Raw genomic sequence first — 477,007 nt, forward strand, 5'->3', positions numbered from 1 at the left:
CACAGGGCTCTGGTAGCAATGAAGGGTCACCAATAAAACCAGGTATGGTGTGGCACAGATCAGCTTTGTTAACCTGCAGTTAATATACATTTAGCTTTTGCATTCTGAGTGCAAGATCATCTGCTCTCATTGATTTGATCTTACCGCTCACATTGTGTTTGACTTTTGTGTTTAAAGTGGTGATGGGCTATGTAACACCATGCATTTATGAATGGGAATTAAACTTTATAAAGATGCCACCACTGGATATTCAGCTGTCACCCACTCTACCCTCTCCATATTTTCACTGCACTGCTCATTATTCTTTTTTATCTTTCAACTGTTCAAATTCTCAAACAGTGTGAGCCTGAGTGAGAGAAAAGCAATCTGTTGCTGTAGAAACTAATGTTTTTATCCAATTAACAGGCAGAGGGTGTGTGAGCAATCAGTATATGATCTAAGGAATGAGCTTGGCGAGAGCAGTGAGTTCAAAAACTTAATGGATGCATTGGGTGACACATGTCAGAACGGCCTCAGAATGAATTCCAGTAACACCGGCTGCTGTGTAGTCAGCCCTTCAGGATAATCATCTATCTTGTTTGACAGACAATAGAAAACTCTGTTGTCAGTGAAATATGTGCTCTACAATCTTACCAAGTACAAGTACAAAAGTACAAAAGGGCAAGTACATATTTCAAAACACTTACTAAAAAGCTAATTTTTCTTCTGCTGAAACTGACTTGAGCTCAGAAGGTGATTATGCTTGTGGTGTACTTAGTAACATACTCAATTAAATATTTTAAATATTTTAACATCTTTACTGTATGTTAAGAATCCCAAAGGCACCAGTTTAAAGTTCTCTCACGTTTCCTATCCAATGGTTATCCCTCAGCCAAAAGCTCTAAGCACCATTTGATCATTAGCTCAATGCTACTTATGGAAAATCTCTGTACAAAATTATCTGTCAAATGTCCCACTTAACAACAGCAACTCTATTTCAAAAGTTCTTGTTCTGGACTAAGGTCAAGAAAGGTGCTTTGTAAACAAAAGTTTTTTTTTAAATTTCTTTTCCAGTGTGTGTGCCTCACTTCTTTGGGCATTACTGAATATCTTTAAGCTTTGTATTTCATGGAGAAAAGGATAAACTATTAATCTATGTGCAAGTTCAATTTATTGCTAGAACCATGTGGAGGGCTTTTGATACAGATTTGAGATTATCTCTCAATCAAGACAAACCATTCCATTTTATCCAATTAAACACCACCACATAACAGAACTGTCACACACACTTCTGATTAGAATAAGCAGAACTCTTGGCAAGTGAATACAAGTCCCAGACACAGTCATTGATTAGTTCAATCTTTAACTGTATCTTTAATCAGGATGTGATTCCCAAGTTGCACTGCAAAACCTGATTTTAGTCAAAATAGAAATAAGCTTTCTGGAAGAAATCCAAAACAAGTCAGTTGGGATTATCTGGTGAGTCCTTTTTGCAAGGTATGTATGTCTGTCTGTTTGTGAATCCACATGTTCATATCGGTATTTGAGCTCAGAACGTGATTATGCTTGTGGTGTACTTAGTAACATACTCAATTAAATATTTTAAAAAACCATTGCAGTCAGTATTGCAGTTGCCGCAATGGAACCATGCCAAGCACAAGATTGTAATATCACAGGAATTAAAGCAGTACATTTACAAAATGTATCAGTATATTTAATTTCAAGGAGATCGGGACATCTCCCATCTAAACTTAAACCAAGTTATTAAAAGAGTGGAACTAGATGAAGAATGACTGTGATATTATTTTGTTACAAGCACAAGAAAATCTGCAGATGCTGGATGGAAATCCGAAGTAATACACATAAAATTGCTGGAAGAACTCAGCATGCTAGGCAGCATCTATGGAAAAGAGTAAACAGTCAACGTTTCGGGCCAAGATCCTTCAGCAGGACTGGAAAAAAATATTATTTTGTTTCTGCTTTACACTCAGTGGTCAATATTGCATCAAACTACAAGCTACACGGAACTAGATTAAATTTGTTAAAATTACTTTGCAACTGGGTTGAGGCGTTTTAAAAATCTGCTCAAGCACAATTTTGTTCTAGCACACTTGCACTCAGCGGAATGGAACTATACATAAGATGAGTCTACATCTTCAAAAATGTAGGCATGTTCCATTTGACAGCAAATGGAAATTAACTTTAGGGCATCACTTAATCGGACATCTTGATGTTCAGGAATGGAATTGTCAAGTGAGGGGACCATAATCTCATCTGTTTTTCATTGATGTAGGAACTGCTGTACCTAATAAAGTGGCCGCTAAGTGTATGCTCATGGTCGTCTTCCACTGCAGCCCATTCACCTCAAGGTTCGATGTGTTGTGCGTTCAGAGATGCTCTCCTGTACACCACTGTTGCAATGTGTGGTTATTTGAGTTACTGTCACCTTGAACCAGTCTGGCCATTCTCTGACCTCTCTCATTAACAAGGCATTTTCGCCCACTGAACTGTCCCTCACTAGACTTTTTTGTTTGCTTTTTGCACCATTCTCTGTGCACCCTAGAGTCTGTTATGTGTGAAAATACCAGGAGATCAGCAGTTTCTGAGATACTCAAATCAGTCCATCTGGCACCAACAACCACTCCACGGTCAAAGTCATTTAGATAACATTTCTTCCCCATTCTGATGTTTATTCTGAACAGTAACTGAACCTCTTGACCACGTCAGCACGAGTTTATGCATTGAGTTGCTACTACATGACTGGTTGGTTAAATTTTTGTATTACTGAGCAGGTATACAGGTGTACCTAATAAAGTGGACACAGTGTACAGTATCTTTTCTCATTGATGCAGGAATAATCAGCCACTACAATACTTACACAGTCTGTCCCTGAACAGTCTCAGCTTTTCCTTTTAAGTTGAAATAATTCCAAAATTGCACAGTGATCAGGTACAGCTGCTTATTGCCAAAACACTACCATCTAGACTTATGGGGAGATGAGTTAAAAACATCGAACCCAGATAAAAGCTTTTGCACAATTAACATTTAAATAAGAAAATTCAGTTATTCTTGGGTTTACTGCAGTACACACAGACATATCAAGTAAGAACACCAATGTCATTATAAAAAACAGACAACCACACAGACTCTCTGCTGCTTTTAATCAAATGTATTCAAAACTGAATACTGAAAAAATAAGTAAAAAGCCCCAAATACTGGATAATATCCATTAATCCATCAAAATAAAACAGAGGAAATAGAAATACAAATACTTAAATGCACAGAAACTACTAATTTAGAGTAAGTTTTATAAGGAAACATGCCCCAAGTATAACTCGTTAAAGGCATCTCAAAAATAGATGCTGATAGATAAAAGTCCACAATAAGTTCTGCAAGTGAGAGTGGAGAGAAAACACAGACATTTAATGTATAATTTTAAATCGATTACATTTTGAACCACAAGATTCTCCTCAGTGGAATTCTCAGTGCCATGAACTGAGAATGATGCTGGGTAAGCTCACAAGGTCACCGAACCCAACCCTGGTTTTTGTGATGTTGCATGCAGGTTAATTACCAGCATATTACAAAGCATGAAGTTAGGATCTTCTCAGAGCATGCCTAAGAAAATGTACCATCTCCGACCTGTCCAATGGGATGCTAACTTACCAAATGACAGACAGGAATAGACCGACAGTGGACACAAGGGTTTTGATAGTCAACACTGTACATCTCCACAAGCAAACACAGTGAGAAGCTCAAATCTGTACTAGGAGTGAGCTTGAGGTTCACCAACATCATGGGTCACTCTGTTTTCCAAACGCCAATCTGTACCAAGTAGTGAAAACCTAAAAATAAATTAGACACATCAGGTTTACAGTTAATGGATTCTGTGTGTGAAGGAGAGTCAAATTTCTGTTATAGGAGTGTATAGTTCAAAATCTGAGACCAAATTGTTCCCCTGTTGAATTACAATTGTGCACCCTATAACATTGTTTCTGTAATGTTTTACAGTGTATAATCAGAGTGAATAGCAGTTCAAACGAAACACTAATTAGGAAGCTCTGGAACATTTTAGCTCAGACTATGAATAACTGTCCATTTCTATGTCACCACTGCTGAAACAATGTGACTAGGGAGGGGAGGAGAGGTGAATTCTGCATCTCACTCCAAAGGCAATTGGTAAATCCAGACCTGATGTTCATTCAGGTATGGTGATACTGAAACAGTGCACTAAGGACATGAACCAAAACATTTGCAGGCCAAATCAAAGAGAAAATCTGTTACAAGAAGTAGCTTATCCCTCATTTGGACCCCTTGTCTAAGAAAAGATGTGCTGGCATTGCAGAGGGTCCAGACAGGGTTCACAGGAATGATCCCAGGAATGAAAGGGTTAACATGTGAGGAGCTTTTTATGGCTCTGGGCCTGTAATTACTGCAGTTTAGAAGAACTGGGGGTGGGGGGGAGATCTCATTGAAACCTATCAAATATTGAAAGGCCTAGAAAGAGTGGATGTGGAGAGGATGTTTCCTGTAGAGGACGAATCTAGGTCCAGAGGACACAGCCTCAGAATAGAGGGACATCCATTTAGAACAGAGAAGAGGAAAACTTTCTATAGCCAGAGGGTGGTGAATTCAATGCCACAGATGACTATGCACACCAGATCATTAGGTCTATTTAAGGTTCAGGTTGATAGGTTTGTGATTTATCAGGATATCTCTGCTTTACTCCAGATCTTGTGTAAATCCTGGATAGGAGAAAGAGAAATCAGACAGATTTCCTGACTATGATCCCAAGATTAGTGTTTTGGGAAATGGACGGAAAGTCAGTTGTAATTCCTCAAAAAAATGGCGTGGGTGGATAAAGGTCAGATCTCTGATCCCCAGTCATAAAGAAAGGCCAATGCGTGATAAACCAGAGCATTTAACAAAGAGGATCAGCATCTTCCAGGGAGGCTGACTAGCATTGCAATGTATGTAACTTTGGTACCTACATCCAACATCAGGATCCTGTTGTCCTGGGCTGCAAACGCCTGTGACACCTGCATCTGTATAAACCGTCTACGCCACAACTGCCACACCTTCACCTCCAGCCTCTGCTCATACTGTGTGGGGAGGAGAGAAGCTTCCATTAGTGTGAAAAGCTGTAAGAAGAGCATGGTTCCAGTGGCACCTGACTGTTCATTACTAAAGGCTCCCAAATTATGAGCAGATTGAAATGCAATCAGCTCCCCATTACTATTTTGCAGGCAGAGGGCACGTCTCCTAATTATGTCAATATGAGGACAAGGCTCAGCTGCAGCTTGGACCCCATTATCCCAGCCTGCCCACAAAGAAGACTGACAACTCGGCAAGAACATCTGAGGCCCCAAATAGATTAAGAAGCTTCATCTATGCAGAGATTCTCAGGGGAGGTTGCCTTGCCCTCAGAGGTCCTCCTTGAGTCAATGTTATCATGTAATTCACTGATTAATTAAGACTTTGAGTAGGAATTCGGGCGATAGATCTATATATAACATATTACTGACTGTAGCAGCTGAACAGAATTAACCAGACACCACAGGTTTTTCATCCCCAGAGAGAAAGATGATAAATGACCCCGGACCAGCCTCAAATGGACTAGTGCTGAACTTGATAAGCATGGGACAGGACAGGTGATGTCTGTGGATGAAACTATTAGTCACCAAGAAGATTTGAGTAGAGTAACACTTAGCACTCCACATACTTTAGAATGTATTATTTGTCTAGATTCTAGATTAAAGTCCAGACTAGCTAACCAGATTGTGGATTGTCAAATAAAGAAATAACATATTTTTAAAATCTTCATTAACAGCCCTGCTGAAAATTATTCTACAGGGGCACAGTTGAGAGCATCCTGACTGGTTGCATCACTGCCTGGTGTGGGAACTGTACCTCCCTTAATCGCAGGACTCAGCAGAGAGTGGTGCGGGCAGCCCAGTGCATCTGTAATTAATAACTTTCCGTGATTCAGGACATTTACAAGGACAGGTGTGTAAAAAGGGCCTGTAGGATCATTGGGGACCTAAGTCACCCCAACCACAAACTGTTCCAGCTAATACCATCCGGGAAACAGTACCACAGCATAAAAACCAGGACCAACAGGCTCTGGGACAGCTTCTTCCACCAGGACATCAGACTGATTAACTCATGCTGATTTGAGTGTATTTCTGTTTTATTGACTATTCTATTCATTAAAAATTATTATAAATTTCTATGATTGCACATTGCACATTTAGATGGAGACGTAACAAAGATTTTTACTCCTCATGTATGTGAAGGATGTAAGAAATAAAGTCAATAAAGTCATAATAAAGTCATAAAGTCATATTGTAAGACGGAACAGGATAGTTTATGTTATTTATTCCTATGGTTTGACTTTCTTATAAATAATTTAAATAGAAAATTGACATTGGTATTATTTTATAATTGTAAATCCAACCAAAATATTCACAGCTTAAACTGGTTAAATGAAAAGTCATTGTTAAAAGGGAGCTGATTTTCTCACCAGTCCCCTAGTCACTAGCTTGCTCGTAGTGAAGTTCTTCCACTGTTTCCAGATTTCCTGAAGCTTCTCAACCCTTTTTTCCTCGAGGAACTGCTGTAGGAATGTTTGGTTCCGCCAGTTCTTAAAAAATAGCTTACTGTGGAAAAATAGAATCAGCTTGTAAGTTCATTCTGAATTCATCAACCCAACAAGCTCCTCCAATTCCATGCAAGAACATTATTGTGTTATAAACTGAAAGAACCAGAGTAGGCAGTATTTCAGTGACAATGCAAGACTAATCACCATGAGTGATTCCTGTGGTGTTCCTCCGCACGAGATTCCTCTGCGTCCCGCTGCTTCCGTGCCCTCACAAGAACAATCCATCGTGACACAAATTTCTGAGACACGTATCTGGCACGATATCTAAGTGCCTGCAACTGTCAAAGAAGAAGATATAAGCAGTGGTTTAGATAAAGGTCACTAAGTAACAATCCGTGCTAACAACTCGTTCTCAGTATTATTTTTTTTTACATGCAGTTTGTCTTCTTTTGCACAATGGTTGTTTGTCAGTCTTTATCTGTTTATGTAGAGCTTTTCGTAAATTCTATGGTATTTCTTCATTCCCCATTTTGCCTGAAAGAAAATCTATTTCAAGGTAGTATATGGTAACATATACATAACTTGATAATAAATTCAGTTTGAAGTGAAAACAGCCAAATTACTGAACCATTTCATCTCCAACAGTAAGTGACTCAAAACGCAGGTATGCTCCTTTTGTATCTTGTATAGACAGCACCATTAGAAATTAGTACTCTGTCTGATTACATTACAATGCTACTTCATTTGTCTAATTTTTTTTTACTATTTGTGGCTCTTGCACAGTCCTGTATTTGTCAAAGTGGAGCAAAGATCAAGTAAATCTGGCGGGAGCAAATGATGTAGGGAATGGCAAGGTGGAGCACCCCAGGAGGGATGTAGGACAGGTGGCAGAGAAGGAATGCCAGGGGTGGGGGGGGGTGTGGTGTGGCACTTGTGCAGACACAACCAACCCTGAGGCACCAGACAAGGTTATTTGGTTTACTGATTATGACAGAATGTCCCTCTGGTGTTCCTGCTCCCTCCCTCTCTCTTCCCCTTTTCCCAACCATGATTGCCCTCTTCTTGCCCCATTCCCACTCTCAGTCCACAAAAGAGACCAGGATCAGAATCAGGTTTATCTTCACTCATATGTCATTAAATTTGTTTTTCTCGCGGTTGCTAAACAGTGCAATACATAAAACTACATTTCATTTTTAAATCTTTTTATTAATATAATCTTCTACAGCTATAAAATACAGAAATTCAACAAATTAGTATATATATAATAAAGCTGAAAAAAAAACCATATATATGCTAATGAAAAAAAAAATTTATAAAAGAGAAAGAAGGAAAAAAGAGAACCCCAGCTAACTGAAAAAAAAAACCCCACTAACTATAAAACAAAAAGAGAAAAAAAAAATTAGGAACCAACTCTCAGATGATTGCAGATGATTGCAATACATAAAATTACCAGTCCTGTGCAAAAGTCTTAGACCCACTAGCTATATATATATATATATACACACCTGAGACTTTGCACAGTACTGTATAACAAATTCCATGCTAGAAATCTGTTGGCTTGTATGGAAATAACAAATAAGCACATTTTATTCTCTTTAATGGTTGTTGAAAAGTAATAGAAAAGCAACACTTTCTGAAGTCTTATTAATTAGCACATATCTTTCTACACCTACCTCGCTGTACCAGGTTATCAGTGCTTTGTGCAGGATTTGCTTAGTCTGTCCTTGCACAAACAAGGCCATCTTACGTTGAAAGTGCAATTGAGTTCTCCAGATCGCAAATGCGGAGTTAAGCTGCAACAGTGAAGCTTGTGCTGATACAGTCAATGCCCAGAGCTTCTGCAGATGTACATTTCCAACCCAAGTGAGAAGGCACCTAGGATTTGATGAGAAAGCAAACCAGTTCAGCTTAGCTGGTTATCTAATGTGCAGAAATACAAACCAGTAATCTCTTTGGTAAATCCCCAACATGTGGTTTGTAGCTATTAAGTTATGTGCTTTCTACCCAGTATCTCGGCCACAATGGTTCTCATCAGGGTGGTGTTGCATCTCTTTAACAATAAATAATAAATGTTGTTCATAATAGGAAATATATATACAAATACAAAAGAAGAGGAACAGTGCACTGCCCTTTATATACTCTATGTAGTGTTGTTCAGTTTATACATTCACAATCTCATTGTACTGTATATTATAAATAAGAGATTCTGCAGATGGTGGAAATTTTGAGCAACCCAGACAAAATGCTGGAGGGATTCAGTAGGTCAGTGGGTATTTATGGAGGGATATAAACAGTCAACATTGACTGTTCATTTCCCTCCACAGATGATAAATGCTGTGTGCCTTCAGCATTCTGTGTGTGTGGTTCTGTACATTAGCTGTGACAGCACACCTTTGTGTACATAACACCACACCACTGCCAATCCTGGGGGGGCGGGGAGAGAGGATACACACAGCGCTCACTCAGCCTTAGATGGTATTACTAAAGTTCTCAGGTTTTCATAGTAAAATGTGAAACGTTCCATCTTACGATACAGGTTGCCCGTGATATCACTAAAGTACTACTGACACCTGACCTTTATTGGTTTAATTTAAACATGGCAGCTTTAAATTATTTCAAAACAGATTGACTTTTTCAATGGAATATGTACCTAAAAGTCTGGAAACATTATCAATGCCATTATACACCCAAGTTTTATTCTCATAATCCGTGATGTGCTGAGGGGGGGTTGTTACATTCCTTTTCGTTACCTGGCAGCAATGAGTTAAAGAACAGCAAAGAATAGGAAAGTGGATTCCAAACAATTGTGAAGTCTGCTTTCAGCATGGCAGAGAGCATAACAGCACAGCAGATAGCGTGGACTTGTCATACCTGCGAAGTAAAGTTAGATGGTAGAACAAAGCGGCCCCTTTTTGTTTCTGATATAATGTTGCCATCTGATAAAAAGCAGTCTGCTTCTGTTGGTGCTGTGATGCAGAAATCATCTTCTTCTGCCTCACGCTCTCATCCTTTCGCTCTATAAAAGCAATCGGGGTGCATTCATGTATCAGAATTGGTTTAAAATGACATTACAATAATGGGCCAATCTGTTCCGCACGCCCAGAAAATGTACGTGGATGTGCTTGATGTAATGATACAGGAGTTACAACGACACACACAGATGATATTTAGTGAGAGTTCAACACTACAAAATTTGGATGACTACTCATATTCTGAAATAATTATTAATCTCAGGATTACAAAATACTATTCAAAAACAATAAAACCAACCTGCACTCTGTCACATGTACATACACATCCCATTGTGCAAAACCTTGTTGTCTCTCAATTAAATTTTTGCTTGTCACACTAAGGGGACAATATTTCAGGGGTCCAATAGCAATGGTGATGGTGAGTGGGCAACATCTGAGATTTTGCTCATGTTGTTAGTTTTTCATTATCATTTTAATGAATATAATTTACTGAGAGAAATGAGGTCAACTGAAGCAGTATTACAAGGTACGTGTGGTTGACTGAGATAGGCAAAAGAGAAAGAAAGACACGCATGTACATAGGTACACACATTAAGAAAATCTGATTAGATAATAGTGTTCATTAAAAGAAAAGCTCAAATTCAATGATCCATTAAGAAACTAAGAGCCAGCAGTATTGTTCCTACAAATACGCTCAGTGGCCACTTTATTAGGTACAGGAGTGAACCCAGTTTAGTCTTCTGCTGCTGTAACCCATCCACTTCAAGGTTCAATGTGTTGTGCATTCAGAGATGTTTTTCTGCATATCCCTGTTGTAGCATGTAGTTATTTGAATTACTGTCACCTTCCAGCAAACTTGAACCAATTCTGGCCGATCTCCTCTGACCCCTCTCATCAACAAGGCGTTTTTGCCTACAGACTGTCACTCATTGGATGCTTTTTTGTTTTTCACACCCTTCTCTTTGTCTTTAGAGACTGCTGTGTGTGAAAATCCCAGGAGATCAGCAGTTTCTGAGATACTCAAACCACCCCGTGTGACACCAACAATCATTCCACAGTCAAAGTCACTTAGATCACATCTCTTCCCCGTTCTGGTGTTTGGTCTGAACCACAACTGAACTTCTTGACCATGTCTACATGCTGTTATGCACTGGTTTGCTGTCACATGATTGACTAATTAGATATTTGTATTACAGAGGTGTACAGGTGTACTCTTACACAATTTCAGTGCATTTCCCTGCCAGCTTCTGATGGCAGACAGATGGGAGATAAAAGCACTGTCTCAATTTTGCTAAAGGTTTGTTACATATCTAAGCAGCCTTCCATTACGGAAAGACTAGCAACAAATGCAGTCTGTGATCTTCAGAAGAACTCACCTTTTACCAATTTGGCCCAGGCGAGCAGCAGCAGCCTCAGTTGCCTCATTTTAATGTTATTAGCAATCTGATGGGACAGCTGGGATAATCTGATAGCTTCTTTCCAATTGCTGAACAACTGCAAATGAAACAGAGGAAGAAGAAAAATGGTGCAGTCATAAGAGAACATAGTATTGGAGCTGTCAAAAACAAATATAACTGTTTGCAATGAGGCCACAGCTTGTAAACCTTGAGAGCTCTCTGCCAGATAATTTTACATGAGTCATGTGAGATGTGACTGATCCCAGGCTTTGTCAGGAATCCACAAAATACATCATAGCAAAACATGACCTTGTTCTCATCCAAAATCATCCTAGATTGGAGGAGGGGGATTGTCAATCAACACTGAGAGCCAAATATTGCTGAAAAATAACCACACGGCTATGGGGAAAGAGATGGACCCAAGGTTAACAACATCCTGGCATCCAGTTCTTAAACTGGCACATGAAAAATGTATGCACAGTGAGGCGCGAATGACCCAGCTGTTTGAGATTCAAAGCTAGTCAGGGTTAACACCTTTATCGAAAAGGTAAAATATATATATATATATATATATATATATATATAGAGTAGTCTGCAGTTTGAGGGTTGCTGCACTGACCTGGAATGCAGTGTGTGAATAAACAGATGAGGGTGTGCATTGAAACAAAAGTTCAAATTCAATAAACTATTAAAGAAACTGACAACCAAGAGTGTTGTTGATAGGAATATACTTTAGGATTTCAAATATCACCAAACACAACGTCAGCGCTATTGCCAATCAGCAGCTTCTTGTGGGAGGCAGGGCCACCAGCCAAACTTTGTTGACAGTTTATTAAATTTCTAAGCAGCTTTTAGATCTCTGTTATTTTCCTGATCTTTAGGGTTCTTTCAGGGGTCAAGAATGGCGGGGAAATTTAATTCTTAATGATGGTTTATTTTAATGTTTAAACTAAGATACAGACATTTGAAACTGCAGTAAGTAAAGAGCTGAGAAGCAAAGCAGAGATTCCAATGAAAAGATAGCGCCTCTGAAAAATCCATCACCTTTGTAATCCAGATTGTAGAGATTCCTACTCCATATCCAGGCAGGTCCTCGCTGCTTATGAACCACAGGCTCAGGACATGGCTGAGCCTAATTTAGCCAAGCCTAGAGTGAAGAATGGGCAAAAAGAAATGGGGCCAAAAAAGGACAGGTGATGCTGGATTAGAGAGAGAAAGAGATTACTTCAAATAAGCAACAGAATTTGTGTTGGAGACACAAGAGACTGCAAGTGCTAGAATCTGGAACAACAAACAATCTGCTGGAGGAATTCGGTGAGTTGAGCAACATATATGGGGTGGAAAGGAAATGTTGATGTTTCAGGTTTAAACCCTGCATCAGGGTGCGTAGAGATTTCCTAGCTAAAGGCATCTCATACCAGGTATAGACATGGTCTTCAAAGTTTATAGCTTTAGGTGAAAGTGGATGCCGAGTTCAGAAAGATGCACAATAATCATTCGCTGCTTACACAAAATGCCGACCGCCCACTACAAAGTGACAAGATGAGCCACAAAGTGCTAGACTGCATCCAAAGCTGATACAATCACCAAGTCCCAGGAAGGTGCAAGGGGCAAGTGGCCATCCATCTGTGTCCAAGGATGCACATGACTGACACAAATTCAACTAGCATAAGAGCCACTGAATATTTACATCTCAAAGAAAGCAGTGTGTGAAAGCACTGTATGTTTCAATGTACATAGGATGAGTAAATATGAAACTGAATTATAGGAATGCTATTGGTTTGGTGTCAGTAATGTTACAATCAACGATATGTTCTGGCAGATGTATTTTAGTACTACTTAGAAACCCTAAATACTGTGCAAGTACCTGAGGCTTTGTAACTCTGTGGAACCACTCATCATACTTTTCACAACTATTCCTTGAAGAATTACAACTTGATTCCTTCTTTGGTGCTTTTCATTTGGCAGTCAGGTGGTGCTGCTCTCTTGTGGCCAGTTACCAATATTGCTTCCAAATAGCTGCTGTCAAGCGCTGCCCTCTTGTGGCCTCTGTGTAATCCTACCTCCTCTCTTCCTAACCAGCGGTCTGACTGTCCCTCACTATGGTACCAAAGGTGGTGATGCTAACTCTAATTTACTTTAAACAGTCAATTTAAAAGATGTATGTTCTGTAGGTGGAAGGATGGAAAGAGATTAGAAAGAAGGGGATGATACCCTGGTGCTACATTAGTTGTCCATAATGGAGAAAAATACAGAAATTTCTGTCTTCAAATCTGAGTGTTGAAACTTGAGGAGGATGCAATAGATTTAAGTAAAATTTGCTGCTGATTCACCTCAATGATCCTTGGGAAGAAAAATATCCGAAAGGTTTTTAGATAACGATAATTGTTGGTTGGGCAGATACTGGAAGGATTTTTCTCAGAAAAGTGACCAAGGACAAGGCAAGAAAATCAATAAAAACTGGTTAAACTAAAAGCAGAGAAAATAGCTTTCATACAAAAGGTAGTGGGGAAGTCAAATGGCTCAGGAGTAAAATGATTTTATCTTTCTGAAGAAAACGTCATTATTTAAGCAGAAATAGGGGGATTGGGAAGAAACTGGGAATATGGATTAGCGACAATGTTGTGATGGACAAATCTAATTTACCTACTGTTTGAATGAGGATTGTAGCTCGATGCCTCACAGCCTGCTGTAGTAATGTCCTCTGCCTCCAGCACTGAATAACTCTCCGTGCTGCTCTAAATTTCCTGTGACTCTCTGAGAAGTGCTGCAGCTCCAAGTGATACCTCCACTGACTAAAAGCCCCTAACAGGACCTGTTGGTTCCGTACAGTTTGAAATGTCCACAGCCTCTGCCACATCTTCTCTTTCTGAAGTGCAGCACAGCGCCAAGCCTGCAGATATCTGGACCAAGAAAATAATGAATTAGTAATGTTTCACGTGGTGATAAGAGTTACACAATAGAAATTAAGGGGTAGTTAGCCCCTTGAATTAAATGCTACTCAGTTCCATTGTATCTTTGCATCCTTTAAATACATCAACATCTGACTAACAAATGATCTTGCACCTAATGCTATCTATGAAAGTTTCAAATTTCCCTATGAACAAAACTACTTCACATCTTCACTCATGACAGGCCTGACTCTAGTTAGTAGGCTGTATGTCTTTGTTCCAAATTTTCTACCAGAAAAAAAAGCTCTTTTTCTATCCAACCATCAGTTTTTAATTCACATTTCAAAATCTTTAATTAAATCACCCCTTGGTCTTTTACATTCCAAGATATGCAAGACTTGTTTGTGCTATGTCCAATTATTGTCATCAAAAACTAAGTTACAGCACAGTAGAAAGGTGCAAAGTCAAAACTTCTACCATTGGATTCAGTGCACGAAGATCAGTCACCAAGATCCCTCTGGTAAACGTAACTTTGATCTGCATGTAACTTAAGCCTCTTTGATGCTCCACGCAAATTTATTACTTTAAAGCCTAGTCCTCTGCCCTGGACAGTTAGGTGCACTCAACATCCTTCTGTACACGCTGCAACACAACGATCTACTGGGGTTTCTCCAGTGACCACCTGTAATTTTGGATGCAGAAAGCTATAGTGAATGACCACAATAGGCTGCTGATCACACAGGCTGTAACAATCTGTCAGCACTCTATCAGGGATGGCTAGTGCAGACAGCTTTAACTTTTAGAAGGATTGAGAGTTCCCACGATAATGAGTGAGGCTGACAACCCCGTTCCTAGTGTATGACTAGATGGCATCATACCACACACTGGACAAATGGTGGACCTTAGTGTTTTCACTGGCATAAGACCATAAGACACAGGAACAGGATTAGGCCATTTAGCCCATCAAGTCTGCTCCGCCATTTCATCATGGCTGATCCAATTTTCCTCTCAGTCACCTGCCTTCTCCCCATATCCCTTCATGCCTGACCAATCAAGAATCTATCAACTTCTGTCTTAAATATATATGAAAACTTGGCCTCCACAGCTGCCTGTGGCAAAGAATTCCACAGATTCACCAGTCTTTGGCTAGAGAAATTCCTCCTCATCTCCATGTTCTAAAAGGACACCCTCTATTCTGAGGCTGTGTCCCCTCATCTTAGACTCTCCCACCACAGGAAACATCCTTTCTACATCCACTGTATCAAGGCCTTGCACCGTTTGATAGGTTTGAATGAGGTCACCCCTCATTTTTCTGAATTCCAGCGAATACATGCTCAAAGCCATCAAACACTCTTCATATGACAAGCCATTGTCCTGGAATCCTGGAATCATTTTCGTGAATCTCCTTTGAACCCTCTCCAGTTTCGGCACATCCTTTTTAAGATAAGGGGCCAAAATTGCTCACAATACTCCAAGTGACGCCTCACCAGTGCTTTATAAAGTCTCAACATTACATCCTTGCTTCTATATTCTAGTCCTCTTGAAATGAATGCTAACATTGCATTTGCCTTTCTCAGCACAGACTCAACCTGCAAATTAACGTTTAGGAAATTCTGCACAAGGACTGCCAGGTCCCATTGTCTTGTGCCTCAGTGTTTTGTATTTTCTCTCCATTTAGAAAATAGTCAACCCTTTCACTTCTTCTACCAAAGTACATGACCATACACTTCCCAAAACTGCATTCCATCTGCCATTTTCTTTGTCCACTCCTAATTTGTCTGTCCTTCTGTAGCCTCTCTACTTCCTCAAAACTACCTGCCCCTCCACCTATCTTCATATCATCTGCAAACTTTGCAACAAAGCCTTCAATTTCATCATCCAAATCATTGACATATAATGTAAAAAGAATCAATCCAACACAAACCCCTGTGGAACACCACTAGTCACCGGCAGCGAGCCAGAAAATGCTCCCTTAATTCCCACTCTTTGCCTCCTGCCTATCAACCAATACGCTATCCATGCTGGAATCTTTCCTGTAATACCATGGGCTCGTAGATTGTTAAGTAACCTCATGTGCCACCTTGTCAAGGGCCTTCTGAAAATCCAAATACACAGCATCAACCAATTCTCCTTTGTCCATCCTGCTTGTTACTACTTCAAAGAATTCCAACAGATTTGTCAAGCAAGATTTTCCCTTGAGGAAACCATGTTGACTACAGCCTATTTTAACATGTGTCTCCAAGTACCCTGAGACCTAATTTTTAATAATCGACTCCAACGCCTTCCCAACCACTGAGATCAGACTAATGGGCCTAGAGTTACCTTTCTTCTGCCTCTCTCCTTTCTTGAAGAGTGGAGTGACATTTGCAATTTCCAGTCTTTCAGAACCTAGTGATTCTTGAAAGATGCCTCCACGATCTCTTCAGCCAATTCTTTCAGAATTCTGGGGTGTACACCATCTGGTCCAGGTGACTTATCTACTTTCAGACCTTTCAGTTTCCCAAGATCCTTCTCTCTAGAACCTTCTATCATTTAACAGCCTTCACCTTCTCTCTAGAACCTTCTATCATTTAACAGCCTTCACCTTCTCTCTAGAACCTTCTATCATTTAACAGCCTTCACCTTCTCTCTAGAACCTTCTATCATTTAACAGCCTTCATCTATGTCTCGTGCCTAAGGAATACAAACTGAACTGAACCCAAAGGATCACGAACTCTACACAAACACTGCCTCAGAGTAATAACTGTTCCAGACCTTCTTTGCACCTGCATGTCTGCCATTATCTTCACATTTCTCTGTGTCTCTGCTTTCTGCTTCCAGGTCTGAAGAGTCAAAAGCTTCACCCTCAGTGTGTGAACAGAAAGGAAATAAGCCTGGAGATCCTGGACTTGCTTTCGCTCTAGAAGAAGCAATACAAATTTGCAGAATATGAATTATGAGATTTGGAAACAAACACGAAATGCTGCAGGAACCCAGCAGGCCAGGCAGCATCTATGGGAAAGAGTACAGTCGATGTTTCGGGCCAAAACCCTTCGGCAGGACTTCAGCCAAGTTTTGGCCCAAAACATCGACTGTACTTTTTTCCATAGATGCTGTCTGGCCTGCTGAGTTCCTCCAACATTTTGTGTGCTTTGCTCGGATTTCCCACATCTGCAGATTTTTTCTTGTTTGAGATATAAGAATTGGCAATTACTTTTACTAAAATGGGTACAATTATCACTTGTTAATACTACGAATAAGCAAAAAGTACCAAGAATTGCCAGAAATTAAGGAAGGACTATACTGATGTATAGCTCACCAAAGACCATTTCTGTTGTGGGGCCCATTGCCTGCATTTACTGGATGTTTAAACAACATTTCCAACATCTTTATGGTCCATAGTATTTTACAGTTATATCCAAGTGATCACTCTACTTTCATACCACTAATTATAATTGATATAGTCCGGCAACACTGCAGGTGCTAACCAATCAAAGCCTGAGGGTCGAAGACGCAAAGGAGTCACGAGGGCCCAGGTCATCAGGATCGCAGGCTGGAAGTTGAGGCCTGAAGGTCAAACATGTGATCGGCATCCTGGAGTGAAGTCTGAAGTTGGAGGCCTGATACCTGCAAGTCTGAGAACCTGGGAACAAGGCCGGCTGGTCCGTAGGTAGACTGTCCTGGGGTGGGAGGCCTGGCTGGGTAGTGTGAGTGGGGCTGGGGGGGATGGGAAAGGGGCTTGTTTTGCTGTTGGTATTTTGTCGTTGCTGCTTGCATTGTTCTTAGGAAAATTGTGGGCATGCTACGCATGTTGGCACCAGAATGTGTGGTGACACTTGCAAGCTGTTCCCAGCACAACCTTGGGTGTACTGGTTGTTAATGCAAATGACGCATTTCACTGTATGTTTTTATGTGCATATGATAAATAGATCTGAATCTGAATATACCTGGACGATACTGTAACTGGTCTCCCTATCTAATGTCAGACATGAGAAGATTTCCCTATTTTGTTGGTGATCGAAATAAGCTGCAGAAGGCTGTGAACTCAGTCAGCTCCATCATGGGCACTAGCCTCCCCAGCATCCAGAATGTCTTCAAGGAGCAATGCTTCAAAAAAGCTGCATCTATGATTAAGAATTCCCATCACCCAGGACATGCCTTCTTCCCATTGCTACCATCAGGGAGGTGGTACAGGAGCCTGAAGGTACACGCTCAACGATTCAGGACGAGCTTCTTCCCCTCTGCCATGAGATCTCTGAATGGACATTGAACCCATGAACACGACCTCACTACTTTTTTTCTCTTTTTGCACAGCTTATTTAATTTTTTTAATACATGTATTTACTGTAAGTTGGTTTTATATTATGTATTGAATGTACTGCTGCCACATAGCAATACATTTCATGGCATATGCCGATGATATTAAACCCGATTCTGATTTTAAAGCATCGTCAGTCCTCGTGTAAACAGTTGCACCGTCACAGCAAATTGCTTTGCCGACACTCACTCTCTGTATATTGGTGCCACTGGGACATTGCCTCTCGAGTTTTCCAACACAGCACCTTTCTGCATCTTCTGTCAGCTTCATGCTTTTGTAATAAACGTATTTTCCAAAGAGTCAGCACAACTCGACGCTGCCGGCCAAAAGAAAACCCAGCAACCAATTCCCGATGTCTCTGGCGGGTCTGCCCCCACTTGCTCCAACTTAGAAGTACTCTGCAGGAAGAAAGTTACACACAGAGTTTATTAACCCCTCACCATTACACATACTGAATCAGTTTCTGTACCTGGAAGGGAAATATAAAAACAAATACATAACTAAACAGCAGGCAAACAGTGAAAAACTACTACCAACAGAGACATACCGCATCAGCAGGGTCTGCCTGTGAAACTGATCCGCCTGCTGTACCCGTGCAGCCCAGAGCATCAGATGCTCTTCAACCAGATGCTTCTCCAATTTGCACTGTAGCCACTTTCCTGCTCGCTCCAGGCCAGGTCTGTTTGCTGGTCTTGCTCCGTACTGCAGAGTGCTCTACAAATCAATGGCACAAATAACTGGCTTGACCTTTACCATATTTGAGTTTACTTTTGTTCTTGTAGACCCTGGCAAAATGTCAAACTGAAAAGTCAAACCAAAATAGGGCAAGGTTATAAAAGGTATTATCTCGAAACAAGCGATCATTAGTAAACACCTCAGCTGCCTTTGCTGCAAAGACTGAAATGTTATCTAAAACTTTTATTAGTGTTGGGCACGTGGCCAAGTGGTCAAGGCGTTCCTCTAGTGATCTCAAGGTCGCTAGTTCGAGCCTCAGCTGTGGCAGCGTGTTTGTGCCCTTGAGCAAGGCACTTAATCACACATTGCTCTAGTGTCTGTGTGAGGAGTGACGCCCCACACAGACTTCCAATCTGCACCTTGTAAGGCATGAAAATGCCTGACGCAGGCCTCTCGTGGTCTGAGTCGACGTTCCCTCCCCTTTATTAGTGTAAGTAACCAATCACATGAGAAGATAGAAGTTATCTCATCCATACTATTGATTTTGCATAACTTTATGAACCTTCATTAATCTCACCAGCCTCCTTTCTCCTAAAGAAAACAGTCTATCCAGTGCATTACCTCAGACTCCTACTGACCACCTGGTCAGTCTATTGATACGTTCACAGAACTTACCACTTTCTTCCTCAGTATCAACCACACAGACACAAATTAAACAGTATAAATCACTGCCTACTGCAAACCCTATTGTAAGCAAAGCAGAAACACACCAAGAGGATTGGTCTGGGAGGCAAGTTCTTCAGAGAAAGTCAGTGGAGTCAAGTGCAGTAGTTGAGCCCTTAAATACCAAGCTGAATGGATTTCCCTACCAAATTTGTGCAGTCTCACAACAGGATTCTGTAAGTAACAGAATCTTTATTTAAATCTTCAAATTCCTTTTTGATGCTTCAGGCCCAGCAACCAAGCCCACAGACCAGTGCTATCTAACATGAAAAGAAATATGAATTAAAACACCAGCAGTATTTTTTGATCATATCAAAGACATACAGGGCATAATGAACTTAGTTTGTTATTTATGAGTGTAGATTTTATCTTTACGTTCATAAGTTATCATGTGTAATGTGTACTACTGTGCTTTATACCCAGGTTTGGAGAAACTTTTTCTCATTTCTATATACATCATGTGGTTATGTACATTTTGCATATATGTATATAGTTAAATGACAATAAACTTGGCTTGATATCCCCTGGTGAGCAAGGGCAAGGCAGTGTAACACACACTCACCTTTAATCTCTGAACCGTTGAAATTTAAAAAACGGTTGACAAAAAACCAACCTTTTCAGACACATAGAGGGTGGTAAGTTTTAGGAAGTGAGACCCATGGTGTACTGCCTGGCCAACCCATCAGGAGTCTCACGCATGTATTCTCCAGCTACCTGTTCAAGTGAGCTGCAGTCAAGTTCTTCGTCACCCAGTGCAACAGTGCTGTCCCGCAGAGGCAAGTATTTACAGAATCCTTGCAGACATGGTTTGAAGAATTCTTCAGGCCAGAGTTTCAGAGCATCCTGCAATTGGTTCCATGATGCGATCCTGTAAAACTCATTGTGTACAAAATCGTCAATTCAGTGCCAAAATATACTCCTGAGAACCCTTTGTTCAAATTCCAAAAACCAGCCCTGATAATGTGCCTGAACTCCTCTCTTTACTCTCAGTCCAGAATAAAATACCCCAAAGTATTCTCACATTCCACTGCCTCCACTATACCCTTGTCTCCAACATCCAGATCATACTTAGCTATTTGAAGTTTGTGCAGCTCCTCTCTATCATCCTGGAATTGCGGCTGAGATGACTGTTCAAGGCGAACACTGCCATGTGAATGCAGCTCTTCGTGAGTTAAATGAACATCATCCAGTTGAAGAGACATTCCATATTTTTCATTTTTGTTGTGGTCATTATCTTTCCCATAACTCTGACAACTAACAGCTAAACAGAGAAATATAGAAAAGAGATTAGGTTGGCTGAAAGAATTAAGGCATTGAATTTACAATTGTGAGAGATGACTGCTTTCCTAATGAGAGGGAGAGGGAGGAAATTAGGGTAGCAATGGCAAAGTAGAGAAGAGCTGGTATAAGAAGTAATCAAAAAAGGGAGAGGAATTTCACTGCAACGAGTCTGGTTTCTTCCCCAGTGCAGTTGCCCATCTATCAAAAGGCCTTGTGTACTAAACTAAAAACAATAATAATGACCTCTTCAAAGTAAGTGTTCTGACAAACCACCGCAGTACCTAGTAAAAATCAGCAGAGGGTAGTAGTAAGCTAGATGTACCACTATTTATATTTAAATTTCCAATTATCCATAAGATTTTTCTGCAGGTCCAGCAACACAGCACAGATCCTGGAATTGGCACAGCTAGGAAAGTTTGCTGGGGCAATAATGTCAATTAAGACTAAGAGTATAACATCTAGGTTTGGCAGAATGGCATCGACTCTGAATACACCCAAGATATAGCCAATTGAATTGTAGAGGATTTACTTCATATGCGCATATGATATACTTTGGTGGTTCACTCCATTTTACCAAACTCCATCTATATCTTTCTACTTACTTACTCAAAAAACGTCCTAAATTTATCCAGGCCTTTTCTCTCTCAATTGAACCCTATGTTGGTAGGTTCTACATCACAGTAACTTATCAGATATAATGGTTCCCCATGAATTTGTTAATTACCCCTACCTTAGCATTCTCCATTATTTCTATATACACTTTATCAAAACATCATATAGTATGAGCGACTTGACAAGTATTTTACACTATATAATGTTTTGAACATTCAGCACCTCTGAATTGTTTTCAGCCAGATTCTTCTTAGTCATCTCACATGAATCTACAGCAAAATTAATTTGGCACATTTACAAACCCCATTTCCAGAAAAGTTGGGATATTTTCCAAAATGCAATTAAAACAAAAGTCTGTGATATGTTAATTCACGTGAACCTTTATTTAACTGACAAAAGTACAAAGAAAAGATTTTCAATAGTTTTACTGACCAACTTAATTGTATTTCGTAAACATACACAAATTTAAAATTTGATGGCTGCAACACACTCAACAAAAGTTGGGACAGAGGCATGTTTACCATTGTGTTACATCACTTTTCCTTTTAATAACACTTTTTAATCGTTTTGGAATTGAGATACTAATTGTAGTAGATTTGCAATTGGAAATTTTGTTCATTCTTGCTTGATATAAGACTTCAGCTGCTCAACAGTCCGTGGTGTCCGTTGTCTGATTCTCCTCTTCATGATGCGCCATACATTTTCAATAGGAGATAGATCTGGACTGGCAGCAGGCCAGTCAAGCACACGCACTCTGTGTCTACAAAGCCACACTGTTGTAGCCCGTGCAGAATGTGGTCTGGCATCGTCCTGCTGAAATAAGCATGGACGTCCCAGGAAGAGACGTCGCCTTGATGGCAACATATGTCTCTAAAATCCTAATATACACCTCAGAGTCAATGGTACCTTCACATACATGCAACTCACCCATGCCGTGGGCACTGATGCACCCCCATACCATCACAGATGCTGGCTTTTGCACCTTTTGCTGATAACAATCTGGATGGTCGTTTTCATCTTTGGCATGGAGAACTCGATGCCCGTTTTTTCCGAAAACTAGCGGAAATGTGGACTCATCTGACCACAGCACACGGTTCCACAGTCTTTCTACCATATGAGATGAACTCGGGCCCAGAGAACTCGCCGGCGTTTCTGCATAGAGTTGATGTATGACTTCCTCCTTGCGTAATACAGTTTCAAGTTGCATTTCTGGATGCAGCGACGGACTGTGTTGCGTGACAATGGTTTTCTGAAGTACTCCCGAGCCCAGGTAGCTATAATTGTCACAGTAGCATGATGGTTTTTTAGGCAGTGCCGCCTGAGGGGTCGAAGATCACGCGCATTCAACAGTGGTTTCCGACCTTGCCCTTTACGCACTGAGATGTCTCTGAATTCTCTGAATATTTCACAATATTATGTACTGTAGATGCTGAAAGACCCAAATTCTCTGCAATCTTGCGTTGAGAAATGTTCCTTTTGAACTGACTAACAATTCTGTCACGAATTTTGGCACAAAGGGGTGAGCCACGACCCATCCTTGCTTGCAAAGACTGAGCCTTTGATGGACGCTACTTTTATACCCAGTCATGATACCTCACCTGCTACCAATTAGCCTGCTTAATGTGGAGTCTTCCAAACCGGTGTTACTTGAATATTCTGTGCACTTTTCAATCTTATTTTAACTCTGTCCCAACTTTTGTTGAGTGTGTTGCAGCCATCAAATTCTAAATTTGTGTATATTTACAAAATACAATTAAGTTGGTCAGTAAAACTATTGAACATCTTTTCTTCGTACTTTTGTCAGTTAAATAAAGGTTCACGTGAATTAACATATCACAGATTTTTGTTTTAATTGCATTTTGGAAAATATCCCAACTTTTCTGGAAATGGGGTTTGTAGATGATTAGTCTTTGTCAGAGTTGACTAGATCACACTCACTTAAGAAATTTGATGTCTAGCAGACACAAGCAAATTACATTTCAGGTTATTAACCTACTTTGGAATCTACTCTCCATAATGGAAATGCATGGACAAAGGGCTGAGGGGTGACTACATTGTCCAAATTCATCAAAAAGCAGCAAACTCATTCACTGTTTCTATAAGTTTTCTTCTTCAACAGATGAGTTCGCCAGATTAGTCATATCAATACACCTTTGACAACTTTAAACAAATCTAAAGGTTAAAATCTCATTTGTACCATTTGTTCAAAGCAAGGAATTTCAGAGATTTGAGTGCATAACACGGACAATATCGAGAATGTGCTCTGCTGCCAAAGATGGGCTGGGGAGGGGGTGGGGGAGGTCACAGATGGTGGTATGAATTCACTCACTAGAGTGCTCAGGTACACAGCACTATTTATAAACTAAGAAAGATACTCGCCAATAGATGCCAGTTAACCAACTAAATCACTAAATTAACTACCTGGTTCTTAACATATTTATATTTATGGAACTTTACTGTATGCAAATCGCTGCCAAGTTTTCTGTATTATAATGGTAATCCAAATTAGTCAAACGACTATCAAGTGCCAATGCACTATTAACAATACAAGACTTTGTTCCTTTTCTCTTAAACTCTAATTAAAAGTTTACTGAGCAGATTTACACACTTGATATATAAAATGATGATGGGCCATGTCATCAGAAAGGGAGAAATAGAATGCCTTACATTACAAGGCCGTATGCCTGGGAAATGTGGAAGAGGAAGGCCAAGAAGAAAATATGTGGACACTGGGAAAGAACTAACAGATCTAAGTGTGCAAGATATCATTGACACTGCACGGGATCGTTCGATGTGGAAAGCCATGATCACCCAAGCGTGTAACGCGTAAGGCACATGAAGAAGAAGATACAGAAAGACTGTGACTTTCTCTCGTGTTCAAACCTGTAGTTTGTTGCTGCACCTCTGCATGGCACAGTTGAAATAGGTGCGGAATATCCACTCTCTTCCCACGTTTTATGTGTAATAGTGTGCGCCAATGTAGGAAGCAACTCTCCAAATTCTCAGCATGATTCCTGAACAAGGTGTGTTGGGAGGCACAATCCTGTGCAAGAAACCGTGCCTGTGCCTCAAAGCAATCCCTACAAAGAGGAACACAAAAAGCATAGGTCAGAGCTGTGGAGATTCACAACTAGTATATCCAACAGTGCATCATGATGAGAAAAATTATTTACCACTTTAATGCTGCAGGGAAACTATGCATAATCCCTGGATAACTGATGTAAACTTCGACCGCCTTGCTCCAAACTGTGCATCACAGTTCACAGTGAGGACCAATTACACACAGCGAAAGGAACGACCACATGCTGGCACTGCACCTCCAGGACTTCTGAAGCTCTCAGTCAAGTATTTGTGCTGCATAGGGCAATTTTCAAAGAAGGTTCAGCGTCTTTTTCTTCTCATTTTAGTCTTCCTGCCTCTCCTGGAAGCAACACGTCTGATTCCTTCTGTGGTGGTTCTCTTCTGACAGATCCCTAGGTACCCTTCTTCGCGTGAGCCTGGACTAAGTACTGAAGGACCAAACATGCCTAAATCCTGTCCTGAGCAGCTGTAGGATCCCTAATAACATCTAGCTAAAATGAATTAACTCAGCACTGGATGGCCTTTGAAAAGGTGCCACATGTGAGGCTTCATGATAAGATCCCATGGTATTATCTGGAATGATACTGGCATAGACAGGAGATTGGCTGACTGGCAGAAAACAAAGAGTGGGAATAAAGGGTGACCTTTCCAGTTGAATGACAACTTCTAGTGGTGTTCCACGGGAGTCATTGTTGTGTGTGCTACTTTTCACATTATATGTTAATGACCTGGATGACAGAATTGATGGCTTTGTGGCCAAGTCTGTGGAAGATACAAAGGTAGGTGGAGAGGAAGACACTGTTGAGGAAGTAGGAAGTCCACAGAAAGACTTGCGACAGATTAAAAGAATGGGCAAAGAAGTGGCTGATGAAATATAGTGCAGGGAAATGTATAGTCGTGCATTTTAGTAGAAGGAATAAAGGCGTAGACAATTTTCTAAATAGGAAGAGAATTGAGGTATAAAGGCACTTGGGAGTCCTATTGCAGGATTCCCTAAAGGTTAACTTGCAACTTTATTCAGTGGTGAGGAAGACAAATGCAATGTTCCACCAGGACTAGAATATGGAAGAAAGAATGTAATGCTGATGGTTGATAAGGCATTAATCAGACCACATTTGGAGTATTGTGAGCAGTTCTGTGTTCCTCATCTAAGAAAGGACGTGCTGAAATTGGAAAGGGTCCAGGGGAGGCTTAAAAGAATAATTCCGAATTTGAAGAGTTGATGTATGAGACCATAAGACATAGGAGCAGAATTAGGCCATTCAGCCCATCAAGCCTGCTCTGCCATTCCATCATGGTTGATTCCAGTTCCCTGCCAATCCCATACACCTGCCTGCTCGCCATATCGGTGGATGTTGTCTATATGGACTTCAGTAAGGCCTTTGACAAGGTTCCACATGGAAGGTTAGTTAGGAAGGTTCAATCGTTAGGCATTAATATGGAAGTAGTAAAATGGATTCAGCAGTGGCTAGATGGGAGATGCCAGAGAGTAGTGGTGGATAACTGTGTGTCAGATTGGAGGACGGTGTGTAGCGGTGTACCTCAGGGATCGGTACAGGGTCCAATGTTGTTTGTCATATATATTAATGATCTGGATGATGGGGTGGTAAATTGGATTAGTAAGTATGCAGATGATACTAAGATAGGTGGTGTTGTGGATGATGAGGTAGATTTTCAAAACTTGCAGAGAAATTTAGGACAGTTAGAAGAGTGGGCTGAAAGATGGCAGATGGAGTTTAATGCTGAAATATGTGAGGTGCTACATTTTGGTAGAACTAATCAAAATAGGACATACATGGTAAATGGTAGGGCATTAAAGAATGCTTTAGAACAGAGTGATCTAGGAATAATGGTGCATAGTTTCCTGAAGATGGAATCTCATGTGGATAGGGTGGTGAAGAAAGCTTTTGGTTTGCTGGCCTTTATTAATCAGAGCAATGAGTATAAGAGTTGGGATGTAACGTTGAATTTGTATAACGCATTGGTAAAGCCAAATCTGGAGTATTGTGTACAGTTCTGGTCACCGAATTATAGGAAAGATGTCAATAAAATTGAGAGAGTACAGAGGAGGTTTACTAAAATGTTGCCTGGGTTTCATCTCCTAAGTTACAGAGAAAGGTTGAACAAGTTAGGTCTTTAATCTTTGGAGCGTAGAAGTTTGAGGGGGGACTTGATAGAGGTGTTTAAAATTATGAGGGGGATTGATAGAGTTGACGTGGTTAGACTTTTTCCACTGAGAGTGGGGAAGATTCAAACAAGAGGACATGGGTTGAGAATTAGAGGACAAGGGTTTAGAGGTAACATGAGGGGGAACTTCTTTACTCAGAGAGTGGTAGCTGTGTGGAATGAGCTTCCAGCAGAAGTGGTTGAGGCAGGTTCTATGTTGTCATTTAAAGTTAAAATTGGATAGATATATGGACAGGAAAGGAATGGAGGGTTATGGGCTGAGTGCAGGTCGGTGGGACTAGGATAGGGTAAAAGTTCGGCACAGAATAGAAGGGCCGAGATGGCCTGTTTCCGAGCTGTAATTGTTATATGGTTATATATCCTTTGATGCCCTGAATGATCAGGAAGCATACTCTCCACACCCACCCTACCCAGTCCTTTCAACATTCAGTTGGTTTCAATGAGATTTTCCCCCACCCCCACACCACCACCATATTCTCCTAAATTCCAGTGAGTACAGGCCCAAAACTGCCAAATGCTCCTCATGTGTTAACCCTTTCATTCCTGGAATCACCTTCTGAAGCTCTTCAGACTCTCTCCAATGACAACACTTCTTTCTAAGTTATCGGGCCCAAAACTGCTGACAATACTCCAAGTGCAGCCTGAATACTGTCTTAGAAAGCATCAGCATTATCTCCTTGCTTTTATATTCTATTCCCCTCAAATTAAATCCAACATTGCATTTGCCTTCTTTACCACAGATTCAACCTGTAAGTTAACCTTCCGGAAGTCTTGCACAAGGATTCCTAAGTCGCTCCACATCTCTGATGTTTGAACCTTCTCCCCGCATGGATAATAGTCTGCACTATTGTTCCTTTTACCAAAATGCACTATCATACATTTCCCAACACTGTATTCCATCTGTCACTTTTTTGCCCATTCTTCCAATTTGTCTAAGTCCTGCTACAATCACATTGCTTCCTCAGCACTACCTACCCCTCCACATATCTTTGTATCATCCACAAACTTTACCAAAAATCAATCGATTCCATTATCCAAATCACTGACAAACAATGTGAAAAGTAGTGGTCCCGATACTGACCCCTGAGGAACACCACTAGCCACTGGCAGCCAACCAGAAAAGGCCCCCCTTATTCCCACTCGCTGCCTCCTGTCTGTCAGCCATTCCTCTCTTCATGCCAGTATCTTTCCTGTAAAGCCATAGGATTTTATCTTGTTAAGGGTAGTGTTCGATGGCTCTGGGCCTGTACATGCTGAAGTTTTAAAGAATAAGGGGGGGATCTCATTGAAACCTATTGAATATTGAAAGGCCCAGAGAGGACATGGAGAAGATGTTTCCAATAGTGAGATAATCAAGGGCCAAAGGACCCAGCAAGGGTGTCACTTTAGAACAAAGATGAGGAGGAACTTCTTTAACCATATGATGGTGGATCTGTGGAATTCATTACCACAGATGGTTGAGGAGACCAAGACACTGGGAATATTTAAAATAAAGGCTGACAGCTTCTTGATTATGGGGCATCAAAGATTATGTTGAACAAGCAAGACTGAGAATGAGGTTGAGAGGGAAAATAAATCAGTCATGTTTGAGTGCCAGAGCAGACTCGATTGACCGAATGGCCTAATTCTGCCATTTTCTTATGATCTTATGGAACCCTGTACCCTGATAGTACAAAAGGTGTTGATACAGTAAATGAGGAACTGTGTCCACTGGCATGTACATACTGATTTGGAATGACTACAGAAGATTCAGAGAAGATGAAAAGTTTTGCACCATGTGATTTTTTGATCTGTGATACAGTATACAAATGAGATGGAGGCAGAATCAATAATAACTTTCGAACAGGATTCAGATAAACATTTGAAGAGTTAAAACAGCAGGCCGGTGGGGAGAATAGAGGGAGGTAAAGGGTAATATATTCAACAGCTAAAAATGAGGAATTATGTAAATATAATAAACCAATAATTATTGTGTATTATATTTTAAACTGATGTTTAAAAATGAATGCAGATCATTTCAGTCTTGTTCAGTTCTCCCTTTCCAAACTCTTAACACTTAAAGATGCAGCTGTCTACTGCAGACTCCAACAAGCAGAGTGCAAATTACTTGTGGTTCCTTGCTGTGAATTCGCCAGGCATTAAGCATTGCACACAGCTGCTTCTTCCCCACCAGAAGGCATAACTTTGTTTTACATGCTGTTAGTTTCCACTTGCAGTGCTCAAGAGTAGTTATAAGGGTCTTACAGAAGGCTATGCATCAGTGGTCAGCAGTGAGGAAAAACAGCACCCTCACAATGAATCAACAACAACTCTTTGAAACCTCATTATTTATTAACCCACCCGAAGGATACTAATCTCACTAATCTGACAAGAGTGCACCTGTCCTGCTTGCCACATGTACTTAGTGACAGCTCCCTCTGCCTGAAGCCAATGCATAGTTACTCTTCTCCTCTTCCTGGACACCCCACTCTCGTCTTCTGCCTGCTCGGGATTCTTTTTATTGCTAACTGCCAGTGAGACATTAAATGTCTTGACTATAAAACTCCTCTCACCGATTCTAACCTCACCTCTCTGCACTAAACCTAACCTCACCTCTCTGCACTAATCCTAACCTCACCATCAAACCCACAGATAAGGGGGTAGGGGTGCTGTAGTAGTCTGGCAGACTGACCTCTTCCTTGCTGAGGCCAGACAACAACTCTCAGAGACCTCTCCTTATCTACCCCTCGAACAGGTCCTCACTAAGGAGCACCAAGCCATTGTCATCCACACAATCACTGATCTTACGACTCTGGGGACCTCTCATCCACTGCCACCGACATCCTAATTCCCTTATCCTGCACCTCCTGTTTCTACCTCCTACCCAAGATACACAAACCTGCCTGTTTGTCTCTGTTCCTGCCTCACTGAACTTATATCTGCAAACCTCAACTCTTTTATACCCCGGGTTCAGTCCCTTCCTACCTACATTTGTGACACTTACATGCTCTGGATCTTTTGAATGACTTCTAAGTTCCCTGGCCCTGTTTGTCTCATCTTCACTATGGATATCTAGTCCCTATGCACCTCCATCCCCCATCAGGAGGACCTTAAAGCTCTCTGCTTCTTTCTGAACAACAGACTCAACCAGTTCCCCTCCACCACCACTACTCTCCTCCATCTGGCAGAACTGATCCTCTCCCTCAATAATTTCCCCTTCGGCTTCTCCCACTTCCTTCGAAACACAGGTTTGCCATGGCACTCACATGGATCTCAGCTAAGCCTGCTTTTTTACCGACTATGTGGACCAGTCCACATTCCAAGCCTACACTGGTATCGCTCCCCAACTCTTACTATGCTATAATCGACAACTGCGTTGGTGCTGCTTCCTGCACCCACGCTGAGTTCATCGACTTCATCAACTTTGCCTCTAACTTTCACCCTGCCCTCAAATTTACCTAGTCCATTTCCAACACCTCCCTTTCCTTTCTCAATCTCTGTCTCCATCTCTGGAGACAGTCTACTGTTGATATCTTTTATAAACCCACTGATTCTCACAGCCACCTGGACTATACTATACAATACCTTGTAAAAATGCCATCCCCTTCTCTCAGTTCCTCCGTCTCCGCTGCATCTACTGTTGGGATGAGGCTTTTCATTCCAGAACTACTAAGATGTCCTTCTTCTTCAAAGAAAGGGGCTTCCTTTCCTCCACCATCAACGGTACCCTCACCCGCATCCTCCCACTACCACACCAGTGATAGGATTCCTCTTGTCCTTACCTATCACCCCTCCCGCCTCCGTGCCCAGTACATAATTCTCCGCAACTTCAGCCATTTCCAGCGGGATCCCACTACCAAGCACATCTTTCCCTCCCCATCCCATTGCCCACTTTCTGCAGGGATCGCCCCCCACACGACTCCCTCGTCCACTCGTCCCTCCACACTGATCTCCCTCCTGGCATGTATCCTTGCAAGCGGAACAAATGCCACACCTACCTCTACACCTGCTTCCTCACTACCATTCAAGGCCCCAAATAGTCCTTCCAGGTGAGGCGATACTTCATCTAAGAGGTTGTTGGAGACATCTTCTTTATTTGGTGCTTCTGGTATGGCCTCCTGTATATCAGTATGACCCAACGTAGATTGGGAGACCGCATTGCTCAGCACCTATGCTCTGTCCACCAGAAAAAACGAGATCTCCTGATAGTCACCCATCTCAATTCTACTTCCCACTCCCATTATGAGATGTCAGTCCATGGCCTCCTCTACTGCCGTGATGAGGCCATACTCAGGTTGGAGGAGCAACACCCACCTTATATTCCATCTGTGTAACCTCCAACCTGATGGCACGAAAGTCAATTTCTCTAACTTCCAGTAATTTGCCCCGTCTCCTTCACCATTTCCCGTTCCTGTTTCCCTCTCTTACCCTATCCCCTTATCTACCCATCACCTCCCTCTGGTGCTTCTCCTCCTTCCCTTTCTTCCATGGTCTTCTATCCTCTCCTATCAGATTCCCCCTTCTCCAGCCCTCGCCCTTCCACCAATCAACTTCCCAGCTCTTTACTACATCCACTCCCCCTCTCCCGGTTTCACCTATCACCATTTACACCTTTAAATTCTTCCTCACCTCTCCTTCCACCTTCTTACTCCGACTTCTCCTCTTTCTTTCCAATCCTAATGATGGGTCTGGGCCCAAAAAGTTGACTGCTTACGCTTTTCCATAGATGCTGCCTGACCTGCTGAGCATTTTGTGTGTGAGGAGAATGGTTGAAGCTGACAGAAAGGCGACAGTAACTCAAATAACCACATGTTACAACAGAGGTGTGCAGAAGAGCATCTCTGAATTGACAACACTTTGAACTTAGAAATGGATGGGCTACAGTCGTAGAAGACTGGGAAATTTTGGATATTTCTCTTGTAAGCCTCAGGTGATTGGAGGATCAGATGGATGGGAGGGTGAGGTGTCATGGGTGGGGGTTGGATTTTGGTGGATCAGAGGGGTCTCATGTGGTCAGCCCCAAGGAAGAGATTAAGGTATTTGGCTTGAGGGGGCAGGACCGACCTCAGGAAGTGGTGGGATGGTATCAGATGGGGGTTGGGGTCAGAAGGTTTAAAGATAAATAAAGTAATCCCAATCCAATATTGAAATGCGAAAAGCAAATTGCCACTGGGGTGTCTAATGACAGTCAGTCTCAGCACAAATTCATCCGCAAAGGTCTAAAAGCAACAGGGTACAATGTTACCCCCGGCAAAACTGATAGAGAAATTGCATCAAGTGCACAAAAGTGGCTCCTGCCTGAAATTTTAAAGTGATCCAAATTTTAAAGTGATGCAAAACATCCTGGAAACGATATTTATTGCATTTCATTCCAGAATAAAATTGCTTAACACTAATTAAAAAAAGCAACATAAAGTGATTGCATTTCTAGGCAAAGAACTCAGCTCACTGCAGGGGGTCCCACTTTAAAGCAGTTTATCATCAGCTCAAAACTGATTACTACTGCAGCTACACCCTGTGAGAGAGAAGGCCTATGCTCTATCATTCAACACCAGCTGGCTCTATTCTATATACATAATTCATTTCCTCTGGCTATGTTCACACTTTGGCTTCAAACCTACACCATTTCTTTACACCATATATATTTATAAATTTCAGCTGAGTTTGTAACTGGAAATTCGCGTAGTTAGATTTGACACCAGCTGCAACAGCCCAATTGCAAAATTCACCTAAGGTGACAAAAGAGAATTCCACAATAGCCCTGTAAGTGCACACTCTGTCCGATGTGATACTGAGCTCCAAGGTCAAGAAGATGCCCATAACAGCGGGAGGTCATTGTAGTAGCTCTAAGAATAAACAGACCATTAAACAGTTGTGATACAAATATTCACTCTTACTTGCCACGTAAACCAGATAAACTCGGGGACTGTACATCCTCATGTTGTAAACGCTTGCATTGTTTCGGCCAGAATCTGTAAATGTTCATCCCAAGTAGCTGCTGCAGTGCGGCCAACATCCCCGGGTGAACAGAACAGGATTTGCTGACTGCATTTGGAGCTTCAGTTATCAGATGGCATTGGCGAGCATTTACTGCACATCTCCACTGTGCAAGGGAGAGATGATAAAAAAAGATCAGTGTTACCACTTTCATAGTTTCTTGAAAAAAGGAATATACTCTATATTTCACACATAAAAGCAATGAAAATATATCTACATTTTCTAACATTTTGTGGTTTCATTACTTTTTTTTATTAGTATCAGATTGTTTTTTCGTTTTTGTGTTTCAAATTTCATTCAAAGGCAAGAACTAATTCTCTGCCTTAGAAACTCCCTCAGATATTCAGATAAATATGCAGCTGGTACAAGGATGGCCAGAAAATCCTGCATAGATGACTGAAGGGTGGTGGAGGTAGGTACTCACACGATATTTAAAAAGTAGTTGGATGAGTATGTGAATTGCCAATGTTATATTGCTAATGGGTGACGGGGTGGAGGTATGCCTCTACCAGGGGTGAAAGGTGCTCCTTCCCTCCGCTAGCCTGCAGGTCACCCTGGGTAGTACCTGCTTACCCCCCAACCCCTGATCAAGGTCATGTGAAGCTATGGAAGCAGGTGGTCATATGAGCAGCTGGTGCACAACACAAGACCTGGTTATGCGACCGCTGATGCTAGGCAGACAATCCCTGAAAAGTATTGATAATAGATGTACAGTCCCCGTCTTGTAAAGACACTGCCCAAAAGAAGGCAATGGCAAACCACTTCTGTAGAAAAATTTGCCAAGGAAAATTATGGATCATGGTCATGGAGACCATGATTGTCCATGTCATACAACACAGCACAAGATGTTGACGATGATGATGACAATGACAACATTGCCGATTAATGGGATTAGAATGGATGGGTCAGCATGGAAGTGATGGGTTGAAAGGCTTGCTTCTGAACTGTATGTCTATGTTCTCTGCTTTAGTTTTTAGTCCCTTATTGCGGGTCATCCTTGAGTGGCAGAATAAAATCACAAAAGTTTTAACTGCCAAAAACATTTAATAAATTGCAAGTAAACTAGCAATTGGCAGTAAAATTGTATGTGTTTAAATATGTGATCATTGTATAGGGAATAATAGAATTTTACTAACTGCTTAGGCTTTTAGATAATAAGGCACTTCACTTTTTCCTCATCATCAGACTTAAGTATTAACATCAAAACTGCACTCTCCCTCCATGACCAACCAGTTCTTCCCCACAAAACCACACCATCACATTACTCAAAGTCCTACTTTATATTCACATTTCACTATCCAATGCATAAACCTTCATGATTGCACGTTACTAGCAAAGTTGTGGTTCAAATTGTCTGTTTTTGGCATCTTGCCTGCTGGTCTGAGAGCTAGGAGAATTTCAATACAATGCAGCTAATTCATGGGATTTACAGAATGCATTTAAGCCACTCAAATATATTAAACCAAACTCTATTCTTTTCCACAAACCTCAGTAGTTTTGTTGGAAGTGTGTTAGAGACAGGGAGGAGGAACTATATATGGAATGATAGAATGGGAGCAAAAATCTGAATTTCCATCCAAAAAACAGCATCTCACTCATTTCCATTTAGACACCACATAGAGGGGAGAGGCACTGGGAGAAGAATGACCTAATAACTAAGTAATTTAGATTTAACCAAACAATGCCTATGAGGGCCTGCACACATGCCTCCTATTAACTCTTTATGGCTTAGTTGATTGCTACACTCACTTGATTAAAATAATAAACCAGGACTCGTCTGTATTGCCTTCTCTCCAGAAATTGCTTCTGCATTTGGGTGAACTGCACAGCCCAATGCAATGCGTGCAACCCTTTCCTCAGTAACTGGCGTTTCTGCAGCGACATAGCTGAAGCGTGGCGCTGTTGCGTGGAATTGTGCCAAGCACGAAGGCACCGTGATAGGAGTCTTTTGTGATATGATTTTAAGTAGCTAAAGAAAAGAAATATCAAAGTCAGTTCCACATACACATAACTTCGTACCTAAGAGGAACAATGTACCCAACTTTATCAATGATCGTCAATGAAACTTCTAAATTAAATAGAATCTCTTTTTCTTGCCCGCTCACCCAATTTTCTTTCCTCATCTTCTGAAGGTGCTAACTCTTCATGCTGTTCTCATTGGCTCTTGTCTCACCACCTTCTAGGAACTCTGATATCATTTCCACTCAAATGAACAATGGAACCTAAACTGAACCCATAAAGCAACATACTGCATCTATAGATTTTCTCAAGATTGTAAACCCATAAAGGCCAGGTTTTTAAACAAGACAGGACATCTAACAAGCTCAATCATTGTCAAGCTGGTTAATGACCAATCAATAGAAGATCTCAAGTGGTCAAGAACATTGGTGAAGTATGAACTAGAATGAACTTTTCAGGTATATAGTCACTCTTCAGAACTTGGTCCAATGAAAAGGCCATTGACTTAGATGTTAATTCTGATACTCTCTCCACAGAAACTGTTTGACCTGCTGAGTACCATCAGTATTTTCTACATCCATATAGGTTTCCAGAATCTCCAGTAATTTGGTTCTGCACAGCGGGTATTTTATTGTTTCCAGTTTAAGATGTGCTACTGAAGACAGGCAACAACATACTGGTGGTTCATAAAGCAAGAAATATAAATAAATACTTTATTAATAACACTTTGAGCTTTGTCTCTTTGCAATGGTGCCTCTTGTAAAATGTGCTAATAATGAATGTTTTCTCCCCCCCACCCCCGCCACAAAAACACTTGGGAGATATGAACCAAAATTTATCAATTCAGCAGACAACTCAGGTTTATCAGTGAAACTGTTTCATTTGACATTCACAGCTTATTTATATACATATTTTGTTACGATCATATGGGTGCACCTTAAAATTCCTCAATTTTACAAGCATCAAATTTTAAACATTCCAGTGTTTGGATGGTAAAACATAAAGAAAGAATTCCATTTTCATTTGAAGCATTTGCCTCTTTCAAATTGGTTTAAATTATTTTTCAAAGTATAGACTATAAACTTACTCTCCCAATACAAATTTCATTTTGTCCCAAACCAATTCTGGTCTACCTGTACAGACTGTAAGATTTGATTGTAGTAAAATGTTTCTACTATTGCCATTACACTCTCCTTAAGCACACAAATCTATCACACAGAGATTTATTCTACATCAGGCTACTCCGAACCTGCTGAGCCCCATCTGTACTCATCTCCATAGAAACGCAAAAGTACAAGAGACATCCCACTGACCCTGTGTTTTTACAGCGGGAAGCAGACACAGTCTAACAGCAGTTGCTGCAAATGCTTCACTTAATAGGAACACTCAACAAACTCCAGCTGAGATGGGAATGAGATGCTGACTAAATCATCTTTCAAATGGTGCTCACCCAAATGTTTCATTACCAAGACTTGTCTACAATTTGCTCTCAAAGGCCATAAACTCAAAAGAGGCCTTTTGCTGTGTGATTTTGGTAATATAGTGTTGGACATGGCCAGATGAAATTTCAAGTGTTTCTGCGCACTTAGAACCATAGAACCACAGAAACTACAGCACAGAAACAGGCCTTTTGGCCCTTCTTGGCTGTGCCGAACCATTTTCTGCCTAGTCCCACCGATCTGCACACGGACCATATCCCTCCATACACCTCCCATCCATGTATCTGTCCAATTTACTCTTAAATGTTAAAAAAGAACCCGCATTTACCACCTCGTCTGGCAGCTCATTCCATACTCCCACCACTCTCTGTGTGAAGAAGCCCCCCCTAATGTTCCCTTTAAACTTTCCCCCCCTCACCCTTAACTCATGTCCTCTGGTTTTTTTTCTCTCCTATAGAACCATAGAAAGTATTTTTTCCTAATTCAATGCATATGGATTCTTTTCTGCATCAAGCAAAATTAATATTCCTATTACCTCCCAAGAACAAACAGCAAACAATCTTCAAGGCGTTTTTTTTAACTTGCACTGCTCGTAATTAATAATGACCACATCTCTGACATTAACTCATTCAGTGTTCACAGTGAGATCAACGCTACACTGGAGGAATCAGATGTAGGTTGGGCGATCAGATGCGTTCAGTTCGCAGGATCCATCCTGAGCTTCCTGTTGCCTCCACTTTAATTCTCCACTTTAATTCTCCACTACGCCCACTCTAAACTATTGGTCTGGTGACCTGAACAGTTACAGTCAGACTCAACAGAAGTACGAGGAAGAACATCTCATCATCCACCTGAGCATGTTGCAGCCTTCTACCCTGTAGGTAACTTGATTTCTCTGTCTCTATCAGTTGTCCATCTGTGATTTGATTCAGTTTATTATCTCCCCACACCCCCTTCACTCCTATTTTCCTTTCTCACTTTGGAACTGGAACATATGATTGCCTGTAAGATGAATCTCAAGGTTGTCTTTGATAATAAACGTACTTTGAACTTTGACCTGCCAGGCACTTCATCCTGCTCCATATTTACAATTCAAACTCTTTTACCTATGTTCCCACTCTCTATGTGTTCCCATTCGCTTATTGCACAGATAACCAGATTTACAGTTTATCCTCATGGTCACCCTCACTTTACCCAGAGGAATTCCCCCCACCCATCTTCCCTGCAGCTTAACATCTCCCCTTGCCATTCCTGACAAGGAGTCTTCAACCTGACATACTAACTCTGCTTCTCCTTTCCTGACCTGGTGAGTACTTACCATTCTGTTTTACCTCTATCCTGTTAAGATCTAAGAATTAAGAAAACCAATGCCAAGAAGGCGACTATTTGATCCATCATTCTTATATCACATTTATAGAGATCTAACCAATTAGCCTCAATCCATTGAACTTTCTCCAAATTCCTGCAACTTCTTCCAATATGACTATTTACTAATTCCAATCTGAAGTCAATATTGAATATGGTTCCATCACCCTTTCAGGTAGCATATTTTCTTTTCTTTATCATCTCTGGTTGTTTCAACAATGTGTTTAGTCTGTGGATGTCCCTTTTACTAATGGAAACAGTTTCTCCACAATTACTCAATCAACACCTTCCACAAGTTTGAACACATCTATTAATTCTCCTCTTAAGCTTTCAAAGTAACTGAAATCTTTCACCTCTACTATCATTCTTACAAATCTCATCTACACCCTTCTTAAAGCCCTAGTACTCATTCTAATGTGTGGACATAATATTCTATCTGGGGCCTAACCAGTGTTTCATAATGGTTCAGTGCAGTAAGAGTGATGCTAGATAATAAGTAAAACAAATTGGTTCTGAAAGAAAACTGTGTAATATTACATCCTTGTAACCGCTTAATAGGAGCAAATGCTGAATATAATTATGAAATCATATCGGCACATTAGTATGATTCCAATCCCTTGTGTATTGCTTGAAATTAGACATGATAATTAAACAAAGAAAAAATGGCCATTATCTTAAAGCATAAACTCCAATTTGCCATCTGTGACTCATCCTGAAATTCGTAAGTGTAGCAACCCAAACTTACATTAATTAGGTCTTTACAATCTCGGGTCTGACAGCATAAAATTAAATCCAACAAAATCATAAAGAATGGCACGGCAGCACAACAGTTAGTGCTGCTGCCTCACACCTCCAGACACCCAGAATCGATTCTGACTTTGGGTGCTGGTTGTGTAGAGCCTGCACTTTAACCCTGTGATATGTGGGTTTCCGCTGGGAGCTCCAGTTTCCTCCCACATTCTAAAGGTATGCTAGTTCGTCATTTTAGTGCTGCAAATTAGTGTAATTTAGTTTCAAAAGAACTATGGGCGAGTTGATGGGCACATGGGATATAAGGAAATAAGAGGAATGAAGCCGACAGATTTGCACTGATGGGAGATGTGATGGGCTGAATAGCCTTCTTTGTGCCTAATAAATAAGCAGTTAATTTGTTTACAACAAAATTGTAAACCTATTTGATTTTGTAATCTGCCAAATCAACATTAGATCTAATTGTACATATTTGTTTCCATATTTGAGCACTATCACTTACTGCACAGGGTCAGACCTAGACAAATACAACAAAAAAAAATCAATACACGTCCCAATAAATTATGGGAACAAATGGATAGATTATTAGTCTTTAAAGAGAAATTCTAATCGATGTTTCTGATGTCAATTTATGTTCGATCAGTTGTTGTTGTTATTGTTACTTTTCACACCTTGTTGGATATCGGCAGCATTTTTGCTGTTTCCATAGCACATGACATTTTTTTTTATGAGGCCGAGTTGCTAGCTCGACACTCAACCCATCACAGATGGAAAGCATGCAAGCAGCCAGCCAGATTTGAACTCAGGACCACTTGCCTTGAAGTCCAGTGCCAATGCCACTACACCACTGGGTGGTTATATTTGATTAATGACACTGGTACATTATCTGAGCTATCCTCATAAAAAAAAGGTGAAAGTTGATTTCATAAAAAAAGCACCTGAGTTTGGCAGTGTGGAGGAAAGTAACTAACATTAATAAAGATTTAGGCCTAGAAACTGTAGTGTTTTAGAATGAGATAGCAGCAGGGAACCAGTAGCTATTTAGTCATTTGTCTAATGCTGCAAATTTTAGTAACATCCAAGGTTCAGAGCCTCAGGAACAACCAGTGCATATTTTCTTTACTGAAACCAGAATGAGGCATCAGAGCATTGTGCTGTTTGGTCAAGGGAAAGCAGCATCGGAGCTTGATCATAGAAGGTTGGAGTGATAGGGAGCCCCACCATAGATGTATTGGTGAAGGGGAAAATTAGAGCCTTATGATGAATACTCAAGGGGTAAGGAAACAACAGAGGTCTTTGTTCAGTGGTTGGAAAATGGGAATGGGAAACATCGGAATCTAATGTATGGCTAATTTTGAGGTGGGAATTACATTAATTAGTTAGATATTGTGGCAGTTAGAAATATAGAAGTCGGGGAAATAGCCTAAAGAGTGCAAAGTACATAAGGGAGTTAATAGAGTTTTCTGTCCAATTTTCCTCCGGGAAGACCAGATTGTTCAAATTAACCTAAAAAGAATGTTGCTTGATAAATGATATCATCCTGTGCAACACAAATCACAAATTACATTTTGAAAGCAGGAGGATGGCACACTATAAGAAGTATTAGATCAAATTTCTAGAATGCTAAATGACAGAAATTATCATTATATTTCACACCAAGATAAATCATTTGTCAATTATATAGTGAAAAAAACACTATCATATAATTACATTTCCAGACAAGTCAGTAACATGGGCCTTGAGGAAAGGGAGCACAAAGCAGTGCAAGAATATTGGTTAAACCTTACTTAAATACAGTCATTAATCAAGACAGTTTCTGTGCTCCTGTCATTACAATTGGGTGTTATTAATCCAGCTGTTTACTGATTTGTAAAGATTCTTTACCATTTTTACTAAAAATATTGGAGAGAATTACGGAATTGTCAAGTGTATTCCTAAAAGACTCTAAACCTGGAATTAAGTATTTGTTCCTCTGAAGAATTCTCTTGTTATTTCTTGGTGGATATCAGATTTTAAATTGTTAATTGAATGGGCCACATTTGCACTATTTTTGTACAAAGATTTCCTAACTTCTTTGCTAGATAACCAATGCTCTAACTTTACGGTTATGTCTACTATCTACACTTTCACAAGCAAAGAAAAAGTTCAAGTCAGGTTTATTGTCATATCAGAAAATAGTTTCCATCCTATCAGTCCTTCAAAGTATTCCTTAATTCAATGGAATGCAAGACATTTAGATAATCTCTGCACAAAATCTGAACTCTTTGAGCCCTGATAGCATTATAATAATTTGTACTGCACTCCATCAAGGGACAGTATTGGAAGATGGCTGTACAGATAGAAAGGCACTTGAGACACTGGCCTTCAGTTGTTGTAGGATTGGATGTAGAAGTAGGAGGTTATGCTTTATAAAACTTTGGTCAGACCTCAGCTGGAGTACTATGTGTAATTCTGGTCATCAAGCTATTGAAAGGGTGTAATAGTGCTTGAGAAGATGCAGAGGAGACTCACCTGGTGAAATTTGATGAATCTCCTAATTCAATGCACTGAAAATGAAGGTCAGTGTCCTATATGACTTCTCAAACTATATTAACTACCTGCATAACAGCAGTTCATTGGTGATGAGAGGCTGGAGAAGCAAGGCCTTTTCTTGCTGGAGTGGGGGTGGCCAAGAGGAGAAATGATTGTGATAAATAAAATCATGAGGGATACAAATAGGGTACACTGCAGGAAACCTTTTCCTCATATCACAAGCAGATAAATCTAGAGGACATAAGTTTATGAAAAAGGGAAAGAGATTCATAGGGGATAGAAAGGAGACTTTCTTCACACTAAGCATAGCCAGCTTCTGGAATGCACCTGCTGAAAGAGTGATTGAAGTTGTCATTGATAATATTTACAAAGTGCTGAGATGAACACTTGAGACATTGAGCAATGGACCAAGTATTGGGTGATCTGGTAACATAGAAAGGTGCCTGCTGTTTTATATGAACAAGTTATGCAAAAAGGCCTTTCCATGCTGTATAATCTTATGATTATATTCTTTCCAAAGTGCTGTGCTGAAAACTACATAAGTATGTCTCAGCCTAACCTGTGTAACTATAATAAAGCTTCCTTCCTTACTGGCTTGCCCTTGATTTGGAAAGATTGCTTCAGACATTATTTGTAATTTTAGTGATCTATGTAGACTCTCACCCTGAACACCGGTGTGCCTCAAGGCTGCGTGCTAAGCCCTCTTCTGTACTCCCTTTTCACCTATGACTGCGTTCCTGTACATGGTTCTAACTCCATAATCAAGTTCACAGAAGACACCACGGTGGTTGGCCTGATCAGAGGGGATGATGAGACAGCCTACAGGGACGAGGTCCAGCACCTGGCCGCATGGTGTGCCAACAACAACCTGGCCCTTAACACTCAGAAGACCAAGGAGATCATTGTGGACTTCAGGCATGGTAGGAGCCACACTCACATCTCCATCTACATCAACTGAGCTGTAGTGGAGCGTGTATCAAGCTTCAAATTCCTTGGTGTCCACATTTCCGAGGATCTCATCTGGTCCCTGAACTCCTCCATCCTGGTCAAAAAGGCTCAACAGCACCTTTATTTCCTGCGGAGCATCAAGAAAGCTCACCTCTGTCCCAGGATACTGACGGACTTTTACCACTGTACCATTGAGAGCATACTCACCAACGGCATCTCAGTGTGGTATGGCAATCGTCCCGTATCGGACCACAAAGCACTCCAGCATGTGGTGAAAACTGCCCAGCAGATTATCGGCACCCAATTGCCCACCATTGAGAACATCTACCATAAGCGCTGCCTGGGCAGGGCGAAAAGCATTATCAAGGATGCATCTCACCCTAACCATGGACTTTTTACTCTCCTCCCATCCAGTAGGCACTACAGGAGCCTCCACTCCCGCACCAGCGGGCTCAGGAAGAGCTTCTTCCCTGAGGCTGTGACCCTGCTGAACCTCACATCACAGCGCTAAGCAGCATTGCACCCATATTGTACTGTCACAGTACTTTTATTTTTGTGTGCTGTAGCACTTACTTTTTATTCACAGTTATTTTGTAAATAAGACTATTCTTTGCATTTCTGGCCAGATGCTAACTGCATTTCATTGGCTTTGTATCTGTCCTGGGCACAATGGCAATAAATTTGAATCTAATCTAATCTAGATTAAGATACAAGTAAATCTCTTCCACTTTTCTCTGCATCCGCTTTATATTTAAATAATATTTTTATCTATTCCCATTTGGAACAAATTGGGCAAGAATCACTTACATATAGCAGTATCCCTTTATAATTTAATCTTCCAGTCTAAATTCTTAACTGTACCACAAATCTTTGTGATATTGTCAACTTTAGTTGTATAGGTCTCTGTGTGTTACCCAAGTAATTAATGAATACAAGTGACTAGTTGAGGGGCCAGCACTCATCATTGCAGGGCACTCCAGGTCATTTATTTCAAGTAATGATCACATACCCAATATCTCCACTCTGTTAAAGAAATCCTCATGAGATCAATAACTTGTCCTCGCTTCCACATATAACTTTAACTAACAGTAGACTGGAGACAAGAGACTGCAGATGCTGGAATTTGAAGCCACGCACATAATGCTGGAGGAACTTAGCTAACATTTATGGTAAGAAATGGATTGTCGATATTTCAGGTCAAGAGCTCTTATCTGGGCTCAACTAACTATCCTAATGGAGGGTTTTGACCCAAAACATCAACTGGTCGTTTCTCTCCTCAGATGCTGCCTGACTCATTGAGTTCTTCCAGTACCTTCTGTATGGCTTAGCTACAGGGTCAAATGCCTTCGGGAAATCCATGTGCAGCTTTGAATGTGCATCAATGAATGCATTGTGCCAAATCCAATCTTCACTACCTGTTCCTTTGAGACATCATTTCTAGTATGTCAGTACAAATCATAGGGTTATAGAGCACTACGATACAGAGGCATACCCTTCAGCCCATCTAGTCCATGCCGAATTGTTATTCTGTCCAGTCCCATCGATCCACACCAGGACCATAGCCCTCCTGTCCATGTACTTATCCAGATTTTTCTTAAATGTTGAAAACAAAATCACATCCACCACTTCCATTGACAGCTCGTTCCATGAACCGAGTGAAGGTGTTCCCCGAGATGTTCCTTAAGTATTTTACCTTTCCCCTTTAACTAATGACTTCTAGTTCTAGTCTCATCCAATCTCAATGGAAAAAAAAATTCTTTCTCCAACCTCTATATTGTCTTGACCATTTTGGTAGTTACTGAGACTGTCTGTAATTGTTTCAAAGAGCTTTAAATATCTATCATCCAGTCCCCACACAATGCTGTACCTCTCCATTGGTGTCTTTGTCCTATCATTCAAAGAATATCCTCCAAGTTCCATAATCTGTTAAACAAAAGAAGCCGCAATGAACTGTTCAATAGCTTAAGACGAGACAACGTTAGAATTACAAATTTGTATATATATATAGTAGATTTATTTTCTTAGTAACATCCAGTTAGATGGGTTATCAGTTCACTTCTGACTCCTGTTTCTGTAAATTTTCATCATTCAAAAGGTGAAATATTTCTTTGTTGGAACGATTAGCTCAATAGTTAAATTCATGCACTTCATAGGATTAATTAGGTTTGTTGTCTATAGAGGAATTTCAAATTAAACACTGAAGTGTTTGCTCTCACAATACATTTTTCAATGTAATTGTACAACATCCAGTGCCAGATTTGCAGACTTCAAAGAATTCCAACATTACTTCCCTCTCCAGCTCCCCAACTGATTCTATTCTCACTGATCAGCATCAGAAAGGTCGCTGCATTTATTTAATAATCAGGAAGTGGTCCTCTCACCAAAATATAATGTAACCCACATTTCACATGATGATATAAAAAGTACGTGGATTGTGTAATTCTAGTTGACTCTAAATGTCATGATCTTAAAAGTAATTTAAATATCTAAGCAGAAGTTAGGAGTGGGGCATTCACTTGTTCTGCACACTGCCATTAGCAAAGTAGTGTACATATCTGTATGCTATTTAACTGTCGTAGTACTCAGGGCAGTCACAATCTTGGGTCTAAACAATGATAGTTTTGTTCACTCCATTTCAGATTATGCCATTCTTTTTTTCAGTCAGTTAAGGTGGAGAATTATGTTAATTCTGGACACTGAAGATCACAAAAGTATGTTAAGGTATTTAAAAAATATATATAAAGGCAGTTTACTAAAAGCAGTACTGTACTAGGGATACAGAAAATCAAAAAGCTGGGATTGTTCTTCTTAGAACAGAAAATTATTAACAAGATTTAATAAAGGTGTTAAAATAACAAAGAACAAACAGAAAAGAAATAGTATTTCCTTTGGCACAATAGCCAGTAAACAGAGCAATTGGCAAATGAATCAGAGGTCAGTAAACTATGAATTTTTGAAGAAGTTAGTCACTATAATAATCTGGAGTATACTACCCGAAAAAGGAAGCTAAAGCAGGTTCAAGAAAGACTTTCAAAATTCAATTTGATAAATACATGAAGGGAATCACTTGCAGAGCTATGGGAAAAAGAGAAATGAAAAAGACCAGAGCAACTCTTTCAAGAAGTCTACAAAGACACAGCAGACAGAATAGTCCCCATCTGTGCTGTAAGATTCCATGACTCTGAAGCAGAGTAGTCTGATTTGCAGTGAGCTCCTGCAATCTTCACAGCAGTTGCTTTTTGATCTAATGATCAAACACATCCCCTCTATGATGCAGTGAAATAAACTTTGTAAGTTTCTCTACATCCATAATTATTTTTCTGACAAATAATCTATCAAACAGTATAACCAATAAATAAAAAAGATCCTCTCACTTGAAGCAATTAGAAGTCACCATAACCCGAATTCAAAATATCTAACCAAAAAGTCCATTGCTCTCATCAAATCGGTTCCCGTGACTCAGTGAAAGAACAGATTTAATTAGATTTTGAATCTGGCTTTAAGAGTTAGTAATATTTTCCAGGACAGAGGGACTGTTGAGATATTTGATGAGGGAAGGTTTATAAGTGTTGTATGTTCATTATCGTCTTACCTTTAGCATGTTGCTGTCCATCAACGGGAATGTTTGCAGGAGCTGCTTTGTTTCAACATTGCCCTTTAAAAATTCCTTTAGGATTGGATCATGTTCCCTATTGTACAAAGTGCTATTATCTTTCTGTTTCATGTTGAGGTCATTTTCTCCTCTATTATCTTCCTCTCCTCCTGAAGGGGTGGTATTTCTAAAATAACCTGAAATCGAGCTATTTCCCATTGCTCTTTTTCCAACTTCTGTTGACTCCAGGTTTGATATTTCCTTCTGTGTATTCCTGTAGAAATTGCCCTGGGATGAATTGCTCTGCAAAGATGTCGGAGGAAGACTTTCATAAACCGGGGTCTGGGCAGCCTCCAGTATCAACAAATCATTTGTAGCTCTGTGCTGTGTGGCATAATTATTATTCATGATGAATGGAAAATGGGGCTTAACTTGATTTTTCAGACTGGAGCCCAAAAAATTATCTGGGGACTTTCCTGATAATTCTTCCCTAATTTCCACAGCATTTGAGAACATGTCTTCAGTACCTGATTTTTCTCTATCTTCTGGCACTCTCTGATTAGTCTCCATTTCAGTCGTACAGTCAGACTTTGTGGGAAGATGACATAAAATGTCTGCACTCTTTTGACACACAGCATAGTGAGAGTCATGTGGATTGTTCATGTCCTTGTTAGGCAACGTGAGTGTACCTGACATTTTCAGGGTCTTTCGACCAGAAATAATAAAATGAGAGATTCTGTGACAGTCATCCTTACAAACATCTGATTCAGAATTGATTATACCTCTGTCAGCATTCTCGTGGATGTTGCAAATACAAGTTAAATTCTTAGTGTTTAAATGCTGTTCACGCACATGCAACAGAGGATGTGAATCATTCAGAAGAGAACCATTATGTAAAAGAGAACCATAGACTGGTATCTTTGAAATACCTTGTGCTTTGCATTTATCTGGATACATATTTACTAAATGTTCCTCCCTTTGATTTCCAAGACGCAAATTCAAATAGGTTAAAGGATTTTGGGTCACATGAACGTCTGCAGGTTTGTTTGAAATAGGCCTTGCTTTATACAGACTATCATCTAGGCTGAGCATTGAGCAATGGAGACTTGAAGATGTTTGGGAGGATTTAAACTTGGAGTGCGGTGAGTTGGACTGTCCACTTTTCAATGATTGGCTTTTATTTGCAAAACCTCCCTGAGAAAGAGAACAACTTGGAGAATCGGAAGTCATTGAATCATAGGCTTTCAAGAGATTTATACATTGAATGTCCTGACTGCTTAACTGATTTGGACATACATTCTCTTGCCCTTGAAAATATTTTTTCCATTTTCTGTTGGTTTCACTTTTACTCTCAGCAAATCTCTTGTTCAAATTAATGTTCATATTTCTCTCAGATCCCTGTAAGTACCAAACCCACTCTTTTTCTAAATGTTTGGATTCCACAAGTGAAGTAGAGTTTGTATTGCCTTTGTCTCTGAAGGAATTTTGGAAGTTATGATTATAGTGTCCCACATTGGACTGCTGTTCACGATATGAAACACTTGCTGGTAATAGAGGCACCAATGGCTGCCCATTGCCTTGAGAGACACAGGCCAAGTTGGTCTGCACCAATTGCTGGTTGCAGACAGTATCTTTTCCATTGTGCCTTGTGCTGCTGTCTAACCACAACTGCACTGTATTCTGTCTGAACTTGCCAGTACAAAGTGATCTAGGGAATGAACCATAATATAACCCAGTTGATAATTCATGGTTCTCTGTGCAAGCTTTCACCTTCAGATTCTCCTGAATTTTTCTCGTGTCTGGAAAACATAAAAGTTTTGAAAAAAAAATGAATCTCAATGCAAAGAATGTACAATTCAAAATCATGAGTATCAAAGCCCTTTTCCTTAAGCAAGTTAAAATCAAAGGATAATCACAAAATACCAAAGAGTTAAATAAAATTCTGGAACATGCTTCATGTTTTTTTAAACATAGATTTCACTCAAATGGATTAGAAATTAGGGTCTATTCAAAGAACAGTGGAGTAATCACACCAAGATACTGAAGACAATATGCTCTTCAAACCTGCATGAACATCAATTTCTCTACTTCCAGTAATTTCTCCCCTCTCCTCTTTTTCCATCCCCCATTCAAGCTCTCTTCTTACCTCTTTTCTTCTCCTTGCCTCCCTATCACCTTCCTCTGGTGCCTCCTTCCCCTTCTCCCATAGTCCTCTCTCCTTTCCTATCAGATTCCTTCTTCTTCAGCCTTTTACCTTTATCACCTATCACTCCCAGCTTCTTATTTCATTCACCCTTCCTCCCAACATCCATCTTCTCCTTCACCTGGCTTCACCTTAGACCATAAGACATAGGAGCAGAAGTAGACCATTCAGCCCATCGAGTCTGCTCTGTTGTTCCATCATGGCTGATCCCGGATCCCACTCAACCCCATGCACCTGCCTTCTCACCATATCCTTTGATGCCCTGACCAATCAGGAAATGATCAACTTCCGCCTTAAATATACCCATGACCTTGGCCTCATCCGCAGTCTGTGGCAGAGTGTTCCACAGATTTACTACTCTCTGGCTAAAAAAAAATTCTCCTTACCTCTGTTTTAAAAGGTAGCCCCCTCAAATTTGAGGCTGTGCCTTCCAGTTGTGGATACCCCCACCATAGGAAACATTCTCACCACATCTACCCTATCTAGTCCTTTCAACATTCATTTGGTTTCAATGAGATCCCCCCCCCCGCCCCGTATTCTTCTAAATTCCAGTGAGTACAAGCCCAAAGCTGCCAAACGCTCCTCATATGTTAACCCCTTCATTCTTGGAATATCCTCATGAACCTGCTCTGTACTCTCTCCAATGACAACATTTCCTTTCTGAAATACAGAGCCCAAAACTATCAACAATACTCCAAGTGCAACCTGACTGATGTCTTATAAGGCATCAGCATTATCTCCTTGCTTTTATATTCTATTCCCCTTGAAATAAATGCCAACATTGCATTTGCCTTCTTTACCACAGAATCAACCTGTAAATTAACCTTCTGGGAATCTTGCACAAGGACTCCTAAGTACCTTTGCACTTCTCCCCATTTAGATAATAGTCCGACTATTGTTCCTTTTACCAAAATGCATTATCAGACATTTCCCAACACTGTATTCCATCTGCCACATTTTTACCCATTCTTCCCATTTGTCTAAGTCCTGCTGCAATCACATTGCTTCCTCAGCACTACCTACCCCTCCACCTTCATCCACAAACTTTGCCACAAAACAATCAATTCCATCATCTAAATCACTGACAATGCGAAAAGCAGTGGTCCCAATACTGACCCCTCAGGAACACCACTAGTCACCAGTAGCCAACCAGAAAAGGCCCCCTTTTATTCCTACTCGCTGGCTCCTGCCCGTCAGTCATTCCTCTATCAATGCCAGTATCTTTCCTCTAATGCCAAAGGCTTTTATTTTGTAAAGCAGCCTCATGTGTGGCACATTGTCAACTGTCTTCTGAAAATCCAAGTAAATGACATCCACTGCCTCTCCCCTGTCTAGCCCACTTGTTACTCTCTCACAGAACTCTAAGATTTGTCAGGTAAGATTTTTCTTGACAGAAACTATGCTGACTTTGACTTATTTTATCATCAGTCTCCAAGTACTTTGAAACCTTAATAATAGACTCCAAGATTTTCCCAATCACTGAGGTTAATTTCCTTTCTTTTGCCTTCCTCCCTTCCTAAAGAGTGGAGTGACATTTGCAATCTTCCAGTCCTCTTGTTCCATGTCAGAATTGTGATTCTTGAAAAGTCATGACCAATGCATCTGCTATCTCTTCAGCAACCATTTTTAGGACTCTAGGGTGCAGTTCATCTGGTCCAGGTGACTTATCCACCTTATCCACCTTTGAGTTTGCCTAGCAATATTTCCTTTGTAATAGCAATGAAACTCACTCCTGCTCCCTGACACTCATGGACCTCTGGCACACTGCTAGTGTCTTCCATAGTGAAGACAGATACAAAATACCCGTTAAGCTCATCTGCCATTTCTTTATTCCCCCATTACTACCTCACCAGCATCATTTTCCAGAGGTCCAATATCAACTCTCACCTCCCTTTTACTCTTTACATAACTGAAAAAAAACTTTTGGTATCCTGCTTTATATTATTTTGGAAGTTATGATTCTGTCTATAGTGTTCCACATTGGACTGCTGTCCATGATGTGAAACAGTTGCTGGTAATAGAGGCACCAATGGCTGCCCATAGCCTTCATATTTCATCTTTTCCCTTTCTATAGCTTTTTAGTTGCCTTTTGTTGGATTTTAAAAGCTTCCCAATCATCCAACTTCCCATCACTTTTGCTATCTTATATGCCTTTTCCTTGGCTTTTATGCAGTCCTTAACTTCCCTTGTCAGCCACGGTTGCCTACCCCTGCCATTTGAGAACTTCTTCCTCTGTGGGACATATCTATCCTGCGCCTTGTTAACTATTCCCAGAAACTTCAGCCATTTCTGCTCTGCTGTCATCCCTGCCAGTATCCTCCTCCAATCTACCTGGGCAAGCTCCTCTCTCATGCCTCTATAATTCCCTTTATTCCAGTGCTATACTAATACATGTGAGTTATGCTGCTCTCTCTCAAATTGCAGTATGAATTCAATCACATTATGATCACTGCCGCCCAAGGGTTCCTTTACGTTAAGCTCCTTAATAAGATCTGGGCTATTACACAACACCCAATCTAAGACAACCTTTCCCCAAGAAGGCTCAAGCACTAGCTGTTCTGAAAAGGCATCTCGTAGGCACTTAACAAATTCCCTCTCTTGTGATCTGACACCAACCTGATTTTTCCAATCCCCTTGCATACTTAAGTCCTCCATTTCAATTGTGCCCTTACCCCTATTACATGCCTTTTTCAGCTCCCTTTGCAATCTTAACCCCACACCTTGGCTACTATTTGGAGACCTATACATGATTCCCATAATGGTTTTTTAATCGACCCTTCTAGCTCGCACACTTTCCCCACCCCCACCTTTTTATTCCGGATTTTTTCCCCTTCCTGTCCAATCCTGAAGAAGGGTCTCTGCCCGAAATGTCAATTCTTTATTCCTTTCCATAGATGCTCTCAGACCTGTGCATTTTTCCACGAGCATTTTGTGTGTGTCCCTCTGCGAATTTTTTGTGATTTATTTGTGGACAAACTTGGGCTGTTTTCTTTGGAGTGGAGGAGGCTGAGGGGAGAGCTGCTAGAGGTTTATAAGATTATGAGGGGCATAAATAGAATAGACAAGGAATATCTTTTATCCCAGGATAGAAATGTCTAGTACCAGAGAGCATGCATTGAAGGTGAGAGGCAGTAGATTCAAAGGGGATGCAACGGGTAAGTTTTTTAATCTGAGAGCGGTGGCTGCCTGGTATGGTGGTAGAGGCAAATACATTAGAGGCTTTTAAGAGACATTTAGATAGGCACATGAACGTAAGGAAGATAGAGGGATATAGACATTGTGTAGGTAGGAGAGATTGTTTTTTGTGTTTTTTTGACATACTTTTTAGTGGGTTTGGTACAACACCGTGGGCCAAAGGGCCTGTCCCTGTGCTGTATTGTTCTAAGTTAATTTCCGGGAAATATGTTGCCATTACTTATCTATGAATTAATTCAGTATTTTTTTAAATTAATCAGATTTAGTTCAAGGATAATTTGTTCACTGCATAAAACTCAACTCTTATTTCTATAAGGAATGGGAGCAAGTTATTGAACCATCAGAATGATGACGACTGTAAACTCAAGGTGTCAAAAATGCTGATGCACAAGTTCCCATAGTCGGGATCTAGCCATCACCTAATGCACATTCTTCACGGGGTAAGCCTCGAGAATGAATGTCCTCATGAGACTCAAAAAAGTGCATTAGAATCAGGTAATTTTGCCTTCGTCTTATATTCAAGTAGCAAACTTACAGCAAGGACTATAATGTCAGAAACAGGACTCTTATTTTATTTTCTCTCGGCTCAGGGCACTTCAATCAAATATATAACAGCAATGATCAGAAACCACTTGGTCTGTAATACACAGTATAATGCCAGTTTATTCAACCACTCAGGCATTGGAAAAACAATATTTTCAAATAACCTTCAAGGACAAATTCTTAACACCTTCTGTCTACTGACTTCCAGGGCTATCCTCTGCTACACTGACCCAAAATGTCAGAAATTCTCAAAACAAGCTGCTATAAGCACGTTATATGAGTTTTTGTTCTTTGAGAGCATATTTGCACAAAGGCTTCTACATGGTTTAATTTCAGCAGGGTTAGCCCAGAGAAATGTCACTCCCCCAACCTCATATCCCTCAAGCAACGCTGGCTTTCATTGAGTTATTCTGTAAGGCTTCAAGAATTTGAATGTACTGGAAAATTAAGAAAACTGATGGAGAAATGTGATCAGGACTGGTTCCCAAAACTAATAAGAGAATTCTTATTCTGAACTAAACCACTTTACATGCTGTTCATTTTTGCCATGCTCGGTTTGAATAACAATGTCTTGTGTGCAGGAATATGTTTCCTCCAGTTCACTGTGTCTCAACAGTGCAAATGATAGAAATATTGTGAAAATAGTCTTTATACTGCATTGCAAGAAACCATATCCACAGCAGGCAAGTGTGCATGTGTTGTAGAGGTTGGGGATGAGAAGAAGAAAATAATAATTGGTTTGGAAGATTCTACCCAAGCCACAGTACACAGAGAATTGGAAAATCTCCATCATACCTACTAATTTAGGATACAATGCATTTAGAAATGATTACGTACGGTACATTGCAGTGCGGTTGTTATTCCTTCCACTGGCTGGAGATCTTTTTGTTTGAAAGAAACACTTAGAACTTTTTTTTGTAAAGAAAAATGTGTCCTGTTGATCATCGATTCCTTTCCCAATTAATATTTGCCTTGACTTGAATCTTAAGCAGATCAGAGATATTCAGTGAACTGTGAAAAAGATTCATGTCAGGTTATTTCTGCACAGGCAACTCTGTGGTCTGTTCCTCATTATTCCAGGATTGAATTTAGCCTTATTAATGAGCTAGTAACCAAGGAATAGTGTATGTTAATCTGATTAGGCATCTGGCAGACAAATCTTAATAAATATGCCACACACATTAAGTACAGAATGCACCACATTCTGTTCTTTCAATCACTTATCACCTCCTGAGCCTGCTTCCTGTTCATATGTCATGTTCCTCTTTGAGCCCATCCTAAAGGAATTGATCTATCATTTAACTGTCCCCAAGAGTGCAAGACATTGTTCATTCCTTGCTCCTAGGTTATTTTCTTCCCCCAGCTCTTTTCTTCTGTCAATGCCCCCTCTGCCTGACATGCCCTACCCATCTTCATTTTCTTCTTCTTCTTGTAAGGTTTAATAGCAATCGGCAGACCAACATAAGGCGCATTAGCAACACCTGTTGAGTTGGAGTGTGGAGCAAAGAGACAGGAAATGCACCTATTAAATTCCCCCCCACAAAAAAACTCAAATAATATCAAAAAGCCCAAGTCAAATATACACATATACATTATGATGGCAGTGATACCGTAACAAACTTTCCATGTTAAACTCTGTATCTGCCTCAAAGATCTCAATTTAGCAATTAAATGTTTCCTTTGCACCTCATAGGAATGGCATTCAAACAATATATGCTGCACCATTTCCTGACAAGTGCATGCCCTATGAATCCCTGTATCATGCATATTAAATTTGAACAAGGAATTATCCAATTTAGTATGTCCAATACATAAATGTGTAAGTATAACTTCTTCCCTCTTTTTATAACCCATCTCTCAGCTGAGTTCCCACTATAGTCTGAATTTTATATAAATGCTGTACTTTTTTTTCCTTATCCCAACTTCGCAACCAGTGATCAAATTGACTTTTTTAAATTATGGCTTTCACCTCCCCTTTATGCAGGGGACCACTACACTTACATCCTCAATTTTAAATGACTGTTTGGCTAGAATGTCTTCCACCTCATTTCCTTCAACCCCAGCATGGGCAGGGACCCATAGGAACCGGAGACACAAGCCCGGACCCTGCAGCCTCAACAGATGTTGTCCAATCTGATATCTGGCCTACAATCTGAAATATTTTAACAGATGTCAAAAGTAAGAATGTATCAGAGTACATTAGTACATAATCAGGGTGTACTTCTTCGACTTAGAGAACGTTGTTCCCACCCTAAATTGAATCTTCCTACCATATAAAAAATCTTGAATCCAATAGAACATTCTACCCATCTTTCCCAATTTAAACAGCAACCCTTAACGTCCACATCATAAGCTTTCTCTACATCGAAGGAAACTGCTACCGCTGATCCTTTATTAACTCGGGCCTTTCCAATCTCAGATTCCAAACTCAACACCAAGTCCGTGGTGATTACCCGTCGTCGTCCATAACCCTATCCCACTCCTCCGACTCCCAACCCTATCCCAGTCCCACCCTCACTTGAGATGACCGCCGTTTGGATAGGCCCCGTGAGTCTCGCCGGATCTCGCGAGAGGACCCCGGAGGCGGGAGTTCAATTCGCCCTCCGGCGACGCGGCGTCAGGTAAGTTGAATTATTAAATTGCAGGATCAATGATTCCGACCACTCAGAGCGTCAGGAGTGGGACCGGATGACGCAATGGTTTTAACGCTGCGAAGTCTCTTCGAGGTATGCCTGCCCTGAAGAAGTTTAAATCTTCCCTTCGACGGGAGTTCAGTGAGCCCCTCTCTCACTGCTCCGCCTCTCCGACCAGATCCTCACCCAGACCCGCTACCACAGCCACGTCTCCTTCCTGGGAACGTGCCCCCTTACTGGTTTTTCACCTTCTCCTTCCCACCCTCCCCCCTACCTTCTTTATAGGGCCTCTGCCCCTTCCCTCTTCAGTCCTGACGAAGGGTCTCGGCCCGAAACGTCGACTTATCGTTTCCACGGATGCTGCCCGACCTGCTGAGTTCCTCCAGCGTGTTGTGAGTGTTGCTTTAACACTGCCCTCTGCTCGCTGGCATCTGGACAATAAATCGGCTGTACCCTCACCGGTAGACTCATTCACTGTCACCTAAACAAACTCTAGCCATGTTGTTAATGATTAGAGGCAATCGATGCAGAAATGGATCTCAAAACAAATCACCAGGTCCATATTATATTCCTGAAGCCTTTACCTCAATAATGCTTACTTTGTTTTCACGACAGATCTGATTCTGATACAAACTTAGAAAGTTTACTCAAGATAGGAACGTTTTAAATAATTTATTGGGATTAGTTTAGTCACAAACTTGGTATTTTTGGCAGCGAGGTGAGCTCTGGATCACACATCCTCGCAATTGTTATGGCTATTTCCATGACATCAAGAAGTTCAGCCATCATCACTGATCTACTGTTGAAAATCTTCGTTGTCCGTTGTCCGTAGACTTAGATCACTCCGCACACTCCACACTACGCCGGATAATTTTGAAAACGAAGTTTTTCTCTTCGTTTTGCCCTCCCGTCCACACTGAGCCGGCGTTTTCAGCCCCCGAAAACGGAGATTTTCGAAAACACTCTCCAGAGTGAATAAATCTGAAAACGCTTAATATCCGGCGCAGTGTGTACGGGGTAAACGGAGAGATTTAAAAACGCTGTCATGACAACACCACAACAACAACGCTTTTTTCTGCTTCTGCTCGGTACTGCGCAAGCTGTTATAACGCGCAGTTGGTGTGAACGGCGTGAGAGTTAAATTGTAAAGTGAGTTTTTTTGACTATTTAAAAACGCTGTCATGACGTGCCGGAACAGATGTTCGTTGTTTTCTTGAACGCAACCACCTAACAATTTCAGAACAGAGGGCAACGAGACTGAAGCCAGAAAGGTTCGAAATATACTCACCAGATACTTTGACCCATAGTTTACTGAATAAATAAGTATACTTACTTTGCCCTGTTTTCTGTCCTTGCTTGTATGAGGGTGGTTTACCTATTTATGCAAGTACTTCTCTGACAATAGATGTGTAACAGTCCAATGTAACATTGTATGGAAATACAAGATAACACTGATGCAGACGTTTTATACATTTAACAAGGTGCTTTATTAATGCAGCATAGTTTTTCAATGTTCGTCGTCAGCTGGGTCATACTGTCCGTGAACTCCCTGTCGGTTGCCTCCATACGCTCCAATATTCGTTTTTTTTTAGTTTTAAGTCCTCCTACGCGAGAGCCAAGAGCAATTTCTTTCAAGTTTTTCCACTCTGTAACTGGACAAACGCGCACCAAGTATACCGTCTCCTCTTCGCTTGTTTTCTGTGTTTGTCCTGCGCATGCCCAGTAGGAGGAGATTCGCCCAAATATCCGTCTAATGTGGACGGAGATATTTTGAAAAACGCTTAGTGTGGACGCCCGTCATTTTTACTCGAAACCGGCGTTTTCAAAATTATCCGGCGTAGTGTCGACGTCGATGCTTGCTTATCTTGAACCGAGGTCGATCTGCATTGCCTTCGGTTTTTCATTAAATCGCTCTTATAAGCAACTCCACTTTTAACCTCTTTTCTGATTGATCTTGTATCCATAATGTCCATCGCCAAAGCGCTGTAATTCCCGAACACGTGTAAAAAGTTCATTCGCACTTATCTCTTTGATTAAGCTTTTGTTCATCTATTTTATATATCTTATATAACGTCAAGGCTACTTTGAATTCTTACTTGCTATACATTAAACTATATAAATACAATTTATTCTAGTTATTGGTGACAAGAAATTGCTGTTCAAAGGTGGTAAGTAAACAGTGAACACCGGATGTGCCAGATTTGCCACAGGCGCAGTGGTTTCAACATATCTGCTGTCTTCAACTTTGACACGAGGAAATGCACTGAGAGAAGGGTTATCCGAAAAGCCTTCATGTACAAACTTACTGGGGAAAAGTGGTAGGTGAGGGAAAATGTAGTACTGTAGTCCTTTACAAAACAATGCAGCGGGTCAATAAAATTCATGGGTCAGAAATGGATGCAATGGTTTCTGTAGCTATTACCAATCTGTATAAGGAGTCCCTAAATCTCTAATTGGAAAACTTTACCTCTTGGCCCCACTATCTTTTTCACTGTGCTGCATCAATTTCTCCATTGGCACATAGCACAGGTTAAAGAGTTGTGTAAAAATAATGCTAGAATATGGTTCTGGGAAAAGTGGTTCCTCCTGCATTAACATTCCAGAGAATTATAACTTCCATGTCCAAATTGATGTTTAGATTGGTTGATAGGTCATTTGCCAACTACTTTTTGTTCTGGACAACATCAAGCTACTGAGTGTATTGGAGTGTATCCAGGCAAATGGGGGTCGTCCATCACATTACCAACACTGCCTTGCAATTGGTGGAAAGGCTTCTTCATTTAAGGGGCATCATTTGCTGTGAACAAAGCTGCTCTGTGAGCCTTGGTATTTATGTGGCTGTTTCATGTAGGTTTCTGGTTTATCTACATTCAGATTATAAAATGAAAACATGGAAGCAAATGAAGAAGAACTCCAAGGTCTCAGTAAACAACTGTAGGCTACGATCTAAGAAAAGGAAAACCGGAAAAAGCAGATAGACTTGGAAAAACAGCAATTTTAAAAGTATAACGTGCAATAATTACTATTCTTTAACAAGACGATTTTAGTCTTACAAGTGTTGTAAATGAAATCAATGTAATTGAGGTAATGCAGCTACATGAAAACGTGACAAAATTAGGGAAGAATAGCAGCTTGCGGCATTATCTAATGGGTGCATTAAGCATTCACGAGGAATTGAGTGATGCTAATAGAGAACTGCAGGCTGAACTAGATTGTCCAAAGTAGAGAACTCCAGGACATATTTGGATGGAACACAAGAAGTCTAGCAGGTGGCAGTAATGCACTAAAAACTGGTTGCCAACCGCCATAAAACAAAAAAGAAGAAGAAGGTGGTTTCTGGTCAATGGTGAAGACAAGATCGAGGCACTTAGCCAAGGTGATGCCACTAAATTCAAAGATAGGTGGTTAAATGAACAAGGAACAGCATTTGGTCCCTCAGGCTTGCTCTGCCATTTAAGAAAATCATAGCTGATCTGAACAAAACCACAAACTTATACACAGTAACCTTTCACATCCATGCTCAACAATAAACTACAACCTTAAATAATTAAAGACTTGTCCTCAGAGCACTTCAGAAGATCATTATCCCTAAAAATAATTCTGTCATCTCTTAAATTTTTAAACAGCGACAGTTCCCTGTTGGACCGCTTCATTTACTGAAAGGTTGTGAATAAAAATATACATTGTACAGATAATTAGTGTGTATCCTCACTTCTGAGCTAATGGAAGAAGATAGGTTATTGATTAAGTAGCTGAAGGTGGTCATGCCTAGGGCACTATCCTGGGGCTGAGATAAACAATCTCCAATAATCACAAACATCCTTTGTGCAAGGTATAATTCCAAGCATTGGCTTTTTTTATCCTGAAGAAGGGTCTTGGCCCAAACCGTTGATTATTTACTTTTTTCCATAGATGCTGCCTGGCCTGCTGAGTTCCTCCAACATTTTGTACATGTTGCTTTGATTTCCTGAATCTGCAGATTTTATTGTGTTTGTGATTTATTATTCCTCTTTGGTTTCCAGCAACTTCACTTCTACCATCGTTTGTTCAGATCTTCATCAATGCTGCCTTGATGTCAGGATGCACACATACATAAATACTGGCACCAGTGTTACCTGTATTTTTAAATCACAATCTGACTTTCCTAAATTTCATATATTATTACCATTGGAAATAAAACTCACATGCCTCCAATCCATATTGTTTGTCTGTTTAAAGATATGCTTCTATTTTAAAAAATCTTCATTCAGAAATACATTCACGGTAGTCTGTTAATTTTAATAACATTTATTGGCAATAATATTTCACAATTACATCAAGTACTCTAACAAAATCAAGGCACCTGATTCAGAACAAATGGCACAAAACAGACTGAGTTACACATCAGGATCTAAATGTTCACCCAGAAACACCAAGGCCAAGACTGAGATCTGTATTTTTATTGTTCCCATGGCAACAGCATTAGTTAGCAAGTGAGACAGGAAGACTGACCACTGTGAGAAATGAACCAAGTATCTACCTTTCCATTTCCAGTAAGTAATGTGGTGGTTTCATGTTAACTGCTTGCACTGGTCCGGTCCTATTCACAGTTACTTTCTGCTCTTCCTTTCATTTGCAGTTGTGCAAAATTAAAGGTGTCAAACTTTTCAAAGTACAAGAAATTAAAGGTCTCATTTTACTCCATCTTTATGAAAAAGAAAGCTTTTGGAGTGTAAACATAATTCAAGTCCCATCTTCTCTTGGACAGGAAAGGCCTCAGAGGCCATGCACACCATTTGTTTGCTGCAGTGTTATCTCGAGATCTTTAGCAAATTACATCACTGTTTGCTGCCTCTAAATGTTACAAACCAGTTAAATCAAATTTGCAACTTCAATTGCAAATAGCAAGATCCCACGTCACGTGGTATGCTCGTATGATCTCCAAACCCCCAACCCCTCCCTCCACAAAAGCCCCACAAGCCCTGGTCTGCCTAAACCATGGGACCACAGTATTATTGTCAGTAGTCAGACTCAAGAGCAGTATTACATCCTAGGACACAATCGACCGTTTTCCCCAAGTCAAAATTATAGGAATTACAAAACTTAAATTGCCTGATATCAGTACAATTTTTAAACACAACCATATGCTTCAGAAGCTGATTCACGACATTAGTTCAGTGAGCTGCTGGTGGAGAGATCCCCATCAGCTGAATTCTGATATTGGGTCACAGATCCGAAACATTGACCGTTTTTCTTCCCATAGATGCTGCTTGACCCGCTGAGTTTTTCCAGCATTTTCTGAATTTGTACCTGTCAGCTAAATGCTGTTTAACTGTAAATCTTTTGTATGGGAGGGTGCAATTAACCATACTTACAAATGCTAACCAAGCTACTTCAGTATTAAGAGCCAAACCTGCTCCCCTTCTGAAGCTCAATTTTCATAGGCTACAAGTCCTCAAACTATTTTCCAGCTGGGATCCTTAACATTCAGGAAGCTTTATCAACGAGAAGGACATACTAGGGAAATATCTCTGCTTGTAAGAGTGAAAGCAATTGTGTCTGCCATCCCAAAACTTTTTCATAAAGGAACAAGGCCAATTATCTTCAACCTTCAGTCATTAATGCAAAGTATCACAACACCAGGAGCACTGGCTTTAAATATCTGTCAGGCTTCCAAAAGCTTTCATTCAATCAAGTCTGTAATCCTCTAAAAATCAGTCATGAATTGTGACCTAATAACCACATTTGAGTTCACCAGGACTAGAATTAAAAGATTTTAAAATCTACAGCCTTCAAATTCCAGATAGTCATGTGCAACAGGAGTATTGTTTTTCTCTGGATGATCATCATAGCGACATTATCAACTGGAAGACTTAAGCATGACCAGAAGTCCAGGGCACCAAATACTGACAATTTGACCAAAGCATTCAAAACCAGGTGGCTACTGAATCCAAGGCACAAGACGTTTATATAAGCTTCCTTATGGCAGCATATTGCAAATGGATTAATAGGGTGGGACAGGAATCTTTGTCTATGAGGAAGTAGGCTGGCGGTGAGGCTCCTGCTCACCAATGGTCTGGTACGAAGTTCGATCTCGACTACAAGTTAAACCTGGAACACCTGCATGGAACAATTCAGAGAAAAGTCATTTTTGTATGTCCCCCCAACAGAAAACTCACATAAGTATCTGAAGATATCAAATACCCAGGAGAATCTCCTCACAAACTGGTACTAGCCATGAATTCACTAAAGTACATTGGTTGAAGTATTAGCAGAGCCGAGAATTCATCCGTCCAACCTTTCAAGCTAAAGCATGGACAGTAAAGTCATTTGTAATCTAAATGCATTAAATATTAACTTAAGCAAGGATGCAGTTATTTACTCTGGTCTATTCTCATTTCCCGTTCTCTTGAAAAGTTTCTTTCTACAAACAATACAGTATACCTATTCTAAAGTGTTAACAATTCTCTGCTTCAATCTCAGATTCTAGTAGTACATATAAATTTTGTTTTGCCCATCATGCCTCTTATCTATAGCCTCTCAATCATTGGAAACTATATTTTAATCTGCTGTCTTTGTTAATAATTTTAAATACCTTTATCAAATCTTTAATCAATGGCAAACCATCTCAAGTCACTTCACAGAGGTGTAACGAAGTTAATAAAATTATGAAGAAGAGTGAGAAGGCTTAGAAAGGCAGAAGGCAGTATGAAATGATTTCCAGAGTTTGGGGCTAGAGAGTTGAAGACAGTGCCCGTAATGTAGTTAAAGGAGGGGCATCCACAGTAGCACAGAGTTAAAGATTCATCAGAACAAAATAACCGTGATGGGATTTAAACACAAAGAATGAAATCAAAATTGGTCACCAAGAGGATGATAAATGAATGAGACTGGATGATTATAGTGCAAGCACTAGAGTTGTGAATGAGTTGAAGTCTACAGAGGGTGGAACATTGGAGACTTGGTCAGCAGAGCATTGGAATCTTTAGGATAAACTAAAAGTTCAATTCCAAAACAAATGGAGCTAAGGTTACAAACTGAAACAAAAACTGCAGATGCTGGATACCTATACAGAAAACTGGAATCAGTCAATATAAATTACTGGCTCAACATGAAATGATGACCAAAATGAACACCTCAGTTGGAGACAGACATTATTATCACAATATTACAGAGACTGAAACAAGAAATCGCATGAGCTAAGGTTTAGGAGTTACAAAATTGGAAAGAATAGACCAAAGATCAGGGGGTAGATTTTAAATACAATGATTAGAAGATTTCCCCCCTCTTTCACCACCAGTCTTCTTCCCAAAAGCAGCTAACGAGAAGGGAGTTAGCCCAAAGCAGAGGGAACATGCTCAGCAAGCATGTCAAGAAAACAATATTTTCTTGTGGGCTGTTTAATGGGGCGTGGTTGAGGGAGCAAAGGGTACATCTCATGTATAAGATGAGCTGAGGGAGGGAAAAATAAACAACAGGAGAAAGCAATGCAGACCAGGGATATGGAGGACGCAACAAAGGAAGACAAATGCTTGAATCCAAATTCAGTTACAAGCTTGTTGGCTTTGCCGTACTATTTGTTTGAAGAAGGGTGTAGACAAGGCAGACATCCCACCCTGCAAAAACTCATTTCAGGGAGGTAGCACCATCAATTTGCGGGAGACTTCCGGGAGAGGTGGGATGTCTGCAATAGAGTAGCTCCTTAGCTGCTAGCCAGCTAGTTTAAATAACATTAGCTATGCTAATGAACGAATGACACCTGTTAAGCTCTCCTCAACATGTCTTTTACAGTCTTAACCCACCATGGGCAATAGAAAAGTCCCTGTTGCAAACAGTGCAGCAAGCAACACTGTCATTATTTTTGACCCCTATTAGGCAGGGGTACACTTTAGTGTAGTCTGGGGTGATGTACGTTTCATATTTTCTTTTTTTTGGAACAATGTCACTCTTGCTCTTGCTCTTGCTCTCTCTCTCGCCCATGGTTGCTCTCACTCGTGCTTGCTTTCTCGCTCTCTCTCGTGGTCGTTCACTTGCGCTCGCTGTCTCGCGCTTTCTTTCTTGCTCTTGCGCTTGCTCTCTCGCTCTTTCTCGCACGTTCTCTCACGCTCGCTCTCAAAAAAGTTAATTTCCGGGACATTGTATATAATTTGCAGGCATCAGGGAACTACTATTAATATGCAGGAGACTCCCGGAACTTCCGGGAGAGGTGGGATGTCTGACAAGGAAAGAAGGATTTAAGGAGACAGAAGCAGTGAGAAATAACTTTGTTCAAAATAATTTTTTAATCAAAAGGTTCCTCCCAAACATAATGACAATTCTGTTAATTACTTTTTTGCCCACTCCTTACTTTAATCCCTAGTATTCATGGAAGCATCATTTCCAACACAGAAGGAAATCATTAACCCATTGTTTCCACATTAGCCTATGTCTATTTAAGCCAATAAATGTCAATATGAAAATCATAAATTATTTATCATGCCTTCAGTTTTCCTATAATTGGATTCATCTTCTCCTACACAACTTACAGAAGTGCAAACTAGCAAAGGGCAGGACAAAATCTTTAAATTTCTAGTCAATGTGGTCAGCAGGCATACTGTAAGGCAAACCATGAAATCTTTGTTAACTTTTCATTTTTGATGAATTCTCATTCAATATGAATTTTAACAAATATGCCAAAAAGAAACAAAAATGAAAAATACAAATATGTAATATTCAGAATCATCATAACATAAAAGTTAGCATAAAACTAATAGCAACATTTCAACAGCCAGAGAACAATCAAATAATTATTGCAAGATCACCAATCAAAGCAGGAGGACTGAGGACTGCAGCAAAGGAGGAAGATTGTACAAACACTGCAGGTGAGGCAGGGACAGGTGGTTCAGTAGGAGCGACCGGAGTAAGCATTGGATTCAACACTATCACACGTAAACCTGCTGTCAATGGAGCTATCCAGGTCTGGGATGGAGAGAAGAAGGGAGAGGGAGAGAACAAGGGGAGAGAGAGAGAGAGAGCAAGAGAGAAAGAAATAAAAATAAAAACATAAGGTTTGAAAGCAACATTTTTATGAGGCTGAGTACCAGGTAACCAACTAAACCAGCAACATAAAGCACAATTGTACAAAAATTAAAACTTGACACTTTGAAGAATTCATTGAATTGATTCATTCCAGAAATAAATGCATTTAAGATCTTCAGGCTGGCAAAAAGCTGATGTCTGACAAAACCCAAACCTCAAAATTTAAGGGAAAAATTATATATTAATGGATCCTATTCTTAATCTGTTTAGACTTATGTGTGATATTTTATTAGAAACAAGAATTTTTGTAGAGTCTCACTCAAAACATTAAACTGAATTTATCTCAAAGTTACTGAAGAACAGACAGTATGATTTCCAGAACCTTGTTTTTATATCAGATTTCCTGTATCTTTGTCCTCTTATGTTTTTATTGTCAGGACATAGCTCCAATGCCATACTGGATTCACTGGAGGACACTGTCTGCTCCTATACTTATTCAGCAAATATGCAAGCCTATACAGATCTGAGGTGAAGCAGGAGCAAGGGATCGCAAGGACAAGATCTGTATTTTCTGGGGGAGAGGTTGTAGAAATAGAAAGTGATGGAAATGTACTGTGTCAACCAGCAGCTATGGAGAGAGACACAAAATTAATTCCATTTCACTATCTGCACATGCTCCCTGATCTACTCAGTAGTGCCACCAATATGTTCAATTTATATGTTAGCAACGTGATTCAGTGGCCTTTAACTTAATGGGAAGACACCTTCTCCTCAAACCATCCATACAATCAGCCAGCCTACCCCACTATAACGTTTCCCAATAGCATCTATGTTCCCACAGAGCTTGTGTTCCTACCACTCCCAAAATCTATTGGTCCAGATATCCCTACTCATTTGTGTCAATAATATTCAAGTCTTATTCTGATGCATGGGCTGACAGAAATGCCCATTTTACTTAGATGAAATCATAATCCTTGAATACTTTGTCTGCTCCCTCTTAACTTACCTACACTTAGAGGATCAAGATTGTTGGCATAGGTTGCATACTTCAGCATCAAAGGGATATGGTATACTCTGGATTCCATCACTAGGAATTGTTCTGTTCTACTTGCAGTGCATTATCAGACAAATTGGTGTTGGGGAACTGCTCTTGCAGAGCAGGGGATATTGTATTCTCTTCACCAGACGTATGCAAAGGATCTTGAAATGGGAAAGGGTGGGTGGTGAAGTCACCTGGTCAGTGAACAATACAGTTTTCATTTGGGCAGTAGGGAAGGTAATGAGGTTTCACACAGCTCTAAGCATTCTTTCAATGCATTGAAAAACCACCAGCTCCCACCCATCCCTTGTTCCCTGGAGTTAACGATAATGACGCTTGGTTCAAATTCTTACCGATGCTTATATAGCAATCTCCTCCTCTCTGCTTATACATCTGATACACAAAGAGACAGGAAACTGGTTTCAGGAGGAGGCTCAAAATGGCCATACCAACACTGAAGCGGAACTGATCCCTCATTTCATTGTTTTGTTGGATGGCAGCCATACGATCATAGCTGACTGCAATGTGGATGATGTCCAAGAGGATGGTGATTACCGTGCCAACTAAATACTGAAAGAAAAAGAGACATCAAAGTCAGATTCAACTGGCAAGAACAGTTTCTGAACTAAAGGTGGAAAGCAGGAGGGGAGGGGAGGATGAAGGAAGACCAGCAGACAGACCTGATGAATGATATTCGTAGTTCTGTGCATCCGGAGCAATCCCCAGCCCATGTGCTGAGAATTTAACAGTATGCAACAGCTCAATGGTGCAGGACAATTCCAGGAGATGAAAAACTTCAAACTTCTTTCTACTTATCAATACTGTATTTGTATTCTGATATGTCCTGTAACTGTGCCCAGTTTTCAGGATGAACAAATATGTTTAAATCATGAATTAGTACAGAAGCAACCAGTGTTTGGTATTTAGAGCGCAAACGACAGGAATTCTGCAGATGCTGGAAATTCAAGCAACACACATCAAAGTTGCTGGTGAACGCAGCAGGCCAGGCAGCATCTCCAGGAAGAGGTACAGTCGACGCTTCAGGCTGAGACCCTTCGTCAGGACTAACTGAAGGAAGAGTTAGTAAGAGATTTGAAAGTTGGAGGGGGAGGGGGAGATCCAAAATGATAGGAGAAGACAGGAGGGGGAGGGATGGAGCCAAGAGCTGGACAGGTGATTGGCAAAGGAGATATGAGAGGATCATGGGACAGGAGGCCCGGGGAGAAAGACAAGGGGGGGGGAACCCAGAGGATGGGCAAGGGGTATAGTCACAGGGACAGAGGTAGAAAAAGGAGCGTGAGAGAAAGAATGTGTGTATAAAAATAAATAACGGATGGGGTACGAGGGGGAGATGGGGCATTAGCGGAAGATAGAGAAGTCAATGTTCATGCCATCAGGTTGGAGGCTACCCAGACGGAATATAAGGTGTTGTTCCTCCAACCTGAGTGTGGCTTCATCTTTACAGTACAGGAGGCCGTGGATAGACATGTCAGAATGGGAATGGGATGCGGAATTAAAATGTGTGGCCACTGGGAGATCCTGCTTTCTCTGGCGTACAGAGCGTAGGTGTTCAGCAAAGCGGTCTCCCAGTCTGCGTCAGGTCTCGCCAATATATAGAAGGCCTCATCGGGAGCACCAGACGCAGTATATCACCCCAGCCGACTCACAGGTGAAGTGTTGCCTCACCTGGAAGGACTGTCTGGGGCCCTGAATGGTGGTAAGGGAGGAAGTGTAAGGGCATGTGTAGCACTTGTTCCGCTTACAAGGATAAGTGCCAGGAGGGAGATCAGTGGGTAGGGATGGGGAGACGAATGGACAAGGGAGTCGCGTAGGGATCAATCCCTGCGGAAAGCGGGGGGGGGGAGGGAAAGATGTGCTTAGTGGTTGGATCCCGTTGGAGGTGGCAGAAGTTACGGAGGATAATAATATGTTGGACCCGGAGGCTGGTGGGGTGGTAGGTGAGGACCAGGGGAACCCTATTCCTAGTGGGGTGGCGGGAGGATGGAGTGAGAGCAGATGTGCGTGAAATGGGGGAGATGCGTTTGAGAGCAGAGTTGATGGTGGAAGAAGGGAAGCCCCTTTCTTTAAAAAAGGAGGACATCTCCCTCGTCCTGGAATGAAAAGCCTTATCCTGAGAGCAGATGCAGCGGAGACGGAGGAATTGCGAGAAGGGGATGGCATTTTTGCAAGAGACAGGGTGAGAAGAGGAATAGTCCAGATAGCTGTGAGAGTCAGTAGGCTTATAGTAGACATCAGTGGGTAAGCTGTCTCCAGAGATAGAGACAGAAAGATCTAGAAAGGGGAGGGAGGTGTCGGTAATGGACCAGGTAAACCTGAGGGCAGGGTGAAAGTTGGAGGCAAAGTTAATAAAGTCAACGAGCTCAGCATGCGTGCAGGAAGCAGCGCCAATGCAGTCGTCGATGTAGTGAAGGAAAAGTGGGGGGCAGATACCAGAATAGGTACGGAACATAGATTGTTCCACAAAGCCAACAAAAGGGCAGGCATAGCTAGGACCCATACGGGTGCCCATAGCTACACCTTTAGTTTGGAGGAAGTGGGAGGAGCCAAAGGAGAAATTATTAAGAGTAAGGACTAATTCCGCTAGACGGAGCAGAGTGGTGGTAGAGGGGAACTGATTAGGTCTGGAATCCAAAAAGAAGCAGAGAGCTTTGAGACCTTCCTAATGGGGGATGGAAGTATATAGGGACTGGACATCCATGGTGAAAATAAAGTGGTGGGGGCCAGGGAACTTAAAACCATCAAAAAGTTTAAGAGCGTGAGAAGTGTCACGAACATAGGTAGGAAGGGATTGAACAAGGGGGTATAAAACCATGTCGAGGTATGCAGAAATGAGTTCCGTGAGGCAGGAGCAAGCTGAGACAATAGGTCTGCCAGGACAGGCAGATTTGTGGATCTTGGGTAGGAGGTAGAAACGGGAAGTGCGAGGTGTGAGAACTATAAGGTTGGTAGCAGTGGATGGGAGATCCCCTGAGCGGATAAAGTCGGTGATGGTGTGGGAGACAATGGCCTGGTGCTCCTTAGTAGGGTCACGATCGAGGGGTAAATAAGAGGAGCTATCCGCGAGTTGTCGCTGTGCCTCAGCAAGGTAGAGGTCAGTACGCCAGACTACAACAGCACCCCCCTTATCGGCGGGTTTAATAATAAGGTTAGGATTAGTGCAGAGGGAGTGGAGAGCACAGCGTTCGGAAGGAGTGAGGTTGAAGTGGGAACAAAGTGTGGTGAAGTCGAGACGGTTGATGTCCCATCGGCAGTTAGCAATAAAGAGATCCAGAGCAGGCAGAAGACCAGAGCGGGGTGTCCATGAAGAGGAGGAGGGTTGAAGACGGGAGAAGGGGTCATTGGTGGGGTTGGAAGAGTCCTTGCTGAAGACGTAGGCTTGGAGACGGACACGGCGGAACAAGAGTTCCGCATCATGGCGAACACGGAACTCGCTGAGGTGTGGGCGAAGGGGGACAAAGGTGAGGCCCTTACTGAGGATAGAGCGTTCTGCCTCCGACAGTTGAAGGTTGGAGAGGATGGTAAAGACCTGGCACGGATGAGAGCTGGGATCAGATGGGGGAGGGGGGAGGCTGGGGGTGTCAGTGGAGAGGAGAGAGTTGGGGTGAGAGGAAGATGGAGCCTCTGAGTACTCAGGAGCTGACGATGGGATCTGAGGGAGACGGGATTGCAGAGTATTGGTGGGGGAAGGGGAGACGGGAGTCACAATAGCAGCACATAAAGACCCGGCCTGGAGTTCAAGGCTGGAGTCGCAGTTGGTGGTTGCACAATCGCTTTGAAGGTGTCCATGGTCGTTGCTGGAGTCCGGGTTTTGAATATGCCCTGAGGTGTTGGAGCCGGCGAGATCAATGGCAGAGGCAATCTGAAGTTCATGCCTGCTAGTTTCAGGGCCAGCAGGCTCTGGAGTCCGCAGATGTAGGATCTTTCGATCTTTCCCTAACATGACAAAGTCAAAAAAAACGGCGATTGCAAGCATGGATCCGACGGAGGATGGAATATGCCCTGAGGTGTTGGAGTTTTCCGCAGGGATCGCTCCCTACGCGACTCCCTTGTCCATTCGTCCGCCCCCATCCCTCCCTACTGATCTCCCTCCTGGCACTTATCCTTGTAAGTGGGACAAGTGCTACACATGCCCCTACACTTCCTCCCTTACCACCATTCAGGGCGACAGTCCTTCCAGGTGAGGCAACACTTCACCTGTGAGTCGGCTGGGGTGATATACTGCATCTGGTGCTCCCGATGTGGCCTTCTATATATTGGCGAGACCCGACGCAGACTGGGAGACCGCTTTGCTGAACACCTACGCTCTGTCCACCAGAGAAAGCAGGATCTCCCAGTGGCCACACATTTTAATTCCGCATCCCATTCCCATTCTGACATGTCTATCCACGGCCTCCTCTACTGTAAAGATGAAGCCACACTCAGGTTGGAGGAACAACACCTTATATTCCGTCTGGGTAGCCTCCGACCTGATGGCATGAACATTGACTTCTCTAACTTCCGCTAATGCCCCACATCCCCCTCGTACCCCATCGTTATTTATTTTTATACACACATTCTCATTCATTCTCTCTCTCTCTCTCTCTCTCTCTCTCTCTCTCTCTCTCGCTCTCTCTCACTCTCTCCTTTTTCTACCTCTGTCCCTGTGACTATACCCCTTGCCCATCCTCTGGGTTCCCCCCCACTTGTCTTTCTCCCCGGGCCTCCTGTCCCATGATCCTCTCATATCCCCTTTGCCAATCACTTGTCCAGCTCTTGGCTCCATCCCTCCCCCTCCTGACTTCTCCTATCATTTTGGATCTCCCCCTCCCCCTCCCACTTTCAAATCTCTTACTAGCTCTTCCTTCAGTTAGTCCTGACGAAGGGTCTCGGCCTGAAACGTCGACTGTACCTCTTCCTATAGATGCTGCCTGGCCTGCTGCGTTCACCAGCAACTTTGATGTGTGTTGTTTGGTATTTAGAGAACTCATTTCCACCAGTCATAAAATGGGAAATAGCCTGAGCACGTGAATTTGGTGGTGCAGAAAGGGGGAACGAATAGGATTGTCAGAAAGGGGATTGAGACATGGAAGTCAGAAAGGGGGAGAGGGAGGGGGGTTCAGGGGGAGATTTGAGTATGGTAGAAAGAAGGGAAAAGTGAGGGTTTGGACGGATGGGACAAAGAGAGATAGGGAAATGAAGAGAGAGGCCTGACAGTGTTGAAAAAGACAGAAAAAGGAAAAGAAAGGTAAAGTAAAGCCCAAGGAGTTCACCCCTCTTAAGCTTTAACGAATTGTTTCAATGCAATTTCTGGTTTATAGGTGAACAATGCAAAAAACACACAGGTAATGTGTCAGAATAAATAGCCCTAGACACTAAAATTTGTGTGACTTTGCGTTTCGGAACCTTTGATGTTCACAAAGTGTTCAACAGTGCAGTGGGTGGGTGGCTGGCTCAGTACTAAGGAAGCAACCACTGCTGCAAGCTTTGAACCTGTGATCTTCAGAGGCTGAAGTGCCATCAATTAAGCCAAGCTGACTATGTAGGTGATAAAACAGATCTTGATACTGGAAATGTCACAAGTCTGTCCATATGGTACCTAGTAGCGTACAGCAGAAAGCCACTGAGTAACGAGATAGACAAGTTTTTTTTCTTAACCCAGCAAGATTTACTGAGACTTACCCTTTTTTGTCAAAGGAAGCACATATATTTTTCTTCTCTGGATTAACTTGCACCATTAAAATGGTCCCTGCAACTTCTTTGAAACATTAGAAAATCCTTAAAACATAGCAGCATAGCAGGAGATGAAACAGAACAAATATTATGTTGGGTTAATATGCAAAATATGAGGAAAATCATATGTTAGGAAGATTCTAGATCCTTTTGTTACATAAGGCTAACCATCCCTAACCACCATGTGAAGATAGTGATGACATGTTAAGTGAACTTCCAAGCTGTTTCGTTGACACAAGTGATCAACTTGTCCTTGATCTGGGTTGACCTCAGGGCAGTAATTCTTAGTAAGTGTGTCTTATTACTGTGCAGAATCAGCTGGTGGACATACACTGTGATGATAAATAGTCAGCCAATAGTCAGACTTGCTTAAAGAATAGTCACTTGGGGAAGAGAGAAAGAATACCGAGCATTTGTGAAGTGTGTTTCAGCATATGTTAGTGGATTAAGAGTGGGGACAGATATTGCCACTCCACGGGAAAAAAAATGCCAATGTTAGTGTGGAAGTACTCACCATAAAAATGGCATCAATGGAGTCTCTCTGAGCAATGGCCCAAACCCCAATAGCCAGAACAGCGTAATTACTCCAGATATATGGTTGGGGAAGCCAGGGATACAAACAGCCCCTGTAAAAAAGAAAAGCACCTTCAGCTTTATTCAGTTTCCTCAAGGGATATACACCAGTCTCGTTCATCAAAGAGTCAATGGATTTATGCAACTGAAGACCTTTCAAAATATTGTAAATTTAAAATTTCGATCAGATTCCCTCTCCGCTTCCTCTTCGGTATCTCTTTGGCTTAGTGTCTCTTTGGTTCCTCCAGCTTAAGTATTGTTTCTAGGAATCTTAAAATTTCCTGTTTTACTGGAATAAGAAAAAACAATGCCCAAAATGCAGTACTCAATCCTACAATAAATATATTTCTCCTATCACTTGGCAATGTTCAGTGCCCCACTGTAGGCAAAACATTCCTTATATATTGTTGCTTTGTGATAGAAAAGGGAGCAGTGCAAGATCAGCTCATAATAGCTTGATTGCATTTATTGCAAGGAGGAAGTGGATCTCAGCAAGGATCATTAAAAATATGCTGACTTTCAGCTCATAATGCCCAATCCATTCCTCCCCCAAACAAACCTGTAAATACATCAATCAAACACATATTTATCCTGTGCACACTTTTGCATAATTCATCCTAGCTGCCAAGGGTCATGAATACCCATGGCAGGGCCCCCCCCCCACTCATTTAGTTTCCTTGATTTACCCTTATGCTCAAAGATGAACTTGGATTTCAACTGCCAAAATGATAATGATTGCATTAATAAAACTTCACTTTGGTGCCTGGCCTAATAAACCCAAAAACTCCTCTTGCTTCCATAACTTGTTCTATAAATTGACAAGTCCCGAGGATAAATCAACTAAATCATTTTCAATATCCAAAGAGTTACAGCAACTTGTATAAGGCCTTACATTGATTCATCTTCATAAACAATTTTAATGCCTCGTTCTAACTTTGACAACTCACAAAATAAGTTTGATCTACAATAATCTAGCGTAGCCATCTGGGATACAGATCATTACTAATTTCAAAGACTAGAACTCTGGCATTCAATGGTCTGCTTTAAATGAACAATAATATAGTTAGCAGTTGGACTGCACCTAATCAGTAACAGAGAGCACAACAAGAAGATATGATTTCCCTTAGGTTCGCGGCCGAAGATTAAAAAGGCAGCTCACAGCAGTTTTTCAGCGTTGGACTGCGCCCAGTCAGTGAGTGGGAGCATGACAAGAAAATACATTTTCACTTAGGTTTGCAGTTGAAGATTAAAAAGACAGCTCTTTGGGGCAGTTTTTTTGGAGTCTGACTGCCTCCAAGCAGTGAACAGAATTCATTAGAAAGTGAGAATAAAATTAAGGTAGAGACAAGCGAAGCGGCCATTGTGTGAGTGTGCCCGTGTTGGAGTGGTTTTGGCACATCAGGCTTGGGTATGGAAAGTATCTGGTAAGTTTCTCATTTTTCTTTATTTTTCGTTCCTCATCTGTCGGGGCGTAGTTAGCATGGTGCGAATGGCTCCAGGGGCTGTGTTGTGTTCTGTACGTGAGATGTGGGAATTCTGGGAGACCTCCAGACTCCCGGATAACCACACCTGCATCAGGTGCAGCAAGCTGTGGCTCCTCAGCGAATGTGTTAAGGAACTGGAGTTGCAGCTCGATAATCTTTGGCTTATACGGGAGACTGAGGAAGTGGTAGGTAGGAGCTTCGGGGAGGTACAGTAGTCATCCTTAGGTTGCAGGAGGCAGGTAGCTGGGTAGCTGTCAAGAGAAGAAAGGGAAATGGGCAGCCAGTGCAGACTACCCCTGTGGCTGTTCCCCTCAATAGCAGATATACCACTTTGGATTCTGTTCGGAGGTCAACCTCGGGGGGGGAGGTGGGAGGGGGGCACAGCGACTGGGTCTCTGACACTGTGGCTCAGAAGAGAAGAGAGGAGAGGTGAGGAGGACCGTAGTGGTGATAGGAGATTCCAAAGTCAGAGGAACAAAGATGAGATTGTGTGGGCATAATCGAGACACCCAAATGGTATGTTGCCTTCCAAGTGCCAGAGTCAGGCACGTCTTGGACCTGGGTCCACGGCATTCTAAGCGAGGAGGGTGAACAGCCAGAAGTCTTGGTACATATTGGCACTAATGACAGAGGTAAGAAAGGTGAGGAGGTCCTGAAGAGAGATTATAGAGAGCTGGTAGAAAGTTGGAAAACAGGACCTCCAGGGTAGTAATCTCTGGACTGCTGCCTGTGTGGTGCAGTGAGGGCAGGAATACAATGATTTGGCAGGTGAATGTGTGGCGAGGTGCTGGTACAGGGGACAGGATTTTAGATTTATGGATCACTGGGATCTCTTCTGGGGAAGGTATAAGCAGTACAAAAAGGAGGGGTTAGACCTGAACCTGAGGGAGACCAATAGCATTGCAGGCAGGACTGCTAGAGCTGCTTGGGAGGCTTTAAACTACAAACCCCATTTCCAGAAAAGTTGGGATATTTTCCAAAATGCAAGTAAAACAAAAATCTGTGATATGTTAATTCTCATGAACCTTTATTTAACTGACAAAAGTACAAAGAAAAGATTTTCAGTAGTTTTACTGACCAACTTAATTGTATTTTGTAAACATACACAAATTTAGAATTTGATGGCTGCAACACACTCAACAAAAGTTGGGACAGAGGCATGTTTACCATTGTGTTACATCACTTTTCCTTTTAATAACACTTTTTAATCGTTTTGGAATTGAGGATACTAATTGTAGTAGATTTGCAATTGGAAATTTTGTCCATTCTTGCTTGATAGAAGACTTCAGCTGCTCAACAGTCCATGGTCTCCGTTGTCTGATTCTCCTCTTCATGATGCGCCATACATTTTCAATAGGAGATAGATCTGGACTGGCAGCAGGCCAGTCAAGCACACGCACTCTGTGTCTACAAAGCCACGCTGTTGTAGCCCGTGCAGAATGTGGTCTGGCATTGTCCTGCTGAAATAAGCATGGGCATCCCAGGAAGAGACATCACCTTGATGGCAACATATGTCTCTCTAAAATCCTAATATACGCCTCAGAGTCGATGGTATCTTCACATACATGCAACTCACCCATGCCGTGGGTACTGATACACCCCCATACCATCACAGATGCTGGCTTTTGCACCTTTCGCTGATAACAATCTGGATGATCGTTTTCATCTTTGGCATGGAGAACTCAACGCCCGTTTTTTCCGAAAACTAGCTGAAATGTGGACTCATCTGACCACAGCACATGGTTCCACAGTCTTTCGGTCCATCTGAGATGAGCTCGGGCCCCGAGAACTCGCTGGCATTTCTGCATAGAGTTGATGTATGGCTTCCTTCTTGCGTAATACAGTTTCAAGTTGCATTTCTGAATGCAGCGACGGACTGTGTTGAGTGACAATGGTTTTCCGAAGTACTCCCGAGCCCAGGTGGCTATAATTGTCACAGTAGCATGACGGTTTCTTAGGCAGTGCCGCCTGAGGGCTCGAAGATCACGCGCATTCAACAGTGGTTTCCGACCTTGCCCTTTACGCATTGAGATGTCTCTGAATTCTCAGAATCGTTTCACAATATTATGTACTATAGATGTGAAAGACCTAAATTCTCCGCAATCTTGCGTTGAGAAATGTTCCTTTTGAACTGATACTTGAATATTCTGTGCACTTGTCAATCTTATTTTAACTCTGTCTCAACTTTTATTGAGTGTGTTGCAGCCATCAAATTCTAAATTTGTGTATGTTTACAAAATACAATTAAGTTGGTCAGTAAAACTATTGAAAATCTTTTCTTTGCACTTTTGTCAGTTAAATAAAGGTTCACGTGAATTAACATATCACAGATTTTTGTTTTTATTGCATTTTGGAAAATAACCCAACTTTTCTGGAAATGGGGTTTGTAATTTGGCAGGGGGATGGGGACCGGAGTGATAGTGGTGAGGATGTGGTAGTTGATTTACAAAGAGTAAGTATGCTCTGAGACTGCTAGCAAGATGAGTTGATAATAGGGCAAAATTACAGTCAACAGGATAAGTTGCAATGTAAAAAGTAGACAAAATCATGAAGTGTGAATACAGGACTGAAGGTGTTATATTTGAATGCACACCATATCTAGAATAAGGAAGATAAACGTCACACAGTTACAGGTTAGCATGTATGATATTGTGGCCATTACTGAATCATGGCTGAAATAAGACTATAGCTGGGGGCTCAATGTCCAAGGATATACATTCTATTGAAAGGACAGGCAGGTAGGCAGAGAGGTTGGTGTAGCTCTGTTAGTAAAAATCGAAGTTAAATCATTAGAAAGGTGACAGAGGAAAGCAAGGTGTGAAATCATTGTGTATTACAGCCAAGGAACATTAAGGGTAAAAAGACCCTGAAGGGAGTTATATACAGACCCCCAAACAGTGCTGAAGATATGGGTCTACAAATGACAACAGGAGATAGAAAATGCATGTCAAAAGGGCAATATTATGATAGTCATGGCCAATTTCAAAATGCAGGTAGATTGGGAAAATCAGGTTGGTGCTGGATCCCAAGAGGGGGAATTTTTAGAAGGCCCATGAGATGGCTTTTTAGAGCAGCTTATGATAAGCCCACTAGGGGATCAGCTATTCTGGATACAGTGTTGTGCAATGAACTGGAATTGATTAGAGAGCTTAAGGTAATGGAACCCTTAGGAGAAGGGTGATCATAATATGATAAAATTCACCCTGCAATTTGAGAAGGAGAAGCTAAAGTCCAATGTATCAGTATTACAGTGGAGTAAACGCAATTACAGAAGCATGAGAGAGGAGCTAGCCAAAATTGATTGGCAAGGAACACGAGCAGGAATTACAGCAGAGCAGCAATAGCTGGAATTTCTGGGAGTAATTTGGAAGGCACAGGATATATACATCCTAAATAAGAAATGTTCTAAAGCCAGGATGATGTAACTGTGGTTGACAAGAGGAGTCAAAGCCAACATAAAAGCCAAAGAGAGGGCATTTAATAGAGCAAAAACTAATGAGAGGTTAGATGAATGGAAAGCTTTTAAAATCCGACAGAAGGCAACTAAAAGAGTCATGAAGAAAAACACAAACGAGAAAATCTGCAGATGCTTAAAGTCCAAGCAATACACACAAAATGTTGGAGGAACTCAGAAGGCCAGGCAGCAGCTATGCAAAAGCATGCAGTCAATGTTTCAGACCGAGACCTTTCATTAGGACTGAAGGAAAAGAGATGAGGAGTCAGAGTTAAGGGGTGGGGGGAGGGGAGGGGAGGAAAAAGCACAAAGTGACAGGCGAAATCGGGAACGGGAGGGGGAGGGGTGAAGTAAAGAGCTGGGAAATTAACTGGTGAAAGAGATACAGGGCTGGAGAATGGGGAATGGTGAAGGGGAGGCAGAGGGCAATTACTGTAAGTTAAATAAACTGATGTTCATGCCATCAAGTTGGAGGCTATCCAGACAGAATATAAGGTGTTGCTCCTCCAGCCTGAGTGTGGCCTCATCACGACAGTAGAGGCGGCCATGGACTGACATGTCGGAATGGGAATGGGAAGTAGAATTAAAATGGGTGGCCACCGGGATATCCCGCTTTTTCTGGCGGACGGAGCATAGGTGCTCAGCAAAGCGGTCTCCCATTTCTACTTTGGGTCACAGATGACGCCAACAGACTCACAGAGAACCCTATCTCTGGTGGAGTGGCGGGAGGGTGGGGTGAGGGCAGATGTGCACGAAATGGAAGAGAAACGGTTGAGGGCAACATCGATAGGGTTTATCTTGTCCTCACCTACCACCTCACTAGCCTCCGCATCCAGCAAATAATTCTCCGTAATTTCCGCCATCTCGAATTGGATCTGACAACCAAGCACATTTTTCCCTCCCCCACACTTTCTGCTTTCCGCAGGGATCGCTCTCTATGCGACTCCCTTGTCCGTTTGTCCCTCCCCACTGATCTCCCTCCTGGCACTTATCCTTGCAAGCAGAACAAGTGCTACACCTGCCCCTACACCTCCTCCTCACTATCATTCAGGGCCGCAAACAGTCCTTCTAGGTTAGGCAACGCTTCACCTATGAGTCTGTTGGGGTCATCTACTGTATCCGGTGCTCCCGGTGTGACCTCCCGTACGTCGGTGAGACCCTACGTAGATTGGGAGACCGTTTCGCTGAGCATCTACACTCTGTCCATCGGAAAAAGATCTCCCAGTGACCATCCATTTTAATTCCACGTCCCATTCCCATTCCAACATGTCAGTCCAAGTCTCCTCTTCTGCCGTGATGAAGCCACACTCAGCTTGGAGGAGCAACACCCTATATTCAGTCTGGGTAGCCTCCAACCTGATGGCATGATCATCGATTTCTTGAACTTCCCGTAATGGCCCACCACCCCCCTTTCACCATTCCCATTTCCCTCTCTCAACTTATCTCCTGACCTGCCCTTCACCTTCCTCTGGTGCTTCTCCCCCTTTTCTTTCTTCTACGGCTTTCTGTCCTCTCCTGTCAGATTCCCCCTTCTCCAGCCCCATATCTCTTTCACCAATCAACTTCCCAGCTCTTTACTTCACCGCTCCCCACCCACCAATCTGCCAGTTTCACTTAGCAGCTTCCTCCCCTCCCTCCACTTCTAACTCTGACTCCTCATCTTTTTTTTCCTCCAGTCCTGATGAAGGGTCTTGGCCCAGAACGTCAACTGTACTCTTTTCCATAGGTGCTGCCTGGCGTGAGTAGACATCGGACCACTGGAAAATTATGCTGGAGAGTTAGAAACAGGGGACAAGGAAATGGCGGACAACTAAATCAATATTTTGCATCAAGCTTCACTGTGGAAGACACCTGCTGTATGCCAAAAGTTCGAGCGTGTCAGGGCGCAGAAGTGAGTGAAGTTGCCATTACTAAGGAGAAGGTTCTAGAGAAACTGAAAGTTCTGAAGGTAGATAAGTCACCTAGACCGGATAGTAAACGGCCCAGGGTTCTGAAGAAAGTGGCTGAAGAGATTGTGGAGACATTAGTAATGAACTTTCCATCATCAATTGATTCTGGCATGGTTCCAGAGGACTGAAAAATTGCAAATATCACTCCACTCTTCAAAAAGAAAGAGAGGCAGCAGAAAGGCAACTTTAGGCTAGTTAGTCTGACCTCGGTGGTTGGGGAGATGTTGGAGTCAATTATTAAAGATGAGGAGGCAGATGATAAAATAGGCCATAGTCAGCATGGTTTCCTTAAGGGAAAATCCTGCCTGACAAATCTTTTGGAATTCTTTGAAGAAATAACAAGCAGGATAGGCAAAGGAGAATCAGCTGAGGTTGTGTACTTGGATTTTCAGAAGGTCTTTGATAAGGTGTCACTCATGAGGCGCTTAACAAGTTATGAGCCCATGGTATTACAGAAAAGATGGATAAAACAGTGGCTGATTGGTAGGAGGCAAAGAGTGGGAATAAAGGGAGCCTTTTCTGGCTAGCTGCTGGTGTCTAGTGGTGTTCCAAAGGGGTCTGTTTAGAAACTGCTTCTTTTTATGATATACGTTAATGATTTGGATGATGGATTTGATGGCCTTGTGGCCAAGTTTGTAGATGATACAAAGATAGGTGGAGGGGCAGGTAGTTTAGGGAAACAGAGAGGGTACAGAAGGACTTAAACTGATTTGGAGAATGGGCAAGGAAGTGGCAGATGGAATACAGTGTCAGGAAGTGTATGGTCATGCACTTTGTGAGAAGAAATAAAAGCGTACACTATTTACTAAATGGAGAGAAAATTTAAAAAATTGAGATCCAAAGGGACTTGGGAGTCCTATTTCCAGGATTCCCTAAAGACTAATTTACAGGTTGATTCAGTGGTAAGGAAGGCAAATGTGATGTTAACATTCATTTCAAGAGGACTAGAATATAAAAACAAAATGTAATATTAAGGCTTTGTAAAGCACAGTTGAGGCCTCATTTGGAGTATTGTGAGCAGTTTTGGGCTGCTTGCAAAAGAAAGATGTGCTGAGACTGGAGAGGGTTCAAAGGAGGTTTAGGAAATTGATTCCAAGATTAAAAGGCTTGTCATATGAGGAGTGTCTGATGGCTCTGGGCCTCTACTCATTGGAATTCAGAAGAGTGAGGGGTGACAATGAAACCTATCAAATGTTGAAAGGCCTTGACACAGTGGATGCGGAGAGTATGCTTCCTATGGTGGGGGAGTCTAAGACCTGTGGACACAGCCTCAGAATAGAGGGATGTCCATTTAGAATGGAGATGAGGAGGAATTTCTTTAGCCAGAGAGTGGTGAATCTGTAGAATTCATTGTCACAGGCAGCTATGGAAGCAAAGTCATTGGGTATATCTAAAGCAGGGGTTGATAGATTCTTGATTATTCAGGGCATGAAGGGATACGGGGAGAAGGCTGGAGATTGGGGCTGAGAAGGAAAATAGATCAGCCATGATGAAATGGTGGAGCAGACTTCAAAAACGTATGCTGAATCCTTCTAAAAACCTGCCCAGCAGAAGAAATGATGAGCTTGTGTAGAAGAGTGGAAACAAAATAGAGGAAAACAGGCATTATTTGCAAGAGAAACAGGCCATTTCTGGCACTTAATGTTTTATGCCCGTTTCTTGTTGAACACACCCAGAGAGTTCCTTGCCACAAGTCATCTGAGCCAATATCACAGAAGCTTGTGAAATTTCAACAGCGTTGCAAAATAGGAAACTGGGCTGAAACAACAGAACAAAACAAGATTTGGCTTGTCTCTCTCCCACTTTCAGATTTCTATATTAACTTCCTTTGCAATAACAGTAATTCTTTTGTTAAACTGATTTCTAAAATGATGCTTATCAAACAGTAAATGCCTCTGCTCTCTGAAGTTCTTCTTTAAAAGTATTATTTCTAAAGTTCATAATTTATGATTATTTTCCAGTAAAATAATGCTGTAGAGTGTCTGTGATCGGATCACTGGGAAATAAACCCAAAAATTTACAGTTTAGCTTCCTAGAGTTGTGCACTATATACCATTAAGGCTGTTCAGTACATTGAAGTATCATCACAAAGTTGTATGTACAGCGGGTGAATGTTATTAACAAAAAGATTAACACAGAAAACTTGTATCTTATTTAATATTGTGTTTACTATTATTGTGCTCTGCTTTATTGTGGGTTTGTTTTTTGTGCTGCATCGGACCCGAAGTAACAATTATTTAATTCTCCTTTACACTTGAGTGCTGGAAATGACATTAAACAATCTTCAATCTTGAATCTTCCTCACTGGTGATCATTTTCAATTAAACCTTTACTGCACCAGTTCCGAGCACAAAAGCACACCATTCCTAAAATACCACGTCTTATAAACTATGTGATACATTGATTCCTGTGAACAATAGCTGCTACCATCAGTTTTCTGTACAATAAACAAAAGTCAATTTAGTCAATGGTTCGTTTGCTATAGGTGATAATTACAGCCCTGTCTCCAAACTTCTAATGAATGCACATTGCCAGTGAGCACTCAGTTTTACCAAGCACTGCTCAATGTGGTATTTGCTGCAGGCTGAGGCTCCTTTTGATCAACCTGTCACCCCACACTACACTGCCCATCTTGATCCTATCAGCCACCATAATCCTCAACAATGATTGTCATCTGCAGTCTCAGCTGTCTGATGCCCTACCTCTGGGCTCCCATCCTCATCCTCTGCAAACTTCAGCTTGTCCCTATCTCTGAAGCCTACATCCTATTTTCCTCAAGTCCTTTCTACGTTCATGACAGGCACTGAATCCTGACCAAAGTAACTCGAAGAAATTCACTGATTCTCATCCTCCATGATCCTCCCTACAGCTCGTCACTTCAGCTGGACTTTCAACTAATCCTCCTATTGTCTCTCAGCCTTCATTTATTTCCTAATACACCTGTGTAGCGCCCTACTATGTTAAAGGGCCATAGGTAATGCTGACGACACTGAACTGGGTATAGGGTTGTGAATTGTGAGGAAGGTACCAAGACGTTTCAAGGTGATTAAGTTGAGTGACTGTCAAGTCAAGTTTATTGCCACAGTGAGGTTAAGGTGTAATTTTAAAAAAAATTCTTGCAGCAGCATTGCAAGCACATAGTTTCAGACAATACACAGAGCAAATTATACAAGACAGTAAAGAAAAAAAGTGCAAAACAAGACAACGAGTTAAACAAAAACAGAGACAAGTCCATGGTTGTACATAGCCAGAAGTGTTAATTTCCTAAGCTAAGGTAAGGGTTGTGCAGGTCACTTCAAGAACCTGATGATTGTACGAAGTTGCTGTTCCTGAACGTGGTGATTTGAGACTTCAAGCTTGACAGCAGCAGCAAGACTAGGATGGGTCCTAGATTGGGCGGGGGGGGGGGGGACCTTGAGGCAGCACCTCCTGTAAATGCTTTCAGTGATGGGGAGGGCTGGGATTGTGTTGGACAAATACATGGCAAATTCAGTATAATATGGATAAATGTAACATTATCCACTTTGGTAGGAAAAACAAAAAAGCAGGTTATTATATAAATAAGGATGGTTTGCAAAGGGATATGCAAAGGGATTTGGTTATTTTGTATACCAGTAATTAACAGAAGTAACATGCAGGTGCAGTAAGCAGTGAAGACAGCAAACGACATGTTTGTATTCATTGCAACAAGGTTTGAATTCAGGCACAAGACAATATTTGAAATTATATAGGGTCCTGGTGAGATTAAACCAGAATATTGTGTTGGTTTGGTCTCTTTACCCAAGGCAGGTTAAACTGCCTGAGAGGGGCATACAACAACGGATTCCTAGGATTACAGAACAGTCATAACAAGGAGAAATTGGGTCAACAAACCCAATATTTACTAGGATTTGTTAAAATGAGATCTTATTAAAATGTACAAAGGTCTGACAAGGCTCAATAGACTGGATACAGGAAGGACATTTCCTCTGACTGGGACAGGGAGGACATTTCCTCTGACTGGGACAGGGTAGGACGAGGATTAAAAGTTGAGATCACAATGTCAGGATATGAGCTGCCACTTAGGAACAAAAATGAGAAGTTTCTTTGGTCAGAGAGTGATGAAACTATGGAATGTACTTCCCTAGAAGGTCGTGCAGGTGAAGTTGCTAAATATATTGAAGACGAAGGAGGACAGATTTCAAGGCACAAAAGGCATCAAGGATTGTGGTGAGAGAACAGGAACATAGCATTAATGTAGAGGATCAGCCATTATTGTATGAGATAGGAGATGGCTTGAAGGGCTGAATGGTTTATTGCTGCTCCTACTTTCCTCGGTGGTCATTGTTAGTACCATGCATTTATTTTAATTGTGATACAGTAATTCAAAACCAGATTAACAAACTTCCATCACTCACCAAGTTGTTAGAAGCCAGTGCACAAAGATGATCATCTGTTGGGACAGAACCAGGTCATTCTGGAAAAACTGAACAAACTTTACAGACGGAGAGACATTAACAAATCCTATACCAAGCATATGACCCTCAATATTACCCCATGGGAATCATGAAACATTCAAAAGTAATAGGTATGTGGGACTGCATATATCTCACTCACACACACATACACAAGGTCATTTGGTGAGATGAAAACAGAAAATAAGACCTGCACCAGGACCGGAACCCTCCATACCCCTACCATCCATGTACCTATCCAGACTTCTCTTAATTGTTGAAATCAACTCGCATGCACCACTTATGCTGGCAGCTCATTCCACACTCTCACAACCCTGAGTGAAGTTTCCCCTCCCTTAAACTTTTCACCTTTTACCCTTAACCCATGACATCTAGTTGTAGTCCCATCCATCCTCAATGGGGAAAGCCTGTTTGTATTTACCCTATATTACCCTCATAATTTTGTATACCACTATCAAATCTCCCCTGCATCTATGGGAAAAGAAACAGGTTTGGCAGAATTGAACGAATGAGAAACACTGGTTTAGAATTAAAAAGAGGGTAGGGAGTGATGGTTAGGACAAGGAACATCTCCCTGACAAGGCAAGGTAATTTTTGCCAAGGTGACTGAGCCATCAGGTTGATAGTTCAATGAGTATGGTTACTCAGTGAGAAACTAAAGGAGGAATATTTAGAAGCTGGGAAGTGCAGGTCAGAGCTATTGCTGAGACTCAATCCAAAAGGAGAAAGATGGCATAACAATGCCAGCAGAAAAGTAATCACTGTTTAACATTACATAAAAACAGAAAATGCTGGAAAATCCAGCAGGTAAAACAGCATCTGTGGAACAAGAAACAGTCAATCCCTCATGTCTGACACCTTTGCCTGACAAAGGATCTCATACCTGAAACATTAATTGATTTACATTTCAAATATTGCTGTCTGACCTATTAAGTACTTATCAGCATCCTCTGTCCTTATTTCAGATCTCCAGTACCTACACTTCTGTTCTCATTTAGAGTTAATGTTTATTCTTTTGCAAAGCAGGTTAATTCTGATCGGAGAGAAAAAGCTGTTGGTTTTGATATCGTCCCGAATGCTTCATTGTATCCAGATCAAACATGAAATACTGCTCCTCCTGTTTACACTGGAGCTCACTGGAACAGCGTATAGCGGTTGGCAGATGTCCAATGAAGTGGCAAAAACTGGTTTGCTCTGAAGGCTACCTTGTTCAAACTTTACAAAAACACATGGTCGTCCAAAACTTTGCACCAGCTCCGTTCACCCATTAACCTTATACCCGCTGATCTATACTGGCTGTTGCTGAAAGAGTGCATCTTAACATCCTTGAACTTTTTACAACGTTTTCTCCCTTCCACAGGTCTGCAATCTTTACCAGCCCAATAACCTTCCCATGATCGTGCCGCGTCTTTGACCATGCTCTTGGTTACCAACTCTAAGATCACTTTTTTTTTGGGTTTTTAACACACTCGTCTGAAGCGCTTTGGGGCGTGTTCCTATGCTAAGTATTATACTGTTGTTTTGACTTTTACTGACTGGATTTCCCCCACTAGATCATCACAAATTTCTCTGATAACCCGAGCTTGCCTCGCGATCCCATCAATTCATTCCCAAATGATTACCTTTAAATTGATAACCGGCAGCGCCATCGTCACCTCTCCACTTACAGCAAAACTTTAACGCGGACCACGTGACCCAGAGACACATGACAGAGAATCGCGTTCTGCAGCGAAAAGAACCACTCCAGGTCCTTCCGCCCATCTCTGTTCCTGGTTTCCCAAGACCCAAGATACTGTACAGTATAAGGAAAACTGTGGAAGATCGGGACAAACATTGTGGACTTTAATACTTTACGGTTTAATTCTGGAACAGTGAAACCGAAAGAGGGGATTGGATTTGAGAGGGATAATAAATCAGCCACGATTGAATAGCGGAATGGTTTAATTCTGCTCCTATGCCTTATTGTCTAAAATTCTGACTTCTAGTCTTCAGTGCTTGTAACATCTTGCCCCAGAAAAGAAACAGAAGGTAACATCCGCTCAACCCCGAGCTGAGCAGTATTAACTCAACCCCGCAGAATGATGTGCGTTTTCTTAAAGATCAGCTGCTTAGCGCTTGAGATCAGATTAATGTTCATCGCAAACATTTGGCCCAGGGTCGAGTGACTCTGAAATGCTGGCTCTTATCTCGGTGAGTAAGTCAGCAGGCCAAGCAGAGTGTGTGGAGACAGATTCTGATGCACACGATCTCGACCCGAAACTTCGACCGTCTCTTTGCCTCCACAGATATTCCTCGGTCCGCTGACTTCCTCCAAGAGTTTGTCTTCTCTCGCTCCGGATTCAATTGTCTGACGTCTCGTGTCTCCGGGTTTTATCATGTGCTGTCTCAGCAAGGCACTCGGCTTCCTCAATATCAGCTCTGCTTTGTATTGTGTAGTAAATCTACATAGTTCACAGTACGTTGTACGGTATTCGGAATATTCATCCCGTTTTAGCCTTTTGCCCCAGCAAAAATGAGATGATAAATTTTAATGAAAAAGACTGTGTGTTCCTTCATACTTATTGAGTATGCCCGCAAGAAAAAGAATCTCCGCATTGTGATTGGTGACATACCACTTCGCTTTATGGCGGTTGTCCAACTGTTCAGGGGCGTGGCAGGCAGCAGCATTCCTTCCATTCGCTATTTTGTTTTTCTGTCAATTTCCTCCAAAGGGTTACGGGGAGATTGGGCCCAAGAGGGAAGTAGCCTAATTCTGCTCCTATATCTTATATAAGTACTTTGATGATTAATATACTTTGAAACTGCTTTGCATCTATGCTGGAAGCAAATATTACAGCTTTCATCTTTTAACTGCGGTTTAGTGCTAACTCCGAGTGACTGGTTGGAGATTAGACACTGCGATATTCAACAGTTTACCGTGCTTTCTGGCATTTGTACGTACGGAACGGTCCGAGTCGAGGATGGGGGGTTGGAGAGGTGGCGAAGATTCTGGATTAACCAACCGCACGGCCGACAATCACCAGAAGTTTTAGAATGACATTAAAATTAATCTTCAAATATTTGTGAAGAAAATGCATATCTTTAGAGTCTACTTAATTAAGCACAAAGCAGCATTCCACTGGCGCCATCAGTAATTACGTTAAAATTCTATTCTTAAATGTCCACTACTTTGTCATATTAATTATTTATTTGCTGATACACTGCACATTTTAAAAGACAGCAGCATTTGTCTGGGTTTGCGGCAAATAGTTTATTGTATAAACAAAGTCAGCTTTCTAAGAAAAGTATTTTTAAAAAGTGGAGGAAATCGAATTACTAAAAAAACTTAATCTTCCAATAACGGTGGTAATGTTTTCAGAGGCAAAAAAAATGAACGTGGAAAATAGTTACATAAAGATTTTATTCATACAGCAGTTATCTCCAGCATTGTGGGCGCCAAACTTGATTGACGGCAGTTATACCCAATCAGCTCTGCACAGACCGGGGCGAGAATCCGTTTCTGGTTTATAGATCGGAAAAGTGGAAAATCAGGCCTCTGAAGTTTTTCCATGTAATGTGAAGGTTGATCAGGACAAGTAACCCGTGTTCCGATGATCTGTCATTCCGAAAATGGGGCCAGGATGGGCCCCAGCGGAAGTGGGGAGAGTAGAGAATTTGAACCCCAGTAGAAATAAACGTCTTCTGCACTCTTTGAAGAAGATTCACTCAAGACAACGAGCATCAATGTTCACTACCGAGCATCTTTTCGGTGTAAACGTTATTCGTCCATTCATGAATGCCATCCAAGTGTTGCTTCACGCAAGGAATAGACAACCCCAAATGAAGAACTGTGAAGGAAGGAGAGCATAACCCAATTATCAATGAACGCCCCCACCTCTGCCCTTAGGTTTTGGGGAAGTTCATTGATGAAACAGCTTATGTGCTTTGGACACCTGCAATGATACACAGGAGCTCAGGCAATTGGCTTTAGACCAAGATGCTGTTAAAATCTGAAACTATTTGATTATACTCACTGTTGAACTTGTTCAGACCATTTATTTCCCAAAATATATTAATTTTAGGAAAACAGGTCTCACTGACAAGGCCAGCAGTCCTTATCCAGGTCTGCTTTCCCTGAAAGCTTTTGCTTAATTCCTGCCGAGCTTTACAACGAGGAATACCTGGCATTTCAGCATTATTTCCATCAAAATGCAATTATGGAAGGAATTCACTCTAAAATGAGATCTATGATGAACTGTGCCGAAACTTTCTTTTCGTGATATTTATTGGCTGTCCAATAATTTCAAGTGAAGCAAAGTTAAAAATTAAATATAAAAAAGGAAGCGAAAATTTTGATGATACCATTACGTCACTAAATTCACATGCAATAAGTATAACTGTCAAAAATGTAACAATGAAAAAACTATAATTAACTTTAAGCAAGCAGTATAACTAAAATAAAATGATGCACATTATAACTCTTAACAACTGATCTAAATATGTTTGAAGAACAATGTGACTTTAAAAATGACAAGCAATAGTCTAAGACTTGCAATGTAACCCAAATAATACTTTTTTAAATTAATTCATGGAAAAGATGAATTCCTGCCAAGACCATTGTTTATTGTCCATCCTTTACTGATCTTGATAAAAAATAATGTTTATATATATTTAACAGCTTGACACAGAATAGCTGTAAAATAATATAATAATAAAAAATATGGCAAGCAAAATAATTATAACAATAGGTGATATTTTTCACTTCAGTTATTCATGGATAGAGATTGTCACATCATGCACTCTGTTTCCAATGATATCTTTATTAAACTGTCCTAATACAAGCAGAATGAAAATAACACTGCCAAAAGGTTGATTATGGAATAAAATAATCCACTAGCATGTCTATGCGGGAAATTCAGAATGTAGTTGGGGTGGGAGAGCTACTCCTGTAGATTATCAGATGGTAACGCTGACTCTATATCAGCTGAGAATACGGGAGAGTGGCTGAAATGAATTGCAGTTAGTGAGAAATGGAGTACAACTGTCACGCTCCTTACCAGACCATTTCTGTAAAAGATTCATAGACTTTACAATGTCACAAGCGATAATTTGAAGAATTTCGCATGTAGATTACTAATATATTTGAGTGACAGGAAATGAGTTAATTTAATGCTGAAATAAAAGACAGAAATAAAAATGCAGATACTTTTTCATACACTGCTTAAACATGACGTAGTGAGTTTCTGTTCTTAGCTAATCTAATGATTGATTTCAGTATTTGTAAACAATAACCCTTTCCTGATTATTACAAATATGACAAAGTGATAAAGGATTCTTGAATCAAGGTAGGACAGAAATTCATTGTTAAATATATTCAGCAACAGAAATTAACACGTTGTTCTGTAAACAGGAGGGGCCCGTTTTTCCCTAAAGGATCACACTCCTTTAATTGTGATACCAAAGGTTACACAGAGTCTGCATTAACAAGCTCAATGAGGGAGAGTATCTGGTGACGTGCTTCAATCAAACATCAACAAAAATGACGAGCGAGCAGCTGTGATTTTTCCTTGTGTTTGAAATTCAGCATGCCCTGAGTTTGTGGTTAGTTTCTATAACTAGTGACATATATAACTATAACTGGACCTCTTTCACAATAATTGAGTGAGCCACTTATTCTGAAATGGAAGTCACTTGATCACTAGACTGGGAAGCAGCAGCCCTTCTCCCTGGAATGACACCGACAAATCTGTTATTACCATGTACCTGATGTCAGCCCATGAATTAATAAATAGGTTTATGTTATGCGTACAGTCCCATTATCACTACATCGTCATGGTCTGAGCACGCTTTGATTAGGGAGAGGATTATAACTTAGTGTTTCTCACTCAGCAGGGAACCCGGTTGTCAGATGAGAACAAGGCAGAGCTCAACAATATAGCATTCCACAGTCAAGTAGTCCCTCAGTTATAAACCACACATGACAAGCCATCGCTCGGGAAAGGTGCCAACAGATACAACATCCGCGGAGGCTTAGTCAAAATTGGCAAGATGTAGAATTAGGCTGGTAGTTTCAGATGGATTAAGTGCACATAATGCCACGATTAAAGTTGATTGCAGGTTAGGATTGGGGCAGAGCCAATTTTTACTTTAAAGAGCCGATTCTAATGCAGCCGCAATGAAAGCCCTCTAGTGGGCATTTGTTGAGCTGATACAATAAAGAGCACCTCCAGAAATCACATTGGCAACAATATCCCAGTGAGGATGTTTATGCAGAGGGCATTTGCGCCATCAAAGATGCAGCAGTTTTTAGGAGAAAGGCAATGCCTGGGGAGGGTGGTATAAGGTGGAAGCCGATTGAAAGTCGTGTAGTGAGTCTCCTAGGAAATAAATGTTGGCAGCGTGATATGCATCGTTAGTGGATTCAGGATATTATTAAAGCATTTGCTAAATGGCATTTAGATTTTTTTTTATAAAACATTGCATACAAATATTAATATTAATTTTAGCATTAGACATGACAGGCACAAACAGACTATCAAAAATAACAAGTAACGGTGTATGAAAGTTGTAGTGATTGACCACTATCACTGTATGAAAGTTGTAGTGATTGACCACTATCACTGTATGAAAGTGAAGTGATAACGAGGCAAGAGCAAACGGTAATGGATTAATATGCACCGAGTACAAGAGGGGATGCTGAATTGCTATGATAGAGTACTCGGCATGAATGGGAAGTATTGAATTGGACCAGAGAGGGAATACAGTTATAATTATGAGAAACAGAGTTTAAGTTGCATTTAGTGTGTATTGCTCGGGATTTCCAGCATTCGCAGAATCCCTTGTGTTTTTGAGTTTAGTTTATCTGTCACAGTGAAGTATTGGTTGTGATTGGCTGGCAATAATTAGGTCCCAGATGGTATTGATTTACATTAGGGAAAGGAGGAATACTGATTGTAGTGTCAGGGTTTTGGGTATGAGTTTGACAGTGGTCACTGTCTTGATAAGGGAATGATTATATTCCTGGCAGCTTTGACGTGACATGGTATATTAGGCATACGTTGGAATCATCAAGATTTTAGCTGCTGTTGACTTTGAGATTATTTCTTAACTGGTTGCTTGGACTAATTAAGCAGGATTCCTTGTTAAGTCCCTTTAGACCGTAATGAATGATCCGTGATCAATATTGACCGAATCTGGCTCCACACACCGCCCTCGTCTTCGGGTCACTCTCCGATTCCGGTGGAACTTGGCGTAGCAGCGGAAACCTGGAGAAGACAGAAGAGCTTTAAGGGGATTCAGACCTTAACTTTAACTACACCGCCAAGTTCGATCCTCTTTCCCCGTTTACGATCCTGACATCCATCAACTACAGGCAGTCAGGCAGTTTGTGTAGCATTTTGTACCTGACAACCGCACCAATGGAAGAATAGAATTTTTGTGAAGGGGTATCAGCATGAATAGAAGATGTTGAGCATATTTAAGGGGAAGGGGTCTAAGACTGTGGTCATGGGTAACTGTGTTTCTCTGAAACATCAAGCACAACTACTGTGCCACGCCAATAGTTTTTGGGACTGCCTGGTAAAGAAAGCCATAGAAATAAAACTAGAGGAGAAAATTTTTAACAAAGACGAAGGTCTCGCTCTAAGTAAGCACTGGAATTTGATTGTAAACAAGGTGGGGGAGTGGAAACCTGATTGGATGAGGACTAACCAATCAGGAGAGACGGAATACAGGGGTATAAATAACACCTGACTAGACATTCCCAGGCATCAGCCCTGAAGAGTTTGCTGTCGGAACGTCTGTTAAAGTTGATACCTGTACCCGGCTGGAAGCCCGAGAAGAGTTTATTCGTCGTATACTCCGGGAAAGCACTAGATCCTTTTTCATCAAGCACGTTGTTTGAATTCCCATTCCTGTCACTTCAATGAACAGAAAATCAGTAAACGGGTGGGGGGGGGGTTGCAGGGGGAGGAGGAGGATTACACTCACGGGTCTGATATCCACTATTGAAACCCAAGGCAGCACCCACCTTCTGCACACATGCAGTCATCGTAACACTTGTTATTGAGGCCCCGGTTATGGGCTTTACAGATGTGCTGCCGGAGATCACAGCACCAACCTGTGGGAAATAAAGGTACAAATTACTCAGTTTGAGAAGGAGCATTTGTCACAAGTTAGCACAATTGCCATGCAGGTGGCGAACAGAAAAGCACATGCCACCAAGAAAGAGGGACTCTGTAATGATAGAAAAGCAAATAATGATAGCTGAAAATATTTCTTAAAGTAAGAAAATGCAGAAAATACTAATTGGCCAGAATGTACAGTATCTGTGAAGAGAAAAAGTAGTGTTGTAATAAATTAATATTACAAACAAGAGAAAATCTGTAGATGCTGGAAATCCAAGCAACACACACAATATGCCAGAGGAACTCAGCAGGCCAGGCAGCATCTATGGAAAAGAGTACAGTCAACGTTTCAGGCCAAGACGTCGAATGTACTCTTTGCCATGGATACTGCCTTACCTGCTGAGTTCCTCCAGCACTTTGTGTGTGTTGCTTAAATTAATATTAACTTTGTTCAGTGCTGGTTGACTGCATTTTCTATATCCATTAACACAAAGGCAAAAAATGTCAGACATAAAGTGCATATTTATAGTAGCAATTCCTCCAGTTAAATAACGGAAAAGTTAAAGCCATTCACAGTCTCTACTGCAAACCATTTCCTTGCTAGCAACTCCATTCTTGTCTTTGGCTAATGTCTAAGACTGACCTGATTGCTTATCACCATCAATTAACCTATTAGACTTGAAATGAATCTGTGAATCCATTTCTTCTCCATCCCCAAAGTAGTCCACCTCAGTAATGCTACCCACTGGCCCTTGCTCAGCTTAATCGTTCCTGGAAGCCTGATCCGTGCTTTTATTGCCAAACTAAATTTCTGAAATGTTCTCTTTCCCTGACCCAAGCTCCATACTCATTATCTCATCCAAACCTCTGTTGCTTGCATTCTAATTTGCACCAATTCACATTAAAGTTCAAAGTAAATTTATTATCAAAGTCTACATATGTCACCATATACAACCCTGAGATTCATTTTCTTGCAGAAATACTCAAATCCATAATAGACAAATAACCATTATAGAATCAGTGAAAGACTGCACCAATTTGGGTGTTTGACCGGTGTACAAAAGACAGCAAACTGCAAATTTAAAAAGAAAGAATGTTAAAAATAAATGTATCTAGTCATTTATTATTTGTTTTTTTTGTATTTGCACAAATAATCCTTTTTACATTGCTTGTCTATCTTTGTGTGTAGTTGCTCATTGATTCTATTGTATTTCTTTGTTCTACTGTGAATACTCACAGGAAAATGATTTTCAGGGTAGGAAATGGTGACATATATGTACTTTGATAATAAATTTACTTCTCTTTGTTAATTCTTGATTCATAAAGTCTTTTTCTCTTCCTCTTCGGCAGTCCCTTGGGGTTAAGGATGGCTTGGCTCCCACTCTGGTTAGTGAGGTGGCTGGAAGTCCTGTGCTGAGTTTACAGATGGTGCTTTAACGTGACAGCTGGGTGGACAGGATGTGGAAACATCTCAATGATGGAGCAAGTGAAGTTATTCGCTCTGGTTCAAGGGCCTGATGCTTGAGGGGTAATAACTGTTCCTGAACCTGGTGGTGTGAGTCTTGAGGCTCCTGTACCTTCCAGATGTCAGCAGCGAGAAGAGAACATGCCCTGGGTGGTGGGGGTCCTTGATGATGGATGCTGCTTTCCTGTGGCAACGTTTCGTGTAGACGTGCTCAATAGTGGGGAGGGCTTTACCCGTGATGGACTGGGCTGTATCTACTACGGTTTGTAGGATTTTCCATTCAAGGGCATTGGTTTTTCCATACCAGGCTGTGATGCAGCCAGTCAATATATTCTCCATTAAATGTCCTTAGAAGTTTGTCAAAGTATTAGATGTCATGCTGAATCTACACAACTCCTAAGGAAGTAGAAGCTCTATCATGCTTTCTTCATAATTGCATTTAAATACTGGGCCCAGGAAAGGTCCTCCAAAATAATAACACCTACGTATTTAAAGTTGCTGACCCTCTCTCGCTCTGGTCCTCCAATGAGGACTGACTCATGGACCTCTGGTTTCCTCCTCCTGAAGTCAATAATCAGCTCCTTGGTCTTCCTCTTATAAGCTGATACGTCACCACCTTTGATATGGCCTAAAAAAGTGTAGTTCAGTCGCAGTTATTTTGAATTCCTTTGGTTGTAGAGTAGAGATGAAAGCAGTTCAATGATTTCCCACTCGCCCAGACGGTGACTGCAGTTGAAAACTTATTGGAGGTAAAATGCAGCATTGTAGTGAGCAAGACCGAGATGAGAGTGTGATGATGGCACAGACTTGCTTCACCCCCATTCTGAAGTGTGATCGGGTCCTGGTCTGAACCACTGCAGCAGACACACTCCGGAATGGTAATGAATTTTGTGGAAAACCAAGTTGGAGAAGGATTGCCAGAAATTTCTCCCCCTCCCTCCTTTTCTTATTTTTTTCAATTTCCCATTCTGGTTAGCCTTTCACCCCTCCTCCTTATCTGCCCATCACCTCCCTCTGGTTCCCCTCCTCCTTCCCTTTCTTCCATGGTCCACTGTCCTCTCCTATCAAATTCCTTCTTCCTTGGCCCTTTAGCTCTTCTGGCTATCCCCTCCCAGCTTCTCACTTTGTCTCCCTCCCCCCTCACCCAGTTGCACCTATAAGATGCCAGCTTGTACTCCTTCTCCGCGCCCATCTCCCCGCCTCTCCTTATTCTGGCTTCTGCCCTCTTCCTTTCCAGACCCAATGAAGTGACTCAGCCCAAAGCATTGAGTTTATTCCCCTTCACAGATACTGCCTGGCTTGCTGAGTTCCTCCAGCACTTTTGAGTGTGTGTGTTGTTCGAGATTTCCAGCATCTGCAGGGTCTCTTGTGTTTAAGAAGAAAGGCTGATGAGAATACATTAATTACTTCCCAACAAGCTATTTCCATAAATCACTTGACATCAGGAATGAAATAAATAATCACAAGACTGGCATGTGATGTGTGTTTTATAACTGTTTCAGTCAGTGCCTCTAGTGATTATACAGCAGCTGTGTGGTGATGGCTACAGAACAGAGAATGTGCAGAAGGCATAGCACCACGGGACGCTATCCAGTGCGCCTTTGTTTCTTGCTTGAGTTGGTAACTCCAATGTGCCAATGTTTTGCAGCCTGCAGCATTCACAGCTAATCTCCCCAGCTCTCCAAATCATTAGATTATTGTGTTCAACAATTAATCTTAATGAATCTCCCTCTGGATTTCTCAGTCTCTGTTAAATTAACTGTCTGAAAGCCTTGGTATATAGAGTGTGTTCAGAGGAAAGTCTGTAGTGTAAGGGTGTTGAATGAAGTACAGAATTATCAAAGAATTAGATTAACACTTTCTGGGTTCTTGTCAGGGTATACCAGGCTAATAAAGGTTTAACTATATAATCTATAACCCAACTTCTTTTAAAAATAAGAAACTTCCATTTAGATAGTACCTCCAGGATGATCATAGTACCTTCGATAATGATCATAGTACCTCCAGGATGATCATAGCCAATTACGTGATTTCGTAGTGCAGTCACTTTGATTCTTCAGGAAATGTAGCAACTAATTTACATACAATATTGCCCCGAGATTAATATTTGCCCAAACTACTGAAGAAGATTGCTGTTTTAACATACATCCACAATGGTATTCAAGTGAACATCTCATTTGAAGAGCAGAGCTTCTCGTGTTGTAGGCTCTCGCTCAGCCTAACCAGAACTGAAGACAAGATGCTGCTAATGAACCAACTTGCTGCCACTCAAAGCCTTGTTGTCTGTGCCTCTCTCACTTTCCCTGCTCTGACAGCACGGCAAAAAGCAGACTAGTGACAGCATTAAGATGCATGCATCACTCAGTGTCCTTTCAATCAAACAGCAATAATGTCATGATATCAAAGAGGGGACGACACGGTAACCATATTGTTGTCAGTCACACACATCCCAAATTATATCTATGCTTCCAATAGCCAGTACTTTGATCTTTGATATTAACTGGTTGTTTGTGTTTGCCAGTAAAGATAACCAGGTAAAGATAGAAGGTGGATAGATTTCTGAGTGTAAGTGGCTGATTCAGACATTATTAAAATGATTATTAAAACCTCAGAATAGTTAAGAATGATGTGGGTACCAGGCAGGCAGTCGAGGTGATGATCACATGGGTCTGCTTCAGCCTGGGATGTGATGTTCCCGTTACTCAGGTTCTTACTGCGACGCTTGTCTGCAAGGAAAATAGATATCAACACTTCACAAGAAATATTTCTGCTGATTGTGCAGCTGCTCGGATTCACCAAGCCATGGCTAAACTAGTTACATTTTGAGGACAGATTGCACGGAGCAAACTTGTATACCCTCATGAATAGATGATTTATGAGACACAAAAGATAATTAGAGGATTAATAGAGTAGATGAAGAGAAACTATTTCCTCTGGTGGGGATGCTCAGATCAAATGGAAACAATATTAAAACACTGCGAAGGGGTGATGTTAAGAAAAACATTTTCACACAAAGTGGATATACAATGGTCTCTCTCCTTCCAAAATAAATTGCTGAGGGAGGCTCACTACAACCAAACATACTCGCGCCCCTTGCACACTCATTCCCGCGTCCCACTCCGTTCACACTGCTAACACACTTTCATGCCTCCACTTGTTACCTTTCTTCTTTGTTGAAGGCCACATATCTGGCTTCATATCTTCATAATCTGTCCAATCAAAGAGCGTCATGTCGAGAGTAGGGTTTACCTCGGCGACAGTTCTTGCTCTGGCCTACATGAGCTCGGGGCAATGATGAGAGGGGCAGAGATGAGGGCAGCAGAGACAAAGAAATGAATGGAGAATGGAGTGAGAGAGTCGTTTAAAGATAATTAATTGTTTAAAAAGATAAATAAAGAAAAATTAAAGATATATAAGGGTTGGGACAATTGAGTGGATAATGAAATGAAAGAGCAAAGAAAGTTACACCAATTAGATTGGTAGAAATTAAATTTTTATGGACAGCAACAAGACTGGAGAAATAGCAACTGGTAAAGAAAACTCAGAGATAAATCACCAAGAGGCAGTGAAGCAGTGACTCGTGAATCTCCGCCTGATGGAACGTTATCACTTGGGCACTGAAGTAAAACATGCCTGTCTCGCAGTACCTGCAAATGTCATTATGGCTGTTTGAGGAGTTGAGTTAACACTTTAAAAAAAACTTCTGCAAATAAATATCAGATTTAATTGAAGCTAGGAATCTTCATGTTCTGGGAATGCAAAGACAGTGCCAATTATTTCTGCGTTGTCCACTTTCCTTTCAAAGTTCGAGGTGAATTTATTATCAAAGTACATATATGTCACCACAGACAACCCTGAGATTCCTTTTCTCAGTAAAGCCAAGAAACACAATAGAATCAAAGAAAGACTGCACCCAACAAGATGGACAAACAAGCAGTGTGCAACAGACAACAAACTGGAAATACTAAATGGAAAAAAGTAATAATAATAATAAGTAAACAATAAATATCAAGAACATGAGATGAAGAGGCCTTGAAAGTGATTCCATAGTTTGTAGGAACAGTTCAGTGATGGGGTGAGTGAAATTATCCCCATTGATTCAACAGCCTGATGGTTGACGACTGTTCCTGAACCTGGTAGTGTGGGATCTGAGGATCTTGTACCTTCTTTCTGATGGTGGCAGTGAGAAGAGGGTATAACCAAATGCCGCCTAAAGCCTCAATTGCCTGAACCAGATCAATAAAACCAACAACATCCTTTGTGACTAAAATATAAGCATCTAACCCAAACTGCCACTAAAATCTTAATTTTCAGCTCTGCAAAAGCTTCTTGGTCACAACTAAAATATTCCTTTGCACTTTAGTTGCTCCTTCACATTATTTCTTTTTAACCTTTATAAATTCCTCTCTGTAAAACTCATCTCCTTGCAACTTACCTTGTGTGCCTGCTTATCATAATTCCAAGCAATATTATTCCCACAATGTATAATTTTCTAAGCCTTCACCCTTATCTAATTCTCTCCACAGTCTGGCCAACTTTTTCACTTCTTTTTGAAGTTCATCAGACACCTGTCTACAACAAAACCATATTATAAGTGTGTAGTTAATATTATTATTGTATCAATATGTGAAAGACACTTAAATTATTGGAAAAAAATCTGGTTGTTGGCCAAAATTGCAAACATTCAGTTTTCTTTTTCATCCTTATTTCCTTATTGGAAGATTGTGCCATGTTTTTCTGATGATGGTCAAACCTCAGAGGGAGTGTGCTTTACTATATCCACTGTTTCTCCATGTCATGTCAGTGGTTTTACAGGACGGACTTGGAGATTCAGAAATCCCTGAGGGAGGGCAGATCATGAACTGCTAATCGCAGCATGATTTAATTGGTTCACAAAGTGATTCTCCACTGATGTGACATTCCTGCTCCATTAAACTCCTGTTGAAAAGAGCAAAATTGGCTGTTTCAAGTGATGGGAAAGTGATCAGGTAGGATTGGTTTACCTGCTCTTTTGTTTGCTGTCTAGGCTTTACCGCTGGCACTTCCTCGGTTGTAATGGTGGTCAGCAACGTACTGGTCACAATTGCACTGGACATAGGCAGGGGCATAGTAGAAAGTTCATCCATCACCTTGCTTTCTGGTAGATCCCTTACGGATGGAATTAACTCAGTTCCTGAGACTTTCAATGCTGGAAGAGGATATATAAATTGTCAGATTAATCAAATGCTCTTATAGAAATCAAATAACCAAAACGTTGACAAGGTTTCACTAGGTGACATCATGAAAGTGGGGAAGTCCACCTTTGTGTGGTAGGGTGCCAAGGACTTGCTGTGCAACAAGCATGTTACTGCACAAAAGGTCACCAGGTGACGAGGGATTTGAGAGAGAACTGCACGGTCTGCTGTTTATTTTGTAGTTTCCAGCCTGACTGGCTGTTATTTTCCCTGTCACATTGAGATAAACGTGCTCATTGCTGCAAAAGCTAAAGAAATAATAATTTGATTTAATTAACATAACTTTAACTTTAATTAACACTGGCTCAGTGGCCACTTTATTAGGTACACCTGCACACCGGTTTGTTAATTTCTAATCAGCCAATCATATGGCAGCAACTCAATGCATAAAAGCATGCAGACATGGTCAAGAGGTTCAGTTGTTGTTCAGACCAAACATCAGAATGAGGAAGAAGTGTGATCTAAGTGACTTTGACCATGGAATGATTGTTGGTGCCAGATGGTATGGTTTGAGTATCTCAGAAGCGGCTGATCTCCAGGGATTTTCATGCACAGCTGTCTCTAGACTTCACAGAGAATGGTGCGAAAAACAACAAAACATCCAGTGAGCAGCAGTTTTGTGGGCAAAAACATCCTGTTAATGAGAAGTCAGAGAAGAAAGTCCAGACTGGTTCAAGCTGACAGGAAGGCAAAGTCACTCAAATAACCACCAGTTACAACAGTGGTGTGCAGAGGAACATCTCTGAACATACAACATGTCAAACCTTGAAATGGATGGGCTACAGCAGCAGGCGAACACAAACATACATAATATTTGTTTGGCATTTCCAATGTGAAAACTGGTTTCAGATTAAGAACACTAGCTAAGATAAAAGGGAAAGACCAACTAGGGTTGGGCTCATGCCTCTACCCTCCTCAGTCTCCCAGGATAAACAGGAATTCCCAGCTGTATCCCTCTGCTGCTTTCACTAGCTGCTGTGATCAACTGACAGTCAAGTTTGCTAATCCTCCTAAAAACTTTCAAACCATGCCCAGTATGCCCTACACAAGGAGGTCTTTAACAACATTCTTCATCCTATTGATTACTTTATAATGAAAATGCAATGTTATTCACAATTATTCTGTGCAAAACTTCAACCATTCCGATTGAAGTCTATTGCTCTCTCCCAGTGCTTTACCTCATTCTTAGATATAAACATTGCAGTGAGCTTCTTAGGAGCCTTACTCAGTTTGAACTGGCACTCAGTAATTTAACTGGGTAGAACAGATTTATTGTCAATATATTTGCACACTTTCATAGACCTTTTAATGAAATTTAATGTAACAAGCTAACATTTGTCAAAAAATCATGTGGGAATTCTGAATTTGATATAAACAGTTTTTGTGGGTTTTAATTTGTTGCACTGCCCAGGAGAACAAGTTCAGAAATAGGATATAGGGCCTCTTGTTTCTGATTAATGGTAAACAGTGGCCAAATTAAAGGGAAACTTTACAGGCGGTGGTATCCAGATTTAAATAGTTCCATCAGGTCAATAAGGCTGTGTGACTCCATTGTGCACTTAATATTTTACTAATATTTGAATAATATTTTAAATATATTGCTTGATGAGCACTTTTTGTTTAAATGATTCATTACGGGTTACGTGTAAAAGCACATGAATGGCGTATGTTATTACGCCACCAAGTCACATACGCAAGTCTCACTAAAGTAAAACAAAACAAAGACAATCATCTCCCAGCTCCATGTTTTTCTTTCAATTAATTTTATGTTTTGGAGTTACAAAACATAACAGACTGTAAAAAGGGATTTCCCTCATATTTAACTCAACAGTTTATGATCTGTCTGCATGGCTACCCCACCAGAAGCAAGAAGACATCTGCATAGAAAAGAAAAATATTTACATGGTATATCTCATGACCTCTTGATGCATTGACACATCTTACATCAAATGAAGTATTTTTTCTTGTTGATTTGGGTCATGTGACTGCCTCTGGCAAGGTCAGTGTTCATGGCCCATCCCTACAACCTTGGGCGAAGGTGGTGTGAGGAACTCCAACTCTCAGACTGCTGCAGTCCTTCTGGTGAGGATGCCTTAAGGTGTCAATGGCAGAATCTTCCAAGACTTAGCCCAGTGATGATGAAGGAATGGCAATAAATTTCCAATTCAGAAGAGTCTGAGGATGGTGCAGCCACCAATGCAGTCAAGTGCCTTTGTCTCCAGAGGTGGTAGAAGCCATGGTCTGGGAGGATCTGTTTACAAAACTTCATTGAACTACTGCAATGGATTTAATAAATGGTATCTACTGCAGCTAATGAGCTGATGGTGAAGGAGTGAAAGCTTAGAGCCATTGGTAGGTGAAGCTAGGCTGCTCCATCCCGAACACCACTAAATTTCTTTAGTGTTGTTGGAGCTGCACACATACAGGCACAGGGTGACTGTTCCATCACATTCTTGAAGAAGAACAGGGAAACTCTGGAATATGAGTAACACGCTGCAAAGTATCCAGTGCCTTCTCTTGTACTAACGCTACATACAGAGGACCAGGTGAGTTTCAGGACGTTGGCAATGGGGGATTTAGTGACGGTAATACCTTTGAATGTTAAAGGTCAGGGGAAATGTTGAAGTGTAGCATTTAATTTGGAGGAAAGCTTCAATAAGGAAGTGAACGTATGATTTTGTTAATAAATGACTAGGACTGCCAGATTGGCTAACAGTTTCTTCGCTCAGGATGTGAGACTAATGTGATTCCACCACCACCGAGGTCTCATCACAAGGAGCTACTTACTGCTTACTGTCTACCTGTGCCGCGCACGACGTGCACTTCGAGTTATATTTTATTAACTTATTTGTGGTAACATTTTGCTTTATGTATTGCGTGTGATACTGGTTCCGTGGGTGCACTGTGGTCCAGAGAAATATTGGTTTGTTTGGTAGTATATAGGTACAACCAAAATATGACAATAAACCTGAACTTAGAACTTGAAATACTGAATATTGAGTTCCCCAGGGAAATCCACTGATCTTTGGTAAAGCCACCAGACTATCACAAGACTCCCTGCAGATATTAAGTTGGTGGAAACAGTTCATTAAAACATGCTGATATACTGTTCTTTTTATTTAAAGTCTACACTGCTTGTTATTTGACATCGTTTTAATGATCTCACGCTGACAGTTGGTGATTTTGTGGGAGAATTCATTGATCATTGAGATTAATTTTGGAGGAACTATCTCATCAATCCACAGGGCCCAGGAGGGCAGAAAATACTCTCGGCCTTGGTCACCAAACCTTGTCCTCGTAATAACCCTGTGAAGTGCAAAGAGACCTGAGCTATGCATAAAAGTAGATCAGAATGATCTTTTGCTGCGTTCAATATGTTTTTGGAAACAATTACGGAGCAGTTCTTCGCTCCAATGAAAGCTTGCAACTGTTATAGAGAGCTCGGAAGCAAATTGCCTTCTTTAACAACAATCAGCACAGTGTGACCAGCATGCCAGTTACAAATAAAATACAAACGAATAAACTGTACAGCAAAAAAAATCGCTTTCCCCGACCATGACCAGTGTTTAGGGACTGCCAGCTCTGCGTGTCAGCCGTGACTGTGACATGCAGCCAGAGTGTTGCTCAGAATAATAGAATCAGGTAGGCGCAGGTGTAGTCACAGAAAGTGACGCACATCCCTTTAAGGTTCTTGCCTTCAGCTGCACCAAATTAGGCTACATAGGAGGGAGCTGTGCAGTGGGTTTTAAATTCTCACCATAGGGGGCCGACCTATCCAATCACCCATGCAGCTGGAATTCAAAAAGAGTTGTCAGTGGGATCTGAGCTCCCTCATGATATCAGATTATTATTTCTCATAATGAACAAAGAGGTGAGATTTTAAACAAACCGCAGCAAGAATATTCCTGTTCGAATCTTTGCAATTTTTCTCCTATTTTTTTTATTTACTCGGTCGATTACTTTTGCTTTAGAATGCACACTTATTCATGTCGCAGGCGTGGAATATCCAAAGCCAGGAGTAAAGGAGATACAAGTAGAATGCGTATAGACACTGGATTGAACCAAAGCAGACAGCATGCAGATGGAATGCAGAATACTCCCCCCACCACCCCACCCTGCCCCCAAACAAGGATGGGGGTAGAGCGGATACAGTACAGCTAGCCTTTCTGGCAAAGTTACGACAAAATTTGCAATCGGTTTCATAAGCAATAACCTTATTTAACCATAAAATGACACGTGCCCTGAAAGAAAAGTATGTGGCTGAACGAGAGGAGGGAATGAAAACATGGCGACTTGACACATTAAGATGGAGAGGAAAAAAAAGAAAGATAAAGAGACAGGGAGAAGAGGACAGAGAGAAAAAGTAAAAGACGAGGCAATGAATCATGTGGTGAGCAAAGAAAGGGGACAGTGGCAGCAGAGGAAGTAAGAGGCAAAGCTGATCTGAAAATGAGAGTTACATGGACAAAATAAGGGTGTAAAAGGAAATAGAAGGCAGGAAGGAAGTTATGTGGGAAAAGGAAAAGATGAAGGCTGGTAGACTGTAATGTATATACTGCTTATTTTGTATAACAAATGTCTAAGAGTATAAAAACAAGGCTAATTAAACGAAGAACAAATTAGAACAGGCAATCAAGGCTTTGATCAAATATGTGGATTTCAAAGAAGATTTTAAAGAGAATATCTTTTTAAATGGAGAAGAAGTTGAGAGAGAAAAAAAATTTAACAATTACATTGGTGGTTGAAGGCAAAGGTAGTAAATGTGGGACAAGGAGGGGAATGTATCAACAATATGAAGGTTTGAAGAATTAAGTTACTAAATTAGAAAAAAAATGTTTCAGAGATGGGAAGTGCAGGATTTAAATGTAGCAATGCAAGTTTTAAATTGAAAACTGTGAAAGACAGAGGGAATGGATGAACAGAACTTGCAAAGGAACAAAATATGGGTGGCAGAATTCTGGAGGACCACAGTTTTATGGAGGGTTGGAACTCAATGGTCAACTGAGACAGAATATTATGGAAAGACTGTAAAACTGTCTGTTTTAGGAAACCCCTTTTTGGTTTTATTATTTTTTTTTAAATTATGTCTTTCAAGAGAAATACAAACACTAGAGCCATCAATATTAGAGTTAGATTTTTCTAAAATGTTACCATATTATTTTAATTTTAGTATGTTTTGTTTTAAAACTTCATTTTTGCCAGGTATGTCCAATGCTGGAGAATCTCTCCAGCTCATTTAAGATAAAAACCTATACACCAGAGCGTCCCCAAGTCCTGCTTACCCTTGTTATGTCGTCCTCGCTCTCTCCGATTTTGCTTCTTGTGATCTCGGCTGTGTTTTCTCCCTTTATTTGCGGATTCCACCGTCCGGTAATTTTCTAACTCTCGGGGATAAAACTGGCCACTTTGATCCCCTGCTCCCTCCTCCAGCATGGCTGCTCTCTCTAGGCTGTCTGTCTCCACACGCACTGGTGTAAGGCTCTCCAGTCCTACGCCGTCTTCATCGGGTCTCCCGGCCTCCATCACTCTGGTCACCATAGTGCTGGCCTTCTCCTTCCTCAGTACGCCGTGTCTGCGGCCTGCTCTGGGCAGGTCTGGCCAAGAGTCGTGCCTCTTCAGACTGTGGTCGGTGTCGGGTGGCTGCAGTGAGCTCTTCTTATCCCTGGAGTCGGCCTCCAGAGCACAGACCTGGCTCAGAACGTCAAAAACCAAGATGAGGAGGAAAGGAGGCGTGAGGTACCACTGAGCCATTTTCTTTGTACGATTAAGCTGAAGAAGAAACAGGCAATACATTTGATTTAAAATGCTGATCGTGGTTTGTACAACATTCAGGCACGGATTAATGTTCAGCTCTAGATAGACAAAACACTCCCAGTAGTTTAGATGCTATAGTTTAGTGGGCATTGTATCTCAGCTGCTGGAAAGGGTTAGGAGTTCAAATGCCGTTTAGTTCCAGCTGATGTTATTGGAATGATTATGGGAGAAATCCAATTTGTTATAGCGTCCTTGGATGACGCTAAAACTGGGGAAACCAAACTCGGTTGTTATGCAATAACGCCCGCAGGACCCATTCCCCGGTGACAGATGGTGCCTTCAAGAAAGCCGTAAGGTCAAAATGGGGGGTGGCGGGGTTGGGGGGAGTTGGTAAAAACTGACCACTACACCCAGAGCTCAGCTATTACAATGCTCTCATCATCATCATCTGCTCCTGGCCGTCCTGCATTACAAAATAATTGCAGTAGTTCCCTCCCAACGCAAGGACAATAAATATCAGTCATGCACATACAAACAATACAGACAGGAGCATCCACTGTTGTAACCACAACACTAATATTTATTTCCCTAGAGTCGGGGAGAGGAAAATCAGGTGGGGCGTTTTGCCCTGGATAGTATTCAATGCTTCCAACTAGAAAACGCATATGTACCCGTGCATAAAACGAGGCCGGGTGTTTGTGTCACGAGTGATCCCACTCCGGGACATATGGTGGCTGAGCTAATGCATGCATGGAACTGTAGTCCATTGTAGGGGGTGGGGGAAATTTAGAAGGGAAAAAAAATCAATGTGATTGATGAATCAGGAGACTAGGCTTTAGAAACCATGACAAACGAGCACAATACAACACCGCACAATAGTTTTGATATTAAAATAGAAAGTGAGTATTCAAAATGCCGCGAAGGTAGTAGATTTGAAGGAGTGGCCATATTCTGAAATGTATGTAAATTTAACATCTCAATTCTTTAACTAGTATTTCCCCAGCCCACGGGGATAATATTAATTAATTACAACTTCCCGAGGGGACAGCCTCTCAACTCCCATCTGCTGTAGGACCAAACATTTCTTCCAGCAATTTGCAGCATCTTCCATTGTATAGACACACACAACACCGGCGCCCTACCCGCAACCCCCCCCCCCAACTCCCCTCCCCACCTCACCTCCGAAAATTCCACCTCTCCAAAATCATCTCCGCCATCATCTACGGAGCTTCAGCTTCCCCCCTCCCCCCCCCCGCAACAATCAGAATCACAAAGCATTGTTTTCCAAGTTTCGCAGGCATGTGCTTGACCTCCCGTCGGTATCCCCCGCGACTGATCAAATGTTGAATGCTCTGCCAAGGTGCCAAGGTCCCGCCGTCTAATACCCTAGTATGCAACACACACACACACACACACACACATACCACACGCACACACACACACACACACACACACATACCACACACACACACACACACACACCACACGCACACATACCACACGCACACACACACCACACACACACACACACACACATACCACACACACACACACACACATACCACACGCACACACACACCACACACACACACACACACACATACCACACACACACACACACACATACCACACACACACACCACACACACACATACCACACGCACACACACACCACACACACACACACACACACACACCACACCACACACACACACACCACACGCACACACACACACCACACCACACACACACACATACCACACGCACCACACCACACACACACACCACACGCACACACACACACCACACCACACACACACACACACCACACCACACACACTCACTCACACGTACACACCACACACACACACACACGCATGCACACACCACATACACACACACAACATACACACCACAAACACACTCACTCATACACACGCGTACATACACACACACACACACAATACCAACATCCAGGGTTCAAACAGCGTACGAACTTCGGCCCCTGCACAACTGGCTTTCCAATCCCCAGCACTTTAACAGAGAGAGAACAATCCTTTCCCAATGTAAACAAACTACCGACAATCAAATCGATCATTTTAACAAGGTAATTGATGCTCAATGTTTGACAAACATCTTGGACTCCTTTTTTTTAGTTTGGAAGCAAATGATTTACAGATAGACCAACCAGAACACATACATTGACAGATATATGTACCCACAGACAAACAGACACACACACACACACACACACACACAGACACACACACACACACACCCACACACACACACACACACACACGCACGCACGCACACACACACACACACCCACACACATTGCTTTTATGCAGTCTCCAATAAATACAAATCATTCCGAAAATCGTCAGAGAGCCATTTACAGTTGAGTTGCAGGTGTCTTGAGATGCGACACGAGCCGAATAACATTCAAAGGCGCCGTTCGGCACCGAACACCACGCTGATCCGGACATCCTCCTTCCTACCTGTCTGTTTCTTGGGCTCAGGGCACAGAGAGCTGCCACTCCGGCAACCCGATAGAACCGAAGATTCAATATCTCCCAGACTGGGAAAGGAATAAGCATCCGCGCTCCCGGGCGCGTTCGCGACTATGATGTCAGCGATAGACAGGGGCGGGCACGAACAGAACGAATAGAGAAATGTCACAAGAGATACAGTAAAGTAGAAATGAAGATAGGAATGGGGGTGTGTGGAGGTCGTGTCCAAGCAATGTTTTTTTTTGTCTTGAAGGTGAATGGAGATGGTCGATGGGGCTGGTCAGCAGGAGAGGCAACGCAATTGAAGAGAGCATGGATGGGAAACGTTGGATATGTAGAAGCGTTATTAGTTTGGCGACTGTGACAAGTGTGGTCGCCCAGGTAACGGGTGCAAGAACGGAATGTCTGAAATATTTTGGAAATATGCAAATAAACCCAAGAAATGCCTCGGAAAACAAGAGTTGGAAGGGCTTCGCGCTATAAATAGGCTGTTAGATGAGAGTGGACGAACGGTAGCGGATAAGAGTTTCACGTAGCTCACAGTGAGTACTGTGCTGTCATGGGAGTCTAATAAAAGGACGATTGAGGACAGATGAACAAAGAGATGTGAGAGGATAGTTACTCAATTCAAAAAAAATAAAAGGTTAAGCAGTAAGCGCAAAAACCGCGAGGATTAATGGCATATTGGTTTCAGTCAGGAGAGAGGCGATAATAAGTATGCGCCATCACACAAATTGTACTCTCGATCTGTATTTCATTAGTTCCGATAAAGCCCAGAAACAATTTATTGGAATGGGCCTGACCGGGAGAGATGGGTCTATCTATAGTGGAACTAGGCATAGTCCCTGACTGTTAAAGTACGATGCTGGACAGTCCGGAAGACGGGAACACAATCCTAATGTTCAGGCTTAGCAGTTAAATGCGATTGCAAATTTAAAAAACCGTTTTCATTCAAATTGATGTAATCAGAAGGGGAAGTTGCCGTGTGGATCGTAGATACCGTTAACTCATAATAGACGGCCAGGAAGTTGTGTAACATCAAAGCTGTCAGATGGCGGACATGCCGGCTTCTTCCCCTGCCTTTCTAGTCCTGAAAAGTCGGCTGTTTATTCCTCTCCATAGATGCTGCCTGACCTGCTGAGTTCTCCTAGCATTGTGTGTGCCCCTTTATTTTATTATCTGTAGTAAATTGTGAGGAGAGAATTTTAAAAATGCAGCACAGAAGCAACTGTATGGACAACACCTTTCCTTAAACCTGGTTAAGGGTTGGGATACTTAAATGGCAATGGGGAGGGGGAAGTTAAACGGTAGTGATTTTGATTGTTTCTCTAACTAAAAGTTATCATGTTGAATTAATCTGCACAAATACAAACCATTCGGTTCACCCTATCTGCACTGGAAATCAGGGTTTATACAGGACCTAGTCCACCGCTTTTCAATTTCCCGTGTCAGCATATTCCTCCATCCCGTTATGCCTGTTTCCTCAACTTTCTCAAGTCAGGTTCATTGTCCTTTAACGGTATACAGGTGCATGTACACCCCCAAACAGGTTTCTCCGGACCAGGGTGTGAAGCACGGTGGTACACATAACACACGATAACTTAGGAACGCAAGAATTAAAACATCAAATGAATTACGCATTGATTGGCAAGAAGTGCGTAAGTTAAGATTGTAGCGTACAGTACAAAGTATCCGAGGCATTTCGAATGCGTTGCGGCCGGGAGTTCAGAAGCCTAGTGGCCTGAGGGAAGAAACTGTTTTCATCCTGATCGTTGTTGTCTTTACGCAACCGAGCCTCCGGCCTGATGGTAGAATGTCAGGGAGGATGCTGGATGGATGGGTGGGATCCTTGATAGTACCAAGGGCCCTGCGTACGCAACGCTCCTGATAAATGCCCCCGATAGCTGGTACGGAGACACCACCCCCCCCCCCCGCCCGCATGGTTCTCTCAGCCGTTCTCACGGTCCTTTGTAGGGAATTCCGGTCCAGTGTTCTGCTGCTCCCGTATCAGATGGAGGTGCCGGGTGTCGGGACGCTCTCAATGGTGCTCCTCAGTTAAGATTCTGAAATTCATCTAAAATCGTACTGCGGGGGAGGAGGCCTTTACCGATCTGAACCTTTTATGAACGGCTTCTTTTAGTCTCCCTCCGAAACATAGACGGTTAATTTATCAACTTCTTCCATTGTTTTAAAAGATCACAAAAACAGAGGGAAGCGTGATTTATTATTTAGTCCCGCAGTAGTGTCTCGGCCCGAAACGTCGACTGTACTCTTTCCCATAGATGCTACCTGGCCTGCTGAGTTCCTCCGGCTTTTTGTGTGCGTTGCTTTGGGTTTCCGGCATCTGCAGATTTCCTCGTGTTTATTATTTAGTGGTTGGCTTGGCTCTCCATTCTGCAAATCTTTGAATGGTGGAATGGCGGGGTACCGAGGTCTTCAATAGAACTGTCCAATCAGGGAGTTCCGTCACTGCCTCTTTCCCAGCTGCTCAGTGTTTTTCCTTCTTAAACATTTATTCAGTTCTTTTTTGAAGGTTCCAACTGAATTTCCTACTGTCACTTTTTCACTCCTGCATTCCAAATGTGTATTGCCACTGCAGTAAAAATTTTGCACCCCACACACACAGTGCTCAATTTCAACAGCCAATGAAGTGAAACTTCATTTGGGATATTTGAAGGGCGGGGGAGGCATGTATCCTCATAATATTTGCGAAGTAACTAAATTAGGATTAAAAATGCCTCATCGCAGAATGCTGGGAAATGAGATTACTCCAGACACTGCAGGGACCGCTTCCTTGAGTGCCTCCGTTCCATCCGCCTGAAGCGGAACTTCCCAGTGGCCGAACATTTTTAATTCCGATTCCCACTCCCGTTCCGACATATCGATCCACGGTCTCCTCTCCCGCAAAGATGAGGCCCAACTCAGGGTGGAGGACCAACACCTTATATTCCAACTGGGTCGCCTCCAACCTATGGTGTTAATATATGGGTTTCTCCTTCCAGTTAAAAAATCCTTCCCCACCCCTCCTCTTCTATTTCCCACTGTGGCCTCTTACCTGTTCTCACTGGCCTAACACCTCCGCCTGGGCCCCCTCCTCCTTCCCTTTCTCCTATGGTCCACTCTCCTCTTCTATCAGATTCATTCTTCGCCCGCCGATCCTTTATTTCTCCTTCCCACCCGGCTTCACCTGCCACCTTCTAACTCTCCTCCTTCCCCTTCCCCTCGCCTTTTTATTTTGACGTCTTCCCACTTCCATTCCAGTCCTGAAGACGGGTCTCGGCGGAAACATCTCCATCGACGCTGCCTGACCTGCTGGGTTTCTCCAGCACTTTGCACGTGTTAGTGTAGATAGATACTTGACAGCTAAGACAAACACTAAGGTCTGAAAGGGCCCGTTTTCATGTTGCTTGACTTTGTGAATAGGTGAAGTTTCTTTACACAGTTACTGGAGAAATAGCTGCTTCACCTCAAGAGGTAGGTTGTTCAGGGAAAAGTTAGACGACCTTAACTGTCAAGAAGATAATGAACCGTTTATCGCAGAAATACTGAATTGAAGAGAAGAGACGGGGATAGAGGGAAGCTGAAGGAAAGGCGTCTGTCGAATGGCTAAGCAACCCATTTGAGAGACGCAATGCCCAAATAGCATATACACAGAAATTCCCAGATTCAATGAAGTTGCCTTGAGGAGGTGACGAAAGCAGGGCGTACAATTGCAATGTTTTACATTATCACCTGCCTGGATCATTTTTTAAGTATTCCCTCCTCGAAATTACAAAGTTGAAAATGGATCTGACATGTGCTTACAATCCTTTGAGACTACTCCACCATTCAGCAAGGTTATGGATGATATTCTACCTCACCCAATCGTCCCATTACCATTCTAAAACCTTTTATTCCTGTAGGACCTATTCATGCATTTTTATAACTGATCCATATTCCTCTCATGTAATTTCAAAGACTCCTTTTCAATTCAATAAAGTCAAAGAAAGATGCAGCAGAATAGCAGGCCCTTCGGCCAGCGGGTCAGCAGCCACACATTTGCACGAATCATTTGTTAATCATATGGTAATTCCTTTTATATTCTCCCCACGTTCTCATCAACTTTCCCAGGATCCTGCCGCTCACTTACACACTAGGGACAATCCACAGTGGTTTATATACCAATTTACCGATGTTTATGGGAGGAAACCAGAGAACCCGGAGCAAACCCACGCTGTCACAGGGAGAATGTGCAAACTCGGAATGTGTGAACCTGGGTTTCTGTTCCAGTGAGGCAAAGGCTTCATAAACCACACCTCTGTCACTTAAAGCCTTTATCTCGAACCATTGATTTTTGACTTGCAAATTAGCAGAACTATCCCATTTACTTCATCAAGTCCCCTAGGAGCTTTACATTGTTACTAAACTTATCTTTCGCCCTTCTACTCTAAATTATATTGCAACCTTATCATAATTAATCACAAGACACTGAAGATAAACCGAGATCAAACTGTTGGATGCCTTCTCTGTCTTTAGCTACAAATAAAGACATAAGTATTTGTAGCGTATCTCCACTTCCATTTATTTATCAACCTAACCTCAGCTGTAAAGACCCGCATTTACCTTCTCTGAATTTTTAATGCAAAATTAATTTTCACCATCTATTTAGGGACCTTGCTCGTTTTCTGTCATATTCGTCTCCTTTTTACCGGTGTCGGGCTTGACACGGTGCCTGCTTCAAAGGGCTCCGAACTTGTGGCTGAGCTCTGGTTGGCCGCCTCTCTGTGACGGAGGCTCAGGGACGGGGCCATCTGATCGGAGGGGCACGCAAGCTGGTGACGTCACGACGCACGGTGTCAACCGAAGTGGCCGCAGGGCCGCTAGCCGAAGGTCGGTTTGGAGAGAGGGCGGTTGATGGTCGTCGTCGTCTCGGTGTGGGAGGGGGGCTCGGGGCGGTCGTGCTCGGCGGGGTTGGCGGCTCGCGGCCTAGCCCGGTCGTGCTCGGGTGCTCCCTCAGGTCGCGGCCTAGGCCACTGACAGGCGGGACCGGGGGGTGAAGGGGAGCTGGGAGCTGCAGGGCTGCGGATGGAGTCAACACTGGGGCTGTCGACTGTGAGCGGACACTTGGTGCTCGGAATGAGAGGGGGAAGGTGAAGAGCGAGCTCACTCCTTATCCAGTTCAGTGACCTGACTGCGATCTCCCTCCACCACGCCTAAACACATCAGGAGATAATTCCTTTGTTACTGAAGCTGCACATCACTGATCCTAACCGCATTGACACCACCGGACACTCTATGATCACACCATCAGGAATGGAATTCAAATAGCTTCTTCCGATGTCTCTTGAATGAAAATGTTTGCCAATATTCCAGAAGCGAATATGATGTAATTTGCAATTAGTTTTCTCTCTTTTTCCTTTCTATAAATATTCATAACTGCTCCTTTAAAGTGCCTTGAGGATTTTCTACAGTGTAAATACATGCACATTTTGTTCCATATCTACTTCAGACTTTATTTCATATAATTCTTTATTTTGTAGAATTGTTGAATTTTTTTGTAACACCAACACACCACAGCAACTTTCTGATCCGTGTAAATGTATATGATAAATAAAGTTCGTCTTACATAGTCCAAACTATACTTCTGTTAGAAATGGGACACATAATTATTTATTTACTTTTTATTTATTTGTTTATTTTCTTTCTATATTATGTATTGCATTGAACTGCTGCTGCTAGGTTAACAAATTTCATGATAATAAACCTGATTCTGATTCTACTGGTTTTATTAAATCATGCTGTTCTGACCAATTGTAATATTCTCTAGGTATTTGTGAAGATGGCCACTCTCACACGACAAGATCTCAATTTTGGACAAGGTGCAGTTTAAAATATTTTAACCAAAGCAACTCGTACCGCTTTGCGTGAATCTTAGATGATAAACATTTTTTTTCTGATCATTTGTTTGTATTTAATTCTATCCCTGCAAACAGGTAGTTTGCTGGGGAGATTGTTGGACAGTCATTGATCCTGATGACAATGCATGAATTTTCAGATTGTGATAAGGAGCAGAAATCGCTCCCAGCCCCAGGTGGTTAAATCCTTTAGTAGGATGTATTCTAAATTTTGTATGTTCCTGTTTCCATTGCCTGGCTTTCCAGGCTGCACACTATAAACTGCACTGGCACAATCTTACACCCAGTGAACTGCGGATCTTTTCTTTCTCCAGTGGTTGCAGACGTACTCTGTGAATTTCTGGAAGTGGCTATTCATTTGATTTTGTACGTCAGGGAGGTGTATCCAATTGGTATCTTTCAGAAGAGGAAGAAGTACAATGTACCTGTACAGGTGAGTAAGCAGAAACATTGCGAAGTGGATATCCTCGTGTTTGCGAAGTGCATATTGTTCTGAGGTAGAGATTTGAAGTTTAGGCTACTTTGGAAACTGAACACAATTACTATGCTTTATAAAGCTGCAAATGTGTGGGAGCATCACTGCTTTCAGATCCCTCTTCGAATCATACACCAACCTGACTTGGAATCTTAGTGCTTCTGTTTTATTTAACCTCCGGATATAAATCCTGGAATTCTTTCCCAAAACATGACAGTGGGGGTAAATTCAGGAGAATCACAGTGGCAATTCAAGAAAGTGGCTCCCAACATGTAAAGCCAGTTGGGAAAAAGATAATATATGTTGTCTTTGCCAGTTACACCAAATCCTGCTTAATAAAAATAGCAAATATTAAAACAAAAAATTCTAACTCTAGAGTTTAAGTTTTGTGTGAGCTACTCTTTTGGGGTTTTGTGCTTTTGAAGACTAGTAATGGCAATAAAGCTGAATGAAGCTTTATTTACCCTTTGAATGCTGTGCTTATTGTAGATGTCGTGTCACCCAGAGCTTAACCAATACATTCAGGATACTCTGCACTGTATCAAGCCTTTGATTGAGAAGGTGAGAAAAATACTACTTGTTTGCATTTGTCAGAATGTGGAACTGCTTGTATAAGCACTACCAGTTACTTTCTACTTTACATTATTACTACTAACGTGACTCTCAGAGGCCTGTTATTTTTGTCTCAGTGTATTTAAGATTCTACAGAAACTAACACTGTGACTAAATGAGTGGAGACTAGGTGTTCTTTATTTACTGAGTGGCTCAGTCTCCTCACTTACACAAGAAATAGAAAATAATCATTTGGAAGGATGTTGTTGCAACAACATTGTAACGTGATGGATAACTGTAGCCCACTTAGTGAAGGGTTCTTCTATTACATTTCATCTGCCTGATTTTGATCTGTGAGCACTAATAACTTCACATATAGAATAGTACAGCACAGTAAAGGTCCTCTGGCCCACAATGTTGTGCTAACTTTTTTAAAAATCCATCTATCCATTCATCCAACCAACCATTTACTGTCTCTGAAATGCTCACCCACCAGGAGATCTATCACCTGACCAGGTTCTTTGCCTAGTCCTTGACCCAGTATGATCTCTGCTCTAGGTGGCCTGTCTGCGTATTATGCACTATGGCAAATCTAATTGATTTTACCTAAACCAGAAAAAGACCATAAGATATAGGAGCAGAATTAGGGCATTTGGCCCATCGAGTCTGTTCTGCCATTTCATCATGGCTGATCCAGTTTTCCTCTCAGCCCCAGTCTCCAGCCTTCTCCCCATATCCCTTCATGCCCTGAACAATCAAGAATTTATCAACCTCTGCCTCAAAAATACACAGAGACTCGGCCTCCACAACTGCCTATGGCAAAGAATTCCGCAGATTCACCACTCTCTGGCTAAAGAAATTCTTACTCATCTCCGCTCTAAAAGGACTTCCCTCTATTTTGAGGCTGTGTGCTCTGGTCTTAGACTCTCCCACCATAGGAAACATCCCCTCCACATTCACTCTAACAAGGCCTTTCATCATTTGATAGGTTTTGCTGAGGACACTCCTCATTCTTCTGAATTCTCGTGAATACTGGCCCAAAGCCATCAAACGCTCTTCATATGTCAAGCTATTCGATCCTGGAATCTTTTTCTGAGCCTCTTTTGAACCCTTTTTCAGTACATCCTTTCTCAGATGAGGGGCCCAAAACTGCATATAATACTCCAAGTGACGCCTCACCAGTGCTTTATAAAGTCTCAACATTACATCCTTGCTTTTATATTCCAGTCCTCTTGAAATCAGAATCAGAGTCCTTTATTATCGCCAAGTATGTGGACACATACAGGGAATTTGAAGCAGGGAAAATGAATGCTAACATCCCACCCCGGACTCAACCTGAAAATTAACCTTTAGGGAATCCTACAGAAGAACTCCCAAATACCTTTGTGCCTCAGTTTTTTGTATTTTCTCTCCATCCTCTCATTTCTTCTACATGTCCTGACACCATATTCCATCTGCCATTTCTTTGCCCATCTCCTAATATGTCTAAGTTCTTCTGTAGCCTCTCTACTTCCTCAAAACTACCTGCCCCTCCACCTACCTTCATATCGTCTGCAAACTTTGCAACAAAGCCATCAATCCCATCATCCAAATCAATGACATATAACATAAAAAGAATTGATCCCAATATAGACCCTGCGGAACACCACTAGTCACCAGTAGCCAACCAGAAAAGGCTCCCTTTATTCCCACTCTTTGCCTCTTGCCAATCGGCCAATGTTTTACCCATGCTAGAATATTTCCTGTAATATCATGGGCTTGGAGATTGTTAATCAGCCTTCCGTGTGGCACCTTGATAAAGCCCTTCTGGTCCAGGTGACCTATCTACCTTCAGACCTTTCAGTTTCCCAAGAACCTTCTGACTAGTTACGGTAACTTCACACACTTCATGACCCCTGACACCTGGAACTTCCACCATACTACTAGTGTCTTGCACAGTGAAGACTGATGCAAAATATTTATTCAGTTTGTTTGCCATTTTCTTGTCCTCTATTACTACCACTCCAGCGCTGATTCCCAGTGGTCGGATATTTACTCTTGCCTCTCTTTTATACTTCATGTATCTGAAGAAACTTTTGGTTTCCTCTTTAATAGCGTTGGCTAGGTTACTTTTACTTTTACGTTCTTAATGACATTTTTAGTTGCCTTCTGTTGATTTTTAAATGTTTCCCAACCCTCCCACTATTTTTAGCTCTATTATATGAGCTCTCTTTGGCTTTTATATTGGCTTTGACTTCTGTTGTTAGCCATGGTTGTGACATCTTTCCTTTAGAATACTTCTTCCTCTTTGGGATGTATACAGTATATACTGTGCCTTCTGAGTTGCTTTCAGAAATTCCTGCCATTGCTGCTCTGTCATCATCCCTGCCAGTGTTCTTTTCCAATCAGTTCTGACCAACTCCTCTCTCATGCCTCTGTAATTCCCTTTACTCCATTGTAATACTGACACATCTGACTTTAGCTTCTCATTCTCAGATTTCAGGGTGAATTCGATTATATGATCACTTACCCCTAAGTGTTCTTTTACCTTAAGCTCTCTAATCAATTCTGGTTCATTGTACATCACCCTATCCAGAATAGCTGATCCCCTAGTGGGCTCAACCATGAGCTGCTCTAAAAAGCCATATTGTAGGCACTCTAGAAGTTCACCCTCCTGGAATCCAGCACCAACCTAATTTTCCCAATCTACCTGCATATTGAAATCCCCCATGACTATTGTAACATTGCCCTTTTGCTGTGCATTTTCTATCTCCCATTGTAATTTATAGGCCACATCCTTACTACTGTTTGGGAGTCTGTATACAACTCCCATCAGGGTCTTTTTACCCTTGCAGTTCCTTAGCTCTATCCACTATGATTCAACACCTTCCAACCCTATGTCACCTCTTTCTAATGATTTCACTTTTTACCAACAGGGCAATGCCATACCCTCTGTCTTCCTGCCTGTCCTTTCAATACAACGTGTATTCTTGGATATTAAGCTCCCAGCTACAATGTTCTTTCAGCCATGATTCATTGATATCTACAACATTATACCTGCCAATCTGCAACTGTGCTGCAAGTTCATCTGCCTTATTACATATACTGCGAGCATTCATATATAACACGTTCTTTCCTGTATTCATTCTTTTTGATTTTGTCTGCCGTTTACGTGGCAACTCATCCTGTTGACTGCAATTTCGCCCTATCAACAGCCTCTCCTCACTACACATTGCCTCTGTTTGTAAACCAGCTACCTCATCTTCAGCACCATTATCCACTTTTTCTATGATACTACTTGTATTGAAATATATGCAGCTCAGGACACTAGTCGCACCATGTTTAACCTTTTGAATCCTAACTTTGTCTGAGGTTTTATCAACATCTGCCTCCACAACCTCTCCACTAACTGTTCTGACACTCTGGTTCCCATTCCACTGCAGCTCTAGTTTAAACCCCACAACGCAGCATTAACAAACCTTCCTGCTAAGATATTAGTCCCCCTCCGGTTCAGGTGCAAACTGTTCTTTCTGTACAGGTCCCACCTTCCCTGGAAGAGAGCCCAACATTCCAAAACCTTTTATGCCCTCCCTCCTACACCAACTCCTTTGCCACATATTAAACTGTATAATCTTCCTAGTTCTGGCCTCACTAGCACGTGGCACGGGTAGCAATCCTGAAATCACAATCCTGGAGGTCCTGCCCTTTAACTTAGCACCTAACTCCCAGAATTCCCTATGCAGAACCTTGTCACTGGTACTACCCATGTCACTAGTACCTATATGGACCACGACTTCTGGTTGTTCACCCTCCCACTTAAGAATGCTGAGGACTTGATCTGAGATATCCCAGACCCTGGCACCCAGAAGGCAACATACCATTCGCGAATCTCGTTCTCACCCACAGAATCTCCTGTCCACTCCCCTAACTAACGAATCCCCTTTCATGACAGTGTGCCTCTTCCCCCCGAAGAAAAACTAATGTTTTGGAACGCCAGCTATCTCCAAGCACATCGTCTGAAATTTGGACATCCAATGCTCCTTTCTCATTCAAGTCCTAAGAGTTTTTTTCCTACTGCCATTTGGAAATAACTTTGTACGGAGAGCAAAATTTCTAGGAGATTCACCACTTGACATTTTACTTAGGGATAAGTAATTGGTGTAACTTGGCTAGCTCAGAACAATTATGTAAAAGGTCAATGCAAGTCGTTTTTTTTTTCTGTTACCTATTCTGTTAACAGTACACCAGTGTATTTGCAGAAACTGTAATTTGAAAGAACTTATCACTCCTCTCCCCAATATTTTTTGATTTTTGTTTTAAATATTTGGATGATTTTAAACGCAAACAACAGGAATTCTGCAGATGCTGGAAATTCAAGCAACACACATAAAAGTTGCTGGTCCTGACGAAGGGTCTCGGCCTGAAACGTCGACTGCACCTCTTCCTAGAGATGCTGCCTGGCCTGCTGCATTCACCAGCAACTTTTATGTGTGTTATTTGGATGATTGCTTGGTTGAGATAAGCATTTTATGTGTTGTGACCTGCTCCATTTTGTTCTGTCTTTAGAATGAGGTGGATCGGGTGGTGGTGGTGATCCTGGATAAAGAGCATCATCCTGTGGAGCGCTTTGTCTTTGAGATATCTCAACCTCCTCTGCTGTCTGTCAGGTGAAACATTTTCAGTATTCTGTATTCCTGTACTACTACTGCATGTGACTAAACTATTAATCTTAATCTGAAGCTCGTTACACTTAATGAAGACAATTCTCCCCATATTCTGAATCTGTCTACATTACAAATAGAATATCCTGTGTAATTATTTGGTTAGAACATAATTAGATTTCTACACATCGTAACCTTAACATGCTTTCTGCACAACCCAATCAAGAAAAAGATAAAACAATTAAATGAGAGTGAATTGGTGCAATTTCTCAGTGGTGAAACCAGAATATATTTTGATTGGCGATGTTTCGAAAGTCTTCTGGTACTGCTGCTTGTATTACAAGATCTGTGAAGAGTGGTGCAATGGATTTATTTCTATGTCTATGTTAGAATTGTTCTAGATTTTTCCCTGGCAAAATTTGATTTCTAAGGTACCTTTACTTCAATGTAAAATAATAGTTTCCCGTAAGAATATCTTGTGATTCTTGGGCAACATGTCTAAAGTAGCTTAATTTGGGTCAGAAGGTGTATTGTGTGGAAGAAATGGAATGGTGTGCTGTTTCTTCATGCTACTTGAGGTTTGTAAACTAGTGAGCTGTTGTGCCGAGGGCTGATGTACTTTAGCGCACTAGTTTCTGCTAGTGCGCTCTGACGGTGGACTGACAGTCACAGAAGTCTGCAGTGCAACAGGTGGCGATTTTGAACACTGCTTCTGCCAGCTCTTCGAAACGGCTGCTTAGTTGGTCCCTCGCCCTTGCTTTCCTCCGCACACCCCTCATAACCTTGTAAACTCATCCTCTATGAATACATCCAGAGTGGCTAAGGGACCTGACTTCCACTTTTCCACAGGTCTTGGCTACCTTCTGTGCAGAAATTTCTCCATGTTCCTTCTTATTATTTTGTCAGTCTATAAACTCTTGTGATTGCTTTATACAGCTGCAACCACATGAACCTTTCATGTATTCTGTCTGAGGAAAACTCTTTTTTTCCATTAGTATGCGGGCAAAATTGCACCTGTGAGTTGTTGCATTGGGAACAAGTGCACTAGTGAACTGTGGGACTGACTATCAACTACTGTGGGTTTATTGTCTGACTTTCCTTATTTTGTAGCTTAAATAACCATTGAATAAAATGGATCTGAATTTCTGAAGTGAGAAATAGAAGTAACTGGAAACTGAATTGGTGCAAATGACCAATAGAAGTAAGAACAAGTACTGACACAGATGTTTGCCCCAAAACATTGTCAGTTTATTCCCCCCACCCCACACCTCTGCCAACCACCAGATGCTGCTCAGCTGGCTGCATTCCTCCAGCAGACTGTTTATTGCTCCAGATTCCAGCATCGATAGTCTCTTGTGTCTCTATGAATAAGAAAAGGCCATTCAGCTCCTTGGATGTACTCCACCATTCAGTAGAATCATGGCTGATTGATTACTAAGATGTAATAGCACGTTTGGAAAATCAACCAGATGAAGCAAGGACAGCATTGCTTCATGAAGGAGCTATTGTGTCTGACATATTAAAGTTCTTTAGAAGAAGTCTCAACCAAAGTTAGAGGGGAAGCAATACATGTACCTGGAAGTCCAGAGGACATTTGACAAGATGCTTGGTGAAATATTTATGTCACAACTTGAGAACCCATGGTGTTGGAGGTAATATTGGCATGGATAAAGGATTAGGTAACAGCTAGGAGCTAGCAAGTAGAGATGGGGGAGTTATTGAAGGTGGCAAACGTATGAAGTTTATAGGTAGGCTGGGAGAGTAAGGAAAAAAGGTTGGCAAATGGAACATAATGTGGGAAAATGTGAACATTGGTTCTGGAAGGAAGAGCAAAAGATTTCTAAGAGAGAAAAAAAGTTGCCCAAATCCGCAGCATGAAGTACCGAAAGCTGGCACACGAATGCAGCAGGTATTAAGGAAAACTGGTGGAATATAGTCTGGGGATGTTTCCTGTCATGGAAGAGACTGAAGCCAGAGGGCATGATCTCAGAAAAGGAGTGGAGGGTGAGAGATAACTGGTAAACTCTTCCAGTACACTCAATATAAGTTTCTTAACTCATGAGTCTATGCAAGTCCTTGGTTCAGGGGACTTACTTAGGGAAGAATAATAAATGCAGTTATTAACAGTGCTGTTAGAATTCCTTGAATGGATATATATATATATATATATATAAAAGGCTTGAAAATGCAATCAAGTTTCACAACTGAGAAGCGACAAAATGCTCAAAGTTCAAAGCAAATTTATTATCAAGGTTTGTTCATGTTGCTATGTATTAATCTGAGATCCATTTTCTTTTGGGCATTCACATTACCTTCAAAGAAACAATAGAATCATTGAAGACAATCTGCGAAGAAAGATGGGCAAACAACCAATGTGTAAAAAAACAACAGACTGCAAATACAAAAAGAAAAGCAAATAATAAAAATAAATAAGTGATACATATTTTTTAGAACATGATTTGCACAGTCCTTGAAAATGAGTCCATAGGTTGTGGAATTAGTGCTGAGGTGATTGGAGTTAACTATTCTGGTTCAGGAGCCTGATGGTTGAAGGGCAGTAACTGTTCCTGACCTGGTGTTGTGGGACTCGAGGCTCTTGAAACTCCTTCCTTTTGGCAGCAGCAAGAAGAGAGCATGTCCTGGATGATGGGGATCTGTGATAATGGATGGTGCTTTCTTGTGGCAGTGCTCCTTGTAGATGTGTTCAGTGGTGGGGAGGGCTTTTCCTGTGATGAACTGGGCTGTATCCACCACTTCTGTAGGCCCTTCCATTCATAGGCTTTGGTGTTTCCATACCAGGCTGAGCATAACTCCTGTGTGGCTAGATAACTCAGTATTTCATTTTTCATTGCCTTTAATGGGCCATGTGTTACTGGTTGTGGCTGATTGTTTTGCTCATGGATAAGCACATGACCACATTTCTAGGATGGGCTAAGAGATTTAGGAGAAGGTATAGGAGAAGAATTAGTCCATTTGGCCCATCAAGTCTGTTCTACATTACGGTTGATCAATTTCCCTCACAGCCCCCATCCGCTACTTTCTCCCTATATCCATTCATGCCCTGATAAATCAAGAATCTAAAGCCTGTGCCATTAGAGGAAGTGGTTAAAAGGGAAAATACAGAATTTGAAGGACACTTACGTTGCACAATTGGATTTTTCCATGACTTGATCTTTTTTCTGTTTTGTAGCTCTGACTCATTGCTGTCCCGTGTTGAGCAGCTCCTTCGAGCTTCAATTCTGAAGATCAGTGTCTGTGATGCAATTCTGGATACTAACCCTCCAGGTAGACATTTTATTGTAGTGCTTTTGTTGTACATTCACTGTTATAGCAAGTTAAGATGACAGAGAATCTGACTGGATTGAGTCTAATGTTGGGAGTGAGATCATTTCTTCTCTAATAGGGAATTTATTTTTTCCCTTTCTCTCCTGAAGGCATTTAATTTTCTTGGGTTTGGTTTCCTGGGCTTCCATTACTTTCCAGAATCTGTAATTAGAATTGAAACCAAGAGATATGTGTGTGTTAGCTAAACTGTTTGGCTAGTTATTTTCTTGATATAGATTCCCTGAAGTTCCTTCTGACTACGGCACCTAGAGGCCTGCTAATGGTCAAGAAATAACAAAATGATAAACGATAGACCTGTTAGCCCGATAGCACTTGCTGTGAAAATACTGAAATTAGGAAATTGGTTACAGATAATTGGAAATTTGTAGACAGGGATGACATGCTTTTGTTAAGAGTATCTATTTAACAAATCTAATTTGAGACCGTTGTGTCTAGATAACAGTATTTGATTTCCTTGTATTTAATGGGCCATGGCTGTGGCTAATTGTTTTGCTCATGGATAAGTGCATCTTTGACCTCATTTCTCGGATGGGCTAAGTGACTTAGACTCAAGATATAAGAGCAGAGTTAGGCCATTTGGCCCATTTAATCTGCTCCAGTATTTCATAATGGCTGGTCTATTTCCCTCTCAGCCCCAATCTCCTGCCTTCTCTCCGTTTCTCTTCATGCCCTGACTAATCAAGAATCTATCAACCTGTGCCTCAAATATACCCAATGACTTGGCCTCCACAGCCACCCGTGGTAATGAATTCCACAGATTCGCCACTCTCTGCTTAAAGAAATTTCTCCTCATTTCCGTTCTAAACGGACGCCCCTCTATTCTGAGGGCCATGTCCTCTGGTCTTCGACTCTGCTACCGTAGGAAATATTCTCTCCACATCCACTCTGTCAAGGCCTTTCACTATTCGATACGTTTCAATGGGATCTCTTCCCCCACCCCACCCCCCCAAATTCTTCTGAATTCCAGTGAGTACAAACCCAGAGCCATCAAATGCTCTTCATATGACTTGTACCAGTGAATCCATTTCTTGCTTCTGTTACTGGACTCTGAATGGAGCTCAGTGGTGGAATGCAGACATGATGGGAAAACTTTAAAAAAAAACTGCAACTGCTGGAAATCTGAAATGAAAACAAAACGCTGGAAAAATTCAGCAGGCTAGGAAAGAGGAAGAGGTAATGTTTCAGATTTAGGACTGTTCATTAGAACTGATGAGGATTTGGGAAACCCATCTCTGCAATTATGTGCCAGCAAAACTGGTATAAAGTCAGAGATCAGGATTTCCAACCTGAAAGTGAGGGAGGAAGAATATTTAAAATTTTATTTTCTTATTTTACTTTGTTTAAATGTTTTTATTTATTATGTCTGGAATGTATTTTAATTACTTTTAAAATTTAAAACTTTTTGTAATTATGGTATTTTAATAGTCTCTGAACATCAGATGTATTGAAACTCCTACAGAGCTTTACAGTCTTTGAGAGGAGCTGAGGCTCTGCCATCTACCTGCTGTCAAAATCCGCTGGAGTTTGAGGGCAAGGCCTCGGGTATTGGCTTACCTTCTCTTTGCCAGACCATTCTGGGAGTAGTGAATCCTTGTAAGCTTGGGGAAGAGTATGACTGGTGTATGGTTGAATTCAGTGCAATGTGGAAGTTGTTAACACAAAATAAGGGCAAACTAGTTTTGGAGCAATAGAGGACTGGTAAGGGATGATGTAGAGGAGGAATAAATGGGTGATTTTCAAGATGTAAACAGTCTGTCAGGGTTCTGCAAGAATGTACTCTGGGATTTTGGTTATTTACAATACATTTTATGATGTAGATGAAAGAATAATGTATTAGTTTAAATCTGTATGGGAAAGTAAACTGTGAAGCAGATACAGCTTTAAGGATGGGTTAAGTGAACAGGAGACGGTGGTGTTGCAAATTATGATGTTCATCATTTGACAGGCAGACCAGAAATCCAGTGGCCCATTGAGCGCTGATCTGTTTTAATGCTGTTGGTCTGGGGAGAAAATTACTGAAATACTGGAGGAGGGGGAATACAGAAGAAGTCATTGAAACTTACCAGCTTGCTGAATGCAGCCGTGGTGTTTGCATTCACTCAGCCAGTGAACGTGGAGTTCAGCGTATGAGAACATACAGTAATAATCCCATTTCACCTATTCAGTTAGCACATTTGTTCCCAGGAATACATCCTGAGTAATAAGATACTAGTTTAAATGTTAGTGTTCAGTTGGTTTGATGGAGCAGTGGGTTTGGTGTGTGAAACACCTAGGCCCATCAAGTAGTTGGGAAGGCAACAGCAAGTTCACTTTTGAGAGGTGTTTGTCTACGTATGGGGATGTCTTTCTGCAATGGCTACTTTGAGACTTCATTTGGAGTACTATCTGCATTTTCGTTTCTGTAGAAAATTATACCTGGAAATGATACATTTGGATTCACTGAGTTGATCTCTGGGACGTGAAGATTGTCATTTAAGGATTGATAGAGTAACTTTTATCCATTGGAGTCCTGAATTATAGAGATGATCTCATTGTAACACAAAGGATCTGAGTGGGATTGGCAGGTACGTGGCAAAAAGCTGGGTTTTTTTGGCACGTAACTGACAATCTCTCTCAGATCCTTTGGAGTGCCAAGAACTAAGAATCATAGCTTCAGGATAAAGGTTCACTATTTAGTTCTGAGAAGAGGAAGTCTTCACTCAGGGGGTTGTAAATCTTGGCAGTTTATATCAGTGGAAAACGGTTGTTCAGTTGAGTGCAATCAAGACAGATTTTAAAATATTTTTAGTTGAGAGGTTTTTTTTAAAAAAGCAAATGATTGAGCAGGAGAGAGCACCAGTGCTGCTTTTTGGATTATTGATTTTGATTTTTTATTCGTAACTTTTGCTGCTGTTCCAGAAGTTTGAGAGATTTAACGGGCCAGCAATTGAGCCTGGTATGTTCCAGGGCGTCTGACTCAATGCCAGGATTAATAAGTCATGCTAACGGGGGAGTATGAGAGTTTCAAGAGCTGTGTTGTAGTGCTTCCTGTGTCTGCTGGATCTGAATAGTGCTGTTTATTTCTAGGCTGTACCTTTACTGTGCTGGTTCATACAAGAGATGTTGCCACTCGGAACATGGAGAAGATTCAGGTGATAAAGGTGAACAATCTTTTTAGGTAGACTTTACAATGGTTTGTGTGCTTAGCATGACATTTGTTGATACTTGTATGCAGTTACTCTTGCATATATACTCAATGGGGGAGAGATTTTCCAAATGTCACTGAGTACTTAGAATTCAGACTTTGCTCTCTCTGCTTAGACTATCTATGTCCATTTTCTTCTCTTAGTGATTGCTCTCTCCTCTTTTTAAAAAAAAATACAGCTCTTGTTCCCACCTAAAACTTCATTCTGGTAGAAAGAATAGAAAATACTCAACAACAACAACAACAACAACAACAACAAACAATTTTAGTAACTGAAAATGTTGATCATGTCTGATTTTATATACGTGCAGGTATTGCAACCATATCTAGTGATTGGAGATGCGCCAACAAATGGTTATCTCTAACGCCCTCAACCTCCTTAGCATCTCAAATCACTTCTGTCTTGGCCAAAGTCAGAAATCAACAATGTCACTTGTGACCCTTAACTCATGACCTATTGTTCCAGTCTCACCCAATCTCAGTGGAAAAAGCCTGCTTACATTCACCCTTGCTGTACCCCTCTTAATTTTGTTTACCTCTATCAAATCTTCCCTCATTCTCCTACACTCTAGGGAATAAAGTCCTAAGCCCTATAATTCAGGTTCAAAGATCCTGGCAACATCCTTGCAAACGTTTTCTGCACTCTTGCAATCTTATTGATATTTTTCTTGCACGTAGGTGACTAGAACTGCACTCAGTACTCCAAATTAGGCCTTACCAACGTCTTATATGTACAACTTCAACATAACATCCTAACTCCTGTACTCAATACTCTGATTTATGAAGGCCATTGTGCCTTAAGCTCTTTTTACAACCCTATCTTGATGTGATTCCTTGATCTGGGAATACAAATCAAGGAATTATGGTTCTGTATTCCCAGATCCCTCTGTTCTACTGCACTTCTCAGTGCTCTAACACTCAGAGTTTAAGTCCTACCCTGGTTTGTCCTCCCAAAGTGTAACACCTCACAGTTGTCCGCATTAAATTTCATCTGCCATTTTTCAGCCCATTTTTCCAGCTGCTCCAGGTCCTGCTGCAAGCTTTGATAGCCTTCCTCACTGATCACTACACCTTGGTCTTGGTGCCATCTGCAGATTTTCTGATCCAGTTAATCACATTATCATCCAGATCAATGATAAATAGATGACAATCATCAATGGACCCAGCACTGCTCCCTGTGGCACACCATTAGCCGCAAGCCTCCAGTCAGAGAGGCAACCATTTACTACCACTGGCTTCCTCCATGAAGTCACTGTCTAGTCCAATTTACTACCTCATCTTGAATGCCGAGTGAACCTTCTTGACCAACCTTCCATTTAGTTGTCAAGTGCCCTGCTGAAGTCCATGTAGACAACATCCACTGCCTTGCCTTCATCAATTTTCCTGATAACCTCCTCGAAAAACTCTATAAGATTGGTTAGACATGGCCTACCGTGCACAAAACCATGTTGACCATCCCTAATCAGTCCCTGTCTATCCAAATACTAATATATCCAGTCCCTTAGAATACCTTCCGATAACTTGCCCACTACTGATGTTAGGCTCACTGATTTATAATTTCTAACTTATTCTTAGAGACTTTCTTAAATAATGGAACAACATTAGCTATCCTCCACTCTGCTGGCACTCCACCTGTTGCTAAGGACGTTTTAAAAATCTGCTAGGGACTCTGGAATTTCTGTTCTGGCCTCCCAAAAAGTCAGAGGGAACAGCTTGTCAGGATTTAGGAGATTTATCTACCCTAATTTCCCTCAAAACAGCATATTCTCTAATCTGTGTAGAGTTCATGACGTCCATGCTGACAATAGACTGCGTGTCCATCTCCTGAGTAAATAAAGATGCAAAATATCCAATTAAGAGCTCCCCGTCTCTCTCAGTTCCATGCATGGATGAGTACTCTGATCTTCAAGAGAACCAATTTTGTCCAGTGCTATCCTTTTGCTCTTAATATATCTTGGGATTCTTCTTCACCTTGTCTGCTAGAGCAACCTCATGCCGCCTTTTTGCCCTCCTGCTTTCCTTGCTAAGTGTTCTCTTATACTTCTCAAGTACCTCATTTGTTTCTTCCTGCCTGTACCTGCTATGCAACTCCTTAATATCTCTCAAAAACCAAGGTTCATTAAACCTTTTATCGTTGCAGTTTATTCTGACAGGAACATACAAACTCTGTACTGTCAAAATTTCACCTTTGATGGCCTCCCACTTACGAAGCACACTTTTGGCAGAAAACAATGTGTCTCAATCTACTCTTGCCAGTTCCTTTCTGATACCATCAAAATTGGCCTTTCTCCAATTTAGAATATCAACCTGAGGACCAGACCTATCCTTCTCTATAATTATTTTGAAAGTAATGGCATGATCACTCGATGCAAGGTGTTCCCATTCACAAATCTCCGTCAGCTACCCTGTCTCATTCCCTAATAGGAGATACAGTTTCTCACACTCTCTAGTTGGGACTTCTATGTATTGATTAAGGAAACTTTCTTGAATACATTTGACAAGCTCTATCCCATCTAGCCCTTTTATAATATGAGAGTCCCAGTCAATATGTGGAAAGTTAAAATCACCCTCCACAACCGTGTGTTTGTTGCAACAATCTGCAGTCTCTCTACAAATTTTCTCCTAAATCCCACTAATTCTAGGGTGGTTTATAATAGAAGCCCGTTAATGTGGTCATCCCTTTCATATTCCGTAGTTCCATCCATATAGCCTCAATAGACAAGCTTTTCAGTTTGTTCTGCCTGAGCACTGCCTTGACACTTGCTCTGACTACTAATACCACCCCTCCATCATGTCTAAAACAATGGAACTCCGGAACATTAAGCTATCAGAACTGCCCCTCCTGTAACCAAGTCTCACTAATGGCTACAATGTCATAATTCCACATGCTGATCTGTGCCCAAAGCTCATCCTGCCTTCCTACAATACTTCTTGCATGAAGTATACATAATTCAGAATATTAGTCCCACTATGCTCAACATTTTGGTTCCTGATTTTGTAGATGGACTTAACAACATAGTTCCCTACAACAGCTCCACTAACTGCTCTGTTAATCTGGTTCCCACATCCTTGCAACTCTAGTTTAAACCTTCCTCTGCAGCACTAGCAAACCATTCTCACTAGGATATTAATCCCCCTCCAATTCAGGTGCAAACCGTCCCATCTGTACAGGTCCCAGCTTCCCTAGGAGAGAGCCCAATGATCCTAAAATCTGAAGCCATCCCTCCTGTACCATCTCCTCAGCCATGTGCTAAACTATATTATGTTCCTACTTTTGGCTTCCCACATATCAGTGAGTAATCCTGAGAACACAACCCTGGAGGTCCTGTCCGTAGCACCTAGGTCCTTGAACTCACTTTGCAGGACCTCCTCACCTTTCTACCCATTGCATTGGTACCAATGTGGACCACAGACAATAGGTGCAGGAGTAGGCCATTCAGTCCTTCGAGCCAGCACCACCATTCACTGTGATCATGGCTGATCACCCACAATTGGTACCCTTTTCCTGCCTTCTCCCCATATCCCTTCACTCCGCTATCTTTAAGAGCTCTATCTAACTCTTTTTTTTGAAAGGATCCAGAGAATTGGCCTCCACTGTCTTCTGAGGCAGAGCATTCCACAGAATCACAACCCTCTGTGTGAAAAAGTTTTTCCTCAACTCCGTTCTAAATTGTCTACCCCTTATTCTTAAACTGTGGCCTCTGGTTCTGGACTCCCCCAACATCGGGAACGTTTCCTGCCTCTAGTGTGTCCAATCCCTTAATAATCTTATATGTTTCAATCAGATCCCCTCTCATCCTTCTAAATTCTAGTGTATACAACCCCATTCGCTCCAATCTTTCAACATATGACAGTCCCGCCATCCTGGGAATTAACCTCGTGAACCTACGCTGCTCTCCCTTAATAGCTAGAATGTCCTTCCTCAAATTTGGAGACCAAAACTGCACACAATACAGCCTCTGGCTACTCCCTCTTCCACTTAACAATGCAGTCGACTCAATCTGAGATATCTCTGACTCTGGCACTTGGGAGGTAATGTACCCAATGGGAATCTTGTTCTTGTCCACAGAACCTGCTTTCTTTTTCCCCTAACCATTGAAACCCCTCTCAGTACAGCTCACCTCTTCTCCCCTCTTCCCTTCTGAAACACAGAGCCGTACTCATTGCCAGGACCTGACTGCTGTGGCTTTCCTCTGCTAGGTCATCCCTCCCCCCCCACCCAACTGTATCCAAAGTGGTATATGTGTTAATGAGAGGAACAGTCACAGGGATATGCTGAACATCATGCCCATATCTACTAATTCCACTTTCCTGCATATACTCTGTACCTGGCTCATTGAAGTATCTGTCCAAATTCCTCTTAAATAGTGTTACTGACCCTGCCTCCTCTACCAGCTCATTGCAGATACTAGTTACACTTTATATGATAGATTTACTGCTCAGATCCACCTTAAGCCTTCTTTTCACCTTGTACCTATGCCCTTTAGTTTTAAACACCTCTTCCATGGGAAACCAACATTGATTATCTACCCGATCTATATCACTCATAATTTTATGAACTTCTTGCATGTCTCCAGGATTCCTTCATTTCAGAGTAGACAGACCCAGCCTATCTGATCTCTCCTTGTAAGTCAAACCCACCAATCCAGGCAGCATCCTTGTGAGTCTTGTCTGCATCCTTTCCGGCTTAATCACGTACTTATAACCTGGCAACCAGAACCGCACACAGCACTCCAAGTGTGGCCGAACCAAAGTTTTGTACAATGGGAATTTGGTGTTTCCAACTATTATACTTAGTGCCTTGGCTAATGAAGGCAAATATGCCATATGCTGCCTTCAGACTGGAGCAATTCAAGGTGGCTGGCCGCCTTCTGGCAAGTAGAAGATAGCCATTTTGCAGCAAACGGAAAATAAGAGTGTTGTCTTTGTCACTTCCTGCCTTACTGATCTGTTTAATTCCAATCAGGATTTCCCATGGATTCATGCAGATGAACAAGAAGTGAATATGCGAGAACCTAGGCTAATTCCGCTGAAAACCATGACTTCAGATATCTTAAAGGTAACACATTTTGGCACAAAATATCTTGTGGTTGATTTGATAGTAGTTTCTGTGCATTTAAAGGACTAAGTTCTTCAAAGCTTAATGAAAAATTATCCAAACCTGTTGCAGAATATATATACCATTAGTAGAAAATTCCATAGTTGGGATAATCTATTTGGTTTTATAACTATCTGAACCCATTGGCTAAATATGTGAAGTTGTAGAATTAAGAGTGATTCATTGTGAATGCTGCATCATGGTTTTCATTTTAAGAAAATTACATGATTCCTGACTGCTTTAGTCTGCTTTTTACATGGTACTGTTTATATTCACAGCAGTGCAGACACATGATTCATGTGCCTTTTGTTTCGTTTATAGATGCAATTATATGTTGAAGAGAGAGCTCAGAAAATATTTTGACTCCATGGCTGCAATACCAAGTGGAACATAAGTCCTAAGGCACTGGGTGTACTTCGTCACTGAAATTTGTTGCACACAGAAGAAAACGTATGAAACGTGAAACCTAATATGGAATCATATCCTGAAATGGAATTTGTGGATGGGTTTTAACACTTTTGTATTGTGATGATAGCTTGTAGTTTGACTATGTGCATGTGTTGTGCTGACTGCATTAAGTGTGAAGTGAACTTGGCTACAAATTAAAAGGCTGAGTCAGGGTTAGAAAATGACTGATTGCACATTTCAAGATATGGTCAGTAGACTATCCAAGAATGGTGTATGTCAATGTAATGATACCATACAAATGTATAAGCTACAATTTAGAAACTACAGTGCTGACATCTGTCAGCTTCTTTGAAGAATTACTCATCTGTAAGAAGTCTGTATCTTTCAAGGGGAGAGAGCAGGACCTTGAAGGAGAGCAGTTTTATTCTATTAGGGAGTGAACCTAGTACAAGAATTTTTTTTATAAAAATCTAAATGTGAGGCAGGTGTGTTTTTTAACTTTAAAATAACAAATGAGGAACGGAAATAAATAAAATGATCACTTTTTAATCTTGCCGTACAGAATGGTTGACATTATTATCTGCACATATACATGCTGTTAATGTTTTTAAGGAAAAATTGCTCTTAGTCCTGACCACTTAGGAATTGTTTCAATTGTTCCACTCTGAGGCACAACAGTTTTTCTCAACCCATTGGTTTCTGTCTGAAAGTTCATTTTTATTCATACCCTTTCATCACCCAAGAAGGCAGAGGAGAATGACAGAGCTAAGATCCTCTGGGACTTCCAAATACAGACTGAAAAGGAGGTACTGGCAAACCAACCGGACATAGTAATAGTGGACAAGGAACAGAAGAAAGCAATGTTAATCAATGTGGCAATCCCGAATGACACAATTCTTAGCATAGCATTGGAGAGGGTTAGGAACAGACAGGTTAGGAAAGCAGTTAATTGGAGTAAGGGGAAATATGAGGCCTACAGGGACGAGGTCCAGCACCTGGCCGTGTGGTGTGCTGACAACGACCTGACCCTTAACACCCAGAAGATCAAGGACCAAGGAGATCATTGTGGATTTCAGGCATGCTAGGAGCCACACTCACATCCCCATCTACATCAACGGAGCTGTAGTGGAGCATGTATAAAGCTTCAAATTCCTTGGTGTCCACATTTCTGAGGATCACACCTGGTCCCTGAACTCCTCCATCCTGGTCAAAAAGGCACAACAGCGCCTTTATTTCCTGTGGAGCATCAAGAAAGCTCACCTCTGTCCTAGGATACTGACGAACTTTTACCACTGTACCATTGAGAGCATACTCACTGTCACAAAAAACAGTGGTTTAAGAAAAATAACAAGATGGCTTGAGTCACAAAACTAGATTGAGGTGCTTTCATTTACCTCAAAACAAGACAAAAGCTGGAAAAAAAACTATATATAATCCACTCTCAGACTAAACACAAAAGAAAACTAACCCCAAAACCTTGGTAACCTGAGGCTTATAACTGCTAAGCCCCTCCCCCTAGACCAACCAAAAGCTAATTAACTCAATTATCCAATTAAAGATGGTATCTTCCACCACCAGCACACCTGTGCAGGTTGCTGCTGCCTCTATATGAGATAGCTCCGTTCAGCAGCTCTGTTTCTGTTACTGCTGGGGATGAGTATTTTACCGAGTGCGCCATGTGCCGTCCATAGTCAGTGACGAGCCTTCGTCACATTACCTCCCTCCTCTCCTGCAGCAGCAATGTTTGGCAGTCTTGACAGGAAGTCCACTGTGATGTTCTCCTTGCCTGCTTTGTGCGGCACACAGAACCTGAAAGGTTGAAGTTCCAGGTACCACCCAGTCACCCTGGCATTCTGATCCTTCATTGTCTGGATCCAGGTCAGGGCTCTGTGGTCTGTCTGGAGGTCAAACTCCCTCCCAAGAAGGTAGTACCTGAGGCTGTCCAACGCCCACTTGATTGCCAGACACTCCTTCTCGATTGTGGAGTACCAGGTTTCACAGGGCAGAAGTTTCCTGCTGAGATATAACACAGGATGTTCCTCACCTGGCTCTCCCTGAGCCAGTACTGCCCCGATGCCTACACCTGAGGCATCCACCTGCACCAGGAAGCGGTGTTCAAAGTCAGGACTCTGCAACACAGGGGAAGAGCACAATTTCTCCTTCAGGCCCTGGAAAGCACTTTCACACCCCTCTCTCCATTCCACAGGATTTCGGGCCAACTTGTAGGTGAGGTTGGTCAATGGGGCTGCCAGGGTTGAAAAGTGAGGGATGAACCGTTGGTACCAGCCCACTAGGCCAAGAAGAGACTGGACCTGGGTCTTGGTACGGGGCCTGGGGCTGTTCAGAATGGCCTCAACTTTATCCACCTGAGGCCAGACTCCTCTCCCCAACTGATAGCCCAGGTAGCAGGTTTCCTGCCTGGCCCACTCACACTTCTGCAGATTGAGTGTAAGTCCTGCTGCATTGATTGCACCTGGGTCTCGACAGAGGTGCTCCAGATGTTCCTCCCAGGTCAGGCTAAAAATAACCACATCATCAAAATAGGCGGCGCCGCAGTCCTCACAACCTTGTAGCACTCTGTCCATAAGCCTCTGGAATGTGGCTGGGGCACCATGTAAGCCAAAGGGTGTCACCGTGAACTGAACGAGGCCTAGAGGGGTCCTGAATGCAGTGAGGGGCTGGGACTGGCTCTCCAGGGGGACCTGCCAATACCCCTTGCAGAGGTCCAAGGTGGTGATGTAGTAGTTGGCTCTCCCAATCCTCTCCAGCAGGTCCTCAATCTGGGGCATCGGGTAGGCATCGAAAAATGAGATGGCATTCAGTTTCCTAAAGTGAATGCAAATGCGAAGAGTTCCATCCGTCTCCGGCACAATGACAATAGGTCCGCTTGATGCTGGAGTTGGGAGTCATCGAACTGTCTGAAAGTGAGTGGAGTAGCCCTATTGTCATTGTGCCGAAGAAGAATGGAACTCTTCGCATTTGCATTGACTTTAGGAAGCTGAATGCCATCTCATTTTTCGATGCCTACCTGATGCCCTGAATTGAGGCTCCAGTCTCCAAGAAGGTGTGGGTTTGAATCCCACCGCTGCCACCATATGTCACAAAAAACTGTGGGTCAATTGTTTAAGAAAAATAACAAGATAGCTTGAGTCACAAAACTAGATTGAGGTGCTTTTATTTATCTCAAAACAAAAACTGGAAAAAAAAACAATATATATCCACCCTCAGACTAAACACAAAAGAAAACTAACCCCAAAGCCTGTCTGTCTGTCTGTCTGTATCTTGTTTTACAGCGGTTGGCATCCAGCTTAATGGTGCATTACTGCCACCTTCTGCTCCAGAATGTGCACTAGACATACAGTCTGAATCCCTTCACCCAATCGCGCACGCGCGCACACATTATATATATATATACAAACCTACACTTTACCCTCCCATCTTTGACCATCCTAGTATCCTATTCCTGTTTATTCATCATATTCTATAAAAAACCCCTGTACCCCTTAAAAACACTAAAAATACCCAGACTTGTGCTCTCTCACCCATGCCCAGCAACCCTTTTAATGTGAATTCCTGCATCCCCAATTCCCTTAATTTATTTCTCATCATCTCTCTCTGTATCCCATACTTCCTGCAACACAAAACTACATGTTCTACCGACTCCTCTTCCTGACATTCCTCACACAATCCTGTCTGGTGTTTCCCTATCATTTTCAATGTTTTGTTTAATGCACAATGCCCCAGCCTTAACCTAGTCCACACAATTTCCTCTCTTCTGTTTCCATTACCTACCCTAGTAACTGCAACACTCTTTTGTATTTGATATAAATGCCTCCCTTTCCCCTCCCTGTCCCATCTTTCTTGCCACATTCGGTTGACTTTTTCCCAGATTACACACTTAACCTCTGCTTTACTGATACTAATGTGCATTTCCACATTTTCTTTCTTTAATGCCCTCTTTGCCAACTCATCCACCCTCTCATTCCCCTTCACCCCTACATGTGCTGGAACCCATAGAAACTTGGTAACCTGAGGCTTATAACTACTAAGCCCCTCCCCCTAGACCAACCGAAAGCTAATTAACTCAATTATCCAATTAAAGTTGGTATCTTCCACCATCAGCACACGTGTGCAGGTTGCTGCTGCCTCTATATGAGACAGCTCCATGCAGCAGCTCTCTTTCTATTACTGCTGGGGATGAGTATTTTACCGAGTGTGCCATGTGCCGTCCGTAGTCAGTGACGAGCCTTCGTCACACTCACCAATTGCATCTCAGTGTGGTATGGCAATTGTCCTGTATCGGACCGCAAAGCACTCCAGCGTGTGGTGAAAACAGCCCAGCGGATTATCGGCACCCAATTGCCCACCATTGAGAACATCTACCATAAACACTGCCTGGGCAGGGCGGAAAGCATTATCAAGGATGCATCTCACCCTAACCATGGACTTTTTACTCTCCTCCCATCCGGTAGGCGCTACAGGAGCCTCCACTCCCGCACCAGCAGGCACAGGAAGAGCTTCTTCCCTGAGGCTGTGACCCTGCTGAACCTCACATCACAGCGCTAAGCAGTATTGCACCTATATTGTACTGTCTCAGTACTTTTATATTTGTGTGCTGTAGCACTTATTTTTTCTTCGCAGTTATTTTGTAAATAACACTATTCTTTGCATTTCTGGCCAGATATTAACTGCATTTCATTGGCTTTGTATCTGTACTCGGCACAATGACAATAAAGTTGAATCTAATCTAATCAGGCAGGAACTTGGAAGCATAAATTGGGAACAGATGTTCTCAGGGAAATGTACAGAAGAAATGTGGCAAATGTTCAGGGGATATTTGCATAGAGTTCTGCATAGGTATGTTCCATTGAGACAGCGAAATGATAGTAGGGTACAGGAACCGTGGAGTACAAAGGCTGTTGTAAATAGTCAAGAAGAAAAGAAGAGCTTACGAATGGTTCAAAAAACTAGGCAATGATAGAGATCTAGAAGATTATTAGACTAACAGGAAGGAGCTTAAGAAAGAAATTAGGAGAGCCAGAAAGGACCATGAGAATGCCTTGGCGGACAGGATTAAGGAAAGCCCCAAGGCATTCTACAAGTATGTGAAGAGCAAGAGGATAAGACGTGAGAGAATAGGACCAATCAAGTGTGACAGTGGAAAAGTGTGTATGGAACCGGAGGAGATAGCAGAGGTACTTAATGAGTACTTTGCTTCAGTATTCACTATGGAAAAGGATCTTGGTGACTGTAGGGATGACTTGCAGTGGACTGAAAAGCTTGAGCATGTAGATAGTCATAGTCATACTTTATTGATCCCAGGGGAAATTGGTTTTCGTTACAGTTCCACCATAAATAATAAATAGTAATAGAACCATAAATAGTTAAATAGTAATATGTAAATTATGCCAGTAAATTATGAAATAAGTCCAGGACCAGCCTATTGGCTCAGGGTGTCTGACCCTCCTGTGACTGAGCAAAGTTCCCATACCAGGCAGTGATGCCGCCAGTCAGGATATTCTCAATTGTACACCTATAGAAAGGATTTGGGGGCCCATACCAAACTTCTTCCAACCGTCTGAGGTGAGAGGTGCATTTGTGCAGACCACAAGATCCTCAGTGATGTTTATGGAGAGGAACTTAAAGCTGTTTACCCTCTCAACTCCAGATCCATTGATGTCTATAGGGGTTAACCTGTCTCCATTCCTCCTGTAGTCCACAACCATTGAGGGAAAGGTTGTTTTCTTGACACCACTGTGTCAGGGTGATGACTTCTTCTCTGTGGGCTGCCTCATTATTATCTGAGATTAGGGGTTGTAGTGACGTCAGCAAATTTAATTAGCAGATTGGAGTTGTGTGTGGCAACACAGTTATTGGTATACCGAGAGTAGAGGAGGGGGCTTAGTACACAGCCCTGAGGGGTACCTGGGTCAGAAGGGCAGAGGTGAGGGAGCCCACTCTTACCACCTGCCGGCATCTGATAGGAAGTCCAGGACACAAGGCAGGGTGGTCTCTGAGCTGTATCGTCCCTGGGTGGGCTCGAACCATCAACCTTTCGGTGAACAGCCGAACACGCTGACTGCGATATTGCGCACGTTATAAACCTGAAATACCTCGCTGGGATTTTCTGCACTAGTAGCCCAGATGTTAATAATTCGCGGTGAGGACCACTTTTTTAGAGGACGAGTCTGGCGGCCCCTTGCAACGGGAGAGCCAATGAAGTGGGGCGGTCGAGGCACCGCTAAATCCCGCCCAGCTCGCCATGTTAGCATTCTTGTTCCGCCCCTGCGGGGTTGTTTCGCTGCAGCTTCTTCATCGGATCATGTCCAGCGGTGCCATGTCGGCGCGGCCTCGAACCGTCCTGGGGACCATGGAGTTCGGGCGCCGTGCGGACCCCGAGCAGAGCGCGCTCATACTGAAGGCGTTCTTGGAGCGCGGCCATGACGAGCTGGACGGAGCCTTTATGTACACGGAGGGGCGCTCGGAGCAGATCATTGGCAGCTTGGACCTTGCTCAGAGAGGTGAGAGGTGCAAATGACGGCTTAAACCCTCGGACCTCTCTGGAGAGGGGCACCCCTACGAACCGGGTCGTGTCCGCACTCGCCAGTGGCCAGTTATGATGTAGGCAGGGCCGGATTAAGCTAGTGCGGGGCCTGTAGCATATGTTATAAAGGGGCCCTAAATTAAAAAAAAATTAAAACATAAATTATTTACTTGCATAGTAAAGTAATTCAATTTTTTCATTTGCTATACCAGTGGTCCCCAACCACCAGGCCACAAAGCATGTGCTACCAGGCCTTGAGGAAACGATATGAGTCAACTGTACCTTTCCTCGTTGCCTGTCATGCCCACCGTTGAACTTGAGTGCATGGAGGCCATTACCCATGCGAGGACATAAGTCAGTCACTAATCTACAACTACTCGTTGAGTTTCTTTGGAAGAGGTGGTAGGGGACATAAAAAGCCTAACAATGATGATAACGCAGAGACAGCTGAGGCTGAGACTGCAAAAAAAAAAGAAAGCTTCCTTCAGCAGAAAATATGACAAATCCTACATAAAATATAGGCTTTATTGCGATTGGTGACTCGCACACTCCAAGCCCTCTGTGTGTGATATGTGGAGACAAGCTGTCTAACAAGGCAATGAAACCCTCAAAACTGCTTCAACACCTTGAGGCAAGCACCCTGCACTTAAAGACAAACCCGTTGAGTTTTCTGAGCAGATAAAACATGAGTAAGCGGGACAGAAGCACTTGCTGAGAGCCACCACTTCCACAAATGCTGCTGCTCTGAGAGCGTCGTACTTAGTGGCTAGCCGTATTGCTAAGGCTAAGAAGCCTTTCACTGTTGGTGAAGAATTGATTCTGCCTGCTGCCAAGGACATGTGCCGTGAACTGTTGGGAGAAGCTGCAGCTAACAAGATGACACAGGTTTCTCTTTCAGCTACCACAGTTTCAAGGGGAATCGATGACATAGCGGAGGACATCGAAGCATAGCTGTTGGAACGGCTTAACGAGTCTGGTTTCACTACCCGAGTCAAAGAGGTTGTTCCTGAATGCCAGTCTACACACTGTGTCATACACGGAAATGCTGGCTAGCCGAAAAATGTCACCTGATCTTAACAGCGTATTGAGTGACGTTGTTGAAGTTATCAATCACATCAAAGCAAAATCCCTGAACTCACGTCTGTTTGAGCAGCTTTGTGAGGAAATGGATGCAGAGCACAAATGCCTTCTCTTACACACTGAAGTCAGGTGGCTATCAAGGGGGAGAGCCCTGGCCAGGGTTTTTGAGTTAAGAGAGCAGCTACAGGATTTCTTTCAGGAAAAAAGTCACCACTGGCAGCACACTTCGGTGACGAGGAGTGGATAGCAAAACTTGCTTATCACTGTGACATCTTCAATGAACTCAATTTGTCACTTCAGGGGAGAATGACAACTGTCTTCAAGTTGGCAGATAGTGTCTGCTTTCACAGCCAAACTGGAACTGTGGGGACAGTGAGTGAACAGGGGCATATTTGACATGTTCCCAACATTAGCTGGGAATTTGGGAGAGACTAAGGCTCACAGCTGGTGTGCGAACACCTATCTTTGCTGTCGACAGAATTCGAGCATTACTTCCCAACCGCAAATGACCCAAGATGTGCAAAGGAATGGGTCCGTGACCCATTTGTGATGTCCCTGGTGAATCATCCATGTCAGCGCGGGAAGAAGATCAACTCCTCGAGCTTGCAAATGACGGTGGGCTGAAAAGTATGTTTGACATAACATCTCTGCCGGCATTCTGTATCAAAGTCAAGGCTGAATATCCTGAGATACCCACGAAAGTACTGAAAACTTTTGCTTCCATTTCCAACATCATATCGCTGTGAAGCGGAGTTTTCTGCAATGAATGCAACGAAAACTAAATTGTGGAATAGACTGGACATAAGGAAACCCCTTATGACTTATAATTGACTTATCACTATATTCATGCGAAAAAATATGTGCTGTGTGTTTAATATTAAATTCGTTAGATAAACCCTTTTGGAAGCAAAATTGAGTGTATTAGCCACTGATAAGTGACTTATAGTTGACTTATCACCTACATTCCGGTCGTGATTAACACCCCCCTCCTGTTGGCCAGTCCGCAGGAGTATTGTCAATATTAAACCGGTCCATGGTGCAAAAAAGGTTGAGGACTATACAGCCAGATAATACGACAAATGCCTGACACTTCAGTAATACTATTGCTTACATGTAGGTATCAATTTCAAATGTCAAAAGTAACAAAACTACAATTTAAAAGTTAGATTTTTTAGATTTAGCATGAGCAAATTTGATGATACTGGAAATGTCTAATTCACGCAGAAGTTCATGTTCAGTGCTCATTAGAATGAGATTGTTCAATCTGTTTTGACCCATGGTGCTCCTTAGTTTTTTAAATAGTTTTCAGTTCTGAAAATGAGCGTTTTCCACTGCAGTTGGTAACCACGAGCGACAAGGCGTTTTCTACATCTGGAAAACATGACTCCGAAGAATTGTCAGTTATCAAACGGTACAACTGCAACTCTACAAGGTCTTGTTTGGCGCCAGTATGAGAAGCAAGATCAGTTTTCAACAGTTCAGTACACTGCACAAATTCTTCATAGTCATAGTCATACTTTATTGATCCCAGGGGAAATTGGTTTTTGTTACAGTTGCACCATAAATAATAAATAGTAATAGAACCATAAATAGTTAAATTATGCCAGTAAATTATGAAATAAGTCCAGGACCAGCCTATTAGCTCAGGGTGTCTGACCCTCCAAGGGAGGAGTTGTAAAGTTCGATGGCCACAGGCAGGAATGACTTCCTATGACGCTCAGTGTTGCATCTCAGTGGAATGAGTCTCTGGCTGAATGTACTCCTGTGCCCAACCAGTACATTATGTAGTGGATGGGAGACATTGACCAAGATGGCATGCAACTTAGACAGCATCCTCTTTTCAGACACCACTGTCAGAGAGTCCAGTTCCATCCCCACAACATCACTGGCCTTACGGATGAGTTTGTTGATTCTGTTGGTGTCTGCTACCCTCAGCCTGCTGCCCCAGCACACAACGGCAAACATGATAGCACTGGCCACCACAGACTCATAGAACATCCTCAGCATCGTCCGGCAGATGTTAAAGGACCTCAGTCTCCTCAGGAAATAGAGACGGCTCTGACCCTTCTTGTAGACAGCCTCGGTGTTCTTTGACCAGTCCAGTTTATTGTCAATTCGTATCCCCAGGTATTTGTAATCCTCCACCATGTCCACACTGACCCCCTGGATGGAAACAGGGGTCACCGGTACCTTAGCTCTCCTCAGGTCTACCACCAGCTCCTTAGTCTTTTTCACATTAAGCTGCAGATAATTCTGCTCACACCATGTGACAAAGTTTCCTACCGTAGCCCTGTACTCAGCCTCATCTCCCTTGCTGATGCATCCAACTATGGCAGAGTCATCCGAAAACTTCTGAAGATGACAAGGCTCTGTGCAGTAGTTGAAGTCTGAGGCGTAAATGGTGAAGAGAAAGGGAGACAAGACAGACCCCTTGGAGCCCCAGTGCTGCTGATCACTCTGTCGGACACACAGTGTTGCAAGCACACGTACTGTGGTCTGCCAGTCAGGTAATCAAGGATCCATGATACCAGGGAAGCATCCACCTGCATCGCCTTTAGCTTCTCCCCCAGCAGAGCAGGGCGGATGGTGTTGAATGCACTGGAGAAGTCAAAAAACATGACCCTCACAGTGCTCGCTGGCTTGTCCAGGTGGGCATAGACACGGTTCAGCTGGTAGACGATGGCATCCTCAACTCCTAGTCAGGGCTGGTAAGCGAACTGGAGCGGATCTAAGTGTGGCCTGACCATAGGCCGGAGCAGCTCCAGAACAAGTCTTTCCAGGGTCTTCATGATGTGGGAGGTCAATGCCACTGGTCTGTAGTCATTGAGGCCGCTGGGGCGCGGCCTCTTCGGCACAGGAACGAGGCAGGATGTCTTCCACAGTACAGGAACCCTCAGGCTCAGGTTGAATACATAGAACCATAGAAACTACAGCACAGAAACAGGCCCTTTGGCCCTTCTTGGCTGTGCCGAACCATTTTCTGCCTAGTCCCACTGACCTGCACACGGACCATATCCCTCCATACACCTCCCATCCATGTATCTGTCCAACTTATTCTTAAATGTTAAAAAAGAACCCGCATTTACCACCTCGTCTGGCAGCTCATTCCATACTCCCACCACTCTCTGTGTGAAGAAGCCCCCCCTAATGTTCCCTTTAAACTTTTCCCCCCTCACCCTTAACCCATGTCCTCTGGTTTTTTTCTCCCCTTGCCTCAGTGGAAAAAGCCTGCTTGCATTCACTCGATCTATACCCATCATAATTTTATATACCTCTATCAAATCTCCCCTCATTCTTCTACGCTCCAGGGAATAAAGTCCTAACCTATTCAACCTTTCTCTGTAACTGAGTTTCTCAAGTCCCGGCAACATCCTTGTAAACCTTCTCTGCACTCTTTCAACCTTATTTATATCCTTCCTGTAATTTGGTGACCAAAACTGAACACAGTACTCCAGATTCGGCCTCACCAATGCCTTATACAACCTCATCATAACATTCCAGCTCTTATACTCAATACTTTGATTAATAAAGGCCAATGTACAAAAAGCTCTCTTTACGACCCTATCTACCTGTGATGACACTTTTAGGGAATTTTGTATCTGTATTCCCAGATCCCTCTGTTCCACTGCACTCCTCAGTGCCTTACCATTAACCCTGTATGTTCTACGTTGGTTTGTCCTTCCAACATGCAATACCTCACACTTGTCAGTATTAAACTCCATCTGCCATTTTTCAGCCCATTTTTCCAGCTGGTCCAAGTCCCTCTGCAGGCTTTGAAAACCTTCCTCACTGTCTACTACACCTCCAATCTTTGTATCATCAGCAAACTTGCTGATCCAATTTACCACATTATCATCCAGATCATTGATATAGATGACAAATAACAATGGACCCAGCACTGATCCCTGTGGCACACCACTAGTCACAGGCCTCCAGTCAGAGAAGCGATTCTCTACCACTACTCTCTGGCTTCTTCCATCGAGCCAATGTCTAATCCAATTTACCACCTCTCCATGTATACCTAGCGACTGAATTTTCCTAACTAACCTCCCATGCGGGACCTTGTCAAAGGCCTTACTGAAGTCCATGTAGACAATATCCACTGCCTTCCCTTCATCCACTTTCCTGGTAACGTCCTCGAAAAACTCCAACAGATTGGTCAAACATGACTTACCACGCACAAAGCCGTGTTGACTCTCCCTAATAAGCCCCTGTCTATCCAAATGCTTGTAGATTCTGTCTCTTAGTACTCCCTCCAATAACTTACCTACTACTGACGTTAAACTCACCGGCCTATAATTTCCCGGATTACTTTTCGATCCTTTTTTTTTTCTTTTTTTTTAATTTTATTTTTATTTGGATAAGGAATTCACAATTATCATGTACTTTTTTCACACATATAACCTTTTCCATTTTTTTATATGTATAAAACTACAATTATTTATACATTCTTAAGTACACATTGAGATGATATAAAAGGAAAATAAACATTTAAATAGATAATTATGTACTGTGGTAAATCTAACCTATTAGGCTAAGTAATGAAATTAGTTGTTAAGAAAAATGGTAATAATAGTTTCCATGCAACCCTTCTGGACCATTTCCACTGGTCCAAAATGTTGCATACAAGCCTATATACCAACCATTGTAGGTGTTTATATCCCAATTTGTTCGTGCTTGTTCCTGCCCGCAGACATTATTATCCGATCCCTATGTACTTATTTACTTAATTTTTTCATTTTTTTTTTATCCCTTTCCCAAATCTTTCCCTTTACTTGTGTTAATTCTCTATTTTCCAAAAAAAAACAAACATTTAGACTAGGGGTGCTTACGTTAGCAATATTACTGTGTTGATGAGAAGAGCAATATAAATCATTAGGAGAGTCATCTAAAGTCTGCTCGCATTGGGGTTATATATTCAATCCATTTATTCCAGATTTGATAAAATGTTTCTTTTTGAGTTCTCAGGGAGTAAGTCAACTTTTCCATTTTAAATATTTCCAAGATAATTTCGTACCAATCTTCTAATGTAGGTGGTATTGGATTTAGCCATTTTCTAGTGATTGATTTCTTACTTGCCGCTAAGAGGGCCTGCAGCAACTTTATATCTTCCTTCTGTTCAAGGAACAATACATGCCCCAAATACAGCGTCTCAAAGTTCAGAGGTATCTGGGACCTAAGTACCTTAACTAATGTTCTATGAATACCTTCCCAAAATAGACTTAATTTAGGGCAATCCCAGAAAATATGAAAATGATTTGCCTCCTTGGAGCCGCACCTTCTCCAACACATCACATTTGTATCTTTATATTTTTCCTGATATGGGGTCTTGAAGTATCTTATAATGTTTTTCCAACAATGTTCTCTCCAAGTCAAAGAATTAGTCGAGGACCATTGAAAGCTGCAGATTTTCCCCCAAGCCTCCTCTGAAAGTACCAACCACGCTTCTTTCTCTCACTTCTCTTTAATATACAGTGTATTTACATTTTTAGCATGGGAGAGTGCATTATATAGGCGAGAAACTGATTTACTAGGTATTGAACTGCAAGCCAAATTCAGAATCTTGAAAAATTCTAATTCTACTGTTGATAGGTCTGTATATCTACAACTCTGGTTAACATAGTTTCGTATTTGAAGGTACCTAAAAAAGTCATTATGTTCTAGGCCATGTTTGTCCTGCAGGATTTGGAAACTTTGTAATACTCTTTTATCTATAAATGAGAGGTAGGTTGTAAGACCTTTCTTTATCCATAGCTCAAATCTTTTATCTCCTCTGTTGGGAAGGAATTCGGTATCATATGCACACCATCTAAAGAGTTTTTCGATCCTTTTTTAAACAACGGAACAACATGAGCCACTCTCCAATCCTCCGGCACTTCACCCGTAGACAGCGACATTTTAAATATTTCTGCCAGGGCCCCCGCAATTTCAACACTAGTCTCCTTCAAGGTCCGAGGGAACACTCTGTCAGGTCCCGGGGATTTATCCACTTTAATTTTCCTCAAGACAGCAAGCACCTCCTCCTTTTCAATCTGTACAGTTTCCATGGTCTCACTACTTGATTCCCTCAATTCCATAGATTTCATGCCAGCTTCCTTAGTAAATACAGACGCAAAAAACCTATTTAAGATCTCCCCCATTTCCTTTGGTTCCGCACAAAGCCGACCACTCTGATCTTCAAGAGGACCAATTTTATCCCTTACAATCCTTTTGCTCTTAATATACTTGTAAAAGCTCTTTGGATTCTCCTTCACTTTGACTGCCAAGGCAACCTCGTGTCTTCTTTTAGCCCTCCTGATTTCTTTCTTAAGTATTTTCTTGCACTTCTTATACTCCTCAAGCACCTGATTTACCCCCGTTTCCTATACATTTCATACAACTCCCTCTTCTTCTTTATCATGGCGAAGTACTCCACATAGCTGAGGGGCACAGGCTTTGAGCACCCTGGTACTGACACCATCCAGTCCTGCAGCCTTGCTTGGGTTGAGACATTTCAGCTGTCTTCTCACCTGTTCAGCTGTGAAGCCCACCGTGGTGGTTTCGTGTGGGGAAGGGGTATAGTCATGAGAGCAGGGTGGGGGACTGTGAGGAGGGGTAGGAGGGGAGAGTGGAATATGTGTTGGTTGGGGGCCGACAACAGATGGCTCGTGTGGGATGGGCAGGGGCCACAATGTCAAATCTGTTAAAGAACAGGTTAAGTTCATTGGCCCTGTCCACAAGTCATGAAGACTTTCTTCCAGATCTTCCGGATATGATTTAATAAGATTTGATGACCTCTTTACGATCTCTTCAGGTGTAAACGACTGTAACTGATGAAGGAATCAAAAAACACCATTCACCTTTAGATAAGCTTTCTGCCTTTTTGACGGGGCAGAAAGCAAGCTGTCAATAATGGCAAGAAATGTTCGACTTTTAAACTTCTGAGGAGGCGTTTGAGATTCAACAAGTGAATCAAGAGTGCTGGAACCACTGAAATCATCATACGTGCGATTTTACTTGTGTTTTCTTTGAGTTTGCTGTTGATAATCTTCACACTTAGTCAGATCTTTGGCTTTTTGCTCGATGCCTGAAAAAGTAGACCGCATAGCTTGAATATATCCATGCAAGGATTCATAGAGTGCGCAAGTCTTCAAGTCTTGTGTTCAGATCTTGGTCAGAAGATTGCAAAGAAGCACTGGTCATTTGAAAACGCTGTAATACTTGATCCCACAATATGACCATTATTCCTGTTTCCAACTTCATCATGGTTGAAAGTAGTCCACGAGCCTGTTGTTGACACTCTGCCTTCTGATCATTGTTATTTGAAATGTCATCCAAGACTTGTTTTATTGCAGAAAAGCTGTGTAAAAGTGCTTTTGTTGCATCTGCACGAGCTGACCACCTGGTATCTGACATTCTTTTCACAATGGGCAAATGAGCACCACCATCAGATAATGCAGGAGAAAGGAGATCCCACCAATAAGTAGAAGCAGAAAAAAATGTGTATAGGCTGTCGACAAATTGAAAGAAAATTAATGCTTCTTAACAACGTTTAGCAGCACATTTTCCAACCAAATTTAGTAAATGTGCAAAACATGGAATGTAATCCACAAACTCATTCAGCTCTTTAATTCGTGCTTGTAAGCCACTATACTTGCCACTCATGTTGCTGGCATTGTCATAACTTTGACCACGGCAGTCTTTCATATCAATGTCATTTTTCCTTTAAAAAGTCAAGTAAACTTTGAGCAAGCTGTTCAGCATTATGACTTTCCATATCCGAAAACTTCACAAATCTTTCAACTGGTCCATACGGCAAAACATAGCACAAAGTCAAAGTCAGCTGGTCCACATTAGATATATTTGGAGTAGAATCCAATGAAACAGAATAATACTTGTATTTCTTCACTTTACCAGTAATGTGATCCAGTATGCTGGATCCAATCAGATTGATGAATTCCGCACATAGGTATGATTTATACTTCCTTGGTTTGCATGAGTGTTTATATGCTTTGCCAGAAAAGGGTCAAATTTGGCCAGTAACAACCCCAAATAATTTCCATTATGAGGAGAGCCAACAGTTTCATCACTACCACGAAATGAAAGGCCTCGTTCAGCTAAAAACTTCAATTATTCGCTCTAGAAGTGTTCACCAATACTTTTGTTCAGTCTCCATTTCTTTCACAAGGTGGGAATCGACGCGTTTAGCTTTGTTTTTGCGCATGAACAGTGAAATTAAAGCTTGTCTATGTGAGTAACTTTCTTCATGTTGATGTAATAGATTGCTTGCGTTTTTCTAGTCATTAAACCCCTCTTCACTAAGCTTTGAACATTCTGAAATCATAACCTTGCATGGGAAACAGAATAGGCTTCCTTTGCTTTCTGAATAGCATAACCAATTTCTTGCATGTTGCTTGTTTGTAGGTTTATGAATACATGTAAAATAAGACTTCTGACAGTGCCGAGGTTTCTTTTCATTATCGTACAACTGCATGGATGAAGAGAAGTCAAATCAGTTCCCTTGGCTATCCAATATTCACGATCACAATCACCTAGATTGTTTGGCTATTCACCAACATCATTGAAGAGTACTTGTTCTTTTCACTTTTTCTTTCGCATTCAATGGATGCTGGCTGTTGCTGTATCATGCCTTCTGCCGCACTAGTCGCACTAGTACTGGTTGTTCCTATAGTTCCTATATTTCTGTGGGCACGTAGCCAAGTGGTTCAGGCGTTCGTCTAGTGATCTCAAGGTCGCTAGTTCAAGCCTCAGCTGTGGCAGCGTGTTTGTGCCCTTGAGCAAGGCACTTAACCACACATTGCTCTAGTGTTTGTGCGAGGAGTGGCGCCCCACACAGACTTCCAATAAGGCATGAAAATGCCCGACGCAGGCCTCTCACGGTCTGAGTCAACGTTCCCTCCCCTCCCTCCCCCATATTTCCAGCTTCAGCCGTTATAGTACCATCACTGTGAAGATCAAAATATCCTGTCAACTGACGTGTTTTTGATATCACAAGTTGGTCTCTTCTTTCTTTTTCTTCCTTCGCTTTACGTTTTGCACTTCCAGAAGCATAATGATGTCCAATATTTCTGGCTCTATTGCTCATTGCTATCTGCAATGGAAAACAAAATAATGAAATATGCATTTAAAAACAAATAGTTTATGTTACAAAAGCTAAGTAGCGGTATCAACAAAGACTAGTGAACAATAACAAATTTATGTGACTGTTGTGGCTATGGGTGCGTGTGGATCACATGCACTCAACAACCAACTGGGAATAGTGTTCTGAAAATTATCTGTTTAGTTGCTTATTGAAACTCATTTCATTTGGGAAATACAGGTTGAAACTCACAGTCTAATCTGATCTTGTATGTTCCTGAGCTGGTTCGGACTACCTAAAATCAGGAAAAAATCATTCTACTGGCGCCAGTGGGCCTAAGCTGGCACTCATGGCCTTTAGGAATGCAAGTTAAAATTCATAATACATTATTTGGTATGTTATGTGCTAACATAGAGGACAATTCATATTCAAAAAGCATAGATATGGTGTCTTCGCAACTACCTGTAAACTTAGCATTCTTGTCTCAGAGGCGCCAGAGATGCATTGTTACAAATGAAACTGGGTTCACAGCTTTTAGGAAATGCATTGTTATGAACTCCATCCACAGTACTTTGTCAAAGAACAGAAGGCTGATGGCTGAAGTCATTTATTTAAGTGTAAATGAATCGTCTACCCAAAACTCACTCTAACAGTCGTGAGAATACGGTGAGATGCTGATTTCACCAGACTTCAGCTTGCAAGCATTTAGTGTGGGCAGGGCCCTCGAAAATGCGGGGCCCGTAGCATATGCTATTTTTGCTACTAGGTTAATCTGGCCCTGGATGTAGGCAGGCTTTATTGGCAGGTACGTGGGATCAGAAGTTAAATTTTGCTTTTTTTTTTTCTCTCCTCATATCATCCAGTGAAGATTGCGACTAAAGTAAACCCATGGGAGGGGAAGACGCTGAAAGCAGAGAGTGTCCGATATCAGTTCAACACGTCGCTGGAGCGCCTTCAAAGGAAGAGTGTTGAGATCCTCTACCTCCATGCTCCTGATCATGTGACATCAATTGAGGAAACGTTGGCTGCTTGTCAAGAGCTTTACCAGCAGGTATAATGTAGAGTTTAGAGTTTAACACAAAGGTGCCCATGCCAGTCATGAGTATATCATTGTAGTTCTCTGGTCCATCATGCTATTGCTGTGAAGGATGTTTTCAGCTTGTCCCACTTGCATTAGCTGCACTGCTGAATTAATATTTGTTTGAGATGTTGCTTTTCTGATTAGAAGCAGATGGATGTTAATGATTCCTTTACATCTTGTGAAGTAAACATGGAAACTGGGGAGGTAGTGGCCAACAGGTCTTAAAGTAACTGTTATTAGAATATTTGTATTGTTAATCATCCGGCAAAATGTATATATTTGTGATTTTCCTTAATTCACTGCATTTCTTGAGTTTCAAACCATTTGAGATGACCAGATGCAATATTTTGCCTATTCTGCTGACAACTTTCACTCTAATCTTGCTGACCAACCATTGCTGTGAGCAGGACATGAAAGCTGTGCGGCACTTTGTATTAACATTATAAACAAGAAAATTCCAGCTGCATGGCAACGGAGGGTATGTGTGTGGGAGCATTTCAGTTACTGTGTGGCTGTGTATCCACACAGCTTAGAGGGAACAGTGCCTACTGTTGAGATAATGGAAGAGTTGTTATTAATGATTCATCGTAGTGCGCATGCGCGGGTCGTGCATGCAGCCTGTTACAGCCACTCTGACTAGCTTTCTTACTTTTTTCTTCTTACTTTTTTAACTTGCATTATTTGTTGTATTTTTTTTCACGGTAACACATTGAAGCTGCACCCTCTCTAACATGCTGGTGGAGAGAGTTTTATTTGGGTTTTTAGCGCTGGAAATAACTTAAATTTAGATACGTCTCATTAGCGGGGCAGCAGTATAGTCGCATTGTTTATTCCAGGGACCAGCTGATTGCGCTTTTGCCGGCCGGTTTAGCGAACGGAGCGGCGGACACCCTGGCTGAATTGTGGAGGAAAACACACAGAGGATGCAGAGGGGGATCAAAAAGCCGAGGGAAGAGGACTGGGTCGAGTCAACAGAGACTTATGGAGAAGAGGAGTTATAAGCCGTGTCTTCCCTCTCTCATTATGGGCAATGTGAGATCGCTGGGTAATAAAATGGACGAGTTGACGGCGCTAGCCAGGAGTCAGAGAACATTTCGGGAGTGCAGTGTTATGTGTTCTACTGAAGACCGGCTGCACGAGGACATACCCGACCAAAATGTTTCCATAGAGGGCTTCCAGACCATTCGGGCTGACCGGAAGTGCACTGAGAGCGGTAAGCGTAAAGGAGGGGGGCTTGCTGTTCTGGTTAACAACAGATGGTGCAGTCCTGGTCATATGACGATCAAGGAACGTGTTTGTAGCCCGGATATTGAACTTTTTGCTGTTGGACTTCGGCCGTATTCCACCGAGGTGCAACACTGGGCGTCACGGGAGGTTGTTCCTGCCTGTGGCCATCGAACTTTGCAGCTCCTCCCGTGGAGGGTCAGACACCCTGAGCCAATAGGCTGGTCTTGGACTTATTTCCATCTGGCATAGTTTGCATATTGTTGTTTGATTGTTTGTGGTTTTGTATTGCTATACTTTTGCTCTATTCTTGGTTGGTGCAGCTGTAACGAAACCCAATTTCCCTTAGGATCAATAAAGTATATCTATCTATCTATCTATCTACCTATCTAAAAATGGTGCTGCTGAACCATGGCAATGTTTTTTAGACTATGTACAAAACTTCTAAATTACTTTCACTGCAATCTGCAGCTTGTAATTTTCCTTTAAGCAAAGTCCTTTTGAAGTGATTAATGAATGACAGATTTCACAATCTTCTGAAGGCCTTGTGGACTTAATTCTCAATAAAGCAGGTACGCAGCCTTTTAAGTATATGAAGGTTCACTGCCAAGGATGGAGTGAGACAGGAGGAGGGCACTCCAAGCCAGGCTGAAACACAGAGAAATTAAACTCCCTCTACACAGCATCATCTTAGCAAATAAGTAGTCCTTGGAGAAGAAAATTTGAGGACCTAATGGCAAGATTGCTGTATTGTAGGGAAATGAGGAATTGTTGTGTTCTATGTTTTACCAAGACGTGGCTTACTCAGAGTACACCAGGTATGGTGATCAGACCCGAAGACTTCTCGATACACCCAGGATGGATCGAACTGCTTATTTGGACAAGGTTAAAAGTAGGTGTGTATGTTTCATGATAAACTGTCTGTGGCAATCCAACGTGGCAGTTTTGTCGTATTCGTGTTCCCCCAACCTTGATCAAATGCCAACGGTTCTGCTTACCAAGTGAGTTCTCCTCTGTGATCCTGAATGTAGTTTACATACCACCAGTGGCCAACTATAGTTACGCACTTGAAATGCTGCATGATACTGTCATCAAACACCCCGACACCTTTCAAATCCTAGTCGGGGATTTCAATTAGGCTTATTTGATGAAATCCCTGCCCAATTACCATCTGCATATAACCTGTAGGACCAGAGGTCCCAAAACACCAGACCACTGTTTTACAAAGATAAGGAATACCTACTATTCCATGCCCAGATCGCATTTTGGGAAATCTGATCCCTTGGCTGCCTTCCTACCTCATACAGGCAGAGGCTAAAGAGCAAGGCTTCAGAGACTAGGACAACTAAATACGTTGATGAAGGTAGAGCAGTAGATGTCGTGTATATGGATTTCTGCAAGGCACTTGCTAAGATATTCTATGCAAGGCTTATTGAGAAAGTAAGGAGGTATGGGATCCAAGGGCACCTTGCTTTGTGGATCCAGAATTGGCTTGTTCACAGAAGGCGAAGAGTGGTTGTAGACAGGTCATTTTCTGCATGGAGGCCAGTGACCAATGGTGTGCCTCGGGGATCTGCTCTGGGACCCCCACTATTCGTGATTTTCATAAATGGCCTGGATGAGGAAGTGGAGGGATGGGTTAGTAAATTAGCTGATGACACAAAGGTTGGGGGTGTTGTGGCTAGTGTGGAGGACTGTCAGAGGTTGCAGTGGGACATTGATAGGATGCAAAACTGGGCTGAGAAGTGGCAGATGGAGTTCAACCCAGATAAGTGTGAGGTGGTTCATTTTGGTAGGTCAAATATGATGGCAGAATAAAGTATTAATGGTAAGACTTTTGGCAGCGTGGACGATTAGATTAGATTAGATTATGAGGACACGCAGTCCTCTTTTATTGTCATTTAGTAATGCATGCATTAAGAAATGATAGAATATTCCTCCGGTGTGATATCACTGAAACCCAGGACAGACCAAGACTGAAAAACTAACAAAAACCACATAATTATAACATATGGTTACAACAGTGCAACAATACCATAACTTAATGAAGAACAGGCCATGGCACAGTAAAAAAGTTCAAAGTCTCTCGAATGTCCCACATCTCATGCAGATGGGAGAAGGAAGAAAACTCTCCCTGCCATGCCCGACCACAGTCCGACTCTGAGTCGTTCGAAAAATTCGAGCCTCCGATCAGCCCTCCGACACCGATAGCACCATCTCTATCCGAATGTTTTGACCTCAGCCTTGGTTGCCAGCAGCAGGCAAAGCTGGGGATTTTGGGGCCTTCCCTCCAGAAGATTCTCAATTGTACAGTAACAGTGGCAGCGAACCTGCATTTCAGAAATTTCTCCAGATGTTCCTCTGTGTTTTCATGCCTGTCTCCATCAAATCAGAATTGTCCACGGCCCCTATTTAACAGATACGATATCATTTCACCGGAGAGCTGCGCGCGCTGCGTCATGCTGCCATCTTCTCCTCCCACCCAAGATCAGAGGGATCTTGGGGTCTGAGTCCATAGGACACTCAAAGCTGCTGCGCAGGTTGACTCTGTGGTTAAGAAGGCATATAGTGCATTGGCCTTCATCAACCGTGGGATTGAGTTTAAGAGCTGAGAGGTAATGTTTCAGCTACCTATGACCCTAGTCAGACTCCACTTGGAGTACTGTGCTCAGTTCTGGTCACCTTACTACAGGAAGGATGTGGAAACTATAAAAAGGGTGCAGAGGAGATTCACAAGGATGTTGCCTGGATTGGGGAGCATGCCTTATGAGAATAGGTTGAGTGAACTCGGCCTTTTCTCCTTGGAGCGATGGAGGATGAGAGGTGACCTGATAGAGGTGTATAAGATGATGAGAGGCATTGATCATGTGGATAATCAGAGGCTTTTTCTCACAAGAGGACACAGTCTTAAGGTGCTTGGAGTAGGTACAGAGGAGATGTCAGGGCTAAGTTTTTTACGCAGAGAGTGGTGAGTGTGTGGAATGGGCTGCCGGCGATGGTGGTGGAGGCAGATATGATAGGGTCTTTTTTAAGAGACTCCTGTATAGGTACCTGGAGCTTAGAAAAATATAAGGCTATGGGTAACCCTAGGTAATTTCTAAAGTAACTACATGTTCGGCACAGCATTGCGGGCCGACGAGCTTGTGTTGTGCTGTAGGTTTTCTATGTTTTTTTTAACTGAGGTGGCTGTAGGAGAAAGAGGAGTGGCTACAGGATTGCTTCGAGTCGGTGAACTGGGCCGTGTTAAAGGACTCATCTGCGGATCTGAATCAATACACCATGGTTGTCACAAACTTTATAAAAGACAATTGTAGACGAGTGTGGCCCCACAAGATCATTTCACAACCAGAAGCCCTGGATGAACAATCTCATCTCCAGGAAGTCCTCTCACGGGCGTGATACCTTATTTTTGCGACCTTTGAGCTCCTGGACTGGCTTTACTTGCCTCGGTGCTAAACTGACTCCACAGTCTGTCGACTTGTTTTTGGGGAATTCTGCAGCTCATTTTCTATGATATTTTTACTATTTGCATGATTTGCCCTCTTTTTGCACACTGGATGGTTGTTTGTCTTTATGACGTGTGCTTTTTTTGTGGATTCTATTGTATTTCTTTGTTTTCCTGTAGGAACCTGCACGAATACGAATGTCAAAGTTGTATATAGTATACATACTTCACTAATAAATTTACTGTGAACTTTGAACTTTTTCTTTTTAGGGCAAATTTAAAGAACTTGGCCTCTCAAACTATGCTTCATGGGAAGTGGCAGAAATCTATTCAATCTGTAAACATAACAACTGGGTCCTTCCTACCGTCTATCAGGTACGTTAGGGGTGAAATTGGCAAATTCAAGCCTGTTGATGGATTTGACTTTTGTAAACTACTCTTTAAATTGTGCTTGTCTGTATCTCCCTGCATTTGTCAATTTTGTTACTGTTTTAACAAAAACTAAATCTATACTTTGCATGTTTGTTCAGCTGTGGCTGATTTCCCATTACCAGATGGCCACTGAGCAAAGCCATATTATATCATTCCATTGTGGATTATTGCCTCTGTTTTGTACTTGTATTCAGGTACCTGGTTTTGCCAACTGTCGACCGAGTCATATGTACAATTGATACCAAGGAGTTAGTGGTATCCATGTACAACTTTCCAGCCTTGTCCTCCGTAATTTTCAGCCTTGTGACCTTGGTGAACTAAACTCTTGTGCTGTTCTCTTTTAACTTTTTTCACTGATGATCTTTTGGCATGCATGACTTTAGAAGTTTGAGTGTCTCCCTAAGCCTCTGCTCTGTTTACATCTTTCCCAGACAGATTGCTTCCAATTAACTTCCCTTCACCGACCTCTCTCAGCTGGAGACACTACCACTGCTCATGTCATTTAGGCTCTCCTAGCCTCCACCCGATCCCAGATACTACTTTTGTTGTCTCCATGTTTACAAATGTAGAGAGTGATTGCTTTCAGCATTTTCTTAGTTGCTTTGAGAGGTTATCAGTCTAAAACATAAAACTTTCCAGAGGTGCACCTTAACCTGTTTGGTATTTGCAGAATTTGTTCTGTCTCAGCATTTTGATTGAGCACTTGGCTACCTGTTCCAATAGAACTTCCTTAGTTCACTATCAAAATTTTGTTGCTGCACTCTTGTTTCTTTCCCTAGTTTCTGTGTGCTTTGTAATTGCACAAAAGTTGACTGCAAGCTAAGTATCTGAGAGTTGACTAGTGGTCCCCAACCACCGGGCTGCAAAGCATGCGTTACCGGGCCGCGAGGAAACGATATGATTTGGCGGTATGAGTCAGCTGCACCTTTCCTCATTCCCTGTCACGGCCTCTGTTGAGCTTGAATGCACGCGAGGTCGTTACCTGCACGTCATCCATGTCAGCGCGGGAAGGAGATCAACTCCTCAAGCTTGCAAATGACGGCGGGCTGAAAAGTGTGTTTGACATAACATCTCTGCCGGCATTCTGGATCAAAGTCAAAGCTGAATATCCTGAGATAGCCACGAAAGCACTGAAAATGCTGCTTCCATTTCCAACATATCTCTGCAATGAATGCAACGAAAACTAAATTGCGGAATAGACTGGACATAAGGACCCCCCTTCGAGTATCGCTGTCTCCCGTCACCCCTTGATAGGACCATCTTGTTGCAGGAAAACAAGCCCAGGGCTCCCACTGATCCAGCAATATTGGTGTATTGCAATGATTTTATATGTTCATACGGGGAAAATATGTGCTGTGTGTTTAATATCCAAATGTTACTTAAAATGTTATGATGCTATTGACTTACTTATATAACCATATAACAATTGCGGCACGGAAACAGGCGATCTCTGCCCTTCTAGTCCGTGCTGAATGCTACTCTCACCTAGTCCCACCGACCTGCACTCAGGCCATAACCCTCCATTCCTTTCCTGTCCATATACCTATCCAATTTTTCTTTAAATGATAATATCGAACCTGTGTCTAGCACTTCTACTGGAAGCTCGTTCCACACTTACTTCAAGCTCCCCTGATAATTGACTTATCACTATATTCATGGGAGGAAAATATGCGCTGTGTGTTTATTATTAAATTCGTTAGATAAACCCTTTTAGAAACGAAATTGAGTGTATTAGCCACTTATCACCTATATTCCGGTCGTGATGAACACCCCCGCATCCCCCCCCCGAACAGAATCGCCTAAAAGGATTTGTAGAAAAAAATTGGCACGTACACGCATGCGCATTGGTGCCCACGCAAGGCGTCATGGTCATTGTAGTCTTTCTCGGGGTAAACCCAACTTATTTGACTGCAACCCTACCCCGCCCCCCCCCCCGGCCCCCGGTCGGCTGGTCTGCAAGAATATTGTCAATATTAAACCGTTCCGCAGTGCAAAAAAGGTTGAGGACCCCTGGACTAGTTGATGCCCTGTATTCTGTTTGGTGGCATGTTTCTCAAATATAAATGGTGTGACCTAGAATTGTTATTTCTATTTGCAGGGAATGTATAATGCCACTACCCGGCAAGTTGAAGTAGAGCTGTTACCCTGTCTCCGTCATTTTGGAATGAGATTTTATGCTTACAACCCGCTAGCAGGTAAAGTTAAATCCTACTGTTGTTCATTTTGTGTTTTGCACTCCCCAGTTTACGAAAGCCTGACTTGCATACATCCATATGAATGAGAGTGTGGGAGACCAGTGGGATGGATTTCCCGCTGTTGTGAGGCTGTAGGTGTCTCCTGCTGCCTGGGAATTCTGCTCATGGCCTCATTTCCGACTTGTGAATTGTCCAGGTTGCGAGCAGTGCCCAGGAATGGAACCTTGCCATAATCTGGGATTCTTCCTAAGTGTTCCAGCTGTCAGAAAAATATAGATGTCTAGCTCAAAGGACACCTGCAGCTCCACCAGGTACTTTGATTTGAAATGTTAGACCATTTCCATCACACAGTACTGAAGGCCTTTAACTACTTGGAAACACATTGAAGAGGAAACAGCAGAGTACCCCTTCTATGCCGAGAAGGATCACCCCTTGGATGAATTGAAGAGAACAAAGAAAAAGTAGGGTTCCATTGATGTCAGGTCAATCAGGCTTCACTCTGAAATCCACGGTGCAGAGAATACATGGCTGTTGGGTTGGGGCTTGTATTGGATCTTGGAGAATGGTATTAACTATCTGATTGGTGCAGGTGGATTACTAACTGGGAAATACAAATTTGAGGACCAAAATGAGAAACAGCCCACCGGTCGCTTCTTCGGTAATGCCTGGGCTGAAGCATATAGAAACAGGTGGGTTCACTGATTTTCTGTCACCATCACACTTGACATTCTGTCTGGCCTTCTGGTAGGACAAAATTGTTTGGCATCTCATCCACTTTGTAAAAATTCTGAACCCACTTTAATAATAATTTTTGCTGTCAACTGTTGTTCAGGTACTGGAAGGAGCATAATTTTCGGGGCATAGATTTGGTGAAGAAAGCAATAGATAAAACTTATGGGTGTGGGAAAACAAGCCTGGTATCAGCAGCTTTAAGGTGGATGTATCATCATTCCAATCTTCAGGTATGCAGATTCAACAATATAAATATCACTGTAATTAAATGGATTGGTTAGTTCCTTAAGATTGTTTTAGATTATGAGGACACGCAGTCCCCTTTTATTGTTATTTAGTAATGCATGCATTAAGAAATGATACAATGTTTTTCCAGAATGATATCACGGAACATGACAAACCGACTTTTAAAACTTAACAAAAAAACCACATAATTATAACATATAGTTACAACAGTGCAAACAATACCCTAATTTGATAAGAACAGACCATGGCATGGTAATAGTCTCAAAGTCTCTCGAAAGTCCCATCATCTCACGCAGACGGTAAACCTCCAGCGCCGCCAACGTGCTGATGCAGCATCCAACCACAGTCCGACTCCGAGTCTGTCTGAAAACTGAGCCTCCGACCACCTCTCCACCACTGAGCACCATCTCTGCTGAGCGTTCCGACCCCGGCCCCGGCAACAGGCAAAGCCGACGATTTAGGGCCTTTGTCTCCGGAGATTCTCGATCGCGCAGTAGCAGCGGCAGCGAAGCTGGCATTTCAGAAGTTACTCCAGGTGTTTCTCCACGCTTTTCACGGCTGTCTCCATCAAATCCAGATTGTGCACGGCCCCCTAGTTACATATAATCAATATCATTCGGAATGGCCGCGTGTGCTGTGTCGCATCGCCATCTTCTCCTCCCTCCCTTAGACAGGGGTGGTGATGGGGACCAGCTCCCACTACCTAATAAATGGTCCCAATGGCGTGCGTCTCAAATAGCCTCTGACAACGAGTCCAGCTCCTTATGTGGCTTAGGTTTTTATCTGGATGCTCCAGAAGGGGCAAAGGCAGGTGACTGGCACTTTAAAATCGGTTGCTTTGGGCAGATGGAGCTAGTCAGCTTATCTAGGAGCAGGAAAACTGGTCTCAAACCTCTGCTGCCTTGCGGCTGTACCCACCCATGGGGAAATGCTTTGGGAGTAAACACTGAGGGGAAAAATCTGGAGCTGAACTCTCTAAGGTCCTATGTTGAGTTCAAAACTGAATGGCCACTGGTGCCGAACTGCCGTTCCTATGGATTCATCAGCTGCATGGAGTGGGGAAACCTGTAGCTTGCTCTCCATATTGTACTGCCTGAGTGGGTGTATTACGTAGGACACAATGTCCATGGTCAACCCTGACCAACAGAGGGCCTCATAATAGACTGGAGAAGGATTTGACTATCAAAAGAGAAGTGCAGATTGACTCAAGGTTATGATGCAGGATTTTAAACCGAAATAACTCCTTGTCTCCCACTAATGCTACATTACCCACTGAGTTCTTCCAGCATAGAATTGTCCAGCGATACAGCATGAAAACAGGCCCTTCAGCCCAACTTCTTCATGGTGACCAACCCGCCTAACTGATCTAGTCCTGTTTGTATCTGTCCAAGTGTCTTTTAAGCCTTGTAATTGTAATAAAGCTTTAACTTTTTCTATTTCCTTTGTTCCATATATGCAACAACTACTTTGAGGGGGAAAAAGTTGTCCCTTGGTCCTTTTAAAACTTTTTGTTGTCTTAACTTTAAACCTGTGCCCTCTAGATTTACTCTTATGGGGGGCGGGGCTGCTACATCACCTTATGTTCCTCATGATTTTATGAACCTCAATTAGGTTTAGTAGGGAATAAAGGGGGCCTTTTCTGGTTGGCTGCTGGTGACTAATGGTGTTCTGCAGGGGTTGGTGTTTCATTTCACGTTATATTGTATGTCTGTGATTTGGATGACAGAATTGATGGTTTCATGGCTAGATTTGTTCAAAAAGATTAGGTGGAGGGCAAGTAGTGTTGAGAAAACGAGTCTGCAGAAGGGCTTTGATTAGTCCAATGGGCAAAAAAGCGGCAGATGGAATACAGTGGAGGGAAGTGTTAGTTATGCACTTTGGTAGAGGGAATAAAGGCATAGACCATGTTCAAAACGGGGAGCAAATTCAAAAATCAGAAGTACAAAGGGATTTGGGACACCTCATGATGGATTCCCTAAAGGTTAACTTGTAGGTTGAGTCGATAAGGAAGGCAAATGCAATGTTAACTTTCATTTTGAGAGGTTTAGAATATAAAAGTGAGGATGTAATACTGAGGCTTTTTTTAAAATTAAGTGCAATCGTGAACAATAGCCAGATCAGAAATGCTGATCAAGTCAACTAGTTCCCAAAGAGAACTCTGATCGGCCAATCAGATGGTTCACTGCTGCTCAGCAATAGAACACAAAAAAATCATGTGCACAATTAAGAAACATTTAAAAAAAATAGTAAAAATACTGGAGTCATGATCATAATGAAGTCTTCTGGAGAGAGACATTTATACACATGCTGTCCTCCATAATTCAAAGAGATTGAAGGATAAGGTTGCAGGGTGACAAAATGTGGCAGGAGCACTTGGAACTGAAAACTAATCCCTATCGGGCTTTGTAAGGCATTGATCAGACTGTACTTGCTGGAGTATTGTGAGCAATTTAGGGCCTCTTATCTAAGAAGGTGCTGGATTTGGAGAGCACTCAGAGGAGGCTCAGGAGAATGATCCCAGGAATTAAAGGGTTAATGCATGAGGAGCTCTTGATGCCTCTGGGCCTGTATTCTCTGGAGTTCAGAAGACATATGGGAGACTTACTGAAATCTATGGATAGGCTAGATGTGGATGTGGAGAGGATGTTTCCTGTAGTGGGTGTGTCTGGAACCAGAGATCACAGCCTCAGAATAAGACGCCCCCTTAGAACAGAAATAAGGAGGAATTTCTTAAGTGTGGTGGATCTGTGGATTTCATTGCCCCAGATGATTGTGTAACGCCAAATTACTGGCTATATTTAAAGCGGAGGTTGATAATTTCTTGATAAATGTCAAAGGTTGTGGAGAGAAGGTGGGAGAATAGAGTTGAGAAGGATATTAAATCAACTATGATGTAACGGTGGAGCAGACTCTATTTCTGCACTTATCCTACAAACGTATATCTTAAGGTCTTATAGTTGCTGATTTTTGCCAAAAATTGCAGATATTGGAAATATGAAACAAAAATAACATATTGGAAAGACTTAACAGATCAGACAGCATCTATAGAAAAAGAAACAGTTCCTGTTTCGGCTCATATGCCATGAAAGTAAGAAAATAAATTGGTTTGAAGTTTCCAAGAGAGCGAGAGAGGGATGGATAGATAGGATATACATTTCTAGGACAACTCTAAGGTGATTTTACTCTTATTAAAGTGGCACTGGAAACGGAATGATGAGGGCAGTTACTTTACAACAAAGGGGAAATGATTAAGCTGTGAAATGCAGGTCAGGGCTATTGTTGAATCTTAAAACCAAAATGAGATTGCTGGCAATGCCTAGCAGATCAGTTGTGTCTTTGGAGAGAAAAGGAATAGTTACTTTCAGATTGGATAACCTCACCGCAGAATTGGCCAGTTATGATATTAACAAAGAGGAAATGATCTGAAATTGTTGAGTTCAGTATCGAATTCTGAAAGCTACAGTGTGCCCACATGGAAGATGAGGCACAATTCCTCAACTTTGCTTGTGCTGGCTAATGGTGCAACAGACTACAGATGGAACCAAGACTGAAAATTGAAAAGTCGTGCAAAGGGAAGCTCAAGGTTGCTCCTGTGGAGTAAATGCTCTGTAAAAAGTACACAATTTGCATTAGATTTCTCCTCTGAAGATCCCATCATGAGCACACATGGAAGAGAAATGAGTGAATAGCTGTTGCACATGAAGGGATGAGGAAAAACAGTCCCCTTGGAATGCTGATGGAGGATGGTGGCATTGTACAGAAGGAAATTGCAAAGAATGATCTGATGAATGTGTAGGTTGCTCTGGAGAAACAGTGATTAACACCTTATGCTCATGATTGAGGATTGTCTACTGTTTGGTCGACTTATTCAACATTTTTCTCCATAATTGCTGATATTGTGCTGATTTATTTTCTTCAGGGAGACCTTGGTGATGCAGTTATTGTTGGAATATCGACAATGGAACAGCTTCAGCAAAACTTGTTTGCCACTGAGGAAGGACCCCTTGATTCAACAGTGGTTGAAGCCTTCAATGAAGCTTGGAAGCTCGTAGCACACGATTGCCCAAATTATTTTCGATAAATCAGACTTCTCCAGTAGCTCTTACACTATACATGGGGCTGAATCTACAAGCTGAAAGTTATGAGATTACTTACCTAGGTTTTAATTTGGAAGGTGACTGGTGAACCCCTCAGTGCTGCAAGCTAGAATTCCCCAGCCCTCACAGTTGCAGGAGGCCCTGATTGGTGATAAATCAGTCCCAGCATACCAGAACCACTGAGTGACAGACAGCCTCCGAGGGAGACTGGGGAAAGAATAGTTTCTGGCATTGTCAGGGTATCCAGGGATGGTGGTAGTGCTGAGTGAATTTTGTGCACATTATATGCCCATAGTATTCTTTATGAAAAATACTTGCCTAGATTTTTGGTAAGGACGATCTCCTTAATATTTTTAATTTTGTCATATTTCTATTTCCAGCTGACAGCATGGAAATCATGATTATTTTTTGTCAAAAGAGATCATACCATTGATGCAGGCAAAAGTGCTGAGTCAGGTGGCATCCCTTACTTATTTATGAATGTATAATCTGCCAGTCATCTTACTAAGCCTGAGTTGTAACATAGCAGAGCAGATAATTTGGCCACTAATTCAATTAGGGAAGAAAAGGTCAAATATATAATCCAGTATAGGGAATTGCTTCCAGAGGCTAACTGTAGGTTACGTCACATGAATAGGGGTGAAATGCAGCAGGAAATTGATGTTCAGCTATCTTGACATTCAGCAAACTTGCTGGATGTCACAGCACTGCTTTGAAAAATGGATGACTGAATGGTAACAACCTGAGTTCCAGCATTTTGTATGCTGGTTTCCAGCTTTTGCAGTCTCTCCTGTGTCTACATGTAGAGTCAAAATTATTAGGAACACAAAGTTATGTTTGCATTGAATAAAAAAAACTTGATTCACTTTGTGCATTTAATGTAATTGCTTAATTTCTTATTTTGGGGATCCATACGCAGATGTATTGAGTATCAATTTTTTAACAGCCATAGATTGTTCAGATTAAAAGTTCAGCCACAATATACTACTACTTTCCTAACAGCATCTCAAACACTGTTGAAGGCTGGTCAGGTAAACTGCATAATTGCTACTTACATTTACATGGGATCTCAATTGTTAATGACAAATAGTGCATGTCATATGCACATAATAGAAAATGGCTAAACCATAGCTTAATCATTTCAGAAATTCAAGGGTTCAGAATTTATGCACCATCATAACTGGCTTTATTTTTTTTTATACCAAAACGGCACTTTGCTTTTGTACCTGGAGCATTGTACTGTTACAGGAGCTATCTGGTGGTCCACTGTTACAAACAGATATTAAAAAATCCAGGGGTTCTGACTGATAGCATTTAAAGATAAGTCTGCATTTTGCTTCCCCATCTCGGTATCTCATTGTCCATATTAGCCACCTCTTACAACTGTGACTGCATTTCAAAACCATGAGGTGCAAAGTCCTCTGTTGCATCAAAGGGTTTTCCTTTAATTACTGACATGTTTTTATTAATGTTGCATTTCCCTGGATGTTGGTATAAGAGTCAATTCACCACTTGGTGAGACTTGACTAAAGGGCCATCATGGTTCACACATTTATTTAAAAAGCTGCACTGAAGTTGGTTTCTGCAAATGTAACAATTCACCTCTCATTCAATCCATTGCTTAGTCAGTTTCACACAGATGTCAAGCACAGGACAAAGCCCTCGAACTCCTTGCTAGTCATCCGTCACTGCCATATCTTTGCTTTTTCCAACATCAATGGCTCCCAGTTTTTCAAATTCACCAGTTTCAGAGTTCCATAGACAGTTCATTGTCACTTTGAAGGTGGCCATCTCAATACCAAATAGTTTCTGGAAAACAACCAAGTGATCAGTGTAAACATCTTAGGAGACTTTCCATATACTTTATTCCACAGGAGATTATGTGAGCGCTCTGTATTTGGAAATGCCCTATATGTGGAGATAAGTTTCTCCACATATTAGTATTCTGTCTCAGTGTGAGGTGGAGATTCTAAATGTGTTGGTAAATGAAGACAATGCCTTAATTTAAACCAGAAAATTAAATTAATTGTTCCTCCGGTTCTTGTACTCATTTTTTGACCTCCGTCCAAGGAAATAACAAAAATTAAAGGCATGCTTTGAAACAAAATACTAACCAGAAGGCGCGCCTGTTCAGCTGTCAGAGTGGCTCCCTCTTTACATACTTCGTAATCACTCAACAGTGTCACGACACCTAGAAGACAAATTGTATGAATAATTACTGTTGGAATTTAGCTTTCAAGTTTTCTTATCTGCTGCTCTTATCATATCTTACGCAGAATCTATGTTAACCATTACTGTACCTTTCTTCAGTGCGGTTGGTAACCCGAGTTGCCGCAGCTGTGGCTCCATGGAGTGTGTGAACTGTGGCAACGGCCCAGCATCGAGTGTAACGGCCATTGTAGCTTTGTTCCCGGACCGTGCAAAATCAGACTCTGTGTACTGATCAAACCACCTGGTGATCAAGACGTGAATAGAGATGTGTTGGACAACTCATCAGAAGTATGGTAAAAGAACAGGAGCAGAATACTAGTCAGAGAAAGCAATTAAAGTTGTGAGACTCACTCAATCACCTCTGCCTTTGTGCGGTTGGTGAACAGGAGACCAACTTCACCTTGCAAATGTTCACTGACCTTCAAAGATAAGTTTTAGGAGATTGTTAAACATTGTTGATGCTCTAAACATTGAAAAGGCCATGGAGAAATAAGGCAAGGTAAAGTTTTCTTGGTAACAATTGACATTTAAAAAAAAATCTCATAAACCTAAAAGCTTTATCCTCTGTGCTGCTAAAGTATACAGTTACACAGCCAGTCATCAAGAACTCACCTTGTGCAAACCATCCTTGTATTCATCTGCCGGTCCTTTTCCCAGAGCCACCATCATCACTTTATTTTTACCAAAGAAGAACCTACACAAGTACAGTATAAAATAGTTAAGACATTTTCTATATTAGGGTTAGTTGGCATAAATTAGAAACCACATTACCATAGAGTTGACAAGGAGACCTCCTAGAAGAATGTCTGATCTGGACCCTTGGATTTTCAACATAAAAATAAAAAATTAGAAAGCTATGCATGTTAATTTACTGACAATGAGTTTGGTGGCTCAGGAAAGAAGTTACAGACAATAATATAAAGTAAATGGCCGGACTAAATGAGCAAATAGTATTAATTGCGAGGTCTGCGTTAATCAGATTAGAGTATTTTTTCCTCTTGTGAGAAACCAGGAATTAAAGAGGGACAGAGATTTTGAAAATAGACTGATATCTACCAAAGTTTATGGATCCAAGGTAAATAAATAAAATCAAGCATATAACTTATATGAGGGGCATTAACAGCATAGCATGCCAGTGCAGAGTTAACACTGACGTTCAGCCACACAAGGCGCCTCAGGGTAAACAACTAAATTGTTAGACAACATGGAAGAAGGCTATTTGCCCTCATCAAATACTGAATGTCACACCAGAAATGTAAAACATTGGAAGGACAAAGGGAGATGATGGTGAGGTGGAGCAGTGACACCTGCATACAGTTGGAGCCCATTTTGCCCAGAACTCCTTGTACAAATTATTCTGATCTGTACCCAAACACAAAATGACATTGTTTTTGATTATATTGCTAAGGAATATTGTGAAGGAAAAATTTGGGGTGTGAGTCGAAGGTAGATCCTGGGAAGGCACTGGAAACAAAGTCATTATGATGAATCTGGTTACAATTAGATTAAAAAAAAACAAAACAGAAGATGATGGACTGAAAACTTGGCACTTTAAGGAGTTTGGGAGGGTGAGGTGATCAACAAAGCCTAATCGTACAGAATTCTGTGCAGGTATCACATTTGTGGTTCAATAACAGGACATTTTAAGGATCGGATAAGAGCTGTTCTGGTACAGATCAGAATAACTCAAAGAAGGAGTTTTGGCAAGATAGCATAGATCAGTTCCAGTTTAATTGAATGGCCAAATACGTTCAAGGGGGTGGAAAAGCTCACCCAAGTTAATGACACTGTGGGCTTCCTCCAAGTGCTCCCGTTTCCTCTCACGTTTCAAAGATAAGATGAATAGGTTAATTGGTCACATGTAATTGGGCGGCATAGGCTCATTGGGCTGGAAGGGCCTTTTACTATGCTGTATCTCAAAATAAATAGATTCTCTTCTACACAAGTAAATCTACCTCAGCTGTTCTGGATCTCTTGTTAAGATATTTGGAGAAGGAAGTTAACCATCAGTAATTTAAGGAACAATATCAAGTGACTCACCGGCTGTGTTTCCAGGCACACCGCATGTCCTTCAATTTGTTATTTCTCATGTTCTCGATGGAAAAGACAAAGAGATTTGTGTAGATGTCCACACATTTTCGCAACTTAAAAAGAGAAAATTGTCAACATACATCAGTCACAGGAAAGCAAACTGTCTCTACCGGCAGCTTTTCCAGATTTTGCATCAAACACTTAAGGAACCATTAAACCCGAAAGACAGATAATAGCAACTTACATTTATGAATGTTGTATTTCTAAAATTTTGCTGAGATCCAGTTAGTGTAGTGTGCTCGTTTTATGAGGCTTTTTGTATTATAACAAATATTATTTAACCTCAGTAATAGGAATAATGGACATGAGATTCAGTACGGGAGGAATTATTATATTTCTTTTGTGAAATACTTTGAAAGGCTACATTATCTACATGTTTGTTAGTTTATTTTAAGATTAACTGTTCAGAAACCAACGTTTTATTGAGATCATTGTATTCATGCATTTTTAATCTTTTAGGTTTCTGTTAACCAAGTTTTTTTTGAACCGGTTTCCTTTACAGAAAAAAACCATTTTCCATTAGTTTCAATGTACAAATTTTAACAAAACAACAATGCAATGTAATTCCTGCATAAATTTTGAAACAGCTATGATGTGATTTTAATGAACAAACCTGTCCAAAACACCTCATAGGAATAAAAAAAAACTTCATGGAAAGTTATGAAGCAAAAGTTTGGATTAAGTTTAGAGGGGGACCTTATAAGTGTTAGAAGAAGTAGTTCTAAATAAATGAAAGAATCAGAAGCTGGGAGCACTAAGGACACGGAGGGATTAGAATAGCAACATGACAAACCAAAGCTTGAGAAATTTCCTTTTCAGAAACTAATGAATGGGAAGGACTTGATGACATTTGGGATAGGAAAAGGATTTATGACAGCTTAGCTTGTAAAGCAAATCGCCCATTTGAAGACAAACAACAGGAATTCTGCAGATGCTGGAAATTCAAGCAACACACATCAAAGTTGCTGGTGAACGCAGCAGGCCAGGCAGCATCTCTAGGAAGAGGCGCAGTCGACGTTTCAGGCCGAGACCCTTCGTCAGGACTAACTGAAGGAAGAGTGAGTAAGGGATTTGAAAGCTGGAGGGGGAGGGGGAGATGCAAAATGATAGGAGAAGACAGGAGGGGGAGGGATGGAGCCGAGAGCTGGACAGGTGATAGGCAGAAGGGGATACGAGAGGATCATGGGACAGGAGGTCCGGGAAGAAAGACGGGGGGGGGGGGTGACCCAGAGGATGGGCAAGAGGTATATTCAGAGGGACAGAGGGAGAAAAAGGAGAGTGAGAGAAAGAATGTGTGCATAAAAAAGAGTAACAGATGGGGTACGAGGGGGAGGTGGGGCCTAGCGGAAGTTAGAGAAGTCAATGTTCATGCCATCAGGTTGGAGGCTACCCATACGGAATATAAGGTGTTGTTCCTCCAACCTGAGTGTGGCTTCATCTTTACAGTAGAGGAGGCCGTGGATAGACATGTCAGAATGGGAATGGGATGTGGAATTAAAATGTGTGGCCATTGGGAGATCCTGCTTTCTCTGGCGGACAGAGCGTAGATGTTCAGCAAAGCGTTCTCCCAGTCTGCGTCGGGTCTCACCAATATATAAAAGGCCACATCGGGAGCACCGGACGCAGTATATCACCCCAGTCGACTCACAGGTGAAGTGATGCCTCACCTGGAAGGACTGTTTGGGGCCCTGAATGGTGGTAAGGGAGGAAGTGTAAGGGCATGTGTAGCACTTGTTCCGCTTACACGGATAAGTGCCAGGAGGGAGATCAGTGGGGAGGGATGGGGGGGACGAATGGACAAGGGAGTTGTGTAGGGAGCGATCCCTGCGGAATGCAGAGAGGGGGGGGGAAGGGAAAGATATGCTTAGTGGTGGGATCCCGTTGGAGGTGGCGGAAGTTACGGAGAATAATATGTTGGACCCGGAGGCTGGTGGGGTGGTAGGTGAGGACCAGGGGAACCCTATTCCTAGTGGGGTGGTGGGAAGATGGAGTGAGAGCAGATGTACGTGAAATGGGGGAGATGCGTTTAAGAGCAGAGTTGATAGTGGAGGAAGGGAAGCCCCTTTCTTTAAAAAATGAAGACATCTCCCTCGTCCTAGAATGAAAAGCCTCATCCTGAGAGCAGATGCGGCGGAGACGGAGGAATTGCGAGAAGGGGATGGCGTTTTTGCAAGAGACAGGGTGAGAAGAGGAATAGTCCAGATAGCTGTGAGAGTCAGTAGGCTTATAGTAGACATCAGTGGATAAGCTGTCTCCAGAGACAGAAAGATCTAGAAAGGGGAGGGAGGTGTCGGAAATGGACCAGGTAAACTTGAGGGCAGGGTGAAAGTTGGAGGCAAAGTTAATAAAGTCAACGAGTTCTGCATGCGTGCAGGAAGCAGCGCCAATGCAGTCGTCGATGTAGCGAAGGAAAAGTGGGGGACAGATACCAGAATAGGCACGGAACATAGATTGTTCCACAAACCCAATAAAAAGGCAGGCATAGCTAGGACCTCCTGTCCCATGATCCTCTCGTATCCCCTTCTGCCTATCACCTGTCCAGCTCTCGGCTCCATCCCTCCCCCTCCTGTCTTCTCCTATCATTTTGCATCTCCCCCTCCCCCTCCAGCTTTCAAATCCCTTACTCACTCTTCCTTCAGTTAGTCCTGACGAAGGGTCTCGGCCTGAAACGTCGACTGCGCCTCTTCCTAGAGATGCTGCCTGGCCTGCTGCGTTCACCAGCAACTTTGATGTGTGTCGCCCATTTGAAGATGCAGTTCACCCATGCCTTCATCACAGTCCTCAACATTTCGACATCCCCAACACCTGTGTGAGGATCTTGTTTGTGGATTTTAGCTCTGCTTTAACACTATTGTTCAGCAGTTGTTCCACGGAAAGCTAACCCAGCTACCTGTACCCTACAGTATCTATCAGTGGATTATGAACTTCCTGACAGGAAGGAAGCAGTATTTAAGGTTGGGCTCCCACTTGTCCGATCTAATGTCGATAAGCTTAGGCTCACTCAGGCGTAACACCCTGTCTCCGCACAACATCCGTTAAATGTCTACTTTGCTCTTCTTGTTCTGATGATAAGTACTGAGTCTGTTTATATGTTCACACTTAAATATTTAAATCTGATTATTGACATTTGCATGTGTGACCGGTTTGTTAATTGTTGACTGCTCATGGCTGTTTGCACTATTGTAAGTCTTGGTTGCAATTGTGTTGTCTGTAATGGTATTGTCCCGCATTTTACACGTGGCACTGAACCACAGTCAATTCTGGTATGTTTCACACACTGGCAAGGATGAGATTGTGATTCAAACACTTTTTTGATCACCTCATGGTAGATTTCAGCATCTTTCTACCTCTGGCATTAGGGTAAGCGTTCAGGAGGTCCCCATTTTCTCTCCGCCTCCGTTCTAATGGGCTCACCTTTGCAATCATCCAATCCACTGCAACAATTACGAAATCTACAGAATAATACCATCACTCAGATTAGCTTTGTGTTCATGATATCGAGTAAGACTCAATGTCTAAACTGCAAGTGAGAATGCAAGGACTTTGTTGGCTGCAAGTGCATTACAAATGAGGTGGAAATGACAATGTGTCAAACTGATGGTGGAACATTGAGAAAATGAGTGATCTGGGACAGAAAGGGTCAGAAGCATTTGATGGCTGGAGTTTAGAAAATGATGGGGATCTCTCTGAAACCTACTGACTAGTGAAAGGCCTAGAAAGAGTGGATGTGGAGAGGATTTTTCCAATAGTGGGGGAAGTCTAGGACCAGAGGGGACAGCCTCAGGGTACAAGGGGATCCATTTAGAACAGAAATAAGGAGGAATTTCTTTAGTCAGAAGGTGGTAAGTCTGTGGAACTGATTGCCACAGACAGCTGTGTAGGCCAACTCATTGAGTATATTTAAAGTGGAGGATATTACTAATGGTGTCAAAGGTTATAGGGAGAAGACAAGGGAATAGGATTAATAAAGAGAATAAACCAGCAATGATTGAATTATGGAGTCGATGGGCTGAATGGCCAATTTCCCCTCTCATGTCTAAATTTGTTTCTGTAACGAGCAGAAAGGGCGAGTAGCAGAAGGTAAGCAATTTCCACAGGATAGATTCAGCAAAAGCTGGTCTGAGTGAGAGCATGGACACAGAAAATGCAGACACAAGCATGCAGATGCTGGAATCTGAACAACAAGGGACGAATAGATTACAAGCCTTGACTCGAAAGTTCGACAGTCCATCTCTTCATAGTTACTACCTGACCTGTTGAATTCCTCCAGCAGCTTTTCTGTTAAAAATACAATTGGAGAGTGCTGACAGTTTGCTTTGTTCGGTGTAAATTAATTGTAGACTCACCTCCTCGATTAAGCTTTGTTTGATCTGTAATCCTTTCTTCGTTGTTTTAGTCAAAGAAACTGGAAAAATAAATATAGTCCCAAGTTAACGGATGGATTTAACAGAACCCAGGCTCTAAGCCTCCAGCAACACACATAAAAATTGCTGGTGAACACAGCAGGCCAGGCAGCATCTCTAGGAAGAGGTACAGTCGACGTTTCGGGCCGAGACCCTTCGTCAGGACTAACTGAAAGAACAGATAGTAAGAGATTACTATCTGAGCCTCCAGCTTTGGTTTTGCTGAAACTTTGGGACTTCGATAAACTGTTGGTCAGACAACAGGCCCCGCTCTTACCTCGTTTGTCACGCCGGGATCGCGGCATGGTGGCGGCGCTGTTCCTGCTTCAACGGCGAGGTGCACAGATCGGATCGGGGCTGTCGCTGCCCCGGAGGCCGGGTGTACTGGCCCGGTGGTTACTCGAGTTGCGTGGTGCTGTCACTCTCCGGCACACCGGCCGACCGACCGACCCTACCGCTGAATCAGGTTACCTCACCCCGAGGCTTACTCGTGTCGACTGTCCAGCACTGAAGCCGTTAAAAGTTGGGTCTTGAAACAAAGCGACGCATGTTTGTCAATTCATCTAACTAATACAAATATTTCCCAAGCCGGAATTTGGAACCGTGCGGCCTTATTTAAGATCGGGCCGAGGATCAGCTCAACTCACATTGAGATTCCAGACTCGACTCGACTCCCTTTGCTCTGTGGGAAACCGGAGGTCTCGAATTCCGGCACGTTCTGGGCGATTGGAGGACTCGGAGCGCTGTGTGTACTGGGATAGTGGAGGTCTCGGTTGCCCCGGCACGCTGGGGCCCGGATGCCAGTGCTCTCTGGGATATTGGAGGACCGGGGCGTGATGGTGGTTCTCTGTGGGATTTGGTTCTTTCTCGCTCTCTTTGAGTTTTCAGCGGCGATTTATGAAGATCAGGTCGGGAAGTTCGACTGGTGAGTCACTGAGAGGAGAGGGCATCACTCTAGGGCCAGTGCGGTTGTGATGAAGGCGGGTCAGTTTAGTATTTCGAAGATCACGATGTGGAAAGCGGAGAGAACTGGCCGGTGCGGCGCGGGCGATTTCTCCTCTCAGGTGCTACTGTTGGAGACGAATGCAATACGGGCAGGGCAGCAACCGTGGCACTGGTGGTGTCATCGATTTATTGGAAATCCCACCAATTTGGCTTCGGCTGCGTCCTACAAGAAAAGCTCAAAGCACTTTGGAAAGTCCATTGTAAGGTGGTATGCACTGAATGATCCAGTTTTAAAGGTTGTTTTGGAACAGAGACACAGAAAGTAGGTATGGAACAACTGCTTCCAGTGACAAGAGGTCGTAGATTAGTATATACACACAGTATGTTATCATCTGGAATGCACAGCCTGCAAGGATAGTGGAAGATTGTGAAAATGAGTTAGCGAATTTTGTAAAAAAAAATGTAAGGAAATGGTAATAAATATTTATTTCAAATTAATACAGACGCAATGGGGCTAATGGCACTCTGAGTTAATGTTGTCAATGTTTCCACTACTCTAAAAGACCTGACCAGTATTTTGTCTCTACTGCACTGTTTCTGTTTTAATTAAAGGCGGCGACAGTATGTTGGGAAACCCCGGTTTGCCTATTTTGATACTCCTACACAGAGCGCAAAGAAACTTGTGGTTGTAACAGAGAATAATGTGATTGCTTCTCTCAACTTGAGGACTGGAGAGATCTGTGAGTGATGTGCAACTGACTTTGCTGTAATCGGTTGATTTCTGTTGGATTGCAAAGTGTCAGCTTTTCTTCCAGATTGCAAACTGTCACCTTTTCCAGTGTTGTTTTTCCTTTTGCAGTTTGGCGTCAGGTGGATAAAGAAGGTCCTGAGGGGAATGTGGATCAGTTGTTATTTTATGGGCAGGGTGAGTGAGCAAGTTTTTTTTCTCCAAGCACCTGTGAAATCCCTAAGGGATTCATGGGTTCAATTCATACTTAAGTTGTGACGGTAATATTTCATCATTGTAAACTCACTGAACTTTACACAAACTTGTTACAAGTATCACCGTGAATCTAATTTTAGTAGCATGCAATCTTGACATTCCCAGAATATTGAATTGAAATCTATTGCAGTTAGTCCCAGATATATTAGACTGATATGCAACACACATCAAAGTTGCTGGTGAACGCAGCAGGCCAGGCAGCATCTCTAGGAAGAGGTACAGTCGACGTTTCGGGCCGAGACCCTTCATCAGGACTAACTGGATGAAGAGCTAGTAAGAGATTTGAAAGTGGGAGGGGGAGGGGGAGATCCAAAATGATAGGAGAAGGCAGGAGGGGGAGGGCTGGAGCCAAGAGCTGGACAGGTGATTGGCAAAAGAGATATGAGAGGATCATGGGACAGGAGGCCCAGGGAGAAGGAAAAGGGGAGGGGGAAAAAAACCCAGAGGATGGGCAAGGAGTATAGTGAGAGGGACAGAGGGAGAAAAAGGAGAGAGAGAAAGAATGTGTGTATATAAATAAATAACGGATGGGGTACGATGGGAGGTGGGACATTAGCGGAAGTTAGAGAGGTCAATGTCCATGTTATTGATTTCTGGACTGGGGAAGATAGTGTGGTGGGACTTGGAAAAGGTGACAGAGGAAATAAATTCAGAATTATAAGTAGAAAATTAACTGTAAGATTCAAGATTGTGTTTTGTCCTTCAGTACACAAGCGTAAAGGAGAGGAAAATGATTAACTCCGAATCTGATGTAGCATAAGAAACACAATAAGATTAAAGAACACGCAAAAGCAAATATACCACGATAAAAAAAGTATGAAAGCAGTCCTGTTTAAAAAAAAACAATTCATATATACAATAGGTACATTTAATATCAGAGAAATGTATACAATATACATCCTGAAATTCTTTTTCTTTGCAAACATCTGCTTAAACAGAGGAGTGCCCCAAAGAACGAATGACAGTTAAATGTTAGAACCCCAAAGCCCCTCCCAACTCCCCCCCTCCAGCAAAAAGTATCAGCGCTCCCCCACTGATCACTCAAGCGTGCAGCAAAGCATCAATAAAGACACAGACTTGCAGTACCCCAAAGACTACTCGTTCACCCGGTAATTCGATATACCACAGGCTCTCTCTCTCTCTCCCTGGTAAGGAAAAAAGAGGTGTCCCCAACTGATTGTATGTACATAAAGTGATGTTGGGGGATATGTATGTGGTGGCGGTGGGTGGGTTAATGGATGGAGGTGTTGATCAGCCTGACGGCTTCAGAGAAACAACTGTTTTTGAGTTCAGTTACTTGACCACTCTGTTGGGGTAAAAAATGGACAGATGCCCTTTCAAGTTTGATTACTCAATACTGTATTTATTTCAAATGTGGAGAGAGATTTTAGTGTATGCTGAGTGATTTATTACCATTCCCACAGATGCAGTGACTGTATCGGGAGGAGGGCGATTGTTGCGCTCATGGGATACGAACATTGGTGGTTTGAACTGGGAATTCCTGCTTGAGATTGGCAGGTGAGAACAACCTGTCCCTGTAGCATTGACATCCAGTGTAGCAAAGAGGTGATTCACCTGTAGCATTTCATTTGTATCGTTGAGAACAATTGTTTCTCATATTTATTTGTTAATAGTATTTCCACCTTGTGTGATTGTGGTTATTTGTTGTGTAGTGGATAGTAATGTGATATTAATATCATCATCATTGTGTGTCATGTACGATGTGGGCAATTATGGTCAATGATCATGATTGCTCTTGGCAAATATTTCTACAGAATGGTCTTTCATTGCCTTTTTCTGGGCAGTATCTTTACAAAGCAGGTGATCCCAGCCATTATCAATACTCCATAGAGATTGTCTGCCTGGCGTCAGTGGTTGCATACCCAGGACCTGTCATGTGTACCAGCTGCTCATACGACCATCCACCCCCTGATCTGGGGGGTGGGGGGGGGGCTAAGCAGGTGCTCAGCTTGCCCAAGGGTGACCTGCAGGCTAGTAGAGGGAAGCAGTGCCTTACACCTCCTTTGGTAAATATGTATCTCCACCCCACCACCCAAATATCAATAAGGGAGAGTACCGAGTTGCCAAATTTCTTTTTTGCTCATCACCCATATCCACCTGAATTAATGGAGCCCCTTTGGCACTGAGCTAACATGTTCTGAGGTAGAAGGAGGAAAACTGGGGGGAAAAAACTCATTGATGTGGTTTTTCCCAGTGTTTCCCATTAATTATATTTGGAGGTTGAATGTGCAAAATGAAATATAGTTTGTTGTATTGGACTGTCTCAGTGTCATTTAGCCATGAATGTGAAGAATGTGTAACATCCAAAACTGAATGGAACTCTTGTCAAGGTAAAACTAATAATTTGAAAATAACTAACAATTATAGCACAATGAGTTGCATTTAACTGAGGGGCATTGTGGTTTAAGTAGAACGTTCCTGGTTATCCTTTAGTAGGTATTGTTTTAATATTAAGGTAATTAGTTGTTTTGCTGGTAGAGGGATTTAGGCTCATCGTTGCAACTTGTCCAATATATTTAAAAAAATGCTGTTTTAGTTTTCAGGCTGGTTCTCTTATTGGCTCTGTTGAAGGAGTCAGATTCATTGCCATTGTCAAGAAGACATCCATTTCCCTCCACTATCTCTCAAATGGACATCAGAAATGGATTGAAGCTTTACCAGAAAGGTACAGAGATTGCATGTGAAATATTCTAGTGACTTGCTGATTGACCATTCTACTATTGATGTAAACAGAGGCAGGACAGTAAAGGAGAGCATTTGGAGAGATGTATTTATTATTGGAGAGACACATTGAATGATTAGCATGGTCAAATGCAATTCCCAATAATAGATATTTACCCTGATTTTTGAAAAATAAAACAAACAATCCGAAGATGATTCCCAGCTTTCATGGTAAAGTGAGGTATTTGATGTGTTGAAGAGTCTTGGCCTGAAATGTTGACCATTTCCATAGATGCTGCCTGACCTGCTGCGTTCCTTTAACATTTCCTGTGTGTTGCGTGTGTATTGTTGTTGAAATGAGTGGTGGACTGAAAAGGCACATGAAATCCAGTCCTTTGCCAATAATAATGACATGCATAATTTTTACAATGCTGTCAAAACCATCTACGGCCCAATAAATCGATGCGTTAATTGTTGTTATGTTGGAAATAGGTGGTAGCTCTTGCTCGCAGCAATATGTTGGTAACATGAAATATTAATTGAATTGAAAAGCTTAGTGAAGGCAAAAAAAAAGTGATACTTCCTCTTTGCTTTGGAAAAATGGCCATGGGATATTTAATGTCTGTCTGAGAAAGCAGAATGGGACCTTGATTTACTGTACTATCTGAAAAGTGAAACTTCCAATAGTGTAGCACTCTCCCAGAACTGTGAAGAATGACCCAAAAGCTTTGTGCTAAAGTGTCTATAGCAGCAAATAAACGTGGGGAATTCTGACTTGGAATTGAGAGTGAGCCACTGCTAACATACAACCTACAGAGATTAGCTGAATAGAAGATCAGTCATCAGGTATTCCAAGTGATGTGTCTCACGGACCCTGCGCTTTCAGTCTAATGGCTTATTTCAAATGAGTGATGGATATTGTTTTATTTTAGTTCTTCTGCTTTGTTTGTTAGCTCTTCAATCTGAGCTCTGTGGTAGAAATAGCTGCTGTCTGTTCTGCTGTGAGGAATGTAAGTGCCATCATGCTCACCGGGAATATCACTCCTGATGAAGATCATGCTCACCGGGAATATCACTCCTGATGAAGGCTTCAGTACTCAGTCCAGCCACCTACACTTGTGAGAATAACAGGATGGTGATGACTTGTTGTAGTTGTGCAGTGACTGTACACCTTGTACTAAAATTGAGTATGTGGTCAAAGACGGGAGGATCTCTTAGTCTATTTGATTGTGCGGCTAAGGATGGCGAGACACCTGACACCCTTTGTGTGAGTTTACCAAGTATTTCTGTTTTTCTCCCCCCAGTGATACTGTCCATTATGAGCTGCTTTACTCGGGAGGAGGTGGTATGGTGTACGTGGTGGGAATGGTTGCTGGCTCTCGTCTTGTCATAATTCAGTACGACGTTAATGATGGAAAGATCATCCAACAGGTGAGAGCGGGTTTGAAAATAGGAGTTCAGTGTAAAAGAATGTAATCCTTTGAATTGAATTGGAAAAATAACTGGTGAGTGTAAAGCAACACACATAAAAGTTGCTGGTGAATGTGGCAGGCCGGGCAGCATCTCCAGGAAGAGGTACAGTCAACATAGAAATCTCTTACTAGCGCTTCTTTCAGTTAGTCCTGACGAAGGGTCTCGGCCCGAAACGTCGACTGTACCTCTTGCTAGAGATGCTGCCTGGCCTGCTGCGTTCACCAGCAACTTTGATGTGTGTTGCTTGAAATTCCAGCATCTGCAGATTTCCTCGTGTTTGTGGTGAGTGTAAAGATCTGTGAGGATGGAGAGGGTAGCCTAAATTTAATGGTATAGGTTGAGGGAAGGCTGCCGATGCTCTCTATGATACTAATTTGGGTTAATATAAGATCTGAGATTCACTTCTATTTGAAACTACTGTAGGTCATTGCTGTGGGTGGTTGCTAGAGCATTAAATATAATCATACGTTGTATACATTTTCTTCTTTTGCCTCAATTTATTTCCCCCCCTATTTAGTTGGCTCCATGCAGGAGAAATCATGTATTGTCATTATACCCAAGCGGAAATTCTTAACGTGACTGGTTTCATTTTGTACCTCTATTTTCATCATACCGTAATTCTAGTCAGAGTTTGTTCCATCCTTCCAAGCACACTGCTTGATTATGCATAAATGAAGGTTGCCCATTTAGGCACTCTGGATTATTGGCTAATAATTAGGTATCCATCCTAATCTCCTCTCTGAGGCAGATTATATGTTCCACCTGCTGGGTCCTTGTGTGTTCAGCCACTGGTCATACCAACAAACTAATTTGATAAACCTGTTACAGAATCCCTCAGCTCTTTTTTACTTTGAGGAGACTTGAGCTAGGATTTGATGGCTGTTGTAGGTGCAGGTGATATAGTTGAATTTGGTATTTTAGTTAACTTCATATATTTGGGTGTATCAAATTGGAGATTATGATGAACCTTTCCAAAGAAATTAGTTAATGGTATATATTTTCTGAATGACAAGTTTCCACTTTCTCTTTGCAGGTGACTGTATCAACTCCTTGGATCCAACGTTTGCGTAACGTTTGTGGAATTGTTGGGACTGGAGTCTTGATATGCATAGACTCTGGATCTCATTCGCTCTGGGTTTTGCCATTGGAATCTGAACAAGAGTCTGTGCAGGTTGATCTACAGGTGAGGATTCGGTGTTCCTCTGTTGCCAGATTGAGGTGGAGGTGCTTTAATAAACATTCAGATATCCCCTTGATCTTTACTAGTTCTCTTGGGTACAGCGAGTATTGGATTTTCTTTTTTGTCATGATTGTTTTTGCTATTTCCTGAAGAGTGGGCATCTTGTCACAGCCTTTCCAAAGTGCGAATGTGATCCATGGAAATGAAGGACAGATCTGTCCTCTTCTGTTTGAGGACGAGTTTGCCCGATATTTATTGTCTACCCAGTATGATCACCTGTGATGGGAGTCTGCCTCTTTCTGTATTTGAACAATGACAGAAATCCTTGCCAATGATGTGAACTGTCACTTTCCAATATCTTGTCATTAACATGATCCTTCCTACATTCTTCCACAACTGGCTCATGATTAGCGCATCATCTTGCGCATTAAGGTGATAATATGTCCATAGACATTATCTGACAATGGTGGGACGTGACATCTTCCTCTGGCTGGTCGTGGGAGCCCATGCCTTTCCACATCTGGTTAGTGTTGGAACTTTGCCCTTCCACAACAGTCCAGTAGTGGGAGCAATCCTCTATTTGCATCTGGTTAATGCTTTTTTTTATCATGTAGCAAATGCCATTTAATATTTCACTTGCGGAACTAATAATGTTCTAGTTATATACATGAAATTCTGCTGTAATGCTTTATTACAAATGACTCCCCCCCCCCTTTGTTTTGGGGTTGTTGCATTCTTAAAGAACTTTGATTTTCTGTAACGTGAGCGGTGTCATCTGCATATGTGTCAAACATCAGTTTTTTTTCCACTCAGATTCTTTAAGAGCAAATTTTATTCCATATCTCAGATTTTTGGGTTGTGAATTGTGTAAGGGCAAATTTCCATCACCCAAAGGGCCACACGGTGTTCATCAGTATTTCTTTTGCTGCAAAAGATGCTAATGATTGCTGGGTAGAACTGTATATCAGTAATTTCAGTATAAGTTTTGGAAGAGATGTTGGTGTTTTGCTCAGAATTGACCATTACCTTTATTTTTACTCCAATCCTCCCTCTAGTCTCTAGAGCTGGAACTAGCTGAGGAGTTTGAGGGAAGAGTTATAACAATTCAGTCATCACCACTGGTGGCATCGTCTACTCAATTCTTCCTTCAGTTGTCGGGCACTCACTATGCGTTATTACATTTCCATGATGGCGTGGTCAGCCTGCTACGTGACTTCGCACAGGTGAGAGTGATAAAAATGTATATGTAGGTAAATGCTGATGTTCTGCCACAGATACCCGAGACCGTAACCCCAGCTATCTCTTATTTGGAGAATATCACTGAGTGGCCTCAATTGTACTGGATTTTATTTTATTTTTTTCGTAGTACTTTTGAAGGTCAACTGTATGCTGGAGAAAAGTATGGTTATTGGTTTGGACTTAACACGTTGTAGATGACGTTGATCTTGATTGTTCTGTTGCCTATATATCTGTGTATGCTTCAGGGAGAAGGGTTTATCCTTGCTGGGTGCTTGAAGGTTAAATATTTCTGTGCAAATGAAGTTTATTCCAAGAAGCTTTAAAAATGTTAATTTGAGGATTGTGAAGGTTAAAGTTCAATTTCTTGAGTGTAACTTAAATGTTAGTATACATGTGGATTTTATTGAGATCCACTGACAAAGGCACACATATGGCCAATCCTAGTTCCTCTTTGAAAGTACTTGTGTTTCTATTTGAATTATTTGAAATTTTTACATTAATATTGCTTCCAGAATTAGCGGTTGGGAAAGAGTTTTGGGATCCAGTAATGATATAGGAGCACTAATACATTCAAATTGGATGACACACAGCTTGGAGGTAATGACGTTCAAGTTTATTGACGTCTGACTGTACATAAGTTCAGCCAAATGAAACAACGTTCCTCCTGACTATGGTGCACCCACAGAAAACATATCACACACAGCACATAAAACAAAATATTGCCACATATAAGCTAATGAAGTATTCAAAATGTATGCATTACACAGCACAGGTAAACAGTACAGTAAACAGCTCGCTGTCCTAGTGACAAGACCGTGGTGGTGGCAGGGTATTTTCTAGCCAGTACTTCTATTGGCAAAGTGACCTTGGGGAAGTGCAATCACACTTCTTTAGACTGTGCACACTACTCTGTTGCTGGTGATTGGAGACCTGGGAGTGTGGATTTCAAGTTGATTAACAGGGGTACCATTCAGGTTTTCTGGCCATTTTTGGACAGCATTGAACTTGTGAACACCGTGTCAAACCCCATTGAACAGGGTGCTGAGTATTCCGTCATCATCTCAATGAGTTACACAGATGTTAGAAAGGCTTTTTAGAGGTTTGAAGGTGAATCACTTGTGCCTACTTTTACAACCATGGTATCATGTAAACAGTCAAAGATAATCCTTCATAATAGTAAGTTTTACAAGTATGTCAGTGTTGTAGGTTTGGAGGTTAGTGTTCTTGGGCTTGTTTGTGCGATCTGATAGTGTTTCCCGCTTTGTAATTCAAAATGGAATGTTATTAAGGTATTTGTAATCTTGTTCTTTCAAGCTTAATCTTATGTTCCTTTTTGTAGGCTATGCTCGCATCCTTTGCTACAAGCGGTGACAGGTTGGTGGCAGCTGTCATGACATCTAGGAACAAAACAGTAAGGACCTTTTTAAACCTAAAGCAAAATTAATACTTTACCTGCTATGAAGGATATTTAATACTATGCATTTAGCATTTCCTATAGTTGCCTTCGAAGTATTTGCTGGTATGGTGTAGGGAAGTTTGCTCTCTACTGCAATTAGCCTTCCCCACATTATCCTGGTAAGCATCCTGAATAAGCACTGGTAACTAACCTGGAAATACGGATACAAGATGAGCAGTGCAACCTATCCGGGAGGATACAGAATTAATTAAGATGCTGAATCATGACAGATTAGTAGGGTGAGATAATGTGGCTGTACAATGCAGGAACTAAATGAAACACAAAACAACATAAGCAGTAGAAACAGCTACCATGGCCACTTGTCTGTTTCCCCACTCTGAGAGCTGATCTGTTACCTCTGAGTTAGTTGTCTACACCAGACCTATTTTCCTTGATTTCTAAAAATCTATTGACCTCGGTGGAATTTTCAGTTCGGTTACCTGAAATTTTCTTAATTTCCAGGCCTTTTTTTGGCATTGTAAGGCTTTTCCTTTCATGTAATACGGTTTTTAACCCCTCTGAAAGCATTGCTCGACCACTTAGTTCCAGAGGAATACAGATGTAGGGCATTACTAGCTTACTGTCATACCTTTTCATGCAGTTTTCCAATTCACCATAATAACGTAGTTTCATAGCTTGCTTTACTCAGATGTAAGCAGGAGATTTTAGATTGAGCTGAATAAATTTGCACTATTTTCCGATTCTATACTGTTATGATCAGAGTTTCCTCGAGGCTACTTACCCTACCTTTTACATTACTCAATATTGATTCTAAAATTAGTCTGTTTCCTGATTAATTCTTCAGCATTTTAATCCAGAAGATGATCTCTGATATGTTTTGCAGTCATCCTCTGTGCTATTATTGTTAATTTGTTTTGTCCAGTGAATATGTAATGTTCTCCAAAATTACGGTATTCTCTTATTACACGTATTTCTAATTTATTAATTTATATTAGGCCCTGCATTAACATTATTATTTAGGGATCTATGTATGATTCGTCTTATTTTTATATTATTTAAGAACGTAAGAAATAGGAGCAGGAGTCGGCCATCTGACTTGTCGAGCCTGCTCCGCCATTCAATAAGATCATGGCTGATCTGGCCATGGACTCATCTCCACCTGCCTGCCTTTTCCCCATAACCCTTAATTCCCCTACTATGCAAAAATCTATCCAACCTTGTCTTAAATATATTTACTGACTGCTTCATTGGGCAGAGAATTTCGCAGATTCACCACTCTTTGGGAAAATCAGTTCCTCTTAATCTCTGTGCTAAATTTACTCCCCCGAATCTTGAGGCTATGTCCCCTAGTTCTAGTCTCACCTACCAGTGGAAATAACTTTCTTGCCTCTATCTTATCTGTCCTGTTCATTTTTTTCTTGTATGTTTCTATAAGATCTCTCATCCTTCTGAATTCCAGTGAATACAGTCCCACGTGACTCAGTCTCTCCTCCTAGTCAAACCCCTTCATCTCTGGAATTAACCTGGTGAACTTCCTCTGCGCTGCCTCCAAAGCCAGTATATCCTCCTTCAAGTAAGGAGACCAGAACTGCATGCAATGCTCCAGATCCGGCCTCACCAGGACCCTGTACATTCGTAGCATAACCGCTCTGCTCCCTCTTGCAATGAAGGCCAACATTTCATTTACCTTCTTGATAGCCTGCTGCACCTGCAAAACAACCTTTTGCGATTCATGCACATTATTTTCTGTCCCTTTGGGTTTTTTAACTCCATCCAAACTTAATTATTTTTCATTTATTTTCCTGAGCTAAGCTTCTTTCTCTTGACTATCTTTGTCCAATTTTTATACCAAGGCTACCTGCCATTTTCATTTTCTAAAAGATGAGAGTCCTGGAATATTTAATTCCCCATTTTGGTCTCTTTGCTGTCTATGCAGAGACCATTACTCGTATTTCATCATTACTTAATGTTCTTGTTATGACTGCCCTCTTACTTCACGTAAAGAGCCTTCAATTTAGACTTCCCAGCTCTGGAGGTTTGTGTGTTCATGTGCCTTGTCCATTTCTGAATAGTTACTATTAGCCCTTCTGCTACTTCATGCTATTACTTTGTTTTTTCTCTTTAACATTCTCAATTTCCTGGCAGCTGAATCTGCTTTTGCCACCCATCCTTCCTAATTTCTTATACAGGCAGTCTACATATTTTAACAGGGCCCTGTCACTGTTCATAACCTGAATTTTTAGTAAGTCAGAGATGAACAGAAACAGTATGTGGGAGAGAATCCCAGAAACAGTTGTGATGGGAGAGCAAGCTGGTGTGGGAGGAGTGGCTGCCAGTCAGCTTCATGAAGTCAGTGAGTGAGTCTGCTCCACACTCCCACCTCTGCGCATCTCAACTCATTCCCTGGTTGTTGTGGCTCGGAGTTGGGGGGGGTGGGTGTGAGGAATGGTCTGGGAGGTGAGAAACGGCACATAGATATATTCTATTCCCACCAGGCAGAAGATGACTAGTCATGCAGCAGGTGGCCAATCAATTCCCATCATTCCCTCTAGTTTCCCATCATTCCCTCTAGTTTCCCAAATGCTTGTGGGTATATATGGTCTTGGGTGTTCTTAACCTGGGGAAGTTTGTGCTTAAATCTTTTATTCTACGCTGGCTATATTCTGATTACTGTTAATGAAAGAAAAGCTCAAGTTATCCAGCAAAATAACCGGATAACTCCAAAAATTGCTTCTTTGGATCCAATTGAATGTCCATGTAGGCTTGTGAAATCTGCTTTGGGATGTTCATTTTCACAAAGTAAAAATGTGCACACGTTGTCTAAATGTGGATTTAGAATCAGAATCATGTTTAATATCTTGGGTATATGTTGTAAAATTTGAGCCCAGTTCCAAAGAGCACGCAACACCCAAGTTGTACTGAATGGACATTGTATTCCCAGTGGTGATTTTTAAATGCAGATTTAAACTCTGGCCCCTCTTGCCTTCTTGTGTGACATCAAATAACCCATAGTGTTATTCAAAGAACAGGATACTTCACCCATTTATATTTGAATTGAATTGAATTGACTTTATTTCTTACTCCTCATGTATGTGAAGGATATAAGAATATTTATGTTACATCTGTCCAAATGTGCAGTCATAGTAATTTATAATAAATAGAACTGTTAATGTAACAGAAATACACTCAAATCAGTGTGAGTTAATCAGTCTGGTGGCCTGGTGGAAGAAGCTGTCCGGGAGCCTGTTGATCCTGGCTTTTATGCTGCGGTACCGTTTCCCAGATGGTAACAAATAGATTGTGGTTGGGGTGACTCGGGTCTCCAATGATCCTTCAGGCCTTTCTTTCACCCCTGTCTTTGTAAATGTCCTGAATCATGGGAAGTTCACAACTATGGATGCTCTGGACTGTCCGCACCACTCTCTGCAGAGTCCTGTGATTACGGGAGGTACAGTTCCCATACTAGGCAGCGATGCAGCCAGTCAGAATGCTCTCAATTGTGCCCCTGTAGAAAGTTCTTAGGATGTGGGGGCCCATGCCAAACCTTCTCAACCGTCTGAGGTGAAAGAGGTGCTGTGGTGCCTTTTTCACCACACAGCTGGTGTGTACAGACCACGTGAGGTCCTCGGTGATATGGATGCTGAGGAACTTAAAGGTGTTTACCCTCTCAACCCCAGATCCATTGATGAGGGTTTAGCCCATCTCCATTCCTCCTGAAATCCATAACCAGCTCCTTTGTTTTTGTAACATTGAGGGAGAGGTTGTTTTCTTGACATCACTGTGGCAGAGAGATGACTTCTTCTCTGGAGGCCACCTCGTTATTGTTTGAGATTAGGCCAATCAATGTGGTGTCGTCGGCAAATTTAATTAGCAGATTAGAGTTGTGAGTGGCGACACAGACATGGGTATACAGGGAGTAAAGGAGGGGACTTAGTACACAGCCCTGAGAGGCTCCTGTATTGAGAGTTAGAGGGATGGGGGTGAGAGAGCCCACTCTTACCACCTGCTGGTGATCTGACAGGAAGTCCAGGATCCTGCTATACAAGGTAGGGTCAAGGCTGAGGTCCCTGAGCTTCCTGTTGAGCCTGGATGGAATTATGGTGTTGAATGCTGAACTGTAGATAAAGTACAGCATTCTCACATAAATGTCCTTCTCCGGATGTGTAAGGACGGTATGTAGAGCAGTGGCTATTGTGTTGTTTGTCAATCGGTTGTGTTGGTAGGCAAACTGTAGGGGGTCCAGTTAGAGTGATAGCAAGCTGCTGATGTGATCCTTGACCAGCCTCTCAAAGCATTTGCTTATTATTGAGGTGAGTGCGACAGGACGTCAGTCATTCAAGCATGTTACCTTGGTCTTTTTTGGTACAGGGACAATGGTGGATAATTTGAAGCAGGAGGGCACTCTACACTGGGAGAGGGAGAGATTAAAAATGATGATAAACGCACCTGCCAGTTGTGCTGCACACATCCTAGGTACTCGCCCTGGGATGTCATCCGGTTCCGCAGCCTTGCGACTGTCCACACGTTGGAAATATCTGCGTGCCTCAGCCTCAGAGATGACCAGGTTGCGGATTGTAGTGGTGCCCTTCCTTGGAGGCTCAGAGATAGTGACATTGAACAGAGCGTAAAAATAATTGAGCTCATCTGGGAGAGAGGCCATGATGTTGGTGGCGTCATTACGTTTGGCTTTGAAGTCTGCGATGGTATGTAACCCTCGCCACAAGTCACGTGTGCTATTCATTGTGAATCTTGACTCAATCTTCTCCCTGTATTGTTGTTTCGCAGCCTTGATAGCTTTACACAGATCATAGCTGTTTTTCTTGAGCTGGGGCTGATTGCCAGCAATGTAAGTTCTGTGTCGCACGGTAAGTGCTGCTTGCACGGAAGACCCTGACCGACTTCTGGGGGACAATATCGTCGATGCACTTCCGGATGAAGCACGTGACTCCATCTGTGAACTCGGAGACGTCCTCATCATGGAAGACATTCCAGTCGACGTCATCGAAGCAGTCCTGCGGCAGGAAGGCCGACTGGTTGGACCAACAGTGGACGGTTTTGACTGTGGCCGCCTCTTGTTTCAGCTTCTGCCTGTACATCGGGAGAAGCAGGATCAAGGAGTGGTCTGATTTTCCAAAAGCTGGGCAGAGGAGAGCTTTGGAAACATTACGAAAGGGAGTGTAACAGTGGTTGAGTGTGTTATCTTCGTGAGTACTCACCTGGATGTGCTGACAAAACTTCGGAGAGACTTCCATCAGGGATGCTGGATTAAAGTCACTGGCGAAGGTGAAGGCAGCCTCTGGGTGTGCAGTCTCCAGCATGTTGATGGTCTCGTACAGTTCCTTGAGTGCCAGGTCAGTATCAGCCTGCAGCGGAATGTACACCGCTGTGACGATAACAGCCGTGAGCTCCCAAGGCAGCCAGTAGGGTCTGCGCAACAGCAGCAGGTATTCCAGGTCTGGGGAACAAAAGGATTTGAGTATATGCACATTCTGGGGGTCGCACCAAGCATTGTTGACCATGAAGCATACCCCTCCTCCTTTACTCTTCCCAGTGAGGTTTTTTGACCCGTCTGCCTAGAACAGGGAGAACCCAGAAGGTTTGATAATGTGGTCTGGTATCTCCTCCGTCAGCCAGGTCTCCATGAAGCACAAAACGTTACATTAATTTGTTTCCCGCTGGTAGGAGATTCTAGCTGTAAGTTCGCACAGCTTGCTGTCCAGGGACTGAACGTTAGCCAGGAGTATACTAGGGAGCGGCGGCTGATTATCATCGTCTCAGTCTCACCAGGACCCCGGCCCTTTTCCGTCGCCTCTGGCACTTCTTCCGAGGTCGTGGCGGTGTAAGAGATGTGTCTCCCGTGGATCGCGCAAGCAGGGGTTCCCAGTGTAGGAAAGGCGGCACATAGTGGGTAAATGCCGTCTTTCCAATGTTCAGAAGGGTCAATCTATCGTATCTGATGTGACTATCAGCTACTTGAACATAAAATGCTCAGAAAATTGTAGAAATTAGTAGTACACTGTAGATTTGGAATGGAAGCTCGCAACATGGCTGCTGTACGTGGCACCATCTTATACCCATTTACCCCGAAATCAACCTTAATTTAGGTTGAACAGTTTTGTGATCTAAATGCTGTTAGTGTTCAGTGTTGTAAGGGAATACAATCAGTTCATTTTTTTTTCTCTCCCCTCCCAGTGGGAGAGTGATAATTGATATCATGGTTTTCATCTTGGAGGCATTTCGGCTGTGGTGATGATAGGCAGAAATATTTCCTTTTGGACTGAGGTGTGTTTTATTTTTGTCTTACAGGCTTTCAGTGTCAATCTGTATTCTGCAGAGTATGGAAGACGGTTGTTGGACACCACCATGAACTTTAACTTGGATCCAAATTGTGGGCGACCGGAGCAGGTGAGAGTGTGACTGGCTAGGTGCAGGTTGCTGAGAGCAAGGATGAGTGGAGTAATAGGGTGAGATGCTGTTTGTCTAAGGAGGCAAGCAGTTCTAGGTAAGAATGTTGGTTGCTGGGCTCGGTGTTTTGAGGGTTCTGAGCAAAGTGGATGATCTGTTGTTGAGATGCAGAGGGAAAGATTAATGGGAAACTATCAATTGAGAGATACTTTAGCTAGTGAATTTAGTAGAACAGAAGAAAGGAAGACAGAATATGATGCATCATTTCAGAACTGTTTATATCTATGATATCTATGAGTCCTGATGAAGGGTCTCGGCCTGAAACGTCAACTGCCTGGCCTGCTGCGTTCACCAGCAACTTTGATGTGTGTTGCTTGCTGTTTATATCTATTGTGTTTTTTGTGTTTTTTGCATATGTTTAAAAGGATCAAAGAAACAATATATTCGGTGCTCGTGATGCAGCCCCTATATTTACGCTGTAAATTGAGGGACCACTTCGTTGAGCACCTCTGCTCCATTCACCAAAAACATTGGCAACTTCCCAGCTGCCTAACATTTAAATTCTAATTCCCATTCCCATCCCGACATGTCAGTCCATGGCCTCCTGTTGTGCCAAGATGAGGCCACCCTTGGAGTAGAGGAGCAACACCTTATATTCCGTCTGGGTAGCCTCCAACCTGATGGCTTGAATATTGATTTTTTTTTTTTTCTTCCTCCCAGTTAAAGAAATTGTCCCTTCCCCTCCCCTTCTGTTCCCCACTCTAGCTTCTTACCTCTTCTCACCTGCCTATCAGCACCCCTGGGTCCCCTCCTCCTTCTCTTTCTCCTCTCCTATCAGATTCCTTCCTCTCCAGCTCGTTACCTTTCATACCCGCCTGACTTCACCTATCATCTTCTCGCTATCCTCCTTCCCCTCCACCTACCTTTTTATTCTGGTATCTTCCCTCTTCCTTTCCAGTCCTGAAGAAGGGTCTTGGCCCAAAACGTTGACTGTTTATTTATTTGCATAGATACTGCCTGACCTGCTGAGTTCCTCCAGCACTTTATGTGTGTTTCTGTTGCATCTGTTGTAGAGTCATAGAGCACTACAGGACAGAAACAGGCCATTTGGCCCATCTAGTCTGTATCAAACTAGTTTTGTGCTTAGTCCTATCTACCTGCACCTAGACCATAACCCTCCATACCCTTTCACCAATGTACCTATCCAAGCTTCTTTTAAATGTTAGAATTGAACCCACAGCTACCACTTCCACTGGAAGCTCGTTCCACACTCGCATCATCCTCTGAGTGAAGAAGTTCTGCCTTAGTTTTCTCTTAAATATTCCACCTTTCACCCTCAATCTGTGACCTCTAGTTCTCGTCTCACTGTGTCTGAGGGGGAAAACCCAGCATGCATTCACCCCATCTATACTCCTCAAAATTTGTGTATCCATATAAGATGTCCCCTCATTTTCCTACGCTCCTAACTATAAGGTCCTAACCTATTCAATGTTTCCCTATAACTCGGGTCTTCCAAGTCCTGGCAATATAAGTAATTTTTCTCTGTATTCTTTCAAGCTTATTGTTATCTTTGATGCAGGTGGATGACCACATCTGCACACAGTACTCCAAATTTGTATTCATCGACACCTTATACAAAGTCACGTCAGAATTCCTGTTTTAATGTCCTAATTTATGAAGGCTGATATGCCAAAAGCTCTCTTTATGACCCTATGTACCCGTGATGCCACTTAAGAGGAATTAGGATCTTGATTTGGTGCCCTACCGTTCGCTGTATAATTCTTACCTTGTAATCAGGAGTTTTATCAATTGTTCTTCCCAAGCCGAATCTCACATGACCCTCTTTTGCTCTCAGCTCTATATTCAGGCATTCCTGAAGAAAGATGACTCTGTTGGTTATCGTGCTCTAGTGCAGACCTCTGATCATGCATTAATCTTCATCCAGCAACCAGGTTTGTGAAGTGGTTGAGGGAGGTGAGTGGGGTGGGGGCTGGATGGCCATAGTGATTAGATTGTGTTTGACAGTGTGAAGGTTTTTTAAAAAGAACTTTACAGAATAAACAGTTTTACTGTCTATTAATAAAAACAAAATGCTTCAAATACTCACATGTCATGTGGCATCTACAGAGAAAGAACCAGGGTTACTATTTTGGGTCAAGGATCTTTTACCTGAACTGGAAAAGTTTAACTTCCCCTATGACTGAGGTTCCATATCTACACCCTATACGTCTTCTGACTTTTGTTCAGTCTTACTATTTTAAGACATCTTCAGTGTCCCAATTACACTTACTACTTTACTGATCATTGAATTTAAGTTATTCAAGAAAAATAGTTGAAAGACATTTGGCCACGGGTGAGAGAATCTCAAAAACATTCTTTGATCTTTAATCATGGATTTCTTTGTAAATCCTTAATTCTGACACTGGGATATAGGATCCTTATTCTATTATATTGCCGATTGCATAAGTACTATCTGTGTCAGTGGTATTGTGCTTCTGAACAGCTTTCTTTTGAAGACTGACTTGTGCAAGTACTTTATTCCTATTTCAAACTCAAGGTAAGCAATCTTGAAAACGTTGGGGAATATTGAGATGCTAGTGGAATCTCTTTCATTTCTGTGTCCCTTGAGTTGAGTCATTGATCAAACAGTATCTTTGTAAGAAGGTGCTGAAAAAAATTGCAGGTCGGATTGATGATGGAGTTGTACAGGGTGTGTATGACTGGGTTTTGCTAGACGGGTGCATCTGTACAAAGAAGGGAAGGAAGTGGGGTGGGGGGGGGGGAATGTGCCTGCCTGCCTCCCAAGCTGCAGTAAGTTCTGCCTGCTGGTTGGAGAGCGTGCCTGCACCCAATGGAATTTTCGGAATATGGTAGGAGTCTGTCATTCACGGTTTTCACAGGTCGAATTATTTGGACACGGGAAGAAGCATTAGCAGAAGTTGTTACCATGGAGATGGTCGATTTGCCTCTAACAGGAACACAGGCTGAGCTGGAGGGTGAATTTGGAAAGAAAGCAGGTACTGTGGAATGCTTAGCAGCCCAACTGCTCTTAACTTGAGGAGAAAGTAAGGAATGCTTAACTCATGTTTTCCATTTAATTCAAATTGAAGAGAAAATTTGGTTTATTCATCATGTGAAACCAATGAGTTTGTTTTATCCATTCCAATTAATTCCCACATCCTGTCCAACAAGTGTACCTGCACTGCTTGATACAGATTGTAAATACAGATTTCAGAATCTTATGTTAACCCATCAAATCAAAATAGTAACTCAAATGTTTACAGTGAGATGGTCAGAATCCTATACGTCAAGCATCCACCAAACACTGCCTTAAGAACATATGTCAACTGCAAAATTATTGAGGAGAAGCTGGAGTATTACCTACTATACAGGTGGATCAGAGAGTTGCACTATTCCATTATGTTATTAGTGTCATCTGCTTTGTATCAATCTGTCATATATGTGCAGTACTACAGTTAATAGACACTGAATTGTCAGGTGTGAGTTAAAATTCCACTGAAAAGCGTGAGGAGTGAAATCTGGTGGTTTTTGGACTGCCTCTGAAATGGCTGAACGCTGTTGGAGAGTGGGCAATGAATTCCAATATTTAACAGTAAATTTAAAGACATTTTCATTTTATTTTCAGTGCAAGGTATTTAATAGGAGTCAAATAAAATAGATGAATACTAAGTAGCACATGGAGCTTATAGAACAAATGACCAAAAACTTGGATAGAAATATGTTAAGAAGCATTTTAAAGAAGGTAAGAGGTAGAGAGGCAAAGTTTTCTAGGCTGGAACTTTTATAGCTGTAGGATCAGGGTTGTCCAAGCTGCTAGAATTGGGTGACTGCAGAGGTATTGGCATTTTGTGACGGAGGCCGCTTCAATTATAGTGAGATTTAAAAATAAATTTGAAATTTGGGCAACTGAAAAGCAAGAAACTTCAGGTGATGGAAATCTAAGATTAAAAATGTGCTGGAAATAGATCAGTTGGCATCTGTGGAGGAAAACAAACCAGTTAAAATTTCAGATCAGAGACCCTTCATCTGAGCTGGTAATACTCTGATGAAGACTGATTGACCTGAAATGAGAATGCCTTTTTCCGAGAGGGACATGACTGTATTGTGAGTCCAATACCATCAGATGAAAATCTTTTACAGTGCCATCCTGGTTACCTGTTATCAGTAATAAACAGAAGCTAGGATTATTGTTTGGGATGTTAAATAAGTTAGAATTCATTCCATAATTTCAAAAAGTGTGGCAATTCTTTACTCATTTGTAAATGATTGGTGGATGTGAGAGTGGAATTTGAGTGCTCTCTGTTTCTAATTTGCATTCTGTACAATAGCTGTTATGGGCTAAAACTAGTTCCTGTGATCAATATAGTGTGAACAAGAGCTTTGCTGGTCTGTTAGTAATTTCTAGGCATTGTGCTAGCTACAATAGAGCAAGAGAGGGCAAATAATATATTTCCATTGTTTGCTATGGTACTGCTCAGAATTTTTAAAAAATTTTACAATTGAATCTATTCCTCACCCTGCTTTTCAATTTATGGAGAGAGAGCTGGTGTTTGTCAGCTTGTTTATTGTTTAAGTATATGTGAAATCAGAATCAGAATTAGGTTTAATATCATCGGCATATGTCGTGAAATTTGTTAACTTTGCGGCAGCCGTAGAGTGCAGTACATAATAATAGAGGGGGGAAAAAAGTGAATTACACTAAGTATATCTTTTAAATTGTTAAATAAGTAGTGCAAAAAAAAAAAGAAACAAAAAAAAATGAGACAGTAGTGTTTCTGGGCTTAATGTCCATTCAGAAATCAGATGGCAGAGGGGAAGAAGCTGTCCCTGAATCACTGAGAGTGTGCCCTCAGGATTCTGTACCTTCTTCCTGATGGTACAATGAAAAGAGGGCATGTCCTGGGTGAAGGGAGTCCTTAATGATGGATGCTGCCTTTTTGAGGCATCGCTCCTTGAAGATGTCCTGGATGCTACGGAGATTGGTGCCCATGATGGAGCTGACTAATTTAAAAATTCTCTGCAGTTTACTTCGATCCTCTGCAGTAGCCCCCACTCTGCCATACCAGGTGGTGATGCAGCCTGTTAGAATGCTCTCCACAATACATCTGTAGAAGTTTGCAAGTGTTTTAGGTGATGTACCAAATCTCCTTGAATTCCTAATGAAATACTGCCGGTATTATGCTGTCTTTGTAGCTTCATCAATATGTTGGGTCCAGACTAGGCCCTCAGAAGGGTGTTTATCAGTTACTGCACAATACTGACACTCTATAATTTATCATTAAAATAAGTTCCCATTAGTTCCAATAATGTACCCTGATTTTAAAAACCTCCAATATAACTATTATGCAGTAGATAGCTGAGAATTGAGCTGCTCAAGTTTTTTCATTATTCTAAATTCACATTCTTCACATAGTTTCCATGAAATTGTGATGTCAGCAGTGGGACGGGTGTACTGCTCGAGCTGGAAAATTTTATGCTGCGTGTTCACTTGACTTAAATGCTGCTTTCTTTATTAATGCTGCTGTGGAGCCAGCTGCGCAAGGTAGCACGTTTAATGCATAGATTTGGTATTCTGTCATTTATTGGAAGGTGCAACATTCTTTTTTGCATGTCCATGAGGGAGGAAGTTTTTCTTTGCTAATATATTTGCTTCAGGACAGTATTGCACTTCGAGGTACCAATTCAGTGAGCTGTGAAATATTGTAATTTCCGGCTATGAGATCTACTGGCTTGAATCTTCTTGACAGGATGTAACCAATTAGCAGAATAGAGGTGGAAGAATCTGTGGATGTAGTGTATTTGAACTTTTAGAAAGTTTTCAATATGATCACAGATAATTATTGTGTAGAATTGAAGTACGTGGGAGTGGAAGTTACTGACATGGACGTATGGATATGTATAAAGTTAACCATTGGTGGCAAAAAAAAGGAAGGCAGATTATTGCAAGGACAGCAGTTGATTGGGAAAGGAGCTGATGTAGTGAGACACGTATATCCTGGTGCATTGTCTATTTAAAGATTAGTATGCAGGTGCTGCCGATAGTAAAGAAGGAAAATATTATGTTGGTCTTCATGCTAAGAGGATGTGTGTATGGGAGCAGGGATGTTGTATAAAGCTATTGTGAGAACAGATCTTGAGTATTGTGTGGAGTTTTAACTCCTCTGAGGACAGATATTTGTACTTCGGAGGAGTGTGGCGAAGGTTCATCACATTGATTCCTGGCAAAGCATAACTGAAGATAAATTAGATTGATAAGACTTGGATTTTCTTGAATAAAGGATAATGAGAGGGTAACTAGTAGAATTCAACTTTTAACTGAGTGGTTCAGGAAAAATATTCCTCAAAATCAGGGTCATATAGTCTTAAGGATGAAGAGTTGGACTGAAAAGAGAGAGTGGTGAATCTGTGGAATTTTCTGTGACTTAAAAAAATTTTGAAGCCTAATCATTAAATATATTAAATATGGACTTGGGTATAGTGCTAATGTATTCAAGAATGAGTTAGGCTTTTAAGGCATGAGGAGTTAAAGGGATCTGGGGAGAATGCAGAAATAGGTTACTGAAATTGGATGATCAGCCATGATCATACTGAATGTGGGAGGTGGTTTGAAAGGCTGAATGGCCTAATCCTGCTTCTTTTTGCTATGTCTTTGGATTCAGAGTATCATGAAATCTGTGCTGGTTATCTGTTAGCCACTGGGGGAGAGCTCCACACGTATTTGCAAATTGAATCTAAGTGCAAAAGACTGCTGGGATATTAACCATAGATGTTAAAACCAATGTTCTAGTGCACATAGGATATTTTGTCTATATAAATCTGTTCTCGTACAATTTCTGATTACTTATTTATTATGGCAGATGGTCCTATGGGAATGTTTATGAAGCGACTGTCCTCCCAGCTGATTCTGCTACAAGCATGGAGCTACCAGCTTATCAAGATGTTCTATGATGCACGCAAACCTCGAAATCATTCAAAGAATGAAATAACTATTGAAAACTTGGCCCGAGATGAGTTTAACCTGCAGAAGATGATGGTGATGGTGACAGCATCTGGAAAGGTAACAGTTGCATGGCTTCTGCCCGTATAATATGGCAGAACGGATTCCTCTGCAGACTGGTCACCTCTAGTCCCTCATCCAGGTGGGTCTGTGTAATTAAAGTAGTGAATGTTGGTTCATGGACAACCTGCCGAAGTGTCAGTCAACAGAGGAGGAAACAAACCAAGAGAGTTAAATCTATCCACCACTCTTGGTGCTGGTTTGCTTAATAAGAAAAGCCCTGGGTCAGCCAACTCTAGGCTATGGTGTGTTTTCAAGCATTTATATCTTCACTTCGTTTAATAGTATGAGCTGATATTTGAATGTACTTTCACTCTGATTTTCATTTTTCTTTTAAATTTTAGCTCTTTGGGATTGACAGTAGCTCAGGAACCATTTTGTGGAAGCAGTATCTTGAGAATGTGAAACCAGGCTCTTCTTTCAAATTAGCAGTGCAACGAACAACAGCTCACTTTCCTCACCCACCACAGTGCACCCTAATCATTAAGGATAAGGTAAGAATATATAGTGTGTCTTGCAGTATTTAATGGAACACTTACATTGAGAAAGCTTTATAACTAGTGTGCACACTTCGCAGTTTCTTGGTTTAGGTGTGAGAATATTCATAACAATTATCACTAGACATGATTTTGTGAGGAGACTCTAAGCCATGAGGATGAAAATGTGTTTGTATTGTTGTATGTTTGGAATTATTGTTATAGAGTGATAGAGTTACAGAGTACAGAAATGGGCCTTTCAGCCCATTGAGTGTACGATGAACATTGTGCCAATCTATCCTAATTCCAGTTGGCTGTGTTGAGTCCACATTCCTCTCTGCCTTGCTGATTCTGTCCAAATATCTGTTAAATGTTGGAGCTGCAGGATGGATGGGTCGAGTATGGATTTTTGGAGGGGTAGATTAAAAGAAGATTTGAAGAGAGATTTGTGGAGCGTGCCTGAGAGAGAATTAAAAACATCAGCAAAGAATCTAGGAAGAAATGTAGAGTACTGAACAGCTTGAATAGAATAAGACTAAAATTGCCGTGGATTAGCTTCATGGAGAATGTGAAGGAAAATTAGGATGCAATGTAAATGTAGATTAGAATTCAAAGGCAAGGCAGAGATCCATTGGGGAACTTTGGACTAGATAAGGGGAGAGAAATGGTAAAGGTAACTTCATGTATGGCATTGAATCGTGTGACAAAAGTATTTAGATCCTTAATCTTTAGGAGTGAAGGTGGAGAAAGGCAGAGGAGTATGATTTGTAGTGAAGAAAGTGGGTTATTTTTCATTCCTTGTAAAATAATGATCAGCTTTAGAAATGCTTGTAGTTCAGTTAAATCTGAGAATGGATGGTGATACTTGGATCTGTGACCCTTGGACCCAAGGGACTGTGAAGAAAGGAAGGACACACAGAAGGAGTGAGTGACGAGGTTAAAAGAGGATACAAAGTCAGTGCAAATGATAGAAAAGGGGAAATTTATCAGATTGGAGCTGAGATTTCTCATGTGCCCATACATGCCAATCGTGGGATCATTTGGAATTTAGAAGTATCGTATTAGGTCTCTATTTATTTTTTTGGACTACATACTGGAAAAAAATGGTTTGAGAAAGGGAAGGAGAGTGATATATGGAAATAGTCAGAACTGCCTTATTAATTTGGTTACAAGGACAGTATGGACAGTTATGTTGGCAGAGGCTGTGAGTTTGATGACCCTTCATCTTTCTAAATTTTCAGACTGCTTTGCAGACATCCGGAAATGTTATCCAATTAAACATTTGAAGAATTGAAGCTATGGGCATTAGACCACATTCTATATCGTGTCCCTGCCACAAGTTCCATCCCAATCAATGCAACTATCTGAAACTCAACTAGTTCTTCATGTTGTCTATGGCGTGTTGACCTGAAAAGTGTTTTGGACCTTTTACCCATGACGTCACTGAAACTGTCTGCTTTCACTTCTATAACATCCCCTTCAGCCCATCTTTGACTAGTTAAACAATACCATGAAATTCTCATTCTTGTTTATAGATTCTTCTAGTCACTATTACTTTACAATTTCCTTCAGCTCTGTAACTCCCCAAGATATCTATGCTTCTCTGATTTGGGTCTACAGAGTATTCCTGCATTCTGTCTACCACTTGCTGCCGTTTAGTTGGCAAGTCCCTTCAAAAACTCACACCTTTCACCTCTCTTTCCTCCCAAAAGCATACTCTTTAACTAATCTTTGAAGATGTGCCTTCATATCTCCTATTTTTTTTTGTTTTATATTGCTTCTAAAAAATGTAGCTTAAATTATCAAGCTTAAGTCATGTTCTCACCAGTCATTACTTGTGCTGCTCTTAAATTTCTAAGTAGGATTTAAGTAAAAACATATGTTTTGACATTGATTTAAAAGTTATCCATTTTTCCATTTTCTTTCCTCTCTCTCTCTTCAATCAGGAAACTGGATTAAGTTCTCTTCATGTTTTCAATCCAATCTTTGGAAAGCGGAGTCAGATCAATCCACCAACTTTGACCCGCCCTATTCTTCAGTCTTTGCTGCTTCCAATTGTGGATCAGGATTATGCGAAAGTCCTGCTTCTAATTGATGATGAGCATAAGGTAATGCTAAATCTCATTGTGATAGTGGGTTAATTGGACTGATTCTTCTTTTTGTCATTGATATTGTTGTTGATTGTGATGTATTGCAAGATATTAAATTGTCGTTCAGCTGATCTTATTAGAAAGCTGTTTTCATATATTAATTCAGAATAAAATACATCCGGTGGCCACTTTAAGAGGCCGCTGAGTGTATGTTTGTGATTTTCTACTACTGTTGCCCATTCACTTCAAGGTTCGCCATGTTGTGCATTAAGAGATGCTCTTCTGCACAACGCAGTTTTACTATATGGTTATTTGAGCTACTGTCACTTTTCTGTCAGTTTGAACTAGTCTGGCCATTCTCAGACCTTTCTCATTAACAAGACGTTTTCACGCACAGAACTGCCACTCTCTGGATGTTTTTTTGTGGCACTATTCTCAGTAAACTTTAGAGACTGTTGTGTTTAAGAAATCCCCAGAAGACAAAATATTTTCAAGATACTCAAACTACCCCATCTGGCACCAAATATTTCCATGGTCAAAATCACTTAGATCACACTTCTTCCTTATTCTGATAGACATCTGAACCTCTTGACCACATCTGCATGTTTTATTCATTGAATTGCTGCCAATTGATTGGCTGATTAGATATTTACATTAATGAACAGGAGTACAGGTGTACCTAATAAAATGCCATTGATTGTATGTTGTTAACGGGGTTCAGTGGCACAACAGTTACAGGACCTTGAAACCAAAAAAAAAACAGGTGCTAGAAATATGAAACCAAAACAGAAAATCATTGAGTTTGAAGAACAGAGTTAATATTTCAGAAAAATGAGTCAATGACTATTTGCCTGAATTGCATAAGAGGAAAAAGAAGTTAGATTTAAGGTGAAGGTGGGAAGCCTCAAAGAAGACCACAACCTTGTTGTGCATTGGGAGGCTTGCATACCTCAATGACCTGGAGAGCGATGCTGGCTGGAGTAAGGACATTGTACTTTGGCTCTTGGTAGGGTCACCCATGCCAAACATGCCAAAGGGTGGAAGCCAGACTAAGAGTGGTCCACCGGTCCTCCAGGTTCGGCTCAGGGCCAACAACCCTGACTAGTCAAAAAGAAAACTGTTATAGAAACAGCAATGAAGAATCCCTCTGCGTCTGTGTGCGGCAGTCTTCCTGAGTCTCCACCTGGGAGTTGCGTGGCTGACAGTCGTGAAAACTGAGAGGAAGTTACTGACTCAATGTAGTAAGCCCTGAACACTGCCAAGACCAAGACCAAGACCAAAATTGGCCAAGGACAGACAGGAGGAGGACCCTCATTGCTGAACTGAACGCCAGCAGGCATAACGGGCAGTAAGTGAGAAGGCGGGAAGGCAGGGCTGTTGTGTTGATAAACTGTTGATAAAGCCATTTGCTTGGTAGAGACTACATTAGATTGAGGGACCACCTTGCACCGCACCTTCATCCTGTCCTCTGAAATGCATCTAAGCTTCCAGTTGCTTGTCATTTCAATTCTCCATCTTACTCCAACTTGGACCTATTTGTCAGTGGTCTTTTGTGCTTTTCCACTGAGTCTGAACATAAACTTAAGAACTAAAATTTTGTCTTCCATCTGGGAATGCTGCAGTCTTCTGAACTCCTTCACTGTGATCTGTCTATTGAATATTGTTGTAAAGCAAAGAAAGATGACTGTTTTCTTTATTTCTTTGTAGGTTATGGTCTTCCCTTCGAGCAGAAATATCTTGCAGCAGCTGCAGAACTCAGCCCCTGTAATTTTTTTCTACTTGGTGGACCCTGTTTTGGGAAAGTTGAATGGATACAGTCTACACAAGGTGGTGTAATCGGTTTTAAACCTGTGTTTAACCAACTGAAGTGTCCAGGATCCAGGACAATGGATACATAACAGCATGTAACATATTTTGCTTTGCTGTAACTGTGCAGACATGCTAATATAGTAGATGATATAAATGAAATTAACAAAATAGCCTAATATACTGTGGTTGTTTAAAAGTTGTTTCTGGGCAGGTGAGAAGCAGTTTAGCACAATTGGGAGGCTCAGTAGCTACTTCAAGGGAGCTTTAAGAGTAACCAAATTGGTATCGGATTGATGTTGCATGTATATGTTCTATATAGATTAGATTATGAGGACACTCAGTTCTCGTTTATTGTCATTTAGAAATGCATGCATTAAAAAATGATACAATGTTCCTCCAGTGTGATATCACAGAAATACAGGACAGACCAAGACTAAAACTGACAAAACCACATAATTATAACATATAGTTACAACAGTGCAAAGCAATACCATAATTTGATAAGAGCAGACCATGAGCACAGTTTAAAAAAAAAGTCTCAAAGTCCCGATAGACTCATCATCTCACGCAGATGGTAGAAGGAAGAAAACTCTCCCTGCCATGAACCTCCAGCGCCGTAATCTTGCCGATGCAGCATCCTGGAAGCACCCGACCACAGCCGACTCTGAGTCCGTCCGAAAACTTCGAGCCTCCGACACTGAGCACCCCCTCTGCTGAGTGCTTCGACCCCGCCCTGGCCGCTGAGCAACAGGCAAAGCCGAGGATTCGGGACCTTCCCCTCTGGAGATTTCGGATCACACAGTAGCAGCGGCAGCGAAACAGGCATTTCAGAAGTTTCACCAGATGTTCCTCCATGCTCTCACGTCTGCCTCCATCAAATCAGAATTGTGCATGGCACCCTACTTGACAGACTACAGATATCATTCACCGGAGTGGCCGTGCGCGCATTGTTGCATCGCCATCTTCTCCTCCCCTCTGTGCAAGCAGATGGGTTAGTCTAATTTAACGGCATAGTCAGCACTGACGTAGTAGGCCGAAGGGCCTATTCCCCGCTGTACTATATTCCAGACCAGATAAGATGGAGATTTTTTTTCTCTTCCAAAGGGTATATGTGAATTAGTTGTATGCTTTTCAAAAATTAGTGTTAGTTTCATGGTCACTTTTACTCTTAAAAAAAAATGTCTAATTGCTCCTATCAAAATGAATTCTGATGGTTTGTTCTTATTTTCTACCAGTGAGCAGTTCAATTATTGAATTCACTTCCTTTCCTTGCAGGATCTTGGAACACAAGAAATTTGGGAAGTGGTGATTCCAACAGACACACAAAAAATTGTGATTGTGAAGGGAAAGCGATCGAATGAACATGTGCACTCTCAGGGCCGAGTCATGGGGGATCGGAGCGTCCTTTATAAGGTACTGGCAGTAAGGATACCATACTTTTAGCTTGCCTCTGCTATAACCTTAGACATGTTAATGTCATTTTAATTTCAGTAGTAGGCAGCATTTGAATGTGCCCACAGCATGCCCTTAGTGCAGGGTATATGGTCAAATGCACGATGACTCGGGCTACAATTTAGTCCAAGTTATTTTCTCGACCTCTTATTGAAATATAGAAATCTGGCTGTAGTGAAAACCCAGGATTGTTCTGAACTGTACTCTCCTATCTCTAAATAGGAAAGTAAAAATAGATTGGCATTGCAAGTAGAAAATAATGAGCAAAATGGGGAAGGATCTTTTAACTGTAACAATGCATTATAACTATTATACATTGTTTTTATTGAAACATTTAATTTCCAACTGTTTTCTGATGTCTGAGTCTTGTTTTCCAGTATCTGAATCCTAACTTACTGGCAGTGGTGTCTGAGAGCACAGATACGCACCATGAACGTGCCTTCATTTGCGTCTACCTTATTGATGGGGTGACTGGAAGAATCATTCACGAATCTGTGCAGCGGAAAGCAAGGGGACCTGTTAATGTTGTGCATTCAGAGAACTGGGTAGTGGTAAGGATGGAGAATATAGTAAATTGGGGGACTAGTTCATCTTCCACAACAAGCCTGTCATAGCCATTCAAATTTCACCCTCCAAGTATTTTTGCTTCACTGCTCCTTCATCTTTCTCCTTTCATAATACCTCTGATTTCCTTTGCGTATATATAGCAATATGTATCTATATGTGATGTATGCTGTAGAAGCAAAAAAAGTTAAATTGGCGTGTTAGTTGGTTGCAGTGGGCGTTAGAATGGAGTTCAATCCAGACTTCAACTGAGATCCAGCTGAGTATGTTTCCAGTAAGAATTTCTAAATAATGATTTAAAATGGATAAAAATGATGAATGATCAGTTTGATATCTGGATTTGGAATAAAACATCGTTGTACGTTTTTAATCTTTTGATTCTATATACACGTTTTTAATCTTTTGATTCTACATACAAGTTTTCAAGTAAGGAAGTGTTTTGTTACTGAAATGCAACACTTGTTTGTGCATTAAGTTCTGATTTGTGTGTGAGCGGCACCTGAGTCTTAGCCGTGAGTGTGATTTTTCTACCATCAGTGGACACAAGACCTTTTTGGAATGAATACTACGTTGGGTGCTCGATCTCATTCGTTCACCTTCACCTGCTTTCAGTTGTTTCTCGTGAGCTGTTTGTTCTCTTCGACTGTTTCTTTGCTACGGTTAAATTAGCTTCTTGTGTCTGTCTATACTGGACTTGTAATGCATGACTCATTCCTAACTCTTTTGTCTGCTGTTCCTTTGCTAGTACAAGTATTGGAATACAAAATCCCGAAGGAATGAGATGACCGTTTTGGAACTATATGAGGGAACAGAGCAATACAACAGCACAGCGTTCAGTTCACTTGACCGTCCTTTCTCTCCCATCATCTTTCAGCAGTCGTATATATTTCCATCAGCCATCAGTCTGGTGGAATCCACAATCACAGAGAAAGGGATCACTAGTCGCCACCTGCTGAGTAAGAGGAAGACCTTTCTTGGTCATGCAATGGGGAGGGGAGCTGCAGAGTGGGGCCTCTCCGTTCTGGGCTGATGGGACACAAGACAGGCACAGACACTGTGCTATATGTCATGCTGAATGCTTGATTTTTTTGGATTATTTGTTATTTATTTCTTGAGATACAGCAAAGAATACGTCCTTCCGGCCTTCAAGCTAAACACCGTGCCACCCAGCAACTCCCGAATAAACCCTAGCCTAATCACGGGACAACTTACAATGAACAATTCACATACTAACCAATACATCTTTGACTGTGGGAGGAAATGGGAGCACCAGGAGGAAACCCACGCAGTCACGGGGAGAACATACAAACTCCTTACAGACAGTGGCGGAAATTGAACCCGGTTCAGTGGTAGTGTAAAGCGTGTTAACCACTACACTACTGTGCTGCCCCAAAAAAGTCAAGCATTCCATAAATTAAATTGCCAGTTTTATGGTTATTGATTTGTTATTTGCTGATTTTTGAACTCCTCTAACATATCTTAAATTTCTGCATGTTGCTAATGGTTTATTTGCTACAGTCGGCATATTGTGATAGCAGACCCAAGGAATGAGTGCAGAAGTGATTTGTAGGGACTGTCTCGAGATTGATTGACTTTTGTTACAGGAAGAAATAAATGGATGGATGCATAGTGGAGTTTAGAAATAATTGAAAGGTCTTATAAAGCAAAGTAGGCTAAACTTGCTAGCATCATTGTCCATTCAGAAATCTGATGGTAGCAATGAGAAGAGGGGGGTGTCCTGGGTAATGGTAGGGTTGAGGGGGGGGGGAATTGTCCTTAGTGATAGATGCCACCTTTTTGAGGCATTGCCTTTTGAAGATGCCCTCTGCTGGGGATGGAGCTGCCCGGGTTAGCAACTTTCCAATCCTGTGCAGTGGCTCTCCATACCAGACTGCAATGCCACCAGTTAGCCTATTCTCCACAGTACATCTGTAGAAATTTCCTAGAGCCTTTGGTGAAATATCAAGTCTTCTCAGACTCCTCATGAAATGTAGCAGCTGTCGTACTCTCTGTGTAATTGCATCAGTATGATAGGCCCAGGACAGATCTTCAGAGATGTTAACACCCACGAACTTGAAGCTGCTCACCCTTCCAATGCTGATCCCTCGATGAGGACTGGTATGTGTTCCCTCGACTTCCCCTTCCTGAAGTCTGCAGTCACTTCCTTGGTCTTACTGACACTGAGTTGTTGTGGAGCCACTCAGCTAGCTCATCTGTCTCACTTCTGTACGTCTCCTCGTCACTCTGTGAAATTATGCCAACTATGGTTTTGTGATTAGCAAATTTATAGCTGGTGTTTGAGCTGTGCCTAGCCACACAGTCATGGGTATAGATAGTAGAGCAGTGGGCTAAGGACACATCCTTGAGGTGCACTGGCGTTGACTGTCAGTGATTGTACGGATGATTTAAACGCCGGGCCGATGGATTGAACAGGTAGTGGGTCGGGACTGGATGTGAGGGTTGAGCCAGTTCTGCTCACTGCTCTGTGACATTTGCTCTGCTCTTCGCTGTGATGAGGCTGTGTGCCTGCTTTGGCTGCTCCATGCTTTGTGTCTGCAAGCTCCGCGACCTTTACTCTGCTGTGTGCCTTTCCGGGCTTTGTGTCTATGGACTCACTTTCATTCTGAATGCTTTTTGCTTGCTTTTACTGTTTGCACAATTTGTTTTTTTTTTCTCTCTGCACGTTGAGTTTGTTGGATTTTGTTTTATAATGGGTTCTTTTGGGTTTTTTCTCTTGCGACTGCTCGTGAGGAGACAAATCTCGAGGTTGTATAAAGTATTGCATACTTTGATAATAAATGTACTTTGAGGAGGAGGTGTTATTTCCAATCTGCACTGACTCTCTCCTGATAAGGAAGTCAAGGATTGAGTTGCAGAGAAGGTACAGAGGCTTTAGTTTTGTGGCTTTAGAGCGCAAGTATTGATGAGATAGGCTGAATGAATCTCTGGTGGCAATAGGATGCTACCATTCTATATACCAGTGAATGATGGATTTGGATTGACTCATTGTGTCCCCAGTTAATCTTTCATTCTAATCAGTACTTTCCTGTCTGTCAGTTGCATTGCACTCTGGAGGAATTCTTTCTTTACCAAAAGCATTTTTGGATCCTCGGCGGCCAGAAGTTCCATCAGAGCAAAGCCGGTAAGTTGACACACTCCCATTTTTGATACAGGAAATGTGTTCAGTTGATCAGGTAGACCCCGCAGAGATTTGTGAAGATGGGTCACAACAGAAGAACTTTTTTTGAAGATTATTGAGAAGTACCTTGGAGAATATTCACAGCTGTTGATCATCTTTAGATCAAAAAAGGATTTGGCAATGTCCTCATGAGATGAAGTTTGCTAATGCTAGAACTTGATGTGGGGGTGGTTGAAGACGATTTATTGATGTGGCTAGTTAGTTGGTTGAATGGCAGGAGGGATGATTGGCAGGATGTCATCAGTGGGATCTCTCAAGGGTCCATGTTACAGCAATAACTATTCACCATGTCTTTGACACTAGTTCATATCCGAATTTATCAATGGCAATATTCAAGGCAGCATTAACTTACAAAGCGATAAATGATAAAACCAGCCACGTCATGTGTGTACCTAAAAAGGACAGAATATTATACCTGGTAGATGGTAAAATTATCAAAGCTGAAGTCCAAAGAAATTGAAAGGTCTTGGTATGTAGATTATTAGCAGGCGAAGAAGATAATGAATGCTGACCATTATATCTTAAGGACAGGAGACAGAGCTCGTTCTTTAGCTATAAATGTGCTGATTAGCACACATTTAGAATCTCGTTTAAAAATACTTCCTGGAATTTAGGAGCGTGGCATGGATCTGAGAGATGGTTTCAGGGTATTAATTAAAGTGATTTAGGCTAGATAGAGATAACTATTTGGGCCAAGACCCTTCATCAGCTTCCCTTCAATGGTCCTGATGAAGGGTCTCAGCCTGAAACATTGACTGTTTTTCCCTTACATTGATGCTGTCTTACTTGATGAGTTTCTCCAACTTTTCGTGTGTATTGCTCAAGATTTCCAGCACCTGCAGGATCTCTTGTATTAAAGATAACAATTTCTGCTGATTGGGATGATCTGGGAATAGTGGGCAATAGACTAAATATTAGAATTGGGTTTTCAGAAGTGAAATTAGGATTCATGTGTATGTGAATGAGGTAGTCAGAAATGGGACCCTTTCTGAAAGCAGGAATTATTGTTGATTGAATATTAATATCAGATTTTTAGCCAAGGCATTAAGAGATGTGGAGAACTGTTCACAGATCAAGAGTGATATCATTGAATGGTAGAAGTTACCCCCGTTCCTGTCCTGCTATTTTTAACCTGTCATAGTGCTTTGTAACTCAAGAATTTTAAGTCATTTTTTACTTTAACCACTTATTATTTTCTCTTTCAGAGAGGAGAATTTGATTCCTTATGCTCCTGAACTACCAATCCGATCAGAATGGTATATCAACTACAATCAGTCTGTTTCCAGAGTACGGGGGATTTACACAGCTCCATCTGGTCTGGAGTCCACTTGCCTTGTGAGTGTGCAGCAGCCTTCTGTCTGTCAGTCTTTGACAGCACATATCACTAAGGACAATCAGTGATGACCATTAATGCCTTTGAGTCTGGTTCTATTGTAGCCAGCCACGGAACCAGTTTATTGTACTGGTTGATCTGGTGCATGTGGTGCATGGCTGCCAAACTGCAGTTTACTGTGTGTTAGTGAAAACTAGCAATTTAAGAATTATAAAGGACCCAGATCCGTTCAAGTGCTGAAGGTTTATTCAATCAAGAGAACAGAGGAAAGCATCCATTATTGTACCTTCTAGTTAATCTCCAGCTTTTACAGATGAATAATTTTAACAATTGATTACATAGATACTCAGCTAGCTGCCTAATAAGGTATAGTGAAAGAATTTAACCACCTTCTAACAGATGATAGATAGTTCTGGGATGTCTGTCTCATCTTATTCACCAGACACCCTGCTCACTGACTCTGAGCCAAACCAATGGCTGTTAGTATACATTAACCTTGTTTATCTGCTTGACAGGCAGGGGCCCAACTAGTCAGTTCTGTCTGAGACCACAGAAATGGAATGTGATCGTGTCCCAATGCGTGACTGTCCTCCATTCTGTAACACGTACTTGTGCATTACTACTTGTACAAATATTGCAGTGTTGTTTTTGCCTTAGCAATCAGTCACACTGTTAGTTTCTTATTGCCTACTTTTGTTAACAGCATCACTCTTAAATCCATAGGGTAAATAGAATATTGTGAGCACTTGATATCAAAGGCAGCTTTATGTTAGATAGTCTACAAACAAACACTATGCCATGTGTTATGTATATCTATTTATTTTATTGCTTGGCTGAAATCACTTGGCCACATCTGAATATAGGGACTTTTATAAGACATAGGAGTAGAATCAGGCCATTCGGCCCTTTGAGTATACTCTGCCATTTCATCATGGCCAATCCATTTCCCTCTTAACCCCATTCTCGCCTTCTCCCTATAACCTTTAATGCCCTGCCTAATCAAGAACATATCACTGTCTGCTTTAAATGTACCCAGTGACTTAGCCTCCACAGCAGACTGAGGCAATGAATTCCACAGATTTTCCATCCCCTGGCTAACGAAATTCCTCCTTACCTCTAGCCTGAAAAGACATTCTTCTATTCTGAGTCTGTACTCTCTGGTCCTAGACTCACCCACCAAAGGAAACACCTTCACCTTCATCTTGGACTTTCAACATTCAATCCCCCCGTCATTCTTCTAAGTTCCAACTAGTACAGGCCCAAATCACTGCTCAAATGATAACCCTTTCATTCCTGGAATCATTCTTATGAACCTCCTCTGAACCTTCTCCAATGTCAGCACATCCTTTCTTGAATAAGTGGTCCAAAACTGCTCACAATACTCCAAGTGAGGTCTCACCAGTGCCTTTTACAGCCTCAGCATTACATCTTTGCATTTGTATTCTAGTCCTCTTGAAATGAATGCTAACATTGCATTTGCCTTACCACCAATTCGACCTGCAAACTAACCTTTAAGGAATCCTGTGTAAGCATTTCCAAATCCCTTTGCATCTCATATTTTTGAATTTTCTCCCCGTTAAGAAAATAGTCTATGTTCTTGTTCCTTCTACCAAAGTGCATAACTATACACTTCCTGACAGTGTATTTCATCTGCCACTTCTTTGCCCATTCTCCTAATCTGTCTAAGTCCTGCAGCCTCTGCTTCTTTAACACTACCTGTTCCTCCGCCTATCTTTGTATTATCCACAAACTTGACCACAAAGCAATGAATTCCATCATCCAAATCATTGACATACAATGTAACAAGAAGTTGTCCCAACACAGACCCCTGCGGAACACCAGTAGTCACTGGCAGCCAGTCCGAAAAGGATCCCCTTTTCCCATTCTTTGCCTCCTGCCAATCAGCCAATGCTCTATTCATGCCAGTACGTTTCCTGATATACCCCGAGCTTTTATTTTGTTTGGCAGCCTCGTGTGGCACCTTGTCAAAGGCCTTATGAAAATCCAAGTACACAACATCCACCAATTCTCCTTTGTCTATCCTGGTTGGGGATTCAAAGAATTCCAACAGGTTTGTCAGGCAAGATTTTCCTTAAGGAAACCATGCTGACTTTGGCCTGTTTTGTCATATGCCTTTCAAGTACCCCGAAACCACATCCTTAACAATCAACTCCAACTTCATAATGTTTCAGACTCTATTCCTAGCACTGTAATCTTCAATAACTTGCCTAAATTGGGATTTCAGTAGCATACACAATTACTGCAGATTATTCCATTTTACAGCTAATGGTGGAACTCCTCAATCATACAGGTAGATGCTGTGTGTTTCTTGTCCAGGCATGATCAAGACCTTGAAAGAAAACAAGTAATTAGTGCAACCATTCCTTGGAAGGGCTGAGCCCAACAGGAGCTTTGTTATAGTGGGAAGAGAATCACTGGCACCCTAGATCTAACCAGTGAGTATGTTTTTTTGTTTATTTCAGGTTGTTGTCTACGGATTGGACATTTTCCAGACACGAGTTTATCCATCAAAGCAATTTGATGTTTTAAAAGATGATTACGATTACATGCTTATCAGCAGTGTTCTCCTTGGACTGGTTTTTACAACCATGATCACAAAGCGCCTTGCGCAGGTGAAGCTTCTGAATCGAGCCTGGCGATAGATGTCATCACATTATAAGAATATAGTTGTCTCCTCGTTGAGTGGAGCCGAAGATGGGTGCAACCTTAATAAGGACACAAATGTTCTTATGCCCATGTACATACTATGTATATTTTTGGTAACACACTCTCAGTTGGAAACAGAGTGACGGACACTTTCACGAGCAGATTTTATGAAAAGTTGGTTTCATTGTTGTAAAAATTAATTTGTATCTATTGATCAGAATTTTTTTGAGATGAATGGTATTTTTGTTCATGTAAAATGGCTAGGAGATGAAAGGGGAACTTTTGAAGGTAATGTGTAACAATTAATGACTGCTGAATTTGAATGTTTCCTGGTGCTCTGCTTTTAATCTTTAGCCTTTGCTGCATTTTTAGAACTGGTTGATACTTTATTTGAAGATGGATGTTGCCTCTAGCTCAGGTTCCCTATAAATATGAATGCTGGACACTAGCTTCATTGTCCCTCATTGGACAGAAAACCTTGGTCTTTTTGTCTAACGTTCTGACAATGTTCCTTCAGTCTAATTCTCATCTGTGAGGCAGGATACACACTGTTTTGGTAAGAGCTGAGTTCACCATGCCACTAGGTGATGTTGTCTTCCCCGTAACACCATCCACCCTTCAGCATCATCTGCAATCCCAAAACAATTAATTGGATAATAAACTACTGACTTACATTTTTTAATGACGCGGTTATGTTTACCTCTTCCCTAAGTGAAATAAGAAAAGTTTCTATAATTGCATGTTGATAATATTTGAGGTGATTGATGTGGGACAGTTGATTGATTCTTGCAAGAATTTGCAAACTGTACTGTTATTTTTTTTAAATTGTATTGCCAAGTTGGTGTGAGGAAGTTTGCAATTGTTGAGTGAATCTCCACCCAACAAATGTGTGAAAGCGAAAAAAAAAGTGAAAAAAAATTGACATTTGAAGGTGTACAATAAGAATAGAGGACTTAAACTGTTTTGGATATTTAATATTTGACTGCTGAAAATCTGACTTTGACAGGGATTTAGAGTCAATTTAAAATGTGCAATGGATGAGTGAATTAACAGAATTTTAAGCCTGAATACCTGAGAGTCTAATTATTTGCCCAAGTTGCATCATTGTTTTATAAGAAAGTGGGGGGGGGGTTCAAATGATCATTGTAACCTTCTCCTTGTTAGGTGTTTTACTCCCTCCATTGCCTAAAATTTAAATACAGCCACATCAAAAACATTGATACTGAACTGATAATGCATTAAAATTAATGCATTGAAATTTGTTAAATAGAGATAGTAATTTATGTTTGAGATATTGTTTTTGAAACCATTAAATGTTACTGTGACACTGAACTTGGTTTTCTCCTCCTTTAATTGTAGTTGGTGTGTGGGATGGGAAATAACAAAATCCACAGTAATACGTCAGAGAAATTGTTGGATTTGTTGTTGACACGTATGGACCATCACTTTTTCTTTTCACTGTGGGCTGCAGTGTATTTTTTGATCTTTATTCTAATTTCAGCATTTTAAATTTATAACATTTATAAAGGTTATCAATGTCCTGGCATTTAATACAATGGCTGGGTTTTGCTACAGCGAGCTCTCATCTTTGTTATAAAAAATAATTGTGTATCTTGCAAACCAGATAACATCTGTGAAATAGCAAGGCCCACAAGAACAATGAGACAAATAACTGTCTTGGATATGTTGATTGACAGAAGTGTGGGCCAGATAACTGCAGAGATCTCCTGGCTCCAGTATAATGGATCATTTGTTTCCTCGAGTGAACAGATAATATTTTTGACAATACAGCACTCAGTACTGTCCTAAATTCTCATATTGGGTTATGTGCTTGATACAGATTAGAATCCTCAAACTCGAGTTTTATTAATGAATCAAGGTCAACAGCTTGCAAATACAGTAAGTTACTGTGGGCAGAACATTCACGAAAGTGCATACTTACTGTTTGTGAAGATTGCCTTCAATCTTTTCTCAAGGTGCATTTTGGAAATTTTAATGTACAACTTACCCTAAGATCTTCAAATGGGTTTATGCCTAAATAGACAAATGCAAAACCACAGTCTTGGATGCTATGTAGATTTTGGCCTTTCTGCTCTTTTTTTGTTGCCTAGATGATTTTCCTATGGCAAAGGAAATTATAGTTCAAATCTGAAAATTGGTCAGTGATGTAAGAAGGATTTATAGCCAGTATCTCAGTATTTCAGAGGGAGGGAAAAAAATGAAAATTCATTTGTGCTTTCATTATTGCTGCTTTTCTTGTCTCATGAACAATCTAGGTTAGATCAATGCAAAACTGTCAACAATTAATTTCAAAACGATCTTAATTTTTCTCACAATAATTAATAGCGCATGCGAAATAGTGGAATTGGATGGAGGTGGAGGAATAACATGGTCCAGATAAAAAATATCGTGTTGGAGACCTAAACTTGTAGATTTGATATAATTGATATTTTACGTTAACTATTTTTGCAATTGTGTATGTCGTTGGTTTCCCCTTGTGTTCTTTTACGTATTTATTCGCATGTTATTCTTAGTTTTAACCATCTTTGGCTTGGATGTACGTTTGTATGTTCAATTGTAATAAACTAGGGGTCGATACAGCGCAGCTGAAAATGAGCCATGTCACCTGACTTCTTTAACGCCAGGAATTTCAAAGCTAAAACACCAAAGAGGAAAGTTTAAAGTTAATTAAGTTTAAAAATGTGGGAAAACAAGTCGAAACCATGATTCGCCCCCCACCCCCCCCCCCTTTGTTCTGATGAAGTGAGACCTACGTATTTCGAGGGCTCAACAGCCGGGAAGAGCTGAAGGTCTCGTTGCTCAGGGGGGTTCGGCAGTCCGGAACCGCTTGCGCTGCGCACCAGCGGTGTAACGCGCCTGCGCATGGTTCTTCTCGGAAGGTTCAGGCCGTTGCACTGGTCTGCCCACGGAAGATGGCGCAGAACTCGGCTTCGGCCCAGCAGCCTGATCCCGACTGGAGTGCCGCCGTCCGCCCGCTTCTCGCTGCTTCCTATTCCACCTTTGAGCCGCGAGATATTTCTCAGCTCTTCAGCTCGGTCATAAACAGGTAACGTGAGAAATCGTGTTTCACAGACGGCCAGGGAGGAGGAAGCTGACTGGGTCAGTCCCAGCATCAACCCTGGGCCGTCGGGCTTCCCGTTGCTTCTGTGGCCGTACGAGACCACTAGCTGCACATACGGTCTTTGATTCTAACGGGGTATCTGAGCGAATGTCAGGATACAGCTGCAAATCCCTCGGCCTGAAACAACAGCCGGGAACTTTCTAGAATACGATGGAAAGGAGGGGAGGTGCCGCGGTGTTTTATAAACCGCACCCCTTGTTCTTTAGCATTGATAGAATTTATGCCCTTCCGGCTCAACAATACTCCGCACCCTTATTCTGTTTTCATTTCATAACGTATATAAACAATGCGATTATCCCCCAACGTTTCACTAATTACATTTGGATTGCGATCAGTGGCAGAAACGCGGGGATGCCCAGAGAAGTGGTTTTAATGAAGGTCAAAGGAGGCGGTAGGGTTTAGGGAAGGGATTTCAGGAGCCAAACTGCCTGCCTCGGCGGCCGCCAGTGGCCGGGACTTAGAAACAAAGAACGTTCAGGAAGCTGGGGTAGAATGATAAAGTTCAGTCAGTTGGATAAGATTGATTTGAAATAAGCTATTTAGCGCCTATATTGCTTGCTCATCAGACATGAACAGTGCTATATAATTTTTAGTGATTGGCTGCACCTGAGTTGCATTACTCCTGTGATTTTCTTACTGGCAAGATCCAAATTAATGAAGTTCGTGTATCTAGGTGCCTGGTAATCTGGAGAGTTTGCACAAGTTCCCTCCCAATATTTCCAGAGGCTTGCCACAAATAAATGGAGCAAGCCAGAGGAATCTGCATCACTGAGTATTTTTCTCCACTGGTTAAAACTCTGAGACAGTCAGTATCGGTGGAAAGAAAAATCATTTTATTATCTCTCAAAGCAGGAAAAGTTTAAAAATAAAATATTACTATGAAGTCATTGGGGGGGGGAGAGAAGAGTTAGAAAAAATTGCAAAATGATGGGGACCAGGATAAATTCTCCTTTCTTTCTGTCTCATATTTTCTCCAGGGGTGGTCATTAGGTAAATACAAAATGTCTGAAAGGGTGTTTGGGGGGGGAAAGCAGAGAAGTGGTTTCTGCCAAGTTGCTCTCACATCAGAAGGTATAGAACCAATAGTGAAATAGTCTTCTCTGGCTGTAATCGTTAGAACTTTATAAAAAGCCTTAACCTACATCTCCCGAGAATACCAAGATGGTCATCCTTCCTGCCATTGTTTCTCTTTCTCCACATCTTTCTGTTTTAATTTGCAGTCACTTCACAGTCGTCCAGTCTTGTGTGTTCCAGGACTAAAGAGTAATGCCATCAGATAATTATTGCTTTTTTGCTGAATATTCTTTACCATTCTTATGAATCCTTTCATATTTTTTCTGTATGCTTGTATTTTGTTCCTCTATCTGTCTTGTACAGAGTCTTCCTGTTCATTTGGAGCAGTGGTATCACAAAATATTCACTCACGTTTATATTTATATAAAAGCCTAGATTTTCTGCTCATAGTCATAGTCATACTTTATTAATCCTGGGGGAAGTTGGTTTTTGTTACAGTTGCTCCATAAATAATAAATAGTAATAGAACCATAAATAGTTAAATAGTAATATGTAAATTATGCCAGTAAATTATGAAATAAGTCCAGGACCAGCCTATTGGCTCAGGATGTCTGACCCTCCAAGGGAAGAGTTGTAAAGTTTGATGGCCACAGGCAGGAATGACTTCCTATGACGCTCTGTGTTGCATCTCAGTGGGATGAGTCTCTGGCTAAATGTACTTCTGTGCCCACCCAGTACATTATGTAGTGGATGGGAGACAGTGACCAAGATGGCATGCAACTTAGACAGCATCCTCTTTTCAGACACCACCATGAGAGAATCCAGTTCCATCCCCCACAACATCACTGGTCTTACGAATGAGTTTGTTGATTCTGTTGGTGTCTGCCACCCTCAGCCTGCTGCCCCAGCACACAACAGCAAACATGATAGCACTGGCCACCACAGTCTCGTAGAACATCCTCAGCATCGTCCGGCAGATGTTAAAGGACCTCAGTCTCCTCAGGAAATAGAGACGGCTCTGACCCTTCTTGTAGACAGCTTCAGTGTTCTTTGACCAGTCCAGTTTATTGTCAATTCGTATCGCCGGGTATTTGTAATCCTCTACCATGTCCACACTGACCCCCTGGATGGAAACAGGGGTCACCGGTACCTTAGCTCTCCTCAGGTCTACCACCAGCTCCTTAGTCTTTTTCACATTAAGCTGCAGATAATTCTGCTCACACCATGTGACAAAGTTTCCTACCATAGCCCTGTACTCAGCCTCATCTCCCTTGCTGATGCATCCAACTATGGCAGAGTCATCCGAAAACTTCTGAAGATGACAAGACTCTGTGCAGTAGTTGAAGTCCGAGGTGTAAATGGTGAAGGAGCTGTAGGCTTTGGAGTTTGCTCCAAACAACATATAATATTACTAATGCTACCAAAGGACTGTAGATCTCCCTATAATGAGATCCTAGTATCCCAGATATTGGTAGGCTGTGTTGTTAATTAGAGATCTTTTGTGAGTGCAGTTATCCATAACAATAGATCCCAGTCTCCTGATCAACAGTGATCTCTGTTGATGGGGAGGGGGTGTGAGTTAGTGACAGTAATGCTACTGAATATCAAGGTACACTGATGACACTTTCTTGCTGAATGTGATGTGTGTTGCAATTGAGAATTTCCACTTGGGTTCAAAGTTCATAGTAAATTTTATTTTCAGGGTACATGTATAATAACATACAACCCTGAAATTCTTTTTCCTGTGGGCATACTTGGCAAATCTATAGAATAGTAACTATAACAAGATTCAGTGAAAGATCAAGTAGAGTTCAGATGATGACAAACTATGTAAATGCAAATATAAATAAATAGCAATAAATAATGGGAACATGAAATAACAAGATAAAGAATCCTCGAAGTGAGGTCATTGGTTGTGGGCACATCTCAATAGATGGACAGGTTAATGTAGTTACTGCATTTGGAGATCAGTTCATCTTCTACTCACTTAACTATTCTCAGTAACAGTGTCCACTGATAACCAAGTTCAGTACAGCAAATTGAGATCTGCCTCTGATACAGCAGCCTTGCCCCGAGATAATTGTTGTGCGGAGATTCTGATGGTAAATGTGTTAATACTTCTGCTGCAACATTGCAGAATGGAGGCTGTGCCAGTGTTTTGTGATGGATTTTAAAAAATCTGTGGAATTACTGTGAATATGGGCAGGAATATTCTGCCTGATGTCTGAGAACATTTATTTCTAGGCAAAATCATTACATGCAAAGTATTTCAATTCTTTCAATATAGCTGTTCAAGTTGGTTGTCATGCTTTCTGCAGTATAATCATGGCTCCAGTTCAACCAAACATAAAAGATTTATCCTGAAATTCTGAATGTGTTAGTGAAGATTATTTCCTCTCCAATAACTTCATAAGACCTGACATCAAGATTCTGGAGGCTGGATGGCTTGTGGAGGATCATTAACGGCAGTTTTCAGTCTCAGTTCCTCGTGCTGCATTTATCCAAATAAAGGGCTTTCAACTTCAAAATCTCAATATGGACTTTCAAGGTACACCAAAAGTGTGTTATTTTGATCAATATTTTAATATTGATTACTAAAGGGTGATATATGTGGTCTGTGGATGCAAAGCAATTCAAAAATATTCCCCACCCTTTTGTGTAATGCTTGATATAGGCAGACTCTGGACTATGGAGAATCATGACTCTGTCTTCATCAGGCAGCTGGTTGTGGAGATGTTAACTGACTACATTAAAGAGAATTTTAATTGTGATCTTCAATTCTGAACAAGATAATCACCTGTTTAATTTAAAAATGGATCTATACAAATGTGTTACCTGCAAAATTCAAGTGAGAAAGTCAATATTGTCTCAATTGCTAACTAGAACACAGATGTGGCAGCAGTTACACTTATCATCCTTTAGGTTAAATTTTGATTGAAATTTACAGTGAGGCCCTAGATTTTTTTTCTTAACGCATTTGAATTAGGAATAAAGGAAGATAAATGGGATTGTGATGTATGACTAGATTGATCACTGGAACAGGGTTATTTTGATTGTTATGTGTGGCCAGTATCTAATTTCTTAGTAAGAATCACAGCATAATGTACTTGGGAATTGTATATTTTTCCACATATATCATCCTTTAGTAATCAATATTAAAATATTGATCAAAATAACACTTTTTGTTATCTTGTAAGCACATATTGAGATTTTGAAGTTGAAAGCACTTTATTTGAATATATGCAGCATTTATAACACCATAGATAAATTAATGGTGGAAGCTAATGTGATCTAATATATATTACAGAAATGTTGCAAAGGGATGAAGGTTAGGAATTGAATATTTCATGACTAACCTTTAGAAAGTCAGGCAAAATAGAACAGAAAATGGGATGGTACTCTTATTAAAGATTGGGATAAAATAGTAAAGGAAGTCTTTAGCTCAGAAATTCAGAGAGTAGTCAGTTTAAGTGAAGCTAAGAAATAACTGTCTGAAAATGTTGGGAGTTATAGAAAGGCCTCCAAAGGTAATTGGAATGCAGGAAAGTATAAATCAGGAAATTAGAGATGCGTATAGCAGTGAAATAATTGGAGGCTTTAATTGACATATAACTAATGTTAACTAATAGCTCAGAAAATGTGTAGCTTGGGTTGTTGATGGTGGGTTGAGTTGTTCTCTGATCTTGGCAATCCATTTGTGGACGTTTTGTCACCATACAAGGAGACATCAGCCTTTACCTAATAGAGTGGGCAGTGACTGTTCATGGTTTTCTGCTGCTGTAGCCCATACACTCCAAGGTTCAATGTGTTGTGCATTCAGAGATGTTCTTTTGAACACAACTGTTGTAACATTGTCGCAAGCACATGGATGTCAGCCAGAGAGAACACAGAGGAGAGTTTAAAAGGAGACGGTTATTTCTTCAGCGGTTTGATAGGGGCATGACTGTGCAAGCGCGTGGACGTCAGCCCATGAGAACAGCGAGAAGAGTTTAAAAGGGGACATCTTATAGAGCGGGCGACAGAGTAGAGGGAGATAGAGTAGGGAGGCTTTGGCTCAGTGTGTTGAGGCAAGGTAGGTTGCCTGTGTAGAATACAGACAGGAAGAATGTGTGTGAGGCAGGTGTTCTGTGCTCAGTGTCAGATGTGGGAAGTCTGGAAGACTCCCAGCCTCCTGGACAGCCACATCTGCGCTAGGTGTGTCGAGCTGCAGCTCCTTGGGGACCGCATAAGGGAACTGGAGATGCAGCTCAATGACCTTCCTCTGGTCAGGGAAAGTGAGAAGATGATAGAGAGGAGCTATAGGCATGTAGTCACATTGGGGCTTCGGGAGTCAGATAAGTAGGTAACAGTCAGGAGAGGGAAGGGCAGGAGTCATACGCTGGAGAGTACCCTTGTGGCTGTACCCCTCGACAATAAGTACTCCCGTGAGAGTACTGTTGGGGTGGGTGGCCTACCTGGGGGAAGCAGCAGTGGCCACGCCTCTGGCACAGTGTCTGGCCCCGTGGCTCAGAAGGGCAGGAAAAGGAAGAGGATGGCAGCAGTGATAGGGGACTCTATAGTTAGGGGGTCAGACAGGCGATTCTGTGGAGGCAGGAAAGAAACACGGAGGGTAGTTTGCCTCCCAGGTGCCAGGGTCTGAGATATTTCTAACCATGTCCTCAATATCCTGAAGTGGGAAGGAGAACAGCCAGAGGTCGTGGTACATATTGGTACCAACGACATAGGCAGCAAAAGGGAGGAGGTCCTGACAGCGGACTACAGGGAGTTAGGAAGGAAGTTGAGAAGCAGGACCACGAAGGTAGTAATCTCAGGATTACTGCCTGTGCCATGTAACAGTGAGTATCGGAATAGAGTGAGGTGGAGGATAAATGTGTGGCTGAGGGATTGAAGCAGGGGACAGAGATTCAGATTTTGGGATCACTGGGACCTCTTTTGGGGCAGGAGTGACCTGTACAAAAAGGATGGATTGCACTTGAATCCCAGGGGGACCACAATCCTGGCAGGGAGGTTTGCTAAGGCTATTGGGAGAGTTTAAACTTGGATTGCTGGGGAGTGGGAACCAAATTGAAGAGATGAAGAAAGATGTAGAGAAAGCTTGGAGACAAGTGTGAGAGGGTGGATAGACAGGTGATAGAAAAGGGATGCGCTCAGACCAATGGTTTGAGGTGTGCCTTTTAATGCAAGAAGCATCATGGACAAAGTGGATGAGCCTAGAGTGGGGATCAGTAGTTGGAGCTATGATGTTGTGGTCATTACAGAGACTTGGATGACTCGGGCAGGAATGGTTACTTGAGTGCCAGGCTTTAGATATTTTAGAAAGGACAGGGAGGGAGGCAAAAGAAGTGGGGGTGTGACACTGTTGATCAGAGACAGTTTCACAGCTGCAGAAAAGAAGGAAGACATGGAGGGATTGTCTACGGAGTCTCTGTGGGTAGAAGTTAGGAACAGGAAGGGGTCAATAACTCTACTGACTTTTTTATAGACCACCCAATAGTAACAGGGACTTTGGGGAGCAGATAGGGAAACAGGTTCTGGAAAGGTGTAATAGTAACAGGGTTGTCATGGTGGGAGATTTTAATTTCCCAAATATTGATTGGCATCTTCCTAGAGCGAGAGGTTTAGATGGGGTGGAGTTTGTTAGGTGTGTTCAGGAAGGTTTCTTGACACAATATGTAGATAAGCCTACAAGGGGAGAGGCTGTACTTGATCTGGTATTGGGAAATTAACCTGGTCAGGTGTCAGATTTCTCAGTGGGAGAGCATTTTGGAGATAGTGAGCGCAATGCTATCTCCTTTACCATCGCATTGGAGAGGGATAGGAACAGACAAGTTAGGGAAGCGTTTAATTGGAGTAAAGGGAAATCGGAGGCTATCAGGCAGGAACTTGGAAGTATAAATTGGGAACAGGTGTTCTCAGGGAAATGTACGAAAGAAATGTGGCAAATGTTCAGGGGATATTTGCGTGGAGTTCTGCATAGGTATGTTCCAGTGAGACAGGAAAAGGATGGTAGGGTACAGGAACCGTGGTGTACAAAGGCTGTTGTAAATCTAGTCAAGAAGAAAACGGCTTATGAAAGGTTAAAAAAAACTAGGTAATGATAGAGATCTAGAAAATTATACGGCTAGCAGGAAGGAGCTTAAGAAAGAAATTAGGAGAGCCAGAAGAGGCCATGAGAAGGCCTTGGCGGACAGGATTAAGGAAAACCCCAAGGCATTCTACAAATATGTGAAGAGCAAGAGGATAAGATGTGAGCGAATAGAACCAATCAAGTGTGACAGTGGAAAAGTATGTATGGAACCGGAGGAGATAGCAGAGGTACTTAATGAATACTTTGCTTCAGTATTCACGACGGAAAAGGATCTTGGCGATTGTAGGGATGACTTGCAGTGGACTGAAAAGCTTGAGCATGTAGATATTAAGGAAGAGGATGTGCTGGAGCTTTTGGAAAGCATCAGGTTGGATAAGTCACTGGGACAGGACGAGATGTACCCCAGGCTACTGTGGGAGGCAAAGGAGGAGATTGGTGATCCTCTGGCGATGATCTTTGTATCATCAGTGAGGACGGGAGAGGTTCCGGAGGATTGGAGGGTAGTGGATGCTGTTCCATTATTGAAGAAAGGGAGTAGGGTTAGCCCAGGAAATTATAGACCACTGGGTCTTACTTTAGTGGTTGGTAAGTTGATGGAGTCCTGAGAGGCAGGATTTCTGAACATTTGGAAAGTCTTAATATGATTAGGAATAGTCAGCATGGCTTTGTGAAAGGCAGGTCGTGCCTTTCGAGCCTTTCGAGCCTGATTGAATTTTTTGAGCATGTGACTGAACACATTGATGAAGGTAGAAGAGAAGATATAGTGTATATGGATTTCATCAAGGCATTTGAGAGGGTATCCCATGCAAGACTTACTGAAAAAGTAAGAAAGCATGGGATCCAAGGGGACATTGCTTTGCGGATCCAGAACTGCCTTGCCCACAGAAAGCAAAGAGTGTTTGTAGATGGGTCATATTCTGCATGGAGGTCGGTGACCAGTGGTGTGCCTCAGAGATCTGTTCTGGCACCCCTACTCTTTGTGATTTTTATAAATGATCTGGAAGAGGAAATGGAGGGATGGGTTAGTAAATTTGCTGATGACACAAAAGTTGGGGTGTTGTGGATAGTGTGGAGGGCTGTCAGAGGTTACAGCGGGACATTGATGGGATGCAAAACTGGGCTGAGAAGTGGCAGATGGAGTTCAACCCAAATAAGTGTGAGGTGGTTCATTTTGGTAGGTCAAATGTGATGGCAGAATATAGTATTAATGGTAAGACTTGGCAGTGTGGAGGATCAGAGGGATCTTGGGGTCCGAGTTCATAGGACACTCAAAGCTGCTGCGCAGGTTGACTCTGGTTAAGAAAGTATACAGTGCTTTGGCCTTCATCAATCGTGGGATTGAGTTTAGGAGCCGAGAGGTAATGTTGTGGCTATATATGACCCTGGTCAGGCTCCACTTGGAGTACTGTGCTCAGTTCTGATTGCCTCACTACAGGAAGGATGTGGAAACCATGGAAAGGGTGCAGAGGAAATTTACAAGGATGTTGCCTAGTTTGGGGAGCATGTCTTATGAGAATAGGTTGAGTGAACCTGGTCTTTTTTCCTTGGAACGATGGAGGATGAGAGGTGACCTGATAGAGGTATATAAGATGATGAGAGGCATCGATTGTGTGGATTGTCAGAGGCTTTTTCCCAGGGCTGAAGTGGCTAGCACGAGAGGGCACAGTTTTAAGGTGCTTGGAGGTAGGTACAGAGGAGATGTCAGGGGTAAGTTTTTTACACAGAGGGTGGTATGTGCATGGAATGGGCTGCCGGCGACGGTGGTGGAGGCAGATACGATAGGGTCTTTTAAGAGACTCCTGGACAGGTACATGGAGCTCAGAAAAATAGAGGGCTATGGGTAACCCTAGGTAATTTCTAAGGTAAGGACATGTTCGGCACAGCTTTGTGGGCTGAAGGGCCTGTATTGTGCTGTAGGTGTTCTGTTTTTATGTTTCTGTTTGGTTACTTGAGTTACTGTCACCTTCCTGTCTGCTTGAACCAGTCTGGCTATTCTTCTGTAACCTCTCAGCAACAAGGTAATCTTGTCCACAGAACTGCTGCTCATCGGATGTTTTGCTGTTTATTGCAGCATTCTCTGTAAACTGTAGAGACTGTTGTGCATGAAATCCAGGAGATCAACAGTTTCTGAGATACTCAAACTATTTGTCTGGCACCAACAATTATTCCATGGTCAAAGTCACTTAGAGTACATTTCTTCCTTATTCTGCTGTTTGCACGGAACAACATTTGAATCACTTGACAATGTCTGCATGATTTTATGCATAGAGTTGATGCCACATGATTGGTTGATTATATGTTTGCATTAAAGAGCAGTTGTGTCTAAAAGTGGCCATGGTGTGAATTTCAGCATTTCAGATGATACATAATGACATCCTGGCTGCAGATAGCACAGCCCCTGCAACTTAAGATTTAAATTTATTAGTCCATAATGAGTCATTTCTATTATTTGCTTAGGTAAGTTAATCAGCTCATTTAACCAATTTCTGACTACTTTTAATTGCTTCTGAGGCAGCAATTCTTTATGTGAACTTTCTGTTTGGCTCTTAGCAGTCTCCATGGATTTGTTGGTTAGAATCTATCTGAAGGGGAACTCTTTTCTGTCTGTGCGCTGGCAGTTATAACTGCAGCACAATTTCATGTCAGAGGCTCAGGCACCTCACTCGTGGCTAAGGATGTGTTAAATATCTTTGTTAGGGCCTGTGCAATTTCTGCACTAGCCTCCCACAGGGTCCAAGGGAACACCTTGTTAGGTCCTGGGAATTTATCCACTCTAATTTGCCTCAAGATGGCAAGCACCCTCTCCTCTGTAATCTGTAATGACCTCACTGCTGCATCCATGGATTTTGTGTCCATCTCCAAGAGTAAATACTTACGATCTCCACCTGCTCTTTTGGCTCCACACACGGATTATCTCTCTGATCTTCTAGGGGCCGAATTTTGTCCTTGGTATCCTTATGCTCTTATATCTTTCGAAGTTCTTCGGATTCTTCTTTACCTTGTCTGCTAGAGCAACCTTGTGTCTTCTTAGACGCCTGATTTCCTCCTTAAGTGTTCTCTTGCAATTCTTATACTCAAGTACCTCATTTGTTCCTTCCTCCTTATATCTGCTATGCACATCCTTTTTTTTTCTTAACCAGACCCTCAATATCTCATGAAAACCAAGGTTCCATAAACCTGTTATCTTGGCCTTTTATTCTGACAGGAATTTCCAAACACTGCTCTCTTAAAATTTGACTTCTAATGGCCTTTCACTTACCAAGTACACCTTTGTCAGAAATCAGCCTCCACACTTGCCCCAAACACGAGGAAATCTGCAGATGCTGGAAATTCAAGCAACACACACAAAAAATGCTGATGAATGCAGCAGGCCAGGCAGCACCTATAGGAAGAGGTACAGTTGATATTTTGGGCCGAGACCCTTCGTCAGGACTAATTGAAAGAAGAGATAGTAAGAGATTTGAAGGTGGGAGCGGGAGGGGGAGATCCGAAATGATAGGAGAAGACAGGAGGGGGAGGGATGGAGCTAAGAGTTGGAAAGTTGATTGGCAAAAGGGATACCAGGCTGGAGAAGGGGGAGGATCATGGAATGGGAGGCCTAGGGAGAAAGAAAGGCGGGGGAGAAGCCCAGAGGATGGGCAAGGAGTTATAGTGAGAGGGACAGAGGGAGCCATCCCCTCGCAATTCCTCCATCTCCGCCGCATCTGCTGTCAGGATGAGGCTTTTCATTCCAGGACGAAGTAGATGTCCTTTTTTTTAAGAGAAAGGGGCTTCCCTTCCTCCACCATCAACTCTGCTCTCAAATGCATCTCTCCCATTTCACGCATATCTGTTCTCACCCCATCCTCCCGCCACCCCACTAGGAATAGGGTTCCCCTTGTCCTCAGCTACCACCCCACCAGCCTCCGGGTCCAAAATATATTTCTTTGTAACTTCCGCCACCTCCAATGGGATCCCACCAGTAAGCACATCTCCTCCCCCCCCCCACTCTTTCTGCTTTCCACAGGGATTGCTCCCTATGCAACTCCCTCCTCCATTCTTCGTCCCCCCATCCCTTCCCACTGATCTCCCTCCCGGCACTTATCCTTGTAAGTTGATCAGGACAGGTCTTTGGTACTTGGTCAGGTACCCCATCTGGGTCAGATGTTTTTCATGGGTTCACCATCCTGAAGGCTGCTTGTATGTTGGTTTCAGAGACTGAAATTATAGGATCTTTGGGGGATATGGAAATTTGTGATGGTTCCTCCATGTTTTGATGGTCAAAGTGAGAATAGAAGACGTTAAGCTCATCTGGAAGTGAAGCCCTGCTGTTTCCTATGCCTCAAAGTTGCTGGTGAACGCAGCAGGCCAGGCAGCATCTATAGGAAGAGGTGCAGTCGACGTTTCAGGCCGAGACCCTTTGGTCTCGGCCTGAAACGTCGACTGCACCTCTTCCTATAGATGCTGCCTGGCCTGCTGCGTTCACCAGCAACTTTGATGTGTGTTGCTTGAATTTCCAGCATCTGCAGAATTCCTGTTGTTTCCTATGCCGCTTGATTTAACTTTATAAGAGGTGATAGTATTCAAGCCCTACCACAACTGTCAGACATCCTTAGTTTATTCAGGTTTGGTCTGGAATTGCCCGAGAGATGGCATTTCCAGAGGTTGTATCTGGACCTCTTGTAGTTTTCTTGATCACCAGACTTGAGTGCCTCTGTCTGGCTCTCAACAGAATTTGGATCTCATCGTTCATGCAGGGTGTCTGGTTAGGGAAGACTCTGGATGATTTTGTGGGGACACACTCATCTACAGCTGATTTGAGAAAGTCAGTTGCAACCATGATGTATTCATTCAGGTCTCTAAATGAGTACTTGAACATGCCCAGTCCACAGACTCAGAAGTAGTCCTATAGCCGCTTCTCACAACCACCTCCTTGTAGTCCTAATCTCTGGAGCTTCACTCTTTAGCCTCTGCTTGTAAGCAGGTAGGAGAGCGACAACCAAGTGATCAGATTTCCAGAAATACGCTCTAGGCATGGAACAGTTGGCTTTCCTTATCTTAGTATAGCAGTGGTCTAATGTATTGGGACTCATGGTGCTACAGGTTATATGCTGATGGTGATTTATCAGGGTCTCCAAATATGATTTGAAATGTGTTGGGATGGGCTGTTTCTTGTTTGGAGAAGGCATCATGCAGTATTGTGGGCTCTTGATTATAGTTGGCTGCTGGTATATAAACTGCGGTCACAATTGCAGATGAGAACTACCCGGGTAAATAGAATGGATGGCTTTTGATCATTAGGTGTTCCAAGTTGGGGGGAATACGAGTTTGACAGAACTGCCACATTGGAACATCACCAAGAGTTTATCGTGAAACATCCACCTCCTCCTTTTGCCTTTTCCAAATCAGCAGTTGGGTCCATTCTGTAAATCAATAAGCCTTCGGGTCTGATTGCTGTATCTGGTGTGCCCAGAGAAAGCCACGTCTCAGTCATACGTAGAATACAACAGGATCTCATTTTTCTCCAATAGAGCAATCTTGTCCTCAGTTTAGTTCTCTGGTGACTGCACATTTGCCAACAAGATGCTGGGTAGAGGAGGCTTCATTCCACTGTGTTTCAGCCTGCCTTGTTGTCCCGTCCCCAGCGCCTCACTTTCGGCCATGGCGATGAACCTTTGTCCTCTTAAACATGCAGTTACTGCCTGGTCTGCTGAGTCATGAGATCTGTAGTTCATTAAGTTGACTTAAAAGTACATTGCTTAGAGGGAAGTTGCATCCTGCAGATTGCAGTGAGAATAAGTTGAAAGAGGTATATTTTAAAGAATATTTGGGACAGTTGTATTCAGCCCACAGAATGTTGCCGATGAGGGCCAGATGGTCTGCATCCCAGAGTGCTTAAGGAAGTAGCCCAAGAAATAGTGGATGCATTAGTGATAATTTTTCAAGACTCTTTAGATTCTGGTCTAGTTCCTGAGGATTGGAGGGTGGCTAATGTAACCCTGCTCTTTAAAAAAGGAGGGAGAGAGAATCCGGGGAATCATAGACCAGTTAGCCTAACATCGGTGGTGGGGAAAATGCTAGAGTCAGTTATCAAAGATTTGGAAAGCGGTGAAATCATCGGACAAAGTCAGCATGGATTTGTGAAAGGAAAATCATGTCTGATGAATCACATAGAATTTTTTGAGGATGGAACTAGTAGAGTGGTAGGGGAGAACCAGTGGATGTGGTATATTTGGATTTTCAAAAAGCTTTTGACAAGGTCCCACACAGGAGATTAGTGTGCAAACGTAAAGCACATGGTATTGGGGGTATGGTATTGATGTGGATAGAGAATTGGTTGGCAGACAGGAAGCAAAGAGTAGGAATAAATACCACCTTTTCAGAATGGCAGGCAGTGACTAGTGGGGTACCGCAAGGCTCAGTGCTGGGACCCCAGTTGTTTACAATATATATTAATGACTTAGATGAGGGAATTAAATGCAGCATCTCCAAGCTTGCGGATGACATGAAGCTGGGCGGCAGTGTTAGCTGTGAGGAGGATGCTTAGAGGATGCAGGGTGACTTGGATAGGTTAGGTGAGTGGGCAAGTTCATGGCAGATGCAATTTAATGTGGATAAATGTGAGGTTATTCACTTTAGTGGCAAAAACAGGAAAACAGATTATTATCTGTATGGTGGCCAATTAGGAAAAGGGGAGGTGCAGCGAGACCTGGGTGTCATTATACACCAGTCATTGAAAGTGGGCATGCAGGTACAGCAGGTGGTGAAAAAGGCGAATGGTATGCTGGCATTCATAGCAAGAGGATTCGAGTACAGGAGCAGGGAGGTACTGCTGCAGTTGTACAAGGCCTTAGTGAGACCACACCTAGAATATTTTGTGCAGTTTTGGTCCCCTAATCTGAGGAAAGACATTCTTGCCATAGAGGGAGTACAAAGAAGGTTCACCAGATTGATTCCTGGGATGGCAGGACTTTCATATGATGAAAGACTGGATCGGCTAGGCTAATACTTGTTGGAATTTAGAAGATAGAGGGGGGATCTTATTGAAACGTATAAAATCCAAAAGGGATTGGACAGTCTAGATGCAGGAAGATTGTTCCCGATGTTGGGGAAGTCTAGAACGAGGGGTCACAGTTTGAGGATAAAGGGGAAGCCTTTTAGGACCGAGATGAGGAAAAACTTCTTCACACAGAGAGTGGTGAATCTGTGGAATTCTCTGCCACAGGAAACAGTTGAGGCCAGTTCATTGGCTATACTTAAGAGGGAGTTAGATATGGCCCTTGTGGCTAACGGGATCAGGGGGTATGGAGAGAAAGCAGGTACAGGGTTCTGAGTTGGATGATCAGCCATGATCGTACTGAATAGTGGTGCAGGCTCGAAGGGCCGAATGGCCTACTCCAGCTATTTTCTATGTTTCTCTGATCACTGGCACCATCATTGCTCCATGTTGTTATCCAGATTCACTCAGCTCCACATTGTATAATGATCCTGATCCAGACGTGGGTGGAAGTGTTAACTGCAAGGGATCCGAGTAGCTTTTTTGACATCAGTGTGACCATTAATTATATTAATGCACCCAGGAAGTTCAGCAAACTTGACGGAGGCCATTGGGAGATCCCAGGAATGTTTAGGATTGCACACTTTGAAAGTGCTCTCTTACTATGACTTGTAAACAAGTTTACCTCACTGAATCCTTTTGACTTGAAATGTTACTTTTGTTTCTCTTTCTAGGTGCTTGGCTGTCCTGCTGATTATACCCAGCACTTCTACTTTTATCTGAATTGCTCTACTATAAATCTTTCTTTGATGGATTCATAGGTACTTGGGTTAATTTAAAGGTTCTGATTGACTTGTTTTATATTTCAGTGAGAAGGAGATTCTGCATCATGAGAAACATTATGAGCCATTCTACTCATCATTTGTGGCTTTGTCTGCACATTACATATCAACAGTCTGTGCACAAAGTGAGTATTCTTAATCAAATTAATATCATAAAAGTCTTTTTGATAGAGAATTGTAATGATTATCAGTGTAGAAGGACCAGAATCCTTCAAGTTTAAGCCATTCTGGCTTTAAACCCCAGAGAAAGATTTGGAGGATTATGCACCTCTTGAATTATGGAGGTGTTCTGATAAGATTAAAAATAAAGTCAGGGTAGTTTAATGTTGCCCCCCTTTCAACACATTAAAGTTTTTTAGCTTCTGATTATATTTTGAATGACCCTTTTGTGTATATGGATATTACCATATTTTATGTTATATCACTGAATTATGCAGCACGAGAGGAGGTCATTTGCCCTATAATGCCTTTGCTGGCTCTGTGAAAGACCTACCCAGTTTGTCCTGTTCAAGCATCTCCTATGTCAAAAGTTTCTAGAAGTTTCCTTTCTGATTAAATTTGTAATTCATAAAATATTTCATGTTTTGAAAACCTTACTTTACTAATTACTGACTTTTCCAACATTTCTAGTTCCTAGGAATCAACTACTATCTGTTGCTGCTGCATGTAAAGTCCTGATAGAATTCTCATTGATGCGTCTTGAGAATCCAGATGAAGCATGTGCTGTTTCGCAGGTAATTGTTTAACACTCAGATTGGTTGTAAATGTAAAAAGTTCTCTGGTGAATATTTATTATCCAATAAAGTTAAATCATTTTTCTAATTTGTCTTCTTGCATGCTTGTATCTAGTTTTCTCATAGGTATCTAGTAAGTAATTGTATTGGTGATGGCTTTATTGCCTTTCTTGGGGATCATCTAGAAAGGTCACCAAGAGTTCAGATCCTATTCCAGGGCTTAAGAATGAAACATGCAATAACACTCATTTGCAGCATTTTTGAGAAGGGAAGGTCTTTTAAACAGACCATTAAATTAAGGCTTTGCCTTTTTTTTTGAATGAACATGCAAGATCTTTTGGAATTTTCTCGGAGGATAATGGAGCTCTTCCTGAGCCCAAACAATAATTAATCATCTGCACCAATAAAGTCAACTGGTTGTTTATTTCACTGCAGTAAGCAGAACCATGCTGTGTGAAATGATCACATTTAAAAAGACTTGATTGTCCTTTAGGATGTCCTGAGTGCATCATAAGATTCAAATAGTTCTAATTATCTGGGGGCATTTTTGATTTATAGATCAAAGAAGGATGGGCGTGTCAGAATGTTTTAAGTATAGATCTTCCTGCAAAAGGAAGTTTCAACAGAAGTTGATAGCATTTTTGTTAAGTATCAAAGAAAAGGAAACTAAAAAGAAGCTACACTTGGTTGGAGATCAGCTATAATCTACTTTCATTGGCTGATAAGGCCCTTTCCCATTCCCATTCTTAGTGCCTTATTTACCTTAAAAAAAAATCCCTCTTCTGCTGCTTTTAGAAGATACCTTAACATTTATGTTTTGCAGTGTTTTTGGCTACTGCCTCAAATCTTTCTTGCTTAGGGCAACCGATTGGTATTTATTGCTATTTTCAGAATGTGTTCATGAATGTACATAAGTGTGTATATACCTTCAGCACATATTTTATATCAACCAACTTCCATAAATTTCAATATTATTTTTCTGAAGTAATAAAAATAAAAAAGCATGGTAATCTTGAAAGGGCTTAACTGAATAGACCTGACGAAGGGTCTCGGCTCGAAACGTCGACTGCACCTCTTCCTAGAGATGCTGCCTGGCCTGCCGTGTTCACCAGCAACTTTTATGTGTGTTAACTGAATAGAAAAGTTCATAAATGTTTTGCTGTAAATGTATGCATTTTTCTACTTTTCAACTTTTATTTTGTTGTCACACTTCTTCCTCAGAAACACTTGATCCTCTTGATCAAGGGCCTTTGCACTGGCTGTAGCCGACTGGACAGGACTGAGATAATTACTTTCACAGCGATGATGAAGTCAGCCAAACTGCCGAAGACAGTAAAGACTCTCTCAGATGGTACGCCTTTGATTGTGAATCTCAGTTCATTTTCTTGTTACTATTACCCAATTTCTACATCATCCTTGGTGCTCAGGGCTTATTGACAGTTTGTTATGCTTAACTTCTATGTATAACTTTCTTTACTTAGTGGAGGATCAGAAAGAGCCTGTCCCTCCATTGACACCGGAACTACGACAAAAGGAGGTGCAAATGAATTTCTTGAACCAATTGACTTCCGTTTTCAACCCAGATGTATCAACCTCATCTGCCCCTCCTCCTGTGGCTCAGGTAAATGAACTCTGCACCTTTTGAGCAAGGCTTTATTAAGAATCATAAATTAATAGGCTATTGTATGACAAAAATCAGATTTTTTTGTAGTGCAATACTGTATTACCAATGAGGAGAGTACCAACAGATACCATGAGAAAATTCTAAGTGATAGGGTGATTCAGAATGCATTTATGTAAAGAAATCTGCCAAACTGTTTCTGACCAAGATTTTTATTTTAGGAAATATGAGTTTTGTTTTTTTAATGTCATAAATGTTGGGGGAACAGCCTTTTTTGAAGCTGTTACAGATGATGTACAGTGTGGCAAGCCCTCTTCTGGATAGGAGTAGAAAGAAACTACAGTGGATTCTGTTAATTGGGCCATCGGTTATTCAGGGCAGCTATTTATTTGGGACAATTCTTAAAAAAACTAATTCAGAAACTAGCCAGGATTCCCTTCATTTATTTGGGAAACTATCCCACTTAATTGAGACAGGAGATTTGCATACAGTTTCTAACTAGAGTCAGTCAGATGACCGTTAGACTACACCGTGCTTAGAGCAAACAGTTTTTAAATAGCTTTTAATCACTGCTAGTTGGCAAGAAATAAGAGGTAAGACAATTCAGAACTGTTTTTCTCACTGTAGTTTATTCAGGCTTGGAGATGCCGTAAATGGCTGGGATTGAGAATGAAATGATTTAATTATTTCAAGTTAGGAACTGCAAAGAATTTGAAGGTATTAACTATCATATTGAACATTATAATGAAAATGAAGATTTGCAGGATGCAATCGTCGAAAGCATTATTCGAGGACAGTCCATTATCTGCTCCAGGTGGTGCGCTGGTTTTTTATGTTTATAATCAATCAAAAGAACACGGCAGCATACATTGGATGAATTCCGCCATCAATAACTTACTAGGAACTAATACAATTTTATAGTACTGTAGTGCTATTAGTATTATAATTTGTTCTGTATTTCATTTAAATACATAATTTGTTACCCTGTTTGACTTTATACCTTTTTAACTGTTTCCATGAAACTTAGGCTAATTGGGTGCAGCTCAATTGGGCCAGAACGTACTGGTCCCGTTGTGTTCCAATTAGCCGGAATCAACTGTATTCTGCTCAATAAACATGTTTTGTCATTCAGTTATATGATGGCTAATTTGTATTTTAATTTTATTCACCTGTCTCTTCAAATTCAGAGTTTTGTAATTCATTTGGGAAGAGCATCATTGGTATATGAGTTACCTGCATTATTCTTTTGAATAATTTGCCCAATTTATTGGAAGTTATTGCTGAATTATTTATGTTGTGATTTAGATTTTACCTACTGGAAGTTGTTTATTAAGTACTCAAGCTCTTTTTTTAAACTGTCAATTTCTGTCAGTTAAGCCTGGATGTGAACCTAGATTAAAGGTGAAAATACATTGATTCTGAACAACTTGGTGAATCCTTCACAAAAATACTTTGTTTTCATCTGGAAAATACGTTCTTTTACCTGGTTCTGCTTTGACCATGTGTAATTGTTTCTGCAAATGTTTAGAACGGGCATATGAAAATATGATATGTAAGATACTATGGTTGACCTGGTGGGGAATGAAACACCTACATAGTCTGGTATGGCTGAACAGCTTGTTTTCTTAATGTGAATTTTGTGCATCTTTTTTAATTGATCAGGCGGATGGAGAAAATGTTGAACAGACAGCAGCAGACCAAGTAACTGTTACTAAGATGAAAAATGCATTTATTGCACAGAATGTATCCAGTTTACAAGCATTGGGTGAGTTTAAGTGTGAAATCCTCATAATGAAGAGAGCTACACTCAGATTTTTTTCTTTAAAGCAAATTGAATCATTCATGTGATAAATATGACCACTGATCTTGTATAAATGTGATAATGTCTAATAAACATCGTATATAGCAGGTTAATTGGGCTCCTCAGCTAAGTAAAAACTGTTTTCAATTGGTTACATAGGAATGAGAGTAGGCCATTTTGATCATTGAATTTGTTTCTGTAAGATTGTGGCTGATTTGTGACCTAGTTTGTCATTAGAGTAAAGATTATGACTTTATCTACATTCATAAAATCAAGGCCAGGAATATAGTTTTTAAATCTGTGATTAAATGATGATTACCTAAATTTAGAATGATGTCTCAACCAACTAAATCAATTGTCTGTCTGTATTTTGTGACCTTGTGTTTGTAAACTTGCTGTTATTTGTGAAATCGTACTTTTGAAGTATCTATGTTTTGAGTCACTAGCTAGAGTTAGATTGTGGGATAGATGCATTTTGACACATGGGTGGAGAAACATGTAGGTAATTTAGTGAAAAGTACAATTGCTAAGGTTAGACTGGAGATAGAAGAGAGTGACTGACAGCTAGTAGCTTAATGGGAACCTATTAGGATTACACTTAAAAGAAAGCTAGTGCAGTAATATATATTTTTTCATTTGGTTTACAGTTCATTTGCTATGCTAGATTTTAATTCTGTATGTAGGTCGTTTGTCTGGTCATTGTATTTAACTCGATGTTAAAAGAAATATGTTGATTTCCCTTGTCATTTTGTAGGAGGCTCTGAGAAGCTGTTACGTGTCTGCTTAAACCTTCCCTACTTCCTGCGATACATCAACCGTTTCCAGGATGCTGTTTCTGCCAACTCCTTTTTCATTATGCCTGCTACAGTTGCAGATGCAACTGCAGTACGAAATGGGTAAGTTACAGATAGTCAAAATTTAACTTGTAGGTGTAACTTTTAACCTTCCTGCAATTGGTTAAAAAGTGTTGCTTGATGTGAAGTACATTAAAGATTATTACTCTTTTGAGATACATAAATCAGAATGAGGTTTAATATCACTGGCATATGTTGAGAAATTTATTTACTTTATGACAGCAGTACAATGAAATGCATGATAAGTATAGAGAAGGAACTGAGTTACATTAAGTTGCATCTAAAAGAAAGCTAGTGCAGTAATACATTTTTTCTCATTTGGTTTACAGTTCATTTGCTATGCTAGATTTTAATTCTGTATGTAGGTTGTTTGTCTGGCCATTGTATTTAACTCGATGTTAAAAGAAATATGTTGATTTTCCTTGTCATTTTGTAGGAGGCACTGAGAGGCTATTAGGTGTCTGCTTAAACCTTCCCTACTTTAATATGTCAATTAAATAGTTATGTTGAAATAAGTAGTGCAGAAAATAGAAATAAAAAAGTAGTGAGGTAGTGTTCATGGGTTCAGTGTCCTTTTAGAAATCGGATGGCAAGTGGAAAGAAGCTGTTCCTGAATGTGCCTTTAAGCTGCTGTACCCGCTTTCCGATGGTAACAGTATGTAAAAAGAGCATGTCCTGGGTGGTGGGGGTCCTTAATGATGGACGCTATCTTCCTAAGCCAGTGCTCCTTGAAGATGTCTTAGATACTATGGAGGCTAGTACCTATGATGGAGCTGACTAATTTTACAAGTTTCTGCAACTCACATTGATCGTGTGTAGTAGCCCCCTCTCTCCACCCCATACCAGATGGTGATGCAGCCAGTCAGAATGTTCTCCATGGTACATTTGTAGAAATTTTCAAGTGTTTTGGTTTACAAACCAAATCTCCTCAAGGTCCTAATGAAATATAGCTGCTGTCTTCTCTTCTTTATAGCTGCATTAATATATTGCGTACAGGTTGGGTCCTTTGAAGATATTGACACCCAGCTACTTGAAATTTCTCATTCTCTCCAATTCTGATCCCCTGAGGATTGGTTTGTGTTCCCTCGTCTTATGCTTTCTGAAGTCCACAGTCAGCTCTTTGGTCTTGCTGATGTTGAATGCAAGGTTGTTGCTGCAATGCCTCTCAACTAACTGGTACATTTCAGTCCTGTATGCATTTCATCACCATCTGAAATTCTGCAAGCACAGTCATGGGTATAGAGAGAGTACAGCAGTGGGCCAAGCACATATCCCTGTGGCATGCCAGTGTTGATTGTCAGCGAGGTGGAGATGTTATTTCCAATCCACTCAGATTGTGGTTTTTTGGTTAGGAAGTCAAGGATCCAGTTGCATAGTGAAGTACTAATTACTAATGAATGGGTCCCGTTCCTTTGTTCTGGTGAAAACTTGGCTGATCTTTGCAAACATTAATGTGTGTTTTTTTAAAATTTCTATTGCACATTGTTTTCTAAATATTTTCTTTTATTACCGTTGCTGTTTCCTCAGATTCCATTCCTTGGTTATTGATGTTACTATGGCACTGGACACACTCTCTCTGCCTGTTCTTGAACCTCTGACCCCTGAAAGACTACAGGATGTAACTGTATTGGCTTTGAGTTGTTTATATGCAGGTCTGTATGAGAACAAATGGAGCACCCTCTCAGAGTCTTGCAATGAATACGTATTTTAAATGTCATAATATGAACTGTGAACTTAGGACTGGGAGGAAAAAGTGCTAAAACTTGTTATTCTTCATCCTTTGACAAGTTGATTACATTGAGCATAGTGGTTATTTTGGTATCTATCCCTTTTGTTCAGTTCTCATTCAAGTTGGAATCGCAGAATAGTTACACACTGAAAGCTGTTTAGTCCATCATATCCATGCCATCTCTTTACCCGAGCAGCTGAACAGTTCCATCACATCTTGCCTTTTTTCTGTAGCTTTCAAGTTTTCCCCCACTATATATTCAACTTCCTCTTGGATATCATAATGGAACACCACACCTGTAGATTCCAACCACACACTGTTTTTAAAAAAAGAAACACTTTATTTTCTCATCACAATTATTTATGTGGTAACCCACACAAAATGCTGGAGAGACTCAGTAGGCCGAGCAGCGTCTATAGAAATGAGTAAATAGTTGATGTTTTGTCCTGAGACCCTTCATCAGGACTGGAAAGGAAGAGAAGAAATGAAGGTAAGAAGGTGAGGGGAGGGGAGGAAGAAGTACAAAGTGGTAGGTGATAGGTGAAACTGGGAAAGGAGGAGGGGGTGAAGTAAAGAGCTGGGAAGTTGGTTGGTAAAAAAGTTAAAGGGCTGGCGAAGGGGGAATCTGATAGGAGAGGACAGCAGACCATGGAAGAAAGGTAAGGGGGAGGAGCACCAGAAAGAGGTGATGGGCAGGTAAGGAGATAAGGTGAGAGAGGAAAACAGGAATGAGGAAGGTGAAAGAGAGGGGTGGGAGGCAATTACCAGAAGTTCAAGAAATCGATGTTTATGTCTTCAGGTTAGAGGCCACCCAGACGGAAATTAAGGTGTTGCTCCTCCAACCTGAGTGTGGCCTCATCGCGGCAGTATAGGAGGCCATGGGCTGACATATGGGAATGGGAAGTAGAATTGAAATGGGTGGCCACCGGGAGATCCCGCGTTTTGTGGCGGACAGAGCGAAGGTGTTTCTATTTGCCTTATACTTGCAACCTCCAATCCTTGACTCCCTATTGACTCTATCCAGATCTCATTATTTTACCGACTTCTGTCAAATCCTCCCCTCAGACTCTTCCTTAAAAGAAAATAATCACATCTTTACCAGTCTATCCTTTTAAGTGAAATTTCTTCTTCCTGGAATTCTTGCGAATCTATTATGGATCCTCTCTGTTGCCTTCATGTCCTCCCTTGTATGATGTGACCAAAGCAGAGCATGGTGAGCCTGCACCAGAGTATTATGAAGGTCTTCCCTTTTGATTGTATGACTACCCTACCTTTTATCCTGTGTCTAAGTAGTTGATGCCCAAAATTACAGCACTGTGTCCTAGGCACATGTATATAGCTAGGATGCCCAAGACATTTGCACAGCGCTGTATTTGTCAACGTGGAGTGGACAGCAAGTTTGTAAATCTGGCGAGAGCAAAGGAAGTTGGGAATGGCGAGAGTGGAGTGTCTCAGGAGGGGTGTGGGGCAGGTGGCAGTGGAGTACGAGGGGTGGAGAGTGACAGGGGTATGGATACATCCAGCTTGAGATGCCAGACAAGGTAATTTGATTCCAAGCAATTGATTTATTGATCATTACAGAATGTTTCTCTAGTGCTTTCCATTCCCTCCACTCTCCCTCTTTTCCCAATGATTCCCCTCACTTTGCCCCCTTCCCACTCTCAGTTCACAATAGAGCTGCATATCAGAAACAGGTACAGTGCAATGCATAAAATTACTTCAGTACTATGCGAAAGTTTTAGACACCCAAGCTATATACAGTATGTGTCTGACATTTTTGCACAGTACTGTATGTATGCCTTATTAACTGCTTTCTCAATCTCTCTTGCCATTTTTAATGACATGCACCCATATATCCTGTTTCTGCATGCATTTTAGAACAGTTCCCTTATGCTAAAAGCTCCTCATTTTCACTACCAAAATGCATCAACTAGTCTTTCTTTGCGTTTCACCAAATCTGTTTTTAATGTTGGTCTATTCTGCCAGCCTTGTTATATCCTTCTGTAGTTTATCAATATTCTCTGCAATTTACCAAATGGTTGTGTCATCTGCAAATCTGGGTATTGTGGCTTGTGTTCTTTAGTCTTGTAATGTAGACCAAAAAAAAACCGTGACCCTGGCTCCAATCCATGTTTCTTCATCTTCCAATCAGCAATAAAGCAGGATTCCAACATGATCCTTTCCGTTACTTAGCCAACTTCGTGTTCGTGCTTACAATGCCCTTTTCATGGCGTGAGCTTCGGCTTGGATGATAACCTGTTATGCTGCACAAAAAAAACCCCCACCACATCAACTGCATTGTCGTCATGAAAAAAAATGATCAGACAAGATCATTGTTGCCATGATGTCATGCAGACTTACCTTAATTTATTTTCCTCCAGGTGGCTATTAATAAAATATCCAATTAATATTTCTAAATGCTTTCCCATTACTGTGATTAAACTGGCAAGCTTGTAATACTTGTCATTCTTAAGTTCTCTGATACACATCCCATGTCGGAAGTTTGTTGAAAGATTATGGTCAATTAGCTCATTATTTATTCCTGTACTTGCCTCAAAATTCTTGCCATTATTGATGCTTTTTAAAAAAATTTTTAGTTTACAACCTAGTACATTGACTGTCTTATTTGGAATAGTTTTGCATTATATTCAGGGTATTTCATCTTCAAACCAACATGTAATTGCATTTGTCACATTGTTGGCTAGAAGGGCTATTTTATTGAAATGGAAAGGTACCTCTGTCTCTACATTAATTCAATGGTTTTATCAAGAAATGTTATGTCTTAGCCTGGGAAAAATTAGAAGTAGAACTTTTGATCCTCGATTCGATTTTGAGAGAAGATGGGGCTCTTTTGCCAAATATTATCATTTAATTTGAATTAATTTATATGGTTTCCTTCCAATCTTATTTTATATAAATGTGAATTGGCGGTTGATGATTTTTCTTCTTTATTTATATTTATATATAGATGATTGTAAGATGTATTGCTCTGGGAGTTGGTTGCTAATGTTTTTTTCTCTCTTTTTCTTTTTCTTTCTCGTAGTTACTGGGGGATTTTTTTCTTTTAGTAGTTGGGGTTCTCTTTTTCCTTTTTCATTATTATATATTCTTTTTGATAAGTTTTTTTCTCCAGCTTTATTAACTGTGTGTGTGTGTGTGTGTGTGTGTATATGTGTATATATATATATATATATATATATATATATATATAATATCAATTTGCTGAAATCTTGTAGCATTTTCAAGCTGCAGAAGATTATGTATCAATAAAAAGATTTTAAAAATGAAAAAATTGTTAACATTCCTAAGTTTTTCCTTTTTCTCATTAAATACAAATTATTTTTTAATTGAAGCTTTGGTTTTGAAAGCTCATAATGTTACATTCTGAACTCATAATCTAAACCAGATATTAAAGTTGATAGTTTTAAAGTAGCTAATTTCCGGTTGCTCTTTCACTAGGAGTGAGTGTTGCAACATGCATGGCTATTCTACATGTAGGCAGCAGCTTGCAAGTTCGATCAGGGTCGACCAGTAAAGATGAAGACTATGAAAATGACGCAGCCACAATCGTACAGAAATGTGTAAGTGTTTTATGACTAGCTAAATTTTAATGTGTTGCATAACACAATGGAATAATTTAACTTACTTTCTTTTATTAATCTTTTTATTGATTTAAGAAAAGCATAAATACAATCAAAAGAATTAGTTCAAATATATCAGTAACAATATAAACCAAGATTAAGATGGACATTGTCAAAATTATAGATATTGTTAAACTAGTATAAAATACATAATTAAAAAAAAATGAAAATAACAATTCTCCTCTTACCAGTTTATGAAGAGAAAGGAAGAAAACATTGGGTTTTAAATGAAAAGAAAAAAAACCCCACTACACTATATATAAAAAAACAAAACAAAGGGACTGGGCAGTCCATTTTGAGGATACGACGAAAAAAGAAAGAAAAAGACTTTCTGATCAAATCTAAAACTTTGGGGGAAAAAGATTGAAAGAGTAGTAAATCAAATTAAATGAAAATGTCGCCATATTTGCTCAAATTTAAAGGATGTATCAAATATCCAACCTTTTATTTTCTCTAAACTTAAACAGGACATAATGAAGGAGAGCCAATAAAAGACTGTAAGTGGATTAGAATCTTTCCACTTCAATAAAATGGCTCTCCTAGCCAGTAACGTCGAAAAGGCTATCATACGTTGAGCGGAAACAAGAATATTTCCTGCTTCCGATGGGATAATCCGAAAAATTGCCGTAAGCAAATTAGGTTGTAAATCCATATCCAAAACTTTTGATAGTGTTTTAAAAACAGCTCTCCAAAAGTTATCTAGCTTTATACAAGACCAATACATATGAGTTAAAGTGGCCAGCTCAGTATTACATCTGTCACAAATAGGATTAATATTAGAGAAAATGCATGCTAGTTTATCCTTTGACATATGGGCCCAATGCACTACCTTGAACTGTATCAAGGAATGACGGGCACAAATAGATAAGTTGTTAACCGAATGAAAAATTTTACTCCATTGATCATCTGAAAATGACTCTTGAAGTTACAATTAATTTTATCATTAGATACCATTTGTAAACTCAATAACCATTTATAGATTATAGCTATCAACCTTTTTTGAAATGGTTTAAACTGAAAGAGAACATCTGTCATATTAGGTGGATAAGCAGAAGGGTAATTTGGTAACAAACCACGTAAAAAAAATTCCTAATTTGTAAATATCTAAAAAGGTGTACATTAGATAAATCATATTTATCCACTAACTGAGAAAAAGACATTAAGCGGTCTCCTAAAAACAAATCTGAAAAAGTTATTATTCCCTTGGTTTTCCAAATTTAATGTTTTTGGTTTCTTGGTGAGAGTATTACTTGGGTAAAAATTGAATGTGTTACCATGGAAGTGGCTGGGCAAGGATAGTTCTCAACCTTGGAATATGTTCAAGGCAATTCCAATTATGCAGAGGATACTTAATTATATGCATTTTGTATGCATTTGAGTCTTCATTGACTGAGACAGGGCCTGTGGTTAAGGAGGACTTGCTTTTGCTCCTCTATGGGTTGGAAGGTGATTGAGGTAATTTTGGGAAGTATAGACACTTGGGACAGTAGACAGTGATGGGCCAGACATGTTGGTATGTTGTGAGGTGAACATTGTTTGCTGTTGAGACTGTCATCATGAGGGCTATTATGTTTGAGTTCTGATTCCCATGGATTCTTAGAAGGCACTCCCTTAAGGAAATTTTAGAGCATCCTTGAATCGTTGAGTGCATTGTTACTTTATAGTTTTTGTTTCTTGAAGATGTAAAGAAATTTTTTTTGTGTGCCTGTCCTGTTCAATTAGTTAAAGGCAGTTCTTTTGTCTGTGTTATATCAGCTACACTGAAACTGCTGCAAACTAACTTTGCATAGTTATACTATTAACTGGGTCTGAGCAAGTCAAAAGGATTAAAGAAGTGTGATTAAAGACACCCCCTGAACTTCCCTAACTGACAGTTTCAGATCTTGATCATCTTGATTTAGTTCAGGACCATTCAGATTGTTAATTAATATACATCACAGCACAACTGCTGGTTATGTGGTTAATTACAATTTTGCTATGAGCCTTAAAACTGAAGCTATCAATTTTCTTGCCATTTTCCTGCGCTTTCTCCATATTCTACTATGCGGTACAATATAGCTGTACTTAAGGTATTTCATGGACTGCTTGAGTGTGCTACTAAATTAATGTTCTATTTGTTATTGCAGTTGGAAATTTATGACATGATTGGCCAAGCTATTAACAACTCACGACGTGCAGGTGGAGAGGTAAGGTTTATGCAATATGTTTCCCAGCAGGGATTTTATAAGATGTGTTCATGAAAATCTAATTGCAGAAAAGCTGGAGATTGGAATACCTGTCTTTATTTTTTGACTTCAAAATAATATAAAGGGCCATGAATTCTATGTCAGTAAATAAACGTTTTGATGACTGCTCATGTTGGTCCTGATTGCAAGCTCAGTGTCACAGGTTGGATGCAGAATCGAAGTGATGTGGGCTCGGTAACAGTGTGTGGTTGGGAACTTCAAAAGACTTGCTGAATAGCAATCTACACCCGTACCCATTTCATCATTGTCTTTTGCACTCAGGTTTCACTATGATTAATGATGAGAATGTTCAAGGAGACAAAGAAGAGCATCCCCTGTCTGTCTATTTGATATTTCTTGGCTATCAAGTTATTAATTTTAGCCTCTGTGTAGATGACTACAGTGGAGGAGACCACTTCATTCTTGTGATTTTTTTTTAACTAGTTTCTAGTTAAACTGAAGTTTAGGTTGTTTTACTGAGAGAAGCATATAGGATGGGAAGGATATTATATAGTAACTGTCAATATATAGGAAAAACTTCATAGCATTATTTGCAATTAATCTTTACTGAAAGATGTCCTTTGATATGGAGTAGCTTAAAGATGTGAATGAAACTAATGAAATAAATGTTGCCTGAAATAATTAAAGCATATATTTAGATCTAATTTTGATTTTTTTGAAAGCAAAATGTTGAAAATATTTCAACTAATGCCACATAATTTTCTTTTGCACTTTCTCTCCAGCATTATCAAAACTTTCAATTACTGGGAGCTTGGTGCCTTCTGAATAGCCTCTACTTGATCCTGAATCTCAGTCCTTCAGCACTGGCTGACAAGGGAAAAGAGAAAGATCCACTGGCTGCTCTTCGAGTCCGTGATATTGCCGCACGTGCGAAAGAAGGAGCTGGGTCTCCCAAATTAGCCCCAGTTAAAGGGTCAGTGAAGAATCTGTAAACAATGTTTTAGAATTTCTTGAAATTGGTTGGATTGTGCAATAATCTCCTACAGTCTTGTATCCAGTCGGAACAATAATTTGGTATTCATTTTGGAGTTATATTTTTCTCATTTCCAACTAGAGACAGTAAATTCTGAAAATTCAAAGCATTGGTTCTTCAACAAAGATTATATTTACTAATTTATATTTCAGTTGCTGAATGAAGAGCTTTTTGTTTTTATCTCAGATTCCCAGTAGTTCATACAAGTTTGTATTTATTTCTGGAACTAAACAGCAAAGAGGCACTGGTATACTTATTCATTCAGTCCTAAAGATGTGTGTTGGCCCGAAATGAAGACTATCAATCCATTTTCATTGATGCTCCTTAGTTCCTCCAGCATTTTGTGTATGTTGCTTTAGATTTCCAGCATCTGCAGACTTTCTTGTCTTTTGTATTAATTTTTCCGTTGCTTTGAGGTTTATGAAGTAGAATTACTATCCAGAGAGGATCTGATCATAAGGCTTCTACCTGCTAGTTACAAAGTGGGACTGAGAGAGATGATGCAGAGCCCCACCTTGTGAACTCACAGTGGCTCCTGAGAGGAAATGATTGCAAAATGTAGCAACTAAAAGAGCTTTTACTGCACTTTATGTGTTGTGTCTAGCCGATTTGCCTGGTATTTAAATGGCTGCCCACTGGTATTCAGTAAAAATGGTTGATATTACTTTGATATTCTTTCTTTCAGACACCAAGGATTTGGCATTCTGTCTGTGGTTCTTGCAAATCATGCTATCAAACTGTTGACATCACTTTTTCAGGATCTACAAGTAGAGGCCCTTTACCAGGTAAACTCCCGAGTTTAGTATACAGAGTCAATTTAGTAAATAGGCACATAAGGAAAACCCAGACAGGTTTTGGGATTTGGATTCTTCAGAGGAATGTGCATTTTTTTAAAAAAGTGAAGCGTGATGGATTGTGTGTGCCAAAAAAAATGCTAAATGGAACCAGAAAAGAAAAATTTGAATTTGGAATATTTTCCTTGGATCATTGGCATATTTCAAAATGCTACTTTTGAATCATAGTCTCTATTGTGGTATTGGTAATATTGGAGCCAGTGGTGTTATCCAGAAGGTTCTGTAGAAGTCAGGAATAAGGCACAAATTTTATGGTTACTTCTGTTTCATTTGATGTTCATAATTAAGGAATAACAGAAAAACCCAGCAGCAGGTAACTAACTCACTCTACTGTAAGAAGGAAAAAGAGAACAAAGAAGGAACAAAGAACCTGGCCTCAGGGTGGAGCTTTATACTGAAAACTGGCTGAAACTGGATAGAGAAGGGAATTCTTCAGGACACATGCCAGTGATAATAAACCTGGATTCTGATTCTGAGGCAACAAGGACAGGTTGCGATTTACTTGTGCTGCCATGACACAGGCATACAAAGAAACTACAAAAAATACAGAACCAGTTATACTGAAAATCTACTGAACATTTGCAGACAAACAGGCAAATTATACAAATGTAAGCAAGCATAATGACATTTAAACTACAAGGAAAATAACACTTTGTGTATCCTAATCCATCAAAGGTCACAGATAATATTCTAATAACATTTCAGTGTGTTTGTTTATCGGATAAATTTTGGTTCAAGACATTGGATTGAACTTTCCTGTTGTCACTTCAAATATCCAAAAAAAGAGAGACTTAGGAGAATGGGCAAATAAGTGGCAAATGAAATACAATGTTGGAAAGTGTATGGTCATGCACTTTGGTGGAAGAAATAAATGGGCAGACTATTATTTAGATGGAGAGAGAATTCAAAATGCAGAGATGCAAAGGGACTTGGGAGTCCTTGTGCAAGATACCCTAAAGGTTAACCTCCAGGTTGAGTCGGTTCTGAAGAAGGCAAATGTTAAAGGTCTGAACAGATTAGATAAGGCAAAGTTATTTCCCGTGGTAGGGGATTCTAGGACAAGAAGGCACGACTTCAGGATTGAAGGACGTCCATTTGGAACTGAGATGCGGAGAAATTATTTTAGTCAGAGGCTGGTAAATCTGTGGGATTTGTTGCCACGAGTGGCTGTGGAGGCCAAGTCATTGAGTGTATTTAAGGCAGAGATAGATAGGTTCTTGATTAGCCAGTGCATCAAAGGGTTTGGGATGAAGGCAGGGGAGTGGGGATGACTGGAAGAATTGGATCAGCCCATGATTGAATGATGGAGCAGACTTGATGAGTCGAATGGCCTACTTCTGCTCCTATATCTTCTGGATCATTTAGATTTACCATAGAGGGCAGTTGGGACAATGGTTTAAGGCAGGGGTGGCCAACCTTTTACATTCCATGCGTCAATTTTTTCACGCACGAGTTCAGATGCGATTTTTTTTTCCACGCACGAGTTTTATATTAACATATTTTTACAAGAATTGAATGGGGTTACAAGAGTTGTATGGCACATCTGAACTCGTGAGTGAAGAAATTGACGCATGGAATGTAAAAGGTTGGCCACCCCTGGTTTAAGGTCTCATCCAGAGATCGCACTGCTGATGTTGAACAAACTAAATATTAGCCTAAATTGTGTGTTTACATTTACTCAAAATTTCTACCACACTAAACCCCAGGGGTATGCACATATAAAAAAGCTCGGTGATTTGTTAATTATGTGTTATTCAAGTTATTATTATGGGTCAGTTTTTAATAACGGATTACCTTTGGTTTTAACAGGGCCGGAGAAGCGATGGTCCACCTGCAGAGCTTAATATCATGGCACAGAGCTCCTCCATTCAGCGTGTACAGAGATTAATTGAATCTGTTCCTCTCACAAACTTGCTTTTCACACTTTTGTCAACATCTTACAGAAAGGTAACCTCTTATATAACAGTCCACAATGATGTTCAAATGATTGTGATGTCTATGCTGATCCTTGGCTGAGTCAGTTCAAATGCAACCTTGCTGATGTGCTCCTGCCCTAAATCTCAAGATCATGCTAAAACAAATATTATCACCTTCCTCCCCGTAGACACTCTCTTGGTTTCCAATATTTATCTAGATTCCTAATTCTAAGGTCTCAACCATTCTGTAATTCTTGTGAGGTCAGTGATTCAAGCGAAACAAATATGATCCATGATTCAGATTTGTTCACACTAATGTGCACTGGTATGAAAGCAATGTTTACTAATACTGAAACAGTTGTAAGGTCATATTACCCAGTTTCTGTGCTGGGCAGAATAGTATTTAACAGCAATCATGGTAATCAGGATTAAAATTTTTAATGTACAATGGATTCCAGTTAGTTGAGATACATCAGGACCAGTACTTTTTGGTTCAATTAAGAGGCTGCCCCAATTCGCTGAAGTTTCATGGAAATAGTTGAAAAGGTATTTTTAAGAAAAAAGACAAACTACCATTTAAATGAGTAACTAATTATGTACTTAAATGAAATACAGAACAAATTAGAGCATCACTAATACAGTACTATAAAACTCTATTAGTTCCTAGTAGTTATTGACAGAGGAATTCATCCAGAGTACGCTGCCGAGTTCTTTGAATTTACTGTAAATAATCAAAATCTGTACAGACACCTAGTGCAGGTGTGGACTGCCTTCATAAATGCTTTCAACAATTGCATCCTTCAAATCTTCATTTTTATTGTAACATTCAAGGTGATTGTTGATACCTTTAACTTCTTTGTAGTTTCTAACTTTCTGAAGTAGTGAAATCGTGTAATTTTCACTCCCAGCCTTTTTCGTCATTTCCAGTCCTGAATGCTTAAAACCGCAGTGAACAAAACAGTTCTGAATTGTCTTGCTGCTTATTTCTTTCACCAACTATGAGCTGAGCACAAACATGGAACTGATGCTATATCATAACTGTTTGCTCTAAGCGTGTTGTAGTAACTAACAGCTATGTAATTGCATGCTTCTGACGCTAGTTAGAAACTATTCTGCACAGTCTCCTGTCCCAATTAAGTGGCAATGTCCCAAATAAACAAAGGGAGTCCCAGGTATTTTGATTCGTATTTGTTCTGTAAGAGTTGTCCCAAATAAGCGGTTACCTCAATTAACCGATGGCTGAATTAACTGGAACCCAATGTATTTTGGCCAAGACTGATAGGATACTTTTCTGCATATGAATGAAGCTTTAAGTTGGGCTTCAGCCTGTGTTCACCTCTATAATTCAAAGCCCAGTGTTTAGGAGCAAAGTAGCAGTGGTATGTCTTTGTTTTAAGAGCGCTGTTTGGTTTTCAACTGCCAAAAGGTTTTGCCTTGTTCATTCTAAAACCACAAGCAGAAATAAGCTAGAATAACCAAGCCAACAGTTTACTGCTGACAGTTACCAGTAATTTCTTTCTTAGTGTTTCCACAAAATTGAATTGTTCTGTGAAGTTGGCCTTTGTCTAAATATTTCTTTCTCTTTTGATCACCAAATAACAGTAAATTATATTCCCACAATTTGTGATGGTAAATGTGTCAGGGTTTCAAATTTTGTTTTTCTCCCCGTCTTTGAGGCATTAGATTCATCTCTTACCAACGTGTTTTTAAAATGTTTATTTGTATATTCCTTCACTGTGAGAGTAGTATTTGAATAAAATGTTTCACCTAAGTCTTTTTCTGTGTTAACGATGATCCTGAAAAACAGCTGTTTTCGTGTTCACTTTAAATACTCAGATCTTCTAAGTTCTCTTTTAAAAAAAATTTCTGCCACTATTTTCTTCTTCAGTAGAAATATTTATCTCAAATACAGTATAACAATAGTTTAAAAGTTGTGATCTTATTGGTGAATCAACACTGGATCCCCTCTGTGAGTTCAGTGTTCTTTATTTATTGGGACAACAAAAAACTGTACTTGCTACTCTGACTCCTGATTGATCATTGTTACTGTACTGTTCCTGAATAGGCTACTTCATTTTTTTTAAAAAGGGCTGTACATACTGAGAACAATATAACCAGTCAGAGAAGAGACCATTAAGTAAACCCTCAGTCAGTCATCTCACAATGACATGGCTGAGAGATTGAAATTAAGTTAATGCAGAGTTTATATGCAACTATCATCACCCACTTCATTCCTCAGGAGATTTCACACTCTGAATAGATTGGTTTTTCTGTTTTTTTTTACAGTCCCATTTCTCCTTTTTAAAATTATATTATAAAAGTTGTCTTTGAGTCCTTGGATGTTACTCCTTACTCACATTCTTTAATTATATTTCACTTTTCTGATTTTCCTTTCCACAGGATGACATTTTCAATGTATTGGCAATGCTTTTGATTTTAGTGAACTCACCTATTTTTGTGCTTTTAACAGATTCTGGAGCCCTACTTAATCTCTCTGACTCAATCTGTGGAAACAGTCTACCTACTGACTGGATCTCTCTCTGTCTCCAAATTTGGAAACAGTACATATACTGACTCGATATCTCTGTCTGCATATCTGGAGACAGTCTATCTATTGACTCGATCTCTGGCTCCATCTCTGGAGACAGTTTATCTAGGATGCAAACCATGGGCACCTATATGGGTCCCAGCTACGCCTGCCTTTTCATCAGCGACTTGGAACAGTCATTGTTCCATCCTACACCGGCATCGCTCTTCAACTCTTCCTAAACTACACTGATGACTGCATTGATGCTGCTTCCTGCACCCATGCTGAGTTTGTCAATTTCATCAACTTTGCCTCCAGCATCAGAATCAGGTTTATTTTCACCGGCAGGTGTCACGGAATTTGTTAACTTAGCAGTAGCAGTTCATGCAATACATGATAAGATAGAGAGAAAAAATAAATAAATAACCAAGTAAATCAAATACAATAAGAGTGTGTGTGTGTGTGTGTGTGTGTATATATATATGATTAAAAATAGTGCAAAAACAGAAGTAACAATCTCTGGAGACAGTCTATCTACTGATATCTTTTATAAACCCACTGACTCTCACAACTATCTGGACTACCTCTTCCCACCCTGTCACTTGTAAAAATGCCATCCCCTTCTCTGTTTCTTTATCTCTGCCGCATCTGTTCTCAGGATGAGGCTTTTCATTCCAGCACAACTGAGGTGTCTTCCTCCTTCAAAGATCTTGCTTTCCGCCACTATCAACGCTGCGCTCACCTACATCTCTTTCATTTCGGGCACACCTGCCCTCACCCCATCCTCCCACTGCCATACTAAGGATAGAGTTCCTTTTGTTCTCACCTATGATCCACTAGCTTCTGCATCCAGCATATAATTCTCTGTATCTTTTGCCATCTCAAACAGGATCCCATTACCAAGTACATCTTTCCCTATCCCCACTTTCTGCTTTCTGCAGGGATCTCGTCCTATGCAACTCCCTTGTCTATTTGTCCCTCCCCACTGATCTCATTCCTGGCACTTATCCTTGCAAGTGAAACAAATACCTACACCTCCTCCCTCACTATTTAGGAACCCAAACAGTCCTAGGTGAGCTGACATTTCATCTTCGAGTCTTTTGGGGTCACCTACTGTATCTGGTGCTCCTGGAGTGGCTTCTCGTATATCGGTGAGACCTGGTGTAGATCGGGAGACCGCTTTGCCGGGCACCTTTGCTCCGTCCACCATAAAAGTGGGACCTACTGGTGACCACCCTTTTCAATTTTATTTCTCCTTCCCATTCTGACATGTCAGTCCATGGCCTCCTCTATTGTCATGATGAAGTTGCACTCAGTTTGGATAAGCAGCATTTTATATTCCCTCTGGGCAGCCTCCAACCTAATGGCATGAACACTGATCTCTCGAACTTCTGGTAATTCCCCTCCCCTTAACTACTCCCCATTCCTGTTTCCCCCGTCACCTTATTTCCTTACCTGCCCGTCACCCTTTCCCGGTGCTCCTTCCCCTTCCCTTTCTTCCATGGTCCTCTGTCCACTTCTATCAAATTCCTCCTTCTCCAGCCCTTTATCTCTTTCACCAGTCAACTTCCCAGCTCTTTACTTCACCTCCTCCCTCTCTCCCGGTTTCACTGATCACCTACCACCTTGTACTTCTTCCTCCTCCCCCCCCCCCACCTTCTTATCCTGGCTTCTCCCCTTCTTTTCCAGTTCTGAAGAAGGGTCTTAGCCTGAAATATTGACTGTTTACTCTTTTCCGTAAATGCTGCCTGACCTGCTGAGTTCCTCCAGCATTCTGTGTGTGTGTGTTGCCCTGTTCCTTAAACCTAATCAGTGCATACTCAGGAAACAAAATGGACCCACCTGAGTAAACATTTTTTGGTTACTCTCTTTATCTCTTGTTTCTATTTAAGGATCAACTTTCTCCCCTTGCATCTTCAGTGGCTGACTGTTTCTCAGCAGACTTTTCATTACCACCTCACTGGCAACAGCCTACACACCATCAATGACATGTATACAGAAAGGTGTCAGATAAAGGCCAGTAACATCATAACAGTTCCACCCACCCTGCTCATATACTGTTGATCCCATTCCCATAAGAGGAGGAGGATACAAAGCATCCATGACAGGATCACCAGACTCGTACACAGTTACATTCCCCAAGTTGTAAGGCTGATCAGCACCTCTACCAACTAACCTACCCCATCACTTAATCATTTTCTTTCAGAGTCACCATTTGCAAGACATTCCTATGCCTGGTGTCACTTTATGGACGTACAATCAATCTCTGTATTCATATTTATTGTTTTTTTAAAATTATTGTGTTCTTTATTTTTGTGTGTGTTTTTTTTTTGTGTTGCATCGGATCCGGAGAAACATTTATTGCATTCTCTTTTACACTTGTGTACTGGAAATGGCATTAAACAATCTTAAATCTTTCTTGAAGCTTATTTAAGTCAATATTTACTGAATTTTCTTTATCTATCCAGTCACTAACTTTTCTGAACTGCTTCATTCTCTTGGGGAATGATATCTTCAACCATCTAAGCTGAAAGAGGCGCTGTTGTGCTCTTTTCGCTATACAGCCAGTATGTACAGATCAAGTGTGTATATCAAGGAACTTCAAGCTGTTCACCCTCTCAAACCCAGATCCACTGATGTCAATAGGGGTGAGCTGGTGTCGTTCCTCCTGTAGTCCATGACCAGCTCCTTTGTTTTTGTGACTTTGAGGCAGAGATTTTATCACTGCTCATTAGAATCATAACTACTGCCCCTATTTATTTGTGCACCAAAGTTGCTTACTAGGAATTCCATGTAGTGACCTGTGTGCTGTTGTTTGATTCACCAGGTTATACAAGTGGTGATAAATCTTTTCTCATTTTCCATCTCTAGGCTTGTGTTCTTCAACGCCAACGCAAAGGCTCTGTGAGTAGTGATGTCAGCGCGTCCACTGATTCAAACACTTATTATGAAGATGATTTCAGCAGCACTGAAGAAGATAGTAGTCAAGGTAGCCTCAATATTTATACTGTGTTCTAAGAATTAACACAATCTGAAGCAAGTGATAGTTGATACTTGGACATTATTTTAGATGTTTTGGTATGGGCTAATAATTTCGGGGTAAGAATTTGAATTCACGCAAGTCATTGTGTGTCCTTTGAATGTGAGCGTGCTTGTGCTCTTTAGTTATCTGCATGTTCCACATACAGAAAATTTGATGCTTTTTTAATTAGAATAGCTACAAAGAGATCTGAGGGAGACATGCAAAATTCTGAGTGGCTTAAACGTGGCCTAACAACAGGTAGCTAGCGAATTATTTGCTTTGATCAGTAAATTGAAAAGTGGGTGACATTTAGTGAATCAAGTTAAAGAGAAGAATTGGGAGCTTTTTAATGTGCTGGAATGTTTGTAATTCTGCAGAGGCACTAAATGCTGAATCTTAAAAGTTTTGAATGTGGATAAATATTTGGGGACAAAATATACGAAGTGGGTTTTAATAAGGGCAGGAATACAGGACCATTCGGATAAACCAAGGGCTCAGAGAGAGATTCCATTTTCTTTAGCCCTTTGACATTTTGCATCATTCCCACTCTTCTCCCTCCCCCATTTGTCTATCTTTCCCTCACCTGTCACTGGTCAACACTTGCTCCACCCCTCCTCACCCCCGCCCTTTTAGACTGTCTATCACCCTTCTTTGCAGTCCTGATGAAGAGTTTTGGTCCAAAATGTCAGCTGTCCATTTCCTTCCATATATGCTGCCTAACTAGCTGAATTCTCCAGTAATTAACCCACAAGGGCTTGTTTCATTTAAAGGTTTCATTTTATACTTTAATTTTGCTGTTGAGTTTGTAGTTACTTATAATTAAACTGTATCTAAGTTGTGCTGCTGTTACTTGAACTATCTGGTATGAACAGCTTATATGTGTTGTATTTCATAGATGATGACAGTGAACCAATTCTTGGCCAATGGTTTGAAGAAACCATCTCACCCAGTAAGGAAAAATCAGCGCCGCCCCCTCCACCCCCACCACCTCCCCTTGAAAGTTCCCCACGGCTGAAGAGTCCAAATAAACAGACTACTGGAGAGAATGGCAACATATTAGCGAGTCGCAGAGACCCTGAGTTGGTGAGTAATATACATTAGCAAAATGGTACAATGTACGACTTTTAACAGTCAGGAAATAAAAATATTTTTTGCTTTGGTGCTGAATCTCCCATATTTAATCATGTTACTGTCTTTTTCATTTCCTGATTAGATTAATAGTTTTGGATTGCGTTTGGGGCTCCCTAGTCTGTGAAACTGAGTAATCCACGTGCTGTCACAACTATTGAAATTTAATTTCAACTCTTGACTTATTCATTACTTCTTCAGGATCTATCAGGTTTACTCCTATACAGTTAAACATTAGGCTTAGATTTTCACCAACGTCTGTAATGATATTAGAGATAGAACTGTGGATAGTACTAGAGAATGACACTGGAGACGCATGGAACTACAGATGCTAGAATCTAGAGCAAAGGTTCCCAACCTCTTTTATTCCATGGATCAATACCATTAAGCAAGAGGTTTGTGGTATCCAGGTTGGGAACCCCTGATCTAGAGTGAAGAATAAACCAAAGCGCAATCTTGACCTGAAATTCCTTTCACCGTGCAAATGCTACTAGACTCACTGAGATCCTCTAGTAGTTTGCTTGTTGCTAGAGAATGGGATTGTCTGATTTCCAATGAAATCTGCATGTTTAATATATTTATAAACATTATTTTCCAGTTTCTCAACCTTGCTTCAAGCATCCTCAATTTCATTACATCTTCAATGCTGAACTCAAAGAACAACTTCATCCGGAATTACCTGAGTGTGTCTCTGACTGAACAACATATGATGACACTAGCAAGCATCATCAAAGATGTGGACAAAGATGGAACCAAAGGTTAGGGGTTAGGATGCTGCTTTGGTGTTAACTACTAACAATGTACAGCTTAACTATGGAGAAATAATTTTTGCTTAAACCCAAGCCTTTTCTTTCAGCCCCTGAGAACTGCATTACTTCTGAAATAGGAAGAAGCAAATGAAAGTTTTAATTGCTGACTCTGTATTGTAATTCAATGAAGGAAAAATGATTAATCTGGTCTTTGCCTGCAGGTTTATGCCTATCTACTGTAAAAGAAACTTTTGTGAACATCCAGTAATTTGCTGGAATGGGCAGGAAGATTTGTGTGTATTGAAAAAGGTTAAGAGTTTGCAGTTAGAGTTGCAAGAAAAAGTTTGTGAACCCTTTGCAATTACCTATTTTTTTGCATTAGTAACTTGTAAAATGTGGTCTGATCTTCATCTAAGTCAAATAATAGATAAATACAATCTGCCTAAACTAATAACACAAATAATTGTACTACTTCTCTTCACTACTGAGTACACCGTTTAAACAATCACAGTCTAGGTTCAAAAAAGTATGTGAACCTCCGGGATAATGTCGTCTGCAAAAGCTCTATAGAGTCAGGTGTTCCAATTAATGAATGCTGAAGGAGGTGAAAAAGAACCCAAGGGTAACAGCAAAAGACCTGCAGAAGTCTGTAGAACTTATTAAAGTCTCTGTTCATGTGTCCACTATAAGAAAAACACTGAACAGGAATGGTGTTCATGGAAGGACAGCACGCAGGAAACCCACTGCTCTTCATTAAACATACTGCTGCACATCTCAAGTTTGCAAAATACCATCTGGATGTTCCACAACGTTTCTGGGGCAATGTTCTGTGGACAGGTGAGACAAAAGTTGAACATTTTGCAGAAATGCACACCGCTATGTTTGGAGGAAAAAGAGCACTGCACACCAACACCACAATCTCATCCCATCTGTGAAGCATGGTGGAAGGAACATCATGGTTTGGGGCTGCTTTGCTGCCTCAGGGCCTGGACAGCTTGCAATTGTTGAGGGAACAATGAATTCAATATTGTATCAAGATATTTTACAAGGGAATGTCAGGGTAGCGGTCCATCACCTTAAGCTTAATTGAAGTTGGATGATGCAACAAAACTGATCTGAAACACGAGTAAATCAACAATAGAATGGTTTAAAATTTGTGTTTTGGAATGATCAAGTCAGAGTCTAGACTTTAACTCAATTGAGATGCTGTGGCATGATCTGAAGAGGGCTGTTCATGCAAGGTATCACAGAAATATTGATGAATTTTGTACGGAGGAATGGTTTAAAGTCCCTCTTCACTGTTGTGCAAGTCTCATCAGTAGCTATAGAAAACTTTTGATGAAGGTTATTGCAGCTATAGGATGTTCTACCAGTTATTAAATACAAAGGTTGACATACTTTTTCCAGCTTGGGTTGTGAATGATTAAACAATGTGTTCAATAATGACATGAAAAGTACAATTGTTCGTGTGTTACTAGTATTGTGACTTAAATGAAGATCGGACCACATTTTATGAGTAATTAATGCAGGAAACCAGATAATTGCAAAAAGTTCACATACTTTTTCTTGCAACCTGTATGTTGAAGTACTAATGTAACCCGTAATTTATGATGAGAGGTTTCCTTAAAATGTTGTCACTTGTGGCTACTGTTTTGAAAAATAACTTTTAAAAAGTACATTTTAAAACAACTGATTTCATGTTCCTTAGAAGCATAGCTTTGTAATTGAAGAGAAATAGACTGGATTAATTCTGATTGTGTTGTGGTATCGTTTTTATTTCTCTTTCTGCTTATACTTTTTTTTTGTGCATAGGATCATCAGATGAGGATTTTGCAGTGGCATTGTATCACTTCAACCATTCAATGGTTACCTCTGACCTTCCATCACCAATCCTGCAGGTGAGTCCACAGTGCTTTGCTGACTGTCCTTGAATTCTGTTAACATTGACAATATTCTTACATGTGTACCTTCATGGCTTTTGATTGTTCCTGTAGTGAAATGTTACTTTGAATGCAAACATATGGTGTGATGCGGAACTCTTCTTCCACTAACTCCGTCTTCGAGCCTACTTCTTTGGGAAGGACTCTTCCACCCCCACCGATGACCCCTTCTCCCGTCTTCAACCCTCTTACTTTTCATGGACACCCCGCTCTGGTCGTCTGCCTGCTCTGAATCCCTTTATTGCTAACTGCTGACGGGACATCAACCGCCCCAACTTCACCGCACCTTGTTCCCATTCCAACCTTACTCCTTCCGAACGCTCTGCTCTGCACTCCCTCCACACTAATCCTAACCTTACTGTAAAACCCGCCGATAAGGGGGGTGCTGTTGTAGTCTGGAGTACTGACCTCTACCTTGCCGAGGCACAGCGACAACTCGCGGATACCTCCTCTTATTTACCCCTCGATCGTGACCCCACTAAGGAGCACCAGGCCATTGTCTCCCACACCATCACCGACTTTATCCGCTCAGGGGATCTCCCATCCACTGCTACCAACCTTATAGTTCCCACACCCCGCACTTCACATTTCTACCTCCTACCCAAAGATCCACAAACCTGCCTGTCCTGGCAGACCTATTGTCTCAGCTTGCTCCTGCCCCATGGAACTCGTTTCTGCATACCTCGACACGGTTTTATCCCCCCTTGTTCAATCCCTTCCTACCTATGTTCGTGACACTTCTTACACTCTTAAACTTTTTGATGATTTTAAGTTCCCTGGCCCCCACTGCTTTATTTTCACCGTGGATGTCCAGTCCCTATATACTTCCATCCCCCATTAGGAAGGTCTCAAAGCTCTCCGCTTCTTTTTGGATTCCAGACCTAACCAGTTCCCCTGTACCACCACTCTGCGCCGTCTAGCGGAACTAGTCCTTACTCTTAATAATTTCTCATTTGGCTCCTTCCACTTCCTCTAAATTAAAGGTGTAGCTATGGGCACCCGTATGGGTCCTAGCTATGCCTGCCTTTTTGTTGGCTTTGTGGAACAATCTACGTTCCAAACCTATTCTGGTATCTGTCCCCCACTTTTCCTTCGCTACATCGATGACTGCATTGGCGCTGCTTCCTGCACGCATGCTGAGCTAGTTGACTTCATTGACTTTGCCTCCAACTTTCACCCTGCCCTCAAGTTTACCGGGTCCATTTCCGACACCTCCCTCCCCTTTCTAGATCTTTCTGTCTTTATCTCTGGAGACAGCTTATCTACTGATGTCTACTATAAACCTACTGACTCTCACAGCTATCTGGGCTATCCCTCTTCTCACTCTATCTCTTGCAAAAATGCCATCCCCTTCTCGCAATTCCTCCGTCTCTGCCGCATCTGCTCTCAGGATGAGGCTTTTCATTCCATGACGAGGGAGGTGTCCTCCTTTTTTAAAGAAAGGGGCTTCCCTTCCTCCACCATTAACTCTGCTCTCAAACGCATTCCCCCATTTCACGCACATCTGCTCTCACTCCATCCTCCCGCCACCCCACTCGTAATAGGGTTCCCCTTGTCCTCAGCTACCACCCCACCAGCCTCCGGGTCCAACATATTATTCTCCGTAACTTCCGCCACCTCCAACGGGATCCCACCACTAAGCACATCTTTCACTCCCCCCCCCCCGCTTTCAGCAGAGATCGCTTCCTACACGACTCCCTTGTCCATTCGTTCCCCCCCCCCCCCATCCCTCCCCACCGATCTCCCTCCTGGCACTTATCCTTGTAAGCGGAACAAGTGATACACGTGTCCTTACACTTCCTCCCTTACCACCATTCAGGACCCCAGACAGCCCTTCCAGGTGAGGCAACACTTCACCTGTGAGTCGGCTGGGGTGATATACTGCATCTGGTGCTCCCGATGTGGCCTTCTATATATTGGCGAGACCCGACGCAGACTGGGAGATCGTTTTGCTGAACACCTATGCTCTGTCCGCCAGAGAAAGCAGGATCTCCCAGTGGCCACACATTTTAATTCCACATCCCATTCCCATTCTGACATGTCTATCCATGGCCACCTCTACTGTAAAGATGAAGCCACACTCAGGTTGGAGGAACAACACCTTATATTCCTTCTGGGTAGCCTCCAACCTGATGTAATGTCTGTACTACTTGGTAATTTCTCTTGTTCTGTGGCCAACCTTTTTTATATTTGTTGATAATTCTGCCAGTGTTTTAACATCTACAATCCTATTAAGTAGCTCCTTCAAATTAATTATTTAGTTGTCTCCAGAATCCAAGGATGCTCTTTGGCAGAGGAATCAAAGCTAGTGTGCTAAAAGTTTCAAATAAACATTACAATACTTTGGAAAGGTCTTGGTACTTTAACTCCGCAGCTTTCCACAGATATTTCTGATGTCTCTGTTAACAAGATGTTTGTTTGGGTCCTCAAAATAATTGTTTCATTTTTTTTGTAGCTGGTTTTTATCTTCAGCTGTTGGTGTAAACTGTAAAGATCCTTAAATTTTGTGACCTGAATGAAAATTATCTCATCAACTTTATTAGCAGAATTCTGAAATGCACGTCTTGTAGCTGTATATTTTAATAAAGAGAGAAACAGATTTTGTTGTTTCCTTTTCATGATGCCTGTTTTATGGTGGTGATCTTTTGATTACACTCAATTTGATTGCTATTCTTTTTCTTCCTGATCCTTTTAACAATAATTACAATTCTTTTGCTTATTATTTCAGTTTACTTTTTATTCTTTTTCCAACTTGTGTGTGTGTGGGGGGGGCGGGGGGAAGTATTCCAGCAATTCCATCTCACAGCCTGGTGTAGCATCTGTTAATATTTCGATCATTCTCACAACTATATTTTCTCCCAATGTTTTTCTGTATATTTCAGATGAGTGGGCAGGGTGGGGACAGTCCATGTTCTTCAGTGATTATTAAGTACACATAAGTGTATATATTGTTGTTTCATATTGCACTCTAATAGCAGTAAATTTAAATTCCTACACCTGCTTTTGGGAGCAGATTTTTTAAGTACTAAATTCTATGTATGTAGTATGATGCAGATCCAAAATCCGGTGTAGTGTTGTGCTATGGATTATTCTGTTGTGCTAATTACATTCAACATCACAATAGTAATTCTGTATTGTTTTACCCAGAACACACTTCTGCAGCAGCTGGGGATTGCCCCTTTTTCAGAGGGTCCGTGGCCTTTATACGTCCATTCGCAGAGCCTCTCTGTACTTTCACGCTTGTTACTAATCTGGCAGCACAAAGCTAAGGCACAGGGTGATCCAGATGTCCCAGAGTGCATGAAAATCTGGGAAAGGTAAGAGATTCTTAATTAAAAGTAATTGAAAAGATGTTGCCAGTCTAGTCCTGTATTTTGTTTTATTGCTTTTCTATGTTGAATATGGAATTGAAGCAAATGGGATTGTTTGTATTGCTGATTTATTTGATGTAAAATGGTCATTATTATTGAATTTGGACTTTAAATGACTGATAGCCCATTGACAGAAGAATCATAGACAGGATTGATTAAATGCCTTATTGTTTTCTTTGTGCATTTTTGGAATACTTGTCATTCATAGTGGGGGAAAAAATGTTATATCCTGTGACATTTCATTGCATTCTTTCTCATTGCAGGTTTATTGGGACACTAAAGCAGAATATATTCCAGGGAGTATTACCAACCGACTCCGAAGACCTAAATGTTGAACATCTTCAACTCCTGCTGCTAATTTTCCATAACTTCTCGGAGAATGGCCGGCGCATGGTGCTCACGATGTGCGCACAAGTGATTGTTGAAGTGGCATCAAAGTCAGAGACTCAGCTTCGATGTGTGCCACTGACACTTGCCAGATTGCTGCTGGTTTTTGAATATGTCCTTCAGCAGTATTCAAAAGTGCCAATGTACCTATTTGAACAGGTAAAGACCATTTAAGCAATGGTTGAAAAGCTGTGTTGTGAATAAATCTGTAAAAATGTAACTACAGCGTGGTTCTTCGCCGTAATGGCCTCAAATTGGTGGAGCAAAGTACCATTGAAGCTGTTAGCACATGGAGCCAATAAGGGAGCACTTTCTGAATGAATGCCATGTGCATGTAAACACAAGGTCGTATCTCCTTTCAAGCTCTTTACAGGCAGCATAGAGAGTTGAACCCGGATCATTGGCACTGTAATGCATTACCTGAACGGCTATGCTACAATGTTGTTCTGATGCCTGTCTGGCTTTGCTGGCTGGGAAACCATCTGAGCAGAAGTGCACGTGGAACATTGTATTCAGTACTTTGTCGATTAAACAAAAGCATATTTGTAAACTTTTTTTTACCTTTTAAAATTATTAATTGCTATTCATGTTGCAACAGGCATTCCATAAATGTTAAAGGAAACATCTGCCAATGCTCTAATGAAAGCCATTAGGAAATACTTAACATTCCTGTCAGTTTTTGGTGGATGTTAGTTAAATTCAGAGTTAATTGGTTCCCTCTTTACCACCCCAGAACAAAAAAATGCCAAAGCATGAAATTGAAAAGCCTCATAAAAGTGAATAGCAGATATAAAATCTACATGTAACTTTATCTATGTTGCTGAAAACGCACATAGATCTGTTTGTTCTGGCTATAAATGCTCAAACGTGTTTCTCAGCTGTTCAGACTCTACAGGCACACCTTTGCCTTTCATTGTCCAGTTACCATGTCTGTTTGAACAGTTGAATGAAGATTGTCACTCTTTCAACCATGTGTTTCCATAGTTCATCTTGATTTAATCCTCATTCTTCAAGCCTGATTTTGTTTTGCTTTTGTTTCAGTATTTTGATGAATTTCTGTTTTTCTTCCATCTATCCTGCAAATATTTATATATTGAATTTCTTTATTTGCAGTTTGTTTTCCCCGTTCAGCCGCTTTATGATTTTCATTAGCCTCGGCTTTTTATTTCAGCATGATCCCTTGTCAGTTCTGATCTAAACCTGCAGTTTTGTTTGCCTATTATAGTGTAATTTGGATAAGCTTTTGCCTTGGTTAAATAAGAGAGAGTTGCTTTTTTTGTTCCTTTTTTTAAAAAGCGGTGTAGAGGCATAAATGTAAGATAAGAATGTTAATTGGACAGCAAATATTAGAAGCAGCTTGTGGCTAAGATTGAGATTTTATATTATAGGTTCAGTACAATCTACTAACTCCACCAGCTTGCACTGCTGGCACCAGTGCCAGTGGTACCCAGGAATCTGGCCGGCGTCATATGCCATTTTACCATGGATTTAAAGAGGTTGAAGAAAACTGGGCAAAACACAGTGGGACAGGTATGACAAAGACAGTAAACATAGGGGGTCAGGTTAAACTTAGCATATTGGTTATGCTGCGTAAGAAAAAAATGAATTGGTCATAAATCTGAATCTTATGAAGCAACAATTTAGTAAAAGGGGACAATAACCTCACAACTACTAGATTGTCATAAACACTTACTCTGCTGTTCTCATGCAGTCTTGCCTACATACAAATCCTGACCTGCAGGAACTCAAATGACTCTTAAATGTCTTCTGAGAGGACTGAACCCTGGCCTGTTAAAAAAGAAAAGTAAAACTGGGCATCAAACTAGGCATTGAATTCAGACATACCCATACCAAAGACATCTTTAGTCCAGTCAATCGTACAAAATCCTTGCAGACATTCTTGTATCTAGTGTCTAAGTTGTGAGAACTATCTGCTAACAGGTTAAGTAACTGCTTGTATACTTGCAGAATCTTACTTTAGGGATGATAAACCAAACTGTTCCATCACAATCCTAGGTACATCTTGCATTGTCAGTACAAAACCACCAGAGGGGGAGATACATTGATACTTGTATAGATAGAGGAAGGATTAACCCTGAGAGTAATGAATATTTACTCCAGATCATAGTATCCACTTTAGCATGGGCAGTGAAACATGTTCATCTGGAAGTGCTGTGCGGGTGATACATTCGTGCTTTATCCCAATCTTCCCACCATCAAAATCCTATTTAATTCACTCTGCATGGTATCAGTAAATAGTTGTGAGCACTAGCTACAGCAGGCAATAGGACCAGGCAACCTCCTGGTAGTCGTACAGAAGACTTGTATTCAAGCTAACCCGCTAGTCCTAGTGTAGTCTTAACAGTGGGATCTGTCCAGAAAATTAAGCAGTTATAATCTGGACCATTACCAAGCCAACTTATTTTTGCCCTTTCACATCAATCAGCAGCAAAGTGATTGTGTACTCAGTAGTGCTGACGCTGTTGTCCCTTTTCGATTTTGCTAGGACCACTCAACCCCAGACCATTGTAGTCTTGTTGCAGACCCAGAAGTGAAGTGAGAGTGACTGCTCTGATATTAAGGCATCACTTAATTGATTGTGGCTGCAAGGAGCCTTGCTAAAACTGAATTCAAGGCATCAACATTCCAGTGGTTGTTGGAACTCAGTCATCCTGTCTCTAGGACCTCACTGCAGGAGTGTCTCAGGACAGTTTTCTCAGCCTCACCACCATCTATAACCTTCCTCCCATAACCACGCAGGAGAGAAAACGTTTGTTGATGATTACCTAAAGTTCAAAATCTTTGCACCTTCTTAGCTAATAATTCAGTCTATATTGCATGTAGCAGAGGGGTGAAAGGTATAGATATGAAAGCACATACACAAGGAGTGACTGGTGTTCAGAATTAGTTAAACAACTGAGTTTTGAAGCCTTTGATGGACTAGGACAATATCAGAGGGTGGACAAGTTTGTTCTTGTGTTACTAATATCTAAAACTAGTCTTAATTCATTCCTATACATTATTGCCTTAGGAGTTGCCTAATGGCATGCTGGCCTTCATAACAAGGGGAATTGAGTACAAGAGCAAAGAGGTCCTTCTGCAGCTGTACAGGGCCCTGGTGAAACCACACCTGGAGTACTGTGTGCAGTTTTGGTCTCCAAATTTGAGGAAGGATATTCTTGCTATTGAGGGAGTGCAGCGTAGGTTCACAAGGTTAATTCCCGGGATGGCGGGACTGTCATATGTGGAAAGGTTGGAGCGACTGGGCTTGTATACTCTGGAATTTAGAAGGCTGAGAGGGGATCTTATTGAAACATATAAGATCATTAAGGGATTGGACACGCTGGAGGCAGGAAGCATGTTCCCACTGATGGGTGAGTCCAGAACCAGAGGCCACAGTTTAAGAATAAGGGGTAGGCCATTTAGAATGGAGTTGCGGAAAAACTTTTTCACCCAGAGAGTGGTGGATATATGGAATGCTCTGCCCCAGAAGGCTGTGGAGGCCAAGTCTCTGAATGCTTTCAAGAAAGAGATGGATAGAGCTCTTAAAGATAGCGGAATCAAAGGTTATGGGGATAAGGCAGGAACTGGATACTGATTGTGGATGATCAGCCATGATCACAGTGAATGGCGGTGCTGGCTCGAAGGGCTGAATGGCCTACTCCTGCACCTATTGTCTATTGTTAATTGAGTTATTGCTTTGATTAGATTTTATTTCTGATGCCCTACTGTTCCTTTTCCAGAGTCTGCACCTTTACCTAAATTCTACAGCATTCTTTCTCATGAGACTTCTGGTGATGACAGCAGCAAGCTAGATGAGACGGTGAGAGTCATGGAGTAGGATCTGACAGCAACTAAAAATCTTGACAGAATTATAAAATTATATAGTATATTTGCTAGTAATGGTAATAATACAAATTGGATATATAGTGCACAAAACACTAATGCCTTTTAATTGATAGTGAACCTTTTTTTTTAAAAGGTTTTATCTGTTTCGTACAATGTTTATTGATGTATATTTTCACTCTTATATCTCCACTTATTCCACAGGTCTTTGATGTTCTCTTTAGTGCTGCTTTAAAGTATGATGACCTATATGCATCACTGATCTTGTTACTATCAGCTGGCTCGCAGTTTGATGCTCTCAAGCGGGAAGAGCACAAGAATGCAACACCTGTGGTAATTTAAAGGGGCATATGTTACTTGCAGACTCTTGGAAGAGTGGAAGAGGCAGTTTGACATTTTCTGTTTATACTCGATTGTCTGAGAATGCTGTTCATTTTATTCTCTTCCTCACTTGCACTTTGTCTGTTCAAATACTACTTTCTCAAATTATGTTTTAAAAAAAAAACAATTTTTAAAAGCAATCTATTACCACAGATGTTTTTGGTTGGATGGTCTGAATCAATTTAAAACTTTTCTACTGATTTAAATTTAGATTTCTGGTTACTGTGGAAATTACTATTTATCCTAGCTGGGATGAGCTGTAAATCTTGCTGAACGTGGGATGTTTGGAAATGCAATTTTGCTCTGACTGGGGCGTGGTTCGGGGATTAGGGAAGTTTTTTGCTTCTAAAGGAATTGAACAATTATACCAGTTGTGTGATATACAGCTGTGTGTACAGAGACACGTGCGTCTGCATGTGTGTATATATGTGTGTGTGTGTGTATATCTACACACACAAACCCCCCCCCCCAAGATGGGAAGGTTTGTTTATTTTAGTTACATGTTCTGCTGCATGTTTCTTCAGTCATTAAAGTTAGAGTTCAATTGGATCAGTAGTTTGGAGTGACTACGGATACCTCATTTCACTGCACCTTGCAATTGAGATTTTAATTTTGGATAAATATTATTAAAAAATCAAGTAATTTTTATGTTGTAAAGATACTTCGGATTTGCTTGTTTTTGTATATAAAAATTGGTATAGATGTGTACAAGATGGATTTTTAAAAAATGAATATTTATCATTTATTTGTTTCATATACACCATGCTCCTAAAAGTTAAGTTACCTGACAAAATGAGGTTGCTCGGCTGTTTTATTGACCCCTGTATAATTTATTGACAAATACGGGTTTATTTAATGAGGGTTGCAGTAGATACCGAATTAACCAGTTATTTTTTGGGTTGTTTATGTTTTATGCTGCAAGTCTTTACCAGGTTTTTTTGTTGTCGCTTTGTTCCCTTGTTGACTTTGTGTTCTAGGAGGCATGCTCTGTTCAGTATTATTTCTTGATTTTGTGGAGGATCCTGGGAATCATGCCTCCATCAAAAGCCTATGTTAATCAAGTGGCAATGAATACAACAGAGCTGAATGAATGTGACATCCTGCATACGCTCCGATGGTCATCACGCCTTTGTATTGGCACTTACGCAACCTGGATCAAGGTAAACGCATATGCACCCCCTAGTGGCATATAGGTGCAAAGGCGCTGAGTATGATATATCAAAAAGACCCTCTTTAGTGAATATTCGAATGCTAGGAAAATGGATGTGTTGAAGAGGAAAATGTTTGGCTGGAAGAAAGACCAGAATCCTAGTTCACATTATTGCAGAATCTACAAAAATTGCTTCTGTTTTATTTCACGTTTCGTCTTTTTGTTTTTATGGCCTTTCTTCATGCAAAGTTCACTATATCCATGCCAGAGTTGCTTCACATCTGATTTGAGGTAAAGAGCTAGCAGTGGCCAGAACACAAGCTTGTAGAATTTCTCCTTGTCCAATGACCAGGCATTTTTCAAGGAAGTTCCAAGATAGTGGCTGAGTATTAATTTGGAAATGAGGGATTTGTATTCACTTATGGATTGTGCACTGTTCTCTTAACTTCTACCTCTGTGGACTAGGCACCAAACATTTTTTTGTGAAGTACTGGGATAGAATCTGCCATTAAACTTTGTATCAGTTAATGTTTTTGAGCTGTTAAATGATCTAAATATTATAGCGGGTGGCGAATTACTGTGGTAACATTTAAAAGAAATTGAGAGTAATGCTTATTTAAAAAAAAAGTGGTAGCTGATCGGTGACCAGCTTAGTACCTTGACCTCACAAATGTATGCTTTTGTTTTACCTAAGGATCACCTGGTGCGACAGGGCATGAAGCCAGACCATGCTGATTCACTGGTAGAGCTGGCCATTACCAAATGCAGTTCTGTGAAGTATGATGTAGAACTTGCAGAGGAGTATGTTGCCAGGCAGGTAAGAAGAAACTATGCCTGTGTGCTCTCTGTCTGAATGTGTTATTTGTTTTGGTATGTCAGGTTGTGTTAACTGCACTGCAGCCTTAATCATCAAATAGATGCTATTTCATTGACATATTTTACAAAGATGTGTTTTGGGGTAGAACATGGATCAAGATGAACACAACGGCTCATTGCAGAAGTGAAGAACTTTCATTGATGCTGCTTGTTTTAGTACACTGTCACTTATGATAGGTACACTGGATGGTTGGGCCGCTCCTTTCGGCAGCTGGGGCCCATTTAATATTGTATCATGGCTTGCTGTCTAGGAAAAGCAAGTTCAAGGAACCGAAATTTCTGTAGAATTTTCAGATCAACCTTTAAGTAATTGCTAAAGCATGTATCATTTAAAAATTGTGAATGTGAATTGGATGGTTTTCTCAGAACTCCTAATGTGCAATAGTTTTATCTATTCACTTGCTTTGAATATTTTTTGTGATGCTGTTCTCTCTTTTATGGATGTTCATTTAGTATCTATATGTTTCATATTAATACTATTTTCCTTTCAAAAGCTTTAAAAGGAGTTCCTTTTTTTGTCAATTTAGGTATCGTCCTGTTGTGGAATTGATGCAACTACTATTCTCCCACTAAGTCGTCTCCCTAACATGCAGACTATCTATACACTTGATGCAGTCATATCAAAGGTCCAGGTTTCTTTGGATGAGTACTTTTCCAAAGTGGCTGCAGAAACTGATTCACACAAAACCTCTGAGATCACAAAGAATTTGCTTCCTGCAACTCTTCAGCTTATTAGCATGTATGCTACCTTTGCCAGGTACAAAACAGAATTCTTGTGCATTTTTTAAACATTAAAATTACTGAAAGAAACACTGATTGTTGCCAAATTTAGCTGTTCTGTTTTGGGATCAAGCATTTCCAGGTCAGCAAAATATACATAATAGTTTTCTTTTAAAAAAAAAAGTACTTCAAATGTTCAAAGGTCCAATTTTATGTCAGAGAAATGTATACAATATACATCCTGAAATGCCTTTTCTTCGCAAACATCCATGGTAACAGAGAAGTGCCCCAAAGGATGAACGACAGTTAAACGTGAGAACCCCAAAGTCCCCACCACTTCCCCCTCCTGTGCGTAAGCGGCAGTGAGCAACAATCCCCCCTCCCCCCACCAGCAAAAAAAAAGCGCACCCGCTACCAAGCACAAGCATGAGCTAGGCAATAGCAAAGACACAGACCTGGCAGTTACCCCAAAGACTATCGCATTTCATCCGGCATTCGACAGACCACAGGTTCTCTCTCTCCCTAATGGGGGGGGGGGTGTCTCCCATTTTTACAGCGAAATGCTGTATTTCTCCAGTAGTTCCATGTCATATGTAAGGTTCCAACAATGTACAACAACTCAACCACAAACTTAGAAATGCTTAATTGCTTGTGTCAGTTTTTTCACTTCTTTTCAATTATTATTTAGTGGCAACTGTGACCAGTTTGCTAAAACATCAATTTTCTTGTGTTAGGCTCTATTTTAAAATTTCTCTAATTTTTCACCAAGAATGTTCACACATTGCTGAAAAGAAACATTTTTAATCCCAACTTTCTAGATCAGATTGTTGAGTTGAAAGGATATATTTATTCATTTGAATGACAACATTTAATCTGTTGCGAAGAATAAATAACTCCTCAAGATGTGCAGGTGTGATTTGATTGACTGTTAATGTTGAATTCTTGATTATCTATGCATCTTTAACTAGGCATGTTATAAATTGCTTGCTTGGTGATTGATGTTAGGTCATATCTACTGAGGAGCCTCTGTGAGGAGGGCTCAACTGAGAGCCCCACTGACGAGAAGCTGCAAGGTTATGCAGCAGCACTGGCGATTGGATCTGCTCGTTGCAAGACTAACTCTGTTGGTAAGGACAGTATTATTTTCCTTTGCCACTAAAAAGATGTCAGAATAAGTCATTGGTTTTGTTCTTTATAAAATAACTTTTCCAAGCTCTTTCCCTTCGATCAGGTTGCCAGTATTCTTCCACCCATTTACCCTCGTGACACTTCAGTGTTTGAACCTGGGCCCGGGCATAGGTAGACTGATTTAATCAAATCTGGCCCAACTGTGCCGTAATGCCAATGCTTTCAGATCTTCCACAAAGGCTACAGAAGTTGTTCGCATACAAGAGTCCTGTTTGTTTCCTTTCTCTCTGCTCTCTTGTTTTACTTAGCAATTTTGATGCTGGTTGCAGTTCGAACTTGGGACCTCTTTTGTGTGACAATGCCACTCTGATAAATTAACTGAAAATATTTGTGATTGCATTAGTTTATGTGTAGAAAACAAAATTTAGCATTACCCTAAAGTTTTTTTTTAATGAGTATCATTAAGGTTTCTATACCTAAGGTTTCTATATGCCTTAAAACTGCAAGTTATATGTAGGAAATGATTTCAACTCCAGCTTATTATGGATGGTGATGAAGGAATAAGTTATGGTCATGATGTTTAGGTTACTTTAAATTATGACTGGTGTCTTAAGGAAGGCTGGTGTACTGCTGAACTAGAATTTCTGTCTGTCTGAAGTGTGATACTGAAAAGTGAAATAATTCCTGTTGTTTTTACAGCTCAATTGGTAATACAGAACCTACCATCAGCTGTTCAGACACTGTGTGAAACATGGAACAATGTTCACACCAATGAGTTTCCCAACATCGGATCATGGGTAGGTGATATGTTATTCACATTTGACAGTAGAAGAATTTAAGACATAGCAGGACTGGGCCAAATGGCCCCTCCAGGTTGTTCTGCTACGACTGTTCTAAACTTCAGCTTTAGCTACACTTTCATGCTTTACCCCCAAGACCATGATACCCTTGCAGTCTGAGAAGCTACCTCATCCCTCTGAATTATTCAGTGCTTAGGTAAGTTAGACTTGATTAATAAGTTGTGAAGAAGAATCATGAAGAATCAAAAGTGCAATTGGAAGTGGAGTTGTTATTGGAAGAGGATATTATGTAGTAAGTCAGTTGTGTTTAAATGTATGAATGGATGCTAAAAATAGAATAAAGTACATCTAGAGTGAGGAAGCTGTCAACGTTAACATTAAATAGATTCGGGAGAAATTTCTCTAAAGGGATACATAATCAAGAGTCATTAATGGACGGAGAAACCTTGGCTGCATTGAATAAAACAGTTTAAATAAAGGGAACATTGATACATCAGGAATTCCGTTTCTTTGATTTAATTTGGACCTATTGAGCTGAATATTCTGTAATTTAGATATGTCCGTTCATTTTTTCATTATCAAATTTCATTGCCGTTATTATCAAGATAGGCTCTCTAAGGATTCTTACACTATATAGCACAGCAATTTTTGATGTTTGATGAGATTATTATCTTTATGTTAAGATTAATTTAATGTTATGCAGGTGTTTAAAGGGATCTTGATTTTTTTTTTGCCATCTTGTGTTCTTCCTAGCGGAATGCGTTCGCAAATGACATCATTCCTGCAGAGAGCTACATTAGTGCCATCCAGGCTGCACATCTTGGCACATTGTCAAATCAGAGTCTGCCACTGGCTGCCTGCCTAAAGCACATTCTACTGTCTCTGGTCAGGCTCACTGGTGACCTTATAGTGTAAGTTGATTGTTGATTTTGAGATCACCCTGCGACATGACTTAAAAGGTTCCAGTGTTAATAATCTTCTTTTGTATTTCATGTTGTCTATACAACCCTGAAGGCCTTTTAGCCTATTGTGTCAATTACACATCTTGAGCATTTCCCCCACACATTTTTCTGTGCTCTGGTCTCTCTCACATAACTTCAACACCTGATTTTCCCACCATGAATTTTATGAGGGTAATTATAATAAATTAACTTGTCCACCTTTAAGATGAGAAGGGGAATCCAAGTGGTTACAGAGAGAATCTCATAGTCACAAGGAGACCATGTAAGCTGCACATAGAGCACCTCAGATCAAGATTGATTATGAGTTGTTGAAGCTGTGTGTCAGCAGCACTAACTGCTACATAACTCTTGTGGTAGTTTTCACCTTATGACTAGTGAGTTGACCAGGTTTATCAGTCCTCTACCTTTGGCTGTAGTGCATGTTTCCAGAATTAAAAAAATATATATATTTTTCCACTAGATCTTATAAACTTGTAGCTGAGAGAGCTTCAGCCATTTTTGATGCTTGATGCAGTAATTTCTGTATGTGGCATCCAGTATAAAACTAAAGTTGTGTTTAGGGTTTTCAAAAGATGTAGTATTAATTCTGCAGCGCTTACTGTTGGTCAGCTGCCTGGGCATGTCATTATGTGGCTCGGTGTCAATTTTAGTTGAACACAATTCTGTGACATTTTGCTATATTAAGGCCTCTATATGAATGGAACTGTTGGTTGCATATCATATATAATAGTTTCCCTTCCTCAAACTATGTATTCCTTAGACAAGATATTCTGCAGATGCTGGAAATCTTGAGCAACACTCACAAAATATTGGACACAGAAGAGTGTAGTACCTGGAAATTGGAGAATTCAATGTTCATGCCATCAGGTTGGAGGCTACCCAGGTGGGATATGAGATGTTGCTCCCCCAGCTTGCGCTGGGCTTCATTGTGGCAACAGAGGATGCCATGGACAGACATGTTAGTGTGAGAATGAGAAGTCGAATTTAAATGGGTGGCTACCTTTGGCAGAGGACAGAGCGATGGTGCTCGAAAAAGTCTAACTCTGACATATCTGTTCATGACCTTCTTTACTGCCAGATGAGGCCAAACACAGGTTGGAAGAGCCAACACCTGGATAGCCTCCAACCTGATATTGTTAAGATCAATATCCCTTATTTGTGGTAACCACTCCCCTCTGATTCTTTTTCCCCTTTTTTTGTGCCCCCCCCATTCTGTTGGCCCTCTCACTCATTCTCCTCCACTGCCCTCATGACCTGCCCATCACCTCCCTTGGTTCTCCACCTCCTTCCCTTTATTCCACTGTTCTCTTCTGTCAGATCCCTTCTTCAGCCCTTTACCTCTTCTACCTATCACCTCCCAGCTTCTCAGATCATTGCCCCACCCCTCCTTCACCCACCTACCTTCTCCCTCACCTGGTCTCGCATATCACCTGCTAGCCTGTACTCTTTTTTTTCCCACTTCCCACCACGTTCTGGTTTCTGCTCCGCTCCTTTCTAGTACCGATGAAGGACCTTGGTCCAAAATGTTGACTGTTTAATTTCCCTCCATAAGTGCTGCCTGACCTACTGAGTTCCTCCAGCATCTTCTGTGTGTCGCTCTACATATTCCAGTTTGAATTCGACCTCTGCTCCATTTCTCATGCTGTTAATTTGTCTTTCTTTGTCCATATATGTACCTTTCTCTCTTGTACTGTTCCCATTAAACTCTCTATTTAGTACATTTATCACAAACCTTCAGTCCTAATTTTTTTTTCCTAGGTGGTGTCCTGAAGAAGTGAATCCACCACAAGTTATTCATACATTGTTGCCATTGCTGTTGGAGACGAGCACAGAAAGTGTGTCGGAAATCAGCTCTACTTCACTGGAACGGATCCTGGGACCTGCAGAATCTGATGAGTTCCTTGCACGTATCTATGAGCGACTCATCACCAGCTGCTATAATATAATTGCTCTCCACTCCGATCCCAACAGGTAGGTAAAGTGTCGTTAGTTTGCCAAAAAATCTTTTGGATTTTACAGAATATTAATGTGAATGGATAGGTACAGCACAAATTGTCACCCAGCAACAACATTGGTGTGTAATCAATATGACTGGTATAGCATCTGAATGCAACCAACCTTTGTAATGCTAAACCTTTCATAAAGTATAAATAGACTGCTTTAAACTTAAAATCATATGTTCAAGAGAGCAATGTTAACTGGCCTAAACAATTACCGCCCAGTGGCTCTGACTTCAACAATCATGAAGTGCTTTTAGCAGCTGGTAATGGATCATATACAGTGCCTTGAAAAAGTATTCAGCGCCCACAGCTATTTTCACACTTTACTCTCTCATTTGTCTAAATTTAAAATATATGGAAGTAGGATTTTTTGAGAAAAATCTACAAAGCATGTGAGTCATGTCAAATCAAACGAAAAATTCTAAAACCTGTCAACAATTTACTATAAGTTTAAAAACCAAAATTGAGGCCGAAAAACTATGCATCCCATTTTGTAATTACTATGCTAATCCTCAGATGCAATATATTACCATACCAGCTCACCCAGTTTGATGATATAGAAAATTGGACATCGCATGTTTTCAATGAATTTATAAGAATAAATATCCCCTCTCTCTGTAAGGTCCAATAGTATGATAGATTTTCAACAGACCAAACCAAAATGAAAACAAGAACATTGAAGGCAGGTTAGGGAAATGGTAATAGAGAAGCACAAATCTGGGGAAAGGTACAAGACCCTCTCAGAGGCACTGAATATACCTTGGAGCTCAAAGAAAAATGTATGATACCACACACTGCTGAGGTCAGGCCGCCCCTCTATACTTAGTCACTGGAGAAGAATGGCACATGTAAGAGAGGCTCCTGTGACATCAACACTGAGTGAGCTGCAGAAGTCAGGAGCTGCAATTGAAGATGAAGTTCATGGCTCCACAATCTCTAAGGCCTTGCACAAAAAGGGTATGTATGGAAGAGTGGCAAGGAAGAAACCATGGTTTATGAAAAAATATATCCTTGCCTGTAAAGACTTTGCAAAGTGCCGGTTAGAAGATACTGTAAAGATGTAGAACAAAGTCTTGTGGTCAGATGAGACTAAAGTGGAACTTTTTGGCCTCTGCACTAAGCATTCCATGTGACACAAATCTAATACTGCACACCAGCCAGGTAACACCATTCCTACTGTAAAGTATGATGGAGGCAGAATCATGCTGTGATGTTCTGAAGAATGGTCTTGGCCCAAAACATCGACTGTTTACTCATTTCCATAGATGCCTGATCTGCTAAATTCCTCGAGCATTGTGTGTGAGTCATGTTATGGAGATGCTTTTAAGCAGCAGGGACTGGATATCAGATTAGTAATGATGGGAAGATGAATGCTGCTAAACACAGAGAGATCCTGGATAAAAACCTAACCTCTGCCAGAAAGCTTAAACTGGGGTGTATGTTCATCTTTCAGTAAGACAATGACCCAAAGCACACTGCCAGAGCAACCATGGAGGATCTTCAAATATAGAATATTGATGTCTTTGAGTGGCCCAGACCTTAACCCGATGAAACATCTCTGGCAAGACCTCAAGATTACTGTCCACGGCCACTCCCCAACTAACCTAGCACAGCTTGACAAGTTTGCAAGGAGGATGGGCAGATCTTGCTCCATTACATTGTGCAAAGCTAATAGAGACTTATCAAAAAAGACTACTCGCTGTAATAGCTGCAGGTGGTGGCTCAACTAAGTACTGGGCAAAGGGGGATGACTAGTTCTGAACTGCTCACATTTCAGTTTTTGAATTTGTAGTTTTTCATGTTTTCCAGATTTTCCATTTTTGGGTTGGGGGGGGTTCTACTGTGGGGGGGAGAAAAAAGGAGCATGTGATTCATCAATAAAAATTCTCAGTTAAAATAAACAAAATCCATGGTTATATTACTCGTTTATGGTGAAGAAAGGCTGAATACTTTTACAAGCCACTGGAAAATATCATCTTCCAGCTACATTGCATCCTTACTTGTTGGCCTACCGCTCAAGTTGGTGCAACTGATAATACCATAGCCTCAGCCCTCCACTCTCTCCTGTCCCACCTAGAAAATGATGCCTCATATGCCAGGATGCTGTTCATTAGTTTCAAGTCGGCAGTTAACACAATCATCCTCAGAGATGGGTGGGTAAACTATCCTCGTTGGAACTCAGCACTGCTCTCTGTAATGGAATCGTGGACTTTTTGACAGAAATATCCCAGTCAGTCCAAGTTGGCAGCAACATCTTAAGTTCCATCACGCTGAGCACTAGTGCCACCAGGGCTGTGTGCTCAGCCCGCTCTCAACTGCACTGCCAGATTCAGCTCAAACTGCATTATCAAGTTTGCTGCTGATACTACAGTGGTTGACCTCATCAGCAACAGCGATGAGTAGGCATACAGAGAGGAGGTTGAGAGGCTTCTCAAATGGTGTGATAACGACAGCCTTCAGCTCAATGTGGGCAAGACAAAAGAGGTGATTGTGAACTTCAGGAAGGCACAGTTTGACCACTTTACATCACACATCAATGGCTCTGCTATGGAGCGAGTGAAGAGCACAAAGTTCCTTGGTGTCCACATGACGGACGATTTAATCTGGACCCTCAACACTTCTTCACTAGTCAAGAAGGCACGGTAGGGTCTACACTTTCTGAGGAGATTTGAGACATGCAAGTCTCTTTACCCATATTCTGACAACTTTCTGCAGGTGCACCATTATCCTGTCTGGCTGCATTGTTGTGTGGTACAGAGGCTGCAAGACATCGGACTGCAAGACCCTACAGAGGGTAGTTAAAACCGCTGAGAGGATCACCAGGGTTCGCCTTCCCTCTCTTTGTGATATTTACCAGGAGTACTACAGACGAAAGGCCCAAAGCATCCCACAATCATTCCGCACCACCCATCCCACAATCTCTTTGACCCAATACCATCAGGGAGGAGGTACAGGCACATCAGGACTACAACTGCCAGACTGTGTAACAGCTGCTTCCCTCAGACTGTGAGACTAATGAACATTCTGCCACCACCGAGGTGTCGTGACTAGATCAGCATGGTGTTTACTGTATACTTTACTGTTTACATGTGCTAAATGCATTTTGGATTATATTTTAACTTATTTATGGTAATATTTTAGTTTATGTGTTCTGTGTGTACCGTGCTCTGGAGGAACGTTGTTTCGTTTGCTTGTGTATATGTAGTCAGGTAATGATAAGCTTGAACTTGATCTGAACTTGACCTTGCCATATAAAATTCGGTTGCGTTTAGTTTGTTGAAATTGTTAGAATTCATTTTCTTCACTACTGAAACAGTAAATTAGATAATTTGGAATGTCAGATGGGCTCAAATGTCATCTCTAATTACCAAGTCAGAAGACTGGACTATAGGATTATTGAACTGCACTATAGGATTAAATACATAATCTAATTTTATACTAAATCTCCTTGCTGAGGAGCCTCAGCTATTTTTCTTATAAGAATAATTGTTATAACTGCTCAATATTAAACATCACATCATTTGTGGAAGAGCGGAGTTTTCCTGACGTCCGAGCCACATTTAGTTGCTTAATAAATCAACACCACTGAAAAATTGACTGACATTCCATTGTCTTAATTGTTTTATTGTACTAATTAAACACAATGTATAAGTTTACCAAGGCGAAGAAATTGCACATGAAGCTGAGTCATCCTGGGATGTGAAATACAAGTTCTTTGTTCTTTCCTTTGTTTTATGTTGCATACTTTAGCATTATTAAGGTGTTGACTCAGATTTAAAAATTGCTTGGGGCTGGACACCTCAAAATGGCTCCAATAGAACTGACTTTTCTGTCTTCTTTTGTTCCCAGACTTAAGAATTATAAATATTGTTAACCATTATTTGAACCCTGAATCCATGGACCTACAGTAAATGGGTTGGCGTCTAGCTTACAATTCCGTTACAATCTACAAGTCAGGTTTTAGATAGTACAGTGAGTCAGAAACACTGATTTCCATCTAATCTGGTGTTGTAATCAGTATAACCTCCACTTTATCTAGTGCTGCCAGCGTATTATATTTTGAATACGTAGGGAAAAGGATTTGAGCTGTATGGAGTGCAGCTTATTTCCTTTGCTTGGGTCATGCACTCTATCATCCTCAAATTATAAGATTTACTGTTTAGATTAAAGTACTCGTCTTAATAAATGTATGAATAGATGAATACATGTTTAGAACTTCCATGTGCTGTGCATCCCATGAATGTGAAAAACAAATTTTGTCACTGGGTGATATTCAATGCATCAGGATTACTAAGAATTTTACATTTTGTTGGTAAGATTTTTGAATTTTTGTCCAAACTGAGCTTAATGGAGCCCAGGTTTGTTTCTGTGTTAATGCTTTACCTTTCGATACTAACAGTGGTCTTGATGAAACTATTTTGGAGGAGTGCTTGCAATACCTGGAAAAGCAGCTGGAGAGCAGTCAGGCACGCAAAGCCATGGAGGAATTCTTCTCTGAACGGTAGGAAGAAGATCCTGGGAACTGCAAGATGAATTTAAATGATGCCACTGGGAAAGGGAAGAATGTTGGATTTGGTTGAAACTTTTACGTCAATTGAAATTTTATGTTATTTGATTCTTTCAAATTCCTATCTGTCTACCTACCTCCTGACCGACCGCACGCAACAGACCCTTCCAGCCTTTTGAGCCTTGCCGCCCAACACCACCCCGATTTAACCCTAGCCTAATCATAGGACAATTTACAATGAGCAATTAACCTACCAACTGGTACACTGTGGGAGGAAACCGGAGCACTCAGAGGAAGCCCACGTGGTCATGGGGAGAACATACAGACTCATTACAGACAACGGCGGGAATTGAACCTGGGTCGCTGGTTGTGCTAACCACTACACTATCAGGCCACCTCAATAAATAATCAATGAATCCTAGTCAATTCATAAACTGACATTTTCATTGGGTGTGATTCAGGATCGATAGAAATATAGCACCACTGGGATCCGTTAATGTTTTTTTTAAAAAGATGTTTATTAGGTTTTGATATTCAAGAGGTTGAGAACCCTTTAGAAATATCCTATCCTATACCTGTTGGATTGGTTTAGTAGTGTCATCTGTTTTTCTATCTATGTTACAGTGGGGAACTGGTACAGATCATGATGGCTACAGCCAATGAGAACCTATCAGCAAAATTCTGTAACAGAGTGTTGAAGTTTTTCACAAAGCTCTTCCAGCTTGGTAAGTATTGAATTTCTCAGTGGTTAATGTATTAATGCATATTTCTAGTCTGAAAATAATGATGAGGGAATGGTTGGACACACCTCTTTGTTTTTGGACTCTTTGTTTGAATTCCTTTAATAGCTAATTTAGGTTATACGTGGTTTCAGAATCAGGTTTATTATCACTGACACGTACCATTAAATATATTGTTTTGTTGAAATACAGTGCAATACATTAAAAAAATCTATAAGTTACTGTGAAAAAATAGTGTGGGGGAAAAAAAATAGCAAAGTAGTGTTCATGGGCTGTTCAGAAATCTGATGAACAATGAAAGATGCTGTTCCCAAAAACGTTGTGTTTGCAAATTTTGGCTCCTGGACCTTCTCTGATGTAGTAAATAGTTGTGATGAGAAAAGGGCATGTTCCGGATGGTGAGGGACCTTAATGGTGGAAGCCACATTCTTGAGGCACTGCCTTTTGAAGATGTAGCTCAATTTAGAAATTTCTTGGTAAACCAGGACTGAAAAGACAAACTGAATATTTTTAATGGCAATTCAACAAAATATACATTTGTCAATATTCAAATATAGAATAAATATGAAGAACTCCTTTGCAATGTTTTTGCCTTCAGAATTTTAATGATGTTTGATTTTTTTTTTGCATTGTGGGCTATGGAAGTTTACACTGCTGTATGTGGTGGAATTCTGTTCTTACCAATCAACATTTACTTTACAAATTCAGTTTCTTCATATTAAGTTGGAATATTTTAATAAATATTACTAGCATTTGAATGTACATGTCAGAATTTGAACTTAACAGAATTCAAGGATGCTTTATGTCAGATTTGTTGTTGGTGTAATTCATCAGATTGACAACACTGATATGTAAAACCTCCTTATCCTTGTCCATAGCTGATTTTACAATTGTTGCTTTTAACAATGTATGGATTTGTGTGCTTTCTTTGTTCTTTCTGCAATTTAAATTGTGGCAATGGCAATAAAATTATTCATGCCTACAACAGAATGGGAAATTTCCATTGCGATTCTGTTCCTTAGGAAACAATGATTTTGAAACTGAGCAGCATTATCTTTGGGCTGATCGAGAAAACAAGGAAGATTACATTATTATGTTGGTTGTCTAAGTTAAGCTGTTTGTAAACATCATTCTTCAAGCATGTGGCCAGATGGTTAAGGCATCAGTCTAGTGATCTGAAGGTCGCTAGTTCGAGCCTCAGCTAAGGCAGCGTGTTGCGTCCTTGAGCAAGGCACTTAACCACACATTGCTCTGCAACAACACCGGTGCCAAGCTGTATCGGCCCTAGTGCTCTTCCCTCGGACAGCATTGGTGGCATGGAGAGGGGAGACTTGCAGCATGGGCAATTGCTGGTCTTCCATACAACCTAGCCCAGGACTGCTCCCTGGAAACCTTCCAAGGTGCAAATCCATGGTCTCACGAGACTAACGGATGCCTATACTATATACTTTTAAGAATGTTGTACTGGAGTGGTTAGTTAGCTCCATAATCAGTTAAAGGAACATTGGTAAAAGTGGATGACATTTCTGAGGAGATTTGGGAGTAGTTCACAAGATGATTAATTGACCTAATTTTACTTTTCCAGCGGAGAAGAGCCCAAACCCAAGTCTTCTACGTTTGTGTGGCTCATTTGCACAACTGGCCTGCGTCGAACCCAGCCGCTTGCAAGCCTGGCTAACAAGAATGACACATGCACCCCCCAAGGACTCTGACCAGTTGGAGGTGGTACAAGAAAACAGACAACTTTTGCAGATTCTGACTGCATGTATCGTTCGAGAAAACAGGTACTTTGAAACGGAGTCCTGGGAAAGATTCAACAACAAACACTGTGCTAGACTTGTTTTTTATTCTGTGGAGAAGGTGTAGTAAGGATGTGGGCTGAAAGCATCCATACAGTATCTCACTGTAGAGGGTGAACTGATGCCCAATTACAGAAAATGGAAAATATTTTTATTGGTAATAGATTGCACTTTTCCACACTGCTTTTTAATTCATTTCCTGCCCACAGCAGCTGCTTGGGAAATATCTTGTCCACTGTGGTAAATTTTTTCAGACCTTAAACCATTGTGTTTATTTCTCATCTAAAGTTTTCATATGTAGTGCTTGATTTAGTCCCTCAGACTAAAATTAATGATACCTTTTTGAGTCCGGCTTGATTCAGACTCCAGGCAGTCAAATCTTTGGGAGAATTGAGGCTGTGTATTTCTTTTTCTGTTAATGTTAACCTCTGTCCATTCTGCATGACAAAACCATTCAAATGCTTTAATCTTTCCTTGGCACCTCTGGGGTCAACACACCTAGATGGGGTCTTAAGATGTGCAGCATCTCAAACATCAGCATTTGCATCCTCTGCCACAGGAATCCCCAACCTTCGTGTTACCACAGTGCTTTTCCAAGCCGCCAGTATATCAATATCTTTGCCTTGCATATAAATACCCCAACAGTATTATTTGGCATAATGTTCCTTAAACAAAATTCTAATCTTTGGATTTTTGCCTCCTTTGCAAACCTATCATAGTTTGATAAAATAGTTATCTGTTTTGATTCTTCACTTTGCAACATTTAACCTGGCTCTGTGAAGGAGGCCAGAATCCAGAGATTGGAAGCGTATATAAGGAGCATCAGGCTATATGAATTGCAGTGATATTCATTGGCAAGCAGAAATATTTGATTTACTAGTGGTTTAGAAACCAGTGCAAGTTGAAGACTAGAAATTCCTGCAAATAAATTGCAAATAGATGTTGTATCCCCCTTCATCTATACTATTCTGACCAAATCCTTATAACCTATTCTTTACTAGTTCTCCAGGCACTTAGGAAGGTGATGGCAGCTGGGAACAGGGATTCCCTAGGCGCACAATCAAAGGGTGAGGGGAGCCTATATCTACCTTAATCTCTGCCTCTGGTTCCTCTTGGTCTCTGCCCACATCACCTAATGACGTCACAGGTTGGGGCTGTCATTGGCAAACTTGGCGACTGTTGATAAGCCTACTGTGGGATAATATGTTAATTGCCAGATAGAATTAAAAAAACAGGTCTGTGACAGTGATGTTTGGAGGTCAGAAAGATCTATCTGACTGATGTAAGTTGTGGGATGTATACTGTGCATCAATGTTTAATGTAATAAAGAATTGCAATCACGTAATATCTATCTGCACTATTTGTCACACAGCTTTTTCTGTGAAGTGACTGTGGGACTTACTTCCTGACATCAGTACTGTAAGTTGTTCCTACAAAGAACATTTCAACACAGCTATATGTTTTCGTGTAAGTTCTTTCAAGGAACAACCTAATTAGTCGTACCTGCTGGCTGTCTCCTCCTTGGCCTGCATTTTTTTCTTCTTTGTTAAATACAGGGACTCTCCGGATTGTGGAAGATCTGACTTAACAGAAATCCAACTTTGCACACATTCTCCCATATATTTTTAATAAATTTTTATAGATGGGAAAGTTAGGTATAGAAAAGCAATGATCTTCAGGAGTTTTGGAATATGTGTAGCAGCTAATTAATTCAAAAGACAAATCTTCAAAAAATACAACAGCCCTGCAATACACCATCGTCTGTTAAGAACACAGTTGCCATTTTACAGTGGAAGGACAAATAAATGTTTTTGATTGTCGATCCTTATTGAAAAATCAGTTTATAGACAGTTCTCAGGAACAGAACCTTTGCGTAAACTGGGAAATGCCTGATTTTTTTAAATGAAATATTATCACTGATTAACATTACGTGGTTAATTTGATGCAAATGTGTTCTTATCCTCTCTTCAGCCAAGTTGGAGAAGGTGTTTGTACAGTATTACTCAACACGCTTATTCCCATGGCAACAGAAATGTTGTCCAACGGTGATGGAACTGGATTCCCGGAGCTGATGGTTGTTATGGCAACATTGGCTAGTGCTGGGCAGGGAGGAGGACACCTACAGCTTCACCGAGCAGCTGTGGACTGGTTAGAAAAGTGGTGAGTATATTAACATAATTTGGTGGGTGATTATAGTTCGAGTCCAGAAAAAAGGACTTGTGTTTAATGATTAGTTCACACGATGGGAAATTGGTTGTAATTTAATAAAAGAGAATTTGAACATGACCTGAATAGGTAATCTATGAAGTTGCATCTAGAAGGGTTTAGAAATTAGATGGTTTGAGATTATTTATACTGTTTTTCACATTCAATTTTGATGACAATGTTATTATCTTTTTCAGTAAGAAATATCTGTCCCAGAAGAATGTCCTTGAGAAGGTGGGAGCGAATGTAACCCAGGGGAAGGTGAGATAGTTTCTGGGCGTAACTGTGGTGAACTTTTAAAAATCATCATGTTTACAGAGATTGCTTTTTAAGCCACTTCTCTTCCTCTGGAATTTCTCTTTATGATGGTATGTGGGGTGGGGCTTGTATCAAGGTGCAGACTGGGTTCCATTGTTGGTTAACAAATCCTTCTGACTCTGGGTTTAACCTTTCTGTCATTCAGCATGTAGGTATGCTTGACTGCTCCTGCCATATCATGACTTATCTCGCGGATGTCATGAATGCCCTGAGACAGAGTAGTGGGCAAGGTTCAACACATGTGCTAGTGGATGGTGAAGAAAGAGCAATAGAGGTTGATTCTGATTGGGTTGAAGATCTAGCTGTGGAAGAAGAGGACTCGCAAGCGGAAGACTCGGTGAGTGGTTTGGCAAACATGCTGGTGAATAGTAAAATAGTGAATCAGTGTTCCTCTGTAAACTGACAATGTATACAGTAGCTTTATCACAGAAATGACTGGTGGGATATTCTTTGTCTTTAGGATGAAGATTCCTTATGTAACAAGCTCTGCACGTTCACAATTACGCAGAAGGAATTCATGAATCAGCACTGGTGAGAACATTGGCTTTCCGTTAAATTGGATCGCAAGGAAGCTTTGATTATTGCATGTAATTTGCAGATTATTCATAGATTCATAGAGTTATAGAGCACATAAACAACCCCTTCAGCCCAATTTATATATGCTAATCCCATTTTCCTTAAGTTTTCTGTCCTGAAGTCTTTCCTCCCCAACCACTTCATCTGGCAGCTTGTTTAAATGTTGATGAATGATTGTTCCTGTTCCTGTTATTGTGGTACAAGAGGCGGGGCAGAAAACATGAGTATAATGTTAGGAACAGTATAGTGAGGAGTTTTGACACTGTTCTCTTCAGCAAAGATCAAGAGTCCAAAAGGCTGCATTGCCAGCCCAATGCTAAGACTTGGGACATGTCCTGGAGAAGAATTTGGAATGAGAAGGAGAAGATTGAGCATTGTACTGATCACTTGAGTGAGAAGCTGTACACTAAATTAATAGAAACCTCAAAGATAATGGAATCATAGAAACATAGAAAACCTACAGCACAATACAGGCCCTTCGGCCCCCAAAGTTGTGCCGAACATGTTCTTACCTTAGAAATTACCTAGAGTTATCCATAGCCCTCTACTTTTCTAAGCTCCATGTACCTATCCAGGAGTCTGTTAAAAGACCCTATTGTATTCGCCTTCACCACCGTTGACAGCAACCCATTCCACGCACTCACCACTCTCTGCGTAAAAACAACTTGCCCCTGACATCTCCTCTGTACCTACTTCCAAGCACCTTAAAACTATGTCTTCTCGTGCTAGCCATTTTAGACCTGGGAAAAAGCCTCTGACTACCCACACAATCAATGCCTCTCATTATCTTATACACCTCTATCAGGTCACCTCTCATCCTGTTGCTCCAAGGAAAAAAGGCTAAGTTCACTCAACCTATTCTCATAAGGCATGCTCCCCAATCCAGGCAACATCCTTGTAAGTCTTCTCTGCACCCTTTTCTATAGTTTCCACATCCTTCCTGTAGTGAGGCAACCAGAACTGAGCACAGTACTCCAAGTGGGGTATGACCAGGGTCCTATATAGCTGCAACATTACCTCTCGGCTCCTTAACTCAATCCCACGATTGATGAAGGCCAATGCACCGTATGCTTTCTTAACCACAGAGTCAACCTGTGCAGTAACTTTGAGTGTCCTATGGACTCGGACCCCAGGATCCTTCTGATCCTCCACACTGCCATGAGTCTTACCATTAATACTATATTCTGCCATCATATTTGACCTACCAAAATGAACCACCTCACACTTACCTAGGTTGAACTCCATCTGCCACTTCTCAGCTCAATTTTGCATCCTATTAATGTCCCGCTGTAACCTCTGATAGCCCTCCACACTATCTGCAACACCCCCAATCTTTGTGTCATCAGCAAATTTACTAACCCATCCCTCCACTTCCTCTTCCAGCTCATTTATAAAAATCACAAAGAGTAGGGGTCCCAGAACAAATCTCTGAGACACATCACTGGTCACCTACCTCCATGCAGAATATGACCTGTTTACCACCACTCTTTGCCTTCTGTGGGCAAGCCGGTTCTAGATCCACAAAGCAATGTCCCCTTGGATCCCATGCCTCTTTACTTTCTCAATAAGCCTTGCACGGGGTACCTTGTCAAATGCCTTGCTGAAATCATGTACACTACAATCTCTCGACTATTATCTGAACTGTGTGCATCTTTGTAAAGGGCAAATGTAATTAGAGTACTAAATGTGTAGCTGAAAGGTTGAAGTGGATTTTGTTTCATGGAGCACTGGCATCTCTATTGGGACTTCAAAGAATCGAGATAAAACTGGAGAGAAAGGTATTAATACTGGATGTTAAAAAGAGACCAATACAGAAGGAATGCAGAGTAGAAATTTTGAAGTAAGAAGTAAGTCATCAAGTGTGAATAGAGGTTACTAAAATAATAAAAGGACAAAAGTAATAACTGTTACCACCTAAGCAGAGCATTTAGATAAAGAGTGCAAATGGAATTAATTATATCTGATAGCATTACACGAAACATGGCCACAAGATGATTATATTTGTACCGAATATTCAAGCTAAATGTTATTTGGAAAGGACAGAAAGCCAGGAGAAAACGGAAGAATTGCTCTATGAATTAATGCATTAGAGAGGCATTACTTAAATTCAGAAAAGCAAGATACAGAAGCAGTTTGGATGGAGATGATACGTACGAAAGAATAATTAATGGGAGTGGTATTACGTTCCTCTGAAACGGGTTAATGGTAAGACTCATTGGCATTAAAAAAAAAGGTTGTGAACCCTGACTCTAAAATAATTTTAAAAATCCTTCTGGGCTAGAAAATTTCAGTTGCACCACTGGCTGCAAGAAGAAATTCCAATGCTTCTCAGTTTGAAATGATTGTCCCTAATCTAGCAACTGGTTCTGCTCATTTGGAGCTCTTCCACTAATGGAGACCTTTCAACATCTTCTCTGTTGTGCTGTTTTTGAATTCCATGTTTAATAAGGTCCTTAGATTGGGGGGTGGGGGGAGAAGCAAAACCTTTTATTCTGAAAGGCTGAGAGACAAAAAAATGAAACTACTGGCTAGTTAACAGCTGTCATCGGGAAAATGACTGAAACCTTTATTAAAGACATTGTAGTAGGACACTTAGAATTCAAGCTAATTGGATAAAGTTGAAAGAAAAACAGAATTCAGTGAAAGTACTATATTTAGATTTCTGGAAGGAATTTTATAAGGTGCCACATTAAAGATTATCACAGCATATCAAAACTCATGTAGTAGGTAAGATGGGCATATGGTTGACGAGTTTACAGAAAACAGAGTATGTTTTTTCCTGGTTGTAAGTTGTAATGAATGATGTGCTATAAGGATCTTAACATAAATGACTTGGATGAAAGCACAGTAGGTACATTTGCTAAATTTGCTGATGACACAAAGATAGATAGGAATGTAAGTTATAATGGAAACTTGAGGTTACAAGTGGATAAAGATGGCTTAACTGAATGGGCAGAGATTTTGCAGATGATAGGAGGAAAAAATGCATATCATCTACAAACCCCATTTCCAGAAAAGTTGGGATATTTCCCAAAATGCAATAAAAACAAAAATCTGTGATATGTTAATTCACGTGAACCTTTATTTAACTGACAAAAGTACAAAGAAAAGATTTGCGATAGTTTTACTGACCAACTTAATTGTATTTTGTAAACATACACAAATTTAGAATTTGATGGCTGCAACACACTCAACAAAAGTTGGGACAGAGTTAAAATAAGATTGAAAAGTGCACAGAATATTCAAGTAACACCGGCTTGGAAGACTCCACATTAAGCAGGCTAATTGGTAGCAGGTGAGGTATCATGACTGGGTATAAAAGTAGCATCCATCAAAGGCTCAGTCTTTGCAAGCAAGGATGGGTCGTGGCTCACCCCTTTGTGCCCAAATTCGTGAGAGATTTGTTAGTCAGTTCAAAAGGAACATTTCTCAATGCAAGATTGCAGAGAATTTACGACTTTCAATGTCTACAGTACATAATATTGTGAAAAGATTCAGAGAATTTAGAGACATCTCAGTGCGTAAAGGGCAAGGTTGGAAACCACTGTTGAATGCGCGTGATCTTCGACCCCTCAGGCGGCACTGCCTAAGAAACCGTCATGCTACTGTGACAATTATAGCCACCTGGGCTCGGGAGTACTTCGGAAAACCATTGTCACTCAACACAGTCCATCACTGCATCCAGAAATGCAACTTGAAACTGTATTACGCAAGAAGGAAGCCATACATCAACTCTATGCAGAAATGCTGGCGAGTTCTCTGGGCCCGAGCTCATCTCAGATGGACCGAAAGACTGTGAAACTGTGTGCTGTGGTCAGATGAGTCCACATTTCAGCTAGTTTTCAGAAAAAACAGGCGTCGAGTTCTCCGTGCCAAAGATGAAATTGACCATCCAGATTGTTATCAGTGAAAGGTGCAAAACCCAGCATCTGTGATGGTATGGGGGTGCATCAGTGCCCACAGCATGGGTGAGTTGCATGTATGTGAAGGTTCCATTGACTCTCGAGGCGTATATTAGGATTTTAGAGAGACAATATGTTGCCATCAAGGCGATGTCTCTTCCCGGGACGTCCATGCTTATTTTAGCAGGATAATGCCAGACCACATTCTGCACAGTCTACAACAGCGTGGCTTTGTAGACACAGAGTGCGTGTGCTTGACTGGCCTGCTGCCAGTCCAGATCTATCTCCTATTGAAAATGTATGGTGCATCATGAAGAGGGGAATCAGACAATGGAGACCACGGACTGTTGAGCAGCTGAAGTCTTCTATCAAGCAAGAATGAACAAAATTTCCAATTGCAAATCTACTGCAATTAGTATCCTCAGATCCAAAACGATTAAAAAGTGTTATTAAAAGGAAAAGTGATGTAACACAATGGTAAACATGCCTCTGTCCCAACTTTTGTTGAGTGTGTTGCAGCCATCAAATTCTAAATTTGTGTATGCTTACAAAATACAATTAAGTTGGTCAGTAAAACTATTGAAAATCTTTGTACTTCTGTCAGTTAAATAAAGGTTCACGTAAATTAACATTTCACAAATTTTTGTTTTTATTGAATTTTGGAAAATATCCCAACTTTTTTGGAAATGGGGTTTGTAAATGATAGATTGGAAAGCTCTAAGGTACAGAGGGCTTTGGATATCAAGCGCATAATTTGCAAACCATTTTATTTATAGCTAGGGTATTGAATTCATAGAATGCTGTGCAAAAGTCTTCTGCAGATATAAATATAGAAAGGGTGCCTAAGACTTTTGAACAGTACTGAAGGGAGTGAGTTTGTGAATCTGGCAGGAGCAAAGGATGTTGGGAATGACAAGGGTGGAGAGCCACGGAAGGGGTGTGGGACAAGTGGCAGAGGTGGAGTGCCAGGGCAGTGGGTGGGGAGGTGCAGATACACCCAACCCTGAGACACCAGGCAAGGTCATTTGATTCAAAACAGTTGGTTTATTGAGCATTACTGCTCCCTCTCCTCTCCCTTCCCCTTTTCCTAACCATGAATTCCCCTCTCTCTGCCCCCTTCCCATTTTCAATCCATAACAGAGACCCTTATTGGAATCAGGTTGACCGTCACTCACGTATATCATGAAGTTTAGTGTTTTTTTGCGGCAGCATACAGTGTAATACATAAAATTACTACATTACTATGCAAAAGTCTTAGGCACCCTAGCTATATATATGTAACTAAGAGTTTTCACAGTACGATAAGTAAGGAGGTTAGAGCATCAATGAGACCACATTTGGAGGAGTGTGAACAGGATTGGTCTCCATATTTAACGAAGGATGCAGTTGCATTGAAAACAGTTCAAAAATGCTTGATGGATTAATACCTCAATGGGTGTGTTGTCTGATGAGGAAAGATTGGGCAGGCTTGGCTTATTTTCAATGGAGTAGGGAAAAATGAGTGAACTTGATTGAAACGTAAAATCCTGAGGGGCATCGGCATGAAGCTGTTTCATCTTGAGGGAGAATTCATTATTAGGGATCACTGCTTAAAAAAAAATGATTAAGGCACTGATGTCATGTTTTATTTCTCTTTGAATGGTGCAAGTCTTTGAAACTTTTTAAAAAAGGACAATGAAAGCAGAGTCTTTAAATATTTTTAAGGTTGAGGGAGCTGGATAATCAAATTAAAATGTACTAGGGCTAGGGGGAAATACAAAATTGAGGTTACACTCAAATCATCTGTGAAGAGCTTGAAGAGCTCTGTGGTTACCTTCTGCTCCTAATTCATATGTTTGTACTGGGCTCTGTGATGAAAATAATAGTTTTGTGCAACATGCCAATGAAGAAAGAAGGCTGCTGAACAGTATAAATGTGAGAAAGTCTGCAGGTGCTGGAAATCCAAAGCAACACACACAAAATGATGGAGGAATCAACAGGATGGGCAACATCTATGGAAATGAATAGAGTCCTGATGAAGGGTCTCGGCCTGAAATGTTAGCTGCCTAACCTGCTGAGTTCCTCCAGCTTTTTATGCGTGTTGCTTAACAGCATGCTGTGTTTTGCCACTCTTGTAACGGAAATTAAACCAAATACTTCAAAGTTCTGCAAATGTACAAATTGTAGAGCATTTGGAACATAAGCTGCTATAAAACGATGAAAGCTGAATGAGGGAAAGAAAAACTGACTCCATCTAACTTGCTGTTTCAGGTATCATTGCCACACTTGTAAGATGGTGGAAGGAGTAGGTGTCTGCACCATTTGTGCAAAAGTCTGTCATAAAGATCATGAGATATCTTATGCCAAATATGGATCATTCTTCTGTGATTGTGGAGCAAAGGAAGATGGGAGTTGTCAGGTATGCAAAAATTAGGATTTATACGGAAGACAGACTGGAAACCAGGTGTGTGTATTACAAAGCTTGTTAGCACTTTTAGTGGATAAATTTGGTTGAGGAATTTGAGTTTTTCTTATGCTATTTCCTTACTATTGACTAAAAGTATCATGTTTTTTACTCAATCTGATATGTGCTCTGGATTTCTAGCCTGGTTAAACAACTTTTGTAGATAAGGACTTTCTCCTGATCAGTAGACAAAGGTTAGATTCCTGGAAGACAATTAAGACATCCATCTGGAAAGTGTGCATTCAACTCTTCCTTGCCCCTTGCACTCTTTTTTTGAATATCTAGGCGTGGAACTTAATATTTTACCCAGCTCTGTCAGCTCCAGAGATTTATTGTGTGTATTGTTCCCAGTCCATAACAGTAAGACCATGCCTTTAGTGATGACACAATACTATAATATGTTATTATTTTCCCAAGTCCGTAAATCCTTCCCTCTATCCCCTGGTATATCTCCAAAGGACAAGTTCCAGTGCATCTGAGAATTCCAGACACCAGAGCAGAATTAAGCTATTCAGCCCATTGAATCTGCTCTGCCAATCCATTGTGGCTGATCTGTTCCCTCTTAACCCCATTCTGCTGCCTTCTCCTGTAACCTTTGACACCCTGATTAATCAAGAACCTGCTAACCTCTACTTTAAATATATCCAATGACTTGGCCTCCGCGACTGTCTGGAGCAATGAATTCCACAGATTCACTAACTTCTGGCTAAAGAAATTCCTCCTCATTTCTGTTCTAAATACATGCTACTTTATTCTGAGGCTGTGTCATCTGGTCCTTTATTCCCCCTACTACAGTGCATGACTGTACACTTCCCTATTCTATATTCATGCTGCCACTTATTTGTCATTTTTCCAATCTGTCTCAGTTCTTCTGCAGACTTTTGTTTCCTCTGCGCTATATGGCCTTCCATCTACCTTCATATTGTCCGCAAACTTGGCCACATAGCCATCAATTCTGTCATCAAAATCATTGACATATAATGTGAAAAGACATGGCCCCAATAGTGACAGAACACCACTAATCACTGACAGCCAACCAGAAATGGAACCCTTTATTCCCACTCTGCTTTCTGCCAGCCTTCTATTCATATGAGTATCTTTCTTGTAATACCATGGGCTCTTACCTTGTTAAACAGCCTGAAGTGTGGCACCTTGTCAAAGGCCTTTTTAAAAATTCAAGTATGCAACTATATGTCAATGGTTGTGAAATAATGAAGATGATTGTCTTTAATATTCCTGTCATTGTTCACAGTTGAGAAGTTTTTTGTTATTATACTCACAATCACAATGTATTAATTTTTGGATTGCTTCCTTGCAAGATTTGATTTTGGATTGGACGCACATATATATATATATATATATATATATATATATAGCTCCCTCTCTTTGGAATCCCATGGACACAGATATATATAACACTGAAAACAACAGTTTGCAAATCTTCGGGTTTGTGATACTTAAATATCAAAGCTAGAAATATAATTACAGAAAGGATTGAATAAGGTGTTCTTGGTGGATGTGGATTGGTCATTTGACAGGTTGAACACAGCATTAAATTCCTTTTCTGAGTCTAAAGATTTTAGCTTGTTTCTACAGGCTTTAGTAAAGCGGAGTCCAAGCAGTGGAATCAGTTCTTCCATGAAGGAATCATCTGCCTTCCAAAATGAACCTCGTGTCCCAGAAAGTGCCTTGCGGCATCAGAGCTCATCTCCAGCAGACAAGTGCAAGGTGGTGAGTGCAGATGGCAAGACCTGTGAAGAAGACAAGCCTAAGAAGAGTTCCTTGTGCAAACAGATTGAGGGCTGCAGAGAGGAGCTGCAGAGCCAGGTGGTGAGTGCTAACCATTGAATGGAGAGGTTCAAGTCTTATTTAGGCAGCATAATTAATTGGTCAGCAAGTGCTAACTGCAGATGACTGACTTGACTTTGCAGTCTATTGGTGCATTGTTCTTAGCCTAATTCTGAAAGTAAGGATGAAAGCTTTAAAATATCTCCAGTTTGTCCTGAAGGCCTTGAATTTAATTTTTCCTCTGTGCTGTCTTGGAGTAGGGTAGTGGTAACTGTTAGTTGGGGCTGGTTCTAGGGTCAGCTAAATTTCCTGCATCTAATTTGCTACCAGATAATAGCTCTAGGAAGTTGTTTGTTGTCAGATGGGATGGAATGATTAGGGTCACAAAATCAGTGTTGACCGCATTGAAGGCCTTTGACAGTTACTAAGTCTGCTGATTAAATTGAATTTTGTAAACCTCTTATGTTCACATATGCTTACAATCTTTCAGAATCTATCAAAGCTTAACGATAATGTTAAAGATAAAATTATTAATACACACATGGGTAATTAAAGAACTAAAAAAGAATTGATGCATACTTAAGCCAAACCATTTAAGCTAAGTTAATTAAAGCACATAAAACTCTTTATTTACCTTTTGTCTTGGATGGGAAATTGGCCCAAGTTTGCACTACCTCAGTGAAGTCCAGCTGGGCAGTCCTGTAGCCAGTGGTCTTTTGAACAACGTGCTTTAAGGCAATGCTGTAGTTTGGGCTGATATGCCATCAGACTAGTCACTGATCTCAGCAGAAGATTGTTTTTGTTATATGTATATCTTATATGTATAAACCTGTTAAATCTCCTTTAGAAAAAAATAGAAGGAAGTGTGTTTTTGTTTTTTCTAAGATTGGCAGTGGAGAATAAGGTGGTGGTGGTCAGTGAAATTGAGAGTTTAGTCCTGGGAAGTCTAGCATTGGAAAATGATAAAGTTCTCCCATGACAGGTAGAACATAGATTGGAATTAGCAACGACAGTAGCATGACACTGGATAGCATCTGTAGTGTCTCAAAAGAAAGCGCTTTGCAGGAGCATTAAGCAACAAAAATAAACAAACCTTTAAAAAATATATTGATGCAAATGATCAAAGATTTTGTTAGGCACTTATGATTTAGGGAAACGCTCACAAAATGCTAGAGGAACTCAGCGGGTCAGCTGGCATCTGTGGAAATGAATAAACAGTCGATGTTTCGGGCTGAGACCCTTATGATTTAAGGCGTATCTGAAGAGCCATGGGAAATGTATGAAGAAGCTAGGTGTTTTGGGGAAGGATTTCCAGAACTTTAGGCCTTGGTACAAAAGCCAGTAGTGGAGCAATTAAATTCCGGGATGAACAAGGGCTCTAAGTTAGATGAGAAAAGATGTCTTTCTGCATTCTTATAACCCACTTGGACATAATTGTAGAAGCATCTGAAAATAAAGTTGAGATCTTTTAAAATTGAGCTTTTGCTCAACAGGAGTATGTATAGGTTTAAAAAACAGCAAAGGTGATTGGGACAGGATTTTGACTGATTGTGGATTCTTGCAGTGTTTAATGAGGGAGATTAGCTGGAATTTTACTGGAAAAGTGTAGATGATAATTTCGTCATGGGTTCTGCTGAGGCAAATGCAGATTTGGATGATAACCTGGTTAACCAAGTGGTAGCTGTCCAAGTGATGACTCCAGTATGCAATTTGAAGCTTGAAAATGAGCTCCAGCTTGCAAAACATCTGTTTAATTTTAGATACTTGCTTAGGAAAGGCATGGCACTGACAATTAGGGAAAGAATTGTGACTGGAGATATAGATTATGGCTTTACTCTTCCTCAGATTAACTTTACCAAATTTACCAAATGTTTGGCATTCATTAATGGGCCTGAAGGTGATCAGTAAAGGTTTTTGCCATCAGCATATCTATCAATTCTGATGTCACGGTCTTTGAATCATTTGGCCAATGTGTAACATATAGGTGGAGAGTCTGATGGACCTTTCGTGAGCACTAAGACAATGTTTGGGGTATAAGAAAGGAAACCCATTGTGAGTCTTCAAGTGGATACTACAAAATGGAACCATGAAAGCCTCATTCAGCTTAATGATGGTAACGAACATCGTGTGGAAAAACTGCCACTTCTTTTTAGATATCCCTAGGATGTTCTATTTTAGGTACAAGGTCAAGCTTCCTCTGAGGAGTCCCTTTAGACCTTGTCTATTAAATCTGTTAATCAACTCAGTATCTCAATTAGCTCGCAATAATCTCTATTTAAGGATATAATTTCATTGGACATCTGATTCTTGCAGATAATAGAGATCTTGAATGTAACAGCTTAAATTAAACTATAACCTAGATAGAGAACATTTTGTCTTAAGTTGTTGCACCAACCAGTTCTCCAGTTACAAATACCCAAAGACATCCAAATTCATGGACCTTGTTTCTCTTTTGTTTTTACCTAGTCTGGCTGCTCCACTGCTGGATTGGTCCTAGATATGCTTGTCTTTCTGATGGATGCAATTCAGACAAACTTTCAACAAGCCTCAGCTGTTGGCAGCAGCAGCAGAGCCCAACAGGCGCTGGATGATCTGCACACAATGGAGAAGAATATGGAAATGACTGACCAGCTGATGGTACGCCCTGGAACTGGAAATGGAGTGTTAAGGGTTAGGAAGTGTTTGGTACAGTAATGTATGATGAATGATGTAATGCTGTGCAATGTGTAAGCTGTGATGTGCCTCTGTGACGTATAGTGGACTATACCCTTGTATCATCTAAGTTCAAGTCACGTGATGCAGTTACAACAATGCTCATTTAGTTGTGAAAATCGGTCCTTTACCATGCCATGCTTATGACTTACCGAAGCTCTTGAAAGCCACATTGTTCTAACAACCAGTAAAAAAGAATGTATTATGGAAACAATGCCACATCAAGTAAATGTCCTTTGAGTAATTGAAACTTAGACAATCATTTACATCATAACTTCGGGATACACTTCCTATCTCCGTGTTCCTCTGTGCCAGTTATTCTCAATAAAAAGCTATTTAAGCCGCAGAGCACTGCAGGAAGAACTTGTAATCAAACCAAAGTGCATGTGAAATTTTGCAAAGCAGGATCTGGTGAAGTAACTGCTTATTATTTAGAATATTTTTGGTTACTTGTAATGTCTCTTTTTGCTGACTTGGTGTGGAACTGTTCGAGAAGTTTGAATTCTGTGTGATTTGTGCCTTAAACAATATTTTTTAAAAATAAGTTGGCTGCTTTTCATTTGAGATTTTTATTAGAATAATTTATATTGGGTTTTGACATTTTGATCAGCCTGATTGAATTTTCTGGTCCTGTAGGTTCCAACTCTGGGTTCTCAGGAAGGAGCCTTTGAAAATGTGAGGATGAACTACAGTGGGGATCAGGGACAAACAATTCGACAGCTAATCAGTGCACATGTGTTACGCCGCGTTGCTATGTGCGTGCTCTCCTCTCCCCATGGACGACGACAACACCTAGCTGTTAGCCATGAGAAAGGAAAGGTACATTTCAGTATCATCAGTTTTTAAAGACTTTTTTGGAACATTGTTCACATTAGTTTACTTGTATGTTCATGAAATGTGGGCAACCCTCATCAAGCTGCAGTACAAGCTCTTTACAACTGAGTAGCTTGCATGTCAAAGAAAGGTGTTGGGATGTTTGATGAAGATCAGGATCAGTACTGGCTCTTAAGAGATAGAGGAAGAGAGCAGATGAAATAGAAGTTTATTGAGGGCTTTTTTGAACGTTGCAATTAAATGCCAGCAATGTTGGACAAGGGAATGCACTAGTTGCTGAAATTTGAGAACATTCATTTTGACAGTATGCATCCATATCTAAGTCACTAACATCTATCAAATGAAGCCATTGCAATGACTGCTGGAACACACCACTGTCTACTATCTTTTAGTCCAGCAAAACTGGAGATATTGGCAGCAGAATCTTACTTTTAAAAAAGGTCTTTACAATATATCATCAAGTATTCCAGCCATCCTATATAAATGCACTGATTACCTTTTTCCCAAAATGACAACTATCTTCCTTTTATGACTTGTTTGCCAATTGCATGTCACTGTGTTTTTAAGCTTTACATAAAGAATATCAGCTTGAACTAAACACAAGACAAAATCTAAATGTTCTGTGATTAAAGCTAATAAAGCCACTGCAAGTACATAGGACATAAAGTGGCTCCTTTGTACTTCATAGAATTTCTATACTTATCAAATTCCAAATTTCTGCAAGCCAGCTAAGCTGCATTCTGAGATCTTGCTAATACAACATTTCTGTCAGCCCTCTGACATAACATAAGACAGTTGCTGTAGGTGGGAGTGGAATGACCCAAAACTGGAAGTCAGACACACTCTAGAAGAATTCTGTTTTTTCACAGTAGTGTTAAAGGCCTATCCATAAAACAGACCTTCATGTGAAACTTGACGTGTCTTTCTCTTGTTGCAGATCACAGTTCTCCAATTATCAGCTTTACTCAAACAGGCTGACTCAAGCAAACGTAAACTGACTCTAACTCGACTAGCTTCTGCTCCAGTTCCTTTCACTGTTCTGAGTTTGACTGGAAACCCATGTAATGAAGATTATCTTGCAGTGTGTGGTCTAAAGGTAAGTGATGATTTGAACCATTAGTAAGACATATATGTCTTTAATTAAATTCGTTGTGAAGATATTGTGACCACCTGATTTTTAACAAAAAAATGTATATGGGATCCTTGACTTTGTAAGAAGAGGCATAAAAATACGAAAGCAAGTAAGTCATATTAAACCTTTTAAAAATTGCTTAATTGCCCTCAGCTGGAATATGAGAGGGAAGTTAAAGTAATTTATCATGGCATAATATAATTAAGAACATGTACTAAGAACACTAGGCTGTTTCCACTTACTGAATGGAAGACACATTTCAATAGTAATTTTCAAAGGGAATGGGATGAAACCTTGAAAAAGTTAAGTTTTTATTTATGGGGAAAAAAATAAAAGTAGGACTAATTGGACAGTCCTTTGAATAAGCACCACTTCTGCATTGTGATATTATGTAGTATCTATTAGAATGCAGTTTAAAATGTGGAGTCCGTGGCATTTATTAAGGGGACTGTTTCCCCTCCACATTCACCATGGTAATAATATGCCCAATAGATAGATAGATATATTTTATTGATCCCGAGGGAAATTGGGTTTCGTTACAGCCGCACCAACCAAGAATAGAGCATAAATATAGCAATACAAAAACCACAAACAATCAAACAACAAAATGCAAACTATGCCAGATGGAAATAAGTCCAGGACCAGCCTATTGGCTCTGGGTGTCTGACCCTCCACAGGAGGAGCTGCAAAGTTCGATGGCCACAGGCAGGAACAACCTCCCATGACGCCCAGTGTTGCACCTCGGTGGAATATGGCTGGAGTCCAACAGCAAAAAGTTCAATATCCGGTCTACAAACACGTTCCTCGATCGTAATATGACCCAGATTGCACCATCCGTTGTTAACCAGAACAGTAAGCCCTCAACTCCTTTACGCTTACCACTCTCAGTGCACTTCCGGTCAGCCCGAACGGTCTGGCAGCCGTCCATGGAAAAGTTTTGATCGGGTATGTCCTCGTGCAGCTCCATTCTAGTAAAACACATAACACATAACAATGAATATAACCTTACAATATTTTCCTGTTTTCATGTAAATTGTTACTTAAGGACTTTTTAAAAATATTTCTCTATGACTTGGCCAGTGAATATTCTATTATTTATGATATTAACTCCTAAAGGGATCCAGTAGTAGTGGTTGAGATAGTTAATGGGATAGAAAAATTAAACGCATAATAGTAATTTCAGATATGGGGAAGATTACCAAAGAAGAATAAACAAATTTTTGAAGGACAAATCCTTTTCGAAAGTTGTTACTGAATCTTTCTGTTATTATTTCAGGTGGTACATGTCAAATCTCATTATTTTGTAAAAGTCTATTTTCTTTTGTCATCACTCATTATTTTTGTTCTCTATTTACATTTTGCTGTTAGAATATTTTCTCCTTGATTTTTAAATAGCTTTGTCAAATTTTTTCAAAAACCGGATAGATTTCATCGGACCTTTCACAAGACAATTGGGCATTGTTTTGAAATGTACTTCTCGGGGTTCTGGTGTGAACAATCATGGGGTGTAGCACTAAGTTGCAAAGTTCTTTCTAAAGACAGTAGCGTTGATCTCAGTGACTTCTGCCGTATGCTGTGTGTGGTTCTATAAGTTGAGTACTCTTCATTAACTTTTTGCTTTTCAGGGATTGATGTTAAGCTGAATGATCAATAGTTAGCTTAATTACTCCTTCCTGACATTCTTGAAGAGGTATTTTGAACATTAGCAAATCTTTCTGTCCGACTTCCATAATTGAAAAATGTTTGGAAGAATATGGTTCGAAGCTTTTTGTTCATTTTCCTGGTTATTTTTAAGTGCATTTATCCATACCTAGTGTACCTTATTAATAGACTTCCTTTTCTTATCAGTACATCTTCTAATTTTGACCTAATTATGTTAATGGCCATGACAACTCTGTACTTTGCCTCATGTCACGTTCAGTGTTGCTTTATTACATGTTGGACTAAAAACATGTACCCAGAACGTATGATCCCAGAACATTTAATTGTAGAACTGTGATCATCTATGAAATAAAATTTGTTGGAATACTTTAGTGATCAAGGCTGGATTGACCATTGAAGGAGTACAGAACTAGATTAGCTTCATTGGTCATCTTGTCTGCATACATCATTGGCTAAATTTGTATGTGAATAGTGATTCCTATGGCTAAGGTACAAATTGCCACTTTTAGTTTTGGAGCTAGGCTTTGTGATTACATAGGGCACTGTATTTTTTACATCATTTACTGTATCTTTTAACATTCTCTGACTGGAAGGATAATATTGCTGTCAGTGGTCCTGCTTATAATTTGTTTCATACCTGGTGATCCAACTGCAAACATTACTGTGGGGGGCGGGGGGAAGCTCCGTTCAATGCAGGTTGGCACTGTGTGTCAGACATGGCTAAAACAGCACTGGGACCTGATAGGGGACTGTATTGGCTCCCTTCCCGTTTACCCTGTCTGGCTCGGACTTTAGATACAACACCGAGTCATGTCGTCTGCAGAGATACTCTGATGGCTCAGCAATAGTTGGGTGTATAAGGGAGGACAGGTGGATAAATACAGGGCCCAGGTGGAGGACTTTGTTGAATGGCGCAAGCTGAGTCATCTGCAGTTCAACATCAGTAGGACAAAGGAGCTGGTGGTGGACTTTAGGAAAACTAAGCCTGCTTCCTGTTACTATTGATGGTGAGGACGTGGATGTGGTGAGGACCTACGAATACCTGGGGTGCACCTAGACGACAGGCTTGAGTGGAGCTCCAACACAAAAGCTGTTTACAAGAAGGGCCAGAGTTGCCTCTATTTCCTGAGGAGACTGAGGTCCTTTGAAGTATGCAGGCCTCTCCTTCACATGTTCTACCGGTCTGTTGACGCCAACACAATCTTCGATGCAGTGGTGTGCTGGAGCAATGGCATCAACATGGGTGATGCCAACAGGCTGAATAAACTGTTTAGAAAGGCTGGTTCCTTTATAGGAATCAAACTGGACACCCTGGCGGATGTGGTAGAACAAAGAACCCTATGGAATTTCCTGGCAGTTCTGGACAATGTTTCTCAGCCCTGCATGCCATCTTAGCTGAATGGAGGAGCACTTTCAGTAACAGACTAAGGCAACTGTACTGCTCCAAAGAGTGCTATATGAGGTCATTCTTACCCTTAGCCATCAGGCTGTATAATGAGTCAACCAAGAGCCAGGGGCCAGGGATGTGATCTTGTAATCTTTGATTTGTAAATTTTGTACAGCTTATTTTTAAGGTAGCTTATTTAGATTTTTTTCTTCTGTTCTAATATTTGGAGGCTACTGGCAATATTTCTCTCAGTTCACTTGCATTCTACCTTCAGCGTATTAATATATATTGATTTTCGAGCATTAAACCACCTTTTTTTCTGTTTTGCTCTCTAGGACTGCCACGTTCTGACATTCAGCAGCTCAGGATCAGTGTCTGATCACCTAGTTCTCCATCCCCAACTTGCCACTGGCAATTTCATAATTAAAGCAGTGTGGCTGCCAGGGTCACAAACAGAACTTGCGATTATAACAGCAGATTTTGTCAAGGTAATATTGGAATAGCAGGCAATATTGTGTAGGTGCTTTATGTTGTTCTTCCAGCACCACTTTCCATTTTGACAAAATGGGGATGTGTATTTAGTTGTCAAGGTTTACTTATGCCAATTTAGTAAATTTTACTTTTTGCTTGTGTCACCGATTCTGTGTTTTAGGTAGTTGTTGGTGGTTATAGCAGGAGATGATCTGCTATTCTAGAACTAAAAGAAATCCTAATATAAAAATATGCTGTGTCCTTCATTGCTTTTCTATGATCTACAGCAGCCAAGCTTGTGAGGAATTAATGTGATATTAATTTATACATTTTATAGCACATTGATATGGTATTTGAATATTGGTCCTGATGTGAAAGTAATGCAGAATCATTTGGTGCCAAGGTTTATACTTGTTGACCATAATGTACCATGTGGCCTCACAGCTGTAGAATGAATTACCATTATCAATAAGAAGTGTAACGTTAAGAATATTGGGAAGGTTCAGTCCAGATAACCCCTCAGCGAATGTCATGGAGTGATATGTTGTGGATACAGGCCCTTTGTTGCATTAAGTCCATGCTGAAATTCAACCTCCCATTTTAGAATAATTTTGCATTAATAATTTTTAATATTCCTCCTTAAATTGCACTGGAGCAGCTAAATGATTTAAAACTTAATGTCAATATTTTAAATTAAGCTAGAGAATTTTTGTGGATCTGGCAGCATAAGCTGCTCTGCAGAATGTTGTTAAAGTATGTACGTGAAGTTCTTTGCCAATAATGTTTTAAATTTCTTGTTCACAGGTGTATGATTTATCCACTGATGCTTTGAGTCCAATGTACTACTTTCTTTTGCCAAGCTCAAAGATTCGTGACACAACGTTTCTGTTCAACGAGGAAGGGAAAAGTATTATCGTTATTATGTCTTCAGCAGGTTATATGTACACACAAGTGATGGAGGAAGCTAGCAGTGCTCAGCATGGCCCATTCTATGTCACAAATGTGTTTGAAATCATGCACGAGGATCTGAAGGTTTGTGGACAAATAGTATATGCCATTAAAATATCAATGTATGTGCAACAGTGGTCTGATGGATGGCCTCCAGAGTACCATTGCAAGCATGCTTGAAAGTAATAAAACATATGGTTAGTATTATTTATATAAGAAACCTGACTTTGATGGTTCCTCTTGCTAATGGACTTGCATCCCAACAGCTATAAGTTCAAACCTAATGTGGCACATTGTGAAATTGAATTTCATAGTTTAGGGCAGTCAATGAAAGAAACTTGCTGTTCTTTGGAGACTGGTTTTCTTAGTTTTCAAGGGTAGCTGGAGATGAGCAGTAAACACTGCTTGGCCATAGTTGGCATCGTAACAAATTCTACCGTTTCTCTATAATTTAGGAGTTCAAGCTACCTATTTTCTGATTGCCCAGCTCCCTAAGAATAACTGCAATTATAAAAATACCTCTCATATTTCTCTATGTCTTACAATAGCAAGTTATGAGCTTGTGAAGCAACTACAGTAATATAGAAGACTTAATTACGTTAGCTGACTTGCCAAATACTGCAGAATTCTGCTTGATGGAGTTTCAACATCTGCAGGAATTGAAAACTTGAGAAAGAAAAGTGCATCTCATACTGTTAGGTGCCTGTTCTCAGAGTCCTGTAGCATGGAAAGAGGTCTCATGGTTTATATTATCCATTGCTGGCATTAAATACTTCTCTATACTAAGCCCATTTTGCAGCATTCAGCCCATATTAGCAGAGATTGCTGCTGGGTCCCCTGTTGGTCATTTACATGACATTTTGGATGAGAATGTTGGTGATATGATAGTAAGTTTGTAAATGACGCCAATATTGGTGGACAGTGAAGAATGTTGTCTTCTGTGGCATCTGCTGAAAGAGAAGAAGTGTTGATGCTTCAGGCTAATGATTTTTTTTCAGGATAAGGTTTCAAATTCAGAGAAAGTGGGGAGATTCAGGAAGTGGGGAGACTAATGGAAAGTTCTATGTTAGGATGCCAGGTATGAGGGATTGAATGATTAAAATGATGTAGCCAGCTGAAAAGGTGTTAAAGTTTAATGCATAATATTATAATCTAGGAAGTGTAGATTGAAGGATATAACTAAAATTAGCAAAAGAAGAGAGTAAAAGAGCTGTAAATGTGAGTGACAAAATTAGAGTTGGAGTAAAAATGTTGCAAATGCTGGAAAATACAATTGAATTTTCTAGTATCAAAAGCCTTTTGCTCCAAATACTATTATATCATACTCCTAATTCCACCATTTCTATTTATTCTGAAGAAGAGTCTCCATGCAAGTGCTTTTCAGCTGTTTTCCCTTCACCCCATGACTTCCCCTCTATCATTATAAAGACTCCCAGTAATATCTCCTCTATTTCCTACACTTTTGTTCTCCCCCTTCTCTTCCCGGCCAGAACAGGGATAAGATTCCATCTGAGCTCATTGGTCTTCAACTTAAGGATTGTTTCCAGCAATATCTGATAAGCTTAATAGGATTTGATCCGCAGGGTGCACCTTTCCCTTTCTTCCACTTGTTGTATTCCAAACAGATAATTTTTTCTGGAACTTCTTGGTTTGCTTTTCCAACTCCTCCAGCCATTTCCCTTTTACAGCACTTGCTCTTTTACCCTTTCCCTTCCCACCATCCAGGGACCTGTAGTTGAAGCAGCAATTCACTTTTACTTTTCCCAATTTAGTGCGTTGCTTTCCTTGCTCGCAGAGTGTCTTCTACATTTTAGAAAACAAATGCATTTGGATAACTGCTTTGCAGAATGCCTTGCAAAATCTGTAGAGGTGATCCTGAGTATCTAATTACATTTTACTTTAATTCCCTGTCCCACTCTTCACTTTCACCTCTCTGTCTTTGGCCTCCAAACAATGCTCATTGCAAGCTCAAAGAGCAATGGTTCATCTCCTCTTTGGACACATTGCAGGCTGCAGGACTCAATACTGACAGGTTTTGATTTTCCCTCCTCCATGTATGTTACTGGTTATTAATTTTATCTCTGTTTGAATTTAATATTTAGCTTGACAGTTTTAGTCTGCATCCTGTCAGAGATGTTCTCTCTTTTTTTCCTCCATCTTTCGCCCATTCTGCACTTTACAGTAGGCAATTAAGCTGCCAATCCATCTTTGAGATCTGGGAGGAATCAGGAGCACCCAGAGGAGGAGCGGGCAAATTCCACACAAACAGCAACATAGGTCTGGATTGAATCTGGATAGCTGGGGCTGTGAGGCAATGACACTACTAGCCTTCCTGAAAGAGCACTGTTTGTTCCCAATCAACCTGAAGAGATGAGCGATTCCTCTCACTTGAGATGTGTGATGCTTGGAGATAGTTTTACGGGAAGCGATGACATCTGCTAAACACTTTGCAGAATTCATCTGTTTAGTTCAAAGATTGGGTTGAATGTCTTACTTCAGTGTGGAATTTTCTCTAGAAGTATGAAAGCTATTGCTCAAGAGTTATAGAAATGTTAGGTTTTCTTCTTGCACTGTGGCATTGTTTGGCAAGAGCTGATTTATAGCATATCCTTCATAGTACTGTGAAGGCAACAATCCTACAAGCTTTCTGGGTGACGTTGTGCTGACAAGAGTCAATTAATGTGGAATATTAATGCTGTAAATGCTTGACCTGTGTAAGGATGAAGTAAGTGAACCAATTGAGTTATCTCAACGGTCTGTTGAGTACTCTGGTTTCATGATCACTTTTACTGATATCTGTGTTTTATTTCCTGATTTTATAAATTTTAAAGTGGTTAAGATGGGACTTCTATATTCTATCCAGTTATATAATCTCTGAACCTCTTTCATTTTTCTTTGGTATACTACATGCACCTTGGTTTCAAATGTTTAACATAGGAAATGTATTGATGTGCAAAACTATTCTCTGCACGTACTTAGACATAATATTTTCTTTCCTTTTTAGGATAATAATGGACAGGTTGCTGGTGGTGGTGTCTCAGTATACTACTCCCATGTTCTCCAAATGCTGTTTTTTAGTTACAGTCAGGGCAAATCCTTTGCAGCCATGTTAAGCCGCACAACCCTGGAGGTGCAACGTCTTTTCCCTATCAACTTGAAGAGGTGGGTGATAACCAAGGGCTATTGCATAGAAGTGTGTGACAATTGAGGACTGTCACATAGATGGTGATAGCTGTGGGCTCTTATACAAGAGGTAACAATTGGACTCCCAACGTCTTCATCTGTTGATCTTCAGCAAATTCTCAGATATTGGAACCTTCTCAACTTCAAGGAAACTACTTTATTTTTTGCTTTAAAGCTGTATATTTAATGACATAGTGACCTAAGAAATACATGTTTACAAAATAGTTACAAAAAAACAAAAGCCTGTAAATTCTAAAAACTCAAGTTGGGCAGATAGCATGTGAAGAAGATGTTAAAGAGATTCCTTAATAAAATTCTTTGTTAGAAGATCATACGAGTTAGTGATGGATACTACACAGAAGTATGCCCTTCATCCAATGGATCTACTAAGCACCTATTTAAACAAATCCAACCCTAAACCATTTTTCCCTCTACACATTCGCTTCACATGCTTCAAGATTCTACCAGTCACCTGCACATAAGGGACAATTTATGCTGGCCAATATATACACGGTTTGGGATGTGGGAGAAATTAGAGCAGCCAGAGGAAACCTACAGGGTCATGGGGAAAAGGTGCAAACTCTACACAGACAGCACTGGAGGTCAGCATTAAACTCAGGACACTGGAGCTGTGAGGCAGCAGCTCTACTCATTGCACCGTGTACTGCAGCCATTTCTTCCTCTTCTTTCAACCATTCTCCCCTCACACCCCCATCTGATAGATCTGCGCATTACTTTTCTATGCAGATACTGAGCAGCAACTATATTCAGGGCCATAGAGGATAAATACCTGATTTTGAATCAAAATTTATCTGCCTTTTCTCTCTGATTGCCCTTGAGTCTGCCTTCCTGTTGTTTTCTTTTCCTCATCCCTCTTGTTTTCATTCTTTACCTCCCTCCCTACCTCTAAACCATGGGTACCCAACCTGGGGTCCACGGATCCCTTGGTTAATGGTAGGGGTCCATGATATAAAATGGTTGGGAACCCTTGCTCTAAACACATTTGTCTTTCTTGAGAAGTGGGTAGCTTTTCTACGGCCATATTGTGACAAATGACTTTCTGTGCCAATTTTTTTCTTTCATTTCACTTCTCTCCCAACACTTCTGTGTCTTCTGCAGTCCTCTGCCTTTTACATGGTTCCTCTTATGACCCATCAGCTTCTTGCCCTCAAATACTGTCTTTCCTCTTGCCTGGGCCCTTTGACTGGCAATCCTCCTTTGCTTTCTATCTATTTATCCTTTCCTGTTTCTCTTTTATGATTCACTGTTCACATTTTCATTCCTTTTATTTTCTGTTCTAGTTCCAATGGTGGAAGTGGAAAGACTGTTCCTGCCTTATGCCAATGGTCAGAAGTGATGAACCATCCTGGTCTTGTTTGCTGCGTCCAACAAACAACTGGAATTCCACTTGTTATAATGGTCAAACCAGACACGTTCCTTATCCAGGAAATAAAAACCTTACCAGCCAAAGCCAAGGTCAGTCACTGTTTCGCAGAAAATATATCTGGAAAATAGTATAAGTTGTGCCTTTTCATTAGTGTTATCAATTGTGGATTTGCTCTGAAGTATACTAGTTGTCTGTATTTCTATACATTTAAAATGAACAAGCCTCAAGAACTTAACTACAGATGATTTAAAAAAGGTAAAATGTAACCATACCTACACAAACCATAGGATCCTAAAGCAATATCTTAATGAGGTGAGAAGCTCAATCATTGACACTGCTACTATGCATCAATAAAATTTGCTGTTGAGCCTGAATATTGCTCTTTGTTTTTTCAAGATTCTCCTGCTGGCTTTAAATCCCTCACCTTCTGGTGATCTAATGGATTTATTGACCCGAGGAATTTTGTGACTGCTTTCACTGTATATGTTGCTGTGAAGAAAGGATGTCATATCTCTTGTACAGCTGAGTCATACCTCAAATTGTAATGAAACAGCAAAATATTGGAAAAGTACTGGAAATACAAGGCATATGCATTAGATATGAAAGAAAGATTTTCATATGGGGCATTTCATAATTACTAGTATGATTTTGGCTGAATTAAATCTGATACACTGCTGTTCTGTCACTATTTTTGGCTGTCCAAAATCATAAGGGAAAAGTTGAATAACAATCAAATGCCATAACTACAGAAATTCCAAGTGCTTGTGTGAAGCAGCAGTCGGTGACTATAACACATTCAAATCAGTTTCCTCGCTTTGTAGTTAAAGTGAAAATTTCCGAGTAAAATTTTAACCTGTCCTTTCAGTGTTTTCTTCAAAAGCTGTCTGCATCTAAATAATAGCTGGGCTTTGCAGAACAGCAGTGTATAAGATTTAATTCAGGTTCAAGATGCTATAGTTATGTAGGAAATTATGAAGATATGTATTAGTGATATTTAGCCAGATTGTTATTCATAACCAGTGATTCTTGCTGTCATTGGGGACAAAATCAATTTTGTGATTTTTTTGTTGTTGAAGTGGATTTTCACTGAATCAAACTGATTTTTATTGACAACCTGATAAGAAAGCAACTGCTAGTAAGAATGTGACTTCCGTGAAAAATGATAGATCAACTGCATGCCTTTGAACTGTATACTTTTGAATTGCCTATCTCAACCCTTCTTGCCATCTCCGAATGTCAGCAGAAATGAGCAGATATTATCTCATGCTGTCTACTGGGACCACAAAGCCACTTTTGAAATGGAAGCCATTATGTTATCAGAGTTCTTTCAGATTGCAGACCAGATATGGGAGCCAGTGATTGTAGTACATTTGGATTTACAGAAAGAATTTAATAATGAGCAACATAAAAAAATAGAACATTGATTGAGGATTGTCGGTTAATGGAAAACGTGGATAAATGGAACCTTGCCCATTTGCAACTCTGGGTAGTAGGCTGCCACAGGGATCAGTAATTATTTGCAGCCTGTATTGATGATGATGAAGGAACGGGACCTACAGTTAATCTAAGTTAATATAAATTGCAAATATAATGTGTGACTGGAAGTTAAGCAAGTTGTGAGACAAATTTAGAGTGTATAAAGGAGATGAGATAGTTTAAGTCAATAGGTGAACAATTGGCAAATAAGCATGATATGCCAAGCTGCAAGTGATCCACTGTATTTGGAAGTAGAATGTTGTTTCATTGGAGAGATTACAGAATGTCATGGTAAGGAAGGATCAGCGTGATCTAGTACAGTACCTGAAAGGCAAGGTTAGAACTTAGGTGCAAGTAATTGGAAAAGGCAAATGACATGTTGACTTTTATTGCAAGTGTCTGAAGTATTAAGCTGGGGAGATCTTGCTGTAACTAAGTAATTGTACAAGTCATTGATGAGAAGAAACAAAGTACTGTGTATAGTTTTGCTCTCCAAGCAAAAATGGAGACATTTGTATTGAGGTCAGTTCAGAGAAAATTCAGTAGGTTGATTTTCAAGGTGGAGTTGCTTTATGAGGAAATGTTAAGCATTTAGGCAGGTATTTTCTCAAAAGAAAGAGGGCATTTTATTGAAATTCTGAGTCGTTATGATGAAATGGAAGACGAGAATATACTGTGGAAATCAAGCTAAGGATTTTCAAAGTGACTGTATTTCAGATGGCGACAGGAGTTGTACAGTGCTGCAAAAATCTTAGGGGAACATATATATAATTAATGTGCCTAAGACCTTTGCACAGTACTGTATTTGTCAATGTGGAGCGGAGAGCGAGTTGTGATGACACCAAAAAATGTCAAGAATGGCGAGGGTTGAGCGCCTTGGGAGGGATGTGGGACAGTTGGCAGCAAAGGAGTGCAAGGGGCATGGGGTTGGCACAGTTGTAGACATATTCAACCCTAAGACACCAGGCAAGATTATTTGATTCCAAACAACTGGTTTATTGATCATTACAGAATGTCTCTCTGGTACTTCTGGCTCTCTCTCCCCTTTCCCTTCTCCTTTTCCCATTCATGATTCCCCTCTCCCAGCCCCCCTTTCCAAAATAGCAACCCATATCAGAATCCGGTTTGCCATCACTCAAAAATGTCATGAAATTTGTTGGGTTTTTTTGTGTCAAGTACCCAGTGAAATACATTAAACTTATGTAGTACTGTGCAAAAGCCTTAGCTACCCTAGTTTTTTTTTATATATAATGCCTAACACTTTTGCAGAGTACTGTATTCCTCAGGGTTGTTCCTTGGAAGTTTCAGAATCTCAGAATACATTTAAGGTTGTGCCCATCAGATTTGTGATTTCTAGTGATTAGAGAATTATGGGGAAATAATCTGCGTGGGGCTGGGAAATGATCAGGCATGGTTTGACTGAATTGAGGAACTGAATTCAAGAGAGTTCCTGGTCTATTTTTGCTCCAATTTCTTATATTCTTATGAAAGGATCCTGCATACTGGCAAGAGTTTTCATAAAGTAGTGCTGTCATGAGGGTGGGCAAGGGCGATTCCTGCCCACTATGGCTGAAATGACAACCAGCAAAGCTGTGCCTATAGTTTTGCTGGCTTTAATATCTGTGAAAGATTTTCATTGTTTCTAAGGATCCCTGGCATTCAGGAACATTTACCTGGGCAGCACGATCCATAGCAGTTAGCACAGTGCTTTACAGTACAGCTGAGCTGTATTCAGTTCCTGCTGCTGGTAAGGAGTTTATACATTCTCCCCTTGACCAGGTGGGTTTCCTCCAGGTGCTCTGGTTTCCTCCCACAGTCCAAAGACGTACTGATGGTAGGTTAATTGGTCATTGTAAATTGTCCCATGATTAGGCTAGGATTAATTCGGGGGCGGGGGGTTGCCAGGCGGCACAGCTTGAAGACCCTATTCTGTGCTTCATCCCAATAAACAAATAAATAAGGTTTTAAAATAAATCAAACAATAAGATATTTAAAACCATTTAGAAGTTTAAAACAAAATTAATTCATATAAAATAGCTAATTCAGGAAGGTATATATTGCCTTAACTTGTTCCTCTTATCCATTTCCCTCTACTGAAAAGAATGGACTAGTTGTTCTGTGAATACATTCAGTAGCCAATCTTCCAGCATAATCTCAGGGGAATTGCAACAACTGATGCAATGCCACTGTTCTTCATGTAGAGTCTAGCGTCAGAATGCTGCTGGGAAATTGCCATTACAACTTAGCTTGCAAATTTGCCAATTTAGAGTTCGATCCGATCCGAACCTCCTGACACGTGGGAGGACAATAACCAATGGTTTAACCTATTATCTCCGATTCGAATTAATTTCTGAGCCAGCACTTCAGTCTTATTCTGGGCAAAGTCTCAGACTAAACCATACTGCCTGTCCCATACCTTAGTACAAGCACTGTGGACCATTTATCATTATAACCAGTAAATCAAGTGTTTTACCTCTAAAATTCCTTGCTTCTACCACGTGTTGTTGGAGCCTCCGTTAATGTTTTTATTATTTCTTTAACTTAACTATTTCAATACATGCTGGCTTGTGTCCTACTGTCTATCCTCAGTACAATGCCTCAAAGAAGTATAGCCCCCAAAACTATTTTCACATTTGAATGTCTGTTTTTCTAAATTTAAAATATATTGAAGTAAAGATTTTGAGCAAATCTACAAAACATTCATTGTGCATCATGTTAAATCAAAAGAAAAATTGCAAAACCTGTTAGCAATTGACTAAAAATTTAAAACCTAAATTGTGAGGCTGAAAATGTAATTTTTGTAATTACTATGCTACTTTCCTCGGTTACAATATATCACCTTACCAAATCACTCAATTTGTTGATATAGAAAATTGAAGGATCACATATTTTCAATGAATTCATAAGAATAAATGACCCCTTTCTCTGTAAGGTCCAACAGGGTGGTAGATTTTCAACAGACCAAACCAAAATGAAGACAAAAGTATTCAAGGCAAGTCAGGGAAATGATAATAGAGAAGCACAAATCTGGGGAAGGGTACAAGACCATCTCAAAGGCACTAAACATACCTCAGAACTCAGTGCAGTCCGTCATGAAAAAGTGGGGAAAAATATGAAATCAAGGCTACACTGCCTAGTTCTGGCCACCTCTCTAAACGTAGTCACCAGAGAAGAATGGCACTTGTAAGGGAGGTTACTGTGTCGCCAACAGTCACTCTGAGTGAGCTGCAAAATCAGTGGCTGTAACTGGAGATGAAGTTCATGGCTCCACAATCTTCTAAGGCCTTGCATAAAAAAGGATACTTATGGAAGAGTGGCAAGGAAGATGCCCTGGCTTAAAAAAATAGCATATCCTTGCCCATAAAGTTTTTACAAAGTATCATGTAGAAGATACAGTGAAGATGCAGAAGAAGGTCTTGTGATTGAATGAAATTAAAGTGGAACTTTTTGGCCTCAAAACTAAGAGGTACGTGTGTTGTAAATCTAATAATATGCTTCAGCCAGGGAACACCATCCCTACTGTAAACTATGGAGGAGGCAGCATTATGCTATGGAAATACTTTTCAGCCTCTGGATCTAGAAATCTGGTCAGGATTGATGGGAAGATGAATATTGCTAAATACAGAGATATTCTGGATTAAAAACCTGCCAGTCTCTGCTTAAACTGGGGAGGAAGTTCATCTTTCAGCAGGTCAACAACCCAAAGCACACTGCCAGAGTAACCATGGAGTGGCTTCAAATGAAGAAGACCCAATCAGAGTCCTGACCTTAATCCAATGGAACATCTCTGGCAAGACCTCAAGATTACTGTCCACTGCCACATTCCAACTAACCTGGCAGAGCTTGAGCAGTTTTGCAAGGAGGGATGGGCAAATCTTGTTCCATCAGATTGTGCAAAATTAATAGAGACTTATCCAAAAGACTACTGGTTGTAATAGCTGCGCGAGGTAGCTCAGCTAAGTACTGAGCAAAGGGGATGAATACTTTTCAACTGTTGACATTTCAGTTATACAATTTTCCCTGTTTTTTGGGGTTCTACCGTTTTAAAAAAAAAGTAGTGTGAGATTCACCAATAAAAATTCTCAGTTAAATCAAAGTACTCATTTATCTGAACAAGGGGTTGGGGGATGAATGCTTTTACAAGCCACTGTATTTTTTCATCCTGAACTCTTGATTTTTTTTCCCAGTCTTATTTGCCAACGTGACCTGTGTATGCCACTGTTTGTGCAGCACCTCAGTGTTAAAATGATTATCTTTATCTTCAATATCCTCAGTAGCCTTGCTCTTGTCTATCTCTTTAGTCTCTTTCCATCTACAATCTCTGAAATATCTGTTGTCCAATACTGTCATCTTGAATTTAGTCTTTTTTACTTTTTCTTTGCTAATTAGACAGTATTGGAGGACAGACATCTCAGATATTGTAGGCAGAAAGTGATTTCTGGAATCACTTTGAACACACGTCTTTACCTCTCCTTCACTTGTAATACCACTTTAACCATACTTCTGCACATCTGTTTTGAAGGTATCTCAGTTTAGTCTGATGGTGCTCCTGTTCATTATACCAGGTTACATAAATAATATTTCTCTACTTATGATCACTGCTGTGATCCTCCATTAGTCCCATTAAAAAGGCTTCTACTGACAAATATGCAAATTACTGCAAAGATTGAACAACTAAAGAATGAATTGCCCCAGTAGCAGCTCATTTAAAGTATGAAACAAAAATTCTGCGGATTCCAAGCAATACATTGGTGATTACCATATTTTATAATTTTACTTAAGATTTCTATTGTGCAGTTTATATTGTGATTGCAAATTCAGCCAGAGTTATTGTACTTCAGTACATGTGCCAGTGTTAAACCAATTTAATTTACAATTAACAATTGTGTATTAATTACAACTGTAAATTATCTCTGCACTATTTTGGAAGGAATGCATAATTAGTGGAAGTATTCTGAATGATTGCAACTTACAGAGAATAGTGAAAGATAAGAGAATAAAGCTTCAAATTTGGAAATGCAATTAGGAATCAAAGGTGACAATTTATTGTAAATGAAAGGCAACATACTCTCAGCCAGATGAATAATATTAGTGATTAGTCAGTTAGGAAGAAACTACTTGCAACCTCAAAGGAATTTATTTTTTTTAATTCATTGAAAATATTGGAGAGCAGCAGCAAAGATGAAAGTGCTCAGGTTAGCAAGTAAATAGAACCTTGGTGGAAAATATTTGATGAATCTTTCCTTCTACGGTTTTACATTTCTACGTTGTTTTCACATTCTAGATTCAGGATATGGTTGCAATTCGCCACACAGCCAGCAATGATCAGCAAAGAACCACAATGATACTTCTGTGTGAGGATGGCAGCCTGAGAATCTACATGGCAAATGTTGAGAACACCTCTTATTGGTTACAGCCTTCACTCCAGCCAAGCAGTGTCATCAGTATTTTAAAACCTGTTCGCAAGCGCAAGGCTGCAGCTGCCAGTAAGACTTCACTGTCAAAAGTAATCTACTGCTTAGAGTAAAGGGGACTGAAACATGGTCACTACACAGAGATAAGTATGAGACAGAGATGGCAAAGAAACTGCCTGTGTAAATGAGAAATCAGTGTACTTTAAGCTGATATTTTACTATGTTCCACTTTCTCCTGGAAGTGGGGGTGATAGCCTCTTCTATAGGCCTCCATTAGAAATTCAGGCTTGTAGTTTACATTTTTTATTGTTTTGTTTTCTGTCATGTTATTCACTCCAGGTTAGATAGGTCAGATGAAAATAAGTGTGAATGGGATTTCTCTGTAAACTAGCATGGCCTCAATAGACTAAAATGGCCACTTTCTATGACGTAAGGGAATATTAAAGATAAAGTCACAGGGAAGTAAGGCACAAGAGCATTGAAAATAAAAATAATTAGTTCTAGTAATGATGTCTTTCAGAAGAAATGTTAAAGGAGAGAATATCCAGTGTTGCAGGTGGGAGAACCTGCGGCAGTATTTTGAAGAAAAGCAAATACCTAAGCCAATGTTTATCTATCAGTTAACATTACAAAAACAGATGAGAACTAGTCATTGTCACATTGCTTGTTAGACGTTTTCTGAGCACATATTGGATGTCAGATATGTTTACTAGTAAATTTTAACTTTACTATTAACATTCTGCTATTCAGAGATCTCATTGCCCCAGTGATATACAGTACCAACTCAAGTTGAATGAACTAATATGGAACTAGTGGTCACACTTGCACAAATACATCAAACAGAAGAGAAATATAGTTCCTCAACAAAACTTTTAATGTATAAGATGCTTATTGATAGCATCCCAAGTCACTGTTTTATTATTAATGGGTTTCCTTTGCTGTCTCTTTACAGCAACACGTACCTCCAGTCAGGTTACATTTCCAATTGATTTTTTTGAACACAACCAGCAGCTGACTGATGTTGAATTTGGGGGCAATGACTTGCTACAGGTGTACAATATGCAACAGATTAAGCATCGGTTGAACTCCACAGGCATGTATGTGGCCAGCACGAAGGTATGTCCACCAGGTGGCACCCACTTTCTTCCTACAGATGTCCTTAGTTTAAAAAAAACTGTTCATTTTAATGTGTTGATATCTCATTTACCATTTAATTTTTCCACTATGATCGGAGCTGCAGTAAATCTCTCATTAGATGAAACCTAATAGATCATAGTGTATTTTGATGTTAGAAAATGAAGTGTAGAATGGAGCATAGAATGTGTCTCTTCAGCTTACTGCACTAGAGCCATTATTTTTGAAAGCACTATCCAGTTAGTCATTCTGTCCTGCTCTCACCCCTTATGTCTACACTTTTTCTTTTCAAGTTTTCATTTGTTTCTCCATTGGAACTTAGTACATAAACTTCAACTTCATTTATCCAGAAGGCACATTCAAGATCATAAGTTTGCTGAATTTAAATGAGAAACTTCCTCATCTCATCTTTGGTTCTTTTTCCAAAAATCCTAAGTCCTTGTCTCTTGTCAGAGGGTTGAATTGTTCATTATTCATTCTTGATTTTTCTTTTGCTGACATTTCAATGTTTTAACAATGGAGAAAATTTACAATCGACTATTAATCAGACATATTGTGCAGGCTAAGGCAACTTAAATATAACAATGAAACTAAAGTTATCAGTGTCAGTCCTTGTTACAGTCAAAGGGGCATTGATTATATCAGAACATACTTGGGGAATAATGAAAAGGAAATTCTGAGACCAAACACTTGATCCCACTGTACATAAAAAGGCAAAGAGCAGGAATAGGTACCAGGCACTCTTAAGCACAACCCATAATTCAGTACAGTTATGGCTGATCTCTGTTGGCCTCCATTCCCCTTCACTGTGCCAGTTCTTCACAAATATTTGAATGATGGAACTGTGTTATGTGCCGTCACCTTAAATACATCTAATGGTCTGGCCTCCACTGTTTTCAGGGGCACAGAGTTCCAGAGAAGAAATTTCCAGACACCTCAGTTGTAACTGACTGGACCCTCCCATTGGTGAATAACGTCTACCCTGTCAAGTCCCATTAGGAACTTGTATCTATTTTATTCCAGTTACAATACCTTAAATAAACTGCTTATAGGTGAGGTTTAAAAGGTTTAGGTATGGGAATGTATTTTCCTGCAAGTTGTCGATCTGTGCATAAGAAAAAGTCGATTGGATGAACATAAATATATGTGCATAGTTAAATTCATTTTCATTGGCCCTCAGAATCTTTATGTTGCTTTGTAGCCAGGTGGGTTCACAGTGGAAGGCGTTAACAACAATGCCACCATGGTCATGACTGGGATGCGTATCCAGGTTGGGACACAGGCAATTGAGAGAGCTCCATCCTATATTGAGATTTTTGGTCGTACTATGCAGTTGAACATGACAAGAGCTCGTTGGTTTGATTACCCATTCACACGTGAAGAGGCACTACAGGCTGATAAGAAGCTAACCATTTTTGGTAAGTGAAAATAAGTTCATGAAAAATATGTTAATTGGATTATCCCATTGGAGCACAGAATCTTAGTACTCTCCCTGCACTGTAAGGATTGGTGAGGGCTGTATATTTTTGTAGTCCTGTAACTAGTATTTGATTACTTCTCTTGGCCTACTGTACTGATGTCATTCTGATTGATGTAAAGTCTGTAAAAGTTCTTTTAGTGACTAAGTAGACTTCTACATTTAGCTTGGAGTATTAATTAAATTCAAGAGGAAAATAATTTTTGTCATTTGTTAATGTGTACATAAATTTTTCTATTCAATGTTACTTTTTTTGTTTCTTACAGTTGGTGCATCAGTAGATCCTGCAGGGGTTACAATGGTTGATTCAATAAAAATATATGGAAAAACAAAGGAGCAATTTGGTTGGCCTGATGAGCCTCCAGAGGATTTCCCATCAGCTGCTGTAAATAATGTCTCTGCTCCGAGTGTCAGCCAGAGTAGCACCACTGGAGAAGTGGACTCAGCTACTCCATCCTCCACCAGTGGTTCTGTCCTTGAGAGGTAAACATGAGCTGGGTGACTTGAAGTTATGTGAGTTGCATACTGACTTCTAGCTTCTGATTGGTGACGAACAAATGAAGAATGGTGAACATAAAAGTAACAATATTTAATATTAGAATCTAAAGTGTAAATTTCAAAATCTGTTTATGTTGTCTCTATTTTTTTAAAACTCTAACTGGAGAGAAATTGGCAAGAATAATTTCAAAGGACATTTTCTGTAAGGAATGATTTTGTTCATCTTAGAACATTTGTTCTGCAACCAAAGTCTGAGTGCATTAGGATATCACTTTGCTGAATCATGTGTGGCTGCCATGCAGAAGCTTATCATTTTAGCATGATATCAGATGGTGTTTTGAGCTTACAGTGCCGGCACTGAGTGGATTGGTATATTTTCATTATTCATAAAAAAAAGTGGAATTGGGAAGTAAATCATTGTATCTGCTCTTTCTATTTATTCTAACTGAGAGCTCCTTACTACTAAGCTGTGGCTGTCCATTTCTGTAACCTCTATCCATCGATGTGCATCTGATGCTCAGAGTTGGTGTGTGCCAGATTTTTGTATTGAACTGTTTTCTGTTTTCTTCCTCTTGGCCATACTCAGACTCTTCTTCCTGCTTATTATCCAACCAGACTTTTCTTAAACCTTTTTGTAAGTCCTTTACTTCTACTCTGCTTTTCTTTTGCCACCACTTTTGCTCAAATCCATCTCAGTAAGCCTTTAGCTGCCTTACTAGTCTTTCTTGGTCTCCTGTGAAATACCTTTGTTTCTTGCATAAAAACAGCAATGTCAGTTATTTCCTACATAGGACCCATCGGTGTTCTTACCTAACTTTTTAAACTAACGATTAAAAAACCACAACCTTTTTGGATTTTGATGAATGTACATTTATTGTCCTTCCATCTTCCACCCTCTGATGTTAAAGCTCTTCTGTCTTTATTGAATTCATTACCATCGCTCTCATCTATCGTTCCTAGAATCACAGGGAAACAATGCCTTCCATAGCATTTTTTATTCTTAAGTTTAAATCCCTGCGCATTTTTTACCCTTAATTCTGCAATCTACTGCATACCTCTCTCTTCTTTACTTCTCCTACCTTCATAGCATCCATTAATTAGGCACAATAACTTCCCCTGTTCTGTTCCTTAACCCATTGTCTGCAATAAAGCCTGTGCGTCTTTAGAAACCTAAAATTCAAAGCTTTGGAAATCTCTGAAGTACTTCAGCTGTTTTTTGACATTTAAAGTACTATTGAAATATAGTTTTGGTATAAGTGAAAGAGAGTAAATCTAATGATGTGGTACATTACTCAAGTAAAATCTTAATAGGAAGGAGGGCAGGTATTTTTAAAACTTGAGTAATTTCATAATTCTTTTAAGTTTTATTCTAATAATTCCAATTTAAATTCTAAGTTTTGATGCAAACTCAGTGTCATCTCCAGGTGGTTAAAGTAGACTTTGACAGGTTATTATATGAAAAGAGTTTGCATGTCAGTTTCCTGGCAAGTTTTCCATTACCGAATAGTTTATCTGAGGGTACATTCAGTTGTAGTTTGGAGACGTGACCATCATAGGAAGAAGAAGGAATGGGGAATGTGCAGAAATGAAAGTAAGCCAGAATAGTTTACTGGTAAGGAGGTAGTCAGTTTTATGTTTAGAGTATAACTTAAGGCATCCGTTAGTCTTGCGAGACCATGGATCTGCTTTCTCCAGGGTGCAGGCTTGGGCAAGGTTGTATGGAAGACCAGCAGTATGCTGCAAGTCTTCCCTCTCCACGACACCAATGTTGTCCAAGGGAAGGTCATTAGGACCCATACAGCTTGGCACCAGTGTCATCGCTGAGCAATGTGTGATTAAGTGCCTTGCTCAAGGACACAACACATGTTGCCTTGGCTGATGCTGGAACTCACGACCTTCAGGTCGCTAGTCCAATGCCTTAACCACTTGGCCACGTGCCCACAGAGTGTAACTAATGGTCAGACACTTAAATGACCATACTAGTAAGAAATTTAAGTTACTTTCACTCTGAGGGATGTGTGTATAATTTGCCAGCTGAGTAGTTAGTTGTTAGTGGTAAGCATACCATGGACTTAAATAAGTGATATTCTGTATTTCCTGTGTGTGAGCCCTGTGTAATGTTACTTTGCACTGAATTGCAATGGGTTTTGCCTGTTTGCAGCTGTTCTGGATCATGCTGGATTGCTGCAATGAATGTTTCCCTAAATGAAACCAACTGGTATGCACCAGCCTTTTCTTTCAAAATGGAAACCCATTGTGGTTTTTAAATCCCCAAAATATCTCTCCATCTCACAGAATGTGGGGTTTCACCTTAAACTTGCACAGCTTAAACATTGTATGTTTGTGCCGAATTAATTGATTTCCAAATTACAAACTGTAATGAATAAGAAAGCACAGTAACTGTCTGTACTCTGTGTCCCATTTGTCTGTTGTCTGTGCTTAAACCAAGTGTTTCATAGCAAATGCATTGCATGACTCCATCACAGCCTTTGCTGTTTCTGCATGTCTGGCTGCTCATCTTCTCTTTCTGTTCCTTTTTCTAGTGTTAAAAATAGTTGTGTTTACTTCATTTGAAGTTCTCATGTGGTGTTCTTTTCTGTTATTCCTCAAAAGTTGTGAAACTGAATCCCTAAGCTCCTTAGACCGGTTAGTATCCCTTCTTTCTCTTTACGCTGTTCTCTTTTCTATTTGTGTTGTGTCTGTGACATCAGACTGATTAAAATGGCAATAACGATACTGATTCTTGATCCTTTGATCACGAGCTGCTTGTCAAAGTAAAATTGATTTAATCATGTACTGGGTTTAACAAGTCATCTCCATTCATGTCACATATTGTTTATAGAATCAGTGTGGGTGTGAATAACTGCATGTGGCTGGCTAGGTGTACTTTGTTGCTAAGCTGCGTGTGTTTAGTTTTTAAAGTAGATAGTATTTTGGGTCTTCAGTGGGATCTATTGAGTAATTGTACTTTTTATTTACATGAAGTCTTGGTTGTTTTATGTTAAAGACTTTGGAAGTAAAAGACTAATTTTACAAGTGATGGAAGGACTAATCATGAGAAATAACGTAGCGAGATTTGCAAAGATTTATGCATTATAACTAAACTAACATGGGCAATAAAGTTTGATCTTATTAAGAATGAAATAGCAAAACAAGGTATCAAAAGGGAGAATGTGTTCTAAATGGGAAGCATTGTTTTAAAGCGGTCGTCATGGCTAAATATACAAAATTGTCAGTATTATTCTTGGGTGCAGAAGAGTTCAAACACAGTTCAGGGTTTTTGGAGTAGAGTGTTTTCATGCTGTGGATGCCCACAGCATCGGTCAAGCTAAATGTAAATGACGCTGGACACCTGAACAATCTTGTTGCTTCCAAAAACTCCTGAATTGGGATTGACTTGAGTGATTAGTAGAGTCAAAAGAGGCAAGTTATTTCTAAAATGTTGAAGCACCATTTGAAGCAAATTTTACAAATGGATTTACCTTCTTGCCTTTAATTGATTTGCTGTTTTAGCGCTTTGCTTTCCTGAACACATCAAATTTAAATTTGCCATCAATGTTCTAAATATAAATTTATAATTTTCTTTTTTAAAGATCAGAAAAATTCTAGATGTGAATTTCATTGGCAAAGCCTTATTTATTGCTCCTGAAGTTATTTTCAACTTGCAACAAATCGTATAGTGATACTGAAATCACTGTTAAACGGATAGTGTCCAGGGTATTAATTAGATATTGGCAGAAATTATTTGCCAGTGACATTATTGGAGCAAATTTTATTCAGTGATATGGTTAGAAAGGAAGTAGTTAAGAGCTGATCTTTCAAGTGGACATGGCTTTATGCTATTAAACTGGATATACTCAGCAGTTTGTGCTGCACCTGTGAAGAGAGAAACAAGAGTTTCGGGTCATCAAGCTGAATATTAAACACAAAAAGATTCTGCAGATGCTGGAAATCTAGAGCAACATATGCAAAATACTGGAGGAACTCAGTAGGTCATACAGTTTCTATGGAGAGGAATAAACAGTCAGTGTTTTGGGTCCTGGTAAAGGTCTAAGCCTGAAACATTGACTCTTTTTTGTGTATGTTATGCTGAATGTTAACTGTTTTTCTCTCTTTCAGTTTATCAGCTGCTGCATTTTGTGTTTTTTTTCCCCCTCACAAGTAACGAGTATATAATGTCTACATTTTGTGCTTCTGAAACAGTAGATGTCAGGTTTATAAAGCTGTCTATGGCTCTTTCGAACTGATTTATTTCCAGAATCTGTTGAAGCTTTTATTTGTTGGTATTGCATTTCTGATTCTGTATTGGTAGCAGTGATTGAAGCTTTATCATCTTTGTTTGCCTAAATGGTTTTGCTCTTTTAGCTTTTCTATACACAATATTGAAATTAAGTTTGATATTAGTATTCTAAATATAAATTTGTGGTTTTGATTTTTAAAAATTAGAATCATTCTGGAAATATGAACTTAATTGGCAAGTATCATTTATTGCTCCTGAAGTTGCACTTAAACGTGCAACCAAATTATAATACTTATGTTATTTTCTGAAATTCACTGTTTTGAAGAATTGTGTCCAGAAAGTTAATTAAATGAGTTACTGGAAGAAACTACTGTTTACAGGCGATAGTGATACATTGAAATGGAAGAATGCATGCATTCTTCATCTTTTTACTGGAGCTGTCAGGTACCATGCAATGGAGCAGACCTAAAATACTGCTTGTTGCTTTGCTTTGCACGACACTTTTTGTGCAATATTCATTAATAAACAGTTCTCCTACCCCTCATAACAGTGAGGTTAGTGAGAAATTAATGCTCTTTTCCTCTTCAGGCTGGTGGTAAGCTCCATGGAGGTTCTGGAAAGCTGCTTTGCTGTTGGATGCTCAATTGAAAAGGTAAACAATTTCCTTTGGTGATATTGGGGGGAGAAAGTGATTTATGTCATAACTTTGCTCAAGCAATTGGCAAAGCAACACTGTTTACAACAAAATATATTGTTTAGTTTATTTTCCACTTGTTCCATCTGGCTACTGGAACAGGGAAAAGTTCATAATTTAAAAATAGATTTCTTGCCCTTTTGTAGATGAAGAATGCCTTTAGTAACTTTTTTTTTCTCTAGGAAAAGAATAAGCAGACAGCATTAGAAATGGCCACAACGTTGTTATCAATGCCAACTCCTTCCAGTGTTCAACAGCAAACTAAGAGTCTGCTAGCGAGTCTTCACAACAGTCGTGGCAGTTATCACAATCATAAGGTGACTTGTGCCTCACTGAATGTTTCAAGTACATGTATGTAATCAGTCTGTATATTTGCCGCTGCTGTGTTTTTATTTATTTCAACTTCCAATCTACTATTGAGGACCATAGTTCATTTGGATGTGCTGAGATGTTGTTTGCAATTATGGAAATACGTGGTGGTGTTGAGAACCCAGGCATAGTTGTCTCCTTGAAGATAGTCTGGTTTCAAACTAGTGCTGATGTCAGCTAAGCTCTGGTGGTCACATCTGCTCTTGTTCATCAGCTTCATTCTTTAACTCAGAGGGCTTGTTTATATGTTGACTTGTTGTAGCAACGAATACTGTGTTTTGGAGATGCTTCATCTAATAGCAGAAAAGGGATATGTGAAAATAGAGCTGCCTTTCATCTGATGTAATATTTTACATCATCATCCAGGACATGCCCTCTTCTCGTTACTACCACCAGGGAGGAGGCTGAAGAAGCATACACTGTATTTTAGGAACAGCTTCTTCCCCTCTGCAGATTTCCGAATGGCTCCTGAACACTACCTCACTATTTCTGCTTTCTTTTTCCACTATTTATTTTTTTTTTATATCTTCTTATTGCAACTTATCTTAATTGTTATGTGTTGTACTCTACTGCTGCTAAAAGACAAATTTTATGATGTGTCAGTAATAATAAAGTTGATTCTGATAATACACTTATGGAACTTTTGCAAAATGTTTGAATTTTTCTCTCTGATCAGGATCAGGCTTTGCTGAATAATGCTGTGCACATTCTTAATACTTGGAATAAAGATGGTCGTGATCTTGACCCAGAAGTGTTCCAACGACTAATAATCACAGCTCGTTCAATCGCCATGATGCGACCCAATAATCTTGTGCACTTCACTGAGGTGAAAACATCACAGTCTGATAAAGGTGAGTCTCAATGTATGGGTAAATTGAGCAAATGCAGAAAATTCTGGAACTAACTAGCACCAGTGAAGAGAGAGTAAGAGTGAGGGTGGGGGAGTGAAAATCAGGAGTTCTGTTATAGGGTGAGGTCAGTTAGTTACCGATCCAACTAATATATTTCTGAAAAGCTGGAGATTGTTGAAACTGAGATCATAGTCTGACATCATTCCAATGAATCATCGAAATGGTATTGAAAGATTAAAGGAGTGTAAAATAAGGACAAAGGTGCGCAGACAGAAACATTCATGCCATTGCATGCTTTGATGTATTAGTTTTGCCCTTTCAATCCCTTTAATTTCTTCATCTTGAATTGATCGTTTTGTAACCAAATAAGGGTACAAAATAATTTAATCAAGATGATGAAATTAATAGAAAGGAATACAAAACCAAATTTGTCAATCTGGTGTTAATATACAGTGCTTTATAAAAGTATTCAGCCTCTAATACTTTGTTCACATAAATGAGTATAACAATCAGAGATGTAGATCACTTTAACTGAGAATATTTATTTGTGAATCACATATTTCTTTTTCACAGCAGAGCCCAAAAAACAGGGACAATTGTAAGACATGAAATAATAGAAAATCAAAAACTGGAATGTCAACATTTCAAAAGTATTCATCCCTCTTTGCTTAGTTGAGCTACTGCTCGCAGCTATTACTGCGAGTAGTTTTTTTGGATAAATGTCTGTTAGCTTTGCACAATGTGATGGAGCAACATTTTCCCTTTTCTCCTTGGAAAATTGCTTAAGATGTGCTAGGTTAGTTCAAGAGTGGTGGTGTACAGCAATCTTGAGAGGTCTTGCCGAAGATGTTCAATCGGGTTAAGGTCAGGACTCTGACCGAGCTGCTCAAGGACATAAATATTCATTTTTTGAAGCCACTCCATGGTTGCTCTGGCAGTGTGCTTTGGGTCGTTGTCCTGCTGAAAGGCTAACGTCCTCTGTAGTTTAAGATTTCTGATAGAGGCTGGCAGGTTTTTATCCAGGATCTCACTGTATTCATCTTCCCATCAATCCTGACCAGTTTTCCAGTCCAAGCATCTCCATAGCATGAAACTACCTCCACCATACTTTATAGTAGAGATGATGTTACCTGGCTGCTGTGCAGTTTTAGATGCCCTACAAGCTGCTTAGTGTTGAGGCCAAAGAGTTCCACTTTAGTCTCATCTGACCTCCTTCCACATCTTTATTGTATCTTTTAAGTGATGCTTTGCAAAGTCTTTACGGTCAAGGATATGGCTTTTTTTTAGCCGGGGCTTAAATATTGTGGAGCCATGAACTTCATCTCCAGTTGCAGACATTGACTTCTGCAGTTTACAGTTCACTCAGAGTTAGTGTTTATATCACAGTAGCCTCTCTTACAAGTGCCATTCTTCTCTGGTGACTAAGTTTAGAGGGGTGGCCTGACCTAGGCAGTGTGGCTGTGGCTTCATATTTTTTCCACTTTTTCATGATGGACTCCACTAAGCTCCAGGGTATGTTTAGTACCTTTGAGATAGTCTTGTACCCTTTCCCAGATTTGTGCTTCTCTATTATCATTCCCCTGGCTTGTCTTGAATGCTCTTTTGTCTTCATTTTGGTTTAGTCTGTTAAAAATCTACATTACAGAGAGAGAGGAGATATTTATTCTTATGAATTCATTGAAAACATGTGATCCTCCAATTTTCTACATCAGCAATTTGGGAGAGTTGGTAAGGTTGGAAAGTTAGCATTGTAATTACAAAAGTGATGCATACTTTTTCAGCCTCACAATTTTGATTTTTTTTTAGTAAATTATTGAGAGGTTTTGGAATTTTTCATTTGATTTAACATGTACAAAGTTTTGTAGATTACAGAAAACATTGAAAAATCCTACTTCAATATATTTTGAGTTTAGAAAAGAGACATTAAAATATGAAGATAGTTGTTGGGGCTGAATATTGTTTCAAGGCAAGGTAACCATTTAAACTTTGGTGTCATAAATCTTTGCAGTGTGCTGCCCAAGGCAGATGTATTTAATGCATAAAATGGAGTTTAGGAATCTGCTTGGAGCATCATACGTATGAATGTTCTCCAACTCCTTCCTAAGATGAAGACCACCACTCATTTAGTCCTGTATTGTATTATAACTTCCTTGTGTAATGTGCACTAGATTTAATCGATTCAAGGGAAAATTGTGGTGCTTGCACTGTATGCTGGCTAACTTTCCAAATCCCTTATCTGTAATAGGCAAAAAAAAACCCAGCATGCTTCAGGGAAATTCCAATTAGACAATAGTTGATGTTCATCACTTCTTTCACTTCATCCAACTTAAAATAATATTGCCAAGGCAGTATTTGTTAGCTGATCTGGATATTCAGTGGCAGTAATATAATGTGGGCTGATTGTGGCAGCAAATTTTTAAAATTGCATTTGTGTAAAGACAGCTTTCAATGAGGGGTCTTGGCCCGAAACGTCGACTGTGCTTCTTCCTCAAGGTACTGGCTGGCCTGCTGCATTCCACCAGCATTTTGTGTATGTTGTTTCAATGAGAGTGGTTATTTGTCAAAGATTTCTTTCTGCATATACAAGAAAATAAATCTGACAAGTCACTAACATGTCAACAGAACTAGTTGTAAACACTGCAGATGCTGGAGTCAAAGCAAAACAACAGAACTAGTTAAATGTTATCTGCCAAAGAGAAGTCCATGTGCTCCATTTGAACTGCCATCAATGAATAGACAAGACCAAGTAGAAAATTATTGGCAAGCTGGACCGTTAATCCAATTGTCTGTAGTGTTAATGATAATTTAGACCAAGATAAATGATGAGATTTGATGAGACTGTATTCAAACAAGATGTCAATACAAATATAATTAAATTGTTATGCAATTAAATGCCTTCATCTCAGGGTTTTGAAAGTGGAAAATAAAAAAATAGTGAATTGCTTAGTTTCCAGAATGGTTCACATTAGTTGGAAGGTAGCAAATCTAATTTCATTTTGTAAGAAAGGAAAGAGCGAGTAAACAGGCAACTATAGAACATTTACACTGCCGTCCTTATTTAGGAAAGTATTATGAAGACAATTGTAAGAGGTACTAGTAGAAATATTAACAGTGGGTATAGACCACATGAATTTATCCAAGACAAATAGAGTTTGACAAAGCTGTTAGAAATTTGAGGTTGTATCTGACAGATTAGATAATGGGGACCCAATACACGTGGTATATTTGGATTTCAGAATGTATTAATTAAGTTTACTCAAGTTATTATCAATAACTAAAGCTCATGGGATTGGAAAGAATAAAACATCAAGCGTGGAAAATTTGCTAGCTGAAAGAAAACAGAACAGGAATAAATTGGTTATATAGAGATTAGAGGTTTGGCTAATGTTCTGTTCCATGGTTTAGTGGTGCTACCTCAGCTATTCACAATCTGTAATAATGTTTAGAAGAAAGGTCTAAGTGTAAAGTATTCAAGTTTGCTTATGACTCAAACCTGAGTGGTGGTGTGAGGTATAGAGAGGCTACGGGGCGTATTCACAGGTTATGTGAATGAGTGAGGGCATAACAAGTCGAACATAATGTGGAATAATGGGAACTTTCCTCCTCCAAAGTAAAACAGAAAAGGAGAATATATTTTAAGTGGGGAGAAATTGAAAAACGTTTGTGTCCAGAGGGATTTGGTGTCCTTGTACATGAACCACTGAAATTTATTGTGCAAGTGTTACAAGCAGTTAGGAAGTCAAATAGTATATTGGCTTTTATTGCAGCTGGATTAGAGTGTGAAAGTAAAGGCATCAGTGTGTATGCCCTGGTAAGACTCTGCGCGAAATATTGTATGCATTTTCTTTAACCTAAAGAAGGATACACTTTACGTGGAAAGTACAGCAAAGATTCAGCAGGTTGACTCTTGGAACTTGGAGAGAGTTAGTGGGGAATTGGTCTTTGGAGAATAAAGGTGCTCTGGACAGATAATTTCCCTGCTTAAAGTTTCCAGAACTAGAGGTTAGTTTTAAAATAAGTGGTTAGCTATTTAGGACCAAGATGAGGAAAAAAAACATCAATCACTAAGATAATTAATCTTTTGTATTCCCTACCCAAGTGAGTCTTGAATATTCAGATGATAAATATATTTAAGGCAGGACTAGATAGATGTTTAAATGTTGGGGGAATTGAGAGATAAGGGTTCAGTACATGGAAGTTTTGCAGAGGTAAAGAATCAGGTAAGATGTTTTGAATGGTGGAGCAAACACAAGGTTTTTCTACTTCTATTTCTATTATCATTGGGTTAATAATTCAGAAATTCAGGTTAATAATCCAGGGACATGTTTTCCCTATAGTCAGTTTGTGAATTTGACCAGTTTTTCTTTAGAAGAACCAAAATAAATAATAATAGGATCTTCGTAGTCACCAATCATTTCTGACTAATTTGATTGAGGTTTGATGTGGTAATGAAGTATATTGATAAGGCCAGGGCAGTGTTGGGCCCTAAATCTATTATATCTATTAATGATTACAGTTTGCTGACCGCACCAAAATTGATGGGATTGTTGATAGTGAGGAAAATTGTGTTAGACAAGGTATTATTGATCTAAATAACAATTGGTTTTTAGACAGTGCAATAGCAGAGAGAATTGAATCCTGTTAAGTGTAAAGTGTTGCATTTTCTAAAGAGTAATTAGAGTAGGATTTATGTAATGAATAGTAGGACCTTTGGGAATATTGGAGAGCAGTGCATCCTTGGCGTGTGTCTAAGAATTGTTGAAGATGGCAGCACAAGTACATTAAATGGTGAAGAAGGCATATGGGATACTTGTCTTTCTCATCCAGGAGTGGAATACTAGAGCAAAGAGGCTAAGATATAATCTTACAGAATATTGGCTGGGACACAGCTGGAGTATTCTGTTGGGTTTTGGTTCAACACAATAGGGAGGACTTCATTGCACTGGAGAGGATGCAAAGGAGATTTGCCAGGATGGTGCCCAGGAGATGCTAAATAGGTTGAATTTATTTCCCCTAGGTTGAATGATAGACCTGTTGAGAGTACACAAGGTTATGAGCGGAAAAAGATAGCAGGAAACATTTTCACGTAGCAGAGGTATTAAAACTAGAGGGCATGGGTTTAGGGTGAAGGTTAGAACATTTCGAGTGGATCTGAAGAGGAAGTTTCTCACCCAGATTATGGTTGGAATCTGGAATGTTCACTGTTAGTGAGTGACAAAGATAGATTTAAGAAGTATTTAGATGAGTACTTGAATAGCTAAAGCTTGAATGGCTACAGGACAAATGCTGGTAAATGCATCTATATTGATGCATTCTTGACAGTTCACATGGGCATGGAGTGCTGAAGAGCCAGTTTCCATGCATTATGACTCTGAAACTATTAGTTATAATTTTTAAATATCTTATTTAGATCTACTTTCAGAATAGGGCATCTGCCATACTAATTTTGTCCATTTAATGTGCATTTCCAACTAATGGTGACGTTGTTATCTAACATTCCTCTGAAGTGGCCCAGCAAGCTATTTAGTTGTTTCAAACTGCTACAAATACCTAGAATCAAATCTGCCAACCTAATAGCACTACTGAGATCTGACAATGTTTCACTACCTCCTTCTCAAGAATTATAAGGGAAGAACAATAAATGCTCTTCTTACCAACAATACCTTTGTTTAGTGATTTTTAAAAAAAATGAAATGGGGTAGATAAAGTGAAACAGCTTATTTTTAAACATGTCGTATTCAACCAAAAAAATGATTATGCTTAATCTTTCTCTAGAGGGAACGGACGAACGAGATCATGTCCACAGGAGCGCAGAAGCTGAAGGCTGCAGTTTTATTATGCAGTTAGTTTCTCATTTCTGGAGACTCCATGCATCCAAGCCTAAGAATGCATTCCTGGCTCCTGCTTGCCTACCTGGTAACTGTAATTCTATGTTTTAGCTAAACATCTTAAATAAAAAGGCAAAGTATATTCATGCTTGATAAAATATAATAGATGAAAAATTGTGACTAGAGCTAGTGTTCTCAGTGTTCCCAATTACCTCTGGAGCCTTAGTGAACAAAGCATTATTTTGCAATGAAAATTTACAATGTTATGTATTTGCCCATAAATTATAATGTGCATGTGGCATCTTTGATGTTATTTTAAGTACATTATCAAGAGTGTATGGAACTTGCTTTCCATATTTATTAAATCGGAAGAGCTATATATTAGGGATGGATTGAAATGATGTCCGCTTTTTATGTTACTTAAGTATATCTGCACGTATGATACTGCTGCATTTATTTGGTTTGCTCAATGGTAAAAATGATTGTTGAAGCATATTTCACAGTTTTCATTTTCCTTTTTAGGTCTGACTCACATTGAGGCAACAGTGAATGCTTTGATTGACATTATTCATGGTTATTGCACTTGTGAGCTGGACTACATAAATGCTGCTGCAAAAGTTTACATGCAGATGCTGCTGTGTCCTGTAAGTACCTTTATTTCATGGAAGGTAATGGTTGTTTATTTAATCATAATTAGTGAAGTTGGTAGTTATGTTTTCTGAGATATGAGCACCCTATTAAGATTAAATTTAAGTTTCAGCTGTGTGCTGTTATTAAATAGTTCTGAAATGATACATGCTCGTTACAGTTTTTGCTAGTTATCAGTGAAATGGAGCTCAATCAGGCTTTTGGCAAACTCCATCAGTGTTCTGCATTCCCTCAATCTAAATTGTTTTCTTTCAGGATCACTCAGTGAGTTTTGCTTGCAAGCAGGCACTGATACGTGTGTTGAGACCACGGAGCAAACGCAGGCATGTCACCCTACCATCCCCTCCCCGCAGCAACACCCCAATGGGTAAGAAACAAGAGATCTGAATGACCACGTGCAAATGCAGTCTAATGATGTGCCTTGTATTGTCTAGTTAACAGAAATATTGTGTTTCACAAAACCTCTGGAAACATTCATCTGAATTGGTTGAAAACCTGAAATAGTTAAAAAGCAGGTATAATTATCACTTAAATGATCAAAAAATTATTCATTTGTGATATTCAGGAATGCCTTTTCACCTCCCAAAAAAAAGGAATTGATCATTTTCTGCACTTCTTGTTACTATATTATACTTTGAATCTATTTCTGCAAATGCTGAATAAAACTCTGGCATGCATTGCAGAAGTAAGTTCAGGATAGCATATACCAAGCTCCCAGCACTTGTCAATGTGTATGTTTTTAGCAGAACACTAGCATACTCTATTGTACATATGCTTTTCCAATGAGCTTCTGGGTTAATACCATAATGTTGGCCTTTTCAATTTTCCTATCTCTGCAATATTGCTGTAAGACCTGATTTGTACTGAAGTTTATACTAAATAAACTGACAATTCATAGTTAATGTCTGCAGTACACCGGTAGATAGTAAGAAATATTTAGTGTACGAACAATCTTCATTTGTGTGTAGGTGATAAAGATGACGATGACGATGATGATGCTGATGATAAAATGCAACCATCAGGAATGCCAGGCAGTGAAAATATCCGTCAAGAAAGTCAGGAACAAAGTGAAGTGGATCATGGAGACTTTGAAATGGTGGTAGGCATCTCAAAAAGATAGATGGTGTTTCTTTACTGACTAAAAGCTGAGATAAAATTTCAGAGCAGAGACTTTTCCATGATCTAATCTCTCTTATTACTGGTATGTTCTCCCTGTGATCTCAAGGGTTTCTTCTGGCTGCTCTATCTTCCTCCCACATCCCAAAGGCATGTGGTTAGTGTTAGTAAGTTGTGGGAACGCACGTTGCTGCTGGAAGTGTGGTGACACTTGCGGGCTGCCCCCAGCACAATCCTCGCTGATGTGATTTGATGCAAACAATACGTTTCACTGTTTGTTTTGATGTACATGTGACAAAGCTAATCTTTGAATGTTTTTTTTTAAATTACATCAAATATGCAGCTTTTATATAAAAATACAACTGATGTGAATGTGGAACTGGATTGTGGCACAACACAGTGATATTCCATACCTGTAATCCGATCTAGTGGTTCTTTAGGCTTAACGTTCTAGATTTCAGTGAACTCTCAACATAAAAAGAAATACCAGGAGCATTATCAGATAAAATTTGACACCGAGCCACATGAGGTTATCAAGTAGAAGTGACTCAGTTTTCATTCAGAGTTTTAGCTGTGTTAGAGGAGGAGAAAGGGGCATTATAGGTTCTAGGAAAAAGCTACAGAGCTTGCAGCTGAGACAGCTGCTTAAAATTTTAATGTTTTAAAGAGACTATGTAAGTGCAGATTGTTTTGAATTGTAGGAAGATTTGAGGAATTGTTCAGAGCTCTTTATACTTTAAGCAAGTAATCTCATCACTTCATATAGTAGTATTTTGTTAGTTCTATGTAGCCTGGATTTGGCAGGTGTTACTGGGGTCTTATATATTCTAAGGAACTTCTCATGAGTTAATTTCAGTGCTAAGGCAGTGATAGTGGACATCTGGAAACCATGTCATAAAATTAGAGTGTTTTTCACCTGATACTCCTGTGATAAAATTTGCTTCTTCTGATCTTTATGACCATGATTGTTCCTTGTTTCCTTTATCACAGTCGGAATCGATGGTTTTAGAGTCAGCTGAAAATGTGACTAATGGAAACCCTTCTCCTCTGGAAGCTCTGCTGGCGGGAGAAGAGGGCTTCCCACCGATGCTGGACATTCCTCCAGATGCTGATGATGAGACTATGGTGGAGCTGGCAATTGCACTTAGCCTGCAGCAAGATCAGCAAGGTACTATACTGACTCATTTGCAATAGGAATATAATGGAGTTTGACTAATTTGCAAAGGATTGAATAGGAAAAAAAAAATGCTTCCTAATCTCAATTTCAAGGCCCCATGTGCCACCTAGGCACTAAGGGTTCAGACAACGACGAGAGGACGACAAATCTCAATTTCAGGGAAATAAAAATAATTCCATTCTTAAAAAGTTACAGATGCGATAACTTCAAAACAAAATGATGAAAACAGTTTGGCTGCTATTTTAGCATCTGTAAAGTTAAAGCAAACAAGAAGTATGAGAAGGAATAGTTACACTAATGGTTCAGATCACCTTTTGTCAGAATTAGGCAATTTGGATGGAGAGTTGTATTGTTACTTTTGTTCACCCCATTTATTGTTCACATTGGCCAAGCTGATAATGACTTTGTAGACCTAATGAATTAAAATCTAGAAAATCATACACCACACTAATGAATATAGCTATTTTGCTTTTAGTGGATGCTGTTGAAGTTGGTTTTGTAATTGAATATTATTGATTTCTGAAACCAACACACTGACTACTGTAGACTTGGCAGTATACTGTAGGCTTGTTAAACCAAAGACTCAGCATTTTCTTTTTTGCTATCATGCTGATTAAGTATAAGTTTCCTGAATTAGAATTTCTAGCCCTTGTTCTATTCTGAGTGTAACTTTCTTCCAGCAGCCCTGCTGTAAGAATAAAATTACTGATGTTGAGATTTGTCCTTTCTAGGCAGCAGCAGCAGTGCACTTGGCCTACAAAGCCTGGGGCTATCTGGGCAGGCACCTAGCTCCTCCTCCTTGGATGCAGGGACACTCTCTGATACTACAGCTTCAGGTAACAAATTGGTCAAATCTAATGCATGTCTATAGATGAACAAAATGTCTGCATAAGCTCTGCTCTGGGTTTTCTTTCCCGGGCTATGATTATGATCAAGAGTAGGGTTTATATTCTGCAGTGGTTATAAATTGTCATTAGAATTTAATAAAATGAAGCAGATCAAATGTACCTGAGCATATTTCAGAAATAATTATTAAAGTGCATTAGTGATTTTGTAGTGTAAAATATATTTGAAAATTCTTGTCGTTTTCCTTACTTGGGTATATTTGATTAGATAAATTTCACTCCTAATAAGAGGGTTGAGCTTGAGTGTGAACCTTCATTTTCTGTGCTTCTTTTTGCCATCCTACAGCTGGAATACAATCTCCACATGTCCCATGTTGAATGCTGTAGTTTTTTAAAACTGCAGGTTAGGAGAATGATTTTATTTGTCCCAATTGAACAAGTTGCATCTTGGTAAATTGTGGTACTTAAAAATAAAAATCATGTTTAATTAGCCTGATGCATCTTTTTAAATTGTGATTTGGTAAAAATGAAGTTAATGATTACGAATTTACTTAAAATTAAAACTTTTGAACAAACAAATTAGTTCACTCTTTAGAAGCTAGCTGAACAGTGAGTGGGTGATAGTGATCTAAGATCTAAGGGCACTCAAAATACTCACTGCAATCATAGTGGCACCCTTAACAGTTCTGCATTAAGATTACAACTGTTTGCTGAATTTATTACTGAGTGATATGATGGGAGGCTTTCTAAGCAATGTAGATGAAACCATAAATTTGCTAAAAGGGAGATATTAACTGAATAAACAAATAAGCACAAAAGGGCCAATGCATTTTATTGTTGGCTTATATAGGTTCAATCACTTTAGACTTAGAAATAATAGAATAATCTGAGAACTTCCCAAATGGTGAAAAGGCAGAAACATTAGAAATTAAAGGAGACTGGTCAATCCATGTATCTGGATCATAGGGCCAGAAATTATGGTCAACAGCAAGCTAACTGATGGGGAGAGGGGAAAGAAAGTTGCATGGTCACATGCACAATAATGTCAGTGTTTGTTAGAGAAAAGTTGCAGGTTTTTCTGTTGCAAAGTCGGATACTATGGACAGGTACAGAAGATGATCTGAGAGGTAGAAATCTAGAGATCCTCAAGAGTACAATGGGCATCTGGCACACTGAGCAGTGCTGGATACCACATCTTAGTTGTTGGGGACATAACAGCATAATGATGATATAGATTAAATTATGAAAAGTAGTTGCACAAACTCAGATCGAATGTCCTGAAATTTAGAAGGTAAGCCAATTGTTTGAAGTTTGCTAGGCTTTAAGGAGAGAGAGTGATAAATTTGGGAAAGAACTATTTCTTCTGGTTTGGCATGAGCTGTCCACTACCCAAAACAATGCGTGCATATCCTGTCCCTGCATTTATTTTAAACACTTGTATCACTTAGATCTGTATCAAAAATCTGTCATTTTGTTAACAAAACTTTATCCAATTTTTCACTTCCTTTGTTTTTGTAATTCCATAAAACATGTAGTATCTTAGTGAATCTGTACTACACAATCTCCAAACTTTCAATTATCTTTCCCATACTGCAATGTGGCATACAGATGAGTACCCCTCACCTTTCTGCTCTTTTGCAGAATCTGAATTGTCACTGCTATTAAAACATACAAACCATAATAAATTAAATGAACAAGTTCTTTGAAACTACATTTTAATGACATATGGACAAATCTGATGTTAAATTTGGCAATTGCCAATGTTCACAGTGTAAATTTATTAAGTCAAAATGAAGTAGAATATTGAACTATGAAGTGAAATATTGAACTATGTTTGAGCAGTCTACGTACTGTTTGAGGTGTAATTTCACATATGAATTGAATAATAACAGCAGTCACCAAGCAAGCCTTTAACTCTGTCCTCAGTTCAAGTTTCCTTTGTCTTTTCAAAGGGTTGGCACAGCTATTATGTAGTCAGAAGACTTCTGTATAAAGTGTTTTGCTCAACGTGAATTGAAGCTTTTTCTCCTTGTTCTGCGGTACAGGTGTCTGTGTGGGGAATTGTATAATTTAATCGAATGTACTTGCGCTTCTTTTTTTGTTGCAAATTAAAAACCGTAGAAGTCTGTGTCGAGTCTATGGTCGACGGCTATGTTTATCTCAAACTTTTATGCTTGTGCTCACGGTTTGTAAATATGGTGTTTTTACCTGTAACAGCCGTTGCTATGCTTTTAGCTCCAGCCTCTGATGATGAAGGGAGCACAGCAGCAACAGATGGATCAACACTGCGGACATCACCAGCAGAGCACGGTGGCAGTGTGGGGTCAGAGAGCGGGGGAAGTGCTGTTGATTCTGTTGCCGGAGAACACTGTGGTAAGCCTAATCAAATAGAGGGATTTCAATGAAAGGGATAATATGGGTCGTAACAATGATCAATTTAAAGCTGTACATTTGTATGTGATTCATGTATGTCATAATTGTTTTTTTACTACAAAGCAAGCACTGCTGTAGACATAATTTTTTTTTAATTCCTAATTATTTTCCCCTCCAGAATAAGTCTCCAGACCTTGGTTGCTATAATCACCTCTAGCCAGTTTGTCCTCAGCAAAATACTGCTGTTCTTAATGTTTTGAATTTTAAAGGAATTGAGGGATAGGTGTGGGAGGAAAGTAATGCCTTGGTAAAAGATCAGAAAAAAATTATGAAATCTGAGAATAATTTTGTCTACAGCAACACTAGCTTTGTAATAAAATAAAATTAGATACACTGACACACATGAATCACGTAAATATACAGTTTTAAATTGATCTGCTTTAAATGTGCTTTAATTTCTTATAATACCATAAGGTATTAGGGCAGAATTAGGCTATTCAGCCCATCGAGTCTGCTCTGCCATTGAATCATGGTTAATTTTTTTCAAACCCATTTGCTTGCCTTCTTCCTGTGACCCTTAACTCCTTTACCAATTGAGATCCTATCAATTTCTTGCCTTAGACATATCCAATGACTTGGCCTAAATAGCTGTCTGTGGTAATGAATTTTACAAATTCACTACTCTGAGGCTGAAGAAGTTCTTGCTCGTATCAATTTTAAAAGAACATCCTGTCCATATTCATGTTCACCTTATCAAGGCCTTTTGCTATCCAATAGATTTCAATGAGATTCTTTGCCCCCTCCCCCAATTCTTCTGAACTCTTTTGGTCTTTTTCCTGAGGCAGGGATGCTAAAATCAAGAGGGCAGATGCTTAAGATCAGATGTGAGAAATTTAAAAAGGAAGTCAGGAATGGCTTCTTCACTGAAAGGGTGTGCATATTTGGAATTAATTGCCAAAAATAGTGGTTGAGGTGGACATATATTAACATTTAAAACTCATCTGGTACATGAACAAGAGAGGCTTGGAGTGGCAAACACAGGACCTGCTTGCTGGGCATCACAGTTGGGATGGCAAGTCGGGCCAGAGGGGCCAACTTCTGTGCTGTATGACTCTATGGTTTCATGACTCTGTAACACCATTCAGTACAAGCCTAGAGACATCAAATGCTGCTCATGTCAAGTTTTACATTCCTGGAGTCATTCCTGTGAGCGTTCCCTGGGCTCTCTCCAGGACCAGCACATCCTTCCACTGATAGGGAGCCCAAGATTGCTCTCAGTATTCCAGATGTGTTCCTGACTAATGCCTTAAAAAGCTTCAGCACTGTGTTCTTGCCTTTATATTCTAGTTCTCTCCAAATGAATGCTTACGTAGTGTTTGCTTTAATTACTACCAACTCAACCTGGAAGTTAACCTTGAGGGAATCCTGAACTTGGACTCCTAAGTCCCTTTGCACCTCCGATTTCTGAATTTTCTCCCTATTTAGAAAATAGTCTACACTTTTATTCTTCCCACCTTAGTGCTTGTATTTCTCTACGCTGTATTCCATCTGTCAGTTCTTTACCCGCACCCTCAAGTCTTTCTGCAGACTTGCTGCTTATGCGACACTGCCTGTTCTTCCACCTATCATGTTGTCTGTAATCTTGGCCATAATGCTATCAGCTCATTCAAACAGATCATTAATGAATTAAGTGAAAGTTACAGTCCCAAAACTGACCCTGTGAAATTTCACTAGTTGCTCTTTGACTTGTGTCAGTCAGCCAACCAATCTTTCATCCATGCAGATATCTGTCTCTAACATCATGTGCTCTTACATTATCTTGTTGCTCTCTCTCTCTCTCTCCCTGTCCTGTTTTATGGCGGTTGGCACCCAGCTTAATGGTGCATTACTGCCACGATACATCTATCTTGTTGCTCTGTTGCTAAAGAACCACAGAATGAAACAATGCAAATTTAGCTTATCAGTTTGTCTTGACAGTGCCTGCTTTTTTGGACAAATTATCAAATAGGTCTCATTCTTCTGGCCATCTGAGCTATCCTGCATTGAAATCATTCATACCTTATGCAACATTCCCGGTAATTTAGGGTTGTCAGCCCTGCTGCTTGAATCATTCCTGCTGAATGTAAATACTGAACACGACTTAATCTCTATGATATTTTAAGTGTCTGCTTCAACAACATAGCCAAATAGGAGGAAAAAAAGTGACTCGATGCCCAGTAATGCAGTCTTTTTATGGTTTGAAGTTGAAATGCGGACAATACAAATAGAACTTGAGAGTAGGTCATATGATCCTGCTAGCTGCTCAATAAGATTGTGTCTGATCCAATTTTGTCCTCAGCCTCCCAAATTACTTGACTCCCCATGACTCCCAAGAGGGGCACAGCAGATAGCACTGCTGTCTTACCGATCTAATGACCCAAGTTTGATCCTGACCTCCTGCGTTATTTGTGTGGCATTTATACATTCCCTATGACCAAGAAAGTATCTCCAGATGTTGACATTTCCGCCCATAACGCAAAGACACTGATTGGTAGGGTTAATAGATTACTGTAAATTTCTCTTGGGTAGTACGTGATCAGAGAATAAGGATGGTGGTGATGAATAAGTGAGGGAATGGGATTGTTCTTAGAGCCAGGATACAGGATCAAGACCATGTAACAGGACTGAGGTGTAAAATTGCCAATGTATAACAGTATGTGAGTGATAGTGGGGTGAAGGGGGATGATTTGTGTGGTGTATAGAGGCTGGTAGGAGACAGATGGAGCCGGGTGGAAGGGTGGTGATGGGCAGATAGAAGAGATGGGGATTTGAGGAATGGGAGGGATGAACGAAGAAAGAAGAAAACAAGGTGATCAGCTGAGCACCAGAGTGTTAGAAGCTAAGTTGTTCTTCCAAATTGTGTTTGGCCTCTGTAGCAATGGAGAAGGCCAAGGATGGACAGATCAGTGTGGGAATAGGAGGGAGAGTTAAAATGACAACTGTAAGCTCGCTAGCTGATGTAGACTGAGCCCAGGTGCTCTGCAAAACAGTTGCCTAGTCTATACTTGGTTTTTCAATGTAGACAAGGCTAAATGCAGTAGACGAGGTTAGAAGAGGTGCAGGTGAACCTCTATTTCACTTGAGAGGGCTGTTTAGGTCCCTGGATGGTAATGAGGGAAAGATGAAGTGAGAGATATTGCACCTCATTTGGTTGCAGGGAAAAGGGCTCAGGAGGGAGAGGTGGGGATGCATGAGCAAGCAGGGAGTCCTGGAGAGAGTGTTGCCTGTAGAATGCAGGAAGTGGGTGAGAGAGGAAGGTGACCGGATCGCACTGGAGCTAGCGGAAATGGAAGAGGATAATGTGTTAGATTCTGTATCATGAGAGAATATGAGAATATGTCCACTTACTCAGGAGCTAAGTCTGATGTTCAGTTGTTCACGCTATCCAGTTGTACTAGGAATGAAACATACTTCTGATCAGTTTCTAGTTAGTTTTTTTAAAAGATTAGGTAAGCAACTTATTTAAAGTGTGATAAATTACACCCTTTATAATGGGTGTAATTGTTTTAATCTAATTGATTTCTAGAACCCAAACCCATATTGGAGCAGTATTAATTTCATGACTGCAGTAACCATGGTATAACTATATACATACACAGAGATGTTTTACTTTATAGTGTATGTATATGTGCACATTCATATTTGATGTAGCTATCCATAATACAGTTTGACCTTTCTTTTAATCCGTTAGTATCTGGGCGCAGCAGTGCATATGGCGATACAACGGCGGAGGGACATCCTACAGGTCCAGGCAGTGTCAGCTCCAGCACTGGAGCAATTAGTACCACTACGGGGCAGCAAGAAGGTGAAGGATCGGAAGGAGAAGGTGAAACAGATGGTGACCTACATACAAGCAACCGGTGAGAGAAAACTCCCAATCTCAAACAAAAGTCTTCAAATTATTTTTGCCATCTGACCAAACTAGTGATGCTGCATTGTGTTTCATCTGGCCATAATAAATGGAGTATTTAAAACTGGCCGTAATCAATGGAGTCTGATATTGACCGATCCCTCTACTTCTGCTTGTATAGGCTCCACATGGTGCGACTGATGTTACTTGAGAGACTCTTACAGCATTTGCCACAGCTCCGTCATGTTGGAGGCGTCCGAGCTATTCCTTACATGCAGGTAGGCACTGTCTCAGTGAGCTTTTTCAATTTTGTTTCACTAAGGGTGACACAAAATTTATGCTAAGTGGAAAAAGGAATTGCTAGGTTGGAGATTATAATCGATTAATACATTATCATTGAAGAAATTAAAGTAATATTAGGAATAAGAATGGAAAAAATGCCACTAATTCCTCTCAAGAACTTGCTCCATATTTTACCTTACAGCCATGGAAATAATTAAAGGTTGTGGATTAAAGAGAGAAGTGGTAGAAGTATGAATTTAATTCTTTGTCATTTTCCTTTTACACTATAAAATATTTTAAAGGTAATACCCTGGGTATTTTCTGGCCTTGTATACTTCGGCATAATTTGGCAATCTGTGGCCTTACCCACTTCCTTTGTCAGCCCCTTGATCTGCAGTAATTCCACTAAGTAGCACTGCATGGGAAAATAATAACTGTAGTGATGGAATAGATCAGAACAGTGTGATGGTGTATCCAGCGTGTTTTGATATCAAGGCTTATTTTGAAAGCATCGGGACTAGACTTGTACTTAGGAAGATAGCAATGAAGAATAATTGATAGTGGCTGCCATGAAAACATCTGGCTTAGAGATCCAGGGATCAGATATTATACCGTTGAGGATTTTGAAAATATGTTTAACTTGTGCCTAGATTTTGTGTTATTGATGTGTTGATTATATACTTGCATTTATCCATCAGGTAATTTTAATGCTGACTGCTGACTTGGATGGAGAAGATGAGAAAGACAAAGGAGCTTTAGACAATTTGCTTTCCCAGCTTATTGCCGAGCTGTGCATGGACAAAAAGGTAATGCTATTTCTGCAATTGATTTTTTAATTTAAAATTTAAAGTGTATTTTCCTTCTTTCAATATTGTGTGAGCGATCGGGTGTCAACCCTCTAACGGTCACTACCACTAGTATAGCTTTCGTCAGAAAAGACATTTAAGAGAAAGTTGGCTTTCAGTAATAATTCCATCCCCTACCTGAATGATTGACGTCAGTGAACTTTTAGATTTGAAGTATGCTGTTGAAACCTAACATTGCATGGTTGGTTGCTATCATTAAAAATACAAAATGTAATAATGTACAAAACCAGCATAAAATCTCTTACCAAAAATGCAGCAGTGGTCTATGCAAAATAAATTGTACTAACATACACAGAATGAGCTCGGAACACTGGAGCAGAGAGGTTAGGAAAGTCATAGGGTGTTCTGGGCTTTTCTCAGTGCTCACTTCTTGTAATTCTGTGATGGAAAGTTGTGTGATTTAATTGAATAAATGGAGAAATTTGTGGTCTTCTGTCTGAAAAGTAGCCTTATTAGTTCCAAATTTTCCAAGAACCAAGTGGTTCACTAATGCCCTTCAAGGAATGGTGACTGGCATCTTTGGCTGGATGGTCTACAAACAATTCTAGTGCCACACAATGTGGTTGACTCTTGGTGGCCTCTGAAATGGTCCAACACACCAACCATTTCTTAAAAAAAAAAGCGCTTGAGAGTTCCGTAATAAGGAATTACAACCATCATCATCACTATGTCAAATTTCTAGGGGTATGTACTAACTACATCTTTCCACTATCATGCTGCCCAAGAATAAGTGAAGATATGCAGAATTTCAGTTCCTATGCTGATAACCCGTGATTCTTTTGCTCAGGACGTTTCTAAGAAAAATGATCGCAGCCCACTGAATGAAGTGCATTTGGTGATCATGAGACTTCTTAGCGTATTTATGTCACGAACAAAATCCGGCTCAAAATCTGCTTCTGAGGTAAGTCATTATTAAACATTACATATCTTAATTTGTATAAACAATCAGCTTCTGTCAATTAAATTGTTTGCATGTAATATCACGTTTATAATCGTTTTTAAATACTTATAAAATGTCAGATGTGTTCACCAGAGACTGAGAAAATAATCTTTTCATACTTACAGGCTTCATCACTGATCTCCAATGCCACAGCCACTGCATTATTAAGTTCAGGAGCCATTGACTATTGTCTTCACGTTCTTAAATCATTGTTGGATTACTGGAAAACACAGCAGGGTGAAGAAGAAACTGTAGCAACAAGTCAACTCCTGAAACCACATACTTCTTCATCACCACCAGACATGAGCCCATTTTTCTTGCGACAATATGTGAAGGTAAACAGCAAAACCCCATTATGGTGTGACAGAAAAGTAATGCTGTAAATAAAATGTTAATTATGGATTCAGGATATGTCTGCAGAGCAGGATGCAGATTTTCATATGTATAAGATTTAAGAAGAAGAAAGATAATTAATAGTATGAAGAAAGATTATACGTGCATTATGTTTATGATTGATTTATGCAGCAGATGTTCGATAATTTCCCCATCATTTTGACATTACAAGTTTTGATTGATTTTTTTCTCAGGGGCATGCTGCGGATGTGTTTGAGGCATACTCACAGCTCCTGACTGAAATGGTGCTGAGGTTACCATACCAAATCAAGAAGATTGCTGATGCAAACTCTCGGATTCCCCCACCTATTTTCGACCACTCTTGGTTCTACTTCCTGTCTGAAGTAAGCATCTGTTCAAAAGTCCATAATTTGGTACATGGTGTCTGTACACTTAGATGTGCACCACATATGTGCTACAATTATTGAATTCCTTTAACTGAAAGTTTACTCTTATTCCAGTATCTCATGATCCAGCAGACACCATTTGTGCGTCGTCAAGTTCGCAAACTGCTTTTGTTCATTTGTGGGTCAAAGGAAAAGTACCGTCAGCTACGTGACCTACACACACTTGACTCTCATGTTCGAGGAATTAAGAGGCTGCTGGAGGAGCAGGGGATCCATCTGAGAGGTGGTGTAGTTACAGCTTCATCAGGATCTGCTCTGCAGTATGACACACTCATTAGCTTGGTGAGTTGAGGCTGATTCCCACTGAGCAGGAGACAGATATCTGCTGACTTAACAAGTTCTGAAATAATTCCTAATTTTCAGTGTATGCATTGACATATGGGATTGCTTTTGCTACAATGAACTGGGAGTATTGTGTTACCTTCCACTAATCATAGTTTTCAATAATGATACTCAAATTTATTTAGCACAAAGAATGTAAGTTAATAATTGTTTCAATCAAAACAACTCTCTATTAATTTGTTAACCTTTATATTTTGCAGATGGAGCACTTAAAGGCCTGTGCTGAGATTGCCAGCCAACGAACAGTGAACTGGCAAAAATTCTGCCTGAAGGATGATTGTATGTATAACCTCTCTAGATGTTAAAGCATTTGTTGAACTCATCATATAATTCTTAACATCTAGATTAATCTTCTTTCATGTCATAGTTTAGTTTCATGATTGCAGTACATCTGAGGTCTTTTTTTTACCAATGTGGTCATTGAGATTGTGGATTTGTGATAGAAGTTTTTCGGTGACAACTTTTATAATCTTGGCTGTGAAGAGTTTCATTCACAAATCCTCAGTATCAATGTCCTTAATCTTGGAAGTGAAGGCTGTAGGTGCTGTTATCATGACTACTTTCAGAACAAATAAGAGTCAAGTCTGACTGTGGTACTTATAGACAGGACTGTTTGCTGTTTATCTGCCTGTCAGAAGGCTCCTTGTAAACCACTTCCCTGAGGCCTAAGAGTTGCTACCTGAATTACAGTGTTAATTCCATAGATCTAGAGGCACGATGGATATGATCTGCAATATGTGACCACTCAGGGACACGCTCCTGGACTGGAGTGGAGCCAGCAGAAATTGCTTTCCATCTTGCGCTTGCTCTATGATATTAACCGGGAAGTCTGTAGCAGAAGACTGTTGTCAAACATGAACTGTGATTCATGTTTGAGTGTTGTACCACACAACTTCCTGCAAGAATGAGCCTAATGGTCAGAACGAAAAGGAAAATATTCAGCTTACAGTGGCTATAGGCTAGACCCAAATTCTCTTGAGCCTCAATAGTTGTGCTGGAGTATGCAGAATCCAGTTCTTTATGTATGTCAAGGGCTGGTCACTAAGCTGTTGGTAACATTTTCATACAAGTATTTGTGAGTCTGGACTTTGCATTCAAATTGATGATGCCTTCAAGTTGATGATCCTCTTCAAACTTGTCCTTGATGCACCACAATGCCCTCCAACAATGAATGTTCCTGGGAAATGTGGAGTATTTCCCATATCTCAAGATCCACCTTGGAGTAAAGGATTTCACTACCTCCAATAAAGTGGGATGATCTTTGGCTTATTAAGGAAATAGTGTTTCAAGATTGAGATCTCAGACCTTATGCAGAACTCGTGATCTATCCAGCAGCAGTGATCTCTGCCCTCCTATGTGACTTTGAGACCTGGACTATCCCTAAAAGGCAATTCATTGCATTGGAAAAGTACTATCAATGCTGCTTTTGCAAAACCCTCCAAATTCAGTAGAAGTATGCATGAACTTGTGTTCCCAGGAGTGAAGCCGTGGTTTCCCTTAGTTTTCTGCAGAGGGCGGGCCACAACATTCATATACCCAACACTGGGTCTGGAAACAGACATTCTGTTTTGAGCATTATGCAAGAAGTTATCAGACAGACAAAAAAAAAATCTCAGGCAGACAGAGAAAAATAACAATAACAAATTATGGAGGAACATTGCTGATGAAGCAGCATCTGCGGATTCAGTTTCACGTTGAGACCCTACTTCAAGACTGAGGCAGAGTCTCGACCAAAACATTGACTGTCCTTTTCCTCCACAGGTGTTGGTTAACCAGCTGAGTTCTTACAGCAGTTTGTTTCTGCTCCAGGTTACTGTATCTGCAGCCTCTTGTGTCTCTGTCTCTGACAGAGGAGAATCCCTACCCCATGACCATAATGTGGAAAGAACATTGAAGATACTATCATCCTTTGAAAACAACGAAGAGTGAACCTCCTCGCAAGCTACCAATCTGCCTCTCTAGTTCCCACATTGATCTCATCAGACACCTGAGAACTCACTAAATGATAGTACGAGGATGTCATCCTCAATCTTGAGGGACTGACAGAAAAGGAGGAAGGTTGAATTTGGTGAAAGGCAACATGGAAAAAAAATTAAAACAAATACAAAGTTGGCCTAAGCTTAGCTGTTAGACTTCCCTAACAAAATGTAATGGACCACTGTACTGAGGTTAATGTCAAAGCATGCTGGACGTAACCGGGCCATTCAGTGCATAGAGCCGGTTTCATTTAATCAAGGTTAATGTGCTCAACCGCCATGTCTTCAATTTTTTTAATGCAACTCTTATTCTGTGAAAGTAGTTTATTATGAGGTGCTTCAACATAGAAATATACTAAATATTCACCACTAAGTGTCTTTTAATATATGACTGAGTAAAGTGCAACATTCCTTGTTTATATTTGAAGAATAATTAAGATTTTTTCTGGTATTAGATTTATGTTTGTAATTCAAGTTAGCCAAATGTATTGGAATTTTTTTAATGTGTTCCTTTTTTCTTTTTTCCCATCCCTCCAGCTGTTCTGTATTTCTTACTTCAGGTTAGTTTTCTTGTGGATGAAGGAGTCTCTCCAGTTCTCCTGCAGTTGCTTTCCTGTGCATTATGTGGCAGTAAAGTGGTCTCCACAACAACATCCAGCAGCACTGGGGGTACTGGGACAGCCACTACCTCCTCCAGCTCAGGGCAGTCTGGATCTCAATCCAAGTCATCTAGTAAAAAAAGCAAGAAAGAGGAGCGAGAGAAGGAAAAGGATGGTAAGCTAATATATCCCATTACAAATAATTACCTGCAGAATTTTGTCCTTATTTACATATAGGTGCAGTAACATTCTTTAAAGGATTAAAATCCTGAACTGGTGACCTGGAGACGCATTCAAGTATCTCCTAAGCAGCTTAGGTATTTAATTTATATAAATAAATGATCTGGAATGAAAATAAATTTGTTAGAAATCGCGACTATGAAGCTGTTAGATTATTACTAAATACCATCTGGTTCACTAATATCCTTTAGGGAAGAATCTAATTTCTTTACCAGGTCTGATCTCAAGCCCATAACAAATATGATAAATGTTTGTGTGTGGCCTCCATTGGTCATGGTCAATCATGGGTACTTCACTGGAGTGAAGCTGCAATGGCCCCTCCAGGGCGCAAGCCAGGGCAGAGTTGGTACGGAGATCCGGCTGTTGCCCATGCAGTGGGACCCCCTCTCCATGCTGATGACAGGTCCAAAGGAACGATGAAAGTCGTTACAGTTTGGTGCCAGCAGCATCGCAGGAGTTGCCGTGCCGGTGCTGGATACAGCAGTCAGCCGCCTTCGGGACTCCGACTCCAGATTTTTCCTCCGGGTTTACTCCCAAAGCCTTTCCCATGAGCGGATATAGCCGCAAGGCAGCGGAGGTTTGAAGTCAGAGTTTTCCCTCTCCTGGATGAGCTACCATCTGTGGTTAACGAGTTCCATCTGCCCAAAGATAAATTTTTAACAGCACTCTAAAATGGATAGTAAGCCTCTCAGTTCAAGTGTAATTAGGATGGACAATAAATATTTGAGTTTGTCAGCAGTCCCTGCATACCATAAATTATTTATTTATACACTATTTTAAATGATGCAACTGTTAAAAGTCCATTTTAAAAATGAATAAAAATGTAAAAAAATGGATTACTGTGGCGGCTCGCCCATGCAGCAAGCAAACCGGCTCCAGCAGTTGCCGGTGCGCCTGCAGCCAACGGCAACTGAGAGGAAGCTGAGTGCAGGGCAGACCTCAGCCCGGAAGCCGACGTCGCTTCTGCCCCGCAAAGAGTGGGGGTCGCTGGGAGCGGGTACTTAAGCGCGCGCCGATTGAAACAGTAAACGGTTCAACCCGACCCTGCTCGAGTCAGTGTGTTGTTTTCACTGGTAGCATATCAGCGCAACTACATTACCATGTTAAGAAAGAGTGAGCAAAATGGGGTGTAAAATTAAGGGCAACATTTCTAATATCTCTGTATACCACAAATCATATAACAAAGAGGCAAGATGGTGCCGGTGAACAACAATGACATTCTGCAGTCTTCGATATACAGTTTAAGTACCCCTTATCTGAAACATCTGAATTTTTCTTTTTGAGTGCTGACATGACATCACAAATGGGAAATTCCACAAGGTGCTGGTTCTCAGACAGATCTGAGAAGTGATCTCACATATGTAATGAACAGGTTAATGAAAAATAGAAAAATATTGCATAAAGCAGAAAATGAAGATTTCAGTCGTGAATTGAAAGCGTGTATCAGCATGAGTGAACGTTTGCTGCTTAACGGTATGCTGGTCATGAAACGAAGCAAAGATCTATCATGACAAACTGAAAATTGAAGGTATTTCTGAATATACAGCAGACTGGTTGCAGTAATTTAAGAAAAGACACAGCATTACATTTTTAAAGATTTTTTTAAAAATTAAAAATATGGAGTCTACTGATTACGAGAAATTCATTGATAAGTTTGTGAAGATTGTCGCTGAAAAAAATCTAACATCAGAACAGGTCTACAATGCTGATTGTTTTTATACCTTACATAAAACCTAAAAAAAAGTAAAATACCAATCCAATATAGTGTAACCTTTTAATCTAAATATGGTATCATAGTTGGAGACTGAAAGACTGCCATTGTTTGTTTTTGTTTAGTAGCTGATCCAGGTTTTGCTCCTGATACTGCTGTGCTGCTTTTATTACCTTGCACGCATATTTTCATTATGTTAAATGGTATGTAATTTTTACTGTTAAGTACATGTGTGTGATGGATAAGTGTAAACTGAAGACTGCTTCCCAGTAGCACATAAATTCAGAGTTTGAAATGATGGCAATGCCAAGCTATCTCATTATATATTCCAAAATCCAGTAAATCTGAAACACTTCTGTCCCCAAGTATTTCAGATAAGGACTACTCAACCTGTATACCTCTTTTGAATTACTCACTACAATCTGCAGCATGTAATTTCCCTTCAAGCAACGTACTTTTCAACCGACTTAATGAACCACAGATTTCACGATCTTAAGGACTCGGTATATTTAACTCTCAAGCAAGCAGGTACAGCAACTTTACGTGGACAAAGGTTCATTTCCATGGCCAGAAATGAGATGGGGGTGGTGGTGGGGGAATCCAAGCCAGGCAAAGGAATGAGACCCCCTCTACCCAGCATCTTGTTAGCAACTGTGCGGTCACTAGAACAAGATTGAAGACCTGAGGGCAAGATTGCTATATTGGAGGGAAATGAGAAATTGTTTGTTCTGTGTTTTACTGAGACATGGCTTACTCTGAGCACGTCAGATTCGGCAGTGAGACCCAAAGGCTTCTCAATACACAGGATGGACTGAACAGTTGATTTGGAAAAGGAAAAGGCTGTGTTGTTGTGGTATGGCGGTTTTGTCATTCTGATGTTCCTCCAACCTGGAACACCTGATCATACAAAGGCTGACCAATCTGTATACCAAGAGAGTTCTCCTCTGTGGCCCTGACTGCAGTTTGCATACCACCATCTGTAATCAGACACTTGAGAAATTGCATGCTGCCGTCACCAAACAAGAAACAGTCAACCCTGATGCATTTCAAATTAGAGTCGGGGACTTCCTTCAGGCTTGTTTGAAGTAATCTCTGCACAATTCCCATCAGTACATAACCTGAGGTCCCCAACACACCAGACCACTGCTATACTAAGATAAGGAATGCCTATCGTTCCATACCCAGACTGCATTTCAGGAAATCTGATCACTTGGCTATCCTTCTCCTCCCTGCATACAGGCAGAGGCTCAAGAGCAAGGCCCCAGAGACTAGAGCAACAAAGAGGTGACTGCAGGAGGCAGAGGAGCGGCTACAGGATTACCGAGTTGGTGGACTAGGCCGTGTTTAAGGACTCATCAGTGGGTCTGAATGAATACGCCACAATTGTCATGGACTTTATAGAAACAATTGTAAATGAATGTGTTCCCACAAAATTATTCAGTCTTCCCAACCAAAAGCCCTGGAAGAACCATGAGACCGCAATCTGCTGAGGGCCAGATCAGAGGCATTCAGGTCTGGTGTAGGTACAATCTCCAGAAAACCATCTCAAGGGCGAAGTAGCAATTCTGGACTAAACTCAAATCACTGAAGGATGCTCAACCGCTGTGGCACAGCTTAAATGCTATTGCCCCTTAGAAAGTGAAATCAAGTGACATAGGTGACAACAAGGCTTCGCTTCTAGAAGAACTCATTGTCTTCTATGCTCACTTTCACTGTCAAAACATGGAGGAACCTTCACAAACTCTCACAATCCCCAATAACCCTGTGATTTCAGTCTGAGGCCAACGTGAGAACATCCTTCAGGAGGGTGAACCCATGAAAGACTCAGATGGGGTACCTGGCTGATCAGATGGCTGACAGTCTGAGGTACTCACCTACTTCAGGTAGGCATCAATTATACCAGTGCCTAAGAAGGACATGGTAACCTGCCTCACTGTCTTTCATTCAGTAGCACTTGTATCCACAGTGACAAAGTGTTTTGAGAGGTTGGTAATGAAATACATCAACTTCTTTCTGAGAAGCAGCTTGGATCCACTCCAGTTTGCCTACTGGCACAACAGGTGCCACTTCATTGGCTCTTCATTCAACCATGGAACACCTGGACAGCAAAGACTTCTCCCCTTCCTTTCCCATCCTGAGGAAGGGTCTCATCCCGAAACGTCGACTGTTTACTCTTTTCCGTAGATGCTGCCTGACCTGAATTCCTCCAGCATTTTATGTGTGTTGCTTTGGGTTTCCAGCATCTGCAGATTTTCTCTTGTTAGCAAAGATGCATAAGCCATCGTTCTCTTTATATCAACTACAGCTCGGCATTCAATACTATTATCCGCTCAAAACTAATCAATAAGCTTCAAGACCTTGGCCTTAATATCCCTTTGTGCAATTGGATCTTCGATTTCCTCACTTGCAGGCCCCAGTCAGTTCAGATTGGCAACAACATCTCCTCCACAATGTCCATCAGCACAGGTGGACCAGACTCTGTGTACCTAGCCCCCTGCTTGACTTGTTTTACACATATGACTCTGTGGTTCTTATCTTCAATGCCATATTTAAGTTTGCTGATGACACCACTGTTGTTGGCTGAATCAAAGGTAGTGACAAATCAGCATATAGGAGGGAGAATGAAAATAAAATCTGGTTGAGTGGTGCCACAATAACAACTTGTCTCTCGATATCAGCAAAATTAAGGTCTTTTATAGTCTTTGGGAGGGGGAAACTAGAGGTCCATGAGCCAGTCATCATTGAGGGATCAGAGGTGGGTAGGGTAAATTCCTCGGTGTTATCTTTTCAGGGGACCTATTATAAGCCCAGCACATAACTGCAATTTCATAGGCATAGTCATACTTTTATTTTTCCCGGGGGAAATCGGTTTTCATTACAGTTGCACCATAAATAATAGTAATAAAACCATAAATAGTTAAATAGTAATATGTAAATTATGCCAGTAAATTATGAAATAAGTCCAGGACCAGCCTATTGGCTCAGGGTGTCTGACCCTCCAAGGGAGGAGTTGTAAAGTTTGATGGCCACAGGCAGGAATGACTTCCTATGACGCTCTGTGTTGCATCTCGGTGGAATGAGTCTCGAAGAAAGCATGGCAGCACCTCTGCTTCCTTAGAAGTATATGAAGATTCAGCATGACTTTGGTGAACTTGTTTGCGTTTAAATTCACTACTGCGAAGCCTCTTCCGGTGATGCCTACATTGAAGAAGTTTAGATCCTTTCTTCGACGGGAGTTCAGTGAAACCATCTCTCACTGCTCCCCATCTGTAATTTCTTCGGCTCTTCAACTTTTCGACCACACTTTGACTCAGACTCGCTATCACAGCCATATATCCTTTCTTGGAACGTGCCTCCGTCGCCAACTTACTACAGTTGGCTTTAGGATTCGTTTCCAAGCCTCTCAACTTGGACCTTCTGAGGATCCCAGGTACTCACATTTTATTGCCTCTCGCCGCTTCTCCCATCAAGCTCTGAAGGCGACGCTCTCCGCCATGAGGAGGTACTTGGTGTCCCTATCCCAGACCCTTCCACACCTTCGGGACACTTCCTTCGCCGTCTGTAATGGTCCTACCTGTTATTTCATCCTCCGTCGGATTCACGCCTGCAATCGCCGTTTTTTTGACTTTTGTCATGTTAGGCAAAGATCGCAAGATCCTACATCTACGGACTCCAGAGCCTGCCGGCCCCGACACTAGCAGGCATGAACTTCAGATTGCGGCTCCTGCCATTGATCTCGGCGGCTCCAACACCTCAGGGCATATTCAAAACCCGGACTCCAGCAACGACCATGGACACATTCGAAGTGATTGCGCAACCACCAACTGCGACTCCAGCCTTGAACTCCAGGCCGGGTCTTTATGTGCTGCTATTGTGACTCCCGTCTCCCCTTCCCCCACCACCACTCCGCAGCCCCGTCTTCCTCAGATCCCACCGTCAGCTCCTGGGCCCTCAGAGGCTCCATCTTCCTCTCACCCCAACCCTCCCCTCTCCACTGACACCACCAGCCTCCCCCCTCCCCCCTCTGATCCCAGCTCTCATCCATGCCGGGTCTTTACCATCCCCTCTGACCTTCAACTGTCGGAGGTAGAACGCTCTGTTCTCAGTAAGGGCCTCACGTTTGTCCCCCTTCGCCCACACCTCAGCGAGTTCCGTGTTCGCCACGATGTGGAACTTTTCTTCCGCCGTCTCCGTCTCCAAGCCTACTTCTTCGGCAAGGACTCTTCCACCCCCAGCGATGACCCCCTTCTCCCATCTTCAACCCTCCTCTTCTTCATGGACACCCCGCTCTGGTCTTCTGCCTGCTCTGGATCTCTTTATTGCTAACTGCCGATGGGACATCAACCATCTCGACTTCACCGCACCTTGTCCCCATTCCAACCTCACTCCTTCGGAACGCTCTGCTCTCCACTCCCTCCGCACTAATCCTAACCTTATTATTAAACCTGCCGATAAGGGGGGTGCTGTTGTAGTCTGGCGTACTGACCTCTACCTTGCCGAGGCACAGCGACAACTCGCGAATACCTCCTCTTATTTACCCCTCGATCGTGACCCCACTAAGGAGCACCAGGCCATTGTCTCCCACACCATCACCGACTTTATCCGCTCAGGGGATCTCCCATCCACTGCTACCAACCTTATAGTTCTTACACCCCGCACTTCCCGTTTCTACCTCCTACCCAAGATCCACAAACCTGCCTGTCCTGGCCGACCTATTGTCTCAGCTTGCTCCTGCCCCACCGAACTCATTTCTGCATACCTCAACACTGTTTTATCACCCCTTGTTCAATCCCTTCCGACCTATGTTCGTGACACTTCTCACGCTCTTAAACTTTTCGATGATTTTAAGTTCCCTGGCCCCCACCACTTTATTTTCACCATGGATGTCCAGTCCTTATATACTTTCATCCCCCATCAGGAAGGTCTCAAAGCTTTACGCTTCTTTTTGGATTCCAGACCTAATCAGTTCCCCTCTACCACCACTCTGCTCCGTCTAGCGGAATTAGTCCTTACTCTTAATAATTTCTCCTTTGGCTCCTCCCACTTCCTCCAAACTAAAGGTGTAGCTATGGGCACCCGTATGGGTCCTAGCTATGCCTGCCTTTTTGTTGGCTTTGTGGAGCAATCTATGTTCCGTGCCTATTCTGGTATCTGTCCCCCACTTTTCCTTCGCTACATCGACGACTGCATTGGCGCTGCTTCCTGCATGCATGCAGAACTCGTTGACTTTATTAACTTTGCCTCCAACTTTCACCCTGCCCTCAAGTTTACCTGGTCCATTTCCGACACCTCCCTCCCGTACCCCATCTGTTACTCATTTTTATGCACACATTCTTTCTCTCACTCTCCTTTTTCTCCCTCTGAATATACCTCTTGCCCATCCTCTGGGTCATCCCTCCCCTTGTCTTTCTTCCCGGACCTCCTGTCCCATGATCCTCTCGTATCCCCTTTTGCCTATCACCTGTCCAGCTCTCGGCTCTATCCCTCCCCCTCCTGTCTTCTCCTATCATTTTGGATCTCCCCCTCCCCCTCCAACTTTCAAATCCCTTACTCACTCTTCCTTCAGTTAGTCCTGACGAAGGGTCTCGGCCTGAAACGTCAACTGCACCTCTTCCTACAGATGCTGCTTGGCCTGCTGCATTCACCAGCAACTTTGATGTATGTTGCTTGAATTTCCAGCATCTGCAGAATTCCTGTTATTTGGTGAACTTCTATAGGTATGTGGTGGAGAGTATATTGACTGTCTGCATCACAGCCTGGTATGGAAACACCAATGCCCTTGAACTGAAAATCCAATGCAAAGTAGTGAATACGGCCCAGTCCATCATGGGTAAAGCCCTCCCTACATTCAGCATGCCATGTGTTGTTGCAGGAAAGCAGCATCCATCGTCAGGGACCCCTGCCACCTATGTCGTACTCTCTTCTCGCTACTGTTATCAAGAAGATGGTACAGGAGCCTCAGCACTCTCAACACCAGATTCAAAAACAGTTATTACCCTTCAACCATCAGGCTCTTGAACCAGTGGATATAACGTTTACTCAACTTCACTTGCCCTATCACTAAACTGTTCCCACAATCTACGGACTTTATTTCAAGGACTCTTCATCTCATCTCATGTCAAGATATTTATTGCTTGCTTGCTTGCTTATTTTTTTTTTTAATTTTGATTTTGCACAGTTGGTTGACTTTTGCAAGTAGGTTGTTCGTCCACCCTGTTGGGGGTGGTCTTTCATTGATTCTATTATGGTTCTTGGATCCTGCAAGAAAACGAATCTCAGGGTTGCATATGGTGACATGTTATCAAAGTACATAATAAATTAACTTTAAATTTTAACAAACTATTGTAAAATGAACTCTGGTCTTCCTTGAAGTTAATATGTTCATGTGTTCTTTTGGGGTTTTGTGGAATTTTATACTAGGCAGTTAATATTTATATTTCTCTTATTTTGTAAATTTAAAAACTTGAATCTAACTAGATAGGCAGTGACTCTAACCTATTTCTTCCATTGTCGAAGCTCGGATGTGAGCCAAGCTTAGACTCATGAAGGCTATTCTGACTGAGTTCTACGTGAACTTCAGCTGTGTACTTGGCTTGATTCATAGTAAGAGCATTGCCACTAAACAATGGCAAAATTAACAATCTTGTTACAGATGATTAGGATGACTAGTGTGGAATGTGATGACATTTACACTTGTACAGTAAGGCTTTCAAAGTTTGAGCTAAGGCTCTTTGTTGGGAGTACAGATTTAACCATAACAATACCGTAGTTGATCTAGGAAAGTTTTATGAAATAGCTTCACTGTTTATCTACGTGTTTTTACTCTATACAGGAAGAACTTTAATGGATATTGTTTGAGAGCTTTACTCTGTATGCAACTCCAGCTAATCCTACTCTTGGAATATTTCAACTTTGAAAGTGCTTGTATATTACATGAGCAAGAATTTTGAAGTATCAGCAGTTTGTGCCGTGATGTGACTGGGATACGTGCATCTCTTTCATTCACCTTGTATAAGGAATTCCAGGGATTAACTAAGCACTATGATGAAATTAATTTCATCATGAGGAAGCAAGTCACCTGAGGGTAACTCAGATTGCCAAATTTCATGTGACAGTACAGATACTTGGAAATAAAGCTCAGGTTCCCAGATGCAAATAATTATGTTCAGTATGTACATAATAAAGTGTTCTATGCACCCCTTGGTAAATATTCATGTTCTTTGCTGTTAACAGAGAACACAAGCAGCCAGGAAGATCAGCTCTGCACAGCATTGGTCAATCAACTGAATAAATTTGCGGACAAAGAAACATTGATTCAGTTTTTAAGATGTTTCCTGTTGGAGTCAAATTCCTCAGCTGTGCGTTGGCAGGCTCACTGCCTTACTCTACATATATATAGGTAAGATGCAGGTTTTGACCAATAGAATAGCTGAGTTTAACACTCCTGTACCAAAGTACACTAAGTTGTAAAAAAAAAAGAGAACAGGTACTACTGACATTTTAGGGATTATAGTCAACTAGGAGACCGTTCAAGTTCAACTTTAATGTAAATGTTGTAACAGACTTTTTCTCTTATCTCCTTGGAAATTCCATTCCTTTCTTCAAAAGTTATTAATAGGTATAAATATTAAAGCTGGAGTATAATGCTGAACCCAGGGTCTGTACGTGGCCTTCCACTTTTCAATATACATATTAGTGATCAAGTAGTAAGTTAGGCCATAGTCATAGTCATATCCCGGGGGAAATTGGTTTTCGTTACAGTTGCACCATAAATAATAAATAGTAATAAAAATATAAATAGTTAAATAGTAATATGTAAATTATGCCAGGAAATAAGTCCAGGACCAGCCTATTGGCTCAGGCAACCCATTTATCTGAGTTTGTTGAAGACACCATGTTAGTTAGTAGTGTCTTGTGAATGGAAAGTTGCCGAGGATCAAATTAGATTATGTTTGTTGAAAAATAGCAAGGGGTTTAGCATAGAGAATATGTGAATTAACACAGGTAAATCTGTGAATTTGTCAGATAACAAGAAGCTTAGAACTGAAGGAAATTTAGGGATATATAGGGATCCTTGGGAAATCATTGAAAAATAATAGTGAATCCAAAATAATAAAAAATAATGATATGATAAAAATCTTGTCCTTTATTTCAAGTTGCATACAGTATTTCAAAATGCATACATTTTTACTCTCTATGAACATGTTGAACTAGGTGCGGGAGGCAAGGTGATGCAGTCATTACTGCTACTATCTCATAGCTCCAGAAATTAAGTTTGATCCTGACCCCAGATGCTGTCCGTACCTAATTTCTACATAATTTTTGTATTTGCATCCTCCTGTTGCTTTGGTCTCTTCCCAAAGACATATCAGTAGGTTAATTACCAGCAGTAAATTACTTCTTAGTCTAGATTAATAGTAAAAGAATCAAAGGGAAGTTGATGGGCATGCATGCATGTGTGTATGCATATGTGAGGGGGGCATGGTGGGGAGAGAAGTTGCAGCAGTACAGAGAAACACAAGAAGAAAGCCAATATGATGCTCCCTGGAGAGCTAGCATGGATTCAATGGTAGAATAGCCTCCATTTTTGTCAATTAAAGGATAAATCAAGGTGAAAGAGTAAAAGTCACATTAGAGATTCTGCTTGGGAACTTGTGTAAACAGCCTCGTGGATTCAGCTTGGAGATGGGGGTTATTGCTTGCTCATATAGAGATGGTGACTATGGATTGAGTCGCAGGTAAGGATTTTCAGGAGATGCAGTGGTGGTGGGCAGGTGTGCTACGGGAATTGGTATTTGCTTATACTCAAGGAAAATGGCCATTTATTTTGTGTTTTGGTGTGATTAGGAGTTCTGGAAAATCACAACAGGAGCTTTTACTGGACCTGATGTGGTCAATTTGGCCAGAGCTCCCAGCTTATGGACGCAAGGCCGCACAGTTTGTGGATCTGCTGGGATACTTCTCACTCAAGACTCAACAGACGGAAAAAAAGGTAAGGAATGTGAATGGACTGTGCACAATATACTGTATGTGAACAGAGCATGTCCCTTTTCTTTTAGAGAGTTGTCAGTTCTACATGCTCTTTAATTATTTTTGAGGAATTTAACAGTCATCTTTTTCCATCCTAGCTGAAAGAGTATTCACACAAGGCAGTGGAGATCCTTCGCACTCAAAACCATATTCTCACCAACCACCCCAACTCTAACATTTATAAGTGAGTTATTTATTTGTTTGAATATCCATTTTTGGTCACAATGTATTCATGTAGCATTGCATTTATTTTATTTTAAATGCAGTAGTGATGGTTTCATGTCATTTATAAAGTTGTTAATAGCATTTTTGTGATTTTAATTCATCCAGCATGCTGTCCGGTCTGGTTGAATTTGATGGCTACTACCTGGAGAGTGATCCATGTTTAGTATGTAATAACCCGGAGGTGCCATTCACTGTGAGTAGAATTGTACACTTGGTATAGTGTTTGACTGGCATTGCCAGACATAGACCAATGGAATCATCGTCTAAGAAAGATGTGTACTGTTTCTGTTGTTTAATCAGTGTCAACAGTTTCCTACTATTGACATTTCATTACTGTCCTCAATGCAAAGACATATTTAGATCACATAGAGATAGATTAATACTGTGGTTTATCTCAACCAAACCGGGTTATAGACAACCAAGTATTAGTTAGGAATCCTTTGTTTGAGGAAAGGCTAAAAGGACTGAGGAAGGCAGGGTGGTGAATGTTGCCTTATACGGTCAATAGTAAGATATTTATAAAGCTCCTGCACGGTAGGCTCGTTCAGAAGGTTCATGGGAATCAAGGCATTTTGGCTAATTGGATCCAAAATTTGCTTGGTGACTGGAGGCAGTGGAAGGTTGCTTTTGTGATTGAAAGTTTGTGATTAGGAGATCTGTGCTGGGACCCATGATGTTTATGATACACAACAATGACTTGGATGTGACTTTAGGAGAAATGATTGGTAAGCTTGTCAATGACATGAAAATTGATGCTGGTTTTGGATAGCAAAGAAGGTTGAGGATACAGTGGTTTATAGATGTGATGGAAATTAGACAGATGGAATTTAATCCCCACGAATGTGAGGTGATGCATTTTGGGATGTTGAATGAGGATAGTATACGTAGTCAATAGTAAAATGCTTAAGGCATGTTGACAAACAGGACCTTGGGGTTCAAGTCCGTAGTTCCTTGAAAATGGTAACACAAGTAGATAGTGGTGTAGAATCTATTGCATACTTGCCTTCGTAGATTAGAACTTGTATATAAAAGTTAGAATAATATTTTGCAAATATACAAAACACTGGCTAGGCCACACTTGGAGTATTAAGTGCAGTTCGGGTTTCCATGGTATAGGAAGGAAGTGATTCAGAGGAGATTGATTATTGTGTTTCCTGGGCAGGAAGACTTTTGTTATGGGGGGAGAGAGTGGATAGACTGGGCTTGTTTTCTTTTCCCCAGGGTAGGGGAGTCCAAAACTAGGGGCATGGATTTCGGGTGAGAGGGGAAAGAATTAAGTGATCTGAAGGGCATCTTTTTCAGGCAGAGGATGGTAAGTATATGGAAGGAGCGGCCAGGAGAAATGGTTGAAGCAGGTACAATAGTATCATTTAGAAGCACTTGGATAGGTAAATGGAGGAGCAGGTGTTCCTAACTGTTTTGATGCCATGGACCAATACCATTAAGCAAGAGGTCCGAGGACTCCAGGAATATAGGCCAAACGTAGGAATTTGGGACCAGCTGTGTAGCATGAGATCATGGGTCATGAGGGTCATGGTTGGGGTAAAGGACCTGTACCCATGCTGTATTGCTCTATGACTATAACCTGATAGAGGTATGTAAAACTGTAAGAGGCATTGATAGGATTGTTGGTCAAGATCTATTTCCCGTGGTAGAAATATCTAAAACAAGAGGGTGTAGGTTTAAGATGAAATGAAGAATGTTGCTTCTTCATTTTAAAGGGAATTGAGGGGAATGTTTTTTATTACACAGGTAGCGATATCTGGAATTCACTCTCTGAAACAGCAGTAGAATCAGTCTCAATATTTAAGAAACATTTAGTCCAGGTACTTGGATAAGCAAGGCATAGAAAGATCTAAATGTAGGTCAGCATGGACAGGGTGAGCCAAAGGGCCTGTTTCTGTGCTGTACAACTCTGATTCTATGACTATAGCTTGGGCAAAAAGTCTGCTAGGTAAATTGCTTCATTACATTGACATTGTCTACTACTTTGTCCACATGAATTTCAACTACCAGAATTTTTATAATTTTCTTTCAGAATATAAAGCTTTCATCAATCAAGGTGGATACTCGCTATACAACTACACAACAAGTAGTAAAACTGATTGGCAGTCACACAATCAGCAAAGTAACTGTAAAGATTGGAGATTTAAAACGTACGAAGATGGTTCGTACTATTAACCTGTATTACAACAATAGGACTGTTCAGGCTATTGTAGAACTAAAAAACAAGTAAGTACATAAATATGGTATTCATGTGTGTGTAGGCGAATAATCTTTGTTTTTGTTCTGTAGTTGTCCCAAATAAGTGGCTGCTCCGATTAACTAATGGCCCAGTTAGCCGGAACCCACTGCAATTCAGAAAGGCTGTCATGGAAATGTAATATTTGTAAGTGGGCTGAATTACTCACACTGACAATCTCATTGCCTTTTCTGTCTAGGCCTGCTCGATGGCACAAGGCAAAAAAAGTCCAACTAACACCAGGGCAGACAGAGGTAAAGATTGATTTACCACTTCCCATTGTGGCATCCAACCTTATGATTGAGTTTGCAGACTTCTATGAGAATTACCAGGCATCAACTGAGACCCTACAGTGTCCACGCTGCAGTGCATCTGTTCCAGCTAATCCAGGTGTTTGCGGTAACTGTGGCGAGAATGTTTACCAGTGTCACAAATGCAGGTAAATTGGCTTTTAGGTAAATTACATTATATTTAACGAATATCAATAGTAACATCAGCATGCTCAATATTGTCGAATTTGGAAAAAACTGCCAAGGAGTGCTGTACAAGAGTAAACTTTGACACCTCATTCGCTGATCTGTGAGATGTAACAAAAGATCATAAAGTGGCCACTGTTGCAATTTGTTATTTACAATCTACCTAATAATTAATAATGTTGAAACAAAATAGAATATTTCACATGAAAAACTTGTAACCAGAATTAAATTCCACGGCCTCCTCTACTGCCACGATGAGGCCACACTCAGGTTGGGGGAGCAACACCTCATATTCCATTTGGGTAGCTTACAACCTGATGACGTGAACATCAATTTCTCAAACTTCTGGTAATTGTCCCCTCCTTTCTCCTTTTCCATTCCCCATTCCCATTTCCTTCTGTTACCACATCTCCATACCTGCCCATCTCCTCCCTCTGGTGTTCCTCCCTCTTCCCTTTCTTCCATGGCCTTCTGTCCTCTCCTATCAGATTTTGCCCTTCTCCAGCCCTTTATCTCATTCACTAATCAACCTCCCAGCTCTTTGCTTCACCCGTTCCCCTTCCAGGTTTCACCCATCACCTACCACTTTGTACTTCTTCCTCCCCTCACCCCACCTTCTTACACTGACTTCTCGTCTTTTTTCCTCAGTCCTGATGAAGGGTCTTGCCCAAAATGTTGACTGTTCAGTCTTTTCCCAAGATGCTGCCAAAAGCATTTTGTGTGTGTTGCTTTGATTTAAATATTTCCTGTTTTCTACTTAGGATTTGAACTCAAGATCAGCCTCCAAGCCAACAGAGCCAACAGTGCTCTGTAGACTGGCTATATTTGGCATGAAGTTCATTATAATTTTTGCTAGACTTTGGCAGATTGCTCTGATACACACAATTGAAAGCTGTCTGCACAGTCCTGATTGCTCAGTCCCTGTGGCTGCAAAAAAGCTAAATAATTTTACAGACTATTCAACTATATCATGAACTTTAGCCAGTCTGCAGTTTGTGTATTCATCATGTTCTTTTAATGTAGTCTCCCGTATGTATGTTCCAGTTGTGTTAATTCAGGCTATTTTGGTTGATTTTACACCGGGTTAATTGAAACTCAGTGGTTAATTTGTGGAATCAGATTTTGCAGATCCCAGTTTTTAATTAAAGCAGCATTCATTTGAATTGGCATTAATTAAAACTGATTTGCCCTGTCAGGCAACGGCCAGCATTTTCATATTTCCTACCTTCTGTACTACAGTGTTACTACAGTTCAAATAACACTTCATTAGTTGTTGGCTCTTAGAACATTGACAATATGTGAATGTCAATCAAAACATTTTTAATTGTCTCATGAAGACATATCTTAATAGATACATGATCAAGTAAACAGGTTTTAAAGAGAAGAGATGTTTAGATTTAAGTTGGGGATTCTAAAGCTTTGAGCTAAGACAGCTGAAAGTAGAACTGCCATTGCTGAATTGATTAAAAAATGAGATGTGCATGAAGCCAGAATTGATGCAGAGATTGAAAAGGATTGTTAATCTGGAGAAGGTTATTGGAATACATGTGGGGGCATGAGACAGAAACAAAACAAGATTTTTTTTAGAATGTGGATGTCAGCCACTGTTGAGATCTCAGCTTCTTAGATTAATAACTAGAGTAAACTGCACTCACTTTAAATAATTCGTATGGTGTCTTCACAGATCTATTAACTATGATGAGAAAGATCCATTTTTGTGCAATGCATGTGGCTTCTGCAAGTATGCACGATTTGATTTTATGCTTTATGCCAAACCGTGTTGTGCAGTGGATCCAATCGAAAATGAAGAGGATAGAAAGAAGGTGAGCTAACTTAAGTGAACATTTTTTTGGCATTTCAATCTCTGATAATGCCTGTTAAATTTTTTTGTCCTGAATTCTGAGTGGATTGTATAGGAACTTAAACTACTGACTCTATAATGTGGCGTCTTTTCTGTTTTTAGTAACTTAACCTTGTTTTATTTTGTAGGCAGTGACAAACATAAATACTTTATTGGATAAAGCTGATCGTGTTTATCATCAGCTGATGGGACACAGGCCACAGCTTGAAACTTTGTTGGTGAAAGTCAGTGAGGCTGCTCCTGAGAAACCACAGGTAAAGGGACATGGTTGATTGCACGGTGGCCTTAAACAATAGCTTGCTCTTTTATATGATGAGCAGGATATTGCCAGGTACCTTACTGAACTTAATAGAGCCAAGGAGTACTGTTGGGAAAGGTAATTGAGATCTGGGTTGAAAAGGTAGGATTTGAGGCAGTGTTTCAAGGTAGACAGTAGTCGACTGGAATTGTTGAAAGAGAATTCTGAATTCAAAAAATAATTATCAAACAAGTTATGCATGAAGAAATATATTCTATGCTGGTTCAGTGAAAAAGCAGTGAAGATGACTCTGCCTCATTTAGTTCGCTATTTTTAGCAGCTACATTTTAATGTTTGCTGATTGACACCTAAATCAGGTACTACAGTACTTTATTTGTTAAGACTGTTGTCTCTCTACATCAAACCATGTCATACATTGGATCCACTCTGCTAATTCAAGAAATCATTCAGTGCAGGAAGACATCAAGGCTTCTGTGCTTCTTGCTTTAAAAGGTCTAGCTCATGGATCTCTATATTCACCATTTTCCCTTATTTTTAAAGGAGTTACAAAATTTCCTTAATAGACTTAATATTGAATCAGCTTGTACCATATTATTTATCAGATCACATCCTTTAATGCAAAACCAAAACTTCTTTCAAAGTCCCTAATTAGCTTTGTTGTCAACGGTCACAGTTTCTTCTTTTCTACCGTACCAAACCCTTACACGATTAATGTTACATTTCCCCTTAACTTCCTCTGTCACTGGAGAACAATTCCAGTGTTTCTGTTCTCTCCACGTAACTTAAGTCTTCCTTGCCTGTTTCCGTCTGAGAACATGCAGAATTTTGGCATCCATCCTGTGGTGCTCAGAATTGGACACAGGACTCTGAGGCCCAAAGAATGAATTATAAAGTTTTTATAGTTTACATTCTGCCTTGAAGCACTGGATTCTGCATATGTTTCCATCAACCGTGGGACAAAACTAAATTTTGACGAAGTACTTGGACTTACTTGTTGGTCCATGCTTGTTTTCTAGGATGATTCCAATGCTGTTACTGGAATCAGCTCAACAGCAGCCAGTGTGAATCGTTATATTCAGCAACTGGCACAAGAGTATTGTGGAGACTGCAAGACATCCTTTGATGAGCTATCCAAAATCATTCAGGTAACCAAAAGCTTTAGAAAGTTTGTTCAGCTCATCTAATATTGAACCAGAATAATATAATTTAATGCAATTATCATTAAAGAAATGATAAAATTAAGAATTTTATTATGACAACAGTTTGATGACGACAGCATGAATTTAAAACTTCTGTTTTTGAACATTTTTATTCAGACAGAGATCAGTCAGGTTGAACATGTAATCTAAGAGATTAAAAGACTAGCAGTTTGAATGTTTTAATTGTTTTGCAGAAAGTTCTGGCTTCACGGAAGGAACTGCTGGAATATGATCTTCAGCAGCGGGAAGCTGCTACAAAGTCTTCACGATCCACAGCACAGCCCACATTCACCGCGAGTCAATATCGGGCCCTCTCTGTCCTTGGCTGTGGACATACCTCTTCAACAAAGTGTTATGGCTGTGCCTCAGCTGTTACTGAGCATTGTATAACACTCCTTCGCGCCCTCGCTACAAATAGCACCATCAGACAGATTCTGGTTTCTCAGGGTCTTATCCGTGAGCTGTTTGATTATAACCTGCGGAGAGGCACAGCCTCAATGAGAGAGGAAGTCAGACAACTGATGTGCTTGTTAACAAGGTATGTAGACTAAGCAATTTATGTTATATGAGAAAGCAATTTTCTGCAATCAATACATGAAATCAATGGAATGTTAACTTTATAAGGCACAGGCTAGTGTTGGTTAGACTTCTGAGGTGCTTATTTCAAAATGCATCAGAATATAGTGATTTACCAACTCTTTCTCTTTCTCTACCTCAGCTGTTTCAGTTACGCAGTAATTTGAACCCAATTGTTGGCAGCCACAGCACAGTTTGGTATTGAGTCAAAAATAGAAGAGACGTTCTGGGTTTAGTGTTTTTACACTGGCAATATCAGAATGCGTGCTTTTATTATAGTTTTAGGAATGCTGCAGACACCACCCACTGACCTCAGAGAATGGAATGTGCCTCACATACCAACTACTTACATTCTTGAGTATAATATACAAGACCACGTTTCTCAATGGACAGTCTGAAGCCTGAAGGGAGGTAGTTGCACCTGCTTGTGCTCATGGCTTTTGTGAATGGAAAAAAAAACATACAAGTTGCCAAAACACTGGCACCATCTTCTATTTTAATTACAGTACTCCAGTGGCAGTGTTAGGGTATTCTTTAAAGTTTGTTGAAAATGATTTGTTTTAATCCAAAGTAGTGTAAATGCTGTTGTTTAAATATTTTAAATATGTTTTAAAATTTAAATGATATATTTCTATTTAATCAAACAAAAATTGAGCCTTTGCTCCTCTTCTATATTTCCATCCAAGTTGCTTTATGGTGCATTCTGTTTCTGGTCTGCAGAAGTATAGCTACACTCACTGCCCATTGTATCCCCATTGTAAGCATCAACTTACTCAATAATCCTTTGCACGATTTCATTCGTCCAGGATCTTTAAGTAACACACTTCATTTTGGGAGTCAGCTGAGCACAGGAGCTTAGGAATAGCTCAAGAAGCTTTGAGGCTCACTGGTGCATTCTATACAAAGATTAAACATTTTAATTAATCTTCACTATGTTTCATTTTGATTGATTACGTGTGTGTGTGTGTGTGTGAAAAGTGCTGTTACTTATTGCAGTTGTATGGAGATTATTGGCATTCTAATTTATGAATTCCCTGGATAGAATCTTTGTTCTTAAATAAAAAAAATCAAAGCAGTGATGACACAACCATAAAGTTTTTTAAGACTAACATTTCACTTAATGGCATGTACTATTCTTGTCAGCATTAAAGAACAGTATAGAAACCTGCATTTATAAAGCAACTTTGTGAAACATAAAAAAGCACTATACAGCACCTTTTATCGGGTCTTGAGGTAACAACTGCATTAGTGAGTATTTCATCAGAAAATGACTTGAGTTAGGGACTTGGATGAACAATTCCTCTGGCTGCTTCCCACATCCTACATGCTGATTGGTGGGTTAATTGGTCCCTGTAAATTGTGATTGGTATAGGTACATGGCATGAGAATCGAGGAAACTTAGTGGAAATCTGAAAGAAATAGGACTTTTGAGAATTCTCTGAGAGTTGGTACGGAATCCATGGTACAAATGTCAGCTTTCTGGGGAATATGAGAAATATGAGACTTATTGACTCTGCAACTAAAGTTCTGACAGTTGAACCAAACAGCCATTTTGTACATTAGTTGAATACGTTTAGTAGGTGATGACGATATGATTGCCACTTTTTGTTCTATATTTGCAGAGACAACCCCGAGGCAACACAGCAAATGAATGATCTGATAATTGCCAAGGTTTCAACTGCACTGAAAGGACACTGGGCTAACCCGGATTTGGTGAGTAAAGTTAGACTTCAGGTGCATGGGTAATCCAAATGCAAGTTACACCAGTTTTGTGAACATTTTCATCTCAAGCCACTTACGTATTCCTAAATGCAAAATCTTACATTAAGCAGTGTAATTGAGCATGGGATCTATCACAGGCTGTTGAGAAATGCAAAATTCTCTTTAGTCAGAGGTGAAGTTGCAGAGGATTGGAGAATTGCTGATGTTGTTCACTTATTTAAGAGAGCAATAGAGACAAACTAGGAAGTTATAAGTCAGCAAGCTTTGCATCAGTGATAAAGAACTACTTGGAAAAGATTCTAAGGGATAGGATCTATTTGCATCTTGAAAACCTTAGACTTGTTCGAATAGTCAGCATGACTCTTAGACTTACAAACTGGGTTGAGTTTTTTTTTGACGAAGTGACAAAGATGGTTAATGAGGTTATACAGTGGATGTTGTATATGTGAACTTTATTAAAGGTTTGAATGAGATCCTTCATGGTAGTTTGATGCATGGAGATTTTGTAGATTGGATTCAAAATTGGCTTGGCCAGAGAAGATGAAATAGATGTTGTTCTGACTGAAGGCCTGTGACTGGTCATGTTCTGTCAGGATCAGTGCTGGGACCTCTGTCATTTGTGACATAAATCAAAGCTCAAAGTAATTCTTTTTATCAAAATATGTATATGTCACTATATACTACCCAGCAATTCATTTCCTAGTAGACATTCACAGTAGATACAGAGAAACAATAGAATTAATGAAAAACTACACAAAAGCAAAGATGGACAATGAATGATTTGTCAGAAAATATAGGTGGGTTGGTGAGTAAATTTGCTAACAACATAATGATTGGTGGAGTTGTGGATAGTGAAGAAAAATTTCAAAGGATTCAGCAGAACATAGACTAGTTGGAAGTGTGTGTGAGCATAGAAATGGCAGATGGTCCAAGTCCATAATTCCCTGAAAGTAGCAAGACAATCATAAAGGAGGCATACAACATACTTGTCTTCATCATCTGGATGCTGACTGGAAAAGTTGACAGGCAACTGTATAAACTTTGTTTAAAGTATTGTGTGCACCACATTGCAGGAAGGATGTGGAGGCTTTAGAAAGGGTGCAAAAGAGGTCTGTCAGAACATTGCCTGCATTAGAACATATTAGCTATATGAAGAGGTTGGACAAACTTAGATTCACTATCTGGATCACTGGAGGCTGAAGGGAGATGAGATAAAATATATACAGTAAAATTATGATAGGCAGAGGATGCATGGAGTATTTTCTTTCCCATGGTGAAAATATCAAAAACTAATGGGTGTAGATTTAAGGTGAGAGGGAGAAAGTGTAAAGGAGATTGATGATATAAGGTGTTTTTACACAGAGAGAGTGGTAAGTGCCTGGAAAGCACTGACAGGTTAAGTGGGGGGAGCAGACACAATAGCAACATTTTACAGGCACTTATTAAGCAGATAAGGAATGGAGGGATGGAGACCACATGCAGACAAATGGTATTAGTTTGGATTTGGCATTATGGTCGGCACAGACTTCATAGACTGCTCCTTGTGCTTACTGTTCTTTGTTGCCTTAAAATATTTCATAATAAATTTGAGAAGTGGCTTGGTTCAGTTTAATAATTATTCAAAAAGGGTTTTTCAAAAGCAGCAGAAAAATCTAAAGTCACAATACCATGCCTGTCTTGACTGATGAAATGAAGAATCATATTCCAATTACATTAGAGAAGGATTGTTAGCTTAGTGTATTAAACAAAAATTATATTTAGAAATTTTATATTGAGATTATTGTAGCCAGGGACTTGCCATAGGTAACACACATCAAAGTTGCTGGTGAACGCAGCAGGCCAGGCAGCATCTGTAGGAAGAGGTGCAGTCGACGTTTCAGGTCGAGACCCTTCGTCAGGACTAACTGAAGGAAGAGTGAGACTCACTCTTCCTTCAGTTAGTCCTGACGAAGGGTCTCGGCCTGAAACGTCGACTGCACCTCTTCCAAGAGATGCTGCCTGGCCTGCTGCGTTCACCAGCAACTTTGATGTGTGTTGTTTGAATTTCCAGCATCTGCAGAATTCCTGTTGACTTGCCATAGGTTTACAGTTGCCCTCAAAAATGTGCAAACAAACTCTGAATGCTGATTTGGGGTATGATCAGTTTTGCAGGCTGTACCTTTTTTTTGTAATTTATTTTTTATTGAATTTCATCATCAAACAAACATTTCCATAAGATGTATTTCAGATACTGTACATATATATCATATAATCTTATTTGTCACATATCTCCACATAATATTTATCTGAAGTACACTCTTGTAGAAAGAAGAGGAAAGAAAGAACAATTGAAAGAAGAAAACTGTACAGAGTAGGGAGAGGTTTTTTTAAACAACATATTCATTGATTGTGAGAATAAAATCAGGCCTATAAGATGTTATGCAGTTAAACCATTTTTTCCAGTATGAATAAAATTGTTCCAACTTATGATTAACAGATGTTGCTATCTTCTCCATTTTGTAAATGTCCATTGTAATTTCCATCCATACATTTAAAGTTGGGCCCTCCTGAGATAACCATTTCCTGGTAAGAGTCTTTTTACCAGTCACCAGCAGTACACTCATTAAATAATTATTTATCTCTTTTCAACCATTCTTGAGGTATATACCTAAAATATATGGTCTTACTCTCTAAGTTAGTATATCATTGAAATTTGCAGAATATAACTTAATCGATCTACTCCCTGAACAAATAAGAACCAAGAAAAGTGAATAATAAAAAGAAAGGTAAGGAAGGTGTGGTTCCAAGACTGGGGTCTCTAGATGACCCTGGGTTGGGCTAGAAGAAAAGTCTAGCCGTGGGGGATAGTCCCTCCTACCTGTGGGTTGAGGGCCCCCGTTGCAGTACCTATAAAAGTAAGTTTAAAAAAAAACTATGTCCATTACACAGAAATGATTTCCCTGTGTATTTCCCCCATGTATATATTCTCATTTAGGTGGGGAAAAAGGAATGAATAAATGAATTTTTAAAAAATTGATTAATATAAAAACCACATTATAACACGTATTTCTCGGGATAGGTATATCACCATCTATTTTTGCTTCCGTTTAGTTTATCAGCACTTTCAAAGTTAGCCAAACCTGGTGGCTCTTGTGGAGGAGGTGAGGGTTGTCTTCGGGGAACTCACAGTCTCTTCCTAATATCCTTCTCTGGTCTTGTTCCCAGCCCCTGCTTTCTTGGTTCTCTTACTATTTCCCAAGCAGAGCGGGATAACTGCTCAGCCAGACTTTCCCTTGGTTTGACCACGCTAATGGGCAGTCCTTGGTTGTTCATGTCTATAGTCACCTCCTCCACTGTCTGGTACAGTCGTATCCCTTCTTGGTAAAATACCCTCAGTTTAGCAGGGTACGGGGTTTGAAATTTAATCTTTTCTTCCTTTAATATTCATTTCGCTTCGGAATACTCCTTCCGTTTCTGTAGGACCGCCGGGGGGTAATCGTGATCGAAGTATATTAACTTCCCGTTCCATAAAACCCTCTTCTTACCCCAGGCCCTTCGTAGAATCTCCGCCTTGCTCTTGAATCAGAGAAATTTAAGTACAATGGATCGCGGTTTACTTCATCTGTCTCAGGCAGGCCGCTGGGTGAGAGAACGGTGCGCCCTTTCTGTTTCCATCTCCATATTCGGGGAAATCTCTAGCACTTCCCACAGCAGCTTGCCTACAAAGTCTATCATGGACACTCCCTCCGCTCCTTCGGGAACATTATAAATCCTGATATTTTTCCGTCGTGATCTTCCCTCCTGTTCAAGCAATTTACTTTCCTGTTGATATTTTTATCGTCTTACTTAGTATCTGTTCCACATTTTCCACCTTCTCAATTCGAGTCTCTGCCATCGCTATTTCCTGATTGACATTGGCGACTTTATATCATTGAGTTGCTGTTTTATATCTTTTTGGACTTCCCTTATCTCCTCCAGAATCTTCATCATATTTGCCGCTTCGCCTGCACGAGGCCCAGCGTCAGCCTCGCCGCCACGCGCACGTGTAGAAGAGCCGCACGCTGCACCTCTCTCTTCCACAGGCTCCGCAGTGATGCTTTTTTTTATCTCCATTCTTTCTCCCCATTCTTGCCCCCCTTATCAATTCAGATATGTTCAAAAGATCTTAGATTTGATGCATTAACGGGGCAAAATATCCGTTTTTCTGGAGGAGCTGTTGATTTAAACTGCCATTCTGAACGATGACGTTACCAGAACCTCGGGCTGTGCCTTTTTTATCCCCCATTTAGACTAGTACAAAAGATTGTAGCAAAGCTGTTTGTGTAGTTTTGTCATAAAATACTGTAATCTTCCAGGCAGTATATTCTGATATACTAAACTGTACTGAAATATATTTTTGCAAGTTTGAAAACTCTATCTCCTTTTAACAGCTGTTCCCTGGCCCCCACCGCTTTATTTTCACCATGGATGTCCAGTCCTTATATACTTCCATCCCCCATCAGGAAGGTCTCAAAGCTCTACGCTTCTTTTTGGATTCCAGACCTAATCAGTTCCCCTCTACCACCACTCTGCTCCGTCTAGCGGAATTAGTCCTTACTCTTAATAATTTCTCCTTTTGCTCCTCCCATTTCCTCCAAACTAAAGGTGTAGCTATGGGCACCCGTATGGGTCCTAGCTATGCCTGCCTTTTTGTTGGGTTTGTGGAACAATCTATGTTCCGTGCCTATTCTGGTATCTGTCCCCCACTTTTCCTTCGCTATATCGACGACTGCATTGGCGCTGCTTCCTGCACACATGCAGAACTCGTTGACTTTATTAACTTTGCCTCCAACTTTCACCCTGCCCTCAAGTTTACCTGGTCTATTTCCGACACCTCCCTCCCCTTTCTAGATCTTTCTGTCTCTGTCTCTGGAGACAGCTTATCCACTGATATCTACTATAAGCCTACTGACTCTCACAGCTATCTGAACTATTCCTCTTCTCACCCTGTCTCTTGCAAAAACGCCATCCCCTTCTCGCAATTCCTCCGTCTCCACCGCATCTGCTCTCAGGATGAGGCTTTTCATTCTAGGACGAGGGAGATGTCTTCATTTTTTAAAGAAAGGGGCTTCCCTTCCTCCACTATCAACTCTGCTCTTAAACGCATCTCCTCCATTTCATGTACATCTGCTCTCACTCCATCCTCCCACCACCCCACTAGGAATAGGGTTCCCCTGGTCCTCACCTACCACCCCACCAGCCTCCGGGTCCAACATATTATTCTCCGTAACTTCCGCCACCTCCGACGGGATCCCACCACTAAGCACATCTTTCCCTCCCCCCCTCTCTCTGCATTCCGCAGGGATCGCTCCCTACACAACTCCCTTGTCCATTCGTCCCCCCCATCCCTCCCCACTGATCTCCCTCCTGGCACTTATCCATGTAAGCGGAACAAGTGCTACACATGCCCTTACACTTCCTCCCTTACCACCATTCAGGGCCCCAAACAGTCCTTCCAGGTGAGGCATCACTTCACCTGTGAGTCGACTGGGGTGATATACTGCGTCCGGTGCTCCCGATGTGGCCTTTTATATATTGGTGAGACCCGACGCAGACTGGGAGACCGCTTTGCTGAACATCTACGCTCTGTCCGCCAGAGAAAGCAGGATCTCCCAGTGGCCACACATTTTAATTCCACATCCCATTCCCATTCTGACATGTCTATCCACGGCCTCCTCTACTGTAAAGATGAAGCCACACTCAGGTTGGAGGAACAACACCTTATATTCCGTCTGGGTAGCCTCCAACCTGATGGCATGAACATTGACTTCTCTAACTTCCGCTAGGCCCCACCTCCCCCTCGTACCCCAGCTGTTACTCATTTTTATGCACACATTCTTTCTCTCACTCTCCTTTTTCTCCCTCTGTCCCTCTGAATATACCTCTTGCCCATCCTCTGGGTCACCCCCCCCCCCCGTCTTTCTCCCTAGGCCTCCTGTCCCATGATCCTCTCGTATCCCCTTTTGCCTATCACCTGTCCAGCTCTCGGCTCTATCCCTCCCCCTCCTGTCTTCTCCTATCATTTTGCATCTCCCCCTCCCCCTCCAGCTTTCAAATCCCTTACTCACTCTTCCTTCAGTTAGTCCTGACGAAGGGTCTCGGCCTGAAACGTCGACTGCGCCTCTTCCTATAGATGCTGCTTGGCCTGCTGCGTTCACCAGCAACTTTGATGTATGGTGCTCAGCAAAATGGTTTTTCAAATAACATTTCTAATAACTGATTTTCACTGAAGCAACACTCTTAAGTACTTTATTTGATCTCAGCACACTTGGGAGGAGGTAATCTGTGAGAATTTTCTCGTCAACCTTCGGTGAAATTAGCGTCGCATGGCAGCATAAAACTTAAGTTCCTAGAACAGCAGTCATATCTACACCATTGACCTAGAGATCGAAGTTTGAATCAAGCCATGGCTGACAGAGTTAAATAAGTTTGGAATTTTTTTTTTAAAAAGTGGACTCAGTAACTGTAACCACAAAGTGACACAATTATCAAATACACCCATCTGATTTGCTAATGTACTTTCGGAAAGGAAACCTACCTTCCTTACCTAATTTGCCCTATATAAGAATGAAACACAAGCATCTCCCAAGTTTAGTAGCAAATAGAGATGGATAATATATTGCCCATATTCTGATAATCCTATGAAAACAGATCAGACTTAATTATAATCTGTACTGGGAATGCTCTTTCATGCTAACTAAGGTTTGCATTTTGTCTTGTTGTCACCACAGGAATTTTTATAAGGATGGAATGTGGTTTGCAGTGGATGTATATTGCCGTCTATTGACATACCAATTCAGAACACAAACCTTATGGGAAGAATTAGAATGACATAGGAGGGTGTGAATCAGTGAGAGTCTGTTGAGACCAAAGAAGTCTGTCAGAATTAGCCCAGTTATTCACAAGATCTCTGACTTGACCACATACTTGTTTATTTGCTGTCAATCACAAAAATAATAATCCCCTCTTTGACCTTTTGAATGTACTTTCAGGCCAGCAGTCTTCAGTATGAGATGCTGTTACTGACAGATTCAATTTCAAAAGAAGATGCATGCTGGGAACTGCGACTCCGATGTGGTAAGCGTAATTCAGTGTGTGATATTACATTAATGCTCATGATACAAATCATCATTATTTTCTGAGTTAGTATTGTCATTAATTATCAATTCAAAGCCTGTGTTTGCATCACTACTAGATCCACATGATCTCTGAACAGCATATTTAGGAATTTTAATGTTCCTTTTGTACCTTTTTCTGCCCCTCTGTAGCACTAAGTTTGTATCTAATGGCCGTGAACATAAAGACCCCCGTGGTGGTTGAAAATATCACTCTGATGTGTCTGCGTATTCTACAACGACTGATTAAACCACCTGCCCCAACTAGCAAGAAAAACAAGGTGTGCCTGCTAACTGTTGAAATATAGCTGAAGTCAGTTTGTCTGCTCTTTGACTGAGTATGTCCTGTTTATCTTTATGATCTCTATCTCTCCAACAGGACATCTCTGTTGATACACTTACAACTGTCAGACCTTATAGCAATGAGATACATGCACAGGCTCAGGCATGGCTTAAGAAAGATCCCAAGGCATCATATGAAGCTTGGAAGAAGTGTCTACCTGCCAGAGGTAGAGAAAATTCTTATTTGTGACTTATGCTTTTAATATAATACAGATTTTAAGAGCCGTTTCATAATAGATGATTACATTGTTCTAAGCATTCTCATATCTGGTATAAAGAGTGGCGTCCTGTTAACCTATATTTGTAGCAAATTTCTGAGAGACACTTAAATACTGTAATAATAGTTATTTGTTTGCAGCAGCATCCTGTGGCTGAATTACTTACTTGTCATAACGTTTATTTTCTAAAACAGCTCTATGAGCTTTAATTTTCCAATAGTAGTTGACAGGTTTATTCATTTAAATTATCCCTTATGATCAAAACTGTTGAAATGTTGTTCTTTCTTTCATTCAGTCCTACTGTAGGCCCAACAGGGTGTCAATGCCAAATCTCTGTCAGCTAATGAGGAAATGTTAGAAAAGTATAGCATTACTCATGACAACTGATTACCCATTTGGCAATGCCTTCTGAAGATGTGTCTAAGATCAGGAGGGAAGTAAGCAGAAATCAGTAGTTAGAATCTGCATACTACTAAATATGCAAGATGACACCAGGGAAGCATGGCAACATTCTGTGGGCTACGTACAATATTTTTAAATATACCTCTTTTGAAAAGGATCTAGTGCTTTCCCTGCATATATGACGAATAAACTCTTCTCAGGCTTCCTGCTGGGTACAGGTATCGATTTTAACCGACATTTCGATGACAAACTCAGACATCTTCCCTGATGAAGCTTGTCATTGAAATGTCAGTTAAAAATCAATACCTGTACCCAACTAGAAGCTCAAGAAGAGTTTATACCTGTTTTGAATTACTCTCACTACAATCTGCAGCATGTAATTTCCCTCTAACCATGTACTTTTAAATCAACTTAATGATCTACATATTTCATGGTCATCGGAAGGACTCAGCGGACAAAGCAGGTATACGGCACCTTTAAGTGGATGAAGGTTCATCACCATGACCGGAAGTGAGGCAGGAATGCGGGGACGGGGGTGGTGGGGGGGGAGCTCCAAGCCAGGCTGAAGTGCAGAGGGATGAGACCTGTCTAGCCAGCATCTTGTTAGCAAATATGCAGTTGCTGAAGAACAAATTGAGAACTTGAAGACAAAATTGCTGTATCAAAGGGAAATGAGAGATTGTTGTGTTCTATACCTGAGCGAGACATGGCTTTCTCCAGCACGCCAGATACAGTGATCAGACCAGAAAGCTGCTCAGTCTACCGAATGGAACTGCTGATTCGGAAAAAGCAAAAAGTGGAGGTGTGTGTTTCATGATAAACTCACGGTGGTGCTCCGATGTGGCAGTTTTGTCGAACACATGGTCCCTCAATCTTGAATACCTAATGGTCAAATGCCATCCATTCTATTTACCTAGGAAGTTCTCCTCCATAATCCTGACTGTAGCTTACATACCTCCTATGGCCGACTAATCAAGCACTTGAGATCTGTATGATACCAATTCCAAACAAGAAATAATTCATCCCAAGGCATTTCAAATCATACTCAAGGACTCCAACCAGGCTTGTTTGAAGAAAACCCTGCCCAATTACCATCAGCATTTAACCTGTGGCACCAGAGGTTCCAACACACTAGACCATTGTTATACTGATGTAAGGAATGCCTATAGTTTCACGCCAAGACTGTATTTTGGTAATTTGGCTGTCCTTCTACATGCATACAAGCAGAGGCTTAAGAGCAAAGCTCCAGAGGTTAGGACAACAAAGAGATGGTTGCGGGAGGCAGAAGAGTGGTTACGGGATTGCTTTGAGTTGGGCTGTGTTCAGGGACTCATCTGTGGAATTGAATGACTTTATTAAAACAGTTGTGGATGAGTGTGTCCCCACAAAATCATTCAGTTTTCTTCTACCAGGAGCTCTGGATAAGCCATCAGATCCGCAATCTACTGAGAGCCAGATCAGAGGCATTTAAGTTTGGTGATCAAGAGGTCCAGTACAATCTCTGGAAAGCCATCTCACGGGCAAAGTGGTAATTCCAGACTAAACTTGAATGAATGAAGGATGCTCGACAGTTATGGCAGGGCTTGAATACTATCACATCTTATAAAGTTAAATCAAGCAACATAGGTGACAACAGGGTTTTGCTTCCAGATGAACTTGATGCCTTCTAAGCTCACTTTGACCATCAAAACGTGGAGGAACCATCACAAACTCCTAAGCTCTGGATGATCTTATGACTTCAGAATTTGAGGTTGTTGTGCAAGCAGCCTTCTGGAGAGTGAACCAAGGAAAACATCTGGCCCAGACAGGGACCTGGGCAAGTACTAAAAACCTGTACTGATCAACTGGCTGGAGTGTTCACTGAGATCTTAAACGTCTTCAACAGAGTGAGATACCCACCTACTTCAATCATGCTTGAATTTTACCTGTGCCTAAGAAGAACATGGTAACCTGTATCAATGATTATCGTCCAGCAGCACTTACATCCACAGTGATGAAGTGTTCTGAGAAGTTGGTGATGAAACAAATCAACTCCTGCTTGAGAAGCGACTTGGATCCATTCCCATTTGCTTACCGGAGCAACAGGTCTACAGCAGATGCCATCTCACTGGCTCTTCACTCAATGCTGGAACATCAAGACAGCAAAGAAGCATTTATCAGGATGCTCTTTGTCATATATTCAGGACATTGGCCTTAATACCTCCTTGTGTAATTGGATTCTCAGTTTCCTCACTTGTAGACGCCAGTCAGTTCAGATTGGTAACAATATCTCCTCCACAATCTACATCAGCACAGGTGCACGACAAGGCTTTGTGCTCAGACCCCTGCTCATCTTGCTTTACACTTATGACTGTGTGGCTAAGCATAGCTCCAGTGGCGTATTCAAGTTTGTAGACCACAGCACCTTAGTAGGCAAATCAAAAGTGGTGACGAATCAGCATATAGGAAGGAGATTGAAGATCTGACTGAGTGGTGCCACAGCAACATCCTGTTACTCATTATCAGCAAGACCAGGAAGCTGATTATTGACTTCAGGAGGAGGAAACCAAAGGTCTATGAGCCAGTCCTCATCAGAGGATCAGAGGTGGAGAGGGACAGCAACCTTAAGTTCCTCAGTGTTATTATTTTGGAGGACCTGTCCTGGGCCCAGCACTAAGTGCAATTACAAGGAAAGCACATCAGCGTCTCTGCTTCATTAGGAATTTGTGAAGATTCATCAAGACATCTAAAACTTTTACAAACCTTTATCGATGTGTAGTGGAGAGTATATTGACTGGCTGTACCACAACCTGGTATGGAAACACCAATGCCCTTGAACAGAAAATCCTACAAAAAGTAGTAGATACAACTCAGTCCATCACAGATAAAGCCCTCCCCACCATCAAGCACATCTACACAAAATGTTGCAGGAAAGCAGCATCTGTCATCAGGGCCCACACCACCCAAGACATGCCCTCTTTTCACTGCTACCATCGGAAGAAGGTATAAGGGCCTCAGGACTCAAACCATCAGGTTCAGGAGTAGTTATTACCTCTCAGTCATGAGGCCCTTAAACCAAAGGGGGTAATTTCACTCAACTTCAATTGCCCTATAATTGAAATGTTCCCACTAGCTATGGACTCACTTTCAAGGACTCTTCCTCACATGTTCTTGATATTTATTGCCTATTTATTTATTATTATTATTATTTTTTTAATTTGCAGTCTGTGTCCTTTGCACACTGGTTGAATGCCAAGTTGGAACAGTATTCCTTTGATTCTATTATGGTTATTATTCTGTTATGGATTTATTGAGTATGCCAGCCAGAAAATGAATCCCAGGGTTGTGTATGGTGACATATAGGCATCCGTTAGTCCTGTGAGACCATGGATTTGCGCCTTGGAAGGTTTGCAGGGCACAGGCCTGGGCAAGGTTGTATGGAAGACCGGCAGTTGCCCGTGCTGCAAGTCTCCCCTCTCCACGCCACCGATGTAGTCCAAGGACCCATTAGGACCCATACAGCTTAGCACCGGTGTCATCGCAGAGCAATGACATATATGAACTTTGATAATAAATTTACTTTGAACTATGGCTCCGTATGTTTAATTATCTCACACCACGTTGTTTTCCAGTGAATTTTGACAGGATGTGATGTGCCTGAGCACGTTGGATCTAGTAATTAATTGAAAATTCATTGAGAGCCAACACCAAGTCTATGCAGTTCAAAACAAATACCAAAACTGAATAAGAATCGTGATCTGCCCTTTTTATTCCTTGTATTTACAAAGAAACAGAAGAAGCCTGCAGGGCTTTGGCCCATAATGCCAACTGTACTCCTTTCCATACATGCTGCCTTGTCTGCTGAGTTTCTCCAGCATTTTGTGTGTGTTGCTTGGATTTCCAGCATCTTCAGATTTTCTCTTGTTTGTGAGAAGAAGCCTTTCCCGTTCTCAGTTTCTTTATTTCCCTGTAGCCCTGTAATATATCTAGTAACATGAGGAAACGAATTGAAGCAGCAGAGATGTGGTTTTTGAGGAGGATGCAAAGAATATCATGGACGAAAGGAATATCTAACGAGGACGTCATGAACAGAGCAAACACAAAAAGAGAAATAATGTATGAGATCGTGAAAGGCAACGTGACTTCATTGGACATGTGATTAGGAAAGAGGAGTTAGAATGCACGGTAATTATGGGAAAGATTGAAGGGAAGAAAGCAAGAGGAAGGCAAAGACAAATGATGATGAAGACAGCAGCCAGGGAACTGGAAATGAATACCATTGAATTGATCCACTTGACAGGAGTGTGTGGGCCGTGGCAGTCAAAGCTCAATCTGGGCATGGCACCTGATGATGATGATGAGCCCTGTAATATATTTTTTATAAATGCTCATTGGTTTTCCTTTAAATTTTTTCCCACTAACCCAAGTTAAAGGATAGCTTACTGCCTTCTGTTTTTTTTTGTCAGAAAAAAATAAGAGTAAGTTAAGATTCTTATTAAGTTTAATTGCATAGATTTTGTGCTAGCTTTGAAGCCCATTTTCAGTTAATTACTAGATCCATTGTGCTCAGACACATTACATCTAATCAAAATTCAGAAGAGAGTAACAATGAAACACAAGTCAAACGATGGATTTTATAAATAGGAATGTGGCACAACAAGAAGTGGTGTATACATTGTTTATTTTCAATCAATTTTGTTAGTTTGAATGTGATCAGCTAGGCCTTTCTCACAAATGATGTGTTGTTGAAAAACTTTTTATCACTGGACAATGACAGATTTGGTATTCATTCCCTCCTCTGTCAGGCCTGGACACGGAAGGAAAAACCCAGAGTAAAACTGAGCTGCGACACCTTTACCTCATGGAGAAGTATGTTTGGAAATGGAAGCAGTTCCTGAGCAAACGCGGGAAGAGAAATTCTCCACTAGACCTCAAACTGGGACATAATAACTGGCTCAGACAGGTATTAAGAAGTGGTAACTAAATATAGAATGTAGATTTGAGAGTAAGGTTGAACAAGCTGATGGGTAACAGAAACCGCCTTCACACAATTCTATTGATATGTGAAAAAGAAAGGATTGGCTCAGTGAAATATGTAGACAAAGATGTTTTGGGGCTTGACAGGACGGGTGCAAATATGAGGTTTCTCCTGAGATGCTTAGAACCAGGTATAACATCTCAAAATAAGGAGTTAGCCATTGAGTACTGAGATGGGAAGAAATCTTGCAAAGAACGGTGATTCTTTGAATAGTCTACCTAAGGGTGCTGAAGGGACTGGGTCACTGTGTATTCAAGACAACGATTAGTAAGTTTTGAGATGCTGAGAGGTAGTCCAGGAAGTGGCACTGAAGTAAAAGGTGAGAGAGTAAGAAGCCTACTTTTTCTCTCTTGTATTGTTATAATTTCCATTATTTTAAAATTTCTCCCATATTTCACATTCAGCCCATTTTACACTTTCATGGACAGTTTCTCCCACAAGCCAAGTTCGGCCTGACACAATTCCTCATGCTATGACTGTTGAAGTGTCTCATCCCATCAGCCTGCTGAAAAGCCCCTACACCTGATGCCTTGCTGTCGCTATGTTGTAGAATGTGATGCAATATTGAAGCAGCCCGTTGACTGACACAATCAATTCCAACAGCACGCTGGTGAATCTTCTCTGCAAACATATCCTTCCAAGAATGGTAACCAGAACTGCACACAGTGCTCCAATTATGACCAAACAAATATTTTATAGAAAACAAACAGAAAATACTGGATAAGAATTCAGTAAGTTGGGCAGCACCTGTGGAAGGAAACAGTATCAGTTTTCTAGGTTTGTAAATCTTCATCGGAACAGGAAAGAGAGAGGTGCAAATTAGTTTTCTGAAAGGGAGAAGGCGCTTAGAAATGCCTGTGTTAGGATGAGTCGAAATGGCTTAAAAACTGCACATTAAGCTTCTGGGTTTGTGATGAATTGTTAATGGCAAGGTAGTGGGATCTAAAAAGCAAGAGACGTGCTAGTTTCAGAAAAACTGTATCAATATAAAATGGGAAATATTGGAAAAACTAAGGAGATCAGGCAGCATCTGTGGAAAGAAAAGTATTTAATGTTTCAAATGATAGTCTGGGTAGCAGTGAAATGTGGATGGAACAGGAAATGTTTGTTATGTTGGATAAAATCAGGTTGAGCTGTATAATTTTCCGTTGTGGTTTGGGTGTACTGGACATATTGGACATGCCCAGTTTGCCACTATACACACTGGGGAACAAAGAATGGCAGGCACAAATGGTTCTTGTACAGACACACAAAAAGAGCTTGTCGTCTAAAGTTAGAGAATTCAATATTGAGTCCACCATGTCACATTTTTCAGGATTAAATTCCAATTGCTTTTTTTCTGCCCATCTTATCAGGTCATCAATGACATTCTGTAGCTGTACATTACAAATTTATTAACTGTACCTCTAGTATTTACAAACAGATGTTTATTATGCAAAAAGGCAGTGTTTTAATTGGAAATTTGCAAGTGTCTGTATTGGTCCTTTGAATAAGGCTAGTATTTCTATTAGTCCATTTAAAGCAAAGGCAAAACAGCTTCCTATTGAGAATTAGTGGCAAAGCATGTTGTCCTTAAAATAAACTAATTAAAATTGATTATTGTACTGCTATCTTTTAAGTAGCAGAATCAATTTATTTAATTGCTTTAGCACCCTATTTTGCCATATAGTTGTTGTAGCTGCCCTGATTCAATCAGCTGGTAATTGTAGATCATTACTTCCAGACTTCTGAAGCTGATCCCCTACTTTGAATAAATTCATCTAGACAACTTTACACTTGGTATCCTAAAGAGTCTCTGTTAGTTGACCTTCCTCTCCTCTGCTGATTGTTAAAACTTGTTGTCCTTGGTTGGTTAACCCAGGAGCTTCTGCCACCAGTTTCAGAGCTGATATTCCATCACCAGGAGACTGAAGTAAATGGTCATATCCCAGTTTTGTTGCTGTTTTACGATGGTTATGCTACATAGAGTGATGACGTTGCGTTTTGTTTGTTTCCTCAGGTTTTGTTCACTCCTGCCACACAAGCTGCACGACAGGCTGCTTGTACAATTGTGGAGGCACTGACCACCATTCCAAGCCGCAAACAACAGGTCCTTGATCTTCTCACCAGGTATTTTTTTTTTTTTTTTTGAACATTAGGAAGCCAAGCAATGGCTTTGAAAGTCTTTTCAATAACTGTGGGCATAATGGGACTTGCTCACAAAATGGGAGTGGCAGTAACTTATTAACTGAGTTATTTCCTCTTCAGCATTAAGCTACTTTGATTTTGACTTGTGTACAAAGAGTCATTAGGGTTCCCAATCGTCTTCAGAAAGTGGAAGTTGGAGTAAGGATTATCTAGCTATGAGTCAGCCAAAGGGAAATGGACAATAATAAATTTTATAGATATTAAATCTTAAGAATTTAAAAATGCACAGGGTAAATCTTGTTTTATATAAATTGCCATCTTAATAAAAGATTTTTTTCAGGCTTAATGTGCTTGTTAACACGTAAGTTTGATTCTAGCAAGGGTCAGTTAGAATTGATTTTATCTTTGTGCTCTGTTATAAATAGGAAGATGATGATGTTATATAGCCCAACACTCCTTCTGGGGCAGAGGCTGCTGACAGCAGCTCGCCAAAGACCTCTGTCCTGGGTCAATCTTTTAAGTTGTCCCCAGGTGTAGCCCATCTTCTTGGTGTCAGCTTCATGATCATGTCGCCGGATGCTCTTTGGCCGGCCTCTGTTAGGAGGTTGATTGGCCCTGTGGCTTCCAAGGGCTTGTGGCATTCACCACATGACTTCATACACCTTCCAAGCAAAGATCCTTCCTCTCCCAGGGATGAGGTCTTTGGAGCTTCTGTTGGTGCTTCTGTAGCTTTGGGTTTTTACGGGATGGAGTTGCTGGCCCCATATCCAACCCTCCTCCTTTCACAGCCAGGCTTGAGTTTGTGCATGGTGGAATTAAATAGCAGAATGAGGGTATGACTAACTTGAAGCCTTTCTCAGGAAAACACAATAGACTGCAGATTTTCACTGACCCTAGGCCCATTTGCTTAACCGCAAGTCACAACACAGATAGAAGTTTGATCTCTATTGTGTCTGCCAAACTCATGACATAATAGCAAATGTATACTGCATTGTACCACCAGAAACTTCAATGAAAGTGATCTTTTTAAGGGGAATATTGTGTGCATAGACCAGCTGTACTTATCATGGGATGAGTCACCCCATTCAGATGGAATACACACTAAAGTGATTGAATTAAAAAGAATGAAAATTGCCAAGGTTTTGGGCACAATCTTTGAAGCATTTGTGGATGCCTGAGAACTGAAGGGTGGCAAATGAACCTATTCAAAACGTTTGTTCAAAAACAGTCTAATTTACAAATCTACAGAGAGTGAACTATAAAAAGAGAAAGACTGAGAGGATATTGATGGGTTGATGGAATGAATGGACATATGGCAGATGAAATTTAAGTCAGACTAATAATAAGTGTCACATTTCAGTAAGAAGATCAAAGTAATACAATATAAACTATAGGATTATATTTTGAAAGAAAGACCTGAGAGTATATGTACATAAATTGTTGGAGGTGACAGGGCAGATTCAGGAAGTGGTCAAAAAACCATGCTAGATCTTGACCTTTTATTCATAAATCTTAAAGTCTCAATGAACCAATATGAATGCACAGCAGATATACGTGTCCAGTTCTGTGCTCCACACAAAGAAAAATGTAAAAGGCCTTGGAAAGGAGGGCTCAGGAGACTTACAGGAATAACTGCAGGGTTTAGGGATTTTTGACAATAAAATGGAAAACTGAGGAACAGCTGTTGAATGCAGTTTCTGATAGGGATATTTAAAAGTGAAAGATCAAGGCAGGAGAAACTGTTCCTTTTGATAGATCAGTCACCAAGCCACATCAAACGAAGGTGATTGACAGAAAAATCATAAGTAACATGAGGCAAATCTGATGCAATGAGTGTTTGAGGTTGCAGTGCACTTGTTGGTAGGAGGTTGACAATGAAGAGTTTATTTGTGACATTCTTCCACCAAGTCTTTGTGATTCTGTGATCTTAGTTTGTTTTCATCCATGATAAAGGATGAATTGCTGCTTAAAATGTTTGCAGAGGAAATCAATATTACTGTATTTTTGTTTTGCCAGTTACCTTGATGAACTTAGTGTTGCTGGGGAATGTGCAGCTGAGTATCTCGCACTCTATCAGAAGCTTATTAAACCAGCTCATTGGAAGATATATCTGGCAGCTCGGGGAGTGCTGCCATACATTGGAAACCTGATAACTAAGGTCTGTAATCAAAGACCCAGTCTTCTTCAATGTAAAATGAATCATGAAATCTCTCATGCTTCAGGATTTTTACAAAAACGGTTTGTCATATGTGCAGTATATTGCCACCTATTCATGCCACCACTAAAGCTGTTTAATTGCACAGATGTTTGGCAATTTTTCAAGCTTCTGAGAGAAGCAGCACTTAGCAAATTTCCATTGTCTCTGCTTTCTCATCATGTCAAGCTGTTTGAATCAGTTTTTTCTTTCTGAGAATTGTAGGTCTTTATGCCAAAATAAATACTCACTAATTCCCCTGGGGATACTGTTGTGCAGTTTGGGTGTTGATAAAAGATTCTAGTCTGGTTGTGCAAGACATGTCTACTGCCAGTGATTCCATGTGATCTAGGTCAGCAAATAACAGATGATGTGACATATCAGATATTTATTTACACGTGAGATGTCAGGGTGTACAAGCCATACTTTGTTGTTTCAGCTTCAATTACAAGATTAGTTGAGTATATCTTGCATAATTTTAGGATTGTGATCTTACAATTGATATGTGCATAGGATTAAGTCATGTTGCCAGATTACTCCTTTTGTGTTTTTATTTTTAAGTATCATGTAAAAAAATATTCAGTACAATGATATTCTTTGTCTAAAATGCCTTGTAATTATGTGAGAAGCTGAATTTCAGTTTAGCATTTAGCATGATTTTACCACCCATTTTATCAGTTTGGTAATAAATTTCCATTAAATTTTAAGGAAGCTAAATTTTATTAGAAATTCTAAAAAAAAAAACAATGCTGGTTAGGCAACACTTATGGTGAGAGCAGCTTTTTGATTACCTTTCATCAGATGTTGACATGAGAATTTTCTGTTATTGTATTGTTTTTGTTGCTGCACAAATAACGTAAATCTAATGTACCTGCTTCATATACAAAATTCTCTCCATCATTTGAGACTATATATTGTTTTTGCCTTTAATTTTGATCAATGCTCTATAAAATTATTCGATCGCTTTTCACAAGAAGTTTTTTCTTTAATATTTTTTCTAATTCTTCACAGAAGAGGCAGTAGTGACTTGGACAAACATAAACCCATTAAAACTGAGAGATCCTGATTCTGAAATTTTAGAGACCTAATAAGGAATAAGAGCAAACAGACTTTGCCCCATAGCTTAGAAACTGGTTCAGTGCATTCTCAGTTTTAGCCAGGTTAGTTATCTAGCTAAATTGTCAACAATACATTGGCTGCAGATCATTATCCTTTGGCTCCTGCCAGAATTACAGTACTGTGCAAAAGTCTTAGGCACATGTAAAAATATTCTGTAAGGCAAAGATGCTTTCAAAAATAATGAAACAAGGTTTCTAAGTGTCAAGAAAATTACTATAAGGAGCAGTAAACAGTAAAAATCTAAATCAAATTAATATTTGGTGTGACCACCTTTAAAACTGCTTCAATTCTCTTAAGTACACTGTCATGCAGTTTTATAAGAAAATCAACTGGTAGGTTATTTCAAGCATCTTGGAGAACTTGCCATAGTTCTTCTGTAGACTTTGGCTGTTTCACTTGCTTTTGTCACTCCAGGTAATCCCAGACAGCCTTGATAATGGTGAGATCAGGGCTCTGTGGAGGCCATACCATCTGTTGCAAAACTCCTTGTTCCACTTTTCACTGAAGATAAAGCTTGGCTGTGAGTTTGTGGTCATTGTCCTACTTCAGAATGAAGTTGTGACCAATCAGACGCTTCACTGATGGTGTTGCATGTTGGCTGAGAATATGCTTGTGCTTCTCAATATTGAGGATTCCATTCATTCTGACCAGATCACCAGTTCCATTTGCAGAAATGCAGCCCTAAACCTGTAGGGAACCTCTGCTATGCTTCACTGTTGGCTGCAGACCTCATCTATGTCATGCTCCCCAGCTCTTATATGGGCAAATTGCCTCCTGTTTGAGCCAAAAATTTCAAATTTTGACCCGTCAGTCCAGAGTACTTGCTGCCATTGTTCAGTGACCCTGTCATTGTGTTTTTGTGAGTCTCTTGGCTTTGTTTCCACTTTGGAGGAATAGCTTTTTGGCAGCAATTCTTTTGTGAACACCATTTCTGATTTAGGAGGCACGCCTGTTTGTTGTATCTCTCATCTGCTGCACTCCGTTTCCATGGTCAGTCACTGTGTTTCTTGTCTTCAAGCTTGCCTATTTTTCTGCTTCCTCAGAAGAGCTTGGACAGCACATCTTGAAACTCCTGCCTGCTGTGAAATTTCTGCCTGGGAGAGAGCTTGCTGATGCAGGATGTCCACCTTGTGTCTTGTTGCTATGGTGTAAGAATTGGTGATTTGAAGGTTACTCTGCCACAACCTCGCCTTTTAGTTTGGTTTTCCTTCAACAAATTTGATTCCTTATACACCCATTTCCATTTCAATTAATCAGTTTAATTCATTCAACTCATTATATCATTGATCATTAGCACCTGGTTGTTATCTTTGTTTACTCATGCACTGGGCTGTATACCTACAAGGTAATCAGGTTTTTATTTGAAAAGTGGACTATTGCTTAACATCTTACTTTCTTTAATGAAATACAAAAAAATTCTCTATAACATTAATTTTTTTTTGAAAATGAATGTTTGGAAATCTAAAGTTTGCTCGTTTCTCCCAACAACCCTAACCTTAATGCAGAAGACAAAAAAAAAATCTAAAACAAAAAGTAAATTTTAAAAATCTAGGGTGCCTAAGACTTTTCACAGTACTGTATATGTATCATGAAGACAGAGGTGGGTTCAGCTGTGATGTCAAACCTTCTGCTTAAAAACAATAGCTTTTTGAGTGAGATTCTGAATGGATTCTTTGCCTCAATAAACTTTAGAGAAATCAGTGCTTTCAAAATGGCAAAGTATTAGCTGAATTAACTTGTAATGTTATATCTAAATTCTAATGTTGTAATGCCATTGTCATTTCTTATCTTAGGAAATTGCTCATTTACTAGCACTGGAGGAGGCAACTCTCAGCACTGACTTGCAACAGGGATATGCATTAAAAAGCCTTACTGGTGAGATATACACTGACTATTCCAATGCCAGTGCACCAACATGTAGATAGTATTGTGATTTATATATTTTGCTCCCTTTTTCAGCCTTGCTTTCATCCTTTGTGGAGGTGGAATCAATAAAACGTCATTTCAAGAGCCGCCTGGTGGGCACAGTGCTCAATGGTTACTTGTGTCTGCGAAAACTTGTGGTCCAACGAACAAAACTTATTGATGAGACACAAGACATGTTGCTGGAGATGTTGGAGGATATGACAACAGGTGATTACATGGGCAAATTCAAACTTCCTTAAAATTTAGCTGTATAAAGGAGAAGAAAAGATGTGTACATGTAATGTTTAAAATAAGAAATCAAGCCAGGAAATTTAGTTGAACCTCTAAGTTCCTTCGAATGCCTGCCTTGATTATGCAGATAATAGTACATGGTATGTGTCATCTATGACTCCAACATTAGCACACTTGCCTCTGAGTCAGACGTTTATGGGTTCAAGTTCCACTGCAAGGACTTGAGCTTATAGAATGGTACTCTTGATACTGTGCTATCTGGTGCTGCCTTTTGAATGAGATATGGGGAAAAAGAAGTCACATCTTCCCTTTTGGATATGACTCAAGGAAGAGTAGGGAAATTCTCCCAGGTTCTTATTCCATGACCAGGAACCTAATGTACACAATTTCTTGCCAAGTTATTACATAAGAGTAGTGCGTAATTACACAATGGGACACGCTACCATTTCAGATTTATAATTTAGAAGACGACCTATCACTTCCTTTTACAGGCCTCTGAAAGAGCTCTTGTCTTTAAAAGCTTTTCTAATTTTGAAGATTCATATTGCACGTTTTTGTCCTAAGAGCTAGTTTTTCAGGTCTGTTTGGTCTCCAAGCTCTAGTATCATTTGACAGAAATTTTTCATCTGTCCTGAAATAGTGAACATGAAATTGAAATCGTATTCATTTAACAATTTTTTGAAGTTTTAGGGAAATGTTTTTGTATTTTATATTTTTCTCTATTACCTCTATTTTCACAGCTTCATTAATTTGTTCTTGGATAGAAAAACTGTATCACTATTCTCATGCCTGAACTTGTAGGTGAAGCCCATCACTTGTTCTTCTAAACTCCAGAAAACAGGAATCTTTCTACTCCATCTCTCCTCTGGGACAATCCCATCAAAGCCTGAAGTTAGTAAAGGCTATCCTTTCCTAAGTAGATGGATAAAGTTGCACATAGTTCATTTTAATCTTACTAAAATGCCACACAATCACTGTCCATACATATTAGTACAATTCACTTGCACTGAAGACCACATTTCATTTGTGTACCAAATTGCTTATTTACATACGTAACTTCTTGTAATTTTGGAACCAGGATACTCAAATTCCACAGTACACTGTTGTTCTCTATTTTCCTTTTCTTTAAAAATAATAATATTCCATCCAAAATTAATAATTTCTTATTTCTCTATTATTCTCCCTCTAACTTGTTATTTCCCAGTCGTATGCGACCTCTGTATTTTCCTCTCAATTTATCTTTCCCACCTTGCTTTTTTGCAAATAATAATTTAAATATAAATAAATCATGGATATTGAATGTATAACTGGAGCTATATCCCTGCGGGATTGCACTGATTACATCCTATCAGTCCATAAATGAATTGATGCTGTTCTGTTTCATGACCACAAACTAATCTTCCATCTTTGTCAATATATTACCCCCAGTCCATCATGGAATGAGATGGAAATTTGATTGAGAATGCAGAGAGGGAATGAGATGGAAGTTAACTTGGCAATTTTAAAATTAGAGCAAAGTAAACCACATCAGTGCACATTAGGTAACAAAGCAGAGTTAGAAACTCCCAAGAACCAGGCGTTAACAAAATAGTGCCTATAAAAAATTATTCCCCCCCCCCCCCCGGAAGTTTGAGTCACAGTGGATTTAATTTGGCGTTTTTGACACTGATCATCAGAAAACACCCTTGTGTCAAAGTGAAAACAAATTTAGACAAATTGGTCTAAATTTAATACAATTATTAAACACAAAACAATTGATTGCATTATTACTCATCCCCTTTAAGTCAGGTATTTAGTAGATGCACCTTTGGCAGCAATTACAACCTTGAGTCTGTGTGGATAGGTCTCTATCTACTTTGCACATCTGGATACTGCAATTTTCCCCCATTCTTCTTTACAAACCTGCTCAAACTCTTGTCAGATTGCATGGAGATTGTGAGACAAGAGCCCTTTTCAAGACCAGCCACAAATTCTCAATTGGATTGAGGTCTGGCCTCTGACTTGGCCACTCCAGGACATTAATTTTCTTGTTTTTAAGCTATTCCTGTGTAACTTTGGCTTTATGCTTGGGGAAACAAATCTTCTCCCAAGTCGCAGTTCTCTTGGAGACTACATCATGTTTTCCTCCAGGATTTCCCTGTATTTTGCTGCATTCATTTTACCCTCTCCCTTCACAAGCTTTCCAGGGCCTGCTGCAGTGAAGCATCCCCACAGCATGATGCAGCCACCACCATGCTTCACAGTAGGGATGGTGTGTTTTTGATGACATGCAGTGTTTGGCTTACGCCAAACATAGCGTTTAGTCTGATGGCTATAAAGCTCAATTTTCATTTAATCAGATCATAGAATCTTCTTCCAGCTGACTTCATAGTGTCCCACATGCCTTCTGGCAAACACCAGCCAAGATTTCCAGTGTTTTTTTTTCAACAGTGACTTTGTCTTTGCCACTCTCCCATAAAGCTGCGACTGGTAAGTACTCAGGCAACAGTTGTTGTAAGCACAGTCTCTCCCATCTCAGCCACTGAAGCTTGTAATTCCTCCAGAATTGTCATAGGTCTCTTGGTGGCCTCCCTCACTAGTCCCCTTCTTGCACAGTCACTCAGTTTTTGAGGGCAGCCTGTGCTGATTTACAGCTGTGGTATATTCTTTCCATTTCTTGATGATTGATTTAATTCTCCAGGGGATATTCAGTGACTTGGAAATTTTCTTTTATCCAACTCCTGATTTGTGCTTTTCAATAACCTTGTCGTGGAGTTGCTTGGAGTGCTCTTTTGTCTTCATAGTGCAGTTTTTGCCAGGATACTAACTCACCAATAGTTGGACCTTCCAGATACAGGTGTATTTTTACTACAATCAATTCAAATACCTTGACTGCTCATGGCTAATTATTAGAAATTATTACTTTATATTGCTCACTCTCAGGGCTCTTGGTTCTATAAATTTTGTAGGTTTGATACATGAGTATCAAATGCTTATTTTAAGCCTTAGCCATTTCCTTATTATCTTAGTTTCTCCTTCCGCGGCCTCTAAGCAGCTGATATTTAATGATACTTTTCTATTTATATGTTAAATCTGTTGGTCTGTTATTGTATTACTTGTTTGCTGTCATTTTTCTACTTTGCTAAGTTACTCAATTTCTTCTAAATCATCTGCATGATTTATGAAACCCTCCCAATTCTCAAGCTCGCTTCTCTTTTAAGCAACATTTCAAGTCTTTTAATCTAATACTTGAAGGGCTTATGCTAACCATATTTATATCACTTTCCTGGTGCAGTTTTAGTTCTTTATGAGAATGAAAATCTGTTGAGATTTTTTTTTAATGTGTTCATTGTCTACTGTTATCAAATCTTAGATTTCAATTTGTATATCTGATGATTTGCCTTTCATACATATAGATAACTTTTGTTTAAATTTCACATCCTTATTTCAGTCCATAAGCACTTCAATGTCAAACAATGCATTCATTGAGTACTTTTCTTGAGAGTATTGTTTACTAATTAATTAATCCTGCCTCATTCCACAGTACTAAATCTAAAATAGCTTCCTGTCTTGCTCTTTGTTTGGTATATCATTCCAGAAAGCTGTCGAAAATGCAGTTCATGAATCATCCTCTAAGCTACTTTTGCCAACTTGGTTTGCTCGAACAATAAGATCATTGAAATTTCCTTATTTTAAGTATCTCTTTTTATACTCTGTCCAGTACAATGATGCCACTTAATGGGCTGTAAGTACTCACACACACAGGATTTTGTGTCTTCATTATTCCTTGGCTGAACACATACCAGCACTTATGACTTTCTGGGCTAAGGATCTTTTCTTTCCCTGTCTTAATTTATTCTTTTATTTAACAGGGCCAGCTGATAGTACTGCTCCCTGAGTCCCATGTATTTTTGAATCTTTCTCTTCCACACCCTGTTCCCAGCCATGTCCTTAATGCCAATATCCAAGCAATTTTTAATGACCACATGGCACTCAGAACATTAACATCCTTCACTCTAAAGATTTTTTAACCACTGTTATGCCGTGTCCCTTTTGAAGACAGGTAGTAGGTGCAATTTTTTTCTGTCTTGTTAAATGGTTGCCATTTCAATGATGTTAATACAGACTAGAATGTCAGAAAGTAGTTTATATTGTCAGCATTTCAGGTTGGTAACATTGGAGGCTCAGTTACTTGTAGGATTGAAAATGATATCTGCCTATGACGCTTATTCAGTTTTAATCCACGCGTTTCTGTAGGCACAGAGTCAGAAACAAAGGCATTCATGGCTGTCTGCATTGAAACAGCTAAGCGATACAGTCTTGATGATTACCGAACACCAGTCTTCATCTTTGAGCGGTTATGCAGCATTATCTACCCAGTAAGTACAAAGGAATGATGAAAATAAGTGCATTTGGTTCAGCGCTAGTTTTCTCTATAAATGAGCTATGTTATAATGTAGTGAATCTTATTCATTCATTACCAGCCAAAGACTGACTATACCTAAAAGGTATTCCATTGTCAGTTTTCTGTATATGTTTTCTCAGGATGAGCATGGTGTCGTAGAGGCTGTATTTGTCTATTCCCTTTTGGGAAGGAATTGTCCACTTCAGTATCTGAGAAGCAGTATGCACACCATTTAGCCTCAATTCTATTCCTATAAATGGCTGTATTCCTTCAATTAATTCGTTATCAATTAATTCGGGGTTTTTTTGTAATTTACGTTCAGACTTTGTAAAATGCGCAAAATTAACTCAGGTGACGCTCCCACGTTGAGCCCTAAGAAATGTGTACATTTCTATGGTGTGTAAAGATGCCACCTATTTAATCAAACAACATATCATTGAAGCTAAGAGCAACATCAGCTTTAACATTATCGCTGTAGAAAAGTGCCCATTGCCTTTGTAAAATAAAAGGAGAATAATGAAATGATGAGCCAAAGGAGAGGTTAAAAGGAGGGACCTTGTTCAGTGAGGCGGATTCTAAGGAAATACCTTTAAAAGAGTCGGAGAAACTGGAAGTTTTTTAAAGAGAGAATTGCCAAGTGTGGATCTCAGGTGGCGTATGGCATGGTTGGGGGAGGAGCTGGAATATGAGGCTGGTAGTACTGGAAGACTAAAAGTCCTATGGAGGCTTCAGGTAATCCTATGGAGACAATAAAATGGAGATTCAAGAAAGCAGTCTTGTTGCAGCAAAGGTAGAATCAGAAATTAGGGTACTGAGATTGTTAGCAACCTGTTCAATCTTTTTGTAATGATTAGGGAAAGGTTGGGTGTGGAGTAGAGAGTTCCTGATGGGGGGAGTTAAGATGGCTGAGTGGAAAGAACTTAATTTTATGGGAAATGGTGACAAAAATGTATTTTTATCAGTTTCCTAAACGTGGACAGCAAACATTTTTTTCTCATAATAATTTGGAGGCTGGTGTTATTCAATGTTGTTAACTCGAAAATAAGGATGAATGTCTTTCTCAATAGATCTGCTTTCTTGGCAGGAGGAAAATGAAGTGACAGAATTCTTTGTGACCTTGGAAAAGGATCCTCAGCAGGAAGATTTCCTTCAGGGCAGAATGCCAGGAAATCCCTACAGCAGCAACGAGCCTGGCATTGGGCCTCTCATGAGAGACATCAAGAATAAGATTTGTCAGGACTGCGACCTTGTAGCACTGCTAGAAGATGACAGTGGGATGGAGGTATGAATCAATATTGAAACAGAAAAATTAGTGTCCTGGCTCCAACAAAGTCCTTGTTATAAACTCACAGAAACCTTCTGTTGTAAATTCAAGATTGTAACTTCATAGTCCTTGTGGGCAAGGTTGAATTTATATTCCACATCTAGTTTGAACTACAGTACCTGCAGCAAAATCCTCCAACAGTGATGTTAACATAAATAATTTCAAGACACAATAAGGGAGGGAGATGGAGTGGTATGATCAACTCAGAATAGAATGTACCCTGGAGGTTGTTCTGTTCCTTTTAATTGTTTTTTCATTTAGTGTTGGAGGTAACCAATGGGATAGTTGAAGTAGTATTAAAGCTAATCTTACCTAAATCTTAAATCTTAATTTGCCGCATGTAAATTAACACATACAGAGAAATGCAACGTTTGCATCAACGAGCAACGCAGACCTAGGATTTGCTGGCGACAGCCCACAAGTGTCGCATGCCTCCAGGAGGTCCAGCAACTTACTAGCTCGTATGCCTTTGGAATGTGGGGAGGAACCGGAAAGCCCACACTGTCACAAGGAAAATGTAGAGTCATTACAGAGAACAGTGGCAATTGAACCCCAGTTGCTGGTGCTTTTATCTATTACGCTAGCTGCTATGCTACCGTGCCACATCTATTTCAGTGTTCCAAGTTACTCTCAAGTTTTAATTTATCTAAAGAATTGATGCTGAACATATGTGATTTTGCCCTTTCCCACACTTAATTTGAACATTCTTTTCTGTTTTCTCCACATTATCACTCCTCCCATTCCCCAAGACAGTTTGGCGCAGCTACCATTATAGCCAGCTATGTCAAACACCAGCAATATCTTTTCCAGCCACTTTTAATGACAAGCCACTTCCTAATTAAAGATCTTATTCTGTCAATAGTCAATCAGTTTGTACCATTTTAGAGAGTTTGACGAAGATCTTTAGTTATATCAAGTAAACAGAATTTTTTAATGGCTGTGGTTTTCTTTCCAGCTCCTAGTAAACAATAAAATCATCAGCTTGGATCTGCCTGTGGCTGAAGTGTATAAAAAGGTCTGGTGTCCTGCTAATGAGGTGAGTGTAGATCTCCAAATTTGGTTGCTGCTGTTGGAGAGGAATTGTTGGGTAGCTCTGAATGGGTCAGTGAAAAGATTGATTATGGACTAATATGTTTGCCCCAAGAATAATTGCTCTGAAATCAAAGAGATTATTGAACAACTAATATGTATGAACGTTGCACAGGGGGAACCAATGCGTATAATCTACCGAATGCGAGGGCTTCTAGGGGATGCAACTGAGGAGTTTATTGAATCATTGGATTCAACTACAGGTAAATACATCTCTATCACGCTTCTCATGTCTTCAATCACTTCCTCTTAACCCAAGATGAGTTCTAAGTCATTAGAGATTTCTCCTGTACTGAAGAATAAATGTCCATGTATGTCTACAGTGGTTGCTGTTACTTTGATTATTCTTTCCTTTTAGATGAGGAAGAGGATGAGGAGGAAGTGTATAAAATGGCAGGAGTAATGGCCCAGTGTGGTGGCCTTGAATGTATGCTAACCAGATTGGCTGGGATCAAAGACTTCAAGCAAGGTCGCCACCTTTTAACTGTGAGTATCAGAGTAGGTGTTCTATAAAATAATTGTCCAAATGTACCAGACAAACATTCAGATCTACTTAATTGCATTTTGCTGCTGTCGCTGATCACTTTTCTCTCCTCTTCCTCGATCTCATTTTGGACATTTTTGATTCTTCTATTTTCTCCAAATTGCCCCAACTCCAAAGCAAGTTGGCCTGGTTGAGATTGCGGCCAAATATGTGAAATAATGACATCTTCTCCAGGCATTTTTGATGACAAACTGGTAAAATGTTAGCCTGTATTCTTCCACAGTTTAGTACTTGAATCAGTTATTAAGCTCCCAAGTCCATTGAACAAAGAACCTGGAAAACTTGGTGGCATCCTGCAGTTGACTGCAGCAGGACCACAGCTCCCTTTGATACATACTACCTAAACCTTGGAATACTAGCCCTAGGCAAGATTTTTACAGGATATGTCAGCTAATTTGAGGTTCTTACGCATATGCAAGAGCATAATAGCCCAAGATTTGTTGATGCTTGTTTGCTGGTGTTTTGTTCCCGGTCTCTCGATGTCAGACTTCAGAACAAAATGTCATTTCAATAATTCCTTACCACTCAGAAGCATGGCTTGGAATCAATGTGAACAACAGACAGTTTTAGACTTGATGTACTTAAGTTGATATTTGAATCCATAGTTTATTTTAATTGAGCTTGTTAGAGTTGTTTCAAGATTTTCTTTTTTTTGTTGTAATGTTACGCTATTCTGTTATTAACAGCTTTGATTGTTACCTGTGCCACAGATTTGCCTGTTACCAGGGTTTTTCTTTTCCAGCTTCAAGCAAAACTTGCTGTTCTTCCTCTTCACCCTGCTCCCGTCCCTCCTATACACCCAGTCTGTTGCCATGCTGGGCCTCAGCACTTTGCTTACAAGCTGCATAAAATGTGTGAAGCAGTTCGGTGTAATGGTGGCATACAGAACTTCAGAAGGCATACAAAGTAACACTTGGCAGATGCAAATTGCAAGAAAAGTAATTTGCAGGTCAATGGGAGTCGGCAGTTTAAATAGTTTGGGTATGGACTAGATGGGCCAAAAGGACTGCTTCTGTGCTGTTTCTCTATGACTGTAATGAAAATGATAGGTTATATAATCTAACTACAGCACATGCACAAGTAGCAAGATCTGGAACATACTTAAATCTTTGACAGCAAGGCAAGCCGTTATAAGGGCATCAGAGACCCTTTCATTTATATAAAGAGGCTTAAAAGTACAAAGCCAATTAAGTTATGCTAAGTTGATATAATTCACTAATTAAACTGTGGTTACAATATTGTTTTAAATTCTGGGCACTTTTGGAAGGATACCAAGTTTTTTGAGGCAGGGTGAAGACAACGTTTACGTGAATAATATCAAGAGTACAGTAAAAATATGATAATTTGCTATCTAATTATAAGAAAAACCTAAGGGTCTGATACCTATTTTACTGGGGCCTTTGCTCCGAGGTTTCTCTGACATGGTATTGTTCTATGCCCCTAGCATTATCTTTACTGAGATTCTAAATATTCCTGCAAATGTTTAGTTGACAGTGTATGATGATGTTTAAACAGTTGTGTATGTAATTTACAGGTTCTTTAATTCTAGATTTGTAAAAAGTTCTCTGATATTGATTGGGCCTCAGATTGCTAGTCCATGTTCAAGAGCAAAATCACTAAGCTACTGTTCGTTATTATTGGGGTGGTGTCACATGACCCTCTCGAAACTGGATCTGCGAGAATTTTACAAAGCACAGTATTTTGCCAATTAGACCTTTACGATTGCTCCTGGTCATAATCATATTTCTGTCACCCATAAATAACTTTCTTGTGTTTTGAAATTTTTGTGACTAAGAAAACGCCTTCTAATGCTGATCAAACAGTTTCAGTATGGGAGCAGGACTGTATTTCTTGAGCCGGAGTAAATTGATATCTTGCACCTTTTCCCAAGGGGATTGTGGCAACTGTATAATCACATTATTAAAAAAGAGAATATTGCACAAGTAAGGACTGTTTTCTGGAAGTATCAGAACTGACTAGAATTGTTGTAAATAATGCTATTGTGCAGCTGGATTTCAATGATTCGCACAGCACAGAAAAGGGTCTTTTTGACCCATTTCATTCTTGCCAACTGCGGTGCCTATCTAGACTAATTCTATTTGTCTACATTAGATCTGACCCTCTATACCTTTTAATTATTGCAATTATATCTGCCCCTACCATCTTCTCTGGCAGCTCTTTCCAGATAATCACTATTCTCTCTGTGGAAAAACTTCCCCCTTGAGATCTCCTTTAAATGCATCCCTTTTCACCTTAAATGTCTCCTCGAGATCTAGTCTCCCCTGCCCTTGTAAAATACTCTATCTGCCCTTTTTCTCATAATTTTTTAAAACCTTTCTGAGGTCTCTCTTCAGCCTCATGTATTATTCCAGTGAGAATTAACTGAGCCTAATCATTCTCTCCTTGTAATTAAATCCCTCTATTCCAAGCAATATTCACCGGACTGCTTTCATCAATTTTCATAGTTAATTCCTCAAACTTTGGACACAGTTTCCCCCAGAGAAAACCATGCTGACTCCTCCTAAACTGTCTCTGCCTTTGCACATGAACGTAAATTCTTTATTTCAGAATCTTCCCCAAGTAGTTCCTTTGTATCATGTCACAGCTGCAAGCTGTGGGTGACTCCCTTTCGTTAGTATTAACCCTTGTGACTCTCCCCACAGAGTGCACGGTGTTGTATCTTTCTCTGCAGTCCAGCAATTACCTTCAGTAAACTGAGTGACTGGATGAGAGGTCACTTCTAATGATTGGTTATGCATTAACAGAAAATTTGAAACTAAGGCATTGCTTTCGTGATATCAGTATGTTATAGCAATCATAGAAGCAACTCTTTTCAATAAATGTTGAGTAGTGTATTGTTTACTTTATGCCTTGTATTTGAAGGGAGGGCCATAGCTGTGATAAACCCAAATTTAATGCAGCAATAAGAATGAATGGTAAAAGTTCTCACTTTATTTGCTCATGGGTGGTGTTGCTGACTTTGGAAAAGCTGCAATCGTTGTGACAGGCTATTGGGGAGGAAATTCCAGGATTATAATAAAACTACAATGAACAGGTGAAACACAGTTTGGATGGTGTGTGACTGGGAGAGCTGATGGAAAACAATGGGGTCTATTTCTCTCTGTGGTGTATAGTCAGGATCACCTCACTGAGTTTCTCAGATTTTTACAAAGGGAGGAACAAGAATCTTAAGAGCTATGGTGCTGGGAGACTTGTGAATGGTACAGTTGGCAGAGCTGCTGCCTTGCAGCTTCAGATTCCTAGTTTCAGTACTCAGTTCTGTACTTGTCTACATGGTATTTTCCTTGTAGGTTTCCTGCCATATCCTAAAGGTCTGCAGGTTTGTAGGTTAATTCTAATTTATGAGGGTGTTGATAGAAATATGAAGAAAACAGATTGATGTAAATTGATGCTGCTGGTTGGCATAAACTCGACGAGCCAAATGAGCTGTTCCTGTGCTGTATGACTCTGATTCAGTAGGGAGGGGAAATAGACGGGAGCTTCTGTGACCAAATACATGAATCCAATGTAGTGTGCTGCCTCCCTGATGCCAGTGTCAAAGACATCACATAATGGTTGCTGGGCAGTCTAAATCAGATGGCAAATATTCATTTTGACACTAACAACAGAAGCAGCTTAAGGAATGAGGTCCCTGCCACTTGAATTTGGGGAGCTAGGTAGCAGATTAAGAATTAGCGCATTGTTGATTACTTCTGCTGCTGTTGTGTGCCAGCATAAGAATCAGAAGAAAGTTGATGATAGGAAAGGGGAACATCTGGAGATTTGTAGATCACTGGAATCATTTCTGGGGAAGATGAAAGCTGGCAAGTTTGATAGGTTGGACCTGAACTGGAATTGGCCCAGCATCCTCATGGTTTGCTAATTAAGGGGCTTAAGATCATTTAGCAAGAAACATCAAAAGCCTTCTATTTTCAGGTTAGTCTACCAATGCAGTGGGTGTCTTTGATTTCCCCCTAATGGTTAAAGGTAAGGCTAATGAGTGCAAGGAGTGTGGATCACGGGGTATTGAGGAAAAGATTTTTCTTTAAGAAAGGTAGCTAATGGCATACTGTATGTAGAGAATTGAAAACGAGAAGCCCTACGGGAGAATAAAAACTGGGTGGGCTCTTGGAGGGGGAGGTGGAAGAGAAGTATAATAAGGACAAGAGGGTAACCAGTGAAAGAATCAAGTCAGGGACAAAGTGGTAATCTGTTTGAACTGGAGGATATGGATGAGGCATTGAATGAATACTACTGATCTATATTCACTGAGAAATTGTAAGAGAATTCATAATAGGGGAATGGTTGGACTTCTGGAAGAAATTACTATCAAACAGGAGGTATTAGATGTTTTTGTAAGCTTAAAGACAGGTTCCAGGAACTGATGTGTCCCTGACTCTCACGGGATGAAAGGGAGGACATGACTGATGGTTAGATCAGGAACTAGATAGAAGTACCTTTGTTCATGAAGGCAGTAAGGATATGCCAGGTATATATTGAAATGTAAATCTAATGTCATTGGTAGTGAAATTATTGGAAAAGATTTCTGAATACTAGGATTCATTTGTACCTGAAGAGGTAGAGATTAGTCATTCAGTGTGGCTTTATTAGGGAGACCCTGTCTGACAAATTTGATTGTACTTTTCAAAGAGGTCATAAGGTATATTGTAAAGGATGGTGCACTCTACGTGAATGTCATTAGCACCATCGTCATGGGGAAATGCCTCCAAAAGATAGGAGCCCATGGGATCTAAGGCAAAGGGCGATGGTTGAGGTCTGTTCTTTATTAAATTGGAAACCTGTCATCAATGATGTACTGCAGGGGTTGGTACTGAGGTCCTGACAATTTGTTATGTACATTAGTTATCTGGCCCTGCATGTTGAAGTTATGGTCAGTAGAGAGGTGACATTGGTGGCATTGTTAATGGTGAGGAGGGGTAATCTTCAGCTACAGAACAATATTGATTAGTTGGTAAAATGGGACAGAGTAATGACAGATGGAATTTAATCCTGAAAAATGTGAAACAATACCTTCAAAAGAGACTAATAAGTGAGTGAAAGGGCCCTGGCAACCTTGATAAGAGTGAAGTAGGATCTGATTCAATCTCAGCCTGAATCATCAGCCATATCTTTGCCTCCACAGATACTGCTTGCCTGTAGAGATCTTCCAGCAGTTTATATTTTGCTCCATATGCTGGTATCAGCAGTCTCTTGTGTCACCAAGATTTTGCCTGGGGTGGACTATGTTATCTATGTGGAGAGGCTGTGGTTTATTTCTCTTGGAGAGAAGGCAGCATTACAGATGATGAGAAATATTTCCCTTTAGCAAAAATATCTAGAATCAGAAGAATGTATTTATTGTATTTGAGTAACTTTTTTTCCCCACCCAAAGGTTACTGTCTGAGGGTTTAGTGGAGGCAGGTATTCTCGCAATATTTAAGAAGAATTCCGATGAATGCTTGAAATGCCATTATGTCAGCAAGTGATAGAAAACGAAATTAGTATAGATGTGTGTATGATATCCAGTATAAAAATGGACCTGTTTCCGTGCTATATGATTCTGCGGTGTTAATTCCATGATGTTGCTGCGCTTGTTCTTGGTATTGGAGGTGGTGGAACAATTGCAGTAATCCTGTTGCAGTGTACTACGAGGAAAATTCATACTGGAGTTATGGTGCATTAATAACAAAGAGTGTAGATGTTGTTTCCAATAGAAGAGGGTTTGATCAGATGGACTGCTCTTTTTTAGGATGGTATTTCACCTCCTGAGTAATGCTATGATTATCAATCCAAGTGGTCACTGCCTATCCAGCACACTCCTAATTGAGAGAGGCTCCATTTGACAAGCACCTGACTTCTACGCTACTCTTGTCACTGCAACATCGCCATAGTTACTCAATGAATGTTTTAAGTATTACTGTCATTTCTTGAGGAAGAATTCCAGTTAGTTATGCTTGCACATTACTAAACCAAGTGCCAATTAATAGGTTCTGTTGAATCCCTAACTGGAGGTTTGGCAACTATTGATGATCATGTTCAGATCCTATGCCTTCAGAGCCAACAAAAACTTGCTTCTTATTTTTTGTGCTTTTCTTAAAATGTGGAGGAACCAGATGAATCGTAGCTGGATTGCCTACCTTGTAAAGTCTCTGTTTAAAAGAAGGACACATTCTCTACGTATTGAACCCCTGTCCCAGTAACATTATTGATTTTGTAGTGTATTATATGGACCAAATGAAAATTTGGGCATCAAATAAGCATCTTTAATGTGCGATTCCCCTTAATGAGTGTGATGCAGTTATTCAGAGAATACATTTCATTTGAAAAACACTAGCCCTGTTTTAATTTAATCCCTCCCACAGTATTTACCAGAACAATGTAAATGGTACTTGAAATTCTTCAGCTCAGTGCAAAGTTGGTTATTGAAATGTAAGTCAAGTATAATATGACCATGTTGCTTTTCCTGTTCTCGCTAGGTGCTGCTGAAGCTGTTCAGTTATTGTGTAAAGGTGAAGGTTAATCGGCAGCAACTGATTAAACCAGAAATGAACCCACTTAATGTAATGCTGGGAACACTCAACTTGGTAAGTCAAGTGGAAGTAATGTAAACTTAGTGTGATCATAACTTAACTAGCTACTGATAGATTCAGGTTTATTTATCACACGTACAGGAAAACATAAAATGAAATATGCCATTTGAGTCAACAACCAACATTGCTAAGGATGCGCTGGAGGCAGCCAGCAATTGTTGCCACACATTCTGGCACTAACATAGCATGCCCACAATGCTTGGCAGAACAACACAGAACACAACAAGCAGCAAAACAAGCTCTTTCCTCCCTCCCAACAACCCGCTCACACACAAGGACAGTCCCCCAACTCCAGGCTGGGCTTCCAGTTTCCAGGCTTTGGCCATTGGGCTTCGACTTCCAGATTTCCATTTGACCTTCAGTATTGGTGTCAACCCCCCCGAAGTAGTCAAAGATGGAGACACGAAATCCAGGCTTGTACTCCAGCCACACTGACTGACCAGCCCTCATGCCTCCTGCTTGCATGGCCATCCATCCTATCCTGTGGCAGCCCAGCATCCATGGATGCCCTTCATTCCCACGTTCACATCGCTGGACTTCGAACGTGGACAGAGGCCTGACCTCTAACCCTAAACCCAAATCAAAATTCAAACTTATTTATCCTGTGTACGTCAAAACATACAGTGAAATGTGTCATTTGCTTAACAAGGGAGCAGCCACAAATGATCCCACACATTCAGGTGCTGACATAGCATGCCTACGATGCTCGATGGAACAACACAGAGCACAACAAGCAACAAAGCCACAACAAAAACAAGCTCTTTTTCTCCCTGCTACACACGGAAATACAGTCCTTTAACCACAGGACATGCCTCCAGCAGACTCGCGCTTGCAGACATTGGGCTTCGACCTCTCCAGCAGAGATTGGCAGACTGGGCTCTGGCCAGTGGGCCTCGATTTCCAGACTTCCGATTCAACCCTGTGCCATCGATCCCATGACGTGCCTCTACTCCACATCGTTGTCGTTAAACCCTAATCTGTAGTGTGGCAGTTAGCATAATGCTATAACAGCTCAGGGTGTTGGAGTATGAGTTCAGACCTGATGTCCTCTGTGAGGAGTCCGCACGTCCTCCCTGTGGAATTTGTGGGTTCTGTCTGGATGTTCTGGTTTCCCCCCACCACAGCCCAAAGATGTACTGATTAGTAGGTTAATTGGTCATTGTAAATTGTCCTGTGATTAGGTTAGATTGTGTTGGCGGGTGGCCAAGTGGTTAAGGCGTCGGTCTAGTAATCTGAAGGTCACTAGTTCGAGCCTCATCTGAGGCAGTGTGTTGTGTCCTTGAGCAAGGCACTTAACACACATTGCTCTGCGACGACGCCGGTGCCAAGTTGTATGGGTCCTAATGCACTTCCTTTGGACAACATCGGTGGCGTGGAGATCGGTCTTCCATATAACCTTGCCCAGGCCTGCGCCCTGGAAACCTTCCAAGGCACAAATCCATGGTCTCACAAGACTAACGGATGCCTATAGATTAGATTTACTGGGGGTAGCTGGGCAGTGCAGCTTGAAGGCCCAGACGGGGCTGTATCTCTAGATAAAAAAAATAACACAGCCCCATTCCAAAACTATCTCTTCGAACTTAAATAAAAAAAACAACTGCCTGAGCCACGGCTGCAGCTTGGTGCCAACTTGACCAGAATTACTGAACTACTGATACCATCTGTCTTCCCCTAGTTGTTCTTTCTCTGTAGAGGACTACAATTAATGACAAGTTTCCAGGCTCCTTTTAGTTTTTTTGAAAAAGTAATGGCTATTCTACACAAACTAATCTGTTGGTGGGGGAAAAGTTAACTATTCGTACGGATCAATACAAATATTAGAATTGTAATAGTGCGGAAAGCAGAATAGTCAAGATGATGTGTTTATGATCCCTGACTGACGTATCAAAAAAGGAATCCAATACCACGTGGAATTCATACCCTAGGTTTGACATCTATTGTAGTTTGGCTAACCAGAAACATAGTTTGTTCAGTATTTCAGATTTGAATGTGGAACTGATATATTACTGGATGCTGTTGCTTAATGTATCTCTGTTGTTTTATGTAGGCACTGCTGGCTGAACAGGAGAGTAAAGATAGTGGGGGTGCAACTGTTGCTGAGCAAGTGCTGAGCATCATGGAGATAATTCTAGACGAAGCAAATGCGGAGCCACTGACCGAGGACAGGGTGTGTATACATTCCAGGTTCTCAACATCAAATATTTTCATTTAGTTTGAACATGGAGAATATAATAAATGGAGCTGAAAAGAAACCTGTGGAAGTCATACAAGAGTAAATAACTAGAACATTGGATATAAGGTCTGTGCTGAAGTACTTATGTAAGTCTCAGCAGCCTTGTAGCAATAAAACTGAACTTATCATTGATGTCAAGACATGGTACTCCAGTTGCAGACAATGACCTTTGCAAAAGTCCATAGTTCGTGTGGGAATTGCAAGTCTGAGCACTGGTGTGACTGTAAATTTTGTCTTTCCCTTCATTCCAAGTCCAGTAGTCCATTAATACATTTGTAAGGTTCATTTCCATTTTCATTCTTTCTCGTGACAAGGCTGCCGGTGATGTCAGCATTAATTGAAACAGTTTGAGCAATGGTGACTCCCAAGCTCCTTACAATTAGGGAGTTGGTGGGTACACGGTGGTGATACAATGGGAGAGAATAGTGATGTACAGTTGGTCCAAGTTGGGATAGTGTATGTGATGATGTTCCCATGTATTTCCTGCCCTTGTCCTTGGTAAGAAAGGGCATGGGTTGAGGATGTCCCGTTCATCGTGGTTAAAAAGTCAGCCAGCAATGATTAATCAACAATGGTTTAAAAAGACGAGGAGCATAGGGAGTGAATGGAAATGTGGTACCTGGGAGGGGTGTGGATAAATATGCTAAACCTTGTTTTGGGATACAAAGCCAGTGGGCCATTAAGCTATTGGAATCTCAAGGAACTGAGCAAATAGGTGATTGTTAGTGGCATTCTGAATGTATGGCAGTTTATTGGAGGATGGAGTTTGGGGCAGTTGGGTAGTGAGGCCACAGGAGAAATCATGGAAGGTAGAATGGTGTCATTGAGGAGAAATCGAGGTGGAGAGGAGCAATATTCTGCAGATGAAATCAAGCAGTCGTGGTTACTGAACTGTTGCAAAGAAGTGAAACATGCTTCAGGTAAATATGCCCTGCCACAAGGCTTTATGTTAAATAACATGGGAGTTTGAAGAGTAGAAGCAAGTGGGAGCTGATGTAGTTCAAGTTGGTCTATATTAAATTGGAAGAAATGTTATTTCTTTCAACTTGTAATGCCAATTGCAAATGATAGTTAATCATTGTGGTACAAGGAGAAAAGAGGCAAAAATGTAAAAGCTTGTGGCAATAGTGTAGATGAAAAACATTATTCAATACTATAAGATAATATTAGCTGTGTAAGAATGAAGAGAAAAGGAGTGTTGATGTATCCCGCAGGTACAGCAGGGAATACACAAAGCAAAGGAAGTTCACTTCAAAAGTCATAAATTAGAATCAAGGTTGTGAGGGAACATGATGCAGATGATACAGTACGTTAAGATGTTCAGCACTTTTATCGTTTCTATATAGCCTATGAGATTATAATAATAACCTCTAATCATAGAACTATTTTGTCTGTGATTAAATTTTTGTCATTAAACCTATTTTTTGCAGGGTAACCTGCTGCTAACAGGAGACAAAGATCAATTAGTGATGTTGCTAGACCAGATAACTTCAACGTTTGTCCGTTCCAATCCAAGCGTACTCCAAGGACTGCTGCGCATTATCCCGTACTTGTCCTTCGGAGAATTAGAAAAAATGCAGATTCTTGTTGATCGATTTAAACCTTACTGTAATTTTGACAAGTAAGTGACCAAGTCTCAACTTTGATTTATGGTGCTACAGTGGTGAGAAAAACTAGTCATTCACTACAACCAACTGCTTTTCATAGACCTTAAATATTTAACATAATTCACTTACAATTTTAATAGGGTGCAACCATTAACTTGTTTTTGCTCTTTTGATTCAGAATTGACATGAATAAGATATTTTTATCTGCTGAAATATTTAAATAGTCTTCTTGTTATTGGATTGCAGATTAGATTAGATTATGAGAACACTCAGTCCTCTTTTATTGTCATTTAGAAATGCATACGTGTATTAAGAAATGATACAATGTTTCTCCGGAGTGATATCACAGAAAACAGGACAAACCAAAGACTAACACTGACAGAACCACATAATTATAACATATAGTTACAGCAGTGCAAAGCAATACCATAATTTGATGAAGAACAAACCATGGGCACGGTAAATAAAGTCTCAAAAGTCCCCGAGTCGATCGACTCCTGAGTCCCCGATAGCAGGTGGCAAAAGGGAGAAAGTCCCTGCCATAAACCTCCAGGCACCGTCAACTTGCCGATGCCTTGGAAGCAGCCGACCACAGCCGACACTGAGTCTGTCCTCCGAGTCTCTGACCAGCCCCTCCAATACAACCTCCCGAGCGCCTTCGACCTAGCCTCGGCCACTGAAATAAGTAAAGCCAAGGATTCGGGGCCTTCTGCTCCGGAGATTCTGGTTACCACACAGTAGCAGCAGCAGCAAAGCGGACATTTCAGAAGTTTTCCAGATGTTCCTCTGTACTCTCACGTCTGTCTCCATCAAATCAGAATTGTGCACGGTCCCCTACTTAACAGATTACAGATATCATTCACCGGAGAGGCCACACGCGCTGCGTCGCGCCGCCATCTTCTCCTCCTCATATAACAATGATTCTTTTCCAAATTTGAGTATTAGACACAGCACTATATTTTTCAGTTTTTCAGCTTTTCTTCCTCAGTTTTCTTATCATTCTTGCCCTGTTCTTAGATATGATGAAGAGCATAACACAGATGACAAGGTTTTCCTGGATTGTTTCTGTAAAATTGCTGGAGGCATAAAAAACAATAGCAATGGACATCAATTGAAGGACCTCATCCTGCAGAAGGGAATTACCCAGAATGCTTTAGAATATATCCGGAAGCATATTCCAAGTGCAAAGAAGTAAGATTTATTTCAACAACACTAATTGCTTGCTTCAGTCATAGGAAAATAGTGGGGTCAAAATTAATGGGTCTTTGTATATACACCCAGTGGCCACTTTATTAGGTACACTGGTACACCTGCTCATTAATGCAAATATCTAATCAGCCAATCATGTGGTAGCAAGTCAAAACATAAAAGCATGCAGATATGGTCAAGAGGTTCAGTTGTTATTCCAAAGAAATGTGATCCAAGTGATTTTGACTGTGGAATGATTGCTGGTGCCAGATGGGATGGTTTGAGTATCTCAGAAACTGCTGATCTCCTGGAATTTTCAAGTTTAGGGTTTGCAGAGAATGGCGCAGAAAACATGCAATGGGCAGCAGTTCTATGGATGAAAACACCTTGATAATGAAAGAAGGCAGAGGAGAATGGCCAGACTGGTTCAAGCTAACAGGAAGGTGACAGTAACCCAAATCACCACTTGCTGCAACAGTGGTGTGCAGAAGAGCATCTCTGAACACACAACACGTCAACCTTTAAGGTGGATGGGCTACAGCAGCAGAACATATACTCATTGGCCACCGAAGTGTGGGAAGTACCTTATAAAGTGGCCACCAAGTGTACATCAGGAAGAAGGTGCAGGTCATAGAATTATACAATATCTGGAAACCACTCTTTTCCAGTTCTTAACATTTATGCTGTTTATGCTATTTACAGTCTTGATGCAGATGTGTGGAAGAAATTCTTAGCAAAACCATCTCTTCCTTTTATTCTTCGCCTACTGCGGGGACTGGCTATGCAGCACCCCCCCACACAAGTAAGTTTTTTGCCCTGCCTTCAGTTCATTTTATTAGAGTGATTGCATACCTGGCTCACGTATTTGCTGTTTTTCCATCTTGATGCAATTAGTTGATTGGTTTCTAATAAAGCAGAATATGAAGTATTGTGGAGAATCAACCTCCCTTAAAGGAATTTAAAAGATGTCAGTGATCAGATCTCACGGACTGATTGCATGGCAGTAATCCCAAAGATATTGTCAATATTTGACATGTTTTTGGGAGGTGGGCAGCAATAAGGCTACATTTAACATGCATCAAGTTACCCTTAGATCAATTAATTGCATAAGGAAAGACGAGTAACACATAGGTCAGATAACTCTGGCAACAAGTTCTTGTTCTTAAAGGACATTGATGAACTTGGAGATTTTACTTTCACTTTGTAATTCACCCACAAACTCCTAGAATTTTGGAATTTAATTTCACAACCTGTCATGGTGGAACTTAAACTTGGCATTTGGCTTGCCATTCTGTAGTGGTATACTTTTATACTTTATACTTTTTGATGCCAAACAATTAGTACTGGAATGTACAATCATCACTGCGATATTTGAATCTCCGCTTCACACTCCCTGGATTACAAATATTAAAAATAGTTTAAAGTAGTAAATATTAAAAATTTAAATTATAAGTCATAAATAGAAAAATGGGAAGTAAGGTAGTGCAAAAAAACCGAGAGGCAGGTCTGTATATTTGGAGTGTACGGCCCAGATCCAGGTCAGGATCCGTTCAGCAGTCTTATCACAGTTGGAAAGAAGCTGTTCCTAAATCTGGCCGTACAAGTCTTCAAGCTCCTGAGCCTTCTCCCAGATGGAAGGGGGACAAAAAGTCTGTTGGCTGGGTGGGTCGTGTCCTTAATTATCCTGGCAGCACTTCTTCGACAGCGTGCGGTGTAAGGTGAGTCCAAGGACGGGAGATTGGTTTCTGTGATGTGCAAATATTCAAATAATCTAAAGACTCTGAACTCTGGTTCATTCTGGTAATCGTGAAACTGCCTGGACCACATGGTAAATGCAAGGAAGAGTCACAGTTTCTTCTGTCCAAGGAGTAATCAATGGAAAACTTGAATTTTCAGCCTTTCTAAGGTAAATGAGAGCTTTAAGATAAGGTACTGAGTGTAACAATAAATACAGAATAGCTTTTAAAATATAACCTCAAGAGAGACAAGGACATGCATGCATGCATGCTTAGTAGATTAGAGAACATGCCAGTTGGCAGTTCACACAACATTGGGGTCCATATGCAGAATGTCTGAATTATATAGGTTATTGCTAAAGAGAAAATTAGACTTGTCAAGAGGAATTTAGAGGCTGAATTTGCTTTGAGTTAAATGGTTTCTTGCCGGACTTCAGGTGCAGTTTCCAAAAAATGCAAGTTTCTACGAATATTGTTCATTACGCTTTTTTAAAAATATGTTAAAAAGACATGGACAAAGAAAATTATATTGGTCATTCTATCGATCTTGATGGACATTTGCATTGTGCTTTTGTAATCCTTGATTTTGTTCTGAAGTGATTATTTTGCGAATGAATCTCCAGAGGATAACTTCATTCATTCATTATGAAATTGGTGTGTGTGGAAATGAAACTGGGAAGCTAGCACATTCCTTTCCCTTACTGTGGTGAAGTTTTGGAGCAGTGCAGCACCATAAGCATGTTGATGCAAGCCCATAAATTGCTAGGAGTGGAACTTGAATTTTTATAGCTGCATGTCGTAAACATTGTTCTATCCCTTATCACTACCAGATGGCCTGTGTAATCTGTGTATTTACTAGATCCTGGTTATTTATGCATCTTGAATATTGTGCCTGCAAAAGCTTTTTTCTGTGTTATTCCTCAGGGTGAGTAGATTAATCTGAGGGGGAGATCACATAGAACTCCAGATGATAAAAATCATCCAATAAATGATAAAAATTTGTCAGAAAAGCAGGTCTCTGAGTCCACAATTTTCTGACCTTTGCTGCCAAGTTTTCAGTAATACCTACAGTAATTTTTCTTTGGCGTACTGTGTGTTTTCAGATGTTAATTGGAATGGACTCCATCACAAACTTGCATAAATTGGAGCAGGTTTCCAGTGATGAAGGCATTGGGACTCTGGCTGAAAACCTGCTGGAAGCCCTGCGGGAACACCCAGAGGTCAACAGGAAAATTGAAGCAGCACGAAAAGAGACACGGGCAGAAAAGAAACGAATGGCAATGGCTATGCGGCAGAAAGCATTGGGCACGCTTGGAATGACGGTAAATGCATATGGCCACCGCTTATGTAAACATATTACTGCCTGTTTCCATTTAAGAAGTTGGATGATATTCCAGTTCTTTCTTCACAGTCCTGACATCCTTTTCAAAATCAGGTTTAATATCACCGGCATATGTTGTGAAATTAGTTAACTTTACAGCAGCAGTACAATGAAATACATGATAATACAGAGGGGAAAAAAAACTGAGTTAAATATACATATATAGTTAAAATAAATAGTGCAAAAACAACAGAAGTAAAAAAGTAGTGAGGTAGTGTCCATGGGCTCAATGTCCATTTAGAAATCAGATGGCAGAGGGGAAGAAGCTGTTCCTGAATCGCTGAGTGTGTGCCCTCAGGCTTCTGTACCTCCTTCCCAACAGGGCACGTCCTGGTGGTGGGGTTCCTTAATGATGGATGTCATCTTCCTAGGGCACCGCTCCTTGAAAATGGATTGGGTACTACGGAGGCTGGTACCCATGATGGAGCTGACTACTTTTACAATTATCCGCAACTTACTTCGATCTGTGCAGTAGCCTTGCCCCCTCCATCCCATACCAGACAGTGATGCAACCAATCAGAATGCTCTCCACAGTACATTTATAGAAGTTTTCAAGTGTCCTAGGTGACAAAGCAAATCTCCTGAAACTCCTAATGAAATATACCTGCTGTCTTGCCTCCTTTATAGCTGCTTCAGTATGTTGTGACCAGGTTTGGTCCTCAGAGACATTGACACCCAGGAACTTGAAATTGCTCACCCTCTCCACTTCCAATCCTTCTATGAGGATTGGTTTGTGTTCCTTCGTCTTACCCTTTCTGAAATCCACAATCAGTTCTTGCAAGGTTGTTGCTACGGCACTTCTGAACAGGGTGGTATATCTCGCTCCTGTACGCCCTCTCATCACCATCTGAGATTCTGCCAACAATGGTTTTATTATCAGCAAACTTCTAGGTTGCATTTAAGCTCCACCTAGCCACACGGTCAAGGTGTAGAGAGAGTAGAACAGTGGGCTAAGCACACATCCCTGAGGTGCACCAGTGTTGATTGTCAGCGAGGTGGATATACTGTTTCCATTCTGCACAGATTGTGGTTTTCCGGTTAGGAAGTCAAGGATCCAGTTGCAGAGGGAGGTACAGAGGCCCAGGTGCCGTAGTTTTCCGATCAGGACCGTAGGAATGATGGTGTTAAAACGCTGAGCTATTGTCAATAAACAGCATCCTGGCATTGGCACTTGTATTGTCCAGGTGATCCAAGGCTGCATGGAGAAAAATTGAGATTGTGTCCGCCATAGATCTATTATGATAGGCAAATTGCAATGGGTTCAGGTCCTTACTGAGATAGGAATTGATCCTAACTATGCCCAACCTCTCAAAACATTTCATCGTTGTAGATGTGAGTGCTACTCATCATTAAGGCAGCTCACACTCCTCTTCTTGGGCACTGGTATAATTGTCGCCCTTTTGAAGCAGGTGAGAACTTCCCACTGTAGTAATGAGAGGTTGAAAATGTTTTTGAATACCTCTGCCAGTTTTTTGGTACAAGTTTTCAGAGCTTTACCAGGTACTCTATTGGGCCCTGCTGCCTTTCAGGGATTTACCCTCCTGAAAGACAGCCTGACATCGGCCTCCAAGACCGAGATCACAGGGTCACCAGGTGCTGCAGGGATTCTCATAGCTGTGGTTTTATTCTCACTTTCACAGTAAGCATAAAAGACATTGAGCTCATCTGGTTATGAAGCATCAATACCATTCCTGACGTTGGGTTTTGCTTTGTAGGAAATAATGTCCTGCAAACCCTGCCAGAGTTAACGTGGATCCAACGTCACCTCCAACCTCTCTCAGAATTGTTTCTTAGCTCTTGAAATAGCCCTCCGCAAGTCATACCTGATTTTCTTGTACAGACCTGGATTGCCAGACTTGAATGCCACCTGTTTAACCCTCAGCAGACTACGAACCTCCTGGTTCATCCGCAGCTTTTGGTTTGGGAATGTACAGTAAGTTTTTGTAGGTGCACACTCATCCACACAGGTTTTAATGAAGTCAATGACAACCATGGCATACTCATCCAGGCTCGAAGATGGCTCCCTGACTACAGTCCAGTCCACTGATTCAAAGCAGTCCTGTAAGCTCTCCTGTGCCTCTTGGTCCATACCTTCTTGGTCCTCACTTCTGGTGCGGCAATCTTCAGTCCCTGCCCATACTTGGGGACCTATTATTAAATGGTCTTTCCCTCAGTCAATAACAGGTGATATATCCTCACGATGAACATGTCTGAGCGAATATTACTTCAGTGTCCCAAGTTCAAGGAGTCCAAAATCACACTCCACTGAGCTTTATGTAAATTCAAATTATATCTCAATTATAATTTGCATACCATTTAATTTGGGATTTTTTTTTTACAATGGTGATGCTAATTTTAAATCCTATGAGTCTGCTTTTACAAATCTGTCCATTCTACTATTATTGCTCATCTTCTTGATTAGTATGAACCGACTTTAAATTCCAGCTGGAGCATTTTCCCATTTCTCCATTTTTTTGCACCTTGCCTTTAGTCCTGAGTGTGATTTATTACAGCTGCCACTTTAATTTGTTTTGTGAAGTTGTGAGACCATTTACATTCAAATTATCATTATGCACCACAAGTAAAAGTGATCCCAGAACTGAACACTGGAGCTGCAAGAAAGAAATTGCATCACGACTGTGCCTTCCTTAACTTCATTTAAGCAAAGTGGGCTCGTACTCAGTGATCGCATCGAAATACATAACTGCCTGCAAGGAGATTGTACGTTCTCCCCATGTCCACATCAAGTGCTCTGGTTTCCTTCCACATTCCAAAGGTGTACCGGTTGGTAGGTTGTAACTCATCCCGTGATGAGGCTCGGGTTAAACCGGGTGTTGCTGAGCAGTGCGGCTGGAAGGGTCGGAAGAGCCTACTCTGCACTGTATCTCAATAAAATAAAAACATAATAAAATTTGTGGAGGGCATGGCAAGGCTGATGCTCAGAGGCTGATTTTTCAGGCTTGAATTGGGATTCATAGTCTCAGTGGACGAGGTCAATCAAGGTAGAAGTGAGAAGTGGAAACATTTCTGCACAGGATTTTGAATCTTGACTATCAAGGGCAGTGCCTGTTTAATTGTTGTTATTACCATTTAATGTATGTGGGGAAGTGAGATGGAGCTTGGAGTTGTAGAAACTCGGGCATTGTTTTTGCAGAAGAGCATCTTGGTTTCATAGACGTCAGCTCTAACTCAGATTTTGGGTTCAAACCTCATGACATATGATCCATGCTAACCATCAGGACTGATGATTTTCAAATGAGCCTGTAATCTTTCAAAAGGATGTAAATATCCTGCAGTTCTCTTTGTGGAGTAGATGAGTTATTTATTGCACAATTCACGTAACTGAAACACGTTAAATAGTCCTTCATTTCATTGCTGATTTGACTAGAAATAACTAGTTGCTGATGTGCTTTGGGGCATCTGGAAAGGTGTTTTTAACTGCAATTTCATACAGTCCCTTCTGTCAAATTGGGCAAGTAAAGTTATTTTACAAAAGTTTTACACACACTATCACTATGATAATTCTCATGATTTTGTTTCTTGCCCAACAGACGAATGAAAAAGGCCAGGTGGTCACCACAACAACATTACTGAAGCAGATGGAAGAACTGATTGAGGAACCAGGCTTGACCTGCTGCATTTGCCGTGAAGGTTATAAATTTCAGGTAAGCCAACTTTGTCAAGTAACTACAGTACAGTTTCATGGTGTGGAAGTCACCCCTTTTACAGTAAAAAAAATAATGATTCTTCATCTCTATTGTAGCCAACCAAGGTGTTGGGGATTTACACCTTCACAAAGCGTGTTGCAATTGAAGAATTCGAAAACAAACCACGGAAACAGCAGGGATACAGTACCGTCTCACATTTTAATATTGTCCACTATGATTGCCATCTTGCTGCTGTCAGGTAATTTTACATTTTCTTATTCCCACGCCAGATTGATATCATATTGTAAGTTTTGTAGAACTACATCCGATGGTAAGGGAGGTAGAAGTTCACCACCAAAAGGGTGCAAATGAAAGATTGGTACCTGACTTCTGTGTATTTGGTGTGTCTGATCAGCAGTATTGGAAGAAAAATCCATTAAAATATTCAAAAGAACAGATAATTATTTCCAAGCTGTAGAGGTAGAAACCTTGTGGAAAGCACTGATACTACAGCCTTCAAATCCACCATAGCTGCAGCAATAGATCTGTTCTGAAATAATATAGTTTAAATAAAAACACTTATTCAAATAATGCAATGATCTTAAAATCTTAACCTAGCAATTTTTGTTCCTGTACCTAGATCTGATTAGCTCAGCAGCTATGTCACTAATTGGACAGGGAGAATTGATTTTGTTAGGGGACCTCAGCTGGTTTCTTGTTCAAATTATTGAGCAGAGAATTGGTTGTGCTGTACCAAAGTCTCCTCTGACCCGAGATGGTCAATATAAGAAATTCTGCCCCAAGTAGTTAAAGATGAAAAGAAGATCTTCCAGTAAATATTTAGATTCTGTACATCTCTATAACTTTTCTTTATAATCATTGGTAGAGTATTATTTGCTGGTGTTTTAAAGAACTTTTGTTCCATCTTATGAAAGATGGTCCATAATGGTGTGGCTTTATATTTAACTATAAAATAATTTCTCATTTTCCAAGTAGAATAGAACCTGGCCAAAGATTTTTTTTCAGCAATTAATAATACTCTGTTTAAATTATCCTCTTTAAAACTTCCGTTTATTTGCTTCCTGGAACAAATTAAATTCAAATTAATTGCAAGTGCCATCTCCTGAAACCAATTTTAAGATTTTTTTTTCATTTCCATAATGATACAGTTTTACTTGTAAGAGTTAATTATGGATAAGGCATCACATTTGTGAATTAATTTACTAGCTCAATGAGATTGATTTCAGTAATTTATTGTGAATATTGATCTGGTTGATTTTCGTGAATAAATTCTTTTAGGTTGGCACGTGGTCGAGAGGAGTGGGAAAGCGCTGCGTTACAAAATGCAAACACCAAGTGTAATGGATTGCTTCCTGTGTGGGGTCCACATGTACCAGAATCTGCATTTGCTACATGTTTGGCAAGGTAAGGCTGTGAAAATCTTCAATCTGAAATATTCCCTGGAATTAAATTAGAATATGATAAAATTAGAATATAAGAAAGGTGATGGAAATTTTCTGATTATGCTACATTTGGGAAATCGTGCTGAAGTTTGTGCAAAATGCAGTAATTCATAAAAGGTTGAAAGACACATAGCAAATACAGTTCCATTCAGAATAAAAGGCAATTCGTAATTTGTAAATAATATGCAGAGTATGCCTATTAAATTGTGGCTTTTAAATGACTGGACTTTGATTAGAAAATAAATATATATAACAGATGGAATAACAGGATTAGGTCTTCACACAATAAAGTAGAATATTCCACCTCAAACCTTCTGTTGAACCACGCTTGAATGTAATTAAATGGTTTCCTGCAAAGGAAAGAAAAAGTGCGTACATAGTAAAGTACCTTAAATAATTTTGGCTTCAGAGCTTTTTAGATTATTTTAAAATATAATTTGTTTTTTGGGAAAATTTAAGAAGTAGCTAATTTTCACTCAAAATCTCATTCATCCCATTCATAAGATCCCTTGATGGCTAATGGATTATGTTTTGGGGAATATTCCTATCCATAAAATGATGTCAATAGCAGCTAAAGGCTTAGAGGTAGATGGAACCTCCAAACATAACAGCACTTTCCTTAATACTGCAGTAATGTGCCTGTCAGAATGTGTATTCAGGAAACTACATCTCTCATTGGTAAGAATGCCACCACAATGACTCTTCAAGGAATATTGTTACTAAGAATAGTGTGCAGTTTTAGTTAGGCTATGTGGCTCATGATTTTGATAAATCCATTGACTGGCTTCTGTCCTGTAACTACCTGAAATTAATTATGGTGTTTGGCATGACAATGAAGTTCTTTTACAGTGTACTATACTTTCATATTTCAGACACAACACCTACTTACAAGAATGCACTGGCCAGCGTGAACCCACCTACCAACTAAATGTTCATGATATTAAACTACTCTTCCTGCGTTTTGCAATGGAACAGTCATTTAGTGTTGATACTGGTGGTGGAGGCAGAGAGAGCAACATCCATCTAATCCCTTACATAATGCACACAGTTCTCTATGTCCTTAACACGTAAGTACAACAAAGTCTTCATTTGAATTGTCACCATTTTATAACAATATATAACGACATTGTTCGATCAAATGACAGGACACGGGCAACGTCAAGAGAAGAGAAAAATCTACAAAGTTTCTTGGAACAGCCAAAGGAGAAATGGGTTGAAAATGCTTTTGAGGTGGATGGAGCAAACTATTTTACAGTCTTGGCACTGCACGTTTTCCCACCCGAGAAATGGAAAGCTGTTCGTGTTGATTTTCTAAAACGTCTCCTGGTCACTGCCCAAGCAAGGAAAGCATCGCCTAGTGGTTCCAACAAGTAAGAAAACAAATATAGTCAACAAAGATTGTGCTTTCATGACTAACAATTGTTTCATTACAGATCTCATCAACTTTGAAATGTGCTTCTTGAGTGAGCATTTCAAACATTTCCATTAATTACTTATGCTGTTTTTAATTTGGTTTTTATGTCTACTAAGGAGATGAACATTATTTTTTGAGGAAACTGATTTGGCCATTATCTTTTGAAAGACCAGGTTATCATCAGTCTTGAGTCAAACAAGTCAGCTTACATTCCAGTAGCATCTGATATTTTTGTACATCTTAATTTTCAAGTTTCCTTGGTTCTTCAGGTTGTATGGGGAATTTTTATTATATTAGTTTATATGTAAGCATTGTTTTTGTTTTGAAACATAGAAATCAATACAGTAAAAGGTCAGAAGGAATCCCTGGGCCTTAGGAGCTTTTCCTTCAGTAAATGTCTCTCCTATTTAAGTCTATATCTCTGTTACTTTACCTTCCAGCATGAGATTAAATTGTTTTAAATTTTGCAAGTGCATAGCTATTACTCCATAGATTATTTTAAATACTTACCAGCTTATAAAAAGGACTTCTCCAAAATGTTTACTTATATAACATATAACCATATAACAATTACAGCACGGAAACAGGCCATCTCAGCCCTTCTAGTCCGTGCCAAACTCCTACTCTCACCTAGTCCCACCGACCTGCACTCGGTCCATAACCCTCCATTCCCTTCCTGTCCATATAGCTATCCAATTTAACTTTAAATGACAACATCGAACCTGCCTCAACCACTTCTGCTGGAAACTCGTTCCACACAGCTACCACTCTCTGAGTAAAGAAGTTCCCCCTCATGTTACCCCTAAACTTTTGCCCTTTAACTCTCAACTCATGTCCTCTTGTTTGAATCTCCCCCATTCTCAATGGAAAAAGCCTATCCACGTCAACTCTATCTATCCCCCTCATAATTGTAAACACCTCTATCAAGTCCCCTCTCAACCTTCTACGCTCCAAAGAATAAAGACCTAACTTGTTCAACCTTTCTCTGTAACTTAGGAGATGAAACCCAGGCAACATTTTAGTAAACCTCCTCTGTACTCTGTCAATTTTATTGACATCTTTCCTATAATTCGGTGACCAGAACTACACAATACTCCAAATTTGGCCTTACCAATGCCTTGTACAATTTCAACATTACATCCCAACTCCTATACTCAATGCTCTGATTAATAAAGGCCAGCATACCAAAAGCTTTCTTCACCACCCTATCCACATGAGATTCCACCTTCAGGGAACTATGCACCATTATTCCCAGATCCCTCTGTTCTACAGTATTCTTCAATGCCCTACCATTTACCATGTATGTCCTATTTTGATTAGTTCTACCAAAATGTAGCACTTCACATTTTTCAACATTAAAACTCCATCTGCCATCTTTCAGCCCACTCTTCTAACTGGCCTAAATCTCTATGCAAGCTTTGAAAACCTACTTCATTATCCACAATGCCACCTATCTTAGTCTCATCTGCATGCTTACTAATCCAATTTACCACCCCATCATCCAGATCATTAATATATATGAGAAACAACATTGAACCCTGTACAGATCCCTGAGGCACACCGCTACACACCGTCCTCCAATCTGACACACAGTTATCCACCACTACTGTCAGGCATCTCCCATCCAGCCACTGCTGAATCCATTTTACTACTTCGATATTAATGCCTAACAATTGAACCTTCCTAACTAACCTTCCGTGTGGAACCTTGTCAAAGGCCTTACTGAAGTCCATATAGACAATATCCACCATTTTACCCTCGCCAACTTTCCTAGTAACCTCATCAAATAATTCAATAAGATTTGTCAAACATGACCTTCCACGCACAAATCCATGTTGACTGTTTTTTACTTCCAGTTTAGTAAGCTTTGAAATAATGGACTTCTATGTGATCTATACTTTCACGGTCTTGTTCATATGTTGAATCAGTACACTGCCTCAGATTAGAAGGATGTCTCTTTAAAATGGAGATGAAGAGGAATTTCTTTAGCCAGAAGATGGTGAATCTGTGTAATTCATTGTCAAGTCATTGGGTATATTTAAAGTGGAAGTTGACAGGTTCTTGATTAGTAAGGGTGTCAAAAGTTACAGGGAGAAGACAGGAGTTGAGAAGGAAAATAAATCGGTCATCATCAAATAGTGGTGCACATTCAGTGGGCCTAATTCTGCTCTTACAGAAGTTTGGGCACCCCTGGTCAAAATTTCTGTTACTGTGAATAGCTAAGTGAGTAAAAGTTGAACTGATTTCCAAAAGGCATCGTTTCTTTAATATTTTAAGCAAGAAAACTTTTATTTCCATCTTTTACAGTTTCAAAATAACAAAAAAGGAAAAGGGCCCGAAGCGAAAGTTTGGACACCCTGCATGGCAGTACTTAGTAACACCCCATTTGGCAAGTTTCACAGCTTGTAAATGCTTTCTGTAGCCAGCTAAGAGTCTTTCAATTCTGTTTGGGGGACTTCCACCCATTTTTTCCTTGCAAAAGACTTCTAGTTCTGAGATTCCTGGCCATCTTGCATGCACTGCTCTTTTGAGGTCTATCCACAGATTCTCGATGATGTTTAGGTCGGGGGACTGTGAGGGCCATGGCAAAACCTTCAGCTTGCGCCTCTTGAGGTAGTCCATTGTGGATTTTGAGGTGTGTTTAGGATCATTATCCTGTTGTAGAAACGATCCTCCTTTTCATCTTCAGCTTTTTTTTTTACAGATGGTGTGATGTTTGCTTCCAGAATTTGCTGCTACTTAATTGAATTCATTCTTCCCTCTACCAGTGAAATATTCTCTGTGCCACTGGCTGCAACACAAGTCCAAAGCATGATCGATCCACCCCTGTACTTAACAGTTGGAGAGAGGTGTTCTTTTCATGAAATTCTGCACCCTTTTTTCTCCAAACATACCTTTGCTCATTGCGGCCAAAACGTTCTATTTTATCTTCATCAGTCCACAGGACTTTTTTCCAAAATGCATCAGGCTTGTTTAGATGTTCCTTTGAGCCTTTTGAATAGAACTTTTTGGCTGCAATGAGCAAAGGTATGTTTGGAGAAAAAAGGGTGCAGAATTTCATGAAAAGAACACCTCTCCAACTGTTAAGCACGGGGGTGGATCGATCATGTTTTGGGCTTTTGTTGCAGCCAGTGGCACGGGGAACATTTACTGGTAGAGGGAAGAATGAATTCAATTAAATACCACCAAATTCTGGAAGCAAACATCACACTGTATGTATAAAAAAAAAGCTTAAGATGAAAAGAGGATGGCTTCTACAACAAGATAATGATCCTAAACACACCTCAAAATCCACAATGGACTACCTCAAGAGGCGCAAGCTGAAAGTTTTGCCATGGCCCTCACAGTCCCCTGACCTAAACATCATCGAGAATCTGTGGATAGACCTCAAAAGAGCACTGCACGCAAGATGGCACAAGAATCTCACAGAACTAGAAACCTTTGCAAGGAAGAATGGGCGAAAATACCCCCAGACAAGAATTGAAAGACTCTTAGCTGGCTACAGAAAGCATTTACAAGCTGTGATACTTGCCAAAGGGGGTGTTACTAAGTACTGCCATGCAGGGTGCCCAAACTTTTGCTTTGGACCCTTTTCCTTTTTTGCTACTTTGAAACTGTAAAAAATGGAAATAAATAAGTTTTCTTAAAATATTAAAGAAATGTGTCATCTTTAACTTTTTATGCCTTTTGGAAATCAGTTCAACTTTTACTTGCTTAGCTATTCACAGTAACAGAAATTTTGACCGGGGTGCCCAAACTTTTGCATGCCACTGTTTGTCTTATGGCTTTAGTTATAAAGATATGAAACTCAGAAACTACATGCTAGATATCTGAAATAAAAAATGCTGTAAGGCTTCGTAACTGAGGAAAGAGAAGAGTTTTTCAGCTTGAAGACTCTTCAACAGTTTGAGAATGGAGTGAAAACCTGTTTGTGTTAAGTTGTAGAGATGGTGGGGAAAGAGTAGAATAAAAAAGAAATCTGATTGAGTGGGGCCAAAAATTGTCATTGTGATCAGCTGTTTATGAAGCTGTCTGGTTGATAAGTAAGATTAGTTAGAAGGGGAAAAACAGTGCAAAGTAGTCTGAGCTGTAGGAAACACCACTCGAGCTGTGTCAGAGGGGCAGAGACTATTAATGGGGTGGAGAACAGGAGAAAACAATAAAAAGAATGGTAGTGCAAGGTAATAAAATGCAAAGCACTGCTCTGAAAACCCCAAAGGAATTGAGGAAGAACACTAGAGTGGAAATTTGCAATGCCAGTGTTGGAGTGCTGATAATATGAGATTTTGAATTTATTGCTAAGTCCAGGGTCAAAGTCAAAGAATTTATTGTCAAAGTGTATATATGTTTCCATATGCTTTCACTTTCTTGTGGGTAAACACAAGAAATACAATAGACCGCACCGAACGAGCCAGACCAACAACCAGTGTGCGAGAAACAGCAAGCGGCAAATACCAACAGCTCTCAACTATGCCAGAGGGAAGTAGCAGTAGAAAATCCAAAGAAGGCTTGTATGAGCTGCTGGTATGGAAAATTGTATTGTCAGGATTACAAGAATAGAAAGAGGAATGGGAGAAATTGTCAAGTTAGCTGGGCCAGTCTGATGTTTCAGTACTTACCGGTTTTTAGCCTATCCCCGGAAGTGGGCAGGGAGAAGTCAGGAATGGACCATTTGAAAATGTGGTAATTGGCAGCAAAAATGATACAAGACAAGAGCCTGATGTAGCAGGGCTATACCAGGAAAGAAAATTAGTGTGTGGACTGAGTTGAACAAAACTGAGGTTTCACGTATTCTCACAAACACATGGGCAAAGGTTCTACCCACCGGTGAAGGAAGGGAATATAGGGCCTTCTGTTCACTGGAAAATAAAAAGCCTCAGGCTGTCCTTCTGGAGATGGTAGTATAAAGAGATCGGCAACCATTGTGCAAATTAAACTGTTCGATTTCAGTTTTCTGAAGGGTGTCAGAAGTATCGCTGATGTAAATGGAAAATTTTATTATTGCATAACCTCACTTTGTTGTTTGGATTTTACAATCTGCCTATCAAAGTAATTGAATTGACTGTAATACTTACATTTAGTGACTTCTAGTTGAAGCCCAGAGACTGCAAGGAAAAAGATCACCCAATTACCAATGCAGATTATGTTAGTTAAACCTCTTCCAAAGATTAAGGGATACTTCATGAATCAATTCTATTAATGCTTCTCTCCTAAGCACAAATATTAAAAATTATATCTCTTGGAGTAATCTTTTCTGTTAATGAAATACTATGAATTTTCAGACTATCTGACAAGACGGTGAAGGAATACTCTGTGTACCGGCCTGCACTGCTCTGCTGGGGATTAGTGGACCTTATTTATGGTATTTTCAAGGTATGATATTTGTTGGTACAGGCACCAGATATGTCAACTTTACCTGTTCTTTGTGGAACTAAATTTGACCATCCTAGTGACAGAACTTTGTGATTTACCTTTTTGCATGGGAATAATCAGTTACTCCGCACAAAGCTTTTGTAACATAAAAATTATTGTGGAAGTAAATCTAGTTTCCACAGTTTTAACACCAAGCTGGAAATACAGTCAGTGGTGTTTGAGTTGAATAATTGAGGTTGGGATGAGGATATTTTTATGATAGAATTGTGATCCTTTGCTCAAGCATATTAATCATACACTTATTGGTACAGTGGATTGCAGTTATTTGGAATACATCGGGACCAGTACATTTTGGCCCAATTAAGCAGCTGTCCCAATTAGCTCACGTTTCACGGAAATAATTAAAATGGTATAAAAAAGATAAACTGCTATTTAACTGAGTAACAAATTATGTTTTAAATGAAAATCAGAACAAATTAGAACACTATCAATACAGTACTATAAAACTGTATTAGTTCCTAATAGTTATCAATGGAGGAATTAATCCGGTGTGTACTGCCATGTTCTTTAGATTGACTGTACATGAACAAAATCACTGTAAATGGACTGCCTTCATCCAACTCTTTCAACGATTGCATCCTCCAAGTCGTCATTTTCATTGTAACGTTCAAGGTGATAGTCAATTCCTTCAAATCTTGGTAGTTCCTAACGTGTAAAAGTAGTGAAATCATTTCATTTTCACTCCCAGCCATTTCTAACATCTGCAAGCCTCAATGCTTGAAAACGCAGTGACCAAAACGGTTCTGAATTGTCTAACTGCCTATTTCTCACAAACCATCAGCAAGAAAATGATTTTTGAACTCAAACACACACAACTAACGGTATTTAAAAACTTTGCTCGAAGCATGGTGTAGTGTCTTAACAACCACATAAAGCATGCAGCTGATACTAGTTGGAAACTTCAGTAACAATCTCCAGCCCCAATTAAGCAGCATAACTTCCCAAATAAATTAAGGGAATCTGGCTTTTTTAAATTTGTTTTTGTTCTTTAATAGTTGTCCCAAATAAATGGCTGCCCCAAATCACTGATGGCCCAATTAACTGTAATCCACAGTATTTGATTTTTTTCTCAATTTGCAAACTTTATGCCTTCTGCATCATTACAAATAAGTTACATTGATAACATTTATATTGCATTGTAAAATTTTTCAAAGTCATGTTTTACTTTACCACTACAGAAGGTTCCAACAAGTAACACAGAGGGTGGCTGGTCTTACTCTCTTGCTGAATACATTCGACACAATGACATGCCGATTTATGAGACAACAGAAAGATCCCTCAGAATTTTCCAGGATGAATTCATGACTGCTGAATCCTTTGCTGAATTCCTAGATGCTGCAGGTTGGTATTTAAATAAGTATGATGTAGTTATTGCCTCCCTCCACTTCAACATAGTAACAAGTGCAAACTAATACCAAGCTCTCAAATACACATTCAGTCTGAAACACGCACCATGAAAGTCTTCACGACTGAAACCCAGCAATAGTTCATTTTCTAATGGATTATGGATTCAGAGAGAGAAAAATATGAATCTTTGCTTTTACTTTCAGATTCTCTTTCCAGTCAGAATGTGTTTCTCAATAAAATAATGTGATTCTCAATAAAATTGTATTGTGGGCAAACAACTATACCTTAAAATGCCATAAGTAAAATATCTGGCAATCTGTGCCATGCTATAAGGAGAGACTTGCTTTCAGTCCCCATGCTTCAATCCCCTACCTCAGTCCCTACTTTTCAAAGTTTGTTTCAGGGTGGTACAGTGGCGTGGTGGTTAGCACAACGCTCTACAGTACCAGCGACCCAAGTTTATTTGGAGCTGCTATATGTAAGGAGTTTGTACGTTCTTCCAGCGACTGTGTGGGCTGCCCCTGGATGCTTCAGTTTCCTCCCACATTCCAAAGATATACCAGTTGGTAGGTTAGTTGGTCATTGTAAATTGTCCCGTGATTGGGCTTGGTTACACTGGCAGTTGCTGGGCAACATGGCTGAAAGGACCTGAAAGGCTTATTCCACATTTTCTGTCAATAAATAAATAAATATTGTTGTATTTTCAACTTGTCAACTCCTGCAGTGGCTACCTAATAAAAGATTTATCTTGTATTCACTTTCTTTAGGTCTCTTATCAGAAATTGAAGATCCTGACAATTTCCTGAAAGATCTCTTTAACTCTGTTCCCTAGAATGTTCCAAGTTAATCTGCTTTAAAACAAAGCAAATATTTAACTGTACTTTTAGAAATACTGAGTTTGAATTTTCACTTCTGAAATGATTGAAATTAATTTTAGGCTCAGTTCTTCAGCAATGCTTATTTAGTTACTACTTTTTTCTGTGTGATTGTTCTGGATTTAAGATTTTAACGTGTACAAAGTAATGGTCGTTTAGCCTGACTGCATGAAGTACATTTGGTTTAAATTCCTATTTTGTTCTTGTATCCAGTACTTCAGTGAAACAAGACACCAATTTAAATGTTATGCGAAAACTCTGGTTCATTATTACATCCAATAAAATTAAATCATGATTCTCCTTTTGTTGTCAATCTCTGAAGTGATTCATTGTTGAAACAGACTGACCTTGTGCAGTTCCATCTCATTTCATTTTTGGTTGAGATTTACCTGTAAATGGAAAGGTGAATGGCAAAATTAATTTTCATAAGGAAAAAAGCACAAAATGAAGAACTGAGTACCAGCAATAAATACTGACGTGTTACCCTCATTAAAACTCATGCAAGGGAACAAATCCATTAAAACTATATTTTTTAAAAAAAACAAGGAATGCCTGAGTTAGATTAACATTTGAAATAGTTAAAACAATCTGTGCCTTTAATTCTGAACAAGCTGATGTTTCAGCTTTGGCAGAATAAATTTGCAAATAAACACACTTTTACTAATGAATAATTAAAGTTCATTGATCTGAAATGTTAGCTTTTCTCTCTTCATCAAGCCAGTCTGATCACACAAAGTTTAACTTGTCTTCAATTTCACTGACTTGGAGAATGAACTTTATCCATCTTTAGGAGATTCTGGTAATCTCAATCCATCTTAAACTTCAAATCTTGATGTCCTTTGAATCCATTGTTTGTACCAAGTTGATTAGTGGTTATGTTCCATTGTGCTGTATGAAAAGGTACTCTCTTTCGCAGGATTTTGTAAACCTGATATTGTAAGTGTGATTTTTGACATTATATACAATAGTCAGAACATGCATGACAGTGAATACATTAATTATTTAGATTTCACTGATAAATTAGAACTATTTACAAAGAAATCATAAATTTAATTCTGTGCAATAATTCAAATCCTTTACACGAAAGACTTTTGCAAAATGACATAATTTCTTATAATATTGGGTTAGTTATCCAATAGGATTTACCATTCTCAAAGGCTTTGAGGCATAAGATTGATCTTGCACCAAAAGATAAAAATGTATAACTCAATGAGGATTTTCTATTCTATTTGTTAAATGTAAGCATAACTGTTTTATTCTGAAATAATGGAACATTTAAAACATTATAATCAAATACAAAATTTCTCTTAACCCAATTGTTTTTTTTTGCAACATACATCAAAGTTGCTGGTGAACGCAGCAGGCCAAGCAGCATCTATAGGAAGAGGTGCAGTCGACGTTTCAGGCCGAGACCCTTTGTCAGGACTTGAATTTCCAGCATCTGCAGAATTCCTGTTGTTTTTGTTTTTTTTTGTTTGTTTGGCAGATAAAATTTTAATTGTGTTCAAAGGGTGGGAATTACACACAACACTTTTCTGTGTAACAAAATTCACAAATACTACTAGAGCTGTCCCTGGAAAAAGCACTACAGTTGATATATGGTATGCAGACTGATAGCAGAAAGGCAAAGTGTAATATTGAAAGTGTCACTCTTGGAATTAAGGTGATACTTACTGTACTTACTAAATTAAACATAAACTTAAAGGAGTTGTGGAGATAAAATAATGGAAAATACTACCTTTTAATTAATTGTGTGAATTTCCAAATATAGGCATGGTCATTTCTGAAACAGGTTAAAGTAGATGAACATGTTCTAAAAATATTTAATGTGATTCCTGTTGAGATCCATTGGTGGCCAGCTGCCACTGTTTAGAGAAGACTGAGGAGTGAATGTGGTGGCATTGTGCACTGATCATCTGAGGCAGTGTTTTCAAACATTTTACATGTGACCCCTTTATACTAATGGTTCATTGATGTAGTTAAATTCTCCAGTCTGCACACAGACTATTTAAACAGGCAGTTATCGACAAATTTTCAGCGACCCAGGACCGATGAGAGGTTGTACAGACTTTGAAAGTCACTGGCCCTGAGGTTGGGCTACTTCACTTCCTCTCACCAGAGCTGGAAGAAATGATACTTTGTCCATTCCTGCCATGAGGTTGAGTTTCATGAGCAGGGCAGACGATTTCTCAAATGTCACATCACAAGCAGACTGCCACACCTGCCCCTCTTCCCCAACCTGACATCGGACTGATCTAGGCCAGTGGTCCATGAGTGTCAGGGACCAGGAGTGAGTGCCATTGCTATTACAAAGGAAAAAGTGCTAGGCAAAACTCAAAGATCTTAAGATGGATGAGTCACCTGGACCAGATGGACTACATCCCAGAGTCCTGAGAGAGGTTGCTGAAGAGATGATGGATGCATTGGTCTTGATCTTTGAAGAATAACTTGATTCTAGCATGGTCCCAGAGGACTGGAAGATTGCAAATATCACTCCACTCTTTAAGAAGGGAGGAAGGCAAAAGGAAAGAAATTATAGGCCAGTTAGCCTAACCTCAGTGGTTGGGAAAGTGTTAGAGTCTATTATTAAGGATGAGGTTTCAGGGTACTTGGAGATTAATAATAAAATAAATCAAAATCAGCATAGTTTCTGTAAAGGGAAATCTTGCCAGACAAATCTGTTAGAATTCTTCGAGGAAGTAACAAGCAGGGTGGACAAAGGAGAGGCAATGGAAGTCATGTACTTCAGAAGGCATTTGATAAGGTGCCACACATGAGGCTGCTTAACAAGATAAAATCCTATGGTATTACAGGAAAGATACTGACATGGATAGAGGAATGGCTGATAGGCAGGAAGCAGTGAGTGGGAATAAAAGGATCCTTTTCTGTTCGTCTGTCAGTGACTAGTGTTGTTCCTCAGGGGTCAGTATTGGGACCAGTACTTTTCACATTGTTTGTCAATAATTTGGATAATGGAATTGATGGCTTTGTGGCAAAGTTTGTGGATGATATGAAGATAGGTGGAGGGGTAGGTAGTGCTGAGGAAGCAATATGATTGCAGCAGGACTTAGACAAATTGGAAGAATGGGCAAAAAAAAGTGACAGATGGAATATAGTATTGGGAAATGTATGATGATACATTTTGGTAAAAGGAACAATGATGTGGACTATTATCAAAACTGGGAGAATGTCAAACATCAGAGGTGCAGAGGACTTAGGAGTCCTCATGCAAGACTCCCAGAAGGTTAATTTACAGGTTGAGTCTATGGTAAAGAAGGCAAATGCAATGTTGGCATTTATTTCAAGGGGAATAAAATATAAAAACAAGGAGATAATGCAGACCTTTTATAAGACACTAGTCAGGCCGCACTTGGAGTATTGTCAACAGTTTTGGGCCTCATCTCAGGAAGGATGTGTTGTCAATGGAGAGAGTCCGGAGGAGGTTCATGAGGATGATTCTGGGAAAGAAGGGGTTAACATATGAGGAGCGTTTGGCAGCTTTGAGCTTGTACTCACTGGAATTTAGAAGAATGTGGGGGGATCTCATTGAAACCTACTGAATGTTGAAAGGACTAGATAGGGTGTTTCCTTTGGTGGGGTTATCCAGAACTAAAGGGCACATCCTCAAAATTGAGGGGTGACTCTCTAGAACAGAGATAACGAGGAATTTTTTTTTTAGCCAGCAAGTGGTGAATGTGTGGAATGCTCTGCCACAGACTGCAGTGGAGGCCAAGTCCATGGGTATATTTAAGGCAGAGGTTGATAGTTTCCTGATTGGTCAGGGCATCAAAGGGTATGGCGAGAAGGCACGTATATGGGGTTGAGTGGGAACCAGGGTCTGCCATGATGGAATGGTGGAGCAGACTTGATGGGCTGAATAGCCTAATTCTGCTCCTATGTCTAATGGGTCCACATTTACTGCACCAACCGATACGATTTAGTGGCTCAGAGAGTGTAGGTGGGACTCAGCATCTTTGGACTGGAACAAAGAAATTGCAGTAGAGGTCTAATGTTGAATCTTGGAACCTACAATTTAGCTCAGACTAGTTATATTTGCACTAGAAGCTGTTTAATCAGGTCCATGTGGTTATAAGGGAACAATGAAATTCCAAATAGGGTGATTAACTTTTCAACGTTTTCAATGCTTTACAGGAATTTAATTAATTAAAGAATTTTTCCACACCCTTGTACATTATTCAGTTTTTTTTTGATGTTCTCAGCAGAATATAAAAAGGTGTGGTTGTGTGGTTCTCTTTCTTGCACGAAAGGTATCTTTGATTGCATAACTTGTCTTAATCATAAGCTTTATAACCTAACCTCTAAATTAATTGGAAGGGTGTGTTAACTTGCTATTGGTACATGAGGTTTGTTTTCTTTTTGCTATTAACCTTTCATTGCTTTCAGACCCAAAAGGGGTAATGCTGAAATAGTCCCATTTCCACAAAACATCATTGACAATCTTATCCCCTGGAGTTAATTTTCATTGAAAATCTATTAATTCAATTACGGAAATATAATTCCTGAGGATATCCAGGCTTTAATCCTTCTGGGTGAGATGCTGAAGGGGTTGGGATAAGGCTTGAGAGTAGCAAGAACACCAGCCAATTGCCATAAATTCTATTAAAAGTGAAGACTGATTTTGGAGCAGAGTGCAGTTAAATTACACCTTAACAATAAACCCCCAACTTCCTGTTGTACACTTAAGAAATATCATAAAAAGATAACATGGTTACAACGAACCATGTAACTAATCCATATAACTGAAGCTTGTTAGACTAATGCAAACAGTGTGCATTTGGCTTTAATTGGCCTTTGTGGGTTGATTATAGTCATAAAGTAAGCCTGCTGGAATTTATAAAACTTCATGGCCAAGAAACTTGTTAAAATTGGGAACTCTTGTTCCATGCAGCATTTAAGAAAACAGTAAAGCATTCTTCCAACTAAAATGGTGTGTTCTTTGAATTCTTAAGATGCTTCAAATACATTTTCAGACATAAATGAAGCAAACAGGATAACCTTGGTGTCAATTTTATGGTCCATCAATCAAGATAAACAGTAACAGCAACTAAGAGAAAAATGAAAATGATAAGGTAGAAGGGTTGGACAGGAAGTCCATTACAATCAGGTAAAATGTTCCATGAGAAAATAAAAGGAATGTAAAAGTACTTTCAGTGAAAAGAAACTGATGAGTGTGGATGAACAAAAAAATCCTGGTTTAAATAATTATTAAAAATAGTGAACTGGTATGCGCAGTCAGAAAATGCCATGGAAATAATTACAGTAGTAACCTTACAAAAGCATTGCAGAGCTAGAAGGAGTGGGGGTAAGACCAAGTATGTAGATCTTTCAAAGAGCCACACAAATGCATGTCAAAGGACGATGTTACGAGAGTCATCGGGAATTTCAATATGCAGATAAATAACAAAAATCAGGTTTGTGGTGATCTTAGATTCCAAGAGAGAGAATTTGTAGAATGCCTCTGAGACGGCTTTTTAGAACAACTTCTGGTTGAGCCCACAAAGGGATCAGCTGTTCTGGATTGGATCACAAGCAGAAGAAAATCTGCAGATATGGGAAATCCAAAGTTACACACATGAAATGCTGGAGGAACTCAGCAGGTCAGGCAGCATCTATGGAAAAGAGTAAACGGATGATATCTCGGCCAAAAAATCGACTGTTTACTCTTTTCCATAGATGCTGCTTGGCCTGCTGAGTTCCTCCAGCATTTGTCTGTCATTCTGGATTGGGTGTTGTGCAATGAGCTGATACTGAGCTTAAGGTAAAGGAACCCTTTGGGGCCAGTGATCACAATACGATAGAATTTACCCCGCTAAAGTCAGATGTATCAGTGTTACAGTGGAGTAAAAGGAATTACAGAGGCATGAGAGAGGAACTGGCCAAAGTCGATTGGAAGGGGACACTGGCAGGGATGACGGCAGAACAGTAACGGCTGGAGTTTCTGGGAGCAATTTGGAAGGTGCAGGATAGATACAAGATAGGGCACATGATAGAGGAAAAATTAGTGGGAAGTTAAAGGATTGGGAAGATTTTTAAAAACACAGCAACTAAAAAAGCCATATAGAAGAAAAAGATGAATTATGAAGGTAAGCTAGCCAATAATATCAAAGCGGATACATAAGATTTTCAAATATATAAAGAGTAAAAGAGAGGCAAGTGTAGGACCACTGGAAAATAATGCCGAAGAACTAGTAATGGGGCGGGGGGGACAAGGAAATGACAGACAAACTGAATAGTATTTTGTGTAAGTCTTCCACCATGGTAGACACACAGTATATCAGAATTTGAGAATGTCGGGGGCAGGAGCGATTGCAGTTGCTATTACTATGGAGAAGGTGCTTGGGAAGCTGAAAGGTCTAAAGGTGGATAAGTCACCTGGACTAGATGGACCACATGCCAGGATTCTGAAGGAGGTAGCTGGAGAGATTGAAAGCATTAACAATGGTCTTTCAAGAATCACTAGATTTTTAGGATATTTGGGAGGATTGGAAAATTGGACATGTCACTCCACTCTTCAGTAAGAGAGGGAGGCATAAGAAAGAAAGTTATAGGCTAGTTCGCCTGACCTCAGTGGTAGGGAGGATGTTGGAGTTGATTGTTAAGGATGAGATTTTTGGGTACCTGGATGCACATGGTAAAATAGGCCAAAGTCAGCATTGTTTCCTGAAGAGAAAATCTTGCCTGACAAATCTGTTGGAATTCTTTGAGGAAATAACAAGCAGGATAGACACAGAAAAATCCTTTTGAACTTGGGTTCTCAGAAGACCTTAGACTAAGTGCTGTACATGTGAATGCATAGCGGGATAAGAGCCCATGATATTACAGTAAAGATACCAGACAAAGGAAAATGAGAGGATATTTTGAACTTGGGTTTTCAGAAGGCCTTAGGCAAGATGCTGTACATGTGGATGCATAGCAAAATAAGAGCCCGTGATATTACAATAAAGATACTAGCATAGATAGAGCATTGACTGATAGCAAGGAGGCGAAGAGTGGAAATAAAGGGAGGCTTTTCTGAGGTTGCCGGTGACTGGTGTTTCACAGGGGTCAGTGTTGGGACTGGATTTTTTATTATGTTGTATGTCAGTGATCTGGATGATGGAATTGATGGCTTTGTGGCAAAGTTTGCAGACGATACAAAGATAGGTGGTAGAGCAGGTAGTGTTGAGGAAGGAGGAAGGTTGCAGAAGGAATTAGACGGATTAGGAGAATGGGCAGAGGTGGCAGCTGAAATATAGTATCAGGAGGTGTATGCTCATGCACTTTGGTAAAAGAAACAGAAGGATAGACTTTTTTCTAAATAGGGTGCAAAGGGACCTGGGAGTCCTCGTGCAGGGTCCCCTAAAGGTTAGCCTGCAGGTTGAGTCAGTGGTGAGGAAGGCAAATGCAATGTTAGCATTCATTTCAAGAGGACTGGAATATAAAAGCAAGGCTGTAATGCTGAGGCTTTATAAGGCACTAATGAGGCCTCACAAAGTATTGTGAGCAGTTTTGGGCCCCTTATTTAAAAAAGGATGTGCTGCCATTGGAGAGGGTTCCAAGGAAGTTCACAAAAATGATTCTGGGAATGAAAGGCTTATCTTATGAGAACCGTTTGGGCCTGTAGTCACTGGCATTTAGAAGGATGAGAGAGGATCTCCTTAAAAAAACCTATCAAATGTTGAAAGGGCTAGATAGAGTGGATGTGGGGGAGTCTAGGACCAGAGAGCACAATCTCAGAAAAGAGAGATGTCCATTTAGTACAGAGATGAGGAGGAATTTCTTTAGCCAGTGGGTGGTGAATCTGTGGAATTCATTGCCACTGGCGGCTGTGGAGGCTGGGTCACTGGGTGTACTTAAGGCGGAAGTTGATAGATTCTTGATAAGTCAGTGCGTGAAAGGTTACCGGAAGAAGGCAGAAGAATGGGGTTGAGAGGGGGATGGATCAGCCAATGGCGGAGAAGACAGATGGGCTGAATGGCCTAATTCTGCTCCTATGTCTTATGGTCTGAATAAGTAGCAAATGCCACGTGCAGTTCAATGATCAAATTTGTCATGATATTGATCTGTAAAACCTACTTTTATTTCTCCTGCCATGGTTGATTCCTGACTTGCTCTGTATTTCCAGCATTTTATTTCAGATTACCAGCGCCCGCATTTATTTTCTGGGTGATTTTGAGTTAATTCCTTTAGACTGAGTATGATTAGGTTGTCTAACACTGAGAGGTGAAAGCATCTGCAGCAAAGTCAGGCAGTGGTACTTGCAGGGATGAGGCGGAAGAGCCTAGTGTGTCACCAGCAAGCAATCCATGGTCGGTTTGGGCAGGGGACACCCACCCGGCTGGAGGTTGCGACATAATGGCACAACCAAACAATGCAACAAAGCACTTCTACTTTGTAAAGGAGCATGGTCAGTGATCAGGTAACGAGAGAAGCGGCGGGCTTGGTGGACTGCCTTTATAAATTGGGGGAGTCGCTTATCTGTTGGGGCAGTCGGCAGATCCATTCATGGGACTTGATCACTGTCCAGACCAAATGTTGACGGCTCAGCTTCCCTGCACTCTGAAGTGAGAGTCAATAAAGGAACTCTTCCTTCTGGGCATCAGTACTAAGTTTCATCCCCATAACTGCCAGCTATAGAAAGCAGCATCTGGTTCTTAGTAGGGCCAACAAGACATAGCATGTTTTTATAGTGCATGTTTGCAGAGTTACTGTTTCCCCCGCAGAAACAAATACGCAGATTCCAATCATAAGCAATAAATCAGTGTGGAAGGCATGCAAAGCAAAGTTTTTCACTGCACTGCAGAAGATGTGACCATAAGAGACCAATTACCAACATACTGGGTATCTAGAGGATCAAGGAAAGGCAGGCTTGGTGAAGCAAAGAGACATAGACAAATACTTAACTGAATCATTAACTTTTGTTCATTATCAAGCCTGTAGATTTCTACAAACCTGCTGTCATTACTTCACACAAAAAAAAACAAGCTTTGTTATATATCTCCTCACAAAGCCCCCTTTTCCAAATCTCCTTTCTTCTCCAACGTCTTTAAGTAAGTTGTGTTCTCCCAAGGTTTGGTAAATCTTATACAGAATTTATTTTTCATAACTGGATGAATATTTTTGCCCTGCTGCAGTTTTGAAACAATTCTTAATCAACCTTAGTAGGGATGTCCAGTGGGATACTCCACATTACCTGAAATTCTTGTCCACATCTACATCATGTGAAAACACTACCTTGGTTTTGAAGTGTTCACTATTGACAGCCAGAAAGAATATCAGAAATAGGAGCAGGAGTCGGCCATCTGACCCGTTGAGCCTGCTCCACCATTCAATAAGATCAAAGCGGATCTGGCCAAGGACTCATCTTCACCTACCTGCCTTTTCCCCATAATCCTTAATTCCCCCACTATGCAAAAATCTATCCAACCTCATCTTAAATGTATTTACTGAGGTAGCCTCCACTGCTTCATTGGGCAGAGAATTCCACAGAGTCACCACTCTCTGGAAAAGCAGTTCCTCCTCATCTCCGTCCTAAATCTACTCCCCTGAATCTTGAGGCCCTGTCCCCTAGTTCTAGTCTCACCTACCAGTGGAAACAACTTTTCTGCCTCTATCTTATCTATCCCTTTCATACTTTTATATGTTTCTATAAGATCTCCTCTCAACCACTACTCTTTTGATGCCTACCTAATGTATAAATTGACAGTCTTTGTATCCAAAATCCTATGTAGGGACGGTAGAAGTCTCCTGGAACTCAATGTTGGAACGGTCAAAGTCATCACCTTGTGTCTCTGTTGTAAACTCTGTTCTCTATCCATGAACTCCATCTATCTCCCTGATAACTGAAACTGAACCAGACTGTTGAATTTTGGACCTTTCATCTATGCCAAATTCATTATCGTGCGTTTCCAACCTTTGGATATTGGGCGCTGCACCCCAGCAATTCCCCTGGCAGACCTGTGTGTCTGTATCTCTCTCTGTGTTATGTATCAAAATGAGCAGTAACCCCAATGCTAATTTGTCAGGAGTTTGACTGGTTTCTCTGCTTTCTGACCTCTAACTAGTTTCACGTTAATACCACCCATCTTCAATCCCACAGGCTTCAATTGTACCCTTTGAAAGATCAATAAATACGATCCTACTGCTCATTACCACATGGCCCTGCAATTTTTCCCATTATTTATCGTATTCCCCTATTAAATTTATTTCTGAATCTGTTCCAAACCCTCCTCATAGCTATGTCCAATGTAACGAATACCAATATATAGATTCATGCAAAAGGAGAATAACAGCCCAAATTCATTATGCCATGTATTTTGCTTTTGTATTGATCAATTATACTGAACGAAATAGAAAAGGCAAATGAAGAGATGATCACATGAGCTGGGCACCTAAGCAAGGAGGCCCGGAGCAGACGCTCCATTCACTTGTCTAGCTTAATTGCACGGGTGAAATGGTGATGGGGTGGTGTCATTAATAATTGTTGTAAAGGTCATGCCCAACCCAGTAGAATCTCAAGGAAGAGACAAACAAAGTGATTATGTGCGTGACCGTGTGAAGAAGAGAAGCACCTGCTATTGACTAAAGCAATCTTAGAGTAATCCCTGATTCCTGGAAAAAGTTAAAATGGTATCAGCATCTTCTCCACAACAGTGAAATCCTTGCTAATATGTGCACCCTAATAGAACAATACCTGGGCACAAAAAGTTTTATAAAGGTTTTACTTGTGTTGTACACTATGCTTTACAAATAAAGCCATGAATTTTATATGCCTTTTGAATACTGATCTCAACGGGTCCTCTCACCCGCAAAGATGGGTCTATGTTGCTGGCATCTCTTTGAAAATCGTATCACTTAAGTTTATGTTGTGGGGCCTCATTTTTCCTGTCAAAGTGCATCACTCCACTTTTCTCACTATAAACATGATCTGCAATAAATTTACCTTTTCCCATGTAAATTCCTCGGCATTATCCTATCAGAGGATCTGTCCTGGGAACAGCACGTAAGTGCCATCACAAAGAAGACACAACAGCACCTCTACTTTCTTAGAAGTGTGCGCAGGTTCAGCATGCTATCTAAAGCTTTGACAAACTTCTACCGACCCATGGTGAGAGTATCCTGATTGGTTGTATCATGGCCTTGTATGGAAACACCAACGTCTAAGAATGGAAAGGTCTACAAAAAGTGGTTGATACAGCCCAGTTCATCACAGTCAAGCTCTTCCCACCATTGAGGATATTAACAAGAAGTGCTGCACAAAAAAGGCAACATCCATCATCAAGGACCCCCACCATCCAGCCCTTTCTTCTCACTGCTGCCAACGGGAAGGAAGTTCAGGAGCCTAAGGAGCTGCACCTCCAGGTTCGGGAACAGTTCTTCAACCATCAGAGTGGATAACTTCACTCACCTGAACTCTGAACTGATTCCACGTTCTATTAGCTCACTTTCAAGGACTCTACAACTCATGTTCTCAGTATTATTTAATTAATTAATTTAATATGTATTTATTGCCTTATGCAATTACTTTGAAACCTTTGAAGTCTGTTACTGCCCTTCTCACAGCTTACTTTTTCCAGTTTTGGAGTTAATTGGAAACTTTGACATCGTATTCAATACCAAAGTATAGGTCACTTATGTATCAAAATGACCAGAGGTCCCCAATGTTGATTTTCAGGAGGACACCTGCATTTACTTTCCTCCTGTCTAATTGCTTGTCTCTGCTTTCTGACCTTTAAACAGTTCCGCATAACTCCTCACTCCATGCAGCCCCATGGATTTAAGATTGGTTCATCAATATATGGCACTTCATTAAAAACCCTTGGAAAGTCAAGAAGTACAAAGGATATTGTCACTTCATAGTTTCCCCTGCTTTCGAGTGTACTTTTTGCCTCCAGTCTAAGAAAAGTTGTGTTTATTCCCACCTTTTGTTACAAAAGTAATATAATTAATCATTTTCATACATTAGGAAGTTATCATTGTTTTGAACCTGTGTCAGTATTTTTGATTATCTTTTGCCCGTTTGCTCCTCAGTAGGTATATCAGTTCCGGAAAATGTTATCTCGGATCAATAAATTCTTTATTCCATGAAAGCCTCTTCCACTGAAGTTCTGAGTCTCTACAAGTCCAATGCATAAATTACCAGCTCGTAGGCATTTCCAATAATTCTTTTATTTAACCCGTTTACAGTATATACTTTCCCTACACTGTTTTCTGACGTACACCTTATCTACCGCTGCTACTTTGAAGTCAATAAATCATATTTTCCGGAAATATTTGTTGGAAATTATAAACAGCTCTTGCATCAGTTTAAACAAGTTCAAACAATCAAAATTATTTTTCAGAAGTCTGAAGTACAGATCAACAACAGACAATCAAAGATCCACACCCATACATCACTATAGTTACGCTTTAACAATTCTTTTTAACCCAAATAGAAACGATATTGTCAAAGGTTGTAAAATGTATAAAAGAAGATTAGGGGTATTGTTAATACAATTCAAAAAGACAAGTATTTGTATTAGTGGCTTTCAGCAATGTTAATAGCAGCTTGCAATCACTTTTAACATTGCAGAATACCCACCAGAGTAACATCACACAAAGCCACACGATGATGTTTGGGTGGATGAAGATAAACTTTGGTTTTAAGGAGCATTTAAGGGGGGAAGTGTGGGAGTGGATTCCAGAGTCTGGCAGCTTAACTGCTGAAGGTATGATTGTAAATGATAGCACAACAAAATGAAGAGTCAAATGAAAGGCCAACATTTCCGAATGTAGGGCTGGAGGAAACCACAGGGATGGGGAGGGCTGATGTCACTGGGGCTTCTGAAATCCAGAAAGAAAATGTTATATTTGAGACTGTTTGTAACCGGGAATGAGTGCAAATCAGTAGGGAAGGGAGGATGCCTGAACATAATGATGGAAGTTAGGATGTATGCAGTGCGGAGATGATAGAACGGGCAGCCACACCCTTTCCCCAGGGCAGCAGCGGGTAATATGAGAGGTGACTGGAGGAAAGTATAGGCGGGGGATGTCAGAGTTAAGGTATTTATTTTAAACATACAAACTTGTAAGTGCAAAGGTACTGCACGTGTTTGCAGTACAGGCAGTTACACTAGGGACATTTAAGGGTCTCTCAGGTAGACACAGGATTGAAATAAAAATGGAGGGCCACATTGTGTTGTACTGTTCCATTCAATGTAATGGATTTCTGGATTGTGTCAAACCTACAAAGAATGACTTGAGGGAAGGTAGTGCGAGTACATAGGAGTCAAATTGGATCAGCCATGCTGAAATGGTGGAGCAGACTCGATGGGCCAAATGGCCTAATTCTGCTCTTATACCTTACATCAAAATGATGACGTGGGGTTTCAGGAGTGGGCAATGCAGGAGATGGCAAGGAACCTTTGCGATGGCAGGATACTGAACTTGTGAACATTTCATCTGTGTAAAATAGAGACAGGTATGGTGGTGACACAGGCTTTAAATTATTGGACTAATAATCCAGAAATCTAGACTGACAATCCAGGGATTGAGGTTGATTCTTAAGCACCCCGGAAATGGTCCAGCTTTGTCCTTAATCTTTCCAATTACCCACTTTTGATCACCTCTGTAGTCCCTCACTGGGACTGCTTATCCAGGAGGGACACAAAGCTCCTTGTTTGAGGAGCGCTCAGTTTGTCTCAGCTGCTTGTCCTTCTGAGATTGTGTTTGAGGAGATCCAAGCGTGAGTACAAGGGCTGACCCAGAGACAGCACAGCTGGTGAGTTATGGAGTGTGCTGCATTGTGATGTGCAAGGAGGAAATTGGTGAGCTTCTGATTCAGTGTCAGTGTAGGGTGTTCTGCTGACATTGGTCACAGTGCGTTCTTTAAACTCTGGACAAACTTTTCTGCACAGCCACTTGTAGCTGGGTGACATGGTGCAGACGTAATAACGTCTTATTCCACTCATTTTCATGGATGACTGAAACTGTTCGGAGGGTAGCAGACACCAACAGAACCAACAATCTCATTCGTAAGGCCAGTGATGTTGTGGGGATGGAACTGGACTCTCTCACGGTGGTGTCTGAAAAGAGGATGCTGTCTAAGTTGCATGCCATCTTGGACAATGTCTCCCATCCACTACATAATGTACTGGTTGGGCACAGGACTACATTCAGCCAGAGACTCAGTCCACTGAGATGCAACACTGAGCGTCATAGGAAGTCATTCCTGCCTGTGGCCATCAAACTTTACAACTCCTCCCTTGGAGGGTCAGACACCCTGAGCCAATAGGCTGGTCCTGGACTTATTTCATAATTTACTGGCATAATTTACATATTACTATTTAACTATTTATGGTTCTATTACTATTTATTATTTATGGAGCAACTGTAACGAAAACCAATTTCCCCCGGGATGAATAAAGTATGACCATGACTAAACTGTGGTCCATTGTCACTGACTAAGTGTTCTGGAACACCAGTCCATGAGAAAGGGCTTCTTACACATCAACAGTGTGCAAGGCTGTTGGAGAAACTTCTGGCCACGTTGTAGCTGTGTCCACCACTACTAAGAAATTTGTGCCCATGAATGGTCCAGCAAAAGCCACATGAATCCTCTGCCAGGGCATTGCAGGCCATTCCCAGGGATGGAGAGACATTGCTCTTGGGAACTTCTGAGTGTGTTAGCATCCTGACCAGTGCATGGCAAGCTGCTCAACCTGATGATCTATCTCAGGCCACCAGATAAAGCTTTGAGCCAACACTTCTCACTTTGATCTCGCCAAGGCGACCGGCATGTACCTCCTCCGACATTTGAGCTCTCAGCATGGACGGTACCACTCTCAATCCCCACATAAGGCAACCCCCATCAAACACAAGTTCACCCTGGTACTGGTAAAAGTGGAGGAACTGGAATTTCTGCTGCATGTTCTAGCCATTTTGGGTTGCCATGTAGACCTGAGACAGTTTGGAGTCTTTTCTGGTTTCCCTTTGGATCATGTCTATCCCATAATAGGGGGACCTTCAATTTGCATTAGGGAGAATATGTAAGAGGAGTGCCCTCGTTGGCAAATTTTTCAGGTATTTCCTTTTCCGAGTGTAAATGAGAATTTCCATGATTAGCTGTCCTCTTGAATTCGATCTCGTAATTGTGTCCTCCAAGAAACAGAGCCCATCTCTGCATTTGTGCTGTTGCTGTTAGTGCAACACCCTTCTGTGGATTGAAAACGGCCACTAGTGGTTGATGATCAGTAATGAGGGTAAACTCTCTCCCATATATGTACTGGCTGAAATGTTTTACCCCCAAACCAGACTCAAGGCCTTTCTGTCAATCTGTAAGCAAATTTTCTCTGTAACTGTAAGGAGACGTGATGCAAAGGCTATGGGGCGTTCACTTCCCTCACTCAAAACATGTGACATGACTGCATTTACTGTACGCCATAAGGTGAGGCATCACAGGTAAGCTTCACTAAATGATGTGGGTCATAATGTGTGAGTACAATGTTTGACGTCACCTTTTGGAAAGCCGCCTCACTGCTTTGTCCATTGCCATTTCTTCCTGATCTGTAGTAAGGAGTTCAAAGGATGAAGCACAGTAGCTAGGTTTAGCAAGAACCCATTATAGTAATTGACAAAGCCTAGAAAAGACTGCAACAATGGCATGTCCTTTGACCTTGGGACATCCACCACTGCTTGAATTTCCTCAGCACACTTGTGTAATCCGGGTGCGTCAACAGTGTGAGCACAGTAAGTGATGTTTGGTTTAAAGAATTCACACTTGTTGCATCGTGCTCTGAGCCCATAATCTTCTAATCTTTTTAACATTACAGCATCTTGAGATTTTAAAGATGTTCTTTGTCATCCTCATGGGCAACAATAATGTCATCCAGGTAAAAGCATGCCTGGGCAGCCTTGCAGCACCCGGTCCGTAGTTTTCTATCAGAGTTCAGGTAAGGATTCTGCCCCAGAAATCAGCCTATTACAGTGATAAAGCCCTTTGTTAGTGTTTATGGTGAGAAACACTTTGGACTCTTCTTCCATCTCCATCTGTAGGTAGGCCTCAGCTAAGTCCACTGTGCTGAAGTGTTTTCCTCCAGAAAGGTTTGCTAAGATATCCTCTATCCTAGACAGAAGGTATAGATCTACTTTCAGTACTGGGTTGATGGTGACCTTAAAATCAGCACAGATCCTGATAGACCCATCCTTCTTGGCTGCTAGGACCATTAGCATTGGCCATGGGCTCCACTCAATCTTGGAGAGAATCCCTTCAGCCTCATGCAATCTAGCTCACTGACTACTTTATCATGGATGGTATGAGGAACCAGACAGGCTTTTAATTAATTTGCTGTTCACTTCTGGTGTAAGCCATATTGTTTGTCTCTTGATAGTTTTCAGTTCTTACAGAAACATCTGCATGATGCTAAGCTAGGGCACATCATCAGTGATGTTACCTGGGGTCGTTAGGTGTTTTGGGTCTTTCAACGTCATACACCCTCTCCCAGGCAACCCGACCGGGGATGATCAGACCCCGGCCTGTGCCCTAGCAGCAACACACGGATCTGCCCTCTTTATCCAGAGCCATCTTGACGCTTTCTCTGCTGTATCTGTGGTGGTAGAAATGGCTCTCCTTCTTCTCTCTCCGGTGATTCCAAGTGCAGTGTATACTTTGTAGAGTGACTGGCCTGCAAAGCCATGACACCCGAACTCCACGGGCCAGCACTTTGCTCTACAGCCTCTTCTTTGGCAGTTGTTCTTCAGATCTTCATACTTGGCTCTTTTCCACTCGTAGGCCTCCTCCATGCGTTCTTCCCACGGCACCGTAAGCTCAAGCATAACAATGTGCTTCAATGAGTCGGACCACAACACAATGTCGGGCCTCAATGTAGTCTTTGTGATATGGGGAGGAAACTGCAGCTGTTTTCCCAGGTCTGCTTTTAGCTTTCACATTGTAAATCTCAAGGCTACTCAGTCCTGTGTCAGTCTCATCATTATCAGACTTTTCATCAACAGCATGCAGATTACTGCTCTTTTTGAAACTGCAACTTGACTTTTTATCTTTATCTCTTCCCTGTGCAGTCCATTTATTTTTGTCTGTCCAACGTGTCCTTTGTATCTGTCCTACTTTGTTGTATTTTCTGCAAGTTTCTCCATTAAACTGTGTTGGTCTGCTATACCCGGCCCCTGCCACAACAGTAACACAATTTGTTTGGTCAGGGAGGTTTCTGTTTGGACATTACAACTTTGTTCACATTCACTTTCATTCCTGACTTAATGATAGCATCATTAAGCCCGCCATTGAACTGACAATTTCTTCCATTCAACCACATCTGCTGAAACCTAAAGCCTTCCGCAGTCAACAATGGTTTCAGTTCTAAAATGTTCCTGCATTACGTTCACAATCAGAAAAGCTCATTTCGGCTGGTTTGGTTGAAGCAGTTAAACTTCTAAGCAAACTGTATGCTTTTCCACCCACTGCACTCAGCAACATTGGCACTTGCTTTGATTGGCTATTTCATTTGCTTCAAAATAATGCTCAATTTGTTCAGTATATCTCATCCAGTTATCTGTTATGCAATTGAACACATTTATCTTTCTGATGTAGCCAGCCACTTCAGCTTTTTAAAATATTTATTATGATCATCACCTGGTACTCACTGTTTATGAACCTGTGGGTGTACTAGTTGCTTGTTAATTTCATTCGTTTTCTTTCTTTTTTTTTACTCAACTGTCTCTCTCTCCCCTTCTGAAGAAAAAAACATGCTGTGCTTTTGAAAAATCTCAACTGTCCTTCTCCCCCTCCGAAGAAAAATGTGCTGTGGTTCAACAATTAGGTAGTTGTCTCAGGTTCATTTTAAAACTTCCTCGTTGCCACTGTTATGTTTTGTAACTCCAAAAATTAATCAAAAGCAAAGCACAGGAGCTGCAATACGTTTTGCCTCCTCAGTTTTTCTTTAGCATACTATATATATATTACAACTATTATGTAGACATCCACAGCATAGTAAATTTTAAATTGTCCCATTTAGGCCTAAGGATTTAATCGCCTTATTAAGGTGCTCACATATGACATGGTGGTGTATTGGTGTTTGCTGTTCATGTACTTCTTACATATTACCCATAAAGAATTATGTAAATAAACAAAGAATGTTTAATCAAACAATATATTTATAATATTACTCAAATATTACCGAGATATTGAACACACTGTTACACAAATGACACATTTCACTGGGTGTGCCGAGAGCATCAGACACAGTTAGAGAGGAGGTGCCAACTCCGTGATTCTGCGAGCATTCTAAAGGGCAGCCAGAGGGGTGATGGATCATCTGCGTCTTCTGGAGGGATCTAATTTGATCCACTGCACTGCCTGCCAAGAAGAAGCTGACAGCACTGAATGCTGCTAAAACTTTGAGACCAGACAACATCCTGGCTGTTGCATGTTGACCCTGTGGTCCAAAACTAGCCGCACCTCAACAAGTTAAGCTGTTCCAATGTTGCACTATGGCATCTACACTCCAGCATGGAAAATTAGCAAGTATGACCTGCTCATAAAAAGCAGAAAAAAATCTAGTTTGACTGATTACCACCCAATAACTCTACTCTCAGTTACATGAGTGATTGAATGCTACAGCATAGAAACAGGGCCTTCGGCCCATCTATTCCATGCTGAATTAGTATTCTACCAAGTCCCATCATTCTGCACCTGGACCACAACCCTCCAGAATGTAGGAAATATAAAGAGTAGGCCATTTGGGTCCTTGAGCCGACAACTCCTTTGAAAAATCTACCTCAGTCCTCATTTCCCTATCCAATCCCCTTACCTGTGGCTCCTTCAATATCCAGGAATCACCTTCTGTTTTGATTGCTGTTAATAACTGAGCAAGCACGGTCCTCTTAAGGACAAAGAATTCCAAATATACAATCTGTTGAGTGAAAAGAACTCTAATTTTTCTCGTAAACATTTTATCCTTTATTCTGAGATTGTGATCTCTAGTTCTAGATTCCTCTGCTGGGGAGGCACCACACCTATCATCTTCCCTGTTGAGTGATGTAAGAATAATCTTGCATTTCAATGAGATCATTTCTCAAAACAACAGACTATATTATCAGCGGGAACACTTTCTTATCGATAATCTAGTCATTGTTACCCAGTCTGGGTTTTGCCAAATTGTTGGCTCATTGGCTCATTCACAAGACAAAGATCTGAGGTAAAGTGAGAATGACAGTCTTTAACTTCAAAGCAGCATTTAAGCAAGTGTGGCAGCAACTACCCCTGGTAAAATTTAAGTCACTGACCATTAGGCAAAACACTCCACCGGTTGAATTCACGTTTTATACAAAGGTAACTATAGTTGGCAGAGGTCAACCATCACACTCTGGATATCACTGCAGGAGATCCACAGGGCAGTGGCAATCAGTAACCTTTTCTCTAGCATAAGATCAGAAGTGAGGTTATTTGCTGCTGTTTCCACAATGTTCAATACTTATATTTCTTCAACAAATGAATCAGTCTATTACTGCATTAAGATCTAGGCAACATTCAGGCATGTGCTAAAGTGGTAACATTTGTGCCCTAAGGCTGCCAAACAATGGTCATCTCCACTAGGCAAATGTGCTGAAAAATGAACAAATAAAGAATTTGTCAGGGATGGAGCTTGAAGTCAGAGGACCAAGGATAAAGATTTCAATTTCCCCCATACCTAGTTGCAAAAGAATTTAACTTATCCTCTGATGATCATCAGACAAAAAGTCAGATACTTTAAAGATGGAAAGAGGTTAATAGTGCTTATCAGAAATCAAATTTTTGTGATTTGATTTTAAATGTTATTCAATTTTAAATTAGTTTTTTTCAGATTTTTTGCTGTATCAAGTACAAATTTGTTGTAGTGTTTCCTATAGTCTTCCTCTAGTTGTTTGAAAAGATTAATTTATTGTATGGTCGGGCTGAGTTGTTCTCTGACCTTGGTAACCTACTTGCAAATATTGCATCACCATGTGAGGAGACAACATTCTCACTTGGTGATGAAACGCTTGCAAGTAATTTGCCAAGATCGGAGAACAATTCAGCCCAACCATCAACCACCTGAGTGACACATCTTCTGAATTATTTCCACTTTATTGTGAGTTTAATTTCTTTTCCAACATGCAATTGAGCCATGAAGCCTTGCACTTGTTTCCCTGACAGAAGTCGGCATTGGTTATGATATTTGCATTCCAAACACTTCACCAGGAGGACTTCACCGTTGGAGTTAGCTTTCACTACTCACTCCTGGCTGATCACACCGTTCGAGAGGATTTTGTTCTTTCCAAAACCAGCACTAAAGTTGCCAAGAAGGATCTGCCCACTTCTCATTGGGACTCAAGCCAGGGATATTCAAGGACCTCTGATATTTCCTGGGCTCAGGTACAGTATATATGCGACTGAGTGTAAGGCGCTGATGGTAATTGTTATTCCTTTCTGCATCTTGTGGCACATCAGACAGCATTTTTTGCCATTTCGTTAGCATTTGTCTGTTTTACCCAGCAAGGATGGAAAGTGTGCAAGGAGCTGGCCGGATTTGAACTTGGGACCATTTGCCTCGAAGTTCAGTGCTGACCACTGACTGGCTAGTGCACCGAAGGTACAATGGTGCAAGCCAAAGGGCGATGAGACATTCGTCTATCCTGCTGGAAAAGTCACCAAGGCACAAAAATATTCATTCTCTGTTGTGGAATGAGACATGAAGACAGTGTGCTCTTCCAGTCTGCCGTTTCAGAAAGTATATCTGCCAGCTTCTTCATTCAGCTGGGCTTCTCCTGCCCATCTGGGAGACAAATCAATGCTAAAGCTCTATGTCAGTGTTGCAACATTCTGACATGATCCCATTGGAGACGTCAATGTGAACTATCTGTGTTGCACAGCAGTTATCATACGATCTTGGCCCAAGCCAGTCCAAGATGATTGGAGACCAATCTGTGCTGCAAGGATTTTGGATATGCAGACAAACTCTGCCACGAGCTCGTACACGCTTCCCCAACACAGACACAGGCACAAAATGCTGCCAGTCTCACTTTAACTCACAGTCAAATCCACAAATCTCTTACCACATTCTCCTTGCCATATCCTTTTCCCATTTGACCCTACCTTTCTCTCTCCCCCTCAGAGCCCCATTCTCCCTCCTCCTCTCCCCTTTTCCCTGAAACTCTCTCAGCTCATTTCCTATTCTCCTCCCCTCACCGTCTCCTCTCCCCCATTTCCCTTTCCTCCTACTCCTCACTCCTTTTTTTCTCCTTCCACACTCTCTTCCTGCATCTTCTCCTACAAATCCTTGTTCCTCTCCTCCATATTCTCCTATCCTCACTACCTTCTGGATTACTGGCCCACATCACTCTTCTCCTACCTACTCTCATATCCTTACTCTTTATTCTCCTCGCTCTCCCATTCTTTTCCACTCCGCTGTCATGCCATGATTCCTCCCTCCCTCTTTTCCTCATCCTCTTTTGCCACTCCCCACAGAAAACCTGTCTTCCTTCCCCCTTCTCATTCTCCTCCTCCTGCCTCTTCCCCAACTCTAATTCCACACTTTCTCCTCCCTCTGCCATTTCCCTTCTCTGCTCCAGCCTCTCTCTTCCTATCGACTCCTCTCCTCCCCTCACTCAAAAACCCCTCTTTTTTGCAACAACCACCTCCTCCACATTGTATCTCCTCACCTCACCTTCCTTTTCTCCCATCACTCACACCGAACCCCACAGTCCCTTCTTCTCTCTCCCTTACTGCTGCTTGTGCCACCCGGGGCGGGGGGGTAAAAGAACAGTAAGAGCCACATAACATCCCTACCAAACGTCACCAAAACGGCCAGTGAGGAAGAGTCTGTGGAAGTAGCGTTGGCCTCAGAACCCACAACAGTGAGAAGTAAACCTTCTCGACTCTGAGGGAACACCTAAGAAACATTCACAACTCGCTGGAGGAACTCAGCAGGCCAGGCAGCATCCGTGGAAAAGATCGGTCGATGTTTCGGGCCGGAACCCTTCGTCAGGACTGTAGGGGGAAGGGGCAGAGGCCGTATAAAGAAGGTGGGGGGGAGGGTGGGAAGGAGAAGGCTGGTAGGTTCCAGGGGAAAAACCAGTAAGGGGAAAGATAAAGGGGTGGGGGAGGGGAAGCAGGGAGGTGATAGGCAGGAAAAGTGAAGAAGGAATAGGGGAAAACACAATGGGTAGTAGAAGGAGGCAGAACCATGAGGGAGGTGTTAGGCAGCTGGGGGAGGGGGGCAGAGTGACATAGGGATAGAGGAAGGGAGGGGGAGGGAATTACTAGGTTGGAGAATTCAATGTTCATACCAAGGGGCTGGAGACTACCTAGACAGTATATGACGTGTTGCTCCTCCAACCTGAGTTTAGCCTCATCATGGCAGTAGAGGAGGCCATGTACGGACATATTTGAATGGGAGTGGGAAGCAGAGTTGAAGTGAGTGGCTCCTGTCTGTCGTAGCAGATGGAGCGGAGGTGCTTGACGAAGCCTAAGAAACATGTTATTAAACTCTGATTAGTTTGCAAGTTTTGTGGCTAGGTGGATGCTAAACAACCTAATTTGTTTTCATAGGGAGAAAATTCCTGTTAACTCCCTCCAAACACACACCCTGCTTGCATGACATCAATAACATTGGCAATAAGAGTCATTCATGTTTATGCTCTGGGCAGAGGATGCTTCTAATTTTCATTTTCAACTGACACCAGTAGTGGATGCATCCTTGCTTGTCACTAGGATATGTTACAACATGAATAACTCCAATGCAAAGTAAATTGTTCTCATAGTTAATAACTCATTGCTTGCCACGCACATTTGTTCTATATAGTCCCTTGCTGAACATGAAATTTCATAAGCTACTATTAAGTATGTAATCTCTTTCTGTAAAAAGGTCTACACACAAGAAAGGCTAAAATTATATCACCATGAATTCAACGGATGCCGCAGCGTGGTTGATATAGATGGACAAAATCAACAGGACCAAACATTCGGAGTACCATCAACAAGTGTCCTGACCAGATGTAGGTCTGGTGTGGGATTTGCAAGGCTCCTGACTGCACGACCCTGCGATGGATTGTGAGGCTGCTGAGAGAACCACTGGGGTCTCCCTGCCCCCCTCCACATCCAGGACATACACCAGGGTCACTGTGTTCACAGAGCTCTCAGCATTCTCAACGACCCCTCCTATCCGTCCCGCAATCTCTTCGACCCCCTATCGTCAGGCAGAGGGTACCGCAGTATAAGAACATGGACTGTCAGGTTGGGTAACAGCTTCTTCCCCCAGTCTGTGAGACTTCTGAACCCCTGCTGCCACCCAGTACACATTGTTTTTGACAGCGCCAGTAGCATTATACTGGTGTATATTTAACTACATGTCATATATGCACTTTATCTCAACCTGCACATCTACAGAATACCTTATATTAATTGTTAATATTATTATATTAATGTTATTTTATGTGCTGTATGTGATATATGAACTGTGTTTTGCAGCTCGGTTCCAGAAGAACATTGCTTCGTTTAGCTATAGACATGTGTGTGGTTGAACGGCAATAAACTTGAATTTGAAATAGTGTGGTTTGGGATGGAGTTGCACTGGGTCAGTTAAAATGGATAAGAATTGACTGAAAACTCAACAGTTTCTGTCCCTAGCTGGAATTACAGGATACTTACACTGAACAAAATCCTGGTATAACTGGTATTATGGGATAATTACACTGAACAAAATCCTGGTATAACTGGAATTATGGGGTACTTTGACTGAACAAAATCTTAGAATAACTGGAATTATGGGATAATTAGACTGAACAAAATCCTGATATAACTGGAATTATAGGGTACTTTGACTGAACGAAATCCTGGTATAACTGGGTTCTATCCCAAATTTCAACCACAGACAATACCCACCTTGCCCCCAAAACTTTTCATTAGTTCAATTTCAAGTTGGAGAAGTCAAAACAAAGTTCAAGAGGAATCTAGAGTGTTTCCAACTCGAAGAGGGTAAGATGGTGACACTGAGGTGGTGGGTGACCTTAGGTCATGGCTTAAAATCACTGAAGAAACTTTATGAATTTGATAATAAAAGGATAATCATCTTTAAAAAAAATAAATGTCAGCATAAAAGAATGAATCAGCCACACCAACACCCGGCCCAGCCTTTACCTTACATGGTTGACTCCTCTGGCCTACAAAACAGGGAGAGGCAGTAACTACTGGTCTACCCTTGTCCAAACATTTCCAGAGCATGAACTAGTCAAATTAAATTTTTGCTAAATGATTCATGGAGGATTTTTGAGTTGTTAACCACTTTTCCAGTCCTATGTTGCTAATTATTTAAACAAGGGTGAGTAGAGAAGATGGAGACCTTTTAACCCACAATTGCAAACTGATGTTCTGAGGTCTGGGCAGAGACAACAGTGACTTCAAACAGCGAACACAAACTGGGGAAGGCTGGAAGAACTCAGTTTTTGGTGCAATTGAGGATGAAGCTGGCACTTATCTTTTGCCTATGCTTCAGAGAACATGACAGAGACCAGGGTTGCTTTGGATGCATGAGCCAAGCGGCCAGCAAATTCCAGACCAATGTCCACTCAAGGACTTCTAAGAAACCCAAATCATGCAGACAAAATGGAAAAGTCAAGGCTTTTCAATTTTTGGGGGAAAATGATAAGAATTCTGCAAATACCCATTTAGCTCCTGATAATCTACCTTGTAAACAGTAATGTAGTATAGCAGGTACACAATCTCTCTACTGCCATTCAGATTCGTGTTCTTGATATTTCAATTGCAAATATGTGATCTCCAAAACTAATGATAACATTAAGTCTCTGTCATTTGATGAGTCTACGTTGTTGGAAAAAGATGCATAGAATACCTATTTAACCACTGTTGAAGTGGAACTCACAGTTTCATGAAAGGGGAATAGAAAGTGTCCCAAACACACAGTAGATTAGTCTTGCTGGGAAGTCAGCTCACATTACCATAAATCATAGCAGTCCATTTCCTACCTTATTCAGCTTTGGTTACAAAGTTGTCACAGGAAATTTCTCCCGTGTTTCAAATCTGGGACGGAATACCGTGCATGCTCATGATGCAGGATGTTTTCTTCCTGTCATGAGGCATCATGCAATATAACATCAACAACCCCACCCCATCCCACTGACCTTGGTCCCCTCCATCCCTCCAGCTGTCCCCTCAGTCCTGGTGGATTTGTACCTGCCATTGAGACAGAGGAGACAGGAATGTTATGTCTTCAATATGTTTCTGAGTGACAACAGCATTCTTGACTAGTTTTGTGAGATGGGACTGTTCCATGACTGTTGTCTTGTCACCAATGTCAGTGAGGAGAAGTTGTTACAAGATCGACTGAACTTGATGTGCAACTGTTTTTAACCTGACGTCTTATCTAGTGCAATAACCCATCTATTTTTACAACCATAACATGAATTGTTATGATGCCTCTAACATAAAGTGACATCCATGCCAGACCTTAACAGGACTACAGTCAAATAAAAAATTGATACAGTACCTAGGCACAGGGAGGGATATCAGGAGAGCAGATTTTAAGGAGCCTTGGAAAATGGGAGGGTTAGAAGAGGTTTACAGGGGACACTCCAAAGTTAAGGTTTAAGGTCCTTGACAGTACAGTGGCAGCCAGTGGTGAATCAATTAAAGGATTAGTGTGAGGTAAGAAATGAAGGATTGCAAAGATCTAAGAGACATGTATCCTTGAAAGATACACGATTTTAATACTGAGTGGGCTTTGAGGCCAGTTCAGAGATCAACCATATTGCTGTGGAGCTACAGTCACGCACAAAATCAGGCTATGTCAAGAAAAGAAGTTTTGTTCCCTACTGAATATTAATAAATCTATTGGAATGTACGTTTATTTAATTAACTGAATTCAGATTTATAACGTGCCATGGTGGGATTCACTCAAATGAGCCTGTATTGATTACTGTCTAGTGCTGTAATGTAACCACTATCAGTGCAACTTATGAACAGTCACCGCCAATTATTTCAACACCTTTTGTATATATGTGACCCTTTTTTTTTCTTGTGGCTGCCTCTGTACAGAAAATATAACATGTGTCGTTCTTCAGTCCACTGCAATTCATAGGATCATTAAATTGTACAGTATAGAAACAGTACCATTGGCCTACCAAGTTCACCTCAGCCAATAAGTACCTTACTTTATTAATCCCAGTCTACCTGCCCTATAGCCTTCTGTGCCTTGGAAAATCAAGTGCTCATCTCAACACATCTTAAATGTGTTGGGAGTACCCACTCAGCATGTGTGGTCCAGGTTCCAACCATCTTCTAGATGTTAAGTCATTTCCAAATCTCCAATCTATGCTTAAATCTATGCTCTCTGGTTACAGACAGATTGGCCAAGATCATCCAGACAGATTATCCAGCCTATCTATGCCCATGAATTTTGTCTGTGTCTGTAAGGTCTCCCCTCAGTCTTCTCCAATTCAAGAAAACAAAGCCAACTTTTCCACTCTCTCCTCACAGCTAAAATACTCCAATCCAGTGAACATCCTGGTGGGTCTCCATTGCACCTGCAATATTCTGGGAGTGTAAAAACATTGCATTGTCCTTCATATAGTTGCATCATAACTTCCTGTTCCTACATTCCAAAACCTGGCTCATGAAGGTAAGGATTCTGTATGCCTTCTTAAATACCTCATCCACTTGTGCTATTTCTTTCAGTAATCCTTGTACAGTATCTCAGTATGCATGTGCGTGTATCTCTGTAGTCTTACGCCAGTGGTAAGGAAGTACTGAAAAAATTTCTGAGGGACAGGAGAAATACATGCATTGGGAAATGTAGAGGGTAATCAAAGAGAGTCAATATGACTTTATTAGCCTCACCACTATCGAAAATACATGACTACACTCAAGTGGGTGCAGAAGAGTTTCATTGCCTGGGATGGAATGCTTCAGTTTTGACACTGGAAAGGCTAGGTTTGTTTTCTATGGAATGGAAGAAGCTGAGGGGTTATCTGATAGAGATGGTATAAGTGGTATAGACATTGTTACTTGGTAGGCAACCTTTCTCCATAGCAGAGATATGTAAAACCAGAGGTGATAGGAATGGGAGATTTAGAGGGAATCTGAGGGAAACAGTTTTTCACTCAGATGCTGTTTGTAATCTGGTACACAGTAGCTGAGCGGCTGGTGTAGCAGATACTCTCACACTGTTTAGAAGCCATCTCCATGAGCACTTGAATTGCCAATGCATGAACAGTTATAAAAATATATCACTTCACACTCCCATTTTCCCAAATTGCCATTGATCTGCCCATCTCATGAACTCAATATTCATTGAACGGTCCCCAGTAGTTAGATAGACTCTGGGATCCTTTTTGTCTTTTTTTAACATGCCCACAGTTCACAGCATTACAAGCAATATAACCTCAGAATTATCAAGGCATAGGGTGTTACTCCACAGGGTCAAGGTATAATCTAAACTGTCACGTTAATGCAGTGCTGAGGAAATGCCAGAGATTTGAATGCATAATCTCAGTGGATTCTTCAGTTCAGTACCAAGAGAGTTTTGGGTTGTCTGTAAGAGGAGATATTTTAGACACATCAGCCCTTACAAATAGTTGAAAATAATTCCACGACTTCAAAGAGGAGTGCATCAGTTGTTCCTATTAGCCTGAATAATATTTATCCTTCAACAAGCATTGCAATAACAGATTATCCAGTAACAACCCTCCCTCCAACAACACATCTCTACCTTTTCTTGATCTCCAATATACATTCCTATCCTCGCCCTCATTACACCATTTAGTAGCATTAACACCCTCAACCATTCTGGGAGAAGAGGTTGCAGTGGTGGAGGAGTTCAAATACTTGAGTGTTCATTTTGACAACAGACTTGACTGGAAAACCAAAACCAAGGCTGTTTACAAGAAGGGGATGAGCAGACTCTTCTTTCTAAGGAAGCTGAGATCCTTCAATGTGTGCAGCAGGATGTTGGAGATCTTTTACCAGTCTGTTGTAGTGAGTACAGTCTTCCTTGTGGCTTTATGTTGGGGAGCAGCACCAGTGCTGGTGATGCAAAAAGACTAAATAAACTCATCATACAGGCTGGATCCGTCCTTGGTTACAACCCAGACCCTTTTGAATCAGTGGTGGAGAGGTCACTAAACAAACTGTTGTCCATTATGGACAATCTGGCATATCCTCTCCATAACATACTGAATAAGCAGCGGAGCACCCTTTCCAACAGGCTCACTCAGCTCTGCTGTCACAAGGATTGTTACAGAAAATCTTTCCTATCAAATGCAATAAGCAAATACACCTGTTCACTCTGTGTGCCAGGAGAACACACCTCATAGTACAATAGTCTCTACTTTATTATTTTGTACATTATTATTGCACATTATTGCAAATTTCTAAATTATTGTGTATATTATTATTCTGTATTATTCATTAAATCTGCACACAGCAAAGTGTGTTTTTAAATGTTGCTGATGTAACAAAAGAATTTCCCACTCAGGATCAATAAAGTACTTATTATTATTATTATTATTAAATCCAGTTTTCCACCCTATAACCTATAACCCTTCTTAATAAAGGTAAAGGTGGGTACAAGGTCAACAAACTAGGAAAAGTATAGAGGATCAGAGTGAAGTTGGGAAAGGGGGAGAAGATCACAATGAATAAATGGTAAGGACATGGTGAGGGCGGAGAGAGATGACTGCGAGATGGGTGAGAGTAAAAACAGGTCAAGGATGGGATGAAAGAGGGTGGAGGATGAGGCAAGGTGGATAGCCCTGTGGTTTGGGAAAGGAAAGAGGGTAGAAGATGATAGTGAATAGGAATGTGTGAGAGGAGGAAGGAACGGGGGTGTGGCAGATGGTTAAGAAAGGAGTTAAGTGTTGATCTACGAGTCAGAAGAAGGCTTTTCCATTCATTTGAGTTCTCTCTTCTCCTCATTCTTCCTCCACTCTGAGCTTCTCACCAAAGTTACCCCCTCTGCCCTCTGTCTCTCCCCCATCATTTGCAACCCTTTTCTCACCTTCCCCTCCTTCTCAGCCTTTCTCACACAATTTTCCCCCATATTTTCTCTCTCCATTTCTGCCTTGACCCACCCGTCTCCCCCACCCAGCTCTTCTCTTACCCCCATCCATGCACGCCTTCTCTCATTCTGGCATTAACCCACCCCCTTCTCTCTATCCACTTCCACTTACCACCCCATTCTCCTTTTCCTATCCATTCAGCCCCCTCCCTTCCCTATTCACCCGCTCTCCCTTCCCCATACACTCACCCCCTTCGCTCTCCGCTATCCACTTACCCCCTACTCTCTCTCTCTCCTCATTCACTCACTCCCTTCCCTCCCATCTTCACCCCTTCTCTCTCTCCTCTTTCACTCACTCCCTTCTCTCTCCCCCTTGCCCAGAGACCACTAACAGGAAAAATGTAAAAAACAAATACAATTAAACAACGCAAACACCGACTCCTGAAGAAGGGCTTCAGCCCGAAACGTCAACTGTTCATTCTATCCCACAGATGCTGTCTAACCTGCTGAGTTCCTTCAGCATTTTGTTGTTCTGTGTGTGTGTGTTGCTTTGGATTTCCAGCATCTGCAGATTTTCTGGTGTTGATAACAATTTAGACTAAAATGTAAACCTGGGTTTGGAGCCTCGGCGTTCCTGACAGGATGCCAGCAGGCGCGCTAGCCTGCGGGAGGAGGAGCGGCAGGAAGATGCCGCCCACCCCTGCCCCGCCTCACGGACAGTGCGGAGTAGTCTTCCCGAAGCCGGACGCACCGTTACTTTGCTCCCGACGAACGGAGGAGCGCGTAGCTGAGCTTCAGAGCTGCGATTGTCTGAGAGCCGGGGCCCCCTCCGCGCAACGACGGCCTACCCGGGCTCATGGGCCGGTTGCCGTTGTCGCTTCACTGACTCCCGAGCATCGGCGTGAACATGAACCCGCCGGCGATGCCTCCGCTGCTGAGTTGCGGCCTGGTGGAGCCGAGCCCCGTCACCCTGGCTCTGCGGAATGACCTGGGCTCCAACATTAACCACCTCAAGACGCTCAACCTGCGCTTCCGCTGCTTCCTTGCCAAGGTCCATGAGCTGGAGCGGCGCAACAAGCTGCTGGAGAAGCAACTGCAGGCCGCCCAGGAGCCGCGGAGGACCCGGCTCGGCCGCACCCGGACTGTGGCTACACAGACTCGGCTGGACTATGGTACCGGCTTCACGTTGGGCTCGTGTTACAGTTACTCGGCCAGTGCCTACGGCTACACCCCCGGCCCGAGCTCCGGCTACACCCCCGGCCCGGGATCCGGCTACACCCCCGGCCCGGGATCCGGCTACACCCCCGGCCCGGGATCCGGCTACACCCCCGGCCCGAGCACCGGCTACACCCCCGGCACAGGCTCCAGCTACACCCCCGGCACAGGCTCCAGCTACACCCCCGGTCCGAGCTCCAGCTACACCCCCGGTCCGAGCTCCAGCTACACCGGTACCAGCGGCACCCCCAGTTCCAGTTACAGCCCCAGCTCAGGTTCGGGTTTTACAGCCGGTGCCCTCTCTCTGCCTCATCACCATTACCCGAGCCGTCTCCCTGGGACCATTTGGAGCTTCACGCACATCAGGAAGGTGGGAGGCGGCCTAGAGACGGTGCAGGGACCTGGGGTATCCTGGACCCACCCAGACGGAGTGGGTGTTCAGATCGACACCATCACCCCCGAATTGCGGGCCCTGTACAACGTGCTGGCGAAAGTGAAGAGGGAGCGGGACGAGTACAAGAAAAAGTGAGTGACCGCTTTCAATGCGGAGCTTGGTGCAATGTCGGGTAATAGGGAGCAGCCGGGAGACTGGTGAATAATCTGCCTCCTGTGCTCTGCTTATACTGGGCTGGGACACTATAATTTCTCTTGGTAAACCAGCAATATCAACGCCGTATAGCTTAGAAGCTAATGAAATGTTTTAATTTTTAAAAAGACGCATAGGAAACTGCAGAAAATAGGATTGATGGAATGATCAAGTGTTATTTAAACGGGAAAGGGAATGAGATCATGCCATATAGCGTACAAGGGATACGGGGAAAGAGGCTCCATATAGCAACCTCTGCCCCCTTATCCCTTAATACGCTATTGTCAGATTTGAATTTAACAACTGATTTAACATAAATAGCTACAATCTGAAAAGCTTTCCAATTTTTACATAATGGTTTCTGACTTCACTTGCAAAAGGCTCTTGATGTCTAGACATTCCTTTGAAGTCACCAACCCATCTGCTCTTAATATTTTGAAAACGTCAAATTAGCCTGAACACAAGATTCAGAATGTATTTTTCTGGCAACCTTATCTTTCAAAGCCAATGTGTCCTTTAACTGGTCAAGTTACTAGTTTGTAGTAGTTTGCAATGTTTAATTGGAGTTCAAATGGAAATATTTTGTATTTAGCAGAAAATAGTGCAGGAGCTCAGGGTAATTAGAGATCAGAATTTGGAGTTGCTTGTTTTCCTGTGAATACCTCCCATAGAGGTTGGTTAATCCACTTTGCTTGAATCAGTCATGACCAGTCTAGAGAAATTGTCTTTTTCTTGCGCTGTAGGTGAACTTGTTAAAAAATAGTTAATGTATTTTTAATATTCAGGGATTATAGAAACATAGAAAATAGGTGCAGGAGTAGGCCATTCGGCCCTTCGAGCCTGCACCGCCATTTATTATGATCATGGCTGATCCTCCAACTCGGAACCCCGCCCCAGCCTTCCCTCCATACCCCCTGACCCCCGTAGCCACAAGGGCCATATCTAACTCCCTCTTAAATATAGCCAATGAACTGGCCTCAACTGTTTCCTGTGGCAGAGAATTCCACAGATGCACCACTCTCTGTGTGAAGAAGTTTTTCCTAATCTCGGTCCTAAAAGGCTTCCCCTCTATCCTCAAACTGTGGCCCCTCGTTCTGGACTTTCCCAATATATGTAGAGTCATTGGATCTTTTGTAGATTTACCATGTGATCAGAACGTATAATGGGGAATTTTCTGAGTGCAAGGGAAGTTCATCACATTTTACATAAAATATTACAAGGTTCTGGTGAAATTTTTTAATGTTCTTGAACTTTTAATATAATGCTTAATGATGTCTTCATAATGAAATCCAGTAACAGTGCAAGTTGTCTTCCATCACTGATGCTGTTTAATATCCAAAACAGCAGGATGACCAACATTAGAAAGTGCATGCCAATCTGAAATTTGAGCTATGTTGGTTTGTAATATGTGACAGATAAGTGCCAAAACTGATGGGGCAGGGAAGTGAGGGTAGAAGGGGTGGTACTTGATATTTTTTCTCTGCAAATAATCCCGCAAGCTAAGTGATGGGCAACAGGGGAACATGCATATCTCAAGAAGGGTGCATTTGTTTTGACAGAGAAAGTTCACGAGGTTGATTCCTAAGCTAAGGAGGCTGACCAATGAAGAAAGATTGAGTATAGTCAACGTTCTTATTCTACTATAGAAGGAGAAGAGGTGATCAGATTGCAACAAGCAAGATGTTGAAAAGAGTTGACTACATGTATACTGAGATGTTTCCCTTGGTAAAACTGTCAAGAATTAGGAGGCATAGGTTCAGAATAAGAGCCAGCCAATTAAAATGGGTTTGTGGAGAGTCGTCTGCTCTCTGGCGTTCTCTATGCTTGGAGCTGTGCAGGGAGAGGCACCTAATATATTCAAGGCAGAGACTGTCTGACATTTATAATACAGGTCACCTCAAGGAGTTTAGGAAGGGAGCAGGAAAGTGTCAAGGTCAAGATTAGATCAAACATAATCATACTGAATGGCAGAGCAGGCTTGAGGGGCTGATATTCCTGCACAACCTTACAATTAAAGTTAACCTTGCCTCAGGAGAACTTCACACTTTCCCTCCAACCAACTGGAAGCATCTTGCCCACTAGCATTCCAAGTATGTTCCCTCGGTCCCTGTAGAAAGGAAATGCAGAAATTGCGGGGGCCGTAGCAGAGATATTTAAAACATCCTTAGCTACGGCTGAGGTGCTGGAGGATTAGGATTGCAAGATAGCCAATGTTCCATTTAAGAAAGTTTCTAAGAATAAGCCAGGAAATTACAGGCTAGCGAGCCTGACATCAGTCGTGGGAAAGCTATTGGAAGGCATTCTAAGGGACTGGATATACAAGTTTTGGATAGACGGGGACTGTTTAGGGATAGTCAGTATGGCTTTGTGTGTGGTGAGTCATGTCTAACCAATCATATAAAGTTTTTCAAGAAAGTTACCAGGAAAATTGATAAAGGTAAGGCAGTGGATATTTTCTACATGTACTTTAGCAAGACCTTTGACAAGGTCCCACATGGGAGGTTGGTCAAGAAGGTTCAGTCACTTGGCGTTCAAGATGAGGTAGTAAATTGGATTTGACATTGACTTCACAGAAGAAGCCAGAGAGTAGTTGTAGATGGTTACCTCTCTGAGTGGAGGCCTGTGACTAGTGGTGTGCTGCAGGGATCAGTGCTGGGTCCTTCGTTGTTTGTCATCTATATCAAGAATCTGGATTATAATATGGTAAACTAGATCAGCAGTTTTGCAGATGACACCAGGATTTGTGGCGTACTGGATAGTGAGGAAGACTTAAGCTTGCAGCGGGATGTGGACCTGCTAGAAAAATGGCAGATGGAATTTAATGCAGAGAAGTGTGAGGTGTTGCACTTTGTGAGAACCAACCAGGGTAGGTCTTCACAGTGAGCAGCAGGGCACTGAGGTGTGTGGTAGAACAGAGGGATCTGGGAATACAAGTCCATAATTCCTTGAAAGTGGCGTCACAGGTAGATAGGGTCATAAAGAAATCTTTTGGCAGAGTGACCTTCATAAATCAAGGTATTGAGTTCAGGAGTTGGGATGTAATGTTGAAGTCATATAAGATGGTGAGGCTTAATTTGGAGTATTGTTTTGGTCACCTACCTACAGGAAAGATGTCAATAAGATTGAAAGAGTGCAGAGAAACTTTACAAGGATGTTACTGGGATTTGAGAACCTGAGTTCTAGGGAAAAGTTGAATAAGTTTGGACTTTATTCCCTAGAATGTAGGAGAATGAGGGGAGATTTGATCGAGGTACAGTATACAAAATTATGAGGGGTATAGATAGAATACATGCAAGCAGGCTGGGTGAGACTACAATTATAAGTCGTGGGTTAAGGGTCAAAAGTGAAATGTTTAAGGGGAACATGAGGGGAATCTCTTCATACAGGGTGGTGGGAGTGTGGAGCGAACTGATTTTGTTTGATATTTACTCATCTGAATATAAATCAGCCATGATCAACTGGTGGAACAGACTTGATGGGCCAAATGGCCTAATTCTGTTCCTATGTCTTATGGTCTAATTTAGGATGGTAGATTCAAACTCACGTTTCTCACCCTCAAACTGAACTTGAAATTCTGTCATGCTATGAACATTCCTTCCTAATGAATAGCTTACTGTGGATCATTGAATAGTCCTCTATCTATATTTAATGATTAGCTTGATTTGTCACTTGTGCATCAAAACACAGGGTGAAATGCATCAGCCAGAACACTGAGGGTGCGCTGTGGGCAGCCGACAAGTGTCACCATGCCGCGAGCGCCAACATAGCATGCCCACAACTTGCCACCCATACATCTTTGGAGTGTGGCTGGAAACCAGAGCATCCAGAGGAAATCCACGTGGTCATGAGGAGAACTTACAAGCTCTTTACGGAAGGGAAATGAACCACTATCCTACCATGCTGTTCTTCTTGTTGATGATAAACAATATCAGACAGGGCGTGATATACTCCCTTGGTTCTTCAACATACTCCTCTGGGTTCTAGCTTTTTAGCTATCGCTCTTCTTTTCAGCTGACAGTTTTGTATTGGTCACTTTAAACAGAAGAGCAGATTTTGATGCTGAGGGTACAAAGTGGCATTGTCACTTTGTATTAGCAAGCCTTATCGTCACTCCTTTCATGAAAACCACATCTACTTCTGTAGTTCTCTAGTCATCATTGCTCATCTTTTAAGGTGGTGATCTGCTCTCAGAACACTTTGCATTTGCCAGGATTAAAAAGTTCATTCTTTTTAAACTGTTCACTTTAGACCTCAAGGCAAAGTGTACTTTAAACTGCTCTTTCACTTTTATCTAGGATTTTCATTGAGCCAGCAAATGATGTATATTATGCCTGGCCTGTAATTCTTTCTCTGAAGGTTTTCTCTTCAGTTCTTTTATTTTATTCTTTGCTGAACAAATTACACATGTCAATGTTGTGTTGGACCAAGCTTAAAGTTCTCATCAACCTTTGGTTATTTGAGCTGAAAATTCTTTTGAACTGAGAGTTTATTTACAAAGGAGTGCCTTTGTAGTAGGGCTTTTCAGAACCAGAGGAATGCAGTGCTGTTTTTCTGTCCTGAATACTAATATAGTGTTAGATTGGGGAGTCTCTGTATTATCAGTAGGTATTTTTCATTTCCATGTTTCAATTGAACTTGCTGATGAACTCTGACTCCCAATCGCCCTAAGTGAGAGTGTATTTTATTAAATCCAGGCAAATTTGTGCTAAGCTTGGGGAGTGAACAGGAAAAAAAACTCCTTAATTTATTTTAGTTTCCTCTTTTCCTCTTTAGAACACCTAACTTGCTTTTTCACTAACAGTTATTTACTTAAAAGAACAAGCAAATTGCATAATACCACATTCAAGGCATGCATAACAATATTTAAATACTAACTTCTTTAACTTACACAGTAAGCATTCTTTTCTTGGACTGGGCATATTGTGTGTTTAATATATTTATTTACATGTCTTTACTCATTCTAAGATGTAACAATAACCTTGCTTTTAGATTTAACAGTAATGCATCTTACACTTCAGCCAAATACAGTTTACATCTATGAATCTGGCTAGTGGCAGAAATGTTTTAGGTAACCATTAGTAAGAAAGGGTTGTCTTTAGAATGAAAATAATAGCACACCATCTTGGTTATGGTTAAATTAGGTTACATCGATTCTGGATGACAATTGGATAGTAATATCTTCATAATGAAAGTCATCTACCCAACTTTATTCTGGTGTTAAGCAAAGGTTTTTAAAACGCTACTACCCATGATTATCTCACAACTTACCAGATAATTAAGTTACTATATCCCTGTTAATGTGAACTATACAAGTTGGGGATAATAGATAAATGAATAAATGTGACCAAATATAATGAATGTGAAGCATTACAGGTTTGATCAAATGGATGACCCTAGTAACTAGTGAATATTGCAATAGGATAAACTCAAGCAGATGACATCAGGCTAGAGAATGTGAAATGAAAAATTATCTGTCAGGGAAGAATGGATCACATTTTAGGGAGCCTCATGCCTGCAACCCTTTTAAATTTGCACAGCATTTTAAGGATTCATGTTGTTTCACCTGATAGTACATTTTCATTTATGTACTCGGAATCTGGAAAAAAAAACTTAATACTGTTGCATAAGATTCACAGTGTGACCACTTTATAATGCATGTAAAAGCATAGTGATCTGGAATTTTTTCCTTGAAAATAAGTAGATATTGGAATAATTAGACCTATTATGATAAACTCAAATAAGAAATTGCAATGTTGTTAAAGAGTAAGAATTGAAAGCAGATAAATAGAATAGTAGATGGTTTGACTGAAGAGCTAAGTAGCTTCTTCTTGATCACCATGAGACACAGGAGCAGAATTAGATCATTTGGCCCATCTAGCTTGCTGTGCCATTCCATCATGGCTGATTTATTATCCCTCTCAACCCTGCCTTCTCCCCATAACCTTTGATAGCCTTGCTAAACAAGAACCTATCAACCTTCATTTTAAATATACCCAATGACTTGGTCTCCACGGCCATCTACAGCACTGAATTTCATATATTCACTGCCCTCTGGGTAAAGAAATTCATCCTAGTTTCTGTTCTAAAGGGACATCCTCTATTCTAAGACTCTGGACCCTCTCAAATGCCAGCACATCCTTTCACAGAAAGCCTCAATATTATTTGTTGTTTTTTTTTCCTGTTATTCTGTTACATTACTAATTCTTTGTACATGTCGTAACATACCTTATCTCAAGACTCCTCTGACTAAATCCATCAAAGATGATGACTGTAAGAAAAGTTTCTTCCTTTTACATTGGGTAACTGGGTGGGACTGAAACCCAACATGAGTAATGTATCCTTTATTGAATTTCTTTCTTCTTAGTTTACTCTGATATATTTAATTCACAAAAATCAGCAGCAAATGTATGGCAAGGGAGAGCTGGACCGGGGAGAACACATATTAACGGTTCTTTTAAAAAAAACTCAATCTTTACTTTGTGCAAATAAACCTTTTTCTTGTACGGTGCTGTTAAATGAAGGGCATCTGTTTTGGTCATATTTTCTCTGCTTACTTGAGCTGATTAGGTGGTTTTGTACACTGAAAGCATGGAAAAAGACCATTGTTGTGAAGTTATCTTCATAAGGTTTTGAAGTAAGCCATGAGAAATTGTGCTGTAGTGAACGGTTAGTATCTGTTCTGTTTCTGTGCAATAGAGTTTTGTGTCTTGAGTTTGGGAGATTTGACCAGAGTCAAGATGGCTTTAAAATTATAATCCCGAAAGAGAATATTCTAATGTAGTCAACCATCTGGAAGAATCTCAAAAAGGTTCTTGAAGGATGAATGGGGAGGAGTGGTTGGTGGAGGCAGCTAATTTGGAGGGGTATTAGAATATATCAGCCAATCTATAGCTAATCTCACAAATTGTATATATGGAGATTATAAGTAGGAAGAAACTACAAAATGATCAATTTATGTGGATTGTTGAGGAACAAGTATTAATATTTATTAAATTATTGCATCTTAAATCTTCAAACAGTGAAGAATATTTTAAGTTACTGATTATAGATCCGAAGGAAAATGCAGCACTCATCGAGTACTAACGATTGTACAAATGCTCTAAGATTAGTAAACAGTTGAGCTGTTTCTGATAAAATGTCAGAACAGACACCTTGGGTAATCTTATGGGGACTTTTATCTTAACTCTAAAGGAGAGTGAAAGATTTAACTGAACAGAAGAGTATTTGATTTCAAAATGTGACTTGTATTCAGGGCTGTCACTTTGCAGTTCTTGTGTGTTGAGTAGATGTATTATTGAAATCCATCTTGTGTTCTCTTGTTTGTCAGACAGAACTGCTGATGTATATGTGGTCTTAATTGGGACCTGCTTTCAGTGTGGCATTGATACTTGTGTTGCTATCTCTCACTGAAAGTTCAAAATTGTAGTACAGATTAAATTGAGATTGTAACAAAACAGACAGAATGGTTTACCCTGAAACTTACTTTTTGTGGTAGTAACTAATCTGCATTTTCTGCCTTTTTTTCTGTCTGTTACACCAAATGAGTAGCTGAATCTTTACCAAGAAATGCTTTTGATATTTTCCCCCAGAACCATCTATTTCTTAGCTGCTCAGTCCATTTTGCATGCATAGTATTTTTAAAATGAGTGGAATGGCATAAATATTTCATTTCAAATATTTTCTGCTAGAGTGTTTCTCAGAATTATTTATGGAAAAACAGGACCATAATTAAAATCCCGTTGTCATTTTATTTTAGACACTTTCTAGAAACAATCAACTTGTTTTCTTTCTACTTGTTCAACTTGTGGCTTTGTTTAATGCAAGTATTTTAAAGCCGATGAACATATGACCCTGTCCAGAACAGCTTCACAAATGTAGTGTTTTTATCAATCAACCTAATTTGATTTTGTTGCTTTCCAAGAAAAGCAAATGGGTTGAACTTCAAAAAAAAATTCTCACACTGTTAACATTATTTGTGCTTACTCAGCAGTAACAGAGAAAATGAACAGAGATGGACATACTCGCATTCAACACTTAAGTTTAATATTTATGAAAATCTCATTGTAAGGGGCACCATCTAGGTCACTTTGTGAATGTGGTGCATGTAGACTGAAGATTTTCCACCTCAAGAAACTTTCAAAGGGTGTGTACTTTTACATTGATATCAAGCTAAAGTAAAAACCAGATTAGAGGGAAGGAATCTGGGATTAAAGGTAGTTTCTTGAAAGGTTAATAATGTGTTGCAGTGCACCACAAAATCAAATTTGTCCGTTTGATAGTTATTTCAGACCAACCAGCATCATTACCATGGGGCAGAATTAAATGCCCCTTTTTCCCTATAATTCGTAAATCTCTGAACTAAAATTTCCTATCAAGATAGCTATATCCACAGTAAAATTTTTGTTTTGACTGTGTGCATTTAGCCAAGCGTGTATAATAGCAGATGTTTGAAATATGATTTTTATCTGTCTTGCGCTGATACCACAAAAAATGGAAGAAATAAAGTGTAGATATCATTGAAGATAATCTTTTAAAATTGCCTTACAAAATTCCAGTAAAGCATCAGGAAGTTGATGTTTCCTTCTGCAGTTAAAATTCTGGATTTTGTATTCTATCCCCCACTTTGAATAAATTTTAATTGCAGGAAATTTGCGTGAAGAGCCCTTATAACTTACCACGCCCATGAGGATTAGCCAAGACATTCTGTCATGCAAAGACTCAACAGATAGGTGTAACGTTAGTCAAAACATGTGAACAAATTTCTTTGATCTTTAATCCTGGCATTGTCCAGGTTTCTCAGCACACATAAGAAGCTGCTCCATCGTGAAATTCCCCACTCCAAATATTGGATCCTACATAGTGTGTTCATTTGAATATCAATAACAAAAATGGCCAGGGACAATTATTACATAAGTAGTAAATAAGATAAAGATCAGAAAAATTTGTGATTCCTGGAATATCTTGTGGTAAATCTGGAATTTAATTCATATATCACTTTGTCAGACTGGAAAAGAAAAACAACAGAGGCACTGAATCACATTTTCTGTTCCTCGAATGCAGAAAGACTGCAAGAAGGTTTCTAATGTTTTGTCATATATCAAGAAAGGAGGGAATATGGACTAGGAAAGTATCTGCTAACCAGCTAACACTGATGGCGGGAAACTTATAGGACATCATTATCAACAACAAAATAGCCTTACCTTTCCAAATTAATGCATTATTTGTTCAAGGGAAATAACGTCAGGCTATTGTGATTGAATTTTTTGAGGTGATAGGAAATATTGATCAATGCAGTATAGAATATACTGTATATGTAAGCTAAAGCGTTCAGTGTAGTTGCTAGTGTAAAAATGGTGACATGGATATGACACCATAGAATGCAAGTTGTGGAAGACTGGCGTTTCTCTGAGTGGTAGCTTGTGGAGTTCAAAGTTTGCATGCAGTCTTTTTTTTAAAACTGATACAGAATCAAGAACATAGAGCTGCACTTTAAAGTTTACAGATTAGTTGAAAATATGTATTGATGAAGATGATATAATCTTCGGGATGGAGTGGAGGAAGAAGCGTATATAGAATTTAGTGTAGAAAAAGTATTCATTTGGGAAGATTGAAAGGAAAGAAAGGGCTTCAAAATAACATGATTTTAACTTGTAGATAAATAGGCATTTTGATATCCACATACATTTTGTCAAAGGTGGCACGAAGTTGAAAATGTGATTATAAAAAGCATAGGCTGCTTGGGTTTGTAAATACGGTACTAGCATGTAACAGTAAGATCATTGTGCTGCCAGTGTATAAGTCACCAGTTAAGATTGCTAACTGGAATTCTGCAGATAGTTCTTGGAACCATGGCTGAACAAAGATGCAAGGGACTTGGAAATGTTATATAAGAAGTTTATCATTGTGAGGGGAATTCAGCAAAGTTAGAGCTCTTCTGCTTGGAAAAGAACAAGTTAATGGAGATTTTGAAGGGGATTTTAGTAAAACAAGAACTATTTTCTTGGGCAACTCTAACCTCTACTTATCATTAGTTATATTTTAAAATCATTACCAAAATTGAGTGGTGATAAGGAGGATTTATTAAGATCTAGAATGAAGAGAAGTGGGTAATTGATAAACATCCTAAGCAGCAGCTTAATCGAAATACTAGCATCAGCATGGCAATCTGATTGGGTATTTCCTAAACAATATGGGTCTACATTTCAGTAATTTATTTATGCATCATAAATCAGTAGCTAAATGTTATAGATTGTACAGCAATCTTCCTGCTTGCCTTATATCACACCTTCATTAGAATCAATATCATAAACCATTAATTTGCTACACATTTTGTCTTAAAGCATAAGAACTCGGGAAACAAAGCTGTTAGTAAAATGTATGCTGTATATAAAATATGGTACTTGCATCCACAGCCTTTTGTGAGGGTTCAGATTTGCAGCTTGTATAGCAAGTAATAGCTATATTCATGCAGTATTTACTGAATAGTATTTATATTTGTGGCCTCAAGAGCTTTCTCCAGCAGCAGTATTATATATGCACACTTATGTTCTTAAATTAGATACAGTGGTATGCAAAAGTTTGGGCACCCCGGTTAAAATTTCTGTTACTGTGAATAGCTAAGCGAGTAAAAGATGAACTGATTTCCGAAAGACATAAAGTTAAAGATGACACATTTCTTTAATATTTTAAGCAAGATTACTTGTTTATTTCCATCTTTTACAGTTTCAAAATAACAAAAAAGGAAAAGGGCCCGAAGCAAAAGTTTGGGCACCCTGCATGGCAGTACTTAGTAACACCCCCTTTGGCAAGTATCACAGCTTGTAAATGCTTTCTGTAGAAAGCTAAGAGTCTTTCAATTCTTGTTTGGGGGATTTTCACCCATTCTTCCTTGCAAAGGTTTCTAGTTCTGTGAGATTCTTGTGCCGTCTTGCGTGCAGTGCTCTTTTGAGGTCTATCCACAGATTCTCGATGATGTTTAGGTCAGGGGACCATGAGGACCATGGCAAAACCTTCAGCTTGCGCCTCTTGAGGTAGTCCACTGTGGATTTTGAGGTGTGTTTAGGATCATTATCCTGTTGTAGAAGCCATCCTCTTTTCATCTTTGGCTTTTTTACTGATGGTGTGATGTTTGCTTCCAGAATTTGCTGGTATTTAATTGAATTCATTCTTCCCTCTACCAGTAAATGTTCCTCGTGCCACTGGCTGCAACACAAGCCCAAAGTATGATTGATCCACCCCCGTGCTTAACAGTTGGAGAGGTGTTCTTGAAATTCTGCACCCTTTTTTCTCCAAACATACCTTTGCTCATTGCAGCCAAAAAGTTCTATTCAAAAGGTTCAAAGGAACATCTAAACAAGCCTGATGCATTTTGGAAACAAGTCTGATGAAGTTAAAACTTGCCTTGTTAAAGTCCAGAATGTCAATTTTTCACTCCCAAGTTCGAGGGCATAAGGAGATATAAACACAATGAACTGAAGTGCTGTTTGCTCAGCCACAAATCATCTGCTACTTCAATATCAGCAGAGTTCTGATATTCCAGCCAGCATTTATCAACCAATAGCAGTAAATGCAAATTGTTTGATTACATATCATATCGCAGTGTGTTGACCCTTCCTGAAGGCAAATTGGCTGCCATGTTTCAACATTAAACGTATCTTAAAAGTGCGTAATTGGCTGCAATTTTATTTGATATACTTGATGATGAGAGGGATTAAGTTACAAGTTTCTGTTTTTGTTGGCAGTCTGATTAAAATTTTGGCTCACTTACATTAGCAGGTGTGAAGTAATACTGAAGCTGGGAAATAATGAAGGCACCAGGTATTTCTCAATGTAGGCATTTCCTACACAGTACCAGTAGCGCAATATCTTGGACTTCAAGTGTGCTCGAGTTTCTTTTCAATTGATAGACACAGAAACGTCAAAGCAATCTGGATTCATAGATTAAAAACTGGATTGAATTAAACTGCATTATTGTTTATTATTTGCTTTTGAAAAAAATGGTAGGATAGATAAACATTTTTATTTGTGTTGTCATTGAAATTTTTCACTGTAGAAATGGGATAATCTGCAGAGGACTCTATGTGCATGCATTATAAAGTTTGAGTTGTCACAATCAGACGAGTCTGTCCAAACAGCCTTGCTGTCACTATTTACGTCTTGTATATTGGTCTTGACAACAATTAATTGATCTAAATTTAACTAATTTGTAAAAAGAAGCTTGCACACATCAATTAATTTAAAAGTTGGCTGAGAAAGCTTTGCTGATGGTTATTCTGTAAATGTTCGTGGGGGGGTGGGTAATGAGCACAACTCGTGAGGTGCAGTGGAAAATCCAAAGTCAAAATAGAATGTTTCATTCAAGCATTGAATCAATTATTGAACAAGACAATTGAAGACCTCACCAAGAATTATATAAATATGTCCATAATCACATACAGTATACAGTATACAATTTGTATGTCTTCCAACAGGACTAGTTAAGTGCAACAGTATATTTTAAGAGGAATGCATTGGGGGTTGCTAAAGTGAGAAGGCTTTAGGTTACCATTTTGAATGGTGTTCTAAGATTAGCTATGATTTTTGTGATCCGTGACAGAAGTAAAGGCAAAGACAACTTTAAAGCAGTGATTTTAAATTGTGTTACCTTGCTATTTCTATGTCTGGAGTGCAGTTTTGATATCTCCGTGCTGAAAGGGACAGCAATTGTAGAATAGCTGCTAGATTTTTCAGTGATTTCAGGAGTGGCTAGATATATGATACTTTCTTCCTTTATCGAGAGGCTGATATCAATGAACACATTGAAGTCCATAGGCTTTGGGAATGTGAATATGTTTCACTGTTGTGTAAAGAGATATTCAAAAAATAAAAGGTTTTTGTTCCAGATAGAGTATGTTAAGATAACTATTAATGAAATTGAACATTATAAGGTTTGTTTATTTTTACTGGTTCACATTTTTTATATAATGTGTGATTTTGTTTTTACTTCAAAAGACATCTAGTTCCTACCAGGCTTCAGGCATAATAGGTTTAGAGATGGACCAGAGTAATCTTCTGGGAATTGGTGAGAGTCCGGAGGGACCAGTGGGCTAATGCATGAAAATTGTTGCCATGTTATAGTTATTTTGGGAATAAGTAGCATCTTAATTAAGTCACCAAGGCATACCTCTTTAATCAAAAGATCAAGCATGTCAGCTTTTTATTTTAAACAGCTATCAGTTGTTTCATATCTCTGATGTTTCCCCATAGCACTTGGTATATAATGGATTTTGTTTTGGAAATTGTGATTGAATCTGACTTTACTGCATCTCCGGCAGCAACTGCAGATCACCCATTTAATGTTTCTCATAAACTGACGCTATCAAGTCTTTTCATAAAGTATGCATACTCTCTCAACCTTTGGCATTCTTACTAAGGTAGATGGGCCTATCGTCTCAGGTGTGGAAGAATAAGAAGTAATCTGTTTGAAATATAAAACTTTTAAGGGCCCTAGCAAGTTGTATTTGTGTCCTTTCACACCAGCTCTTGCCAGATTAGGTAAAATTCTTCCTGCCAGCATTAGCAAATCTCCCTATGTTGACATGTATCTCACTCTTGTTCAGATGCCAACTGTCAGTCTTGTTCAGGACTCTCCTGCCTCCGGAAGTGGAATATTCAGTTTTCTTTTTTAAGCCATTTCTTCACCATACACCATAAGCTCACCTGATAACAATTGGTGTTAGCAGTAGTTCAGGGATTACATCTTTGAGAAGCTGTTCTTTAGTTTTCAATTTAGTGCCTAAAACCATGTAAACGCATATTCATTGCTTTTGTCATTGGTTTGGTTATGGATAATGACTTCTGGGTGACCCATGCCTTGCAGAATGTTCTGCACCTGTTCTGCCTGTCAGGAAAGCAACACAATGAAAGACATTCATTGACAGTTGCAGTATAACTTGGTATTAATGCTTTAATGATGGAAATGATTTTGAAGTTATGAGTAGTGTTAGTTTTTTTCTATTAATTCTGTATTTGACGTCCAAGTGGCATTTTAACTTGCCGGGAAGAGCATCAAAATAAATTCAAGTACTAACTATTTGCAAAACATTGATTTTGCCAAACTGCTGTCCAAAACTTTTGCCCATGTTTGAGGAAGCTGAAGGCAAATGCATCTTATATGGATGTCTTTCTAATATTGGGACACACTCAGAAATTACAATCTCCAGCATATAATCTAAACATAATTCACTAAACACTTAATTGTGATGCATTGAAAGATGTTCATTCAATAGTGGTTTCAGTATGATCTCTCTAACAATCGTACTTGTGTCTTCTATCTTTAGGTGGGAACAAGAACTCAATCTCAGGCAGCATCTGCAGGATATTGTAGCTGCACTGCAGGTGGTAAGTTATAAATATTTTATAAATCAAACATGGCTTGAGGTATGCCAAGTCATCTGAGTGAGCTTGTGTGCACGTGTTCCGGACTGGTTTACTGGGAGTCCGGTGTATATCGTAGGTGCATCACAATGAACATTTCTAGTTCTGGTTTGTTTTGGCAGCAGCTAAATAAAGATTGGAATTCAATTTCTTCTGAAGGCTAGCTCGTCTTTATCAGTCAGGTTAGGGCTATTTGGACAAACAAATCTAAGTCAAATGTATTCTCAAGTCTTGTTCCAATCGTCATCCATACAACAAGCATTTTCTTTCTTGTGCTATTGCTTCCCTGTCAAGAGCATTTTGGCCTAACTGTTTATAGTAGCAAGTTCTATGTTCTATAAGTTTTCAGTTAAAAATTTTCTCCTGAGTTTCCCGTTACACTTGTTCTTGACTGTCTAGCATTTCTAGCTTCCCATACAGGTCTTATTTGCAAGTGGAAACATTTCCACAATTACCATACAGTGTTGAAAAGTTTCAAGTGGAGGTGGAATGGTGGACTTGGCATGGCATTAGATGGTCATTTATTTTTTAAGTATTGCAAATAGATGTCTATTATTTGCAGCTAAGGGATTGATTTATAAGGCTATGTGTGGGGAAACTAATGTAAACCACTGATCAGTGGAAAGAAAGCTAAAGGTTGAACACAAGTAAATTACATTGGGAAACAAAAGGCCTGCATCAAAATGCTGAAAGGCAACTGGTCTTGCAAAATGAGGATGTTAACTACAAATTGGCTGTTGCAGAAATATAAACAGATCAAGTAATTATGGAAAAACTGGCAGATGTAATTATATGAGGAGAGGTAAAATTATCCACTTTGGTAAGAATAAAAACAGAATATTCTTTAGACACACAAGGGAAGTAAATGTTGATCAACAGAGGGATTTGAAAATTATGCACACAGTACAAAGTTAACATTCAAACTCAACAAGCAATGAGGAAAGCGAATGGATTGTTGTCTTGCAAATGAGGTGGAATATACAGAAAAATGCAAATGCTTTTAAAAAAAAAAGAAAGTAAAAAGCTAGCCACAATGTAGATATGAGAATTGTGAGAAGGTTTTTGTTGGGTAAGGTTGAGTGTACTTGCCTTTTTATTGTGTTCCATGGGAGGTTCACGAGATGAAAGTATTGTTCAAAGGTGGGCTAAGGGAAAGCAAGAGCAAAATGAGCCTTTATACTCCAGAGCAGGGGTTCCCAACTTTTTTATGCCATGGACTCCTACCATTAACCGAGGGGTCCATGGACCCTAAGTTAGGAACCCCTAATCTAGAGTTAGAAAATTAAATGATGAACAGGTGGAAGCATATAAAACATGAGACAGAGTAAATGTGAAAGGGTATTTTTTCTTCTGAGATTGGATTCATTTTCTGACACTGAAAGAGATATAAAAGGAGGCAGTTGGGAATTTTAGGCATAATCCAGAATGGAAAGTTTGGCTACTGAATCAGGTTTATTGTCACTGACATTGGTCGTTTAATTTGTTGTTTTGTGGCAGTAAAGTGCAGGCATAACAAATTACTTCACATTCACAAAACAAGGTAGTGTTCATGGACAGCTTATAAAACTGATGGCGGAAGAGAAGAAGCTATCCCTAAAACATTGATAATGATGGTAGTGAATAGAAAAGGGCAAGTGCCAGATGGTAAGGGTCCTTAATGATAGATGCCATCTTCCTGAGGTATTGCCTTTTGATGGTATCCTCAATGGTGGAAGGCTTGTGCCTGTGATAGAGCTGGCTGACTTTACAACCTTCTGTAGCATCTTTCAATCCTGTGCACTGGTACCTCTGTACCAGGCGGTGATGCAACCAGTTAGAATGCTTCCTACGGTACATCTGTAGAAATTTGCTAGAGTCTTCGACGTACCAAATAAAGTATAGCCGCCAGCATGCCTTTGTTATGATTCCACCAGGATAGATTCTGTGAGATATTGATGCACCAGGAACTTGGAACTGCTCACCTTTCCATTGCAGATCTCTCAGTGGGGATTGGAAATATTCTCCCAACTTTCTCTTCCTGAAGTCCACAATTGGTTCCTTGATCTTGCTGACTTTGAGTGTAAGGTTGCTGCACCACAAGACCAACCTATCTATTTCATTCCTGTATGCCGCCTTGTTGCCCCCTGAGATTCTGCAACAACAGTGGTGTCATTGACGAATTTATAGATGGCTTTCGAGCTGTGCCTACCCACATAGTCCTGAGTGTAGAGAGAGTAGAGCAGTGGGCTAAGCACACATCCTTGAGGTGTGCCTCAGTGTTCTTTTGGGTTCTCTAAAATGAAGTTAAGTTAAGTGGTTGCAAGAAGCAAATTAGTCTGGCCTAGTCAACATAAAATATCAGATCGTGCTTCTTGAAGGTCATGCTTGATAAAAAAGGACAAATAGCCTGTTGCCCTCAAACTTAAAAAGTAATGTCTGGTGACAATCTAATAGAATTTTGTCAGAGTAAACCTCAAAGGGGGTTCTCATTTAATGGGTTAGGGCAAAGCATTAGTCCATAGATTGAATATATTCATTTCAAAATGAAAAGTGGAGCTCAGTTAAAAATAACCTATTCACACACAATGGAAATGTGAAATTTGCTACCACAAAGAGCCAATAATTTGAAGTGTGTACAGTAGATATAAGTAAAAGGAAATGAGTTAATTTCATGAGCGATGAAAAGAAATTATGGAGGCTCCAGTGAAGTATAGTGGGTTTCCTGTTTCAGTGCTGTATATTTTGTGCATTTTGTGTAATCTTATAAAATTGTTCAATGCACTGACACCTTGTTTAGCACTCACTTTGAATTCCTAGGAATGAGAGTGCAAATTGACAGAGCTCTGAAAGGAATAATTTGCCTAGAAACAGAAATGTGTGCATCTTTTGAACCCTTTTTCTGCAATTAAATTTCCTTGTGGCTGGTCTGTGCATCATCATTTTGGCATAGTTCCATAATCTTTGAAATCCTGATCTAATGAATTCATATGCAAAAGATTTTTTAAAGTTCCACAATTGCACAGAGTTCTGAATCTTTAACACAGAGCTGCAGTTTTTAGTCCCCCATTCTCCATACTTTCCACCACAAATAGCCTGCTCTGCTGCAGAGGTTGCTGTGGTCCTTTTCATGATGATTTGTCTTTGGAGGTAGGCTGCTGGAGACAAATTCGAAATACTTAAGCTTTTATTATAGCTGAACGTATAAAGTTTTATTTATTAGCTTGTGTTTGAATTATATTTGATACTTATGACTGATTTCTTTTTATGTTTTTCTATTGTCATTTTATCATTTCATGTTCTATTCTCAAAATGTGCTTTTCTTTGCATTAAAGTGCTTCAGCTGACGATCCTTCCTGCTATTATCTCTCATTACTGATTTGTTTACTGCTTCCTTACTATTGTATTTTCAGTTTTTAATAGCTAGCCAATGTGTTTTGCATGTTCATCTGTACTATAGATGTCACCTTGATGAGGCTATTTCTCCCTGATTTTACAAAGCTCTTTTTATATTCTGGGGTACATATGAAATGGAATTCCAACAAGAGGGGAGTGTTGGAGCTGTTCAGGATTGTTTTTAATTTTTAAAAATTCTGATAATTTACTGTATGTAAAGTCTGAGCCAATCAAATGGTTTTCACTTAGCAGGAAAATGCTTTTAGTGTTGTTGCTTTGGCTCAGGTTTTACTGCAGTAGGTGCCGATGTACAGCTATACTGCATTTTCTAACTGGAATGTCATAACCAAGTCTCTACTCATTCATTTTTGCAGCCATTTCTGTGATTGGTTTGGGCCTGCAGTTGAGAAGGCAGTTACTGTACTTATTTGTCATTTCAGGATTCACAAGAAGCTGAAGCCATTCAAAAGGAGCTCAGTGAGAAAGTGGAAAAATTGAAATCCGAGCTAGTAGTATTTAAGGGCCTGATGAGTGATGTAAGTACTTTACAGGTGAGCAGACAAACTGCCAATTTAAACCTTATAAATTATGTTTCAAAGTTGATTGTGTTGTATATACATAAAATACCCATTAAAATAATAAAAGTTTTTATGATGCCAAAATTGCTTCAAGACGATAGCTGAAAGCAAAGTACCTTTTCCCAGGCACCTTTTCGACCCTGTGTGCTAGCTCTCCCTTTGCAAAGCAGCATATCTAATAAAACCCTTAACCTTTCCCTCTTATAATACTTTGTTTTGATGTCACTATCTGTGGTGCAGTACCTCCTCTGGTAAAACTGTTTCCTTTCACTAACCACATACTCCTTTATTTCCCCCAACCCCCATTCTTGTTATTTCACAGTTATTTCTGCATTCCATATCTCCCCCCAAAACAAAAACACCTCTTGCTCGCTGTGCTCACCACAAATTCTTGATTAATTTTTTCGTTCACCTCTTTCCATTCCTGCTTGCATGCTGCTGACATTGTCTTTTCCACCTTGGCATATGTATATACATGTATGATATATAATCAGAGTGAGCAATTTAGCCACTCAAGCAATATTCAATGAGCTTATGGATGACCTATGACCTAAATCCATATACCTGCCTTTTCTCTGCATCCTCTGATACAGTCAATTAACACAAACCTTCAATGTCAAATCATAAATTGACTCCAAGTCCATTGCTGTCTGTGGAATAGCGTACAAAACCTACTGTAGAAGGTTTTCCTAGCTTTATAGATTAAAGGTATGAGCTTGGTATTGGCAAGTGGATCTTTTTGAACAGGAGCATGGGGAGATTGTGACCATTACTTGGATGTGTGTCAATATTTATGTTCCATACTAGCCTCTTCTCACCTTAATTCAGCTTGCCTCTACTGACTGCTGTATTTCTATCTTATTTCATGCACTTATCTAGCTTCTCCATAAATAGTACTGATCTATTTGCTGCAATTACTTCAAGTTCTTTTTTTCTTACCGCCCTTAAAATAACTTATCCCTGAATTAGAACATTGAACAGTGCAGAACAGGAACAGGCCCCTCGGCCCATAATGTTGTGCTGAACTAAAAGAAATTAGTTATCAAATCGCCAACTGAACTTATTGCTTCTGCCTATGTAGTGTCTATATCCTTATATTTTCTGCACTTTCATGTGCCTATCAAAGAGACTGATGAATGCCATCATCACCCTGGGCTCTGCCTTGAATATCTCCTTTGAATTTACACCTTCTCACCTTAAATTCATGCTCTGTGGCATTAGGTAATTTAACCCTGGGAAAAGTGTTGCCTATCTATGCCTCTCCGTAATCTTATAAATCTCAATCAGATCTCCCCTCAGCCCCCACTGCCCCAGAGAAAACTACCCATATTTGTTCAACCTCTCCTTACGGTACTTACCCTCTAATCCAGTCAGCATCCTGGTAAACCTCTTCCATGCCCTACTCCAAAGCCTCAACTTCTTTCTTATAATAGAAAGATACTTTCTAACTAGATGTTTTTTTAAATTCTTCATTTGAATCATTGATGACTATCTTAGATTTGTGAAATCATAGAAAACTTATAAAACCTATAAATTTAGCCTGTGCTGTCACCAGATTTTTTTTTAAAAAAGAGCCATGCAACCTGATTCCACCTTCCAGCACTAGGTTGGTAGCCCTATAAGTCACAATTACTTTTAAATCTCTGACCTTGTGCAAAAGGAAATAGATCATTCCTATTTAGTTTACCTATCTCAGTTAAGTCTCGGTGGCTCGTTGTTATGTATTTCCACAAATTGTTGTGTAGAGAGCAGGAAAGGTCAATAAACTAGTTGAACAGTATATCCTCCCTATAATAGCCAAGAAACAGAATATAAGATCCTATAGTATGATCACCACAATAGTCCAATATATACTCAAGGTGTGGCCAAACTGATGAAATACACAGCTCTAATCTAATTTCCCCACTCATGTATTTTTTTTAATTGAGGAAAAGAATTCCTCTAACTCATGAGTATTGACTCTAACTCATGAGTATTGACTCATGAAGTCACTGGTTCATTCAGTCTGCTGACAGATTTCAAAATGTTAAATCTGAGAATTAACATTTATTTTTGATCCTTTTTTTAAAAAAAAAGACTTCCTTTCACCACAGCTTTTCCTGTCTATGAAAAGCATGATGTTTTTCCTTAGTAGCTGAATAGATTACTAATTGGGCAAGACCATGATTAGCTCAGTCTTTGTGCTGCTCCTGGTGAGGAAACAGCTGTTTTTCAGGCTGTGAAAGAACAAGAGCAAACTGCACCTCATCTGCATGCTACTACCCTGATGCTCTTTGCTGATCTTGTTTTACTTTTCAAAAGTAAGTACAGTAAAATATATTGAACATAAACTAAAATCAGAAAGCTGAAGTTACACTGAAACTGGAGCTAGTGTAGTGTTATCACTTGGAAATGGTATCTGCCGTGTGGTTTCCCACATGGATGATTCAAGGCCACATCTTGTTGGAAACAAACAAATTTGATTCTTCATGCAGTTTTAATGTTGGAAAAATATTAATGGTACATTTTGAAGTTGAATATATCTATATTGCTGAGAGAGAGTCTGGAGAGGAGATTCAAGCTGAAGATTTTGTGAGCTAATCATCTGAACAAAATTAGTAACAAGAAAGCTCAGCAGATGAAGAATTGTGTTTGACTGGATAATCTAGATAGAAGGTAGAACTGGCTCAGATGTAATACTTTTATTAAAACGTCATGTATCAAGTAAAGTACTGGTGGTTAAGTTTGTATTAACAGAAGCATCAATTATTATGATGTCACTTTGGATCAGACAGTTACTGTATCTTGAGTAAAATCCAAGAAATTTCCATGATCTGGAACTCTCATTAGTGTCACTTGACTAGTCGAGACTCCAGATGGTTATATACTATGTCTGACATTTCTAACTACAGACACAGTAATAATAGTGTACAGGATTTTATTGAGGTTAAAACATATTTATTCTGATGCAAAATTTAGTAGAATTCCCAGTGGAACACATATTTTTGGGGAAAAATTTCATATTTCAGCCACTTTTACCTAACTGCTGTACATCAAGATGCATTTGAAGGCAAAAACAAATAGATTCCCCACCCCCAACCTTTCTTGGAAGGAAGCAGATGTGCCAGTTGTTAAGTCTGGTGATTGATGTCTTCCTGGAATTTTTTTTCTGGCATGGATTTCTCAACTTGGATCTGAAAGTCTATTGTTTAATTTTTGTCTGGTAGTTTTCAAAGGAATGGACGCAAGACTGGAGGTTTTGAATAGAGATTTTATAAATAGCAATGTGGAAACTAGACTTCTGGTTTAAGAAATGCGGCCTAATCAAGGAACGTTTACAAAGTATGATAAAAATGAAAAAACTACTATTGTGTTAAGGGCAGCATTTGTGAAGTAGCTGGATCATAGTGATGTTCCATAGGTGTTTGATTCAGTCGATAATTTATCATAATACAATTGTTTTAATTTAGTCAGTGTAGATAACTAGCCGCTGCAAATACAATATCTTCATGGTTTTGTTTTCTACCAACAAAGAATTTAATTTTGTAGACATCCTCTTCATCAGTGGTCCAATTCTTCCCATTTACTTCCCCGCCCTTCCCTTAATATTGCTTCCTCTACCTCATCGTTATTCCTTCTATAGCTGATATTGCAAATCACAGAAATAAAGTCACCAAGTTACAGTCTGTGTTATTGTTATACTTGTGAAGCTAAAGAAGTGGTTTTGTAAAGTTTGAATTCATTTTAAACAGATGTCATATAGATTGATGAATGGCAAGTCATGCAATTATTTAAAATTGTTTAATTTACGTCAGGCATGATTTTATTAAAGGTTTTATGAGCTGCCTTCCATGTCATTTCAGCAAATGTCTGACTTGGATACCAAGATTCAAGAGAAAGCTATGAAAGTGGATATGGATATCTGTCGCAGAATTGATATCACAGCCAAACTCTGCGACGTGGCACAACAGCGAAATTCTGAGGACATGAGCAAGATGTTTCAGGTAAATGGAACTACAGTTGACCTTCACTAATCCGACTACCTGTAATCCGACACTGATTATGCTTAATGTGATTCCTCTGTAATTTGGCATTTTCACTAATCCGGCACTCCTCAGGTCCCAGTGGTGCCAGATTAGTGAAGGTCGACCTGTATTAGGATTAAGTTGATGTGCACATGAATAAAAGTTTTTTAAATCAGTGACTGACAGATCAATATATTTGCTGCACGGAGTGAGTTAAGATGTATTACAAATAACGACTAATAATGGAAGTATTTTTTATTATTATTACAAAATTGGTAGAAATCCTCCTCTGTAGTAGTATTAATCAAATCTTTACAGGGAGTTTGGTCTCAACTCGTGTAGCGCATCTGAAATTCATTCCTGTGTGCCATTCTTTAATCAGTATGTTAATCTGTCTTCTATTCCTGCTACTATACTTCCAGCATTGGACCACTGGGAGTATTGTTACCATTGCTAACACTTGGGATTCTGTTTTTGACTCTTTCTGCTCTTTAATCTACTAAGGTGACAACTGTCAGCAAAAAGAAGGAGAAGGAGAAAGAGAAAGAGAAAAAGCCCACGTGCGATGATGAGAGCTCTGAAACTGATGGGGATACCACACGGCATTCTGATGATGATGTGAGCACATCCCTAAATATAACTGATGAAATGAAGCGAATGCTCAATCAGCTGTAAGTAATGGTTTCCTCTGATCAGTTAATGCATTTAACATGCATTTACAGTTTTTCTTCTGTGTCTAATGACAAAGCAGCTTTCTCATTAATTTTATGTCATTATCTAGAGGAGGATTGGAGGGAGGACTATCCTTTGTAGTCAATTAAAAGATTTCAATTCTTTCAATTTCATTGTTTATTATAGGCAATTTAGCTAAGATTAGCGTACGAACAGAAGATAGCAGTAATTCTTAAAACAATAATGTAACATGGTGATCTACTCGTAAGAGGCTATTTGCAACAAATGGCACCGCGGTAGCATAGTAGTTAGCATGACGCTATTACAGCTCAGAGCGTTGAAGTTCAGAATTCAATCCCCAGAGTCTTCTGTAAGGAGTCTGTACGTCTTCCCTGTGGAATGTGTGGGTTAGGGTTAGGCTCTGGATCCTCCCATAGTCCAAAGATGCACCAGGTAAGTTAATTGGTCATTGTAAATTGTTCCTCGGTTAGGCCAGGGTTAAATCAGGGGTTGCTGGACATTGTTAAGGGTCTAGCCATTAGCAATGTACCATCTCTTTACATTTGATCTTCTACAATGCAACACCTCACACATGCCTGAATTAACTGTTGTAAAAGAAAAAAAATCTTCTGGTACTTTCTATTCTACATCTTCCTGCGTAGATGTGTTCTTGGTGATTATTTGCCTGGTGAGGATTTAAATTCACCCTGGTCAGAGTTCTAAAGACTAGTGACTATCTTGTTGGGAGAGGGAAGTCTATTAATCTTCCAAGGTGGCCTTTGTAGTGATGGAAGATTAGAATTAAATCCATCCTATGCCAGATATTGAAATGTAGCACTGAATCAAAATGTCCATGGGTCACACAACACAGATTAATTAGCAAATCCAGGTCATTGATCAAACTTGGAACTGGAACTAAAATTGTGGAGCTTCCAGTAAATTCACATGCTTCAATTTAGCTTTCATGTTAAAGCAACCTAAATTGTCATGAGTCAACTGGACTGTGACAACATGCATTCGTTTCCAAATCAAACCTTATTTACTTGCACAAAGAGAGCAGCATGGTTCCAGTTAATGAACTATTCTAAAATTTGTTCAGAATTGTCAATTTTATACAAATATTAAATGAAATCTTGTTCATCTTCTAATCCCTTATTAGCATACATAGAATAAAAATTATGATATATTTTTACAGACGTAAGTGGCCAATATAAACAACATGCTTTATTTGCAGTCCTTTATCAAAAGTGACCAACTATACTTTAGTTTAGTAAAGAGTAATTATTTTAATCCTTCATTAGCAGAATTATCTTACCTGGCCTGCTCATGTCCTTGCTATTTCACACTGTTCAAAGAAGAGTTTATTTGTCCAAGGACTTCGTTCTGTACAGCTACACACCACTTAATGCTTGGCATGCCACAGCTTCCACTGGTTGATCCTGAATGAACATACAGCAGGAGCCATACTTGTTCCGCACTAACAGTTTATACTTTTAGCTGATTAAACCCAAAGTAGTCGCCAAAAATAAATGTCCCTTTGATTAAACTGCCAGGACGTTAGAGCATTTTCCATTTATTAACATCTAACAAGGATCAAGTTGTCTCAAACAAATAAAGGCACTACATGTGGCTTTTTCAGTGTTGTGTTGGAGCTTTATTGCAAAGTTGATGGGTTACTGCTTATATCAAATTCCCCCGGGATTAATAAAATATGACTATGACTGACTATATCAAACATCCTACTGACAAAAGGATGTATTTCTTTAAGTAGCTTTATGTAACTGGAATATTGCGAAACAATAAGGTTATATTCCGTACATAGTGAGAGGACATAGGCTAGTTCCCTGAATGGTTGCTTCTGAACTTGGCTGGATAGTTGCAAGGTAGAAATATGGGATTTTAATATGGACATAATTAGTATACATTAGGTGCAAAAAAAAAGCTCTAGGCATCTGGCAGTACTCTGTTTCTCTTCCCACAGATGAAGCTTGATCTGTTCAGTATTTTCTGTTTTTATTTTATTTCTGTCAATTTGTCCAAAAAAGAGGAAAATTCTATTTTCTGACCCAATACTGTTAATACTACTTGCTTGCAGGCAGATCAAAGTTATACAGTGTGAAAGAAATTTAGAAGTTATACAAATGCAATAAAACAGTGATTTGCTGGAAAATCTATAGCAGTCTGATGTAGATGTGAATAGAAATAAGCCAAGTACAGGGCATTATTTACTTTTGGATCTTTGCTATAGAAAGGGTATTGGAATAATAAAAATTGCAGAACAATTTCATTAGGCTGACAACTGTGATGAGAGACTTATAACTGGAGAGTTGTTATTTGTGGTGGAACAGACAAAATTATTGGCATGCTCTTTAGTTTTGAAACTGGGAGGTCAAATAGTGAGATTTTTTTCACTAGTCAAATTGGGAATATTGGGGCTTTGAAAAATTGAGATCTTGAATGAATTTTTGTTGACATAGAGGTAATGCAATTGATGTGGTCAATGTAGATTTTAAGAAAGTGATTAAATTGCCACACTAAACTGCTAACTAGTTTAACTAATTGAAATGGAATAAGGAGGAGTCCAAGCAGCATGCAAGCAATTTAACATAAATTAAAAAAGATACACAAGAGTTGAGATGAATGTTTGATTTTTCATATTGGAATGTCATTTAATCGGCTTCCACCTGTGCTTTCTGAATTGTATCCATTTGCTACATAAAATCTAAAATTTAGACCTTCCAGTTATTTTAACAACTCCCTTAGATCTGCCCTCTGGCTATGGGTGCTTTTGCCATTGCAAGCAGTTGGCCCCTGTTAATTTACCTGTAAAACCATTAAATCGTTAATTCTCCCTATGCCCTTCTAAACAGGACAATCATTGCTTCTGTGAACAGATTTTGTGAGAGAAATATTGCATCCATGCTATTGTTCTGGTAAATTTCCACCACATACTCAATACTCCTTAAACCCCAGTGCTCTGCAGTGATTTATGAGGATTCAACATCTTTCTTTTGTGCTGATTAGCAAGCCAAGATCAAAAGATCAATTAGGAAGACATTTTTAAGTCTTTATAATTTCTTTACAGGCATTCTCAGATGTCTCCATCTTTGTAACCAACCCCTCTAAAATGATTAGATTAGATTATATAACCTTTTCATTTAACCTACAGAAATAAATTACTTTGCACATCCTTCATTTAAACTTCACCTACCAACTACATTTCATTAGCCTGGTTTTCTTAAGTTCTCCTACTGTCCTTATCGGTCAATATTTATGAATTTATGTTACCAAAAGGCTTAGAAATTATCCTCTCTATACTCAAGTCAAAATTTTTGGTGAATATTACAAAACTGACCATTGAGGAACAGTCTGGAAAGATGGTAGTTTACTTTTTGTTAATAGTTAGGAAATAATCCAGACAAGAAGAGCTGAAGTCCATTTAAGTTAAGATCATTTAAAGTCAGGGTTTAAAATCTGGGCATACAAAGCGGGTATTGGTAAAAGTGATCATTGTAAATATCCTTTAAATCTTGTATTGAAGGAAATCTATGGTTCTACTCAGTAGTTCTTACAAATGTCAATGTCACCTGTGCCTCGAAACTAATGTTGCATGCATTTTAAAAATTAATATTACACTGCTCACCCTTTTATTAAAAGGGGCCTTGTTAATTTTCCATTCTTCTGGGATTTGACCGATATCCGTTTCTACTTGAACACCAAGTAATTTTAGGATATTTCCTCTTTCCTAGGAATGTCTTCCATTATGTCCTTGTTTATGGTCTTTTAAATCAGTTTATTCAAAATAGTAATTTTGATTCCTGCCCCTCCCCACCCCCAATACTCTCATGTCCTCCCTTGAATGCCAGAACATTGGTCACTAGATGCTAAATTTAGTTCCATTCTTAAGTTAATTCTTGCTAACACTTCTATTGGAGAAAATGCAGAATACGCATTGTTTTACTTTTACATGTATCTAGAATTAATATTTTGAATGTTTTTCTCTAGGCGAGAGACATTCGACTTTGAAGATGATTGTGATAGTCTGAGCTGGGAGGAAAACGAAGAGACTTTACTGCTATGGGAAGATTTCTCTGAGTACACAAACATTGTGGAACCTCCTTCAGAGGTATCCTTATTTGCAAGTTAATAATTAAATTATTCTGGGAGGGTTTTTTATAGGGCTATCAATATTTTTTTTAACTCTCTAATCCTCCATGCTGTGTTAAGACAGTACACTTTTTGAGTGAATTGTGTGAATAGAAGGCAGGATTTCTTGAGCTTGAAATTTCATCTGAACTATTGAATATTTGTAGGTGAACACTTTTGTGCCATTCTGCAATGTAAAAAAAAGCGCATCCATTATTATCTCCCTTGCCTCACTGTTACTCAAATATTGATTTAGTTTTTTACCAAGTTGAATTTTCTCTGTGCATCTTGTTGATATCTCCATCTGCTATTTCTCAACAGCCAAAGCTAGGACAATGGATTCTTCCTTTCTGCTGGAGATTTTTTTTTGTGACTATTAGAAAGTGAGATGAATAATCCAGGTTCTGTTACCCCATTCTATATATACTGTACACTGAAATTTTTATCTGCAGTTAAAGTGGCAAGAAAGATAATGGGCTCTTTGTATTTTTTATATTTCAGTGGCACAGAAGTATTTATCCTTTGTATTTACCCCACGACCCCTTTAAAATTACCTGAATGCCATGTTGTATGAAAATTACCATAGTTTCTAGCCCATGTCCTTTATATATGAATTGTGTTGTCATTGATTACTAATTGCATCTCCAGAACTTATTTCTGTTCTAGAATTGACACTGAGCCCTTCACACTGTTCCCCATCCCTCCACTGCCAACCCAAGTGGTTTAGTTATCTCTAGATAGATTTGATAGTAATAAGGAATGGAGGAATAAACCTGTACTACTCTCAGGTTTCAACTTTAAAATTATGTATGGTGTACAAATAGAGATTCCTGATCATAATGCTAAGACTGAAAGACTAGTTCTTCCTATTTTGTGATCTGATAAAAAGAAGTTCTTCTTTGTGCATGCTAATTGGTGACCTTGTGTTTGTCATCTCAACTCAATCACTTAGTACAGAGTACGTCAGTGTGATTGAGTAGGAATCAGTCCTTTAATATTTTCTGGATCTTGGTTAAGAGTAGTTAAGCGTGTGTTGATATTTGTTTTTCCTTTTAAAGGATGAAACATTGGAAACAGTGATCAAAGAAACTGAATCACTCTTCAAGACGAGAGAAAAGGAATATCAAGAAACTATTGACCAAATAGAGGTAAAATTGTTTCAGTAAACTTCATCAGTTGCTCAAAAATTTCAGATTTCCTTAACAATACCAAGTCCATTTGCTGCTAAACAGACCATTTCTATTTGCGTTATATATAAACTACTTTTTTTTAATTTTATGTCCCTGACTGCATCTCTCTTTTTGGTATAGCTGGAGCTAACCAGTGCCAAAAGTGATATGAATCGTCACCTCCATGAATATATGGAAATGTGCAGCATGAAGCGTGGTTTAGATGTTCAGATGGAAACCTGTCGTCGGCTCATTAAACAGTCAGGAGGCAGGTAAGAGAATCCATTTTGAAATCTGCATGAACTTTGTAAGTGCAAGAAATTTTAAAAGTCACTGACATACACGATAGTGAAGCATACTACAGCTGCGATCCAGTTGTTCATCGACTTGACTTCAAGTGCTGGATGTGTGAATAATGAGCACTTTTCAGTGCGGCTGTGTCTGGATATTAGGGAGTAGCTGAAATTTACTTTAATGACCTGTTCTGTGTTCAGCACCTTTTCCTCACAGAAGGATCAAGACTGGGAAAATTAGGTGAAATGCCACAAGCACAATCCTATAGCTTTTTGCCTTTCGTGGAAAAATGCTTTTGAGTAAGGTACTGCCTTCTGTAAATTGCCTATATAAAAAAAAGGCATCTCCCACCAGCCATCAAAGAGATGAGACAAGCTAGGATTCTGTTCCTTAGAGGACGCCCGATGCCGACCCCCTAGGCCTGAGTCGACGTAGTAGTAGTAGTAGTCCTTGAAGGAAAGAAGGGGCATTGAAACGATGCTCAAAATGCATTGGTTCTTTAGAGTGTAAATGAGGACTAAGGGAAAATGGCCAGAGGATAATGACTTCATGTAATGGTAAATGGAGCTGAGGGAATGACATTTATTAAATGAAATGTGCCATCTGAAAAACTGGTGAGAAAAGATTCACTGCACTTGTTTAAAAAGAATTGGATTAATATTTGAAGGGAAGTTTTTGCAGGAGTTCAGCTAAAGAGTGATAGAGTGGAATTCAATATAAAGTACCAGTACAGGAATAGTCAACTATCTGTGCTGTAGGATTTAGTGAGTGATTTAAACAACTTTTTACATTTAAGTTAAAATTAATTCTTCTCTTTTTGTTTCTCATCCCTTTCATTACCCTATTTCTTCTGAACAGAAACTCCCCGTCATTCAGTTCCGCAGCAAGTAGTGACTCAGGAAATACAGATGATATCACAGATGAACTTGAGCGTGATGGGGAAGGTGATAGTTCTGTGAGCTGATGAATGGATACAAATGAAATGGACTCAATCTGCCTGTACCCACAGCAATCACCTTTTAACCCTATTTTTGCTACGGTGCAAAGGGCTTTGTTCATACATATATATAGTGAAGCCCTACGTGTTGGTGCTGTACATTTGTATAGTTGTACAGAATATCATTGAACAGAATTTGAAAAGCAATGTCGACTTCCCACCTGGTGCAGAAACCCACCACGATAACTACTATGCAAGTGGCTTGCCTTACACATCGAGAGCCTTCATCTTGTTGAAGGAGCTAAACTCCACAGCATTTTGAAAGAATGCTTAAGTATCTTTGAAATGCATGTGGTAGCTGATAAATAAATATTGTATGGGTTAAGGAAGTGGATTACTTACATTGTTTGTTCATGCTATGTGATAGATAGGATCAGCAAGGGCCTTTCTGGGTTTCTGCATATCCTTAATGTAAAGTGTTTGAATCTGATTAAACTGCTGTAACTAATTATGTAATTACTGAAACAGTGTGAACTGTCTGATGTGGTCTATTCATTCTGCACTGGAAGTTAATAACACCATAAAGCTCTTCTGCCATTATTCTCTGTAAACCGATGTTGCTAAAGAACTGGATTATGTGACTTGTACAGAATTATTATTTCACTGGGTAGTATTTAATATCCTAATATTGCCAGGGTTATGGGAATGTATGTACAAGGTTGTATTTGGGGATAAATTATTATAGAATCTACTATATGTAGGTTCCTCTTCGTATCTGAAGAACTGGATTAAATTTATAGATGGAAAACTGTATATTTTAACTAAAGGATGTCCCTTACTCTCACAAAAATATGAGAATGATAGTGCAATCAGTAGCACCTTGAATATACCTCTCTGAATTGTTTAACTTCATCACTACAGTCTGAGATTCTGAAAAGGGGTTAGATGGAGTCTACATTAAAGCCGCACGGAATGGGAACTAATTGTAGTGTCTAATTTGGGACCATGAATAATTGATGATTTATGCTTCTGTAAATTTAGCATTTTTATCAATTACAGTCTGTGGAATCCTTCAATTCAGTTTTAAACAGAACTAGGATACCTCAAGGTCCTATTATTTATGGATAAGGATACTTTTAAAAGAATGTTCTAATGCATTGTCCACTAACCAGTAATGGCTTCATGTTGTATATTGCTTCACTGATAGGGCTTTTGGATGTGAATGATCCAGAACTAGGTGATGCTACAGATAGTTAAGCTTAAAGTCTTTTATCTTTCTGATAGAGCGGAATGGAAGAATGTTGGTTCCCTATAGTCTTTTGCCCTTCATTAATTTATCTTGCATAGTATTTGTTTGTAAAATGAGTATTTGATTGTTCAAACTGTATTTCTGTACTCAGGGTGTGCTTTTATTAAAGCAAAGGCACTGGCATATTACCAGAGTTAAAAACTGACCATATAGTTATCAGTAACACCCTGTCTTGGGAAACATATCGTGAAAAAAGATGGTACTGAAATAGTAAAGTTAAAGTGCTTTGTTTTTAATGACTACCCACCAATAGTTTCCATTTGAACTTTATACTTGTTCTCATATTTTGAGAAATTAAGTGAGCAAGTGGCCTGCTAATTTTCAGTTAGTATTGATAGGCTTATTCCAGAATCTTGGAAAATTAGGTGGATCTTTGGGAACTTCGCATTTGTCTCAGTGAATTTTTGTGGGTTTTGATCATTATTAAATATTGAGAAGAAAATTACTATGATTGGATTAGATTCTGGGAATGAAGTCCTTTTTCATTAAAACCCTTCCTGTATGAGATGTAAATAAATTAACATAATTAAAGGGGGGGGTAATCTAATAGGGAACTATTCTTAGACGGTTTTTTGCTTGATGCGATCCCATCTTTCAAATCACTGTTAAGCTACATTCTTCAAAACAATTTATGTTAAAGCAAGAACGGTACAGTAAATTAAAATGGTGTCCTCTCACTGGTTCTAATGTCATGATTGATAGTATCAAGCTTTAAAGGTGGTTAAAAGATGGAAATGGGCTCTAATGTAATAGATGGTACTCAGCTCCTTTTGTTGGAGCCTCTGGAACATTGTGTCAAATTAAAGGCACAGGAGAAACTCCTTTACATCTAGTTTTTTTCTTAAATCTTACCTAGAAGAATGCTGACTTTGTAGCCAAAAAAAAAATTTAGCAATCTTGAAAATAGCCATATTATAATAAGATATGGTAATTGGCCCAAAAAAGCAAGTTTCTTGAAGTGTTACAGAATCTGCAATACATGATGTAGTTTACCTATTTATAAGTATTTATATTTGATCTTTGAATTGAAAGATGTAAACTTAAAGGACCCATAAATGATGGTTCCATATTACAGATTCTGCCATCTTTAAATATTGGTGACTCTGTAAGGAAATGAAAGTGTCTCCTGCATTTTTTACTCATGGATTAACGTTATTGAAATATGCATTTGTGTCATGTGGCAACTCAGGTGAGCAAAGTATTTCCATATATATATTTAATCTACATGATGGGATGTAGATGATTCTAAAAATGCTGGCTTCCACTGTCGATTCTTCATTGCCCCTGAGCTGAGAAGGCACTAACAGCTAACCAAATTGGTGGGTCTGGAATCATGAGATTCAAAACAACAGATTTCCTTCTCTGAAGGCATTAATGAACCACAAGGGTTTTTATGACAATCTGGTAGATTCACAATTACCATAACAATTACTGGTGCTTTGTTTCAGATTTGTTTAATTGAAATTACGTTTCCCAATGATCATGGTGGGATTCAAACTTGTGTTTCTGGATCAATGGTTCAGTCTTCAGTATACAAGTCAAATAATGTAACCAGTATGCTATCTTACCCTATCTAATGTCTATTTACATTATTCAATTTACCCACAGATTTAAATAGTAAAATAGGATAAATTTAATTAACCTGTCTTGAAACAGTCTTGTATATATGTGGGGTAATTTGCAAATTTGTTTTAATTCACTTGTGCCTTGATGGTGTTTTTTTGTTATTTAGGGGTCTCAACTTATCCAGCTAGATGACAATTTTACAAATTTTCTGTTGGAGGCAGGGAGAGAAATAAAAGTCTCATCTATAAAGACACAGCTAGATCTAAGGTCGTCACCTACAGGCAACAGGACCAGGGGTACAGTCATAATCTATAAAACGGCCTGGGCCACAGCTTTCTGTTATTGGCAATGGGTCCAGATACTTCAAATATGGCAGGCAAAACCAAAGTCAAAGCCTTCACCTGTAGAAGACAGAGCAGCTTCATAGACTTCATCTGTCTGAGACAGTCAGGGACAAAGCCTTCATCAATAGAAGGTATGATCAAGGTTCAGATCAGGGTTTTGCATCTGTAAGAGTGACAGCCAAGGTAGAGTTTGTAGTAAGTTCTAGTGAAGAAAAATCTGACCTGATGGAATCCAAACTAACCTGCTTGGTCAGTAGTTGGACTCCAAAAGAATGAACTATTATGTTGTGAGCAGAGCAAAGATCTATAAAAGAATGTGTGACCTTATTTATTGAATGCTAATTGGCATGCTACATATCTCTGACACTCCCTCATCTGGGGCCTGTTCACTGTACAGGACATTTTTCTATGTTTTTTTTTCATGGAGTTAACAAGGTGATTTGAAATTATTGTTTACCATTTTGTAAATAGTTATGTTTATTTAAAACTGTTTTCAAGACGTTAAATTTCAGAATTGTAATAGGTTATGTGATTAAATATTCTTCAAAGCTGGTATCTTGAAAGGGTAAAGAATTGAACAATATTGGTGTAAGAACTGATCCGACCGCTGGATACACTAATTTTGATCTCAGAAAATTCTGAAAATAAACTCTATTCTCTCCAGTTGTTGTTTCTGTGATGGTCTGTACAATTAATAAAAAAAAACTAAGAATGCTGCATATCCACTTGGTTTTGCAGATTGCAATCCAGGCAGCCAAAGATCTAATGTCTTTTGTGGTTATCAATTCTCTCAATAGTTGTCCTTTTTTCCTCTCATTCACTCTGGTACCTATAATAAGGATGGTTTTGTAGTGATTAGTGAACTGACTTCTGTGCATTTTGTTTTCTTATTGTAGGCAGGGCTGTATGGTGCTTGTTCGTAGGTATATACAGGTTATGCAACAAAAGAGAATTCTGTTTGGTCTAATATTTCAGATAATTTATCATCAGACTAGGAGTTCTCCAATTAAACTGAGTAGGAATGGAAACTGTGAGTAAACACCAGAGGACAAATTCTAGCAACTGATGCCACCATGTGGTAGAGTACAAACAATAACTTCAAATTTTTACTCTTTATGTTTACCATTTTATTTACAATTCCAGCACTTTCTGTAATGTGGATTCAGGTAAATTACAGTATTCAAAGTATGAATAAGTACTGTGCAAATCTGATACAAAGGTCTTAGGATACTGCAGTCACTGTGTTATCATCCTATTAGCAATGCACGCTAGTAGATGGCTGCACAAAAAATAAAGATGGCTTCTCACACAGTGGCACGTTCAAAATGCTGATTCAGGAGTGTTGTATTTGAACATTAAGTAAAAACATTAAACAATGTGGAACTGATAATTGGTAGTAAGAATACACCAAATCCAACTAGAATACATTTTGGGCCCCTTCTGAGATTTTGGGATTCCTTCTGGAGCCGTGAAGCACCATGGTCTCCTGAAATCAACTTAAATTTCACTGATTTCAGGTAAAGTCAAAATAAACACAAGGAACTTCAAATTCTTTCAACAGTTCAATTGAGTATGTAGAAAGGATAGATTTTTAAATTGTTACAAATGATGTTACATAGGGAAAGTTGGAGGCTATTTTGTTTCCATTATAAATGCTAACATGGTTTAAATCAAAATGTTGCTGAACATTAAACTAGTTGATCAGAGTGTTCTGAGATGAGTGATGAGTAAAGGCTTAGTGTTAATGTGTTGAATCTTTGATCTATAATTTCAGGAAATCTGAACAACTTGAAAGGCAGTGCACAATATTGAGCTAATGAACACAGACCAAAAAAGCTTTTGTCTTCAGTGGAGTGTTAGAGAACATCTGTGAACCATTTACCCGAATGCAATACAGCACCATGAGAAACTTGAGCAAATAAGCAGTACAAACTGAATTCAGAATACAGTACAAGCATACTGTACTACATCTGCGCCAAGTGCATCGAGATGCAGCTCCTAAGGGACCGCGTTACGGAACTGGAGCTGCAGCTCGATGACCTTCGTCTGGTCAGGGAGAGCGAGGAGGTGATAGAGAGGAGTGGAAGGCAGGTGGTCACGCCGGGGCCACGGGAGGCAGACAAGTGGGTCACGGTTAGGAGAGGGAAGGGGAAAAGGCAGGTGATGAGGAGTACCCCGGCGGCTGTGCCCCTTAACAACAGGTACTCCTGTTTGAGTACTGTTGGGGGGGACAGCTTACCCGGGGGAAGCGACAGTGGCCCTGCCTCCGGCACAGAGTCTGGCCCTGTAGCTCAGAAGGGTAGGGCAAGGAAGAGGAGGGCAGTTGTGATAGGGGACTCGATAGTAAGGGGGTCAGATAGGCGATTCTGTGGACGCAGTCCAGAGACTCGGATGGTAGTTTGCCTCCCTGGTGCCAGGGTCCGGGATATTTCTGATCGTGTCCAAGATATCCTGAAGTGGGAGGGTGAAGAGCCAGAGGTCCTGGTACATATAGGTACCAATGACATAGGTAGGAAAAGGGATGAGGTCCTGAAAGAAGAATATAGGGAGCTAGGAAGGGAGTTGAGAAAAAGGACCGCAAAGGTAGTAATCTCGGGATTACTGCCTGTGCCACGCGACAGTGAGAGTAGGAATGCGATGAGGTGGAGGATAAATGCGTGGCTGAGGGATTGGAGCAGGGGGCAGGGATTCAAGTTTTTGGATCATTGGGACCTCTTTTGGCGTAGGTGTGACCTGTACAAAAAGGACGGGTTACACTTAAATCCTAGGGGGACCAATATCCTGGCAGGGAGATTAGCGGGGGCTACTGAGGTGACTTTAAACTAGAATGGTTGGGGGGTGGGAATCAAATTAAAGCGGCTAGGTGTGAGGAGGTTAGTTCACAACAGAGGGATGGGAACCAGTGCAGAGAGACAGAGGAGTGTAAAGTGAGCGTAGAAGCAAAAAGTACAAAGGGGAAAAGTAAAAGTGGCAGGCCGACAAATCCAGGGCAAGCATTAAAAAGGGCTAAGAGAGTTGTAAAAGAGCGCCTGAAGGCTTTATGTGTCAATGCAAGGAGCATTCGTAATAAGGTGGATGAATTGAAAGTGCAGATTGTTATTAATGATTATGATATAGTTGGGATCACAGAGACATGGCTCCAGGGTGACCAGGGATGGGAGCTCAACGTTCAGGGATATTCAATATTCAGGAGGGATAGACACGAAGGAAGGGGAGGTGGGGTGGCGTTGCTGGTTAAAAAAGAGATTAACGCAATAGAAAGGAAGGACATAAGCCGGGAAGATGTGGAATCGATATGGGTAGAGCTGCGTAACACTAAGGGGCAGAAGACGCTGCTGGGAGTTGTGTACAGGCCACCTAACAGTAGTAGTGAGGTCGGAGATGGTATTAAACAGGAAATTAGAAATGTGTGCAATAAAGGAACAGCAGTTATAATGGGTGACTTCAATCTACATGTAGACTGGGTGAACCAAATTGGTAAAGGTGCTGAGGAAGAGGATTTCTTGGAATGTATGCGGGATGGTTTTTTGAACCAACATGTCGAGGAACCGACTAGAGAGCAGGCTATTCTGGACTGGGTT

General features: G+C 40.5%; 9 protein-coding genes and 1 long non-coding RNA gene across 21 annotated transcripts; 5 read left to right on the forward strand and 5 right to left on the reverse strand.

Annotated features, from left to right (window-relative positions):
* Positions 1-3,136: 3,136 nt before the first annotated feature.
* On the reverse strand, positions 3,137-45,788 carry LOC134337789 (protein SFI1 homolog). 2 transcript variants are annotated; one of them, XM_063033031.1, is made up of 18 exons: positions 45,258-45,788; positions 43,533-43,588; positions 34,422-34,641; positions 32,573-32,778; positions 24,312-24,508; positions 20,604-20,796; positions 20,250-20,403; positions 18,685-18,851; positions 18,327-18,535; positions 16,595-16,739; positions 13,600-13,852; positions 10,929-11,046; positions 9,452-9,596; positions 8,254-8,455; positions 6,785-6,918; positions 6,503-6,638; positions 4,971-5,081; positions 3,137-3,824 (listed from the first exon to the last, which is right to left on the reverse strand). In XM_063033031.1, the coding sequence occupies exons 1-18, from the start codon at positions 45,771-45,773 to the stop codon at positions 3,774-3,776; spliced, it is 3,213 nt and encodes a 1,070-aa protein (XP_062889101.1). In that variant the 5' UTR covers positions 45,774-45,788; the 3' UTR covers positions 3,137-3,773. The 2 variants fall into 2 exon arrangements, with proteins under 2 accessions (XP_062889101.1, XP_062889102.1); XM_063033032.1 differs by lacking the exon at positions 43,533-43,588 and having other exon boundaries at positions 45,258-45,333.
* Positions 45,789-58,125: 12,337 nt separating this feature from the next.
* agtrap (angiotensin II receptor-associated protein) lies at positions 58,126-84,808 on the reverse strand. 3 transcript variants are annotated; one of them, XM_063033494.1, is made up of 5 exons: positions 83,134-84,808; positions 81,455-81,489; positions 70,112-70,223; positions 64,317-64,437; positions 58,126-59,930 (listed from the first exon to the last, which is right to left on the reverse strand). In XM_063033494.1, the coding sequence occupies exons 1-5, from the start codon at positions 83,158-83,160 to the stop codon at positions 59,842-59,844; spliced, it is 384 nt and encodes a 127-aa protein (XP_062889564.1). In that variant the 5' UTR covers positions 83,161-84,808; the 3' UTR covers positions 58,126-59,841. The 3 variants fall into 3 exon arrangements, with proteins under 3 accessions (XP_062889564.1, XP_062889562.1, XP_062889563.1); XM_063033492.1 differs by having other exon boundaries at positions 64,221-64,437; positions 83,134-84,807; XM_063033493.1 differs by lacking the exon at positions 58,126-59,930 and adding an exon at positions 62,086-62,768 and having other exon boundaries at positions 64,221-64,437.
* Positions 84,809-84,931: 123 nt separating this feature from the next.
* On the reverse strand, positions 84,932-104,804 carry LOC134337795 (draxin-like). The gene is made up of 7 exons (XM_063033044.1): positions 104,571-104,804; positions 101,598-102,084; positions 96,085-96,269; positions 94,243-94,354; positions 93,718-93,807; positions 89,520-89,609; positions 84,932-88,755 (listed from the first exon to the last, which is right to left on the reverse strand). The coding sequence occupies exons 1-7, from the start codon at positions 104,667-104,669 to the stop codon at positions 88,643-88,645; spliced, it is 1,176 nt and encodes a 391-aa protein (XP_062889114.1). The 5' UTR covers positions 104,670-104,804; the 3' UTR covers positions 84,932-88,642.
* Positions 104,805-104,841: 37 nt separating this feature from the next.
* On the forward strand, positions 104,842-128,729 carry mad2l2 (mitotic arrest deficient 2 like 2). 3 transcript variants are annotated; one of them, XM_063033045.1, is made up of 9 exons: positions 104,842-104,963; positions 110,389-110,440; positions 110,791-110,909; positions 111,441-111,512; positions 116,049-116,149; positions 119,334-119,428; positions 122,555-122,628; positions 127,639-127,731; positions 128,092-128,729. In XM_063033045.1, exons 1-9 carry the CDS (start codon positions 104,853-104,855, stop codon positions 128,131-128,133), a joined length of 759 nt encoding a protein of 252 aa, XP_062889115.1. In that variant the 5' UTR covers positions 104,842-104,852; the 3' UTR covers positions 128,134-128,729. The 3 variants fall into 3 exon arrangements, with proteins under 3 accessions (XP_062889115.1, XP_062889116.1, XP_062889118.1); XM_063033046.1 differs by lacking the exon at positions 104,842-104,963 and adding an exon at positions 109,352-109,451; XM_063033048.1 differs by lacking the exon at positions 104,842-104,963 and adding an exon at positions 109,537-109,947.
* Positions 128,730-133,821: 5,092 nt separating this feature from the next.
* On the forward strand, positions 133,822-159,167 carry akr7a3 (aldo-keto reductase family 7, member A3 (aflatoxin aldehyde reductase)). Its single transcript, XM_063033184.1, has 7 exons — positions 133,822-134,699; positions 145,745-145,932; positions 150,902-151,006; positions 153,162-153,258; positions 153,848-153,947; positions 154,091-154,220; positions 158,156-159,167. The coding sequence occupies exons 1-7, from the start codon at positions 134,441-134,443 to the stop codon at positions 158,315-158,317; spliced, it is 1,041 nt and encodes a 346-aa protein (XP_062889254.1). The 5' UTR covers positions 133,822-134,440; the 3' UTR covers positions 158,318-159,167.
* A 27-nt stretch (positions 159,168-159,194) lies between these two features.
* Positions 159,195-167,770, reverse strand: mrto4 (MRT4 homolog, ribosome maturation factor). 2 transcript variants are annotated; one of them, XM_063033186.1, is made up of 9 exons: positions 167,686-167,770; positions 167,316-167,567; positions 166,982-167,040; positions 162,585-162,688; positions 161,157-161,238; positions 160,896-160,963; positions 160,634-160,785; positions 160,448-160,524; positions 159,195-160,142 (listed from the first exon to the last, which is right to left on the reverse strand). In XM_063033186.1, exons 2-9 carry the CDS (start codon positions 167,341-167,343, stop codon positions 160,008-160,010), a joined length of 705 nt encoding a protein of 234 aa, XP_062889256.1. In that variant the 5' UTR covers positions 167,344-167,567; positions 167,686-167,770; the 3' UTR covers positions 159,195-160,007. The 2 variants fall into 2 exon arrangements, with proteins under 2 accessions (XP_062889256.1, XP_062889255.1); XM_063033185.1 differs by having other exon boundaries at positions 167,316-167,759.
* A 50-nt stretch (positions 167,771-167,820) lies between these two features.
* On the forward strand, positions 167,821-205,397 carry emc1 (ER membrane protein complex subunit 1). Its single transcript, XM_063033183.1, has 22 exons — positions 167,821-167,963; positions 168,596-168,723; positions 168,843-168,908; positions 170,411-170,504; positions 171,544-171,672; positions 172,973-173,099; positions 174,175-174,324; positions 175,377-175,544; positions 176,900-176,971; positions 183,284-183,382; positions 185,238-185,334; positions 186,283-186,399; positions 190,261-190,460; positions 190,805-190,954; positions 192,883-193,044; positions 194,734-194,853; positions 196,111-196,248; positions 196,665-196,838; positions 197,597-197,807; positions 199,909-199,993; positions 201,256-201,385; positions 203,867-205,397. The coding sequence occupies exons 1-22, from the start codon at positions 167,836-167,838 to the stop codon at positions 204,044-204,046; spliced, it is 2,925 nt and encodes a 974-aa protein (XP_062889253.1). The 5' UTR covers positions 167,821-167,835; the 3' UTR covers positions 204,047-205,397.
* A 1,548-nt stretch (positions 205,398-206,945) lies between these two features.
* ubr4 (ubiquitin protein ligase E3 component n-recognin 4) lies at positions 206,946-410,098 on the forward strand. 5 transcript variants are annotated; one of them, XM_063032895.1, is made up of 107 exons: positions 206,946-207,117; positions 222,140-222,237; positions 222,743-222,846; positions 224,068-224,197; positions 224,328-224,467; positions 226,130-226,232; positions 227,023-227,164; positions 228,650-228,774; positions 232,311-232,432; positions 234,619-234,678; positions 235,461-235,651; positions 236,397-236,496; positions 238,375-238,512; positions 243,880-243,997; positions 244,926-245,113; positions 245,757-245,916; positions 247,720-247,805; positions 250,995-251,164; positions 251,482-251,764; positions 252,994-253,135; positions 255,349-255,428; positions 255,656-255,784; positions 256,810-256,992; positions 257,677-257,799; positions 258,386-258,615; positions 259,584-259,705; positions 260,406-260,503; positions 261,260-261,417; positions 263,227-263,439; positions 267,868-267,969; positions 268,600-268,700; positions 270,301-270,499; positions 272,486-272,674; positions 272,917-272,980; positions 273,183-273,374; positions 273,498-273,568; positions 279,766-279,913; positions 281,555-281,788; positions 284,213-284,416; positions 285,095-285,277; positions 286,230-286,388; positions 289,809-289,961; positions 290,749-290,976; positions 293,897-294,054; positions 295,377-295,551; positions 302,223-302,424; positions 303,305-303,468; positions 304,688-304,904; positions 305,230-305,446; positions 308,075-308,107; positions 310,290-310,353; positions 310,578-310,712; positions 311,441-311,615; positions 317,391-317,531; positions 317,966-318,087; positions 318,347-318,458; positions 319,060-319,190; positions 320,198-320,375; positions 321,116-321,220; positions 323,471-323,602; positions 327,333-327,501; positions 327,673-327,769; positions 328,472-328,579; positions 329,427-329,540; positions 329,705-329,914; positions 330,167-330,316; positions 330,434-330,661; positions 330,922-331,000; positions 333,235-333,471; positions 342,481-342,646; positions 344,095-344,239; positions 344,376-344,461; positions 344,608-344,695; positions 346,541-346,734; positions 346,944-347,183; positions 348,905-349,043; positions 349,210-349,335; positions 350,357-350,485; positions 350,734-351,077; positions 352,738-352,828; positions 359,848-359,932; positions 360,124-360,251; positions 360,350-360,479; positions 365,717-365,874; positions 367,949-368,058; positions 370,093-370,234; positions 373,183-373,264; positions 373,349-373,522; positions 377,783-377,904; positions 379,015-379,212; positions 380,210-380,290; positions 380,459-380,546; positions 380,702-380,829; positions 387,364-387,471; positions 389,525-389,644; positions 391,141-391,331; positions 392,335-392,508; positions 393,208-393,307; positions 395,345-395,563; positions 399,174-399,287; positions 399,386-399,528; positions 400,569-400,694; positions 401,605-401,799; positions 401,878-402,102; positions 407,429-407,519; positions 408,758-408,920; positions 409,694-410,098. In XM_063032895.1, the coding sequence occupies exons 1-107, from the start codon at positions 206,984-206,986 to the stop codon at positions 409,756-409,758; spliced, it is 15,558 nt and encodes a 5,185-aa protein (XP_062888965.1). In that variant the 5' UTR covers positions 206,946-206,983; the 3' UTR covers positions 409,759-410,098. The 5 variants fall into 5 exon arrangements, with proteins under 5 accessions (XP_062888965.1, XP_062888964.1, XP_062888967.1 ...); XM_063032894.1 differs by having other exon boundaries at positions 206,947-207,117; positions 323,465-323,602; XM_063032897.1 differs by having other exon boundaries at positions 206,947-207,117; positions 284,213-284,383; positions 323,465-323,602.
* On the reverse strand, positions 400,596-465,459 carry LOC134337704 (uncharacterized). Its single transcript, XR_010016047.1, has 5 exons — positions 464,977-465,459; positions 410,149-410,190; positions 407,222-407,251; positions 401,037-401,082; positions 400,596-400,729 (listed from the first exon to the last, which is right to left on the reverse strand). It is a non-coding gene; the product is annotated as an uncharacterized LOC134337704 (long non-coding RNA).
* iffo2b (intermediate filament family orphan 2b) lies at positions 439,534-474,083 on the forward strand. Of its 2 annotated transcripts, none has more exons than XM_063032899.1 (9): positions 439,534-440,559; positions 454,939-454,999; positions 458,848-458,958; positions 462,828-462,968; positions 463,494-463,660; positions 467,667-467,787; positions 468,866-468,955; positions 469,118-469,248; positions 470,129-474,083. In XM_063032899.1, the coding sequence occupies exons 1-9, from the start codon at positions 439,727-439,729 to the stop codon at positions 470,232-470,234; spliced, it is 1,761 nt and encodes a 586-aa protein (XP_062888969.1). In that variant the 5' UTR covers positions 439,534-439,726; the 3' UTR covers positions 470,235-474,083. The 2 variants fall into 2 exon arrangements, with proteins under 2 accessions (XP_062888969.1, XP_062888970.1); XM_063032900.1 differs by having other exon boundaries at positions 458,848-458,943.
* Positions 474,084-477,007: the final 2,924 nt, after the last annotated feature.

This window comes from Mobula hypostoma, chromosome 25 (genome assembly GCF_963921235.1).
Source record: "Mobula hypostoma chromosome 25, sMobHyp1.1, whole genome shotgun sequence".
NCBI lineage: Eukaryota > Metazoa > Chordata > Chondrichthyes > Myliobatiformes > Myliobatidae > Mobula > Mobula hypostoma.

Excerpts from the sequence above, each read along its gene's own strand:
- LOC134337789 (XM_063033031.1), bottom strand. The coding sequence starts at position 45,773 with ATGTTCTCAAATGCTGTGGAAATTAGGGAAGAATTATCAGGAAAGTCC. Across the intron at positions 13,853-16,594 it reads GACATGCAGGTGCAAAGAAG|ATATCTGCAGGCTTGGCGCT; the intron begins GTCTGGAACAGT and ends TTCTTGGTCCAG. Across the intron at positions 9,597-10,928 it reads CTGGGCCAAATTGGTAAAAG|AGCGAAAGGATGAGAGCGTG; the intron begins GTGAGTTCTTCT and ends TTGCTTTTATAG.
- agtrap (XM_063033492.1), bottom strand. The coding sequence starts at position 83,160 with ATGGCGCTGCCGGTTATCAATTTAAAG. Across the intron at positions 81,490-83,133 it reads TGCCGGTTATCAATTTAAAG|ATGATCATCTTTGTGCACTG; the intron begins GTAATCATTTGG and ends CTGTCCCAACAG. Across the intron at positions 70,224-81,454 it reads CACTGGCTTCTAACAACTTG|GGGCTGTTTGTATCCCTGGC; the intron begins GTGAGTGATGGA and ends TCTTTTTTACAG.
- LOC134337795 (XM_063033044.1), bottom strand. The coding sequence starts at position 104,669 with ATGCTTATTCCTTTCCCAGTCTGGGAGATATTGAATCTTCGGTTCTAT. Across the intron at positions 94,355-96,084 it reads GACAGCAAACAAAAGAGCAG|GCCAGAGCAAGAACTGTCGC; the intron begins GTAAACCAATCC and ends GAGCTCATGTAG. Across the intron at positions 89,610-93,717 it reads TCACCTCGACTGCCTGCCTG|GTTGGTGCTGTGATCTCCGG; the intron begins GTACCCACATCA and ends TATTTCCCACAG.
- mad2l2 (XM_063033045.1), top strand. The coding sequence starts at position 104,853 with ATGGGGCTGGTCAGCAGGAGAGGCAACGCAATTGAAGAGAGCATGGAT. Across the intron at positions 111,513-116,048 it reads TCAAGCCTTTGATTGAGAAG|AATGAGGTGGATCGGGTGGT; the intron begins GTGAGAAAAATA and ends TTCTGTCTTTAG. Across the intron at positions 116,150-119,333 it reads CCTCCTCTGCTGTCTGTCAG|CTCTGACTCATTGCTGTCCC; the intron begins GTGAAACATTTT and ends TCTGTTTTGTAG.
- akr7a3 (XM_063033184.1), top strand. The coding sequence starts at position 134,441 with ATGTTAGCATTCTTGTTCCGCCCCTGCGGGGTTGTTTCGCTGCAGCTT. Across the intron at positions 134,700-145,744 it reads CTTGGACCTTGCTCAGAGAG|TGAAGATTGCGACTAAAGTA; the intron begins GTGAGAGGTGCA and ends CATATCATCCAG. Across the intron at positions 154,221-158,155 it reads ATCATCATTCCAATCTTCAG|GGAGACCTTGGTGATGCAGT; the intron begins GTATGCAGATTC and ends TATTTTCTTCAG.
- mrto4 (XM_063033186.1), bottom strand. The coding sequence starts at position 167,343 with ATGCCGCGATCCCGGCGTGACAAACGAG. Across the intron at positions 160,786-160,895 it reads ACAAAGGCAGAGGTGATTGA|GTGGTTTGATCAGTACACAG; the intron begins GTGAGTCTCACA and ends CTTGATCACCAG. Across the intron at positions 160,525-160,633 it reads ACCAACCGCACTGAAGAAAG|GTGTCGTGACACTGTTGAGT; the intron begins GTACAGTAATGG and ends TTTGTCTTCTAG.
- emc1 (XM_063033183.1), top strand. The coding sequence starts at position 167,836 with ATGCCAGTGCTCTCTGGGATATTGGAGGACCGGGGCGTGATGGTGGTT. Across the intron at positions 170,505-171,543 it reads TTCCTGCTTGAGATTGGCAG|TTTTCAGGCTGGTTCTCTTA; the intron begins GTGAGAACAACC and ends ATGCTGTTTTAG. Across the intron at positions 194,854-196,110 it reads ATGGATACAGTCTACACAAG|GATCTTGGAACACAAGAAAT; the intron begins GTGGTGTAATCG and ends CTTTCCTTGCAG.
- ubr4 (XM_063032894.1), top strand. The coding sequence starts at position 206,984 with ATGGCGCAGAACTCGGCTTCGGCCCAGCAGCCTGATCCCGACTGGAGT. Across the intron at positions 227,165-228,649 it reads GCAACTGCAGTACGAAATGG|ATTCCATTCCTTGGTTATTG; the intron begins GTAAGTTACAGA and ends CTGTTTCCTCAG. Across the intron at positions 321,221-323,464 it reads CTCTGATACTACAGCTTCAG|CTCCAGCCTCTGATGATGAA; the intron begins GTAACAAATTGG and ends CTATGCTTTTAG.
- iffo2b (XM_063032899.1), top strand. The coding sequence starts at position 439,727 with ATGAACCCGCCGGCGATGCCTCCGCTGCTGAGTTGCGGCCTGGTGGAG. Across the intron at positions 455,000-458,847 it reads TTGTAGCTGCACTGCAGGTG|GATTCACAAGAAGCTGAAGC; the intron begins GTAAGTTATAAA and ends TTGTCATTTCAG. Across the intron at positions 469,249-470,128 it reads ATTAAACAGTCAGGAGGCAG|AAACTCCCCGTCATTCAGTT; the intron begins GTAAGAGAATCC and ends TCTTCTGAACAG.